Source organism: Hyaena hyaena, unplaced genomic scaffold (assembly GCF_003009895.1).
Source record: "Hyaena hyaena isolate Hyena2069 unplaced genomic scaffold, ASM300989v1 scaffold_813, whole genome shotgun sequence".
Lineage (NCBI taxonomy): Eukaryota > Metazoa > Chordata > Mammalia > Carnivora > Hyaenidae > Hyaena > Hyaena hyaena.
In genome coordinates this window covers 71566-648281 of record NW_024081448.1, presented here as the reverse complement: position 1 = coordinate 648281, position 576716 = coordinate 71566, and the positions used below count along the sequence as shown (strand labels likewise).

Genomic DNA, 576716 nt, shown 5'->3' with positions numbered 1-576716 from the left:
GTAGAGAAAGAGATGAGCATGAAGAGGACATTACATGAACTGTGGGAGAAGATATAAACATAGATTTAAGCCCTTGAACTTAAGGGAAGCCATCTGAAATACTGTTCCCAGAGGAAACTGGTGTAAAGGTTAGGGTAATTTTCTCATTGTGGCGTGCCTCATACCAGCAGATGACAGAAAAGAGGAGTGGAAAACAGAGGGAAGTTTTGCATCTGAATTAACTGATACACCATGCAAATCTCTTTGAATGTACATATATTCTAATGCTAATGTATGTCCCTGCTTGTGTATTAATAACAACTGTAATTTTATACTAAGCTTAAGTAAATAAATCCTGGCCAACAAGTTACTTCCTTAATAAGAACAAACATTACTGATTGGCAGATAAAAGACAGACCCTAAAGTCATTCTACCTCTTGCTTTTGCTTTCTCTTCTATCTTAGAATCTCACATGTTTTCCTGCAGAGAAAAGAGAAACCTTCATGGCCAAGGAGGTTCAAGGGCAGTCATCCCTGTCTTACAATTAAGTATGCTGCTTTGCTGGTCCATGAGCCCAAAGGGAAAGATGTTTCATTTTAACAGGATAGCATGTCAGGGAGAGAAGAAGAAGGCCCTTTACAGCATGCCAAAGAGAAATGCCTTTTCCCTAAAGTTTTCTTTCAGTAGTTAAGCTGTGACCATTCTTGCTCAAGTACAGGACATCTCCTGCCTTAAGTACTGGATGCTGAACACAAGGACACTTATCAGTTCAGTTTAGCTCAGATACATTCAATATTCAATTTGTTATGCACTGGACACTCCACTGGGCTCATGAGACACAATAGTGATGTAGAAGACATTAATTTCGAAAGCCGTGGGAGAGAGAAAATGTGCACGTAGATAATTATCCATTGGAAGGTACTATGATCATCACTTTGAAGACAGCCACCCTGTGGAAGTTTGCCATGGTTGTGTTTGTGTTCTTGAGAGAAACTGCTAAATTTGTTGGGAAACAACAGTACTTAAGATAGGTTGGTGAGCTGCAGGATTTGATTTCCTTTTTTGTTATAAGAATCAATGAAACCAACAATCAGTAATACACTAGCACACACACACACACACACACACGCACACTAGGAGAGAGATTAGAAAATTAGAATGTTGAGAAAAATCTCTCAGGAAACAGTGAAACAAAATCTCCATCATCAGCTTAGCTGCAATCTATCCTGATACATAGGTAAGGTAGGAAGTCAAATAAACATCAAAATAAAAGACTGGGTTTTTAAAAAATATAGTAGAGGAAAAGAATTTAAATAAATCAATCATAGGTCCTCAACTAAGATATCGTGAAAAAGTTTAAGAGCTACAGAGTCTTCAGTAGAAACAGAAACTTGCCAATGGCAATACTCAAAGTGCATAAGTTAAGATTTTTTTCTGCCCTGAACAAAGGTAAATGCCCCCTTACTGAGTTCACTATTTCTGGCTTCTTTATTTCAAAGTAACTATGTGAATGAGACTCTTTTGTTCATACCTTTCTTTTCTTTAGATATGTTAATATTATTGAATAGATTTAACATACCAATAAATATTTCAACTTCTGTACGCATTTGCTGTGAAAGGAACTAGTAGTTAGTCACTGAATAAAACTATTGAATTAAAACAGTAGCATAAATGAATATATATTTGTTGTAATAATTTCATTTTATTTTCCCCAATATGGAAAGAGGCATTCATTCTTCCATCCTTTGCTATCTTACCAGGTCTTTTTTTTTCTTTTTTTCGTATGAGTATGGTGATTGGAACTCCTTTTAAGCCATATTACATAGACCATATAAATCATATTAATAAACCATAAACTGTATTAATCACGTCACCTATAATTTCCAGTATTGGATCCTTTAAAGTGAATCAAGAACCTGAAATACATCTATCTATCTATCTATCTATCTATCTATCTATCTATCTATCATCTATCTACCAATCTCTTAAATATATTTAAATTAAACAAAAATTAGTTTATTTACTTTGAGAGATAGAGGGATGTCTCCAATGCTTAATTAGTATATATGATAACAAAAAAGTTGGAAAAAAATCACTACTGGTGACTAATAAAGGTAAAAACTGCCATTCCAGAGTGCACTTTGCCAGCAAATCAGATATTTCACTGAGGCACTACAGATTGGTTTATTATAGTACTATTAAAACACTCATTATCTGGACTCATATTCAATTGTTTAGGTGATATTTCACAGTCAACAAATTCCCCTAATGTGCACTGTTTTTATAGGTCGATACTCAGAGGAAGATTATATTCTGCTATTTCTAAGTTCTCAAAATACACAAATTCAATGAAGGTAGAGAGATAGGAGAGCTTTCATTTGTTCAAAAACAGTCATAAACTATCCAAAACATAGGAGGCATTTCGCTTGGCACTAAATGATAGGTCAGGTTTCAATGTAGAAATGGAGATAATTGTGAAAGGCAAGGGGAAGAACAAGAGCATTAGCAGGGTTGCCAAATGATGTAAAGCATGCTCAATTACAACCATATTTCAGACAACAAACACATAATATATTTTAGGATTAAGTATATTCCATATGTTGCATGAAACACACTCCCACTAAAGAAAAGATATTTATTATTCATATGAAATTCAAATTTAACTGGGTCTCCTCCATTTTTGTTTGTTAAATATGGCAATCCTATTTGTGAGGCATGGAATTAAGTCTGAAGTCCAGGTTCACTGGGAGGTAGGTACTAGTCCATATTTGAAAAGCTTTGAATATCAGAGCAAAAATTTTAGAGGTGACTGAAAGGATATGACCAATCATATTTGTAGTAGAGGCAAGAGTGTAAGAATCAAGAGGCATACCTCGAAGAGAAAGCTTTACTTCAACTCTCATAAGGATTGGCTTGGATTTTAGTGAATAACACCCTACAAATTTACAACTAATGTTCTTTATTTGTCAAGTGGTAAGCACATAGATGCCTCCTACAACTTCAGAGCATATGTGACACCAATCAACCCTCAAAGATCAATGACAAGTATATGAATGTAGGGAATATTTTACTCTTCACTCTGTAGTTACAGATTTTCCAATTTATAGATTAAATGCTCTCCTAATTTGCTTCTTTTCCTTTTCTTTTCTCAGTAACATCACAAATTATTATCATCTTCACTAGTGAGTAGGCAGGAAGAAAAATGACAGTAGAGATCAAATCACTCCATTTCAATAAAGTTATTAACTTTTCATGCTGGGCACCATGTTAGACTCAGGAAATACAAGGATATGTAAGATAATTTCTAAATAGAAGGATCTCATCCTCTAATATGCAGACCTGTAATTATTTCTTATAAATTCTAGTGAAAAGATTTTATGATAAAGACAATTAAACTTGTGTATAAAATAAAGTTCAGGGCCTTTCCTAGAAGTTTTAAGTATCCCCGATATATTCCAACGTTAATGAAAATGAAGAATTGATCTTTCTTCACTCTCAGTCAATGAACAAGCATTGTAGAACATACTATAAGCAATTTTTAATGAGCAATAGAAAACATGGTCTTAAGAATATAATGGAGTCTGACAAGAAAGTGACTTGAGTGATTGGATTCATTCTTGAAGAATTCAAAAGGATGTTGATTTTAAAAGTTAGACACCATGTAAGTAGTAAGAGAAAATGAGAAGAAAAGGTATTACAGAAGGAGGGATATAAATGCAGTTAAAGAGGATATAAGCCATAGCAGTTGAAGGGAAAGTTTTTCTGGCCTGGCAAATATACAGCACTCCCATGCAGTGAATTATAAAGCAGATTAAAACGGGCATAATGTGGGGGCACCTGGGTGGCTTAGTCAGTTAAGCGTCCGACTTGCGCTTAGGTCATGATCTCGTGGGTTCGAGCCCCGCGTCGGGCTCTGCGCTGACTGCCAGCTCAGATCCTGGAGCCTGTTTCAGAGTCTGTGACTCCCTTTCTCTCTGACCCTCCCCTGCTCATGCTGTCTCTCTCTCTCTCTCTCCTAGAAATAAATAAAACATTAAAAAAAAAAAACGGGCATAATGTGGAAAAACATGAAAGCAGCCAGATAAATTTGATGTTGAGAGAGTTGGAAGTAATGAGACACTTTTAAGTGTTTAGTTTAGTTTTGTTTTAAGAAATCTCTATTAGTTATATATTACATTTGAATCCAAGTCCAGAGGTTTAAAACAGTATATATTTGTTATCACAGAATTTCCGTGGGTGAGGAATCTGAGAGTGACTTAGTGGATGGTTCTGGATCAGGAACTCTCAGGTTGCACCCAAACTCTCAGCTGGGTTGCAATCTCAGGTCAAAGCCTGACTGGAATTAAAGGATGTGTTTCCAGGTTCACTCCTGTGGTGGTAGGGAGGCCTCAGTAACTTGAAACATGGACTTGTCAATGAACTGCCTGAGTGTCTTCAGCACATGGTAGCTGGCCTCCCCCAGAAAAAGCAGAGGGGGAGAGGAGAGACAGAGACAGAAAGTGAGAGAGCTACCAAGAGATCAAACCCAAGAGGGAAGCAATAATATTTCTGTTACATACTACTGATCACACAGAACAAACCCAAGTCGGTGTAAGAAAAAACTACATGTGGGTATGACTCCCAGAAGGAGGGGATAACTGGAAGCCATCCTGAGGCCTATGTACCACCAAATGTTATCATGAAAACAATGTCTTCCATAAAGTTTGTTTGTTTTACTTTTTAATTGTTTATGTGAGCCTGCAGGATAGGTCTGGAGTGGTTAGTGCAGAATTTGGAAGGCAAGATAGGAATCTGTCATGAAAATAAGAGCCTATAAACAGAGATTAAAGAGCAGCTCCAAGATTGGGTCCATTAATTAGAGTCTATTGAAGGAATCACTGAATCCTCTTTTTAACTTGCAACCTCACAAATTCTGGAAAGAGATCACACATATTTTCTTTCAGTCTTTTACCTCACCAGGACCATGAGTGGTATCACTATACTTAGGCTAAATTAACAGATGATCTTCCCGATACTTGTCTATACAGTAAAACTTTGGTTTTAAGAGCATAATTGGTTCCAGAAACATGCTTGTAATCCAAAGCACTTGTGTGTCAAAGTGAATTTCCCCATAAGAAATAATGGAAACTCTGATGATTCATTCCACAATCCCAAAATATTCATTTAAAAATAATTATAATACTGTAATATAATACAAAATAATAAAGAAAACACAAAATATAAATAAAAACAAACCAATTAACCTACATTTACCTTTGAAAACCTTCATGGCTGGTCTGAGGGAGACTAGAGAGGAGGGTTACTATGTAAAATCACTTTCACTATCACTAATGGATGTTGACTACAGCACAATATTAATAAACTCTTGTCATACACTGTATTTAATGTGACTGGCAAACAGAGAGCAGAGGAAAGGGTCTATATCTGAAGGCAGCCTGACATAAGAGGAAGCAAAGCATTCCTAAGCTTACTCTTATCTGGAAAAGCAAAGGACTGTCCACAGGTGCTTTGAAGTGACAATACACTAGTGCCGGTTGTAAAAAATCACATGATTCTGAAAAATCATGGATTTTTGCCAACCACCACAGCCTGAGACTGAGCATCTGAGCATGAGAGATGATCACACACAATCCCATGGCAAGAGACAGAGACAGAGAGAGTGAGAGAGAGGGGAAACATTGGCTCAGTTGTGATCATGTGACACTTGGCATCACATACTACTCTTATTGCATGACATTGCTTGTTTATCCAGTTAAACTGTATTAGAAATGTTTGCTCATCTTCTGGAATGCTCACAGAACAAGTTATTCGCAATCCAAGGTTTTACTCTATTTTCTGCAGGTTTGTGTTTCAATTATTCTCACAGTGACTAAAACTTTATCTTCGGCACCTGGAGCAGTCTTTGAAATTCTGCTTTGCTTTTTATTTATTTTCTTGAGCCCGGGGGCATTTTGGATACTCCTCAGAGCTTTGAAAGCAACTGGTTTTTCTCCCCAGAGGAAATTCGAACAGTTCACAACAGCTGGCAAAATAGCTCAATTCTTTTTTTTTTTTTTCAGAAGATGAAACCGAAGATGAAAGACTGAATTTTCTAACCACTGTTTCAGCGAGGACTCCCCCACCACCTAAAAGATCAAATGTATGAAAAACAAAGTTTTTCAGCACAACAAGGACTTCTCAATAGAGAATTTAAAAAAAATTAAAAAAAGTGAGGTGTTGGAGACACACCCAAAGTAAGATAAATCGAGTCTTAAGAAAAAAGTAAGTATCTAGAATTTTATTAAAACTTAATAAATGTAAAAGAATGGGTGGATGCAAGAGTTTTTGGTTTAACCTTAAAAGTTTCCCTGGGTATGGTGGATATTGTTTAAGAATAGAAGTCCTGGTGTTTCCAGTGATCTTTGATGAGCAAAGCTGAGCTAAACTAATTACTTTAGCAGATTTCTAAGCTAGAGTATGATTATGGAGTTAAGCAGCCATTAGCAGTGAAAATTTAATTTATGTGTCAATTTGTTACACAACTACAGATTAGTTTAGGTGCAATCGTAGTGATATTTTTGTCTCTCTGGTGTATTGGGAGCTATATTCACAAGATCTACTTTCATGAATAAAACATCACTGAATTTATTCCAATGTCAGTTGGGGTAACTAACGCAAAAATTGCCTCTGGGACAAAAGTAGGCATTAAAATGAAGACACCATCACCTTGGGTCATGACATCACATAGCCACAGGGCCTGTGGTCATTTTTCATACACCACACTAGCTTCTCATAATCCTAGAAACAGGGATTGATTCACCAATACATTCTTTATGTATCTACAGGTCATCTTTAATACATACAACTAATAACCACACACACACACGCACACACACACACACACACACACACACTTCTTTTCAAACAGAACATTAGAAAAGATAGGATAGTCACCAGAACTAAAAACTTAGAGTTCAGAATATGAGTCAATGAAATAATAACAGAACAAAATCAGAATATATGTATTCCAAAAGTTGGGATAGATTAGTTTCAATTATTTGTATTTTCAATGACAGTGGATGAATTTTTTCCAAAAATCTTTCCTTCTTTCATTGATTCATTCACAAATAACTAGTAAGTACAAGGTCATGTTTCAGGAATCCCAAATTAAGTCCTTGCCTTCTTATGAGTGCACAGCTTAGCCAAGTAGTTCCTAACCCTGCGTATAGGTCAAGATCCTCTGAGGACATTAAGATTACAAGATTATGTATACTGAACCCCACGTGTGAAGATTCAGGTTCAAGAGATTTGGGTTTTCATTTTGCAGTTTTGTTTGATTTAATGAAAATTTATCTCATAGTGTATCAAAGGGCTTGTTTTTATACACTGAACTATAGTCCACTGAATCTTCCCAGAAGACTTACATGGCCAATTAATCAAAATTTAAGGATTTAATGAATTAATTCCCCTACTATCTAAACATTTCTTATAAATTCATTTAATTAAAATTTCCTTGGATATCTGTTATGGGATGAATCATGCCCCAAATATGTGATAATCCTAAACCCAGTTACCTATGAATAAGGCTTGGTTTGGAAATCAGGCCGTGGCAGATGCAATCAAGACAAGATTATACTGGATGAGGGTGGGCTCTGATCCAATGACTGGTGTCATTATAAAGAGAGGGAGGTGTGGAGACACAGAAGCATGTAGGAGGAAGATGGATGCAGCAGGGCAGCTGCAGAAATGGAGGGGATGCAGCCGTAAGCCAAGGAATGCCAAGCATCACTGCAATCACCAGAAACCAGAAGCATTAAAAAAAAGAAAATTAACACATTCATTTTTGAGAGACAGAGAGAGTGAGTGGGGGAACAGCAGAGAGAGAGGGAGATACAGAATCTGAAGCAGGCTCTAGGCTCTGAGATGTCAGCACAGAGCCCAATGTGAGTCTTGAACTCAGGACTGTAAGATCATGACCTGAGCTGAAGTCGAACGCTTAACCAACTGAGCCACCCAGGCCCACCCAGAAGAAGAGTTTTGCAGTAGACTCTCCAACGGACAGAGAACACTTCCCGGCTGTCACCTTCATTTCAGACTTCTAATCTCCAGAACTGTAAGAGAACAGGTTTCTTTTGTTTTAAGCCTCCCAGTTGGTGGTAATTTGTGTAGGTCGGCCTAGGAAACTAACACACAGAGTTTCCAGAAAGAAGTCTGAGTAAATGTGCAGTTTTGTTTCTGTGTATGTAAGGTTTCTTTTTCTCTGATGCCTTCTAGATTTCCTTTTTCTCTCTGGGTAAGGTATAATATACCCAAGTTTGATTTGCTTAGTATTTATCTTATTAAGGTTTCTTTAAAAGTCACAGGTCTGTGGTTTGTGGGGTTTCTTTAATCTAGGAAAATGCTCGTCCATAATTTCTTTAGTTATTCTTTTGGCCCTATTCTTTCTGTCTTCTCATCTGGGACTCCAGTAATACATAGACTCGATCACAGTTTTTAGATGCTTTGATCTGTCTTAGTGGTGTTGTGTCAGTGTTCATTTATTCTCACTATGTTTCAGTTTGGTTAATTTCTGAATCCCTTCAGATTCACTTATTCACCTAGCAGTTCCAATCAGCTGAAGGGCCCACCAAAGAAATTATTCACCTTGGATATTATGTAGTATGTTTCTAGAATTTTCCTGTTATTCTCATTTCCACTATAAAATTGTCTAAGTGTTTATGCATTTTGTCCACCCTTTCTACTAGATTCTATAACATCTCCATTATAAGGTTTTGACGAATAGTTCCAATATCGCTGAATCTGATTTTTATCTTGCTTCTTTGTGTTCTAATATTTTATTGATGCCACGTTTTGTGTGTAGAATATCAGTGAAGACGGAAGGAAATAGCATGTATACTCAAAGAAAAGTATTTGTTTTCTTGGTGTTCCTGTTCTCATCAGTTTTAGCTGTCCCTGAACGCATGCACCCCCCTGGGACGCTCCCCACCTTTGCCCCTTCCCCAGTGACAGACTATATTTACTGTTGCTTTGTTATCTGGTAGTAGCTTTGTGGTGAAAACAGGAAAATTCTTGATTTTTCTGGTCTAATTTCTGCACGTGGGCCTTGGGTATGTATCTTTCTTTTTACTTTTCTTCAAGGGTTATTTATTTATTTTGAATGAGAGAGAAAAAGTGTGAGTGGGGGAGGGACAGAGAGAGAGGAAGGGAGAGAATCCCAAACAGACTTCTCACTGTCATCACAGAGCCTGACATAGGGCTCGAACTCGTGAACTATGGGATCATGACCTGAGCCCAAGTCGGATGCTTAACCGACTGAGCCACTCACATGTCTCACGTGTGGGTCTTTCTCAGCATTCTTGCTTCTTCTGCTCATGGTTGGTAGCTCTTGTTTCTGTGCTGGATTTTGGGCAACAGAGATTTTTCCCTTTACTCTCCTGAGGGAGCAGAACTTAGTTTGGTATTTCTGTAGTGTCCGGGTTCTATGAGGGTTTCCTGACTTATAGAAATTTTTTACCTGTAGCCCTTGCACAGAAGCAATGAATCTTTTGTCTGAGTTTTGGGGAGTGTTTCACGCCCTTTCCTTTAGAGAAGGATCAGAGAAGTGAGTTGTTTCCATGCCTGCCCTCCAGTCGCCACTGATCACCTCCTGCATGCCTCTGCCACTAAGGGGACTCCTTCCAATTCTGAGTACCTGGTGCAAGCCCTTGAAAAGAGCTTGAAAATGGATACAAACTCCCCTTGTGCCTGGGACTTCTGGCTATTACCAAGGGAAACACTAGCCCACACTTGACCCTTAAGGTATTTATTAAATTTTAGCTGATTTCTTCTCATTAAATTCTATAATGGCCACCTCTTCCTCTCATGTTTTTGAGGTAAAACAAATCATGTGTCAATAATCCCTTGGACTCATTGATTGTCTTTGGAATTCAGTACGTTTGGTTGACATGGGACATCTTCTCTCTGATGAGCTCAAAACAAAATAAAACAAACAAACAAACAAACAAACAACCAGTTATGGCTTAGTAGACTATCCAGACTTTTCTCATTGTCAGGTGGACAATGATGTTCTCTTGGGATTTTCTACATCTTTAGATGAGGCAAAATTTAGAGCGTATTTTTTAAGTCCACAAGGATAGTGTTTTCATGTACATTACAGGTTAAATGTCATTTTTAGTACAGTATATGCTTATTGAAAAAGGTATTTTAAAAATAATTTAACATTGTTCAAGGATATGTGAAAAGTCTATGGGAACATGTTGGAAAACATAATTCTCTTTAGGTTAAGGGACTTAGGCTTCCCTGGAAATTCTCTCTAGAACAGATGAAATTTGTGTCAAAAGATGAAAAGAATTTATTAAGCAGAATAATTTTGATGCACAGTCACGTTTAAGACCATGTAGATAAGGGCATATTCATGGGTAAAGTGCATGAAGATTTGTTACAAAGAGAATTTGACACAGTTATTTTTAACAACAAAAATCTGGAAACCACCCGAATGTCCAACAGTATTAAAGAATATTTAAACAAATTAAAACACATTCATTAAAGACAATGTTATGTGGCCATGTAGACATATTTAGGAAATGTAACTGATTTTTTTTATGCGTATTTGTTTTTGAGAGAGACAGAGTGTAAGAGGAGATGGGGCAGAGAGAGGAGACACAGAATCTGAAGCAGGCTGTAGGCTCTCATCTGTCTGCACAGAGCCCGACATGGGGCTTGAACTCACAAACCGTGAGATCATGACCTAAGCCAAAGTTAGATGCTTAACCAACTGAGCCACCCAGGAGCCCAAAGGAGATATAACTGATTTTTTAATTAAAAAAAAAAAAAGCACTTTACAAAAATATGTACAAGACAAATATGTACAAAATATGTATGAATTAAATTACATATATATGTGCATATACATGCATGCACATATAGAGATACACAACAAATGTGCTGAAGGTTTTCCTTCTGATATTTTTAAGTTTTTAAAATTTAAAATTTTAAATTTAATTGACCTAGCTTCTTTAATTGACTGTATTTTTTAATGTATCACATATAATATCTTTCATCTCTACATCTAAAAAACTGAAAGATGGGGTACCTGGCTAACTCAGTCAGTGGACCATGTGACTTTTAACCTCAGGGTTGTAAGTTCGAGCCCTTCATTAGGTATAGAGATTACTTTAAAAAATAAATTCTTAAAATAAATACATTAAAAATAATAAAAAACAAAAGTTTTTTTAGATGTTTATTTATTTTCAAGAGAGATAGAGAGAGAGAGAGAGCACGCAAGCAGGGAAGGAGCAGAGAGAGAGGGAGATACAGAATCTGAAGCAGGCTCTAGGCTCCAGGCTGTTAGCACAGAGCTCGATGTGGGGCTTGAATCTACGAACCGAGAGATCATGACCTGAGCTGAAGTCGCACACTTAACTGACTGAGCCAGGCGCCCCTGAAAGGCCTTAAAAACAGGTGAGAATGAACACAAATGCCAGTGAGGATATGTAGCAGCTGGAACCCTGGCTCATGGTTGGTGGGACTAGAAAGTGGTGCCGCCACTTTGGCAGACTGGTGATTTCCTTTTTTATAAAACTAAACATAACCTTATCAGACCGTCCACCAGCCACACTCTTTGACATTTATCCAAAGCAGCTGAAAACATGTCCACACAAAAAACTGCACTCAGTGTTTATCGCAACTTCATCCATAATTGCCAAAAGGTTGGAAAAAACCAAGACGTCCTTTGGTAGCTAAATGGATAAACACACTGCAGTCCATCCAGACAATGAAATATTATTCAGTGATAAAAAGAAATGAGCTATCAAACCATGTAAAGGCCTGGGGGAAACATAAATGCATGCTACTAAGTAAAAGAAGCCAATCTGAAAAGGCTACTTACTCCATGATTCCCACTGTCTGACATTCTGGAAAAGGCAAAACCATGGAGCAGTAAAGAGGTCAGTGGTTAGGGAGGGATCCACAGGTGGATCACAGGGGAGGTTTTAGGGCCATGGAATTACTCTGTATAATGATGGATACATGTCATTACACATTTGTCGAAACCCATAGAATGTACATCAGGAATGAACCCTAATGAAGGTTCATCAATGGAACAAATGGACCCTCTGTGCGGGGTAATAATAGGGAAGATTTGCATGTGTTGAGCAGGGGATGGAATCTCTGTTCTTTACTTTCAATTTTGTTGTGAACCTAAAACTACTCTAAAACAATAAAATCTGTAAGGAAAAATAGGTGAGGAAATTAGAAGAAAATGAAAATGAAAGTAAAATGAAATCTGGGATGTGATTAAAACCAAAAAAAAAAAAAAAAAAGAAAAACGTATGTCTTGGGTACTGAACTTAAAGCTGACAATAATGTTAATTCGGAGCTAAATTTTGCTCAGTGTTTTCAAATTTTGCTCTCAGCTTTCTAGCAAAGATTGAAGAGATGTAAACATGTCATGAGATGTATAGTATTCACAAAATAGGAAGAGATAGATTTCCAAGGAGAGGCATAGCTAACTTGGTATTAGGATTCCTAAGAAATGGGGCACCTGGGTGGCTCAGTCGGTTAAGCGTTCAACGTCAGCTCAGGTCATGATCTCACGGTTTGTGGGTTCGAGCCCCTCGTTGGGCTCTGTGCTGACACCTAGCTCAGAGACTGGAGCCTGCTTCAAGTTCTGTATCTCCCTCTCTCTCTGACTCTCCCCTGCTCACGCTGTCTCTCTCTCAGAAGTAAATAAAAGCATTAAAAAATTTTTTAAGGAAAAGGATCCACAAGAAATCTCTGGGTCTTTGCCAAAAAGAGGACTCTGGGCAATGGAGTGCACAACACCTTCAACCAGATCTTTCCAGTGAATACAATCATGATTTCCATAACTCTGTTTCTTTGGGAATTATTCACATGAAAATAAAGAAAAGTATGATGGGATGAGAATGCCAATTTATACTAAATAATACTGGGGCACCTGGGTGGCTCAGTGAGTTAAGCATACAACTTTGGCTCAGGTCATGATCTCATGGTTCTTGAGTTTGAGCCCCTCATTGGGCTCTGTGCTGGACAGCTCAGAGTCTGTAGTCTGCTTCAGATTCTCTGTCTCCCTCTCTCTCTCTGCCCTTTCCCTGCTCATTCTCTCTCAAAAATAAACTTTAAAAAATAAAAAAAATCCCTAAATAATATAAAATGGCCCAGATGAGCTCCAAGTTCCATAGTGTTCTGGCTAACATTGCAGATTGAGTTTGGAGCATGAAGGAGTAGATGTGGATAATCCACACAGTATTTGTCCATTTAGAGTGCTTTTCTTGCCTGAGCTTTGGCAAAGTATTATGTAATGACAAGTTCTAGGTCATATGCTCCTGTGAGAAGCTGAAATCCAGCTATCCCATACAGAAATCTTCTGGGAAATGAACTCGATGCAGACAGATGCTTAAACAGAATGCACCTGCTTCCACACAGAGGGATCCCAGCAAGGACTTGTTGATATGATCTACATCACCTAGAACTAATTATGGCTCCACTTCCAAGTAGCAAACCATGACCAAGCATGACCCCCCAACTCTCAGCACCATAGTGCCTGTGGCAATAACTTGACTCCAAAAAATTGTAAAGTTAATGTAACTAAACAATCATTTTAAATTATTAAACACACACACACAATTTATTAACAACCAGAGCCTGTCAAATAGTAAGCAAGGTAAATTTAATGTGTCCCTCCAAATTAAAAGGATTGAACAATTAATTCAAAAATTAATGAAGTATTAATTAGTTGTTCAAAGCAGTTAGATATATCAATGGGATAAATCATGTGGAGCATCTACTGAAAATTTCTAGAATATTTTTCTTTTCTGGCAGTAATTTAATAGCATGGTTTGTTATCAATTAAATCCATTCCATTTCATGACAATAAAATCATGCCATCTGCATATATAACTATATAACTATACATTTTCTTATTCCAGTAAAGACACATGTATACATGATCTTAGTGAAAGTGATCCCATGTAATTAAAATAATTAAAAAAGAAACTACAACCTTGTTTTTCATCTTCTGGTACAATTGCCTGAACTATGTATGAAAGTGCTGTTTTTACAGAGCTAGAACTTCAGAAAGCATTCTGTATAAACATTAATAAATGTCTTTCTATAAGCTCATGGATTTTAGCTTTGAGGTTATTACTGTCTCAGAAAAAGGCTGAACAAGGTCACTCGGAGTCACCACATGTTATATTTTATTCGAGCAAGGTAATAAGGAATAAAACTGAAGAGCTACAACAGAAATGAAAAGATTATAAAGTCAAAAATTACCTTATGCCCACTCCCCGTCTTGCTAGTCAGGACTGATAAGGAAAGGAAAGAAAGCATCATGAACCTAGGAGAAGTTTCCACTTAAAGATAGCAACCTGAATGTGCAAGTAGGTAAGACACCCCTCTTAAGATGGCCAGATAAACTAGACGATGCCTAGGATCAACCTATGAAAGACAAAACTGCAAGTTGCAAGCTAAAATGTGTGCATTGATTTGGAGTCTTAGGGACAGCAATCCAGGAGACTTACCCAGAGTTGAAGGAAATTGTAAGTGTGCTCTGGAGAGACAAAGAAAGTTAAGGTTATTTAAAGAGGATGGGGAGATTTACATAAGTCGTTTTGAACAAAATATGCTTTGTGATGGTAGAGCTACAGTTACACAGATCTATACATGATTGGTTGCTAGAGCTAGTGCTAAGCAGAGGGTCCATTTATGCCAGTACTAACATCCAGCAGATGTTTGGGCTTTTAGCTGAGTTCAGAAACGATTCTGAGGATTTAAGAAAGAAGTCCCACTTGCCTTATGGCCCTCTGAATCCATTTTAAGATGACTCTTTCAGCCATACTTACTCCATTTGAATCTTCTTTGGTTACGGAATCTGGTCTGGATCACTGCTGGAAGAACCACGCAGCACACGGAGATCTCAGAAGGGAGCAGGTTTATTTTACACCAGTGGCCTCAGAGGAGATCACTCTCCAGAGGTCTGAGCCCAGAGCATCAGCAGAGGGAATAATTTATAGCCCATTGCTTCCGCATTCCTCATTAACACAGGCGACAATCAGGGTGGGACGAAGAACCGGAAGAGGGAGTCTTTGATCAAGGACAGGTATTTCCTGTTGGCCATCTTGTAACAGATTTTTCCCTATCACTTTCACACCAGTTACATTTTAATTTCAGATTAAAATATTTTCCCTACGTAAGTATATTCCTAATACCGCATAGTACATACTAATGCTAAACATTTTTTTAATGTAGTGTATCCAAAATTAAAATGCAACTAGGTGTCCTGTGTATTTGTTCACTAAATTGGACAACATTATCCCCTCTTTCTTGGGGCCCTTTTACAATTTCGGAGAACAGATTAAAAAGGCATACGTGTACAGTGGGCAAAGAGAGTGGGTGTCGGCTGGGTGGTTGGTGGAGCATCAGGAAGGGAAGGAAGTTAGACAAAATTCTTCTTGAAAGAAACGGGATGTTGAGGCGCTTGGGTGGCTCCCTCACTTAAGCGACGGACTCTTGATTTTGGCTCTAGTCATGATCTCATGGATCTCTGGTTCGTGGGATCATGCCGCGTATAGGGCTCTGTGCTGACTGTGCAGAGCCTGCTTGCGACTCTCTCTCCCCCTCTCTGCCTGCCTCTCCCCAATTCACGCCACACCCCCAAAGTAAATAAAATAAACTTTCGAAAAAAAGAAAGGGTACGAGATAATCTTGATGAAGTAAATTGTAGAGAGTTACAGCCTACCATGCCTGAGAAAGAGCTGTAAAGATGGAGGCAGGCAGCCAGCGGGCCTGGCAACACCCAGGAAAGGTCTAGACTAAGGATGTAGGGAGGGAATGAATAGAGAAAGTGGGAAGGGCTGCTTTTCTATAGCTCCCAGCACCCCTTGTACAACCACAGTCAGCAAAACCTTTACTGCTCAGGCAAGATAACAAAACCAATCATAACAAGAAACAGCTTTTCCCAAAGAAGTTAAAAAGGATGGGTAGATAAAAGGCAGGTAGAAGGGAGTGATTGCCTTTGTCTCAGAACTGAAGTCTCCAATCTTTCCCTGAGGCAAGACCTTTGAGCAGTCCCATCCTTAGAGATTCTGTTCACCTTTTCTCCCAGGCACACGGGAAGAGCCCAGAAAAGGCTGGCTATAATTGTAACAAGGAAGGGTACTTCTTAATGCTAGAGCAGTAACTCAGGCCCAGTGGAGAAACGCTATACAAGTATTTCTAGGTGTAGCTCAACAAAGGAAAATGGAGGTTGCTCAGACTGGCTTCTCTAGAACAGAAAAGCAAGCAGGAATTCAAGGTAGGCATTATACTAAAGAAGGTGAGTGCCTTTGGCTGCAATACCTTCAGTTCTTTATCTCTTAAGAAATTAAAGCTCTGGGAAGTGAAGGGGGTGGGGAGGGGCGAGGGAGTCTAACATATATTGCAGCTGGTTTTTATTGTTTATCCATCGCGGTACAGGATTATTGCCTCATAAAAGAGCAAGAGCCCTTTTCCCACTTAAGGGAAATTCAGAAGTGAGGTTTTGAAAGATTAAGGGCCTTTATCAAAAATATCCCCATTGGTTAACTGAATCCGTCTAGGGCCTCCATAATTAATCAACACTAAAGAAAAGCCCAGAGGGACCAGTGGCCTTTTACAAGCTATTAACAAGAATGCATGTAAAGTGAGTCTTTTCCTGCAGTTTTTTTTTTTTTTTTGCATAATATTTGAAAATGAGACTTTAGTAACTAAAAATATATTTTTAAAGTGTAAAAAGGGGAGAAGGCAAAGAATGGCTTTATGAACTATTTATATATCCCTTAGGTGAGATTTGTTCTCGTTGTTACATAACAATTCCTTGCTCTACAGCCTGTGTGGGGCCTCACTGAAGGAAACATATTTTCTCCTAAGAGACAAATGGCAAATTTCTGTAGAAATGAGTGAAATGAGTGTGCAAGAGTTATGTAGACTTGTTTGCTCCTTTAGAAATTGTTCATTTGGAAATTATAGAGAGAGTCACGAAAGCCTGTGGAGGCAGGAGATAGAAACTGGTTCCTGACAGACCCTGGCTGATATCTTTATTAGGAAAAGACACTCTAAAACATCAAATAAAAAATGCACACCTGAGGTTTCAGAGAAGAAAAATTATATTCGCTCAAAGGGAACAGTGGCAATTTCATTCTAAAACATGAAGAAATTACTGAGTTTCAGAAGGTAGAAATTCTAGGTGCCCAATAATGCCTCCTGGCCATGAGGGGTGGACACTGTCCATGATTTTTCTTGCACAACCTCCTTGCTTTATTAATTGAAGCAGCTTACTTACTTCATGAGGTAATGAAACTTTCCCATCCAGAATAGACTGCACATGAAAGAACTAATGATAAGAATAATAATAATAGTTAATATTAGTAGAAAGCCTATTGTTGAAGCCAAGCGAGGAATGCACTTCTTTGCTAATTTGAAGGAGAGCCAGAGGTTTTATTAGTTTTTGTTTTTTAATCTATTTTAAATAAAAGGCACTGCAGAAGCAAAAGTATATTGTGATGAACTTGATGTATTATAATTTCTTTTATCATATTTCTTTTATTTATTATTCTTTTTGGGAGCACTTGATTCACTATATTTGGAGCAAAATCTGAGCAAGAATTAAGTGATGGGCCATGTTTTCAAACATTTACGCTTGAATTATGATAACCACTGAAATCTAGTGTTCAAAGCCAGAGTCAGGTTTTGGAAAAGTTGTTTTTTGTTTTGGTTTTTGTTAAGCAGCAACAGGGCACAAACTACTTTCCCACATAGAGAGCTATGTCAACTCATGCATAAACATATTCTCAGTGCTTCCCCCCACCCTCAGAGGCCCCCTTCAGCTCCTCCCTTCAAGAGAGGGAATATATTTCCTCTGCCTCAAGCAGACCTTGACCTGATCACTTGTTTTGGTCAATAGAATTCCGTGAAAATAAAGATCCACCAGGTAGGGGCTGCCTGGGTGGCTTAGTCATTTGAGTTTCCGATATCAGCTCAGGTTGTGATCTTGAGGTTCATGAGTTTGAGCCCCTCATTGGGTTCCCTGCTGTCAGTATGGAGCCGGCTTTGGATCCTCTGCCTCACCCCCCCTCTCTGCCCCTCTCCCACTCATGGTGCCTGTCTTTCTGAGTCTAACTAGACTTAGGTGACTCTGTGTGCTTCCACCCTCTCTTGAAACTCTACTCCTGCCACGTGAAGAAAACCAGGCTACCCAGATGCACTGAGAAATCATGTGGAAGACATCCCAGTTAGCTGAGGTCATCTCAAACCTGTCTGCACCCAGTTGGTCTGTAACATGCGGGAGATACCAGCCAAGCAGAACTACGGATTCTCCACTGACAGCAGCCTACAAATGTGTGCCTGAGCTCAGCAGAGGCCAGGAGAACCATCCATCTGATCTCTAGACCCATAAGCAATGATAAATGCTCACTGAAATTCAGTTGCCTTGTTATACAACAATAGCTCACCGATATAGCAAAGCAGTGGCACCTTCAGACGCAGAACTGTTGGAATAAGATTTTTTTCATTGTCTGGAAATTTATATAGTGAAACCCACTGAAAGTTTTCCAAAGTATGAAAAATGTACAAAGAGCTAGTGCAAATTCATCCTTGGGAATCATGCAAGATCAGACAGAGCAGATCCATGACAAAGACGTATCTCTTAAAGGGAACCAGGTATGATTACTATCAATCATACTGGTGGTTATATACGGAAGGGAAAAAGAAAGAGTTAAAGTTGCAAAGGTAAACTGTTGCAGCAGTTGTTGTGCTCTAAAGCATAACTCCTTGTAGGAATGGGCAGTAATTCTACCTAACAAAAATAAAGAAAAGGAGTTGTCTTAACTTTTTGTGTTAAAACAAAATTCCATGATAAAGTTACTCAATTTTATCAACATATCTCTATCGTAATCTGTAAAAAGGGCAGAAGGTTATGTTTTCTGTGACTCCAGCTTCGTTTCCTAGGGTCTCAAAATATGTTTATCTTCAGTTTGTGACTGTACAGAAGACTCTGAGTATCCAGTCTATCCCAGTAAGAAGCTGCTTATCAGAAAGAGTAAACATTAAGGGAACTCATGTGCAGTAAGTTACTTCTTTTACTATGGACTTATCTCTTAAATTTTTTTTAATGTTTTTATTTTATTTCTGAGAGAGAGAGAGCCAGGGAGAAGCAGAGAGAGGGAGACACAGAATCTGAAGCAGGCTCCAGGCTCTGAGCTGTTAGCACAGAGCCCAATCTGGGGCTCAAACTCACAAACTGTGAGATCATGACCTGAGTCAATGTCAGACGCTTCACTGACTGAGCCACCCAGGGGCCCAGGACGTATCTTTTAAGGAAAGCAAAATCAGGCACTAAATGGAATCAATCAGTAAGGAGAAGGCAAACATGTGATTTTTTTCTATGGAAAATGGAAGTATTTAGATTCTAACCCATCTGTCTCAGCAAGAAGGAGAGGGCTCAGAGGGTGCCTCTGGATGGCGAGGATCGAGGAGGGAGGACTTTATTTCTGATAGTATTTCCTTAATTTGTTGAGGGTCCTTGCCTTGAGACTCAGAAGGATTATTTGTCCCAAAACAAAAATAGGAGAATCCATGATGTTCAAGACTGGTAGAGCCTCCCTGGAAAACAAAAGTAGGGCTTCCACTTGCTTTCTAGAAGAATGTCTGTTATTTCTTGGAAATGACTGAATCTTGCTTGCCAACATCACTCTCCCAAAAGAACAAGAACACAGGTGTTTTATTTCTCTCATTATTTCCTCAAAGCAATGCTGGATCGTATTTACACAACTTAAGACTTAATTACACTTGACATTGAAGAAGCTATTTATACAGGAATTCATCTTTCTTACAAATAGCAATGAAGTTTGCCTTTTCTCCCCTAAAATGTCTCATCAGCTTATTTTATCTTTTTATTATCGTTTTCACTCTATCTGGCTCATTCTGTCCTTGCTTGCTCCTTCATCCCTCCCTCCCTCCTTCCCTCCATTCCTCTCTCCCTTTCTTCCTTCCCATACTTTCTCTTTTTCTTGTGTGTGTTTTTTTGTTTTTTTGTTTTCTGCATTGAAAATGCAGTGGAACTAAGCTGTTTTCCATTTTCTAACAACACCTCTGAGTATAGACTCACAGAGAGAGCAGCTCCCTAACCCTGAAGAATTGAGAAACTGTCACAGAAATTGTAGAATTTTGACAGAAAGGAGTGTATTAATTTCCTATTGCTGCTATAACAATTTATCACAATTCTATAGCTTAATGCAGTTAAAAATTTTTTTATAGTCCTGAAGTTCATAAACCCAAAACTGGATACTATAGAGCTAAAAATCAAGGTGCCAACAAGGAGTTTCTAGGGGGAGAAATGGTTTTCTTGTTTTTTCTAGTTTCTTTTTTTTTTTTTTTATTTTTAATGTTTATTTGTTTTTGAGAGAGAGTGAGACAGAACATGAGTGGGGGACGGAGCAGAGAGCAAGGGAGACACAGAATCTGAAGCAGGCTCCAGGCTCTGAGCTGTCCACACAGAGTCTGATACGAGACTCCAACCCACACACTGTGAGATCATGACCTGAGCTGAAGTCAGCTGCTCAACCAACTGAGTCACCCAGGAGCCCCACCTTTTCCAGTTTCTAGAGCCTAGAGGCTGTCTGCATTCTTTGGCTCACAGCCCCTTCTTCCATCATCAAAGCCAGAGACAGTGTCTTTTCTCTCTGACTCTGCTTTCCTCTGCTTTGTCATCTGTTGACTTGTTACTGACTCCAGTCATCCTCTCTCCCTCTTCTACGGAGCTTGTGACTACATTGAGCCTTCCGTGACAATCCAGTATAGTCTCCTCATCACAAGGCCTTTAGCTTAATCACATCTGCAAACCCCTTCTGCCACATAAGAAACATTCACAGATTCCAGGATTTAGGATGTGGGCCTCCATAGCAGTCATTAGTCTGCCCACCATTGAGGACTAACCAGCAAAATATATTTTGAATAATATTTTGAGCATGAACTAGGTATTAGCCAACATTTAAGTGCTTTCCCATACACTATTCAAATCTTTTTTTTTTAAATAGTTTATTGTCAGGCTGGTTTCCATATAACACCCAGTGCTTATCCCCACAAGTGCCCTCCTCCATGCCCATTACCCCCATCCCCTCCCCCCCATACACATCAATCCTCAGTTTTTTCTCAGCATTCAAGAGTCTCTCATGGTTTGCCTCCCTCCCTCTCTCCCCCTATTCCCCCCCCTTCTTCTCCCCCATGGTCCTCTGTTAAGTTCCTCCTAATCCTCCTATACATGCAAACATATGGTATCTGTCCTTCTCTGCCTGACTTATTCAACTCAGCATAACACACTTCCATGTTGCTACACATGGCCAGATTTCATTCTTTCTCATTGCCATGTAGTATTCCATTGTATAGATAAACCACATCTTCTTGATCCATTTTTCCGTTGATGGACACTTAGGCTCTTTCCATGTTTTGGCTATTGTTGAGAGTGCTACTATGAACATTGGGGTCCATGTGCCCCTATGCATCAGCACTCCTGTATCCCTTGGGTAAGTTCCTAGCAGTGCTATTGCTGGGTCATAGGGGAGATCTATTGTTAATTTTTTGAGGAACCTCCACACTGTTTTCCAGAGAGGCTGCACCAATTTACATTCCCACCAACAGTGTTTCTCCACATCCTTGTCAGCATCTAGAGTCCTCTGATTTGCTCATTTTAGCCACTCTGACCGGCGTGAGGTGGTATCTCAGTTTGGTTTTGATTTGTATTTCTATACTATTCAAATCTTTACAGAGCTCAGTGAGAAATGGATTGCTTTTCCATTTCATAGAAAATTAAATAAATTATTATCACAATTTATTTGGCAGAACTAAATCTCTTAAAAGAATACCTCTAGCATGTATAAAATTTTCAATTAAAAATTAATCACTCAAATATGTCTATTTTAGGATTTTTTTATTTTAGGAGACTTTAAAAATCTTATGAAATTTCAATATTATTTGAGGAGTCATTAATAAAATAAGTTCATGTTCCCTACTAATATTTTGACTTGGGTTGAATATCATTTCCAGATGAATGAGTATCTGTGGCTTATCGTAAGATTAAGAGGGCATAAATCTGAGTGATATTTTTGACTTTCCATCTGTAAATTGGCATATAATTTCTTCTGGAATTCTAGCCTTTGAAAAATATCAATTCTACAATTACTATGTGTTCAATTTGTTGTTCCCTAAGAACAAAATTATTATATCTGCAAACCATGTGAAAAAAAAGATGTTCTGTAAAAACATTCATTCACAAGCCATTACCTCTTGTTTAAGGGAAACACTATGAATTTTAAATACTGACTTCTAAGACTTCCTGACCTTGGATTTCTTCTATATCCAAGATACAGCAGTTACATTTTCTGAGTGTTTTTCTGTCCTGGTCAGAACTGGGGAGTGAGATGATGAGACAATTAAGTTAGAGAAACATAATGCTTAAAGAGCTTTGCTCATATTTAAATTCAAGAGTTTCCCTAGGAAGATTTAGGCACCCTAGATGAAGGGATAGCCTGCCAATACTGTTCATTTTTAAATTCCATTTATATGGAAATGTTAACTCAAACTATCGTGCCCTCAATTTCTACATCCTGATGTTACTTGAAAGGATCACCAGTACACATATTGATGTAAAGGGCCTGAGGATGATCAGGTTCTAAGAAATGGAGCAAAGGAATAGAGTAGGCTCTATGAAGTGTCATTGTCCTTGGTGTTTGAAGATGGCATTATCTGCCAACAGGGATGATGCTACCCAACAGCTTCAACTTACAGGATTTGACAGCAAACCTGAGTCACTTATCTGTCTATTACCAGATTGTGCTCTGCTGCTGGGTAACTTTATGGGAAAGGTGTGTTTCTTCGATATCTAGCCAAAAGTATGCTTTCCCTTAGAGGAAAAGTTCAGTTTTTCATACCTCACATTTAACCTGGTTTCAATATTCTTCATTCTGTTTGCTTATTGGTCAATACTTTCAGGATAAGTGAAGCTCCTTACCCTCTAGAAATCAAGAACAAAGATTTCAGCTACTCAGGTTAAGTGACCAGGGAGTTTAACCCTTGTCAGCTACATCACACAGACGACTTCATTCTCCTATCTTAATATGCAATATATGGTCTTTTTTGACAAGAAGAAGACTAAATGGTGACAACAGCAGGTGTTTTATGAAGACTATTGAAAAGTAAGAGAACGAAAACACCACAGTTGTATATTTTGTAGTAAAGACCCCTTTAGTTTAGATAAAGATATATTTTTGTGATAATTTCAGACCATAAAATATTAAAATTTGGGCTCACTAGAAAAACAAATAAGCAGCCTCTTTCATTGTTCATCCTAGGATGAGCTTGTGCACCAAGCTTGGTGCCCTATAGGACTACTCTCTGGCCTCTTTCACTTATGCAGTTTTGAACAAGCACTTGAGACCCTACCATGAACTTGGCACCACGCTAAACACAGAGCAGGTGCATAGGAAAGGACTCACTCCCATTATTTGAGAAGGGCATCCAGAGACATAATATCTATCAAAATCATCAGATATAAAAATATACAAATGGCCCATAATATATATAAAGAAGGGAAGGGGTAAATAAGAGAGAGAGGGAGAAACAGAGAGAGAGAGAGAGAGAGAGTTAAGGAGGAGAAGGGAAGGGCAAGGAAGATAATGCCCTGAGCTTAAGAGACTCAAAATCTAATTGGTGAGGGGAGCCTGGGTGGTTCAGTTGGTTAAGTGTCCAAACTCGGTTTTAGCTCATGGTTCGTAAATTCAAGACCTGTGTCAGGCTCTACACTGAGAGTGCAGAGCCTGCTTGGGATTGTCTCTCCGCCTGTCCTCTGATCTTGCCTGCATGAGCTCTCTCTGTCTCTCTCAAAATAAATAAAAACATATAAAAGTTTTGAAACTTAAAACAATTCTAATTGGTGAGCTAAGATAAATTAAAGCAAATAAATAAGTTATAGCAATGCATCACCATATAAGGTGGCGTAAAATTAGGTATTGTATCGTAAGGCTGATGGAAGTCTGGAATAGTGGCCAAGTCCGTAAGGAGGTTAAATGACTCTGGTGCACAAGACATATTGAGTCAATTATATACACCTTTTAGAAGTCAGATTGTCAAGTTACATTATTTGGAGCTTGTTTCCCATTGTCTTTCTCTGCCTCATGATAAATATTGTGCCCACTCAACAAATATTCAGCCCACTCTTTCTTACTTCTCAACATGTAGTTTTTCCAACAACCTTCCATATGACCGTGTACTTCTTTGGGAAGCTGTGATAATCTCTTGCCTGTCAGTACTCAGTCTAAGAATGAGCACATGAGCAAGTCTGGTCAATAAAGACATAGAGAATTTTGGAGGCTTCTGGGAAAAATGTCTGACTCTCCCCCTCTTCAACTCCCTAAAAAGGAAGACTGGATAAAGTCATACATCTTCTTCTCGTGAAATTTGTCAGGTCTCTGGAAGTACCGATGAAATCCACAAGGAGAACTTCCTTGAAAATAAAGTCAATCCATGACATATGGCAGAGGATAAGGACAGAAAGAACTTGAATCCTTGATGAAGTCATTGAACCACTAAATTCACCCACCTGGGAGCTGCCCTCTTTTGGCAGACCTTCCAGTGTGTAGTAATAGATTTTTTTCATACTATAAAATACTTTGAGTTTTTATTGCATGCATCCAAACACATCCAAATTAGTATATCCCCTAACTTGTCATTTGGCAGCTTCATGCTTCATTAAGAATGTTATATGGTGACACATTAGGGAAATGAATCTCCTTGGAAATTAAGTGAATACATTTAGCTATTTATTCAAAGAGTTGATAAACCAGAAGGGGGACGCTATAAACCAAAAAGAATTTTAGAGGCTATATATATTTGCAAATAGGCATAATATGTCTTTCATTTGTTATTTTAAAATTTAACAAAAATATCTTCAATTGGAATTGTATCAGACAATATAAATGTGGCATTTGGCATTTCCTTACAAATCATCTAAATCAGATACATATATTTGATTCTAAAATCTTGGGAATATATACATAAAGTTTTTATAATTTATAAAGTAAAAGAAGACTAAAATCTTTTAGGTGCATAAATAATCCCACATTATATTCTAATGAGAGATATTTTGTAAGTTTAATCTCAAAATAGAGTCATGTATCTGTGGCATAGGTTTTATTTTTTAGTCTTTAAACACTTCAAAGAAAAAGTAAGCACAGTATTCATTTGATGTTATGTAGATCAACTATCTCATTTTCAATATCCCTTTACAATTGATTTAGTATAAAATAGCCACAGGGTCAAGGGAATGAGAGTTTGCCTGCATTTCCTAATTCCTTGGATATTTTCATGGGCTAGATGGTACTGCCTCCATAGCTTCTTAGTTTTATATGCATATTTATTCATATGGTTGTGTGCATATCTTGGACAGAAACTAATTAATAAGTGAATCTATTTATAATTTGTCAGCTGTTAATTTTTCATTAGCTGCACTTTTTTTCCCCATTTGTATCTATTTGGAAAGAGCATGTTTGTCATTTTCCAAAGGAGAAAAGTAAAACTTAATCTATTAGATCACTCTGTAATGAATGTGTGGATGAATGCAAAAACAAAGCAAAATAATAACTACCTAAACTCTACTCTACTCTCTGAAGCTTCATTCCAACCTTTGTAGTCTCTGTTATTTCCAGAAATGTAATGATGGTTTGGTCTTTTTATTTTGATAGGAAAATAACAAAACTGCTTTTCTGCCCCCAAATGTCTGACGAATGGCATGTGGTATGACCCTTGGAGTTATTATGTAAAAGTTAAGCCCACAGGTTCACTAATTTATGAGGAAAATAGAGAAAAACATGTCAGAGTCATAAGGAGAGCGACTTTTAATTGGAAATTTGCACTTACTGTATAAAATTTTAGTCTCCCAAGGTTGTTATGTTCAGAGTGGATAGAGGGAAATAGAGTAATTTAGAAAAGAAAGATGTAGCTAGCTTTCTGTCAGGGTTCTGGCCATGTATTGAGGTAGCACTGCCCAGTTAATGGAATTGTTGAAATTGAGGAGAGATACAAAAAGACCTCCTAGACTCTGCTATAAACATCACACAAATGAGTTGAACTGATGGTTTTTATTCCCTCATCATTTCCGAAGTACACAATAATGTTAACATTTTTTTCTTGCCTGCTGTTTGATAAAGCTGTGTTATATCCAACTCCAGCTAGGTTTTGGCAAAAATTATTTTAATAACTACCTGGATAGCTATTACATTTTATGTAAGTTGGCATCTTTGCAACTCTCAAGTGAATTGCTTATTTAAAAGTAACAAAGAAGAAAAAAAAGCTGAATTTTTTCAAGGCAAATGTAAAGAATGTGATTTTTTGTTTTGATATTTCAACATTTCTTGTTTATATACGTATTTTCATATTTTGACATCTCTGCAATTAGGAAGTATCTGATAATGTTGTGAAATATTATAATTGACAGCTCTCCTACTGAAATAGAAAATAATGGTACCAATTATTAATAGCACCTAAATTTAGATAAAATACAGTAATTTCATTATGACAAATGGCTGGTGTAATAAGGATCCTTCTAAGTTAAGATGTAAGTTACTTACATCTAAGTGTAAGTAAAACTTAGATCCTATCTAAGTTAAGATAAAAAAAAGATCTTTTTATCTACCTGTCCAATTCACTTGGACTTTGAGTCTATCGTTTTCTGTGCTTTTCCTACAGCCTTCCTTTGAAGTTCATTCTCCTTGGTCACCTCGCATTCTTAACATTCTGCTTAAGATAGATTTCAACTGCTACTTCTTCCTAAAACTCTGCTTGGTTATCCCAGCCAAAAATGTCATCTCTGGTCTGTAAACTATGACTTTTTTGTTTTGAATTATAGCTATAGTACTTTTCATATGCTGTCTCCTATTGAATTTGTGTGTATTTGTGTACCTTTTATGTTACATTGCGTGGCTTTTCATTTCAGAAAAAAATGTCTATTATATCCCGACCCTTAATCTTGTATTCAAAGCTTTGAATGATCTGGTCACCAAATAACTGCAGTTTCACCTTTCACTAGTCCATTAAGATTATGGTGGGAGTGTTGTCACAATGAACTAGTCGATATTCTTTTAACAGTCAACGCCTTGATGTTTCTATGATTAGTTCATGATGCTTCTTCAGGCTGTAATTCTTCTTCCCAATTCCTTTATCACAATCTTTTTTTTAAGATACTGCTCAAATCCTATAGATTAAAAATATTCTTCAAGGCCCTCTGTCAGAATTACTTATTTCTTCTGTGCACATATTATTATGTTGCTTTTAGCTCTGTACAACATTCATCAGCCTTGTTTGAGAGATTTCTTTCTTTCTTTCCTGAGGAATTATAATCACTTTTAGGACAGAATATTTCTCTTACACATTTTTCTTATTTTAAAAAAATCTTGCACATCAAAGGTATAGTTTTTCTATCAAGACTTTTTTTTGTATGACCACCAATAAGAATCCCTATTCTTTATCATGTCTATACAATGAAAATGAAAAGTTCCTCTGTGAGGCAAAGAAGTAATGTCTTATGCCTCACTAAGCAGTGTAAAATGTTTAATATGAAAATCAAAAATCAATTGTCTCATTTCCTGCAATCAGGATGCCACTGGGGTCCATTCTAAATAGAACCTGATACAAAAATTTAGTTTAGTACTTGTCCATCTCTTTGTTTAATTGTTTTTTTCAAATCATCCAAGATCTGATTCAAAGCATCTTTTTTCAAATTAAAGGGTGGCCCAGGTAAACAAATCCCTGCATCTATGAGAAAGTGACTCTCAGTTGGCATTGATTGTTTCTCCAATAGCAATTTCTCCCTTAATCCTTGTTGTTAAACTAACTCTAATATTTTTACAGAGAAGGAATTATGTATGGAAGTCAGGATTATCTTCTAATCCCGAGGGGAATCATAATTGGTTTAGAGAAGGACATGTGACCAAATTCCGGTCAATTATGAGTAAAAGTAAGGACATGTGACCAAATTCTGGTCGATTATGAGTAAAAGTAGTGCACTAGAGTTACTGACTTGGTTGAAAATAAGCATGAGTTTCATTTTTGGCATTGCCAACTGAGCTCCTTCTCTATCAGCCCTCCAGCAGATGGTAACTATGAAATCCAGACAAAATACTAAAAGCAACTACCTGAAGCCACTGGAAAGTAAATAGGACTGAAAGAATCTGGAGAGGAATGGACACAGAGAAGAAGACAATGACATTGTATGAAATTCCAATTTTAGCCTTTTAACCTGCAAACAAACCAGTACTGCCCAGAATACCTGAAACTCTGATAGAAAATTTAGTTCTTCATAGCCTAAAGAACTAGAAGACAGACTTCAGACAACTACAGCTGCTAGAATGTGAGAAGAAAGTCTAAGAAATAATAGAAGCATAGAACGAGGTTGGGCTCAGTTCTGAGTATGAGCTCTATTCAAATAAACCACACATGTAAAGCTCATATTCAAAGAAGCTCAGCTAGGGTTGCTGGCTCAGTCAGTAAAACATGTGACTCTTGATCTTGGGGTTGTAAGTGCAAGCCCCACGTTGGGAGTAGAGATTATTTAAAAATAAAATCTCAAAGGAGTTTAGCTAAAACTAAAATAACTGAACTGAAATTTTAGCCATTGCTGGAAAGACAGAATTTGTAATTGGAGTTCAATCAGGTAAAATGAACAAAAGAGCAACAGTAATAATAACAATAGTAGCAACAATAAAAATATTTTCTGGAGTAATAAAACAAGATTCAGTGCCTTCACAGTGTAGGTCACAAATTTATGATACGATACAAAAGTATACAATATACAAAAATTCAGTAAGGTGTTTGCTTCCACTAAAGGAAAAAAATATATAAAACAATACAATCCATTTTTAATTAGCACACAAAAATGTTGAAATAGAAACTGAAAGCATAAAGAAGAATTAAGTAAAAATTTCAGAAATACAATAATGTCTTAAGAAATACTGTTTGTTCTCATATCAAAAAGAAAAAAAAATCTGATTAATGAATTAAGAATGCTGCTTAAGAAGATAGAAAGCAAAAGTAACTTCAAAGTTAAGTAAAAGGTAGAAAAATGACAAAGACCAAAAATCAGTAAAATGGAAAACAAATGTTAAGAGAATGTCAACAAAAGACAAAAGTTGATTCTTTGTAAAGATTGAAAAATGTATAAACCTCTGACTATATTAATTTTAAAAATGAAAAAAATGGAAATCACGATATTATTACTGAAAGAGGGGTCAATGCTACGGATATTACCTATTAAAAGGATTCCAGTAGAATGTTATACTCTATATAAACCAACAAATTCAGTACCTATAATAAATGGATTGATACCATTTTGAAAACAAAAAATAAAGATAAAACAAAAAATCTGAATAGCTCTCTTTCTCTACTAAATAAAATATTTTAAATAAAAATATTCCCACAAAGATAATTCCAGGTCCAGAACAGATTTCTCTTTTCTCAGGTTTTGAACAGATTTATGTATGTGCCTTTTGGTGTTAAGTCAGCCACCTTGTATGCAAGAGGGAAAATCCTAGAGCATAGAAAGAAAGGTGACCTTAAATCCTGCATCATTAAATTACAGAATTATCTCATCCTGGAACTGCTTATTTATGAACTTCTTCTTTGAAATGCATTAAAAAAATCACAACTAAATGTTTAAGGCAAAATGTTACTTTAAGCAAAACAAAAACAAAAAAGGACAATATAAGCAAAAAACCCCTTATGTTGTTAAATACTATATAAATAAAGAAAACTGAGTAAAACAAGTATGCTCCTTAATATCATTATGCAGTGATGGCACTTATAATAATCACTCTTCTCAGAGTGACAAAAAAGTCATTTCCAAAGACCCCCACATTCCCTCACCTAACTCTGTACTGTTATATAAGCTCTATGAACACAATATCTATGTCTACCTTACTTACTATTAATCCATAATCCTAGGATAGCACCTGGGAAATACTACTTACTTGATGAATAGATTATTCATTGGATAAACGAGTGTGACAGAAAGATCATAAATTTTGAAGTCAAATATATGAATTCAAAAGCGATCTTGATTCCATGAGGGCCTCATTTTATCTCCCTGTAAAATGGAAATAATGAAATCTACCCAATTTTAAGAAAAATTTTGAGCTTGATTGCTGATACATAGTTGGTCAGTGAATACTTTATTTGCTATAATATAAAGTGTGAGACGTTTAGCCTGTTGGTTATTACAACTGAGATGCAAGAAACATCACCACTTACTTGATCAAAGCTATGAAAAATCGTAAGCATGAAGCCTAGAAAAGAATAAATAATTCTTGAAGGATTAAAAATGTGTAACATAGTTTTAAACATCTAGATTATTCTTGTTTCATAGACAGTGTGCTTTACTCAATTTTGTACTGAGTCTGGAAATTAAAATCCATGTCATAACACTGAAAAAAAAAAAAGATTAGGGTTAACAACATGAAAGAACCCTTTAGTCCTCACTCAAGTGCAGCTCTTTTAATAGAAACTGAAATAAAAAATGTTTACTAATTGTCTTAAGGTTCTAGAAACCACAAACTGCCTTAAAAGGCAATGAAGATTTGTGTCGGTGGGGGGAGGGGGAGTCAGTCCTTAGAGAATACATGATGTCAGTGCTACTCAAACTTCATGGGCACAAAAACCATCTGGGGATCTTCTGATCCAGTAGGTTCTAATTTGGACTGTTATTCTGTATTTCTAACAAGCTTTTTGGATGATGTCATCAGTACTGATTCATGGGTTTAGAATATTGAGGTATCAAACAATAAGCAGTCTGAGGAAAGTTGGGGAAAACAAAATTCCATCTACTTCCATGAGAATATGAATCAATAGTAGGTGAAGATGAGAAATGTATTTTGACCACAATCCTTTGACAAGTAACTTCGAGAATGCACTCTTCTACATTACTATAAAAGAAATCAAAAGTATATTTGGCTTTTCAAATAATTTTCCTTTTTCTTAATGTTGAATGTAAAATTAGTTCAAATTTAAGAGTACTCTTAATTCCCACCAACAGTATAAGAAGGTTTCCCTTTTTCTGCATCCTGGACAACATCTATTGTTTCCTGCATTGTTAACTTAGCCATTCTGACAGGTGTGAGGTGGTATCTTATTGTGGTTTTGATTTGTATTTCCCTGATGATGAGTGATATTGAGCATCTTTTCATGTGTCTGTTAGTTATTTGTATGTCTTCATTGGAGGAATGTCTGTTAATGTCTTATGTTCATTTCTTAACTTGATTTTTATTTTGTGGGGTGTTGCCTAGGTATCTATCTAAAGGATACAAAAATACTGATTTGAAGGGATACATATACCCTGATGTTTATAGCAACACTATTAACAGTAGCCAAATTATGGAAAGAACTCAAATGTCCATTTACTAATAAATAGATAAAGAAGAGGTGTTATATGTACATATATATAATGGAACATATATGTACATATAATGGAATATTACTCAGCTATCAAAAAGAATGAAGTCTTGCTATTTGAAACGATGGAACTAGAATGTGTTATGCTAAGTGAAATAAGTCAGTCAGAGAAAGACAAATACCCTATGATTTCACTCAAATGAGGAATTTAGGAAATGAAACAGATGAACATAGGGGAAGGGAAGGAAAAAATAAAATAAGATAAAAATAGAGAGGGAAGCAAACCTCTGGAGACTCTTAACTGTAGAGCCCAAACTGAGGATTACTGGAGGAGAGGTGGGGGGGGGGATGGGCTAAACGTGTAATAGGCATTAAGGAGGGCACTTGTGATAAGCACTGGGCATTATATGTAAGTGATGAATCACTGAAAGCAATACTACACCATATGTTAACTAAGTTGAATTTAAATAAAATCTTAAAAGAAAAATAAATAAATAAGAGTACTCTTAGCTCATTTCAACAAAAACTTGTTCGTGAGCACTTTACACAAAGGATTATGCTGAGCATTTGGGGGTTTCTCCAGATAAATTCTACATGGTCCCTGGACCTCCTGTTTTTCATCACGTGAGAAGATGCTGATAAACAACTTAGTCTCAAGGAAGACTCAGTTACAAATACTGAATTAGAGGGATTGACAAGGTATCATATTATGGGAAACAGAGATCCATGCCCCCTCAGGACAGTTGGGATGAAGCTTCTTGTGAGAGACAGAATTTGAATTGGTCTTCAAAGGGCAGGGAGACATGAAACACAGCCCTGGATGAAGGGCTTAGAAGCAAATGAACACAGAGTCTAGTCCACAAACAGCAAGGAAAGAGTAAGCCTCCAGGGAGGATTGGAGGCAGAGGGACTGTATTAACAGACAAGGCTGGAATACAGGAGGATCCCCAAGGTAGTTGGTTGAATTATAAAACCAAGAGAGATTATATGTGTGCACTGACGTGACTGAAAGACAATTGTACAAATATTGTGAGGGATCACTGAAGAAACCAGGCTAACGATTGGCCAGAGTATTTAGAGAACCATTTTGGTGTGGGATGGAGAGGAGGATGTGGTAAAAGGAAGACTGCAGATGTTTGCAGGAGTTACTTTCATGCTCTTTTTGGGAAAGTGACTGCATTTTGAAAGTAGACATAACAAAATATCAGGAATTAGATGCAAGAAGAAGTGAATTTTCAAATAATCATGCGACCAGTTTGTTACAGGGTCTTGGTGGCTCTGAGTAGAACATTGCAGTTACCTCCCGGAAATGAGGGACAGGACTTGTACCCAAGCGCATTAGAAACTTCAGAGGCCAGGAAGTAACACTAGCAAGGTTACCTTCCTTGCTCCAGACCCAAATCTGGATAGATAGCTCAGTAAAAATGTAATCAGGCAAAGACTGCTTGTGTAATACTTAGGTTCATTTTATTGCCCTATGCAAAACCAAGCACGGCGCATGACGTTTTCTGTGAGTTTGTTTTGTTCGTAAGAAAGAGAATCAAGAAATCTGCACACATTCTAGCCACGGGGAACAATAACGTATGCCTAGATTATTGGTGTCATTTTCAGGTCCTGCTGTACTAAAAAATATGTCTTTTTTTTTTTTTTTTTTGGAAGGAGGTGAGGATGTTTTGTTTCATTCTTTTTTTTTTTTTTTGCATTAGAGGAGTACTATTTTATCTTATAAAACACATGATTTTATAGGAGGAGGCAGAAGAAAACAGGACAATTTTAATCATTTAGAAGCCATAGCAGCTTCTCTTGATCCTCTTAAGCTTTGAGTGCCCTATCCTTGCCGACTTCAAAGGTATTTCACTTTTTTATACTTAAAGCAACAGACTTGTCTTCTTCAGTGTCTTTCATTGTGGCCTGTATCAAAACAATCTTTCTATCAGCAATTATGCTGGCCTCCTAGGCTTATTTTGAGGAATAAAGTAGGTAGTCTATAGAGTTCCTTATATATGGTAAATTCTACATAAATACCGGCTTCCTCTTCTCCCTTTTTAGAAAATGAGAGGTGAGCTTGAAGCTTAACACATTTCTAAATACCTTGACTGACACTGTAGGTAAAGCCACAAAGCACTGAGGCCAATATAAAGAGTTACTTGTCGTTTTTTTCATTAGATATCTGGTGCAGATAATATCCTCATTCTTTGATCACCTAATTTTATCTTAATTCACACTAGTTTGTTACATTTTTGTAGAAGGAACTGAGTCTTAAAGTGAGAATTCGCTTTCAACTGGCTTACTAGTGAAATAGAAAAGATTATTAAGTTGGACCAGGTTCTAAGGATCAACCAATTCTTTCATTGTATAGATGAAAAAAAAGTGAAAACTTGGAAATCTTTAGAGTTAACATCTATATTAAACATATTAATGATTCATTTCTTCAAAATATAGTCAATTTAAAAATGCATTTTTATTTTTTAACAATCAAACATAATTCCACAATTTTGTGATTATTCCCATAGACAGTGACTGTATATTCTATTTTAAAAAAAACAACATATAGGCAATAAAAGAAAAGGATAATTTTTTTGAGAACCCCATAGCTACAAAGTATGTTCAAGGGTAATTCAGATATTAGATCCTTAGATAATTAGCAATGACATTTAATGAGCCATGTTTAATAACATAGTTGAATATTACGTTAAAAGCATTTTCTCTTTCATTTCCATACAGCAGTTTTGGCTTCCAAAAAACCTAAGAGAAGGAGGCTCATCAATTCAGGGGCATGGTTTGCTGATTGCTCTTCCTTTACTTGAAGGATGAAATCAATACTAAAGTAATGATTCTAAATGTCACCATTTGCCTGTTTCATAATTTGGGATATAAATTTTACTTCTCAGATATCCTAGATAAATATTTGGAATAAATTACTGAATAATGACAGTTTGGAAGTTATGATCTATAATATTTTTGCTCAGATGATATTTTCACCTAAAACACATTTTAGCATTCATATACTGGCTTTCTTTCACAGTTTGACTGGACCCCTTCCAATTTTAATATGTGACATAAAAGTACCACATGAAGTGATTTCACTTACATTACAAGTGAACTTCCTCATAGAAAAAAGAGGTGTTTGTATGTTCAGGAAGGCAATGCCTAAATAACAATGATTCAGGTCACTGAAACCTATGATTTTATAGGTTTATAATTTTATTTTTGCCTTGATGCTCTTAGGATATCTTTAATTTGCTCAGTGGAGAGAACATGGTGTCCTCTAAAGAAACTCTAGCCAGCTGGATGTTGTAAGGGAGGCCATCTGCTCAAATAAGCTCCACTTTTAAACTTCAGAATGTTGTAACTATCATTTATTTCTTCTCTTACATAATATTGATCCAAAAATTATATAAATCCTGACATTTTTCCCTTGCTAGTTGGTAGATTCACTCTTTTTCATTCATAAAGTGGTCCCAGCCAAATGGAAAATAAAATATATCTTAGACCCAGTTGGGATCATTTTGGTTACAAGTGATGCAAAAAACAAAAAAAAAAATTTACTAAATTCCAAAGCAAAAAGTTCAGAGATAAAATGACTTTGAGGTTAGCTATTTCCTTGGCCTCTCACATCACTAAGTCTTCAGGTTCTTTCTGTATTCTAAGCTTTTCCATTCTTTCCATGATGATGGAAAGATCAGTTTATCCATAGTGAGAAGAGGGCTCCCATAGTTGAAGATCCCACATACAGAAGTGACAAAACCGAAAGGAAGAAAAAGACTCCCTCTGCCAATGTGTCTTTCTAGAAGCAAAGAGACTTTCCCAGAAAACCCCAAGCCTATGTTTTTATTATCTCATGTGGCCAGAGTTGAGCCCTCTACCAATGGCTGGCCTGTGAAAGAGATAGTCACAATTAGCTTGGGTCAGCAGTTCACAGTGTGTGGTCTATGGACTCTTGGCTATCCCAAAAATTATTTCAGGATATTGGCAAGTGAAAATATACATACCAAAATAGTATTGTGGTGTTATTTGCCTTTCTGCTGTCTTTACATTCCCAGTGACATTGCAAAGGCAATTGTGGGTCACATGGCCGATGCCTCAGCACCGCTCGAGCAGTGGCACCAGACTTTCTCAGCAGTCATGGTACACTTCAGCACCACATATTTACAAAAAGTTTAATTTAGCAAGTAAGTTAAAAGCTTGTTCACTCAGAATGTCCTTTATGAAGCAGTAAAAGTATTAATTTAGTAAAATTTGACTCTTGAGTATATGTCTTTTCATTATTTTGTGTGACAAATGTATCCTTAACACATGTCTACTACAATCCACATTATGATGGTTATGTTTAGGAAAAAGTCTCATGCAATCATTTGAGTTATGAGTTGAATCATCCCCCATTTTCATAGACCACCATTTTTCCTAGAATGGAATCTGTTTGACACATGAGTTATTTATACTTGGGTATTTGGCAGACATCAGCTCGAGAAAGAACAATGCAAGTCTGTGACTTCAAGGAAAACTACTGATGATATTTGTTGCTAATGATAAAATATGAACTCTTAAGCAAAAGTTGGAAATTGAGAGAACTTCTTTTTTGTAACCATGAGCTGGACAGCCTCCTACTAATTAAAGGCTTTTCTGATGAAATTGATGATGATCTTTATAAATGTGATATTTTTATATTATAAAATGAAATGCTTCCAAATTTGGAGGATCAGCATACTTACAAAACCAAGGTTTTCTAAATGACAAATGAAGATTCTTGGAAACTATGCATGAGTAAAGGACCCATTATTAGTAAAGTGACCCAATAGAGATCAAGGATTTTAATCGAACCAAGACCAAAAAGCTCATCAATATATTTTCAAATTTCACAACACCGCTGTTAGGCAATGACCACTTGTTAAGTGTTAGTGTTCTTATCAGAGAAAAATATCCACAATTACACAAAAAGTTTGTTGAAATACTTTTCCCTTTCTAAAAATAGGCTTCACTTTTTAAATTTTATCATCCAAAATAACATAATACAGCAAATTGAATACGAGGTAGATATCGGAATCTAGCTATCCTTTACTAAGGAAGACATTAAAGAGACTTGTAAAAAATATAAAACAATGCCACTTTTAAAACTAATTCTTTTTGTCTTGGAATTACAGCAATTTGAAATAAAATGCTATTTGTGTTAATGGAATAATATTGGCCTTATTTTTGTTTTTAATAAATAGTGAATATTTTTGACATTTCTTAGTTTTAATTTCTAACACGTTAATTTTTATAAATATAACCAAAACACTCTCTAAGGTTCTCCATCTCCATGAGTGTACTGGAGTTCTGAGACCAGCATTTGAGAACCTATGGTTTGGTCCAATCAGGACTCATCCTTTGTGATGAGAAATGGACCAGCTTCTCTTGAGACCATGAATAGCTGGAAGAGTATGGAACTGAAACTTGGGTTCTGTTGTAAAGATACAAGATTGGAGAATGGACATTGAGAACGTTGATTAACGTTTGCTTTCTCTACAGTACCATGGCATTTCCACTGTGGTGTAGATTTCATTGTTAATGAAATCACTTGTTTTCAAACTGTGATTTTGGAGTTTTTCCAAATGGAAGATGTTAACAAGTGAGAGACTCAAACAGTTTCAGCCCCCAGGGCTCCACCTGGGACCACTATAAGTGGACCTCTTTTACATATTGTGCTTTCTCTTAAGATTTCAGTTAAGAAATAAGTCTGAGGAAGAAAAATGTTCAGATGCCGCCAATTTAGCATTCCTGTCGTGGAAATGGAAACTCTTGGTCCTCACCTTACAAACTAGGCTTTAAACTTTTTGAAGATCAGATTACAGTATTATTCTCCATTTTATACCAAACATAAATGAGCACAGTGCTTTCAACTGAATGACTGCAATACTGGCTCAGTGTAAGTAAATTTTTCAAGTGGCTATTTCCTCGTTTTTATGGATTATACCGTGCATTGAAAATTGTATCTTGGAGGGGCGCCTGGGTGGCTTAGTCCGTTAAGCGTCCGACTTTCGCTTAGGTCATGATCTCGCGGTTCGTGGGTTCGAGCCCCGCGTCGGGCTCCGTGCTGACTGCCAGCTCAGAGCCTGGAGCCTGTTTCAGAGTCTGTGTCTCCCTCTCTCTCTGACCCTCCCCTGCTCACGCTGTCTCTCTCTCTCCTAGAAATAAATAAAAAAATATTAAAAAAAAAAAAAAGAAAAGAAAATTGTATCTTGGAGATACCTGTGTCCTAAATAGGGGAAAGAATGTCATCTGGTCTGTAGGTATTTGAGAGTCATGTATTTTATAATCAGTGGTTGTGAGACTCAGCATTTTAGAGGAATATTTTGAGAATGTCTAATAGCACTATTGCATTTGGGAAAGCACTGAATCTTCAGAGATATTTGCAAACGCGGATGGTAATTTATCTCCCCAAGTCTTTGAAATGGACCGTGATCTGTATTCTTATTCTCCAGAGAAACTGTTGAGATTTTTCAAAGACCGATAGGAAAAGGTCAATGTCACCATGACGTAAATTGTTTTCAAGATGTTCGTGGGGGGAAATAACTGCAGTGCTTCTCTACAGGACAGGCTTGCGTTCCAGGGAAAAATGCCTGTGCTAAATAAAGTCGGCAGGAATAGTGCATTAGCTCAGACAATAGGACCACCAGTGATGTCAAATCACCCACTTCTGTGTTAAGTTATTTTGTTGGCTTGACTTGCCAGGACTTGATAGGACTTGCTAGAACCTAGAGCTTTACTAAAATAGTAAACCGCAGTTAACATCCGACCAGGTAACCAGATATTAACCTGTTATAAAATACACATGTTCACTATTATTGCATTCTAAATACTAATTTCTGAGATGACATTTTTTCGGGTTATCGACGGTAATATGGCTCCAAAGTGTGCACTCTTCACCACTAACATATAGCCGTGAATTAAGTTTGGAATGAGAAGCATGCCCTATGATGGTAAAAGGAAACGACAAATTTTGCTTCTTTGGTTGGTTGTTATACTGTGCTGCCCCCACTGAATACGTGAAGGCTCTTTTTCTCCTTTCACCTCAGACGGAGGAAACATGAAGGCCATGCACTGAATGAGCATCTAGCCAGTGGGATCCATTTCCGTGATCCAAGACATCTTTAATTTATACTGAGATTCATTCTGAGACTTGCAAAACTTTATTCATCAATATGTATGTTAGTATCCAAAGACCACTGTGTGTCAAGCCTTCTTTAATGATTTACATGGAGGCTCACTCTCTTAATGTGCTCTTCAAAATGGCTACAGATACACTTGCTGATGTCAGAACGGCAAACTTTTGAACATTTTGCTTTATCATTATGAATGATGTCTGCCATACTGATTTTATGATATTTTAAAGCTTATTCATTTATTTTGAGAGAAAGCAAGAGAGAGTGTGTGTGTGAGAGAGTGGGACAAGGCAGAGAGAGAGAGAGAGACAGAGAGAGAGAGAGAGAGAGAGAACCCCAAGCAGACTCCGTGCTGCCAGAACAGAGCCCAACATGGGGCTCAATCTCATGAACCTCAAATTCATGACCTAAGCTGAAATCCAGAGTCGATGCTTAACTGACTGAGCCACCCAGGCGTCCCTTATTTTTTATTTTTAATTATTTTTTCTTTTATAGTTTATTGGCAAGTTGGTTTCCATATAACACCCAGTGCTCATCTGAACAAGTGCCCTCCCTCCATGCCCATCACCCCCTTTCCCCTCTCCTCCACCCCCTTCAGCCCTCAGTTTGTTCTCAGCATTCAAGAGTCTCTCATGGTTTGCCTCCCTCCCTCTCCCCAACTATTTTTTCCCCTTCCCCACCCCCATGGTCCTCTGTTAAGTTTCTTCTGTTTCATTTATAAGTGAAGACATATGGTATCTGTCCTTCTATGCCTGACTTATTTCACTTAGCATAACACCCTCGAGTTCCATCCACATTGCTACAAATGGCCAGATTTCATTGTTTCTCCATTGCCATGTAGTATTCCATTATATATATACACCACCTCTTCTTGATTCATTCATCAGTTGATGGACATTTAGGCTCTTTCCATGTTTTGGCTATTGTTGAAAGTGCTGCTATGAACATTGGGGTACATGTGCCCCTATGCATCAGCACTCCTGTATTCCTCAGGTGAATTCCCAGAAGCGCTATTGCTGGGTCATAGGGGAGTTCTATTGTTAATTTTTTGAGGAAACTCCACACTGTTTTTCAGAGCCATCCCTTATTTTTTAAATCATGCTTCAACAATGTAGAGAATCATGACTTGCACAGTGCTGAGTGGAGGGGTGAAGATATTCAGTAACCATATGATTTCCATGAAACAACTCTTACTATCACCACCAACACCACAAATAAGTTGAGACAGCTTGGAGGATATTTCTCCTCAATTATTTTATGTCAAAATTTATGTATTTATGCAAGCATGTGAGCAATTTCTAAGGCTTTTACCACTACCATACAGGAATGTTGACATGGAGTGCCAAAAATAACACACATGGGCAATTTACAAAGTTTCGAAAAATATTGAATTAAACTTTATACCACCCTAGCTCACCAATACCTTGAAGCTTACCTGGACCTTAGGTCACAAACATGAGATTGTTGTTAGAGAGGCCTGTGTTCATATCTCAATTCTCTTGCACCTTCCCTTTATCATCTTATATAATTCACTTAATATTCCTTCCTCTCAGTTTCTTAACTGTAAAATGAAGATGATATTACTTACCTCTCTGGATGATGTAAGGATTTAATGAGAACATGAACATAAAATATCTAGAATATAGTGGGTTTGATTCATGGTATTTTATTTCTGAATTAAGATTTTGAACTTAATCAAAGACAGTCTCCCCTTCTGATAGTTTATTGAATCTATTCTCCATTGTGACCATGCTCCCCAATGCTTAGTTTCAAAGGCATGGAGGGTGGTAGATGTGAATTTGGAAAGCCCTTCTCCCACCACTGTTTTTAAAGAGTCCATTTTCACCATTGTAATTACAGCAGCTACTGTCTCACTTACCACCTGCTCACTGCAGAAAATCTTACCTTATTCAGGTCTCAAACCTCGCTCTCTATCGTAGTCTTCTAGGAAATATTTAAAAAATTCAGACTGGTCAAGATCTACTCACTTGAACCATGTGGCATGGGGCCCAGACATCTGTATTTGTAAGTATTCTGCAGTGCTTATAATATAGCCAGGTCTTTCCCAGTCCTCTGACTCTGTTTGGAGACTGTTTGCCATAGATCTTTGCTATTCCACATTGTCCAAGGATGAATACGATCAACACCTCCTGGGAGCTTTTTAGAAATGCAGAATCTTGGGCCACCCCATCCCAGACCAATTCCATAAGAATCTTCATTTTTAACATGATCCCCAAAGATATGTGTGCCTGCAGGTCTTCAGTGACCTAGACTTTGTCCTTCCACGCTGCCCTCTACTACTCTCACCCCGTGCACTTCTCTTGGGTGATTATTTCTAAGAAGTACTTAACCAGTCACCTCAGGAAAGTTGCTGAATTCTGACAAAAAGTCTTCGTTCTATAGGTTTTCATTTCTCTCTCTCTCTCTCTCTCTCTCTCCCTCCCTCCCTCCATGTATCTATCCAGATATCAGTCTATCACCTATCTATCATCTGTCTATTCGTTGTGGGACTGTCCTTCAAGTATGGGCTCTTACTATTGTGGATTTGCCTACATGGGTTTTTACTCTTTCACAGGTGTGCCTTTTAATACCTGCTATTCGGGAGGAAGAATTTATTGATGTTCCTTTTGGGGCTAATATTCTAGTATAACAGAGCAGAGGTGGGTGAAAAGGACGTATTTTGATAGCTTAGAGAACTGAATGAGGCAGCAATAAAAATGATATTTCAAAACAGTTAAGCTGTCACCTTAAGAAACTCTAAATGGTGTGTCGAAGAGGAAAGCACTTTACAAAAGTAATTCAATATTGAATGCATATGTCTGTAATTTGATTTGCCGCAAGTAGAGAATGAAATGTTATGGAAAGATTGTTTTCCTACACTGTATAATTATTTGCTAGTACGTTGGTTTTGACTGTATTTGTGTCCTCAGTGAGTGAAGGATTTGCTGGCATCTACGGTCTAATTTCTGCAGTTTTTCAAGACTTTCTGGAGTCCTCCCATTACTGTATATAAGAGATTTAAACTAACTATAATATGAAAAAACAAAATTCTCAAGTTCTGCCATATGTTTCTATCCTGATTAAATTGGAACTATTTGTATACACTTCATCTTTCAAGCTGGTGCAGGTTACTAGTCTGGAGGTATTCATTTTTCTAGGCACATAGCAATTCTTTTCCCTAGTGGTGGATTTTGTGGTGACAAAAAGGGCAGCTACTCAACCGCACAATAAGGGAATCCATGGTATGTCGACGTATTAGTGAAATCCATGGCTAGGGAATTGAAAAACAAATGTCTCCTTTTGTTTTGTACAAAGGACGGCCTTCTGGTACCTGTTGTAATCATGGACCCAAGCTAAGTACATATCTAAATTGAAATCACTTCACATGTTCCATTTTGCACATGGCTTTCTTATAACCTCCTAAACTGTCCTTATTAAATTTGCCCTTGAAGGGAATGGCTTCCTGTAAACATAAACAGCAGAGAAATTAAACGGAGGGGCAGATTTCAGTTGATTATGTGTGGCTAAATTGCATTTTATTCATCTGCAAATAGAATATGCATATGTTTTCCTTCAAAATGATGGGAGACACTTTAGATCTCTAAGATTAGCAAGCACCTTAATGTGTGTCTTCTATCTGAAAAGAAAAAAAATCAGCTTGTGTTTGACAGATGTCAGGTTTCGAATTTGAATGAGAGGTAGTTGGATGTGGTGGTCAACTCTACAAATGTAGAGCTGTGATGTCTCCATAAAGACTTGTCACTTCAACTTGTGATGAGTTATCTCAAACTGATAACCTTGAACATTCACATTAACCTTGTCCCCCAAGTAGCTTCTTCCTGCAGCACTGCACACCCCTCCCTCCCCCCCATTAATCGTACAACACTTCTAGAGCAATACTGACATCAAATGGCAAGTAAACTTATCCTCAAACTACTTTCCTCTCTCTTAAATTGTACTGGACCTTGCAGGCATAGAAATCATCTTAAATTCCCACTTAGTCTTAAGTGGTGTCCATACTTTTTTTTTTTAAGGGAAGGATGTAGGACATTTAAAAAATACATACTTGTGGATGGGTAGTGTTTTCATTAAGTCAGACATGCATGCACGTGCGCGCACGCGCGCGCGCGCACACACACACACACACACACACACTGACCGAGATGTTCCTGAGGTTATCTTTCCCTCTCATTAATTAATTTCAAAGATGGTTAATGTATTAAAAATTGCCTCCAAAGATATAGGGATTTGAAAACGTGCTTCTGATTGCCATCTATTTCAAGATATGTGTCCAATAAACCAAGTATTCGGGGCAATGCTGCACCCTGAATGGGAAGGATGGCATTTGTGTTTCAAACAGCTGGAAATTCAGTATCTGCAGACTTCATAATTGGCTTTTGCGTTGGGCTTAATGCACAGAATTTGCCAACATGCAATAGCAATGTGATCAGCTACCAAGGAGACCATTTGGGTTCTCTCTACCCCTCCAGATGCTGCTAGGAAAACTCAAATGGGAAGCACAAATAACTAACGGATAACAGATGTGAAACAGGTCTTTGGGACTCTAAGGCATAAAATGTGTGGTAAAGAAAATATGTACTCTCATTTCTTTTTCCCCACATTTAAAAATTTTTTTAATGGTTATTCATTTTTGAGGGAGAGAGAGAGTGTCAGGGAGGGGCACAGAGAGAGAGAGAGGGGGAGACAGAATCTGAAGCAGGCTCCAGGCTCTGAGCTGTCAGCACAGAGTCTGATGAGGTGCTCAAACTCAGGAACTTTGAGATCACGATCTGAGTCAAAGTCGGAAGCTTAAGTGACTGAGCCACCCAGGCGCCCCTCTCCACATTTTAAAGAAAGCATAAGTCAAAATAATGTATAATGTGATCCTGTTCCTTATTATTTTTTTTCCTGTTTAGAAATTGATACAAAGACATATAAGTTAATAAAAGTACCAGTTCCATTGCCCAGGATTAGATACCGAATTTAAAAAAAATTAACAAAGATTAAACTTCCAAAAGCAATCTATCAAATTATAGTGATTTCTAACTCATTCAGGCATGAATAATTTTTATCTTTCACTAATTATTTCCGTTTAGAAAAAGAATCCTCTTTATTAAAATAATAGCTTGTTATTCGAGGACTACCAATGGTAGTAATTAAACAATTATTCCAGAAAGCCACCATCCCATGGCCATGGACCAAATTTTAAAGAACTCTAAACAATATCTAATAAACAAAATATAAAAGTTGCATTTGCTAGGGCACCTGGGTGGCTCAGTTGGTTGAGCGTCCGACTTCGGCTCAGGTCATGATTTCACCGTTAGTGGGTTCGAGCCCCACGTAAAGATCTGTGATGACAGCTAGCTCAGAGCCTGGAGCCTGCTTCGGATTCTGTGTCTCCCTCTCTCTCTGACCCTCCCCCGCTTTCTCTCTCTCTCTCTCCTCTCTCTCTTCTCTCTCTCTCTTTCTCTCTCAGAAATAAATAAAACATTTTAATTTTTTTTTTTAAAGTTGCATTTGCTTTACACAATTATCATGCTGACATTCTGACACTGCCCTTTTGCCCCCTGGTGGTTAATTATCAAACAGTTGTTGATTCTAGTGCTACCTGGATTGATTCTAAACTCAGGAAAAGAGCTCGTTATCACGACGTGTGTTTCTATAGGCAGCATATAAAAGCTATGTCAGTAATTCTGGGCTTTGGCACCCAGAGTGTCCTTCTCTTCTGCACTATTCCCTCAAAAGAAGCATCTTTCTTCTGATGGTGAATCCTGGTAATCTTGAACGAGGCAATGGCCTTTTCTAAAAGTATTTCTAGTGTTGGATCTCTTATCAGGCAAGCCAGGAAAAATTCCCATAAAGTCAGAATAATGCGCAAATATTCCAGAATGCCGGAATAGTATCTCATGCCCTCACTACTAACCGGCCATCCACTTCCCACACCAGTCTAACCTTATAGGAAAAGACAAATGTGAATTATTTTTAAATGGTTTAAGGTTTGCTTAGATACTTTCCAGTGGTAGTAATATGCTGGGACTTAAACAATTGATAACAACAAGTTCATTTCTTTTGTGTCTGCCATTAAATGCCGGGAAAGCAAATATTTCCTATCTGTTATTATGACAAAACTCAAGTATTGTTTTTTTATAATGTCTTCCTCTGTAATGATCTCAGACACTTATTTGAACTTATTTTTTAATTCTATTTCAAAAAAAAAAGAAAAAAATGAAAGCCTTTACCCGTTCCATTTAATTTGAGAATAATTAAATATCATTGATATTTGATCAATGCAGAATATATGTTTTTCCATGCACCTTGCATCTTTTTCAGGAGTCATGTTTACATATCCAAAGCCTTCTGTAGAAAGGCAAGTTAAATTGTCATGGATTTACTATTGGGATGTCTCAGTCTTCTTATTTTCCTAAATGTAGAACATATAAGTGTTCATATTTTATAACTTAATTATATATATATATATGTATACGTATATATGTATATAATCTTGTTCTTAGAAGAAGACTTTGGGATAAATCTGTCCTATAATCCAATGTGGTAAACAACTGAGAAAACAGGAAACCAGAAAAAGAAAGCCATTTGAGTGCCCTCTTGTGGAATAAAGCTGTACTGCACCAATTGAAAGGGGACAATGACATTAGTCTTCCTAGGTAGAAACAAGAATCATTTAGGAACTTAAAGAAGAAAAGTGGAGACACAAGTAAAATGGAGAACAAAGTATACAAAGAGCATTTATTTGGGGCAACTGTTAAAAATTTTTAAAAATGCTTTCAACATCTATCATGAACAATTTAAAGAATAAGATGCAAAACATATATACTGTTTTATCATAAAAACTATAATCCAAATGATTTGTACTTTATTTCGATTCTGATGTCACATAAGCCTTCAGCTATTCGTTCGAAATTAGTTTACTCTTGGTTCACTTGTGTCAATAATAAATATGCCTGGAGAGTATCCTCTTTTGTAAATTAGGGATAATAGACATTTCTATTGAAATGGAAAAATAATGAAGACCTCCCTGCAGGGTGAATTGTCGAGCATATATTTGAAATGTAGCTTCCATTAAAACAATATAACATCTAATGGAGAAGACAAGAGTGTGGATTTAAAAGACAACCGAGAGTCTTGTTCCCAATAAGATCATATGATTGATGGATATTACAGGAAAGGTAAGGTTGGCTGGTCTGAGTTCAATGGACGATGGAGAAAAGAAGAAACTAAAGCTTTCTTGGCTGTCATTGTAGAAATATGTATAGTTTCAAACACCACTGAAACTTGACTAAATGAAGTCACTAGCCTCCTGCAACTAAGTGGGATGAATGTGGGCAAGGAAAGGAGAAAATTGCAAAGACTAAAAGTGAGAGAAAGGGTAAGTAACTTAGTATTCTTCTTTATTTTCAAATAATTCAAAATTTACAGAAAAAATGCATGATTACTATAAAGAAAACACTTCTAGAATGGCATAATAAGGGCTCCTAAAAATTCACCGTGTACAAACAAGAACACTGCCCCCAAATTATCAAATCAACTTCTTCAGAACTTTTGAAATTATCCAAATGTTTGAAACAATTGGCAAAGCTTTATTCAAAGAAAACAACTAAATGTTATAAATAGTAGCTCCGTGAGGTGTTTTTGTTTTGTTTTGTTTTGTTTTGTTTTTCTTCACTTTTTTATGTGTTCTGTTCCTTCCCTGCTATCCCTTGAAAGCCAGAAGCCTCATAACTGTGGTAACTGTGAAAAATAGTGGCCTAGCAATGACCAGAGGGGAAGTAGAATGGGCTTGAAGTTCCCTAAAACGCTCCTTCCTCAGAGAATTGATACAATTTGGGAGCTTCTTGCAAAGATCCCATTCACAGAGCTTGTCTTTATTTAAACTAACTAAGAGTTTGTTAAGTGAAAGCCTGATTAGAAGGCATTTGGAAAAAAAAAAAAAAAAGCAGTCCAGCAGCAATTATTTAATAGCGCACTGCCTAATGCAGTGATGCCAAGTGGGCCAACCAGAGGCTGGACAACACACTTAAAAGGGAAAGTGGGGTGAGATGCCTGGGTGGCTCAGTTAGTTAAGAATCTGAATTTGGCTCAGGTCATGATCTCACGGTTTGTGGGTTCGAGCCCCGCATCGGGTTCTGTGCTGGCCACTCAGAGCCTGGAGCCTGTTTCCGATTCCATGTCTCCCTCTCTCTGCCCCTCCCTCGCTCATGTTCTGTCTCTCTTTGTCTCAAAAATAAATAAACTATAAAAAAAGGGGGGGGGCTGGGAGAATGAGATATCCATAGGAGATTTTGAATTTACATTTTTAAATTTTGATTTCTTACAGATTCTGGAAATCCAGAAGGCTACACACACGTGCAGAGTTGGATGTATACCCAAGTAAGACCTGAGCAAGCCCTAATCACTCACCTCTGGCTGACCTTGAGGTATTGCACAAACAAGAAGTAAAGATTAAGGGAGTGCTGAAAAATGATGATTTGAAAAGGTCTTCAAACACTTTCAGCACATGGATGCTTCAGCAAAGTGTAGATTTCATATTGGTTCAAGGCATGTAGGAAATCTCTTTCCAATCCTTATCTGGCTACTCTGCTGAGCAGAGTCACTGCACATGAGAAGGCAGACAGGCTTTGCAGAATCAGTCCAGGAAAGTGACTAAGCAAACAAACAGTAAAAACCGCAACCTGGGGTGGGAAACAGAATATAGTTTCGAAAGTTACCACTTTATACTACTAAAACAGTCCAGCTCTCAACATAAAATATTATGAGACTCACAAAGAAATGGGAAGATAAGGTCCATGCATGGGTTAAAACAGCAATTAATGGGAACTGTACTGAGGACATCCAGATTTTGCAATTAGGAAACAAAGTCTTTAAATTAGATATTATAAATACGACCAAAGAACAGAAGAAAAGAATGTATAAAAAATTAAAAGAATGTATGAGTATGGTATCTGCCAAAAGGAGAATATCAAGAAAGAGATAAATGTATAAAAAAAGAACCCAATAGAAAGTCTTGAGTTGAGGGGCACCTGGGTGGCTCAGTCGGTTAAGCCTCCAACTTCGGCTCAGGTCATGATCTCACGGCTGGTGGACTTGAGCCCCGTGTTGGGCTCTCTGCTGTCAGCTTAGAGCCTGGAGCCTGCTTCATATTCTGTATCTCCCTCTTTCTCTGCCCTTCCCCTTCTCATGCTCTGTCTCTCTGTCTCAAAAATAAAGCATTTAAAAAAAAAGAAATTCTTGAGTTGAAAATTAAGATAGCTAGAATGAAAAATTTATTAGAGGGACTCAATTGCATATTTGAACTGACAAAAGAATCATATGATGGATCAATTAAATTGTCCAGTGGGAGGCATAGATAAAGAATGAAGACAATGAAGAGATATTTACAGGCCTGTAGGATACCATTGATTTTACCAAAATATGCATAATGGAAGTCTCAGAACACGAGAGATTGACAGAACAGGGCAGAAAAATTATTTGAAGACTTAATGGCCAAACATTTCCCAAATTTTATGAAAAACAGTAATCTACCTTCCAAGAAGCTCAACAGACTCCAAGCAGGATAAACTCAAATCCACACCTAGACACATCATAGTCAAACTGATGAAAGACAAAGAGTTTTTGAAAGAAGACAACTTGACTCATCACATGTGAGGGATCTTAATAAGATCATCTCACCAGAAACTATGGATCCAGAAGACAATGAAATGATGTATTGAAAGTGCTGAAAGCAAAAACAGAAACAAAAACCTATCACTATATCCAGAAAAGCTGTCCTTCAAAAATTAAGGAGAAATTAAAACATTCCCACAAAAATAAAAACTGAAAATCTGTTTCTAGAAGACCTATCTATACTATATGAAATACTAAAAGAAGTCTTTTAGAATGAAATGAAAGGATACTAGATAATAGCTTTAACTCACATGAATAAATAAATTGCATTGGTATAAGTAACTATAAAAGTAAATATAGAAGGTTGTGTAAGTGTCTAATTATTAACAGGGAAATCATCAAGAAAATAGCTCAAGGGTGCCTCAGTGGCTTGGTCAGTTAACAGGCTACTCCTGGTTTCAGTTAAGCTCATTATCTCATGGGTCATGAGACTGAGTCCTATTGGGATCTGCACTGGGCTTGGAGCCTGCTTAAGACTCTTTCTCTCCCTTTCCTTCTGCCCCACCCCCATTCACAGGAGTGAGGGTGTGCATGCTTGTTCACTCTCTCTCAAAAGAAAAGAAAATAAAAGAACTAAAAAATATAGTAAAATAAATTTATTTAAAAAGAACTCTAGAAAATAATTTCCCTAGCACAAAGGAATACAAAATGACCTGGGACATATAGACATATCAATATGACAGGGGTAAATCCCATTTTATCAGTGTTGGCATTAACTGTGAATAGATTAAATACTTGGATGATAAAGCAGTGATTAGCATAATATATTGAAAAAGCAAGATCAGACTACAGTTTGGGAGGTGATGGAATTGTGCCCCTCCTTGTGCTGTTAGTGTTTGTTATGCCATCCATCTCTTTCTCTTGCTCACCCACAACCATTTATTCACTATTATTGGATGTCATGGATGGTGAAGGTGGGATCTGAGTCTTCCCTTTCATTTTTTGACACAAGAATGAAATTGGATCCCTACCTCACACCATTCCTAAATTTAGCTGAAGAATGATCATAGAACTGGGTATAAGAGCTAAGACTATAAATCTTACAAAAAAACCAGGAATAGATCTTTGTGATCTTGGATTAGGCAGTGGTTTCTTGGATATGAAACAAAATTACAAGTGATTTTTGGTAAATTGGAATTCATCAAAATTAAAAGCATTGCGCTTCAAAAGACATAAGAAAGAAGACAACTCACAGAAGTGAAAGAAAATATCTGCAAACAATGTAACTGATAAGGGGTTTATATCTAGCATATATAAAGAACTCTAACAACTCAACAATAAAAGACAACTCAATTTAAAAAGGAGTACATTTGGGGCACCTGGGTGGCTCAGTCGGTTGAGCGTCCGACCTTGGCTCAGGTCATGATCACACAGTTTGTGGGTTCGAGCCCCATGTTGGGCTCTGTACTGACAGCTAGCTCAGAGCCTGGAGCTGCTTCAGAGTCTGTATCTCCCCCTCTCTATGACCCTCCCCTGCTCACACTGTTTCTCTGTCTCTCTCAGAAATAAATAAAAACATTAAAAAAATAAAAAAATAACAAGGAGCAGATTTAATCATTATTTATTTCTCTATATATCAAAAATCATTAATTCACACTGATTACCCCAATTCAAAATCAACCACAAAGGGTCATTCTAATTGTGCTTCTTTTCATATATTTAAATGCATTTCTCTCATGCTGATGCATAGGAGCACATGTACCCCAATGTTCATAGCAGCACTCTCCACAATAGCTAAAACATGGAAAGAGCCTAAGTGTCCATCAACAGATGAATGGATCAAGAAGATGTGGTTTATCTATACCATGGAATACTACATGGCAATGAGAAAGAATGAAATTTGGCCATGTGTAGCAACATGGATGGACCTTGAGGGTGTTATGCTGAGCAAAATAAGTCAGGCAGAGGACAAATATCATATGTTTGCACGTATAGGAGGATTAGGAGGAACTTGACTGAGGACCAAGGGGGAGAAGAAGGGGGGAAATGGTGGGGGAGAGGGAGAGAGGCAAACCATGAGAGACTCTTGAATGCTGACAAAAACTGAGGACTGATGGATGTGGGGGGCAGGGGGGTATGGGCATAGAGGAGGGCACTTTGGGGATGAGCACTGAGTGTTATGTGGAAACTAATTTGACAATAAACTATTTGTAAAAAATAAAAAAATAAAAAAATAAATGCATTTCTCTCAATTGAGATACTGGCTCCCATTAACCTTAAAATGCCAAGTTATTCCATGAATCACCTTTGTATGCAACTATTTTACCAACAATCTGTCATGCCCTTAACCCCCAGCCAATACCCTCCAGTCCTGATGCAGGCTCTGACACCTTGCTATGAACCACCAGTAGCTCCCTAATTGGACACTGCTCTTATCCTGCTTAAGCTTCCATGCCCTGTGCCCAAGCTCCCACCTATGGCTGTCTCTTCACAACAGAGACCTCCTCACTTTACTCTTTGTGTGCCAACCTGCTGCCAATACCCCTGCTCAAATATCCTTATCACATTGGGCTCAGACAACCCAGAGTGGGTGATCACCACTTGTCTGTGAACATGCTTTCCTCAGACTTCTTTGGCTGACTACCCCACTCTAGGCCAAAGCCACCCCTGCCCCCACCTTAATGTAGATGCTCTCTTCCTTCCACATGGGCTTATTGGACCCCTGCCATTACCCACATCTTTCACCCCAACTTTTCAAAGATATCCTCTTTGTCCTAATCATGCCCTGATTGCTTCAACCTCTCACCTGTGCAGATGACTATTGTACACATTCCCATGCAGTGGTTTTTACTGAAATGTTAAGGAATAAATGACTGAAGAAAGAGAGAATTCAATGAAGGAAAAAGAGGGAGAGTGAGAGGAAAAGAAAAAAGGAAGAAGGAGAGGGGATCACTTGTAATTAATAAACATTACAATAGGACCTAGCCCACCTGACTTTCCTCCTTTATCTTGTGGCAAGAAAGGACTCTTTCTCTGCCTGTCATGGCTCTGACTCCTCTAAACCAAGCTTTTAGTATCATCTGAAGAATGATGACTAACTTTTTTTTTTTTTTATGAATCAAGAAAGCATGTCTCAGCATATTGAAGAGAAACACATCAATAACAAAAATTAGACTATCTGCAGTATATGGAAAATTGAAAATCAGACTAACTGCAAATTACATTATCCTTGCCAAAAAAAGAAAAAAGAAAATATTAACTACTTCGAAAAAGGAAACTTGTCTTATCCTACTTTTGTACTGTAAATTTTATTGAGTATATCCCAGGTTGCTTTTTTAAATTATTATCATTTTGCTTCATAGTAGAATCACTATTTCTGTATCCCGGAGACTTTTTAAAGTTACTATGGATCAGAGGGGGGCAGATGTATGTGTACATGCTTACACACATGACAAGCAGAGAGGGAGATCAACTAACACGTATCCCCAAATCATATTTGGGAGTGGGTGGATGGGTGCAAGTAGAAGACTGTGAGTTATGTTCACCTGCTATTATGAGAAAAGGAAGAAAATCCATCAATTTCACCAATAAGTTTGTCCAGTGGTATTTTTTATCTGGCTTCCTTCATCCCCATCTTCTTGTGACTTTCATCTTTTGATTGGTTAACACGAGATCATTGGCACCTTCTTTGTCCACATGAGAGAATCTCCAGAAGTTGCTTCTATTTGCCTTTTGACCAAAGGAGAGTTAATTAACGAAGCACAGGGTGACTTACACATGGGAAGGTTATTTGTGTGAAATGCTAGAAAAAGATTTGGACATTTCATGGAGTAAATCAAAGTAAGCAACAAGACATTAAGATGCTGAATTGAATTAAGGAAGTTGTTTATGAAAATACATTTCAGTCTGTGATTTATTAAATCAGCCATTCTGCTGCACTCCATGGAAAAACAAGTGCCATTTGTCAATTATGCTGTATTTGCCATATCTTGGAAAGGCACCAAAAGCTTTCCTGGACATGATAGATTTTGAAGTCTGTTCATTGTAACGTGTTGTTTTTCCAAGTAAAATAAATTGTTTGGACATCTCTCATAGAATTAGCCATAGAAATAAATCACGTGGCCATGGTCTTAGAATTGAATTTAAATAAATAAATAATAAATAAATAAATAAGTAAGTAAATAAATAAATAAATGCATAGGTTAAGGACACCAATGGGATATTCTAAGAACAAAAGGATTAAATGGATATAAAGGGACCTGAGTGACTGCTGATAAAATAGCAGAAGTGGGACCCACCTCATTTTGCTTTAAGGCAGTTGTGAGCCACAGCATCCCTTATACCAACTCCCAGGTTCTACCTACACAATTTGTGATCTATTTTGAGGATCAAATATTAGGAAGTTGTCTCCATTTTTAAACTTCCCAAATATTCATACATGTGAATCTTCTAGCAACTGAGATGTAATGTCAATTTTCTGATGACAAGTTTTAACCAAAAAAGTCCCAAAATCTAAGATCTATATGGTGGTAGAACTGCAGCTGCTTCTTGTACTCATCATGATTTCCACATTTTCTTTTCTACTCTTTTATTTTGTTATTTATAAAGCATCATGTGTATCAATAAGAAGGGAATTTGTATTCATCTACAGAGAACAAAACACATTCCAAAACTTTTTCCTTTCTTTCTTTTTTAATGTTTTATTTATTTTTGAGAAAGAGCGAGTCAGAGCATGAACATGGGAGGGGCAGAAAGAGAGAAAGACACAGAATCTGAAGCAGGCTCTGAGCTGTCAGCACAGAGCCCGATGCAGGGCTCAAACCTACGAACTACAAGATGACCTGACCTGAGCCCAAGTCCGTTGCTTAACTGACTAAGCCACCCAGGTGCCTCTCCAAAAACTCCTTAAGATGCATTATTTTAGTTATTAGGTGTCTAGTAAAAAAGATTGAGCCAGAAACTCAGGGATGCTGGAAGAGTCCAAAGGAGATCCAGGAAAAGAAAATGTGGCCCAAATGACTGTGAGCAGAGGCAATAACAAATACTGAATGAAAAGAGGGCATAAAAAGGCACTTGTGCAGATCTGGATACAACTGGAACTTTATGAATGTTTTCTGCATTCCTTTAATTTGAAGATTTACCATAATGCCAAGCAGCTTGAAAACTCCAAAGAAGAACTGGGTGATGTCTAGTGCTTGCAAAATATTGGAGATATTTGGGTTATGGGGTGTTCCATTACATATTTGTTTGTTTTGCTGGGTGGTACAAGGAATTAAATCAGAGGCAAGCAAACTAGGGCCCATGGGCCAAATCTGCCCCACAAGCTTATTTTTCTAAACAGAGGTTTATTGTGACAGAGACACACTCATTTGTTTACATATTGTCTATGACAGCTTTTGTGCCGCCAGAGCAGAGTTTACTAGTTGTGACAAAAACTGTACGGTCCACTAAACCTAAAATATTTACTCTTTGGCCCTTTACAGAAAAACTATCTGATTTAAATGGAGATTCTTGAGGTGCCTCAGAATGCAATATTATTAAAAACTCTCCTTTAGAAATTTTTACCCTAATAAGGACAGGAAATAATACTCTTTCCATATATTTTTACATTATCTTCTTCTTGTGACTAAATATTAATAAGAAAGAATGCTGGGTGAATTTTCTCAAGAGAGAAAGCATTTCACATACTGTAATTTTTAACATACTACACAGATGTTATAATGTTCTTAGCAGAGCAAATAATCCAGATGAGGGACTGAAGCAATATTGACTGAGCTGAGAAGTTATCCTAGTTATGAGTACTTCAGTGAATTCTGATTAGTAGTTGTATGCTTCTGGCTCTTAGTAAACAATAAAAACAAAACAAATTTTAAGAAATTGTAAAGGAATACACATTTGTGCAGACAGAGAGTAGGTTTTAGGAAGCAAAGGGACTTTTGCTTTTTTTCTGTAAGTGCTGTTTACCCCATTGCCCATAAGAGACACTTGCTGTATTGAAATCCATTTCTGCCACTATGGAGATTTGTATTTCATTTGATAGTTATTGGTTGTTATTGTTTTTTATGGACTAGTTTTGTATTTTAGAGCAGTTTTAGCTTTATAACAAAATCATATAGAAAATACAGAGATTTCTCATATACCTACTTCTTCCTCAGATACATGCACATCCTCCTTGACCATCAACAGTCCACGTCAGAGTAGTAATTTGCTACAGTCGATGAATCTACATGGACATATCATTATCACCCTAAGTCTGTAGTTTAAATTAAGGTTACACTTGGTGTTGTACATTCTATGGGTTTGGACAAATATATAATGACATGTATCCACCAAGTAATTGTTTTTGTTTTCACTTATTTTACCTGGCATACCACATAATGCTTAGATTTTTAAGGCAGTTTAACCTGAGTTTTTTCTTTTTCCTTTCCTTTCCTTTCCTTTCCTTTCCTTTCCTTTCCTTTCCTTTCCTTTCCTTTCTTTTTTTTTTTCCTGAGTCAATTCAAGTAAGGATACTAATGAAGGCAACTGGCATTTGTTGAGCCCCTACAAGGTACCAAATATTTTATGTGTGTGAGAGTTAATTTTATGAAGTCATAAAGGTGTAAGACCTTTATGGTCATAAAGCACTCAGGGTGCCCAGTTATTTGGCCAGATGTTATTCTAGGTGTATCTTGAGGTTGCTCCTGGATGAGATTAACTTTTCATTAGATAGATTGAATAAAATGGATCACGCTCCACAATGTGGGGAAGTTCTTGAGGCGAGTTTGTTTCTTTGCATTCTTATTCTGTGGCCAAATATCCCCTTGCCTCTCTCTTATAAAGGTGCTTGTGATTACACTTAGGGGCTACCTAGATAATCCAAGATAATTTCCCCATCTCAAGATCTTTAACTTAACCACAAATGCAGTCTCTCTTGCCATATAAGGTAATATTCACAAGTTCCAGGGATTTTGGCACGGACATCTTATGTGAGGCCAATATACAAGCACAGTCATCCAGAAGAAGTGGAGAAAAGCTAAATACAAGTTCCTTGGCACCTGTTTCTGTAGTCATATCTACCAGTGTCTGGGCCACCCTGACGGGAGTACAGAGCAGATGGCCTCTACCCTCAGGATTCTGGTCGCACTGTCTAATTCCCTGATGACAATCACCCTTTTCAGTATCTCCATGTTGTTTTCCATTTGAGTTGGAAGAAGAAACTCCATTCTTTATATTCTGAGGGAACACCTTATCTATCAGTCCTTAGCAGGGATTCCTTGAGAGTCAGTAAAGAGAGACAACACAAATGACTGAGACGGAGAAGATGGAGACTGGAGAAAGAAGACCCTCAGGAAGGAAAGAAGAGAAACTAGTAAAGTAACAAAGCCAATCTTGGCCCAACGCACATCATTATTTGGGAATGGCAATGTGATGAAAAACCACCCCATCTACTGAAGACTGCCAGGGCTGGTCTCCAGAGATCACAGGGGGAAAGCCTGCCTTAAGGGATGTACAATGGAACTGAAGTCACATGTTCAAGCCAAACAGGATAATTTAGAAACCTTGTGAGAAATTCTTGCACTGGGAGATACATGCAATACTCATAAATAAAAATGAGAAAAGAGAGCAAGAAATCCAAAGGAAAAGCACCAAATCTAGCCTGTGGAGCTGTTCCCCTAAGTGATTCTGTGAGAATGATGAGGACAATCCCATGAAGGAATAAGAAGCTAGCTTGGCATCCTGCCCTGTCAGCATGCAGTGAGCACATTCACTTTCTCAATGCAGGAAATGAATCTAAAATGCAGTGTTGGGTGGCTGGACCATGGTACAGGCTCTGCAGATGAGAGTAGTGCTTTGAGACTGCATGGCAGATGCTGGTGAGTGAAATTTAGTTAGTCTTATCAGATAGACATGCTACCTAACATTAGAAAGTTAGAAAGTGGAAAGAGCACTGAGAGAGACAAGATGAATACTGTGTCCATGGAGGCTCCATCCTCCATGCACTGAGCAGGTGATCTAAAGTAGCATTTCTCAAACTTTCAGACCCATAAAAAATTGTCTAGACAACTTGCTAAATCCTAGATTCTTGGGTCTATCCCCAGAGCTTCAGATTCACTAAATCTGAGTTAAGATGACCAGAAATCTGGTTTGCCCGGAACAATAGAAAAGGATCTGAACCCTGGCAGTCTGGCCCCAGAGTTAGTGTAGTTTTAATAGGGCCATTGGACCCTATGCAGGATTTCAGCATGGCAGTCCCACTACTCAGGTTGCAGGCAGCATGTTAAAATCTAGAATTAAATCTGTATGTCTAGCACAAAATGCTCATTTCTTGATGTGGTCCCATAACTGTTTCCCTGTTTGCCCAAAGTAGGAATGCCTTGAGTACTTACTTGCCTCTACATTTAGGTATAACTTGCTATACCCGTGCTAAGTTTTTACAAAGTAGAGATGAAAAGAAGAGGGAATGGATAAATATCAAGGTAGAAGTGAATTGGTTTTGGTTGGGACTCTTTCTAATGCAGGTGATAAAATCCTATTCAAATCAGCTTAAGCAAAAACCTAAATTATTGGCCCATACCTCAGGGAAGAGTGCCAGAGGGAAAAGCAGCTATAGGAATGTACACTGCAGGAATTCTCCAGCACTCTCTTTCATCTCTGCTTGAGCTGCTTCTGATTATTTGTTTTTCCTCTTTCATTGCTAATAAGACCTCTCCAAAAAGTAAAGAGATATGACGGCGGAGTGGCGGGGGGGGGTGGGGGTGTGAAGCCCCATCTTGACATCCCAGTGGAGAAAGGATATCAGTCTCAGGGAAGACTTCTCATTGGTTCTGCTTGAGTCACCTGATCATCAATTGGCCCAAACACTGTTGCCAGGATGATGGAATACAGTGTGAAGCCAGATGAGGCCTGGTTCACCTCTGCCTCAGACCTTCAATGAGTGGCCAGAGGCTAGAAACCAGAGGACTTAAAATGATTTAACTTGATAGCACTAAGGCAGGAAAAGTTAAATAAGCCTTTTATGAAGAAGAACTGTCTTAAAAATGAGGTTAGATTTCATTATTTGGAATATATAATTGCAGGTCCATTTCTATGCTTGTCTACATATTCAGGTAGGTGAGGCCAAGGAATATAAAAGGGAGATACTGGCTCTAAACTGGAGGGACTGATGAATGAAAGAAACTCTATCTAGAAATGGGGTCAAGACAAGCCTTGCTGAAGTTCAGGCCCATATTGAAGAAAAGGAAAATATAATTGCTAACCTCTTGGTAGGAAACATAGTTGGTTGAGAAATTTGGATAAAAGAAAAAGGAAAGAGGGGAAAAGTTTCAAATGAGAATGCAAGAATAAATTAGAACAGACTTGGAGACCAATATAATGAACTCTTACCCACTGGTAAGCTCATGCTGAGGTTCTCTGACCTCCATTGCTCTTTCAGGAAAAAGAAATCTCTTTTATTGGTTGCTTCAGAATAGAGATTCATCAGCAGAAAGACTGGGAGTCTGCGAGGGTGTGTCTTAGGCTTTGCCATGTCTGAGCAGAAAGCCAAGGAAACTGAGGAGTCACCTGGAATCATACTGAATATGTCTAATTAAGTCTGTGACACCCTTTCTCTAACTGATACTAAACCTGGGCCTCTCTAATGTGGATGTGCACATGACTCTCCTGGGTGCCTTGATAAAATGCAAAATCTGATTCAGTGGGTCTTGGGTGGGGCCAGAAAATCTACATTTGTAATGAACTTCAAAGCAATGCAGGTGCTGCTGGTCTCAAGGCCACACTGTGCGTAGCCAGGTTCTAAATAGTTTCAGAAATCCAGAGGATTTTCTAACACATTTTAAGGCTACCCCGCCCCAGTTTCCCAGGGAGGTTTTCATCATAATTAACTGCTACATCAAAATCAACTTATTGTTGACATCCAATGTCATGTGAGTACACTCCAGTTTATTTATTTATTTATTTATTTATTTCTCAAGTTTATTTTGAAGTGGCATTTGGTTGGGGCTGAAGAAGCTTTAGGAATTGAAAAGATGACGCTCCAATGAATTAAGAAAGTCAACTTACATTAGCATCACATCAACACAGGAAAGTTCCTAGATTCCCTTTGCAGGGAAGAAATCACACACACACACACAAAACAAAAACAAAACAACAATAACAAGTGGAATCAGTGCTGCATAGAACTGAATATGCCTGAGCAGTCATGTCCAGCCTTTTCTGGACATTAAAATCCCGTGGGAACCTCTAAAACTCTTGATGACTGGACCCCACTCCAGGCATTCTGATGTAATCGCTCTCGAGTTTAGCTCAGGCAACTGCATTATATGCATTTTATTTCCTGTAGTCTCATGGTTTGACCTCTGAGGCCTCGTTAACTCTGGATGGACTATCATTCCCTATGGCTAGCTAATTCCTACTTAGTGGACACAGTCTGGGCCGCTATCCTCCACCTGTCCTGATCACCCCACGACCAAGTACCAGACAACTAGGGAGAGCCCCCCTGTCCAGAGCATGCTGAGATTATTCACAGGAGCCAATCCTATGCCTGCTTATCCCTGCCTCACCCATTGCTTCCCATGGAAAGCACCGTAAAGGCTCTTGCAAACATCCCTTCTCTCCCTCTGCCTCCTGACCAATACTATTGCTTCTTTATCTGCCTTGCCACGGCCTGGTATGCCTGTTTTTCATTGACTCTGTGAATATAACAAATGTCATTTTCAATGGCAGTCATCTGCTGATCTGCTGACCTTGCCATTCCTAAATAATAATAAAGCATACATTTAAAAATTTTAATGTTTATTTATGTTGAGAGAGAGATAGAAAGAGAGAGCAGGGGAGGGACAGAGAGCGAGGGAGACAGAATCCCAAGCAGGTTCTGCCCCATCAGTACAGAGCCTGATGTCGGCCTTTAACTCATGAACCATGAGATCTTGATCTGAGCCAAATTCGAGTTGAACACTTAACCATTGAGCCACCCAGGAACCCCTAGAGCATACATTTTAGAATGGTGTCAGAAGTTTTCAGTTATAATCTTGTGGTTTCCAGTTTTAGTTAAGGTTGAAAATCATTGCTAGGAAACAGAAGAAGCCCAGCCTTATAAGTTGTCTTCAAATCGTATTAGCAAATTTTTCTTTAGAGAAGAACAACTTTCAAATAAACAAAAGCAAATGGAAAAAATAAATACATGGATGAACATCTGTTTCTCCTTCCATTACTGGATTGCTGGTAGATGAGTAGATCTGGAGAACTACTTTTTTGTTTTTCTTGTTTGTTGGATATATAGGATAGCAAAGGTGGTTGTGAGTAGGAAGGAAAATTAAGATCAGTTTCCCACAGCAAGAACACTTCCATCTTTCTTTCTCTCTTTCTTTCTTTCTTTCTTTCTTTCTTTCTTTCTTTCTTTCTTTCTTATGCTTATTTATTATTGAGAGAGAGAGGAGGGTCAGAGAGAGAGAGGGAGACACAGAATCTGAAATCTGAAGCAGGCTCCAAGCTCCGAGCTTAGCACAGATCCCGACGCGGGGCTCGAACTCACAAACCAGGAGATCATGACCCGAGTGAAAGTCAGATGCTTAACTGAATGAGCCACCCGGGTGCCCTCTGCCATGGTTTCTTCAATCAATTTTTAATAAAGAGAAGATAAATTATAATACATTGAAAATGCCAAATTGCTCTAAGTATAGCAGAGAAAAATTGGGGCAACAGACCTCACTATTTCAACCTCCCTTGCCCTGTTCTCCACTCACCGCCACTTGTAACAAGTACCTTTCTGATTCAGAGTGATATGAGATGGAAAAAATAATTACTAGGTGTTTAACATATGGGAATTATTACATGTAAAGTGAGGCTCTGGCTTTCGTGAGAATACATTCATAGGTTCACCTTGTGAAATCTCTCTAATAAACTAGCTGAGAAGGGCTAAAATGCTTAAATGGAATTTGGGATCTGAGATTGTCCCAGATAACAATGACCCCTAGAAGGGACGCTTTTATTAAGGACAGGTGTTTTTGTGTTCATTTACGACAAGGGTTCTAGCACCTAAAATCACACCTAGCAACTATGAATCTCTCCATAAATACTTACTACATGTGGAATAAATAAATAACAAATAGGGAAGGTCTATTGTCAAGACAACAGCCTGTAGTACAAAGAAAATATAGACAGACAGGGAACAAGTTCTTGCAACCTGAACTACTAGTTTAGAGACCTGCAGTGTCTGGCACAGCGGCCAATACGCACAGGTGGATGTTGAGCACTAGAAATGAGACTACTCTCTAATGAGATGTGCTATCAGTGTAAAATATGCACTCACTTTTGAAGACAGTACAAAAAGAGAATGTAAAATACTTCATTCTTTTTAAACATATATTGACCTATCGGAATGATATTTTGGATTTTGTGTGTTAAATAAAATATATCCTTAAAATTAATTCCACCTGCTGCTTCTTTGTTCCAATGGAGCTACAGGAACATGTAATATTCCATTTGTGTCTCACCTTGGGGGCTCACATTTTATTTCTTTTGTGTATCAGTGATCTAGATTTCTCTCTGTATCTTCCAACAGAGGCATAAATCTTTGAGCAAGTCACAAATTGCTTTCATCTCACAATTTTGACATCATGTAATAATAAATAAGATACAATAAGATGCATGTGTATTTTCTTTACACATTTATCTACATGTGTAATTTTTTTATTTGAGAGAGAGAGAGAGAAAGTGGGGGAGAGAGGCAGAAGGAGGGAGATGGAGAATCTGAAGTAGGCTCCATGCTCAGTGCAGAGTCTGACAAGGGGCTCTGTCCTACAACCCTGAGATCATGACCTGAACGGAAATCAAGAGTCCAAGAGTCAGACACTCAACTGACTGAGCCACCTGGGTGCCCCTCGGTGTGTATTTTCTACAAGCATATGTTTTCTAGGCATTTATCAACATACATGCTTTCTATCTCCACTACTTCAAGTCTCAGAAAGGCAAAGATTTGTGTATTACTGCTACCCTAGTACTTAGAACACTCCCTGGCCTCTCGTTGGCACTCAATAAATTTTATGGAATGAGTTAATTCACATTCATCCTTACTGTTCATTCTTCTACCAGGGAGATCTACTGGGACTTCTAAAACCATCACTAAGTCACTCTATGAGTGCCACTAACCAGAGGATTGATCTTGTGTCACCACCAACCCCCCCCTCCCCCCCCATGCACACCCTCTCCATCCCGAACACATATCCTTTTTGGAAAAGGAAGGAAGGAAGGAAGGAAGGAAGGAAGGAAGGAAGGAAAGAAAGAAAGAAAGAAAGAAAGAAAGAAAGAAAGAAAGAAAGAAAGAAAGAAAGAAAGAAAGAAACAAAGAAACAAAGAAACAAAGAAACAAAGAAACAAAGAAACAAAGAAAGAAAACTAAAAAAAAAAAAAATCCATTGATCTCTTTTCTTCCTAGATAGCCTTGGGGTAAAATTTTTGGTTACAAAAGAAACAATAAAAAAACTTAATTAGGTTTTTTTGAAATGCAAGCTCACCGTAATTAAAAGTTGGAAACTGTTTCAAAATGTCATTTGTAATACAAGATGTTGCACAAATTTGATTATCAGCATTTCTTCAAATTGGACCAATTAGCCTTTTTTCTAATTAATGGTATGTTTAACCTTAAAATCAGCACACCGATAATCAAGCTGGAATATAACGAAATGTAACAGGTGTGTTTCAGAAAAACAGGAGACTTGAAATGTAATGTTTGTGTGTGAGTAAGATTTAACTATTAGTATGGAAGATTCTAAGTGCCAGTGCTGCATTACCATGCAGACAAATAGCAGAAATTCTTACATCTGTTGAAGTCAGACCATATGGCCTTTGGTCTTTGGTTAAGTGATAAGATCTTTCGTGTCCTGCATTCTTGAATCAAGAGACTAGCTATAGTTAAAATTAGAGTTCTATTTATCCCCAATGTTTAAACAAGATTTAGTTGACTCATAAGCATTGAAAAGGTTAGGGACAAACCACAGAGGAAACTTTGGCAGACGGAGTCGAAATAGTTAATAAATTAGGAAGAAAAGACAAGGTCCGCCATGTGGGATTTCTCAACTGGCTTTGCTTCAGAGAAAAAGGCAAATCAGCTGTGGAACTTTGTTCAGATCACAGTCAGAATTTCCAATTTCAGCTTCAAAGATATGGAGAGACTCAAGAAGATAAGCTTCCAGCTTCCAGAATAAAATTATGAATTGTGGAAAATGCTATAATCATACCAAAGCAGAACCATGCATGGCCTGAGATGTTTAAACAAACAAACAAACAATTGGGAAGTCACTGGAATTTCTTTTAACGTCTCTGTCCCTACTTGGGTCTTAGGAACACAGATAGTTCCTTTTCTCACTCCTGACTTCCATATTAATAGTGTCTCTGTGTGTCATATGCCTTCAAGGTCCTGCCAGTTGACAGCTAGCTTAGGTTAATCTGTATTAAAATCTTATCTCACTAGTAACAGGAAAATATTTTAATTGATGCCTTCTAGAGACATGACTTCGCTGCCCTGTGCTTGCACAGATACAGAGGGTTAGAACCATAGGTCTGGCAAGCCACAGAGTAAACATAATACATCTCTCTGGAGCATGACTTAATTGAATAGTGTATTCTCTCAACAAAAGCATCTGTTTGGACCCAGGCACTGGTGTAGATACAGATGTGTTGGTAAAACACTAGCAAGTACCTTTCCCTTGTGGGACTTATGTCTAATAAGGGGTGTGTGTGGAAAGATAATACTAATCATACTAAACACAGATAATGTGAGGAAACACTTTTATATAAACATTTTGCAACGCAGTGCAAACTTTATGTTTATAAGAAAAGAATCATTTAAAGTGGGTCTAATTTCTGCAGAGGTCCCAGTCCATACCGCTAGTGGGCATGGGGTGTGTGCAGAGGGGTTTGTGACACAGACCCTCTTCTCTGCTTGTAGAAGTGCTTCGAGGAGGGCACCTGGGTGGCTCAGTAGGTTGAGCATCCAACTCTTGAGTTCAGCTCGGGGGCTGATCTCACGGTGGTGGAATGGAACCACGCTTTGTCAGGCTGGGTGTGGAGCCTGCTTAAGAGTCTCTCTCTGTCTCGCCCTTTGCTCCACCATCTTTCTTGCTCTCTCTATTAAAAAAAAAAGTGCTTCAATGAGAACATTCTAGAAGACTAAGTCTTAGTTCTAAGGAGTGGCAACATTGGTAGAAATTTCCAGCTGGGTCAGTGAGTCGTTGTCATTCTAATTGTATCAAATGTCTTTGTGTCACTAGTTGGTCTATGCAAGTCACCCTGCACCTGTGCGCTGGTATTTGTAATCACGCCTTCGCCTAAAGAGAAATGGGCAAAGGGAAATATACAAAGAGTAAGAAACAGGTACAGTGGGTTCATATTTTATATATAATAAAAAATAGGAGCATTTATCTTTTTCCCAGAATCCTGCTTTTTATTTTTCATTGCTCCCCTCCTCAACTCCTTTATATTGAATGTGAGGAGGTATAAAATATATTCATTTAAAACATGCTCTTCTAAGGACAAAAGGGACTCAGGACCCTCACTTCACTTTACTGTGGTGTAAAAAAAAAAAAAAAAAAAAAAAAAGTAGAGGATGGCGGCAGGGGATGGTGCCTTGAAAGAAATGCTCCTTTGCTTGAAGTGTCAGAGCCCCCCAGTGACTGGAGCTTCCTTGGTTTTTCTCGTAACAGTTGTCACTACACAGTCCCCTGATCTGTGTGGTTAGAACTAGTTCACACTGTTTCATGAGACATCATTTAATGCTACTACTCAGAAGGAAGCTGAAAACTAAAGCTGAAAGAATTTTAAGCGCGGATGGATATGCGATGAGGTCCACGAAGCTTCCATTGAGAGACCCCCTGCTCACACTAGAACAAGCCCTGTCCTGCGGGAGCCTAGTCGTGTGCACTCGTGGTCACCATTCTTTGTCCAATTTGAAAAAGTAAGATATATTAACTACCGTCCCTTCAGTCCGCTAAATTTTTCCATTCCAACTCTGCTCTGGCATGCTTCTCCTGTGTTTGGCGATGCTGGAAGAGCAATCAGTGTTTTCGGAGTTAGTCTACAGAGGTATGCTAACGTGGGAATATATTTAGTTAGGGTTACTGGGATATATTTGGTAGTGGGCAGTCACATACACCTAGAGTGAAGTCATTGCCCGTGAACCCAGAACAGGAATGGCTTCTGCAAATATTCCTGTCCCCCACTCTGCCGATTCTCCTGCTTTCCCTTCATAAAGATCTGAGCCACAGTTTGTTTCTTGATAATAATATATTTTATGATGCATGAGAGTAGTGAAGAGAACACAATTTTGAAATGCACAGAGCCAGAAGGTAGTCTGTGGACAATTCTTTCACAACAAACGTATAAAATTGTAGGTGTAGGATCTGTTTCTCAGAGGTATCTAGTCAAAACAGAACTTGTATCAGAAATATTCTCAACAAACACGGTAGCATGTACAACTATAAATTCCGCATGCTTTGTTTTTCCTTTTTGAACAGAAAGACAAAACTAACATTTGTCAGAATCTCTGTGTTTGTAAGTCACAGACTTTGTAAGTCACAGAATACCAAAAAATTAAAGCAAACATACCTGTAAGTAAAGTCATACTTTACACATGTTAAGAATTCTGCATTGTGTTTTAGAATCTCTAATGTGTGTTGTCCTCACAGTCTGGTGGTTCCTAGTGGAACAGCATGTATATTCACCACTGACACAATAAAACTGGCTAAAGAAACAAGTGTGAGTATAACAAAACATCTACCTACACATATAATAAGCAGTGTGAATTGTGTAAGAATGATGTGAGTATTCAACTATGTATCCCAAGACAATAGGGTGGCGATGTAATATTTAAATTGCTCTTGTATGTGTTTTCATTTCCAATTATTTTTGTATTTTTTCAGAATTACTCATTTTTTTAATCCAAATTCAAATACATCAGGAAGAAAATACCCTTGGGGAAGCCAAAAACATAACCTGAAAGAAGAAAAGTAATAAAAATGTTATGTATCAATGACCCTTGGTACATAAGTACTGAAAGTAGAAATTGGCAAAAATCATGAGGATAAGAAGTAGAATTACAGTGTCTAGAAAATACAAATCATGAAGGTGACAAGAAGAGATAAGGAAGGTGAGGAGAATTAAGACACTGTTAATAGGAAACAAACAACAAAAGAAAGAAAATGGTTATCAAGTCAGTTTGTATGGACATCAGACATGAGAGCATTTAAGAGGTAGGTCAATGACTCTTTCATTTTGATGAATCCATTGACCCAAGTTGAGCACCGTGGTTTTTTATTTTGGCTTGTTACAATGAGAGATAATGTCATTCAACACTGTTGAAAGGAAATCAGTTGTATTCAAAACCTAGACCCCCAATAATATTTACAGTGAATGAAACAAAATTTATAATGTTCAAAAGAGATGCTTCTCAAACAAAAAAAATCAAGAGTAGTCAAAATTGTACATGATCCTGGCTAACCTTATCCACGACCAGAGGTTGCATATATTATTTTATTTGTAACCTACTCTTAGTGAGAACAATGCTCCTTAATAACTCAGATTTTCTGGATGAATATATTGAAAGCCTTCAAGACTACTCCACAAAGATTAAGGACCTATTTACTTGGATTTCATGTAAATAAATTAAAATGTGCAAGGACGGTGTCTTAAACAGAAGAAAGAACAGAAAGTCTTTTGAGTAGTTGCAGTGACTATGTTCTTACATGAAAGAGATTTGTCCTTCAGAAATTACATGCAAAACTGCAGTCGTTAAGTAAGGAAAACATTATGGATAACTTCAAGTTCATTGCTGAATTGAATTATTTTTGCGCAAGCACCAGGAAAATGTCAAAATGAACACGATCTAACTGATTTGCCTAAAAGAATGGATCAAAATAATTGGAGATCCTTTTAAGATGAAGCAGCAGATAAAATAAATAAACCAGACCTCAAATGTCACTGCATTGTGGTAGATTCTACAGATGTTATAAATACAGATTATTGATAATTACTGGATGTTTCTGCTATAGCAGAGAACCCTATATGTGATTTTAACCTTTTCACCAACTTATGACTGTGTATCTATGATGTTATTCGACAACATGAAACTAGCCCTGGACAATTATACTCCATCACTAAACAACATTTTGAAGTTTGTAGGATGTAATCTTTGGAGAAAGACCTGATCCTCCAGTGCCCAAAGCTGTTTGTCACTTAATTATCTTGCAACCTTTATAAGTTGTCTCTTTAGATCTGTCTTGCCAATGAGACATGTAAAAAACCTTGCCAGATTTTTGGAGTTTTGTTTGTTTGTCTATTTTAAGAGTCTAAATGTGATAAGATGGCGTCTACTTTGTGAAGCTGTTGTGAAATGTAAAGGACTCTAAAATATGGTTTGAATACTTGAAAGCAGACTAAACACGCTAAGATGCAAAAGTTGATTCAAGAGCAGTGAAGCTGAAATATGTTATTTGCATTTGGAAAGTTATTTTGGAATATTTTGATAAAATAAGTGAGAGATTACAGAGTCCTGATTTGGATGTATATGAAGAATACCTTCTTTTGTCAACTTTAAATTTGTTTATTAAAGCATTGGGGGAAATCTCACATAAAATGAGTCAAATATGACAGAAAAGAACTAAGATAAGTGATATAATTAATATAAATTTTGTTGATATAATAAAAAACTGAGCAAGAATGTTCACACCATATTAAAAAGTAACAAATAATGAAAATTTTTAAACAGAAGTAATGAGTAGCTCTTGAACTGTTTGATAAGCCAGTTAATGAACACTGATGATTGACATGAAATATTCACGTAGTCATTGACATTGCAATGAGAACATTGATGAACACATTGTAATGAAATCCCATTGATGTGATTTCATGTATGTCATTAATTTAAAATAGTCAATGTACAAGAACACATGAAATGCCCTGAAATCATACAATTAATATAAGAAGAAAATTTGTCAGAACTTTTTGCAAAAGTAACAAAAATCTGAAAAATTTAAATGGTGTTACCAATAACAAATTGTGAAAATGATATAAAACAGTCCAAATTATAATAAAAATAAGTCAATCATACTAAAGTTCAACTATTCATAGAAAATGATATGCTGAGCTTATTGTCATCTGAAGAGGAAATCAAAATGTATAGTAGCCAAATTATATAGAAAAACTATTAAACAGATGAGTCAGGAAGTTTATTTGTAAAAGGTATTATGTTTTCTGGAAGTGGGGATCTGCTATATTTTAGTAGCTACTAGCCTTGAAAACATGTAATTTGTTGATTTTATTATTCCAGGTAAGCATCTAAGTTTACTGGTAAAGCTGCATTAGTTTTCCTTAAAGAGAGATGCTCATATTGCTTAAGTGTTAAGTTCTACAAAAATTTGGATGCTATTTGGATTCTGAGTGTTTTGGCAACCTTAGTTCATGTTTGCACACTTCAGACAATTATCCATTTTGGTCCCAGACTACAAGGGAACCATTTTCAGAACAGAAGATTTTCTTCAAAGGTGCTTTACAAAGTCCAAAAGAAGGTTAGTTCAGAGATCTTCTACTCCCTAATTTCCTCTTCCCCTAGGCACAACCATGGCTCCTGGTGGCCTCTTCTCCACAATGGGTCAGGAGAGGACATATTTACCTTTAATAGGAAGCTTGTGATGTTTTCACTTGGATGAAAGCGCTATCTTTAGACTGTACAGTCTACTGATTCTCCACCCCAATTATGAAATGCTTGACTCTTCCTTTCTTCTTTTATCATGCAGCACCATAGGGTCCCCGAGATCCTTACCTCAAGGACAAGTGGCTATAATTATAAGTGCGGGATGCAGAAAAAGCATGAACATGAAATTAGAAAGCAGTAAGAGGACTTTGAAAAACAAATCCTCAGTTATCTACACATGAATTCATTCATATACCCTATAGACTATGTGCTGCAAAACCTCTTATGTTCTAAGAAAGATGTGAGAAAAACAAAAATAGTATTAAGTTTTGAGCCTTGGTACAAAGAACGAAAGACTGCAGAGGTCCTGGGTTTGAACAAATGACCTAGTGTGACTAGTGAAAGTGTCAGAAAGGTGTTTCTTCTTTCTGTTTCTATCTCTTCATTCACCTGTCCTCTTCATTCCTCTAGAAACCACCCTGGCCAATGAGTCAGAATAATGAGTTAGATTGTATTAAAGTCGACTTGGAGGGTGCCTGGGTGGCTTAGTCGGTTAAGCGTCCGACTTTCGCTTAGGTCATGATCTCGCGGTTCGTGGGTTTGAACCCCGCGTTGGGCTCTGTGCTGACTGCCAGCTCAAAGCCTGGAGCCTGTTTCAGAGTCTGTGACTCCCTCTCTTTCTGACCCTCTCCTGCTCACGCTGTCTCTCTCTCTCTCCTAGAAATAAATAAAACATTTAAAAAAATTAAAAAAAAAGTCGACTTGGTTAATCTTGAAATGACGTTTTCCAGCTGCTGCTTCTTTCTCCTCTACTCAATTTCCAGATATTTGTCCCAACTTCTGTCCCAATTGAATAACAGCACCCCAGGGACCACTATGAAATTTTTGGCTACAAACCACAGGCAATAATCACATCAATCCAATAGCTTTCCATGGACCCTTACATGAGTTTCCCCTTTGCGGTTCCACTTTGCTCACTGTGCACCTTGGTGTTTCAGTATCCCTTCTACTTTGTCTCATATCCAGAGCCTCAGGGAAAAAAATGGCCAGTGCCTTTTATCTGATTTTGCAAATTCCCTGTCTGAACTTATACTTGCCTGCTCTGTTCCCAGTTGCAAAAGGTCTAAATCCTATAATAAATTCCCAACCCACGCCCTTATTGAGTTCTAACCAATAAATACAGTGATTGGTTCCAGAAGTGGTTCCCGGAGAATACAACCTTAAAGATGGGAATCTGGGATTGGTCTTCTCACCTGGCTACACATAAAGATATTAATTCCTTTCTTGCCATGGTAAATAGTAACTGGCAGTCTATGGCATGCAGTGCCAAACAGCATATAAATTATCACCCAAGTCGCTTATGATCTCGTATCTTTAGAAGGCATGTCTCTGTAGGACAAAGTGGCTACTAGCATATTTTAGGGGAACTAAAGAGCACACAAACTTTGGGTTTGGTTGGTTGCTTTTAAATATGCTGGAGACCTAAGAAAAAGAAAATGGTGAGCTCAAGGCTTTTACCCAGATAAAAGTCCAATTATAAATCATAAAGCTTCTGTAATTACCCTAAAAGAAATCCTTATGTCCTGGAACTCTAAGGCTAAGATTTAAAAAAATAAATATGTTTTCGGAAATCTTACAGTGCCTCTTCTGTTAAATTTAGGGCATTAAAGAAGTGGGACCATTGAAGAAAATGGAATGGGTTCATACACAGTTTCTGATGAGATTGGAGACCCTAACCCGGATTTGGTTAAGGCTCTTTTCCAGTACAAGCAGGCTTTTCTTCCCTGTTTGCTAAGGTTAGTCTCTTTGTCTGAAAAACCTATAACAGCCTCCAGTGATGTAGTTTCCTTGCAAAGAAACTTCTTCCTTAAGACACACTCTCACCACCTGTTTTACTTACCAGCTTAATTGAGGTATAGCCCTCATACCTTACAAGTCACTCAAAGTATATGTTTTTCAGTGACTTAGTTTATTCACAGAGCTATGCAACCATTATCACAATAGATTGTAAAATAATATGTCATGTCTCCAGAATGAAGCCCCATATACTTAGCTTCTATCTCTCCAATGCCTCCATCCCTTTCTCCTTCTCTCTGACCCAGCACTAGGCAGCTGCTAGTCTATTCTCTGTCTCTATAGATTTACCTATTCTAGACATTTCATATAAATGGAACCATAGAATACATGATCCCCTTTGACGAAATTCTTTCACTTAGTATAATGTTTCCAAGATTCCTCCATGCTGTAATATGTATCAGGTCTTCATTTCTGTCTGTGCTGAGTAATACTCCATTGTATGGCTTTAGTGCATCTTGCTTATGTACTTGTCAGTTAATGGGCATTGGATTATTTCAACTTATTGGTTGTCATGAATAATTCTGCTATAAACATGTGTGTACAACTTTTTGTGTAGACATACATCTCCATTTCTTTTTGGTATGTACCTAAGAGTGAAATTGCTAGATCATATGATATCCATAGGCTTAGGAAAATTACAATACTGAAGTTGGTTTATTGTGAGATCTACTTACACATCCTTTAACCACCTTTCTTAAGAGATTCTGGACACTGTCTTCACAGTGGCTTTGAGAAATACATTGGTGAGCCCCCTTGAAGACTTCTGTAGTAATTATTCACTCCTAGCCAAGAATGAGAGAATAAGTTGCTACTACCAAACTGAGTTCTCTAAATTCAATGGGTATAATGTGTCTTGGAGTAGGAGGGGCCAAGTGATGACATTCAGCTGTTAGGGCAAAGGTGGGCACAGTTACTGCATTGAGTATCAGAGAAATATCAGTAACCAGAATGGTTTGACCTACAGAGAATACTGATGTTACTTCATTGGTCAGTGTGTGTCTCTAAGAATGAAATAGGAGGGCAGCTATTTAAATTACTGTAAGTAGAAAAGCTCTAGGTATAAGGAACAGAAGATTGATTTGAATCAGCACAACAGGGACTCCTAGGACCCTTCACAATTCTGTCTTGAGTCAGCTCACAGTTGCAGAGCCTGATGGATGAAGAAGAAACTTTGTCGCCTGAAGGAAGAGTCCTGCTAATATTATCAAAATGTTATGCTACAAATATTCCACCTAGCATTTCTCAGAGAACTTCAGACATTTAGCAGGGTGACTGTGCATAGGGGAAGAGAAAATAACTAGGCTTTCAGTGATTATTTGGTCACTGGCTCTAAACCAACTAACACCTGGAAATTTAAAATGTCATTGTGGTTGGGGCTTCTGAGTCGCTCAGTTGGTTAAGCGTCTGACTTTGGCTCGGGTCATAATCTCACAGCTAGTGAGTTGGCTCCATGTCGAGCTCTTTGCTGACAGCTCAAAGCCTGGAGCCTGCTTGGGATACTGTATCTCCCTCTCTCTGCCTCTCCCTCCTTGTGCTCTGTCTTTCCTTCTCTCTCTCAAAAATAAATAAACATTAAAAAAAGTTTTTTAAATGTCATTGCGGTTTACTGATTATAGTGGGGATATATAGAAGTGATTTGATTAGATGTTTTTGAGCACAACTTTTAAAGTATAACCTTCATTACTGTTTTATCAGTGTTTATTATATTAGATGTGCACAGAAGGCTTGACTTTGGTCACAGATTTGGCCAAAATAGGCCTTTCAGTTGCAATTTTAGTCTCAGCCTTCAGTCTGAAGATCTGGTTGCCTATTTTAATGCCATTTCTGCCTACCTGATCTGACTTGTGCATGATTCATTATCCATCATAGCATATGTGATCACCAAATCTTAATCAGAGAAAACATTAGAAATATAAACAAAACATTTTTATTTAGATTTATTAGTAATACCTGATTCTTTCCATATAAGTTTAGTAAATACTCTATGATTTGGACTAAAAGGTCATATTATTATTATTATTATTATTATTATTTTTTTTTATGTTTCAAGTCTCCTGGTCACAGTTACAGTATAAAGATTATTACCACATGAGAAAAACTAATGATTTTTGTGAATACTACTGTTTGAATCATAAGATTGGATGAAAAACATTCAAAAAGTTAAATATGGAAATAAACGATTACTATCACAAAAATAAGAGAAAATACATAAACTACAGAACTTTGAGAATAATACATTATTTTGAGGCAACAAATATATATATATAAAATCTAAATAATAATACAAGATAGAATAACAGGGCTTAGGTATAAACATATTATAGTTTTATGAACTTGCTTGTTATGCTAGTATTTATGTTACACAAGATAAACTTTAAGATTTATTTTTATTTTTAAATTTATTAAGCTTATTTCATGTTATTAAATCATGAATCTTAAAAGCCCTATGGGAAAATTGTCACACCCCATAAAGATACATTAGAAGCAGAATATCAATTTTGTTATCTAAAAGTTTTATAATAAGAAAAAATTCCAAAATGATAATCAGATATCACCCATGATGGTTTATCTTCTATGTTAATGTCACTAAAAATATAAAGAATTTAAAGTAATGAAGAAAGTGTGAGGAGAAAATAAATGAGGAATTCAAAATTTATTTTGTTCCCACTGTTTCATCTGTTTTTTACCAGATTTTATAAAAAGTATTTAAAAAGAGAATTCCATATTATTTCGAGTCTATGGAAGCCAAATATTTAAACAAAAAGCTTGACAGAATTATTGCTACCAACTTTCAACAATTCAGTAATTGAAAAATAAAGACCATTCTTTTTACATGGTCCTAAGGTAATAATTATAGGTATAATGTTCTTTCAGAAAAGAAGTATGTTAGGTTGCAATGAGCCTATTCAACATTTGGGAGCATTTCAGATTAGCTCTTTGTCTTTAGGCTATGGAATTTAGCTATCCAAGTTGTAAATGGTGGCAAATAAACACAGTTATTTGCAATAATAAATCCTGAAAGTTGTAGGTCACATCCATTGTGTCAACTTTCCTTCTCTTGGGGACACTGTGATTTCTTCTTGAATCACAAATGTGTGCACTGCTGGAAGCATTGCTTTCTTTGAATAGGGTCCAGTTCCACATATGCCTGTGCCTATGAATGCCACCACAGGATATTTTTATAGTTCTTTTCAGCTCATGCTGGGAAAATAATCTCTTCTCCACTAAGTCCTGAATCTGGACTGGCTGCCATGTCAAAAAAGTCTTTTTCTCTTTTGGTTGTTTTCCATATGTCCCTATTAAAATCTCTGTAGCGGTATCTCTGTTTAAAGCAGCCTGCTTGCAAAAAAACAAAACAAAAAAACCCACCGCCAACAACAACAACAAAAACCACCAAAAACAACAAACAAGCAAAAAAACTCACCATGACTTTGACTTTATTTTCTGTATGCATAATAAATGTTATCATTTTTATATTTACTTTCATTTATTCAATAAATTTATTGAACGCCTATTATATGCCAAGCACCTTCTCATTTTCTGTGAGACAGATTTTCCTTCTCCCTTGTCACAGATAAAGGAACTGAGAGTCAAAAATACACTATGCTACTTATTCCAGAGTACAGACTCAGAATCCAAATTTGAATCTTAGTTTTCTATCTAGTTCAATGAACTCTGCTTTTTAATTGTAGTGTCTAGTTCATTTGCATTTAATATAACTATTGATGTAGTTGAAGTCTATCAGACTGACATTTGTTTTCTATTTATACCCTTGGTTCTTGATTCATAGGGCTTTTGTTTATACAATTTTTTTAATAAAAATGATTGTTCTAAGGATTTCAAGACACATCCTCATTTTACCACACTTTGCCTTAAATTAATTCTATATCCCTTCACACGTAATGTTAGAATCTTAGAAGTGTATAATTTTATCCTCTCATTCTTTTTTTCTTTGGAATTTTTTCATATATTTACTTGTAACAATGATACCACCCCACAATATATTATATTTTTAGATGCTATTTGTCTTTTAAAGACATTAAGAGAATTAAGTCAGTTAAATTTACCCAGATGATTAACATTTCCAATGATCTTAATTCAGTCCTGTATTTTGGAGTTTAAATCATCTATAATTTCTATTCAGCTTGAAGTATTTCATTTAGCATGTTTTGTGCTACCGGTATGCTGTCAGTTTTGGAGGAATTTTTCTCTGGACCAGAATTATATGATAAAAGTTTTCCTTTCTTTTTTTCTTTATATTTTTCTTTTCTTCTACTTCCAAATTTTGTATTCCATTGTCTTCCTCGTTCCATAATTTCTGATAAAACATCAACAATATTTCTTGTAGTAGCTTTACTGGATTTTTTTTTCTCCTTTCAGGTTGTTTTTAAGATAGTCTATTTATCTTTAATTTCAAAAATTTAACTACAGTGTCCTAAATTATAGTTTTGTTTGTATTATTCTGATTGGTAGTTAAGATATTTCTAAAATATATGGGTTCATTTTTTTACCAAATTTAGTAAATTTTGGCCATAATTTCTTAACATATTTTTAATCTTGTTACCTCATTTTTATATATCTTTTTACCACAATTACATATATACGCACCCACTTCATATAGTATTGCAGGTTACTGCTACTGTAATCATTGTTTCTTCGTCAGTCTTATTTATCTCTTTGTGCTTTTTTAGTATTGAACTATAAGAATTATGAATTGTTTAGCATTTGATTTTCTGATGACCTAGTCAATGACTAGAGCCAAATATATTCTGCTTGCCTATTCTATCATCAAAAGTTTGGCCAATTATTTTGCATTCCTGTAAAGTATTCCAGTCTAAGGTAGGCTGGCTTCACCCCATAACTGTTTCCAGGCACAGAAGTTTTCATGGCTCTCTATTCATCTATCAGGAGTTTGTTTTTTTCTGGAATTCAGTCTCCCAAGGTGTCTTTGTATTTATGCTTCTTCTTTTATCCTATACAAAATAATAGTTTTTATTTTGTTCAGTTATTTCTTTTATTGGTACCACGCATTAAAGGGTTTTCATGTCCTTTTTACTTCCTAATATGAAAAGAAGGGGAAATATTCTATTTTTCCAACTTGAACAGACTGAATTTAATCACGATAATCTTGTTAATCCTATGCTTTTATTTTCTTTTACATATAATTTTATTTTTAAATGTGGAGTCACTCCTTCTATATTGTGGATTAATTATTTTACTTTTCTAAATATCTTTTGCATTTAAGTCTTCATTTGATAACATGTATGTTTTATAAAGTTTGTACTTTAAACATACATATGGCTTTATCTGGGACATCTGGGTGGCTCATTCAGTTAAGCCTCCAACTCCTGATCTCAGTCCAGGACTTGATCCCATGGTTCTTCTAGCCCTACGTTGGGCTCTGCACGGGCCATGAAGCCTACTTTAAAACAAAAACTAAAACAAAGCAAAACAAAACAAAACAAAAGCCCCTATGGCTTTGTCTATCAAAGGGGAACTAAACTCCAAAGTTTACTTTTTTGCCATCCCCTTGCTAAATGCTTCAATGCTTCCCTTATCTGAGTGTCATCAGAGCTCATAACCCTTGAGTGTCACAAATCTCCCCGTTCCTGCTGGCCACAAATTATTGGAAAGGATCTCAGGTTTTATTCCCGTATAAAAGGAAGACTGTACTTTTGATGTGCTAAGGAACTAAAGAAATGGAAGCCCTCTGCTTTCGAATTGTGCCCCCCTTTCTTCCCAAATGCAGTACTCAGTAAATAATCAAGTCATTTGAAAATTCTGGGTCCATAGTCTCCATAACAGTTCAAAACATTTAGAGTCAGTGGGTGATGTATTCAAACGTCAGTCTGAGACAGAAAAAATTGTACTTGGTATGTGTATTTATTTATTTTTTTAGCTTTTCATTGTACAAGTAGTTTTAAGTTTCCTTTACCTTCTTGTGAGCTACATATTAGGAATGTTTGATAAGTCTGCAAATACTTCTTATTTTGCACAATAGTAATTTTTGAGAGTGACTTTCTTGCAAAGTAAATTGAGTCAAAGATAAAGACATTAGTATAGATAATGGGTTCACATGCTGGCTTCTGTTTGTATCAGCTCTCTCACTGAAGGGGAAACTGGTCTTATTTGACAGTTCAGTCTAGAAACAAATAAATTCTAAGTGCTCATACTCCACTGGACTCTCTGAACAGAAAGAAATTTAACTTGGAGGAAACGCCTGCTTTAAAAAGCATCTCCCCTCTTGACATTCAAGGTCTGCTGAACTGTCACTCTGCCTTCTCTCCATCCCCTTCTCTTCTGAATACTAAGAACTGAAATTATAATTAATTTCATGTTTATTTAAAGCCATGGAACACCCTGGAGACTCCTGGTATTTATTGACAGCTATGCTGCGGGCCATGGGCAGGGATTCACAGAAGGGCCCTTTGAGGGGCACCTAGGTGGCTCAGACTATTGAGCGCCTGGCTCTCGATTTCAGCTGAGGTCATGACCTCATGGTTCATGAGATCAAGCCCCATCCTGGGCTCTGCACTGACAGCACAGAGCCTGCTTGGGATTCTCTTTCTCCCTCCTGCCTCTGTCCCCCTTGCAGCTCACTCTTTCTCTCTTTCCCTTCTCTCAAAATAAATAAATAAACTTAAAAGGTTGGGTGGGGGGGGGACTTTGATCAATACACACCACAGCAGAGATGAGGGGACTGTCTGTACAGAGTACGGACAAGGGTGAGCATCTTTTTAGGTAGGCCTGGACAACTCAGCTCTTTTTTGATAATCATTATGGAAAAGAAATCTCACTTGCAGAGGCCTCTATTAATCTGGTTTAGAGCATTCTAAACTGGAGGACACCCATCTCTGATTCAGAAGCTCTGCTAGAGAATTTTCTGGTGAAAACATCTTGCCAACATACAGAAACCACAAGATTCTAGCAGAGTGAAAATGTTGCAAAAGGGTTTGAAAAGATATGCTTATGTGGTAGAAGAAAACTATAAGGCAAAAGACACATCCTCTGCTCCCTAGATGTAAAATAATAGTACAAATGTTGAATACCAGTCACACAAAGCCCTAAGGTACAAAATGGCTTGGTGATATTGGTAGAAGTAGTCCATGGCTGCCTGTTCTTTTTAACATATTTCTGGGTTTGGCATGCCATTTTGTGGAGGAAGGTTTCCACAAAATGCAGTAGTGGTTGATGAATCAGAGCCCAATCCAGAGCTAGACTTTTGGGTGAGTGACCTTGGGCAAGTAATCCACCTCTCTGGCCCTCTGTTCCCCCTTACTTGGGCTGTTATCAGAGCGAATACGTGAATACGTGTAAATCTTATAGAAGAGTGTCTGGCATATAGCAAATACAATCCCTGATAGTATATTACGCTGTACCTATAAAATTGTCCTGCGTACTCTTGCAACTAGTTTTTATGATTTTTCCCCACAGACTTTGTTTTAAGTCTCTCCCCATAGTAAATAAACTCAATCCCTGATCTTTCTATGGATTCCAACAATCTCAACTGCAGAAATGTGGCACACTTCTGCCAAAGCTCCCTGTTCAGCCCTCCACCACACCCTCCTCTTCGTCTTCATTCATTTCCAGTTTTAGCTTGTTTAATTTTTTTAAACTTATTTATTTTGAAAGAGAAAGAGAGACAGTGTGAGGGAAGGGGAGAAACAGTGAGAGGGAGAGAGAGAATCCCGAGCAGGCTTGGCACTGTCAGTGCTGAGCCTGATGCAGAGCTTCAGTGCACAACTGTGAGATTGTGGCCTGAACCAAAATTAAGAGTTAGATACTTAACCAACTGAGCTACTCAGGTGCCCCAGACTTCAGCTTGTTTAGATAGCCTTTTACACTTCAAGTTTCTGAAAAATTTGAATGTGCATATCTAACTCACTTTTGATGGGCATTTCTGTGTCATACCCTAGCAGGATTTAGTCAACAAGAACTCCCCATGAATGTTAGTATTTAGAGTTTTAAGTCTAATTACATCATCCTATTTATATGTACATATCTTTCTGGAGTTATTCATTCTATGGAAGGAAAGGAGAACTCCTTTTCTAAGTTGACACTTCACTTAGAAATTGTTGGTTTGGCTGTTTGGATCAAACTTGAACTAACTGATTTGTGTGAACACTGCTGCTAGTAAATTTCACTTTCAGTGAAGTTTAAATGATTTTGTTACAAGAAATTCCTAGCCTCGAGAAACTTTTTTTTTTTAATGGATTACTAAAGCCCTTCAAAACCCCACGCACTCCCTGTGAATGGAAGTGTTCACAATGGTTTTAAAAAGAAATAATGAAGCACATTTTGGATTTTAGAATGAACCTCTAATGTCAATAGAGTTTGATCTCTGACAGATCACTCGTGGCAGGATTTGCCAACTCTGGTTTGAAAACATCTCATCCTCAAAGAAGTAATCAGAGTTTAATCTTGTCTGTTTCCAGCGCTTCATATCAGAACCGATTTGCTTCCACTGGGGAGGAGACGCTGACCTTCCATTTCTAATCCAAATGCATGTAGCTGCTCTGAAAGAGAGGGAAGCATTTTTTTTCTCCTCTCATGATTTGGTGTGCAATAAACACAGTCCTTATAATTTATCGCATCTTCTGTTCGATTTTGTAACAATCTATAAAAGAACCTGCTTGGCTATGGATTACTTTTTAAAATAGTCTGTATCAATCAAACTCAAAAACCATTGTGCTTCCAGTACTTAAACATGAGAGATAAATTATATTTTTCCCTATAACCTGTTCTCTGTTTATCAAGGTGTATTTGGGACAGAAGAGGAGGAGGAGGAGAAGGGGGAGGGGGGAAGAAGGACTATCTTCAGGATACACTAAATGTCCCTTTTTGCTCCCTATTCTCATTATTTTTCATTCTTTTAGTTGTTCATTTCTACTGGCTACCTCACATGAGAGGTTTGTGGGACATTTTGAAATCAAAAAAATAAACAAACAAACAAACAGTAAATGGCAATCTTAAAATAGATTCTAGAGATTCCTGCAAGCAAAAGATTTTTAAATGCCTCACAAATATGTCCCTTATTTTCAGAAAAGTCCAGCCCAGAAATATTGCCTTAAAACTCTCTGGACAATTTTATTCACTTCCATACTCTGCAGGTGACTGGTCCTGCTTTTTCTTTTTTTCATAGAGTTGAGAATTTTTGCTTATTTTTTTTAATTGCATACATTTCAATTCTTTAGCAAAGCTACTCAGTGTTTTAATGCTATTACCTTATCAGAGATTTTGTAAAAGATCACAGACTATTCGTAAACGTCATAAAGATGTTGTTTATTGAAATCAGTGTTCGACTGAGAGAATACAATAATTTCCCTACAGAATTTTGCTTTGGAGCCCAGGATTCACATCTCAATATATTTCTTGGTTGTGGTTGAGTGTGAGAGAAGTTTCAGTGGTGTCAGAAGAGCACTGTCTGGTCTATTTCACCCAGGTCCACATGCATGCACGGATGCATGTGTGGGAAGAAGACAGCTTTTATTATTTTATTTATCTTTGTTGGTTTGCATGGAACTTCTGTTTTGCTATTCTGTTCTGTTTTTATTGTGGCACAGCAAATATTCACTATTAGCCACAGGTGCTATTGCCCAATTAAATCAAAGTACTACGTATCAGGATATATGTGTCTGGAAAATGCTCTAACATATCTATATCCATGTGATGGAACCCTTTGAGTGTAAGGGCTTTATCTTATTCACCACGATTTCTAGTGACCAGTACAGCTCCTGATACATAGAAAATATTCCATATATATTTGTTAAATGTGTGAACAGATGGATTCAGTAGGGATGGAAGAGTTTGCATACACATTGGCCACCTTTGACTGAATGAAGGTCATATTAAGCTTTGAAATTTTGAACCAACTGCTGAAACTCAGGAGATCCTCCATAAAAATTGAGTTTTCCAATTTATTTGTTAAATCTGATTTCTGTTTATTTATTTTAATAGGAAAATCTGGCAACACAGAGCCCTACATCTCTACAGGGCACCAGCTGGCTGGAGCTGAGGAATGGCTGGCTGGCTCCTTAGATGCAGTGGTACATTCCGCAGATCACAATCTCTGCCTTCTCTGTGACAATGTACACTGCACTCACACTGGGTTGATTCAGTCACTAACATCACCCTGACCACCATAGGCATTTGGATTTGCAACCCCTTGTATAAATGCATTAAAAGACACCTGAAAACACAATAGTTAACTGAATACATAAAGCAGTAGGGCTGAACTATTTTTAGGTTATCTGATAACATGGATTAGATTCCAGACAGTATAGACATGGAAAGAGTTTGAGATAGTTAAGCGTGACTCAAGTTGGCTGTTTATACTAAGTAAGGTTGGAAGAGAATTATGTATGGAAGCATTTCCAGACTTGGGAAAGGCCAGGAGTAAAGGCATAGGATTTGGAAAAAGCTTATTCCATAAACATTTGATTGAGGATGCATATTTATTTAGAAATATCACAGAAGGAAAAGAAGAATACTTGCCTTTAGTCAGACTGGGAAAGTCCATAACTGTCCATCTTTGGAATGGGAAATTAAAACCTAAGTATTGGATCAGCTGTAAAAAAATTAGGAAGAGAAAAAGGCATTTAAAGATATTTTTAAAAATAAATTGATGTTTTAAAATTTCAGATATAGGTAAAGAAGATTCTTGTAGACAAGGCTGACAATGGAAAAGGAGAGGAATATGATGGATACTGAAAATATCTGGTTAAACAATTGAGCCACAATTTGTTCTTATTGTTAACTAATAATTAACATGCATTCTTCTTGTAAGTGGAGAAGTATTATAAGCATCCTAATAATGTGTCTGAGAACAGAAATATACGTTTCAATATATATAAGACCAAAAAGGTAAAAATAAATGTACACAGTCAGCATTTAACATTATTAGAAATGTCATGAGCTTCCTGAGTACATATAATCAGCATTTCCTAAATATATATTCATTTCTTATATATATGTAATCATTTTTCTAAGTATATATAATCAGCATTTAGCATTATTTAAAATCTTGTGAGTTAGCGCTAATATACAGATTTATTTTTCACCCATTCTTTGGAGAGTATGGGAGCAGTCTAACATAATTTTGATGTGAGTTCCTTAATGTCTACTCAGGATAAAATGACTACTACACTTGTCTCTTTCTACCCGTTTGATTTTCTACATTAATGCTACTCATTTTGATGGCAATCTCTTTTTTTTTAATCTGAAAATGTACATTTTATTTATTTATTTATTTATTTATTTATATATAATTTATTGTCAAGTTGCCTAACATACAGTGTATACAGTGTGCTATTGGTTTTGGGGATGGATCCCCATGATTCATCACTTGCATACAACACCCAGTGCTCATCCCCACAAGTGCCCTCTTCAGTGCCCATCACCCATTTTCCCCTCTCCCCCATGGCCCCCTCCCATCAACCCTCACTTTGTTCTCTGTATTTAACAGTCTCTTATTGAAATTATTTTTCCCCTTTCCTTCTCCCATGGTCTTCTGTTAAGTTTCTCAAGTTCCACATATGAGTGAAAACATATATCTGTCTTTCTCTGACTGACTTATTTTACTCAGCATAATACCTTCCAGTTCTGTCCACGTTGTTGCAAATGGCAGGATTTTATTCTTTCTCATTGTCAAGTAACCACATCTTCTTTACCCATTCATCAGTTGGTGGACTTTTGGGCTCTTTCCATAAACTGGCTATTGTTGAAAGCGCTGCTATAAATATGGGGGTACCTGTCCCCCTATCCATCAGCATTCCTATATCCCTTGGGTAAATTCCTAGTAGTGCTATTGTTGGGTCGTAGGGTAATTCTGGTTTTAATTTTTTGAGGAACTTCCACACTGTTTTCCAAAGTGACTGCACCAGTTTGCATTCCCACCAACAGTGCAAGAGGGTTTCCATTTGTATCTGTTGTTTCCTGGGTTGTTACTTTTAGCCACTCTGACCCATGTGAAGTGGTATCTCAGTGTGGTTTTGATTTGTATTTCCCTGATAGTAAGTGATGTTGAGCATCTCTTCATGTGTCTATTAGCCATCTGGATGTCTTCTTTGGAAAAGTGCCTGTTTATGTCCTCTGCCCATTTCTTCACTGGATTATTTCTTTTTTGGATGTTGAGTTTGGTAAGTTCTTTATAGATTTTAAATACTAACCTTTTATCTGATATGTCATTTGCAAATATCTTCTCCCATTCCATAGGTTGCCTTTTAGTTTCCTTTGAAGTCCAGAAGCTTTTTATCTTGATGATGCCCCAATAGTTCATCTTTGTGTTTATTTCCCTTGCCTTTGGAGACATGTTGAGCAAGAAATTGCTGTGGCTGAGGTCAAAGAGGTTGTTGCCTGTTTTCTCCTCTATAGTTTTGATGGTTTCCTGTCTCACATTTAGGTCTTTCATCCATTTTGAGTTTATTTTTGTGTATGATGTAAGAAAGTGGTCCAGTTTCATTCTTCTGCGTGTTGTCCAATTCTCCTAGCATCATTTGCTAAAAAGACTGTCTTTTTTTCCCATTAGATACTCTTTCCTGCTTTGTCAAAGATTAGTTGGCCATACATTTATGGGTCTATTTCTTTGTTCTATATTCTATCCCAATAGTCTGTGTGTCTGTTTTTGTGCCAATGCCATGCTGTCTTGATGATTACAGCTTTGTAGTACAGACTAGAGTCCAGGATTGTGATGCCTCCCACTTTGATTTCCTTTGTCAACATGACTTGGGCTATTCAGGGTCTTTTCTGGTTTCATACAAATTTTAGGAATGTTTGTTCTAGCTTTGAGAGGAGTGCCAAGATGGTACTCTCCTTTAAATGCTGGGTTTGAATGATTTAATATTATGTCCCACTGCTCACATTTATGATGGTGCTGAATGAAGAGTATGTGATCAGACGGCACCAGGTGCAGTTTACCTTGGAGATATTACTAATGTACAGGCCAAGTCTTCTTTTAGAGAAAGTATTGATCTTAGGTAATAGTAAAGTTGTGTTTTGGTAAAACTAAAACCTGAGGGGAAGAAACACTTAGAAGCGCATTGGAACACGTTATATACAATGATCCTCAGTACAACATTGTTTGAAAAATAAAAACCTGGAATCTATGAATGGGAATGTTTTAAATACATTATACTGTATCTATGCCACAAAAGATTAAGTAACTTCCTGAAAAATGATGTAAGAGAATAGATCTTAATTTGGAAAGCTGTTCATAAATGTAAAAAAAAAATGTTACAGTAGGTGTCATATGATTTCATTTATGTTATTAAGATATTGGCATGCAGGAGCGCCTGGGTGGCTCAGTCGGTTAAAGCGTCCAACCTCAGCTCAGGTCAAGATCTCACAGTTCATGTGTTCGAGCCCCGTGTCGGGCTCTGTGCTGACAGGTAGCTCAGAGCCTGGAGCCTGCTCAGATTCTGTATCACGCTCTCTTTCTGACCCTCCCCTGCTCACGCTGTCTCTTTCTCTCTCTCACGAATAAATAAAAACATCAAAAAATTGTTTAAATATTTGCATGCATACATTTATTTTGAAATGCATAGATGAATTCTGGAAAGATAAATTAGAAGTTGTGAACAGTTGTTACTATCTGGGAATGAAATTGGGAAACTTGTTGGGACCAAATCGTTTTCTTCCCACCTTCTGTCTTATTCTATGGTTGAAATTTTTGGATTAATGTACAGTAAAACCTTGGTTTATACACATAATTTCTTCTAGAAACATGCTTGTAATGCAAAGCACTTGTATATGAAAGTGAATTTTGAGAACCAATGGCTCAGTTGTGATCATATGATATTAGATGTCACCTACTACCCATATTGCAAGACATGGCTCATTTTTCAAGTTAAAATTTATTGGAAATGTTTGCTCATCTTGCAGAACACTTGCAGAACAAGTTACTCCCAATCCAAGGTTATACTGTATATTTATTGTGTAATGAAATTTATTTTTGCCATTCCTCTAGAAAACAACAACAACAACAACAACAAAAAAAGTGCATTGGTATCTCAGACGTATTTTTATGGAAAACCACTCAATGTACATTTCACTTAATGACATAGGGTCATTGATTTGTACCTTTCTGTTGAGGTCTGAACACAGTGTCCTTTGCCAAAGTCAATCTATAAGCTACAAAACTCATCTCCCTGCACAATCGTGTTGCTATCACCCACTATTACTGCCATCATTATATCTTTAACCACCCCTCTTTCCAGATCCTTCTCCTATTTAATCTTCTAATCTTCTTTTTTTAATTTGCTTCCATCTGCAATTTTCTATAATTCCAAAATAAGCCTAAGTAGACAATTTTACTCAGAAGAGACTTAGGAAATGACTTTGGATAAAGTTGCTTGAAAGAAAAGAGTGAAACAAATTAAGTTATTTAAGAAAATTATTCCATACTGCTTATTTTAAAGCATCTTAACTCTAAGAGAAAGCATTTGAATATAAATTAATCAATATATAATTTTATAAGAAAATTACACTATTAAAAAAGGAAATATTTATCAACTTAAAATAATTAAAATCAATGTTATTTAGACCCATGCATTCCATAATCTATTAATCTACTTTGAAATAGCTGCTTTGTAACATATGGCCTTAGTAATATCCAGAGAAGTTCCCTTTTATAAAACTAGATGAGAAAAGCTAAAATATGCACTTTTATTTTCTTTTACTAAAGGAAGGAGAAGTTATGCTCCCTGTACCTGAATTTGAGAAGATCTGTGCCACTTGGAGATTCATCAGATAAAGGCGTTTAACAGAGATTTCACCAAGATTTCACTGACACAGTAACAGAAGTCCATTAGAAGAGTTATATATTAATCATCTCAGTTTATATGTTGCAACGTTTAAAATCCAATTCTTATCTAGCCCAATAAACTATTGTGTTGAAAAGCAGGCAATTCTTCAACACTTTTCATGTTCTGATTACTTTAAAAATGTATCAGATTATAGGCTTCCTCAAAGACTGAAAAAAGAAAGAAACGGTAGCCTGGTTACTTTTCACCAACTTTAAAATAAGCTCAAAGGGCACTCTGATAACATAATGGATATTTGAGAGCATTTCACAAAAAGTGATCTTGAATTTGCTGGAATTAGCTTAAGGTAATATGTATGAAGCAAAGCCAATTTGATTTATGCATCAAAATCCTATCCAAATTAGAGGGAAATATTTGCTAAAGAAAACATCTTAAAGGTATATATAAAAACAAAAATCAGAGGTGCCTGGGTGGCTCAGTTGGTTAAGCATCGACATCGGATCAGGTCATGATCTCATGGTTCATGAGTTTGAGCCTCATGTCGGAATCTGTGCTGACAGCTGAAAGCCTGGAGCCTGCTTCAGATTATGTGTCTCCCTCTCTCTCTGCCCCTTCCCTGCTCACTGTTGCACACTTGCTCCCTCCTTCAAAAATAAACATTAAAAAACGTTTTTACAAACAAAAACAAAAAACAAAAAATAAGCAGTAAGTGGGAGAAAATCAATATATAAATATCAATAAAATGTCTGACTCAATTATAAACTTTTAAACTGTTAGAATATTATATCATATTATCTTAATCTATATCAATACATAAGAATTTGTGGAGAACTGAAAATGTATATACTTTTTACATTTTCAAAATTACAGCTGTTTTGTGGGGTTTTTTCTTTTATAAATTAATGTGGAAAAATAATGTTTTATTTTTTTGTTTTAGTTACCTTTATTTAGTTTACCTTTACTTCTTTTTATCATAAACCCCCATTGAAAATAAATATCAGAGACACTACAAGAAAATATCTCCAAAACAAAAATCTGAAGCTTGAACAGATTTCCACTTCTACCTTTTAATTTTTTTAATGTTTATTTATTTTTGAAAGAGCGAGTGCCAGTGTGGGAGGGGGAGAGGGAGAGGGAGTCATATTATTGGAGGCAGGTTCAGGCTCTGCACTGTCAGCACAGAGCTTGAACTCATGGACTTCAAGGTCATGGCCTGAGCTGAAGTTGGACGCTTAATGGACTGAGCCACTCAGGTGCCCCTCCATTCCTTACTTAAAAATAAAAATAGAATTTGCTAAACATTCAAATTTCTCATGGATGCTTATAAGAAAAAATAAGTCATTTAGAACAAAGAGAATTGTTTCTGTGTTTTCTTTCTGCAGGTGAGAAGGTGTAAAAGATAAAAGAAACCACAACATGGCCCTTGTGATGAGCACTGGGTGTTGTATGGAAATGATGAACCACTAAATTCTACACCTGAAACCATTATACTGTTTATTAGCTAACTGGAATTTAAATAAAATCTTGGAAAGAAAAATAAAAGATAAAATAAATCAGATGTAAAGCACTGATAGCAAATAAAGCAAAGTTTTTGCTTGTGAACAAGACTATGCTCAAAAATTTCCATTAGAAGAACACGCAAGCCCATGGAACTTAATGGTTTATACATTCAGTAAATTCTAATTAAACTACCACCCCTCCTTCCATAAATGCCTGGGCATTACTAACAAATTTCTTTAACTAAAATTCCTCCCTTTATTTATTTTTTTAATTTAATTTATTTATTTCAAGAGAAAGAGAGAAGAGAGCACACTAGTGAGAGAGGGGCAAAAAGAGAGGGAGGGAGAGAATCCCAAGCAGGCTCCATGCTGTCAGCACAGAGACTGATGTGGGGCTCAATCCCATGAATTGTGAGATCATGGCCTGAGCCGAAACCAAGAGATGGAGGCTTAACCGACTGACCCACCCAGGCACCCCCAACATTCTCTCCTTTAATTTTATAATTTTAACTACAAAAATCTATTATATGGCCTGTTTTACTGAAAAACCACTGAACACTACTGTGATAAATATGGCATTTCACCATTCTGAAATATACAAATCTCTATATAAAATCAATCCTCAAATCACTACATGGACAAATGTGTGATGCAATCTCTAAAAGCAAAGAACTTAGTCTCCAAGATTGCATATCATGTCTCTTTATAAATTCACTTGTATATGCTTTGTATAATCAATCACTTGTAAATTCTCTATATTTGTCGTAAATGGTCGAACTTTGAAAACTAGCCCAAGAAGTTTGGATCAGGGCACTGGTGTGTTTATGTTTTTATTTTTATTTTTATTTATTTATTTTTTTTTAAATTTTTTTTAATGTTTTATTTATTTCTAGGAGAGAGAAAGAGAGACAGCGTGAGCAGGGGAGGGTCAGAGAGAGAGGGAGTCACANATACAGGGTTTCTGTTTGGGATGATAAAAAAAAAGCTATGGAAATACAGAGTGGCTATATAAGACGGAATATATTTGGTACCACTAAATTACACACTTAAACTCTGTTAATATAGTAAATTTTATGTTACATTTTTTTTTAATATTTTTTATTTATTTCTAGGAGAGAGAGAGAGAGACAGCGTGAGCAGGGGAGGGTCAGAGAGAGAGGGAGTCACAGACTGAAACAGGCTCCAGGCTCCGAGCTGGCAGTCAGCACAGAGCCCGACGCGGGGCTCGAACCCACGAACCGCGAGATCATGACCTAAGTGAAAGTCGGACGCTTAACCGACTAAGCCACCCAGGCGCCCCTATGTTTTTAAAAGCTCTGATTTGTAATGTTTCTGAATTCAGTGTTCCCACATGACTGATTTCAAGATACCAACAGGGCGACGCTGAACATGGGTTTGAGAGAGACATACACAATCGGGCAGACAGAAACCAGCCCAGCACAGAACTGTTTAGCCCCTTAATACTTGGTAAGCAATTATTTTAAAAATTTGATCTTGCTCCCAGAAGTTGTGGCTTGGTCTTCTTTTTCTGGTAGGACAGTGTGGTTTCTATGGAGTCTCTTTGCCCCACCATGTCACAGGCTTGAGGCTAACTACATGACATGGAGAAATCGAAAATGTGTAATAGTTTCCAAAAGAAATGTCGGGTTTCTGAGGATCTATGTTGAGAGTTGAACTTCAAACACAAATAGCATTGTTTGGTCCTCCTGCCCCTGACAAATGTGATCATTGCACGTCGCCATCAATTCCTCCAAAACGTGTTTTTGTTCTAGATAAACATGCTCATCATAAATATGAGTATTCTGTGTTGTCCAAATCTTTAATATCAAATTGAGTATTTCACAATACTTAGGCTCAATTTCACACATGATAGGGGAAAAACTTGAGGGTGACAAAAGGTTGTAATGAGTTTGCTATGTTTTCTTAAACTATAAAAATAGATTACAGGCACTATTTTACAAAATAATATGTTATTACTATTGAACAGTGTAAATTGCCTGTGTTCAAATAAGAACAAAAAAATGATAGTAACAAAGATATTGATATACACATCGGGGGACTTTTTAGAAATCAAAATCATAAGAAAAATGAATAAAGCCTTATTCTAGACCCCTGATCAGGCTGCCCTTTAAGTTTTGGAGACACAAGATTTCTTATGTAAAAATCATGTAATATGAAATGTCTGCACTTAAATAAGTTACCATATCAAAACAATTAAAGCATTGGATGATGCATTATAATAGTGATTTCAAATTATCTTCATAAAAATGAAATATTTAATCAATATCACATTACTGTGCACATCATAAACTTTTACATCCAGTAGGATAAAAAATACATTTGACAAAGGACAATCACAGTTATACGGAACAATAAAAGTACTAAGAAAACACTGCGTATCGCTGATATCCAAACATCAATCAATTCTACCACTTAGGAGTACATAGCATAATCCAAGTGTACTAAGAAATAATAGAAATTGGGCAGCTGTCCACTGCAAGGGTGATCACTGTTGACTGTCATCCCGTGTGTCACAACTATAATGCTTTCAGGAGAGAGGAAGCCGAAGGTATGTCAGGTCTGACTGATTCTTAGAACCGATGAAAACATAAGTTGGATTATCCATGGGGAGCACCTGATGAAGTAGAGCACAATTAAACCAAGTGGTTTTATATAGTAATTTGTAAGTTCTTCCTATCATGCAAATATTTGCAGTGATGTCAACACCCGCAGAATTAACATTAATTAATACTGATCCCAATGCTGATTTCCATGACACTGACCGTCTCCACTCATCATCATGTTTCTCAAAAGCTGTGTTCCCTCCAAGGAGTCAAATTAGGACATAAATAATGATTCCAAAATGGGGTGATGTTCTAAAGATTATTTTAAAAGCAAGTGGTTCAAACTCAAACACTCAATTGAATGGATTGTAGAGCCATGTAATTAAATTCACAAGTGTCCAGGGCACCACATTCTGGAAAACAATCAGAGAAACAATACCTCCAAGAAGCAACTCATTCTTTTTATCAGATTATATTTCTTATCCAAGAAAATGAGCACTGATTTCAACAATGTTAAAATTATTGTCGGTGAGGATGTTTTATCTTTCACATGACTTAACTCTATTGAAAAGCATAAATGTTTGAAGCTTAGCATTTTAAACCTATTCCCCATTGTTGGAAGTTTACTGTGTTCTTAATTAAAAGGAGCAAAAATGAATTTGATGGTCAATGTGTCAAAGCTGTCAGCAGCTTCCGGTGACCAAATTAAAGGTTAATTTCATGCACAACCCCCCTCCCAGAAACATCTGGAATAATGTTGAACCCAATATCTGGACATCTCATGGCCCAGTGAAAGTGACACATAAAATTACTACTCACGTGTATTATCCTTTTTATATATTGCTAGATTCAATTCGCTAAAATTTTAAGAACTTTGATGTATACACCCATTAGGAATTGGTCTGGTTTTATCTGCCTTTGATAACAGGGTAACAATGATCTTTTTAAATGACTTGGGAACACTTCCTCCCTCTTATGAGTGGAACCAGTATTATTTATGACTTAGATGTCTGGTAGAATTCACTAGTGAAGACATCTGGGTTTTATTTTTCTTTGAAAGTTTTAAACTCTGAATTTAATTTCTTTAATTTTTCTAAGGCCATTCAAGCTATCTATGTTTTGCATGTGCTTTGTGTGTTTCAAAGAATATGTCCATTGCATTGAAGTTGTTGAAGGACCTTCTTAAAATAGACTCTAGGACAAGATGAGACATGCAAGGCAGTATTAGGAGAAACGTTTCTGAGGGAAACTGTAGAAAGGACTGGGAAAGTATGATGGCTTCCTGCCCTTTGGAATCCAGCTGCTGTGTAAAGAGTGAGTATCATGAAACAGCCATGTTGTGAGAAGCTCTAGCCACATGGAGATGAGATGCTATGTGATATAGAGAAGCCAAGGAGCCCAAGGCACCAGATAGGAGAGTGAGTGACACAGCTTCGAAAATGGCTTCTCTGGTCCTGGACGTTGCAGGTGACACCATGAAATGACAGAACTGTCGAGCTGAGCCCTTCTTGGTTCCAAACCACCTAGAAGTCAAGCACATCTAAGCTCCCAAAACTGGAATATAAAGGGGACACTGGTAGAGAACTCTATGAGGAGCCGTTACCTCTTTGGGTCCACATTAAGTATCTAGTGATGTGCCCCAAATCACGTCTGGTTACCAGCACTACCAGTCACAAATCAGAGCTGCATGGAAAGCATAGGAGAAACGAGACAAGCACTTCTGTGTCTGTCTGTCACCCCGTCCAACCTTGGTACCTCAGACAGTAATGGTTACTGCTTTACTTCTGCTTCTCAATTTTTCACATTTCTCCTTAGGCCACCTCTAAAGGAGCCATATGGGCCAGGCAGGAGGTACTGGAAAACATCGTTCCCAATGTAAACACGTCAATAATGGTATGATTAAATGCACACAGAATTTTTAGAATCAAGCTCCATAAAAATCTTCGCTGGAATTTTAGTTGGAATTATCTTAAATACTATATTAAATTTATAGTATATTAAATATATTATATTATCTATATTATGTATATTATATTATTATTTATATTATATATATTAACTTTAAATTTAGTTATACTAGATTGAAAGATGTGTTTGGAAACACTTCCTATTTTTATTATTTTAAGTCTTCTTATCTACAAACATGGTAATATACTTTTTTTCTGTACTCATAGTGGCTCATCTGAGGTTTCAAGAACTTCTTTATTACAAACTCAGAAACAAAATTGCACTTTTATTTTCAAGCCTGGCCTCCTGGCCGTTTCCTCAGTACTCTGTTTCTGGAATTTTTCTCAGTATATCTTGGAAATTTAAAATTTATAATCCATGCTTTTTCAACTGTTCAGTGAGTCTCCTCCTTTATTTCATTGATAACTTAAAATTCTCTTTTATGTTAATACATATTTGTTTCATTAATACTTCTCTTTTCTTCATCTTTTTTTGTTCACCTATAACACATGATTTTCCTTCCTTGAATGTCCTAAATACACTTAAAGTCTATGTCAAACTATTCCCAGAAAATCAATTTCAACTCAAGCACATTCGTGCTTTGATTATTCGTTTTGTTAGCTGCCCATCTCATTGATAGATTTTTCCTCCTTTTGTTTTCAAGATCATTTGGAGGGGAGGTTTGTTTCCCTTTGCTTTGGGCTCTCTTTCCCTGACTTTCTGTTTTGCCTCCAGCTACATGGTATCAGGGGGATATGACAAATCAGTTCCTTTGGGAGGCTCTTTGTTCTCCCACTTTCCTAAGCCCAGAGAGTTCTATATACTGTGTATCCAGACATAGGACTCCTTTTTGTTTTATAAGCCTCCTCTCAAGGGTAGAAGAACGCTCTCTAGAACCTAACTTCAGTCTGTGGTCTTGTCTATGGTCTCTGTCTTGTATGGAATTCTTGTAAGGAATACTAACTACAGAAGCTTCATTCTCAGCCACTGCTATCTGCCTCTGCTCCTGGAGCACACCGAGCCTGTAGATTCATCTCATCTCCTGTTTCTGTGCATCTTCTTGAAGATGTCAAGACATGTCCTTTATTGGGGCACCTGGGTGGCTCAGTAGATTGAGCGTCCGACTTCAGCTCAGGTCATGATCTCATGGTTTGTGAGTTCAAGCCCCGTGACGGGCTCTGTGCTGACAGCTCAGAGCCTGGAGCCTGCTTCAGATTCTGTGTTTCCCTCTCTCTCTGCCCCTCCCATGATCACGCTCTGTTTCCCTCTGTCTCTCAATGAGAAATAAACATTAAAAAAATTAAAAAAGAAAAAACGTCATTCTGTTTCTCTAAATATCAAGTGTTTTCACTTCTTCTACTGCATCGTTTCTTAGGATTCAATTTAGATTTACAGACATTTTGTTTCTTTTTTTTTTTTTTTTTTTTTTTTCTTCTCTACTTGTCAGGCAAGGAGGGATTTATTTATACCAATGTTTGTCATAAGCAGAATGTGTGGTTTCCATTGACACCTCTCTTCCTTTACTTGAATATGGATCTGTATTCATACTGACCACTGTCTACTAAGCTTTTATCTATATGAATCCCTTTGGCTGAGCTGGTCTGTAGCACAGAATTTCTAAAATAACAATCTCCCCAATGCATTATTGGTATCACTTTTTCCATCACCACTTCCACCAACAAACCTCAATTTTCAGAATGATAACCTTCTATTCCTATTATAGGTAGCCTTTCCTGCTAACACCCAATCCTTACTCCCGGCCCCAGATCATTACTGGAACATGCTGTCTTTGTGTATGAAGAAAGGTGCTATGGGATGAGGACAGAACTACTCTGGTTTACTCACAGCACAGCAGCTGTATAGTGATGGCAGACTGTCCAAGTTTCTAATCCCAAGGACAGACTGGGGAGAAGAGCAGAGTGAGTATGGGCCACTCCTGTGTTTTGCATTCACTTGTATTATTTTTACTTATAGAACAATCCATTATTGTTAAGTTATTTAAAATTCCTCCCAAATTCTGGCAATGGGTTAATTTACAAGTGAGGAAAACCCTTCATGGATATCTTATGAATAAGTTACAATAGAATATGCCAGTCACCACTAGTCATTTTTAAATGAAAAAACTCACAGATCTAAAGCAGTAATGGACAAGGCCCGATGCACAGTGCTTCACGGAGTGAACAAGGTTTTCCTAGGAGGGCATGCGTATTAAAGTACTGTGGGAAAGCAAACCAATTGCCTTGATGAGAAGAGAGGCTTCACTGAACACTGCTATATGCATTCATGTTGCTCTGCTTCTCTGAGAATCTTTGATTCTTTTCTTAACTGAATTCCTACTTACTTCAACTGGCTCTTCTGACATCTTGTTACATATCCTCCTATGCGAATACTGGAAAAAATTTACATCTGTGCTACAAGAATTGCAGCTTTGTATATTTTTCATGCTTTGGTCTTACACAGAAACTTGGTCGAATTGCTCGATCTTTCCCATTAATTTAATCAATGTGTTGTATGTTACCTTAATGAAAGCCTAGGATGAATCGGTGATGTCTGTAAGAGTCAATGCAGCTCTGTAAGTGCACATCGTGAGCTTATTTGTTTCGTTCCTCTCTCTGCCCTTCCAATTAAACTTGAAATTTTGTATTCTGCCCCAGAATTCAATTGTGTCCCCCTAGTACATTTTTAGAAACGTTATCTCCATTCCTGACATAGTGCAGAGCAAGAAATTCGCCATATATCATAGAGAGTTGACATAACTTAGAGCCCTCCAATTGCCGTCTTTATTTTGGCATTGGCTCAGATGGTCTACGGGAGCTAAAACATGATATGCTTTCTGTAAATCTGCTGTCTCCCATGTCACTTAAAAAAGTGGCTTCCGATTTTTGAAACCTAATTCCTTCTATTATCTTTTGCCTGAGTGAAGTTTTATTCACTTAAAGTTTGTAAAGAAACATTGAGCATTAGCATTAACAGTGACAATGCAATCATACGATCTAACCAAGGCTGTAATTTAGCTACAAACAAACTGTAAGGCAGGAATAGATGAGAAGAGCCAATCCTTCTGGTTATATTCTTTCTCTGCACTTTTACTACCTTTTAGAAAAACCTTAGATCCCACAAGCGCTACTGCCCAGGGCAACATCTTACACATAGACAGCACAGTTGGCTTTTAGTAATAGTGGGCTTTTCTTTTTAATTAAAGAAATTAGAAAGAGATTTTTTTTGGAATATTTTACATACACTTGAACCAGGTGAAAACTAAAAACAGTTGACATCATCTGCATCTAGTAATAAAAAAAGAAACCAATGGCATAGAAGAGACGGCAGATCACCCTACAGAAAGGAAGAGTTAGAATATAGGAATGTGATAGGGCACCTGGGTGGTTCAGTTGGTTAAGAGTCCAGCTCTTGATTTCAGTTCAGGTCATGCATGATCTCAGTTCATGAGATCGAGCCCTGCACAGGGCTCTGCACTGAGAACGTGGAGTCTGCTTGGGATTCTATGTCTCCTTGTCTCTCTGCCCCTGCTCTCACTCTCTCTCTCTCTCTCTCACTCTCTCTCTCTCTTTCACTCTCTCTCTCTCTCTGTCTCTCTTTCTCTCTCAAGGCAAATAAAGAAACAGTTTTTTAGAAAAAGAACAGAGGAATGCACATAAAATACTATAGTGTCTTATCTTGCCTGTACAATGGATTACCTTGTATGCTGGTTGGAGAAACTTAGTATTCACTAACCCCAAGTAAACAAACACTGATCTTTCATTATTTCTTGTTTTAATTCCTCTATCATGTCCCCACTATGCCGAAATTTAGCATTTATGCACATTTTGAGAGGTTCAAACTTACATATGCTTCAGTGACTTGCCTTCCTTTCTACAAATGCTATTAAGGAACACCAGCTGGGGGCAGACACAGATGCCTCCTCACTCCCAGTTCTCCCTGATTAAAATTCCCTTTGCCCACACTACTTGCTCCGTGCCTTTCCTCCATGCTGGAACCTTCTAGAGACCTTAGCCCCACCCCTTTGCTCCAGGAGATGGAGGAGAGAATGTGTAGGGGCAGGAGGTGGGGTCTCTTCTGCTTTCCTCAGGTCCCTTTTCTTTAAGAAGTCACCCTGTTCCCCAAGGCTCCTATGCAGCACCACCTACCCGGACTGGGTTTCAGCATCCTGCCCACCTTCCCGCAGCCGTCTACAGTTCTCGTTTAAAGTGACCAAACAGGGGCTCCTGGGTGACTCAGGCAGTTAAGCTTTTCAGAATCTTGGTTTCTGCTCAGGTCATGATCTCACGGTTTGTGAGTTCAAGCTCTGAATCAGGCTCTGTGCTGACAGCGGGGACCCTGCTTGGGATCCTCTCTCTCAACCACTCGTCCGTTTGCTCTTTCTCAAAATAAATAAACTTAAACATTTTTTTTCAATAAAATAAAATAATAATGTCACCAAACACATAGAGAAGACACCAACACCCTTGTTATTTCTACTATAAAACTAATAAAATATGTTCAAAATAGCTCTGATCAGTCATGATCATCTTCACTGCCCCAGTTTTCCTAAAGGCCTTGTGTAGAGAGAGCAAAGGAGAGAGAGAGAAAGAGAGAGAGAGAGAGAGAAAGAGAAAGAGAAAAGAGGAAGAGAATCTTTTGTTGACTATCTTTTTGTACTAGTAGTGGTAGTAGTTAAAACCCTTACCAGTACTGAAGTGACCTGCTGCACTTGGTTCTGGGTCTAGAATGTAGAAAAATCCATGAGACTGTCTGTACCATAATAAGCCAAGCAGGAAGGAACTGACAGTTCACTGAGTCTGTTATTGGGAACCTTCAAAAGTGAGACAGGCAGAGGGAGAGCAGCCCATAAAGGGAAAGGATTTCTGGGTTATGTGAGCAAAGGCCCAAATAACCCAATGCTTCCAAACCCACCCCAGTCTCTCTGAGACTAGAGTTGCCAGATAAAATACAGAATATTCTGTTACATTTAAATTTTAGGTAAAGAGCGATTTTTTTAAAGTGTCTCTCAAATATTTTTGGTGGGGGGGTGAATAGCCACACCAAAAAATCATGGGTTGTTTATCTGAAATTCAAGTGTAACTGGGCATCCTATATTTTACTTGCTACATCTGTCACTCCTACTCTAAGACTTCACCTCTATTGGTTACCATCTACCTACATCCAGCCCAGAGAACTTAGTGTTTTGAGGTGGTTTGGTATCTCAGGTCCTGTCCTTCTAGTTATTGTCTTGCTAAAAGTCTTATAAGGATACAGAGTGGTGTAATATTGCCTATATATTATAGTCTTAGTGCTTTTTTTTGTTTCCTGTGGATATCTTCTTTCTACGTCTTTATCCTTTCCTCCGTGTAAAATAAATGATCTCAGGTTACAAAGAAGACATGGAAGATGAGAGTGGTCAAAATCTTGGCTTCTGAAATGCTGATGAGCTCAAGGATTAAACAATTAACTTTGAAAGAATACAGATACCACAAAGCTGCCTGATTTGAGCAGCTGGAGAAGAGACTCACAGGGAAAGGAGACATTTACATGCTGGCCACCCTACAAGGGTGTCTCAACAAGTCCTCGTACCGTATCAGCAAAAAGCAGATATAAAGCTCCAGGAATAATTGTATGCAAAGGTGTGACTTTTTGGTAACTCAGTTTAATGTCATTTGGAGTTCCCAGTTTACTTCGTTGGTTAAAACGTTATCTCATCTGGTTCAGGATAATTAACACTCACTGATTTTAAGGTACTGGATTTAATTGATTTTATGAGTTATCTATAGTATATCAGCTCTGTAGTGAGAAGATGAATGGGAGCTGATTCCAAACGTCATTACCTATTGCTGTTTGCATCTGTAATCCCCACGATCCCTGGTTTTTCCATCTCCCCCTGACCACAAGACTCCCATTCTTGGCATCTATTTGCATACTCTGAGACCCCAGGAGAATTTTTTTTTTTGTTTTGGGGGGGTATATGAGTGGAGGGGCAGAGAGAGAGAGAGAGAGAGAGAATCTTAAGCAGGTCCACACCCAGAACAAAGTCTGATGTGGACCATGAGATCATGACCTGAACTGAAATCAAGAGTCAGACGCTTAACCAACTGAGCCACCCAGGGGCCCCTCTTTTCAATGCTATGCTGAGGTGTTCAGGGATCCTGAGGCTGACTTGACCTCTTGACTCAAAAAGGCATTTTTGGTCTATTGCTCTAGAACCCCACTGGGTCAGGGTTCTCTATGAAGTTTGCTGTCTTCCCAGTTACCACCCCAGATGCAAGTCAGGGGTATTTTCTATCCTGGAAACTTCACCCTTATCTGAGGATTTCACAATGCTGCCTGGTTCTGCCTTATGGGGAGTAGATACATTCAACACATTTTCTCAGGGATCCACCATCTTTTAGCACTCTTAATTCTAGGATTGACTTTGAGCCTTACGGAACACTGAGCAATGTCTGGAAGTATTTTTGGTTGTCAAAAGTGGACACTTGTACTCGTTTTTAGGTACATCTCTTCCAGGTAGAGATGCCCGGAATTTTCCTACACATCCTATGATGCTCAGGATACTTCTCACCCCCTGTCTTCTTCACCCAAGAAAAAGAGATACTTGTTCCAAAATTTCAATGGTCCTGAGGTTGAAAACTTCTGCTTTACAGCTGTGTGACATGATCATACAACACTGATCAATGCCGTGACTCCTGTAGTACACCACTCACCCCTGAAGATTACAACTGCAAACCTCAGATGTGAGATATGATGCCATGGACCAGATATGTGATACCATTGCCAGTCAGAATCTAAAGGAAATAAATCCTTCTTCAAGGCACTTTACAAGGGCCATTTTGGTTGCAATCAAAGCTCACAAATGCTTCCCAGACTACAGCTGTTATTTTGTTATGTAAAGAAGGTTATTAGGGAACTGAAAGTAAGAAAATATGACTAGTAGATAAAGCTTATTTTAATGGATGTGAGTTCACTGGTGTTTGCCTTGAATCTATGGAACTGATTAGATAGCTTTCTACTAACATCTCAGTAATGATAGCATTAGGCGCATCCACCTCCTAACTTCAAATTAAAGTAATTGAAGTGTACAAAGCAGACGGAAGTACTCTGATGCTACGGATCAGTGATAACCAGCCATCTCACAGACCTTTCCCTTAAATGTAATATAAATCCTTCAGCTCTTAAGAAATTAAAGTGCCAAAAAAGAAAAAGAAAACTTACCTTGAAGAATTCCTAATGAGAATCTCCTAACGATAAGATCCGTTACCCACATATGTGTCCTCATCATAAAAATAAATTTTCCGCACACATTCAAGATTTTATTACTTTGTTGAGTTACATTTAAATATTTTAGACTTTGTAGAGTTCCTTTCATGCCCATTTACATTAATAAGAGCTGCTGTTCATATTAGGGAGAGTAATAGGGATGCATAGTTCCTATAAAATAGTTCTAAGTTTTTCATATCTATAAATAAATGATAAACATTTACTTCTTTTAAAAATCCCTTTGGAGGAAATATATATATTTTCTCCCAGGAATGTATTAATGCAACTTAATAGACTCAATTGTACACTTGCAAGTTTTAGCTCTTTGGACAAAATACTTCATTTCTCTATGCCTCAGTTTCCTGACTGGCTCAGTAAAGGTAATGATAACTGGCTGGCTCCCAGGGACATTTTGAAGAGCACTAAAACATTTCCAAGGGATTAAACAGCACAGATTGCCATATAGTCTATTATTTAGTGATATAAGAGCCAAAATGGAAATTAGAATCAGGGGAGATCCCGGAGATACTAAACATAAACTCCTGACCCCAAAGTACAGAGAAGGGCATTCATTCAGGGCATTGCCCGGGACGAGGCTGGAAGACAACATGGAAGTAACACATCAATACATCTTGCCCCACTGGGACACACACTCCAAACAAACGCTTGTGCTTGATCTAGAAATCCGCTGCCATATAGACTCTCTAACATGTTGAGCTCCAGCCACCAAAGGCAACTCCAAAATTAATGTAAACTTGGAGTAAAAATTGTATGCCACTTCAGAGCTGTGATTTTCTTTTTCTTTATTCTGTTTAAAGTTTATTTATTTATTTATTTTGAGAGAGTGTGTGTGAGCAGGGGAGGGGCAGAAAGAAAAGGAGAGAGAGGATCCCAAGCCCACAGCACGGAGCCCCATGCAGGGCTGGAACTCACGAACCGTGAGATCATGACCAGAGTCAAAACCAAGAGCCGGATGCTTAACCTCCTGAAGTCCCCAGGGGTCCCAGAGTCATGCTTTTCTTAATCACTTCTCAAGCCAAACTGTCATGCCTAAACTTCCCCTACCCAGAAATTCCAGAACATTCTATGGATCCTCCAGCACCACCATTATCTTAACCTAACCGAAGGGATACTAAAGTGTCATGTGGTTGTTAGTGTAGTCTTTGCACACTGGTTGTTTGGCCAAGCTATATCTAGCCCCTTGCGTAGTACATGTCACTCCCCCGCGGGCCAGTGGAAGGCCACACGGCTTCTCCTTCATGCCTGTATTGGAGTAAAAGTGGGATTCTCCAGCCTTGTATATATGTGTTTTAGCTCTGTGCTCCACCTCATTATCTCTGTCCACAAGACTTAGGGCACCATGATCCTTGCCATTCCCTCACACTCACCAACTCTTATCCCACTAAGAACAGCCAGAGAGAGTCAAGTTCATTTCAGTTTTCATAGCTGCCTCTCCTTTTGAGGGAGAATGATTTTGTTATTTTCTGAGGTCAAAGGCATTACAGAATTTCACAGTGAGAGAACGAATCATTTTTGTTCTTACTCAGCTGAAGGACAAAGCTTATGTCTGTTGTTTAGAATTCTGTTGTATCCAATATATACGGCAATCTGTTTGCTACAAAAGCACTCCATTTTCAGTTGATGGCCCATATGGTTACAGACCCCAATAAAAATAAGGGCCTAAACTGAGATGTACATGTTTTACCTTAACGTCCATTAAGCTGCTTGTTAGGTATTCCTATGGGTTGCCTAAAAATGTAAACACACTCACAGATAAAATTATTCCAATTCCTGATGAACCATTCACCCCAAGTTCAATGCAAAACACTGTACTGCATGTGGGAAAAATCCCAAAAGCTGGGGGAAAAAAGGAGCTTTATAATAAAAATACTGTTTTCGAGGCCAGAATAGTCACATTAATTATGCAACCAGTGCTACTTTGCTTAAATTACCTCAGCCTCTGCATTTGAAGAGCCTTATTAAATAGTTATGTCCCTGTATATTTAAAGAAAGAGAGTTTTATTCATTTGATTAAACTATTTTTATTGTGTAGGATTGCAGTATCATAATCCTATGTACTAAATGTCTCCCTCCACTCCTTCCCCCCTTTTCCACCTCCCCAGCAAGGGAGAAAAGAAGAAAACGAGTATTACTTCAGCCATAGAATCTTGCCAAGTAAAGTAAATATATGAAATTTCTGGAGAGTTTTTAAAAAAAAGGCAGACAAGTGATTCAGTATAAAATCGCCAACTTCTCTCCGACAAAAGTTCCTGATAAGCACTTCAGCCTCTGTGTATTTGTTTAAAGCCATTCCAAATACCACTCAGATACTTTCTGCTTCTGTACGAATTAATTTCAGCTGACAAAATGAGAGTCTCCACTCATCCCCAATTCTCATCAAGCAAGCAAATTCCCCCTTCCAGGAGAAGAAACTGAGGCTTCCGTTCATTCTCCTTTGCCTCTTCAGTGGCTCTGAGGAAACCAATTAGCTTTCTTGCCTTGGAACAAGTTCCAGAGAGAAGCGCCTTCAAGTCCCTGTAAAGACAATCAGTCTAATGCCCATCACTTGTATTGAAAGCAAGGAATGTCAGAGCCATATGCAAAGCTTAGCTAACATTAAGCTTTTTATGAATCACTTTTTTGTTGGAGGTGTTTTGAAGCTTATTTATTACAATGTCACCAATTCTTTTGATAAGCTTCTTGAGATAGGAGAGTGAAACACTGTGGCCTTTGGAGGAGGAAAGAACTAATCAAAATGGGAAAGGAAAATGGCAGTTCCTTCTTGGGCCTTCCCTGGTACAATCTGATGAAGCAGACCAGGGAGTTATGTTAAGATGTGATGCCTCCTACAGAGAGGCCAAGGATATAATCTTTACACTCCATGTTAGGACACATCAATGTGAGGCTAATGAAACTCAAAGCACTGTGGCCTATTTCTATTGAACATTAAAAATATGTTTATTTTTTTATTCTGAGAGAGAGCACAAGCACAAGAGGGGCAGAGAGAAAGAGAGAGAGAGAGAGAGAGAACTTCAAGTCAGCACAGAGCTCAACATGGGTCTCGAACTCACAAACCATGAGATCATGACCTGAGTCAAAATCAAGAGTCAGCCACATTCAGTCAGCTGAATGAGCCACCCAGGCACCCCTCTACTGAACATTTGATTAATCAAAGGGTTGAGTCGAAAATATTAGCCTTAGAGATAAATGTTAAGGCATTGTGTAGGAGGTAATAAAACAAGTTTTGAGTATTTCTCTCTAGCAATTAAAGAAATGTCCTGAGTCAATTCAACCTTATGCTTTTGGTAAGTTATTCAAGAGAACAAGGAGTAATCTCCTTTAAAAAAAAGAGGAGAGAAAATCATAAATGATTAGGATGGAAATTTTAACTTAATGTTCTACTGGAGACTGACAGATTTAGACAATGTTAACATTGTAGAATATTAAAAATAATAGTTAATATTTAGGTATGAAATACATTAGATAATTGTTTTTCATCAAGTGCCTCTCAAGTTGTTTTGAATGCTTAACATGCTAATTTTAAAATCAATTTATTTGGCATTTTTGAGTATATGCTATGCAAACAAATTCAACATAGGACAAAGGCTAAAAGCAGGAGTGTCATCAAGGGGGCAATGGGCTGACCCACTGGTTCAGAAGGAAACTATATGGCAGAAAATAGAGTTAACAACTTAGTGGTTCTATAATCTTTTCTCTAAAATTGTCCAGAGAACCTTTAATTAACTTACGTGTTCTTTGGGGAGATTATCCATTTCCACATCCTTCATCCTGTTTGTAGTGTGGCCGTGGGAGAGATGGTCTTTAGTGGAATTGGCCAGTACCTAAAGCCTCAATCCATTTTTTAAAATATTTGGTAAACTTCAGAAGTGTTAGGGGTGCACAGAGATGTTAAGGGGGTCAAAAAATAGGTACAGTTTTCTGTTCACATCATGTGGTTCAGAATACTGGGATATTAACCAATTATGGTTTCAACCACTGAGACAATTCAAAGTATTTTTTTCTTTTTCAGGGGGAAAAAAAGATTCAGTACCTAATCACTTTTACCATTTATATTTGAGTTGATATGTGATGGCTTCCTGTTTGTGTGAAAATACAAGTTCAAGTTTTTAAAGTTCACATGGCTTGCAGCGTTGCTTCTAGTATGTCTGGTATTTCAAAAGTGCATGGCTTTCTCTTCAGCCAACAGTTTAGAATACCTGTACTAAAAGCTATCCTCAGAATATTCAACTATTAATTAATTATGATCCAGCTTTTCTCACAGGCTCATTTAAGAAAGGAGATATTTAAGAGTTAGTCTAATGGCCATATTAGCTATGAATTCTCCTAGACCCCATAAACTGCATTAGTGAATTAGAGGACACATACAGAAATCAAAGTGTTCTGAGCCATGTTATCTCAACTGCTACAAAAATGCTTGTACTGATTATACAAATGTTTGGTGCATGCATTGTTTATTTGAACAGCATTCATATTTTTGCTAAAACCAGAATTTAGAACATTAGCCATTGTGTTATTAAAGGTCTCTCAGATGACCACTGCTTTCCTTACCTTGGTTAGTTTCTTGGGGAAAAAAAACAAAATTGTATCTCAGTAAATACATTTCTATGATCTACTGTTAAACAACAACAACAAAAAGTTGGAAGCCACTGTGTTTTCTTTTAATCCTAGCTTCCAAAAGAATTACAAGCTAATTTAGTGGCCTATTGTGGTAATCTGTTCAAAGCACATATTTACATCTATCCCTGTTTCTTTTAAGAGGACCTCTAGTCTGTTTTTGGTTTTGAAACCCATTCAACAAGAAATATTTCAAATATGATCAAATGTGCTCACTATTAAGTGTACACTGTGGTATTTTCGATAAATATATACATAACCCTATGATCATGACCAATATAAAGAACATTAATATTACCTCAAAAATTTGCCTTGTGCACCTTTATTTTTAATTGTCCTATCTTAGGTACAATCTGTTTCCTATACCTAAAATTTGCTTTGCCCATTCTAGAATGTCATATATGTGGAAATATACAGGTATTTATTTGTGCCTGGCTTCTTTTGCTTAGAATCATATTTTTAATAATTTCATATAAATTTCCATCTTTGAAGTGAAATATCTGTGATTATTCTTAAATGTGTTTCCCAGTAGGTAATGAGTCTTATTTTTTATTTTTATTTTTTGGCTGGCTTTTATGATTGTTTTTCCCTTCCACTAGTTTTCAGAAATTTGCTGTGATTGGCTTTGGTGTGGTTTTATTTGTCTTTATCCTGCTCAGGTTTATTGATCTTGGTTCTTTGACTTTATAGTGGTTAGAAACTTCTGGCTAACATTTATTTACTCATTTATTTGTTTTTTTAATTTATTTTCAACTTTATACCATGCGACTCCTATTTTCTGTATGTTATTTCCCACAGGTAACTTTCCTAAAGCTCTATTAATTATTTTTTAACTTTTTTCTTTAATGTTTATTTTTGAGAGAGAGAGAGAGAGACAAAGCCAGAAACAGAGAACAACCAGGGAAGGGGAAGAGAGAGGGAGACACAGAATCTGAAGCAGCCTCCAGGCTCTGAGCTTTCAACATGGATCCCCATGATGGGCTCGAACTCAAGCCATGAGATCATGACCTGAGATGAAGTTGGACGCCTAACTAACTGAGCCATCCAGGCACCCCTAAAGTTTTTAAATATTTATTTATTTTTGAGAGAGAGACAGACAGAGCACGAGTGGGGGAGGGGGAGACAGAGACAGAATTCAAAGTAGGCTCCAAGCTCTGAGCTCGAAACCACTAACTTTTTAAAGTCTCTTCTCTCTCTGCTTCAGCTTTGTTAGTTTTTAAAAATGTTTTTATGTTTATTTATTTTTGAGAGAGAGAGAGTGTGAGTGGGAGGCGCTGTTAGCACAGAGTCTGACCTGCGGCACGAACTCATGAACTGTGAGATCATGACCTGAGCCAAAGTCCAACGCTTAACCAACTGAGCCACCCAGGTGTCCCCAGTTTTGTTAGTTTTTATTGCTATAGTTAAAAATTTGTCAATCTTCTCATTGTACTCGCTAATCTGCTATGAATTCCATCCAGAAAAATTTTCATTTAGGATATAACTTTCTCCTTTAGAAATTTCATTTGATCCCATCCCCTCACCAAACAATTCTACTGGCTCTTCCTTGTGATGATGTCTGGCTTCAAATTCTTGGCAGGTTGCCTGTTCTTAACTAGTAGTTTCATCCTCTCTGCCCATCTAGGACTGTTTCACTAGAATAATTTTTCTACTGGTTATGAGTTATATTCTCCTCTTTCTTGACAAATCTGGCATTTTTAAATGTCTACATTTTATTTTCCTCCTTCAAAGAATATTGAACTTTGTTTTGTCTCAGTTAAATTATTTGTAGTTCATCTTGATTATTTTAAAACTTGTTTTAAAGTTTGTTAGTGTGGAACCAAAACATTCTTTACCTTAACACCAGTTGTTACTACCACAGTGTTACAGTTCTGGAACCTCTACCAACTGAACTTGATGGTCAAGGTCACTCAACTGTGGCTGCCTGGTCAGATCTCACACATCAGTCCTAGGTGAACTCTGGAATTTGTGCTGCTTGCACTTCGCACTTCTTCGTCTTGTCTCATGGAGTTTCCCAACACATATGCGAATTCACATTCAGCAACAGACTCAAAGCGATCATGCAGATTTCTGGGATGCTATTTCTGTGTGGCTCTTCTGCCATCTGCCTGACATCTCCTCCATATCGGCCCCCTCTACGGTCATTTCTGTCTTGTTGTCTGTCAGAATTCATGTTTAGTTTGGGTTCTCCTCCTTGCACTGTGAATCAAAACATGCTTCCAATCAGAAAGTCACGGTGTGTGTAGAGCTCGCCTCATTTGTTATTCTTCTCTAAGGTACTGCAGTCCTCCGCTGCCTGTTTATGAATATCAGAAAACAGTTGTTGCATACATTTTCCCCAATTCTCTAGTTGTTTCTCAGCAGGAGGTCAAGTTAGCTACTAGTTACGCTGTCACAGGAGAAGTGGAAGTCAGCAGTCTGTTTTATTATTATTTCTTTAGTTATACCATTTTTAACAATTTAAGCCATGCCATATAGTTTTGGAATACAAGTGTATATAGAGTCTGTATAAATCCATAAAAAATATTCTGAGGAAATGGGAAAACATATCTTCTTCCCAGAGATGTAAGAGCTAAGAAGACTTTTCATTATTCCTTAGCTTTCATAAATTATTTGGTGACTACTTATGTTTTAATTCCCCAAAGAGCCCAACAGATGGATATAAAAAGGAGATTTAGGCTTGACGAAAAGGCAATTTCTTGTTTTTCAGAGGAGAAAATAGTAAAGGCGTCTTCCACAGAACCTTCAGTGTCAGCTTTTCTTAGAGCTCTTAAGAAAGGAAATAGCCATCAAATGTTTTAGATACTCACCTGAAAACAGGGAGGGTACTTTCCAGTGTTGTGACCCTTTAACTGCAAAGGATTCAACAAGTTTTGAAATTCCCTGTGATTTTACTGCCACAGGAATTCTGGCAAAGAACTATTAGTACCAAACTTAATTTAAAAAGACAGTTTGCAAATAAAAGCCACAAATAATATTTTAATTATGTAAGCCTAAGATACTTAGAATTTGCTTTTGTAAAATAATTTTATTATCTATTTTTGATTACTCACACCCTTTCTCATACCTCTAAATAAGCCAAGTATGGCCTAAAGGCAGCAGGACTAAGAAGACAGAGAGCGGCCCAAGTCTGGAAGTAGGTATGGTTGCCAAATAAAACATAAAGGTCACTTCTACAAATACAGGTTCAAGTGATATGATGTAAGAAGCACCATAAATAGGTACACATTTGCTTTTATTAATGGATTTACTGATCACATTATTTCAGTTACACATGTTGTCCCATTCAAATAATTGGCAGTTACCATGACCCGATCCTACAGAACAACTCACTCATAGTCAAGAAGGAAGGTAGGTTTGGTGATAGAAATTCCCCATGAAATTTCCTTTTCACACAGATATCTTATGCAACATTTAAGAGGCCTCCTCAGACCTCTTGGCTGACTTACTAAGACTCTTGATAAAAATCTAAATATACATATGGCATTGATGTGCCTACAATATTTGTACAAACGGGCTTCTTTTGGTCATTCAGAAATCAGCTTAAAACTGACTTCTCCAAAAAGAGCTTTTTCAAACTGTCAAGCTAAAGTAGTCATTCTCTATAACATCTCTTCATTTTAACCTTCTACGTGGAATGTATCATTATCCAATATTTTTCTTGTTTGTTTGCTCCCTTCCTTATTTAGTTGCATATAGTCACCGGGCCTCAGTCCTGTCCTATACTCAAATAAAATGTTAAATTCTTGAAGGAAGAATCTTGTTCTGTTGTTCACTTTTATATCTGTGGTGTCTAGAACAGTCCCTAATAAGAAGAAAGGACTCAATAAATACTTGCTAAGGTGTGAAAAGGATAAAACATGGTTATCAGGGAGATAACAGAGAAGGTGAGTTTCACCTCTTAGATAACGTATAAAGAGGACCTGAACAATGCCAGTACTCATTGCTTTCTTTCTGCATAATTATTACTACATTTCTTTCAGTAGTCATTTTATGGTTGCACATGAAAATGAATCATAACTGTCAGAGTTGTTCTCATGAGTTATTATAATATTTACCTTTATAGTTCAGCCAATCAGGATGAGAATGGGTCTTAGAAATAAGTTCATTTGGGCCATCAGGAAACAATCTTTAGGTGATACCAGTTCAGGAAATAAATCACAATTCCACAAAGCATGGCATCTTATATTATTCTGATACGTCATGAGCAGATGGAAAACATCAAGGGCATTCAGTAAGTGACATCAACATGTTCTGAGAGGCAGGCAGCAAGGAAACACCAAGGACGTATCTCTGTAGGCCACCTGGTCTGATGTAGAAGGTCAAGACAGCAACAGCACAAGACAAGGTCTTGGAGAAAGCAGAAGAAACCAGACAAGACTCATTTCTCAGAGCTGAAACAAGTAAGTACATCCCATTATGCTGCAAGTGCACAGCACCTGAGTCCTCCGAAGTTGAATGAGGGCTAACAAAGTTGAGCTGGATGTTTTAAAAACAGCCTCTGGAATAAAATAATGGTTTGCACATTTACCCGCTAGATAATTTTGAGCCATTGCTTTCATTTTCCAAATCTGAGTTTATGCATTTCTAGAATAGAGTGACATCTACTTCACTGTGTTGTTGGAAGAATTAAGGATAATCTATGTAGAGGACTTAGCACAGAGCTTGTGGCTTGATGACTAGACAAAATGTTACTTTAATTATTATTAAAGCTCTTTCAGGTCACAGTCAGCCTCAAGGACTGGAGTAGTTCAGAGACAGCTTATTTGTATCACATTGGGCAGCAGTGGGAGTTCAAACTGCAGAGAACAGGGCCTCCTCTGATATTCTTTTGGCTGCATGCTTATTTAAGGACCCTAGGATGATTTTGGCTAAGACTTTCATGCTTTGTGAAGAGAAGGTCCAGTGCAGGGTATGAACTCCTGCATTAAGCTATTTCATTTTCCAGTTGTAGCTCACTGTAAACATTGCAGAAGGTACATAACTGAAGATCAGAATGTAAACACTATCCATTAAAATAATTTGACACAGAACTGTCTCTCTATAGGTTCACTTGAAGCCAAGATTTTTAGGCATTGGCAGACCATGGAAAGAAATCTATTACTTATTAAGAGACATAATACAGTGGATATTGAGCTGTTTTGGTTTAGCACCAGGATTTCATTATTCTTGGATGTGGGATACAAATAATTATAATCTTTCAAACTATTTCATATCATTATTTCTTTTTCAGTGGCTACCACTGTGTGAAAGGTAGCTATATTTCATGAAAAAATATCTATAAATTAAAAACAGTGATAATTGAATTCTGACCAAAAGTTATTTTTTAAATAATGAAGTAGTACTGAATATTTTCCTCATGAACTTTAAGAAACCATAATTTCATATTGTGATCCAAGAAAGAGTTTCAAACTTGGGAATGTTCTGAGCATCACAATTTTTCACTTCAAGTAGTAAGAGAAAGAATTAGCTAGTTTTAAATAATTCTATAACTTAAAGGAGAGAAAGAACAGTAATTAGCAAAATCACCTGAACATTTCTTTAAAATGTCAAAATAAACCTATTTCTTAATAACATACTATCAACAGGGCATTTACGAATTCGAGATGAAAACCCATAAGGCACAATTAAAGGAAATGATGTACTCATTAAAAGTGATAAAATAGCACTTGCCTTTTTTGTTTTGAATATGTTTCGTGGAGTGAATTAAGGATTCTTGATATGAGGGTTCGGGGGAAACTATGTATTGTATGTGCAAAAGGTAACATACCTAAACTGGTTGTCCAATTTCTCGGTTTTAAAGGTATGTTATTATTGTGAAAAAACATTGCATTATGTGCCCAAACTGCTGTATGGAAGTTACTCATTAGCAAATGATTGATTTAGTTACAGTAACAATTCAGAGGCATTCCAAGACATTTCTTAGAGGATGTTTCAATGAAAATCCCGTTAGGAGAGATTTGGGACCTCGGAAGTCCCTTGGCCTTGGGTCCTTCCACAGTGACCTATATTTGGGAAAGGGAAGCACAGTTAGGGACACTGGGTGTCTTCCCAGGGAAGACATTTTCAGTATTTCTCCAAGTGGGTGTTTCAGCAGCTGTTGATGGAAACATGAATTTTCAGACACATTCAACAGAGAGAAATGAGATATTTTGACTGAGATATATTATCCTGTCCTGCTTTGTGGCAAAAAGGCAGTAAAGTGTTTCTGCAGGGTCAAGTAACAGAAAAGTCATCAGCTAGTAGAAGGCAAGGCATTCATGCAGCAACATAATAGAGTGGACAGAATGTGAATTAGGCAGAAGTCAAGGATTACAAAGAAGATACAAAAAAAAAAAAAAAAAAGCAACCATCTACAAAACAGAGGTCCTAGGGCCCTAAGCACATGGCCCATGTTACAAAAGAAAATTTTACCAATGTAGATGGATTTAGAATGAGCCAAAGTATACAGCTATAAAGGTCTCCTTATTGGAGGAGGGCGCTGTACCTTAATTTGCTCTCCTTAGAGAGAACCTGATGATTTGTAAATAAATTTTGAAAATGGGAAGAAGGTCCTTTGGGATGACCTTCAATACTTGCAAAAACAACAACAACAAAAAAACTATGCTGCTGCAAGGAGAGATCCGCCCTGAGGCAGGTACAGCTTGTCGATATATAACTACTGGTATAGAGCGTGGATCATTGGGGCAACACCAAGGAAGCTGAAATGTGGGAAGGCTAGGGTTTCCTTCAAAGAATACTCCTTCATTGGCTGGAGTCTCCCCCCCATCTCCCCGCCAACTTTTAGTCTTCCTGGCTTCTCATTTACACAGCAAACCTTTATGAGCATCTCATATATGCCAAGACCTTGCTGGGGATTCCAATCTGAAAGATACCTTTCCCAATAGGAAATGTCAAAGAGAATTGTAGGAAATAAAGTCATATGACTGTTCTCGTGTAGTTAATGCATTGGTAAATTCTACGTCAGAGGTAAAAAGAAAAATAAGAAAAAAGGAGTAAGCCTGCTTTGGGGGGACACTGTGATTCCTTTGCTGCAGGTTCCTGGTCTTAGATTATAATTTTAGAGAAGGGAACAAGTTAAAGACAGGATCACTTTTCTTTGTTTTCTAAACTTATAACACAGTAGATGAGGTAGTCTGTTCTTTCATTGAGAGAAACTCAAATCTTTGGTAAAGACCTCTTTAAAAAATTGGCCTGCATATAGCTTTTAATTTGATTTTGGTAGAATAGACCTGATTCGTAAGAATATTACTAAAGTGCACAGGGGTAAACCACAGTGTTCTTTTTAGCTTTTAAAAATACATTGCCAAGGTGATTTACATAATTGAAATTCTGTATTTGTAACTACAGATGTGCCACAAAATTTAGGTGAGCAGCCAGACTGTCAAAACTCTCAGCAATTTCATGAAAAGGAAGGTTTGCCCAAATCTTCACTGGTTCCCATATAAATAAAGCTGTTTTGGGAAACAGAGAAAAAATAAATGGAAGGTCTTTTCATTTTAAAGCACCTGCAAGGAAACAAAGCACATAAAAAAAAAAAGAAGAAGAAGAAGAAATGATGGGCAAATGAAATAAAGACCAAAAAGATTAAGTCATCTACAGTTATTAATCTTTAATATTTAGAAATGTTGGAAGTTTTTTTGTGAGATTTTGGGCTGCTTTCTGTAGAAATCAGTTCAAGGAGTCATTAAGAAATATCAGCTCTTTAACCTATAGTAATTGGAATTCTATTTGTGATCTTGGCAGCTTTAATGTCCATACATTATGGATATGATCCCACATGTACATCTTTTTATTTTATTTTATTTTAAAAATATTTTATTTATTTCTAGGAGAGAGAGAGAGAGACAGTGCGAGCAGGGGAGGGTCAGAGAGAGAGGGAGTCACAGACTGAAACAGCCTCCAGGCTCCGAGCTGGCAGTCAGCACAGAGCCCGACGCAGGGCTCGAACCCAGAACTGTGAGATCATGACCTAAGCGAAAGTCGGACGCTTAACCGACTAAGCCACCCAGGCGCCCCCAACATGTACATCTTTTTAAAACGCACATTGAAGGTCTTATTTGCCAGGTACAATTTGATTGTAGAGTGTCTAACTCTTTTTTTCTTTTCTTTGTTTTTTTATCCATTCAGTCTTCAATGTTATTTCTAGAAAAAGAAGAAAGCTTACAGATACAGAGTTCATTGCATTGACAGTGAAACCCATCTTTTAGAGTTTTGACACACTTTTACTTTTACCTTAAAATAAAAACAAGACAAGTTTAACTCTAAATTACATATTTTAATGACTATTTTCAATGTATTATAGAGTCAAGTTTTTTAGTTCTTTGTAATACATTAAAAAGAAGAATGAAAAATAGAGCAATCTTAGAGTATTATTTTTCATTTTGGAAAATGAAGTCCTTATCATGAATGTTATGGGTTAAATTGTGTCTCCAGTGAAAAGATATGTTGATGTCTTAACCCCCAAGAAACTCATGGGATGGGATCTTATTTGGAAAAAGGGTGACTTAGGATGTAATTAGTTTATTTAAGATGAGGTCATATTGGAGTAGGAAGCCTTAATCCATTATAACTGGTGTCTATAGAAGAAGAGGGAAAATGGCTTTATAATAAGAACAGAGACACACATGTGAAGACCCAGGACACACAGACACCAGGATAAGATGGTCACGTGAAGATGGAGGCAGAGAATGGAGTTCTGCTGCCACAAACCAAGGAATGCATGATACTATCCATGCTAGGAGAAGCAAGAAAGGATTCTCTCCTAGGGGATTTGGGGCAAGCATGCCCTATGGACACCTTGATTTTGAACTTTTGGCCTCCAGAGCTGTGAGACAATAAATTCTCATTGTTTTAAGCCACCCAGTTTGAGGTCATTTGTTACAATATCCTAGGTAGCTAACACATTGAGTAGGACAAACTTCCAAATTATATTAGTATGGCCATTCAAGAAGATATTCCTTGGAGAGCTGACGTATCAGGCCAAGAACATACAGCCAGCAAGAGCTTTCTCCTCTGCCATCCTCAAGAACTGGGATCCCCATTAATCAAATAAGAAACTATTTGTCTTTATTTTTTATTTTTTATTTTTTTGCCATAGAGACAACATACAGATTTTTTCTTCTTTTATTCCCCCTTTTTAACCTCTCTCTATGCTTTTTCCTCTCATTTGCTGGTATCATTACCATCTTCATCATCATAAGACTTGAGTCTCATCTTTGTCAACCCTGTGTTAGATTGATAAGTCCAAAATCATATGGTTATCATGACATTAAATGAGATTTATAACCACTAGTTAATCTCCCATCTCTACTACCAAAGTGTTTGTAGGTGAATTCATAAGCATGCCAGTTATGTAAATATAATCATCTCACTTTCTCATCTTAAGTTACTTTCACATCAATAAAAGTTTTTATTTTGGTAGGAAAGAAAAAATGTAATGCTGTTTTCTTAAGTGTCTGCTACCAAACGTTTAATATTGTACTTAATAAACTTTTCCAATATGCCTAAACTGAAAGCCTTCATTAATCAGCTCTGTGTTTGCTGACTTTCTTTGTCGGGTGAGGAGAATAAAGTTTCTCTGAGATAACTGGTAGAGTTCCAGGGGATAAAGCAGCTCTACCTATTGAGGAATGCATTAGTTGGTATGAAAATCAAGCTGCTGTAGGAAAGGCCCCCAAATACAAGTTTTTTAAAAAGCAGCTTATTTCTCACTCATCTAACTTGCGCAGTAAGTCACGTGGATTGGCAGAAGATTCTGGTCATGCAGTCACCTAGGACTCAGGTTCTGCTCATATTTTACATTTTCTACCTTCTGGTGCTTTTTCCTCATCTGAACGTTCAAAGTTATGTTCCTTATAGTGGGTAGAGGAAAAGACGTAGAGGAACATATGTCCAATTTTCTAATATTTAGAACCGGAATTAGAACTGATCTCTTATGCTCATATTCCCCTGGTAGGAATTTAGCTATATGATTCCTATGCCCCACATAACTAAATTAACTAATGATATATCTTTCCCTGGGCATATTTCTAGTTACAATACTTATTACAGCGGGAAGCTAAGAAAGGATTTCAGTGGACAGCAGCATTCTCTTCCAAAGAGATTTTGTCAGTATAAATCAGAGTATTTGTTTACCATCAGGAATTTAAAAGACCTAGTTTACACAGAGCCTACAAAGTATTTAAGCAACTTCCAGTTCTAATAATATTGGCATTAAAGATGTCATGCTATCCTTTGTAGATATATTTGGGTACCGTTAAGCATTTTCAAAACAAAATATTATATTTAACTTACAGATTAAATCAACTTCCACTTGGGGCGCCTGGGTGGCTTAGTCGGTTAAGCGCCCGACTTTCGCTTGGGTCATGATCTCGTGGTTCGTGGGTTCGAGCCCCGCGTCGGGCTCTGTGCTGACTGCCAGCTCTGAGCCTGGAGCCTGTTTCAGAGTCTGTGACTCCGTCTCTCTCTGACCCTCCCCTGCTCACGCTGTCTCTCTCTCTCCTAGAAATAAATAAAAACATTAAAAAAAATCAACTTCCATTGGAAAAGATGCTGAGAAACAATATGCCAAAGAATTGGTTATCATTTCATAAATTCGTTGACAGGGCCAAGCAGGAAATATGAAGCAATGTCTACAATTTTTCTCAGAATTTCTCTTCCGAAATCAACAGACAATGTTTAGAATTGGAGGACAGAGACACATCTGTAATAATAGTTGTCTTCTTGCCCCATGCTGGCTAAAAGAGAGAGAAAAGAGAGAAGGAGGAAATAGGGAGAGGGAGAGGAAGAGATAGAGAGAACCTCACATGACAAAATACACTTATGAAGTGGAGAGGCACTAGAGGGACGACTCATCTGCTTTGCTACAATAAATTTGGAAGTCATAAAAGGGTCCAATCCTTGTGCACAATAATTTCTCCACCTCCTCCTTCACTCAGTGATTTCCTTTTTCAGTTCCAGAAATTACTATTTTTGGTCAGTACATATATTTCCCCTCATAATGATTCTATGACTAGGTTTTTCATGCTCTCTTGGCTTATTAAAACAGTTACTAGCAAACTTTGCAAGTTTAAGCACTTATTATTTTGCTTTTATTTCATTAGGTGAACTACTTCTTAAGAAGTGTTTTGTGCAATGTCTACATTTTGAAAATCAAATTAAATTTGTATGGATTCAAATTTTGTTAGTTGTTGTTTTTAGGTTTCCCTTTTTTTCCTGAGGAATTTATAACATTCCTAAGAATGCTCTGGGATGTCACAAAAATAAGTTTGTTAGTCATTGTTCTGAAAATTCCAGTTATGATAGTTGTGTTCCTCTATGTTCAGGCAGGAAAAGATAATAGCCATCATCTGAGTTTCTGAATTCCTCCACTGTATTTGCAGAGATCTCATCAGGAAGTATTTCTCTGAGGCATTATGCTATGTGAAGCCATTTTTCAGGTAAGATGAAATCACCCAAACTTTGGTCATATTAGCAGCCTTAAGTGATGGCAAGAGACTAAATCATCAAAGAGATTCAGTTGTGTTCTTTACACTTTATTTACCAAGACTGGGAAGAAGATTGTACTGTTCCAGAAAATAAAATTTAGTCTACCAGGAAGAACAAACCAACAAACGAACAAACATGTTAGGATAACTCTTAATCTGGAAGTTGAGTCTGTCAGCACACCCCAGTGGAAAATATCTGGGTGTATTCATTTGCCCTGATTCTTTCAGTTCAGGCAAGTCAGACTTTCTTGGTGGCTTGCATCTATCTGAATTTCTTTGCTTGGGTACTTCCTCTGGTTTCCTAAACCCATTCTGTCTTTAGCCAAACAAGCCCTGTCCCAGCAGTCTTCTTCTGGGGTAGTAAAATTTCCTCATTCTGTTCCATGCTTCTCTCAGAGTTCTTTCAGAGAGTAAGCAATTTGTTTAATAATACACCATTCCTCTTTCCCTTCTCACCAGATCCCTTCCTGAAGGCACATCCTGGGGTCACTTCCCAAATGACTTACATGCTAATCCTTGACTCAGGATAGGAGTCTTGGGAATGGGAACCAATGCCAGCCCCACTCTTGAGCATCCTGGTAAATTAAAGTTTGTCATTACATTCCATACAGAGATCTATTTTCCTCCACTCTGTGTTGGCCTAGAATGTCTACCATACACAATGACTTAACTACTGAAATGGCAAAACCCTTAAGGACTGTCAGACTCAGCCTGTACTCTGTTTTATAGAAGAGGAGACAGCAACAAAGGGATAACATGTTTCTCTTGGGTGGCGGAAGCTTGTGGTGAAAAACATAAGGTCAGGTGGGTAAGATTTCTTGGTTTGAATCTTGCCTCCACCTCCAAGTTAACATTTATTATGAGTATGTCTGTTAGCATTAGACAAGTGTGGAAGTAGGAAATGTAATCAGAGGATACAAAATAAGAAGATAAATGGTTCTGAATCTCAAGTAAAATCAAACTGTATGTGCACAAGATGCCCAATCATAAAGAAGTGTTTTACAGAGAGAAAATATAGGCATCATCAATAATAGTATACAACATAAGCCTAGAAACTAGGACATTAAATTCTGAAGAGCACAAGCTCATGAGTTAGACTGCATGATTTGTATCTTGGCTCCACGTCCATTGGCTAAGTGATTTGGGGCAATTTGCTTAACCTTTCTGTGCTTTTAAACAACCATCTGAAGAATGAGAATGATGATAATAAGACCTAGCTCAGAGGACTGTTGTGAGGATTAAAAAAGATCATACAGAAGCACCTGGATGGTTCAGTTGATTGAGCATCAGATTCCGACTCAGGTCATGATCTCGTGGTTCTTGGGTTTGAGTCCCACGTTGAGCTTTGCACTGACAGAGCAGAGCCTGCTTTGGATTCTCTCTCTCTCTCTTCCCCTCTCCTGCTTGTGTTTACTCTCTCTCTCTCAAAATAAATAAATAAACAAACATTAAAAAAAAGATAAAACATAGGACATAACCAGTTCATACTAAAGCCAACAAACATTAATTTCCATTATTACTGCTGGCAAAGTGGCAGCACTGGGGTAAATTCCACATCCAAAACTCTGTCTGTCCTCCATCACACACCATCAGTAGTGATGGCAACTCACATTTAAATCCATATCTAAGGTGCAATTACTGCAGCAAATTAAAAACTCCCTTCTTTCCACCTATATGTTAACAAATTAGTTCTCCTCAAACATTTTATTTAGTATGTGACACAATACAGCATTTTTTCCCTTTCTGACAGAGAACAACTGTTTTATGTATGTTTTCTCTCTGCTTAATAAACTGAGCACCTTAATCTTAAATTTATGCTTAATTAGGAGAATCAAAGCCCCAAAACCTGACATGCAATAGCAATGCACAACTTAAAGTTTAAATACACTATGTAGATTTAGAATATGCTCATGGTAAAACATTTTTCCTTTAATAAAAAATGTCAATAAGCCAACAAGCAGCAGTGAATACAGAATGAATTGGTGCAGCTGTATCTTTCATTCTTTAAGTACCATCTCTTATTCCTGGATTCTCTATTGCTTATTCAATGCTCTCAGTCCTCCACATTCATATTAGTTTTTAAAGTATCATTATTTTTTGGAAATTCTATTTAATGTGGTGAGCATCCCTCCCAAGCCAAAACTGCAGTTGAGACCAGGGAAGTATAGAGTACTTCCTCAAATTTATCTTCCATACTCTTTTAATTAGAACAGGCTCAGGAGAGATATAAAAATAAAATTATTGACTCATCTGAAATGGAAAGATCCTCATTGTGTTGTCTTCAAGAAATGTAGCATGACTCTTGTTAAATAATGATTTCCCAATTTTAATTATATTAAACTCTGTCTTCCTAAATTCCTGCTGTCATTCTAATTAAAGGGGAATTTCTTATTTTCTGTACAGAAGGCCTGCCTCTGTAGAGTTCAACCATTTCCATATAGCCTTCCAGGGGTGTTTTGCACTTTAAAGTCGGTGAAGTTTTTCTTTACTAAAAGATTAAGAAAATGTTTAAAATTCCTTGCAAGTGGTATATAAGACATATGCAATTGGTACAGCATGTACTCCATTGGAGAAAACCCTCAGGTGTAGATGTTATTGAAAAGCAAACATGCAGGCTACTGCAACTAAGTACTGAGATATTAAAAATTCTTTGTGAACATACATATGCACGATCTTAAACATGTTCTTGAGACTATGTAACATGCTATGGCGGTAGGCACTACCAGTGGCCTTTCCGATAGCTTTTGCTCTTTTTTCCTCACTTAGATATCATAAATTTGTCCAGTTACTTATGGGTGCCTATTCTTCAAATGTGGAAGTGACATTCTGCAGGTGGTAGATTGAATATCCCATAGAACTGTGATTGCGTGGTTTATTTCAGGAACTATATCTTAAGCAATTAGCATTAGCAAAATAGGTAAGTAGGAAGTGGAATGAAAGGGCACAAACTATGAGAAGAAATAGTCCTTGTTCTTATAGTGAGAGAGTGAAACTAAGTGAACTAAGTGAAACTGAGCGAACCCAGCACAAGATGAACAGTCAGAATTAGGGATGCTTTGAGGGAGATAAAATGGGAAGATCGTTGACTTGTACCCAGAGACCTGACACTAGACCATGCATTCATTCATTTATACTTTTTCAAGTGTACTTAAAACATATTTTGTGAAAACTTTACATAAGCAAATCATAAAATGAGTGTCAATAATACAAAAACTACTAAACTTTGATTAACATAGCAGGGATACAATATATATGGAATTACATTAATATGATATAATATGAGATAAATGGAAGTTAAGAAAACAGAGGTGAAACTAGTTTTGGTGGGGGGGGGTTGTTCCTATATGGAACAGATTATTTCAACCTGGGAAGTCCAGGAAAATTTCATGAAAAGAGTATAGTGGGAGAAATAATTAGCTAATGCCTAAATATAACTGATTTTCCCCACTAAATAAATATGTATTTCCTACCTAATAAAAGTCTAACCTAAGGACTGACATTTCATTTAAAAAAGAAAAAGAGAAGGCACTAACTATGTCCCTGATGGGCTCAACCTCAAATAGAGGAACAGAAGAGAGTGATATATAATGAATGAGAATATAATGGGCTTCATAACAAATTTGAGATGTAAGTATGACTGAATGCTCTGAAACACCGAGACCAACCCTGGCACCCCAAGTTCGTGCCTAAGTGAAGGAAGGATGCAGAGTTTGGATATTTTGGAGGATGGTGGATAATGGGCTTCATAACAAATTTGAGATGTAAGTATGACTGAATGCTCTGAAACACTGAGACCAACCCTGGCACCCCAAGTTCGTGCCTAAGTGAAGGAAGATGCAGAGTTTGGATATTTTGGAGGATGGTGGTTAGAGGAAAAGACAGAGGCTTTTGATTTTGCTTTGCTTTTTAAGGAAGAGGAAGAAAATGATGAGAAAATGTAATAAGAAGCTGAGATTCAGGGAAAGAGCTATATGTGAGGATGATTTTTAAGTAATGTTAATATGTGATATGTGATATGTAACTCCATTCCTCTGTCTCCCCAATGAAACTTCCATACAAATCTACATTACTTTTCAAAATTAGTTTTAGATTAGAATTTTTTTCCAGATTCTATGACATAGATATGTGGTGGTGAAGTCATAGCCCTTACATGTACAGTAACAGTCAAGTGACAATGTCCCAAAGAGATTTCAAATCACCAAGTCCAAATTTTATCTCTGTCCCCCAAAGCTCATTCTCTTGATGTGTTCCCAATCTCATGGAAGGGCATTGGTGTTGAACAGATCACCCAAACCATAAGCCTGAGCATTACCCTTGACATCTCCTTTCTCTTCACTTACCAAATCCAAATCAGGAAAGCTGCTTCTGGATTGATTAATGTCATATATGTCCTCTAATTCCATTCACTTTTGTCTATCACCACATGGGTGATCATAGCCCCACCAACTTACTCAAGTATTACTACATCCACTTCTTGCCTGTATCTGCCCCGCCAACCCCATACAACCCTCCCAGATTTTTTCCACATTATGAACATAGCGACTTTACTAAAACACAAATTTGATTATGTTAGATTTCGAGTAGCTGATGAGAAGAATGAGCAAACAGTCAGGGCAGAAGAACCTGTGGAATACGGATAGAAAATTAGAAAAATAAAAGGATCTTAAGGAACATTGGTCACAGCTCCTTCATTTAATAGTGGAGGAGTCTGAGGTCCAACTGGTCAACAAAAGTGGTTTTCCCAACAGATGCATGGGCACAGAACAAAGGCGTCTCATTTCACATTCAGTTTTCCCCTCTCTGTGCTCTACATGCCTTCATGTCTACAACTGTACTGTCACTCTTCTTATCTGACCCTTGAAAAAAATTTTGGTCATTTATTTTATTATTATTTTCAAATTAACAAAGGGCATATAAAATTGGCTTGAGAAAAATAATATGCATAAGCATGATTCAAATATTAAGTCTAGAGTTGCCTAGGATGCTTAGTCAGTGGAGTATCTGACTCTTTGTTTCAGGTTAGGTGATGATCCCAAAGTCATGAAATTGAGCCCTGCATCAAGCTCTGTGCTGAGCATGGAGCCTGCTTGAGAATCTCTCTCTCTCACTTTCTCTCTCTCTGTCTCTCTCTCTCTGTCTCTCTCCTCTCTCTCTGCCTCTCCCATGCTTGCACACACTAACTCTCTCTCTTAAAAAAATAAGTTAATAAATTAAGTCCAATAAATGGGCTATTGGTACACAGAGAGGAGAACCATGTTACACATTCTTTTAAAAAAAATTTGTATTTATGAGAGAGAGAGAGAGAATGAGCAGGGAAGGGTCAGAGAGAGAGGGAGATACAGAATCTGAAACAGGCTCCAGGCTCTGAGCTAGCTGTCAGCACAGAGCCCGACACGGGGCTCAAAACCAGGAACTGTGAGATTATGACCTGAGCCGAAGTCAGAGGCTTAACCAACTGAGCCACCCAGGAGCCCCCATGTTACACATTCTTAAAATATAGTGTCAACACAAAACAATCTCCTCAGTTTTTTATTATATGTGGATATGAACTAGATGATGGACTTTAACCACAATGTAACACAAGTGACAACAATAGAGAATAATTTATATTAATTCTGTACAAACCATGCTGACTTTCCCTTTCCCAGTGAATGAACTGATAGATACTAAAGTTGTATTTTTATCTGCTACCTTTTGGTTATAGTATTAGAAAAGTTATAGGCAGTCAGGCAGTATACCCATGAAACACAGAATTCACTTATGTTCCACCTCTAACATTACCAACATTCTTCTCAGCGAAGGTGAGCCACAGAGTACATGCTCAGTCAATGGCCAGAATGTGAAATAGCCCTTTAGTAATTTTATGACACACACACACACACACACACACACACAAGCATCCCATGATTTCAGATGGAGAAGCAATGCTTCAGGACCATTCTCCCAGGCATAGAGAAACCTGGAGCCAAGGTGCAAAAAGGAAGGAATTTCCCAAAAGGCAAAATAAAATTTTTGTAAACTTTATGTTCAAAAATCTTCTCTCAGAGGATTTGAGTCAATGTCTTATTTTATCCAAATTGGCTTTCACTTCTGCTACTATTATTAGAGTTGTTGAGTTTTGCTTGTAAGTGTTGTAGATCCTGTGGTTCCCACGTTTTGTCAAAAACAGAATCACCTGAAATATTTCTGTGGTTGAGATGTGCAATGAATTTAGCTGGCTGTTTGAACACTTCCATGATTCTGTTAGCTTTTTGTTCTGTCTTCCTGCTGGTTCTTGTCTCTCTTTTCTCTAATTCTGAATGTGGTTAAGGAAAGAAAGGCAAAATAAAAGTCTATTTTAAACCAATAACACCTCGCATGACTAACTATGTACTGTGTTTGTGACTTTGGACAGCTTTGTCAATGACGAGTCTGAGACCCACAAACTGCTGCCACAAAATAAAAAACTTCCATTTTACATTTTTATGACCTTAATTCACACATGGTTATATATAATCCTTGTCTTTTATTAAATGTTTGGATCCCTCCCTCTCTCTTTTCTTTTCTTCTAATGAGGAAAATTGAAGAACACTAATAAGTAAATATCAGCAATACCTTTTTAGGGATTTTCATGGTGTATCTTCCTCAAGCCAACCACGACCATTCATATGAATTCGATGAGTATAACTTGGGAATCAAACATGAATAAGACAAGCAAGAATATCTGAAATTGTAGGGCAGAATGTGATTTCAGGAGTGAGACAGATAGAGAAAAGGGAAACAAAGATTGCATTGTCAAGAATAAAGATACCTTAATTGCTATTTTTTAAAATTTTACTTTGAAATAATACACGTATTTGATTTAACTAAGTAGTTTATGACCATACATTTTGGTTCATTTTTAAATTATAATTGTCTTCTCGGGGCACATGGGTGGCTCAGTTGGTTAAACGTCCGACTTCAGCTCAGGTCATGATCTTGCAGTTCGTGGGTTCGAGGCCCATGTAGGGCTCTGTGATGACACCTAGCACAGAGCCTGGAGCCTGTTTCAGATTCTGTGTCTCCCTCTCTCTATGACCCTCCCCTGCTCACGTTGTCTCTCTCTCTCTCAGAAATAAGTAAAACATTAAAAATTTTTAAAAAAGATTTTGTCTTCTCAATTCCTTAGAAGAGAAGGTGATCATATCTTGTTCAGATTAGAAAAAACATTGGTAAATCAATGGATTGATGAATAAAACTGTAAGTTGTGAAGAGATACAATGTAGTTAGTGAAGTAATAGATAAGCAGAATAAACCTGCTTTGTGATTTAGAACGAAATACTGATGTCTCTTAATGACTTCGTTTCCTCTTTCACCAACTAGGAAGAATATAATCTATTTTAAAAATTGTTTTAAATGATGGTTAATGGTTTGGGGTGGAACTACCTGGATTTTAGATCACTTGTGTAGGGCTGAGCAGAGGGGTTAAGCCTCAAGGACCTCATTTCAATCATTTGGCTCTTACCATTGAGGTAGCTATGTAAGACTGTAAGGAAGAACTGCCCTGATTCTGTAGGCATGAGCAGAGATGTAAGTAGAATTATCAAGATAATTCCAAAAGAGAAAAGTAGATGCCACAGTGTGTACTCAGTAGGCTCCTTCCCCAACATCCAGGGTAGATTTCCGTCTCTACTGCTGTGTGGGGTGCAGCGACCTGTCATGGAGGATTTTCTGTGGCTGTTGAGGGAGACTCTGTAAACCATATTTTGACATTCTCCACTTTTTCATGGTGTGCACCAGACAGGAACATATGGCTCCAAATGTCTGTGGCAGTTGTGTAGAGGACACAACAGAAAAAGTTGTTTTATGTTGAGAATATTTCTTAAGGGGGAAGGGGATATAGGATGCAATGAATTAGCCACTGGAGAGCAGAGGGCTTTGATACTTCAAAATACTATTACGGTCATTAAAGAAGGAAAACAGAGAGAGTTAAAATATTGATAATATCTACTGCTGTAAGGGAAAAAAATAACCCCATTGATTATTGTAGAACCATTCAATGACAAAAATCAATATTACTCTAAGATTTGCAGTTGCCTGTCTAAGTAATTTTACAGAATGCAGGTATTTTATAGTAGTAATTCACAAAGGGCTTTAGCTTCGAGGATTTTAAAAGAAACAGAGAATCAGTTGATAAAGCGATATGGTTTCCTGTGTGAATTTTCAGCTCAATAATTTGTACAGTGGTGGGAGGACATTTGTTTACCTTGCCCTGGGATAAATATCCGTCGAACTGGGCCCTTATCTTTTCTCTCCTCATTATGTAGCAAGCTTTTAGAGATCACTTCATCTGCCCCAAATATAGGAGTTGCACAGAGGTAATGCATTTCTGTTTTCACTCATTTGGGATTTAGTGGCTTTTTATGACTAAGGTCACCCTGCTCTCACCTTGCTATTATGCTATAGATGATTCAAAGGCAATTAGTACACAGACTTGGGGATGCTTCCAAAACTGACTGCCCCTGGATAAACTCAGGACACTTTAATCAAGTGATGTCTCACAACATGCATGACTTCCACAATGAGGGTAAACATTACTTTCCTGAAGTAGAAGATCACTTGCTGTAAAGAAACACACTATCAGACAGGATTCTTGTGACTGTGCTTTGTGTTGCTGGGACCAGAACACTGAGGATAAGATTAATAATCCAACTCTCAAAAGTTGTAATTATCTAGTAATTATGAGCCAGCTAAAAAAAATAGCCAGGTAAGCCAAATATCTAAATAGGTTGAAAAATTGCTAGAGAAATATACTTCCGTGTCCCTTCTAATGCAACCATAGACAAGAACTTAATTGTTATGAGTTAATTTGCGACTCAATTCCAGGAAAGATCAGTAAAGGACTAAGGTATGAGATAGGGAGGAAGAAGCCAATAAAAGATGCACTACCTCTTAGAAGGTTATCATTGTAGGCACTTGGAATGGAATCCCTTTGGAAAACGTGGGGAGAAAAAAGTAGAACACACCTCAGAGTTCTCCCAATTGAGGGGGGCTGCTTCCAAGGGCATTGACTCTCTGCTACTGAGCAGAGGCCAATCTTCCAAAGTCAAAAAGAAAGGAGAAAAGAAAAACAGCCCTCAGGAGAAGTCGCAGCTGTTTGCAGGAAGCCCCGTTCACATGCAGAGGTAACCGCTGAGAGCGTATGGGTGGGGTGTTGAGAGCATCTGTTCTTGCAACTTACACTAGAAATTATAAAATAAGTGCTTCTGGATAAAGGTGAAGGATGGAACACATTTCATCCAGAAATCTCATTAGAACTGCAACAAGCACGGGGAGAAAATACAGTCATCGAGGAGTGGAAACCTACCTGGCCAACTCAACAACGCCAAATCGTAAGCCAGGACTGCCAAAAAGGAAGTGCCAACCTGCTCTTCAGGGCAGAGAAGTCACATGACTCAGAGGGGGTAGCGCCCTCCCCCCAGGGACCTGGAAACAGGATTGCTGGAAGTCTGTTCAAGAAGCAGTTTTATCTACACCATTGGATCACTTCCTCTCTCCACCACCTTCACAAAAACTAGAGGCCTAGTCTCTGGGGAGGGCAAAACAGAGGCTCTCTGGACAGGTGGATGTCAGACTGAACTAAAGTCATAAATACAGTCTGAATTTGGAGGATTAAAAAAACACAGATGCGGGTCGCCTGGGTGGCTCAGTCGATTAAGCCTCTGACTTCGGCTCAGGTCAGGATCTCACGGTTTGTGGGTTTGAGCCCCGTGCCAGGCTCTGTGCTGACAGCTCAGAGCCTGGAGCCTGTTTGGGATTCTGTGTCTCCCTGTCTCTCTGACCCTCCCCTGCTCATGCTGTCTTTCTCTGTCTCTCTCTCTCTCTCTCTCTCTCTGTCAGAAATAAATAAAACATTAAAAAAATATAAATAAAAATAAAAAATAAAAAAACACAGATGCAAACAGAAGCTGAAGCAACTAGCCATCTTTTTTCAATGTCCTCCCCTTCCACAGACAGACCGTTACTCTTAAGAAAGGACACCAGAAGGAGGTGCAAATTCATGTAGCCACCATGGAAAACAGTATGGAGATTTGTCAAAAATATTAAAAATAGAATTACCCTATGATCCAGTAATTCCACTACTGGGTATTTAGATTCTAATCTATATCCTTCCCCTATTGAAAACCATAGCCATGAGTAGAATAACTTTTAGTAAGTTCTGTGAGTCTTTCTAGCAAATAATTGAGCTTGAGGGTGATTTGGGGAATCCCTCAGACCTATGGGTGGTGTCAGAAGTGAGGGAAATCTTGAGAACTGTGTCCTCAAACCCAACGATTTGGCAAACTCCAGGCACATGAGCTCCAGCAAACAGAGGATGCATCCCAGGAAAGGAAGGACAGGAATAACCTAGATTTCCTTCCTAGACAGGAAGGAAAAGTGCCAAACTGACAGCCGCGTTGAAGGCCAAGAGAGCCCAGAACAAAGAGCAGTAAAATGAAGGTTTCCATGGAAGATGTCTCCATGGGGATATAAAGAAGTACAAGAACGTTTGCGAAAACTGGATAGGGAGGAAACTGGAATCCATGGAAAGGAGAAGATACAAAGAACCCAAGCCAATGAAAAGCAAAAACAAGAACAGAAAACAAGACAAATAGGGAACACAAAGAGTCACATGAAAACGTAATCCAAGCTTACTATCATGCTCAACTATGGCGAGTTGACTATACACCCCAAAGAGTGACTGAATCTAAAATCTTAGAACATTAAAAAGAGGAGAAAGGAAAGTTAATGGAAGCCTTGTGTTAAAGAGTGAACATTTCATACACTGTGACAGGATGATAGGTAACACTTCAAACTGACGAGACCGAGAACTAGGGATGTATATTAGGTAGAAATATAGGATGTGTAAATGCTGGACAAAAGAGCAGAACAAATGGAACAGAGGGGCTTGCAAAGCTGTTGTGTTGTTTTTATTTAGTACCATCTAACTTTTCCAATTGTATACATATATTTCTTTGATAAATAAAAATAATAGTTTAAAAATATATGGCATTCCTAGGAGGAGATGATGAAGGAGACATTAAGCCAAGGTGCTGTAATTAGAAACCTGGTTTAATTTTGTATGATTTAAATATGAAGGAGCTTAATGTGTTTTGTTACAAGGAGATGTAAATCGGAAATCCGTAAGGAAGGGTGGGCTGAATAAAAATTAGAATGTTGTAATAGTTACGAGCTCCAATTCAGCTTTTCAAAAGCAATCTCTAGAGGGGTGCCTGGGTGGCTCAGTGACTTAAGTAACCAAACTTCAGCTCAGATCATGATCTCAAGACTCCTGAGTCCAGCTCTGCACTGTCAACTTAGAGCCTTGAGCCTGCGTGAGATTCTGTTTCTCCCTCTTCTCTCTGCCTTCTCCCACTTGCACTCTGTCTCTCTCTCTGTCTCTCTCAAAAATAAACAAACATCTAAAAAATAAAAAGACAGTTACTACCTCTGTAGTCTAGATTCCTTAAGATTTCTGTGCACTTATTTAATCATTCCAGAATGGAAACAGTTTGGGTTTATGAGATTGTTGAAAAGAATGATTATTAAAGCATAATGTGAAAGCAAACTTTAAGCAAACTCTGCATACATGAGTTATGTGCACAAGGTATGCCATTTTATACCTCCTTTCCTGAACTGAGATTTCTTGTCGTGTCTTACAGACCTCTTGACATCCCCAACAGTCAAACCCAATCAACTTGTAAATATGAACTGAGGTCTGATTACGTGGCAAGAATTGGGAAAGGTGCTGAATGTTCCAAGAGCCCCAATACTGTATGCACAGATCCTGCCCTACTGACACTTGCAATCTATAAGGGTACAGAAACATAAACAGGTGGGTAAATCATTAAATTGGGTAACAAAAGCTGAGAAAGAGAAGTACAGGGTGCTATAAAAGAATCAGGTGGGTGGATGTATTTTTCACTGTGGATCCAAGGAAAGTATCTCTGAGTAATGTATAAAGAAAAGTGTATTCAAGGTCAGGGCGCCTGGGTGGCTCAGTCGGTTGAGCTTTCGACTTCAGCTCAGGTCATGATCTCATGGTTCATGAGTTTAAGCCCCAGCATCATGCTTACTACTCTCAGTGAAGAGCCTGGTTCCAATCCTCTGTCCCCCTCTCTCTGCCCCTCCTCTGCTTGCATTCTCTCAAAACACAAATAGAAAGAAAGAAAGAAAGAAAGAAAGAAAGAAAGAAAGAAAGAAAGAAAGAAAGAAGGAAGGAAGGAAGGAAGGAAGGAAGGAAGGAAGGAAGGAAGGAAGGAAGGAAGGAAGGAAGGAAGGAAGGAAGGAAAGAAAAGAGTATTCAAGGTGTTGAGAGGCAGCTTGGGAGCAATAACCTGTGACATGAAGGTGTGGGCATGAATGAGGACCAGCACAGGATCAGCGCAATAGGATCCAAGCAAGAAAGTCCTGCACAATATGGCTGGAAAGGAAGAATGGGGAGGTTCACAGAGGCAAACATAAGAAGGTGATCCGTGGATTTGGTGGTAAAAATTCTGTCTTACAAAGCACATAACTGATCAATAATGACAAATGAGTATTGGTAGGAAAGAAGTAGCCAGACTCAAAGGTTTCCTGTCACCTATGGGATAAATCCTCAAATCTTCAAGAAGCTAGTAAGGATTCCAGAGGATCTGGGCTCTCTCACAATCCTTATCTCATCTAGTGCCACCTTCTCTTCAGCTCACATCTGCTGACTCAGGCCTTATTTCAAACATTTATATGGGGCACCTGGGTGGCTCAGTCGGTTAAGCGTCTGACTTCAGCTCAGGTTATGATCCCACCGTTCGTGAGCTCGAGCCCCACGCCAGGCTCTCTGCTGACAGCTCACAGCCTGGAGCCTGCTTCAGATTCTGTGTCTCCCTCTCTCTCTGCCCTTCCTCTGCTTGCACTGTCTGTCGCTCTCTCAAAAATAAATAAACATTAAAAAAAAAAACATTTATATGATTGAGAACTTCCCACAATAGAGCCTTCTCTCTGCCTGGAATGTTCTTTTCCTTCTCCTTTAGTAAACCAGCTACTCTTATAAGGCAGCCTTACTTCCTTAGGTCTTAAGATCCTACTCCAAAGCAAGTTCCTTTTTCCAAATATATCACAGCCTTCATGAAACCTGCATTCTGTCTCTATGACTCAGTGTCCTCTTCTGTAAAGTGAGAGTATTACTATTGTGACCACCTCAAAGGGTCACTGTGATTCTTAACTGTAAACCACTAAAAATAGTGCCTGGCATATAGTAAGGGCTTAGTAAATGCTAGCTATCATTTGAATGAATCTAGGTAGAAAAGACTATATATTGTATTTATATTAACTCTCAAAACAGGTAAAGCCAATCTCTGCCATTGAAAGTCAAGATAGAGGTGATTTGGGGGAAGGGGTGGGTAGCGGCTGAGAGAAGCCATAAAGATTCTGATAGTGATTTATTTCTTGTTTGGGTTGTTGATTACATGAGGGTGTTCACTTTGAGATAATTCATTCTTGAGCTCTGCACTTAAGGTTTGTACACTTTGTACTTTAAAAAGTTTTAGGGGCGCCTGGGTGGCTCAGTTGGTTAAGCGTCTGACTTGAGCTCAGGTCATGATCTCAGTTCGAGCCCCACATCTGGCTGTGCAGACAGCTAGCTCAGAGCCTAGAGCCTGCTCTGGATTCTGTCTGTGTCTCTTTCTCTTCTCCCCCACTCATGCCCTGTCTTTCTGTGCCTCTCAAAAATAAATAAATGTTAAAAAAAAAAAAACTTTAAAAAAAAAAAGTTTTAAAAGTCAGCTATTATTATCATCATGGACATAATTTGTAACTCTGTATTTATTTGTGGAACTGCTTACTTGACTAACAGGACATGAAGGAAAGAACCAAATCTATCCACTGTGTCTGTTAATGCCTAGTACAGTACTTGAAACAAAGCATAATCCTTCTATGTCACTCTTGTATTCAAAACCATCAGTGATCCCCCATTTCATTCAGACGAAAAATCAAAGCCCTTACAACAACCCTTAAGTCCTTAGTCCTAAATACCTATTGCCTCTCTGAATCCAACGTGTTAACTTCTGTCATACACACTCAAGACTTTCCAGACACAATAAAACTAGATAGAGTTGGGGAAATAAAAGAACTAGATAGAGCTGGAAGTGTATGATATTATGAGGGTACTAAATGCCAATGAAGTGTTCATTTTTAAGTAGTTAATTTTATGTAAATTTCACCTCAACTTAGAACAAAGTGGGTACTCTAGAACCAGACTGAGTTCAAGATCCGGCTCCATCACTTCGTTGTGTAATCTTTTTTGTTGTTGTTGTTGTTAACTTTTTAAAATACTTTTATTTATTTTTTGAAGAGAGAGAGAGGCAGAGCTTGTGCAGGGGAGGAGTAGAGAGAGAGGAGACACAGAATCTGAAGCTGGCTCCAGGCTGTGAGCTGTCAGGAAAAGCCCAACACAGGGCTCAAACCTGTGAACTGCGAGATCATGACTTGACGCGAAGTGGGACGCTTAACTGACTGAGTCACCCAGGTGCCCCTCATTGTGTAATTTGTGACCTGCTCTGCCACATTTCTGTGCCTCAGTTTCCTTATTAGTAACATTTGGATAAGAGGAGTACTTACCTCCCAAGTTGGCTATCAGTATTAAGTATGTTAATACTGCACAGCGCCTAGCATATATAAGGAGCACAAAATAAATAAAAACAACATATATGTTATTTTAATAAAAAACTATCTTTTTTTATAAGCAAAAGAAAACATAGATGTGTTATAAGCCCTTCTTTTGTTAAAAAAAAAAATGGACTTCAGAGCTGGAAGAAGAGATGAAGAACATTAGTCCCCATTGACTTTTAGACATTAGTCGAACCACTTCATGTTTTGGTAGAGACCTAAAGAGGTTATATGACTTGACCAAGATCAGGTGAGACACGATAAGTAATCAGGTGAGGGTTTGGACCCAGGTCTCCTGACATCTGAGTACTCAACCTGGATCTTTTCTTCTTTCCTCTTGGAGGAAACTCACTTATGTATGAAGGTAACAAAATACCAACTTGGTTCAGACCTTCCACCTGACTGAATTTCATTATATTCTCAGGTTGTTATAATAAGATACAAAAATATGAATAAATAAGATAGTTTTGTTTTCCTTCCAAAAATTTCACTAGAGTTGCTTTCCACAGTGCTTTCACAGATGGGCTGGTGTTAGTATAAAACTGTAGTAAAATTGTTCAGGTGTGTGTAATGGTAGCCAAGGTACAAAAAACTGAAATGTTAAGAGAAACCCCTACTGCATGTTGCATTTTACTGAAATTTGAAGAAACACATGTAAAATTACACTCCAGTTTTGCTAGGCACAGTGCACCACATTAATGTCCCAAGTATAACACTAAGCATAAACTGATCTAGGTAGGAGATTTGAAAGAAACCAAAAGAGAAATTTAGCTCATTCTTCAGTTCAGTCTTACAAATATGTACTTAGGAATTGCAGGTTGTATGGTTTATGAGATATCATTCATTCATTCATTCATTTAGTGAGCATTTATCAAGTTCCCCTTAAGTGCTAGGCAAGTGCTAAGTGCTATGGTTTTAAGTAAAAAGAGTAGTCTGCCATCATCAAGTTCATAATAAAGTAAATAAATAGTTAGTTGATCATGACCATGAGGGAACTAAGGAGGCCATTATGAGGGAAATTAATGGAAGCAGCTAATTTAGATAAAATACACAGAATGGATAGAAAGAGGCAAATGTGGGGGCGCCTGGGTGGCTCAGTAGGTTAAGCATCTGATTTCAGCTCAGGTCATGATCTCAAGGTTCGTGGGTTCAAGCCCTGTGTCAGGCTCTGTGCTGACAGCTCAGAACCTGGAACTTACTTAAGATTCTGTGTCTCCCTCTCTCTCTGTCCCTCTCCTGCTTGTGCTCTCTCTCTCTCTCAACAATAAATAAAAATAAAAACAACAATAAAAAAAGAGGCAAATGTGGGAAGAGTGACAATGATGAGTCTACTGTAACAGACCAGAGAGAGGATCATGGTGATTTGGACTCGTGCGATAGTTCCCAACCTGGGGTGATTTTGTACCTCAGAGGACATTTGGCAATGTCTATAGACATTTTTTGGTTGTTACAACTCGGGAGGAAGGTACTACTGACATCTAGTGGATAGAGTCCAGGGAAATTGCTAAACATGCTAGAATGCACAGGGCAGCCTCCAGGACAAATAGTTTTCTGGCCCAAATATCAAAAGATTTGAGGTTGAGGACCCCCAGGCGAGGATGGTAGCCAAGGAGCTGCAGAGAAAAAGAATCAAGAAATGTTTTGGAAGTAAAACCAATAGTGTATGAAAATGAGCTGGATATAGGGGAAAAAGTAAGGGAGAACTCAAGAATGATCTCCTGAGTTTCCAGTTTAATAGCCCAACGGAAGGTGATGTGCATATGGATACAAGAACATTTGGAAGAGGATTTGGGGAGGTGCAATGCTATGGCACAGAATCAAGAACTTGACAAGTATGGCAAAAATAATAATTAGAATTGGTTATATGAACCTGGAGCTCAGAGGTAAGATCTGAGCACAAGCTAAAATTTGGGAATCCTTGACTTAAAGGCCTTTAACATCTTGGAAACATATGACATTGCCTAGAGAAGACATAGACAAAGAAGTAGCTAAAAATGAGGATGTTGATCCTAAATCAGCTACTCATTCCTAGGAGGCTCTAAAGCCACTTGATCTTTTACATTCAGTGCCCTGGGTAACATTTTGAAAGCATAGTTACAACATCTGGATTCCTTAGTTGATTTTAAGCTATTTTTCTTTGTATCTAGCTATCTTCTTTTGTTGTATCTAATTATCTTCTAAAAATTAACTAATTTTAAATGGATTAGTATCTAAGTATGTCATCAGCTCTCATAGGAAGCACAATGGTACACACTACTGTACTGTTTTATTATTAACCATACTGTACCGATTGAAGCTTCAGATTTGGGGAATGGGGAAAAGACAGTATGCATTCAATTGGACATTTTTATTCTTAAGACAGCACTACAAAAGTGTGAATCAAAAGTGATTAACATAGTCATTTTGAGCAAAAAATAACTAGATGTGTATATATACAAAATACAGTCCTTCTCAAAAGCACAAAACAAATTAACAGCAGCTGCTGATCAGTCATGAGTAACTCAACACCATGAGCCTGTGTACATGAGCAGTGAAGGGAAGCATTTTAACAAGGAAATAAATTTCAGTTTTAAGCTTTACAGAATTCTACAAATGATACAGAAAAGTAACTTAAGTATGTCAAGTATCCTTTAAAAACCTTATTTTAGGAAATGCAAACTTTCTAAGATCTCTACCAATCAAAAAGGAATTGTAACAAAAATAATAACAGTAATAAAATGACCTTAAATAGTATTGGACCAAATCCTATGACTATACTATTAATTGAATCACTATTATTAACTCATTTCCCACCAGACAACCTATTTTAGTCTCTGGCGTATGAGGCATATTTAAACTAGAAATGTATGTATCGATTCCTTTAACCAAAAACATAATTACCACAAATGAACTAATTATGCAGAGTAACAAGGGCTTTGGAAAATACATTATATGCAGTAGTTAATGTAATCTTCCAATGGCCCTATTGTATTATTACGTTTTTCATTTTACAGATGAGGGTATCAAGTCTTACCGAGTGTATCAGTCAGTGTGGATCAGGTCATGTTGCAGTAACAAACAGACCTCAAAATCTTTTTTTTGTAATGTTTATTTATTTTGAGAGAGAGAGAGAGGGAGGGAGGAACAGCGACGGAGGGAGACAGCGAATCCCAAGCAGACACCATGCTGTCAGTGCAGAGCCTGATGCAGAATTCAGTACCATGAACCATGAGATCATGACTGAGTGGAAATCAAGAGTCAGACGCTTAAGAGAGTGAGCTACCTAGCTGCCCCCAGACCTCAAAATCTTAGTGGACTACAACACAAAATTGGTTTGTTACTGATTTGTCACCAGTTTTTTGCTGGTCTGACAACTATTTGGAGCATCTCCTTTTCATAAGGTGACTCTGGGACCTGGGCTAGTTTTACCTTGTCGTCTATAACCTGTGGCTTTCAGGGTTACTCTGCCAGAAGAGTGTGCGGAATCTGGCATGTGAGATCTTTCACTGTCTTCTTTTTCACTCAGAAATGGCACATACCACTCATTTTCATTTCACAAAGGGTCACATGATCACAGTTCACTGAAAAGGTACAGACTTTAACATGCCTGGGAAGAAGGAAAATGGATATAGATAGGCATTAGCAATCTCTTCTACAGGGAGATAAAGTAATTTAACCAAGGCATCAAATCTAGAATTAGGTAAAAACAGGATTCAAACACTGGTCAAAAGCAGACCTAAGTCTAGACTCTGGGTTCTTGAGATCTAGCGGTGCAACCTTACTAGATGTAGCAAGAAAACAATAAACAGTTGTTAACAACAATAAACATGCTTAACACAAATCATTAGGCTTCAAAATAAATCCTCTAACAATTCTTATATTTATTTTCACTCTAAGAAGCACTTAATAATCACTTCTAAACTAGAGCTTGAAGGATTACTTCTTTATCAAGGCCTTTCCAAACTCCTATATGAGGTTACTTTTCTCCTTTCCTTTCCTTTATGCCCAAAGTACCATTTTTTCTAACTCATCACACTTCTTTAGTATCTAAGAGTTTCATCATAACAGCAACCACATTGCAGCTGTGTCTCAGGGACTTGACACAATGCCTCGCTCAAAGCGGGCACCTAGGGGCACCTGGGTGGCTCAGTCAGTTAAGCGTCTGACTTTGGCTCAGGTCATGATCCCACGCTGGTGGGTTCGAGCTCCACTTCAGGCTCTGTGCTGACAGTTGAGAGCCTGAAGCCTGCTTCAGATTCTGTGTCTCCCTTTTTCTGCTCCTCCCCTGCTCACACTCTGTCTCTTTCTCTCTCTCTCTCAAAAATAAATAAACATTAAAAAATTTTTTTCAAAACGTAGGCACCTAATATTCATTGAGTGAACCAATCAGTGATTGAATAAATGAAGAGTCTGATTCCTTTCTGAAGCAGGCCACACTGTTGTTTGACACTTTCCTGACGTAGCAATGCCCTTATCTTCCCTCAAAAATTTAGGTGAAATTTCCTCTTCTTAGAACTTCCATCCAATATTCTTATTTTTCTTATTTCTTTTCACTTACCTAACACTAAGACTACTTTCTTTCAACATAAGAGCTCTTCAAATTTCTGAAAATAACCAGCATATGTTCTTAATTCTTCTTGGTTTAATTAATCCACACATAAGATGCAATCCTAAAGCCATATCAACTCTTCTTTTTTTAAAAATTTTTAATGTTTATTTATTTTTGAAAGAGAGAGAGAGAGAGCGCATGTGCAGGGAGGGGCCAGAGAGAGAGGGAGACACAGAATTCAAAGCAGACTCCAGGCTTGAGCTGTCATCACAGAGCCCCACATGGGGCTTGAACTCAAGAACCGTGAGATCATGACTTGAGCCAAAGTCCAATACTCAACAGACTGAGCCACCCAGTTGTGCCTAGATCAACCCCTCTTCTTATCTGCGGATGTGTTCTGCTTTGGCAACTCTCATCCCAGAAAATCTAGAAGGAAGCCTACTACTTTTTTTTTTTAATGTTTTTTTTTTTTTTTTTTCTAGGAGAGAGAGAGAGACAGCGTGAGCAGGGGAGGGTCAGAGAGAGAGGGAGTCACAGACTCTGAAACAGGCTCCAGGCTCTGAGCTAGCTGTCAGCACAGAGCCCGACGCGGGGCTCGAACCCACGAACCGCGAGATCATGACCTGAGCGAAAGTCGGACGCTTTACCGACTAAGCCACCCGGACGCCCCGAAGGAAGCCTACTACTTGACATATGAGTTGACCAGCTTCCAGCAGCGGGGTTATAATTAACTTTGGAGGATGGGTGATGCATTTTGCCCACTACAGGGAATTCAGTAAAAAGTATGGTTTCTAGGGCACCTGGGTGGCTCAGTGGGTTGAGCCTCTGACTCCTGATTTTGGCTCAGGTCATGATCCCAGAATCCTGGATGAAGCCCTGCATTGGTGCATGCTCAGCATGGAGCCTGCTTAAGATTCTCTTTCCCTCTGCCCTTCTCCCCTACTTGTGCTCCTCTCTCTCTCAAAAAAAAAAGTATAGTTTCTGGCACCACACACAAGATACTCAGGTATTTGGTGAATAAACGAACGAATGAATGAATGCACCTTAAGATACATTAGGTTTGTTCTGTACTTCTTTCCTATTCTAGGCTGGTATGTCTGTGGACATGTGTTTCGGATAGATTGACTCAGTTTAGGTCAGTCCTCCAACATCCGTACTTAGGACAAAAAAATCTCTGAATGTTAATGCACAGCCAGCAAACATTTATATAGAACATTCCCCAGAAAGCTCAAAGGAAATTAAGCCAAAATGATCAAACGCTGATGATTTCCCCAGGGAAGTGTCCTTGTCCTTTTACAGAGAAAGAGTCTCCAAACGTACATTGCTAAAATAGCCTGTCTTCCAGCGTTCAAACGTGACAGTCAAAGAAATCAAGAGAAGGAGGGGCGCTGGGAGCTGTCCCTTTCCCAGTTCTGCATCTGTAAATGGAAGCAAAGCAAATTTACAAGAGATTATCTCCCGTCTGAATAGCAAAGAAGCCCCTCTAATCTCAGAGTCCTGGCGGTTTCCCCTTCTTCTCCTTCTCTTCCTCTCCATCCTCGCTGGAGTTAAAACCGCAGCTCTGCGATTCTCTGAAACACTGGCGTCCGAGAAGGCGATTCTCCATCTAGTGATGGGAAGAGTCCTAGCTGGCCATCCCCACGACCCCCTAACAGGCGCGCAGGGACGTTAGCAAGAAGGCCCCTCGGCCACTCACAGCTCACAGCGCAAACTGCCTCCTTTGCGACCAGTAGACGAGATTTTCTCGGTCTCGAGCAGGCAACACTCCATCGACTTTCCGAGCAGCACAGCGCAAAGTTGAGGGAAAGGGAAGAATGTGCGTGCGTGTGTGCGTGTGTGTGTCTGGATCGCTGGGGCTGGGGCGGGCAGTAAATCAAGGGTGGGGCCAGCGAGGGGAGGCGGAACGCGAGCACTGAGAGAGGCAAGCGCGTGGCTCCGATCCCGGTTAACCTGCGGGAGCCCATCCTTCCTGCTCAGAGCCCCTGCACCAACTCCCCGGTACCCTCTCCCCACCCTCCTTCGCCTTCTTTCCCTATTCCCCCCCTCCCTCTCTAGCTGCCCCCTCCCTCTCCCCTCCTCCCCTCCATTCGACCGGAGGACGCATGAGGAAGACGTGCCGGCAAATTGGGGCAGCAACTTTCCCCAGCTGGTGTCTGGGCTCCGGGAGCAGGAGCGCGCCGGTCCTCCGCCGTCTGCGGCCCCCGGAGGAGGAGGAGGCGCGGCGGTGACCGGCTGGCGGCAGGAGCGCGGAGCCCCCGAGCGAGCCAGCGTCGCCAGCCAGCCGCGCGTTCCCACGCCCGCTCCCTCGATCTCTCTCCGGGGGGCGGGGAGCGCTCCGGGTGCGGACGCCGAGCACCCCAGGGAGGATGAGGCGCGGAGCCGGCCCGGGCGGGCTGCATCTCGCGGGCGTGCGGCCGCGGCTGGGGCTCGGCAGGAATTAAGAAGCCGAGACGATGGAGAGCAGCGCACTCCTCGCCCAGCCCGGACGCTGGACCAGGGACCCCGGCTGGGTGCTCCTTTATTTCCTCTGCTACGTGCTCCCCCAGACCGCCCCGCAAGTACTCAGGATCGGTGAGTGAGCCCCCGGGGAGCCCTCCGGGCTGCCGGCTCGCGGGACGCGGCCGCTCCCTGGGCCGGCGCGGGCGCAGCGGGTCCCAGGGAGGCAGCGCGCGCCGGCGCAGGGGCAGAGCCGGGGTGGCGAGGGCAGCGCGCACGGGAGGCTCCGAGAAAGGGGAAGCGGCGTCACTGCTGCCCTCCCGGCGAGTGCCGGGCTTCCCCGCCAGGGACGGTTGGCGGGTTTTTCAATCCGGGCTGCAGGAACGCGGGCAGGAGAGCAGGGGGCCAGGCTCTCCCAGACGGGCACCCTACTCTGCGCGCGGGGTCGCGCGCGGCTGCAGCCAGTGGCTTTGGGCGCGGAGATGCGCTCTCGGGCCATCTGGGTGGACGTTGGACGGTCCAGATGCGCAGCCCTGGCCCCTGGCAACCGGGGCGCCGAGTAGTCAAAGGCATGTTCATATCTCAAGAGTAAAATCTGGGGACCAGGGGGGTTCCCGCAGTCGGCTAACCCCAAGCTTCCAAGTTTTCATCCCCAAGTTGGGTTCTTCTACATGGAGCCTCCAAAGTCTGGAGGGTTCCACCAGTGTGGGGCAGAGCCCGGGTCTGGCTCTGTGGCTGAGAGTTACCAAGGAGTGGAGAGGACAGTCAGCCAACCCCAGGAGCAGGCACCTAAGCGTTCCACTTGATCCCCAATCTGCCACGCCCTGCCGGCCCCAGAATGATCCAGTCCCCAGTCAAGATAACTCCCCGGAAGACTCTGGACTTCTTTCTCAGGCTGAATGTAGGACTCCCGCGGCAGCCTAAAAAGAGCAAAAGGCAAGGGCATTAGAAGGGGGTGGGTACTTTGCTAGTGTGTGGGTTCATATACCTACATGCGCAGCACCCACCGTGGTTTAGTGGAGGCTGTTTGGGGGCGGGAGGCGGTGTTGATAAAGCTCTTTGCCTTCGTTAATGTTCTCCCTTCCATACTAAACCCAATCACTATCCCCTTAGTCTCAGCTTGCGCTCCTTCTTCCCCAATCAGTCCTGCCTCTTAGAGGCACCGAGACGCCACAGGTGAAGCTCAGACACCGCACGGGCCTCCTAGCTTTTCCAGTCTCCGACTTGAGGTAGCAAGAGTGGAGTTCTGAGTTCTAAGGGTTTCTAATTCACACCCTTTCCAGGAGCCAACAGAATCTGCAGGATATGCAGGGAATGAATAGCGTAGAGCATTCGCCTAGTGATGCCCCTGAGCGGCTGAAATTTCTCAGTAACTTTACTGATTCTGGCCTACAATTAGCAAACCTCTTTCCAAAGATGCAGAAATTAGTTCTTGTCACTCAACATGACTGTTTTGTTAAAAAATAAATAAAATAGAAGTTTAATACTTTGAAATGCATTTTCTCTAGACATGCGGGATCCAATTTTCAAGAAAAGACCCCTAATACTAATTTTTGCTGCAGATACATTTTTCTAGATTACAGATGATGATAATGTACAGTTTTGGATAATTTACACTGTCCATTAAAAGAGTTCTAAAGTATTCATTGTACAAAAAAAAATACCAGTTGTAACTAAAATATTCGGCACCTTAGGTATGTTGTAGTCTTACTATACTGCCCCCCCTACCCCCCCATGGATGCAATCAACCTTCCACAATCCAATAACAACATTTCTTTGACCAATTCTTAATAAAAAATGGATGTGTAACATTTCCAACACCTATTAATTGGTGTTTTGCTTATACCATATATTTTTAAAGAGACAAATCTAAAAAGAGAGAGAGAGAAATCTAGACATACTAGAACAGGCAATTCCAGCCAATAGCCCTCCTTCCTGTATAACAAACTTAAGGTAGCATTTTCTTTACCTTCATTCCCCAAATCTAAAGGAATTCCCATAAGGGATGGAAAAAGATGTTTTAAAACATATTTGTTCACAGATCTGAGTATTTACAAGCCATTACACTCATCCATTTAAAAGTGGTTTTCAAAGTGAGAACAACCCAACATGATTCACTGACCTTAAGATATATGGTACAGGATAATGAGATTTCCTTTTTCTAAATGGGATCTAAAGTGCATAAAGTAAAATTGCATGGCCTGACGATGTTTATGTGCAGGACAAATGTCTTACTCCTTCTGGCTCTGACTGACCTGTGGTTGGTGTGAGCACTACCCTATTTGTACCTCAGGACGATGCTTACTTCTAAATGGACATTTCAGCACCATGGAAACCAGCCTTAGCTCAGAGGAAACCCGCCTCTCTACAGGGAACTTCTTATGTCAGTCAGCCAAGTCCAACACTGAATACAAAATATCAAAGGAGTTAGGGACTAAGCAAATGTGTGAAGAGTGTGTGTTGGGGGGCGGGGGTCAGAGGGGGAAGGAAAGAGAAAAATTGAAATGCATTTTTTTTTTTTAATCTCTCATCTTTTTTTTTTTTTTTTCTCTTTCCTACAAACCACAAACCACCCAACCAAACAACCAACAAAAGGGGCTCTTGATTATTGACTTCCATGTTTTCCGGTAATTTAACATATCCGAAGTAGAGCATTAATGTTAGGCACTTTGCACTGTGTCTATAGGAAAAGGCATTTGAATGCTTGAATAAATTAGTTAGTGGTCTACTTCTCTTGTGAGTGTCTGCTTAAATTTCAGCTATTGAGAAAAGTGAATAAAAGCTATAAAATTTAAGATACAATTCATGCCTGCTAAATATTAGCGAGGTCATTTAGTATGCACATAGTCACGGTTCTCACACATATTGTGGCTATCTTTTGAAAGTTTACAACCTCACACCACAGTTTAGAGACATGAAGGGGGTTCAATAGGATGTAGGTTCCCTAAATATCACCACTGCAGTCCAGAGGTTGCCCAGCAGCTTGAGTCGAAGGGAAATATGTTTAGCTGCTGAGAATTCCATAGTGGATGCTGGGTCTTCCTTTCCTCTCTGTATACATACTGTGTGTGTTAACAACCAGTTAATCTCTGCACACCTACCTTCTCCACCACTGACACACAAACACTTGAGCTTCAGAATCACATGGCCAACCAGCCTATACCTAATAGTTACAGCAGAGTCTGGGTGACCTTAGTTGACAGTGGCATACCTCCATTAGTTGAAATAGAAAAGAGAGGAGAGGAGAGGAGAGGGAAGGAAAAACTGCCATGTGCATATGCAATTTCTGGGACAGATGCATCATACTTCTAATAATCATAACAGAAAGATACTTATATACTATATTTTTACATATCATGTCAACTTACACAGTCACAGAGGTGGTAGCAAAAGCAAAGAGTTGAGGGTCAAGTGGTGGGAGCCAGGATTTCTGACACATTATTTTTTGTCACAAAGCACAGGTTTGGGTCACCTCTCCAGGACTTACTAGCTGTGTCAGCAAGAGTTAGTCTCACCAGGCCTACATTTTGTATCTGAAAAATCCAATTAAAACAATTGTAACCTCACAGTGACATTGGTAAGACTATAAGAAATAGAATATAAAAGTGCTCTCAGCAGTATATGGGTACATTTGTTGCATTATAATTATTTTGTGGTTTTGTTTTTACATTATTATTATTATTATTATTATTATTTATTATTATTATTATTATCATTCTCTTCCTGAACAGGGACTCAATAGTAAGTGTGGTATATTTTTTATTACACATTTAATATTTCTGAGCCAAAGTCACCCCTTCTCTGAATTGGCAGTAATGCTGTCCGCTTGCCCTATTTCACAGGGAGGGGATCAAAGAAACAATTTTTGTGATGTGCAAACAAACCACTAAAAATATACTACTATTATGTAATTAAATATAACATATAAAGAGAAATGCTGTGGAAATTTATATGAATAGTGTGGAAACTTAAATGACAATATGTTTGTCCAAATGCTTTTATTTCCTTAAGAGAGTTCTAAATGGATTTTATTTTAATTATCAAGTTGGCCATAACTTCCTTATTTAATATTTACCCCTACAGATGCCCAACATTCCAAACTTTGGTTCATATATGATTGTTTGTGTTCTTGCTTGTGAGTGTAGAAAACTCACAACTTTATTCGTTTGCCACGGATTCTTTGCTTCTTTTAATATTCATTCTTCACTCAACAAATATTTACTACGTGCTTATTTCTCTACCATGAACCAGACATAATTCTAGATAGAGGCCGTATATACAACAGTGAACAAAACAGATAATCACATCCACCCCCTGGAAGTGTATATTCTGGTGGTGTATGCTGTATGTAACCGCTGAAGTTTTTCATCAGGCCCTCAGTGCAGACACTTTTTGTTTCTTAATTCCAAATGTTATTCTGGAAGAGTTTTCAATTAATCTTGTCCCATCCATTTATTATATTAATGGCATTTTCAACATGGAATAAGTTGAAGCTCGCAAATGCACAGAGTACAGACAGAGTGGGTTCACTCTGCCAAGCCTAGTGCAGAAACCCCTACCTTTGTTTAGGGAGATCTGTTTGGCCTGAGGTTGATTTCACCCTGACAGAGCATGTCAGTTCGAACATCAACTTGAAAACTCCACTGCTCCATGAATAATCTGATAGAGAAATGGTCTGATAACATGATGAAAAGAGAGTGGCTAAGATGAACTTATTTCTGCACATGTGCAGATCTTTTACCATATTATTTTATCTGCATATTTCATCTTTTCCTTAATATTAACTTTACAAGCCCAGTGTTTATACTATATAAACCTGAACTGTAGCTACATCTCCTGTATGATTTCTAATCACCAGTTTTCAATGAGAAGACCGTGACTTGGTAGCTTTGCCTAAGTTCAAGTGCTAGTTAGTGGAAAGTCCAGAATTCAAAGCCAGCTATTCTGATCTCAAGTTTCACACTCCTTGCGTTAAAGTATGCTGTATTGTGTATGGACTTATCTATGCAGTTATATAACTATTTAAGCTGAAATCAAACCTAAGAGAGATGAACTGTTGCTCTCAGTGATTCAGGGATAACCACATAAATCAAAGTTAAAGTAGTTTATATTTGAGTAAATTTTAGGCAATTAGCAAAGAGAAAAGTTGGTATTGTTATTTGATTCTCCACAAATTCTCTTTAAGAGGAAGTTAAGGAAGAAAATCCAGTTGGAGAGAAAGCTTTGCCACCTAATGCCTAGCAAACACACCATTTATAATTAGATTGTGCACTTCATTGAAATAGTTTTGAGGGAGAATTGATGGAGATAGTCTGGTGGTGGTATTTCCCACAGCCACTCAATCCCCTTCTGTTGTTCCACTGATAATTACATGGTTAATTAAGAAAATATCATCTATGTTCTAGAGTTTTCCAGAAGTTATTTCTCCTAAAAGAGAGAGTGATGGAGAATTCCAGGTAGAAAGGAATTCTCTTTTCTAACTGCCTTCTCCTAATTGGCTGACCTTGAAAGGATTATTAATCTGAAGAGAATGTTGCCAGGGAGTGGGTGTTAGCTAGAGAAGAAGAAATAACCATAGACTCGTGAGTTTGTTGCAAAAATGAAATGCAACATCATATGTAAAATGAATATCATATGGTAGAGTTGACCAAGGTACTTCCCCTTCCTTCTCCCTGTTAATGAACTGGGAAGGACTTTTGTGCTCTAGAATAATTTATTTGTGTGGCCAAGTAAGTATGGAGAAAATCTGTCCCTTAGAGATTTCTGAGACAAGTTTATATTAAAGGGTTTTTGTGATTCTGCACAAAGAAACCTGTTTCTTTTTTCTTTTTTGAATCCAGTATCTCATACATTTTCATTATCAGAGGACTCTTACTTGAATCACAGCTATTAATGTCTCACTGAACATATCTGTTCTCAGAACATATCTGAGGAAACACTGGCCAGTACAATCACTGAAATTTTCAATGCACACAATCAGAACTCACATGACCACACATCTACTGCTTCTTCAGGTCTAACAAAAATGCTGTCCACTCTACTTCAGAACTTCCTCATAAAGCTTTAAGAGTAAAATTGACCTTTGAACAAGAGGTAAGGGGCAATAACCACTGTGTGGTTGGAAATCCTCATATAACTTTTGATTCCCCCAAAACTTAACTACTAATTGCTTACTGTAAACCGGAAGCCTTACTGAAAACATAAATAGTTGACAAGCTTAGATTTTGTAGTCATCTGAATTATATACTGTATCTTTATAATAAAGTAAGCTAGGGAAAAGAAAATGTTATTGAAAAAATACATTTATAGTACTATACTGTGTTTATGAAGAAAATCTGCATGTAAGTAGAGTCATGTAGTTCAAGGGCCAATTTTACATCTAAATGTTTAGATATTTATTGCTCTTTATTATATTGAAAACATTTTTAAAGTTACATTACCTGCCCTGAAAGTTATATAATTTTTCTTACTGCAAAATGTGATACGGGGCCATTTCCCTGATTTTTTTCACTATGTTTACTTTTTAACATGGTTTAAGTGGAAAAATATTAGATTTATAATATATTTTCCAAGATTATAACCTGTAGTAAGTTAAAAGTCTATCTTTATTTAAAGTTCAACCTACTTATTTCTTTTTAAATACATATCTGATGATTTTCATGGAGAAATGAAATGATTTAAAGTAAAAAGAAATGCATACCAGGGGCGCCTGGGTGGCTTAGTCGGTTAAGCGTCCGACTTTCGCTTAGGTCATGATCTCGCGGTTCGTGGGTTCGAGCCCCGCGTCGGGCTCTGTGCTGACTGCCAGCTCAGAGCCTGGAGCCTGTTTCAGTCTGTGACTCCCTCTCTCTCTGACCCTCCCCTGCTCATGCTGTCTCTAAATAAAACATTTAAAAAAAAAAAAAAGAAATGCATACCAGCTACATAAACTTCATAAGTTTGTCTTCATTTAGTGCTGAGATCAAGCTGTCATATCAAATTGAAAAAACCTATAATCTTATTGCATCAACATTATAGTATTAGTAATAATAAATCAAATGGGAAAATGGTTTATCCTGGATGAGAAAACAAAGAGGTAAAAATATTTGATTTTGTTTCTATGTTATTTATGACCTACTAAAAAATAAAAATCTTTCACTTCTCCAAATCACTTAAATGATCGTTTATTCTTTTTGTTCTTATAAAAATATTTAAGAGTTTCTTTTAAAAGCATGTAATTTTGTATAATGCTATGTTAATATATTTATTAATTAAATACAATGTAAGATTAGTTAGAAAGTGGAATTAAGCAGCAAGGACATTGACTAAATGGAGAGTAAACTCCTATTGGCCACAAATCAATCTCACAGAAACACTACGATATTGAAAACACTTTCCTTTAGCCCTCTAAATCCTTCCATATATCAGTTGGTGCATTAGTTGGCTAAATACATTTGAAGGATTATCCTGTTTAATGTCTTCAGATGAATTAGTAGTTTGTTGCTATCCTGACTTAGGAAAATGAAACACAAGATACAACACATAAAAGTCTACTAATACTCTTTAAAATTTCTACTGAATAATGTTCCAAAAGGAACTCAACAATGCATATTTTTATACTAGGATTGTAGACATCTGTTTTTATTAAAAGAAATCTAATGATTAATTGTTATTTTATCACCAGTTATCAATTTGGACACTTGTAATTTAGTAGTACTTACTATTTTCCTTTAAAATGCACAAAAGAATTTAATACAGTGCATTACCTATTATGATGAACAAGTCCGAGGTTATAGAGTATGTTAAGGCTTCTTTGACTGATTGAAATGACCCATAAATGGGCTGGTGCCCATATGCATACATGTCCCACCTGAGAGGGACTAGAAAGAGTGACATTCCACTAGAAATGAGCACACCTGGCATCCAGAAACACCTGGAGAAATGGATAATTTGGGGACTACAAGATGATTCTGGAGCCAGAAAAGTACGGGAGCACTAAAAAAAAAAAAATCCCATTTATGGGAATGTTATTTATTTATTCATTAAATTTTTTTTAATGTTTATTTATTTTTGGGAGAGAGAGAGACTGGAGGAGAGGCAGAGAGAGAGGGAGACACAGAATCCAAAGCAGGCCCCAGGCTCTTCAGGGCACGAATTCACAAGCCTTAAGATCATGATCTGAGCTAAAATCGGATGCTTAACTGACTGAGCCACCCAGGTGCCCCGATGGGAATATGTTAAAGGGACACAGACACTAAGTACCAGATCCCCAATAGCCAAAACTGTGATAATTTGAGTAGTAAAATTTTAAGATGTACTAGATTATAACCCAAGGTATAAAATAAATACTCACAAGTCCATACTGATATAGGTAAATGATTAAATAAATAGGCAAGAGAGAAATCTCCTACACAGAAGAGCCAGGTGACCAAGGCCAGAATCATGACTGATAAATCATGTTGACAGCATCTACCTTTGATGCAAACGGTACTCATCTACCTAGTTTTTCTCCCCCAAATCCAAATCCCCACGAGAAAAACATCAAATACCAATAGAAAATACCCGGCCAATGCTTGTCAATTTCCAAGGTCATAGAAAACAAAGTCTGGAAAACTGTCATAGCCAATAAAACACCTCTGGACACCTGACAAAGAGCTGTAATGTGGTGTTCTTTTAAGTTTGTTTATTTATTTTGAGAGAGAGCTCATGAGCAGGGTAAGGGCAGAGAGAGAATCCCAAGCAGGCTCTGCACTGTCAGCGCTGAGCCCGATGCAAGGCTCAAACTCATGAACTGTGAGATCAGGACCTGAACCAAAATCAAGAGTCAGATGCTAAACCAACTGAGCCATGCAGATGCCCATGTAATACTGAGTTTTGAATGGGATCCTGAAAGAGGGGGGAAAAAGACATTAGGTAAAAACTAAGGATATTTGAATCAAGATGGATATTACTTCTAACAGTGTATCGACTAGTGCTTCATTATTTTTAATGAATGCACTATACTCATATTAAAAGGTATTAACAGGGGAAACTGGAAATGGAGTATATAAGAACTCTCTATACAACCCTCACAAGTTTTATGTAAACCTAAAACTGTTCTAAAAGTAAGGAAATAAGGTCTATTACAAAACAAAAACAAAAAACCCACATCAAGCTTTCTTCAGCTGTTACTATTCCTACTTATTCTCCAGTACATAAAGATCTGTAATTGCTACAAGGGAAATAAAGAAACGATTGTCAATTCCATATAATAGCTACATAAAGAATTTCCTAGAGTGTCATAAAAGACATACAGCATATAATGTTGGAAAAATCATGAAAGAAATAAGCTTTATATAAAAATTGTTATTGATAAAATAAGATGGCTGTAGGTCTTAGAATTCTTCAATAACTAGAAAATCAGCCATTGGTTTTTTTCTATCCATTAGCATCTAGGTTACTATTATATGCCTTTTGTACTTAATTAAACTTAATTTAATTTTGAATATTGATTCAGGCATTATAATATACTCTGTGGTAGAAGCATTAAGCGCTAATGTCTTTGAATTAATAATCATAGAAAACTATTTGTGTGGATTTCTTTTCTTAGCAAAATTATCTACATATGCCCTCAAAAAATCAATACTTAATTCCTAGGGCCAATAAAATACTTCATAATTCAAACTGGGGAAAGGATGGTGAAAATCAGTGATTTTTTTATGGTGCATTTATGGCAACTTTTAATGATTTTCTTTTTTTTTAATTTTAAACTTTTAAAATGTTGGGTTACATACTTTGGCAATCCATAAGTAGAAGTTGCATTCCAGTGACCTATCTATGTTTATATTGTATAAGATGTTATTGTACTTCATCTCCTAAAAATGAATTAGTCAGTTAGCGCCATCTTTCAAGTGTAAAGGCAATATTTGCCTTTTGAATTCCGGGTAGTGTGTGTTTCTTTTGTTCTCAATATGTATTTGAACCCTAAGGCTGTTTCTATACATGTTCACTGAATTGGCAAGAGCCGTTATTTGCAATTGTGAATCATTTAAATGTTCAACAGGAGGGAATGGTTGAGGAAAGAATAGAGTAAATCCATGAAAGAAAGATCTATTAAATATAATTTTATGATGAAATTTATGTGTTAAAGATGGAAAATGCTTATAAAATGGCATAGACCATAGTGTATGGTTTTACGTATTTTTGAATTGAGAATGTATACAATTCATTCTTGCTTATAGATAAGCACAACAGGAGAATGGATGTAGAAAAGGGAAGCCCATTTGTTTTGCTAAGATGGTGGCTTTTTTCCTTCACTCAGATTTCTATTAATGTTCTTGGTCTTTGCCCAATTTAAAAATGGCTGGTGAAAGTCACCATTCTGTAGTTTCTAGGTTAATCTAGCAGTCATTTGCATGCAGTTTGGCACAGTGAAAAGTGCATTGAAGGGAGACTACTTCTAGTTCTGGTGATTCTTAGCTTGGCTGTGTCACATAACTTTTGAGTAGATCTGTTCCCTGGTCTATCAGAGGAGAGCTGGTGGTGAATAGGTGTGTGGGTGCATCAGGCAGCCCCTTCCGGATCCCCATTCCCTCTACAATTGGCTCTGCTTTATTGTCCTTGGTTTGAACTGAGATGCTCCATGAAGGCATGCAAACCCATGATATTTAACATTTATAGCCACAGCATCACGTGTGTGCAAATGGAACTTTGTTCATTTTCCTGAAAGTAAACTTAACTATGCACATAAGCCCCTTTTCCAATGGAACTACATCAAAGTCCTCCCTTGTGATTTAAAATGGGAATTTTTAGGAATCTCATTTCTTCCTTCCACATACAGGGATCAAAGACTCCTCCCTTTAAGCAAGAGGCAGGACTATCATCCCTCCAGGACATCCACTGGGGGAAGCTTGTATTGTCTGATCCTGGGTATTGGCCTCTCACTCCATGCATCTGCTGCCTACACCCCTAAGTGGGGAGCCCACCTGGGCTCACTCTGGGGCTACTGACCCTCTGAGACTTGTCTTGCAAGTGGGCTGTTTACCCAGGCAGCATTAAGGAAGAATCTCCCACAACAGCAAATTACTTCCCAGCCTGGTTGTTATCTCAGACCCTTTCTGTTCAAACTCACATCTGAGTTCTGAGTTCTCCTTCATGCACCTCGAGGGAAATGTGTGCACTATGAGCTGTCCTCTCCCAAAGTACACAGTGGCATGTGCCCAGGTCCTCTGAAAATCTGAGGGGCTCTACTGGCCTTTTACCCCCAGAGTGCAAGAAGGGGAAACAGGGAGCTGTATTAATCTGAACTCTGAGCTTCAGCCTGTAAACACAATGGTGGTATTTAAAGCAAAGCTTTTAAAATTAAGACAACAATGGGGCACCTGGGTTGCTCAGTAGGTTAAGCATGGACTCTTGATTTGGGGTTTAGGTCATGATCTCGTGGTTTGTGGGATCGAGCCCCACATTGGGACTGTGCTGACAGTGTGGAGACCGCTTGGGATTCTCTCTCTCCCTCTCTGTCTGCCCTTCCCCCCCATTTGTGTGTGTGCCTGCTCTCTCTCTCTCAAAATAAATAAATAACCAGTAAAAAAATAAAATAAATTTAAGACAACAACAGAAGCAACAATGTAAATAAACTTTTGAAATTTCAGTTTTCTGTCTTTTGGAATCCTAAGCTTTTCAGACTAAAATCTCTCTCCCTCTCTGTTTATATATATATACACATATATATGCAATTATTATTATTACATCATCATATTATATAATTAGTATGTGTTATATGTATTGCATACGTATTATTAAGTATATTATTATACACATTACAATATACAATGCTACGTATATAATTTATAATATTACTTAATATATATGTTCATATATAAATACATATATATTAAAATTCCTATTTGTTTTTGTCTGTCTTTATTCTACATGGGAAAAAAGTCACATATAAAGTTATAATTGTCTAGGGAAGAACAATGGGAATAAACACCCTGTCAGTGACTGGTGGTGTGGGAGGTCGGGGAGAAAGGTCTCCAGAATGTTCTCGGGCTACGAGTGCTTTTGAAATGTCTGTTGTGTGGCTGATGAGAATACCTCTGTTGATCAGGTGGAACAGTAGGACACACATGCCATCATCTAGGGCCCAATTAACATTAAAGGGTTGATAATATTTTCACTGTGTCTGTAGAGCATTTGTCAGAAAATAGTCAGTGTTAAACTACAAAATAAATATCTTAAGGGGAAATAATAGTGTAACAGAAAATGCAAAAAATGTGTAACAAATTATTGTACATTATTAGTTTAATATATGCATACTTTTCTAGAAATGATATAGGCATACTCTTCTAGGAATAATAGCTAGGTGATAAAGAGAGAGAAGCGAGACTAAAAATCTCTTTGAACGAGCTATAGAATGCATATAAGTACAAAAAATAGAAACGTATTTTTCACATGACATGTATACAAATAAAATATACAAATAAAATCATATAAATAAATACACAGATATTTTTAAAATGGTGCCTAAGACAGGCAGGGTTCTCAAAGATCTTAACGTCCAACTTTGCCATTGATAGGTGAGAACACTGAGGCGCCAGGAACTAAACAGAGATAGAATAGAGACTTAGCAGCTGAGCCACAATTCATAACTTGCATCTCAGAGTTATTTTCTTGAAAGTTTGGTTTTCTCAGACAATTCATTTGAAGATGCTTAAAAATCCATATTTGAATGAATGAGAAACTGTAATCAATGAATAAAATACATAAAAGTTTCAGAATATAAGGATCACAGTAGTCAGTTCAATCTGGATGCTCTTTGTAGAGAAGGTTCTGAGTTACTGCTTTTAAATAAAAGCAGACAAGGGAAATGGGATGAAATACAGCCTCAATGCTGATAATTATGTAAAGATAAAGTCCAGGGAGATCCCGACATCTGGGGGAAATACCTGTAAAGAGGTCGTAACAAAAATGTGTTAAACCACACGTGTATTGAGATTGTTTTTGAGCTTTGGGTTATGTAGCTGCTTCTGGTCAAATTGTCTTCCAGTTACTTGAGCACGTAGGAATGTTGTCATTCGCAAGGACTCTTAGAAAAATAATTAAAATAGCAATTGCAAATGAGCGGGATATAGCTTAACACTTCAGAATGGTTAGTGTGTACTAACATATTTTTATTACCTTGGTTTCATTCTAGTGAGTGTTAGCCTTCAGTTAGGCTAAATGCATTTGCATGCAAGGGAATAACACTCGGGAATAGCATCTATCACTCACTTTTTGCAAATGTCATAAGAAATCAGAAAGGCCGTCGGTAGTATGGGATTTCTGAGATGCATTCTCCCACCTCTGTATCAGATAGAGCATCATCACAGAATGATTAATGGGATGTTAATAAAAAAACAAATCAGTAAACAATTCCTGGAGAGCATTCCAAACTAAGTTTGCTGCACTATTCCTAAAATCTGTTCTACCTTTTTTTCTTTTTCATATGAAGTAATCTTTCAAATTGACTGCTGGGTTTTGAGGGTCACATCTCACCTTCCTTTCTCCCTTTGGAGGATGAAGTTTTCATTTGTTTTCATACATTCTTCATCATTCGCTTATTCATTTATTCATTCTTTTTTTAAATGTTTATTTATTTTTGAGGCACAGAGAGACAGAGTGTAAGTGGGGGAGGGGCACAGAGAGGGGAGACAGAATGTGAAGCAAGCTTCAGGCTCTGAGGTGTCAGCAGAGAGCCTGAAGCTGGGCTTGAACTCACAAACTGTGGTTAGATAATGATCTGAGCTGAAGTCCGATGCTTAACCGACTGAGCCACCCAGGAGCCCCTATTAATTCTTTTATTTATAGCTTATCTTATTACAAAAAAATATTCAAAAGACTTACAGAAATACAGATAATTTTAACCTGATACAAATGCAATGGTGAAAATGAAGATAAAGGCAAAATAAGAGAAGGGCAGGGGTGATGTCCTACAAAAGATGCCAAAAGTGGACCGTAAAAATTTATCTGAACTTTCTAGTAGCTGGAGTAAGAAGAGAAACAGGACAAATCATAAATTTCAGAAAGTTGAATTGTCTAGACAAATTACAGGTGTTTCAGATGGAGAAAATATGAAAGAAATTCATCATATGATCTTGATGAAGAGAAATAACATAATGTTGTAGACAACTTCCTGGATGAAATCAATAGTATATCACATACATTTGTTTCTGAAAGTGCTCAACATAACTCTATGACAAAACACCAAATAATAATTAAAGCAATTCTGTGGAACATTGGGATATGAAACTCTCAAGTCATTTGGTTTGATCCCAAAGTGATAATCTAGGGGAATGGAAAAACTGAGTATCACTTCACAATTGTTCATCATTATTGCTTCTTGAATCTGAGCTTTACTGGAAGGTTAGCCTCACAAGTTTGAAGGGGTAGGGGATTGTAGTGAAATGCATACTTCTGGATAATGGCAGACCAAAAACATCAGAAGATAGAGATTAGGTCCTTCTATGAAATTAGGGAACCCAAACAAGATATTTTCTTGAATAAAAGGGCACTTCACATCTGTGTGGATGAAACACCAAGAGGCATGGCCAAAGTTTCGCTCGGAAAATCCTTCTGAATTCATCACATCAAATTCACAAATGGATAATACACATTTGTCTGCGTTGGAGAACAAGGCTACAAATATCAAATATTGACCACAGCAATAAAAATAGAAAAAAGGAATAAAGGAGAAAAAAACAGCTTTTTGAGACATCAAATTTAAATAATGTGTCTTTCAGGTAAACTTTAAGATAGATAAATTGACCTTCTATAGGGTCATGGATAAGCTAATAACGTACCCTGCCCACCATGATAATTTAGATTTCAGAGCTGTTGGTCTTAAATGCTTTTTTTCCCTTACAGCAAACATAGAATAAAATTATTGTCTCCTGAAGTGAGTCCTTCATGACTATATATATGCCTACTGTTCAGAAAATAATTTGCTATTTTTTATACTATCTTGTTTTCTTAGACTGTGTGTTGTATATTTGCTTAACTGTGCTATTTGTTGCTTTTGAAGCTCACATCTCTCCCCTCTGAACCTTTCAAATATTCTACCCTAATCCCAATCATCTTTTTCTAGAAAAGCCTGTGTCATTAAACAGGACCACCGATTGCGTAAAGATGAAGGAAAGCAGCTTTAGATTTTATTTTTCAGTCTGTACCCTGAAAGCCAAATGTCTCTAGTTTCCATATTTTGGAATACTACAATGGTTTTCAGATTTTAAAACAAGCAAACAAAATCTGAAACATTGTTTAGTTTCCGGTTTTGATCTTTCTCTGTGGATCTTGAAGAGCAACTTTAAGTTTTGTGGGAATTCTTGCTTTTTTTTCCTGGGAGAAAGGAAACATTCATTAAAGCTTCATGATATATTTCATTTCCAAACCCACACTTCTGTATTTGAGCCAAAAAATAATTTGATAAATATTTCTATCACTTCTGTGAAATGACAAGGTGAGCTACAAATTGAGTTAATGATATCTTACTTCTGTTTCACATATTGTAGAAAATATTATTTCTATTTCACATATTTGTATGCAGAAATATTGTATAATCATTATCTAGTTTCTTCTCTATCAAACATTAATGTGAATGTAATGCATAAGAAATTAGGCACAAGTAGAACTTCCCCATTACGACTGCTGGAGAAAAGTTTGAAATCGGCATTTCCACTGAAAAGTAATAAGCAGGATAGAGAAAACAAAAAACGAACTTCGTCAGAGCCTTTGAGAGAGGGGAAATGTCACATTACAAATCAATTCATGACCGTCCAAATAAGCATTATCTTTTATAAATCTATATACAGAGCAAGTCATAGTTAAAAAGAATTGTAAAATTCCTTGTAGAAAGATCCATTTACTTAGACATACACACACACGCACACACACACACACACACACACACACCTAAATGGCATAGAAACACACACACACACACACACAAACACACACCCCTAAATGGCTGAGAAGTCCATTTAGGGCATCCAGAAAGTGATCACATTTTTGCTAGCGTATATTTGGAAAAACCATTTTATATGAGCAGTCTAGTCTTATGTTCCAAACACTAATATTTAAGATGCTTTTGGAAAAAAAAATCCACAATCTTTTCTACATATTATCCTCAGAACTGTGTAAGAAAGTGATTTATTTAGGGAAATGAAAATGCGGGACCCAATAACTAAAATTAAATAAAGAAGTGAGGAATATAGCAGCAGAAGTTATGGATTTGAACCTTAGTTGCTTTTTTAAAATTTATTTTTGAGAGAGAGACAGAGAGAGAGAGACATACAATAAGAGAGCAAACGAGCAGGGTTGGGGCAGAAAGAGAGGGAGACACAGATTCTGAAGCAGGCTCCAGGCTCTGAGCTGTCAGTACAGAGTCATACATGGGGCTTCAACTCGTGAGCCGTGAGATCATGACCTGAGCTCAAGTTCCATGTTTAACCGACTGAGCCACCCAGGTGCCCTGCACCTTAGTTGTTTTTAAACAGTGATCCATTCCCATTTATTTTTTAAAGGATAATCTAAGCAATATAATGTTTAACACGTAAGCATGAAGAATATTGGTTAAAAAGGAAAGACAACGAAAATGAATGTATTTGGGTTGTTCACATATTGCAGATTCCCTTTCTAGGATTACTTGTCCTGAGATCCATAGTATCCATTCAACATTATTAAAGATAGAATTTGTTTTATCCACAATGTTGTTGAAGAAATAAACAAATATACAGGAAACTTATTTCAAAATTAAAACATGATAGTGGTTTTATTGACTCAACTTAAATCTCAAATACCATTTATTGCACACAGATCATATGATATTTGGTTTATACACCAAATCTTCATTGTTACCCCAAATCTTGTTACCTTCTACCAAAATAGAAGGTAGTTCTTCGTTATACAACCATTTTGTTGATGTGGAACTTGAGACCGGCTTTCATGCACAAAATCAAGTCAATAGAAAACAGTCTTGTATTTAACTCAGCAAGGGAAAATACATTCTGTGAGCACACTGTCCAATTTAATTGTCAGCATAGTCTATATTTGTATAATTGCCAACCCTTCCTTCATTTGCTTTTATGTACAGAACAATAGTGTTGCCCAGCAGGAGGATTTTAGTGTCATCGAAAGAAGAGGTAAATCCACTTACCTTCAAAATCAATCATATTTCCTGAGGGTAATACGCATCCAGTACCTAATGGAATACAAGAACCATGTTGTGAGTAGTAGATTTGAAATTAAAATTCTCAATTTACTACATTTCTTTTAGAACTTTCCTTCTATTTTTCAGGCTTTCAGTGTACATTAATTTGCATAGCTATATTAAAGTGAGCTTATGTGCTAGGAAACAAAATCAAATTCAAAAGTCTTAATTAAAGGTGTAGGGAACCTGAGTGAAATTTTAGATATTAGAAGTCTGACCTATGCTGGCCTATTATTTTTTGATTTATTTCATTTATAAGACTCAATTCTTATGTGAAAGCCCCTAGGGAATGATTACAGATTAAGACATTTTTGAATCTGTGAAATAAAACCATTAAGAATAACAGCAATCTGAATTTATAATGCTCTTAGTAGACCACGCAATAAGTAACAGTCCTTTTATTCTGAAGTATATTTGAAAAACTTTGCACTAGGCATTGCAACAGCACCTTTCCATTACTCACATATAATTATCCGAAACTGTCAGGTTTCCCCTCTAGAACAGAGATACCCAACCGGGAATAATTTTTGTCCCCCAGGGCATGTTTGACGATGTCTAGAGACAGTTTTGTTTGTTTCAACTTGGGGCTGAGGGAGCTGGTACTTGCATCTAATGGGTAGAGATAAGGAGTATTGCTCAATGTCCTACATGGCACAGGAAAGCTTCCCGCAACAAAAACTAACCAGCCCAGGATGTTAACATCACTGAGACTGCACAGTTCTAAAATAGGGATTATTAATACAAATCTACCATAGGTTTAGTGCAGATTGCTTGAGAAAAAAAAGCCAATCATATATTCTCAGGTGGAATCGACAGGCGCAACATACCATGGTAATGTTTTATTGTCAATCAGGGACATAGCTTTCAATAACACTTCCCTTGCCCAGCATCTATGGTACCATTTTCTGAGGACACATCCATCTGAAACACAAGCAGATACTTCAGTAAGTTCCCAAATTGTGCATTAGAATGCACCTCCTTCAATCACTCTCTAATGCAGGCCACTGGGTATTTACATTAATGTCCACAGTAGACAGCCTGTCTTCACAGAGCTCACAGTGTAGAAAAGGCAAAGTTAAATGCCTGACTTAAATGATCACACAAATAAATATTTAGTTGTAAACTAAAAAAAGCACAAATGAGAAGATCATGGTGGTATAAGCTCATTTAATGGGAGAAACTGACAAGATGTAAAGAGGTTCAGGCAAGTTTCTCAGAGTGAAAAATTACTGATTTTTGATCTGTAAGAGAAATATGAGTGGACTAGGAAAAAAGGGGATTCCAAGTAGAACAATATGTGTGCAAGTTCAGAGATGGAATGGAATATGTCTTTATTGAAAATTTAACTTTTTTTTATTAATGCTTTTCATTTGACCGTGTGTGCAATAATCTTTTTCTAGTAACTTGTTTAAGTAATGGAAAAAAAATAAAGCTATTTCTTAGGTTAAAATTGCAATGCATATCCAGTTATATAATAGCTATCTCCCTCAAGATAAAATTTAAATCCTCTCTTTGACGGCATAGAGAAATGAAATAGAATGTTCTAATTATCCCCAGAGGAACTATGAAAAAGGAGCCAAGCAGAGAATTTCTGTCCCCACCCTCCAAACAAAAATTAAAAGGAAAAATATTTCTCTTGGCCTAAATTGTTGTCGATTCTCATCTTGCTCTGCCTCTGGGAGAGTCCTCTCGTGTGTAATATTTTTCTTACACTTTTCACTTCCATCCTTGGTCAAAGGACACAGGGAACGAAAGAATGTCAAATCCAGGAAGGATTCACACTTTTATTATTTATTTTTTTAATAAATTAAGCACACTGAAGCACAGAGAGATCCTCATTAGTTGATACATGTGGCCAAAATACATATTGCCCTGAGCATGTTGGTCGTGCTGGAGGGTGACTGTGTTTAGCACACTGAACCTTTTGAAAACACTGCGTAGGTTTATGTAACCTGGTGTTTTGTAAGAGTGCAGAAGCCATTTAAGAATATGATCTAAGGAGTCAAGTAAGAGCTCCTTAAATTTCATTTACTTGGCGAAGTTAGATGATGGACAGCAAGCACTGTGTCCTGGCAAATGCTGGATTCTCCTAGAAGTTGTTGAGAGCGCTGACTTTGCTCAGTGAAGAATTAAGACAAAGAGGGCCCAGAATATCTATCCCATATTCCCAAGCTCGAGAAAGCATGGTGTACCTGGAACATCTTTGTCAAGGTGTGTTATTCATGGAAGACTTTGGGAGAGTCCCCTCATTTACAGATTGCCGTAATACATCTTGTGTAGAACATGGACTGTATCCTCTGTGTATGTGCACATTAATCTTTCAAGGTCACTGCAGCCACCTTGCCTCCCACAGGAGACCCTTCCTCCCAATGACCATGATGGGTATTCTCTGTTTGCTCCTCCAGATCCATTCTCCTTTGACCTTTAGAAGTTATATCAAAAGGTTCTCTTGCCTTCTGACTTTGTGTTTCTTGGGAACTACAGGAAACGTGGAAAGACAGGAAGAGAGTGTGGCTTAATTACCTATCTCTTCGATTCCTTCCCTGCTGATCTTCTGTGAGTTGCCGGTGCCTGAGCTCTTCCTTCACAGATCTTAGCTCATTTGTTTTTGTTTTGTTTTTAAGTGTATTCATATATTTTGAGAGAGTATGAGTGGGAGAGGGGCAGAGAGAGAAGGAGAGAGTAGCCCAAGCAGGCTCTGCACTGTCAGCATGGAGCCCTATGTGAGGCTCAAAACCACAAACCGTGAGATCATGACCTAAACCCAAACCAAGAGTCAGAAGCTTACCCAACTAAGCCACCCAGGCGCCTCAGGTCTTAGCTCATTTGACATGTCTCTCTCCTAAAGTTCTAAATGTCTTATGGTCCCCTGGTCCACATGTTCTGTCCCAGGGTAGATAAATTGGTGGTGACTGACAGCTTTTGTAACACATAGGAGTCACCATATTGTTACCTTGCTTTTACACTGCCACATGCCTTTAAAAAGCACCTTCATTAAATGCTGTCACCTCTGGTGAGTGTGCCATCTGCTTTCTGCAGGACGTTGGCCTCGACAGTTGAAAGCAACTTGGCTGAAGCATCTCTTGATAAGGCAATGGAACCATAAAGATAATGTGCCATTTAATATGCATTTCAGACATTTTCCATTTACACAAATCATTCCAACTAGGTTTTCCTTAAAATGTCATTTTAATAATATGATATAGGTGTTGTTTCTTGACATTTATTTATTTGCTTGTTTTTCAGTGAGTTATCAGAACAGGTGCACTGTAATGAATGTATTTGATAGATAAATATTGATACTCCTGTTCCACATGATTATATATTATGAAAGATGCCAGAAAATTATGAGACTTAGTTTTTGCTTCAACTTAAATAAAAAGAGATATATATTGATGAATATGAAGTGATAGAAGAGATCGATTATTAATACTTTCTTTAAATCTCAACTCCACATCTCACCATGTGTGAGACATTGGGCAAATTACATAACTTCTCTGTTTCGATTTCTTTGTCTGTAAAATGGGATCGATTATGTCCTCCTCACTGGGCTTTTGAGATTAGCTGAGTTCATATGTGAAAAGTGATTAGCACATCGGTTAATGCTTAAGAAAGGCCATTATTATTGTTACAATTACTTCAATGCACATTATTATTTGTGGATCACAAAGAAATATGTACCATTTTATCTTCTTAATGCCTTAGTTTGCTTAGGGTGTTAAGATACCACAGCCTGGGTGGCTTAAATAACAAACATCTATTTCTCACAGTTCTGGGGGCTAGAAAGTCCAAGATCAAGGTGCCAGCAGATTCAGTGGTGAGAACCTGCTTCCTGGCTTGCAAATGGCTGCCTTCTCAAATGAGGGAGACACTGAGCTCTAGTCTCCCTATTCTTTGAAGGACACTAGTCCCATCATGGGGACACCCTCAGGACCTCATCTAGACCTAATTACTTCCTAATGGGTGCATCTCCCAATACCAGAGGGGTTCAGGTTTCAACATATGAGATTTGGAAGATACAAACATTCAGTCCATAACACTTAGCAACTCTAAGTGATAGCTACTGTCCCCGTTATGCCCATCTTTGACACAAGAAGACATTGAGAGAAAATAGATGGTATACTCAGGTTCACATAGTGACAAGACAAGATTGCTAAGTTTTTCAGCAATTTTTATTCTCTAATAGATTACATTACTCAAAAAAAGTAAAAAAATACATATAAATGTAAATTCTCTGAAAGTTATTCATTTATAGGATTAAATTCTGAATGTCTAAAGTTCAATATATATACATATATACATATTTATATATGCAATACTATATATGCATATATATGCAATATATACAAATATACATATTTTATGTATTCATACATATGAATATATATATATATATACATACACACACACACATACATACATTGAGTTGGCTCTATTAAATCAACTTGTGGCAAAAAGGTCATAGAAAACCCATGCTTTACCCAATAAAGTCATGTCCAAAAAAGGTGAATGTACACCAAGATAGGGTTCCTTTGAAATAGATACTAAATTCACAGTCAGAGAGGTTCTATTTGTTATATACTATAAGTGTATTCTTTTTGTTTTCTATGACCTAAAGAGGTTCTTCACAGCTCAGAAATGCAAACTCCATTTTAGAAAGTGTTTCATTTTCACAAAAGCTAATTTAAGGGGAAAAGTTGTGAAGCCATTTGGAAATAAAATAACTTTGAGTAAGAAAGTTTAATCCTAGCTGCTTGGAAGTTCTTACTGACAGGGTGCATTAGGATAATAAATGTCATCCAAGGGATAGATGCTGCTTATTGAATCAGTTAAAAAGCTTTTGAGTTGTGAATCATTTTCTTATGTTTCTCCCTGAAGCACTCATGTGTTCAGGAAGCACATCTTTTGCCTCTGTTCTGTGGCAGACGCAGGCTTCTGTCGGTTCTCAGAGAGGGATGATCGCTTAACTCAGCCAGGGTAAGTTCAGGAAGACACAGATCAACCCAAAGAACTATATCAACAAAAGAAGCCAACATATTTTCACAATTTTTAAAAAATATATTATATTTGGATCAATATGAGAGATCTGAAATAGATAAAAGAACTGAATTAAAATCAGTAAATCGTTTGTTTCATGCTTCAGTTCCATATTCAAAATAATAAAAATCTACAACCAGAGTGTTGTTGTACTAGCATAATATACATTAATTTAATATAGTTTTCCCCATTACCGATTCATTTCTTTCTTTAAAAAAAAATTAAGTCTATTAATTTGGAGAGAGACAAAGTGAGAGCAAGCGATGAAGGGGCAGAGAGAGAAGGAGAGAGAATCCCAAGCAGGCTCCGTACTGTCAGCACAGAGCCCATCATGGGGGCTCAAACTCACAAACTGTGAAATTATGACCTGAGTCGAAACCAAGAGTCAGACACTCAACCAACTGAACCACCACTCAGGTGCCCCGAATAATTTAGTTTCTAATTTCAATAACTTCTTGTGAATGTAAGCACCTTGGTAATGTCTTGCATCGTATTGGTGAGAACTTTGAAGTCATGTGAGCAAATTCACTATTCTGGGCTTGTATCTTCCTCTTTTTCCCCTCTAATTTTCCCTTTCCAATCATTATTTTAGTTGGGTTGTGTACTACTCAGAGTTCCACTTAAAACATTAAAAAGACTGGAATATTTTTAATATTTCTACATGTAGATTTTAAGCATCTTCTGGTGAGTTTTAGCTACCTCCAGTCAAGTTCTTCTTAGTTGTTGGGTTTTGGTTTTGTTTTCTCCTCTCTCCATCCCCATTATTTTCTTCTTGTACTTCTGTGTTTTGTCTGGTAACCAAAAACTCACTCTCTCAATACTCCACCATTCACAGTATATTGAATGGATGAAATCTGAATATTTAGACATAGTTAACCTTCCATAGCAGCTAAGGATTGATTTTGTATACAACCTCATAAAGTTTTGTTATATATTTAAATTCACTTGAAAGAATTCTAGATTATATTTCAAACCCAGTACACAGTAAAAATTTAATTGTCTAATGAAATGAAAATATGGCAAGACCAGAGTAGCTTTATATTCTCAATCAATGAAGAGTTAATGCCTGCTTTTTCCATTTTCTTGTCCTTTGAGGGCTTTGCATTGATCCGTTTAGCTTGCAGCATTCAGACACCGAGCCAGGCCCTGGGGCTAGCCTGGTACAAAGGTAGACATGATGGCTGACTGCAAGGATAGTGGTGGATAACACAACAGAGGAGTAAACAAAAAGCATAAATACAAATAATTAAATATTATAATATAAACAAATTAAATTTGTAGAAACTGGACAAGTAAGTTATGGAGGGGGAGATATTGATATAGATTATTACATGGTCAAGGGATACAACTTAAGCTGGCGCCCTATGGGAGACAATGGGCCAGATGTGAAGGACAAAGGAAAGAATCCTGTGGAAAGGGAATGGCATAGATAGACAGGCCACAAGGCAAAGACATGCTCTTGGCTTATTTGAACACCTGAAGGAAGGCCGGTGTGGCAGGAGAGGCCTGCGGTCAACAAGGACCAAACTCATGCTAAAGTTGACCATTCTGACAGGTTTATATATCTCTGGGGATCCAGGAACCCTTCTCAAGGTTCCTCATTAGATGTAAAGGAATCTCTCTCAGATTCTCATGCTTCTATTCTTTACTCTTTTCTAAAGTCGATCCCACGGAGACTGCACCTGTGCTCTGTGACTTCTATTTTCCCACCTCTTCCACGCTTGTCTTTTTCCCACTTGGAGAAAGAAAGCACATCTGCCACCATCTTGACTCTTGGCACAGCGCCCCAGAGCAGAAGTCAATGCACAGCTCTGGAGGAAGAAACCTGAAAGAGCAACGCAACCAAGACCAGAGTCAGTTTGGCTTTCTTTCATCCAGTGAAATATTTGTGACAAAGTCCGCCTATCACTCCCCTCATCCATCTGTCCATCTATCGTCTTCTGTCCACCCATCAATCTATCCAGTATTCCATCTCGATCTATTTTAGAGCTAGAATTCAGAAGTCATCTATTTGAGGCATCTGGGTGGCTCAGTTGGTTATGCATCCGACTTTAGCTCAGGTCATGATACCACAAGTTGTGGGTTCGTTCGAGCCCTATGTCGGGCTCTGTGCTGGCAGCTCAGAACCAGGAGCCTGTTTCAGATTTTGTGTCTTCTTCTCTCTCTCTGTCCCTCCCCCACTCACTCTCCGTCTCTTTCAAAAATAAATAAACATTAAAAAATAAGTCATCTCTAGGTGGGGAGACAATGTTGTGTGTGTTTTAAATAAATCATCTTTGTTAACAGAAATTAATTCTTTTTCGCTGATTGATTTGACAAATATGACAAGTGTGAAAAATTAGTGGTATCATAGATATGTTCCCAAGAGTGAAAAACAAATATCTTCAGTTCCAGTGTTTTGATGAAAATATATAAAGCACGGATACAATAACAAACCAGACATTTTATGTTTTAAGACCGTTTTAACTTACACTCAGAATCCGCAATACTGATTTCAAAAATAAGAGGATAGGACCTACTTTTTCTACGTTATTTTAGGGACAAGTCAGAAAAAAAATGCTTGAAGACCATTGTCCTCAGTTATAGCAAGGAGATGGGGTTTTATACGCAGTTCAAGGGGAGACCACTGGGGAGTTTTAGAGATGGGAATGTTACAGTATAAATGCTTTGCACATAGTAGGATTACAGCAGATCACAGGGGTATTTGAATGTGTTTTCTCCTGCTCTTTCTTCTAACACCTGAGCAAAAATAAAAGCACAGCATAAATCACCATTACTTTTAAAATGTCAGTGGGGCAAAAATCAGCATCTCATTCTCCTGAACACCGTAACAAAATGGCAACAGAAAACGTAAATACCAATGTGCAAATGGGACCGGTATGTGAGACATAATCATTCTTTTCTCTTCATTTCAGCCACAGATCCTAACACCTCACTGAACTGGGATGGAAACGTGTTTTAACGTTGGTCTCCTTCTGGGTGTGCTGGCTTTTGCAAAAAATAAATGGCAAAAGCACCAAGTAGGACATCCTCTGCTAGCCTATGTTAAAATTCAATCTTCATTTTAAAAATAATTATTTAGGTGCACAAACAAAACCAGGCCAAGTGATACAATGAAACAAAAATGTCTAAAATCTTAATTAGGTTGAATATAATGAGGAAAACATCAGATGCATGTTGGCTTGGAGGAAAACAAACATCATTACTTCTTCTTGGAAGAAGTGTCATATATGACTGTCATATATAATGCCAGCTAAAAAATAAGTACAATTTATATGTACACAAACACACACGCACACACGTAAGTTCTGTGTTATTAGTAAACCAATTTCTGTGAACACAGAAGTGCTACCCTCATTTTATTGCATTCAGTATGTTACTGACTGCAATTATGTCTATTTATTTTACAAGGCTGCAAACCAGGAACCCTGGGTTTACATATATTAAACTCAGTGATATTTAAGGCTTGAAATCTTAATCGACTTTGGCTTTCTTATTGTGAAGTGCAAACAGGGCTCTTACAAGTGATTTAGTCCCAATAAGATGAATTACTATCAAGAGAGCTGTTTGTTCCTTTGTCTCTACACAGTTGCTATTGCTATTTTACTGCTTTTGTTCAATAGTTTCTTCCCTTACCAGTTCTTTCTCTCTCTCTCTTCCTCTCTCAATGTTACTGGAGAAAAGTTTAGGGGATGTTAGTCTCTATTTTTAAAATAAACACAAGAATACTCATAGATTCGTTATGTGTGTTATCCGATGCACTAAATTAGACATTAAGTTTACATAGGTGTATATGTATCTTATTTATTTATTTATTTTTTTACAGAAAACGCTTTTCTTGGCTCTGACTTGGAGTTGTTAATAGCAAAGATCATAAGCTACCAGTTATTTAGTGTTTATTCTGTGCCCAGGGCTGTACTTACAGTGCACATAGGTTTGCTTGAGAAAGCCAACATGGACTTGATTTGTAGTTCACCCGGTCCCTTTACAGATATGACAGTAATGCTTAACTTTCTCAGAATTACTTTTCGCTTTTGGAGTATGAACGTGTGAGTTTGGAGCATATCATAAACTTTTAATACATGTTTTCTTTCTCCAAGAAAAGAGTAAAAACTGCTAGAAAGTTGAAAGATGATGTTCAGGACCCACAGAAAAAGATAGAAGGGATAAACTTCCATTGTGTGCTAGGTTTTGGGGCTGCACACTTCAGGTGCATCATATCAATGATCTAACTATGACGATATTGCAGTTCAGAGAGGTTAAGTATCCTGCTTATAAGGGGCAGACCATGAGTGAAAGTCACACAGGTCTAGCCCTAAAGCCTTTGGTGATGGTATCTGTTTCTATTACTCTTGCCCATTTTCCATGGTGCTCGTGTTCTGACAGTCAACACCATTCTAGGTAGCAGCAGTGACACATGAACTAGCAATCTGGATCCCCACAGAATATGTTAACATTCTGTAAGAGGAGCTAGTGTTAAAAAGTAGACAGGCTGGAAGGTATATATAAAAATCCACAGCGGCACAATGCCTATTACATAGTAACCATTCAATGATTGTTGAATGACTGGATGAATGCACACATGATTTAGTTATCAAGTTTAAATTTGGTCACTAAAGACTGTGCATAAACATTTACAATGACTGCGAATCTTATTCACAAGTAAATGACTTATGCTCAAATATTTAAATATACACTGTTCTCTGTGCACTGGAGAAAAACAGACTCTTCCTAAATAGTTGAACATTATTATCTTATCTTTCCAGCAGGAAGGGAGGTGTGTGTGTGTGTGTGTGTGTGTGTGTGCATGTTTCTGAATGCATGGATATAGCAAAAAAGAAGGTTTACAGAGGGATTGAAAAAGAGCATGTAGGCATGTAGAATTTTATATTGCTCTAACATCTTCATTATCAAATGGAGAGTCAACTTTTAATAGTATTTTCAGTGCACTACCTATATTTTTTTAGAAAATTAAGGAAAAAATCAACAAACATATGGCATTATTTAGGATTCTCTTAGTATCCTAATTTTTTTAAATACTCAAAAATAGCTTTAAAGTACAGATATTTATCAATTTGGCAAGTAATTTAGAGGTCGATGTATCAGTTTGATTGGATTCAGTGGTGCTGCTGTAACAAACCAACCCCAAAGCTTAGTGGTTTAAAACCACAAAGAATTATTTTTGCAGCATATTCCATGACAGGGATGCTTATCAAGGGTAAAGACGGGTGCTTATGGGCCCAAACACATGTAGACTCTACCTTAACATGACAGCAAAAGGCTCCTGTTTTCAGAGGGAAGGGGCCTGAAGTATTTGGAAACAGGTCAATAAGTACTTTGTATGGTTGATAGTACAGAGTTAGAGCTGCATGTCAATGAGGTCCAGGCTTGAAGTTGACATTTCTGAGATTATTTTGGCCTTTCCTTCAGATCTTCAAAATAACTGCCATTACCCAAAACCTAAGTTCTCACATGACATTGTACCAAGCAACAGGGAAATAAAAAGGAATGAGGAAGGTATTTCTCTTCATCTATCTTGCTTTAGAAGCTTTCCCAGAAGAGCTAGCTTGTATCCCCCTCTCTCTTGTTGGTCGACCCTGGTCATATAGCACCCCGTATAAGAATTCCTCTCCTGTGGGGATCAAGCTGCCATGAATGGCTTGAATAGTGGCTCTCCAACTTGGAACCTTTTTGCATACACCTTCACAGGACACTTGGCAATGTGTGGAGACATTTTGGGGTGTCATACAACTAGGGGATGGGATGAGTGCTAACGGTATCTAGTAATCAGAGGCCAGGGTGTCTCTCGGTGTTTATGAGTACTGAGAATATATTTTCATTCAAATGATAGCTACCACCTGTAATTTCTACTTATGTGCATAACTTAAAAAAGAAAACAGAGAAATAAAGAATAAATTATGAGAAAAAGCAGAACCTTTTTTCTGACTCCAGACTACTAGAAGATTTAACTATGTTCCATGATGCCTTAGTTGGAAGGTGGGGCAATTAGGCCTATAAATGCCCCCTCCCCAAAAAAAACACTTGCGAGGGTTTCATTCACTTAAATCTATTTTCTTATGACAGTTTGAATTCTACACATTTTGCTTTTCCTAAGTTGTCATAAGGACACTTACATTTTACCCCAAGTCTTTAAAAAAATAGTCTTGTATCATGTGTGAGCACAACCAAGGTATTTTAATTTAAATATTATTTTAAGTTTATTTATTTTGAGAGAAACAGAGACAGTGAGAGTGCAGGGGAGGAGCAGAGAGAGAGAGAGAGAGAAAGAGAGAGAGAGAGAGAGAAAGAGAGAATCTCAAGCAGGTTCCACGCTGTCAGTGTAGAGCCCAATGCAGGGCTCCATCTCACAAAGTCACGAGATCATGAACTGAGCTGAAACCAAGAGTCAGATACTCAACCGACTAGGCCACAGGTGCCCCTAATTTAAAAGTTATTAAGGGTTATTAAATATAGGCGATCTAGCCCTAGCAAAATCATGAAATAGTCGATATTTTACCCACCCAATACTCTGTCAATACTTTTTTAACTGCCCGATATATTATATCTATGAATTTCTTTCATCAGTGTTTTATAGTTTTCAGAGTACAGGTCTTTCACCTCTTTGGTAGTTTATTCCTAGGTAAATTATTATTAAATTAATATATATTATTAAATTAATATGTTACAAATATATATTACAATTACATACATATAATTTTAAAAACCAAAGCATGTTATGCTTTTAATGTAAAAGAGAATTATGCATTCTGATTTTCACAATAGCACAGCAAGGTAAATTTTCATTACTTTCATTTGTGGATGCGCTCGTGGAAACTCACATCGTGAAAGCAGTTTCCATAGTCACATCGCAAGCTGGTGGCAGAGCTAGGACTTAACGTTGTCCTTCTCTTGAGCCAATGCTCTTGCCAAACTGCCAGGACCACACAGCTGCTTTGGACTGGAATTCAAAGTGGAAAGAACAGGAAAAATCACTTTCATAATGTAATCCCCATATATGCTGGCTGGCTTACTGGCGTAAAAATATTGTATAAAACACATATGTATATAATCATAGATAATAGAGATGCTATTTCTTGATACTTGAGCCATGGGCTACGTGGAGTCATTTCAATATCCTAAACAAATAAATATGTTTTAAATTCTCTTCCAGAGTACTTACTTATTTAGGATAATTGATATAGTTTCACTAGCATAGACTAGTGGCTAATACTTGATTTTGCCTAAACTAAAACTATGGAAGTAGACTTCTTTACACATCTTTCTGAAGGACAGTCTGTCATCAACATGTCTCCTTTTGCCTAATGGCCTTTCAACCAGATCTCAACCATGGTACAATTTCACCCTCATAGTTCACAATGTAAAAATGTGTTGCAAATATGAAAACCCTGGAGAAATCATTTCCATTATCCTCTCCATATCTTGGGCTCTAAATGCTGCATAAGTTATAGACAAACATTGCAAGGATAGTGCTGTGTATACCCATATACCTTTTACTCAGATTCACCAATAATTAACATTTTGCTACCTTTACTTTCTTGCTTTTCTCCATGTTTGTGTGTATCATAACTGAGGACATTATGCCCCCCTTTAATCCTCTATAATATAGAGTTATACATTAAAGAGCAAGGATATTCACGTAAATAATGATAAAAATTTTTAAATCAGATAATTTAACATTGGTATAATGTTATCTGATCTGCAGACCTTATAAAATTTCCCTAATCATCTCAATAATATTCTTTTTTAAATTTTTTTATATTTATTTATTTTTTGAGAGATAGAGTGAGACAGAGCATGAGCGGGGAGGGTCAGAGAGAGAAGGAGACACAGAATCTGAAGCAGGACTCCAGGCTCTGAGCAAGCATTCAGCACAGAGCTCGAACCCACCAGCAGTGAGATCATGACCTGAGCCAAAGTCGGATGCTTAACCTACTGAGCCACTCAGGCGCCCCTTCAATAATATTCTTTATAGTGATCTTTGTCTGCTCCATGATCTCAATGAGGACCTTTATGGCAGAGGACCACCATGTCTCTTAGTCCTCATAAATTTCAAATCGTTCCTCAGCCTTTTCCATCATTCATCACAGTAATACTTTTAAAGACAATCTATCAGCTATTCTGTAGAATATTCTTTTATTTAGATAAAATAAACACTTTGAGTCTGTATTTACAAACCAATAGCAGTTAATGCAATAGATTCCAAAATCCTATTACCTAGTTTGAATCTTGGTTTTATCGCTTCCTAGCTTGGTGAGTTTGAACAAGTTAACTCAATCTCTCTATGCTTTAGATTTTCCTCTTACACAAATAACAATAATAATCATAGTACTATCACTTAAGATTACTGGAAGGATTTAATAAGTGAGGATATGACAAGCACTTAAAACGATATTTGACTCTTAGAAAGTCCTATGTGCGTTTTTGTTGTTGTTGGTATTATTATTGATGTCTAGTGCTCACTTGATATAGAGAGCTTCTAAATGATCATTGAAATAATGTAAAAGCCCCCCATATTTGGGATATGAGGTACCTGAGTTCTGCTAATATAGACTTATGATAATGTCTAATTTCAACCAATGGAATCACTCTTACAAAAAGAGAATTAGCTGGTGTCTTTATTTGTGATTTCTCAGTTGGCAAGGGAAAAACCAGTATTTTCTATCAGATTATAGACACACACCATTGGGATAAATAGAGTTAACAGAGCTACATAAAATTATATGCCTAGGTGAAAAGATTCATGGGAAAATGGGTATAGTATATAATACAACATGTCTTGTAATGACTAGTTGCAAAGGGCCCTCTATATGGCAGAATTTACGCATACAAAAAATATGTATAATTCTCTTTGAATTGAATATTTTGCAATATCATATCTTTGTTTCCTCTAGCTATTTAGACATAAACTTCCTATAATCCAATTCAATTGTTTGTATTATACAGTATCACAAGGTCAAGGAGAAAACTACCAGGATTTTGTTTGATAAGGGAAGAATATTGGCCATTACTCTCTCTCAGTTTAGGGGAAATTGCATATCGGTAATTTCTGCCCTCTTCAGACCTCCTGAAATGACAGAAGTCAACTGAAAATTATTTTCACTTGAAGAAAGTGACTTCCTTGGATTAAGTGAGAACAAGTGTAGATATTAAGGATGCCCTTATGTTTAAGCGAAGCTAAAGGGAAAAAAAAACAAGTTTGTTACATGTCATTAAACTTTATTATAATTCTCAATAATCCTTCTCTAAATCTTTTTAAGCATTGAGTTTGAAAAGTCATCTTTTATTGAAAAAGTCTATTCAAGGCCAGCTTGTTTCTTTGGGGTGTTTTTGGACAGGTGTTCAGCCTGCTATTTTATAGTATTATTTCCTCCAAGTGCCTGCAAATTAAATGTCTTTTTTAAATTATTCATCACTCAATCTTTGGGGGATAACAGTTATGCTAGTAGGTCTAGGATTCCCAATTATTTCAATAAAAATATCTAAAAGATGGCTCCATATTGCTATCTCCCAACCACTTCCCTGCGGGTCTCCCCACTCTTCTTCAGATGCCTTAATAGAATAATAAACATCTGTGTGATTTTTCAGGAAGCAATTTCTTGAGCACCTTGCCAGTTGTTCAAGGTTTTTAGGTTTAAAAAATTTGACACTGTCTAATCTAACCAAACCATTAGTTTATTCTTTTCTAATTGTTATTACTTAGCTTAGATGTCAGCCAACTTAGTGAAAGCTGTTTAAGTTTGGATGTGTTGACGGGTCACTACATAAAATTATGTCGGTGTAATGAGTATGGTTTTATTTTATTCACAGTCATGTTTGGTAGTATAATCATATGTAAATATGTTTCTATTGGAATAGCCATTATAAAATCTCATGGAAAAGCTGATAATTTGACTTAATATTTTATACAGTAGTAAAAATGAGATGAGCCAACCAATAACATTATTTCTTTGTATCTTGAAGTAATTCTCTTTGGAACACTTAAAGATCACTTCTAAATATTATATTTGCCATTTTAAGAAAGTTCAATTCAAATATTTGTGGCTTAGTTTACTAGAGTAGAAACAATTCCTTTTTAAATTGGATTTTCTAGCAAAAAAGCATTCGTCTGAAAATGGGTACAGAATATGAAACAAACTCAGATGAGGATTTTTTTATATTAAACTTAATTTTATAAAAAATAAGTGTTTACAAAATATTCTTATATTTTCATTCTCCAAATTAAAAGTTAATGTTATTTGTACATCTAGAAAGAAAATCTATCTACCAAGCAATTTTTTAAATGTTTATTTATTTATTTTGAGAGAGAGAGTGAGAGAGAGCGTGTGCACAGGAGGGGGAGAGGCAGAGAGAGAGGGATAGAGAATTCCAGCATGCCTACTGGCAGCGCAGAGGCCAGAGTGGGGCTTAATTTCACGAAAGCTGAGATCATGACCTGTGCCAAAATCAAGAGTCGACCACTTAACTGACAGAGCCACCCAGACCAAGCCATTTTGTAGATGAAAATCTTGAGAAGCCTTCAGCACTTCATTGAACAATTTAGGAGTAGAGGCCACATCTGTATTAGTCAAATGAAATAAAGTGTCACTGTTAACAAAGAAATCTTATTCACTGCTGAAGGTTCTATATTAACTTTTATTTATACCCTTAAATACATGAGTAAATAATACTAGTCACTTGTTTATTTGTAACATCCTAGAAAGGCTTCATTTAATGTTCTATTATAATGAATCACATTGAACGATTACATTCACTACGTCATGAAATACAGAATTGCACTTTGTGACCGCTTAATTAGTAAGGCAACGTGATTTTTTTTTATTTCCAAGACTTTATTTAAATTCAAGCTAGTTAACATATAGTGTAGTATTGGTTTCAGGAGTAGAATTTAGTGATTACTCACTTAGATTTCATTCTTTCTGATGCCTGAGTAAAGCAGGAAAGAATATCAAACAGGGAAAAAAGATAGTCTCTTCAACAAATGCTGTTGGGAAAACTGGACAGTAACAGAACAACATGCGATTTAAAAAACATAGTTTGGAGATTTCAAAAATATAGTTTCTAGTTTGCCCAATGTGGAAAGAGTAAGTAGAAAGTTCCTGAAGCTCCGCTCTGCCGTTCAGTAGGTTGGTGTCTCGGAAATGTAGTTATTTGAGAGTTAGGGAAATAATGTAAGTGATTATTTTCCCTAAGTTTCCTTGTAAATAAAATTATAAATGGGTATAATTTTCATAAACCCATGAAATAGTTCCGTGTTGTTGTTATTGTTTTAAGGGAGCATTATATAAACTTGATTAACAAATGTTAATGCTCTTTTAATATATGTAAAACCCTTAGAGCGGTATCTGGTGTATTATAAGTAACTAATAAATGTTAACTATTATCATATTTAACAAGACCAAAGGGATCATTTGCTTGAACTTATTTAATTTATAGATGAAGATTCTATATCACCAGACATTTTTTTTAGTGAGTAGAAGTCAGCTTTCACCAAAACAATAATAAAACCTAAATGTAATTGTATATCCATGTTAGTTTTAACTACAACTTCTTGGTTTTTAACATAGAATGGGCAGGCACAGTTTCTAACATAAAGTAGGAATTTTAAAATTATCGCTGTTATATATTAACGTGCTCTTCTCTTTTGAACCTGTGTTTCTGAATCCAATAGCAGGTTATGGATGGAGTGGAAGTCTTTGGTATGCTGAAGAACCCATGGGGATCATCTCCTTCAGCTCCCTATCTTTTATGGATTTAATTCTCATTTCATCCATATAAATTTGGAGTATTTCTTTTTATACATAATGAGTTTTAAAGATTTAAAAATTAATAACTGTTTAATTGATTTAAAATGTATGATGTAAATTTAAATTCTCTTCAATTGTTTTCCTTTGCAATATAATTCATGTTATAGCATATATATTTATATAATACAATATATATTTTATTAATGCAATGGAATTATATACAAAAGTAATTATTATAAAATACATTGAAGGAGTCTGCCTAGGATCATTATTTATGGCACATATCTGCTACCCGCTTTAACATGATAAGCATCCAATTATCATATAATGAGTTGAATACTGTTGTAGATTCTAGAATATAGACTCTATTTTAAAAAAACCCTAGAAATTTTACTTGATACTTTTTTATGGTGGCACATACTTTAATTTTCAGGATTTATATAATTAACCAAAAAGCATAAGAGATAGGTACGAACAATGAGATTTTTTTGGAACTCTGAATTTTATGTTTGACTCTCATCCATTCGGTGAATTATATTGAATTCTTTTTCATGTAAAAATAGTCAAAACTCCTATAAATTGCCACATTTCACTGATGCAAACTTATAGCAAGTAGATTACCTGAGCATTAATTCTGTGTGCCTTGGAGGAAATCCAAGATACTCTTTATTGTTAGATAAATACTTTGGTTTTCGGTTTTGGGTTTTTTGTTTGGTTTGTTTTTGCTTTTCCATTATTGATTCTTCCATAAAGGAGAAGTAAAGGATTTTCGGGTCTATACTAAGTTACTTTTTATGAGTACACCATATTCTTCATTCAATTTTAACTGCAGTAAACACCATATAATACTGAATATCTTGCAATTACTTCATGTGGGTAGCCAATCCTAAAGAATTTTTCATCAGAAATAACAGCTACTCAAATGGAATATGTGGGAGAAAACAGACATTATAGCCTCCAAATAATCCCAGAACATAAGCTTATCAAACATGACATTCAAAGATAAATTAACTTGTAATGCATAATTTCCTCTAAATGTTATTTTAACCCTTCTGTCTTAAATTTTAATCATTTTGCATTATTATTTTCCCTCTTAAATCATCTCTGTTTTCATCTTTGTCCATTACCTATAACCATTTTTAAACCCTTTAAGCCTGCAGCTTGGAGTCTATATGTGAATAGACGTAAAATCGAAAACCCAAATGAAATAAATGTAAACAAGGAATTGAATATAATTTAGTCAACAGAGAAAATGACAAGTGTCAATCTACCTTAAAAAAAAATAGTGCCCATAATGAAAAACAACTGACAAAAAAAATTTTTGAAATAAAACATTTTTATTACTTAAGTTATATTTTTTCAGAAGCATTGTTACATACATTGTATCTTAAAAATAATTTGTGAAGTTGGTTTCAAACATTTAATTGGATTTGTACATGTATTCGATATATAATATATAGCTTCCTGAGCTATTGCTCATAGCCATCTGAGGATTATATTTCATTAGAACAAAGTCTGATGTAGCACTCAGCAATAAATCGTAGCATGCAAAGAACCTGAAATATATAGGATGAGCTAAAATTATTTTCCCTTCTTTACATCTTTCTAATGATATTCCATAATGTTGATAAAAAATAATTTATTTTGTATCTAGTATATTTTTCAGTTCATATTCCCCTAAATTGCTTTGTTTCTTAGAGAATCTGATTTTTTAAATCCCCAAAAGAATGCATACACATCACCACATCAGATATATTTCTTAAAAGTTAGTTTTGAAAAGTCCTTTGCTTAAGCCATCTTGCCATCTGTCCATTTTATAGACCTTTGGGGACCCAGTTCTTCTCATCCTTAGAGAACCTGGGACAGGATGGTGTAATTTAACCTAACTTGCTCTTTAATCCATGGATGGAAAATCTGGTATGTGATAATGGATGATTTCAGATTTGAGCTCCCAAATATTTCATACTGATCAAGGAAGGAAGGAGCCGAAAGTTAGTCCCACTCAGTAAGCAAATAATCAAATTCTAAATTGCCGGGGCCATTGGTGTAGATCCAGGTTTAAAATGATCCAGGTTTCAAACCAGTTGGTTTGGAACAGGGCACTCTGACCCTGTGATTCTGAATTTCCAATATGTCTCTCACACCACCGGGGATCATGAGGCTGCTGGGGGGCTGGGAGAGGACCTCCAGCAGCCTGACAATTGCAGCTGCATTAGCTCCAATGGGAGCCCCAGAGTCACTGCCTGGCAGTTACCCAGGTGCGTGTAGAGCAGCAGAAGTGCCTTGAAGAGCAGAGTCCCAACACAGAGGACCGAAGCACTTGGGTCAATGTTTCCTGGTTCTGGGCTCTCAGTAGAGTGCCTCTTATGCCGTGTCATGTGCTATGTGCTTGGAGGAGTTCAGAAAGGCTCCCCCAGGTCCCTGTGCAGAAAGTGTATGACTCAGTCTGTGAATCTAATAGATGGAAGGAGAGGAGCATGTGTAAAATAATGCCAACCCCATGTAAGCAGAGTCTAGTATTATGAGAAGTGTGGACCAGCAAGGGCTCAATAGTGAAGGAACATGGGGATCAATCAGTCAATCATTTCATTCCATAAACATTGAGCTTCTCCATCCTCTGTGCTGGATTGTGTTAAACTAGGAACAGAAAAAGTGAGCAAAAAAGTTCTAAGTACCTCCTCTTGCCAATTTTGGATACTATATTCATCCACCTACTGTGTGTTCAAAGTAGCTCCAGTTTAAAATAAAAGCAACTTAGGTTTGTACTGGAGCATTATTTCCTTTTTTTTTAAATTTTTAATGTTTTTTAAGCATTTATTTCTGAGAGAGAGAGAGAGAGAGAGAAACAATGTGAGCAGCGGAGGGTCAGAGAGAGAGGGAGATACAGAATCTGAAGCAGGCTTCAGGTCAGTACAGAGCCCAACGCGGGGCTTGAACCCAGGAACCATGAGATCATGACCTGAGCCGAAGTCGGACGCTTAACCGACTGAGCCACCCAGGCACCCCAAACCTTATTTCCTTTTTTAAAAATTTTTTAATGTTTTTTTTTTAAATTTATTTCTAGGAGAGAGAGAGGTAGAGACAGCGTGACCAGGGGAGGGTCAGAGAGAGAGGGAGTCACAGACTCTGAAACAGGCTCCAGGCTCTGAGCTGACAGTCAGCACAGAGCCTGACGCGGGGCTTGAACCCACAAACCACGAGATCATGACCTAAGCGAAAGTCAGACGCTTAACCGACTAAGCCACCCAGGCGCCCCCCTTATTTCCTTTTTAATAAAGGTAGTTGTCCACAGTGCTGTGAGCTGTCTTAGGTAGGGAATGTGGCCTATTAATCTTTGTGTCCCCAGTGCCCAGCAGAATGCATAATAGGAAGTAAGTAGTGAAAGAATATTTGCTAAGTAAATGAATCCATGTATTCTTTTTTTTTCTTTTATAGTTTATTGTCAGGTTGGTTTCCACATAACACCCAGTGCTCATCTCAACAAGTGTGCTCCTCCAGGCCCATCACCCCCCTCCCCCCACCCCTATCAGCCCTCAGCTTGTTCTCAGTTGAATCCATGTATTCTTGTACTGAGCACAGGATATGCATTTAATTAGGCATGTGCTTTGGACAGTAGAGGAAGCAGTTCTTCCTTAGCATGTCTGCCGATAGCTCTGTTAGCCTCAGTCCAACTGAGCAAGCCTGTCTAACCATTTCCTTCTACTTCAGACTGGGAGCAGGTAGTGCATGCCACCCAGATGTCCTTAAATATTCCCCTCTATTAACCCTGAATAGGACACCTCTGTAATCAGCCCTTTGAGGCTGCCCCAAGTTCTGTCCTAAGGTATTAAAAGCTGGTCTAGGCTTACCTACTCCAGGGATGGATTGACTAAATACCAGCAAAAATCCTCAAATGACTGCTGCATGCTACTTACAATGTATCAGGATGGCAAGAATATAAAGATGCATAGAAAATGTTGAGGATGGGATTTAAAAAAAAATAGGCCAGTCAGACAGACCTGCATAAGCATAGGAAACTGCTGTAATAGCCTGGCTTAGAAAGGGTTCTTGTACAAAAATGTTATCAGGAGATCCTAGGAACATCAGAAGTACATACTAAACTGAAGCTAAACTTCGATAGGTTAAGAAAAAAAATCAAAAGTACACAAAGCCACAATTTACTCCAGACTTACTCATAAATTTAGGTATTGTTAATACGTAGGCCTTCGGAATCATTTGAGGACGCTTTGAGAAATATTCCATGCACTCAGCTGGATTTTCAAAATTCAATTCCTATTTCAATTTGGTAAACTATTTTGGGAGGACGAGCTAGAAGCTGCCTTCAAGAGAGCCCAAACATGCTACATTACAGTAAGAATATGCAGAAACCATAGATTGTAGGAATGTTTCACTGCTTACGAAAATATGTTTTCTCATTGCCAACTATTGATTCAAATATGTAAATTCCTTCAATTACTTGTCTGTGTCCCTATCATCTCTGCCTGCTAATGTACAATTCCACATATTTGGTTCTCATAGAATCCCATGAGAAAAGTACAGCATTGTCTTAGTCTGCTCAGGTTGCTATAATAAATTACCATAGATTGTGTGCCTAGAACAACAGACATTTATTTCTCATAGTTTTAGCAGCCTAGGACATCAACGATGAAGGTGCTGGCAGATTCAGCTTCTAGTGTGAGTCGGCCTCTTGGTCTGTAGACAACTACCTTCTTGTTCTGTGTTCACATGGCCTCTCTTTGGTGCATGCTCTTAAAGAGGTCTGTCTTTCTCTTCTTTTTTTTCTTTTAAATGTTTGTTTCTTTCCTTTTTTTGAGAGACAGAGAGAGAGAGAGCTTGAGTGGGGGAGGGGAAGAAAGCAAGGGAAAGAAAATCCCACGCAGGCTCCATGTTCAGTTCAGAGTCTGCTGTGGGGCTCGATCTCACGGCCCACTGCGAGATCACTACCTGAGTTGATATCAAGAGTCAGCCACTTAACTGACTAAACCACCCAGGTGCCCCTGTCTTCTTCTTCTTAAGGCACTAATGCTGTCATGAGGATCCCATGCTTATTACCTCCCAAAGGCCCAACCTCCAAATACCATCACAATGGGGGGTAAGTCTTCCATATATGAATTTTGGAGGGACACAAACATTCAGTCCATAACAATCATACATCAGCCTACCAACATGATTTATGAATACACTAAAAAGCATACTATGTAAACACAGAGTTAATTTCCTTTTTACTAAGAAGCCCAATTATTTCCAAAAACTCACTTGGTTTAATAGCCCAGCAAGCATGCTAGTCTCTAGGTATTAATACTAACCTTGAAAGCAAGGGAGACGTCTTTCTCCAAGTGGAATCTTGCACATTGGCTTCAAGTAATTAGATTATCTTCTCTTACTTCAAGACCAGGTTCATCAGTCAGTATCCCTACAAAGACTTTCTGGACATACTAGGGCTGAACTAAGTCTCTCGCCCTTCACCATGCCTTAGTTCTCAACCTGCCATATCTTCATTCAGCCTTTCCCTATCCACAATGTCAGAACAAAGACTTGTTATATATTTAGTTCCTGGACTGTGCTCAGGATATGATAGCACTCATGAAAGTTGACTGTATTAATCAATTCCACCACAGTGTAAACTTCATGGGGGCAGAGACTTGTTCTACTATTGAATGCTGGCAGAATAGTACCTAGCACATAGGAACAGATTCTAAAATATCTGCTGATCAAACAGGATCAGTGTGTGGCTAGGTATTTGGGGGAGGGGAACCTTACTAGGATACTTATAATCTCCACCCAAGAATAGACTATTTGAACATCTAGGAGTAGTTGAATTAAGAGGAACAGTAGGCCAAAACTCAGAAGATGTAAATGCTAAGCCCTGTTTGGTGTCCAGGGAAATTTACTTAACCCATCTGAACATGTTTTCTCCTCTATAAAATATAACTGCAAACATTTCTTCTCCTGGATTTACACAATTGTGCAATCCCATAAGATACATGACAGTTTTATTCAAACATATGTCAAAATGAATTTTACCAGCCTTCTTATATGTGCCTGTTCCAATAACATATTTTTTTTATGTTTCAGAACAGCTACAATGGAGTGGGAATTATCACGCTCATGTTTTACAACTAAGGAACTTAAAAGGCAGAGATTAAATATCTTGCCTATGGTTCCTGGCTCTCTGATTCAGAGTCTAGATTCACATCCAGAGCTTTTAAGATGTCCAATTAATTCAACTCAGATTCTGGACTAAAGTTCTTTTTTGCAACCTGGACTCAAATTGCTTTTGTAGCTTTTTTTTTTTAATTTGTTTTGGCTTTAATATAAATTCAAAACTTTCTAATTATTAAACTAAATCATTATTGGAATTGATTAAGTAAAGAAGTGAGAAACCATGGTAACTAATGATGTGTAAAAGTGAGCTTGACCTGTACAGCAAAATCCGCATTTGAAGGAAAGATCACTACCAACATATTCATTTTCTCCTATTCCCTTTGGTTATATAATTGAATTCTATATCATGCTTTTCAAGATTTTAAGATAATATTTCAATGTCAGATTCATTCCATGTCAGTTTCATTTTCAGGCATGCTTTACTGTCAGGATCAATAGTTCTTTGTAATTCAAACTTAGAGTTCACTCTGCCTCTTCATACTGCCTGCCACCCTACTAGCTAAGCTTAGTTTTGACAGACACACTTCCCACTTTCTAAGTCATTAATAACACTTTGGAAATATCTTCACACTTGCCACAAATCACTGAGACAAAGGCATGAAAAAAGATTAGAAGTTCTCAGTTCAAGATTGTGTGTGTGTGTGTGTGTGTGTGTGTGTGAGAGAGAGAGAGAGAGAGAGAGAGAGAGAGAGTCTGTATGCAAGCAAAAGTACAGTCTGATTGTTTTAAATCCATTTCTCATTTACCATGAAAGAAATTTAATTTTTAAAAAAAAGTTAAAGAGGTAAAAGATTTTATCTTTTGCCTCAGCTTTTGGGACCCACAGACTCAGGATGTGAGAGCTAGAAAGGGCTCTTGATGATAACCTAGTCATTAGAAGTGACAGTGTTTGGGTGGGGTAAGGTGGGGTGCAGAGCACTCTGCTGAACTCACTCTTCCTCCCAGCCTTTCTCCAGTCCTGGAGTGTTGATTTGGAGAGAATACCCCCATCACCAATCATGACCCAAGAAGCTAACCTGTACACCTGATTAGGCAGTTCATTCATTCACTCATCCATTTATTATCCACAGTAGAAGTAATAAGATAACAAATATAGTATACTTCATGACTTCTGAGGATCTTATAAAATTTTAGCAAAACTCAGAACAACAGCCACTCTTTCATTAATGTATGGTACATGTCAGAAACTATGCTAGGCAATTTACATGTGTAAATCATTCATTCAAAATACAGCTGGCCCTTGAACAACCAGGGGCTTAGGGGCAACGACTCCTGGCAGAGCTGAAAATCTGTGTGTAACTTTTGACTCCCAAAATATTTAATTACTAGCAGCCTACTGTTGACCAGAAGCCTTACTGCTAACATAAATAGTAGAATAACACAAAATTTCTATGTTATATGTGTTATATGCCACATTCTTACAATAAAATAAGCTATAGGAAAGAAAGTGTTTTCAAGAAAGTATACTTATAGTTCTGTAGTGTATTTATTGAAAAAAAAACCCTGCATATAATTGGACCCATGCAGTTCAAACCTGTGTTGTTCAAGGGTCAACTGAATACTATTTGAACACCTGCAATGTGCCAGGAATTATTCTAAGCACTGGGACTATCACAGTGAATGAGACTGGCAAAAATATCCCCATCCTCGAGAAGCTTACTATTTGGTATACACACATATATATAAGTAAAATATATACAACATTAGATTGTAATGAATACTAAAGAGAAAAAAGAACTAAAGAAGAGATGAGAGATATGAAGTATTGCTGTGTGAAACTGAAATTTTACATAGGGGACCCAGGGAACATCTCACCGAAAAATTGAACTTTTAATTGCATTTCAAATGTCAAAACTACATCAAAGGCGATAATGCATAAGGGGAACATTTTACACATAATTCTCCTCCCGATACAATTTCCTTTAGAAAAATTTCCTTCCGGCCTTTGTCAATATGCATGCGTGTGTTTCATATTAGACTCAGCAGAGTTTTCCTCTCTATTACAGCTGTATGACAGAAGATGGTTTTGTGAAAACGTTTGCAAAAAGCGAAGGAGCTAGCCGTGCAGATATTTGGGGGAAGGGCACTCTGAAGGGGATAGTGCATGCCTGAACGATCACAGGAGCAGTGAGGGGGTCAATGTGGCTGGAACAAAGATTAGAGCATCATGCAGATTATAGTGGAAAAAGCCATTGGAGGGTTTCAGCCCTTCATGGTAGGTATTGCCCTTTGCATTTTGCATATGAGAAAAACTTTGGTTAAAGAAGGGCAAATTGCTTTTTTTCCAAGATCACTCAGCTACTGAATGAAGTTGAGATTTTTAAGTATTCTCTGATTCCAAAACTTATGACATTAACCATCATACTCTCTTGCATATATTAAAGGAAGGTGAATACAAATACTTGAATATGTTGGTACAGATGCTAAAGACAAAGTAAAATCATAAGCTATGTGTGTGTTCATTGTACCTGGAAGGGTGCAACACGGCTTCTTGAAGGATTTGTTGTTCAATGTGGGCCCCTGTGGATGGGTATCATTTCCAGAAACAAAGATGGATTTAAAGGCATTCCAGACAGTCAAGAAAAATATTTTCTTTGATTTTGTAACCAAAAAATAATTATGTACAAATTGTTTTAATATTCTACTAGTTGTTGGTTTGTTTGGATTTGTTTTAAGCCTTATATAGATGAAAGTAGACTCACTTGTCCTTCATTTGAACCACAGGTTCCTTAAATTAGATCTGTCCAGAAGTAAATTCATTATTTACACCTGTAAACCTACCCCTAGCTATTCACTCTCGGCGAACATTACCATCATCCACTGAGCTGACCAATCTCTAAATCTGAAGACCACAGATAAGCTCTTCTTCTTACCTCTAATTCAAGCAGTCCTTAGCTCCAATGTTTGTCAGTTATCTTACTCAAATATCTCTTGAACCTGTCCCCTTTTTGTGTCTCCTGCCACTAAGATCGTTAGCTCCTCATTGAGTCACATTAATTAAGGACAAAAAAAGCCTTTTAACTGAATTTCTGTTTGTCTTTTCCATTCTATATTTACTGTCTATATTTACAGGTCTATATCTACTGTCTGTATTTATTGTCTATTCTATATTTACTGAGTGCCTACTTCTTCCAAGCATCATGGCAGATACTGGAAATAGAAAGCCAGATTACTCCTCTCAAGGAACTTAACGTACGGTTGGAAAAGGGAAAACAGCCTGACCAATGGGTAACGGTGTTAAAGCATCTTTGTATATCAGATAGAATGGGTCCAGAGGGCATTCATCAATATTTGACAAAAACATCCTAATTGGGCCACCTCTCTGATTAAAATCCTTTCTTGTGCCTCACCACATTCAAGATAAAGTATGCATAATTTAGCAGTGCATTGAACAAGGCCCTTCTTCATGAAACCACTGAGTAACTACCCATTCCCATCTCCCTTTACTCTTCATGTGCAAATTACCAACAATCATACAAAATAATCACCAACCTTTGTGTTTTCTTTAACTCTAAGCACAAGCTTTCTATCTAGCTGATCTACTCTTCACTCCCCAAGCTCCCAAAACACACAAACTCTTCCTTTACTTCTCTTCAAGCTCTGCTGACAATTATCATCTTTCAATATTCAACTCCAGTGACTCACCAAGAGCAACTTGTTCCTGATCTACCTCTCTGAGCTCTAGGAAAGATAGAGAAGAAATCATTTTGGTAGCACTTATCACACTGGGCTATAGTTGTAGTTCCTTTAATGCTCAGCCTCTGAGCCCCTTGAGAAAGGGAGCTGTGTCTTCCCCTCTGCATATCTGACATCTAATGCAGTGCCCAACATATAGTGGGTGTTAACCAAAACAATGAGAATGATGATAATATCAACCATAGCTATAGCTAGCATTTAATCAGTGCTGTTAGCCTGAGGTGAGGTCTAGTAAAATATATATGTAGTCTTTTTTCACCTTATACTATATAAGTATGGAAATACATATCCCAATTTTCAGAGGAGGGAACTGAGGCAGAGGGAGATTAGCCAGCAGGTCCAAGTTTTTGTTGCTTGTGAGTGGTTGAGTTGAGGATTAAATCCAAGCAGTCTGGTTCCAGAACATTTATCATTAACCACCATGCTATACTGCCCTGAAAGGAATAATGTTTTATTCAAATTATGATTAGTACACCAGTAATTTTTTTCCAAAGTTACTCAGATAACAGGGGTGCTTGGGTGGCTCAGTTGGCTAAGTGTCCAACTTCAGCTCAGGTCATGATCTCGAGCCCTACCTCAGGCTCTGTGCTGACAGATCAGAGCTTGGAGTGTGCTTTAGATCTGTGTCTCCTTCCCTCTCTGCCCCTCCCCCTCTCACGCTCTTTCTCTCTGTGCCTCTCAAAAATAAATAAACATTAAAATTTTTTTTAAACAAAATTTAAAGTTACTCAAAAAACACATAAAAAGACAGAATGCAAGTTAATGATGAATCTGACTCCAGAGTTTGTAGTAAATGAATGAATGAAAAACTGTTCTAATTTCCTTGTTTAAAGAAGAAATTAAACAGTTAGACAAGATTATCTTTAAATTTTCATCCAATTCTAACAATTATATTATCTTTGCTTTTTAAACCACCCCAGACTCTTTCTGCTTGCTTTGAGAAAATGACAAAACAGGAACAAAATATTGTGTTTTAGTTCATGTACAAATGTGCTATACTAAGAAGACACTAAAAGGATTATGTTTTAAGGGAAAAAAGACAAAGTAAAGACTTTTGTCACTCATCAGAGATTTTGAAGGGCAGAGGAGACTAGCTCAAACTTGTAGATTCCACCTCAAGAGTATTTCTGTCTTGGTTCAATTCAATGACATCAGCCATCGCGCTGGGATAGGCCATGTCAGCCTTCCCAGCAGCCAGGAACCTACCAATCCACTCTTCAACCAGCTACAACACTCATCTGCCACTCTTGTTTTAGTCACATCAATCACTTTCCCAATTCTGCTTTGTATCAAATCCAAGCTCCTAATTGTAGGTTTCAAACCTCTCTACCAATTATTCCTCCCTTCATATAAATAGAAGCATCTCTTCTCACTGCCTGCTTGTGGCACTGCTATAGTGAACACTTGTTCTAAGAATTTACATTACCTCCTTTGCTTACTCCTTACTTCTCAAACATGTTGCTTCTGTTTTCAAAACTATTCAAAAGTCACTTCCAGTGTGCCTGGGTGGATCAGTCATTGAGTGTCCAACTTTGTCTGAGGTCATGATCTCATGAGTTCATAAGTTCAAGCCCCATATTGGGCTCTCTGCTCTCAGCACAGAGCCTGCTTTGGATCCTCTATCTCATTTGCTCCTGCCCTGCACATGCTCTCTTTCTCTAAAAATAAATAAACAACAACCAAAAAAAGTCACTTCCTCTGGTTGGCTTTTCCAAACCAATATCCTCCTTATTTTGTAGTTCAAGTCTTTCTGGAATCTACTGAGAAGTTACTAGTAGAGGAAACATATTTAAGAGCAAGTTAATCATATTGTCCAATGGAGAACTACATAACTAGAAGTCAGTAGGAATTGCTGAGTTGCAGCTCTGCAATTCATGTTATCCTCAGTCTTATTCATCTGTAAAATGGAAATATTAATACAAACCCCACTGCCTTATGAAAATTAAACATACTTTTATTTATTAAGCACATGCATACTGAGTACCTACTGTAGGTTAATACTGCTCTAGAAACAAGATATTTATTCAGTAAATGGTAGTAATAATATCTTCATGTGTGTATATTTGTATATTTTCCCCATTTAACTATAGATGTTTTGATATGTTTTCAATGCTTAGTACAGCAACTTTTTCTAACAGTAGAGGATGAATAATCAACTAAAAAAATTAATTAATTTGATACTTCCCAATTCAAAAAAATTGTGAAACTCTTCCTTCCCTATGCCTAACCTCCCACCCACACTGAACCATCTGAAGGGTCTTTTGGTAAAGATCAAACAGTGTCCTAACGTTTGGACATGCTCAACGCTCAAAAATTCTGCCAAAATCTACTGTTTTATAATAAGAACAGATGGTCACAGATGAGCATCGCTTCAGCTATTGATGATGCTGAAAACAATCTTTAACACAGAAAGGGGAGGGGATGGAATTTTTAGACATAACCATTTTGTAGATGTAGAATGCATCGTGCACACCACACAGACTATCACTGTGATTATAATAGAATGAAATCCAAATTTTAAAAGATGTTGATAAAGCGCTTGGCTGCCTTCCTACACACAGTGAAGACCCATTCCCTTCTCCACATTTGACTCATAAAATGAAAATATTTTATGTATGATATTTGTGTGAGACTTTTGAGGGTTCTGAATGATTTGATTTGTACTAGAGATATTTCACTTTTTATGATTTAAGTGCTTAGCATTTTGTTTTCTCATAAAAGGGATGATTGAAGAGAATGAAAGACGAATCACTCTTATCAAAATGATCTAAAAAATGATGAGTTTCATTCTGACAGAAGTTATTAATGTATCACACAGTCCACTGAGTCATGAACTTTTAGTTAGTTTTAGAATTAAATCTCAAAAGAGATTAATATCAGAAACTTTGTGTGGATCTTAAGATATTGTAGTCACTCAAATATTAATGAAAAGTTTCCTGATACAGATAGGCAATTTACAGATGATGGTGGTGTATGAGCTATAGATTGGAAGAAAGAAACAGATTGACTGGCCCCTGTTATGTTATACTTTTTTCTGACACTTGATTATATAAATGAGCTCTCTTTATCTCCAACTTTTTCATGCTAGCTTGTATAGCAAACACATCTTCTTATAGTTTTATAATTTTTAATAAAGTGTATTTATTTTTGAGAGAGAGAGACAGTGTGTGAGCAGGAGAGGGGCAGAGAGTGAGGGAGACACAGAATCCAAAGCAGGCTCCAGGCTCTGAGCTGTCAGCACAGAGCCTGACACAGGTTCAAACTCATGAGCCATGAGATCATGACCTGAGCCGAAGTTGGATGCTTAACCGACTGGGCCACCCAAACACCCCTAGTTTTATATTTTTATGAATGTGTTTGTGGCATTTGTATCAGGTGCCTGCCAAGTACAATTTGGCTGTAGATTTCTACAGAATGTAATAGGACAAGATCGGCAAAATCTGGGCTACTTCCTGTTAAAATATGAACATCTTAACTCTGAAGCATTTCAGAAACATTTCATCTTGTACTTCAGTTATACTAGTATCACACAATATGCATTATCATATTTTCTGGAGGAAACAGATCTACAGCTGTACTTATAATTTCGCAGACATCAAGAAATGTGGGCTTGATTTCCTTTGGTTGGGGTAGTAATTATTGGCTGGCTCCTTGATTCCTTGAGACTGAGTATTGATGAAGTGAATGCACAATGAGCTCTGAGCAGAAAATTCAAAAACTTGAAATCTCAGCAGAAGTAAAACTCAAGAGCTTGAAAGGAAGTTCATGGTGAAAATCCTTTAAGGAAGTGAGTCAACGATTGATTTACCTTACATATTGGTTTCCTGTATTAGGTAATTTCCAAATGCACTAAATAGGACTGTCATCTTGAAAGGAGAAGTCTACCTACCATTTATTTAATTTTGGGGAAGCCAGTTTGTAATCAATCAAGAGCCTGTGATGGGGATGTAGGGCACTAAGGAAAATGAAAATATGTTGTGAGTTTTGAGTACATGAAGATATTTTGGAGATAAGGAATACATAAAAATATTTATATTAGAAATGAAACTGTAATTCAGACAAGAGATATCACATGGTTAATTGTCAAATAAAAGACAAATATTGAATTCAGAGGTAGAATTACTCTGGCCCAAAAGACCTATGAATTTTCATAGGTGAGATGGGGCGTCTGTTCGTGTTTAAAAAAAAAAAACCTCCAAAAAGGGCATAGTTATTCAAAATATATACTAATTTTTTATAATTATGGCTTACATATATTATGGGCTTATATTGAGTTTTTATCTTCCTTCTTTGGTGATAATTTTATATAACAGTATTTAGAAATTATCTAAAATAGAGGATATCAAAATACAAGGTAATTCTGTCTTTAATTCTCTTATTTGTTCTTTGATGAAACAAACTATTTTAAGTTGGAGAAGGAGAAATGGCACAAGCCATGGAAAATTAGAGAAGTTTTCTACAATAGGGGCTGATTTTCCTTATTCAGTCATAATTTAGATAATGTATGTTCCATAATTTTTGTTGAATCAATAAAAGATTCTAGAGTACAATGTCATCAGGTGGCCCATTGTGAAATTGGGCCTATTATATAGAAGGATATTTACTGGAATAAGAGAAATAGAAGCAGGAAGACAAAGAGAAGGAGGGGGAAAAGGAAAAAGCAAAAGTTTCAGAAATCAGGAAAATTCTATGGAAAGGTGCAGACTTTTCTTATGGTGCTGAATTAATCCAAATTGCAGTGTGCCACAATAGCAGTAAGCACTTACTCTTGATTTAGAAATAAAGGTCTCCTCTAACCCTTTAAGAGAATCTTTAAAATGGAGAAAAAGTAAATATCTTCCCCACCTTTTTCAAGTTGAAAATGCATATGAACACATTCCTAAAAATATTTCAAAGAAAAGAAAGCAGTCTCACTGTAACATAACATTTCCATTTTTTATTGCCTTGGTCACACATATTTATTCAGTTCAATCATCATCTGAAGTTTATTTCATATTCTATAGTCAAAGAATTCTAACATATTTTTAAAGAGCCAGTCTACTTTTGATTCAAATGAGATTTTAGGAGTCTGCTTGCCTCATACTAAGAGGTCCTTGCAAAGATTTCTGTCCTTGAGAAGTCAACTTTCTCATAGCTATTTTGAGAAGGATAAGCAGAAACTTTAACAGATTTGGGACATTTCTGTGAAGACATTAGGAGAGAGTTACAAAAAAAATAGGATATGACAATTTGAATTGCCATTTATAAAAAGGAAACCTCTCTATGATAGAAGGTCTGAACAACCACCTGTTCTTCAGAAGATATTGGGAAATAAGCTCATTTGATCTAAAACACTACCATAGTGGTGACCAGATGGTGGATGTCTTTGGTGACTATAGATTTACAGGCTTTGAGACCTGCTACGTTGTGCTTACAAGTATATGTGAAAAGACTCCGGGCTGTTCCATGCTACCCATCAGAAGTCAATCATTGAATATTTCTGTTAGTGAATTTAGAAATACTTTCAGGTGTTGGACGACAATTTCTCAGAAACATATAACTAGAATCTAAATAAACCTTAAGGGGGGGGAGCTATAAAATGGAGACAGGGAGAGTCTCTAACCCTTTGAAGCACTCCACTTCTACATTTGCAGAGTTGGTTTTTACCATAGCTCGCCTGATACTTCTAGTTGTTTGTCCAAACCCATTTCCCTCTTCTTCCCTGTAGACAGGATCCTGATTTTGTTTGGAAAAGCATAATACCTAGCCCTAAAGAGATACTTATATCCCCAGTCTTCCTCGGATTGAGCATATTGTACAGTTCTGGACATTCTCTAGGGCTTTCTTTCACACCCTCTTCCTGCCTCCTGCCACAAACATGGTGTGATGTCTGGAGATGCTGAAGTGATCTTATAACACGGGATAACTAGCGTAAGGGAAAATGTGAATACACTGAGGCAAGGAGAGAAGAATGATTAGAAGCTTGGAACTAGGGGAGCCTGGGTGGCTCAGTCGGTTAAGCAACTGACTTTGGCTCAGGTCATGATCTCATGGTTTGTGGTTTGAGGGTTCGAGGGTTCGAGCCCTGCATTGGGCTCTGTGCTGACAGCTCAAGAGTGTGGAGCATGCTTCGGATTCTGTGTGTCTCTCTCTGCCCCTGCCCTGCTCATTCTCTGTCTCTCTCTGTCTCTCAAAAATAAATAAAGGTTAAAAAAAATTTTAAACTAAAAATACCTTGAATCTAGGCTGGCGTTATTGAGCAGTTCAGCCCATATAAGCAATCCCTTAACTCTGACTTTGTTATACGATAAAAATTACCCCAAATGTGTTTATACCACTGTTGATTATGTATTTTGTTGCTGGTAGCCTATCGTAGTCCTAACTGCTACCCCTGGAATAACAAAAATTGCTGTTAATTTGGCTGTTTAATATGTTGGTCTATCAATGCCTAAGCTCCCCAGATGACTACATGGAGCTGAAGATTTGGATGAAGCACCTTAGGAAAGCTCAATGTCTGTTCCAGATCATTAAAAATCAAGTTGAATATGGGAATCATAGTTGGGTGAATGACCTGGATTATTGACTTAGAACTTCGAAGTGCCCAAACTTCCCAAGAAGTAAATCAGTAAAATTCGCTTCTTGGGAAGCAAATGGAAACATGACTGAAGTGTTTTGGATGCAACAATATGAAAGTATAGTTATATAGAAAGTATAGACCATGAAGCAAATGACTTCATGGTCTGAAACCATAATGCTCTGGCTCTTTCAGTGTTGTGAAAGAGTTAATGTAACCTTCAAAGTTGTCCAATTTAGAATCAAAGTACTTTTGACTATTTAGCCAGAAAATCTTGCTCAATATTTATAAAACTACCATATAATTAGCATAAGTTCACATGCCTATGGTGAAAAAAAAATGAGAAGAAAGACTAAAGGAATTTTAATGAGCTCTGCCTTAATCATCCCCTGAAATAAATCTAATAAAGTATTTCTCTTCAACTTTCATTTGATGTTTTTCCTTCCCCTAACTGCTCCAGCTACACCTGTGCTCAGATACACACTCTTATCCTTGAAATAGGCTTTGTTGTTATCTCATAACTCACAGATTTTGTTTCTGAGTATACGCACACACACAGAGATTTGTTTGTGCACACACTCCTATATTTGACTGTCAGCTTTGCCTAGAGTTTGGTTAACCTGGTGATAAGGAGGATGTGATAAGCCAGGAAAAAGTGTAAAAAGGATCCATTGTAACCAGGAAAAAGGAAGAAGAAAGAGATGTTTTAAGTCTTTTAAATTTACCTTTGAGCTTGTTGTACACAAAAAAGGATGTATTTTTAGTACAAAGTTGTAGTTCCCTACAGTGCCCTAGACATAGTAGGCATTCAATAGAAAAACAAAAAAAAAACACCCAAACTTGTCTGTCCCACTCCTGTACCTTTGCAATCAGTACATTGGAATGCTTTTGTATTTTTTTTTTTCTGATTGGAATCTTACTGTCAACATATGTAATGAACATACTGGCATATTAGTCTGATTCTATGTCCCCAAAACTATTCCAGTATTGGTTTCCATGGCAAATATTGCAAACAGAACAAAGTCAACCTGAGAAAGGGGTGAAAGGGGTGAAGCAAAAGAGACAATGGAGCTTGTATTTTTCTCTATGAATAAAACTAAAACAGATTTACATGAATTATGACCCCTTGAAACTTGCAAGCATTTCCTGTTTGAATTCAAGGTCTGTTCAGCTAATCTCATGTTGTAATTAAAGTTAAAAAAAATTGTATCCAGCATAGATTTGACTCCTGTCATTAGGGAAGAAACTGCGTTGTTTACTGAGCATTTTTGCAGGTCACTCTGAAGCTCTGACAATAACACATTCTAAATCTATAGGAAGAGTGTTTCATAAAAGGAACATTTTAACACGAAATAGGCCATGAGGGATTCATACATTGATCTTCCACTGACGTTTTCTCTGAATTAGTTAAGACTGCTGCACTAACAATGATTCTAATGGGAAAGATAAAGAAGACCAAACAGTAGAGAGGCAGCAATTCAAGGTTTAATTCAGGTTTTCCTATTTATACCATTTATAAACTTAGATAATTGGTGGTGTTCAAACTGATGGTGATTTTGACTGCTCTTGATAAATTATGGAAGTTCATTTACCTCCTAAGTTTTAGTGCTAAATGGGAGGTGGCACAGTGGTCTTCCAAAGAAAGAAAGTTTGCTGACAATGATAGAGCATTTACAGCAGGCCACCAACAGTACATTAGGTCATGAATTCATTCATGTCAAAGAGGAAATCTTAGCAATATTTATGCTTCATTCTACCTTTCTTTAATATCTTCTTTGAGGCAGGTTTCATAAGACAAAGTATTTATTCGCTAACACTCTAAATTAAAAACGGAGTTATCACATTTAATCCAGGACTAATTTCTATATCTATACACCCCCAACCCAATTCTGAATCACAAGATTTTTCAGATCTCTTGGAAGGGATTTAGTTTTCTTTCATAAGTAAAAAAAATAATCTCATTCATCTGAATCCTGCTCTTGAGTAATTAATTCTTGGTTAATACAATAATGTGATATGGGGAAAGAACATATAATATGCCTGGGTTTAATTGGAATCCACCTATCAAAGGCTTAGAAAGAAAGTTGAAGTCTGCTTCAACCACACAATACCCATTTGCCTCACATGGATTTCTGAAATACACATGGGGTTCCATGAAAGCAAATCCAAGATCAAATGCAGCTTATTCTCAGTCAGCATAACCTAGAATATGGAGACTTTTCCAATAATATAAATGATAATTAAACCCTCCATCAAGATTACTATATTTAAAAAATAAGATTACCATCTTCTATGCAACACTTTTGAAGAATATTGATGCCAAGAAATCCAGAGACTTCCTGCGGTTGAAGGTTTCTTCTGGATAGCTTCATGTATGAAACCTGGGTGTTCAGTTAAGGTCCCCTTCCTAAAATCGATAATCATAACTTGGTGGCTGTAGCAGGGGATAGCATTAAAAGCAAGTAGCTTATTTTATTAACTTGTCTGTTTATTTGTTTGTTTAGAGACAGAGCTTAGGAGAGGGAGAGAGAGAGAGAAAGCTAGAGAGAAAGAGGGAATCTCAAGCAAGTTCCACGCTCAGTGCAGGTCTCAATTCTACAACCCTGAGATAATGATCTGAGCCAAAATCAAGACTCAAATGCTCAACCATCTGAGCCACTCAGACACCCTAATAGCAAGTGGTTTAGTGTCAGTTTTAACCAACCAAATTACTTAATCTCTAAATCTCACTTATCTCATTTTTAAGATGGGGATTGTTACTATTTTCCTTCCCCTAACAAACTGTTCCAGCTACATCTACACTGGGCACACACACTTTACAACACAAAATATCTTTTTATCTCCTGCATAATATCTGTCATTCGGTGTACTATGTTTATAGTTGTTACTACTAATGCCACATGACTCAGAAATCTCTAATGATTGGCTCAAGAGTGTGCAAACTTTACCTGGTAGGTTATAAAAACTGTCCTTCACTCTGGTTTCCTTATCTATTATATCAAATGACAGACTGAGAGATCAAGGTAATCATCAGGTAACTCTCAGATTATTATCCATTTCCTTCCTGCTTCTCTAGGTGTAATAAAAGTTTGATCAGAATGTGGGATAAAAATCAAAATCAGTTTCTCACATAGAAAACAAACAAACAAACAATAACACGCAAGCTATTCTCTCTCTACCATACTAAGAGAAGTGCTAAATGGTATAAGTTGACCCTCCTTAATCTAAAAATGTTTCACAGTGGGATGGTAAAATAAGATTTGTTTCAAAAAGCATCCTGGAAAGAAAAGGCTCATAATGGACTAACTGATATGTTTAGAAAGTGACATCACATGTTAGAATCTGGCCTTGTTTGAAAGCATGCATGTTTGAAAATTCATTCATCTGTCTTCTGTTCCAACTTCCATTAGAAATAATGTATTTTATTCATAGCACCTTATAGAACAGTGAAATGGACAGATAATTGAACCATATTACAAAGAAAAATACCTATTTAATAGTAGGCAGTGTGCTTCTCTGTCTAAACAGGAGCAGCATGTGGGAGTTGGTAGGATTTTTGTCTGTCTCATTTCTTATCAATACATTGCATAAAATGTTCCCCCTTTTAGTAAGAGTCATGCCTGAAAGAAGCTAGTTGAAGCCCATAGGGGCTGTTTTGATTGGTTTGGGCTTAGGTATTTTCTTTGTAATTATTCTGTGGTTTCCCTAGTACTCACTGTATAGCTATCTTAAGTTGAGAGCCTTTGAAATATGCCTCTTCCAATTTTCTTATAATGAGGAAAGGGATATGAGGAAGAGGGATGCTTTGAGAAGAAATACACAAATATTAGAAGTTTTTAAATTGTTGTGAACCAACCTTTCTCGTTCCATTCAGAATCTCACAAGATTATACCTTGATTTAAAAAAAAAAAAAGTTATTTATTTTGAGATAGAGAGAGAGCAGGGGAAGGGCAGAGATAGAGGGAGAGAAAGAATCCCAAGTAGACTCTGCATTATCAGTGCAGAGCCCGATGTAGAGCTTGATCTCACTAACCATGAGATCATGACCTAAGCTGAAATCAAGAGTCAGACACTTAACCAACCGAGGCACCCAGGCACCCCAATACACTGAGGATTTTTTTTAAATAACATGATATCTACTTATACCAATATCTTCTTGAGGGTCTTGTGTTTAGCTAAAAAAGATCCAGAATTAGATATCCAAAGGAGCTTTCATATTTTATTTTTATTCTTTCCATTTGAAGGAAAATGTGCACTGCTTGCCTTTGTGGAAAGCCTGGAGCCTTGCAGGCCAGGATTAAAAACCATTGTTTGTTAGTTACAACTTTCTTTCCTGAAACAATCATTAGTCAATGCATCACTGAGTAAACCTAATGAAATAGAACCACTGCAAGTTTATCTACTTGAGAATTCTTTACTTACTAAAGGTCAAGTGTGAAGCTATTATTTTTATTTGACTCACCAGGCTTCTATTTCACTCATTAAGAGTTCTCATAATGTTTTGTGGAAACTCAGGAGTTTATGAGGTAACTTTAACTGGCTTCTGCAGTTAGGTGACTGAAACCACTTCCAGACTAAACCAACACATTAAAAAAAAATTTTTTTTAATGTTTATGTATTTTTGAGAGAGAGAGACAGAGTGCAAGCAAGGGGGGATGGGCAGAGAGAGAGAGAGAGGGAGACACAGAATCCAAAACAGGCTCCAGGCTCTGCTCTGTCAGGATAGAGCCTGATGCGGGGATCGAACTCGCAAACCATGAGATCATGACCCAAGCCAAAGTCAGATGCTTAACCGACTGAGCCATTCAGGCACCCCTACACCAACACATTTTTTTCTACACTTCTCAATATTTGAAAACTAAATGGACCAAGCTACCTCCCAAATATATTGAATATTGCTTCCATGTAAGCATAATTTTGTTGAATTAGTATTGAATTGGTTTCCTTGAGTATTAGCAACAAGCAAAGGACGGGCAAGGAATTTGTGGCATCTCCAACCTATCACACTGCGTGAGGTGTTTTTTATGTGACGTCTCCTCCAAGGAGCCAGACCCTAAACTAGAGTGTTATTATGACAGCACAAATTTGAGAGGGAGACATCACAAACAAGTCTTACCCATCAGCCCTGTTTTCTTTCAGCATTTCTCTCAATCATGATATAGTTCTATCATGGAAGCATTTCCTCAGTGACAGGGGAGAAGTGGAATGAACAAAGAAGGAAATAGCTCACTGAAGTTCTGATGTTGGTGAATGTTTGGAAATATGTTACAGGTGGAGCAGGTTTTTTTTTTTTTAAACCGAAAAAAAAAAAGTACCTAGAAATAATATGATAGTCATCAGGGAACCATGGAATTGAGTATGGAGGATGACAATGGAAAAAAGAAAGTGAAACTCATGCCAGATTTGTATAACAGTCAATCCACCCTTTTGAATATCTTTTTCAAAATGTCTTCCAAGCATTATAACAAGTAATTTCATCCTTTTCCAATGAATAAAACCACTTTAATGTCCTATCTCTTCCTAAACTACCTAAAAATCCCTGTTAAAGCCTCTTTCTTATTTCATTATATATTGTCACTGTTATCTCTAGTCTTATCTCTAAAGGCTTTCCTTCAAACATTCTTATTCCAACTGTCTGTTCTCTCCTTTCTATAAATTCCTTGACACTAAGGACTAGACTTGATTAATTTTTAAATCCCACTCCCCACCTAGCATTGCTTGGGCTTCAATAAATGCATGGAAGAACTAAGTGAATAGATGGTGGTCCAGAGAATATGAAGAATGTACCACCGCTCACAGAAATGTTCTTTTTTTTCCCCTAAATTAAAAATGACAGTATTTTTGAATACCATCTAGGGAAACACTTGATTCCAAAGCTAGTAAATATATATAGTCCTTTATATCAAGGGATGATTTCAACTCATGTAGGACGATTGATTTCCACTCTAGCCAAGAGATTTATGGTATAGTAGAAAAAAGGGGGGATAGGAAATAAGGTGATTTTGATTTATATTCCAGTTTCACCTCCTGGGAACTAGGCAGTCTTTCTACTTGGGCTTTAACCTCTCTGGACATTAGTTTCCCAGTTATAGTTAAGCAAGATTTTTAAACATAAATATTTCCAACAAGTTTCAGAGAAATGTATTAGATGACCCTGACTCTCACTTGGAGCAAGACACTCATCTGCTGTATGGTCCGGAGCAAGCCACTCAGGCTCTCTGAATCTTAATCCTTTCTTTGAACACTAAGGATCTCTCGAGTTTGGAGCCCACTTTCTTTTATCAACTTCACCTTGTGGTTGAATCCCTAGGAAAAGAAAATACCATTTTTAATCCAGTTAATGTAATTCTCTTAATAAGAACAAATAAATATACACACTAATAGCATTTAAAGACCAGTGGGAAGGGATGTAACACTCAAGGCAAATATACTGGGTGTTAACTAGAGGCAGAATAAGACAAAGCCATCTTAAAGGGCAGAATATTAGCAAAAGGTACAGGTGATTCAGAGTACTTTAAACCATTTAGATTTCATTTCCATTCTACAAACACTTAATGATATTTACACATGTAAGAATCTATCCTGGATTATTAAGACAAATCAGGCTAACATTTTTCTACAAAATTCACGTCTTAAGATTATTGTCCAGGGGCACCTGGGTGGCTCAGTTGGTTAAACATCAGACTTCAGCTCAGGTTATGATCTCCTGACTTGTGAGTTCGAGCCCCACGTCCAGCTCTGTGCTGACAGTCAGAGCCTGGAGCTGGCTTGGGATCTGTATCTCCCTCTCTCTGCTCCTTCCCCAGCTCACACACTGTCTCTCTCTCTCTCTCTCTCTCAAAAATAAATAAACATTAAAAAATTAAAAAAAAGAAAAAGATTGCTGTCCACCTGGGTGCTTCTCAAAACAGATCACATTGTTATGGTCCAAGAGCTGGAACCTAGGGCACTACCAGCTCCAAAGGCCTTGACCCAATCTTTTAATCTTCCTGGACTTCCATCTACTCACTTATAAGAATGATGGTGTCTTCCAGCTTAAATGCTTTAAAAGTTACAGTGCATAATATTTGGTGTGTTGTGTCATAAGTTCATACAGGTATCTGAGCCCACTCATTGTCCTGGGTCTACTCTTAAGACACCTCTGAACCCAGGGTGCCAGCAGCATTGTCCTGATTGCCACAAAGCAGCCTTAAATTAGGCGTTTATCATATTTGAAAAGACACTATCTGCAGATCTCTACCACTGCGGAACGTTATCATGAACAATATGCTACTTTGCGGTCTGCACATTTAAAAACAAGAAATTCAACAGCAACTAGAAATAAACTTAGGCTTTTGAATTGCATTTCTTAGATGCAGTTAGTAGTTGGCCAGTCCCCAGAACATCACCTTCCACTTACGAGAATGTACAGCTAAGCAAATTCAAACTGAAAAACATCTTTTAACTTTCTATGTGAAGAGGAAGGAAGGAGAGGATAAAGGTAATAAGATTCTCTGATCATAGGAAATTGGAATTTGCTATCTTGCTAGACCATTATTCTTAATGCACAGCTGAAGTTGGCTACATTTCCTTGACAGAGAAATAAAATCATTCTGATTCAAAGTAACATGAAATGATTTGGTAAAGATTTTTCTAATAATGGTCGTGTGTGTATATTTGTGTGTGTGTTTAATTTGCTGACAAATAAAAAGGTGAATGTTCACTTCTTGTCAACAATTAGGGAATATAAATGGTACATTCAATAATATAGGATTAAGGTTTATAATTGTATTAACACCTCAGTATTTGATTACATTAGACGCAAAATTGTGCTATGTTTAAAATACAGTGAAGCATGAGCGATTTTGTTATCTGATTAGAGTTATTATAAAAATTATATTTTGAAAATCTGTAGGCCACTGTAGTACAAAGACCCCTGAGGGCTTCAGAGAGTCATTATTGTAACAACTGCCCATGCAAATTCTTTTCACCACAAAATATTAAGAAGTTAAATGCTAATAGGCCTTTGAAATTGTTTGCTTGAAGTTTGCCTCACTTTGTTTGATTTCAAGCATTTATTTAAAAAAAAATTCAAAGAAGTCGGTCTGTAAGAAGATGGCAACGAAGGGAAATGAGTTGAAGACAGTTGCAAAATTGTTTGACCTTATTATCCTGTTTCCTTTGAATAAAATAACACTTTAATGAGCTACTGTTTGTCCTAAAATGTCTCCAGATGGAAGATCGGGACTGCTAATTGTTCTACTAGTTTTAACTTACGGGAAAAAAATCAGCACTAGGAGTTGTAATGAATCAACATTACAATCATCAGTTTTTAAGATGATGAATAAAACTCTGGAATCAACCTAAATACACCTAATTAAAAGAAAAATGGAGAAGAAAATGGTTGTCTTAAAGTTGCCAGATATGCCTAGATACATGCAAAGAATTATCCAGCTATCAGTTTTCCATGTGACTTGTGTAACCACATGGCCAATGTGACAGGGTGCCTTAATGGCTTTTGCTAACTCTTCTTCCTCTTTGGCAGCTTACTTTACTCCGAAGTTGCTCCTGGATACAATCGCTTTAGTGCTGTCTCTGTGTTGATGACTCCCACCAAGATGTCTCTACACTTGATTTCCCCATGAACTCCAGGCCACCAATCCCTACTGTGTTTTGAGAACTTCCAGTTAGTTTTTTCTCAATCGTTTTAAACCCATGTTTGCATTTGAGTTCTCTGTTGTCCCCTCAAAGCTGTTCTTTCTATGTTTCTAATTCTGTTCATGGCATTGGCAGTCTCAGACCCTCCTGTCTCGGAACATGAACTTCAGATTCACCCTTGAATCTTCCGTTTCCTGCTCTTCCTTCAAGTATTCAGTGGCTGACTTCTGTTGCTTCACCCTTGAAGTTTCCTAACCCCATTCCTGTCTCTGATATCCTCCATTTCACTTTGACTGCTTCTTTCAACCTCCTTCCAGTGATATCTTCTTGAATATTTCTATGGTACCCTATGCTCACTTCCATCATGGTGCCATTCACATTGCAGTATAACCTCTTTTACCTTCTGATTCCCACCTCCCAGCATACAAGAGGTGCTCAGCAAGCACTTATTGAGTAAACCTTCCCAGTGTCTTCCTTACTGGTTCCTGTGGAGACTAAAACTGGCCTCTCTTGCCTGCTGTCCCTTTCCCACAATCCAAGCAAACATGGACATTAGTCACTAGTTGGGCCACTTTCTCCATTCATATACTAATTCTATTCCCTAAGTTGTACTTTCCTATCTCTCTGCTTTCATCTGTTCCAAGGGTAAATATCCTTATTTCCACATCTTCTTATAGAATTACTTTCTATGTGTAAGAATTTTGTTCCGATATTTTCTTCAAAAACCCTACCAGGGCATTTTCTAGACAGAAATCTCACTGCATCCCACCTGTATTCAAAGCAATTTTCCTACTTCTTTTATTGTATCTTTAATAATTATTTTGTCCAAGATGTTTTGCCAGGTTTGATTTTCTTATTTAGATGTGATACCATATGTTTGCACATATAGGTGGATTAGGAGGAAGCTAACAGAGGACCATGTGGTGAGAAGAAGGGGAAAAATAGTTGTGAGAGGGAGGGAGGCAAACCATGAGAGACTCTTGAATGCTGAGAACAAACTGAAGGCTGATGGGGGTGGGGGAGAGGGGGAAAGGGAATGATGGGCATGGGGAAGGGCACTTGTTGGGATGAGCACTGAGTGTTATATGGAAACCAGCTTGACAGTAAGCTATTTAAGGAAAAAAAAAAAAAAAGAAAGTACAGAAGATGACTCTCATCTCTAGGTTTCCCATATATTTACTAGGTACAAAGGACTCTGTGTCCTGTTATACTACTCTTTTTAAAAAATGTTTATTTATTTTGAAAGACAGAGAGAGTGAGAGAAAGGGAGGGACAAAGAGAAAGGGAGAAAGAGAATCCTAAGCAGGCTCTATGCTGTCAGTGAAGAGCCCAATGTGGGACTCGATCTCACTGGTGAAATCATGAGCTGAGCCAAAACTAAGAGTCAGAGGCTTAACCAACTGAGCCACTAAAGTGTCTCTGTAATACTACTCTTAAAATTTGATGATACTCACCTAACTTAGACACAACCACAAAAATAACAAGCTTTAGATTGGATTGGGTTCTGTTTATTCCAATAATCATGTTAAGGATACAATCTTGACATACAAAACAATACTGATCACAAGTCTAATAATAGGAGACATATGTGCCAGCAAATATTTCCAATATAATTCATTGTAAAGTTGTGAAAAGATCTGATCCATAATCTGCAATATAGCATGAGATATAATTTGGGAACTGGGTGCCATTTAGTTCTAATAATAAAACTCTTAGTGATTTATATATTTCATCCTATAAAATTTAGTTTAGGGAATTACTTGATACTCTACCTTTCTTGTTGTGAATAATAGTAATATAATCCTTCTTATTTTGTGGAGTGCCTGCTATCTAAGATTTTGAGAATTAATGAGAAACTGCCTTGAAATATTTTCTCATTAATCTTCAAAATCCCCCTTCTGCAATAGATTTGTAAAAATGATTAATTCAGGATTAAAATTCCTTTACAAAGAGGACCACATCTCTCCACTCCTTACCTGGCTTCAATGAGATTTTAAAGTTATAAAATATAAAGGGGCTATAAAGTATTTTATTTCTGTTGGCTTCAGAGAAGAAAGACAACGCTGATTGTATTGTAAATTCATAAATAAATATTAATCTTCGTCATGGCATATGGAAATATGGATTTGGAAAAGATACACTTTAGGGATACGTTAGCAAGTTTTTATTCTAAATATAGTGGAAAATATATCTTATACTATGCATATTTTGAGAAGTTCTCAAACCCAACTATATTTAGAGCTAACATTCCTTTGAGCTCACCCTTCTTAATTTGCAGTTTATTAAATAGTTGTAATTTATCATGTAGGGCATATTCTTGGTTCAGTGGTTTCTCTAGGAGGCATAGTTGCTGAACCATAATTATTTTCTAGAAGCTAAAGGAATGATCAAACCTTAGTTATTCATTTCATGTGTGTGGTAAAAGTGAAGAATTTTCCGAAATGTTAAAGATCACCTAAAAAATAAAGCATGCTTACATGAGTTTCTACTTCTGATTCCAAAATGAACTCCAAAGAAGGTGTTGGATGAAAGTGCAGAGAAGCACAGCTATATGGTTTAATAGCACTGGGAAAACATTGGTATAATTCTAACAGATAGCCCTTCCCAGGGCAATGCAAGCATCACAGAATGAGAATACCAGCAAAGTTACAGAAAAAGTGGTAAAAAAAAAAAAAAAAAAAGCCACACATGCTGAATATAAATTGCATAAATAAATAAGTAAATAAATAAATAAAGTGATGAAAAATGCACACTGGTAGGGGGTAGATTTTGGTATCATCAAAGCATCTGTGGAATCAAGATAATTACAGCATTCAGAACCTGGGACAATGAGAGGAACACAAATATATTGCTATCATTTTGGGGGAGAAATAATGTATTTGATGTAAAGAAAAAGAGAAAGGAAAGAGAGATTACTACCAGCTACTGATTACTTAGTCATGTTAGTATCACATTAAATACTTTCATAAGTGCTTAATAATCACATACACTCTTTTGTGAAATGGCTCAGTAGTCATAATAGTCATATGCCAACTCTCTGAACATAGCATCTATGTACCTAGTAGTTAACAGCTACCAAGTTATGTGTACACATAACCATAATTATGGAATCACGTATGTAAGTTATATGTGTACATAATACTATATGTCATATGTGTATATTATATACATACACACATATCTATAAGATGGTTGATTTTATATGTCAACTTGAGTAAATCATGTCCAGATGATTAATTTTATATGTCAACTTGACTAAATGATGTCCAGATAAATAAAATATTTGGTAAAATATGGTTTCTAGATGTGTCTGTGAGGGCGCTTTGGGGAAGAAATTAGCATTTGATTCAGTGGACTAAGAGAGTATACACTCTCACCAATGCGGATAGGCATCACCCAGTCTGCTGGAGGCCTGATCGAACAAAAAGGCAAAAGAAGGGTGAATTTTCTTTCTCTCCTTACTTGAGCTGACATGCCCATTTTTTTCCACCCTTGGATATTGAAGCTCTAGGTTTTTAGACCTTATGCCTCAGACTGAATTACACCACTGACTTTCCTGGATCTCCAGCGTGCAGAAAGCAGACCGTGGGACCACTTCAGGGGTAACCATGTGCCTCATTGACCAAGGTGCCCTTGAGGAAGCCGCTCATCATTTCATGGACAGTGGGAGCTTGGGTGGGAACCTGCACTTGAGTGACTGTCCAGGACACCTTTGTTCTTTCTATATGACTGAGACGTCAGACAGATGTTCCAGCTTTTCCAACAGCAACAATCAAAACTCCTCCTGAAGAAGGGCCATCACATGTCATGACAGGGAGCCTCACACATGAGAAGTTGCCATCACTCTCTTTAGGAGTCAGAATATGAGAATTGGAGTCAGCCAGTCTTCAAAACCCTAGTGGATATTCCTGAAATTTTAATTACTTATCCCCAAGATGAACATCATAATTGCTGCCTCAAAAGATTGTAAGCAGATTCAACTAAATAAATATATGAAGGACCCAGTGTGGTGTTTGGTTCATTATCTAAGCATATAGTGGCTTAAAAAATGAAGGAAGAGAAAGAAAAAAAAGACAAGGGAGAAGAGGTCAGGGAGGACTGGGAGTTGAGGAAAAGAGAAGGGGAAGAAGGAAGAAAGAAGAGGAAAGGCTGGGAGTCAATTTTTCTAGAAGCTTCCTTAAGTGAAATCTCCAAATGAAATCTGATATAAACAACGGTGGCCCATTGGAGCTGCCACTGCAGCTAAACGCAAATGGTATTTGGGATCTACCAACATGGATGACAACTAATAGAAACGGCATCACAGAGCACAGGAGATTCAAACCAAAGCTACAGTGGAGCCAAATCCAGCTCTACCCTCTCTCCTAGGGTGAGATCCTCTTGACATCTGGGAAATGTGCAGCGATTATTGATTTCAATGCGTCAGTAGCTGAGGACAAAGAGAGTTATAATTTCTCCAAGGAAGCCTGGTGGAAATGATGGCCCAGAAACTGAAAGTGTTTTCTTGAGCCAATTACAGAGGCACTAAACAGTAATCCGATCTTCAGATGTCCAGGGAAAACAGGCTATAATTAGCAAGGAGTATTGACGAAGTGGGGCTGAGGTAAAAATAAATTTATTCTTTGCAAGCTTAATTATTTTGAAGAAAACAAGAAGAGAAAATTGACAAAAGAAACTACATTTACACACACTTTCCTTTTAAAAACTGGAACTATTATATGTGAACTGTGATATACCCTCAGAAAAAATAGTAAAATCAAAAGCATGTCTGTTCTTAATAAACAGTAGTTTGGAAAAATCTTAATTGAAACTTTGAAATAGCAGGCTTCTGTTCTGTAATCATGAATCAACATATATGGTGTGGTTACACAGCATGGAAACCAGACAACCCATTGTTAATCAGCTGCCAGGTCCTCTCCATCCATAGCTCTGTGGTGTTTATCCATCCAACCTTACCAACTGTCGCCACCCTAGCCATGGCTCCTATCTCCATATAAGGAACTATTAAATTTACCTGCCACTTGGTTGCTGTATTCTATTTCTCCCACCCCACCCATGCTATACACTGTCCTCAAACACAACGTCAACACATTATTCCTCTGGTCTATTGGAAACCTTCCATTTTTATATAGGATAAAATCTAAAATCTTGTTTAGACTTGTTTGGACATTCAAGGCCTTAAAAACTGGCCCCCCAATTTCTTATGGGCAATACTGAATCAGACAATATTTTGATTATATGTTTCATAGTAAAGAGGGACTTCCTGACCAACTAATTTGGTCCCATTGATAATGGGGTGAGAAGAAGTAGGTCAATAAAGCATTTAAAGCATAGTGAAATAGGATCAGACTTATAAATGTAATTTTGGTTATGTTATAGAGATTGGTGGAAGGCAAGACTGGGCTTAGGGAAGAGGTAAGTGAAACATGAACTGGCTGAATTGAAATATGGCTATCTGCTAAATACAAAGATATATATTGGAGAGGAAGCACAGATCTGAGTGGCTAAATAGAAATACTGTTTTAAAAATCTAAATAATGAAATCGTATATTTTAAAATAAAATTCTCATGTGAAATATATTTTATTTAGGGTAAGAAAAGTGTGTGCTATTGTTCACCTAAATTGGGTAGGATTATTAAAAGTAATTATAATGTTGGCAAAGGAAAGATGAAACCAAGTATAATTCGGCAATTGTTATCATGAATTGAAAGGCTTGCTTTGCCCTTGGGCCTAATAATTTTATTTTGAGGCATCTCTATTGTGAAATAATGTAAAATGCAGCAACACTTATCAGAATTTAAAAATTGGAAATATGTATTTCCAACAAAGAGGGAATGAATAAACGCTCAATTATGATATATCAATGTAATCTCATATTTTGAGGACATTTACAATCGCAGTTACTATGTGTTTTAGATAGCGTTGCCAGATATAACACACGGTGTTCAGCTGCATTTGGATTTCAGATTAAAAATTGAATAATATGTGTAGTATAAGTGTGTGCCAATATTACATGGGACATACTTAACCTAAAAGGCTATTCACTGTTTATCTGATATTTCAATGGATCTGGGTGTTTTGTATTTTTATTCATTGAATCTGTCAAACCTAATTTTAAAGAATCTGCAAAAAGCACCATTTACATGATTTAAAAATGTAAGATAAAAAATATATTGGCACGCTTGGGTGGGTCAGTCAATTAAGTGACCAACTCTGGATTTCCTCTCAGGTCATGATCTCACGGTAGGTGAGTTCAAGCTCTGCATCAGACTCTGAACTGAGCATGCAGCCTACTTGAGATTCTCTCTCTCAGATAATGGCAGTCAATTATGGAGCTTGGAAGTAAAGATATGCCTTGAAAAAGATAGAAAGGAAATACTTTAAAATCAATTCAGGGGTGCCTGGGTGGCTCAGTCAGTTAAGCATCCAACTTCAGCTCAAGTCATGATCTCATGGTTTGTGGGTTTGAGCCCCACATCGGGCTCTGTGCTGACAGCTAGCTCACAGCCTGGAGCCTGCTTCAGATTCTGTGCCTCCCTCACTCTCTGACCCTCCCCTGCTCATGCTGCCTCTCTCTCTCTCAGAAATAAATAAAACATTAAAAAATTTTTTTTAATCAATTCAGTGGTGGAGTTTGATTACAGACTTTTTTTTAGATTTTAGTATGCTTTCATATCTTTATATTTTCTATAAAAAGCATGAATTAATAATTTTTATGAGCAGAAAAAAGGTTCATATATAGTTCCATTCCACTTTTAACATCAGCAGTGAGGCCTGTTTATGAGCCATATAAGTTAGGATACCTACTGACTCCCAAATTATCATCAGACACTAAGTTCTCTCAAGTAACCCCTAGCTCCTTGGCGTAAAACCGGGACTATGATTAATTCTCAGCTTAAGTGTCATCCACTAGCAAAGTCTTCTCCATCCACCTTATCTCAATTCTCCTCCACTACTATGCCATCAATAATCAATGCCTTCACATTATTCTGTTGTAGACTCTGGGCCTAGAGTTCTTTCTTGTCTAGCAAGAAAGTGGGACACAGGATTAAAAAGAGAGATGGCTAGTGTCCAGGAGAAGACAAGAGCCCGGGTTAAGGGTCCTTGCTCCATTTTTTATTAGGATCAGAAGGCTTCCAAACAAGGTGATGGACATGCACAAAGAGACAATGAAATTGTGAACATTAACTTGGGGACGTAAGGGAAAGGGGATTTTGAAGATATGTGGGGTTAGGGGTTTGGGTTAATACAAAACAAGATCCTGGCAGGTTGTTTATGGTAGATATAAGGCACTATCTCAGGTTACCTAAACTGGTCTAGGGGGTGAGAAAGAGCATGCTACCTCAGGGTCAACAAGGCACCTTTCTTTTGTTAATTAGCTCTGCTCTGGGCAACTTTGCCTAGCAGAGCCTATAGCCCTATTTTATTTACCTGTTTACCTAATTTGGTTCTTCTTTCCTGTGAAAGTAGCTTTCTGCTATACAGCTAAGTTGGGGGATGCTTCCGCCCTGAATACCTAATCATGTTTATCTCATATACCTTTGTTCTATATTGGGGCCTTTGCCCCACCCTCTCACTAATGGGGCCTCTGCCCTGCCTTCTCTATACTGAGCCCTTTGCCTGCCCTCTCTATACCTATTTACCTAATCTTTTTTACCCAAACTTGGGTGTGAGCATCCTATGGCTTTCTAATTCTTTATGGCTTGTTAACCCATCAGTGCAGGCTCAGCGAATTCCTAAGCTTATTCCTCACATTATTCCAGAACAAACTCTTCTCCTTCCTCCACACTGCTTGGCAAGGCTTCAGTATGCATTTGTTGAAAAACAGAGGAAGTGAATAAAAGAGAGAAATCAGATCAGAAAATATCAGATGGCATTTCTCATTAGGGTTAACCTGCTGTATATTTGGGTCTCAGTTCCGTAACTTTCATGGCTTCCCACGGTTGCTTTTGCAAATACCAGAGTAGAAATATGTTCCATAAAAATGAATATAAAGCAAAATAAAGATCAGTAAAAGAATATGTTTGTAGAGAAACTTTATTGGGCTCAGGAGTCTGGAAAGATCTCTGAAAACAACAAAACTGGAAGAAAATATTCCAAAGCATCTAAAAGCTTCCAGATTTCTTCCCCCACTGGACTTTCATGTTTTCCAAGAACATGGAATCTCACAGCCACACAGAGGATGGCAGCTATAAACCAGACCTCCTTGCTTAAAGCGTGTTTGCTTTTCATTCCACTATACAGTTGACCTTGAACAACATGGGGTTGAAGTGCACAGATCCCCTTGTACATGGACCTTTTCCATAAATACAATACAGCACTGTAAATGTATTTTCTCCTCTTTATGAGATTCTTACCATTTTCTTTTCCCTAGCTTACTTTAAAAATACAGTGTATAATACGATAACATAAAAAAAAATATGTGTTGATTGACTGTTCACATTATCGGTAAGTCTTCTGGTCAACAGTAGGTTATTAGTAAGCTCAGGAGGAAATCAAAAGTTACATGCAGATTTTTTTTTACCATTGGGGTTCAGCTCCCTTAACCCCTGTGTTGTTCAAAGGTGAACTGTAATTTCAGTGTTTGTATGCACTTGCCTTAGAAATCTGAGTTGCACAAACTGCAAACAAACCAAGCACTGTCTTTTCAGATCTGATGCTGAGAATTACTCTGAGGAGTCACTGAAAAGCAGACGTGGGATGAAGGAATCTGCCGAGCATTTCTTCCCCACACCTGCTTGTCTTGAACCCTTTCTCCGTCATTATTTCCTCTCTGACCTTTTTTGAAGTTTTAATAGTTGAATAATGCCACTACAGGAGCACTTCTTTTTTTTTTTTTTAATATTTTTTATTTATTTCTAGGAGAGAGAGAGACAGCGTGAGCTGGGGAGGGTCAGAGAGAGAGGGAGTCACAGACTGAAACAGGCTCCAGGCTCTGAGCTGGCAGTCAGCACAGAGCCCGACGCGGGGCTCGAACCAAAGAACCGCGAGATCATGACGCTTAACCGACTAAGCCACCCAGGCCCCCCTACAGGAGCACTTCTGAAGGGATAAATCAGGTGCACTGCAGCTGGTTCCTGCCCCTCCCCCCTCCCTGGGGTCCCACTGATCTCCTTCCTGCTCCACTTTCCCCCCTGTTTTTTTTTTTTTTTTTACTTTTCTTCCCATTGTCCTATTTTCTTAACCTTAGCTTATGTTTCCCTTCTTCCTCTTTCATTGTTAGGAACCGCTTTACAGCTTTTATCGCCAAGGATCCTTTACTCTAACCTGCTAAGGCAGCTCCACACCAAGAAACAAGCAAGTGGTCCTCAAAGCTTCTATATTCTAACACATTTAAGTCACTCCTTGTACTGGAAACAAGAGATTGGGAGTTTCATAAAGGGTCATTGAAGATATGCTAAAAATGCCATTATCCCTTTTGTTCTTACATGCTTTGTTTGCAGTTTCTGAATCATATTAAAAACAAAATTCAAATCTGTTGACCATTCGTTGAGTGCAAACAGATGCATGAAGCTCCTGCATGGAATGAATTGAAAACTTGAAGAACCAAAGTGAGCATTGAGCTTGAAAGAGCATATAGACATTCAAGTGTATTTTGTTTGAAGAACTTGATTTTTTTCCATGCCAGATACCCCTTGACTTTTTTGCAATAAGAAACATCAGAACTGACTTTGAATACTGAGCTCAAACTTGTTTTCTTTTTCCAGAATAACATTTTGAAAAAAAATTTTAATGTTTTTTATTTATTTCTCAGAGAGAGATGAGAGAGTGAGCACGTGAGCAGGGGAGGGTCAGAGAGAGAGGGAGACACAGAATCTAAAGCAGGCTCCAGGCTCTGAGCTAGCTGTCAGCACAGAGCCCGATGCAGAGCTCAAACCCATGAACCATGAAATCATGACCTGAGCCAAAGTTGGACGCTTAACTGACTGAGCCACCCAGGCGCCCCAAGAATAACACTTTGAAATGTCATTTCAATCATGTGACCCAGACTCTGCTTTAATGTTCTTTTCAATGACATGCCATAATCTTTCACATCTGCATTCCTTTGTATATATTCTGTTCATCTAAAGTGTCTTCCTCACTGATTTTATTTCCACTTCCAAATTTTAGACACATAAGTCACCACGCCTCCCCCATCACCACCATGGCCAAGTGTCCAGACTGTGATTTTCCTTGTTAGTAATAAAAACAAGAATGTTCATTGTGAAAAGTTCAAGCCATACCTAAGGGACTAAATTGAAAAAGACAAAGTTTGTCTCTTCCTAATCCTCATTGCTACCCCTCAGAGATGAAATCAGGTAAGTTTCACGAGCTTCCTTTCAACAAAATTTCCATGCAATTAAAATTAATTAAAAGTGCAAATTACCCTTCTGGGCCTTGGGACCAACTTGGAATGTGCTTCCTTATCAGTAAATGTTGATTTTCCTTGTATGAAAATGACCACGGGGTTAGGCACTACATGCAAATACCATGTCACGTTTGGGACATGTCCAGCTTTTGCCAACAATCACCAACAATAGTGAACATCTTTATACACATATATTTGCATATTTGGGGGGCATGCCCATACTGCAAATTTGTAAAAATGAAATAGCTGGGTCAAAGGATATATGCATATGTTATTTTGAAAATTGTTGCCAAACTATGTTTCAAAATTAGTTTGCAATTCTCAGTTAATATGATGGCACATATTTCCTATGTCCTTAATTAAAAATGCTCTGTTGTTAATGGCTGAATAACCATCATCTCATACATATGTCCCATAATTTGTGCAACAAAATCCTCCTTTATGTGATTTTTGAGGGTCTCAATATTTGCAAAATAAGTGTTCTTGCCGAAATCTGCTTCTCTTCATTGTGTTTACTGAAATAGAAATAACAGGGTTGATTATCACCTCTCAGCTAGAACTGGAATACCACGTATTTACTTTGGGAAATAGCGTGAAAGTGTTTTCTCGAAAAAGGTCAAATTTAATGAATTTATGAATATTTTTAGGAAATGTAGAATGGTAGATGAATTGAGTCCTAGAGAGTAGTCACTTTTATTTGGCGGCCGGAGGGGTGGGGGGGGTGGTGAGGGGAATGTACAGAAGACAAATCTGTAATGATTGGTTATATTTGAAATAAATTATAAGGTATAAAAGTTTTAAATGTCTTTTGAATATTGTGGCCCTCTAACAGCATTTCTAAAGTATCATTCTATTCCTCTAAGGTAGACAAGAGTTTGGAGAATTCTTCATAAAAATTGACTGTCGCAAGGAAAATAAAGTCCTATACACACTAACAGGCAAAGAACTCAGCACAATTGCCAGAACCTTGCCCCCTCCTCACCCTACATTAGGGTTTATCAACAGTGGCACTAGTGAAGTTGAGGCAAACTAATTCTCTGTTGGGGAACTGTCCTATGCACTGTAGGATATTTAGCAACGTCTCTGGTCTCTGCACACCAGATACCAGGAGCACTGCCCCTCACTCACCCAGCTACAGCAATAAAAAATGTCCTCCAGCACTGCCAGATGTCCTCTGTGGACAAATCCCATGGAGGAGAGAAGCATGCCCTACGGTAACATTCGCGAACCCCCACTCAGGCTCACAGGGTTTAAGAATAATACCCAACAAAAAAGCACTCCCAGAGAATTCTGCATTAAAGACAAAGAGCAATATAAGCAAAAAGAAAGGGGGTGAGTGGGAAACAGAGAAAACGAAAGCAATAGAAGGAGCAGAAGAAACGTTCAAGCTATACTATTATTAATATCTTCAGAGAGATTGGGCTAGACATAGCATCCATGAAATAAATATAAGCTCTTATTTAAAAGTACAAGAACAAGACCTCTCAGTTATTAAATTATGATACTTAAAGTAAAACTTAATAGAAGGAATGGAGGAATAAAAGGTAGCATTGAGAATTCTTTCAGAAAGTCACCTGAAAGAGAAAATAAATAGAAAAATGGAGTAAAAAGGGCAAAATTGGAGGATCCATTTAGGTAATCAAAATTCAGAGAAAATAGAGTAAAGGAAGTCATCAAAGAATAATATGAGAAATGCTCTGCATGCAATGCTTGGGCATCAGAATAATATCTGACTTTTTGTGGCAGCGGAAAATAGAAGAAATATGAAATCTAATCCCTTAAAATTTTGACAGAAAATAATATTTAACTAGACATTTCTAATAAGCATAGCTATCAATCAAGCATCATAGCCAAATAAAGGCATTATCACAAAGAATGTCTCAAAATTGTACCTTAAATGCACCCTGTCTTAGAAAACTTTTGAATACACTTCACCAAAATGAAGGAAGATCCAAATAACAAAGAATGGCAAAGAAAGTCTTCACAATAATGTTGAAGGGAGCATCTCTGAAACGGAAGACCTAGGAAAAACTCATTCCAGTGGAGGAGAAGGTTGGTAGGATACAGGCATGCTATGTCCAAGGGAAAACCATGGTACCAACCAGACTCTTTCATGTGCTTGACCTTCTTGAAAAAGATTCTGCCAGTTTGTGAGAGAGACGGGCAAGAAAATGTGAGCTATCTGCACAAGGCTAAGCAAATGAAACTAAATTACTACCTGCAGAAAAAACAAAACACCAAGAGCTTTGGGAAATGAAATCATTCATTAGGCATCTTAGCTGTGAGCAGTATTTAAATGAGTGTGGTAGTTGAAGCTCTGATGCCTGATTTTTTTTAAACTATGATAAAATGACATTAGAATGACAGGACATAAGAAAAAAATATGTCTATTGTTCCAAATGAGCTATAGCTTCCTTTTAAATCACAGTATCAAAGAAAGAATCAAGATAGTAGTATCAACATAATATTTAGGGGTGCGTGGGTGGCTCAGTTGATTAAGCGTCCAACTCTTGATTTCAGCTCAGGTCGTGATATCACGGTTTGTGGGATAGAGCCCCACATTGGGCTGCTTGGGATTCTCTCTCCTTCTCTCTCTCTCTCTCTCTCAAAATAAGTAAATATGAAAAAATATTTAAAACACGTTTAGGAATGTGGGCAACTGCCAAATGAAATAGCTGAGAGTTAAAGGGAGATGATATGGGGGTCAGTATCTAAGAGTCTGGAGGGTAGATAGAAAATTTGTCTTTTGTAAAATAAGCCTTTCATATATTTTTTAACTTGTAAAACAAGAGTTGATTTTACAAAATTTTGGACAGTTTTGGACAACCACACACAAAATGTCCAGGTGCTGCTGGAACTTGATGTGTGACTTTGGACCTCCATCCCAGACTTATTTAATCAGAATTGCTAGCCATTGAATCCAAGAATCATCATTTTTATAAAAACTCCTCAATTGATGCTTCTACAGATTAATGTGTAGGAAAATTTATGTATGAAATTCAGGCATTAAAGTCTCAGGATATGATTCATGAAAAAATGTCAAAATAATTGTAGGGTTTGATATAAGTAGTAAATTTCAAAACATGGATATATATATATATATATATAATTATATAATATAGACCATTGAAATATATGACTTTCTATATCTTTACACAGTTGTCCATCACCACTGGAATACTGTCAGCAAACCAAATGTTAAGGTCTATGTTGTCATAAAACAATTCACCTGCTGCATACTTAGTTTTGCTCTGTATTTAGCATAGCACCAAAATCTTCAATTCCAGACCCTGGAAATTTCTATCATAAATATAAATACTCTGCTTAAGCACCATTTGACTCATCTGTCTTTACAAACAAGGGGCTCATTAAAAGCATAAACATTCCCTGAATGTTTGCTTTCTGCCTTCTCTTCAATAGTCATTTCTTTGTTTGTTACAATAAGCAAAAGACCGTAAGTACCTGTGAAAGCAAGTGATGTGAAGTCCAGGTGACATCACAGTAAGTGAGCAAGGTTGTAGAAGGTTGAGCCATGCCACCCACACTCCATGACTTTGGGGAGCTGGGGTAATCTCTACATACCTAGGATTTTGATCTTCAAATTTATTTAGGTCACAGGGAGCTAATTAATTCTATTGTACTGTTCAATGATGAACAATAAATTAGATAATAAACACTGCTAGAATGCTTTTTTTCTTAATTTCTGTAAAAAGCCTGGAATTAAAAAGGAAGGATTTTATTATAAAATGCAGGGTACACCATCACCTAAAACCAGAATTTTGGAGGGGAAAAATGTAAGGGAAACATTTTCATATAAAAAATAAATAACTATGAAGCCACTATTACCCAGACAGCAAAACCAAAAACAGTATAAAACTTAAAATACAAAATAATTAACAAAAACTACAGAACAATATCTCTCAAAGAATTCAACGCAAAAATCCTCAACACAATCTTAAAGTGAATTCAACAAAAGGTGAAAAGAAGTATGTGACATGACCAAGTGAGATTCATTCCAGCTGCCCAAAGCTGGTTCAGTATTCACAAAGAAATCAGTGTAATCCACCAGATCAACAGGCTAAAGAAGAAAAAGCATATAATCAAATCAGTTAATGCAGAAAAAGCATTTGACAAAATCCATTGCTCATTCATGATAAAAACTCTCAGCAAGTCAGGAAAAGAGAGGAATCAACCAACTTGATAGAGAGCAAGCAGAGAAAACATAGAGGTGACATCTTACTTAATGATGAAAAGCTGAGCTTTCCCTCTAAGACTGGAAAGGAGGGAAGAACATCGACTCTCAGTCTGATTGTTCAACATATGGCTGGAAATTTTTGCCAGTGCTGTACAGCAAGGATGAGAAATAAGAGGCATCTAAATTGGAAAGGAAGTAATAAAACTCAAAACTCATGTCACTGTAGAAAATTCCAAAAAGGAATCTATTTCAAGTGGGGGGAAAAAAAAAGCTCTCCGACAGCTATTGAGTTTAGCAAGGCCACAGGAACAAACATCCACAAATATCTAACACATTTCAATATTGTACAAACAATGAACATGCAAAACTAAAATTAAAAGCAATACTATTTACAGGGCACCTGGGTGGCTCAGTCAGTTAAGCGTCTGCCTTTGGCTCAGGTCATGATCTCACAATTTATGAATTCGAGCCTTGCATGGGACTCTCTGCTGTCAGCACAGAGCCTGCTTCAGATCCTCTGTATTCCTCTCTCTCTGCCCTGCCCCACTCACTCTCTCTCTCTCTCTTAAAAACAGGGCACCTGGGTGGCTCAGTCAGTTAAGCGTCTGCCTTTGGCTCAGGTCATGATCTCACAATTTATGAATTCGAGCCCTGCATGGGACTCTCTGCTGTCAGCACAGAGCCTGCTTCAGATCCTCTGTATTCCTCTCTCTCTGCCCTGCCCCACTCACTCTCTCTCTCTCTCTTAAAAATAAATAAACAAATGCAATACCATTTATAATTGCTACTAAGAAATAAAATACTCAGGTATACACTTTGGAAAACCAAATAGGACCTATGCGATTGAATACAACAAAACTGAGGAAAGCTACACATATGACTGATGTAATGTGTCAATGTCAATATCCTGATTGTGGTCATGTAGTTTCACATTTGTAGTTTCGTAAAATGTTAACATTGTAGGGAATTTCACAAAATGTACAAGAGATCCGTATTTCCTATGGCTGAATGTGAAACTATAATTAGCTCAATAAATTTTTCATTTAAAAATCAATGAGTTCAAAATTATGAATAAAGGATAAATATAAATTTAAAGACAAGTGCCTGGACTTGTAAAGTCGTGGAGTAGATGGTATTTTACATGCTTCTCAATAAAACTGTAACAAATTCAAGCACAACAGACTACATACATACAAACTAAAAATAGCTGTGACATTTAATGTGATTACTTAGCTGGTTTCTAGCACACATGGAGTGGTCATATAGCCTGGCAGAACACTTATAAAATACCATATATGATTCCAGATTTCACCTCTCTGAGCTTCAGTCTCCTCATCTAAAATAAGGACTTGAAAGGCACCTGGGTGGCCTAGTCGGTTAAGTGTCCAGCTCTTGATTTCGGCTTAGGTCTTGAGCTCATGGTCCGTGAGATGGAGCCCCAAGTAGGACTCTGCTCTGACAGTGCAGAGCCTGCTTGGGATTCTCTGACCCTCCCCCACTTGCTCCTCCTCTCTCTTTCTCTTAAAATAAACAAATAAATTTAAAAACATAAAAAAATAAAATAAGGACTTGGGTCTAGGGCAGCATCCTTCAACATAGTGGAAAGTATACACGTTAAGTCACATACTTTGCATTTTCTAGGAGCCATCTTGAAAGAAGCAAAAAGAAGTGAAATAAATTTTATAATGTGTTTTATGAACCCATTATATCCAAAATATTATTATTTTAAATGTGTAATAATGTTAAAAATATCGTTATATATTTTTTTCTATTAAATCTTCAAAACACTTAGCTTCCACTTAGGCCACACTCAATTCAGACTGGCTACATTTCACATGTTCTAGAGCTACATTATGCTGTGTTTACCATATTGGACAGCCCAGGTCTAGATGATTTCTGAGACTCCCTTTCTCACTCTAAGATTTTAAAATTCATGTGTGTGTATCTAACTTGCAATAATAATCTACTCCCCTCCTCCAGATCACCCTCATGTCTCAACTACACGCTTTCCATTTAAAGCAATCAAAACCATCAAAGGCTTTGTCAAGGGGTCATTTCAATACCAAAGACCAGGGCACTACCTAGTGTTGAACACAATATATTTGACACTTTTGTTGATGTAAGTTGTCCTTTGTGGGTTGCAGGTGCTCAGGTGCAAAGGTAGTGGATCAAAGGTGGGAACAGGCCTGGTAAGAGGAGCATAGGAGTTTCCTCCCAGCCAGATACTTTGTGTCCTTGACATTGGCTCCTCCTTGCAGGTGGGCATATTCTCTTCTCTCTTCTCTTGAGCCAAAAGACAGCAAGAGAGAGCTCCAATCATGCAGCCGCTTCCCCAGGTTGGTGGTAATAGCGGCAGCTTCTATCTGTGCTCAAGGCTCTCAAGTTGCAGCTGTGAGGTTTCCAGCAATCGAAGAACTTGAGAGTAAACAGACCTTTATCTTCCCTGGAGTCTCTGGAAGGATCATTTAGACACCAACACCTCTCCCTTATATGCTCTTGGTCTCTTAACAAACCTTGGCCCGCAGCAAACATTAGAAGCCCTTGATTCTTATTGATTCACAACATGCCTCCATGAGGCATCCAGTGACTTTCCTTTATGCACCCCACTTTCTTCCTTTGTGAAAGAAGAGCAGTATGTAATAATCGCTGCTGTCTATTAAATACCTGCTGTGTGCCAAGATGAGTGGTATGTTTTATAAATGGTATCTCACTTCTCACGACCACCCCATGGGTTAGGTATCATTATTTTTACATTACATAAAACAGAACTGAGATATCCAGAAGATACGGTAACTGCTTGATCTCTCCCAGAGAACGGTGGAAGCAGAATTCAAATTCTGATCTGTGTGATGACAAATTCCAAAATATTATGAAAGAACCCACTAAGGCCTGGTGAGACAGTCAGATAATGTCCTCAGAATTGGGATCTCATGATGCTCTGATAACTGCTGATGAATCAAAACCATCCTTTGCAGAAGCAGACCCTGCCTTTGATGTCAGCTAGCCAAGAGCATCACTGTTGGACTTGAAGGAAATCTTCCATTCCACATTCACAACATGAGGGGACAGAGAACCTTCTACACTTAACACCTCCATGGAAGACTTCTGTCTATTTACTATGATCCCTTGAGGCTGGAAGGCAGCAGTGGGACTCCATGGGATATGATCCTTGAATGCTTCCAGGATTTAGTTCATATCACTCTCTTAAGCCAGTTTGGAATTACCAAAGCTGTGGCTAGGACCCCTTGATCCCACGAGGAGGCATGCAAAGAAGTTCTGAGTTTGTTCCTTGATTACATGGGGCAATGATTACTTTGCCAGAATGGAATGAAGGGCTTTTCTATAAAAGCAAATATCTCTTAAAGAAAATGATATTTGACACCAAAAAGTGCCAGCTACTACCTCTGAGAAGACATGCAGATATGATTCGGCATAAGGTGGCATCTCATGAGGCTGGCTGCTTCCCTCATGCAGCCCCATGGCTTCTTAAACTCTTTGGTAGAACCTCATAAAGCAGTTTGTAAGGGCACTGCTGTGCACTGCTTTGATATCTCAGAACTGAACACTCCAGCTACCCCTGGGAGACCTGAGTATTGCTTCGGAAAAAATAAGACATACCTGAGACCCCACAGGACCAGTGCCGAGGAAGTCACTTCCTTCAGGAAGCAGAGCTAACATGGACAACCACTAAGTGCCTCTATTAAGAGGCTCCAGGGAGACAGTGGGGGCCCTTGACCCAGGAGATGCTGTTGCAAACAAGATGTGGCAAAGAGGGACCCTATACAGAGCATCATGGACAAAAATTACCATTGTTGAAGAATGTTGCCTTTTCTGGGTCAGGAAAGGCATTCACCATTGTCTGCCTCTTAATGGTTATTCAGTTGCCTTTATTTTCTCAGAAAATTGGAAAATGATTGTCTTCACAGGATACCAGGCCATAATGGACATTCAGCAATTTGGGTTTGTGGTTAGTTTTGACACAAGAATTCAAATCCTAGACCTACAAGTGGCCAGGTTAATCCAAAGAAAAGAAGTACGTTGTAATATATCATAGTAGGATTATTAGTTGTCGATTTATAATTGAAGTAGCCTATTAATTTTTATTATCATTTTACTATAAAAGTAGTTCTTTTAAGTATGCACTGCAAAATATGCCCTTTCCATAAAATTATTTTTGGGATAGAAGTCTTCAAAAAATAGCCAACATCTAATAACAAATGGTCTGATAAGTGCCCATCTAAGTTATTAAGTTGTTCTTATTTGTATTTTAACTCACTGTTTTCATTGTTATTTCCCAAATAGACCTGATATAAACTTCCTGTACAAATGCCAAGCTTGCCACATTTATGTATTGTTGTAAGAGACATTTCTTGGTGATCTGGCATGTAGCTACAATACTGACTCCTGAATTATTGCCAAATTGTGGTGGATCACTGCTTTCAGAGACAGGGTGAAATAATGGGAACAAACACAGTTTTGAAGTGAGGATCATTGTGGGAGTCTCAGCTCTGCCATTTACCATTTCAATCCACCATCTTTTTTTTCTTTTGCCTGGATCACAACAGTAACTTTCAAATAGACCTCTCTGCTTCCATGTTGCTACTCATCCTTTATAATCCATTCTCTACAACTGCTCTGAGGTTATATTTCTGAAACTGATACAAGATTATGTATATACAGTCACCAGGCTTAAAGCTCTCTGATGACTTCCATTTACACTTTGAATAATAAAATTCAGAGTCCTTCCCATGGTTCTACATGATCTGTCTTCCACTGAGTTCTCAGCTCATTCCATAATAATCACCTCCTTGTTTATACACTCTGTCAACATTGAGCACCCAGAAGTTCCTCAAACACAACAGATTCATTCCAACCACAGTCCTTAAACTCTGTCTTAATTCTTCCCGTAATACTCCCATTGATGTTACATAGCTGCCTTGGTTTCATCCTTCAGGCCCCCATTCTTCTGAAATTTCTGTGACCTACTCCCCTCACCTCAGGAACTTTGTGTTCTATTTGCCTTAGTCTCTTTCCATCATAGCATGTATCACTATGTGAAAATAAATTGTCATGTGATTGCTGTCTAACTTCCTTCAGTAGAAAGTAAGCACCAGATGAGCAAGTATTGTGTCTGTATCTTCTACTTCTCTACCAACATGCTTACACGATATCTGGCACTTAGGATGGGATATGTGAATATTTCAGAATAGAATGATTTTCAGCATGAGTGATTTTCAAAATAAATGATTTTTAACCCAGCAGAAATGCATCATTATGGTCAGCCTTGATCGTGGTGTCTTTTTAATTTATTTTACAAGCACTCACTGTATGTCTAGAGCACACCTGGGTTAGTGTATACTTTTGAGAGGCTGTATAAGTGTCATGTAGTCATATCATATGGCACTCCTCTGCTGTCATTTCCCTTGACCCTTCAAAGTTCTAAACATAACTGGCCACCCCAATTCTCTTGGATTCTCTGACACTGTATGCTAGTAATTTTATTCCTAAGTCACTGCCTGCACTTCTCAGTCTCCTTTCTTGGCTCATCTTCCTCCATATATTCTCTGGATGTAGACTAGGCATGAGCATGAGGATCTCTTACTTCCAGCTGTGCAGTCTCTCTGAGTGACTTTCTTAGTCCTATGGTATTAGAAACCAATCACTGCTATGACTTTTAATCTACAATTCAGACATGACCTCTCCCGAGAAATCTAGATTGTGTATCCAATGGTCAATTTTCATCACAAAAATGTTGCCCTTAATACCCATCACCCATTTAGGGCACCTGGGTGGCTCAGTCAGTTAAGCATGCAACTTCAGCTCAAGTTGTGATCTAACAGTATGTGGGTTTGAGCCCTGCATCAGGCTCTGTGCTGACAGATCAAAGATCACAGATCTTTGGATTCTGTGTCTCCCTCTCTCTCTGTCCTTCCCCTGCTCATGCTCTGTCTCTCTCTGTCTCTCAGAAGTAAATAAACAGTAAGAAATAAAAATTTTAAAAATATCCATTGCCCATTTAACCCATTCCCCCTCCCATCTCCCCTCCAGCAACTCTCAGTTAGTTCTCTATAGTTAGGAGTCTGTTTTAGGAGTCTGGTTTGCCTCTCTTTCCCACCCCCCCCCCTTATGTTCATTTGTTTCACTTCTTGAATGTCACATATGAGTGAAGGAAGCTGTTTAATTTTGATCAAAGAAGAGGGAAATGAATGATCAAGAGTGTGGACATTGTCAGGGAACTAACCAGAAAGATCACCCCTGGAGTCCTTGAGTATAGGATTCTGAGTGTGATTCAGTAGAAATAGAAAACATTTTTGTTTTCATTATTTTATATACGGCCTCACCTGACAATCATTCCTTCATCTTTGACAATGACCTACAAAGTCTTGTGTGATCTCAATGCATGTCTCCATTCCCTGGGAATACTTCCTATTCCTCTCCCCACTCCAAAAGCCCAAAGTTCCCTGTTATCCCTAATCATTGCTGGAATGCTGTCTCTTCTGGGCCCCTGTACTTTCTCCCTCTGGCTGGAAAGCTATTCTGCCAAGTGTCCTAAGGCTCACTCCCTTACATTCTACCTCAGTGAGATGAGCCTCCACCACTCTATTTAAAATTATAACTCCACTCCCACCCTCAGGTACCCATTTCATTGCAGTACTGCCTCCTCTTTTATTACTTCTTTCATTTTGCCTCACTATTATTTTCATCTGATATGCTATTGTTTTTTATTATTGTCTTGCTTCTTCCATTAGAATGTAAGTTTCAGAAATTTTGCCTGATTTTGCCAGTGCCTAAAAGAATGCTTGGTACATAGTAGATACTCAACACACATTTACTCAATGAACACTCACAGAATACTTACTACCAGCTCTCTCACAGATGGGGAGAATCAGACATTTCCATGAATCATATACAGTTAACAAAACGGAAAGCATAGTAGAGCTATTCTCTTCTCTAAAAAGCTAAGTTGGATAGATTAATTAGTAAGAAAGAAAAAAGTAGTAGGTACTTCTACTGCAATAGTTCTCAAGTGTTGGGGGCATCTTTTCCTGCAAGGGATACTTGGTGATGTCTGATGACATTTTTGATTGTCACAGTAGGAGCTGCTACTAGCATTTGGGTAGTGGGTAGAGGCCAGAGGTACAGTGTAACACCTTACAGTGCACAGGACAGCCCCCTATAGCAAAACTAAGACTAAGCAAAACCCAGGCTAAGATGTCAGTCATGCAGAGTTTGACAAATCTTGTACTACTAGATAAGTGTTAAAGTGTTAAATTTTTTCTTGTCCTGAGTACTGAGCTTTTACTTACTTGAAAGAAAGATTCATTATGGCACAAATTTTATAGTAATTTCCTTTGAATTTTAGGATTTTTAAAGATAATGTAAAATGTTTTGCCAGTGGAATGATGAGTAAAAGTGGTTTACTTAAACTGTTCAATGAGGCTAGAATTCCTTTTATATTAAAAAAATGTTTTATTACTTTTAAAATAGCACAAAATAGTACTTTAAGAGTGAGAAGATATGTTGATTTTATGCAAATCTTGAGGCTTTAAGATATATGATCATCATGAATTATGTTACCAAGAGTTTTTTATCTAGACACTCTACATAGTTTATTGATAAATATGCTATATATATCAGAGAAGCTTTATAAATTAAGAAGCACTAAAATAAAAATACATTCCTACTGCAATCTCAATTCTATAGTTGAAATACAGTAATTTGACACAAGTGCTAAGACTTAAAAAAATTGTTCTCAAGCTGACTTAAGAAAATATTCTCTTATATCATAAAGAAATGACACAACACTTTACTTTGTATAAAGCATTGATCAGCTGAGAAACATTTTGACAAATGTAAAAGTACAGTAAACTTTCTAAAATGACTTCTGTATTTATGTGATGGTTCCTTCATTCACTTTAACTTCCAGACCATCTTTATTTAGGGCATACTATGAGCCTATGTGAAGAAAATATGAGCTGTCTTCTCTGTATAATCTATTAACAGAAATAAGATGAACATACAGAGAACCCAAGTACAAAATGGAAGTGCTAAAGGGCAAAGGGGGTTTAGTTTGCCAAGGGGTGGCAGAAGAGAAGTCTGCAGAGGGCTAAGCTTTGGGGAATGAAGAGAGTTTCCATAAGAGAAGACCTTTCTGGTAGGAGTAACAGTGATCAAAGCCTCAATGGAGGTGCCCAAGGTATAGGGATAGCTCAGTGCATTTCCTTTGAGTGCAACATAAATAAAAAGGTGTTTTGTGGGAGATAATTGGTTATTTAAATTAAATAGGGTCCGATTGTTGAAAACTTTTAATGCCAAGCTGTTGGCATGGAGATCAAGATAGAAGTACTGACCTGGTAAGAGGTGTTTAAAGAAAATCTTTCAAGAAGAAATATATAGTGGAATTTAAGAAACACATGAGCATAGGGGAAGAAAAGAAAAAAATAATAAGATAAAAATAGGGAGGCAGGCAAACTATGAGAGACCTTTAAATACAGAGAACAAACTGGGGGTTGCTGGAGGGGAGGTTGAGGGGAAATGGGCCAAATGAGTGATTGCTATTAAGGAGGGCACTTGTTAGGATGAGCACTGGGTTTTATATGTAAGTGATGAATTACTGGGTTCAACTCTTGAAACCACTACTACACTGTATGTTAACTACCTTGAATTTAAATAAAGAAGGAGAAGAAGAAGGAGGAGAAGGGGAAGAAAGGGAAGTAAGTGCAGGGGAGAAGTAGAAGAAGGAGGAGGAAGGAAGAGGGGGAAGAGGAAGAGGAATAGGAGGGGAGGGAGAGGAGAAGAAGAAATATACAGATGAGATGAAGAACAGTTGGGAGTCCATCAAAAGAGGTTGGTAAAGAGGTAACCAAGGTCTGAACTAGAATGCTGACAATGGGAACTAGAGAGGTGGGAATAGACGTATGAATCATTGTGGAAGAAGAAACAGTTGGATTTGAGACAACTCTTCCATGAAGATCAGGAGTTAGGGAGAAGGCTCAAAGATGGCCTTGATATGTCACATAGAAGTAAGTGTAGGGGTATCACGGTACCTTTAAGAGAAACCAGGATACTAGGAATCCGTGCAGACTTGGGGAAACAGAAAATATGTTGATTTTTAACATGTTGAATTTAAAGACAGGACATTTCATCCAAATGAAGATGTCAAGATTGTTGCTTCAATTAAGACTTGCAGTGAAAGAAGAGGGGGCAGTCAACACTAAAGATGCTGTTTTGGAAACTGTTCTAGCTGCTAAGATTGCTGAAGCCACAGGATGGGTTAGTATGCCTGACCTGCATTAGGTGCTGTGCAAATGGTTTCTTTAGTTAAGTTCACAGCTCAGTGAGTTACTTATTAGATCCTTGCTTTGCAGAAGAGAAAAATTTTCCCAGAGACATTGATTAATGTGCTTGGTCACAAATGTATAATCACACAGCTGGTAAGAGGCAGAACCAGGATTCTAGCTAAGGTCAGCCTGACTCTCGTGTTTCCACTGTGTTATATGGTTGAAGGAGGAGTAAAGTCAAACAGGCTGATATGTGATCCTGGAAGATGCCAATATATGGTATCTTATTAATTTGTTTCCCTTCTGTCTCACTGCATTTGTAACCAACCCGCATGGCACAAGGAATATCACTGTAATGTCTCAGAAAATCATTTGTTGTGGATCATTACGATAGACATAAATTCATTTTTTCATTGATCCTAAAATAGGCTAAGGGTTTGTACAAACAGTTATAAAAAGTAAGAATTTTATTATTGGCATCTTCTGAATCAGCTCATATTGATAGGATAAGTCAAACTTTGCTATCAGAGTATGCACTATTAAAATAATAAATTTCATTTTGGGATACTCTTTGGCTTTTATAGAAACTTTATTAGTTGGTAGTTATTGTATAACATATACCTCTTCCTCTCCTATACCGGTGATTTCTACTTGGAACCAGCTGAGGATATGACTGATGTGTTTACACAAAATGAGAACAGTGCTTCCAATTCCTAATGAATGGGATTTATGTGCCCAGTACATTGTAGGATCGAAGAACCATCAGAGTCCAGACAGAGAGCAAGAACACAAGATGTTAGAAGCACAAAGTGGAGACTCAAAAATTACTTTCATTAATAACCTTCTGGGTGTCTGTGACCACATTATCCATTCCTGGTTTTAGTTTGTGTGTTGTAGTGGTTGTTATTGTTGTGGCTGTTATTGTTGCTTTGACTAGATGTAGTCACAAAAGAGGATGCTGGAGATTGGGTCCAGGGTGTGTGTGTGATTAGGCCATTAAATCCATAGCAGCATTATCTTTAACCTTGAATATCTTAAAAGGAGTTGACACATATAGCCACACACTTACAAAATAGGATTTAAAAACCTACAAACTGTTTAATTTGTATCCCTAAAGAAAATGTTTACATCTGTTGAATTATGTTCATATCTGCAGGAATTAACAAGTCTTACTCAATATCTACATAAATATTCAACTCCATGACAAATGGAAGATTATTTTGATTGTGAAAGAGATTATTTAAATATTTGAGATAGGTTTTGAGCATTTTCTATTGGCAAAAGTTAATGAAATGAGGAAAATATTGTGATCCTTCTAAAGGGCAGTGATTGAAAGAAAACCAAAAATGAAACTACATAAAAATAAAAAGCTTCCACACCACAAAGGAAACCAGCAACAAAATGAAAAGGCAACCTACTGAATGGGAGAAGATATTTGAAATGACATATGCAACAAAGGATTAATACCAAAATATGTAAAAAAAAACTTATACAGTTTGATTTTAACACACACACACACACACACACACACACACACTTTCTCTCTCTCTCTCGTAATCTGATTTTAAATGACACCAGAACGAAATAGAAATTTTTCCAAAGAAGACACATGAAAAGATACTCAATATCACTAATCATTAGGAAAATGCAAATCAAAACCACAATAAGATACCACTTTACACCAATCAGAATGGCAAGCATCAAAAAGGCAAGAAATAACAAGTGTTGGTGAGGATATGGAGAAAAGGGAACCCAGTACACTGTTGATGGGAATGCAAACTGGTGCAACCAGTATGGAAAAGAGTATGGAGGATTCTCAAAAAATTAAAAGTAGAAATACCATATGATCCAGTAATTTCACTACTCGTATTTACCCAAAGAAAACAAAACCACTAATTTAAAAAAATACATGTACCCCTAAGTTTGTCAAAGCATTGTTTACAGTAGCCAAGATATGGAAGCAACCCAAGTATCCATTGATAGATGAATGGATAAAGTAGATACACACACACACAGAGTCATTCACTCATTCACACACATACACTTACTCACAATGGACTATTACTCAGACATAAAAAGATCTTGTCTTTGCAACAACATGAATGGACCTACAAGATATTATGCTAAGTGACATAAGTCAGGCAGAGAAAGACAAATACCATATGATTTCACTTATATGTGTAACCTAAAAGACAAAACAAGGAACTCCATAGAGAACAGGTAGTTGCTAGAAGGGAAGGGATTTGGGGATGGGCAAAATGGGTGAAGGGTTGTGGGAGGAACAAGCTTCCAGTTATGGAATGAATAAGGCACTGGCATGAAAGCCACAGCATAAGAAATATAGCCAGTGATATTATAATAGCATTACATGCTGACAGAAGGTAGATACACTTGCAGTAAGCATAGTATAACATCTAGAGGTGTTGAATCATTACATTTTACAACCTGAAACATAATATTGTGTGTCAGCTATACTTTAATTTAAAAAAAAAAAAAAAAGCAGACATAATCTTCATGAGCATACATTTTTTTTAGGATTTATACAAATTTCTACACACTAAACATGTTTCTGTTGGGGTCCGCTCTTGTCTCATTCCACTCATGTATACTGGTTAATGGAGAGCATCTGTCTTAACAGCAACCTGCTGTTTGGTTCACTATTTCTTTCTTACAGGCACTAGAGGGCACTAGAAGGCATGGAGACCAGAGGAGCAAGCCCCTCCTCCACACTTTCCACCTTTATGATAGCGTCTATCATAATTAACACCTGCAGAACACTGGGGGAGCTTTCTCAACATGCTGTTGAAATGCACACGTTTTTTAGAGCCTCCCTGTTACTCGCTTTGAATTTAACGCACAGTGTCTCATTAGAGGTAGGTTGAGAAATTGAAGTCAGGGGGTTACGTAAGGAGAAGGGAGCAAAAACCATGTGGACACATAGTCTTTGGTCAAGAAAAACATTGCCAAAAGCATACACTCTATTCTTAGTGGTCTTTCTCCTTCCTTTCATTACCCTATACCTATCTTCTTCACAATGGCACAAAAACTATGCTTGATGCTTTAATGAAGAATGGGCACATGAAACAAAGGATTTTAATATGACAAATGAGGCAACAGTACAATAACTTTAAAACAGAGGATTTTGTATTTAGGAGCTTTTCCCATATTGATAAATGCTTGACTGATTTTATCTCATCATCAACCTTGGAAGCTATTAACAAAGGAGATTGCCATTTACCATCTGTGATGTCCTGGCAAAAACTTAATATTGTTCTGAATGTTTAATCCAAATTGATTTAATTCTGCAAACATTTATTAATCTCATAAATGCTTGGCACCATACTAAGGGTTAGTGGATACCAAGATAAACAACACAATTTTTTCTTGTTACCTCAAAGGACTTAAAACCTTATAAAAAGGGTAAGATAGGTATGTTAGAAAGTATTATACAGAGTAGACCATCAGCAAATTTATAAACAAAGTATGCAGTTATTGATTCATTCATTCATTTATTCAATAAATGTTGTACAAACACTGGTTAAAACAACAGATGTGGGTTTTGTTCTATCCTCATGGAGTTTTCAGTCAGCTGGGTAAAAGACAATAGACTAATGTGATAAATAATCCTTTGCCATACAAGGAGGTTCTAAAAATCTGTTTTAAGAAGGTGGGAAAAGAAAAATTTTCAGAGGAGCTGTCAATTATAGAAGCAACCCATTCTAATGAAGAGAGAAAGCATTCTAGGTGCACTAAGCAGCTAATGTGAAGATCCTAAAAGAGGAAACAGCTTGACATATTAAAGGAACCCAAAGAAGACCAGCAGGCTGGAATATAATAAATGGTATGCAGAGAACCAGGTTATGGGGATCCTCGTGGAGGACAGCAGGGGCTGGAAAACAGAGCACATCCAGCCACAGGGAACTGAAAGGTTTCATAAAGAAGGTTCCCATTTGAGAAAGATGAATACGATTTTGATAAGCATAAGAGTGGATCGCAGGACTTCTGAATAAAAGCAATGCTATGAGCTTTGTGCCTGTTTTGGACCCTAACAGGTGCAGGATAGAGCTCTGGCAGTTGAGTAGTAGGCTGCGAACTGAGGTTGGAACACATTACAGGGGATGTGCAAAAATTAATAGTTCATTAGGGAATGAGGGGATCGCCGACAGTATTATTGCCGAGGAATGATACTGTGTAGTTCTGGTTCAAGAAGTCTAATTTGGCCCCAGCATGTGTTATATACTGGAAGTGATGGAAAGAGAATTTAGAGTGAGTCCCTATGAAACTCTACACTGATAGTCAGTGAACAGGGCATTAGCCTTACTACTTACAGAGGAAGTAAGGAAAGTGTACTGCTAAGCAAAGTACTGGAATCTAATTGGCTGTGAGGATCAAGATAGAAAGAGAAATCCAACAAACTCAAATTTAATCTTGGGAGACTGAGAGAATATACATGTGCCTACTATTAGTTATGGCTGGGCAGCATGATGGTGAATTCTATGTGTGAGAGACAGTAAATGGAGGAGAAAGAGAGAGAAAGACAGAATTGAGACCTGAATAAACAAAACCTCGTAACTTGGAAGGATCACGGCAATACTATTAGGGATGGTCATACAGCTCTTGAAGCCATTATCCAGTATCCAGATTTCACTGATGGAAAGATAGAAGTTCAGCTTAAGAGCAAATATAGGGGGTAAGATGGTACGCTGTTTTGGAAGAGGTTTGATTTGAAGTAAGAGAAAGATAATCAGTCATTGCAATGCAGATGAAGAGCTTCAGAGGGACCAAGCCCAGAAATATAAATTTGGGAGGATTCTGCATAGAATGATTGAAGTGTTGAGTGAGAATGTGTGGAAGACACACCAGATGACAGAAGAGATGAAGAAAAAGAGAAAAGCGGAGAAATGATAGGAAGAATTACAAAAAGGACAATGACATTAAAGAGCAGAGCAGAGGGCTAAAAATTACACCTTAGGAATCCGTAATTTTATGAAGACTTCTTTTAAAATGATTCATTTTTTAGAGAGAGAAGGAGAAAATAGAAAGGCATAATGAAAAAGAGGCAGTAAAATAAAAAAAGAGTGTTGAGGAGAGAGTAGGACTTTAATTAAACAAAGTCACACTTTTATACCAACTTTTATGCAAAAACCTTTCAAAAAATATTTAAATATATATAATTCAAATATAGATAGGCACATATAGAGAAAATGGATGAAGAAAACATTTAATTATGGAGGTAACAAGAATATACAAGGAAATAGTTATAATCCCAATCCAGAAACCATAAAGAAAATTTGCCAAATACCATCAAATCTGAACCCAGATGAAGGAGGAAAACAAGAAGAAAAAGCACTCCTCAGTCTTTTAAAACAGTTATTTTATTTATTTCTTTGAGAGAGACAGAGACAGCATGAGTGGGGGAAGGGTAGAGAGAGAATCTCTAGCAGGCTCTGCACTGTCAGCACAGAGCCTGATGTGGGGCTTGAACCCACAAAATCATGAGATCTTGAGATATGACCTGACCAGGAGTCAGATGCTTAACTGACTGAGCCACCCAGGTGCCCCATATACCTCCTCAATCTTTAAGCAGGACACAGATTTCCCTGTAAATCAAATGTGTGTCACTGTCCGGGAAAGTCCCTCTCTGGTTTTGAGTAAAGCAATAGCATATAAGAGAGGTTGCAGAGAAGCAAAATGGGGAGAGTTTCAGCCCAACTCTGCAGAAGGACAGAGGACAAATGTGTGTGGGGGTCATGTGTCTTCCACATGGTATTTAAGCCAAGAGGGAGGAGTGGGCCCAGGGGCACAAGAAACTGAAGGAGAGAAAGGGAAGCAGTGGACTTTAAAAACTAGGAGCCAAGGACCTGTGAATCAAGGATCTTATTCCAAGCCACACCTTTTTTGAAAGAAAAAGAAGAGATGCTCGCCTGGGAGGAGACATGGAACGAGGTGAGAGAGAGCTTCCAGGCTATAGCCTGAAACAAGATCGCAGTGTGCTCACTCACCTCCTGTCTTGCTGCCCTTTCCCACACAATTCTCCAACAAACTGCTAAACCTGTGGAAAAAAGGAAAAATAATCTGAAAGGATCTCACATGGCACGTAGGTGCACATGGTGCAGAGAAATAGAAAGAGAAAAATAAAAACCAACAAAAGACCAGTGAGAACAAATCCTTCAAGAAAAAACTCAAAAAAGATTTTAGGCAACTCTTCATTTTCTCCGGTAAATGGTAGACAGGATGATTTCCTGAGGGAACAGGCAAGGATCCTGTAAGGAAGAGATAAAAGCATGCAAATCAGAGATTTAAACAGTTTTGCGGGGAGCTGGGGGGGAGGTGAATTACTATAACTAGCAAAGTGGTGAAAGAGTTGTGTGAATGTTTTAGAGGAAAAAAAGACACGTTAGAATAACCAAGCACAATTAACAGAAATGAGAGCCATAAAACCATGGACAGGCTTGGGAAATCTCACAAAACAAAATGGAAAAGAACGAGGCTTCGTAAATCATCACAAAAAAAGGTGACAGATACAGAAGACAGAAAAAGATATTCAACATATGTTTTGCTTCATTAGTAGTCCTAGAAGAGAGATCCCAACAAGTACGGGAGGAAAACTTTCCAAGAATATAAGGGAAAATGAGTTTTCCTGAATTAAAACAACTATTCTAGGCAGGTCCCTGGGAAAAAATTAGAGTGGCACAATCAACTTTAAAATATTCTAGTAAAGTCACTTACTTGTTTTAGTTAAAGATTTTATTTTTAAGTGATCTCTACACCCAGGGAAGGGCTCAAATTGATAACCCTGAGATCAAGAGTCTCATGCTGTACCGACTGAGAGCAGCCAGGTGCCCTGAAGTTACTTAATTGCAAAGATAAATAAAATCTTTAGGTGAACATGAGGAAGGAATAACATGAGTGCCCTTTGATCGTTCCTTCCCAACTCTCTGTCTGAAGAGAGTAGACAATTTGAAAGTAAGAGAAAGACTAATATTCCCTTGTTTGTTCATCAAGTATAGACATGTATTCTGGAGCACACAAGAACAGCCCACCAACATCCTCCCCAGCTCGACCCTGAAAATTTGCCTGATAAAAATATCCAGTCAAAGAATATGTAAATCAGAAAAAAGACCTAGAGAAGTGAAAAGTTATGGTAAAAAGGCTAGTTATCAGCATTGAATCTTTTAATACTAGTACAGAGATCAATCGAGCCATGAAAAGTAATTGGAGGCAATACTATATAAATGTTATAAACTTCAATAATGTGAAAGTAATGATGTAATTCACCCAAATGGGAAGGTGGAGAAATTAGGGAGGTGGGGGGACATGTAATACACTTACGGTCGTGTCTGTGCAGTAACAAGGAACACCGTTGTTAATAATTCTTCTGGATAGGGGCACCTGTGTGGCCCAGTGAGTTAGTGATCAACTCTTGATTTCAATCATGATCTTGTGGTTCGTGAGTTTGAGCCCAGCATTGGGCTCTGTGCTGGCAGGGCAGAGCCTGCATGGGATTCTCTCCCTCCTTCTTTCTCTACCCCTCCTCTGCTCCCTCTCACCTGTGGTCTCTCCCTCCCAAAATAAATAGATAAACTTCAAAAAAATTAAAACATAATTGTATTCTTCTGGATAGCATCAAGAGATACTGTGTGAAGTTGAAATCTGTAGTTAAAAATCCATAATGATAGGGGCACCTAGGTGGCTCACTTGGTTAAGTGTCAGACTTCATTCAGCTCCAGTCATGACCTCATGGTTCCTAAGTTCGAGCCCTGCATCAGGCTCTGTGCTGACAGCTCAAAGCCTGGAGCCTGCTTCGGATTCTGTATCTCCCTCTCTCTGCCCCTCCCCTGCTGGCTCTCTGCCTCTGTCTCTCAAAAATAAAGACCTAAGAAAAATCCGTAATGATCCCAATATTCATATTTTTCATTACATTTTCCTTAAATCTAGAGGGGTTTTTGGTAATTGCCTTGTTTTGAAAACAATTCCTTTAGTCTCACTTCAGCATCTTTTCCTTAAAGGCATCAAACTTCAAATGTAAGAGATGTTTAAAGAAGACGTTTAAATCACCAGTCCAAAGTTCAGGCCTAAAGTATTCCCTTAACCACTGCCTGCGGACCCCAACGGAGGGTTTAATTTGACCTTCGAATTTCGGCGCAATTGGGTATTAGCTGATGTCAGATATTTGGTAGCCTGAGAACTGTAAGAATATATTACATTCCAAGGTAAAATGAATTCAGGCTCTAGATGCTTCAAGTTTTTTTAAATCCATATTTATAGGAAATAAAATGAAATTAAACAAAAGAAAAAACCTGAATGACAGAGATATCTATTAGAGCAAACATCAAATTAAGGCCAATAAACTACGGAGTGTTTGCTCCTGAGATGCTGTGCCTTTCAAAATGGCATAATGACAGCGCCCATCGTCACTCTGCTGTCAGAAAATGACAGTCGCCTGTATCAGTTTTACTCCCAGTGCACGGACTATCATACAGTGAAACCTTGGACGTGACAGAACCAACTTTCTGCCCTACAACCAGGAGTCTGTGGGGACTAAAGCAGAGTCAAAAGGAAGAATCATCACTCCAGAAGGAGTGAGCATATAAATTTAAATCAGTAGCAAAGCCAGGCTCTGTTAATGAAGGAAGAAGAGCTAGTTCCAAATTATCTCCCTTAGTTAGTTCCCCAACCCCGACAAATGAATTAATTTGTAGGTCTATTCCTGCTAAATTAAAATCCATCTATCTTCCCTTGGGATTTTCTCCTCCTATAGAAATAAAGGTTTCTCTTTCCGAGCTGTCCTCTGAAGCTTTCAGCAGGAGCCGGAATTCTAAAATAAGAAATCCTTTAAAACATCGGGTCCATATCTTACACATAAGAAAAACATCTAATGCTTTTCACGTAAAAAAAAAAAAAAAAAGTCTTACTTTCAGCAAATGTTAAAATACTGGCACAATGAGAGTTACATAAGCATCGTATATTAGGATCCTAGTTGTATGCTGCTTTTTATTTTTCAAAACTCGCCATTTCATCTTCACTATAGATAATAGTAGATCTAGTTTTTTGAGAAATAAAACAAAAGCCCAACAACTCAGTCTTCCAAAGGTCAAATTACAATGGATGGGGAACCGGATTGGACTCAGAGGTCCTGATTCAGATTCTGAATGTGTTCCACTCTTTTGAACTGCAAACATCATTACTTTGGATGCCTAGAGAGTTTCAATGTCCCCTCTCATGCATCAATCCAACAAATCCTTTAAATGCGATACTTTGACAACATGAGTGTACCCAGAAGAAACTATTCAAGGGTTAATTCTTATATTCTATGGATATTTACTGAGCCCTATTACGTATATGACATTCAGAAAGGTGGGGAGCTCAAGAACTGGGGATGTGGATGAAAAGAGGGAAGTAAACAAATAGTTGGCATGTAAGGTCAGAAATATGTAACATGAAACATGGTCTTAAATCTCCTTTGATATAACGCATCCCTGTACTAATGTTCTGAAGTCAGTCATTAAATGAGATATATGATCTCCAGAGAAAGGGTCACCTAAGAGGTGTGTGCAGGTCTTAAATTGTGTGTAAAATTTCATAAGAGTGAGAAATCATTAAGCATTCTTGCTGTATTCAGTACCAAAATATTAAAATTCCTGCTATGTAGTAAGATACACTGCAAACATACAGATTTTTAATATGACAATGCTATAAAAAATTAACATTGACTTGTCTATCATAGACTTTTGAGTTATTGTTGCCCAATCTTTGTCCTCCTCCTCTTGATGATAACGACGGAAGTTAATGAACTTTTATCATTGGAAAAAGACTCTCCCATCATGATCAACAGTATGTATATTTTAAAATCTATAAGTGATGCTCAGATACATACTGAATACAAGATCCTTCTTCTGAAATTAACAATCATACACAGACTACCCAAAAATGTATACTCACCTATATCTAGAAGAGCAATCCTTTGTTGTGTTTATTTCACCATTTCTAACTTCATTTTATGTCCCTGAGAAGAAAGAACATAAATACCCTTTGTGACAAATATTTCATTTTATTGTTCTCAACACACTTTCAAATCACCTTGAAAATAAACAGAAATAGAGAGGTAAGCTATATTACATTTCTGGTTATATCCTCCCTGGGCCATCAACCCAAACCAAAAGATATATAATCTCTTGAATATTCACTTTGGAATGCAAACAATGGTCTGGATAATTCAAGAGAGTGGATTTATCAAGATTATTCATAATTGGCTTTGTAACGCATTACATGTTTTTGGCAGATCAGTTACATTTGCTAAGGCAAAGCACATAGAGAAAAAGGATCAACTAGAGGTTTAGAACATCTTATGATAATTCACTCAGAAATAATAAAAATTTGATCTTATGAGACAGAGTCAAAAATTAATAGGAAGAGTTGAGCCTGAGACTCAGGTAAATGCATTTATACAGAATTGAATATTGCTCATTTGGTAGCGGGAGTAAAGGTGGATATTTGAGATAAGGCAACCAATCCATTAAACTATCACCTTTAATTCCAAGAAAAGTTTCCAAGAGAAAAGGACCATAAAAAAATAACTTCAGGATAAACAGATGTTTCTTGAAACTATAGCTAGATATCAGTATATCCCTTTTCTATCTTGTGATAATGCTGGCATGATCCTAGAGCAGAGAGTGGCAGAGAGAGGGACCTGATTTGTCAGAGGTGAGATGTACCCACTAATGGCTTATTTTTGCTTAATTTGTGAAGGATTTCTATCCCTTTGTGGGTCCTGGCCATATAGGGACCTGTTAACTCTATTATGGCCCAGATGGAATTCTTGCTCTATTTCAAAGGAGGTGGAGCAAAGAACGAACAGGACACTCACATATATTCTCTCTATTGGAAGAATAACTCTTTTACTACTGAGAAGATATCCGAAATACCGTCCTCAAATCAGAGGCAGCATGCCATCCTCAGATGGAAATTAAAATAACGATGAGGCATTCAAAAATCTTTGCCACAGAATCTAAAATCACAGTGTTTGTCACAAACAGAAAGAAGCAACGCACAAGTTTATATAATTTTGATGTACGCTGTGAAATTTGGAAGTATTCCATCGGTTAACAGTTTATTTCTGCTGGATTCCGTAAGCATGTATTGATTTCCAATTGACAGTGGAAAGTTATTATCACTATCATCATCAAGTTAAACAGCTCATTGTCCATTTTATGGTAGGATGTGTATTTAAACATTTCATAAAAATAAAAATGTAGTTGATATGACTTTCTTTCTGTTTATATAAGTAAATAACAAAATGAGAAGCCAGATACTGTATATGCTTTCACTAGATAGCTAAACAATGCCAAACCATCCAGATGTAAAGTTAAGTTCAGTCAACCAATATAATCAGCCACTTGCTAAGTCATATCCTTCTCGCATTTATTTGCCAAGCCAAATCTCCTGTCTATGTTTTTCCAGCTGGGTGTGTATTTTACAAAATTGTGGCTATCAAGGTGGCTGTGTTTTGGGGAGCTATTTTCTATAGTGCTTTACTTTTGGATTCAGCCTTAAACTTTCTTATTCTACATTGAGAGTCATCTTGATATTTCCGCAAGAGAATACTAGAAAATGTCATTAAGTGTTCAGACACAGTGTAAAACATATTATTTTTGAGCCAAAACAATCACTGCATTTCTTTTGCACGAAATCACTGTTTCACCACTGTTAGCCCATTGTCAAACTTGATCCATCCTCTGCGTGACTGTTTTGAAATGATATTGTCTATGGGCTGGTGGTGATTCCTCAAGTCAATTTCGAGGATCTCTTTAGAAAGTGAATTTCAGGAATTCTAGTTGGTTAAATAGCTACTCCTGTGTCTTATCTACCCTCTGTCCTCTATTTCAAAGATTCTCAAAGACGATGCAATATGAAAAAACTCATACACAAAAGAAAAGGCTATTTATACACATGAAACTCACACTGTCCCTTCCAATGTCTTTCTGGGAGGTGAAATGGCAAGGGGTGACTTCTTTTAGAAGGATCTGGCTGCCGAAGGTATTAATATTCTTGAACACTTTGAGACTTCACATCCCCTTTCCTAAAAGTCATGTTTGCATTGCTGGTGAGGTATGTCCCTTTAACTTTTTTTTTTCTCTTAAACTATGAGTTAGAGTAAGATATAGGTCGGAGATGAAAGCATTTTCCCTCAAATCATAGAATCATCTAATCTCAAGGCTGAAACGGGACATTGACTCCTGAAGTCCATCATATTTTTATTCTCCGGTCACCACTCCACCACATCTAGAAGTCTAAACATATTTTTTTCCATCTTATGATCTTACGGTTCATGAGTTTGAGACCTGCATCAGGGTCTGTACTGACAGTGTGGAGCCTGCTTGGGATTCTCTCTCTCTTCCCTTCTTTCTCTGCCCCTCCTCCACTCTTTCTCTCTCTCAAAATAAATAAATAAACTTTAAAAGATGTTTAAAAAGAAAGACACAGGCTATTACTTTATGTCAGATACAATCTTAGCAAATAAACTTGCCTGGGCCTGTCACTTCCCATGCACCAGACTGGGATCTTTACATCTCACTGGTGATTCATACTAAATTTACTGCCCACTCAGATCCCTAAGGTGGATGATGCTGCCAATAAGTCTTGTGTTTTCCCTTTTGTAGTTGTCTTCATTCTTTTTCATTCCAAGAACAATATCTCACAATTATCACTGAAATTGATATAGGCCATTAACACTGTCTCCCCAAGATTTTTGGATCCAGATTCTTTTATCGCTTATTATCTGCAAGTGTCAATTATTTTTGGTAACTTCATGGATAGAGTCTTGAATCAAACCACAGCCACTCCTGGATATTTACCCATGGAAAACAAAAACACTTAACCAAAAAGATATTATCTACCCTTATGTTTTTTTTTTTAAGAATCACTTTAGGGGCACCTGGGGGTCAGTTAAGCATCCGACTTCAGCTCAGGTCATGATCTCACGGTTTGTGGGTTCAAGCCCCGCATCGTGCTCTGTGCTGACAGCCAGCTTAGAGCCTGGAGCCTGTTTTGGATTCTGTGTCTCCCTCTCTCTCTGACCCTACCCTGCCCATTCTCTCTCTCTCTTTCTCTCTCTCTCTCTCAGAAATAAATAAAACATTAAAAAAGAAATCACTTATTTTATATTATTAATTAATTTTTTTAAGTAGGCTTCACACCCAATGTGGGGCTTGAACTCATGACCTTGCAACCAAGAGTCATCTACTCTACCAATGAGCCATACAGGCACCCCTGTTCCCTATGTTTACTGCAGCATTATTTACAACAGTCAAGATATGAAAGCTGTCCAGGGTCCATCAGTAGATGAATGAATAAAGAATATTACTCAGCCATGAAAAAGGATGGGATCTTGCCATTTGTGACAAAATGGACAGATCTAGAAGGTATTGTGCTAAGTGGAAGAAGCCAGAAAAAAGAAAGATACCATATGATTTCATTTATATGTGGGACCTAAACAAAACAAAACAAACGGATTAAAAAAAAAAAAAAGCAGGAGCACCTGGGTGGCTCAGTTGGTTAAGCGAATGACTTCAGCTCAGATCATGATCTCGCAGTTCGTGAGCTTGAGCCCTACATCAGGCTATTTGTGCTGACAGCTCAAAGCCTAGAGCCTGCTTCACATTCTGTGTCTTCCTCTCTCTCTACCCCTAACCCACTCACATTTGGTCTCTGATCTCTCTCAAAAATAAATAAACATTAAATTTCTTTTAAAAAAGTAGAATCACACCTATAAATATAAAGAAGAAACTGATCATTGTCAGAGAGGAGATGGGTTGGGAGATGGGCAAAATTGATGAAGGGAAGTGGAAGATACAGGCTTCCAGCTATGGGATGAATAAATCATGGGAATAAAAGGCATAGCAGAGGGAAACAGTCAGTGATGATGTAACAGCATCACATGGTAACAGGTGGTGGCTGCACTAATGACGAGCATAGCATAGACTTGCTGAATGGCTCTGCTGTATACGTGAAATTATGCAGCATCATGTGTCAACTATACTCCATTTTTAAAGTGGTTTTATGAGTTATATATACACAATGACAAAAAAGCACAACTAGAAAATTCTCTACAGTATGACGTTGATCCATTAATTTGTGTTCTTCATGTATAGCGGTTTAACTTGTTTAAGAATTGGCCTAAACATGCTTTTCTCCAACTTACTCACACTGTAGTGAAAAATTGTCCTATCCCTTTAAATAATTTACATGCTGTCAACTAAATCTTTGTGATCTGTGGGTCTCATACTTCTGACAAAAAGAAGATAAACCTTATTTTCATGTTTTTTTTCTCAGACAAATGCTGCCAGATCTTTGTAATAGTTATTTCATCTTAAGAGATCACAGAGCACTCTTTTAATGATCCATTTTAGAATCTTTACTGTAATCCACTCAAACTCAGTGCTCTGGTTTATAAAATCTGCATTGTGCTATTGAAAACTAGGTGGTGATTTGCCCTTCACCAGCCTTCTGATATCTCTAACACTTGCTGTGATTTATCTCACAGTTCTTCAGTCTCTAAGGTCATCAAGCAACCTGGAATTAACCCAAGGAAGCTACCAGCCAGAGCGCCCTGACAGCAGCACGGGGGTGCATATGTGTGTTGGAGGCAAGACTCCACTTATGACTGTTGAACCATCTTGGGTTTTAGTTCCCACTTACTAATAACTGTTTTCCTTTTCATTGTGTTTTTCAACACAAACAAAAGAGAAGCTAAATGGCAATTGAGGGATCTCTTCTTTTCTCTGTGATATCCATCTCCATTATATCCCACCCAGATCTTCAGAGAGCCATGGTACTACTCAGACTTTGAAACACAAAACTGTCCTCTTTATCATCCAACTAGATTTTTACAGCCTCCAGTGTTTAGAACTTTGACTTTCTGAAACTCTCCTATTAGCCTCAACATTCTGTATTCACCCTTGGATCATAGGGCTCCTCTTTTCTTAGTAAGCATAAGATGAGCTCTTGATATGTAAGATCTTTGAACAGATCTTTGCAAACATGCTTGTGACATTAAGTGGTTCCCCCTTTCGTGCTTCATTTAGGAACATGTAGACAAATTTCACTTTTTAACCTGTTGAACCATCTTCTCTTCCAGAATCCAACAGCATGTAATCAAGCATACTCTCTTTCTGAAAATTTCAAATCTGCCTCCCTAGGTAGAATACCACAAGGTAGATATTAGTTTTCCCAGAAATACAATGCTCCTTGGAGTAACTATAGAATATTGCTTTTTTCCTTCCACACTCAGGACATCAAAGGCCATGCTGTCTATGCTACTGCATGTTTACTTCTTTTTTCCCCTAAAATAGTTTATTGTTGAGTTGGTTTACATACAACACCCAGTGCTCATCCCAACAAGTACCCTCCTCCATGTCCATCACCCCCCTTCCCCTGTCCCCCATGACCAGCAGCCCTCAGTTTGTTCTCAGCATTCAAGAGTCTCTCATGGTTTCCCTCCCTACCTCTCCCCAACTATTTTTCCCCTTCTTCTCCCCCACGGTCCTCCATTAACTTCCTCCTAATCCACTTATATGTGCAAACATATGGTAATTGTCCTTCTCTGCTTGACTTATTTCACTCAGCATAACACCCTCAAGGTTCATCCATGTTGCTACACATGGCCAGATTTCATTCTTTCTCATTGCCATGTACTATTCCATCGTATAGATAAACCACATCTTCTTGATCCATTTGTTGATGGACACTTAGGCTCTTTCCATGATTTGGCTATTGTTGAGAGTGCTGCCACGAACATTGGGGTCCATGTGCCCCTATGCATCAGCACTCCTGGATCCCTTGGGTAAATTCCTAGCACTGCTATTGCTGGGTCATAGGGGAGTTCTATTGTTAATTTTTTTGAGGAATCTCCACACTCTTTCCAGAGAGGCTGCACCAGTTTACATTACTACCAACAGTGTAGGAGGGTGCCCGTTTCTCCACATCCTTGCCAGCATCTAGAGTCTCCTGATTTGTTCATTTTGGCCTCTCTGACCGGTGCGAGGTGGTGTCTCAGTGTGGTTTTGATTTGTATTTCCCTGATGAGGAGGGATGCTGAGCATTGTTTCATGTGACTGTTGGCCATCTGGATGTCCTCTTTGGAGAAGTGTCTGTTCATATCTTCTGCCCATTTCTTCATTGGATTATTTGTTTTTCTGGTGTGGAGTTTGGTGAGTTCCTTATAGATTTTGGATACTAGCCCTTTATCTGATATGTCATTTGCAACTATCTTTTCCCATTCCATCAGTTGCCTAATAGTTTTATTGATTGTTTCCTTTGCTGTGCAGAAGCCTTTTATCTTGATGAGGTCCCATGAGTTCATTTTTGCTCTTGATTCCCTTGCCTTTGGGGATGTGTCAAGCAAAAAATTCCTGCGGTTTAGGTCAAGGAGGTTGTTTCCTGCTTTCTCTTCTAGAGTTTTGATGATTTCCTGTCTCACATTCAGGTCCTTTATCCATTTTGAGTTTATTTTTCTGTGTGGTGTGAGAAAATGATCTAGTTTCAGTCTTCTGCATATTGCTGTCCAATTCTCCCAACACCATCTGTTAAAGAGTCTGTCTTTTTTCCATTGGATGCTCTTCCCCGCTTTGTCAAAGATTAGTTGGCCATACATTTGTGGGTCCAATTCAGAGTTCTCTATTCTATTCCATTGGTCTATGTGTCTGTTTTTGTGCCAATACCATACTGTCTTCATGATTACAGCTTCGTAGTAGAGGCTAAAGTGTGGGATGGTGATGCCTCCGTTTTGGTTTTCTTTTTCAATATTACTTTGGCTATTCGGGGTCTTTTGTGGTTCCATACAAATTGTTTATTTCTTATCACTGATATGGGGTAGTTATACTCTCTACTGTGTACTATTTGCTGTCTTGATATTCTAAATCTTATCAGCATGGTGAGTTTGACTTAATTACTAACAAGTTAATTTTCCTTTTGTTCATTCTTTATAGATTCTGAAATATTTAGATCGAATACGAAATATATGTCCAGGAGTAAGGCTGACTCAGGAAAAAAGAAGCAATACATAGGAAAGTTGTCTGTTTTCCCATATCTCCTCGAGCTGTCACTTGCCCCATCTCAACGGACGCCTGGCTATCCAGTTATCCAGTTTCTTGGTTTTCTCATAGTCCTGCCTCCTGTGACCCCTACTAACTATAGTTACACATTTATACACATTTATTTATTTATTTATTTATTTATTTAAAAAGAGGTATAAATACTGGGAAGTCACTCTCCCTTGGTTGTATATTAACAAACATCAGGTGATGTTGAAACACTACTGGCTAGCAGGAGAGACGGGAAGTTCAGTGTCAACCACTCATTTATTCCTTCACTCTACAAACATTTATTGAGCCTTTTCTATGTGCCAGGCCTGGGCCAGGCACAGAAATATGAGGTCATTACAGATCAAGGCCCTGAACTCCCAGAATGTCCCCTCTAGGAAGGAAGGAAGATACCAGAAAATATGAGATGTACACGTCAGGGATTTTAAAGTCAGAAGGGTAATTCTGAACTACAGCTGCAAGTCAGCTAGCCAAACAATTGGAGAAAAAGCATCCCAGGAATAAAAACATGTGGGAAGAGCATGAAATTACATTTCAGGTTTTTGAAGATTGTAGGTTTTAGGATATTCGTACAGCAAAGGGTCCCCATTTGTGAAAGTGGTTGGAGATGAAACAAGTGCTAGGTCATGAAGAACCTTATGTCTAAGATAAGAGTTTTGACTTTATCTCTAAAACTATGTGCAGTTTTGAAAGTAAAATTTCCTGAGGTCCTTGAAACAAAAACATATGAAGTTTATTTTCTCTTCCATAACCACATCTGTCACACTCTCCCAACAATCACTCAGCCCCAGGTGAATTCCAAAAGAAGATAACTAAGCTTTGTGTCTTCTGTATTAACAATACAATTACTGATTTTTTAGGCATAAGAAAAAGGTATGTACACTAAACTAGTTGGTCAGCGTACCATTTGTGTGATTGCTCATATTATGAGATTTAGTAAGTGCCTGCTAACATCTGTGTAAAGATCTCTATATAGATATAGACATGGATATATATGCATTATTTAGCTATTTAGATATGTTTACTAAATTTTCATGTTTATAAACTCATGCTTCACATTCAACCATGGCAAATCAGAGTAGATATTATTTTTAATCCAAATCTAGCAGAGACTTTATGATTTAATATATCTTACTGTAATTATCATAATAATTGTCCCACTGTACATAGGGACTTTTCATAAAGCAGGTTAAATTGGCCAGGAAAAAAAAAAGTAGTTGTACTGCATAGAAACAACTTAAAATTAACATCTGCAAATAAACCAGGGGACACGTGTCTGTCTGCATGTGTCACAGTCATTTCCAGAGACTGATAACTTGACTTAGTACTTTTACACAGCCATCTTTTCCTTGTCTGGTCCCAAAAGATGTTATTTCTTGTGATTAGGCCTTTCATTATATTCAAAGCAAAGAAATATTACAATTCTCTCTTAAATTCTCTGGTGCTTCAATTCTATTTCTCGTTGGTTGATTTCTGCTTTCTGCTTTTATTCCTAAGAAATTTTACTCTCTACAAAGGGCATTGAGTGCCTAACACAAATGTGCATGGTAACACAACAGTGGCCAGCAGCTTGTCAGGGTTGTGAGGGGCGAGACATGCTATTGCTTTCAACAGGACCCATCTGTCCCACGGCTCTCTTTCACCACACATGCCCGCTGCCATGAAGTGGGGCAGGAACGATTACTCACGTGACCTGGGGAAAACACATCTGCTGTTGAGGAACAGGTGATTGAGTCAGAATTAGATAACCAAAGGGGACCCAAGTCACCAAATCATTGCTAGTTCTGGATTGAGGTTTTCAGAAACGATGGTAAAACAAGTTAAGAAGTAAAAATAAAGAGGAAATATCATTCTTGTACCTCAGGCTATTCCTAAATATGACTTATTATGGGGTAATGACTTATTCATAGGCTAAAGGAATATTAAATGCTTTGAGGGTCTAACACCAAATGTATTTATGAAATATAAAATATGGTTACAAATCTCCTGAGAGGCTCTAAATCCTAAAATTCGTCTCTGACTGTCTTTGTGGTCCCAAAATGTTCTCATCAAATGATCAATTGTTTGGAGATGTGTGTTATCTTCATTTAGTTTTCTGATTATGGGATTCAGAGGCTCTAAAGAACTCTCAAAACATAATTGTTCTCAACAAGGTTTTGATGAATGAGATGCTTGGATTTGATGGATAGTCTTAGAGCAGTATGAAAGCCTGTGGGAAACAAATAGAAAAGGCCCAAGATGAAGAAATAAGACCTGGTGTGTCATGATTTTAGCCTGCAGCCAGATCGCCCCTGCACCACCCCTCCAAAAAGACTTCTGGGATTTCTCTCCTCTCACCTCTTGTGGAGGGGCTATACCCATCAGCATGGGTGCTAAGTAAGCAGCTCAAGGCAGGCAGAAACTTCTAGGTGCTGCAAGGTTAATAGATAAAGATACACAAAATACAACAAGAAAATAGCCTTTTTAACAGATGGTGCTGGGAGAACTGGGCAGCAACGTGCAGAAGAATGCAGAGATCACTTTCTCACACCATACACAAAAATAAGCTCAAAATGGATGAAGGACCTGAATGTAAGACAGAAAACTATCAAAACCTTAGAGTAGAAAGCAGGAAACAACCTCCTTGACCTCAGCCGCAGCAATGTCTTATTCAACACATCTGCAAAGGCAAGGGAATTAAAAGCAAAAATGAACTATTAGGACTGCATCAAGATAAAACAACCTCTGAACTGCAAAGGAAACAATCAACAAAATTAATAGGCAACTGACAGAATGGGAAAAGATAGTTGCAAATGACATATCAGATAAAGGGCTAATATTCAAAATCTATAAGGAACTCACCAAACTCCACACCTGAAAAACAAATAATCCAGTGAAGAAATGGACAGAAGACATGAACAGACACTTCTCCAAAGAAGACATCCAGATGGCCAACAGTCACATGAAACAATGCTCAGCATCCCTCCTCATCAGGGAAATACAAATCAAAACCACACTGAGACACCACCTCGCACCGGTCAGAGAGGCCAAAATGAACAAATCAGGAGACTCTAGATGCTGGCAAGGATGTGGAGAAATGGGCACCCTCCTACACTGTTGGTGGGAATGTAAACTGGTGCAGCCTCTCTGGAAAACAGTGTGAAGTTTCCTCAAAAAATTAACTATAGAACTCCCTTATGACCCAGCAATAGCATTGCTAGGAATTTACCCAAGGGATCCAGGAGTGCTGATGCATAGGGGCACATGGACCCCAATGTTCATGGCAGAACTCACAACAATAGCCAAATCATGAAAACAGCCTAAATGTCCATCAACTGACAAATGGATCAAGAAGATGTGGTTCATGTATACAATAGAATACTACATGGCAATGAGAAAGAATGAAATCTGGCCATTTGTAGCAACATGGATGGGACTCGAGGGTGTTATTATGCTAAGTGAAATAAGTCAGGCAGAGAAAGACAGATATATGTTTTCACTCATATGTGAAACAAGAGAAACTTAACAGAGGACCATGGAGAGGAGAAGGGGAAAAAATAGTTAAGGAGAGGGAGGCAGGCAAACCACAAAAGACTCTTAAATACTGAGAACAAACTGAAGGTTGATGGGGGTGGGGGAGTGGAAAAAATGTGTGATGGGCATGGAGGGGGGCACTGTGGGGATGAGCACTGGGTGTTATATGGAAACCAACTTGACAATAAACTATACTAAAAAAGTAATAATAATAAAATTGAAAAACTTCAAAAAGATTAACCCATAAATGTGATGGAATCATTTATACTTCATGGGTTTAACTTGTATTAGAAAAGAGAAGAAAATGTCTGTTTAAAAGCCTCCAAATGTATTTATCTCATACTTATTTTACGCTATACTTCTTTTAAATCTACCTAAATTAAAACAAATATATCTGTTAAAAAATACAGCAACAGAGATATAAGTAAGGGAAAAAAGGAAAGGGAAATATTGAGTGAGAGGACAACCAATAGAAGCCTAAACAGAGCATACCAGCATGTACAGCATGTTACCCAGAGCATTGTGATGAGAAAGCGCACAGAAACACCATGCCCGTAGAAAGATTGAGCGTGAAAATCAGAAAAGCCAAACCCATAACCAAGACCAGGAGAAGAGAAATTAAGACAAGTGTAAGAATAATAACACAGAAAAACTTACTATTTATTGAATCCTAACTAGTGCCATAAAAGCACTAAGCAATTTACATACATTACCTCATTAAACATTCACAAGAACTATAATACAGAATTTTTATTTCTATTTTATGTATTAGGATGCTGAGAAGTAGAGAAGTTATGGGTCGAATATACTAGTAGAGCCATCATTCAAATCCCGGTCCGTCCCAGTCCAAGCTCATATTCTTCAACACTCATAAAGTCAAGTAGAAGGTGAAGAGCCAGATCAGCACAGGAATCAACCAAGTTGTGGAGAACAAAGTGGGGTCAGGAGAGAAGGCAGGTCCAGCACAATCTATCCCATTGTTATTTTCATTGACACAAGTAGAGATAAGAGATTGTACTGTGAGTAACCTCTTCCAGTTTCCCAATGAGCATCACAAATATTTTTAGAGTATTATCATTGCTGCTAAATAGCTTCCAAAAATATAAACTTACTTCCTCATGCCTGATTATACTTTGGGAGAATTAACATAGTTGCTAACAACAAGGTAGCAAAAATTATCAAATCATTGCTCTAAAAAATATTAAAACTGCCAAAATAGATGGTCCTCAAATTTTATGGTAACACGGTCAGATATTCCTAATATTTCCTGCTTCCCATTAATTTTTTTTAAAAAATGTTTGTTTATTTTTGAGAGATGAGAGCATGAGCAGGGAGGGGGCAGAGAAAGAGGGAGAGAGAATCGCAAGCAGGCTCTGCACTGTCAGCGCAGAGGCTGATGCTGGACTGGAACTCACCAACCGTGAAGTCATGACTTGAGCCAAAATCAAGAGCCAGACACTTAACTGTCTGAACCACCCAGGCACCCCCCCCATTCATTTTTTTAATTCAATAAACATATATAAACAATCCACAATATGACAGACCTGCAGTAAACCACATATGAAGGGAGAACCCTATGTTAACATGTAGATAAAAGTACATATAAAATTGAACAGAAAATTAATTTTATGCATAACATTGTATTTATGTATAAAAATTAGGGCTGCCACAAATACCATGGAGAAGCTCATGGTGCTTTGAGAAAGCACAATGGGGATTCTTCATAATCATGGCAATTCAGGAATGGCTTCTGATTAAGTTATGTGTGACATAATGGTTGGTTGAAGGTTGGGTAGGAAGAACATTTCTGCAAGGAGGCATAGCATTTGCAAGTGCACTCAAGTGACTAGAAGAAGAGGCTCAAGGGCTAGACCAGTGGAGACAAAGCCGGAGGAGCCAGAGGAGCCAGAGCAAACAGCACCAGGCACATCGGTCAAGCATTTGTGCCTTTATCTTATTCCCCATTTCCCCATTTATATACGTTAAGCACAAAACAGTCACCTCTACCAAGTACTGTATGTTTCATAACTAGGTAAGTATCCAATATATTTTTCCTTTGTGATAAATGTGGTAACAGAATAAAGAATACACCTTACAGGAGATTTTCACCATGAGTATTTTTTTTTTTTATATTTTTATTTATTTGTAGGAGAGAGAGAGAGAGACAGCGTGAGCAGGGGAGGGTCAGAGAGAGAGAGGGAGACACAGACTCTGAAACAGGCTCCAGGCTCTGAGCTGGCAGTCAGCACAGAGCCCCACGCGGGGCTCGAACCCACGAACCGCGAGATCATGACCTAAGCAAAAGTCGGATGCTTAACCGACTAAGCCACCCAGGCGCCCCCATCATGAGTATTTTTAATGCCCATATAGACAGACATGTGGAAGCTTACTTTTCTGCTTGTATTATAACATATCTCCTCCCAACCAAATGCACATGGTTATGTAATTTAGCTTCAAATTAATATCATAAATATCTTTGCACTACTATTGCATTATTTCGTCACTTTGAATTCTTACATTTTTATTCTTTTTGGAATCTCTGTGATCCTTGCACGCAATACATGATAGCATAAATAATCTTGTTCCTTTCAGCATTTACAAACCTATAATCTCTAAATTTTATAAACTGAAGTTATTTCTATGGCATTAAGTTTTCAGAATTTTCTTTTACTCATTCAATGTATATTTACATTGCAATTGTAGATTCCAGCACTGTCGAACTCTAGAAAAAATAAATTATAAGGAGATATACTAGGGTAATTACAGGCTGTCATCAGAGTGACTAAGCTTCATGAAATGAGCACTGCATTTCTTCTGTTCACTTCTCTACTCCTGGTCACCTTACAATACTAATGGCGCATAGTAGTTCTTCATTTTTTTGTGTAAACAGAAAGGAAATTAAAAGAAGAAGTCAAACAAGTCCACAGGCTTGTTAAAATTCAGGCTCATTTCTGATTTGATTTCTTTTGCTTTTTTTGTGTAAGTAGGTATGTGTTCATGTGCATATAGATTTATCTTTCTAATGCAAGCTTCTTGGTTTATATCTCACAAAAAGAATAAACAAAGCAATCACACACACACACACACGCACACACACACACACAGTGATAATTAATTCATAACAGTGTCCTTAATTCACACATTTCTATGGTTGGAATGATTCTATGTCTACATTTCCAAGCCAGTGTTTTCTAGTCTTTGCCATCAAAATACCCTATTTTGGAACATGTGGTAGAAGATTTCACAAATTGATCTATATTTCATATAACTTTTGAAAATAGGTGTTTCTGTTTTTGAATTAATTCTTATACAATGAATAGTTTGACAAAAAGAAACACACTTTTTCTTTCTTCCAGCACTTCTCTTACATAGTTGGAAACTGGAGAACCGATTACCAGTGTGGTTATCCTAAGTGTATTCTCACATGTTTCTCTTCTCTGTGAAAATGTTTCCAGTCTTTCTGATTATAAATGTTATGGAGTATGATGTGTGAATCAATCCTATCTGTGCAGACATAGCAGAATGAAAGGTATAATGATGTAGGAGTGAAGTGTCAATGAATAATTCATATCTGACAGTGTGAGGTATTGAGTTCTATCAGGCAACATTCCATGGCAGAGAGGTCTTCAAAGGGCTTCTTAAATTCATCTGCATCAGCTCATTGTGTTTCTGCTTGGGTGGCAGAATCGATCATTTAGAATGAATGAAATGACATTCAGTGGCACTGCTTGCTAACACTGATAAAAAAATATGTAGGTATTTGTCACTATCAAACATTCATTCAACAAATGTTGATTGAGTTCCTAGTTGGTTCTTGCAGGGTGTTCAATACTAGAGGTTCAAAAAAAAAGTATATCACAGTCTCTGACTCCATATATCTCACCACCACTGGTAGAGATATATAAGATAATCATAGCTCACTATGGTCCATGTTATAAAGAGACTGCAAGTTGGCCAAGATACTTTGTCTACACTATAAGCAGGATTTGAATAGGATAATGTGTGGAGAATATACCACCAAACAATGGTCCAGATGTAGGTTCTTAAAATTAATGAATAGAATGGCCAGGCTTACCTTTTAACAGAAAATTCAGTAAGTTCATTGGCACATGTGGTGAAATACAGATCTTCCTCAACTTATGATGAGTTTATGTTCTGATAAACCCACCGTAAACCGAAAATATCATAAATTTAAAGTGCATTTAATACACTTAACTGCTGAACACAATAGCTTAGCCTAGCCTACCTTAAATGTGCTCAGAACACTAACATTAACCTACAGTTGGGCAAAATCAACTAACACATAACCTATTTGATAATTAAGTGTTAAATATCTCATGTAATTTCTTGAATACTGTACTAAGAGTGAAAAACAGAAAGGTCATATGGGTACAGAATGCTTGTTAACATCTCGGTTGTTTACCCCCCTGATTGCATGGCTGATAGGGAGCTGTGGCCACTGCTTCTGTCCAGCATCACAAGAGAGCCTAGTACCACAGATTGCTATTCCTAGAAAAGATCCAAATTTAAATTGTGAAGCGCAGAAAAAATAAAATAAAATAAAAACAACCAAAACTTGAAAAACACTTTGTACTGAATCTGTTGCCTTCATACCAAAGTAAAGTCAAAAAACCATAAATTGAACAAGTAGAAGTAGGGAACTGTCCGTATTTCCTAACTTGTGCCTTCAACTTTACCTACGAAACAATTTTCTGTGAAACTTAAGGAATTTAATTTAGGTTCCTCCTCTTTTGTGTGTTAAGTCACATTGGAAATGAGTTCAATTTAAGCATAGGAAAGAGAATCAGTCAATTCATGGTGATGGACACCTGTAACTTTGGAAACTGGATTTCTAAGACTTGATTATAACAAGGGAAGCTGATTTAAAGGGTTCACTTTGGAAAAACCGGTTAAATTTGAATACTTACCCTACTATGCGACCTCAGACAAGTCAGTATTAAGTCCATTTCCATTTATAAAATTGGATTAATGATGAAACACTATCTCACGAAGTGGTATAATATGGAAGTAAATTATATAAAATACTTTTCCCTATCCCTGTCTTTTATACAGTGTCGAACAATGTCTGGGCTTATAGGAAAGTGTCTATTTATAATGTGAAATTTAATTTAGCAATATTTATATCCACTAAAAATATAGGCAGACCTATACTCAAATCACTTTCTAAGGTTTTCAGGCATAAATGGCTTTGAGCTGTGGCAGTGTGCTATATTGGTGACCTTTGGTGAACCATGCATCCTTGTAGGCACGCCCTGTGTAACGACTCTGATCAGGCTCCCTGTCTCCAATAGAAGGTGGGAGAAAAGATGCTTTGTCAATTCCAGAGCCTTTTGGCTCCTGCTTTTGTTCTTTTGAAAGCCCCACACCACCATGTTAGAAATTCTATTATCTTACAGAGACACAGTGCAGATCTAGAGAAGTCCTGAGACTATATTATAAAAAGAGACAGGCTCAATCATCCCGGTGTCCCAGCGGATCCAAGCCCTCCAATGACCCACCAGCTGAACACAACTACATAAGCAACCACTGATAAGAGCAGCAGAAGAACCATCCAACTGAGTCTAGCCCACAGCATCAATCGTGAGCAAAAGAAATAGGTTTTACTTTAAAACACTAAGTCTTGGGGCATTTATCTGAACAGCCATAAATAACTGGAATAGGACTGTTTTCCTTTTTGTCAATTCCTCCTCCCACAGCACACACTTCTTAGATTTCTTCCAGTATGTTCCCATTTCACTGATCACTCATTGGTAAATCTGTAAAAGCTCTTGATCTACAATCATTCTCGAGTCATTTACATCATTTATGACACAAGTTAATTATAAGATAATAGGATTCAAGAAGACTTGAGAGTCCAACATGGCTGCAGCTGCCAAACATTACATCATATACAGGCTTACAAGTCTGTAGGATCAGCTTTATGAACATTCAGTCATCTTTTTATGCTTTTGCAATGCTATAACCCATCATTGACTTATCATGATTTGGGCATTGTAAATATTATGATATACATTTGCATCCGTAAAACACCATTGTCCATTAATCTCTATTTCTGTTGGGGTTGGATTTTCTTAAAAGCTGCAAAAAGTCATTTTCACCTAGCAGTTGAGTCCAAAATACTATCTGCTTTAAAATGTGTGGGGTGTTCTGAATTAAAATAGCAACTCCATCCCCCAAATATAAGAATTTCAAATGTTAGGGGCGCCTGGGTGGCTTAGTCGGTTAAGAGTCCGACTTTCGCTCAGGTCATGATCTCGCGGTTCATGGGTTCGAGCCCCGCGTCGGGCTCTGTGCTGACTGCCAGCTCGGAGCCTGGAGCCTATTTCAGAGTCTGTGACTCCCTCTCTCTCTGACCCTCCCCTGCTCACGCTGTCTCTCTCTCTCTCTCCTAGAAATAAATTAAAAAAATATTAAAAAAAAAAAAGAATTTCAAATGTTAAATTTTGGAACATCTCTTCAACTTAATTCTTACTGCATTTCTTTAGTAAGTCGTGCTTCTCCGATTATACTAAACCAGCTAAGTAACCCTAGAGTATTGCCAAATTTTTATTGAAAATGAGTTTCAACAATTTGAAGGTTTACCAAAAGGAGTAATTCTTTAGCCCCATGATCTCACTGATTCACTTTAGCACAACATGGTTTTGGCAAAGCCTTCTTAATTTGCCCTTCTAACAAAGGCATGAGGGGTGCCTGGGCCGCTCAGTCAGTTAGGCATCCAACTCTTGATTTGGGCTCAGGTCATGATCTCACAGTTTGTGAGTTTGAGCCTCGCATTGGGCTCTGTGCTGACAATGCAGAGCATGCTTGGAATTCTGTCTCTCTCTCTCAAAATAAATAAATAAACGTAAAAAAATTGAAGGCATGAGTTCCCATGACAATGTATCTAATTTCAAATCTGTTAGTACCATGTAGAAGACTTCAGAAATTATTATTTAGGTTTGTAACACAAGGAATTGATTCTCCTATTGGTATTTTGAAAATAATGTTGAGATTTAAAACTGATAATTACTCAAGTCCATCTACCACCCTACAGAATTCAGAGTTCTCTAGAGAATGAATATATATATGTAAAATAATTATATAATAATATCTATAAATAATTTATATATGATATGATTATAATAATATAGTGTATAATAAAAATATATAATGTATATATATATAATATACATATAAAATTTTAAAGAATTGGCTCAGCAATTGTAGAAGCTAGCAAATCCACAATCTAGAGAGTGGACTCGCAGGTTGGTGCCACAGTTCAAGTCCAAAGGCTATTGGGCTAGAGACTCAAGGAAGAGCAAATGTTTCAGTTCAAGTATGAAATACTTGTGCTACAGAACCCCCTTTTGCTTCAGGGGAGGTCACTCTTTTGTTCTATTCAGGTTTTCAACTAATTTATCAGTTGATTTGATAAAGACCTGCATTAGGGAGCAGTCTGTTTGACTCAAAGTCCCCCAACTAAATGTTAATCTCGTCCAAAAGCACTCTCATAGAAATATCAGTATCATGTTTGACCACATATCTGGCATCATGTTCTAACCAAGATGACACATAAAATTAACGACCAGACTCATCTTGAGACCTGAGCCAATTGAGAGGCAAGTCTCAGGTGTCATATAGACTGAGATGAGCAGTACCAGTGTTTGAGAAGAGGTCATGACTTAGACAAATGGCCAAACGAGCTTCCAGCTACTCAAACCTCCCCACATTCATGACCCATGTACTGACCTTTATCCAGGTAGGTATCTTTCTCTTTTACTGTTTATTTATTTATTTTAAGAGTCAGCAGAGGGAGGTGCAGAGAGAGGGCAAGAGAGAGAATCTCAAGCAAGCTGCCAGCACAGAACCTGTGGTTTGGTCCCACAAACCGGGGAATCATGACCTGAGCTGAAATCCAGAGTCAGATGCTTAACTGGCTGAGCCACACAGAGGCCCCAGATAGGTATCTTTTTAAGAGGAAGGGAGAAGACTGTGCAGAGTACGAGAAGAAAGCTCAAGCCATGTTCATCATGCTTTCCTGCCTACTATCTGCTGCCACTCTCATCCCTTGAAGAGAAATGATTGTGAAGGCAGGGAGGAGGCTGCAAGTTACTGGTTGAAATTATTCTGAAGGAGTGACAATTCCTCCTAAATATGATCATGCAGGGTTGAGTGAAGAGGGATAGGATTGTTCCCTAAAATAACATCGAAATAAGTTGTTGCAGAACAATTCTGTTTCCACATCTAAACATGCATCCTCCAGGATACGTCTGCATGTGCATTACAAATTTAAAAATTGTGTGAAGGATGTTTTTGAAAGTAATTGAGAAAACCCAGACATATTGTTAAAGTTTGATTCTTTAGACCAACACTCCTTTTCTCTGAGAATAATGTAAGATTATGATCATTCTTCCAGCTTTCACATTTTCCTTTTTTGCGATCTCTCAATATGATTCACAGAAATGTAAAGGTCCCACTAGCAAAATAGCCCATCATAATTAAACTTTGTTGCATTATCCTTTCTAAGCAGAAAGCCAGTTAAATATCATTTGTCATCATTTTGCATAATATTAACCTATTCGTATGTTATCTGAAGATATGTCATCTAAAAATTATGCAAATGCCCAGAATAGTTTTCTCTCACAACCTCCAGACATTAGAGATTTCATAAACACTTCTGATTATTTCTTGATCGTCTAAGCTGTTGTGTGAAGTAAAAATGCTTTTGCTTTCTTAACAGCACTGACTTAATTATTATCTAATGATACCCTCAATACCATAATGTGCTATTGTTTGAAGACTTGAAAATAATTAGCCTAAAGTCTTCCTTCCATGGTTTTCAAAACCTTTGCTTTCACAACACAAACTTAAAGGTTTTCCGAAAGGTTTGTAACTTTCTCACAGGGCCCCACAAAACACATAAAATCATTTTTGCTACTTTGATGACTCTCCATTTCAGAACTGAAACTGAATTACAGTTGACTCTTGAACAACACGGGGGTTGGGGGCACCGAACCCCTACACAGTCAAATTTCTGTGTTTAACTTCAGACTCTCCCAAAACTTAATTACCGATAGCCTACTGTTGACAAGAAGCCTCACTGATCACATAAACAGTCAATTAACAAATTATTTTGTATGCTCTATGTATATATACTATATTCTACAATAAATTAAGCTGGAGGGGGGGAACATTAACAAAACCACAAGAGAAAATACATGTACAGTGCTGTCCTGTAAGAAAAATATATGCACATAGTACAAACCCATGCTGTTCAAAGGTCGACTGTGTTTCTTCATACTCACTTAATATTAAGACCCTCTAGCTCTAGTCTTGAATCCTTGATTTCAATCATTCAGTCTTCCCACAAACATGTGTTAGATATTTGTTCTGTGATTGGAGCTACTAATTTCTAGTCAGCTTCAAAGTATGTCCCATTACAAACCCCTTTTCACCATCTCTACCTGGATTGTAAACTCCTCCCTGGTTCAGTGCTTCTGCCATTGTTCCCATTTGATGTCTTCTCCATAAAGAAGTCAGTGGGATCCTGGAAAGTAGATTGGTTGTTACTTGCCTTCTCGGAACTCTTCAGTCTACCCATAAAAGACAAATAGATCTTCCGTGATCTTGCTTCTCTTCTTCTGAACATATGTAAATCACTTCCCTCTGTAAAGACTTTGCTCACTCTCCCCTGGCATACCTGCAGGCCTTTAACATGCTCCTACCTCAGGGCCTTTGCTCACCTATAAGGCTCACCCTTTCCTTTGCTGGGTTCTCTTATGCAAGTGAAATCTCATCAGAGATGCCTTTTCTGCATAATCTAACTGAAAGCACCTCCTGGCTCACTTCCCATCCACTAACCATGCTTTTGGCCTTATTACCATCTGATATTTCATATATTTAGATTTTGGGTATTTGTCTTCTCCCGGTGAAATGTAAGTTTCATGAGAAAAGGGTGTTTATCTATTTGCACAACCTGGTAACTCTTGAATGTAAAGAGTGCCTGATGTATGGAATAAGCACGTTTTGAGTGAATGAATGAAAAGTGGAAGATGCCTTAGAAGTTCTATTCCACTTGGAATAAAAGTGAGCAATTATGAAATGCTATGGTGAGCATATTCATAGTGTATGACAGAATTACAAATAGAAATGTATTTTGCTTGGGAGAGCTGGAAATGACGTTAGAAAGAAATAAAAAACATTTCAGTTTAAAGATGAGTAAAAGTTTATTAAATAGGGAATGGCATGCATGTCAGAGGGACCAGCATAGGTCAATGTACAGAGAGCTAAAAGATGCCTAGCACAATTAGAAAATGGTGAATCATACAGCATGACTGCCATATGTTTAGGTCAGCCTTGCTTGGAAGAATACCCTTTGTTCATTCCCTAACATTTGCTACCTACTTCCTTTTTTCCAGAGTAATATTGTATACATACACATTTATACACATATATATGCACAGGTGCATTGATATATATGTGTGTGTGTAGAATATATATATCTACAAATATTGGTTAAATATTGCTCCATCACTATCACATATTTTATTTCATTTTAGCCTCACAACACCCTTGTGAATTAGTTGTAGCCAACTCTATTTTACAAATGAGGAAGCTGGCAGTGAGGTAAGGCAATTTGCCCAGAGTCACATAGTAGCAGCAGAGCCAGGTTTTGACTTCAAGTTAAATCAGGTTTTGACTTCTTGTGTCACATGACTTTCCCATCCTGTCATTTCCTTAGTACTGCAGAACAAGTTTACCTTCCTGATATAGTTAAAGATACAGGACCGCTGTATCCTGTAGGTTGAGATTAGGCTTAGTGTAATTGAAAACCCAAATAGCAAGTTTAACCAAGAAATAAACTTGTTTCTCTTTCCTGTAGAGGAAGTCAGGATATGGGATGCCTTGGTGCCCCAAGATTTGGAGAACTTCAGTGTCTTCTCCCTTTCTGTTCCATAATGTATAGTTTCATTCTGAAGGTGATCTCTTGGGCCAGAATAACTATTGGGACTCCATATATCCCATCCAAATACCAGCTCACAAGAAAGAGGAGATTTTCTCCTTTTGCATAGATTTCCTGGAAGAGGGGTATACAATATTTGCTTACTTCCCAATGGCCAGACTTGTCACATGGTCACACCTTAGAGATGGAGTGACTTCTATTCTGGACAACCATACGGCCAGCTTAAAAGAAATATATATATATATATGTTCTACTTTCTTTTTTTTAGAGGATTTTATTATTACTATTTTTCAAGTAGGCTCCACACCTACTTGTGTGTGAACTCAACTCACAACCCCCAAATCAAGAGTCACATGCTCTCCACTGAATGAGCCAACCAGGTGTCCCCAGGTTCTATTTTCCAAAAAAATAAAAAATAAATATAAGTATGATGGGATGACATAGCATCCTCTGCCATAGTTATCAATAAGACTATTCTCTCTCAACAGAATATTCAGGGGTCTGGAAACTGTTTGGCCCAGGAGCCAAATCCAGCCTGCCTCCAATTTTTGTAAATCAAGTTTAACTGAAACACAGCCATGCCCACTTGTGTGTATATCATCTGTGGCTGCCTTAGCACAGCTGAGTAGTTGGAATGGAGACTGTGTGGCCCACAAATCCTACAATGTTTACTATATGATCATTTACAGGAAGTCTCCTGATGCCTGGTCTAGACCAGTAGGTTCATGTTTCTAAGATAGACTCAAAACTTTTTAGTTACCCAACCCTGTTAGTATAAAAAGAGAGTGCCCAACAAAAAGAGTTTCAATACAAGTCTATTTTTTAATTTAGAAATTATATACTGCAAGGCAGTAATGAAATAGGATGTACTTTGGTTTCCATATAACTGCATTAAGTAGCTATGAGAACTGGGGCAAATCTTTTATTCCTCAGTTTCCTCATTTGTAAAATGGGGAATATAGTGATATATATACCTCATAGGGTTGCTGTGAGGGTTAGATTGGCATATCTGAAGCACTAAGAAAAGTGCCTGATATGTGTGGCACAGTGAGTGAAAGAGCAAAGGAGCCATGTTTTTGAACACATTCATGCATTCCAACATTATAGGACCTTTGCTAGAGGTTCCTGGGTAAATGGCTGAGTTAGTGGTTCCAAAAGCTATGTTCAAGTCTTGGAACATTCACTTACGTGGTGGAGAAACTCTTTGGTCTTTCAGAATCTCAGTTTGTTGTCTCTCAAATCAGGATGAGAATCCTGATTGCCTCGGTGTCAGTCAATGCCTGTGATTCCCTTCAATCCATGCCTCCCAGATAATAATCATTTAACAATCTTACCTACCATTCTCCCCAACTCAAAAATGTGTACAGCTTTCGTTGGCATTGGGAGGAGGAGCTACAGCCCACAGAGTCCATAGTTTTCCAGCAAGTGAATGAGATACACTAACACAACCACACTCATTGCAGTCTTGCAGTGATTTTCCTGCAGCCCTCACCGAGTCACATCGCATCTCATATCCATGGTTTCTGTGCCATGTCTTCTTTCCTGTCCATCCCACCACTGATTCTTGCCAGCATATTGTTACTATTTTCCTCAGAAAGGCAATCCTACTTAGAATTTCTCAGGAAACTTCTCAGGCTCCCACTTCATTCTTCATTATCATTACAGAAAATAGTACCTCAGATGCTGCTGATGGGGCCAGAAGGATACATACTGAGAAAGAACCGTTGGATTTACTTTGACAGATGCCATGCTAAAAGCAGTGTGGAATGAAATGACTGAGGTGAAAATCTTGTTGGACTGGATGTGAGAACAAGAGAGAGAAAATTGGCAACGGAGAGTTTGGCAACTTCTTCAAGAATTAACTGTCCTGGGGTGCCTGGGTGGCTCAGCAGGTTGAGTGTCAGACTTCAGCTCAGGTCATAATCTCAGGATTCGTGAGTTTGAGCCCCACATTAAGCTCACTGCTGTCAGCACAGAGCCTGCTTCAGACCCTCTGTCTCCCTCTCTTTGTGTCCCTCCCCACCTCTCTCAAAAATGAATAAAACATTTATTTATTTACTTTTAAATTAACTGGGCTGGGACCCACAGTGCCCTGTACATGTATGTCACTGACTTCTATGCAGCCAAATTTCTTCTCTATATCGGGGATGCTGTACTGAAAGCCCCACCTCAGCACCTTTCATGAGATGAGCACTCTGCATGACAACTTGTAGTTGTTTTTGGCTTTAAAGAAAGCTCAAGAAAAAGATGACTGTTTGGTAATATCATGTTTCAACCTTGTATGTCTAACATATATTAAAAGAAAAACATCTGGGCTCTGTTTCAGGCTCATCCCAGCCTCAATGTGTAAGCTATCCTTTGAAAACCACCCAGCAGTTGACGACTTGATAAAGTGAAGTTTAATGGGCTAGGTAGGGGTGTGTGTGGAGGGTTGTCCTTGTCATTGGTGTCAGGATCTCATACAGAAACTGGATCCCTTGACCTGAATTGTTTGCTTCATAAGCTTTAATCCCTCTCCTTGCTTTTATTTCAAGTACTATTGGCTGTTCCTTTCAAGTCTCTATCCTCAAAATCACTGCTAGAGTCTCTCTCCGAGAAGAGACATAATGGTGACCTTACAGACATTAGTTTTATATCCTCCATTTAAACCTAGAAGAGGTGTGGCCCGTAATCCACTAGCATCCATGCTGACAACCTATACATTGTTCCAGGGTTGAATGCAAGTTGATTGGAAATTACCTCAACAATGAATTCCAAATATCATGCTATAAACTAAAAACAGAAGATAAAGAAAACTCTCTCTCTCTCTCTCTGTCACACACACACACACACACAGCATGCTGGAAGCTCTAGAATTTGTCCTTTCTGATTTTTAATTTCATTCTGTTTTTGAAGTAAACAAGTATCTACCATAAATACTGTGAACCGTATGGGAGTATTTTCCTTCCCTGGAGCTCAAGCCACAAGTGCTTCTAAGCAGCCAGTCTTTATGCATAAACTGCAGTGTATGAGAGCTTTAAGCTCGTTCGAAATGGAAGTGGTGATCACATGGGAAGAAGGGATGAATTTTAACCTAATAAATAATCATCATCCATGCCTACTTGGAAAATAGCTTTCTTGTTGAATAATATTTCAATATGTAATATCTTGAAATGAGACTGCCATTACTAATTTAAGTGTAGCTTGCCATATAAATGCTGCAAAGATGTACCTACATGATGTCTAAATTGCACTCTGAGGCCACCTATTCCTGCTCAAATTACCTTAAGGAGAACCCCATTTAGGAGATATTAGGGCCAGTTAAGGGGAAGGATAATGACCATGGCAGTGTGTCAAGCCTTTGCACTTGGTGACCTCCCCCTTATGCCAGGCTAGTAAAATGATCTGGGTCATATTTCATACTCATAGGTCAGTTTTCTGAGTGATAGTGAAGATCCAGTGTTAAGATGAGGTCAGATCCCTCCTAACTGAACCGCACCACATACAAGGCTCCTAGACTAATCTACTCTGCGCTGTATCTGAATTTCAATCAGGAGGAACAAATCTCTCAGAATCCTTGTATATGCCAGTGGTGTTACACTGACCTTTGAATTACAAATAGATACTGAGAGAGAAATCCCTGGAGCAGCCAATATCCATTAAATAACAATTATGAAAAGCTGTTTGCCTTTTGGAATGGCTTTTCCCATAATGAGGATATGACCAAGTTGGGGAGGCTGAGGAGTGGTGGGACCCATGTAGTTTCTAATTCTGAATTATTCATTTCTCAAATGGAGAGAAATCCTCCAAGCTGGGCTGGGGAGAGAAACTCCAGGAGGCCCAGAGGCCTTTTTTAAGGCCAGGGTTTATACAGAAAGGGCCACAGAGACTGTGCTAAGGATCTCAAAGAATTAGACTAAAAATCCAGCTTCTTTTCTCCATGAGAATTCAAATCCTTAGAGTAGGATTCAGTGTGGTTTAGGTTGTATCAAAATCATCTAAGTAAACCTAGTTCCATTAAAGGGTCAGTCCTGGAAATTTTTTATTGTTCCTCAACATGTGTTATTTACTTTGTATATGTTCAGAAAATATTGTGCACATTGTATCTCATGCGTATATATATATATATATTCTTTATATATGCATATATACGTATATATATTCATCTGCTGAATAGGAATAATAATGTCTAGCCCATAAGGATAGGGAGAAGATAAAATGAGAGGATATGTTTAATGCTTACCTAAGCATTGGGCATAGAACAAGTCCTCTATAAATGGTTCTATATTTATCATTCAGCTTTTGCTGTACCAATAAACAACTCTGAAATTTCAGTGACTTACAAAGTAAATATTTAATTTATTGTTCCATTTCACAATGGCTACAGGTCTGCTGTAATTTTGCCGGGTTCTGCTTGGCTCGACTGGGCTGTATGTGACTTCTCTGAATGAGCAGCCATTCTCTAGGAAATGCTGTTGGCATGGTAAGGGCAGAAGCTCGAGAGTGGCAAGAATCCAGATGCTTCTTAATGTATTTGTTTAGAAGCAGTACAAGACTAGCTCAGAGATATGGCAGACTCGGTTCAGACCCCTGCAATAAAGTGAATATTGCAATAAAGCGAGTCCCATGAATGTTTTGGTTTCCCAGCGCATATAAAAGTTTACTTACACTATAGGCAGACCTCATTTCATTGCACTTTATTGCACTTCCTAGATTGCTTTTGTTTCGTTTTGTATTGTATTTTACAAATGGCAACCCCACAAGGAGCAAGTCTACTGGCACCATTTTCCTACAGATTTGTTCATGTTTCTCTATCACATTTTGGTAATTCTATAAGTATTTCAAACTTATTTTATTATTATTATATCTGTTATGATGATCTGTGATCAGTGATTATGACTGAGAGCTCAGATGATGGTTAGTATTTTTAGCAGTAAAATAAATACTTTATTATAATATTCGCTTTATTGCAGCAGTCTGGAACCGAACTCACGATATCTCCAAGGTATGACCGCGTATGGTTACTTCCGTCTATCTTCTGTCAATCAAAAAAGACAGATGGCCAAACGCAAAGTCATCAAGATAGGAAAGTGTGCCCTGTGTCTGGGGAGGCAGTGAATAGTTGGGAACATTATACATATGACTTACTATTATTAGGAGATAACCATAGAGTCATAAAATTTCAATTTCTTTTCAATTTGGGTAGTAATTGGGAATTAAGAGACATGGTACTTTAATCAATTTAAATATCTATTGTGTCCATTCTATAAATATTGGCCAGTAATAGCTGTTGGGTATTTTTAATTGTTCTCTTGGCAATAATAATCATCCAACATTGCCTAGGATATAGAGACAAGGACATTCTTTTATAAATACAGTTTTTATAGGTACTCTTTTTATCATTAGTATTTGAGAGCATGAGAGATAATTTGTGGATTACATTCCTTCAGTCAATGGGAACTCTTATTCTAGATGAAAAACGACACTGCAGGCAGGACTCTGAATCTTATTCCACAGTGATATGGGGGTACCATTATCCCCCCCACTCCTGGCATTCTGCTACCTCACTAACGATGGCTGCCTTAAATAGTAATAACAGCTGAAATCAACTAAGCCCTTCATTTATCCCTATTTATTCTAAAAGCGTCATCTGAGATACCTATTATAAAAATCTTCATTTTACAGATGAGAAAGTTGAGGGGTGGCGAGGTGAGGCGGCCCAAAGCCACAGAGCTGGAAAGAGAATGAACAGAATTGAAACCTGTCAACAGTCAACTCCAGAGCCTTCAACCATACATGTGCACTGTACCCCATCCCATGAAAATGTGGGATCATCATGAAGAGTCAAAATGCATGTTACTCATTTGGGGGAAGGCATGAGTTCTGTGCATCAATGTATTTAATCCTCAAAGCATGCTTTGAAAATGGGCATTATCATTATTATCCCCATTTTATAGATCCAGAGAGTTAAAGTAACTGAGCCTAAAATGGCACAGCTACACCGTGGAGGCTTGCTTTGAAACAAGGCATTCCGGCGTCAGAGTTCACGATGTGGGGTGCCATCGCTAGTGCTTTGACCAAAAAAAAAAAAAAAAAAAAAAAAAAAAGAATGAATTATTAACCTTAAAACGCCCACACCCATCATGCATCCTGCGGCCCGACTATAAATCCCACAGGCTATCCAACATTTCAGCCCCATCTCACAAAGATTTCAGAGATGAGCTCCCATCCAACCTATTTCCTCCCTTTGCCTCCCACGTGACTTCCCCTCCTGTCACCATAACAACACACAACCTGCAATACACAGTTGGAATCGTTATCGAGAGAGACAGAAGGGGGAAGCTTTTGATGTGTCTCTTCGGGGATCCTCCCTGACATCTCTATCTCCTCGCGGTGAACTTTGGGCATCCTGTGATCTACGGCGCTGTCAGTTAGGCTGTAAACGGTGCAGCCGCCTCTAAGCTCCTGGCTCACGGGAGCCTAGTAGGACATCTCGCATCCAACACCCAGCATCCCCAAGTCAGGACGAGAGGAGCATCTCAGTTACAGAAAACATTGCATAGAGTAACTAAGGAACAAACAAAGACTGCGTCTGCCTGTCTCTTCTTTATCACAAAGGGACCACAAACTCCTGCAAGCTAATGAGGGAGATAGAATGCTACCAGACTCCTTCTCCTTAGTTAGGGAAGGCAGGAAAACAGAAATCAGTCTGCTGCCCAGAATTGAAAGCAAAGAAGGGAGATTAACCACTTGGCAAATTCGGTTTGGCCCCAGGAGTTCTTGTGCTTTAATCAGTGGACCAAAAGTAGATTTCCCCCCATTTGTATTGATCACCCCCATTTATATTAAGATGTGGGACTAGAACATTTTCCCCATGACAGAGGGACACATGTTAAATACTTTTTTGTTTTGTTAGTAGGTCTATCAAAAAAGTACACCACAGGCACCAGGTAGAAACAAGTCAGCATCTTTCCTGTGACGTTACACGTTTATATATCAAGTGTCAGCATCTAAACTGTGGCCTCACTGCTCACTATGGGATGGATAGGGAAGCCACTTCTTTGGGTCTCAGTTTCTTTCTTTAGAATCAGTATTGACATGAATCTGGTTCACATTACAGTATTGTGTGAGGAGAATTAATCAAATAATATTTTTAAAAATATTATCTAAACAGGGTGCCTGGGTGGCTCAGTCAGATAAGTGTCCATGACTCTTGATTTCAGCTCAGATCATGATCTCACAGTTTATGAGTTCGAGCCCTACGTCACGTTCCACGCTGTCAGTGCAGAGCTTGCTTGGGATTCTCTCTCCCTCTCTGCCCCTTCCTCTCTCTCTCTCAAATAAATAAATAAACTTTTAAAAAAATAGTATCTAAATCATAAGGAAGGAATCATTATCTTGCAATAGGTGGGCCATTTTACTATACAGACTACACTGGCTGTCCCATTTTTTAAACACAGCTGCTTAAGACCCACCTCATATTTACTCAATGCCACACAGCCTTATTTATCCCAATGTCCATAATACTCAGTAATACTGTAGACAGACATTGACTTTACTATGTTGACCTCAAAATACGTATAAGACCTAGTTCCTCAACAAAACACACAAGTATATTATCACCCACTGTGATGATGACTGGATTTTCCCAGAGGTTTCTCAGACTCAGTATACTCTTGTGCTCCTCCGCTGAGAAGACCCATCTTTCTTGGCAGTGATTTAACCTACATTCTCATGGTGCCAAGATATGACTGACCCAACACATTAGTTGAAATGCAAAATGGCCCTCTTACAACAAGAATTAATTTGGGGGCTATGCTTCACCCTGTTTAGTAGCACCTCAGTCTAAATTATTCGTAGGTCAATACTTACTGTGTTTCAGGTGGGTGATATCAGCAATTACATGGTGCTTATTATCACCAAATCTTGGCAACACACCTTTCACACACGCAAAGTTCTACATGCATGTACCAGACATGTAAGAAGAGAGAATATTGCATGCTTCTGAGAAAGCTCCCTGGAGAAATGACAGACCAGCCTGTCCCAGATAACCAAGTGCTGGATTCACAAATTCTATGAACACGATTCCCTGAACCCAAATGCATGGAAAACACTGGGGCATCCCCTCCACCTGGAATATCTTATCTCCCCTGCATTTATATATTTTTATCTCTTAGCATTTTAAAACCCTCTCCATCATGTCTATGTATTTAGTCACAAAGTATGAAATGCATAACGGAGATGTCAAACACATCAACCAAAATATTGCTGTAGGCTTCCCACCTTTGGAAATGTTCACACACTGATCTGGGCAGACCCTTCAATGAGACCCCGGGGGACTTGACAGCATCACTTCCAAGCCCGCCCCGCGGGCATGTTCAGAATTGGAAGAGTCATTCACTCATCTGTGTGGTTCCTAGTGGCTTCACAAAAGAGCTGGCACCGGCTGCTAGATGCTGGTTATTTTATTTGTGAGAATCCAAAAGTAATTAAAGCGTTCACAGAGGAGGAGAATTCGAGTTTGTCACCCTGATCTAGTCACAATTGTTTTCACACCATGGGGCCTTTAAGCCAGATGTTGGAACGTGCTGTTATCACGACTGGAAGCAAACCATTACCAGTGAAACTTAAAAAATAAAATTTGAGATCAAGGTAGTTGGGTTGTTTTTTCAAATAAGTAACAAATGATTCAGAAATATTTTTCTTTTGCTGTTATTCCGTTCTGCTTTGCTTTCTTATATGAGAGGGAATTTGAGAAGTGTCATTTTAATTTCCTGTATCAGCGCCATGTCTCTTCCCCTTATTTTTCCATTGATCTGTGCCAAATAAATAAGGAACCCTACAATGTGCCACATGCTATTCCAGAAGCTGGGGTTGTGGCAGTGAAGAAGACAGGCAAAGACTCAAAGAGTTTATTTTCTGTTGGGAGGTAAAAAAAATAAAAAATAAAAAAGCAAGTGACATGATATATATTGTTTCACATGGAGGTAACTGACAGGTAGAAAATAAGTTAAACTGGGAAGCAAAGAATAAGTTAAGGTTGATGAACCATTTTAAATGGAACCATTTCAGAAGGTGTCTTTGGTGGAGGGACCTTTCAAGAGAAACCCGATGTAGGGAGAGAGTGAGCCAGATAGGGCTACAAGAAAAGAGGTTTCTAGGAAGAGAGGAGTGCAAACAGAAATGCCGAGGAATGGGAACATGCTTGAAGTTTAGGGAACCTCACTGAGCATATTCAAAATAGAAAGGAGGAGCCGGGAGGCAGGAGGAAATGGTTTTTTGGGCCTCATTTAGTATCTGCTAGGCTGTACTTAAAATCTACTTATATTTCAAGTAAAGAGAATAAAGCAATTCACCATCTAGCACTATATTCGTATACCCACAATTGCACAATTTAATGAAAACATGCTCCCTAAAAGTAAACAGACATGGTGTAAATATCAATATGTTTATTAACTAGTTATTATAGACAGGGTACACACATGAGTGAAATCATAATTCAAATTTGGGTTTCCTGACCTTGTCTAAAGTCTTGAAAGATAGGGATAATTCAACCAATTTCACTTCACTTTCCTCTTGTCCAACTTCCCCTCCTTGAAACTAAGGCTTGATTTAGTTTCCAAAGAATCTAATTTCACCAAGATTGCTGTGGAAGGCCTCTAATGATGCCCTTCACTTCCACTCGGTGCCAGCAGCAGCGTGCACCACCAAATTATTGTGGAGCTGAATGAAATAGAGCCATTCATCGGAGCTAAGTAAAAATAAACAGTTGAAATTGCCTGTCAGTCTCAGGGGAAAAATGAAGGGCCGGTTAAAGATATCTTCCCTTTTAATAAGAAATTTTATTACTTTGGGGGCATGTTGTGTTCCCAGTCCCAGAGTAAGCCAGCTGCCGTACCACCTTTGCCGTTGTCTGAACCTGTAACTACTGCAGTGTGGGGTGTCCTCACAAGCAGGGACGAGAATGGATGTTTAATGAGCACTTGAAGTTGGCGAGAATGATCATGGCAGAATTCTACATCTGTTCTTGCTACTTCTCTATCCGTTTTGACTTGCTCGCTAAGCTCGTCTGCTATCACATGGATACGGTGTTAAATTCCTGAGATTACTAACTTCATGTGCTCCTTTCTCTTGGATTTGATAAATGGGAGAGGAAAGCAAGATCTACTGGATCCCAAAGATCCAGTAGAACAAGATCAACTGACTTTGAAGAAGGAAAATGGGAGCTGTGCGAGCTGTGTCTGATTATGCTGCCTTGCCGATCACAAGATTGTTGGTTTTAAATATTTGATTAAACTTGCAGTGCATTTCATCATGTTTCTTTCCAGTTTCCATTATGCTTCCATAAAGTGTATTGATAGGAAAATAGTTAAGGAGAAAAAATACATTTGATAAGTTAAGATAAGTAAGACAGATTGGGGCTGTGGAAAAAAATGCTCTGTTATTTAAATGGAAACACAGTAGAGAATGCAATCTTCAGTCAACCCTGTGAGATCCAAAGGCTCCTTGAACTTCACTTTCTTGGTGTGTTTCAAGGAAAATTGTTTTCCCACCTTTTTGTTCTAACTCAGTCAACACTTTACAGGGCTAGCAGAATGGGGGCTTGAGGAAAATTACAAACTGTACCTTGAACAGCAGGGGGCATTGTATAACTCAAAGTTGAAAACCAGAAAGATGCATTTTCAAAAGGAATTATGGATAAGCAGCATGTATTACAAGCACACAATTCCCTTTAGTGCTTCTGGAAAGAGCCAAAGCATGAATGAGGAACACTGGCATTGGATGCTACTAGAACTTCAAAAAGAAATTGGCCATGTTTTATGTGACTTCTATTCATCTACTCACATAAAAAACAACTCATCTTCTGTTAACAGGTATTTTCTTTGAATGTCCTGGCAATGATTCTAATACTTATTACACATCAGATTGGTGATAGAAGAATCTCCCTCAAAGGCTGGCCCACTGTGGCAACTATCTGTTCTTGATGCTGCCAGTCGATATATATTCAGAAATTGTATATTACGTTTGTGAGCCAGAGGCATGCCCACTCACTTTTCAGCTTCTGCCAGCTTTTGATTCCTTTCTAGCTATTCACTGCGGGAGCAGATCATTGGAACTCACCAATGAGTTCTGCTTATGTATCTGAAAGCCAAAACCATAAGGTTTGGAGAGTGGAATTAATCCATCTCTGACTTTCTTCAGGGCCTCAAAAATTCTTGTCAGCTACTTCAGCTCTGACTTAAAAATAAAACTTCCCTTCTTAATCTTCTTAATTCTGGAAATTTTTGTGACAATAGGAATCCATGTTCTTCTGCTTTTTTGTTCTCATCTTTCATTCCTAGAAGGACACACCAAATCCAGTGGGGAAGAGGCCATTCTGAATGCTAGGTGACCCTTTCCTTTCTTCATCCTAAGACTTTCACATATTCCCTTTGTAAAGTCACCCTGAACCTCATCAAGCCCCTCAGTGAGAAGGCCTCAGGTGGGCCCAGTACTTATCACCATGGAAACTGAGCCTTCAGAAGGAAGAAGCCCACCTGAATGGACAAGGCTGTCTGTAACTCAGCCTAGACACTCACTGCTGTGCTAATGCTCAAGATTCATCCTGAGATGATGAATAATGATCATTAATAAAAATGACTGTTAGCACTCTCACCTATTCCAACTCCATAAGAGAAAAATGGCGGATGGACCTGGTCCTGGAAAGCTACTGAAAATCGTCTGTAATAATGGACTACTGGCTTTGTTGGGTATAATTGTGCATTGACAAATTGGTTCTTGAGTTCTCTGCGTTCTTGCTATGGTTTGTTGTAATTATAGATTTTGAAATCTATATTTAAGAAATCAGTTTCAAAAGAGAACATGTCTACTTGTAAATCAACCTGTTGCCTCTACTTTTATTCTTTAGAGTTTGATAATTATAGGTACTAAGTGTATCAGTTAAGGTTATGCTAAGTGTTGTAACAAATCTCAAAATGTTTAATGGCCAAATGCGTCTTATTTCCCCTAGTTCCCCGAGATTCAAAGCAGATGATCCTGACATCTGTCTCTCCTCCAAATGGTGATTTCAAGATCCAGGTTCCTTCTGTTGTGTGTCTCTCACCATTGCCACGCTTGTCTGCATCAAGCTCATATATCATGAATGGAAAGATTTAGTAGCCATGGATGGAAATGGTGTATATCTCTACATTTTTCTAGGACTCGATCATTGGGGCACACCTATTTAGAAAAGCAGGAAAATAGAGCCTGGCTAAATGCCCTGAGAGAAAAGGAAATGAGATCAGTGAACAGACAGCCAGTGTCTGAATTACAAACTCTATTTTTAAAAATATTTTTAGTGTTTATTTATTCTTGAGTGGGGGAGGGGCAGAGAGACACAGAGGCACAGAATCTGAAGCAGGTTTGAGGCTCCAAGCTGTCGGTGCAGAGCCCATCACAGGGCTTGAACCCACAAGCTGTGAGATCATGACTTGAGCCAAAGTCAGCTGCTCAAATGACTGAGCCACCCAGGTGCCCCAAACTCTATTAATAATAATAAGTCCATTTTAAAATTTCCATAAACAACAGCACAATCACTATCAAGATTCTGAGTGCAAAGATCTGTATGAAACTATGTTTTATGGGTATAATGAGAATAGTTAACTCAGTTGTGAAAGAAAGAGGAAGAGTGAGAGAGGGAAAGAAAAATAAAGGGAAAGAAAAAGGAAAGAAAGAAAAAAAGGAGGAACAAATTAATTCCTGGCTACTTTCCTCATAGAGTACTCAAATTTTGAGCTTAATTTAGTTCAAACAAAACTGAGGCTAAAAAAACATCACCATAGAATAGATCCTGTACCTTAGAGCAAGAACACTACCAACATCAACTATACATCTTACTTGGCTGGCTACATAAAGGAAGGAATAATTGGGGCGCCTGGGTGGCTTAGTCGGTTAAGCGTCCGACTTCAGCTCAGGTCATGATTTCACGGTTCGTGGGTTCGAGCCCCACGTCGGGCTCTGTGCTGACTGCCAGCTCAGAGCCTGGAGCCTGTTTCAGAGTCTGTCACTTCCTCTCTCTCTGACCCTCCCCTGCTCACGCTGTTTCTCTCTCTCTCCTAGAAATAAATTAAAACATTTAAAAAAATTTAAAAAGGAAGGAATTATTACCTGAGCAAGAAAGAAATCCTAGCAACTTGACCCTAAAGAAACATCTGCAAGAGAAAGAATGTAGCATTTAAGCTTAGGGTTCCCTCTGGCATGACCACCCTCCCTTGCCTTCCCAGTGCATCACAGCTACTTAGAAAGACACGAGAATTGGATCAAAGTTGTGCCATCACTTAAGATTATGCATGTGGTTACATATCTCTTTCTCACACCCCACAGCTGCCACAGAGACATGACACTGAGCTGGCAGGCTATTAGAATACTCCACACATCACTGGATCTCCATAAATACAGTTAATTACCAGGTCATGAGCAAGAGCTTTTAAAAGAATTTCCAATTCATATCTTGAACCGTTGAGACAGGAGTAAGATGTCACACTGACGAAGGACATGCTGTTGTCCCGCTGTGTCCAAACCCTGCTGACACGTCTTGGAGAACACGGAGGCTGCAAGGAATGTGCTATGTGTCTTCATCAAGCAGCATGGAAATAGGAAAGAGGGAACTTAAATGAGAAAAGTGAGGACTACCTAGAATATGGTTTGGGATACTAAAAACCCATGTGTTTTCCTTGGTCATGTCCAATAGTAACTGCAAATATTTTGGGTAAAATCTTTAAAACATTCAGACTAAGACTAGACATAGTTATGAACATTGGTTGTTGTGGACTTTTGTTCCACTGAGCAAATATCAGGCTAAGTCCCATAGGAGCAGGGAGTATTCTGCTGTATTCTGTACATGTGTTCTGTGTACTGTCACATGGCCCAAGTGCCCCCCAAAACACCCACCCCAGGGTAGATCACATGTGAATTAATGCTTCACTTCCATAACAACTTAATGATGGACTATGGGATAGTTCCCTAAATAGCTTAAAAGACTCCTAAATAGTGGCGCCTGGGTGGATAGGTCGGTTAAGTGTCCAACTTCGGCTCAGGTCATGATCTCACTGTTCATGGTTTCAAGCCCCGCATCAGGCTCTGTGCAGACAGCTCGGAGCCTGGAGCCTGATTCAGATTCTTTGTCCCCCCTCTATCTCTGCCCTTCCCTCACTCATGCTGTTTCTCTCTGTCTCAATAATAAATAAACATTTTTTTAAAAAAGACTCCTAAATAGTGATTATTGTCCTGGATGATACGTCTTAGGGCTGCTACTTGAATGATATGGGAGAGCTACATCTGTAGTTAACAGGATAGGGGAGGGTGAGATGAAATGTTTCAAAATTATTATCAATGAGGGAAAAAATGCCATAATCGTTAACATAAATGTAACAAACATAATCTGAGAATTACCATAGTATCAGAGGAATGATTCTGGATTTGTCTACTTTCTGTAGTCTTTTTATTGTTGGGGGGGAAGCTCTCAAATTTAATTGGATAATTGGTTTATTATTGGCTGACTGATTAATTACTTTTTAAATGACCTGGGCCATCCAATCACACCAAAAAGGCCTATGTAAATTAAAATATCAATGTTAATTAAAGGCTTAATTAATATTTATATCATAGATTTATTTGACATAAACTTTTAATGTGAAAAATCACAATTTTATAAGCTATATGAATTATCATTCATAGTATATTGGGATGCCTTACAAAAAAATGCATATAGTAGATTTAGACCTTTTTATATAGGCTTCAGAGCACAATTTTATTATTTATTTTAAATTATTATAAAGGTTTATAGGTGAGTGGTGTTTTCTTGTCACATTTTCCATGATCCCATTTGCTTCTAAGATGACAATGCGAGTCCCAATTATAATAGTGTTACTACAGAGAAATGTTGATTTACAATGAAGTGTTTGCACAAAAAATTGCCAAGTTTGTTGCAGTAAAATTCAGTGATTACTTATATCAGTGATCACAAATTTTATCTGCAAACTCTGGTATGTTAATTGTGACTACCTTGGGCACAATGACAAGAAGGAGAGCTCAACAGAAGTGTTGACATGGCCGATTAGCAATATTGCTACGGTTTTCAGAATGGGGAGGGCTCACGCCCTATGTATTTGCCATCTCTGACCTACATTAACAAATATTTAAAAAGCAAAAACATATGTTGCTGACTGCTGTTCTGACCTGAGTAAATGAGGCTTTATAAAGTATCTGGTTCTCAGGGTGCCCAAGTGGCTCAGTGGATTGAGCATCAGACTCTTGATTTTTGCTGGTCTTGGGATCATCCCCACCCCCACCCCATGTTGGGCTCAGCCCTGAGCATGGAGCTTGCTTTAGATTCTCTCTCTCCCTCTGTCCCTCTCCCCTACTCACATTCTCTCTCTCTCTCTCTCTCTCAAAAATAAAATAAAAAATAAGTAATGTATCTGATTCTCACTCTAGGGGCGTTGTTTATCCACTAGTAGAACATGACTAATTTCTACTTAGTTCTCAAAACGTAAAAAGCAGATGAATTATACCACATTTGCTCTGCTCAAACTAACTTTAACACCTAATGGGAATTTGTTAGCTCACACATTGAAAGTCACGGGAAGTCAGACTTCAGAGTCAATCTGATCAGTGGCTCAATGATGTCACAAAGGTACTGACAGCTTCTGTCACCCTTCCCTGCCTTCCACACTGTCAGCTTCATGCTAGACCAGTTCCCTCAGGGTGGTAAAGTGGCTACAGCAGTTTCAGCCTTCGGAACCACAGACCACACCCTGTGTGATTGGGAAAGTGAGGGTCTGCTCTAACATTGTAGCAACTTGGTGGGGACTTGCCCTCAGCTTGCTTAGGTCCTGGGACTTCTCCTGAACTAAATGTAGTTGGGGCAATGGTATATACTAGCTGGCCTGTGCCATCCAGGCTCCATTCTGGTGGCTCAGAGTAGGCTGAGTTTCTCATAAAGTTCATGGACTTCATAATCTCATAAAATCTAGAAACTTGTGAAAAAGAATAAGGGGGAAGTAGAGTCTGGGTAAGCAACTCAAGGTGTGTAGTCCATGACCTAACAGCCTGCCTTTGAGAAATACAATCATTCAAGATCACAGGTTCTGGAGCAAGAATGACTGCATCTGAGCACTGCCTCTTCCTCTTACTAGCAGCATAATTTTAGCCAAGTTACACTGCCTACCTCAATACCTCAGCTTTCTAATCTCTAAAATGGGGATAATAATAGTTCATAAGATTGTTACGAGAATAAAACAAAATTATAAATGTGGAAAATTTAGAATAGTACCTCGTATTTAGTAAATACCATACAATTCTTAGCTCTTAATATTGTTATAACCTTGTTGTAGAATTAACTTTTCTCAGATGCCTTTACCTTTACACATACAAAATGGAATTTACATGCTAGGATGAGAGCACTGGAAAGCTCCCCAGATACAAACAGTTCATATTCTTAGAACTTATCCATAGCAATTGATAGTGTAGGGCGGGATGTTTCTTTAGAGAAAGACTCACAACTAAATGGAAAATAATTTGCCTTACTATCACACAGTGCTTAACACATTGACCTCAATATCAATATTATCATTGAGTGACTTTTTAATTAGATTCAGATTCTATATTCATTCCACTCAAATAATATTACTCTTACTGAGGAAAGTTTTGTGTTCTGCTGTTAATTTTGAATCAAGAGTTGAAAATGGGCAGTACTCTACTGTCTAACTGAAGACCCTATTCTTCACACACACACACACAGGTTTGTTTGTTTGTTTGTTTCCTCATGAAGCACTTTGGTACATTTTCCAGTAAGGTGTGGAAACTGGGCATGCTGTTGGAAAAGGATAAGTATCTGATTCTCACCCACTCTCTCTAGTGGGATTGTTTTTCCATTAGAAGAACAAGACTAATTTCTTCTTAGTTCTCAAAATGTAAAAAGCAGGTGAATTATACTGCATTTGCTCTGCTCAAACTAGCTTTAACACTGAAAGGGAATTTATTGGCTTATACACTCACTGGAAGTTCATGAAGATTCAAGTCTTTGGAATCTCCTTTTCTCAGATGAAAATTAGGTTAAAAATTTCTCACAGTTGGGGGCACTTGGGTGGCTCAGTCGGTTGAGCATCCGACTCTTGGTTTTGGCTCAGGTCATGATCTCATGGTTTATGAGTTTGAGCCTGGAGTTGGGCTCTGCGCTGACAGTGTGGAGCCTGCTGGGATTTTCTCTCAATCTCTCTCTCTCTATCTCTCTCTCAATAAATAAATAAATAAGCTTTAAAAAAATTCTCAGAGGCCTTGACTGATATTTTAGCCAGTTTTCTTTGATTATGCATGATATAAGTTGGGGGGAAAATGGTTGTACGGGAGAGTTATTATCAGATAAAGAGGTAAATTCTACACTCAAAAGAGTCACTGAGAAGCCACGCTTTGGAAAGACTGAAATGATGGGCATCGGGGTCTCTGATGCCAACACAATCATCTGTCCTTCTTCCAGCCCTTTGCCCTCCTGAAGCAGCATTGTCCTCCCAGATCAGATTTAGCCATGTGATCCTGGACACATGGCTGCCATCCGTTCTTTCCACCCAGCTCCTCATATTCCATGATTGAAAGAGTTCTTCCTTATTCGCTTCAGATAGGAAAAATTTCAGAGAATGAGTCTATAAGACCAGCCTTCATCATATGCACATCCTTCTGGCTAGACATGGGGTTTATTGGATGGATAAAGGGATGCAGAAGGATTATAAGTATAGGACAATGATAGGCATCATAGCTGGGAATTTGTTAGTGGGAAGTTAAAAGTTTTTTCTTAGTTTACCAATTCTCTGAGGCATCAAGCCAAGTGTGGGTTTGGTCAGAGCTGTACAACATATTCATAGAGGTGGGAAGGGAGCTAATGCACCCTTCACAGTTCTGAAGAGTACATACTCTCAGAGCAGAGCCAATACCTACTGGAGGGGCTCCCAGGCAGAAGGGCCACCAGGATCCCTCTCACCAGCCTGTATCTCCTATTGCCTTCAATAGAACAGTCCAGTCTCAGAAAAATCTCTCAGCTCAGCACAGAGCATCCTCCTGCATTTCACTGACACTTTTCTGAATCTTGACCTGAAGACAGGAGCCAGGAAATGGAAAGCCTGGAGTTCTGAGATGTTCATATGCTTCTGAAGTGCATATAATTGCTGATTAGTTTGGCACTTAGATGTATGCCTTAACATTTAGCTTGTGAACAATGAATACATTAGCCCTTCAGGAACCATAACTATGGCATTTTCTGGCTCGTCAAAATGCCCTTTATGCATTTCATAAAATCATTTTTTAAACAAATAAAGTTGGAGTTATGGGCCACATCTTACACAGAAGACAAGAGCTGAAGGATAGAGTTGTGGTTTCTTTACAAAGAAGGTCCCTAGATTCCAGCACTAGTATTATTTTACATCTCACTGCAGCCCTGTCTATAAAGCCATGGTTACCATTTACCTGGCCTGTATGGCAAACATCCACACTTCATTGAGCCTTAGGGTCTGAATAAAACTGTAACATTATGTGATGAAATTGTACCATATGCCAGCCATCTTTGTTATCAATTAATAAACAACCTTCATATCTATGAGATTACACTGAATACTAGGAATGATAGAGACTCCCTGAAGGAACATGCAACTCCTTGGGAGTCACATAAAAGTATTAGAAAAGATTGGGGACATTATTCTAAGTTGTAACTGAGAAAATAAGTCAGTATGTACTTCATGTGGGCTAGATTGGTCCAGAGCCATTTCTTGGAAGACACAGGGCTTGAAATGGGTCTCAGATGATAGACAGGCAAAAAAGTATTCTTTACAGTCTCTTTTTCTGTGATTGGTATAGATATGTAGGGTTGAAACCAAACCACAAAGGTGATCTTAGAAGCCCCTGTGGAGCATAGAGAGTATGATGCACAGTAAATCATGTTGGAGGGGGGGCGCCTGGGTGGCTTAGTCGGTTAAGCGTCCGACTTTCGCTTAGGTCATGATCTCGCGGTTCGTGGGTTCGAGCCCCGCGTCGGGCTCTGTGCTGACTGCCAGCTCAGAGCCTGGAGCCTCTTTCGGTCTGTGACTCCCTCTCTCTCTGACCCTCCCCTGCTCACGCTGTCTCTCTCTCCTAGAAATAAATAAAACATAAAAAAAAAAAATCATGTTGGAGGGTGAGTGGCAGATGATGAAAGCTGGACAAAAAGATTTTCACTTGGTACAATAGTCTGCTGAGCAGGGAAGTAATGAAAGCAATATTCTTTTTGAAAAGTAAGTCATTCCACTCTGTGTGTGTGTGTGCACGCATGCACACGTGTGCATGAAAGAGAGAAAAAGGAAAAGAGGGGTGGGGAGGTGTCAAGTTAATTATTGAAAGGCAAAAGTAGCAAGCTTATTGAAGGTAGGTAGTAATAAAGCCTTAGGTGATGACAGAGACATAATGAGTAAAGGTCATAAAGATATTTTCTAAAATGGGAAGAGCAGGACTTGACATTGAGACAAGAAGGAGAGAGAGACTCCACAGTTTTTTGATTGGCAGACCACTGAAAATTCAACCTTTGCTGTTCACACTGGAGCCCCCCCTAGTTCCTTCCAAATGGCTAGCGGTTGAAGGGAGTCGTTTCTGGTCATTATTAGTGTGACTGGAAAAGAAAATGTCAGTTTCTGACATTATTTATTATTCCATCAGAGAGAAACAAATGCCAAGGTATGTGTAAGAAATCCTTGCACCTTTGGATTTCCATGCCCAGCCTCACTTTATCATAGTTTGTGTTCTTTCACAAAGACTGATTAGGTAGATCTTTAAGGATGTTTACCTTTAGGGACAAAAAGATCAAGTGATAAAAATTCTTGGTAAAATAAAGCTGGTAGATCCTATGTATAATTATTGCTGGGTTATCATTTGTGGAGGAACATTTGTTTTCTTTAACCAATAATTTCTAAGTTTAGAACTGTTTCTGAAAACGTATTTGTGTTTCTGTGTATCTATAAAGGTGTATTAGACCCTTGAATGATGCAAGGGTTAAGGGCACCAACTCCCCCGTGTAGTCAAAAATCCACATATAACTTTTAATTCCCCCTAAAATTTGACTACTAATAGCCTACCACTGAGTGGAAGCCTTACTGATGAACAGTCAATACATATTTCGTATGTTATATGTATTATATAATGTATTCTTACAATAAACTAGGCTAGAGGCAATGCTATTAATTATACTAGAAAACGCACCTATAGAACTGTACCATATTTGTTGGGAAAACCTGTGTATAAGTGGACACTGGAGTTCAAACTCATTGTTGTTCAAGAGTCAACTGTATAGGGGCGCCTGGGTGGCTTAGTCGGTTAAGCGTCCGACTTTCGCTCAGGTCATGATCTCGCGGTTCGTGGGTTCGAGCCCCGCGTCGGGCTCTGTGCTAACTGCCAGCTCAGAGCCTGGAGCCTGTTTCAGAGTCTGTCACTCCCTCCCTCTCTGACCCTCCCCTGCTCACGCTGTCTCTCTCTCTCTCTCCTAGAAATAAATTTAAAAAAAAAAGGGGGTCAACTGTATAGTTTTAAATATCTATAGATGTGTATATATCAATATCAATTGCAAACACATCCAAAGAGATGTGAACATATCCCTATATCTTCATGCAGTCTTATAAAAAGTAGTTATTCTCAATTTTATTGAAAATACAGCCAGTCAGTATACATCAGTAGTCAAACAAATGACAGTGAGATTCAGGTACCACTAAATATGAGTTTCCTCCATTTCAGGCTTCAGCAAATTAGTGAAGTCTGAATTCAATTTGGCTGCTTGATTCAAGCCCCTGATCAATACACTAAAAAGAATTGACCAGCTTTTCTACTCCTCAGACCAGGTCAGCTAAATTTAAAGAGATAAGCACCACTTAGAGGAACTAGTAACAGTAGTACCTGGAGTGGGGTGTAGTGGGGCGGAAATGGTACACCTAAAAGAGTAAGAGTCACCATTCCCAGGCTCCCAAGTCCACTTCTGTCCCTAATCAGCTATGTGATCATGAATAAGTCACTTCACATCACTTTGCCTCAGTTTCCTCACTTGTAAAATGGCAGAGTCAAAAATTATTATCTCCACAGATGGAGCGTTTATATGCATTTTTAGTGAGATCATGACCCTCCTTCTGCAAATGAGTTGTTGGCATGAGAGTTACCGTGTAAGAAAACCAAAGCAATTCCTGCTAGGTCACAGGGGCCCTGACCCTTCAGGGGTCATTTAGCACAGGCTATTGCTTCTCCCCTCCCTCTCCCTGCAGGAAGCCTGTTTTCCTCAGTGTCACTGCCATGACTTGCAACGTGGTCTCCAAACTCTGCTCTCTTCTGTATAAATATGTCTTACTTTCCCCCACTACTTTGGTATCCTTTTATTTCCCTATACACTCTAAACTCTTCATGGTTTAGACCATGTCTTGTATTTTCTTGTATTCTCTACACTGATGTAGTACAGGCCTACAGCAGGTGTTGGGCCGAAGCCTGTGGGCAGGTTGGTTTGTTTAATTCACAGACACTTAATTTTCACTCAAAGAACTTTTGGTCTAATAGGCCAACAGAAATTCCAATAAGAATTCATCAAATACAACAGATGAGCAGGTAATGCCTGGGAAATGATGAGAACGTAGATTTCGCTTTTAGAGTTTCAAGACCTTAGTATAACTCTTGAGACAGCTTATTCTGTCGTATATCTGAGAATACAATAGCACCGACTTTTAGTGTTTGCATGATAAAGATGCCTTATTTTTAACATCCTGTAAGTTGGTTGGAGTGGGGGGAAAAGGGTGGGTGGGCAGGTGGCGTATGCATGCACACACATGTTGAGGAAAGGTTGACTTCCTTTCTATTGGTAAAATCACTTTCTGCTGTTCTCAGAAATAAACTCTGACACCTAAGAAAGGAAACAACTGCTAGTATTGAATTACTGCATGTCTAGAGGGAGCAGCAAAAGAGTCAATGCCGTTGGCTATGTAGGCTTTAAGAAAGCCAGATCGCCTATTACATTATACTTGATAACTTAAAAGGGATTTGCTTTCACATACCCACATAAAAGGATTGTCTAGGTTCTCATGCCATGGCAAAAGAGAGCGACACATTCTTCTAGCTGGCAGGGACCCATGAGGCTATTCGGTACAACGACCTCATCTGCAGAAAAAGTTGTGAGAGCCCTCTTAGGATTAGATAGCTTTTTTCATTTTCCACTTAACAAAACTCTTCCATAGTTTACTGTAGAGCACCTATTTAAAATGATCTCCAAAAGGGATCAAAAGGGATTTCCATTCAAATATAAATATTAATTATGTTTAAAAAATAGGAACACTGAATCTTAAGCTCTGGAATCATACATGTACACCTGTGTTCAAATCCCAGTGAGCGTCTTACTAGGAGCCTGGACGAATGACCTGAGGTCTTTACACATTCGTTAACTTTCCCTGTTAAATGAGAGATGTTCTAGTTTCTACCTTAAATGATACTACATTTAAGCACAAAATAGTGCCCTACATTTGGGCAGTGCCCATTCCAGATTCAATCTTAAAATAGTTGGGGTTTATTTTCACATTCCAATTATAAAGTAATGTAAGACAGATTATTAAATTTAATAGTTTGATAGCACATTCATGTCCAACACAGGACAGGGGGGATAAAGTGAGTATGGAATATAACGGACATGGGGAAAGTGTTGATAACTTGGATTAAACATGATGAAGTTTACCCCAGAATTGCTGGTGTTTTCAGAATACAACAATTCCAGGACACGTTCATAACACTCAGGCATATTTTGAACATAGTATCCTCTGGAGGTAATCATTGACTGTAAGAAAAGGACAAATGGAGAGGCAGTAACTTTGAGTGTCTGACTCTTGATTTCAGCTCAGGTCATGATCTTGTGGTCATGAGATAGAGCCCCAGGTTGGGCTCTTCACTGAGAGTGGAGACTACTTAAAATTCACTCTCTCTCTTCCTCTCCCTCTCTCTCTCTCTCTCCTTCTTTACCTCTTCCCCACTCATGTTCTCTCTCACTTGCTCTCAAAAAACTAAATAAATAAAATAAATAAAAGAAGGAAGGAAGGAAGGAGGAAAGGAAGGAAGGAAGGAAGGAAGGAAGGAAGGAAGGAAGGAAGAAAGAAAGAAAGGAAGGAAGGAAGGAAGGAAGGAAGGAAGGAAGGAAGGAAGGAAGAAAAGAAAAAAAGAAAGAAAGAAGAGAAAGTTGAATAAACTGATCCTTCTCAGCCCCTCTCTATCCCTCTTCTCACCTTCCACCAAACAAAGCATCGAGGCAAANAAAGAAAGAAAGAAAGAAAGAAAGAAAGAAAGAAAGAAAGAAAAGAAAGAAAGAAAGAAAGAAAGAAAGAAAGAAAGAAAGAAAGAAAGAAAGAAGAGAAAGTTGAATAAACTGATCCTTCTCAGCCCCTCTCTATCCCTCTTCTCACCTTCCACCAAACAAAGCATCGAGGCAAACCATCAAACAAAGCAAACCCTTCACATAATGGCTTCAGACTGAATGGCAACATTTTTAGATGATGAATGTTAAAACAAATGAGTATGCATATTCTCCAGAATGTGTAAGATTAATATCATTCCAAATACCAAAGAAGATTTGCAAATGCTGAGTTGTATTTGGAAACTGGAATTGGGAGGAAAGTGGACCTTGGAAATATTTCTGTGAATTGTTCACTGAAATCATTCTAAAGTTTTTCCAACAATGTAAATAATAGAGGAAAGAATTTTAAGATTTATTGGGATTGTTGTCCTTTTTTTTCCAGTTTAATGTGATAAAACATAAAGATTGGGCCACTTGTAGTTCTCACTTGTTCAAGTTACAGAATTTTAGGAAAGGAAATAAACCAAATGTATAAGTTGCCTTATAATTCTAAGGCTATACAATTGTAAGAAAAAGAACTAGCATATTTAAAGTTAAACTACTTAGTATCACTTACATTGAAACAACTAATGATAACCTTGGTACACTTAACAGAGTTCAATTTTATCAATGCGGCTATTGGCTTTTTCTATACAGTCACCAGGAAAACCTGAATTAAGAATGTAGTTAAGTCATTTCTTTCTGTTCTTCTAAGACTTTTAGCAATAGTATCCTTGGATGTTCTAAGAGGGGTGTTAATAAAGCTTCTTATAAAACGGAATCAATGCAAGACAGCCAATTATATTATAAAAGACAGGAGATAGAATATTTAATAAGTGCAGTAAATTTCTTACAGTCCGTATTCAGGACTCACTATGGTGCATAGATGCCATCTCACTATTTGTTTTTTTTAAATACTTTGGTTATTAGGCTCTCAACAAATGTGAAAACAGAGTTTGAATCACACTAAAGATCAGGATTTCATGAAGTGCAGAGTCCAGATCTAGTCAGAGAAGGATGGTTGAACATTGAAAGAGAAAACCTTATCCAATGGGAAAAACCCTTGTATTTTTTTTCTAATAGAGATCTAGGCAGGGAACTGTTAAAAAGAGAACAAATTTAGGCAGAATATTACCCTTCACTTAAAATTCTATAGTTTTTACATGAAACGGTTCTTTTCAAACTGATCCTTACCCCCACCTCCCCCTCCCCCAAATCCAGTGATTAATTTAGCCCATTAGCCTTGCAAGTTCAACCACCTACTTTATTATAGTGACAAATGTAAATAATTATCCAGACGTCATACATTAATGAAAAAAGTCCTGAGACCACAGGAAGAAATTTGCCCGGGCAGAAATTTATCAATGAGTGAAAAGTGAAGGGATGCATATATAATGCACCACTTCCTTGTGTGCAGGGTTTCAATGTCACTCTACCTCTGTACCCCAGGAATAGATTTGTATTATAATCAACAGGCAACAGAAGCCAAATATCACTGCTCCTGGCAGTCTGTCAAATCAGCAATTCATTTATATGTGTGATAAGTCCTCCATCTCAGAACTCTCGGTGGGAAAGCTTTGATTGGCACTAATTACTTTATGTCCACGGATGCCTTCTGTGTGGCTTCCCCAGGCCCTCCTCCCTTGGACAAAAACAAAGTCCATCAGATTCATTTCTCACATAAGCTTAAGGAAAATGATGGCTGGCTGACTCCACAGAGCACAGAGTCAGGATGCTTCTAAGACCTATTCCATCTTCTTCCGTCAGAGGTAAGAGCACAGTCTTGCTAGCAGTTTGATGGTCGGCTCCTGACTCCCTGTTGTTAGGGAAATTTCACCTTCTACCCTGGTTTTTTAAAATCTTTCCTTTTGTACTGGTACATTAGGAAGTAACTGAACTCTGTTTTAGTACTGGTTTACATGTAGTTTTATAAGCTGTAAGTAACAAAACAAAACAAAACAAAAAGCTAAATAACCTGTACTCATTACAGACATTTCAGTCACTGAGTACCTGAAATTATAAAGTAGATTATATAATATTTTATAGGATGTGTAATAGAGCATATATATTTTTTACATTACTATTTTAGCCCTCTCAAGAATGAAAATTAATAATTATAAGTATTAAAATAAAGTTGATCTATATTTATTATCATTCAATTGATTGTAGAGACTGTCTTTTCCACAGTGTACTCGGTTCTCCATCTATGAAACACACATTAATTGAGGCTTACAATAATCCAAGAACCACTCTAGGCCTTGGGAATAGAATGAAGTCTAGGATGACTAGGAAGTGGTGATTGTTCTCAAAGTCAAATTCCCCAAGACTATTTAATCCACTGAGAATCAGATACTTACTTCCAAATTTTTAAAATTTGTAGATGTGTGATCATGTGTTTGCATAAAACTCCTTACTAAATAAGACTACAACTATAAAATGCACACAAAGTTTAGAATAGTAAAAGGTGAGCACTATTTTTTTTTTGCTCAAATACTTTTATTTTATTTTATTTTATTTTTTTATTTTTTATTTATTTATTTATGAATTTTTTTACAAATAGTTTATCGTCAAATTAGTTTCCACGTAACACTCAGTGCTCATCCCCATAAGTGCCCTCCTCTATGCCCATCCCCCCCTCCCCCCCACATCCATCAGTCCTCAGTTTTTGTCAGCATTCAAGAGTCTCTCATGGTTTGCCTCTCTCCCTTTCCCCCACCATTTCCGCCCTTCTTCTCCCCCTTGTTCCTCCGTCAAGTTCCTCCTAATCCTCCTATACGTGCAAACATATGATATTTGTCCTTCTCTGCCTGACTTATTTCGCTCAGCATAACACCCTCAAGGTCCATCCATGTTGCTACACATGGCCAGATTTCATTGTTTCTCATTGCCATGGAGTATTCCATGGTAGAGATAAGCCACATCTTCTTGATCCATTCATCTGTTGATGGACACTTAGGCTCTTTCCATGTTTTAGCTATTGTGGAGAGTGCTGCTATGAACATGGGGGTACATGTGCTCCTATGCCTCAGCATTTCTGGATCCCTTGGGTAAATTCCTAGCAGTGCTATTGCTGGGTCCTAGGGGAGTTCTATTGTTAGTTTCCTGAGGAACCTCCACACTGTTTTCCAGAGGGGCTGCACCAGTTTACATTCCCACCAACAGTGTAGGAGGGTGCCTGTTTCTCCACATCCTCGCCAGCATCTAGAGTCCTCTGATTTGCTCATTTTAGCCACTCTGACTGGCGTGAGGTGGTATCTCAGTGTGGTTTTGATTTGTATTTCCCTGATGAGGAGGGATGCTGAGCATCGTTTCATGTGTCTGTTGGCCATCTGGATGTCCTCTTTGGTGAAGTGTCTGTTCATATCTTCTGCCCATTTCTTCACCCGGCTGTTTGTTTTTCGGGCGTGTAGTTTGGTGAGTTCCTTATAGATTCTGGATATTAACCGTTTACCTGATATGTCATTTGCAACTATCTTTTCCCATTCTGTTGGTTGCCTATTAATTTTCTGGGTTGTTTCCTTGGCTGGGTGAGCACTATTTTTTAGTTCAAAAGTCAAATCTAAGATTGGAAACACACATACGAACAAGTTACATTCATCCTCAATATACAAATTTGGCTATTTCCAATCAGCATGGAATAAGTAGATGATTGGTGATCCTGGACAGAAGCAGGGTCTTATTCTCCAAATAGGAAGAAATTTAGGCAAATATTTAGAGGCCAGAAGAGAAACTGATCCCCAGAAGACTGATAATATGCAAAGAGTCTTGTCAGTAGACAAAAAGAAAAATAAAGTAAATGGTTAGAAAATTTAAAATGTAATGAAATCTATCTTTCTATAGAGTGAGCAAAAGTTATTACTATGGAGAATGTGGCAAAGTAGCATGGCTGTGGAGTATTTGAGGAATTTCCTAGTTGTGGTTTTGAAGACTGTTGAAATCAGTAGCATCAAGGAAACTATTATAAGCAAGTTTGTGTTAATTTGAGTTTGAGGTAATATGATAAGAGAATAATAAGATTGGTCCAATGCGTGGACAAAGATAAGAAAACTTGGCAGATGCACCAAAGGATACAGTGATTTAGGAGACCTAGAAGCCTGGGCTAGTAGGTATATTGGCTTCAATATTAGGGAAGCGGGGATGGTGTAGCACGAACAAGTTTCAGGGGAGTTGTTCATAAGAGGTCAGGGAAAAAACAAAATCCTAGTCGTTGTCCAGGTTCAGGGGAGGAAAGCATCAATACCTGAGGCGACCGGCTGACCTTAGCTCCCATTTGGCCAAGACAGCCCCGATTTATTCCTGTTTTACCCTCACTCAAAAAAATTCCCTTATTTGGATGACAGATTAATTATATAGCCATCCTTCCAGGAGAGTAAATGAAGAGGAAGACTCTTTTCACTACTGTTCTCTCTCTGGTCAGAGTCCTTGAATGACATTCTCAGCACTAATCAAGTTAGTTAGTTCCATTAGATACATGTTTCTGTTTATTCAAGCTTTTTACTTGCCATGAGAAAACATTATATAATAACCCCAGATCCCAGTAAATCCACCACACTTTTCCAGCCTCTGGAAGGATCAAGACATCAAAAAGAACCAACTCCTAACGCGCATAATAACATTTTATGCAACTGCCCGGAAAGCAGGCCGCTCCCACCAGTTAACTCCTGAATCCACAGAGAACTAGGTGCATTTTGGTTCCACTTACTTTTCATGGTGATAAGGATGTTTCAGAGCCTGACAATTTCAGAACAATAATAGTTGGGACTGAACTCAAAATGACTTCCTCAGATAGTATTTCAAGTTTGTGAAAACATTTACTGGCTATAAAAAATTAGATAATGGTTCTTGAATCTAATAACATCTACAGATCTGAATTTTAATGTGATGGGCTTCCTATAGAGTCAGATTTTTTACATTGATCTTTAAAATATACAAGTGTTATTCCATTAACTTAATAATTATGACTTCTTTGCACCAAATTCTGATAGAGATTTAGAGGATGCTTTTAAAGAAATCGTTTTCATATATACCATTTGAATTTTATGAAACCTCTGGAGTGTCAAAAACTAAAAGCAGGTTTAATTATATCTATTTTACCAAACAAAAGTCTAATGCTTATAAAAATTAAATAATTAATCAGGACCAAAACATCATTTTGCAGTTTTCCCACTACAAACAATCTTTCTGTTTCCCATCAGCTCTTTTTGTAATAATTTGTATGTAAACTTGCATTTCAATAATTGTCATAATTTGGACAGAGCCTTGCTGAAATGGACTTTTCATCTTTCATGAGGACAAAATTTATGAAGACTGACAAAGTGTGCAGAATGTTTCAATTTCCTAAAACACATCAATTTAACAGAGAAATGATTTACACGTGAATTATACATATAACATGAAAGCAAATCAGCTAAGGACAGCTACAGGCTAAATTCCCTAAGCTTGCATTTGTTGTAAAACTACTGCTTTCTAATTAAGTATAACTTTCTTTTAATTTTTTTAACACCAGCTAATTTGGTTAACCCTTTCTAGCTGATCACACTAATCCGTCCAGTGAATGGATACACTATTAAAATATTTCCCTTCCAGTACGAGAAAGTGAAGCAGGCTTCTCCATTTGTTTTCCTCTGCCATCTTTTTTTTAATTTTTTAAAAGTTTTTAATGTTTATTTGAGAGGAAGACAGAGTGTGAGTGGGAAAAAGGGCAGAGAGCGCCAAGGAGACACAGAATCTGAAACAGTCGCTAGGCTCTGATTAACCGACTGAGCCACCCAGGTGCCCCCCTCTGCCCTCCTCTGTATCTAGCAGAGAGGGAAGGAAAAAGGAAGGAGGCAGAGGAAGAGGGTCAGGAGGAAAAGGGGAAGAAATAGAAAGGAGAGAGGGACAGGAAAGAGTGATCCCCACTGTAGCTAGCTGTCTGGCTCTAAACCTGTGCCCTGGAGAACTCCGGGTACCACAAGTCACATGATCAAAACTGACTAGTCGCCCCCGAGATTGTCCAAGGCTGTGGCCCTAAATAGTAATATAATAGTAAATCACGTTGCACACACACACACACACACACACACACACACACTATGCCTATCCGGGATGTTCACAAGCATTAGCACATGTCATCTGGCTAAATTTCACCGATCCCCTAGGTGGTACTGCATGCTAGGTCCAAGTACAGTGATGTAGTATGTGTGCATATAAAGGGGAATTGCCCGCAAATCTGCTTTTGTGTGTTGCTTTTCACGGCTGTTTACTTAGACCAGGTTTCATCTACAATCTGAGTGCGAGGGGGAGAATCAGATGTGCTAACATGCCATGGAGGTGCATTAATCGATACAGGATAATAAGAAGCAGTGACATTAAATAGTGCAACCACGCCTAAGTGCTACTGAGACAAAAGTAGAAATTATTGCATCCATATCCTAAGGAAACCTATTAAAAATTTTTTAAAAAGCACATATTCTGGGGCGCCTGGGTGGCTTAGTCGGTTAAGCGTCCGACTTTCGCTTAGGTCATGATCTCACGGTTCGTGGGTTCGAGCCCCGCGTCGGGCTCTGTGCTGACTGCCAGCTCAGAGCCTGGAGCCTGTTTCAGTCTGTGACTCCTTCTCTCTCTGACCCTCCCCTGCTCACACTGTCTCTCTCTCTCTCTCTCCTAGAAATAAATAAAACATTAAAAAAAAAAAAAGCACATATTCTTTCCTTCCGAAATAAAACGATTACTCTTCATGCTATTAATCTAAATTTAGTGACTGCTGCTAATGGGGTTGTTTACATTTGTACCTTCAGTTTCATATCAAGACATGTCATAAACAGCAACAAACTTGTTTTGCAATGTGGGATACAACCTTAGCGGCGACTCTCCGTGGTGTTTTTGGAAGTCCGTGCATCATGTGCATGGAGCACAGCAAAGGGAATATTTCAGAGCAGCCATGCTTAATCAGCCCTAATGGACATTTAGGTTATAGTTAAATCATAATTATCACCACCAGCTGCTCAAATGGTGTCCATCTGGGATACATTTATGGAGTGCCTACTGTGTACCTCAGGAAAAAACTTGCTTTTAGTGATGCTTCAGAACCTCACTGAAGCATCAAGTCAAGGTCAAGAGGGCTGTGCCTCTTAGAAAATTACTTAATAATGACGGAGAATGGCAAACCAGTACCCTTAAAGAGCAAATGGGCCTTCAGGAAGTAATTTTCTCACCTTGTCTACAAGAAATGTCAAATAATGGTGGTCATGAGCACTTACCTAACACCGACTTCGTAATCTACTATATTTCATTTAATCATGACAACCATAGGGATCCTTTCTTTCTTTTACAGAAGGAACAAAGGGAAATGCCTCTTATTCTAATCAACTCAAAAGTTGTGGCTACCCAAGCCACAAGTAATAGGTTTTAGAATTTATAGTAAATATATGTTATGTTATGTATATAACATATAAAAGTTGGTTTATAATTTATGAATGAAACAAAATCTAAAATTTATATGTAAATTATTTTATTAAAACCTAAAACTTGTTTTTTCTATCAACAGTGTTATAAATAGCAGTTTCAACTTAGAAGGATTACACTTAAAATTTTTTTCTTCTAATGTTTTTATTTATTTGTGAGAGACACAGAGACACAGAACATGTGTCGGAGAGAGAGAGAGAGAGAGAGAGACAGTCAGAATCTGAAGCAGAATCCAGGCTCTGAGCTGTCAGCACAGAGCCCAATGCGGGCCTCGAACCCACAAGCAGAGAGATGATGATCTAAGCCGAGGTCAGATGCTTAACCCACTGAGCCACCCAGGTGCCCCTAAGAAGGATTACATTTTTAACTCAGAATTAAAGTGACAATTGTATATAGACAATTGAACATAAATCCTATAGAAGACTGCAGAATTCCCAAATGTATGGTTTTACTATATATCATCCTGCCCATCACTACATGCATAAACAAAATTATAGGATTTTGAATATATAGTTCCATGGAAAGAACTCATGTTCAGAAATTATTTAAGACTTTTCTGCTTTCAACTTGTTAATTCTCCTATTTATGGTCATCCATTTCCTCTCTCATATTGTTTTATCAGGTCTCCAACTCTTCATCCGTCGATGTTTCTCTAGGGCTTTCAATTGTTTTTACTAGACTACTACAAAGCCATCACTAATCAATTGCCTGAAGAATGAACTTCTCTTCTTTGCCAAGCTGAGAATCCATTAAAATTCTTTTTTTCCCATAAGTTTCAAAACTATGCATTGACTCTTTCAAACTCATTAAGTTCCCCAGACTATGCTATTTAAACGGTTTCTTCTCTTCTCTCTCTCTCTCTCCTTTCCTTTCCTCACTCTTCCTCTCTTGTGTGAATAGCTGAATCTGATGGGTGAATGCTGGAATTTAATAGGAGTTATAGTGCTATACCACAGAACTTGTTCATGTATGTAAAGCAGAGTTTTTTGTTTGCTTTTGGGGGTTTTGTTTTGTTTTTCCAGTCTTTGGTACCAAGAAAGACTCCTTTCCCTTCCCCCACCTCCCCTGCTCCTGGAAGTAAATAGAGGCAGGGAAAATTCTAGGCAATTTTGTCTCTGGCATCAGTGTCCCACAAAATCTTCTAGCTTTCCATTACACTTAGAATAAAATTCCAGCTTCTTGTCATGCCCTACATGGTCCCACAGGCTTTGGATGCAGCTTCTTTCTTTGACCAGAGATCACACCAAGCACTGTCCTCCAGATCCAGCCACAGGGAACCTAATTTCAGTTCCTGGATTGTGCCCAATTACTGGTCCTTCAAGACTTCCACACTAACTGTTCCACTGTTTCTTAGATCCAGTATCAGCTCCTCAGAGAGGATCTCCCAGACGATCCAATTTAAACTTGGCTCCCATCCTCTCTAGATATGACATTATAACTTCATTTACTGCCTTCTTACCATAATCTATACTGCTTTCAAGTTGATCATTTAAAATCTATATCTATCCCACAATTAGAATGCAAATCCCCCAAGGGCATGTGTCATCTTTCACTGCAGTATTCTAGAATCTGGAATATTATCCGTAAAAGAGGCACAGGCAAATAGGAGGTAAGTAAATTAATTGGCAAACAAGATGAATCTCCTAAACCGAACATTCATGATTTATGTCTTAACTTACATCACTGCCTGGGCCCTCTTACTGATAAAATCTACTTCAGATATGGCAAAAACCAAAAAATCAAAAACAAACAAACAAATTTAAAAAAAAAACCTGAGCATGTAATCCAGCTTGCCTGCTTCCCATCAATCTTCATTTACCCAAAGACTGGATTTTCAAGGACCAAATTTAGCCTGTGACAGGACCAAGTCTTACCAAACTGTGAGGTTTTACGAACAATCTCTCAAGGTTTATTGGTATGTAAATAAATACTAATTTCCCTACTCTCTCCTTTGTTCCTTTCCATATTTTCTATATGCTTTTCTTCACTTAACACCCAGAATAAGCCTCTACTGTCCATGTTTTTTCTCTTTTTAAATAGGGATGAGTAAATAAATAAGTAAACAACATAACGTAAGATATCTGGACTTAGGAAGGACTTTATTCAAAAAAAATTGTTGCAGTAATGGAAGGGAGCTACAGAAGTAGGAAGAAAGCTGAGACCATGAGGTCTGCAAAGAAATCCAGAGATCAAGCAGAAAAGAGATTGTCTTTTAGGAAAGAGGAGTGAACCAGAAAGAAACAAGTGTGGTAGAACTGATGAGCACATGCTTTGATTGGAAAGTTGAGCAGTGGAGGTCATAATGGAGGATACGTTCTAAATTCCAATGTTTGTTTAACCTGAGGGGTAACTCATGTTCAGGATCATGTTCAGGATCCTGTGAAGAGAGACACTTAACTAAAGTTTGGTCTAGTCAAATTAGCAGGCATTTTGTTATAATTGGTCAGTGGGGATAAATAGTTCAGCTGATCATTTGAGACAAGGAATGGGAATGAAGAGGGTCGTTGTCCCATCTTGCCCTGAGTAAGCAAGGACATCATCCCTAAGCCTTACCTGAGTCATCAGGGGAGGATAGTTCTTTGCAGTAAGCCACAAAGGTGGGTAGATTTCTTTACCCATTACTGATCCCCAAGAACACAGGGCTCAGGTAAAGTTTAATATGGTCACTTCCTATGGGTTTCAAGTTCAAAGTAAAACCTAGTGTTTTCTGTGATCTACAAGGCCCTACACAATCTGACTTCCACCAGTTCTGAGTTAACTCCATCCCTATCTCACCTGTGCTCAATGGCCGCCTCCAGCGATCACACCAAGCACTGTCCTCCAGATCCAGCCACAGTGAACCTACTTTTGGTTCCTGGATTGTGCCCAATTATTGGTCCTTCAAGACTTTCAAGCTAACTGTTCCCACTGCTTCTTAGATCTTGTATCAACTCCTCAGAGAGGATCTCCATGCTAGTTAGGCATGCTCCTGCTCCAAAAGCCTTCTGGGCTTGCTCATCCTCTGGCTGAATATCTTAGAGAAGAACAACTATATAGCTTTCTTTTTCCTTGCCTTTGGGTGTCCTACTTAAATGTCATCTTTTTGCAAAGCCTATCCTGACTACTTTATATAACAAAATAATTGTTCTCACAACTCACCCCTCTAAACTCCCAATCCTGCTACAATTCACACAATGGCACTCGTTGCTATTGTACAGGCCGTGGCTGTTTGGGTGTTGGTCTCCCTTCACTGCAAGGTAAGCTCAAGAAAACAGGGATTGTCTTTTATTCACTGCTGTATCATTATTATCTACAATTGTTTGTTAGATGACTGAATGAGCTAACAAAGGATTAAATGAAAAAAAAATGAACAAACAAGTGGATAAAACTAATTGTATTTTCTCAAACTGGGAAATTTTGCTGAAAGAAGTGATAGTGTTTAAGAAGTGATTTCTCTTACGAGCTTAGGAAGGAGGACCCAAATGGGGGACCCTAAAATGAAGAGGGCCATAAAACCTTGCACTCAATTGCCAGCACTAGAAATCACTAAAGAAATGCATAACTTATTACAATTTAAATGAAACCAGTAATAAAATTGATATAAGTTCCTGGTGCTCTACCCATCAGGCTATAATACCACATTGGCATGGATCTGGCCTACAAAGAGATCTATGGCACCCATAGGCTAAAGATGAAAATGTTAAGGGAACCTCTAAGTACATTGAAAACTAAAAAGGGAGAATAGTAATTAATTATGTTGTAAGAATAAATACATGATTTGTGTTCCAAATATAAATAGACTGGCTTAATCAAATGTCACACTGACATTTCTAATAATGATTGAACTGTGCAAATTCCATTAGTGAGCTATACCTGCCAAGAGAAAAGTTACAGAGGATCAATTAAACAAACATGAAATTATCCTCCCCTAGAGAGTCCGTGGATCTTCCTGTTTGTGGCTGTACCTAGATCCTTTGAAAATTAGGTAGACATTTGCATAAGATTAATAACTCCTCCCCTTCTTCCTTACACCCCCAAATCACTGTTGCTTAATACCCTAGAGCTATCTAATATCTTTGAAAAAGAGAAGCTTTCAATGATAACAGCAAATTAAAAATGGCTTAATATGTCAGAAAGGATACAGCATTCTAACACGGAAGCCTCTGTATTAATAAACACACCTGCAATGTTCCCAAGATTAATGAGAAATATCTTGGTAGAACTCATTTTCAGCAGTGAATTTGCCTGGTTATACTTATAGATCATCTTAAAATCGCCTGCTTGAGCACAGACAATGTTATCATAAATATGTATTTGAAACGAAATTTAAATTTTAGGGAGGCAATATCCATTCATTAAAGAGGAGGAAACAAATGCATTACAATGAGTCTCAGGTGAATGAAAAGAACTGAATCTAGAGCTAAGAAAGTGTCTCTTCTATTTGTGAGTTTGAGGACATTATTATTCAAAGCGAGGCTAGAGTTCAATTGATTCCTTCAGAGGTACTCTCATCTGAAGTTTCAGTGGAAGTGGGTTCATCCTCCATACACGGATTCTCTTAGAACTGAGGACCCACAGGTTAAAATTCCTGGATCAGAGGTAGGATTTTGCTATAGCATGGGAAGACCGAGCTGGCAAGTCTGTCATGGAAACTGCCAGATTTTATCAGCCATGGATAGTCATTGCTGTTCTGCTCAGGCCCTTCTGGTCTTACAGGGACCTAAATTAACTGGAGAGAGACTCCAGAAGTGTTTTCTGTGCAGAATTCCTTTTAATAAGCAAAACAAGAAAAGAATCCAGACACTAAGAAGGACACAGTTATAATTCCATTTATATGAAGTTCAAGAACAGGCAAAATTTAACTATAGTTATAGAATTCAGAGCAGAGGCAAAATAGGTTTGAAGTTGCCCCTCACATACGCACACCCACGCCCACACACTATGGCCACATCCTAACTTCCATAACCTGTGAATGTGACCTTTGGAAAAAAGAGTCTTTACATATGTAATTAAAATCTTGAGAAGAGATTCATCCTGGATTATCCAAATGGGCTTTGCATCCAATGACAAGGGTCATATAAGAGACACATGGAGGAGAGACAGAAGACCAGGGGGGATGGGGGTAGAGACAAGACAGATGCAGCCACAAGTCACGGAATTCCAGCAGCCACCAGAAACTGGAAAAGCCAAGGAAGGATCCTTCTCTAGAGTGTTCAGAAGGAGCTCACTCCTGCTGATGCCTTAATTTTAGACTTCTGGCCTCAAAAACTATAAAAGAATAAATTTTTGGTACTTGAAACCACTAAGTTTGGGGTCATTTGTTACAGAAGCCACAGGAAGCCAAAGCAAGGGGTTACCTCTGGGATGGGGAGGTATAAACTAGAAAAGCCGGCAGGCAGACACTAAGGGAATATTCTAGTCCTGAGAGGTGACTGCACAGGGTACACAGAGTCAAACTTAAGAGATGCACTTCATACACTTTTCTAGGTGTCGGATTTCCCTTGATACAAAACCAAGACATAAAAGGAGGTAATTTTTAAAAAGGGAAAAAGAGGGGCCCCTGGGTGGCTCAATGGTCAAGCGTCCGACTTTGGCTCAGGTCATGATCTCCCGGTTTGTGGGTTCGAGCCCGCATGGCATTCTGTGCTGGCAGCTCAGAGCCTGGAGCCTGTTTCGGATTCTGTGTCTCCCTCTTTCTCTGCCCCTCCCCCGCTCATGTTCTGTCTCTCTCTGTCTCAAAAATAAACATTTAAAAAATAAAATAAAATAAAATAAAATAAATAAAAAGTGAAAAAAGTTCCAAGTTTATCCTCAACTTTTTAATAGGTTAAAATACTCACTGCACTGAGTATTTAGGTAAGCCTCTGTTTACGAAATGATTACGCTGCTATTCTGTTAGAAAAAAACTTTTAAAAATGCAATCACACATCTTAAAATGCACTAGAAAACTTTTGTAGAAGAGGGTATTATTTCTGAATTGTGACGTGGTTAATTATCCCATGTTTTTGTTCTGTGGCAACTTTGATAATATTTATTAAAACCATAAGCCAGGGGCACCTGGGTGGCTCAGTAGGTTAAGCATCCGACTTCAGCTCAGGTCACGATCTCGGGTTATGGGTTCGAGTCCCGCCGTCAGGTTATGTGCTGACAGCTCACAGCGTGAGGTTTATTTCAGATTCTGTGTCTCCCTCACTCTCTGCCCCTCCCCCACTCATGCTCTGTATCTCTCTTGTCTCAAAATTAAATAAACTAAAAAAATAAAATAAATAATAAATAAAACCATAAGCCAAACTGTCTTGACCTGAGTTGGATTTATTTTAGGACTTGTTTGTCTGTTTTGTTTTTCCTGTATGAACTTCTCATTCTGGTTGTGAGCTACAAAGTGCCCTTTGAGGTTTAAAAAAAAAAAAATAGACTATTTGGGAAGGTCTTTGATTTATAACTTTTTGCACTCCATTCTAATATACTAAAATATACCTAAATCTGTATGATCTTAGAGTTGAAATGCACAAAATTTCAAACACAACATTATAAAAAATAATAAATTAGGTGTCTGAGATAGGATTAAGCAATGGACAGTCTATATTTATTCTTTAGGTCTATAAATCTTATATTAAAGGCAGGCAAAAACAACTACAGATAGTCAAATGAGTACATATTTAAATTACAATAAAAAAACAAGAGATTTCCTATGTCTGACATGTTTCATTAAATAGAAGTATCTCACAGCCCTTAAGTTTCTGAATAAAAAAGCTGCTATTTAATTATTTAAGGGGATTTAAAAATAGCCTAAGTAAAAGATTTAATACTACTAAATAACACACACTGCATGTGTATAAGGGGATGGAAGGTAGACATTCTCATTCATTATTGCTAGAAATAAAAATTGGTACAACCTTTATGCAAGGCAATTTGTCAATATCTGTCAGAAATACAAATGCATTACCCCTTGACCTAGTAATTGCATTTCTAGGAAATATGCCTCACATATACTCACATGTGCAAAGAGAAGTGTGTATAAGGTTATTGATTTCAGTATTGTAACAACAAAAGTTTGGAAAACCTAAACATCCATCAGCATAAAACTGCTTGAATATAGAGTGTTTCATCATGTAATGGAACAGTTGAAGAAACTCCATTTGTGCTGATGTAATATTATTTACTATTAAGCTATAAAAAAGGTAGGATGCAGAACAATCCTTATAATATGCTATTTTTTAGAAAAGGATGCTTAGGGGCACCTGGGTGGTTTAGTCGGTTAAGCGTCCGACTTTGGCTCAGGTCATGATCTCGCGGTTCGTGGGTTCGAGCCCCGCGTCGGGCTCTGTGCTGACTGCCAGCTCAGAGCCTGGAGCCTGTTTCAGTCTGTGACTCCCTCTCTCTCTCTGACCCTCCCCTGCTCACGCTGTCTCTCTCCCTCTCTCAGAAATAAATAAAACATTTTAAAAAATAAAAAATAAAAATAAATAAATAAATAAAAAAGGATGCTTAGGGGGCCTAGCTGTTCATTCATCGGGTTTGATTGGTAAAGTAATGTATAGAAGAAACATTTTCCCGTATGCTCTGGTACCTTCTCAGTTTTAAACCATACGACTATATCAGGTCTTCAAAGTAAATAAAATTAAAATTATGAGCAATAGAGCCTGTAAGTAACCTTTAACAAATTAGTGAAAGTGAATAGAGAATTCCTAATTAGATTCAAGTGTGTATAGGAACTCAATATAAGATAAATGCATCATTATATGTAGAGGAGAGACTAGTCAATAAAAGTGCTTGGGAAATGTAAACCAAGACCCCTATTTCACTAATCTCAGCAAGTCCATCACACAGGGATTGGAAAAATCTAATATTAAAAAATAAAACCATAAAAGTACCATAATAAAATAGGTAATAGAAAGACTAAGAATAATGATAGCCAAAAATCATAAAATAAAAAGACAGATAGATATACACATCTGTAGAAAAAACAAAACTTCAAACAATAAACACTGCAAACTATAAGACAAATTTTAATGTTTATTCAAAAAATATTTATCAAATAGCTACTAAATGCTAGAAATGAAAAAGTTGAGGTCAATGATATTGACAGCTTTTGCCCTCATGGAGATCTTCTTAAAAAAATGAGAATACAGGGGCACCTGGGTGGCTTGATCGATTGAGTGTCCGACTTCAGCTCAGGTCATGATCTCACAGTTTGTGGGTTCGAGCCCTGCGTCAGGCTCTGAGTTGACAGCTCAGAATCTGCTTCAGGTTCTGTGTCTCCCTCTCCCTCTGTGCCTCCCCCACTCCTGCTCTGTCTCTCTCTGCCTCTCAAAAATAAGTAAACATTAAAAAAAATTTTAATAAGAATACAAATTATACTAATAGAAATATTTGCAAAGGACACAAATTTATAGAAAGGTGAATAATATTTTTAAAATATTCATCTTCACTCAAATCAAAGAATAACTATAAAAACTATCTAAGATCAGATTATTAGAAATTGATAAATTCAGCATTGTTTTATTTTTTTAATGTTTATTTTGGAAGGAGAGACTGCATATAAGCGGGTGAGGGACAAAGAAAGAAGGAGACACAGAATCTGAAGCAGGCTCCAAGCTCTGAATTGTCAGCACAGAGCCTACGTGGGGCTCGAACTCACCTGCCATGAGATCATGACCTGAGCTGAAGTCAGATGCTTAACTGACTGAGCCACCCAGATGCCCCAAATTCAGCATTGTTAAGAATGGAGGAAATTGATACTTTCATACATTGTGTGGGAAGGTATATAAAAATATACAACATTTTTATAGGGGAATCTGACAACGCAAAACATAAAATGTGTATGACTTTTACTGGAGCAATTCCACATCTAGAATCTTACACTAAGGAGAAAAACAATCAAGTGTATAAGAATTTATATGAGTAAGGATATTCACTGCAGCATTGTTTGTAAGAGTGAAAAAACAAAATTATTCCACAATGTGTACTGCTAAAGGGTAGATAAAATGAAGTAAAGTAAATTGTAATGCAAGGGAATTTTCTGGAGCCATTAGAAGGAAAACAAGTTAGTTATATGCATCACTGAGGAAGCATCCATGCCATTGTGATAAAAATAATGTTTCAAATATATGACCTTACCTATAGGGAAATCTTTGCCCCTTTTTGAGAAATAACCAAGTCAAACCTTCCATACGAGTGGGTTCAATGGGTTTCCCAGGTTGCTGTCGCCCAGCCTAGGGCAGGTATGAAGTAAGCCAGTTAGAGTAACCTGCCTCTAGCCCCAAGGGCCTCATAGAGGGTTGACACTGCATCTCAGGTGGCTGACCCCCTCTTGACCTTCTGAGAAAGCAGAGTTTAGTGTAGCTGGGCCAGAGTATTTATCGACATCAGAATTACTAGTGTTGATGTAGAGTAATTTGGCACAATAAGTTGAATTAAGTATAAACACTGTCCATGACTCAGCAATTCTTTTCCTGATATGCGGCCCAAAGAAGTTTTCTCACAAACCTATAAGGGAGCATCTAAGATAATATTTGCCGCGGCTTTGTGAAAGGATCAGTGAGCTGGCAGTAACCAAGTGCCCATCCCTATGGAATGAATAGAAGATGTAACCTATGGCCCAAAAGGGAACTAGAAGTAATAGATTAGGTGCACGCGTAAGAGCAAGAATAGTGCTAAGCAAAAAAGGAAACAGAAGGATATCAGCAGAACAAAACACTGTCATTCATGCAAGTTAAAAATAAAAGCAAACAAAACAGGGGCGCCTGGGTGGCTTAGTCGGTTAAGCGTCCGACTTTCGCTTAGGTCATGATCTCGCGGTTCGTGGGTTCGAGCCCCGCGTCGGGCTCTGTGTTGACTGCCAGCTCAGAGCCTGGAGCCTGTTTCAGTCTGTGACTCCCTCTCTCTCTGACCCTCCCCTGCTCACGCTGTCTCTCTCTCTCCCTCCTAGAAATAAATAAAAATATTTAAAAAAAAAAGCAAACAAAACAACTATAGACATTTTCTAGATACAAATAAGATGGCCACCAGCCTGGGTTGGGAAGACAGTAATGGGAGCGGGGGATAGGGATATAATAGCACACAGATATATAACTTATTGTATGGACTAAGGATAATATCATTATGCCATGGAGGAGGTATATAATTAACTCTCTGTACCTGAACAGGATGGGGGGAGGGGTGGAGGGAGGGAGGGAGGAAGGGAAGAAGGAAGGAAGGAAGGAAGGAAAGAAAAGGGGTGTGGAAGAGAAGAAGGAATACACAGAGGGAGGGATGAAAGGAGAAAGGAAAGAAAAAAAGGGACATGTTACAAAGACGCACATATAGTTTGAACCCATTGTGTATACAGAGGAGTGTATACATGTATACATACAAAGAGATCTGAAAGAATGCTCACCAAAAATGTCCATCAATGTCACCCCTGAGAGTGAGATTTCATGTTTTTTAAGGTTTATTTATTTATTTATAGAGAAAAAGAGACAGAGAGAGAGAGAGAGAATGTGAGTCAGGGACAGACAAAGGGACAGGGAGAGAGGGAATCCCAGCCAGGCTCCAAGCTCAGCCCAGAGTCCAATGAGGGCCTCGATCTCATGACCACAAGATCACAACCTGAGCTGAAATCAAGGGGCAGATGCTTAACCCACTAAGCCACCCAGGTGCCCCTCTTTTTTTTTTTTTTAAATACTTCTTCTGTATTGCCTGGCTATTCCAGATGAGAATGTGTTAGAACTATAATCTGAAGTGAGAGCTGACATGCTTTCAGGTATGGGAAGAAATAATGTATGCAGATCCAGCAGCCCCCCTCTCCGGTACTACTTTCACATAAACATGGTCTCTAATCATTTTCCCTTACTTGCCAGTGTGTCAAATGTGAGGCAGATGTGACAGAAGCAATAGTGATTTTGCTACAAAATATTGAAATGCACTTTTAATATGGATAGGAAATCTATAAGATGCTTCTTCTATAATTAAAAACAGTATCTAAAAATCAGAAACAAGTTTCCTGGCTTGAAACCAAACAACAGGAGGCTGAGCCCACAAGGGACACACACAGGAATTCTCCAGAGCAGCTCATTCCCCCGCTCCCTTTGATTGAGCTGCTTTTGTTTCTACAGATACAGGCAGAATACCCCAGCAAAGTTGCTACTATTTCAGGCAGGTGTACCCTAGCAAAGTGAAATGAAGCCTTAGGCAAACTTGGGACATATGGCGGTGTGAACAATTCAGACAATAATAGCACCTGCTTTATTTTCAGAAATCATGTGTTTTCCTGACTTGTCTAATGCCCTGGATTTTTCTGTCACTATGTTTGCAAGTATGTCAATAACATTATTATAAAATAATGGATAAGCATGTGTAAGATGGATAAATTTAGCTGAAAGGCAAATATGTAAATCTTAAATAAAGGCTCCTTCTATTCTCATGCACATGGTTGAAAGGAGTGATGTTGCTAAATATGGTATTCCCCACAAGTAAGTTTCAGGACATTCCATCTACTATTTACTAGTTTGAAAGAACACAGATTTAAGCTAGCACCTACTAAATTGTCTACATACTCTATCTCATTCAGTCCTCCTAATTAAAGGTAATATCTACTTATGGGATAGATATATTTGACCCAGTTTTACAAATGAGTAAATTTGAGGTCATGGATGTTTGGTAACCTGAGCAAGACCACAAAGGAAATTAGTGCCAGAGCTGATGTGCAATTCACCTATTTCACAGTATTTAGTGCTCTAAGGAAAAGATCCATGAACGGGTTCTTCTTTCTCATTGCACTTGCGTTGTGCAGGTCATCTCATATATGCTAAAAATCCTCACTAATTAGTGTTTATACTCATCAGCTAGATACCTCCAGCAAAAGTTATTCCACTTTTTATGAGGCCACATTTTTTTAAAAGATTATTAAGGCACATTAGTAGAACTTTAAGAATAGGCACTCAGCCCATAAGTTGTTGAGAGAAAAGATACTGAGTAGAGAATATTCATTTGAGCTCATGTTATTTATATATGAACATCAAGTCTTCCCTTGTGTAGTTTCTTGCATACCTCTCGAAGTGTCCTAAAGTTCACTTTTTATGGTGGTAAAGGGAAACACGTTAGCTGGGATCAAACACAGAACATACATCCTTGGGGGCGCCTGGGTGGCTTAGTCGGTTAAGCGTCTGACTTTCGCTTAGGTCATGATCTCGCGGTTTGTGGGTTCAAGCCCCGCGTCGGGCTCTGTGCTAACTGCCAGCTCAGAGCCTGGAGCCTGTTTCGGAGTCTGTGACTCCTTCTCTCTCTGACCCTCTCCTGCTCATGCTGTCTCTCTCTCTCTCTCCTAGAAATAAATAAAAAACATTTTAAAAATTAAAAAAAAAAAAAAGAACATACATCCATAGCAGGATAGGGCAAAATCTGGAATGACAGTCTAATCATCACAGAAATAAATAATATCATTGAAAATCATAACCCCCTCTAACACATAGTCATTCATAACAAAGGCTAAAACAGTCTGATTTGTCACAAGCATTTCATGTGAGTCAAGGAAATTTGACATGTTTTCAAGCATAAATAAAGTATAAAAATGGCTATTGCTTTGGGGATTAAAAACAAACAGGTCAGCTTTATCAAAGTAATTTTCAATGAATTAGGAAAATAGAACATTTCTGCTTCTTTTTTAAGCCCCCTTACCCTCTGATCTATCAGATGGTCTATTTGTGATAGTACCAGAAAGATTTATTTTCTCAAGGAAATTATCTCATAATTAAAAAATGGAATATTTCAAGGAAAAAGACCTTAAAATACTTTCCCAAATAATTCTGAATTACTCTAATTCCCTTTTCTCTGACAAATCCTCTTGCTTAATAAGAAATAAAGGTGTTAGAGGAGCAAATCACAAAGGACAGGGCCAATAATGTCCCAGAAATGGCCAATCCAACAAGTGCTTCATGGAGGTTCGGGCTCTAAGTCAAGGATTGCCAACTGTGAAAGCATCTCTGCTTCCCAACAATGCATACACCTACCAGTGACAAACTTGAAAAACTGGAGTTCCATTTTCGTCATACTTTAGTGTGAGCAACAAAACAAGATAGAATAGTCAACAGATTGTATTATCGATAGGGCACGTGTAGAGTAAAACCCTAGTAAAACATAGTTGGTTATTGGATGGATTTGTTCCATCCCAGGTCAAATAATTTCCTCTGAAGCTTAAGTACACCGAGAAAAGTCCTGATAAGAGTCAGCATATGAAGCAGACATTAGCTTGTCCATCAAATATCTTTCATAAAGGGATCTCAGTATACACACAAAACAATCAACTGCGATTATGAAATGCTGCTTCAAATATTTCCTGAAAACCACTTTGGACGTTTTAATTTTGCAAAAATTGGCAAAATGAGAAAATAAACAATTAGACTTACCCTGTGTGTTTTGATTCCAGATGGTAGTAGTAGCGCCTTGGGTTTCCATCATCTTACTAGGATTAACAGCATATACGTTTTAGGAGTGAAAGAGTAGAACACTACTGAAGACCATTTATAAAAACACAAAAGTTTGTGCTTGAAGATCTGTGCTTTTCCTTCGTTGGAACAAAGAAAGAGGGATTAAATTGGGAAGTCAGGAGTAGGAGAATTTACATGTTAGGTTCTATTTTAAGTACGCATTTAATCCTGCGAAGACCCCATTATTTCAATGTTTATTCCTCTTTTACACACAAGGGACCTGAAATTTGCATTGCTTGTATTCCACCGACCCAATTTCTTTGTTCCAAATTATAGCGGGGGCCCCACCCTCTACTGAGTTTTCCAAGCTCAAAGAGAAGTCACCCTTGACTTCTCCTTCACCTACCACCACGTAATCTTAAAGTTTTACCGAATCATTCTTGAATCTGTTTAAGTCTTTTCATCCACTCTGCCATCAGCATTAATGCAAGAGCCTCTAGCCTGACTCTGTAATCTGAATTAACTTTCTGAAATGAGGATCAGATTGTGTCATCCTCTACTTAGTCTCTCAGTAGGTTACCATTTCCCGTAAGGTGAGGTACAAATTCCTTAATATGGTTTACAATGTCACTCAAGACCTGTTCCCTGCTTGCCACTTCAACTATATATAACTCTAAACACGATTCACATTGCTTTCTGTGTTCCAAGCATAACACAGACCTTTTTTCAATTTCTCAAGTGTTCTTTCTAGGTCTTTTCACAAGCTATATGCCCAAAGCCCTCCCCAGTGACTTGCTTTCTCTTTGCCCACATGTACTTCTAGTCCTGGGTGAAATAGTATAATGTTGGTATTTATATAATGCTGGTTCTGAAAAAGGTGGTTCCTGGGGCGCCTGGGTGTGTCAGTCAGTTGAGTGTCCAACTTCAGCCCAGGTCATGATCTCACAGTTCGTGGGTTTAAGCCCCACGTCGGGCTCTGTGTTGACAGCTCAATGCCTAAAACCTGCTTTGGATTCTGTGTCTCCCTCTCTCTCTTCCCCTCCTCCACTCTCACTCTTATTGTCTCTCTCAAAAATAAATATAAAAAATTAAAAAGAAAAAAAAGAAGAAAAGAAAAAGGTGGTTCCTAGACTAATAGCCCCAGCAACAATTGAAGACTTGTTAATGACAAATTCTAGGTCCTGCCCCAAACCTACTTAATTAGAATCTCTGGGGCTGATAATGTGTTGTTCAATGAATGCTTCAGGTGATTCTGATGCTGATTGAAGTTTGAGACCGCTGTCCTGTAGGTGAACCCTGACTCTTGAGAATCACCGAGGGAGCTTGTAAAAGTAAGGATGCCTCAAGCTGCTCTCCAGAGTTTTTGATTTATTTGGTGTAGGATAGGGACTGAAAATTGTATTGTTCCCTTGGTTTTTGTTTTAAAGTTTCTCAGTATGATTCTAATGTATAATCAGGGGTGAGATCTTCCTTAGGCCAGTTTGGGTCCAATCTTGTTTTTCCCTGTCTTGACACTTGACCTCTTTATTTTCACCCTTTCTGACATCTTGCTGGACAAAATGAATGAGGATAAGAATTGATTCTGGTCAGTTCAAGAAGAATCCCAGAACAAAAGCTCAGGTTTGGCAGCAGTCACTCAACTAAAATGTCTTGAAAATTGAATGTTGAATGGACAGATCCCTGCCCAATGATGACTGGTTAAAGTGACTGCAACCACCCCATAAAGAAAAAGTTTATGTCATTGAAAAAGCTGAATTTGTTTGCTTAGACCATCTATGACAACCTCTTTTAAACTTCAGGTTCATCTATTTTTATCAACAGGAAGTCAAAAGATTAAAATAGACTCCTATCTGTCACTATCTATAAAATACTGGGGAATAAACATGGACTCTATCTCTCCAGGGTTTTTTTCCCTCATTTTAATTGGGGTGACCCATAGCTGTATAGGTTTAAATATCATCCCCAAAAATAAAATTTAAGAAATCTCCCCTCCTTTGTACTTTATTCCCTAGTAATCTCTTCACTGCATGTCTTAACCTTATATCAAGTCAAGTTATATGCCACGTACATCACTGTGCTATTGCTACAAATTATGTTAATACTCATCTTGTCCAGTCCAAATATTTGACCGCACTATGTTGGAGTTTAAGGTACAGTTTCCTATAAAAGTAGTGAAAAATGTTAAATCATATACAAAATAAGTGTAAAACAATTACAGGGAGGCTTAGTTTCTTTAAATTTAAAAAAGGAAGTGTGTTCATCCAGTGAGAGCAGTGGAGTTGGAATGGTAAGAACAGGCTTCAAGGAAAAGTTATAAAATGCAAATTTCCTGTTGAAGAAAGGGAAAGGTAAAAATGACTTTGTAGAGAGTGACTGATCACCATGGTAACAGGAGTAAACTTGGGACCTATTTGTGAGTAAAATACCACACAGCTGGACAGAGCTCACTGCAGAGCAGAGGGGGCAGGAGGCCTAGCCTTCTCTATTGTTGGCTTTTGTTTTTGTTTTTCTTTCTCTTTCTCTCTCTTGTTCTGATTTGGAAGGAGGGAAGTGCAAAGGATGGGGGCTAATGGTTGATAGAGAAGTACCACCCAAAGGGGAGAGTCTCCCCAGATGTTTCCAGGAGTACAGAATATGGTCTCTGATAAGCACACTGGCTGCCGTGCTTATGGCTTCAGCTGATTCATGGAGCTGGTTAATGGCTGAGGAGAGGAGGCAAGCAGAGTTACTTCCAAGAGAAGTTGCAGCAAGTCCTCAGTACTGCAGTCCCCAGCATCCCAAACTCCTCAGTTCCTCAATATTTAAAGCTATGATCAAAGCAACCACAGATTTCAAGACTGTTTGGCAGAAAGGCAAAGAATGAACTTGACCCCAGAACAGTATATCAGGGGAAAGACCAGCTACATAATTTACAGTACCAGTGCAAAGTGAAAATATGGACCTATTTTCCAAAGATGATTATTATGATATTTGAGATGGTAATAGCAGACCATGAAACCAAGCATGGGGTCCTTGGTGTGGGATCCTGTGTGAATGCACCGATCTCTCAACATTCAAGACAGCCTTGATCAAGAGTTCCAACTCTGAAAAACTGGGAGGTCAGGAAATAGCACATGATTCTCTACACCCCATATTGACACCCAATAGGTGTCTGGATTCCATACTTTCTGCTCCAATTTTGATATCCTGTATCTATATCTGGATTTTATAACAAGTCTATATCTAGAATTTATAAGGTTTTATTTTACTTACACAGTTTGTGTTGCTTAAGATGTTGGATAATATGTTGAAGTTGTATTAATATATTTAGAAAAATGAAGCAGGCTGCCTCTTTTGTAAGCCAAGAGGACAAAAATGCTCTTTGTTGATAAACCAAGAAAGCAGCGGGTATCAGGATATTATAATTCCCTGCAGAAGACAGAGAGTTGGAGGGGGAAGCAGGAAAGAAAAATGAATGTCCTGCTGGTAGAGCTTATATTCAGAAATATGTAAATCCACTAAGTAGCAGAAAATGTGGCATTCTTATTTTTGTATGCCTAATCTAGCATAGAAGCATAGAGTCTGGCTATATATATATCCTGACAATAAAAGTTAGATTCAATGAATGAATAATTTTTCAGATGAAAAAGAAGATAGATAAGACTTGAGGAAGCATATTGCTTTGCTATTATAACAAGGAAGAATATTGCTATTTGTAATATGCTGTAATATTTGCTATTACTACAGAAGGAAGGCAGTCCAAGTGCCCTAGTATGTGACAGAATCACCCACCAGGGGCATGCATGCCCCCTGATGATGTTGCCAATGTGCTGAGACACTGACACCCTCTGCCCTCACCCTTTTGTTCCTGTGTGTGCTGAACACATTTTTACAACTTTCTAGCTGGGTTGTGGTGTACAGAGTTTGGAAAGCACTGGTTATGTCTTGGAGAGATATATGGGAACCCTAGTGGGATTATCTAGCTATTGCCTGTGTTTGATGAAGTAGGGTGTGCTCTTGGAGGGTGTGCTAAGGAAGGTGAAAGGAAACATTTTATGACTCTACCTCGGCAAATGACAGGTAGCTATATGTCAGAAAGAATTGCCTGCACAGGTCCAGGAGACAAGAAAGAAAACTTAGAAATACCAAACACTAATTACCTAACATAGGTGAAGAAAGGCCAGCCCTGTCACACGAATATTTGCCAGTCCTCATCTTGAAATATTTCCAGGATACACTGCCATGGGCCAAAAATAAGTTGAAACCTTAAAGAAATAGGGCCCTCTGTGCCCTGGGCATTTATCTTTTGCCAGTTCTCTTGCATGCAGAATATTCAAAAGTAGAACTGATACTGATTCAGAGCCTACAAGAGCCCTATTCCTTACTGCTATGTCTTAGTATAACTGAAGCAAGGAAGGCATTTTTGTAACAGGTGATAAAGCATTGGCTCCCCAGACTTCCTAATGAGAAATTTAACTAAATGCTCACATCCCTTTATAATTTATATGTGCTATTTTTTATCCACTTTTATCAGCCTCCTCTTCCTCAATGTCAGCACCATAGCCACTGTTAACAGTATTTGTTAATGGCTCCTATACTCCTAAGTGAAGAAATACAGTTTTCAACAAAAGGGCAAGGAATACAATCATTGGACTCTAAGAAATTTCAATCTAGGACATAAATTTTGACAAAGAAGAATATATGGACTATAGAGTGGCAAAACCTATGTAAACTTAAAAAAAAAAAGAATTCTGGAACATATGATATGTGTAATTGACACTGCCAACATAACTCTACATGGTGAAGCAGACAAGCCCACCTAGTGAGTGAGCTCCTTCTCCTTAATTTGTTTATAGCTCCTTACACACTTTTGGTATTTAAATCTTGGAAGGCTCTCTATCTTGGGTTTCAAATATGCAAATTCAAACCTGTTTTTAACCAGTGCCCTTTTTTAATGGGGAAAATTTTGTGCTTGCAATTAGTTTTTACCCAACTAAATGGGGAGGGGGCTAGGAAATGACTGTTAATTGTGTTCCTCCCCCAAAAGATATGAAAGATAAAGCTTTGCCCTTGGTTACATGGAAGACCATATCTTTATACCTTGAAACATTTCACCATTGATTTTAGGCTCCGTTAAAACAGTATGTAAGAAGTTACATACACCAGCTTATTAGAAATTTATTAGTAAGTTACAAGATGGTGCCAGGAAAGGTTCATTCCTGAGTCTTAATGCTGTTATGAACTAATCATATATTTTCAAAAACTAGTTTGAAATAAAATCTTTTTTTCATAATTTAAATGCAAAAGGGCAGCAAACACCTCTAAAATATGACTTAAGGCCTTTTCTAGTAATGAACAGAATTGTATTAGACTGATTTTCTTACCTTATGGACCAAGACCTACATTTTAATAAAAAAATATCTAGATTGTTTAAATGTTCCCATTTAGGAAGATTCAATGGAGTGAAAGAAATATACCTGTGAAGAGAAACAGGTCTTCCAAAATGAATTAATTTTGATTTAAATCACAAGATGCACTGAACTTTTGAGAATAAGTGAGTTTCAACCAACAAACTATTAGCTGATATTATGAGTCCAGAGGTGATATTTAAGAATAATTAATGACCAAGAGGCATGGCATAGACTAATAAGAATGGATCTATCTGTCCCAGAGCAAAAGTCGGAGGCTACCTGCCCAAAGGTGTTCATCTTCAACCAGATGGAACTCAAGGAGTATAAGCAGCCCCACAATTTCCTGGGGAGGCTGGAACAGTGTTGGAGGGGACAGAAGGAGCTCCCAGATGCTCAAGGCAAGAGCTTTCCACCAAGCATGGAAATATTTTAATATGACTGAGTATTACTCCTCAGTGAAGTCCTGCCCATACTGGCTTGGGTTTATGTAGCTGAGCAGACCAGCATTCTCACACTGGTTTGACTTCAGGTGTATGAATACCTTTCCCATGAATCAGGCACCTACCATGACTAGAGTTCATCTGATAGAAAATGAAGGAAAGATCAAAGCCCCGTAATGACATTTCACTGGCCAGCATGCCTTCTGCTTTAACCAAGACCTCAGCTCAACCTAAATTCAAGAGTATGGCAACCACACACCAGGCTGGTCTTGCAATAGTCAATCACCATCAAATGAAACAAAACTAAATCTAATTGTCCCTTAATAGATTCATCTCTGCTCCCCCATACACACAAAGCTTGTATTTCATATTTTTCATTCTATTAGATATTGAGGTCTTTGTATTTATGTATAATAAGAATAGGTTGCTGCTCTACCAAATATTTGTATGAAATTCTCTGGGAGAAAACCAAATGAGGAACTATTTGGGGAAAATGACATCGTATGAGTTTTGGGCTTTTTAAAATACTACAGGAGCTATGCTAATTCAAGTAAAGGAAAATGTTGGCATTGTTTTTAATTTAAACACTTTGCTGAAAAAAACCTCAAGTGATTAAAAGCAGCATGGCTTTATGCTTATTTTTATAGTTACACATGAAAACATGTTAATAAAATACCAGAACAAATTATAATATGAAACCATATTTAATTAAATTTTTCTAATGCATCCATATTCATTAAGTCATTTTTACCCTTTGGTGTCAGTAATTTCCTCCCAACCCATCCTGCTTACTCGTTTAGAAGGCTTATTAAAAAGAAAGTAACTGTTTACTGTTTTATGCTGGAATAAAGTGGTATTAATTGTTCAATTTTGCATCAACCACTATGAGAACTTAGGCCTATAAGTATTTTGCCTTCATGAATTTCTCATGAAAGCAGTTTGAGACAATGGTGCCAAAAACAATGTCTGCACAAGCCATGAACACATACTAAAATAAGACATTTCTATTAGTTGTCCTTAATGAGGCAAGCTGGGACAAGAGGTGGTAATAAAGGAACTGAATGTATTAATCTGTTTGCACAACAGCTAAGAACCAATTAGATTTGAGTCAAGTGTTTAAAGAAATCCTGTTGTGGGCTGCATGCATGTATGTCTCCTTGCTGGCTGGCTACCCTATGGTCAGCTGCCTGCCTGGACTCAGTGTGATGACATGTGCCTGTTTCATGTAACCATATATACACATATAAATACTGGTAATCCTTAGTTCCAATGCCACAAGTGCTGAAAGGAAGAGTCATCAGAAGCATCAGCACTCTGAAGCTCCTTCACTTTATCATGCTGATGATAGAAATGCTACCCAGAAAAGGGAGCAGAGCCTTGGACCCAGACATGGACACCACTAGAAAATCGGATCTGGGCATTAATTAACACTCAGAACATTTAGTAAGCACCCTAGATGAAACTGAGCACTGTAGGGAACACAGCATGTTTCCAATTAAGGACAAAGACTTACTTATGTTCTTGGACCATACATTTCAAAAGATGAGTTATCAAGTCATTCAAGAAAATTCACAAAGCAGTGTTTGTAATCAAATAAAAGAAGAACTACGTGTGTTCTGATAGGAGAGCCCTCCCTGCATCAGAAAGATCAGGAAAGAACAATAGAACTTGTGAGAATTTATCTGGATCTTAAAAGATATGTAGGGTGAACCCCTATTTAAAAAAAAATCATTCTCAACTCTTAGGCGTTCACCTATACATCCAAATTAATTCAAATATTCATTAAGTGCTATATTAGTTTCCTGTGGCTCATGTAAGAGCCACAAACCGAGTGGCTTAGAATAACAGAAATTTATTATCTCACGGTTCTGGAGTCTGGAAATCTGAAATCCAGATGTCAGTGGGTTTAGTTCCTTCAGGAAGCTGTGAAGGAAAACCTTCTCCAGGCCTCTGTCCCAATTTCTGGTAACCTCAGTCATTCCCTGGTTTGCTGCTGACACTCTCCTTATGTCTGCATATCATCGTTCCCCCATGGATATCTGTCTCTGTGTCCAAATTTCTCCTTTATGTATGAAAAGCAGTCATACTGGATTAGGGTCCACTCTCAAGATCTCATTCCAGCTTGATTAACTCTGTAAAGACCCCATTTCCCAAAAAGGTCACATTTTTAGGTACTGGGGGCTAGAACGTCAACATGTCTTTTTGTGGGTGACACACTTCTACCCATAACAAACATCTACTAGCTGCCGATTCCTTTGTGAGACACTTATAAATGGTTAAAACAGACTTTCTGCCCTTATTGTGTTTAATAATCTAGCAGACATAATAATCACTGAAAGAAATAATTCTAGAAGAGCAATGATAATTGATTGAGTGCCAGCTCTGTGTCGGGTTATTCTAAGTGCTTGAAAAGTGTTCTCCCTGATCCTCATAACTATATAATGAGGTAAGCATGGTTGTTTACTACCTTTAGGACTGTTTTTGTGGAGAAGCTATGTTGGACTTGGGCTTGAATAAAAGAGTAGGAATTCTATAGTCAAAGGAGAAGACACATCAGGAAAACTGCATGAGTAAAGTCACAGAGATGAGGACAAAGAACATGCATAGGAGTCACAGAGTGATCTGACCTGGTTTGGGGGCACAGAGATGGCAATCAGATAATTCCTCAGCTCAGTCCGTGCCATGCATCTCTCACTTCCTACCTAGGCTTCTCTGATCTGCAACATGGAATTCAGGATGCAAGTCACTACCATTCTTAACTGATAGAGGTCGAAACAAATAAATCATCTTCCATCTCCCTGGAAAGACAGTTCTGATGTACCATTCGTAAGGCTCTCAGAAGGTCACAGAGTCAAGTGCCAATTAACCATAGTGCTGGCCAACTCAATAATGCATCCTACTGCCTTTTCCTCCTTCCTTATTTTACTCTCTTGTCATATACTTACTTCTCCCCCAGATCACAGTCCCAACTAAACTACCCACATGCAGGCCTTGGCCTCAAGCCCTACTTTCAAGGGAATCCTTGAAGTCTAAGACAACTGGTATCAGATTTTATCATTCCACTTCCAGAGATGGAAGCAACAGACTTTCAAGTGACTTTTTGAAAGCCACACACCTTAGGACAAACCCAGAATTAGCACCTGTGTCTCTTAGCTTCATGGAGATCTTACCCATAAGAGGTCATCCAATCTAAAACTCTTTTACTTATACTTTTACTCATACTATCAGGTATAAGCATCTCAAGGTGCCTCGAACGCAGGAAAGCAATGTCAGTACTTTCTGTACCATCACCTCTGGCACCGAGGAGTGGTAGTTGGTCCTAGGTGCCAGCACCACTGAACAACTTTCTCTAAGAGAAGCTGAAGAAGAATTTTATCTGAAGCAAAACTAAAAAAGCAAGTCATAGAAGTAAAATGCAAATGTTCTGTCTCTTAGGGTCTTTCCATTATACAAAAAACAAGAATTTCAACTGAGGAGAAGTTAACCAGAGCCAAAAAGAAAGGGAAAAGTAGAGACATCTGACTCCAAGGCAAGCCTACTTGAGTTACCTCTGCCACCGCCCAATTAAAAGTTGAAGCACGAGAGCCTCTGAGACCTCTCAAAATGTTCTCTGATTATTGCTGGAGACTTTCCTACTTTAAAGAAATAAATATGTGAATGAGGTGCTTCCTCCCACAGTGTGCAGTGCCTGTATTTTAAAAGACTATGGGGCGCCTGGGTGGCTCAGTCGGTTAAGCGTCCGACTTTCGCTTGGGTCATGATCTCGCGGTTCGTGGTTTCGAGCCCCGCGTCGGGCTCTGTGCTGACTGCCAGCTCAGAGCCTGGAGCCTGTTTCAGTCTGTGACTCCCTCTCTCTCTGACCCTCCCCTGCTCACGCTGTCTCTCTCTCTCCTAGAAATAAATAAAACATTTAAAAAAAAAATAAAAGACTATAATTTATAAAAGATTTTTTATTCAGAATTCAGAAAGGTACGTTTCTCCTGAACAAACACTTTTTCTGTGAAGGTCATCCCAAGTTCCATAATGCAGGGAGCCTGTATTCTCTTAATGGCATCAGAAGCCACATACGTGTGAATCAATTGCCATCCAGATTAATTATAGTGGAAGATGTTTCAAAAGAATTTTGTCATCACTGCATATTCCATTAAGATGCTGTAGCATATAGATAAAAATCCTGTTTGACCTCAGTTGACATCCATATACACGCTGGAAATACCTGGAATGAGACTTAGAATTATAGAATATTTTTAAGAACATACTATTCCAGTCTTTTATTTGACCATTTTCTATGGTTTTTTTGATTTTATGTTTCATTAAGACTCAGTGGTCTTGTGGTTCAATGCAGTTTACAGTAGTTTAATTTTCTTCCTCCCTGTTGTGCAAATTGAATTCTGCACCTCCTATGAATGAGGTAAATGAGAGCCACACAGCTGTACTGAGCAAAAGGGGCTGTCCAGCGCCCTTGGAGATTTTTCTGATTAGGCAGACCCAAAAAAGTGCTATGAGAAACTTAACATGCAAATTGTACTCCTGTTAAACCAGTTTTTACTGTTAAACCGGTGAAAGCCTCAGAATCCTCAGTCTTTGGAAAACAATGCAATAATGTAGCTTTTCCCACATTTGAGGAGCTTGTTGCATAAAGAGAGCCAGATGGAAGCAACTTCCAAGAAAATACTCTGAGCTGTAGCCTCAAGAAGATTTAGAAGGGGGGCAAGAGCCATTTTCAAAGAGCTTATTTTCAAAGCACATGCTTCCCTTGGGGATAAGATAAGCTTCATTTTATCTTTTTCTCTTTTGGAGACAAGTTTTCAGGGTAGTCCCTATGCTGAAGCATATAGTTCCATGCTCACGGACAGCTGTCTTCGTGTATGAGAAAGAATATTTAGAAATGGGTAGCTATTTACTATAGCAATGCTAGTTTGTGGTCTTAAGTCCTTGATGGCCTGCTAGGTTTGATTTTGTCAGTAAAATAAAATCTAAACGTTAGTGTTTTCAATATCTTTGCATGCCTCTCGACCAGGTCTTGTGTAGTTTCTGGCTTCGAGAGATGAGAGTGCCATCCCGTGTCTTGGTTTCTCAACTTCAGCACTACTGAAGGCCAGATCATCCAGCAGTGGAGACTGTCATGCATATTGCAGAATGTGGAGCCACGTCCCTGGCTCCTACTTACTGGTTGCCAAAAGCACCCACCCAGCCAAAAATATCTCCAGACATTGCAAAATATCCCCCAGGGGACAATATCACCCCCTATTGAGAACCCCAGCTTTGTGTTAATAACATCCTTTCTTGGAAATATGTTGTTTGAAGGCCTGCTGCTGGATATGGGATATGCCATGAGCATACTGGTTTCCCTAAAGAACAATATTCTCGGACAATATTTAGAGCCAACAGGAATAGCCATAAAAGGATACTGAGAGGAAGCAGAGAAGCTCTTGCTCCTCATTCATACGTGTGTACAAGCCCATTATGGGCTTGTGGGTTTTACTCACAATTCCTCTGACACCAAGTGTGTTGGGGGATTGGGCCCCACACCAACCTGTTCTCCAATCCCTGGATACCAACTGGGTGTCCTACAATTCAATTCTCCTCTGATAGTAACTCGCTGGGGTTAGCACAGATCTCACAGGTTAAGGGGCTTGGTCTCACCTGTGATGCTCATCACAGATCTGAGCCTCTCTTACTTCTGACCAATTGCTTATAAACTGGAGGTTCACACAAATCGCTCTCAGGTTTGGTAATTTGCTAGAATGACTCACAGAACCCAGCAAAGTGCTTCACATACTTTCATCAATTTATTATGAAGGATACATCTCAGCAACTGCCACATAGAAGAGATGCATAAGACCAGATATGTGGGAAGGGGCATGGGCTACCATGCCTTCCTCAGGTGCACCACTCTCCTACCACCTCACTGTGTTCACCAACCTATGAATCCCTTTATTTAGGTTTCCTAAATCTCTATTATTAGGTTTCAGCAGAAGTTGCAACCCCTAGACATAACTGATTAAATTAATCTTCATCTTCTCTCCCCTCCGGTGGTCTCAGGGTGGTGCTGAAATTTCCAGCCCTCTAATCACATGGTTGGTCTCTCTCTGGCCACCATCTGGAAGCTATCTAGGAGCCCTTAGGCACTAATCATCTCATTAGCATACAAAAAGGCATTCTTATCACTCCAGAGATTTATTAAGAAAGTCTTGTAACAGGAAGCAGGGATTGAGACCAAATACTATAACCATATTACCTTTATCACTAGGGCTTGAGGAGGTCTGTGCTAGGACCTGGGAGAAGAACAAATATGCATATTTCTTATTATGTCACAACATCACAAGTATAATCCCTATTTGCTGTATTTGCCCACAGAATTCTTACCCTGTGGTCCTTTCTCCTAGTTAGTCCCCATTCAAGGCACAATTTATTGTCCCCTGGCAGATGGTGGTCAAGGGCATGGCTGAGTAGCATCTTTTTTTCTCTAAAAGAGCCTTTCAGGGACAACTCAGAAAAGTGATCTTAAATAGCCAATTTAGGGCTGGAAAGAGAGGAATTTCATAGAATTTGAGGTTGAATTATAGAAAGGAGGAGAAATGTGAAAGCTTAAATAAATCTGTGGCCATGTCTATGGAGCACTGAGTAATCTATTAGGGTATGAGATAGGAAAGAGACCTCTCAAGGTGGGAAAATAAGAAAAGAAAAATCATAAGGAAATTGCACAGTAGAGAAGTGAGATTTCCCCGGTACTTGAAAATGTAATCTCTACTCCCCAAAGCAAGCCAAGAAAGATACATAGTAGACTTTACTATAAAATAAAGGTAGAGGGGAAAATGCTACAACTCTGGTACAGTACATGCCAGGTGCTGAAATAACTTAAAAATAAATAAAGGTCTTGACTTCTTGGCACTAGATCAGCATATTCCTCTGTTCTTCTAAGAGTGCCTTTGCCGGAAGCAGGGGTCTTTAGAAGGGAGACCCAAATGCAAAGAGGTCATGGTCTTCTAAAAGAAACATATTTTATTGTTTCAACCTGTTAGCTTTATATCATAAAGCCAATAATCAAGTGCTAAATGTCTAAAAGAGCTTGGAATACATTCTATAAATAATCTGGGACCCTAAGACTGAAATCCTTAGATTTTCTGAATCTAATATTTCTTATGAAAATTTCATTATTAAATCCATTGAAAACATATAAAATGAAGTTTATGCAGATGTAGAATGAATCCAAACTATCAAAAAGTGAGTTTACAACTGATGCCTTCCTGGAGGGCAAGTATTTTCCTGGTTTGAGCTACTTGGTGAAAATCCAGAAATCAATAAACCTTAACACATTTCTGATAAGGTCACTTGCTCATGAGGAAATAAGCTATCAGCTTCGTTTGGTGGGGGTAGGTTCTATATTGGTCTTGCTTAGCAAGTGTGGGCATCAAATTTTGGATTTAAAAATCATTTCTATAAAAGTTAATTAGCTCTTTTTGGTGGTGTTCCCTTTGAATGACATTCAAGGGAAATAGGATAGTCTGAGCAGACATGAAATATTAGATGACTTAGCAATAGGGAAATTATTTTTGTTATGGCTCTGGGTACACTAATACTGTTAACTAATATTAATTAACTGCCTGGAGAGAGACCCCGCTGCATGAAATTAGCATGATACTCACTCACCAAGTTCCCGGGCTTTTTGCCTGTACTGACCAGGAAATGGAGGAAATAAATAAAGGTTTCTGAACTTTACTGGAAAAAGAATATTTCTCTGATGCTTTTTAAACTAGAAAGCAGTACTTAATCTTAGACAGTGTTTGCTGCCTCATTCTGCCAATCTGTGGAAAAATAGGAAGCCTGGATGTGTCTCCCAGTTTCCAGAGTCCCAACAAGGTCCTCTCAAGCATGTCCCTGGCTCAGCCCCCAACTGCTCCATATTTCTCTGCCTTTCTTCCTACTTCCCTGCTATGCTCTTGAATGTGCATACATCTGTTTAAGAGAACAGAAGAATTTGAAAGTAATTGGTGTCTTTCTTGGAAAACGAATCCATTTATTCATTTAACCAACGTCTGATTTGGCACCTACAATGAACTTAGGAAATATAGAAGTTCTGAAACAACTCTCTCCAAATTGGCAGCTTCCACAGTGAGGGAATATTCCAAATGGAAAACTAGCAACTGCCAGAAATTAAATTTAAATCAAATTGTGCATACCTTAGTCATAAGAATGTAAGTTTCATTCCTTCAATTACATTAGCAGTAGTCGTTCTAAGGCAATATTTTCACTACCACAGGGGGCTTGAGCCCAGCATGCCCTCTGTTTTGGTTTCCTTATCTTTCCTTGGTTTGGGGACTTGGAATCCCAATTATGTCAAGATTACCCTTTCAAGAAGCAGCAGAATGTCCACCATCAGACTCAATTAACTCTGTTGGCTCTAACATTTCTAGGACAAGAGAAAAGACAGGACAAAAATACAAAGACAGGGCATGAGTAAGCTCTAGTACAAAACCCACACCCACGCTAGACCCCTGCAAATAATTTGACCATCACTAGAAAGAGCTAAATACCCTGAAGGGTTGTTGTTGATTTTTACTTTTTCAGTTTATTAATTTATTTTGAGAGAGAGAGAGAGAGCATGCATGCAAACTGGAGAGGGGCAGAGAGAGAAGGAAAGAGAGAATCCCAAGCAGAATCTGCACTGTCAGTGCAGAGCCCAAAGCAGGGCTTGATCTCAAGAACTGTGAAATCATGACCTGAGATGAAGTCAAGAGTTGGACACTTAACCGACCAAGCCGCCCAGGCACTGCCTTATGTTCAAGATGCTATTCAAGCCCCTTAGCAGATAGAACTCTGAAGGAAGTGGAAGAAAATTGGCCTCATGTCTTTTCCTTGTTAGTCAGAATCTCAGAACTTTCAAAGAGCATCTCAGCTCTCCACATGAAACATCAAGTACTCACACATTAAATATGACACTGAACATATTGACGGGGATTTATCTGTCTTGACATGAAATCAAATGACAGAAGGAAAATTGGAGCTGGTTGGTTCCGTGAGAAAAATCGAGACTGTGTCACCTACAGGCAGGTTTGTAGAGGCTCCAAATTCGAATGCAGGCAACCCTCTCTTTCTTGTACCCATTCTCTCGAATTCTGACTGCACAGACATAAGTTGTTGAATGTAAGTAAAATCAGACTCACTTACTGTCTTCTTGTCTCTAACATAAACAAAGAAATATGTATATGTGCCCTGAACAGTTGTTCATCTCTTTCCCCAGCACAGTTGGGATTCTGGTGGAATTAAAATAGCAATTACGACCTAAATAGCTGTAATAATTGCAACCAGGCTGAATAACCTCTAAGTGACCTACTTACCTTCAAATGTAATTCCTGGCAATTGACAGAATGAAAGAGTAGACCCATTGTTTCCTTTATGATAAATTCATAATTGAAAAATGAAAGGAAAGCTGTGGCTTTTAAAATTAACTCTAGTACATGTCTGAGTTTTCTTTTAAATTAGCCCGTTAGGTAATCCCAGAATGTTATGCATAGTGGCATCTTACAATGATGATGGCCTCTTGGAAAGATATGAGGATGAGCATTTTGATTAATCATTTTCAAAAACAGCGTATCTTGTTTAACTGGAGAAACTGTCTCCCCTTGACTGGGATGGAAAATTACAGGGAGAAATCTTTGAACAGCTGAAAATTAAAAAATCTCCACATTTCAAAAATCTCCATGTGGAAAAATGTTGAACTGCATAGTTTTACTTTATTTCATGTAAGAGACACTTTCCTACAAGTCTCACTAATTGTAAAGACATTAATGGAACCCACTTTTGAAAGGCTTAATTGAGGATGTCACACTGTGAACCCTCTTGGGAAATGAATATTTACCCTACTATATAATTTGTTTTTGTTTTGTTTTGTTTTGATTTCAGGATTGGTTTTCTCAGCAGTGTCTCACAATAGTAAATGATACATTTTCTCATCATATTAATTAAATCTGTAACAAGGTTAAATGGTAGGCAATGGTTGATACCTTGAATAGATATACAGTATTTCATTTCATCCACTTTCTTCTTTCTGGAAGCCAGGCTGTTTGGGTGGGGAAAAAAAATGTACTCAAAGTTCTTACAGGTCTGAGAACCTAGGTCTGGGTTGGAAGTCCATATCAGAGCAGGAATTAAATGCAAACACAATGGATAAGAAGCCAGTGAAAAGGGCCAAATGGTTGTGGCTCCAAGGGGAATGTGTCAACCTGACAAATGGCTTTTGGAAAAAAAGGGGGAGTTTCTGACAAGTTGGGCAAGTCACTGGGCTCACGATGGAATTGATCATTACCTCCCTCAAGGTACAGTGGATTTCCCCCAAGATGTGGCTTTGTCCTTGACATCACCATATGGCTTACAGGATATATACGGAAAGGGGAGTGTTGCTAAATTAAAACAGTAAGTCCACAAAACTGTGGAGTCTCCTCCTTTGCAATTTCCAAACACAATCACTTGAAATCTGAAAGCCTTCTCCATCTGAATTACTAAAAGCCCTTTCAAAAGAAATTTGAATCTTGAGGTTGTATGAAGTGTGAATCACTGACAGATGTACAGTTCTCTATCTGTGCTCATATCCCCAACTTTAAATGCGGAGAATGATTCAATCTGTAGCCGCTAGTTTTTGAGAAGCCTCTGCAAGATTGTGCATAAACAAGGCCTACTGGAATTACTCCCAATGACTTCCAAATTCAGTAACTGTTTTACTGTGGGAAGCTGTTAGGGAGAATTAAAATCTCTGAAGCACCTCAGTACACCATGGGGCACCGATTGTTCTGAAAGGCTAATTTGATTATGTGCCACCATTATTGGTGAGATGGGAGAGTTCCCAGACACTGTCAGACTCCACATAACCCTCCCCTTCTCTCCCCCAAGTTCACTTGTATTTAAGTTGCTGAAAATACTCAGTGCCTTTTATTTAAAGGCCTGATACTCTCATGGCTTACACTTTAGGAGGCATGCCTGAGTTGCAGTTAAGCCTCCCAAAGAATTGCACGGGCCAGCCTTGCCTCCATCAGTGAGAGTTTCCAGGGCATGTAATCTGACAAGCAGGCCATGGACATGAACATGTTGAATATAAATAGAAGACGCGCTACAGCAACATCAAATCTCAGGCAATTCCATGTGTGCCCTGGAATACGCAGGAAACCCCTTAGAGAGAGAAAGGCAGGCTTTGATGTCAGAAAACCTGGATTCAAATCGCAGGAATGTGGTGTTGGACCAATCACTTAATCTCTTTAGGTCTCAGACTCAACACCTGTAAACAGACAAATCTCTGCCCTGATGAGCTATAAGAACTGCAATAGACACATAAAGATGATTATAGACACCCAATATGTGGTAACATTCTTTATTATATCACTATGAAAAGATTTAAACAACTGCTACAAATTTTGCTTTGGAGCTATTCAGAATTAGAAAATTCCATAGAGAAAATGTGCTTATTAACACTATCCTGGACAAGTCAATCTTAGCATCTTGTCGCTGCTTGTCTTCTTGGGGGGCTAGGGGTTAACTGCAAAGGGAAGTAGTGAACAAACCAAAAGACAAACCAGATAAATCTCATGAGGTTATTCTTTCTCAGACTTTACTTACACTTAAAACCAATATAAACCAATATTCCATAAATCTCTACTAAACTGTGCTGCAGTCTCCAAGTCTGTTTCTATTCACTTCCTTTGTTCTGGTTCCTGACTCTGGCTTCCCTCTGCTTCCTCCTCTTTCTGACACTGTCTGTGTGTGTCTGTCGGTCAGCCTGCAGGTAGTATAATCTATGGTTCCCGGGAAGCAAGAATTAAATAAAAAAAAAAAAAAAGATGATGTGCCAGGCACTACATTCACTAGGTATTTTGTATGCATTTGTTCAACTAATCTTAAGAACAGTCTGGAAAGCGTAGTATTATCCTTTTACAAATCAAAAAACTGAGGCTGTTTTTCACTTAAGATTTCTGAAGATCTCATAGAGAGCTGCTTCTGAAAGCAGAATCTGAATCTCGACTCATCCACCACCTTCCAGTGGTGGTGTGAAACAACCATCCTAGTTGTCTTCCCTAAATTAGAGCTACAGGTTTATTTTGTTCCTGTTTCCTGATTGTTTCCCCAAGTTTCATGTAAGCCCAGAAATGGCATATCAGAGGCACCCTTTTGGTGCCACCCTGATAGATGTGGGATGGGCTTGAAAGATCCAGAGAACATTGGACTAGAAAAGTCCCCATGTCACCCCCTGAAAATCCCTGCTAATGACCCCAGCAGAGGCTCCACCTTTGGCATTGACCCTTCATACCTTTGGAGGTGTTTGAGCACCAGATAAGCAAATATACTGGCTTCCTTAATTGGAAGTAAACCATTCTGATGGTGTTTTGAGGATCCCTTCCAACGCCATCACGTTGATCTGTTTGTCATGATTTGGTTTTATTTTATTATAATCTGTCTGACAGAGAATAGCTATTATTCACCCAAACTTTTTTCTTTCCTGCCTTGGCATGAAACTAGTTTATGTTTCCCAGCCTTCATGGCACTTAGGTGGGTCCTCATAATTAAATTCTGGCCGAGTCAAATGTGGCCTCAGCCACTGGAAGATGGAAGAGTCCCTAACCTGGAACATGGGGCTTTTCCTTAACATAACAGCCCATACTGTACTTTGATAAGAGCAAAAAATAAATAAATAATTTTTTATGATATCAAGCCACAAGATATGGGAATGTTTGTCACAGATAACCTACACTGTGACATACAATCTACTCCATCAATTTAAAACAGTGTTTCTCAATTGGGAGCGATTTCCCCCCGTAGAGATATATGGCAATATCTGGAGACATTTTTAATGGTGACCATGGGGGTTAGGGTAGTATTGGCATTAGTAGGTAGGGGTCAGGAATGCTGTTAAATATCCAAAACCTAGGACCATCCTCTCAACACAGAATTATTCGTCCCAAATATCACTGGAGCCAAGGTTGAGAAACCCTCGTTAGAGTTACATCTTCTAAAAGACATAATGATTATCTGGAATCTAGACACTCAATACATTTTTGTTGATTGATTCCTTTGAGCAAGGACTTAAGCGGGGGAAAAGATGCTATTTTCATGCCAACAATCTTTTAAACAAGAATTTTCCAGGAGAAAAAAATCAGTGTCATAGGGGTAGTGACTGTTTATGTTTCAAATTTTCTATATTTAAGAAGTTGTGTTAATCAAGTTGGCAGATTTAGAAAAACAAACATCTTTTATTCACAGAAGTAGGGCAGTTTGGTTAATTGATACACTGATGTGTTAAGCTTACCTGTCATGATATTACCACTGTGTTGGAAGAGTTATTGCTGTTTAGCAAAATGGTTAACTCGAGAAATGAAAGGAAAGCTTCCATTCTTTGTTTTTCTGCAAAGATTTACCAACTAAAGCAATTTCTGTAATGGAAATTGGGCGGAGACCACCAACCCCCTTGAAATATGATATGAGAACTGTACCTGGGTGATATACATTTGAGTAACTGGGCTGGATTTCAGGTAGCAAACTGAAAAGTACAAATATGATCAAATCTTTACATTTATTTCAAATATCTCATCTCTATCATCAGATTCTTCTGAAATGTTTTATGAGATGTCTACTTAAGGAGCTCAAAAAATGTCTGAGATATTTGACAGGCTTTTATAGATTAGACAACCTTAAGTAGCTATGGCCTCAATTACACAAGCAGTTAGTTGGTAAGGATTTGCTTTGCATTTCTCTTCCAATCATAATCTGTAGGCCAGCTCTTGATAAAATGCTATCCTCAGCTTTCTATTCAATTCATGGCGGATATTTCGAGAATATACTCTTCTCTAAGCATGGAGCTAAATTCTAGAGACCCAGAAAAGACCAAGACAGGGTCCCTATGCTGGGGCATGGCCAAGCCTTCCTGTGCTCAGCATTCCTCTCCTTGCCTCACTCTTTTCTTTTGCTTTCTCTCCTGTAGTTCTCTTTCTACAACAGAAGCCATCTGTGAATGCTCCATGCTTTAGGGACTAGTGCTCGTCAGCACATGTAGCCTGCCTGTCTCCCATCTTTCTAAATAAGGAGGCCCTGAAAGTGAGGCTTCTACTCTACAACCTCATTGCTCTGTAGAGCAGTGTCCTTTCCATGATTTCTGTGGCTGTACCACATTCCAAGACAAGTAATTTAAATTCTATACCCCCAACCCCCACCTAGATCATGGAAATGATAGGGGCACTGACATCCTATAAGTAAATGTCTGTTAGGTAACTATTAAGAATAGTTGCTGGCACATGGTCAATGGTTTTCCATGTTAGCATGGATGCTGACATTCTTCCAACTCAGATCCTCCTTTCTTCTTCTCAGTCAGGAAAATCAAACTTCCTTGCTCCTGATCCCCTTAAAGCCAGGCTGCCTGACTATATGATGATTATTTTTTAAACAGATAAATCCATGCTAATAATGTACTAACAGAAAAAGTCTTGGAGAGAACTTTAAGGAACAGTTCATTTCTCCTCTAATATAATATAGTAAGGTGAGCAGAAAGTAAGGTGAGAAGAAAAAAAATATTTACTTTAATCAACCACTATAGTGTGATAGAAATATAGAATTTATATATTCAAATACATACCCTCATATTTGAATTATAAAAGAAGTAACATTTAGGGGTTCCTATTTGTATCAGTCAGGGTTCTATGGAAGAACCTCAATAAATAGATAGATAGATCAGAGCAACAGAGACACAGAAACTTAGGATGGAAACTCAGACAGGGACTGGCACTGTAGTCTATGGTCAGAATTTCTGCTTCCTCAGAGGAACCTCAGTTCTTCTCTAAAGTCTTTTCAACTGATTGAGTCAGACTCTATCTAGGTTATGGAAGATAACCTCCTTTACTTATGATCATAGATACTAAATGTCCACATAGTACCTTTATAAATACTTAGGTTTGCACTTGATTGAATAACTGAGTACTACAACCTAGCCAAGTTGACATATAAAAGTGACTGTTACACTACTCTGGGTCATACATGTACTTTCATATTTTCTGCTCATGGAAATCCCACAACATTGGAATTATCCCAGTTTCACAAGTGGGAAAATTATGGTTCTGGGATCTGAAAGATTGTGTAACTAGACCAAACAGTAGTAATCAAGCTTTCAAATATTGCCTACTTGATTCTAAAATCTATTTTACAGGGACACCTGGGTGGCTTGTCTGGTCTCCAACTCTTGATTTCAGCTCAGATCGTGATCCCAAGGTCATGGGATGAAGCCCCATGTAAGGCTCTGCACTGAGAGTGGAGCCTTCTTAGGATTCTCTCTCTCTCTCTCTCTCTCTCTCTCTTCCTCTCTCTCCCTCCCTCCATCTTCCTTCCCTCCCTATGCTCTTGCCCCTGCTCTCTTTTTCTCTTTCTCAAATAAATAAGCTTAAAAAAATTAAAACTCAACTCAAATCAAATCTATTTTACATACATTTTCTATAGGAAGTTGAGCTTTTTCTTCTCCAATCTTGGTCTCTGACCTGGGACCTCAGTCTCTCTCAGTAGGCATGAGGCAAATGTCTAATCATCTCTGTCTATGTATGTTACAAAGCCACACATCAGTTACTTTGGACTTTATCATTGTTTTGTGCCATCCACTTCTCTGTTTCAATTCATTAATATGGATTAATCCATGTGAACAAAGTCATTTGTAAGAGCTTTAATTTGTCTGCATAATTGATTGGCATCTTAATACACAGGAGAGATGATTTATTTAGAATATTTTACTATGTAGACAAATTTGCACATAGAGATGTCACCATATCAAAGCCAGGTTCTGAAGACCTAAGATTTGTCTGCATCCTACAGTTGTGGTAATGAGTCAGCCTACCCTGCAAAGTGTACCTGATTCTGAGGGCTTTTTTCTTCTTGAGAAGAAGGATTTAAACCTCTCTTTATGGTTTATTTAGATTTTACATATGTCCAGATCTGGGTGGATTTTACACAATGTACATATGATACTATCTCTATATGCATCTGTGCTCAATTGTACAAGTTCTCTAATTATCCATTCAGCACACAGAATTTTGCCCAGTTCTTCACACCACTCACCTACAAACTTCTCCAAACCTATACACAAAATCAAAGACTTTATTTTGTTTAGGAAAACAATGGAGTTGCTTTTAAAGGTATTTGTTTAAAAAACAGCCTGCTGACATATGTTTTTATACTCTCAGAGTGAGTGATTTGTTTTCTGTTTTTTATTCCCACTTCATTTTCTTGCCCTGAAGCTATTCAGGACTTGGTAAAACACTCTGTAGTTTTGTAGGGACAATATTATGGTAATTGACAGTCATAAAAAGTTTGTCTACACCAGAGGCCTTTGCTAAGCTGGCTTACTGTCTGTAGAGGAACCAATGTTGATGCCAGCATAGTCTTCATGTCATGAAATGTACTGTTTGCCTCTAAGACATTTTGTGCTTGGAGAGTTAAGACATCTTCTTGACAGGAAGCTGAGCTAGCCAAATATATAATTGATTTTCCTAGGAGAAAAAAGTCTTCCCATTAATTACCTCTTACCTATTTGTGTAATGCAGATGAAGAATTTGTTTGTTTTAATTGAAGTATATTTTATCATTAATGGAGAAAAGAATATTCATTTCTTACACTGCACTAGACAATTATATTATGAAATTATTATTAGCTTATACCCTGGGACACTATTCTTTTCCAGTAAGAATGAATGAAAGAAGAGAGCTTGCAAATGCATGAAGCACACAACACACACACACACACACACACACACACACACACATGCTCACCACAGAGAGAGCTCTTGCCTCTAACATGTTACCCTCTAACAAGAACACTGCATGTTCTGCACACTATACTTCAAGCTCTCTACATAGGAACGAGAGCAGACTGTTGTATCAAATCTGAAAACTTATCTGACCATCTTGTGCAGTCTTCTGCTCCCACCTTTTCCAATCATTTCAGAAACTTCCTTCCCTGTTACTGTTCCATAACAGGTGCATTTATGCATGCATGCTTTTTCTTTGACTTTGCTTTGTACAATATTTTTAAGCTCTTTTCTTAGGCTTTCATCTCATCCAGGAAACGGTAAGCTTCTTGAAGACAAGGAACAGATTTTCACTTTAATAAATTCTCACATGTTCTTTGTGCTCAAGACATATAACCACAGAGTAAGTACAATTCCCGTATTATCTACCTCAACAAAATAAAGTTGTTTATTCTTATAAAAAGTTAAAGGTAAAATGACCAACTGGGAAAAACTAATGGAAAGCATATGATTCCAGGTCAAGTGTTCAGACATATGCTAATGAAAGCAAAGTAACAGCTCTCTGTAGCCCCGACCTTGTCTCATGGAAGTTACCAGATCACAATTTACTGAAAAGTTAAAAGCCCAAAGAGATCAAGAAGATAATAAAGCCAAATATCCCTGCAAGAAAAGTTCTGCTACAATGAGCTTATCTAATTTATTAGGGAAGAACTGAACATTTCTGGACCAGGATCTTTGGTAATTGAAATCCAATTGTGACATCAATGCAGGGGAAGAAAAGTTAAAAAAAATCAGTTTGAAAATAGAGCCAGAAAAAAAGTTTGTTAAAAGAGATTAGAAGGGTACTTGGGTAACCCAATCGGTTATGCATCTGGCTCTTGACTTTGGCTCAGGTCCTTATCTCATGATGCATGAGTTCAAGCCCTGCATCAGGCTCTATGCTGATGGTGCAGAGACTGCTTGGGATTTACTATCTCCTCCTCTCTGCCCCTCCTTCTCTCTCAAAATAAATAAATAAACTTTTCAAAAAATGTGATAAGAATTAGTGTTTGAATAGGAAGAAATATGCTAATAGAACTGAATTTGGGTTGGAACAAATGAAGGCCATGATTGAGAAAAATCAACATCCTTTAACTCTGAAGAAACCTTGAAGTCATAATGGATTTCTCACAAACTCCTAGTTGTAGTATAGTTGTCTCTTGCCAATGCTATAAAGACTTCTCATTTTAACTCTGATTTTCTACAGCCGAGACAATATACACCAGCCATATTTGGAAGCAAATAAAATGGTGACATCCATTGCCATGTGCACCTGGGCTCATTAACTTTGTGAATGTGTTACCTACATGTAGGGAAGGCAGCTGGCTCTTTTAGTGAAAACTTGGGAAGTAATGAGAACAGTCATAAGGCAAATATTCATTAAAAGGTTACTAAATAGGGGGGCATGGATAGCTTAGTCGGTTAAGCATCCAATTCTTAGTTTTAGCTCAGGTCATGAACTCACAGATAGTGGGTTAGAGCCCTGAATTGGGCTCCACATTGAGAGCTTAGAGCCTCATTGGGATTCTCTCTCTCTCTCTCTCTCTCTCTGCCCCTCCTCAGCTTGCTCTCTTTCTCAAAATAAATAAATAAACTAAAAAAAAAAAAGTCACAAATAAACTGGTCAGACTGTGTGTAAATCATGTAAAAATCAGGATGCGCAAGTACCCATCAGGTTATACCCAGAGATTCCTTTTCATTGTAGTAAAAACCTTCTTGGACAAAGCAAGTTGACAGAGTGGGTTAGACTGAAGACTTAGCAGAGCTGCTGTGTGGATGGAAGAAATAAAGAAAGGCACCTAGGGCATACAGTTGAGAATTCTCAAGTGTCCCAGGACCATTACTGAGAAATGACTAATAACAAATGTTCATTCCCTACTCCAGCTGACAGAGATAAAGTTCTGATAAACCTTCAGCCTCAAGAGCAACTTTGAGGGGAAAGGTGGCATCTAGAGGCAACTTGAGAGAGGTGATCTGGAAGGCAGGTCCATTGTCATCATCTTGGTTCTGATTACTAAGTGACAGATAGGTGGTGTAAGGATTGGTGATGTGCAAAAAGGTGAGTTTAAGGGGGGCTAGTAAGAAGAAGCTTTCTTACTAAACTATCTTATTTGAAATCTGTGTCACTAATACAAGGTTTCCCTTTTCTTCCGAGAATCTATAAGATCTTGACTTTCCAACAGTCTCCAATTTTTGCTTTTCACATTCTTTTCCTTCTGCTCTCTTACTACCTACTCTGGTCAGAAAAACAGGGAGGATTTGGACCATTTTGCCTGGGGTCCTATGTTTAGAAGAACATTTTCCTCAGCAAACAATAGCTCGGGACAAGTTTGGTGGCACATTTTGTCTATATACCCCTGCTAGTTTCCCCAGTATGAGCCTCAAGACTTCATAATCCCAGATAAAATAACTACTTCCTTCATCCTCAGTAGATGCCTTCTGAGGTCACCGTTGATAGAAGTATGCTCCACAGTGGTATCTCTACACTGTGGTTGACTTATCATGCCTTTAGATTGCACTAAAGGTTGGAGTTTTTCAATGCAGAGTGGGTGCAGAAAGAACGAAGAAAGGAAGAAAAGAAGGGAGGAAGGGATGAAGCAGCAGAGGGAGGGAAGGTAGGAAGAAAGGAAAAAGGGGGGAGAGAGCGAGGGAGAAAGGAACTAAAAAAATCTCTGGGTGACTAGTTTATCCATTCTACTAAGAATGGTCAGACATATTTTAATCATCCCAGAAAATCCCTATCTTCTCTCTAGTTAGTTCCTCTACCAATTGCTTATTATTTATGAAATTACATGATTAAAAAATGATTTTGTAGCTCTTAGCACCACAAGCACTTCTACTAATATCCCTCTACTACCTCTACTACTGATATTCATGAACAGAGAAAATAAACGTAAATAAATAGCAAAAATGATTTTAAAAAAACTTCACAATTCACATTATGTACTTTATACAGGAACTAGAAGTTTATACTTTTCATAAATGCTTCACCTTTTTAACTTATTTGCAACCTTACAGATTAGGCCTTATTATACCGATAAGGAATTGAAACTCAGAGAAGTTAAATAATGTAATGAAATACACAAATAATAAATTGCACAGTTATAATACATAAGCAGGTTTTCTGACTTTAAAATATGTTTCTCTCCCCACATATATCATTTATTTAGCTTGCTGCCTTTTTAAAGAATACAAACTCTCCTTGGTCAGCTGCTGCGTACTCCTTCATGTTAAGATGTCTGAACATCTGAGGGAGTCCATCACCGATTCCTCTCTGGCTCTGGATGATCAGCTGCATAAATTTTGAGTAGAACAACTGACCATATTGTTCAAATTCCACCATGACATGCAACTTACTAATTGGAGCATTAAGGCTAACTTTTTCCCCCAGGTGTACAGCGTGAAGGGCAGAAACAATCATTTTTAGTCATGATGAAGTTTTCTCAGAAGTACCACTCACCTTCAAAATGTGCTTAGGAATTATTAATATACTCTCAACATTCTGATTTTCCTGGCTTTCTGAAGCTCAGATATTACAGAAGGGCCTGCATGGCTTTGATCACAGGCAATCAAAGGGGGCTTTGTGTAGCTTCCAGGGAGATGCTGTGGCCAAAAAATCAGAGCTCTCTGCCACGCAGAAGAAACTGTTACAGAGCTCTCCTGCATGCCTAACTCCAGATCAAGTTGGGATCAGAAGACTGTCATTGGCCCCCAGGAGACTATGGTTTTAATTTTCTTATCTGCATTTTTCTTCCCTGCCCATTCCAGGTAGCTGTCACAAGAAATATGAAAGGGGTATTCACTTATTAATTGTTCTTTGCTGTTTCTCACTTTCATGTTTACAGCAAAAGAAGGAGCAATCACTTCTGCTGGTCACTTCAGCACTTCACTTGCTTACATGTGCAAGTTTCTTTGGAAGCCCACAACATGCAATCTTACCTGAGTTTTGAAATTTGGATTTTATAGCACATGGATTCCTTTGGTGTTGATTACAAGTGCTGACATTATTCTGCCTAGCAGAGTTGGCATCATTAAAATCACTAAATATAAAACTTTGGGAAGCTTCCCAACTTGTGTCAATGGGCAAATTTATGACAATAAAAACAGTCATCCATTTGGGTGACTGTTTGAGAGCGTTGGATCTTATGTTTTCTTAAGTTTCTCAAAAAGGTTCCAAACTCTAAAATTCAATGGGGAAGGTGCAAATTGGCAAAGATGGTGAGAAGGGGGGTTTTCCTGATGACTAAGGTGGCAGGACCCTGGGGTGCTGCAGACCTGTCCCCATGACTTTCCTTCCTCTGAAGTCTTACCAAGGACTTTGACCTTCTCCTTGAAGAACTCTTTAAACTCTTTAAAATTTAAATTTGGACAAGCTTAGGCAAACAACCTCTCCTTTCATCTGCATAGTATAAATCAACTCCTATTGAGAAATTCAAACAAGACTTTTCAACATGCTAGCAAGAAATAATAGGTAAATAAACCCAAGTTGAATGGATAAAGTTTAATAAACATATAGCTGATTCCACAATATTATCTGGAATTCAGATAAGATTGGAAAAGTGGTGGCTGTGTGTCTATTTCATTATGATTTTTAAGAGGAGAGAGGATTAAGCATGCTTAAATTCTAGTGGCAAAAAGAGTTGGTCCAATGTGCATAGTTAAAAAGATTAGCAATAAGTCAAAGAAAATTTCCTTTGAGAGCTACTGAAACTGTCTATAATCACTGCTCATACTTTCCAACTTTTTACTCAATCTACTGGCAATTCATTTATTCCTTCCCTTCTTCTCAGGGTCTGTCTCACTAACCCTGATGCATGCAGGAAGTCAGATAGCAATTGGAAGCTTCCTTGCTGCATATGAAAAGAGAACACAGCAAGAATTGGGATGATTAATCCAATTATAAAAGCTGAATACATCCAACTCAAAGAAATGGCTTTGCTCATTGGCTAGAACAATACTTAAATAGTATGGCCAACATTGCTTCTGGGATTCTGTGTTCCTTTATCTTCCCAAGACTATATACTGCCATCTGTTGAGAATATCGTCTTCCTTAATACTAATACATCCAGGCAGGTCACCATCAAGTTTTGCCACACTGGGAAATCTTTTGTTTGTATAAAATCACTGTGATTCTCTACTTGTATTTATTATCTGTTTTGCTTATAGTCGAACTCTCCAAGAGTAATTTTATTTCTATTATTTCTAATTTGGTGGGAGATACCTTATGATATCCCACTAGAATGAAAAGTACTATTATAAAATGCTATGTTGAGGTACAGCAATGCAAATTCACTCTAAGTAAACCTATGGAAAACTGATTTCCACCTAAACAGTGTATAGAAAATGGCTAATTACAAATGATCCTTTTTCATCTTAATTGTTTTCTCTGGCAGTATCTTGATATAGAAAAAATGATGTGTGTGTGTGTGTGTGTGTGTGTGTGTGTATGTGTGTGTGTGTGTGTGTCTAAAAACCATCATGGGGCACCTGGGTGGCTCAGTTGGTTGGGCGTCCAACTTCAGCTCAGGTCATGATCTCGCGGTCTGTGGGTTCGAGTTCTGCGTGGGGCTCTGTGCTGACAGCTCAGAGCCTGGAACCTGCTTTGGATTCTGTCTCTCCCTCTTCTCTCTGCCCCTCCCTACTCTTGTTCTGTTTCTCTTTGTCTCAATAATAAATAAACATAAAAAAATTAAAAACAAATAAATAAAAAATAAAAACCATCAGAAGTCACTTTGAACATCAAGGGAACAACCCTTTAAATTGCTTCTCCAGTTGTTCATCCTCAGTTGGCAATTTTCTGGTTTTAATTTGCATGTCATCTTCTCTAATGTCAAGTCTCTAACTTCTGTTGCCATATGATTCACTAAAATCAATAACGCCCTACTTCAGATCAGCCAAGTAGTTTATCTCACTTGAAAGTTTTCTCATAATCACTTTAAAATCATTGGGTAAAATTCTTACTCTCTTGAATAAACATTTATGATTTTCTGAATTAGCAAAAACTCTATCTAGAAGTGTGTGTGTCTTTAGACAGAGAAAAAGATGAATAAAAAAGAGATACCACCATAGGAACATCACCCCTCTTGATTATTGGTTTATCCTCTATTCCACAGTTATTTGTTCAAGCCTTGATTAAATCACTTTTCAGGTCAGACGATAATGTCATTATTTGCATTTGGTCTTGCCCCCTATACTGTTCTATCCAACTTTGTCTCCCAAGGGCGTGGCACAAAGATAGAAATACAGAAGGTGTTCAAAAACATTTGATAAAGGAATTAACCTCAAATTTGAACCTGTGTGTGTTCCCTAATCCATATTATGGAGTAGAAAATTGTTAAAACTGATATTGCTGATTGTACAATGAGAGTGCAGATGTGTGTAATAGTAGGAGGTACCTGGGTGGCTCAGTCAGGGGCGCCTGGGTGGCTCAGTCAGTCAAGCATCTGACTTCGGCACAGGTCATGATCTCATAGTTTGTGAGTTTAAGCCTCGTATCGGGCTCTGTGCTGACAGCTCAGAGCCTTGATCCTGCTTTGGATTCTGTGTCTCCCTCTCTCTCTGCCCCTCTCCTATTCATGCTCTGTTTCCTCTCTGTCTCAATAATAAATAAACATAAAAAATTTTTAAAAAGATGTGTGTAATAGTCCCAAAGCATTTTTTATGTGTTCCTTTTATCTTTATCCAAATTTAAGAAACATGAGGTTGAGAAAATTTCCTTTGACTGAATAATTCACCTTAAAAAGTTTTGTTTTGCATTCCATAGTTGTTGAGGACACACAAAATACCAGACTCAGGACTAAATGCTAGTCATAAAAGTCAGAAAGCATTTAAATGAAGAAAAAATAGTTGGTAAGTTACCAGGTAGTATGACATAAGAATTCATTAGAGAGAGTCAGAACTCTGAGGTTTTATCCCTGTAGTCATCCTTTCTCTCTGGGGGACTTAAATGTATTAGTTGTCTATTAATAAAAATCTATAGTTATCTATCTTTCCCCCAACACTTAGCAGCTTAAAACAGCACAAATTTATTATCATAGTTTCTGTGAATCAGGAATCTGGACACAGCTTAACTGGGCCCTTGTGTTAGGGTCTATCACAAGATTGCAGTCACATCCAGGACTGTGATCTCATCTGTAGTTTCAGCTCTGGAAGGATCTGCTCCTAAGTTTATTCATTCAGTTGCTGACAGGATTCCATCCCTTGAGGGTAGGTGGACTGAGGACATCAGCTGCAGTTAGCTGGAAGCCACACTCTTCTCCTTGCCATGTTGGCTTCCCCAACATATACTCTTGATCCATCAAAAAGTAAAGTCCAAAAAGCAATAGAGAATCTAGTAGCAAGGTCGACACCACAGTCTTTTATAACCAAATTGTGAAAGTAACATCTCATCACTTTTTCTATATTACATTTGCAAGAAATGACCTATTATGTCCAGTCCATATTCAAGGGGAGGGGATTACATAAGACTATTGATACCAAGAGGTTGGGGTCATTGCCGTCTATCTTCATGTCTGCCTGTTATAGCAAGTGACAAAATTTTTCCAAGCCTACTTTCCTCTTTTCTATATTTCTTTTTTTTTTTTTTTAATGTTTTATTTATTTCTAGGAGAGAGAATCAGCGTGAGCAGGGGAGGGTCAGAGAGAGAGGGAGTCACAGACTGAAACAGGCTCCAGGCTCTGAGCTGGCAGTCAGCACAGAGCCCAACGCGGGGCTCGAAGCCACGAACCGCGAGATCATGACCTAAGCGAAAGTCGGCAAGTCGGACGCTTAACCGACTAAGCCACCCAGGCGCCCCTCTTTTCTATATTTCTAAAATAGTGATTTAATCTTTTTTTTTTTAATCCTTTGAGTAAATACCTAATAATGCAATTGCTGGATCATAGGGTAATTCTATTTATAGTTTTTTGAGGAACTTCCGCATTGTTCTCCAGTATGGCTGCACCAGTTTGCAATGCCAACAACAAAGCAAGAGGGTTCCCCTTTCTCTGAATCCTCACCAACAATTGTTGTTTCTTGTGTTGTTAATTTTAGCCATTCTGATGGATGTGAGGTGGTATATAATTGTGGTTTTAATTTGTATTTCCCTGATGATGAGTGATGCTGAGCATCTTTTCATGTGTGTATTAGCCATCTAGATGTCTTCTTTAGAAAAGTGTCTATGCATGACTTCTACCCATTTCTTAACTGGGTTGTTTGATTTTTGTTGTTGAGTTTGATAAGATTTTGGATAGTAACCCCTCATCAGACATGTGGTTTGTAAATATTTTCTCCTATTCAATAGGCTGCCTTTTAGTTTTGTTGATTATTTCCTTTGCTGTGCAGAAGCTTTTTATTTTGATGAGGTCCCAATAGTTCATATTTGCTTTTGTTTTCCTTGCCTCCAGAGACATGTTGAGTAAGTGGATATTGCGGCCGAAGTTAAAGAGGTTGCTGCCTATTTTCTCCTATAGGTTTTGATGATTTTCTGTCTCACACTTATGTCTTTCATCCATTTTGAATTTAGTTTTGTGTATGTTGTAAGAAAGTGGTCCAGTTTTATTCTTCCACATGTTGTGGAAGAACTTTCCAGTCTCCCAGCACCATTTGCTAAAGAGATTGTCTTTTTTTCATTGTACTCTTTCCTGCTTTGTCAGATATTAGTTGGCCATATATTTGTGGGTCCCTTTCTGTGTTCTCTGTTCTTTTCCATTGATCTATGTGTCTGTTTTTGTACCAGTCCCATACTGTCTTGATGACTACAGCTTTGTAATATAGCTTGAAGTCGGGAATTGTGATGCCTTCAGCTTTATTTTTCTTTTTCAGATTACTTTGGATATTCAAGATCTTTTGTGGTTCCATACAAATTTTGGGATTGTTTGTTCTAGCTCTGAAAAATGATGGTGGTATTTTGATAGGGATTGCATTAAATGTGTAGAATGCTTTGGATAGTATGGACATTTTAACAGTGTCTGTTCTTCCAACTGATAACCATGGGATGCTTTTCCATTTCTTTGTGTCCACTCTAATTTCTTTCATAAGTTTTCTATAGTTTTCCCAATAGTCAAACTATGGAGAGAGCCCAAATGTCCATAAACTGATAAATGGACAAAGAAGCTGTGGTATATGTATAAAATGGAATAATACTCAGCTATCAAAAAGAATAAAATCTGGTCATTTGCAATGATGTGGATGGAGCTAGAATGTAGTATGCTAAGGGAAATAAATCATTCACAGAAAGACAGATACCATATAATTTCACTCATATGTGGAATTTAAAAAACAAAATAGATGGGAAGAAGATATGGGAAGCAGTGGGGAGAGCAGAGAGAAACAAACCACAAGAGACTTTTAATGATAGAAAACAAACTGAGGGTTGATGGAGGAAGGTGGGTGGGAGATGAACTAGTTGGGTGATGGGTACTGAGGAGGGCACTTATGATGAGCACTAGGAGTTGTATGTAAGTGATGAATTACTGAATGCTACTACTGAAATCAATATTGCATTGTGTGTTAAATAAAATTTAAATAAAAAATAAATTAATTTTTAAAATAAAATAGTGGTCAAAACATCTCCTACCTCATGATATTGATGGGATCGATCAAATGGTAATTTTGAGCTGAAAGCATCAGTACATTATCAGTAAACAATTACAACACACCATTAAATGTCCTTTGTTCAGGTTATTCAAGAGATGATGGAACCATGTTGGAGAAACACTTAGCATCATGTTGAAAACTATAGACAAACTCTTCAGAACAAGTAAAGTCTATACCAAGGCATAGATTAAGGACAGCGGTAGCCAAATGAAGGGTAAGAAGTAAGAGAATGCGATTCCAGAGAAAGAGAGCCCAGGAGGCAGGAGAAGGCAAGGATGCCAGTCTGGGCAGGATTTACTGCCCCCTTTAAGGCATTCCCATCTGAAAGGTCAGATGGAGAGAGAAGGGGAAATGGATGTCAGAAGTATGCAAACACATGCAGCATCAAGCTCCAAACCAGTGACAGTCCTTGCCTATGACCTTTAATAAATACAGAATTGTCTGGAGAGAGAGAAAGAGGAGAGTAGGAAGAGAAGTTGGAATTGCCATGTCTAGGTCAAAAGGACCTGAGATTTCTGGGCATGCCTCCTCTGGCAGTGGGATGCCACCCTATTCCTGGGCTTCTCTAGCAGTGGTCTCATGGACTAGGGCAAGCCAGACCACCAGGAAGAGCTTCCTCAGCCCACCCATTCTTTTTTTTTTTTTACAAATAGTTTATTGTCAAATTAGTTTCCACATAACACTCAGTGCTCATCCCCACAAGTGCCCTCCTCCATGCCCATCCTCCCTCCCCCACACATCCATCAGTCCTCAGTTTTTGTCAGCATTCAAGAGTCTCTCATGGTTTGCCTCTCTCCCTTTCCCCCACCATTTCCGCCCTTCTTCTCCCCCTTGTTCCTCCGTCAAGTTCCTCCTAATCCTCCTATACGTGCAAACATATGATATTTGTCCTTCTCTGCCTGACTTATTTCGCTCAGCATAACACCCTCAAGGTCCATCCATGTTGCTACACATGGCCAGATTTCATTGTTTCTCATTGCCATGTAGTATTCCATGGTATAGATAAACCACATCTTCTTGATCCATTCGTCCGTTGATGGACACTTAGTCTCTTTCCATGTTTTAGCTATTGTTGAGAGTTCAGCCCACCCATTCTTAAGAATTTTAGGATACTGTGTAAATTTCCCAGTGCTAACTGCTCATGAAGTTTGAAATCCATTTCACAGCCCTGTATTAGAAGGAATTCTTTTAACATAGAGTTACTTATGTTTTATTTTGAATCACTGATATATTTAGATTTCTTTAAAATGAAACACTTCAAAATACACACTGAGAAACCTCAGTCTTACCTGCATGTCCGTCCACTCTCCCCCAAAGGTTATGGGAAGCAACTTTGATTTTCCTGTAACTTATTTCTTTGATTTTCTCCCAAATTTTTATTCCGAAAAATTTTAGGCCACTAGAAAGGTTTCAACAATCCTATAAAGAACACCCAGATATCCTTCATCAAGATTCACCACTATACACCATTTTTGCTGCATTTGCGTTATCTCTTCTTCTCTGTGTACATTCATATGCATATATTCTTTTGAGAGTTAGTTACAGAAATTAAAATACTTTATCCCTGAGTCCTCGTAAAGAAGCATGCAGAAACAGCTAAAAACTCCTTAACAAAGAAGTACAGCAAGGATGGATGTAGCCCTACCCAGTATTAAACCGTACCATAACGCCTCTATAATTATATTTCATGGTACCAGAACATGAAGAGGCAGTTATGCCAGTGACACAAAATAGAATATCCAGAAAGACTCAAGTACATAAGGGGTAGAAGCAAGAAACATGACATCTCAAAACAATGATTAAAAGACAAATTTTTTAATACTGTGGGGAAAACTGAACAGCTATTTGGAAAAATGTAAACTTGGATTCACTCCACACATAAAGGTCTATTTCAAATGGATTTAATAAACATATGTAAAAAATGGAGAACGTACAATACCAAAAGAAAACATGAGTGAATTTCATCTTAACCTACCTGTAAGAAAAAGTCCATGTACAACTTCAAAAACTGATACATTTGCCCCTATTAAAAATGTTAAAACACCACATGGCAAAAAGTGAAATTTTGCTTAAGAAATTCATTCAAAAATGCTCTTGCTTTCCATACGTTTATTGAACCAAACAGTAGGGCTTATTATTCAGCGGCAACGAAAGTTCCATGTGTTCAGGCAGAGCTGGGCACTTTCCTCTGAAATTGTCATTAAACATGTGTTGAGTGACTCACCAATATGTAATATCATCCTGGTCCCAGGGAACGGATGTGGGGCTTGGAGAATCTACCCGCTGTGTCTGCAAGTATTTAACATCCTTCTAAGTATGTCTGTCAGGTTCTTGTTTTTCCCCTGTCTTCATACTTAATTTTGCATTTAATGCACTTCTAATAAAAACATGAGGCTATGCTAAGGATATTCAGTGTGAATTTGGAAGCCTAAGAAGACAGAAACCCCCTTTTTGAATTCCTTTTTAACAAACAGAAATAAATTAAACTCAATCATGTTTGCATGAATGATTCTATTTTCATTTAAGGGAAACTTGCATCCAAAGATTTTGCTGAATTGGGTAAATTCCTTGTCAGAGTTTTTCTAAATCATTTATTTTTATTTGAGGGCGTATGATAAATCTCCTTCTTTGACAGAATACCATGAAATTAATTTTGACATATCACTGTAAATGAGGCCATTGTACCACCTCCGTGATTAAATATTCACAAACATCATGAAGAGCTTTTAGAAAGACTCTGTCTGCTCCCTTCCCACAGCAAAAGCCTGAGAAGTGACAACAATTCATCTACTGGTGATGGGCGAATACAAGACAATATATGAGGATCCAGGAATTTGTCAAATGAAACAATAGCAATCAATTTTTCTCCCATTTTACCTGTGGAAACACGTAAAATGAGATTTTGCACTAAAAAAGTAACTGTTGGATAAGTTAAAATATGACAGTTAATAAAATGGTCATGTTCCAACAGCTTACTCAACCAGCAAGCTCTGAAAACTGGCATAAAATTAATATATCAAAATGGCTTGTGTATCCTTCAAGAAACATGTGTCTTTTTCAGAGGAATGTAGCTTGTTTAAATTTAAATAACACTTTTTTTCATCCATATGACTTTAAAATGGTTCTAGAATTCCAAGGATAGGGACAGGAAAGACTTTTAGGCCAGTCTCTCAGTGCTGTCCCCTACCATCACCCACTTCTGGTCCCAGTCTGCTCCATTTTAATATATTCCTTGCTGTTTCACAGGGACAAAATATGGATCAAAACTCCAATAAAACATATACTAACCTGTCAAGCACTGAACATCAGAAAGAGATCTAATCAATATAATGAAAATCTGGTCTCTAACTTCAAACTATGGCCATAAAATAGCCATTTAACACCTTGAGGACTCAGTTTCTTAAATAGTAAAAGGCAACACTGGAAAAGGATAAGAAGTATCTTAAGCACAAGAAAAACAACAAAAAATATTTTCAAGGAACGTTGGACAGACCTGCAAGAGAGCCCTCTGCTCAAGCAGCCATGGGAGGGATCGGGATTGACCAGCAGCCTGAGGATCAGAGTATTTGTGACCCTGATCATGCAGAAAGCCTTTCCAAGGGAAAGAAAACTAGTAATGGGGCGCCTGGGTGGCTCAGTCGGTTAAGCGTCCAACTTCAGCTCAGGTCATGATCTCACAGATTGTGGGTTCAAGCCCTGCGTAGGGCTCTGTGCTGACAGCTAGCTCAGAGCCTGGAGCCTGCTTCAGATTATGTGTCTCCCTTTCTCTCTGCCCCTCCCCTGTTCACTCTTTGTCTCTGTCTCTCAAAATAAAATAAAGACATTAAAAAAAAAAAAAAAAAAAAGACTAGTAAGATTTTTAAGGAGCTGGTTACTAAATCTTCAGCTTCCCTAGTAATCTTTCCTAAAATCATCTGCCTAAGAATGTAGTCCTCAAGGCATCTCCATGGTGGGTTGACCTTCTTTGCCTTAACAAAAAACAGGTCAGCCACTCACCCACCTATCCTCCTGGCTCTCTGCAGGGCCGTAAGGGGATAGTGATTCCCCATGATTGGTAACCAAGTTCCTGAGACAGAACAAATCCCTTCCCAGGTCAGATGCTACCAAAACATTAGAGAAGGGTCTAATTGAATTAGTTAATAGTACAGCAGTCCCTCTTACCCGTGGTTTTGCTTTCTGTGGTTTCACTTACCTGTGGCCAAGTGAGGTCCGGCAGCCGATGACCCTCCCAAGGTGTTGTCACAGGGTGACTATAGCTAGGTCACAGTGCCTAGGTCACTCACTGTGCTTCTCATCACGTAGGCATTTCATCATCTCAAATCAACGCAAGAAGAAAATTGAGTCCAGTGCAATAAGATATTTTGAGAGCACATTGACGTAACTTTTATTTCAGTATATTGTTACAATTGTTCTAATAGTTATTGTGGTTAGTATCTTTCATATCTTTCGTGCCTCATTTATACTTTAAACTTTATCACATGGATGTATGTGTAGGAAAAAACAGTGTGTGTAGGGCTTAGTACTATCTGCAGTTTTAGCCATCCACTGGGAGTCTTGGACGGTACCCCTCATGGATAAGAGGGAGACCACTGTACCCTTTGATAATCGATCCCTGGGTTTTTAAAATGTTTTTTATTCATTTTTGAAAGAGAGAGAGAGGCAGAGTGCAAGCAAGGGAGGCACAGAGAGAAAGGGAGACACAGAATATGAAGCAGGCTCCAGCCTCTGAGCTGTCAGTGCAGAGCCCAATGTGGGTCTCGAACTGTGAGATCATGGCCTGAGAGGTCAGTCGCTTAACTGACTGAGCCACCCAGTGGCCGCAATAATGGCTTACTGTTTGATTTTGGAATGTGACACTAAAAGTGCTCAAAGAATCAAATGACACTGCTGTAGTGGAAGTTTCTCCATTCTCACCCTTTGTTTATGTGAACAAGATTTCTGAGCTACCGCATAGGGTAATTGGGAAGACTAATTAGGGTAAATAAGAAGAGCACCAGGAATAGGGAATGGTATACAGTAAATACTATATGAACGATTGTTGCTATTATAACTGTTGCATTAACAAAATATATGTTATATATAACTATAAACATTCTACTTATAAAAATTATGACTATATAGGGGCACCTGAGTGGCTTAGTCAGTTAAGTGTCCAGCTCTTGAGTTTGGCTCAGGTCATGATTTCATGGTTCCTGAGATCAAGCCCTGTGCCAGGCTCCGTGCTGACAGTGCAAAGCTTGCTTGGGATTCTCTCCCCCTCTCTTTCTCTGCCCTCCCCCGGTCAAAATAAATAATTAAACATTTAAAAATAATTTTTAAATTGTGAATATATAAATTACTAAAAATATATTAGTTATAATTAGATATATTAACCAAATTAACATATGTTGTAAATATATGATATATAAATGTGTATACAGTGTGTAAATGTGTGTTTCTTTCGGAAAATATAAAATGTTTATCCATTAAACATTTCCAGACCATAAAAATACATTATTGTAAAATTATGTGGAGTAAGATGAAGGAAAAAAATGTGATAATATAGAACTATTTACAATGTACTACATTTTTTAAAGAGTTGATGGTAAAGGCCAAGTCACCCTGGTGTTTATATTCTATTGAAAACTTTAAATAGAATGAAATAATTATTTTAAAATGCCAATATTTTGGGGCGCCTGGGTGGCACAGTTGGTTAAGCGTCTGACTTCGGCTCAGGTCATGATCTCATGGTTCATGGGTTCAAGCCCCACATCGGGCTCTGTGCTGACAGCTATCTCAGAGCCTGGAGCCTGTTTCAGATTCTGTATCTCCCTCTCTCTCTGACCCTGTTCTGCTCTCTCTCTCTCAGAGATAAATAAAACATTAAAAAAAATTAAATGTCAATATTTTGAGCATTCTGGAAATTATATCTTTCAGCTACTGAAACACATTATGAACAATTAAAAATGTTTTACAAATTTGGTTTTGGAGGGAGGGAGTTTGTATGAAAAAGATATGTATGAAAATATCTATTATAAGGAATATAAAGAGATTTAATACCAGGAATTGGCTCACTTAATTATGAAGGTTGAGAAGTCTCACTAACTGTTGTTCACAAGCTGAAGATCTAGGAATGCCTATGGTATAACGCAGTCTGAATTCAAAGAGCTCAGAACCACACAAGCCTGGGGTATGGATTCCAGTTCAGATCTGGAGGGCTGAGAACCAGGAGCACTCAGGACAGGCAGAGACCAAAGTCCCAGCTCAAGCAGTCAGACAAGAAGGAAGTGGAATGAATTTCTTCATCCTCCCCCTTTTCATCTATATAGGCCCTTAGTGGATTTGATGATGGCGGGTGTGTGTGTGTGTGTGTGTGTGTGTGTGTGTGTGTGTGTGTGGAGGACAACGATTTTACTCAATGTACACATTTAAATGCTCATCTCCTCTGGAAATACCCTCACAGACACATTTAGGAATCCTGTATACTCTGGGCACCCCATGGCCCACTCAAGTTGACGCATAACATTAGCCATCAAATATATTTGATCAAATATATGTGAATATATTTGAAGACCTCTGGTTCACACTGTATAAAAGGAAAACATGATTTCCACCACCCTTCCTAACCCCCACTTCCTATCAGAGTAACTCTGCCTTCTCCATACCTCTTCTGAAACTTTTTCCAATTTCCCACTGTCTTATGAGAAACTCACACTCTTCAACAGAGTTTACAACCCCTTCAGATCCTGTCCCACATCCTTTTCCTGTATTCTCGTCTGTAATTTTTCCATCCTCTTACCTTGGTATACTTTTGGCATTAGTATATGAATGCCTTCCTCCCCATTCTCATCCCATTCAAGTCCCTGTTGAAAGCCACATTTCTAGAAGGGTCTTCCTGGACCATTCTAAAATAACACCCTTGTCTCTGTCAGCCTTGACCCCTCACCCTGCTTGATTTTCAATCACAGCACTTTACACTGCCTGTTATTATATTAAGTCCCTTTTTTTAAATGTCTTTTTCTCCACGAAGCTATAATTTCCATGAAGGCAGCAATTTAGTCTCACTGTTTCACTCTTGTAGACTTTTCACATTGTAGACACTCAATAAACATTTTAAATAAATGCATACATGAATAAGAAAGTATCATATTTCATTCTAGACCCCAAGCACAGTTTGATTTTGCAACAAATGTGTTTTGATTTGAATAAATTACCAAAGGGTGTGTTATTATTGATAAAAGCAAGGTCTAATCCCCTTATCTGAAGATATTTCAGCAAATACTGGGTGATTTTGTTTCTTTTTTTTTCTTTCATAGTTTATTGTCAAGTTGGTTTCCATATAACACCTTGTGCTCATCCCAACAAATGACCTCCTCCATGCCCATCACCCCCCTTCCCCCCTCCCCCACTCCAGGGAGATCTTGTTTCTAAAAGCAACAAAGTTATGACTAAGAACTTCAGATGATCAGATGCCCTTTAAATTCTTTGACTTTGTGATAATTTAAGATGGACATGTGCATTAAAAATAATCACCTTGTACAATCCATGAATTTCTATTTTTTCAAATAGTTTCCCCACAAAAACCACCTGGAGATGTCAAATCTAAACTAGAAAGAAGAACCATTGCATTTTTCCCCAAATTCATCATTCATTGCTTCCACACAACTTATTTTTAGAAGTTTCTTAGGTAGAAAGTGTCATTTTTTGCTTTTTACCAATGCCAGGTAATTTCTGTGTGTGGCAAACAGACTTGCAAAAGAAGTTAACTGTCCCCAAATGGCTTCAGGTCAGTCACCCTGCTGTCCCCTGGGGTGGGATGTAGTCATCACCTAGACATGTTATTTATTCTGAAATGTATTACTCAGAATTTTCTCGAAGGTGGAAAGGTGATGCATGTTATAATTGGTAAAGATGACTTTATAAGAGAAACACATGAAGACACACAAACACACACACACACACACACACTCACACACACACGGGGTGTTAGGGATTAGGAATATATCAATGTGGGAAGTTTACTAGATCAGTTCATCTGGGCCTGTTTCTTCCCATCACAACCTGCTTCTTCTTGGTTCTGTCCTGTTTTCTGATCTGCCCTTGTAGACTGGTTTCCTGGGCAGCTCTGTGATTGCCCTGAGCCATTTCTAAATAATCCTCTCATGCCATTTGAGTGGGATTGGCTTCCCATGATCAAATAAACAGAGTTTCTCAAGGAGCAAAAGACTTTAGAGCAAAATCAATATGGTATAAATAAAGTTATCTTAGTAGGAGACAAATGAGTAGAGGTGATCTTGCCGTGTTATAGCCCTTACAGCAGTTCCCACACCTGTGTTTTGGATGATGATTACTTCCAACAGAAATATTTGCCCAGAACACCTCCTTTGTCCATTGTATGAATGCTAGAGTCATTTTATGTCCAGAGCTTGGGTCAAAAACTTTCTTCTGACCTCCACACTTGGCACCTGTCATTACATGGAAAACACCGATTTGTATTACAAGCTGCGCTTGCACGGAAGGGCCCACAGAGTCTGCTTTAATGTGGTGGCATAGGATTTTCAGCGACTCTATGAGAGGAGAAGCTAAAACACCGACTAAAGGATGAGTTATTTCCAAGATTTGGGTATGGCTGTGGGACAAGGAGGCTTTAACTGATGTGCTAAAAACAGTTTTCTCTTTCACTTCTCCTTCTGGAATGTGCCCCTTTTATTTTGTCATTCTTGGCTTGGATCCCCACTTCTCAGGCCTCCTCTGTCGTTTCATTCTGCTCGAGTATTTCCTTTCCAATATTTTGGCTGAATGTTCAGCTTTGTTAGCAGAAATGCAAAGTGAGCGCTTTGAAGCATTACCCAATAAAATCCAATTTTAAACAGAGAGAGCTACAACTCCCCCCCATCCTCTGGGAAATGAGCCTCCAGTTTCTTTGTGCTTCAGGCAGAAACGCTGGAACCAGAATTATCACTCAGGCCAGAGTCTTGCCAAGACTGTCAGATAAGCCACCTGGTGAGGTCTGGGAAGCCACATTAAAAGGGGACTTCTTGGAGAAGCTGACACTGCCTTCTGAAATTGTTAAGCATCAGCGACTCTTACATAGTATGGCTAAATCATAAGTGGGGAGTACATCTGAAGGTCTGAACATATGTACTCTATGAAAGAACTCACATTTCCCTAAGTGGATGATAAAAGACATTTTGTGAGCAATGCAAACAACATTAAAGTCTTCAAAAAACTTTTCCTGTCATAAAAATGCCCATTTAATAAATAACGAGACTAATTTTTAAAGTATAAAGCCTTCAGATTAACAATACCAGTCGACACATAACTGATTTCTATAACTTTTTCTGAAAAGACAAATACTATGATACTCACTTCACAAATAAAGAAACAAAGATCCTAAAGGAAATATCTACAGTCAGCAACTTAGAATTTCAACTTGGGATACAACTATCTCTTGACATTGTGGCCATGTTGCTATTACATAAATAAGTTAGGAATGGGGTGGCTCTTTTCGTGCTCTCTTTTTATACTTGTAGTTGCCATAGATAAAGTAAGACTATTTTTTTTTTAAATGGAACATGATCTGTAAACTTCGGGAATAGGCAGTTTACAAATATTCTGTGTGCAATCATGCCAATGAATTCTAAAAAGATTTTTTTTCCATGTTTTTATCTATTTTTGAGAGAGAAAGAGACAGAGTGTGAGCAGGGTAGGGGGAAGGGAGAGAGGGAGACACATAATCTGAGGGCTTCAGGTTCTGAGCTGTCAGTACAGAGTCCAACACAAGACTGAACTCATGAACCAGGGCTCAAACTCATGGAACCGGGTCTCAAACTTGTGAACCCCAAGATCATGACTTGAGCCAAAGTCAGACACTTAACTGCCTGAGCCACGCAGACGTCCCATTCATCCCAATGAATTCTAATTCCTTTCTAGATCCTTGGCCTTAATTTCATTTCTGGGCCTTAGTTAGGGTGAAAAATGCACTTGATTTATTTTCATATTTAACTTAACCTTCCTGAAATATTATAACCAATTATGATCTTCCCTAATTCCTTTACTTCATCAGCTTTGATGTGAAACTAGGGTTCAATCCTTTCAAAGATGTTTCTAATTTTTAATTATCCACAAACCCACTCTCAACAAAGGTATGATATTCTGCCTAATTAATCATATCTACATACCCTCTTATCTCCCAGAAAGGTGGGAAACAAATGCAAGTTGTCTTTTTTAATTTAATTTTCATTTATTTATAAATAAAATAGAAGAGAGAGAGAGCAGGGGAGGGGCAGAGAAAGAGAGAGAGAGAAAGAATCCCAAGCAGGTTCCACATTATTAGTGCAGAGCCTCACTCTGGATTCGATCTCACAAACCATGAAATCATGACTTGAGCTGAAATCAAGAGTCAATCACTTAACTGACTGAGCCACCCAGGCTCCCCCAAATGCAAGTTGTCTTAAGTCACTTGAAGATTTTGGGTAGAATAAGGAAAGAAAACATATCTGGTTATGAAATAACAGAAGACAGAGAAGCATAATTTGTCAGTGGAATGAAATCAGGGCCACCATGAACCCAGATGGCACCTTTGTAAGAGTTAGAAACAGACCCTTCTCTGAGAAGACACAATGGAACTTGATCCCTTGCTGTCCCCTCCCCCCCCCCCCAAAGCCTTGACCAACTGAACAACTTACCCTGGGAGAAATAGCAGTAGACTTTACTGAAAATGAACACATTTTAAAGTAAAAAACAACTAGAATTTATATATACTTGCAAGTATTTATCAGTGCTTGCTATAGGACAGATAGTTGTCTAGGCTCTGGGGATGTGAATACAGCAAAAGTGAATGAAATGAATAAAGCAAATCTTTTCTTTCATGAAATGCATGTCTTCTTAAGGGAGATGGAAAATAAACTAATGAATATGTAATACTATAGTCCTGATCCATGCTATGAAGAACAATGAGGTCTAGGAGAGAGGAAGAGAAAGCAGACAGCCTAGAGATTTGGGATGTGCCATTTATTATCAAATTGCCTCTTTGAGAAAGTAACATTGGGTTGGAGACAAGACAATTCTCAGAGTCCCCAAGCTGGGGGCTTCTGCGTGCCAGGCAGAGGAAGCAAACCGTGAGGGCGCTGAGCTGGGAGCTCTGTGTGTGTGGGAAGAACTGCGAGGAAGCTATCAGGCAGGAGAAAAACGACAGAGCAAAATGGCCTTTTCCTGTAGGAAATGGGATGGAGAGGGCATTGGAGCTAAGTCGAAAAGGCAGTAGCGGTTAGAGCATTGGGTAAAGTTCTGAGTGAGAGGGCAGCCATGGAAGAATTTTGAAAAGAGGAATTCTGTGATATAACATGGCCATTAAAAGGATCACGACAGATCATGGGCTGATGGGTCGTGAGGGCAACGTGGAAGGCAAAATGGAGACCATGCAGTGATCCTGGGAGGAATGTCAGCAGCTTGGAGGGAGCAGCATTGGGGGAGGTTCTTGGAAGGATTATGTTGCTTTCTCTCGTCAGCGAAACCTCTTCAGATAGGCCAGTGATACGCTTGAGCTGGTTTGCACCAGCTCATAAAAGGCAATTCTTATTTTCAGGAATGTTACAAGCCTGTTGTTAAACAGAGCCATTATGAAAAAATTAAATTGTATAAACTTATAGTCAAAGATACTATATTAAAGACAAAGTTAATAAATATCAATAATGCATCATTTTCTAATTATGTCATTCATTTACTGTGATCTATATCTTCAGGGTTTTTTGTTTTTATCTATTGTATCCATATGGTAAAAATACCATATAATGGTATATGACTTGCATATCTCTTCCCAACTCTGTTTTGGGTGACATCAATAGTTTAAAATTAGTCATGATGGTAAAGACAATGTGATAATTTACATACAATGGAATATTAGCCTCTAAAAAGAAGGAAGTTCTGCCATTTGCAACAGTATGGATGAACCTGGAAAGTGTTACACTACGTGAAATAAGCTAGGCACAGAAGGACAAATGTTATATAATACCACTTACAGAAAGAATCAAATAGGGGCACCTGGGTGGCTTAGTCGGTTAAGCGTCCGACTTTCACTTAGGTCATGATCTCGCGGTTCGTGGGTTCGAGCCCCGCGTCGGGCTCTGTGCTGACTGCCAGCTCAGAGCCTGGAGTCTATTTCAGAGTCTGTGTCTCCCTCTCTCTCTGACCCTCCCCGGCTCACGCTGTCTCTCTCTCTCTCTCTCTCTCTCCTAGAAATAAAAAAAAAAAAAGAATCAAATAGTCATACTGATAAAAGTAGAGAATAAATAGTGATTTTCAGGGGCCAGGGGTTGGGGTGGGGAGGAGAAACAGAAAGGTATTAGTCAAAGGATACAGAGTTTCAGTTATATAACATTATTAAGTCCCAGAGAGCTATGTACTGCCCAGAACTACAGTCAACAATAGGGTATTATATACTTTCAAATTTGCTAAAAGGATAGAACTTATGGTAAGCATTCTTACTACGCAAAATAATAATAATATTAATAAATAATAATAAATAAAAAGGATGGAAGAAAAAATTTTCAGGTGATGGATATGTTTATGGAATAGATTCTGGTGATGATTTCATGAGTGTATATTTATCTCCAAATTCACTCAGTTGTGTATGCTAAAATCACAGTTTTTTATATGTCAATAAAGTGCTTTTAAAACTGGCCATCATGAGCATATTTACCCCATGTAAATCTGTGTCTATAAACACTAAATATCAAAGGTTGATACATTGTTTTGCCGATTGTTTAGACTCAAAGTTAATATTACAGATTTACCTTAAAAATGTGCCATGTCAGGTGCTGAAGTTAAATGAAGTTTCAGTTAATGAATATACTTTGTTCAAGAGTGAGAAATAGTTCAACAGCAAATCACAACTTAATTACAATATTTTGGGGGAAATTCGTGGTTTGGGTGTAACTCCATTTGTTAAATCATGGTTAAGTTTTAATTTTAGGTTGACTATAGATGTAAGAGCTTGACAAAAAGTATTTTGCAAGAATCCATTGCTTATATTTACGGAATTTACAAAAATTAGTAGTGTGTATTTCATTATTATTTGTAATTTTTTTTGCTACACATTCTTTTTTTTTTTTTAAGGTTTTTATTTATTTCTAGGAGAGAGAGAGAGAAAGAGAGAGAGACAGCATGAGCAGGGGAGGGTCAGAGAGAGAGGGAGTCACAGACTGAAACAGGCTCCAGGCTCTGAGCTGGCAGTCAGCACAGGGCCCGACGCGGGGCCCGAACCCACGAACCGCGAGATCATGACCTAAGCGCAAGTCAGACGCTTAACCGACTATTTTGCTACACATTCTTATGCCAGTAAGATTTACAATAAATGTGGGTACATTTACATGCACATTTTTGTTTTGAGAGCTGGTTATACCAATCTACCTCTGGATAAGGCTCCCTTATGTGGCATTTGGAGTTTGAAAATTAGCACACAAACACACATGGTCAATCAAAATTCAGAAAAATCTCAAAATGTGGGGCAAATGTTCACTGAAAGGTAAGTGCCAAGCACCCAAGGAACAACCCTGAGAAAGCATCCTCTTCAGCCAAATATGAGTGGAACATAAGCTCCCCTCATGTCTTCTACACAGATTGAGCTCAACATCACGTTTCTTAAATGGAAATACTTCTCAGTGTGAACCATGAAACATATTAACATAGCAACATCACACAACAATTTTTCACATGATTTGTTCACCAAGAAATGAGCCATAGATACTGCCTATTAAATTGTTATCATTTGGATTTTCTATGACATTTAGTAACACAGAACTAAGACATGCTTTAAGAGATATATTAATTTCATGATAAATCAGGCTGTGTTTTGTTTTAATCCAGTCTTGAATGAAGTAAATGTACTAGCTCACCTTTCCACTTGTCCCCTTCTATATTAGCATATCCACAAAGAATTCCCCGATGGGTGGAAGCATTTCTCTCTAGGAACTTTTTTATTTTAATGTTTATTTATTTTGAGAGAGAGAGAGAGAGAGAGAGAGCACACATGCAAGCCAGAGAGGGGCAGAGAGAGTGGGAGAGAGAGAATCCCAAGAAGGCTCCATATACTCTTGATATGGATTCATGAGATAAAGCTACCGGTATATCCTTCTAATGATGACATTTTAGATAGTTGACATTTGACAAATTAAAGCTTCTCTATCTTGTAACAAAACAGCAATTACTCCACTAACAAACTCAAAGGCATATTATTAACACTCATGATTGCATCCACTTAAGTTGCCCACTTACGACACATCACTTGAAGAGAAGCAACAATTAATGATCCATTATTGTGAACCACAGATCATGGCTGCCACCTTCCGTGGTTGGGGGAAAAATAATGACAGAAGGAATGGAAAGCAGATAATTTACATTGTATCCACTTGACACTAAACAATGTTGCCTTCAGCCCCTGTTTTTGGCAGTGCTGTGTGGGTTTTGTACCTTTCGCCAACATAGCCTCAAACCTGGATTCTTCATGTCAGGAGGAGGGACCTTCCCAGGATGCCAAACTTTCAGTGTTAAAACTGGGCAAGTCCCTGATAAACATCCTTGGTACAACTAGGATGACTGGTGACCCTACTCTAGGTGGAGACTCAAAAGGAAGCTGAAATACAGATCATATAAAAAAAGGGGACAATTTAGGATACAGGGGCTATAAGGTCATGACAGTAAATAAGATCACCCAACATTTGTGGAAAATGGAAAAAGAGAATTGGGAAAGAAAAAAGAGGAAAAAGAAAATGGTAAAAGAAATATATATGTATATATATGTATATATATATATACAAAGCAAGCTGCGGAAAAGAAGCTAACTTAATAAACCAGAAGGAATTAGAAGGATAGAAAGGGAGCCAGGAACAGATAAGCAAAATTTTAGCTAAGTTCTACCTTGTGAATGGCAACCCAAAAGATTCTCTGAGGTGTGTCTTTGTTTCCTGTCATTATCTGTTTCAAATCTTAGATGCAGTTTCTAAGAAATTTTCATTATGAAACCTCATTTACATTAAAAATATTCTTTAGAATATTGATACGAAAATTTTTATGTTAGAAAATCCACATATTATTCCCAACTTTTGGTGGGGGGAGTAGTGTTGAGATTATGTGCCCTCTGCTTGCTTTGTTCTATGTGTATATTTTAAAACTCTATGTGAAAAAAATTCCTTCAGAGTGGTGGTAGAAAAATACAATAATTATCATAAGTGGTTCATGTCAGTCGTAGAAAGCGGAAAAATAAATTTAAACACCAGTTATGTACTTGGTAAAGTCAAACAGCTCCTTCATATGTAGACTGACTAACTGGGGATTTAGGCAATGTTTATAAATTACTGGGTGTACTACCATAACTCCTACAAATTCTGCTTTCCTGGAAAAGGAGACCAGACTTAAAGCAATGTAATAAAGCCCTTGGGGAAATATAGAAATTATCATAGATGCTCTATATAATAATTTTAAAGCCATGCATCTTGGCATTTACCTTTTACTTTCATTTCAGGAGGTGACGAAAGACTGAGCAGGTGATGAAATAACTGAGTTATTAAAACACCTAATTTTTTTTCATACACATCAACAAGCATTTAAAAACAGTCAAAACTGGGAGTGGCTCAGTCAGTTGAATGTCTGACTCTGGATTTCAGCTCAGGTCATGATCCCAGGGTTGTGGGATTCAACCCCATGTCAAGCTCTATGGAGACTGCTTGGGATTCTCTCTCTCTCTCTTTCCCTCTACCACTCTTCACCATTTGCACTCTTGCTCTCGGTAAAATAAAAAATAAAATAATAAACAAACAACAAGCAAACAAACCAGAATTCTTAGATACTCACCATTGTTTTCTAAGCTCGTAATGAGAAGCCAATTTGCAATACAAAAAATCACCCCTTGGAAGGTAACCCTTCCAAAAACCTAATTTCTGTTTACTCAAATTATAGACATGAAAAATACCTGCAAGTGTTGAACACCAAAGAAGGCCAGGTACTGCATCTCATAGGTGAGATTCTTATGCCTTCACTGTCATTACCTAACCCACAGTTCTCACGTACCCTGCATAATGTACCTGTTTACCCTGCTAGAATATAAGCTTATATGGCAGGATCTGGTGTATCATTCACAGATTTTCCTAGTATGTGCCTGTAGATACTCAATAATTATTGTTGTATAAATGATAGCAGAGGAAACAAGCTAACAGCGCAGCATGATTGGTGGTCTGGCTTGGATCCCTTCTGCCTGAAAGTCCTGAGCAGTGAGTTTTGGGGGAACCAGCCAAGCAGGCATCCTAGTTTCTGAACAACAGGCTTTGAAAGGAAGCTGCTGATGCTGAGGTCTTTGCCTGGGTTCTCCCTGTACCCAGTAGCTCTCTGCAAGGTGCCCTCAGGGAGGTCAGAGCCTATGAGCTTCCTTCTGGTCTTTATTCACATCGTCCACCCCACCTGAGGAACTCAAGCAGCGTATTGGAGTTACCTCTTACCTTCCCTCTTCTGATTCTCTGCTTCCCACACATGTAATGTATGAGAAATTCCCAGCCTCCATCACCCATAAAACTCCCTTCTTTCCTCAGCACTAAAAATAATAAAAATAAAATAAAAATAAAAATAAAAAAATCTAGAACCTAGAAGGGACTTGAAACTCTGGCTACACAGGGTGGTATCTCCAACATATTAGGTCAAAGAAAGTTTTGGGTGGGGAAAGGGAGGGGTCAGAACTACCTGGATCCCCAGTCAAAATCAATCATCTCATTTCTGTGGAAAAAGAAACTCTTGAGTTATGATTAGTCAAAATCAATTTCAACCTGCTTATAAGCTGGACTCTGCTTATATACTGTCTCTTCTTTCACATCATTCCGCTCATATTTTCTGGTACTTATTCCTTAACCATGCTGCATAAAATTGCAAACCACCTCTTACCTCAATACTCGTTATCCTTCTCTCCTGATTCCTTAACATCATCTGAGGTATTTTATGTCAGGTGTGTTTTTGTGCATTTATGTTATTTATCATCTCCCCGATTTCACTAGACTATTAGCCCCATGAAACTAAGGAATTCTTCTGCTTTGTTACCTCAGGACAGAGAACAGTGCCTGATACATGAAAAATGTTCAGTAATTGTGTGTTGACTGAAGAAATGAGAAATTTAATTGACAATTGCATTCTCTTTGTAAGCTATTATGATGTACTTCTTCATTGACACTGTGATATAATGATTTACAGTATGGAACTATGACTAACAAGGCTAACTCTCACTTCCTCACTCCCACAGCACTTGCTCATGGATATTGTCCAACCATTCACATCCCTTGACCCTTTCCTCATCTCCAAACTAATACTCTATTATATTCTTACTTTCTTCCTTATTCAGCCTAGACCCCACTCCGTTTCAAGTCAAATTTCTGCTCCCCAGTTCATGAACCCTGCTGATCTTGACCTTCTAGCACACATGTTCTGTAGTTTCCCAAACCTATATCATTGAATCTATCCTAAATCCCTAAGTAACCAATCACAGGAAAAGATATGGCTGTGTGGATGCTCTTACAATGTTGTGGCTTTGAACTTCAGCTGAGGCTTCAATGCTGCTTAGCAAGATTTGTCACTGACTTCTGTGTTCTGCTTTTCACTCTTCTACAAGGACAAGAACAGATATTGACACATCAAACCTCCTATTTTCCCAGGTCCCTTCACTTTTCCTTAAGGAAAGGCCTAATCTCACATTTTGAAGAGAAAATGGAAGCTAACAGATGTGGATTTCCTTAACTTTCACCTACCCTCACTCACAAACTTCTCTCTCCCCATGCTCATGTTATGCATCCCCACATTGGGCAGCCTGGTTGTCTCCTCAGATACTGGCCAAATGACCCATATCAAGGTTGGGTCTCACAGGACTATGCAAAGACAGTAGTTTCTACACAGCACTGAGTAGAGAAGATTCTAACATAATTGTCAACATATAATGTCTTTATGACATGTTCTATGATTAGAGAAAATTCTAATATTCTTTATGTCTGAAACATCATCTTCAAAAAACCAATGTGGTAGACAATAATCTCCAAATTTGTCATTGTAATTTAATTTAGCAAATTATACTAAGACCTAAGACTATATTCTTATCCTTTGCTCCACTTCTAAAATTTGATCCCAAAATAATAATTACAGAAGTAGATAGATTCTAGCATGTACACATATATAAATAATATCAGAAAACTATAATCAACCTAAATATTTCTCCATAAGAAGGATTAAATAAGTTATAATAAATTTATACAGTGAGGTTTTTATACAACCATTAAATGGCATATTGAGAGGTTTTTATTTTCTTTTTATTAAAAAATGTATTTTGGGGCATCTGGGTGGCTCAGTCAGTTAAGCGTCCAACTTCAGTTCAGGTCATGGTTTGTAGGTTCGAGCCCTGCATCGGGCTCTGTGCTGACAACTAGCTCAGAGCCTGGAGGCTATTTCAGAGTCTGTGTCTCCCTCTCTCTCTGACCCTCCCCTGCTCATGCTGTCTCTTTCTCTCTCTCTCTCAGAAACAAATAAAACATTACAAAATATATTTTTTAAAATCTTTATTTTTGAGAGAGAGACAGACGGAGTGCAAGAAGGGAAGGAACAGAGAGAGGGGGAGACACAGAATCTGAAGTAGGCTCCAGGCTCTGAACTGTCAGCACAGAGCGAGTCGCGTGGGGCTTGAAATTACGAACCATGAGATCATGACCTGAGCTGAAGTCGGATGCTTAACTAACTGAGGCACCCAGGCACCCCGAGAGATTTTTAATAACATGAAAATGATCACAATGTAATATTTTTTGAAAAATAAATTATATAAAACAGTATATAGAATTTAACAATACTTTAAATATGAATATTCAAAAGAAAAAGTCCAAACTATTAAGTAAGCTTATCTCTTGGTGGTGAGATTATAGGGTATTTTCATTTTATTCTTTATATACAATCGTATTTCAACAATAATAATAAGTGGTATATTTTAAAAGTGTACTATGAAGCATACATATTTTGACTTTCTATTTTGGAAGATGTGTGTATATATATGTAATCTATGTGATTAACTATAAAGAACACTTTGGCTTCTTAATATCAGGTAAATTCTATATCAATCTAAAACTATGAGAACAAAATAAGGGTATTTTAAAGATGCTCTAAAATGAACTAAGAAAGATGACAAGGAGTTCAATATTCTGGCATTGCGACTCTGTTTATTTTCATAAAATGCAATTTTTAAATGTTCACCTTTCTCTGTTCACATAAAGACTGATAAATCTTGCTGAGTCCTGCCTGCATTGGTTTGATGATCAAAATAGGCATTTCCTCTTCCTCGTGACAGGAGGGGCTTTTTAAGCACACCTAACAGAAAAGCTTTTCCTCTTAATCTCCCCATTTTGACATAAGTGAATAATAACCATCCTGCCACCTCGAACCAGATCTCATTTGAATGGGTATTAAAATCTCTTCTGGAAATGTATTAATGTTCCAGCTCTAAGATACCTTAGGGAAAGTGTTACAGTGTAAAATCTGAAAACTCAGAAATCCACCCCTGGTTTGCATGTGGGAGGCAGACAAGACAATCATTTATTGTGGAGAAAAAAAGGTATGCTCTATTGGGCTGTTACAAAAGCTGTAATTTTATTTTGAAGTTCTCAAGTTTTGTTCTCCTGGTTTATGGTTTTTATGCTAAAATTATGGCTTTGTAATGGGTTGTGAGGCATACTTTATGCACTATCATAATTATAAGCTATTACAGTTCATTCTTTGTATCAGGATGGCTTTATGGACATTTAAATGAAGTTGCTGACAATGAAGCTACGGCTCTAATAGTACTACATTATGGCTACACCTGGTGGTATGCAGTCTCTGGGTTTTTCTATTATGAACCATTGTGGGGAGGAGGGTGGGATTTAAAATCTCAGCTGCTTGCCTCACACTGTGCTCCAGCACAACAGGTAGATTTATCAATCCATTTGTATTTAAATAACTTATATGCTTCTTGCCTCACCAAACTACAAAACCATCAAAGAGAAAAATCACCCTTGGTGATTTCAACTTCTTTTCTGCCAGGGAAGACACCTGAAAGTCTGAAAACATAAAACACAGTGACTCACTCATCCTTTTCCCTTGACGAGGAAGAGCAGCCTTGACATTTTGTGGCTTCCTTTCTCTAATTTGTTTATGTATCAGAAATGATCTGTTTGCATGTGCCAGGGCCATTTTTTGCAGCATTTATGATATTTATTTTGCTTTTGGTTTCTTATTTCTTATTTAAAAGCTGTTGAGGATAGGCATCTAATTCACAATCTCCTACAATGGAGCATTCGAGATGTTTTTCCATCTGCGGTGTTGGCTAAGTAGACTCTTGGATAAAGTGTAATTAATAATTGTAAGCATCTATGTGGCAGTAGAATCTTATTTTGGGTGATAAGATAGCCAAGGGCTCAATAGCTTTGTAAAGGAATTCCATTGAAGTTGACTTAGAATTGCATAACAATGTGAAAATGGAATTAAGTACTGAATGCCAAATTTCCACTTCAAATGACCTTCAAGAAAAAAAAACGAAGAAATCCAATTGAGTCAAAAAATGCATTAAGAAGACATTATGTGCTCCCACAAAGCAAAAATGTGAGACGAAGCATTTACTTAGGGCTCCTGTAGCCCCTTAATTCAGGTCCTATTATGCAAAGGAATTAGAGCCCATATGGTCTTCTATCAAATTGTTCCACACCACTGGGAAAGTATTTATTTCATCAATGTGAGCTAAGTATTTTTAAATCATTACTGAGAAAATGCAGCCTTCTAAAAAAACCATTATGTATTCTTTAAAAAGAAGTCAATGGCGTCATAAAAACATCTCGCCCATATTTGGTTGTAGAATCTGTTTGGCTTCCCATCTAAAGGACTCCCAGTTCTTGCATATTTTAACACATACATAAAGCTGTAAATAGGGGGGTTTGCAGTCTGTTTTCACTCAATGTTTTAGAATTCACTAATGAAGAGGAGAATGAGGAACTCCAAATAGACAAGCAGTCCTCAGTGGATGAAAAAATGAATCCTACCAGATTGATAATTGCCCACTAAGACTCAAATCTGAGACACCTGACCTAACTCTCTCCTGCAGCATAGAAAGTACCAGTGATGTAAGCTGTTTTTCACGGGGAATTATTGCATTGTAATTATCCACATCATAAAAATGAATCAGTTGCAAAATTCTGGACACTGAAACAATCATTTTGACTGATTTTGTGCTAGAGGAAGTATCTGGTTAATTGCTTGGCCATAAGCATTGATTTGGTGGTTGAGGTTATATTCATATAAAAGCTATCTTGAATCTCAAGAAAATTACTTATGTACATCTCTAAAAGAAGACTCAGCACTTCAAATCAAGTAAGCACAATATTTCTGGGCAGTTATTCTTGTTGATTATGTGGGTTCATGTGTGAAAAGTGAGGGATACAACCTGTGAATCAAATTATGTTCTAACCTCTACTTTAATTTACACACCACAGAAATAGGCTAATGCTGAGAAAGAAAGGGCAATTCGTTTGCATAGAGTTGCTTGGGTAGACTTCAGAACTCATACCCAGAGTAAGAATAATACTGTAGTTAGAAAAACAGAAGAGAGAAAAATATCAGGAGCAAAATCATTCCACTATCTACCATGGGAAATATTTATAAAGGCTGGTCCATTGTTCCCTATGCTTATAGAATTATATATGTGAATACGCTTATAGAACTATATAATATTAAGAAACTTGCACTCTGAAGTAGTGTTTCCCAACTTCTCTGATAAGAAACAACTGGGGAGCTTATTAAAGCAAATAAATAAGTGTATTTCTGGGTCGCTCCCTTGGATATTCTGGAAATCTGTTTATCTGTTGTGTTTTAATAAGTTCCCCTTTCTCTATGCTCCATGATTCTTACCATCTGAGAAGTTTGAGCAAAGTTATTCTGAAACTACCGATGAAAATGAAGGCCAATAGCTTACAAATATGTAAAGCACAATGGAAGATTCAATGATTAAATTTTTCTAAAAAGTAAGTAGTTGTAAGAAGTTTAATAGTTAAGATTCTATACTAGACACATCTATATAAGGACAAAATTCCATTAGCTAATATTTCAACTTATCTGCTGAAGAATATTTTAGCAATCTCAAATTTCAAATTAGTTAAAAGAACAAACCCAATTTATTTTTTCATTTGAAAGAGAAAATATCCAAATTATTCATTTAAGCAAGTAAATATATTAAAATATCTTATTACCGATTAATCGATATTACTTGAAGAAAATTTAAAATTGAGATAGATGTAGAGAATAAAGGAAAAGTCATCTCTAATCTAATTTCCTAAAATTAACTGCTATTAACATTTCATTAAATGTTTCTAGACATTCCTAGTCATCGAATCTTGATTATAATTAGTTTCTCAACAAATCTCAAGTCAACTTTGTATTTTTCTCATGTGATTAGAGTGTACAAAAAGGCATGTTGGCAACTAGCAAAGTAAATCAATGGGAAACAGAGAGGGAATTAATACTATTTTGGTTGTCCAGCTCTTCAATTCCTTTTCATACAACATATGTAAGAACATGTTTTTGTCATTCTTTTTTTTTTTTTTTTAATGTTTTTTTTATTTATTTCTAGGAGAGAGAGAGACAGCGTGAGCAGGGGAGGGTCAGAGAGAGAGGGAGTCACAGACTGAAACAGGCTCCAGGCTCTGAGCTGGCAGTCAGCACAGAGCCCGACGCGGGGCTTGAACCCACGAACCGCGAGATCATGACCCAAGCGAAAGTCGGACACTTAACCGACTAAGCCACCCAGGCGCCCCTGTCATTCTTTAAATCTGTTTCAACTACCAGCTAATCTTCATTCATTTTTACAGTGGTTGAAAAGAAATATAAAAGGATCACACTTGCTTTTTAAATTTATTTTCCTGATAATACCCTCCAACTAGGCTATTGTTCGGAATGAAGCAATCACAAAGTGGCCCCTTTCATCTCTGCCTTGATCAATGTGTTACTTCTAATTAGAGCAATCATTATCCATGAGGACCACAGAGAAATCAGAACACATCATTGTGTAAGGCATAGGCACACCAAAGCTCTTCCAAGGTCAGATACTTATTTTAATAAAACCAAATTATCAGTGGACCTTCTGAGAAACCTAAAATGTCTGTAAAATAAGCATTTTTCACCTTTTCAATGAGGAAAGATAACAATCTTTGCTAATTTTATTATGAAAAGCCCCGTTTAAAAGTTTTATTGAGGAATCATTGACAGATACGCTTATATATATTTAAAGTATACAACATGATGATTTGATATACATAACTATAAAGCAATGATTACCAAAATCAAAATAATTAACACATCCATCATCTCATATTGTTAGCACTATGTGTGTGCTGTTATATATATATGGCTATTGTAAATAATGCTGCAATGAACAAGGGTGTGTAGATACCTCTTCGAGAAGCTGGTTTCAATTTCTTCAGATATATAGCCAAGAGTGCGAATGCTGGATGGTATGATGGTCTCTTCCATGCCCCCCAACTTGTCGTGCAACACTAAGTTTGTCTGTTGCACTCCTTATAATAGAACAGAGTAGTCAAGCAGAATACATGGTCCCTTGGAGAAACAATTCAAGGGTACATGGAAGAGTCACCCAATAGTAACCTAAATATGTCATAATTTTGCTAGTCCTGAGTACTATTGATTATAGTAAGCAGTGTTTCTTATTTCAATCAGAAGTTTCACAGGTTCTTAAGCCTGGGACAACTTGCTTCTAAAGCAGTTTTTGGTTTGTTTGCATAGTTGCTTGTTTGTATATTTGTCACTCAGGAAACATATTATATGACTCTTCAAGGTCTTCCTTCTTTATTTTTTATACGTATTTTCCTGTTAGTCTTGCTGATTCATTTTCTGTCATGAATGATTTCTTTTCAGTCACTTGCATCTCTTGCCTATTGTCAACTCCTCTCTCTATTGCTCTTTTGGTGGAAGGAGGACTTAAAGATCTTTGGACATTGTATGTGTAACCTGCTGTGAACATTTCAAGAGAAAATGGCAGATCTCTGCAGCCTTTCTCTGTCCTATCCATTGACAATATTCCCCCAATGCCTTGAATTTTATCAAGTGTTCTATCTGGTAAATGTCTGTAAATTTACATAAATGTGTATAAAGTAAAGGTGAACAATTTAGTAAGAATGATGAAATCCTTATAATATCATTGGGATATGAATTCTAACAACAGTTTGGAGTTGCTTATGTTTTTTTTTTTTTTTTTTATGAAGCAATAATCTGTCATGTAGATGCTTCTAAACCCAGTAAGAATGTTCCCATGGGTGGGGACAGATAGAGCAACTGTCTGGAGATCCATCTTGTGGTTAGCTACTAAATTCTTATCTTTTCGAAGAGATGTTCTTAAACTTTCATGGGCCCACCAGCTGTTCTAAAGGCTGCTTGAGAATGCCAGTTCATTTCAGTAGGGTGAGCTCTGTTGGTGAGGAAAAATTTTCCTATACTCTTAAAAGATTCTTCTGGTTGATCTAAGAATTAAACTGACATGTAACATATTAATAGGAGTAAAACAAATTTAATTTTGTACATGTTGGGAACGTCACATATACAACAGGTAAAGTGAGATATGTATGCAATCCTGAGCTAAGAAATAGGATAGAATCCTGGGGCTTCAAAGGAGAGAAGGGGAATACACAGGGCAATAAGAAAGACCTTTGGTAATTAAAGGTTAGCCCTGCCATATGGATGGGTCACTCTGAAAATTTATCTCTAGTAATAATTCTTTTTTGGAGAAAGACCCATAATTTAGATCTCCTAGGTAGTTAAGGGAGGGTAAACATTTCTCTTGAGCCCACAGGGTCTCAATTGCCTTCAGCCCAAAATAGCCCACATACCAAAGTAGCACATTTTGGGGAAACTTGTTCTTCTGAACTCCTTTAGTTCCAAACATCATCATGGCTTACATGTCCCTGGTTGCTTTATTATCTTTGAATGGGCAAGCAAAATTCAGTACCTTGGGGGAAAGAACTGTACCCCCAAAATACATAAAATAGTATAGACACTAAGGGATAGGAGGGCTTTTCTGAATCAGAGATAGGTGTTTTGCCATAACTGACACGTTTATAAATAAGGAAGTATGTCCATAGAATCTAAATGGCTTAAAGTAAAAGAAGCTGTATTTTACACAAGAAGTAAAACAATAAAGTAATTATCTGAAAAATATGTACACATTGTTTTAAAATACACAAACCATATTTACATTTAATGATGTGACAATTGTGATTAATGTACCTTGGGGATTGGAGAACCATAATAAGGGCTCTACTTATTAGCTGGATGAATAATTTTCTTTTCTACTTCTTTTAAAATGTGGAAACATGATCAGAAGAAATATAATTAGAAATCAGAGTGTCCAAATTTTAATGAAGCCTTGAGCAGCTCAGGTTTCTTTCCTACTTAAAAGTATTTTTAAAAATGAAAGAGAAGAGAATTCAGAGATGACTTTCTGATATAATTAGCTTTTAACCTGTATTTCTGAAATCAGCTACAGTCTATGTAATACATTATGTAAGTGAATCAAGATAAATAATCTTTTTTTCTATACAAAAAAGGAGAGACGGACAAATTGCTTAGAAGTCTTGAAATGTGAATTATGCCAATTGGCCCTTTGGGAAATATCTGTTTTCGTTCAAACTGATCTCCTTGGGAAATAGTGAATCTCATTGCTTAATAAGCATAATGGGAATTTTAGATGGTACAGACGCTGTTGTCAAAGGGGATATGGACATACTGCAGAGCTTTTAAAGCTAAGATTTCTGACAGGTAATGAAGACCATGCTGGCTGGACGAAAAAAATCTCTGTGAAGCATTGTGCTTATCTTTTTTCTTAAGATATAGCTGAGTATTTGAAATCTATACATTTTAAGTTCTTCTGAAAGAATACAATGCTAATTGTGCAAATTATACCCTGACAAAGAATGTAAAAATCAATGAAAGTAAAGATGCAAACTCTGATCTCTAAAGCTGAAAACAGTAACTTTACTAATGGAAAATTTCGGAAGTTTTGGGATCTTGCTTTGTCAATGGACTCAAAATAGACCCAGGAGATGATTTCTGAAGTCTGAGTGAATAAAACTAAAAGACTTTGTAAAATACACTATGATCAGGAAAAAACCATCCCACCTGGATAAAGTAAGGGCTTTTATATACCTTTCTATTGTAAATACTAGTCCCAAAGCATGAATTTCGTATCCACTTTATATTCTCAAAATCAAATCCATTTTGGCTTGTACTGAAGTTGGAGCAAAGTGCAAAGGCAGTAGAAATGTCATCATGAGTTTCATACATTATAAATTTTACAGAAATAGGCTTCACCATCTCTCTTTCTTCACTTCTCCCTGCAGAAATTTAAAGGATGTTTTTGAGCGACAAGAGCCAGGATAAGTAGTTCTAGAGCCTCAGAGCATGCGATGCTCAGTAACAGAGGCATTTCTGATCATGTACCTGGGCTGTATTACTTATTTTCAAAACAGATGCTGACAACTCACCCACTTTAGGTCTATATGGTGAATAATCAATGCATGCAATTATGCTTTGCCATTTGCTATTGTCAAGTGTTACTGACACCTACCACTTTGAAAGCTCTGGCCTATCCATTATAAAGGTATCACTTAAGTAACTTTTTGCAAGACACAAATCTATGACATCCCTTTGCGTCACTGTTGAGTCAGAAACCTGATGATGAAACTGAGATCTCGAGTTATCTGGACTCCCACCATCACCTCCTTAACAATGATACCCACAGCATGTCCGGTTCTTGCCTTTCAGTTAATTCTCAGAATGCATTTCCCAGGGAACTTTGTTTGTTTATGTTTCTTTTATTATTCAGCTGTTCATGTTTAGGTTACAAAGTGGACTTGATTGTGCACTTTTATTTACTTCACTTAATTCTGTGTTTTTTGCGTGTCAATGGATGAGTACTAAATCATCATCAATATGACTATGTGTGTATTTAATGTGACTATGGCCACAGCTCCTCAGTATAGACCCTGGCAGGGTCAGGATTAGGAGACAAGTGAGCAGAGTCATGCAAGCACAGCAAAAGATCCTGAGTTTATCCATAATTTAGATGTTTTGTTCAATATAAGGTTTTTGCATTAATTTTAGATTTTTAAAATACTGAATTAAGGTATGATTTACCTTAATTGCTGATTTTTTGATGCCCTCTCACATTGTAAATCCCAGGCAAACTCCTTTCTTGCCTCATCTTGGTGCTAATCCTGGCCCCTCAGACTTCTGTCCCCTCCCTCCTCACTTTAGCACATTTAGAATGGTGTGAGCCCCCCTCACCCTCGAGCTGGCTTCCATCAGTTGATTATGAGAGCTCCCGGGGTCATTGCTACCCCTTCAGACTCCCCATCAGCAGTCACTCACAAATCCTCCTGTGCTATGAAATTGAGTGTAGTTTTAGCTCAATTTATGGGCTCAGCCTGAAGCAGTATCCACATCCATGCATACATTCCTGAACCTTACCGAGTTTCTTTCCAAGGAGAAGGGACTCCCACCTGGAGTCATAAATGTCTCCAGGACATTCATGAAAGAGAAGGGGGGAGGGTATCAGTGATCTTTGATCCCCCAAAACATCGAAGAGTTCATCCAATAGCAAATTACAAGTTACTGTCCCATGTCCTATGAAAAGCTGGATTCTGAATGTTAATGAAGGTAATAAAATATCTAAATTCCATCCTCAGAGAAGATTGGGCATTTGGAAGAAAACTGACACCATATTTACAGAATGCTTTCAATCACTCAGCATTGTCATAAGTCTGATGGTCATCATTTTGTATTTTCAACTCATTTGGCAAGTTAAAAACTTGAGGGACATAGAGATTTATTCATAGAGAATTTCTCGGGAGTTTGACACTTGATTTCGGCTCAGCTCATGACCTCACGGTTATGATCCCTGGATCATGGGGTCAAGCCATCAGTCTCTGTGCTGAGCATGGAGCTGCTCAAGATTCTCTCTCTCTCTCTCTCTGTTCTCTCTCTCACTCTCTCAAATTAAAAAAAAAAAAGAATTTCTGCATAAATTAGAATCAAAGCTTTAAAATGCATTTACAGTGAGTTTAACTTTTACATCTGAGATATTTTAGCCCTCTCCTCAGCCTCTGCAATTATAGTGCCTGACGTCCTCTCCAATTTTCAGTTTAGGAACAATAAAATGCATCACAATGCTTTCACATGGCATGGGTCACACTACCCTGTCTTGCCTGCAGATACCCATCTCCCCTCAGTCAAGCCGAAGATGTTCACAGTGGTCAGGTTATAGGGGGGCCTCCTCTCCTGGTAGGTTAGCACGGACAGTCCTACAATGCAGCCAAACCAACATGGCTGATCGCCTTTGTCACTAACCAGAAATGCACATTGCAAACACACATTGATTTTCTTGTCTTCTTGTTCTTCTTGGTTGATTTTCTTTTTTAGTGATCACACAAAATACATCGGTTTAACTTCAGCATTGCTCTTAAGAATCCTCATTGCTCTTGGCTAATGGTCTGCACTTAACAAAACACAACGGGGCTTGGAAATACCAAAGATAACCATGAGGAAATGTGTGAAAAGCAAACTGCCCCTCACTTGTCAGAAAGCAATCAACAGATTAAGGATGCAAAACATTAAAGATACTCTCAATATACCTTGTGAAATTCTAAGTATGAAACAACCTGCTTAAAACAGAGATTAGACCATGTTAATGTTCCAGGCAAATCTCTGGGCTCTCTCCCCAGTCACGTGTCTTAATAGTTAAAACTCACAGCCATTCATTCTCTTCCAAAACATTCATTGACCGCCTCGTCCATGCAATGCCCTGTCCAGCTGTTAGGGCTGTAAAGACAAACAAGACAATTCCAATTTATGGCTATGAAAGGGGGACTAATGTAAATAAATTAGTGCAATGCAGACAAAGACGTGCTGTAGCCGGCGTCTGTACAGCTGGAGAAAACAAAAGGGCTCGGGAAAAGTTGATTTCCAGGAATGTCTATCCCAAATCGGCCAATATTTTCTGAATTTGGTGGTCTTTTCTAATGCTCTGCCTGTGATATACTCCCTCTGTTTGTGCACATCTCAAAACTCTATACATCCTTCATAGCCAAACTGAAAAGCTTAGGAAGCATATCCTAACCTCCAATCAAGATTTACTATTCATTTATCTCAAATGCCACAACAATTAGAATTTATTCTAGTATAGCATATTTGCTAATGTATTTGAGTTTGGTTACATATTTTTAATAATTTTTTTTATAAATGTATTTATTTATTTTGAGAGAGCCCTATGCAAAGCTCAAACTCACAAAATACTAGATCATTACCTGACCTGAAGCCGAGTCAGACACTTAACTGACGGAGCCACCGAGGAGCACCAAGGTTATATGTTTTTTTTTTTTTAAAGATAGTTACCTCACAATTTTGTATATACAAAATACATTATAGGGGCGCCTGGGTGGCACAGTCGGTTAAGCGTCTGACTTCCGCTCAGGTCATGATCTCATGGTTCGTGGGTTCAAGCCCCACGTCAGGCTCTGTGCTGACAGCTAGCTCAGAGCCTGGAACCTGTTTCAGATTCTGTGTCTCCCTCTCTCTCTGACCCTACCCTGCTCACTCTCTGTCTCTCTCTCTCATAAATAAATTTAAAAAATTACAAAAATTTTTAAAAATACATTATAAGCATTATTAAAGTACTAACTAAAAATCAACAGAAAAAATTAGACAACACTTCTTAGATTGGAGAGAATTTTCAAATCATTACAGCAATGAACACAATTCGTGAAGACAAAATATCAGTTAGAACTCTCGTCCCATTTAACAAAAGCCCACATGGAAGTAGTTTAAGCTGAAAAAGGGGAATTTTTGTATCTATATTGAGATGCAAGAGCAAAGATGTGGCTGGACTTCAGAAATAACTAGAAGCAGAGAGCCGAATCCCATTAAGATTTCCTTCTACCTCTGCTATTCTCTGTGCCTCTCCTTCATTCTCCTCACCGCATGTGGCTGCCCCCATTTCTTTAATCAATATAGTGAAAAGCAGTGTGCCAACAGCTTTGGAACTTTGCATCTTTTGGCTTGGGTACCTGAAGAGAGACGACTCATTTTCTCTTGGTCCTGGGACAAAAGTCCAGCAAGAGAAATGTTAGCATATGTTGTAACACTCAGCTGTCCACAAAGCATAACACGGCCACTCCTCCCTCTTCAGCAGAAGTGGAAAGCTGTTTCCAAAATGAAGGAAATATTTTCACTATAAAAAGACAGATTGAATTGCATAAAAATACAAAACTTTCATAATCGGAAAAAAAAAGTTAAATAAAATTAAAGGCATAGCAAACTAGAAAAAGTATCAGAAACAATTATAGGAAGAGAATTTCCTTCCTTAATGTATAAATGCATAAGATAAATGTGGGTACCACATTTGAAATGGGCAGGAACCAGGATCTAAGAATGAGTAAAAGAACACATACAAAGAAATACAAGAGAATTTTTTTAGAAAATCTTCAGCTTCATTAATAGTCAATGAAATGTGAACATAAATAACCATCAATTGCAAAGGTTTTGCCTAGGGAATTGATTTATTTTTATTTACAATGCCTAGAATTCAAAAAATGTGCACTTTTATATACTTATTGTAGGCATATAAATTGATGAGATCTTTCTTAAGAATGATTAGGTAATATATATCAAAATCATTAAAAATTAACATATTATTGAACCCTGAATTTCATATAGAAGAATTGAGGAAAAAGATAATGGGAAGGTATTATATTTTCACAAGGATATATTTATTAAAGCTTTATCTTTGATAACAAAGAATTGTAAACAAAGATGTCCAACAATAGAGTTCTCTAAGCACACTTTTGTTTTTGAGGTAGAATATTATATATCACTAAAATTTGTATTTAATAAATATTAAATAACATAGAGAATGCCATTAAGAGAAAAAGCACAAAAATACAACATTTTTTATGCAATATGATTCTATTATAGATGCATATACTGCAAAGAAACATCAAAAGAAAATACAACTAAATTTGATACTATTTACTCTTGGAGTGGTAGAATTTGAAATTATTATTTTTTCCTCCTTTTTTGTATAATCTAAACTTTAAATGCTGTAAAGCTGCTTTCTTTTAAATTAGAAAAAAAGAAACATTTAAAGAAACTTCAAATTTTGAAACCTGAAAATGACTAACTTTAAGTCAATGAGGAAATAATGATTTATTTTTAAAATATCTATAAAATAACAAAAATGCAAACACATCTATTAAAATGTGTGACGTATAGCCAAAGCTGGGTAGAGATGTAAATAGGCAAACCAATATGCTTTCGTAAATAAAAAGTATGGATACATTTATAAATTTTTAACAGTTAAAATGACAGAAAGTACCGTTTAGGTATAAGGGGAGATCCATGGATGTCCCCCCATGCTACTTTTGTTTTAAATATTTTTTAAAAAATATTTATTTTTGAGAGGGAGACCATGAGCAGAGAGGGGGACAGAGAGAGAGACAGAGAGACAGACAGACAGACAGACAGACAGACAGACTGGAGGCAGGCTCCAGGCTCTGAGCTGTAAGCACAGAGCCGGATGTGGGGCTGGAACTCACAAGCCCTTGAGCCATGAGATCATGACCTGAGCTGAAGTCAGCCACTTAACCAACTGAGCCACCCAGGCGCCCCCACAAAATGCTACTTTTTAATTTTTCCAAAAAAGACAGTGGAGGGCATTCTTGGCACTTTTCATGAGGGATGGGTTACTGTTTCCTTACACTAGATATTTTTCATGTTTTATCCTGACAAATAGTACAAAAATCAATATAGTTCATATTCAATCTCATGTTTTAAGAACTTTTGAGCTCATAAGAGCACTAACATAATTATATAAAAGCCTATGCCTCTGATTTAAGTCAAGCTGATGCAATAAGCAAAACAGAGATAACAGATACTTAGAGATGATCACATTATGAGAAAACTCAACAAATAAACAGAAAATTCAGTATTTAATTATAGTTCAAGAAGGCAGGTAGATGGAGATACACACAGAATAATATAATCAATTAAAATTATACCTGTCAATAATTCTTCAATGAGGTCAAGGAATAAAATAAAATTAGTAATAATATATGTATAAAAGATGAAACTCAACTATCAAAAAGTAAAAATCCTTAGAATATCTAGGAAAATATATTAATGTGTGATTTGTTTCTGAAAACTAAAATAAAATGAAACTAATAAATATATGCCAATGTTCTTAGAAAATAGGATATATTTTATAATTCAAAAAAAGTAATGTATGCTTTTAATGAGGTTCCTAAAAGAATTTCAATAAGTATATAGGCAAAATCTTTCAAGAAAATCATATATAAGAAGAGTAATTTAGGAAGATGTGTCCATTTCCCCAGCAAGTGTTAAAGCTAGTATTAACACAATATAATGCTAGCATATGCAGAAGCAGAAAGGTCAACAGGTCAGAATTAGTCAGAAATCTAAATTATGTACTAACTCAGTATGTGACGAAGATGGTATAACACATCAGTAGGTAATTATATACATCAGTAGGTAATTACATACATAGCATAATTATGTTAGCTTTTCCCCTACCACCACATGCCAGAATAAATTTCAAATGGACTAAGTAACTAATTATGGAAAGTAAAAATATTTTTTGAAATCCTAAGGGTAATCACGTATGTGAATATTTATCAGTTTGGTGGATAGAGTAGAAACTTCTAAATGTAAATATTCCAGTAGCACAAGGCCAGGTTCAGTGACTGTAACAAATCACTTCCCCCAAAACAGAGGCTTTAAATAACCAAAGGTGTTTTCTTGGTGTGACGGCCATAGTGAGTTTATTTCAGGCTCTGTTCCTCACACCCTCTCTCTAGATCCCAGGCCAGTGGATCCACTTTTACCTATGATATTCCAATCACTGGGACAGAGGAAAATGAAGAAAAGTTCTGAAGGTCCTCTTGATGGCAGTTAAGCCCTCTGTCCACAAAGTGACATCTATAACTTTTGCTCACACGTCACTGAACAGAACCAGTCACCCAGCCCCATCCAAACCCCAAGTGAGGTGCAATCCTCTCATTCACCTGGAGGGAAAGATCCAGAAATATTAGTAACTACCACAAATGTTTCATGTTTCAAAGGAGAAAAAAATCAATATATTTGATATTATAAAACTTTAAACATTTCTCTGCCTAAAAATCTAATCAGCATTAAAAGCTAAATAATAAACTGGGAAATATTTGTAGTGAAAATGTCAAAGGCTTTCAATCCTTTTGAGTAAGAAGGTAACCTACATCCATAACAAAAACAATTATTACCTCAAAATATGAAAAAGGGCACAGGATGGGAACAAGTAATTTAAAGTTACAGATATACAAATGGATAGTAAATAAGTTTTAAAAATTAAATTCATCCCTATTCAAAGGCATGCATACCAAAGCAATAATAAATACTTTCTGCTACAAACTAACTCAAAAACCATGCTGATTCCAGGGCAAGGTTGCAGTTCAAGTGGACATTTCCACACAGTAGATACAAAGTACTTGTATAAGTCAGCTTTCTGCCTGCTGCAGTTTAGGATTATTTAACAAAAGCTTAAATGGTTAATTTAGGACCTAATAAATACATTTCAAGGTGTTTTTCTTTCTCCCAGCCAAATCATGGAAAGCACAAAATGTCAATTATAATACGATTTATAGTAACAACTTACCATAAAAAAAAGTGAAGTTAATTATTCAAACCTGATATATACAATGAAATATTAGATAAGCATGAAAAATAAGTCTTGATAGGGGCACCTGGGTGGCTCAGGTCTTGATCTTACAGTTCCTGAGTTCAAGCCCTGGCTCTGGCTTTGTACTCAAAGGGTGTAGCCTGCTTCCGATTCTCTGTCTCCATCTCTTTCTCCCTCTCCCCTGCTTGCACTCTCAAATAAACTTTAAAAAATCATAAGGCCTGGGGTGCCTGGGTGGCTTAGTCAGTTAAGCGTCCGACTTTCACTTAGGTCATGATCTCACGGTTCATGGGTTCGAGCCCCGCGTCGGGCTCTGTGCTGACTGCCAGCTCAGAGCCTAGAGCCTGTTTCGGAGTCTGTCACTCCCTCTCTCTCTGACCCTCTCCTGCTCACGGTGTCTCTCTCTCTCTCCTAGAAATAAATAAAACATTAAAAAAAATTTTTTAAAAATCATAAGGCTTGCTTTCAGGGGGAGATGCCTTTGTGAAAATACCAGGAGATAATAAGAGAGCATCATCTTAATTACTTCCAAGGAAATTCAGATATATGACTAAAATGGAGAGAAAATCGACCAAAGTGTTAATAATAATTGTTTCACACTGGTGTGATTGTGTTTGCTGTTTTTCTCTTTCCTTCACCTTTTGTGCATTTATATGTTTTTAAAACAAAATTATTTAGAGAAGAAAACAATGCTTACTCATAAGCCAGATAGTGGTCTCCATCACGGTAGTTTACAGAGTACAGCATATTTAAAAATATATGTAAATGCATAGCAAAAGAGAATTTCCAGAGAGAATTTCCAGATTTTAGTACTTTCAAAATAAGTGGTGCATGTTTCTGAAATTTCCTACCAGCGGCATCCCATATACAAATGATACACAAATTCCTCTGCGGTGAGACATTAACTGTATTTTATTTTATAATCAACTTGTAGCTTTCCTGGGTACATGTAATAGTCAAGTTTATCTCTCTTCATCCTAGATCTAAGTGTTTCACAAAAAGATTTTCTCTGAGAAGTAATTTCCATAGAGCTTATTCATTATTTATGTCAATGAAAACTCTGTTCATTTCATAGTATTAGATTTTAGAATGTGATTGTGAGCAAAACTAGGAGGGTTGGCTCAATTCAAATACCTTCTGGACTAGCACACTTGAGCAATAGTAAATAAAGAGTTCTAATTTGTGACTCTTTGAATGAACTGGGTAGTAGTAAATATGTGAATGTTTAAATGAGAGTCTAACTTTTTTTTGAGGTTCTAAAACACTATTGTTGCCTAGTTCACCATTTTGTACAATTTTTAAGTCAGTAAATGGAAAATTTTATTGAAAGGATTTTTTAGTTTTTCAAATATATATGCATAGTTTAAAAAAACTAATAGGAAATAATAAGAAAGAAAAATAACATATAGCAAAGGACTTTGCATTTAAAATATTTACATTAAATGTTAAGGACTTGCCTTCTGTCCACAACATATCTTTGAGATGATTGATTAAAAGATGACTTTTCATTAAAACACAAACCATCTTCATGCTTAGGTTATTTTTTAATGGAAAAAGGAAGTAAAAACTGACATTAGAAATTTAATACTAACTTTTCAAAAAGCAACATCATAATCAGAGGGCTTATATTTCTGATCAAGAATCCAGTGTCCAACTTGTCATTAAAATGGACACCGAAACAATATTTAAGAATGAAAAACATTTTTGTCAGTCCCAAAGAAAGCAGGTCACAGGGTCAAATTTTTTCAAAATGTATTTCTTGAGATAGAAACTCTGCCGCATACCCTAGTTACAAGGAAAACTGTCATATAATCAAATGAATGAGAAATCATGAACCAACCAGAGTCAAACTGTTGCTTTATTTTTAAAATATTTTTTTACATTTATTTATTTTTGAGAGACAGGGTGAGACAGAGCATGAACAGGGAAGGGTCAGAGAGAGGAGACATAGAATCCGGAGCAGGTTCCAGGCTCCAAGCTACTTTTCAGCACAGAGCCTGATGTGGGGCTCAAACCCACCAACTGTGAGATCATGACCTGAGCCGAAGTCAGACACTTCGCCACCCAGGCGCCCCATCAAATTGTTTCTTTATTGTAGGACTTCTGAGAGAGTCTTCTATGTTATTGTGCAGGGAGGATTTCCAAAAAGGAATGAGACTTAGCGGACCTAACCATTGAACTTCCTGTTGCCTATAGTATCTCACGGGCAATTTCTGTGGTAAATACTGCTCTGTCAAAGCCTCGAACTTCCATCTGTTCTGGCTTCAGACAACAATTGTCATCTTTGACAGCAATATTTCCTTCTTAGCAAGGAGAAATTTCAGCTTGAGAGATGGCAGAAAGAGGCTGGAAGAAAACCAGGCAATTGTGCTGAAGCGTAGAACACAGCTTCCTTAAAACTACAAGATGTGAAGTTGGCATATTCTATTCACTTAATAAGTAGAAAATGAAATTTGAGCCTTTTAGTATGAATATGTGCCACTTAAGTGAGATATTAAAAGCTCTCAACAGACAGTAGAGTGATCACAGAATTTCATGAAAGTAAGTTTGGCACGAGTATTACCCTTCAGCAGTATTCCTGGTTTTCGCCTGAAATCTGCCTTTGAATGGGACATGAGCCATTCTGCTGAAGTGTTAAGGAGCTGGTGGCTTGATGACAGGTGAGCCTTTAAGGAAGGCTCAGGGTTTTGAAAGTGCTTGGGGGTGATGTGCCATAATGGTTGGAAGACAGGGAGCAATCACTGCTAAAAAGACAGAAAGAGGACAGACGCGCTCTCATAAACTTCTCTCTCTTGGCAGAAAGTACTATTTCATCAGGCAGGGTGTTAAGTCACAAAGAAGAGGCTCAACTCAACTGAATGGTCATTTCAGGGGCACCATGTACTATGTCCAAATCAGGACGTTTAGTCCTGTAGAAGGCCAGGATCAATAAGCTCGTCCCCACCCTCAAAGAACAGTTAGACTCCCAGCTTATGATTTTACACCAAAGTGAATTCCCCTACTATGTACTGGATTATATGTTATTAAAAGAGGTGGAAGAGTTCACTTCTGGCTGGAAAAATCAGAAAAGACTCCACACTGGAGGAGACAAAGAGTGGACTTCTTGTTCTGTTATAAAATAATGAACTTCTGCACATAGTGCTCTTTTCTGTAATCTGCCACCACTAGGATGGGAGCTCTGCCAATGGTGTAAAGCAAGTGTGTCCCTCTTTGTATCTTCCCCTGCTGCCAGCATAATCATAGCTATTAACAGAGGGCCAATAATGTTTGATCAATTGAATCAAATTGAATATTGACTATCACTAGAATAAAGTACCTTTCTTTGGCTTTGGTTGTACTATCTTTTTTAATTTGCAACTCAAATTTATTAAGAAAAATTACTGGCAGCGGGTGCTAAACAGCCCATAATCCATAGCCTTTCCCTTAACTGGTCGTTCCCATAACCACTACCATCTGAAGCATCTCAGGAATTCATTACTCCAAGACATATTTTCCTCCTCCTTGAAGGCCATTCCTACTGAATTCATGCAGCTCTCTTTGAGATATCACAGAGAGTTTAGATGCACTTATTATATTAGGGGTGATGTCAAACCCCATTCCCCCTCTTCAAAGGACACCAATATCTGAAGACACTTGTAGATGGTTTGGCAACAGCCAGACCATTGAGGCTGCCCTTGTCCTTACCCATAGCTGTGTCCTCAATCAGGACTTCATGAGAGGTAGAAATTCAGGTGCCCCTTCTCCATTCACTCTCCATTTGATCAAGGAACATCTGTTTTCCATCCAAATTCACCTAGCATGAAATCTTTACCAAGATTATATTGGTCTCCAAAAGTAAAACAAGAAGACGTAAGTTGAGTGGGGAAGAAAGTATTATCTAAGGGAATGCTAGAATTTAAATGTGGAGGCTTGAAATTAAAGGTGCAGTAAATATAGACCTATAGTAAATTGCTTATGATGTAATAAAATAGAATTATGGATGTGGCAATAAAGAGAGGCAATATAATACCGTATATTTAAGGAGTAGCTATCAGCAAAGGAATAGATTAAATTGCCATCTTGTTTTCTGCTGATAGCTTCTGGAATGGTTATTATTACACAGGAATGCAAAACAAGAATCAACACTACTGAAGGTTTCCATTTCTTGATTGCCAGCTAATCACTCTTCTTTCCTGGATGACCTCACAGTTTGTCACAGTGGGCACACAGCAGCTAGTTAAGGGGGTAAGCGAGGTTTATTAGAATATGCATAGTAATATCACGGTCCTGTTATATTAAGAATAAAATAGGAAAATGTAAGAAGCAAAGAAACCCAATGTGCTGTATGGAACAGTTACTTGCTTTATTTGCAAAATCAAGTTAGAGAGCTAAAAATTGCTATTGGATATACTAAATAAAGTAACATTTTATGAAAGAGAAAAATGTAATAATTAAGAGCATCCACTACTGAAAGTTTCTTTTTGTATTAGTTTCCTGTGGCTGGTGTAACAAATACAAGAAAGTGTGTGGCTTAAGATCATAGAGGTGGGCCTGGGTGGCTCTATTGGTTAAGCATCTGACTTCAGCTCAGGTCATGATCTCGTGGTCCATGAGTTCAAGCTCCGCGTCAGGCTCTGTGCGGACAGCTCAGAGCCTGGAGCCTGCTTTGGATTCTGTGTCTCCCTCTCTCTCTGTCCCTCCCCTGCTCACTCTCTCTCTCTCTCTCTTTCTCAAAAATAAACATGAAAAAAAAACCGACCATAGAAATCCATTTCTCACAGTTCTGGAGCCCAGAAGTCCAAAATCAAGTTGTTAATGGGGTTCAGGCTCCAGGAAAGATTCAATTCCTTGCCTCTTCCAGCTTCTGGTGCGTCCCGGCATTCCTTGGTTTCAAGCTATATCATTCCAATCTCTGCCTTTCTCCATTGACACTTGCTCTTGGTTGATAGCAACCCAACCTTATGGCTTTTAATACCACCTAAGCCTAATCTTTGGTGATGACTCCAAAATTTCTATCTTTAGACCACATCTCTCCCACAAAACCCAGATCGTTATAGGTGATTTCTTAGTTGACATCTCCACTCATATTGGTAACAAGCATCATGGAGTAATCATGCTCCAAATCAGGCATCCGCTCTTTTCTTTATCTTGGTGAATGGCAATTTCAGCTCAAAAGCCTGGCATCATTCTTGACTCTCTTCTCATTTCCAATTGATCAGAAAATCCTGCCAGCTATACTTTCAATTTTTATTTAGAATTTGGCCACTTTTTGCCATATACCAACACTTGTAATCTATATCAAACCGTCACTGCCAGTCACCTGGGTTATCCCAGTGCCTCTGGTTAGTCACCTGATATTGTAGCAACTTCAGTAGCAGAGTTCAGCTTTTTCTCTTGCCCCTCTCCTCCTTTCAGTCTGTTCATAGTACAGAAAACAGGGTGAGCTTTAGGAACCCAGTGCCATGTGTGTCTCCTGCTCTCACACAGCTACTGTACTCTCAATGCTTCTGACATTTCTGATCATCAAATGGGTGAGGGTTTTCCACATCAAGCAATTCTTTGTGATATCTGCTGGGTGTCCTACAGTTTATCTCAATTCTGAAACTACTTACCTGGAGATAGTGTCAGAGTTCACAGGATAAAGGCTCAGTCCCATGAGATTGCCTTGCCACCTCAGTTACCAATAGCTAGTAGGTCCCTGGATTACCCACAACTGCTGAATAACTCAGCTGTGAATCAGAGGTTTCCATCACTTCCTCCTCCTTGGATGTGATTATTTGCTAGAGCAGCTCACAGAACTCAGGGAAATAATTATATTTGTCAGCTTATTAAAGGATACAGGTGAACAATCAGATGAAGAGATACACAAGGCAATGTTTAGGAGGGTCCCAAGCACAGAAGCATCTATTTCCATGGAGCTGGGGTATATTACCCTCTCAGGAATTGGACGTTTTCAACAACCCCGGAAGCTCTCTGAACCCCATCCTTCTGGAGGCTTCATTACATAAGCATGATTGATGGACTCCTTGGCCACTGACAGCTGGATCCATCTCTGGGCCCTCTCCCCTCCCTGGAGATCACGGGGTGGAATCAAAAGTCCCAACCCTCAAATCGAAGGGTTAATTCTCTGCACAACCAACCCCATTCTTGGGTGGGGCCCCCAAAGTCACATTATCAGTATGACAAAAGACAACTTTGTTGTTCTTATCACTCAGGAAATTCCAATGGTTTTAGGAGCTCTGCATCAAAAAGAGGGATGAAGACCAACATATATGTCTTATTATAAACCACAGTGGCACACAAGGAGGTCCTCTTAAAATATGTCCTTTCCCTACTCTACTCAAAGCTCTCTTGTAGTTTCTGATCTCACTCAGAATAAAATCCAGGTCCTATTATGACTGATAAACCCTCTGCAATTTGCTCTAATCCACCCCTATCACTGCTCTCCACATATCTTCTATCAGTCCAGACCTGGCTCACCTTCTTTCATCCTCACTGCTCCTCAACATTAACACCAGGCAGCTCCTACCTTAGAACATTTTGTTCCCTCTGACTGGAATGCTCTTCCTTCAATATCTTAGGGCAGTTTCCTCTGTCTCTGAGGTTCTCACTTAGAAGTTGCCCTCTTTGTGAGATCTTTCCTGGCCTCCTACCCTAACATGTCAATGCCTTTCTTCCCATTCATGATCAGCTCCCCTTCTAGCATGTGAGCTCCAAAAATCAGAGTTCTGTCTATTTTTTTAGTGCTGTATCCCCAGTGCCAACTACAGTGTCTGACTCATAGGAGGCTAAGCATCTTATAAATAAATAATTAAATAGTGGATGAATTAGTAAATGAAAGAATGAGTTCTTCAGTAGAGTCATAAACATGACATGTACAATCAGTTGAAGTAGGAAAAAAAGAACCTAAATATATATGAGGAAGTAATTTTATTACATTTCTGAATGGTATTACTGTAAATGCATTATTGGAATACATTCACCAATACAGGGTAAGTTAATTTGGAACGATATATTCCTTTTATGGGAATGAGATTCAATGTTATTATTTTCATGTTTTTTTTTTTCCATCATCAAGCAAGATGGATTCCCTGGTACAATGTAGCTTTGTTTTTCTTAAATTCCTTTTGGGAAGAAGGGGCAAACTCATACTTCCCACTCATCATCCAGCACAGGCTCTACTTAGAGGGAGCAGACGTGGAAACAATAGACAAGAGTAGAACTGCTTTTCCTTAGGATATGTGCCTATAAAAAGGGCCTCCATTTATACCATGTTATATCCACACTGACTTTAACTGGGATAACCCCCTGCTTTATGGAAAGCTAGTGACCACCCAGTTCTCTTTTGTCATGACTAAACACAGATTTCATCTGGAAAAACACATATATACTCCAGAGTAGTACCAAATATGCTTGTTAACTGAATTAAGATGTTGTAGGCATAGATTTAGAGGGAAGGGTCTTTGGATGAAGGTGGTGATTTGAAGACACATTGGGAAGCAGGTTATTAAGTATCCTTGGAACCTAAAAAAAAAAATCAATCAATCAATCAGTCAATCAGTCAGTCAATCAAGGGGACCTAGAGCCAAGCCGGGCCTTTTTCAAATACAGATGGTTTCTGGTCTCCATCCTTTAATATTATGATTCTGTACAAATGGGATGGGGGCTAGGAAAAATGTGGAAACCATTGTTTACCTTAGGTATCATTGCAAACAGCACAGCAGTCAGTCTTGGCCTTGACTAAGTACTGCCTTTTTGCCTAAAATGATCATGTTTTTTTGACCGAATAGCAGGTAACTTTGTGATTAAAACCACTTCTCTTCGAAGTCTAGACAGAATTATGTGACACAAACCACAAACTCCCACTTGGCCCCCTTGTGCCCACCACTATTCCCCCATTGAAGGCAACCTGTTACGAGTGCAGGATGTAGCCATCTCTGGTTTCCATCTATGTCCATGTGGTCACAAAACAAAACCACCTGTCTTAGTCTGAACTTGTTGATGCAGGGATCTACCCAACAGAGACAGAAACACACCTGTGGTGATGTAACTCTGCTACCTAAATCTGTACTGAGATTTCAAGTGAGTTTTTCTCTGCTTACCTTAGACAACTGTACCATAAATTTAGAATCATGTTGGAAGAGAATTTTCCATGCATAGATGTGATTTACGTTATAATTGTCCAGTTTCAATTTCAAAGCCCTTGGGGTAAAAAATTAAGATGTATATCTTAGCTCGGACTGCTATAACAATATCACAGACTTGGTGGCTTATACAACAAACACTTAATTCTCATAGTTCTGGAGTCTGGGAAGTGTAAGTCAAGACATTGACAGAGCTGGTGACTTTGATGACACGTTTCCTGGCTTGTAGACAGCTGTCTTCTCTTCTATCTTCACACGGATGGGTGAAAGAGAAGAAAGAGAGTCGCTGACCTTGGCAAAAAAGGGCAATGGGAAGGGCCAAAGGGAGGGGAAGAACAGAGAAGGAAGAGGAACAGAGGAAAGATCCAGGTAGGAGTTCCTCCTCTTGAAACCGGGGGACCCGAGCATACAGATGACTGAGGCCAGAAATTGACTGCATGGAGAGCCCCAAAGACTTGAAATGTCTCATTGACAAGCCCACACCCACAATAAAAAGAAATATGCATGTGTCCCTTGGTGTGTGTCCCTCTACTCTATCAAGGACTCTGAGGTTCCGTTTTGTCAAATCTGAAGCCCTGAGGAAGAGGAGAGAGGGAATGGTGAATGCTTAAATGTCTACTTCCTTAGGAGGAACTGGAATGGAGCCCATCAATAACTGTCTTGTCTCTATCAGATTGCACTTTCCTGGTACTTCCTTAGCTCTCTGTATGCCTCACTGCATTGCAAGGGTTTGGTATTCAGCAGCAGCCCTTCCTAAGAGAAAAAGAGGAGTGTAGTAGAGTTGAGCTAATGACAACATTTGTAATGCTTGTTTGGTGCCAGAATGAAAGAGAATTGCCCCCAAAATGACAAAACAGAATTCACCTACTTATCACATAAGCACATAATAAAAACACTTATCATTATCTTAAACTCAGGGACATTCAGCTTTATATAAAAGACAACTATATACCAAAGGAACAATTTTGAAGTGAGCAGGGAGTTTTACAACAATTTCTAATTCCTCTTTATTCACATGTAATAATATTAACTTATTTCTGGGGAATTATTGAGTTTTCAGGTCACCATTCATGCATTGTAACATTCCATTCACAGAGAAATTCTCTAAGGTAAGCAGAGAAGCAATATTAACCCACATTTGGAGATGAAGGACATCAGAAATAATTTGATAAAGTAAGAACACATATGTATAATAATATATATTATAATACACATATATAAATCAATTATATATAGTTCTCTATATAGAGAATATATATTCTCTGTTACATTGTTCTCTCTATGTGTGCATAGACTAGAGAATCAATCACACCCCTGAATTTGTCACAGACAAGGTTTAGGGAACTTGAATAAGCTAGGCAAAGTGTGTGATCTCTCAGTTCACTTTTTCATGTACAAAACCAGAAATGCTACCTCCTATACAGAATTTTATAAGACCTAAATGAAATATTACCAAAGAGGTATTTCATAGTAACTTTCTTCCCAATATTTAAAATTCTTTCTCAGAAAGAAAGTGGGTGGACCAAGGTCCAAAATTCAGAATTTCTAATTCCCATTCTGGTGTGTATTCTCTCCTACCAGCCTGCTTCTGCAACTGAGCGGTGCTTACGTTTGAGCCAATGACAGATCTTCCTCCTAAATAGTTTTAGGCTGAACATTTTAAGTTACTTACATCTTGATTGTATACAAGACACATTTTCTCTTCCTAAGGGTTTTCACTATGTGCTTGAAGAGATTGACAAATTGAAAAAAACTGCTGATAATGACTATGGAAGCCCTAAAGTCAAGCAGTTTCTGAACTTAAGTCTGGGCTATTGTAATTGTGGGTCAGCTTGATATCTGGGTTCTTCTATCATGTGAGCTTACCATAGCACTATGGAGTACTCACTTAGCAGTCTGAGAGAAACTGAAAGCCCACTCACCTGCTCACCATTGTCTGAGAAAAGAAAAATAAATAAATAAATAAATAAATAAATAAATGAATAAGTAAATAAATAAATAAAGTCACTTAAGAGCAAAATTTTTCCTAACATTGGCTTCAAAATAAGTGTCCAGTAAGAATCTGTAGATAAAGGTTAACATGATCTCGTACCATGGTCATACAGTGCTCAACTCGGGTTTCTCAGAGAAAAGGGACATGATCTCTGCAAGAATATCTCATATCATCAGTCGAAAAGCCAGAAACATTGCCAAAGGATGCCAAAGTACTTTAGTTCTAACCTTCTCAGCTTTTGCAAGCTGACATTGTAATTGGTTATTTAATAAAGAAAATCAGGAAATTGCAAAATAATAACACTTAATTTTATAATTAATAAGTTATAATTTATCATATTTATGGTAATACAAATTATAGATGTGTATTTGTTTACAGTTCTTTCAAAATAGTATCAAAGTAATTTTTTTAAATTACAATTTGTCAATTAGAATTCTTCTAAGGAAACACATGAATCATACAGGTGCCTGTGTTATTTGAGATTTTCAGCTTTAGATATTTCTTTTCTTTTTTTTTCTTCTGTTCTCTTTTCTTTTGTTCTCTCTCTCTCTTTTTTCCTCTTCTCTTTTCTTTTTCTTCTCTTTTTTCTGTCCTTTTCTCTTTTTTTTCCTTTCCATTTCTTTTCCTTATTTTCTTTCTTATCTTTCCTTCCTTCCTTCCTTTCTTCCTTCCTTCCTTCCTTCCAAGTGTAGAGAGAACTTGAAGCATTTGCAGATCAATCTGGCATAACCAAGTTTGGAAAAAACTTACAACCTACCCTCAGTAAGGAGTCCCTCAATGGTGAGACCTAGTTACAAGTATTCAGCACTCCATGAAATCCAGTTAATGCTTTATTCAAGGGAAATGAGGAGTATTGGTCAATCAACTAATAAGTCAAGTAGTGATCAGCTAAGAAAGACTCTACTGTATGTCCTGTATCTATTTAAAAAAATTAAGAGTATACAGCTGAAAATACTCCAATTACCTCTACTAATATCACCAGATAAAGCCAGAATTGAATCCTCCAATGAGGCTTTAAGCACTGATATTTCGCATTGCCACTTGTGAGGAGATGCTCACGTTTAATATATTTAGTGCATATTCTCTGTTAGGGGAGGAACACATTTCTCTAGAGATGGGATGCAGGCGTGTTTTGGGGCCAGACCAAACAGTTTCTCAAAACAAAACAAAATAAAACAAACAAAAGTTCTTTGAATCTGCTTGTGCGCTTTGGGAAGTACTAGAATATGACCTCCGAATTCTGGGCAATAAAAAAAAGAAGAAATGCTTTCATTTTGAAAAATTTAAGTATATGTATGTCTCATTTTGACCTCAGTCACCTCTCTGAATGATTTGTTTAGAGTCTAAAAAGTCTGCTTTTGAATCAAAAGTGCTTCATTTCAAAGAGGTATGGTCTTACCAGACACGGCTCAAATCATGTTTAGGTCACTCACTGTGTGATTCACATTCAGACTGTGGAAATTGGCTTTCCACCATGCTGTCAGTTATGCTTGACATGGTACTAAATATTTGGAATGTGTTGGCCACCTGAGAGGTAATATACAGTCCAACTTTGGGTTCCAAACCCAAGGCATACATATGAAGACCTATTTCTGTGCATGTGACACATGCTGATAAACTTTTAACACTGGGTTTGGGATCTGTTCTGACTATTACCACATTTATTTTGGGGGGCCTTTTGTCTGAATCATTTATATTCTTCTTAAAAAAATACACAGGAATTATGTGACTAATGCTTCTCATGCATCTCTTTTGCTTCTGCAGGAGGGATTTTTGAAACTGTGGAAAACGAACCTGTTAATGTCGAAGAACTAGCATTCAAGTTCGCAGTCACCAGCATTAACAGAAATCGAACCCTGATGCCTAACACCACATTAACCTATGACATCCAGAGAATTAACCTTTTTGATAGTTTTGAAGCCTCACGGAGAGGTAACTCTTTTCACATTTTTAAAAGCTTTTTCGGGTGATGTGTCTGCTCAACAAGTCACCTTTTTGCTACCTGCCCTTTTTCAGAGTGGACATCTTTGTGTAAATGGGTTGTAGGAAATCTCGGTCCTTGATGTCACTGTCCAGTGCAATCTGAACGATCCTAATGGATGTTGCCTAGCTCTGTTTTCTGGGCCATTCTGATTAGCTCACCCTTCAGTGCCCTCTACTCTATGATTAACTGGTTCAGCTGTGAATGGAAAACGTCAAGCTTGATCTGTTTTTCCTTCCTGAGGCTGAGATACCACCATGAAATTGTACAGTGCAGTCAAATAAAACTTCATGGAAGGTCATAGCCACTGAGCATGTGGAAATGTCCACAACACACATAACTCACACCCTGAATTTTAACAGATTGTAAACCACTGAGTTTACCTAGCATTTTCTCAACTTAAAAAAAAGAAAAACGAAAAACAAAAAACCTCCTTTCCATAAAGTTATAAAAATATAAAAAATTAAATCAACGAGACAATCTCTGTATTTTTTTCCCCTGATTCTCTTTTTCTTCTGAGAAGGCAAGTTCCTAAAAAGTAATCCAATTTATTTATTTTTATTTATTTTATTTTTTACTTTTTAATGTTTTAGTTATTTCTGAGAGACAGAGAGAGAGAGAAAAAGAGCGTGAGCAGGGGAGGGTCAGAGAGAGAGGGAGACACAGAATCTGAAGCAGACTCCAGGCTCTGAGCTAGCCGTCAGCACAGAGCCCTATGCAGAGCTTGAAACCACGAACCGTGAGATCATGACCTGAGCCAAAGTCGGATGCTCAACCGACTGAGCCATCCAGGCGCCCCAAAAGTAATCTAATTTATACACAGGCTGTAAGGTTTCTGTCCTGGAAAGAGCCATTGGGATCGTGGGGCTTGTTTAGACGTTTCCCCAAACACTCCTGAGATGACCCTGAAGCACAGTCACATTCAATACACTTGCAAGTTGGCCTCTAACCAGGGAGCTGTTGAGACTCCATGCAGGTTTCTGTGTGGACCCCAAAGCTGCTCCTCACCCCCATAGAAGGAGAGGCTCTTTCCCTCATAGAGGAATGCTTTGCCAATGAAAAGCACACAAATAAATGGAATACAATGAACACCATGTTTATGCTGATTTCCAAGTAACTAACACTGGTTGTTTCCACATAGAATTAACTTAGCATCATGAAATGTATGCACCTTACACACTCTGCTGCAGGATTTCTAGCATTCTTTAGAAACAAAAGGCTCAATGTTTTCCTAGCAGCAAAGATGAAAAGCAAATAGTAAAATGATTCTTCTTCTGGTCTCTGGCATGACCTTAGTATAAGAATATTTTCTTTTTAAAGATGGATGGAATTTCAGATGCTGCGTAGGTCAGAGTTGTCTATGAACAAATAATAAAGTTTTCTATTTATACAGCTCTTCAAAGTCATCTTCACATAAATTATTTCTATGGGTTAGATCTCTCTCCTTCTCTGCCTCTGTCTGTCTCTGTCTTTGTCTCTGTCTTTTGATCTCTGTATCTGTCTCTGTGTGTGTGTCTCTCTGTCTGTCTCTGTCTTGCCTCTGTCACACACACACACACACACAAACATTGCTGAGCAAATACCTTAGAAAGGCAAACACATTTAACAACAATACTTCAACCCACAAAAAACTGAAAGCTTTTTTGTGGTCTCAAGTATCTGTCATACTTGTAAATTAAACACCCCCAAAGCTTCTTAAAACTGGTAATTTGCTGGCAAACAGAATTCAAAAAATTGATTTTCTGTCAAGTCATATTAGCATCCCGGAGCTAAATATTAGCAGGAATCTCAATCCATTGCCCATGTTAGACAAAACAACAGCTCACATATTCTCATGCTCTCATTTTATCCTACCAGTGAAAACATATCCAGGAAATGAGCTGCTGTAGACAATGGCAGTTTATACTTACAGCACTTAATGCAGAAAATTATATGTCTTCATATCTCATGTAGCAGTTCAGTGCCAAACAGCACAATATGAGAAAGTTTTTCCTTGTGAATGACTGTCAGCATTTGCAATACCATAGATATTTACAATATGGCTTTCAAAATTTTATTTATTAGTTTTACTCTCTAAATCAAGTCAGATAATTTTGACAAAGCCATATAATTTTTCTACCTATTATTATTTATAGGGTGACATTACTATAAAAATTAACACAGTTGCATTTATAAATGTTGTTATTATTTACTTCAAATATTTAATTGTTATCTCTTGACACTTCCAAATTTCTTTAAATTAGTAATAAAATAATGAAATGCTTGTAAACTTGTATATAATTCCAGCATAAATTTATATCAGCATAAAGTGAGGAGACTCTATTTTACATGGTTGTATAGGATAATTGGTCCCAATCTTTCTGGAAGGGAATTTGCCTAATATGTATCAAGTAACTTAAAAAATATCAGTGCCATTTAATTATAGTGGAGAATCTACTCTAAAAAAGTAATGTAAAATTCAGAGAAAAACAGAAAAAAACCCAAGATAAGTCCTATAATAATAATTATAATAACAAAAGTTAGGAGCAGCTTAAATGTTCATATCATCAGAATAGTTAAATAAATGATGACATATATACCCATGGAATGGGCTATTCTACAGACACAGAAAATATACTTTTGAAGACTTCATAATGACTTGGAGAAAAGGGTGTGTTTTTAGCATTAAATTCAGTGTTAAAGAAAACATGTATCAACCTACATCTGTATAATGATTCAATTTTTTTATAAACTGGAATGACAAAATATGAATAGGTATTATTCCAAGATGATGGAATTACAGGGCCTTTTCCTTCTCTCTTATGCTTTAAAATACTCTAAATGCTCTCAATGAGTACATAAAATCTTGTAATGAGAAAAATAAATAAATGTTATAGGTTAATTTTTAAGTACATGTTGAGTTGATTTTGTTAGGCTACATGCTGGCTGATGTGAAAGTAGGGAGAACCCTGTTCTTGAGCTTGGTCCCTGGCCTCTGGTAGAGTTCCACCCATATCTGGTGGCCCTGACTCATTTCATTGTCTATAGTATTAGTGGATTGGACCAAATGGCTTCTGAGATCTCTTTAAGCTCTGCTGTGCTAATATTCTATAATTAATTAGGCATCAGTATCACTTAATATTCTTTAGCAGTTTTTCAATAGCCTGGGATTCCTTTCTGAGTTTTGGGAACATGGGAACTAAAGTGCTTTGCAGCCACCCAGAGAATCTTCTGAATTCTGTGACCACAGTAATATCCTCATTGTCACCCTGTCATAGGACAGTACATCATTCATGTGACATTCCCTTGGCAAACGGCTTATAGAGCAGCTCTGTGCACCCCCAGGTTACCCCACACCAAGCAAAGGATTTAGACCCCGTCTGATAAAAAGTAACAGTGTGAGAGCAGCCACTTAGTTTTGATTGCACAGAGATGGCCCTGTGATGTGTTGCTAATCAGTTCCACATTCAAATAGCTCAGTATCTTAGTATCTCAGGGATACTGGAAGTTGGATTAAGCATAATCTCTCAACAGACAGATGGAGAGTGGAGAATTTCCAGTAGTGAAAATAAAAAGAGAGATCATGAAAAGAAAGATGGAATTTACAGCCCTCTCTTTCTCTCCCCCATTCCCTGCCTTCCCTCTCAACCCCGCCTCGTCTGTGGCCACCAGCCTGCGACCAGCTGGCTCTTGGTGTGGCTGCTCTCTTTGGCCCTTCCCACAGTTCCTCCGTCAGTGCTGTGCAGTCAATTTGCAATGCTCTCGAAGTTCCACACATACAGACACGCTGGAAACACCCATCGGTGGACAACAGAGACTTGTTTTACATCAACCTGTACCCGGATTATGCAGCTATCAGCAGGGCCGTCCTGGATCTGGTCCTCTACTACAACTGGAAGACCGTGACCGTGGTGTATGAAGACAGCACAGGTATGGGACTCACACAAGAACCTCACCTGGCCATGTGTGGTCTGAACAAAGGGAGTCAGAGTGTTCTAGAGGCATTAACTCATCAGACAGAGTGCATGAAAGTGCTCGTTTATATGAAGTGAATGGAGTATTCTAATTTAGGAATGCCATGTGTCTCCACATCTATCTAATAATTCCTTTGGATCCTTTCTGATGATCCTTCCATCATCATATTTTGGAGGATGTCTTAAAAGATACATCTTATTGATATTAAAGATGTAATTTCATTTCTCCAACTCTATTAAGACTGTGACCATGACTCCCGTCCTTAATTACTGCAGAGGAAGTTGGAAAATTACTAGGAAGTATGCTTTCAACTTGTAAGTAACTGTGTAAATGTTCCATGTTAGAAAAGTCTCTAAAGGAGGTTAATGAAGAATCCAGTTAGAGGCTGTATCAATAAAGCTGACTGTTTCATGGGAAAGGGACTAAGAACCCCAACAACAAACCCTTAATAAAGTTTGCATTATTCCACCTGCTTATTTTAGGACGCAGAACAGAAAGGTGATATTTAGAGGCTCCATTTCTCTAGACACTTTCTCTGATCTGCCTTTATTTCAAGCTGCTTTGGCTGGCACCTTTGCCCTCTGTCTTCTGGTCACAGTTTCAAGTTTGTTGGGGCCGAGGCTCCCTTTTATTCAGTTAAATTCTGCTGGCGACTCTCCATTGTCAAGTCGTTCTAGTTAAAAGCTGTTCACCATCTCGTCCCTTTCAGCTCCATTAACCCAGCACCATCTTCCCTCCACTCCCTATACCTCATGTCAGCCAGGATGAAGAGTCCATCATTCCTTGCCTCACCCCAACTTCATCTGAATCTTCTTTTCTTTGCTTTTTTCTTTGTTTTTATTGAAGTATAGTTGACACACAATAATACATTAGTTTCAGGTGTACAGCATAGTGATTCCACAAGTTTATACATCACGCTATGCTCACAAGTATACCTACCATCTGTCACCATACAACACCATTACAGTGTTATTGACTATAGTCCTTATGCCGTGTTTTTATCCTGTGACTTACTCCTGTGACAAGTCTGCTCTTCCAAGTACCCTTCGCCCATTTTTCCCATCTCCCTACTCACCCCCCACCCCCCGGCAGTCATCAGATTGTTCTCCGTATTTATGGATCAGTCTGCTTTTTGGGTTTGCTCATTTGTTCATTTGTTTTTGGTGTTTTGTTTTGTTAGATTCCACATATAAATGAAATCATATGGTATTTGTCTGTTCTGTCTGACTTATTTCACTTAGCATAATAACCTGTAGGTCCATCCATGTTGTTGCAAATCCTGTTGTTTTTATGGCTGTGTAATATTCCATTATATATATACATACACATCTTTATCCCATTCATCTATTAATAGACACTTGGGCTGTTTCCATATCTTAGCTATCGTAAATAATGCTGTGATAAACATAAGCATGCATACATTTTTTGAATTATTTTATTTTCTTTATGTAAATACTCAGTAATGGCATAACTGGACCATACATTTTTATTTTTAATTTCCTGAAGAAACTTCATACTGTTTTCTATGGTGACTGCATCATTTATATTTATATTCCCATCGACTGTATGAGGATTCCTTCTTTCCCACATTCTCACCAACATTTACTATTTTTTTTTGTCTTTTTGATACTAGCAATTCTTAAAGGTGTAAGGTAATGTCCCACTGTGGTTTGGATTCGCATTCCCCCAATGATGAGTGATGTTGAGCATCTTTTCATGTATCTGTTGGTCATCTGTATCTCTTCACTGGAAAACTATCTATTTCCATCCTGTGCCTTTTTTTTTAATTGGATTACTTGTGTATGTGAGTGTGGTGTTGACATGTATAAGTTCTTTACATATTTTGGCATTGACCCCTCATCAGATATTTCATTTACAAATGTCCTCTCCCATTCAGTAGGTTGCCTGTCTGTTTGGGTGATGATTTCCTTTGCTGTGCAAAAGGTTTTTATTTGGGGGTAGTTCCCATAGTTTATTTTTGCTTTTGTTTCTCTTGCCTGAGGAGACATAATAAGTCTGACTCTTTTTTTCTGAAGCTGGTCTCTCACTATGGTGATCCTCCACACTCCCCTAAGATGGTGAAGTCCTTCATTCCACATGTTCTCACTCAAATATCACTTCCTCTTGAAAGCCCACTGAGGCCACCATAGGGCTCAATAGCACTTGATAAATATAAGCATTATGTTACATGTTTCAATTACTCGTTTGCATATGTAGGAGAATAGGAATTTCTAAACATTAGAAGTTTATCTTATTTATTTTTACAATCTGCCACCTAACACAATTATGGTTTATAGGAAACTAGTTAGTTATTACATGTACAAGGAATCATGCTATTTATTTTCTGCATATTTTTTCTCCAAGATTTAAAATTAGCTCCTTTCTTGATCTACACATTTGGTAACAAGGTTAAGAAAATCATTCGTGAAAATTAATAAAGCAAAGCACTTACAAAGTTTTTAATAGTATTTCATTTTTCGCTGTCCTTTTCACCAAGCACTAGCACTTACTACCTCTCAGAGGATGAATAGTAAGCCTCCTCTATTTTGCACTAAACTCTGGTTCCATTTTAAGCTGTCAGATAAAAGTGACTATTACAGTTGGAAATATGCATTTATGTATTTTCTTATACCTCATCTCATTTTTGAAAGAAGTGAAGGTAGGTGATTGGATATATAACTTATAAATATTATATTCAAAACAGTCCTACAGAGAAGCATAAGCCACAGGCAGTCATATTCTTAAAGCTTCACCTGCTTGCTAGAAAGAAAGAAACATAACTATCAAATAAATTCCAAAAACATATTTTAAAGCCTTGAGATAGAACATTATAATGTCCAGGGGAGGGAAAGTTTTAACTTCTAGGACCTTTGGCTGGTCAAGCAGTGAAACTGACATAACACATATTAACAGGAGAAAAGCAAAATTTAATAAGATGTATCCCACCTATAAGCATGGGAGAGACCCAGGAAAACAAAGTAACTTTCTGAAATGTATCATCCTATCATCCTAAATACCACCTTCTGCCGAAGACAGAAGATATTGGGGGTGGGGAATCAGTTATGGGAGATTATCAAAAAAGGCACAGTGAACGAGGGTAAGATTATAATCATATTTAAGTCCGTGCCTTCTCTATTGAGAAGAATTTCTAGAGATTGAGTCATCCCTCTCTTTCTGGTACAGTGAGTGAGACACCCTTACAGAAAGATTTCCTTCATATATGTAAATGTCTTTTACAAAAGGGTAACATCTACCCAGATTTCAGAGCTTCATCTGTGTCTGTTGTTTCTTAAATAAATGTCTTAAAATAATCCCCATGCCAAAGGGATAAATTTTGCCTGGCAAATTCTGCTCCCCTTCAACTATAAATGTAAGTATAGTCAGATCTTCCATATTACATACCTTTGTAAATAGAGAATGGCATGAGCTAATAAAGTCATACTATTTCTCATTAGGTAGTATACACGATAGTACAAATTTTTCTCACGATTTCTACCATCTCCAGCAAAGCAGGGCCATCTAAAAGGAAGACAAATTGATGAATGACATTAAAACCTTTGGATTTAGGAGCTCAACTAAAGGCAGGAGCACAATATTATAGATTTCAAATTGTATCTAGACAAAATATCATTTGTAAAAGGATAACACAGAAGCTGATGTTCTAACCAACCTTCTGATTTCACGTAGGCACCCATAAGTGATGAGCATTTTGCACAGGAGGAAACTCAGTCATTTCTATCATTTTTTACAAGAAACTAAAATCTGGTTTTCATCCTTATTAAGTTCACCTGAGCCCAGCAGCTCACTAAATACTTGAGAAAGTTGAAAATCCCAAATGAATTTGTATGTTGCCCATTAAGTTAGAAATGATTCATGTTAAAATGATTTTACCCACAAAGAAATTAAAAATGTAAATGAATAATCAATTAAGCCATTAAATTGAACCCAGAGAGTAAACAGGTCAACTGAGATCAATAAAAGCAGACATCTTTTGCCTCCGAGTGGGCTTAATACTGCTTGACTCTGGGTTTTGGTTGCAGTAATTATCAAGACATAAAAAGGAGAAAACTTAGTAAACCTGAAGGAAAAGAAAGGACTTAGGTGTGCTCAGCACCCGCCCTCACACCAGAATTAAGTACCCATTAAAGAACACTTTACTGGGATTTGTTTAGGAGTTTGTTAAATAGCCTGAAGCCAGCACAGATGTCTGGGGGACCAAATGGCCCATGACTCCCACTGAAGTCAAGGGGAGCACTGTGCTTGTCTCTGAGGACAAAATTCAATTCACTAAACACTAGCAGGCAGAATTCTGTCTTCTGGAAGTGAAAATGTAGAAGGACCCTAGAGAACTGTTGAGGGAGTGAAGTTTTGTTTCGCTTCATCTCTCTCTTCCCCTCTTTGTTGCCTGGATGTTCCTCCCATCAGTCACCTACCTACTTCTCTCTGATTCCCACATTCAGAGGTGACCCGAGGCAATGAGAAATTGCTGCTCATTGGTCATCCCCTCTGCTTCATTAGACCCCTGGTGGAAGCCTGGCTTCCATCCCTCACACACACATCAAAGAGCTGAGAAGCTGAGCACCAAATGCAGTGTGGAGGATATTCAGCAGTTTCTGCTTTTTCAAGGCCAATATCAGCGAAATGTAGCCACAACTATTTCTGTAGAATGGAGGCCAGCAAACTTTTTTCTCTAAATGGCCAGATAGTATATAGCTTAAGCTTTGTGAGTCACAAGGTCATGACTATTTCACTCTGACAAGGTAGCAAGAAAACAGCTATAAACAACATGTAAATGAATGAGTAAGGTGTGTTCCAATAAATCTTTATTGGACAAATAAGGAGGCCAATGTGGTGGGACCAGCATGAGAGAGGAGGAAGAGTGGGAAGTAGGTCAGAGAAGAGCACCTTGTGGATCAGGGAGGATTTTAGAGACCACAGGAAGAGCTTCTGCTCTTCATGAAATGGGAAAACCATTGGAGAGTTTCTAGCTGAGGAGTAACATCAGATATACATCATAAAAAGATCATGCTAGTTCTTGTACTGATAATACAATACAGGGAAGCAAGGACAAAAACAGTTAGCTTCTAGAGAAATGAAGGCAATTGAGGAAGATAAGTAATAGAAGAATAAGAAATTGTCAGTTTCCAGAAATAATTTTGAATGTGGAGCTAGCACAATGCCCTAAAGGGAGTGAAGGCTGCCTGAGAGAGAAATAGAGGAGTCAAGGGTGACTCTAATCTTTTTCGCCTGAGCCGATGGAAGGCATTAACATCACCTAAGATGGGGAAGGTTATAGATGGAGCTACTTTGGAGGAAAAGGACAATATCAGGAGTTTTTTCAGTCATGAACATGTTAACTTTGAATCTGTAATGTCTACTGCATTCAAATGAAGGGGATGAATAAGCAGCTAATATATGAATCTGGAGTTCAGAAATGTAGTGTGAGCTGGAGGTACAAATTTGAGAGTCCTCCACACATAGATGGGGCTAGATAAGGTTATCAAGGAAATGAGTTCCAGCCAGATGCCTCTCGCCCTGGGTTCACAACACATAGTCCTCAAGAGTTTTTTTTTTTTAATCCATCGTTGCCTTAAGCCATTTTTCTTAACACATCAGAGCCATGAGATTTCTAAAATGCGGCCAACAATAAAAAGCTATTAACTATCACTTGAAACATTGCCTCAAAGCTTTCCAATGAATTTGAAATAAGGTAGACATACATAATAATGTCAGTGATTGAAAGAAACAATAAATTCAAAGAGAAAACACCAAGCAAGTGACAACCACAAATATCATAATAACTACATTCTTGAGTTCTGATTCTGTGGCACATGCTCTTTAAATATTTCATACGATTAACTCATTTAATATGCTCAATCACTCTATAGATAAGTGAAATAACAGCCCATATGGCTGTATTTAAACAGTGACTTGTATTTATTACATTTTTACATTTTCTTTCATCATCGCATAGAAAACAGAAAGAATATGTTGTCCAGAACCAAGAATCTTGACAGAGGCATGAAATTTGGACTTAACATTTTGCCATAAATGACCAAGCCAAAATGAAAGATGGTCAATATGCAATCAATGCCAAATAAAATAATAAATCTTTTTTCCCTTTCGGCAATCACAACTTGCCCCACTGGGTTATTATGGCCATTTGTGCCAGCCAGAAAACTTCTGCTACATGCCTTTCCACAATTCCACCTGAAATAGCTGGGGAATAAAAATCTTTGGCACTCAGTACCAACAAGGTAAAGTTACAGCTCTTTTTTTTCTCTGTCCTCACCCTTTTCTACCCTTCCTATCTACCCACTCCAGTCCTCTGCCCAGAACTCTATTCAAATTTTCAGATTTCTGTTTGGAAGCCAATCTTTAGATATTGCATGAAGGTATATTATTTTTAGCTACCATTGATATCAGCAAGAATTCAAGACTAAAATACTCTGGTTGAGATAAGTGCAGCACAGTTCATCACAGTTCATCAAATATTTTGACTAGATTCTTCTTCGAGGTCCTTTGATCAAGGGACACAATTTTTCTTTTGGGAAGTCTCTAAGCCTTTTTTTTCTTTTCTTTTTCTTTTTTTTTTTTTTTGATGCATGTTTGAAAAATCATATGTATGAAGATCTGCACTTAAAGGTGCTGTATTTCCCCCAAGTAATTCACTCACCCAATTCCATTTCTCAGTTCTGATTTGTCCTTCCCTCTGGAGGGTACATAGATCCCCTTAAGAATCCTATTCGATTTGGGTATATTAATATACCAACAAGTTTGTGAAATGCCATTTTATATGTTTCTAAGAACAAATGAAGAGGAAATTAACATTTAAAATGTACGATCTTCTCTTTGGGTCCCAATGGTTTATTATATTCATTTTTATGGCATCAACCCCACTGATGTAGTTTAATCAACAGGGAATTGGATTAAGACTCAAGAAAACCTAGATACTTTTCTTTTGAACTAATACTTATTAAATATAACTAAAGCTATCCAGAAAGGAACAGGGCTTCAGTGGGAGGTGGAGAATTTTTCAAATAGAGAGGCATTCAGCTGTGTAGAGGGGATTCGTGCATCAAGTAGAGGTTTGACCTTTAAGGTCCTTTCCAATTCCTGGCATCTGTGACTTATTTTCAGGACTGATCTAAACAATTAACCTCACTGTGTGTCTCACTTTCTTTACTGTAGAGTAGTACTGATACCTTTTCACTCAAAGGTGTATTTTGAGGTTTATTAAGATATTTATAAGGCATGTAGCATCCTCCATAAAAGGAGTAATGCAAATAGCAAAGTTTATTATTATTTAAGGAGAAGGCATGGGAAATTTTAAACACTCACTGTAAATAGCAGGTTCTTTTTTCTTTCTTCTCCATATGCTCTACCTGCTCCCGGAGTCATTCCCTGTGCATGCAAATCAGCATTTTTCTGCATCATATCTGAGTTCACAGAGTGGATAGGTGGCCAAAACTAGTGTTTAGGATTGGCCATTTGGACATTTTTGAAAGTTATCTCCATATGCAGAGCCCAGCTCGAACTCATGTGAAATAAATAGGTTCCTTGCTCTAAAGTGCTTTTGAAACCAAAGGTGCAGTTTCTTACTGCCTTTCTCAGTGGTAGAGTGGAGGAAGAGTCTCTTTTGGTGCTATTTTATATCTCCACATGTAATCTTTTTATTTAAAAAGGTGTGAACTTCGAAAAAAGATGTAAGAAAGTACAATGAAGTCCTGTATGCCCTTCATCTAGGTTAGCCGTTGTTATCATTTGACTACATTTGCTTTAATGCTCTGTGATTCTCTCAATATAAAAACAATTACAACAATCATAATAGTAAGTAGTAGTGTTGTTGAACAATTTGGAAGTGGCTGACATCATGGCCTTTTTACCCCTAAATACATTAGTATGTATTTCCTAAGAACTATGGCCTTCCTTGTTACAACCACACTACAATTATTAAATGCAAGAGACTTAACACGAATATAATGCTAGTATATACAAATAGGATAATATAGTATAGGGTAATAGATTTAAAGCAAAATGCTTGGCAGAGGTGACTGAGGCTAGGGAAGTAAGTGTTTGCTGGCCAGAAGGGCTCACAGGCAGGTTGTTCTAAACCCAGGAGGCCTTGCCAGTGACCAGAGGGCACCATGGTTTCCCCTGCAGAGCATGGCTTTGCCCAAGGCACAGACAGAACCCCCTGGGAGTGCTCTTGCCCGATGGTGTTGTGGGCCCTACAGCTTTTTTTACTTGGATGGAAGGGACTCAGAACCAACTTACCCAACTCCCCACTGTCATGGAAGTCACCTGTGCCCACATACACCACCTCATACCCTCTCCTCATAGGAAAAGGCTGATCAAGTTTGCTGGGTCTGCCTAATCACTCTCTCTCTTCTCTCTCTCTCTCTCTCTGTTTCTCTCTATGTTATATGGTGCTGTGTGTGCGTGTATACATAGTGTATACACGCACACACTATATTACACACACACACACGCACGCACACACACACACATTTTACAGTTTCTCTAACTGATACAATAATTGCCCTTACAGGATTTTTTTGAATTAGGGATCACTCATTGATTTAGTTATCACCTAATTTTACCCTTCTTTGGTCTCCTTTGTTTTAGCCTTCCTTTACCTTTCATGACCTTGACATTTTTAAAGAGTCCAAGTCAGTTTTATTCCAGAATGTCCCTCAGTTGGGTTTGGTCATCTTAACTGCATTTTACTTTTCAAGTCCCTCCATCATGGTAGGCTACGAAGACTACCACCATCACCAGATTTGTGAGCACCCTAACCATTCTCTGCAGTTGGAGTTCCATCCTGGGCGTGCTGGGTCACTTTGTCAAGGCTAGCTGCCAAACACGGAAGACCATTAGCAAAGTTAAGAATTGTTCCTAAATCAATTTCCTTTTCCTAAAGTAATTATTTGTTTAGAAAATAATTTTTAACTATTCTTTACAATGAACTGTAGGTGATTGATGGATTACTGCAAAATGCAAATAAAAGGAAACTCTCTAATTTTTTTCCCATGAACTAAAAAAAAAGACTCTTAAACTGTAAATTCTACAATGTTTGCTAATGAAGGCAGGCAGAAAGGCTTTTTTTTTTTTTAACCAAACAATAGCTTTGGCAAGAGAAATGTAAACCTCCCTTGTCGACCCTCATTCTTTGATGCTCATTCTTCTTCTGACAACTTAGTCTGTAATCTTTAAATCTGTTGATCTTCTTCCTTCCTGGGGCCAATTCACCTGCCAGCAGACAAACTGAGAAAATTAGGGGCTCAGTAGCCAGTTTTTCCAAAAGATAAATTTAGACCAATTAGAAACTGGTCTTTTGTACTGAGTTCTTCTCCTTTCTCCTCTACTGGTATTAAAATAACTTTCTTTTAGGAAAGAGTTGTGAAAATGCATGGTCACCTTTTTTGAGAAGGAAAAAGCAAAATGTCTATTAATTGCCTCATTTGTCAATTAAATGTTTGAATGCTTTATTCTGTTCCATAGTTTTATCTATTTATTTATACAGTTATTTATTTACATAGTTAGTTAGTTAGTTAGTTAGTTAGTTAGTCAGTCAGTCAGTCATTCAGTCAGTTAGTTGATCTGAAATCTAAAAGAGAGACCACTGATTTGGTATAAAAATTTTTTTTTAATTAAAAAAAGAGCTTGAGATTGAGAGTCTGAAGTTAGACGTGACTTTCAGTCCTGGATCTGTCACTTCAGCCTTAACAAGACCTTAGGATCCTGAGTAGGCATCTCCAACAGCTTCCATCAGCCTCAGCTCATGATTTATAAAAACTGAGTAGTAAATGATGTTCCATCTAAGTCATAAGAGCTGATGGGATGAAATCTTTCTGTGGGTTTTTGTTTTTTGGGTTTTTTTTTTTTTTTTTTTTTTTGCTTTTGCTTTTCATACCACTTTATTCTAACCTGAAGACCTCAATATAAAACTAAAGACTGGTGAACTATTTTCCTTGTTATTTCTTAATTACAATACATTTACAAGTTCTGCTAGCAATTCAACACTTAAACAGATGAAATCATCTCTGACACATGGTAGATTTCATGTCAAGAAAATACCTGAAACAATTATTGCAAAATTCTGAGCTGATCAAAATAAAATGAGCATTGGAAAATGAGACTACAAGATTGTTACTAGTATTTTGAAATACTTGCATTGCAAATTACCAGTACATTGCTTATTACCATTCTAGCCCTGTAAGAACAACTGAATCCCCTTCCTTAAAGCAAGATGTGTTCATGTCTCACCCATTGCACTTAACATGGAGTTTGGCATATAAGGAGCATCCAGGAAAAGTTTTTTGATAGAAATGAATGGATGAAGTGAGAAAACATATTCAATTTTAAAGTACCATTAACATGGGTAAATCATCATGATAGGAAGATGCACTTCAGGATCAACATTCCATTCAGCAAAAGAACAAAAGAGTGGTTTGTTGCAACACATGTAATGTTCTTTTTAAATGGTTTTCCCATTCTACTTAAAGGCCACATTGGTCTCTCTGCATGCTCGAGAATAAGAAAAAAGAAAAAAAAATGCAGTTGCAAAGCAGGAGAGCAATATAAAAACTGCAAAAGAGACTCAAGTACCCAGGAATAAAGAAGAAAAGAGAATGGGTCCTTATTTCTGTTTTCCTCATCTCATCAAATAATCCAAAGCTGTATCTGTTCCCTCAGCACCAGTAATTTGTGTTTGTGAGGCTGGACCATGAAATAGAAAGATGGAGTGCTGGATTCACAGGCAACAACTTGAACTCATAGCGCCTCCTATCTATGTTACCCTGAAAAAGTTCATTGCTCTAAGCTTCAGTTTCCTTATTGGAAATAATGAAAATAATAATGCTCACTTCACAGGGCTGAGGATTAACAAATATGGAAGCCCATGTGCTCAGCAGTTTTCTTCCATTTGGAGTAGTCATGAGTGGCTCAGGATGAGTGATTCTGGAAGTGAAGAGAGTTAGTGGCTCATTCCTAGCACTTGAGAGCCTTCAGCCACATGGATTGACTTGAAAAAAAAAAAAACAAGAGCCTGGAAAGACTACCATTCTAAAAATTTCAATTATTATGTACAAAAAATTCTTTTAATACTGAGCAGTAAATCTTGTTATGGTTCTACAGATCCTAACTGCTATCATCCCCCAACTGTTTATACCCATTTGACTCCAAAGAACAGCTTAGTTGCAAAGTTACTGTACTTCAGAATCCAACCCATCCAAGGCAGTAGAGGGCCTTTTAACATCTGAGCCACAAAAATGTGGTTTGGGTGGAGAGGGTGGATAACTAAATAAATAAAATAAGAAAATGAAAGAAACCTATCAAGCCCAGAGGTTGCATGCCATGACAGTGCATACCAAAATTTCCATCTGAATACTGATAACACTTAATATTTCTTATTGATTACTTGAAGTTGACAAATCCTAAAGGCACAGAACTATGTAATGAAAAAAAAAGTCAATTTTCCAATGTGATGAGAGCCCTTGAGTGAGAGCCAACGTTATGCAGTGTAGCAATTACACGGTAATGTTAAGGGAAATAAGATGGAGGCTTTATATAGCTGTTTGCTTTGCCCCAGTAAAGTATGTCTTTTAAAAACTGGTGCAGCTCAGTAGATTTGTACTTACAGTGAATCAAACTTTCTCCATCAAGTTAGTTGGCTGTATACACTTTCCTGCAATTATCAATGGTGGATTTTAATGGAATTTTGTTATTATCATAATCTCTAAAAACTCTATGGTATTTCTTTTTTGAATCAAGAAAGGATTTTCCAATTCAATGTCCAACCATATTAGAAAGAGGATGTGATGGGTCATTTATAAATGGTTTATATGGTAGGGGCTGGAAAATTATGCAGAAAGCCCAGCTAATTAGCTGGTAAACAGTATGCCATCCATAAATACCTGATGAAAGGCTGACAGATTTACAGCCCCACGAAATTCTAGTATTCTTTTGTTATTTGTTTTTTTTTAAGCAAGCAAGCATTATCCATTTCATTGCACACCTTTGGAAACTTGAAGCAACTTTTGTTGACAAAAGCTTTATGGTTACAGACAGGATTTATTAAAGATTTGTGGTGTTGGCCAAAAACTGGAGAAGACAGTTGCATTCCAACTAGATTCAAAATTTGCTTGGGTGGGAAAATTGTGTTTCCAAACTACACATGCCCGCAAAAGGAAAATACAGTATAATCCACCCCAGAAAAGGGAATGACAAAGAGAAGTCAATAGTATAGCTTTTAGGAAGGTGGCCTCTTGATACATTTTGGGCATGATAGGAGTTTGACTGTAAATGGCCATAAACAAGCCGTCTTTAGACTGTTCTGTCTGTTGCATGATGGGATTGTCATTTTCTAGGCCTCATTCGTCTGCAAGAGCTCATCAAAGCTCCCTCCAGATATAACATTAAAATCAAAATCCGCCAGTTGCCCTCTGGGAATAAGGATGCCAAGCCTTTACTCAAGGAGATGAAGAAGGGCAAGGAGTTCTATGTGATATTTGATTGCTCACATGGAACGGCTGCCGAAATCCTTAAGCAGGTAAGAGGGTGCAGGGAGGAGGTGAGGTGGGGGGAATATGCTCATGTCTCTTTCTCAAAAATGCCATCCGGTTTCACTTAGTGCGACGTGATAAGTTTAGGCTGAGGACTGCAGCTTTCAGACCCTTTTAAGGAGTCACAGGGCTCGGGGAGTTTAATGAAGCCACTTGTATGTAGTTGTAGATGGGGGCAGGGTGTGTCTTATGCACGTCGATACTGTCAGCAGGGATTGATAGGAGAAGGATGTCATTTCAAGGTGATCAAGTATCTTGTCTTTCAAGTCTCTTGAAAACACTGAGTAGATTTTATTCACGCAATGCCTGACTCATCCTAAAGACAGCTTCCTCATGGCAAGACCTCTTTTGTCAAACATGCAAGATTCCAAGTGTTGGTGAAAAGAGGGCACAGGGACAATCAGAGAAAAGATGCTTCTCTCTTCTAACTTGTCATAGACAATGAGCTGCCATGCATTAATCTTTACAAATAACGTGATTAGAGACTTGACAAATTGTGAAACCGTATGTAAGTGAAAGTTACTAGTAGTGTTAGGAATATGATAGCAGTAGGAAATCATTTCTGAGTACTTCGGGGTATAGCACCGGTCTTAGGCCCATGAAAGAAAATTCAGGATTAAAAAAAGATAAAGCATAGACTAGCGGTCCTTCACCCAGAGTGATTTTGTACTCTCGGGGGATTTGGGTAATGTCTGGAGACATTCTGGTTGTCATATTGGGGACAGAGGCACTCTACTGGCAACTAGTAATTAGAAGCCAAGGATGTTGCTAGATGTCCTATAACGCATAGGACATCCCCCACAACAAAGATCTATGTACCCTACAATGCCAATAGTACCCTACAATGCTGAGTTTGAGAAACTCTCGCATAGGCAAAGACAATGGGAAAGGTTAGCCAGATGTTTAAAACAGAAGCATTAATAAAAGATCAAGGGATGAATTTGGAGGAACATGGGGAAAAAATAGCCAGGTTATATAGCCTTAATGGGTGTCTCTTCGTATTTAATCTAAGTGGTTATTGTAGCATAAGGCAATGTTCTTATCTGAAATGACAGAAGTTGTTATTGTACTCTCTAGTTTAAAAGGTTTGGGATACGTTATGTGGTTGACTGGCAAGAGGCACTAATCTCTTAAGTAGACCAACCCCTCCGTACAAATGCAGAACTGCGGATTTCCGAATCACTTGGGAGAGCAGCCTATCCACCTGACTCTCCAGTGCTGGATCTCATACTCAAAGCCACTGAGTTCAGAGTTGAGTTTTTAATTTGACCTGAAAGTAGATAATCAGGAAAGCTGACTACATGTTTCTATTATCTCCTGGATGATTACACCAAAAACCTGTATCGAGTCATAGAACATATTTAAAGTTGCAGTTGAAAACAATCTTAGACATCATCAAGGCCAATTCTTTCACTTTAGAGGAAGTCAAATGACTTTCCCACAGTTACAGAGGCAGGATCTGGAACTCAGCCTCTTCTGTTCCATCCTGCACCTTCTCCTCTATGAAATATTGCTTCTCCAGTTAGGGGAAGAATATGTGTTACCTACGTCTAGGCTACAGTTGTATTAACAAAGCTTTAGATATTACAATTGTCTCCCAGTAAAGAAAGTAAGTATATTGTAGTGATGTCAAAAGCTAACTTCAAAGGTAAATAAATACAATCAGCAGCGCTTTATCTTAAGTCTTCATTTGAGAATTTCAATGCAATTCATTAAAGTGTGTAATGGGGTGTGAACCAGAACTGAGAAAAACACCCAGATTTTATGTGTAGCCCTCAAAATACAAAAAAGCATCCCCTCCAGGAGTCTGTTAGAGACTGGGGACTTCTGTTACATTTAAGAGAATGATTTGCTGATGAGGCTTCTCTGGGTGAGAGGCCCCTTCAGCTCACATAACTGGCTACATCTCTCCCAAAGCACAGGCTTGGAATTTCCAGGCCTGGGAACGAGTTCCTCCTCTATTTCAATATACATGGATTTGATCTCCTGTTGATGCAAGTGACTCTTTCTTGGTAGCATAGAGATTACATCATTCAAAGATCAATTTTTTTAAACAACACACCACAAAAACCTTCTAAGTGAAGGCCTCCCAAGAAATGTCTGCTGAAGTAAGAGGGAGTGGGATTAGTTCAGCTTTGCTCTAGATGTTGACATAAACCCTTTCTTTCCATCCTGGGCCCTATTGTGTTTTATCTTGTATTTACTGTCTTCATCATGTGACTGATAAGACTGCTGTGAGGCTTTGGGGGAATCTACTGAAGTGCATGTTCATCCACTTTTTGCTGTAGATTAATGAGCTCCAAATGTTTGGAACTGGGGAGAGCCTTTTTAGAAGTTCTCACATCAAATCCCTACCTTACCGCGAGTGAAAATGCATTCACTCTTTGTGAAATCACAGCAGAGGATCCAGGTTGGTTTAACAGGGTTAACCTGGACCTCTGAGAAGCTGTGTGGTTAGAAAGTGATACTGAGGACCTTGGGACTTGCTATTCTGGTTAAAATGAGGCCCAAGTGCTCTGTGTGGTCCAGTTTGACTTGCTCCATTAGCTTTGGACAACGACCTGTAGAAACAAAGACAGGGATCTTCCCCGTCTGCCCAGTGTATCTCTAGGGAAGCTGGAGAGTGAAGGAGTTTAAGGTCCTAATTCCAGCCACTATTCAACCAATCTCTTCCTATCTCCTCTACTGAGGTGCCATGATGATGCCTGACAGCCTGTATCCTGTCTCATGCAGCAGCAAACAACCGTTGGGGTAAATTTGACATTCTCAGTTAAGAGTTGAGGGAACTGAAGCTCAGGTAGGTTAAGTGTCCCCAACAAGGTCACTCTGTGAGTAACCAGGCTGACACATGGTTTCCAGGCCACCTGTTTTCAGAGCCTGTGTGCCTACTTTACCATGGAAGGCCCCTATTCAGAATGGGCAAGCCATTCCATTCAGAATGTCTGAAAGAAACACAACCACTTGCTGCTGGTCTCTTTTAGATAAAGTTAATTAATAACTATTAATATAATAGTTCCCACTTTTTTGATGACTAAAATCATTGCTGATAGAATTTTCTCTGCCAGGTCAACTTGGCTTTCTTCTCAACCACATTTTCCATTATTTCCTTGCATTTCCCTGCACCTTCATCATATTTTACTACTTCATAATGATTCTTCAGAAAAAAAAAAGAAATCAAATGCACTTTAAAGAAGATATGACATTTATCTAAAAGTAAAAATTGGGGGGAAAAGTCTATAGTTATTCTTGGGCATGCTAATCACTCTGGTAAGGTAATTATTTCTATTCATATTAAACAAGTGCTATATGATGAGAATCTGAAAAGTTATTTCCTAAGAATTAGTTAGAAATTCAAATGTCAAGACTTGATTAGGTTACAGAGGAACGGGTTTTCATATGAACGAACTGTCTTCGTGAATTTCTGTAGTGTGAGAGTGTCCCAGCAACCAGCAGCACACACACAAGACCCATCTCGTCACTCAGTGTCCTCTTCTCTCCCGTCCATTCACCACCTCCCAGTGGGCGTCCTGCTGCTTGGCAAGGATGCTACCATCCCCCAGCCTGTCTCCCGTGTGGACACCCCAAATTCTCAACAATGCCCCCAGTTCCCAATCTCTTCCCACTGACTCTCCACTGCCTACCCTACCTGCACCCTTGTTCATTCCTACTGAATGTGATTCTACCAAGGGAGTGGCTGATGGGAGATGAATTTAAAGATGAGGAATGAGGTAAGAAGACTCTGAACTGGAACTCCCAACATGCCCAGCACCATGCTGGATGATAGGCAACTATCTCTTTTAATCTACACAATAACTTTTGGTATAATTGGTATTATCCTTCTTTTGCACATGGAAACTGAAGCTCAGAGATAGTAATGATTTCATCTACCACGTACCGAGCATGCTTATAATGCAAATACCTGGGTATTGACTCATTTTTTGTCCATATTCCCTACAATACTATAACCTCCTAGAGGATAGAAACCTCCTTTGTCTTGTTCTCCCAAATCCCCAGCATGTACTACATTACTTGACACACAGCGGGTGCTCATTACTGCTCTGTCGAATGAATACAGGAAATGGAGGAATGAATGATCCAAGAACTGTACTAGAAGCTCTTGATAAAAGCAATCTCCAAAATCACGTCCCTTCCACCTCACTCAGTGTGCTATCCTCTCAACTCCGCCAAGCACATTTGAACACATCACTCCTTAATGCCTCAGTTTCCCCAAAGGAAGCTTTTATTCAGTGTCTGAAGCCCTATATTATTAAGAACTATAAGGCATTTCAGCCTAGGATTCCACTTCCTGAAATAAATTTGCCTCTTTGGATAGAGCTGCATAGTCACTTTCAAATCCTGTAATAGGATTGAGAAAGCAAGTCACAATTTCAACCACAGTAGCTGGAATCCTAATGGGTCCCTGATGGAAAGGGAGAGGATGCTATGATGCTCAGTCCAGCAGGGAAGCTGCATCAGGGCTGGGCCAATTCCCTGAGCTGGACAGCGGCCAGTGGGTGAGCATAAACATGCTGTTTCTAACTCAGAAAACCTGCTTTCTTGTTTACATGAACAAGTGCATCAGAGGAGAGACTTTTCTTCCCCTTCAAAACACTTAGAGCAATGAGTATTAAGCTATAATTGAGCCATTAGTCTCCATAAAACACTTTAGAACCAAAATATTTTGTGGAATTGTATCACATTTTCTCCTGTCAACATTATGTGCTCTGGTTTTTATTTTTTTCCTTTCTGTCAATTAACATGAAAACAAGGCCAGGGAGAAAATGCAGTTTTTAATCCCTGGCTTCCTTCTACTCGGAAGTGGAGCGGCAATGCTGATTAATTAAATAATTTTGTGCATTGATTCTTTCCTCACAGATCTCATAGATGTTGTATCTATGACCTATGAGCAGGACAAACAGAAGTGGTTAGAAAGAGTTCATTTCATGTTTCCATAGGATCGAAGCAGAATCGGTTTTCATCTCTCAACACAGAAACCTGCCAGTCTAGCAGTACATCTGTAATGTGCCAAGAGGTTGCAAACCTGTTTGGAATCTGCACCCGCTAAGTCAGATACACAACGCCATTATGTCTTATTGTAATCATAAAGACCTTAGGAGCTACTCTTATAGGCTTTCTTGTATGCCAGGCATTGTGCTAAGCAGATGAAATGCATCAATCATTTTTCTGAGAAAATTCTGTATACAAGAAATGGCCAGAGCTCAGAGAGATTCTGTAACTTGCCCAATGTCACAGAGCCAGCAGTGGCTAGACTGGGATTCGAAACTTACCTCAGGATTTAAAAAGGGAGAAGAGGGGCGCCTGGGTGGCTTAGTCGGTTAAGCGTCCGACTTTCGCTTAGGTCGTGATCTCGCGGTTCGTGGGTTCGAGCCCCGCGTCGGGCTCTGTGCTGACTGCCAGCTCAGAGCCTGGAGCCTGTTTCAGTCTGTGACTCCCTCTCTCTCTGACCCTCCCCTGCTCATGCTGTCTCTCTCTCTCTCTCCTAGAAATAAAATTAAAAATAAATAAATAAATAAATAAAAAGGGAGAAGAAAACATCCCATTTTGATACTGTTATGTACACCCAGATGCCTACTGATTCCCCTCGCAACAGAACATGGAACATTTTCATTTCTATCTCAAATAGAACATTTGTTTAGCTTTATGCTCCTTTAATTCAGTTGTTTCTCAAGCATCCAGTCATTTGTCCAGTTTACATAAGTCCTCAAGAAATGCTGATTATATTGAAGCCAAGGAGAGAATGTGCTAGGGGCACAGTAGAGAAATTCACTCTTTAATTGAACACCTATTTGTTGAGTACTTATTGAAGGTGAGAAAGATACAACAGTGAAAACAACAAGGACAACGTAAATGTCTGCCCCCTTAACCAAAAGAGACCTTGAAATGAAAGTCACAGAGTATAGCTATCCAATGCCCATGGACTGGTGAAAGACTAGAAAACTCATTTCTATCTATGACTAGAGTCTTAGACGGAGGGTCAGTAGATTCAGTTGCAAATTCTGCTCTTGCCCTAATAGAATAAAATAATTGCCATTCATTGGGCACTCACTATGTACCAGACTATGCTATGCATTTGACTGGAATGATATCTTTTTATCCTCTCAAAATATCCCATGTTAAAGATGAGAAAAATGAAGTTCCAGGTCATACACCCAATGGCAAGCCTGGAATTTCAAACCAGAGTTTAATATGCCTATGACCTGAGTTTCTTAGACCATTTAGATACGCTACTTTGGAAAGTCTGTTGGCTCTTGTTCAACCCAGTCACTTCATCTGTTAAATAAGATTGTTGGATTCTAGTCTTGCCAAGGTTCTCTCCAGCAATGAACCTCCATGTATACAAGTGATCAAGAATCCTCTTCCCAGTGTTTAGACATAAATAATTTGTGCATTCTCTTGTACATAGTATGATTTCAAGGAAATGGGGACATAATTAAGCTGTTTATTTTTTTTAATTCCTAAAGTCATTTGTTAGTCTTTGAGACTAACAATGGGAATTTCATTACTTTGGCTGAATCCTGGCAATGTAATAATGATGACTCTCAATTTATACTAACTGATGATAATTTGTAGCATATTATATAATTATTTTGGAAGCACATTCTCATCTTAATTATTTCTCTCAGGTTGATATTAAAATCTATTTACATTTCCTGAGCATAGAATTAGTTTTGTTTGTTAGGAGCAGTTCATAGATATGAGTATTGTTATTGAATATACACAAGAATTAATTGATCTCTATGGATAACTAACAACTTAGTGAGGGGATTTGCGATTTGTCCATATTTTTAGTGTACAGGATGCCCATTTGCATATTTACAAAAACTTCCAAAGAGTAGATTTGGAAAAGGATATAGATTTGTTTCAATCTGAATTGGGAGGTAATAAAAATAACATGTATGCTTCAGAAATACTCTAATGCTTAACTACAGCTACATCAGAATGTGGCTGTAGAGGTGATAAGAGAAATTATCCTTGTAATAGAGGTGGGCATAATTTAGAAGGAATCATGTAAATAATTTGAAGATGTGTACATCAATGCATGTGTTAAGCCTTTAGCAGGGTTAGTGAACCTCAGCTTTACTCAAAATTTTTGGTATGTTCATCCCTCTCAATATGCCTTTTTCAGGGGAAAGGATCCATAGCTTCTATAAGATTTCCTAAAGAAAGCTAAAGACTGAAGTAGGTTGAAAAAAATCACTTCACTATGTTAACCACCTCATCTTCTGTAACCCTTCAGAAATGCAAGATGTTATGGAAAGAATCCTTCCACCCTACCTCCCCCATGACTACTAGCCAAATCCTTTCTGTCATAAGGGTGACCCTGTAGGAAGTAAATCCCACCATTATTTGGCTAGCATGTATTAGATGTTTTGTATGTGTTCAAGACTTTGCCAAGGTAGAGGGAGAATAAAATACAATGAAAAATTCCAGTGTGTTGAATGAGGTTATTTAGCAGAGGATCTCATGATTCATTATTTGCTATATCTATAAAATTTAGGAATGTCTCATACATATCTCACATTGTTTTGAGAGATTAAATATAACAATGCCTGTAAGGCATCAAGCCCACCACTGGTGCATGGAATATCCTACATGTGAGAGATTACCGTCATCAGCATCATGAGTGGTATCATGCCTAGGCAAAACTGTACGTGATACAGTGCTACCCACTGCTAACTCTGTCACTGCATCACCTCCTACATTATATCACAACAGTGGTCCCCAAACCTCCTCTCAGCCTGACTTCCCAAGTATCCCTATCATATATCTTGTATCATGTTTATCTTTCCTGATGTCATTAAATCTCCATACCTAACTTAACAGACTACATCTTCCTCCTCTTCTTCTCCAGCCAACCATGTTCTCCTCCAGCTCTTGTCTTCGTGACTAAAAATACTATCCAATTACTCAACACAGAAACCTAAGATTCACTTGACTCTACCATTCCCTTCCTATTTATGAATTACCAAATTTTGTAGCATCTGCCTCCTGAATGTGTTTCAGATTCAACCTCCTTTCTCCATCTCTATCATCATCTTCCTGCTATATTAGAACAACTGGTCTCTCAGTCACAAGCGCTAATCTTTTTCTCCATCCAGAGTCCATGTAGCTTCAAAAACTGTACATTCCAAATAAAATATGTGACCTTTCTCTTCTAGCTGGAAACTCCTGAGTGTCCTACCCCACTCCTACATTGCCTGAAATACAAAGTACACATTGTTTAGCGTGTCATGCAAAGCTCTCCACACCTTGTACGCACTGCCATTATAACATCTAGTATGCAAATATATTATAATGTCTATTACACAATTTTAACAACAACAACAACAACTGTTACAGGGGGCCTGGGTGGCTCAGTAAGGTAAGCATCCAACTCTTGATTTTGGCTCAGGTCATGATCTGACCACACAGTTCATGAGTTTGAGTCCTACATCAGGCTGACAGCGCAGTGCCCGCTTGGGATTTCTCTCTTTCCCTCTCTCTCTGTCCCTCCCCTGCTCATGCACACTGTGTGTGCTCTCTCTCTCTCTCTCTCTCAAAATAAATAAATAAACTTTTTTTAAAGTTACAATTTTTTGCAAACTGCCCTTTCTTAATGAAAGTTTACTTCACTAAGGAGATTAAAGCTCTTTCCAAACATTACTGAAGGGATTTAAAATTAGGATCTAATTAATTCTAAAATCTAAGAGATGTTGTAATAAAATAGCAGTGTAGATCTGAAATCCCAAGAGAAGGAAGAAGGGTGAGTGAAGGTCCTCATGATACCTGCAATATCATCCAAAGTGCATCCTTGTACAGCTGGGTCCAGCTCTCTGGACAGGAGGGTTCCTCAAAAATAGATGGGCAGCTTATCAAGTTCTCTTGGCTTGGTGGATTCATACCTTATTATAAAGCTTCAACTCCTGTGGTTCTAATTCTGCTCTCACCAATCATATGCTTTTATTCAGGTTCACAAAGTTCAAGAGGACTTTGTGCAAATTATTGACTTTCCTGCTTCATACATCTCCTATTATCAATTAATAAATTAACATAGCACAAAGAGCCCAGGATTGATACCTAACCCGGGTTTAAATGCTATAACTATGCTCTATCTTTCAAATCTATAAATTGAGGATGACTTTCTTCTCAATAGTATATTAAAAAAACAAAAACAAAAACAAACCAAAAAACCTATTACAACAGTGGGTATGTTGTAACATTGAGAAAACAGTTGCAATGACCATTATTGTTAAAGCTTAAAAATATGTTTGGCTAATATAAATAAGTGATTCTCTGTTCTGGCTGAATGTAAATATTACCTGGACAGCTTTAACAGATACCAATGCCGTGAACATATCCCAGACCAAATAAATCAGAATATTTAGAGACTGGGTACAGGTATTGGTGTTTTTAAAAACCTCTTTGGAGATGACAGTACATTGAGAAATAATCATATAAATAATTATTTTCTAAGCCTGGTAGTTATTAAATACATTGACAAAATCAAAAGCCAAAAAAGCTGAAGAACAGAACCCAGACTCACGATGACTTCACTAGTCTATGGATCACTCATGAGACCAGCAAGACCACCAATTATTGGCTGCATGCCCATCTCTCCCTCAAAAGGTTATCTTCAGGGTAATTGGAGGTATAGTTTTTATTACCACCATTACGACAGAAGCTTATTGCAAGATGATTACAGTGTGTTCAACATATTTACTCTCTGTTTACTTTCCAGATTTGTTCAGTACTTTGTTGATTTGTCCAGTACTTTGCTGTTCAAACTTTTCTTCCATTGTGTTCTTATTTTTTTTTTTACACCTCATTTTCCCACCAGTTTTCCCTGGATGTTACAGACAGTTTGTTCTTTAGGTTCATGTAATCCTCCAAAATCTTGACTCTCTCCTATTTTTCAGCTTGCCTATTTCATTCTACCAGGGGAAATCTTTTTTCCTGCTCTATTGTGAGCGTCAGTATCCCTTAAATAGCATAATCTCTTCTGTTGTGCACCTGAGTGATACAATCTGGCTCTTCTGGTAGGATTATCTAAAGCTAAACTAAACTTCATTGGTTTCACTCCATTTATTAATATCTGTTAGCATCAGCTTCCTTTCCTGTCTTAACCATACTTCTAGAGAGAAAAGCTTATAAAAAAATTAAGACTGAAAGATATTCCCAAACAGCATGACTATTTCATTCACCAACACCTTGTGGAATATCATTTGCTTTTCTTTCACTTCTCTTGGGGGCAGGAGGAAGGTGGCCTGGGTTTGTAAATGGTATATAGCACCATCTTCCAACAGATGGAAAAGCCCTAGGCTCTCTTTGTGGATGTCTGGTATCTGTGCACAGACACAGAGTTAACATGTGTACACGAACGGAAGGACACAGAAAAATTTAAAAAGTTTTCAACTGCAGGGGTGCCTGTGTAGCTCAGTCGGTGAAAGGCCTGACTTGGTTTCAGCTCAGGTCACGATCTTGTGGTTCATGAGTTCGAGCCCCACATTGGGTTTTGTGCTGACAACGTGGAGTCTGCTTGGGATTATCTCTCTCCCTTTCTCTCTGCCCCTCCCCCACTTGCACTGTGTCTCTGTCTCTCTCAAAATAAATTAATTTTAAAAATGTGGGGGGGGGGGCGACGCCTGGGTGGCTCAGTCAGTTGAGTGTCCAACTCTGACTCAGGTCATGATCTCATGATCAGTGAGTTTGAGCCCCGCATTGGGCTCTGTGCTGACAACTCAAAGTCTGGAGCCTACTTTGGACTCTGTCTCCCCCTCTCTCTGCCCCTCCCCTGGTCACTTTCTGTTCTCTCTGTCTCTCAAAAATGAATAAATGTTAAAAGAAATTATAAAAAATGTTTATTTCAAAATAAAACATAGAAGTAAATAAAAATAATGTTTTCAACTTCAGACATTTCTCCCCTTGATACATGCACTTGCTTTTATTATACCAAAGTTGTTCAGTCTCAGGTGCCATAATCACAGAAAGATGAACAAATGAGGTGTATTATTTTCCTGTGGGTGCTGTAACAAAGTTTTACAAACGTAGTGGCTTGAATTCATGAATTTATTCACTTAGAGTTCTGGAGGTCACAAGTCTAAAGTCAAGGTGTTGACAAGGCTGCATTCCTTTCGAAGGCTTTGTGGGGGAATCCAATTGCTTGTCTTTTCTAGCTGCTAAAGGCTGTCCTCAGTTTTTGGCTTGTGGTCCCACATCTATTGCCTTTTTCCACCTGCTTTCATTTCCACGTCACCTTGTCTGCCTTCTGATCTTCTGCTTCCATCTTATAAGAACCCTTGTGATTATACTGGGCCCACCTGAATAAGACAGAGTAATCCCCCAGAGTCATCCCTCCAACTTAAAATCCTTAACTTAATCGCATCAGCAAAGTGCTTTTATTCTACATATAGTAACATATTAATAGATTTTAGAAATTAGGATATGGACATTTTAATGGGGCCATTATTTAGTCTAGCCCAAAGGAGTTCCATATGTCAGAGGGGATCCAATGCTATGTTCTGTGCATTCCATTGTTACCTTTGTAGATATAGATTATGATCATTTAATTTGGCATGAGGATATCTTTTTAATAAAACAATAAAGACTGATCTCAAGGCCTACTTATACCTAAATTGTTCTACTGAAGGCCAACATTAAAAAGTGTGTTGTTGAAGAAGCAACTTCTCAAAAGACAGTGTAGATGCGGCCTAAAGTACCACACTTGGTAGGTGAGAAAGAGCTATACCCTAGCTCTCAAACTTTTTTCTAAAAATTACTGCTCTGAAACTTGATATCAGTCAACCACTTTCCTGAAGATTATTTTTATGCTGAAATAACTTACTTCCATGTTGAGGTAAAACCATTATTTTACCCACATTGCATGTCATACATTTGAAAGTTGCTCACTTGAAATATTGACTAAAAACCATGTCTGATGGTTGAGAATTTATTCTGATATTGAGAAGGCTATAAAAGGAGCAATACACTTTAGGTTAGTCAATATAAACTTCTAAAACACCTATTTTTCAATAGAAGGATGCAGTAATAAAAACCCTTATAAATATTACAAGAATACCTCAAAATCGCTTAGGAGTGCTCCAGGTTTCATTTTAAGTTTCCGCTACTATGCTAGCAGTGTTATGCCAATTATTTGTGACATATGGCTTGCCCTTAGCAATGGATGCTGAGAATTTGTAGAGAATTTTTTGTTACTGCCTCTATAGCACTTCATTGCCTTCTGAAAAATGATCAGGCTGAAATATGGTGCAGACTTCTTGAGATACCAGAACATGTTATCAGAAGACTTTTACCCAGAGACTTTCCAGGTATCTCATAAGCCAACTCTGTCACTAAACACAGGAGTTAGAGCCCACAAACTGTCTCGGTCATCTTCATCTAGACTTGAATAAAGGCTCTTAAGACAAACTAAAATGTGATCTTTGTGCTGCTTGGGCTATATGTGATAACCCATCTAAATCTAAGAGATAGTCTTTGCTTAGAATAGACCAAGGAAAGTCAATGCTACTGTGAACAAGGTCGTATGTGTTCTGTTGTAGAAACTCCAGAGAGTGGATTGGAGGGGATGGGACCACCACTGTAATGAGCAGTAACTGTTCCAGGGTATATTGATAACAGTGGGACCATTAGAATTGTCCTTCTGAGAGTAAACTGTCAATGGGTTCTCTTCTATCTTCTGATGACTCATTTTAACTATAAAAGGGAAAAAATATCAATTATTTTCCAGACACTGAAACAACAGAATAGTATGTGGCATTTCCATAATATAATCCAGAGAAACTCTTCAAATAGGTATCAGCCACCCTTCCTCTTGCTGTTTTAAGAATTATGTTTTCTAGACAGCATGGAATACCAAACATATTCAGAGTATCAAGACTTTAAGTCTTTTGGTGTTGTTCTCTGTATTAGTCGGGGTTTTCCAGAGAAACAGAACCGACAGGAGATAGAGTATGAAGCTATTTATTGAGGAATTGATTCACATGACTCTGGAGGCTGAGGAGGCCTACAGACTGCCATCCTCAAGCTGGAGACCCAGGGGAGCCATGGTGTAATTCCTGTTTGAGTCTGAACGCCTGAGAACCAGAAGGCCGATGGTGACAATCTTAGTTCAAGGCCAAGATAAAACCAAAATTCCAGCTCAGGCAGTCAGGCAAGAAGTAAAAGGACACATTCCTTCCTCTGATGCAGTTCTGTTCTATTCAGGTTCTCAGTGGATGGGATGATGCCCATCACATTGTGGGGAGGGGATCATCTGCTTTACTGAGTCACCATTTCAATAGCTTATCTCATCTGGAAACACCCTCACAGACACACCAAAGATAGTGTTTAATCTGGATGCCTGTAGGCCCAGTCAAGTTGACACATAAAATTAACCATCACAGTCTCTTTTGAGCTCTTGTAATTGATCCTGCAGGCAGATAGAGTATGATTAACTACGAATAGCATTTTTAGAGGCCTTTTTGTTACTCTAACCCAATCCAGCTACATCAGATCTGAACAGTTCATCCCTCTCCATGAGAAAAAATTCTGTTAGCTTCTCCCAACCATGATTATTTATTATGTACTATAGTTTTATTACACAAGGAATTAAATCAGCCTAGAAAGTACATTTGAAACAAAGCGATAAATACTTTTTTAAAGGGGAGAAGAGTTGGAACAAAGGGGAATATTAGATAAGAAAACCCAAGCTGAATGACATTGGCACACATAGAATATATACTTTGCATTCCTACTAGTTGCTAATGGAGAACCCACAATTTTCACCCTAAACTCCCCAGCAGTCAAAGCAAAGTCTTTAAAAAAGAGCACTTCCATGTCTTATAATACTCATGAAACAGAAAATTGTGTCTATTCAGAAGAAAAACAGTTACTGTGGCCCTGATAACCATGGTAATCACCTATCCAGGGTGATGTCTATGGAGGGTGACATATATCAGGATCTTCCCTACCTCCTTGACCCAAACCAGCACATGGCTCTCCCCAGAGCACAAGAGAGCAGGAAATACAATCCTGACGTTTGCCTTTCAAGATGGGAAATTGGCAATGGCATCAATGATGTCTAAAGTATGGGTCTTCTAAAATCGAGAAAAGTAGTAGATTCTCAATATTATCCCTATTGATAGATATGCAATGTTATTGAAAGGGCTGGATTTTTTACTTTCTATCAATCTAAGTCAATGATATGATGTCAAGGATTATTGCATAATCATAATTCTGTTAAGAAACAAACCATTATTAAAAGAATATATTAGTGGAAGAATGAAGGGTAATATGAACAGTATCGACAACCACATTCATTACATATTAATGTGTGTGATGTGGTGTGTTTTGTGCTGATTTAAAAAAATGATTTAAAAATCATTAAAAAAAAAACGATTTAAAGATAGCCAGAACTAGTTTCTAGCAATACCGTCTTGGTAAAGTATACACTGCCTAGGTCAGCACCACCCAGCTAGTCGGGCAGACAAGTACACTATCAAAATTCAAAGAAGGTAGTGTTTCTTAGGAAAAAGTCAGTTTTGCAAAGATTAGAAAGCTCCCTGTATCGTGATTATACTTTTTTATTTGAAAAACTGACATTTATCTTGATGTGACATTTTCTTAATCCCTTAATGACTTTTAGTGGAAATACCAATGTGCAGAGAGAAAATCATCATGTGAATGCAAAACTTTTATTTATAAAGTCTAATACTATTAGACAACAAAGCTGCTGGCCCTAACCAGTCTACAGACTCTTACATGGACAATTGTTTAAAAAGCACCACTTTTGGTGCTACTGGCTTTATTCTTATCTACAAGCTTCTCATTCACCTGTGTCTTAGTGAGTTTACAAAGGTAACAAGTGAATAATCCATGACTATACTTGTTCCTTCATTTCCATTTCTAGGAAATTCAAGGGAAGAACCAGGAAGAACTGACCAGGCACTAGGTAGGAAAGTCAAGAATGGAGATTTTTCTAGTGTGCCAAATAGAAAGTTTACCTGGAGGACCCAAGGGTTCTCTCTGCAATAAAAATAGATCTGTGAGCTCAATATTCACTGCGTCTTCATAACATTTTCCTAACATTAAGTAAGAGGCATATCAAATGAATATTTGCCTCCAGGAATTAAAAAACTAAGAAGAAGAAGAAGAATTAGTTGAATTCTAAAAAAAAAAAAACCTATGGCCTAATTGGTGACCAAATATCTCCAAAAATCACATATTATTGTTTTTTTTAATTAACTTATTTATTTTATTTTGAGAGACAGAGAGAGAATGAGCAAGGGGAAGAGACAGAGAGAGGGAGATAGAGAATCCCAAGCAGAGTCCAACGTGGGGCTTGAACTCAGAAAGCATGAGATCATAAACTAAGCTGAAATCAAAAGTCAGATGCTTAACCAAGGAGCTACCCAGGAGCCCCTCCAAAATTACATTTTAAAAGAAAAGTCAGCCCAAGTGAAAAGCTGAAAACGCAGGTGCCTTTTTGTTGCTTTTTCAGTTTCAGAAGCAATATTTTAAACCTCAGTGTCCAGCTCTATATCTTGACATAAAACTTGCCCAGTCCTCTTTCAAGAGGTAGTCTTGGAGGCAATTACACTATCTAACAACCAAAGTGAAAAATTGGATTCTTGACTGACCCTGGCAGGTTAGCTCTTTATGCTCCAATGATATAAGAGACCAGCTAACAAGACCTCACCATGCATGACTTTAAACATTATTGATGGCCCTACAGCAATTCTACCCTTTTTAAAATTCTTTTGTGAGCCTGGTCTTGTTATCACCATAGGAGTGACTTACGGACTGTGGGGCTCAGGATTCAGAGAGAGTTTCCTGTCATTTGTCTTATCTTCATGACATTACAATTTCACCAAATGTTCCTCTGGTCTCCACATTTGCAGAAGAGGGCAAAAAAAAAAAAAAAAAAAAGTGTCTCATTGTTGTGTTCTGTGCTGTCATCAAATACTCTCTTCATTCTTTATACCTTTTCATGTAAAATCATTCCAGTTTACATATCTTAGGCACTTTCTAGGACCTCTATAACATGTGTTGCCTTTCCTGAGATCTTCGCAATCTATCTCTTCAATTGCAGTTATGAAAGTCTGTTCTTTGGTGTGAACGGACGTGTTTTCCATATATTGGTGATTCTCAATCACTGCTGTGAAATACAGAAACCCAGACTCTGCTCTGAGGAATTCCAATTCAGGACGTCTTTGTAATGGAGTCTAATAATATCTGATTTTAAAACTTCCAGAGGGGATTCTCATTTGCATTCAGAGTTTATCAGAGTTGTGGGGAGAACTGACTTGGAAATTTGATTTCTTAGTCTTCTGCATTCATTTCTATACAAATACCAAGAAACAGAACCCAAATAGTCCTTTGCTGACCTGCCCCCAAGGAAGGTGATGCCCTTGACTTAGGAGATTTAGAAACTGTTGCTTATCTCCAAATCATTTGCACCTATTTCTTCTCAGTGGACACAATTTCCAGGAATCCAAAAGTAAGATCACAATTTAATAAACTACCTCTACCCAGAAACTTGTCCTTTCTGTTCACCTCCTTTCCCCCTTCCCTACCAGGTAAAAACTATACACACAGGATGTCTGGAGCCATCAAGATCCCAAGTAGGTAACTGGGGATCAGAATTAAGAGGTAGTGTGACATTTGTAAAAGAACAGTCCCATACTTCTATCAATAAACCAATCCTTTTTTCCCCTACTCATACTGTGGGGTAAGATGGGAAAGCAGTAGGGAGAGAGGCTTCAGAGATATGCATATGTATAAACCCTCATTTAAATATATCTACATACTAGTATTGCAATTCAACATTTAATGAGTTCTACTCTGAGGCATTATGGTAAGTATTAAAGCTAAGGAGATCAATAAAATATCTATCTAAGCATGGTGTTACTCAGAAACGTAGGCAATAAGGAAAGTAAGACACTGCGATACTAAGAACAATTCCAAATATTAACTTTGGTGAGCATAAACTATTTTTAAATTTGATCATTAGACCTACCACTTCAATGAAGATCGAACATAGTCTAACGAAAGAACATTGGATGGAGGTTAATGGCCTGGGTCCTCATCAGCCCACATCAGCTCCACATCAGCCACTGATCTGTCTTGGGTTTCTGATCTGCTGAATCTGTGGATTTCCAAAGCTCCTTCCAGTTCTATGTCCTCAATCTATTGCAATGGCCTTACTAATGATCCACTTCTTACTATAATTATGTTTTTGATTCTTTCCCCGTATTTCTCTTTTGCAGATTCTGTTCATGGGCATGATGACTGAGTACTATCACTACTTTTTCACAACTCTGGTAAGCACGTCAGTAGAAACGTATTCCGTGCTATAGGAAGCATTTCTGGTTATTTCAATGTCAGCCCCTCCAGTGTCAGAGGCAGGATATTGTCATGGAGATTTGTATTACTTTCCTAAGAAACCTATAAATCCAGAAATGCTGAACAGCAAGTATTTCTTTTTTAAACTAGCATCTATGTATATGCATCTGGAAAGGGATTTAAGTGATACTTCCATTAAACAGAAACTGTCAAAGCATATGCATAAAGAAGAATCATCTACATTTTCTATATACATTAGAAGGCACACTAAAGTGTATCTTGGCTTTTTTGATCTATGTGATTTACCTGCCTGAGTCCAGTAGATAGCTGGGTTAGCCAGGGGTCACCTACCAGGTGTTTTGAAGACCGTCAAGAAAAGGAGCATTGGATGTGCTTTGCACAGAGAATATTTTTCAGCATAAAAAAATGACACGGAGCCTAAGAAATTAAGAAACAACACCTGAAATTTTGAGAGTATCAAATCAAAAGAGAATGATTTAGGGCATTTAACACATGTGAATGATGTGATATCTCTCATTCAGTTTCAAAACTCAGTGCCACCGCCACACACACAGCACCCCACCAACACACACACACACACACACACACACACGCACACACACACACACAGTCTCCACTTTCTTACATGAAAAGAAAACATAAAAACAACCCTCTTTGTTACTCCATTAAGGTATGTCCACTGAAATCTACCCAGATTGTGGGAAATGTATTAAGAGTACCATTTTCCCAAATAAAACTTGCAAGGTAGGCTGATGAGTAAAAGAAATGAAAGAATTTGGAACAAGACCAGGCAGCTGTCCTTGAATACATACTACTGATAGAAGCAGTACATTCCACTCCTCACTCGAGTATCTCTGAGAGCAGGAAGAGATACAGAGGACATCATGAGACCAATGTTCTGGGGCAAGTGCCAAAATTATCACTGCTCCAGAACTTGGGGTGAGGGAGTAGGATGCAGGGCAGAAGATCTTGAACTAAAGTTTCCATGATCTTCCCTCCCTCAAGGACATCCTAATCAGGTGTTCTGTCAGAACAGTCAAGGGAAACCTTGAGAGCTGGAAATCATCTTACTCAGGTGACAAGTAGAGCTGTCTCCCCATCAGCATGAATACCTGGGTTCTACTCAAGGTGGCATGGCAACCTGTCACAGAAATTTCTATCATTCCTGGCTGTGTACCCTCCTAAGGGCAGGTTTTGTTGAAATTTGGGAAAGAATATGAACAAAAAATCCTTAAAAGGCTGGTCTTCACGGAGACCTTTCCAGAACGAGACTTACCCTCATAGTCTTGCTTTTTTCATCCTTCACTGACAAGCAGATGTTGCAAATCGGACCCTGGTCTTTCCATATTCCATATTGCATAGAAACCTCAATTTTTAAGCCCACCTAATTTTGCACCTGTGTATCGTATTCATTTTAGCATACTGCATTATGTACTGTGGAATCCGTGAGGGATTCCATATGCTTTCTGGAATATCCTGTCTGACCTCTTGTAGTTTGAGTAATTTTCCTTCCATTCATTGAGTGGAAATCATTCTTTCTATGTCCTATTCTTTAAATTTGCTTCTTTAAGCATTTTTCTTTGGTTTTATCTGCATTCTGCCATGCTTTGCTTTTTTATATTCTTACCATTCTTGCCCATGAGTATTAATAAAACTTAAAGAAGAAAGAAAGTTACATAGTTCAAAGGGAAAAAATATATATAACACTTTAGAAGGCAATGCTCTTTTTCTGATACTGAGCCAGGAGCACAGAGCTGCCCTCTTAAAGTTCTACAGCCTAATCCAACATTATCTTGGGAAAGGGTAGCAGTGTAGAGGAAGATTACTCAAAAGAACAAATCTGTATGCATCTTCTGCAAATATAAATCATGAGGTATTTCTGAAGCTACTTCTTTTCCTTAGGAACTGTGCTCATCACTGATAATGTACTACCTTGCATTGCACTTCCATAAAGCATATACACTGTTAGGAAACTTCCATGGAAGCTTTTCTCTCTTTTTCTTCCCCTGTTAAATGTTATTTTGAAAGTTTGTTTTTTTCTTAAACATGAGACATTTTTGATGACATATTTTAGAGTCAACCTTTCCTCATAGGAAAAAAGTTGAAATTATCACATAGATCTGTTTTAAATATGAATCAATATAAACCTCTGGTTCACGCTCAGTAATAGAAAACACAAGTGGGTTAAATGTTTTTTTCTGGAAACATTGTCTGAAAGGGAACCAGTTCTACGGTTAGGGTACTCACACAACTCTATGTTCCAGTTTATTCTCTGAAGAGAACTCTTCGCTTCTTATTTGATGCTTGTGTCCAGTGAATTCTTCATGCCCTCAATGGTTGGGACATGAGTGATTTTCAATGAGCCAGGAAATGATCATTTTTCCTTCTGGAAATGATCTTCCTGTCAAATGCATATGCAAGTTCCAAATTTCACCATCTTTATAAGATCTGAGGCAGCAAGATGTAACGGAGAAGGGAGGTACTGACAAGTGGGTTACTCTTTTTTAAAAAAAAATTTTTTTTAGTTTACTTATTTTTGAGACAGAGAGAGACAAAGTATGAGTGGGGGAGGGGCAGAGAGAGAGGGAGACACAGAATCCGAAACAGGCTCCAGGCTCTGAGCCGTCAGCACACAGCATGATGCGGGGCTCGAACCCAGAACGCTGAGATCTTACCTGAACCGAAGTCGGATGCTTAACCGACTGAACCACCCAGGTGTCCCCAAGAGGGTCATTCTGGAAGCGGTCACAACACCGCTCAGAATTTCAGTGCCCTCATCTATAAAATAAAAGTATTGGAATAAGTGGACACAAAGATCTCTTCCTACTCCTCAAACATTATATCCTGGACAGAATTTTCCAACTTCTCAGAATACCTAAGGAGATACTAATTATTGACAGCCAAATTCCTCTTCTTGATTTGTCCAAACTCTAACAGTGTTGCAAAAAATAGAGGAAAATGAAAACTGGTTACTTGCCTTAGAGCTTCTCAGGCGGCAGCAGGCAAAGGATGAACAATGGGAAATGTTCTTTCGTGAAGCGACGTGAGGATGGCTGCCATTTTATTTTATTTTTTTTTGTCTTTTTTTTTTAAATAGTTTATTGTCAAATTAGTTTCCACATAACGCTCAGTGCTCATCCCCAAAGTGCCCTCCTCCATGTCCCTCCCCCCCTCCCTCCCACATCCATCAGTCCTCAGTTTTTGTCAGCATTCAAGAGTCTCTCATGGTTTGCCTCTCTCCCTTTCCCCCACCATTTCCGCCCTTCTTCTCCCCCTTGTTCCTCCGTCAAGTTCCTCCTAATCCTCCTATACGTGCAAACATATGATATTTGTCCTTCTCTGCCTGACTTATTTCGCTCAGCATAACACCCTCAAGGTCCATCCATGTTGCTACACATGGCCAGATTTCATTGTTTCTCATTGCCATGTAGTATTCCATGGTATAGATAAACCACATCTTCTTGATCCATTCGTCCGTTGATGGACACTTAGGCTCTTTCCATGTTTTAGCTATTGTGGAGAGTGCTGCTATGAACATTGGGGTACACGTGCTCCTATGCCTCAGCATTTCTGTATCCCTTGGGTAAATTCCTAGCAGTGTTATTACTGAGTCATAGGGGGATGGCTGCCATTTTAGTTTTAATCTATCTGTTGCTTCTGCGATCGTTATCCTCTTTTGTATAGAGAGTGTTGAAAATGTTAACCCTTTCTATCTACTTTTATCATTTTTAATGCTGCGCAGGACTTATTTGCTTTAGATCTGGAACTCTATAGGTACAGTGGTGTAAACATGACTGGGTTTCGGCTGCTTAATATTGACAACCCTCGCGTGTCCTCCATCATTGAGAAGTGGTCCATGGAGAGACTGCAGGCCCCCCCGAGGCCAGAGACTGGCCTTTTGGATGGCATGATGACAGTAAGTAGTCTTAAAATAAAATCACTTGAGGTGATGTTTGAATTCCTCGGGGGTTGGGTTAGAATCTCGTATGCCTTTTTTGGTGTGAGTAAACTTTGGTGTGCCTTGACTTGAATGAAAGAAGAAGGAGTAAACTTTTTGGGTATTTTGAATGCTTTCACACAGCTACTATCAAAAACTGCTATTTTCAGCTTTCTGGCTGTACATGCCTCAGATAAAGTTAATAAGAGTAGCCACCGCTCTCGGCCAAAGCAGAAACCAAAACAAGGGTAAGTGGAGAGAGTTTTGCCCCCCGGGAATGTGGGAAGGAGGGAGAGAAAAGAAACAAGCTACCGACAAAAATTAGACAGAACCAGTTTGCGGTCCTCATTTCTGCCACATCTCAGCAAGTGGTGACACACATGGAAAAGTGCCAGATTTACATACAGTTGGTGTGTGCACATTCGTCCTGCCTGGATGTGTACAGCAACACCTTTGCAGACATTGACAGTGATTCACACCAGCCATATGTTGCTCTTGAAGCAGATGCCAGGCCCACCTCCTGACAAGGGAGAGGTACTCTGCTGAACAGATAAATGGCAAACTGCCTCATCAGAGAGCTTCTTGCTAACATCATTTGTCTTCTGTTGTCAAAGGCACCTACCCTAGCTTTATTTCTCTAATGAAGTTCCCTCTGTGATGAAGAAAATAGCAGGAAATAAAAAAAAATAGAAAGAAAGCTTTCTATGTAGGAACAGTGTCATCTAAAGGGAAAGATACTGGGAATGCAGGCAGGTAATAGCATTTGAAATTGGCATAGTATTTCATTCTCTCTTCCCATCATCAGGAGAAGCACTCTTGCTTTTAAGATGCAATTTACTGATAACTGAAAGGTATCATCTTGCAGAGAAATGAACTTGGGATTTCTTTTCTTTTTCTACCATTTTTATGAGAAATAAATGAATAGAAAAATTAATAAATGAATGAATTAAGTGGTTCTGGATGATTCCATGTTCAAGTTCCCTGTCTATTTTTCAAACCTGAAATAACTCTTAAAATATACAAAGTGATCTGAGAGATAATGATGGAAAGCATTTTGGTACAAATGAGCCTTGGGTGATTTAAAGCATTGCTTTGAATAAGAACAAGTAGAGAACATCTGGGAAATACTAGGCTTTCTGAAAGGGAAGGGGCAAGCTAAAGAGAGAGAAAGAGTCAGAGACAGAGAGAGACAGAGAGGTATGCTAATACACTGGTTTTTCTCATCTTCCTCTTGGAGTTGGAATTCCAGTGAGTTCAAATCTGGCTCAACACCATCTGCCCCTCCTTCCTGACTCCCAGTGAGATTTCTATCAGAGGATAAGATCTGAAATAATTATTACCTCTGCTTGGTATACACCACTAAGAAAGTTACAGCTTGGAGTTATGTTAACACAGATTATGGATTCATGCCAAAGAGTAAATATTCATCACAAGGATGTCTTAATTTATCCAAAGAAATAAAAGCATCTGTTGTATTCAATTATACTGAGCTGACAGAACAGTTTGTACATATTGACTGAGATGAGGAAAATCATTAATAAGGAGAATTGAGCCTTACAGCTCATACTGACTCAGGCCAGGCGTGGGGTACTATTTCCGTAGCACAGCTCTTAGTGACCTGGGCAAACGACAGTCCCATGGGCAAGAGCCATGTCAGAGCCAAGTCTCAATGGATGGAGGAGGTCCTGTTTTGCCTAAAATTTACAACTGTCATCTCCCCTAAGAAAGAGACCTCGAGGCTCTGTTCTTGCTCTTCTCGTTATTATTATAAACTGTAAAAAGGAAAATGAGTATTTATCAGAACAGAAGAGAAGGACTCACAGGGCACTAAAAGCGGGGAGAGTAGATATATCAGGTCATGTCTACACTACTCAAAAATGTGGTAGAACACAGCACCCACTAGAAGGTGGATCCCATAGTCATGCAGAAATGTGGTCCCCCAGTTTTATGGAGACGTAACTGTACACATTGTAGAAGGTGCACAGCATAACAGGTTGACATATATATCATAAAATGATTATTGCAGTAAGCTTAGTTAGTATCCATCATCTCACGTAGAGACCATAGAAGGAAAAAAATATAGTTTTGAAATTGATCCCATGAAGCATGATATTGACCTTTATTTGCCCAAAGAGCCCACTTACCAGTTCACTGCTTCCTTTTTGCTTCTAGTAAAGGGGACCAGTTTGGCGATGTAGAAACTGAGTCACAGCAAATTTAAAGAGCAGCTTTAAAGGCACTCAGTGGACTAATCTGAGTCAAGAGAGCACGCCCCATGTCCCCAAGCTGGAGCCCAGATCTAACAAATCTTTGTTCTCATGTCGCTTCTGTACTTGGACTCTTTTCTTCTCGACCTTACTGATGAAACGCCCCCTGGTTTCAGTCCCACAGGGTCTGTATTCCTCAGATCTCGTGCTTCATTCCTTCTTGTATCTGTATCGTTAGTGGCTCTCCCTACCTAAAACCCTTCCTGATTCCGTTTTGCTCAAATGCCACTTCATCAGATAGTCTTGCTACGAGCCCCCTATCTAAATAATGGCCCCCCATTGTCTCTCCCCTAGCCTGTTTTCCCTCGCTCTGTAGCCCTGTGACTTAATACGCTATATTTGGATTTGTTCTATGTCTTCCCATACAAGAATATAAGCTCCATGAAGACAGAGACTTTGTTGTTTTGTAATCTGCCTCATCCCCAGCAGTAGGAAAGGCCTGGCACAAAGCAGGCCTTCAATAAATATGTATTTAATAAGGGAACTAATACCAAATAAATAGGAACTGAGCTGCCACTAAGACCAAGATGTGAAACGCAAAATATTCGTGTAGTCCTGAAAAAATTCCATAGAAGTCTGAAGAGAGTTCCTATAAGTAAGAAATAGGCCTGAGTTGTCCAGATAGAGATTATTCTAAAGTATTAATATGTTAAAAATTAACCTTGACTAACCACTATTAATATTTAAGTTATGCCATTACTCTCATAGTATTGCATTCTCTGAAATCATATGCATTATACCACTACTCCCCGAGGTGAATTTCCTTGTTGCCCTATATAGTTATATTTTTGTGTGCACTACATACATATACAGATGCCCTGCAAATATATAATATAGAAAAATTTTAAATATGTTTAAAATTACTCATTTGTTTTTACCTCCCACCTACTTGTCTAATTTCCTCTTTAATGTCTTTTGAAGTTTATTTTGAGAGAGCAAGAATGGGGAAGGGACAGAGAGAGCAAAGGGAGAAAGAATCCCAAGCAGAATCCCAATCTGTCACAACAGAGCCCGTTGCAAGGCTCAAACTCACAAACCTTGAAATCATGAACTGGGCTAAAACAAGTGTCAGAGACTTATCCAACTGAGCCACCCAGGTTCCCCTTAAATACTTTTAACTATTAAAAATGTCTTAGAATGTCATACACTAAGATATCATCAAGTAATATTTTTATATGTATCAAAATACATCCAAATCTGAAAAACATGTCCAAGTTAAAAAATGTTGACTCCAGACTTAAGAGCCTTAGATGTAATTAAAGGAAAAAAAGTTGACTTTAAACATACAGTTAAGATTGAGCTAATTAACAAAACTGTTACTGAGTCAATAGAGTTCAAAAATAGTGAAACTCGTTATTTAAAACATCTTGAGATTAAAAAACGAAAGTGTTTTTATCAACCGAAGTGTTAATTAACTCAATAGAGGTTGGAGTGATTTTATAGAATCTACTTCTTTTCTTTTCACTACGTTTAAATTTCTCTTAGCGCTTGGGCTGATTTGATCTATTGGCTTTTAGATAGATGGATATTGGAGTGGCCCATTTTTGGATGTAGATTCCTCTCTGATTGTGAACCCAAACTGTGTATGATTCAATCCTGCATAGGAATCATAGAAACTACAAAATATTCATCTGTCATTGGCCTTTCCAGTTCTTCAAATGCATTCACAATATAAAGTTAGGTCAGCAGCCTGTGTTACATGTGAGTATTTCCTATCATGACCCAAAAGGGAAGCATTTTTCAGTGTCCACCTAAGTGTCCACTACTGCTCCAGTGGTGAAAGACAATGGGCTGTGGGATTCAGTGGGAAAGCAAGACCTTTCCAGATAAGCAAAGCCCAGATTAAGTACTGGCTATGTCTCCTGAATAACTGAATGACCTGACTAGGTTATTTAGCCTCTAGGAGCCTGCTTGCTCATCTGTAAATCTGTACAATAATACTGTGCAGTGTTGCTCTACAGATTAAATTAGATAATGTATACAAAGCCTCCAGGACATAAAATTTAATTTACTTGATGGTCCCTGCTGTCAAGCCAGTTTGCAGTCCATCAAAGAACAAAAGGCATTCTGAAATTCAGAGGCAGAATCCTTTTTGTTTACAGGAGACAAATCTCTTGGCTTGTACACATAGCCCAAGATGGCTCCTTCTCTGGTACCTGCATGACCTTCTTTGAGCAGTGGAATCTCCTGTGAATGTTTTCCAACTCCACATATGGCCCTCTTTGTCCAATTCCTCACTGTCTCTCTGTTTCTTGACATTACAATATGTTAACCTCTGTGTCGGGTCTCACTCGATCTGCTGGAGTTGGTATCTTAATCACTAAATTTCTAGACTGTGAGTACGTGATTTTATCTTTGCTACGTCTACAGCCCATTTCCAAACCCTGGTTTGCTTGCGGCTCACCCTTCCCGGCATCATTCTCAGCTCAAGATGTTCCCTGTTCTCTCCCACTACTTTGGCTCCTCAACAGCATCTACCTCCCCACCACAAGGGAAACTAGCTAATTCATATTAAGAGACAAATTCTACTAGCTGTATGCTCTGGGTAAGATATTTTAATAGGAAAACCGAATGAGAGAGTAAATGTAGGAAATGAAGGGAAAGGGTGTTATTCGGGAGAACTTCTCTTTTAGAAGAGAAGATATTAGATATTCACTAACCATACCACATTAGTGAATATTTCTAAATTTGCAGAGAAGATGGGAAATCTATACTTTTTGCCCATTTGCTTCACAAAGACTAAGTCTTCCTTCAGCACCCAATCTTGTCCAGCTATTTCCAACAATGTTATATACCAGGAAGGGAGCAAAATGCAAAGGACTCTGTAAAATCACATCCTGTTGCTAATCCTCATTAATAAGGTATAGCATCTCACTGGATTGTGTTGGGGTCCCCAAAATCCTTGGTGTGCAGGATTTTTTATTGGGAGTCAGTCACATAGGCACAGAGCAGCCACATTGCTGACCTCAGTTAGTCTTCAGTAGTTCCTGAGGGCAAAGTGGTAACAGCATGGCCCAGAGCCCCAGATGAACAAAACTAAGCATTCACCATACATACATCACACTGTTAATGTCAACTGTCTAGCATTGCCCAGGACCCCAGAGATACAGAATCATTATGATCAGCCAAGGTTTGGGATGTTATCTCCCAGAAACCAGTCAAAGGTCAGTCTTTTCTTTGAATATGTAGAGTGTGAGCAGCTCAGATGTGCTGAGTTAACCCTAAATTGCATGTTGTTGTGATAACTAAAACATTGTGTGAGACTGCTTTTCATAGGCTTGTTTCATGATCCATGTAGTGGTTAGAAGATTTTCTTAGGGTCCCTGAGTAACGGGGTTTCATTCAGGCTTTCGATATAAATAAAATGTGCACATAAGCACATTTAGAAAAACAAAATCTGAAACACAGGCCAATTTCTTCTACATTTACTTAAAATGACTTGAGGGTCACTGTTCTGTAACTGGCCTCCAGCATAGAACTAAAGAAGGAAGAAAATTCAGGGATAGTTTATTAGGGCTGTAAAATAGGTAGAGGGCATGTCTTCTCCATCTAAGAAAACAGTGCACTTCAAGAGGAAGCATGGTTTTAGAATAAATGGTTTTCCTCTTTGAATGTGAAAAACACTGATCAGGCCCATGGTTTTGAACCATGTTATTTCTCAGCCCAGTGTAGAGGAAGAAAGTCAGAATCCTTTCTAAGCCCACCTTGTGAAAAAATTAGATCATTGGAACATCACTCCTCACACTTCTGTATCAAATCATTGAATTGGTCAATTAGTGAATACACGTACAAATTTATAATAAGTATATTCCACTAAAAAGGTCCAGGTCCCCATAACACAGCAGCTTCATGGTTTTCAGAACATGAGCTCTGAAATCTAAGTTTACAACTTGAGTTGAAATTCTCGCTTGCCTAAGAAGTTGGGTAGTTATTAAAGTTATTTCCTAAAGTCACTTCTCCAAGTCTACATTTCCCTGTCTGTATAACAGAGACAATACCTATTTCAAAGGTATCATTTCAATAATTTAAGGAGATGGCATGTGGAAAATGCTTATAGTGCCTGGTGTGTAGTAAGTTGTCAATGAATATTCACCATAATTGAGCTATTATTGTACTTATTAAATCATCAGACAAATACTTGCTTTAGAAGCGCTTCAGTTTTGTGGTTATGAAGACAAACTCTAGTACCAAACTCCTGGTTTTGAATCTTGGTTTTCCCTCCACTAGTTTGGGGACACTGTACCTGATCATCTCTTTAACCACAAAGGAATAATGGTTATGGGGAAGATTTCATGTTAGAGCAGTACCTGACCTATAATAAGAACTTGATAAAAGGCAGCTATTATTACTGATTGAATTTCAAAAAGTTTCATTCTGCCAATAGATTACTCTCCTTCAATTACACCAAACTGACATAGCAGAATGGTGAAGCACATGTATGTTTGATTCAAACAGTCATAGGTTCAAACTCTGGCCACACAGCTGATTAGCAGAGTGGTCTTGGACTAGTCTAATTCTCCTGAGCCTGTTTTCTCATCTATAGCATTGATTATACCAAGTTTTAACTGAAAAGATCAAAACATTCTTAGGCTTTAACAATCACTACCACCGCTCTAACTTCTATGTGTCAATATATGAGTGAAACAGTTTATCTTAGAAGGACATCTTACAACCTTGGTGTTATACAGTTCTCACAAAAATGTATCTCATTTTAAGGCAAGAAATATCATTAATTCCTACAGCAAATGTTTATTAAAGAACTTTTATGTTCCAGTAACTGTGCTAGCCACTAAAGAATGAAGTCAAGGACTGCCTGGGTGGCTCAGTAGGTTAAGCATCAGACTCTTGATTTTGGCTCAGGTCATGATCTAGCAGTTTGTGAGATGGAGCCTTACATCAATCAGGCTCTGTGATAACAGTGAAGAGCCTGCTTGGGATTCTCCCTCTCTGTCCCTTCCCCACCTGTGAGCACACGTATACATACTCTCTCTCAAAATAAATAAACATTAAATATATATTATATATAAATATTAAATTAAATTTATATGTGTGTATATATATATAGAGAGAGAGAGAGAAAGAGAGAGAATGAAGTTGAACCATTTCTGCATTTACAAAACCCACATTCTTATTGAGAAACAGATGTCACTATAAATACATATGGAAATTACCATGATAGAATACGGATATGGATTCAATATTGGAATATTTGGATATTGGAATATTGAAACAGGCTCAGGAGAATTACACTAGTCCAAGACCACTCTGCTAATCAGCTGCGTGGTCAGAGTTTGAACCTATGACTGTTTGAATCAAACATCCATGTTCTTCACCATTCTGCTATGTCAGTTTGGTGTAATTGAAGGAGAGTAATCTATTGGCAGAATGAAACTTTTTGAAATTCAATCACTAATAATAGCTGCCTTTTATCAAGTTCTTATTTTAGGACAGGTATTGCTCTAACATGAAATCTTCCCCATAACCATTATTCCTATAAATACATATGGAAATTACCATGATAGAATACGGATACGGATATTGCACAGGATATGGATTTAAAGTGGGGGTAGTCTCTGGACTCATAGATGGATAAAGTGCATCTTTACCCTCTCTTTCCACGTCCATTAAGACATGCTCAGTAAATGCCTAGTAAATGTTGAATCAACAGATTTCTGAAAAAAAAACACATGAGGATTTTTTATCTATGACCTGAATTCTAGGTTTAACTCTACCAACTGTTGGCTATATGTATGATTCTACACACATCAATATCCTGTCTAAAGGTCAGTTTTCCTCCGTCAGTAGTTTTATCTATCTGTTCTGTTGATTTGGGGAGCTTGTTGAGAATTTCAAATAAATTTGTGATGAAAATTCTCAACTAAAATCTGAAGGTATTATACATTTTTATCCTTAAAGAAAACAACCTGACAATATTTTTATAAAATACTAGCAGTTTTGTGTGAAATTTTGCAAGTGAGAGAAATTTCACGCAGAAGGGAAGAATGAGATGCCCAACCCCCAAGAGTAATGACTACTTACACTTTCTATCAAAAAAGCAAATGCTGATCAAAGCAGGTGTATTCTGAACTAGTTACACAGGTCTGTTTTTCAGAAGGTCTCCTACAACCTACTTTTGGATTTGATTACACATCTCAGATCTTCTTGACTCTAGTAAATCAAAGTAAATAGCACAATTATCCCTATTTGGAAATTACCTATTAGATTTACTTGAAGCTGTTTCTTCCTACCAAATAAAAATAAGTAAATAAACATATAAATGGACATAAGTCCTAAGAAAGAAAATCTGATATTAAAATGTTGAGGCTGACCAGCATCTAACTCAATGTAGTTGATCTTAATACCATGCTTAACACAGAAGGTGCTCCAAAAATATTTGTTCCCTGAATCAAGTCTTTTGTGGCTGATGTGAGTAAAGTGGGTTGTTTTCTTTTGTTTTGTTTTTTTAAGAACTCAAAACAAAGCATAGCTATGACTCCAATTTACTGTGGAGTAGGAGGTATTATTTTAGAGAAAAATAGCTACTGGTGAGTGAAGACTGTTCAGCTGGAGAATGAATGGTTGTTGAGATCACACAAATAGGACATAAGGAAGCAGGCAGAATGATTTTGCAGGTAAAGGAAGGTAAACAAACGTGGAATTGAAGATGTGTTTTCCTTCACAGACTGAAGCGGCTCTGATGTATGATGCTGTGTACATGGTGGCCATTGCCTCCCACCGAGCTTCCCAGCTGACTGTCAGTTCCTTACAGTGTCACCGGCACAAGCCATGGCGCCTTGGACCCAGATTTATGAACCTAATCAAAGAGGCAAGTGCTACTTGTTCACAGCCCAGTTTTTGCCTAGGCATAGTGCTGTTTGACTTGTTTATTTAGTGTGGGCTTCCCACATGGCTCTGTTGGCATGATATCTATAAAGGAGGAGAAACCATCATCATCCAATCAGAAGGGATTTCACTATAAATGTTTGTCTAAAAGGACTACCAGAACTTTTCTAGCATGATGTTGAGAAGCTCAAAGAACTTTTCTAGCATGATGTTGATTACTAGATCATAATACTCTCTTTCATTTCAACTTTGGTCTCATATGCTGCTGGCTCTCCTCCACATATGTGAATAAGAACTCATAGGTGCTTATTCCAGGCCACATTGAGTCAAAGAGATGGTTTGCTCATTGCTGAGAGACACTAGGGATAGTTCCCACCTTATCATCCCATAATTCCAGTGTTTTCCTAAGTATCAGGTTGTGCAAGACTGAACAGAAGGTTCTGTTTGTCCTAATGAAATAACAACTATTTTGCCATTTGTCAGCAAACCAGAAAAGTCCAGTCCTATTCAAAACTTACCAAGTGCACTAAAAGATTTTCAAGAACTTGCCTGAGTTCTTCATGATTGCCCTGGGATCCTGGACTACCCCTACATTTTCCTTTTCTCTGGTGCAATTTGACTTCTCCTCATCAAACCCTCTTCTAAGATTCTGAGATTTCTCTTCTAGGTATGTGTCCTTGGATTATTTTTGACATCAATATATGCCCCAGGGTGTGTCTGGACTTGACAAGATGAAATAAGGTCTGAGTACACACTTTACTCTGTGATGCTGCTCTAATATTTTCTCTATGGGATGCAGAAATTTACCTTTCAAGTGAAGGGTATCCTTATTGCCTTTGTATTGGAGATGGTTGAGGTGAGACAAAGTCATAAACGAAATGAATGGGCAGGAACATAGTACAAGAGAAGAATGCCCAGCCAAGAGCAAGGGAGAAATCCTACTTTGGGCTCCATCTCTGCTTGTCTCTACAAACCCTCTCCTGGGCTGTTCAATCTACTTCCTTATTAACAGCTGACTGATCCAGAAGGATGAGAACAAAAGAGGCAGTATGCATGAGATTTAACACTACTCAGGCTCCATAGCAAGGCTGAGTCTAGGGTGTGGCAAAGCAGCACCTTAAGCTTCCTTAAATTTTATGCCTTGGGAAAACTCTCTTACCTCACCCTAATCCTAGTGTGGCTGCTTGGGTTTAAGTCCCAGCTCTACAATTTGTGAGCTATACAATAAAGTTAAGAGTTACTTAAGGAAGTTAAGAGTTACTTAAACTCTTGTGTCTCAATATTCTCTTCTGTACAATGGGAATAGCACCTTCTCTCTCATAGCATTATCGTGAGGATAAAAAGTAAAGTTGTGAAGAACAGCACAAAAACATAGTAAGAATCTGAGATATTAGCTCTTCTCTTACCATTGGGATAGACTGTTACTAATAGCCTCATTCAGTTTACTGAGTATGATGCCAGGAATTTAAACCTGGCAACAACAACATCAACAAAGAAATCACAAATATGCATGAAATGAAATACTCTTTCTGACAGCTACAGAAATCTGACATACTATCTCATGGAATAACATCACCCAGCCTCTGCTCTCCCTGCAGCGATCATGGCTAGGTCAGGATCACCATCCTGATCACCTTGATCTTTAACAAGAAAACAGCTGGTTTCCTTTCATCTCCTACCAGTGCAGGGAAACACATGAGGCCACATGAAAGCTCAGGATCAAACACTCAGAGCACCCCAAGCATCTTTTTGCTTGTATCAGAAGATAAAATTACCGAGCTGCAGTTAGGCGTGTTTAAAGAAATAATGAACTCCAAGATGAGGGACCACAATGAAAGCAAGAAAGCATCCTATGATCTTTTTACTCCAAAGAGCAAATTCCCCATTCTCAGGCTCCACAGTTGGGGGTTGAAGAGAGAGGTGCATCATGGATTAAGAACTTTTATCACCATCATGCTCATCTTTGTTGTCCCCTGAGTCACAATGCCATATGCCACCCTTGGCAGGGTACCTGCAGAGAAGGGATGAGGGGTGACCAGGAGCAGTGTCCCAGCCTGTTGAAAGATTGCATGGAAGGAATTCTGAGACAGGTCAAAACATGCAAAAATGATAGAATATAGATGTTTCTTTCAAAGAGTGCATAATGCAACAAAATTTTGTAGGCTTCGGGTTTTATTAAGAAACATGAAATAAGGCATGTGGCCCTAAAACTTCCCTGGGTCCTTTCTTTTAGTAACTATCACTCTCTAAAGAATTTCCAAACTATAATCAGAAATCATGTAAAGGAGCAAGTCAGCAGATTGTATTTATGGGGTGAAGAACAAATTTGTCACAGGAGGCAAACTTTCCAAGCAGAGAGGTGATTGTGTGTGCACTAATCCCTGATAACTTCACACATCATTTAGAATCAGTAAGCCTTCCAGACAAGTTATTCAGGCTAACCACCCTTCGGTGTTTCAGGCTGACTAGAAAGAGGAAGAATTAAGGGACATTTTAAACCCAGTAGAGTGTCATAGTGTCATCTCTCTAGGCATTTGCTAAGCAAATATAATAGGAGATTATAAATCTCCACCCAGCAAAAGGTACTGGACTCCACCACACAAGTAACATTAATTTGGCACTATAGGGAACTATCTCCCCCCAAAGTGGTAAGATGTGGAATTTATTATCTACTATACAAATTCTGCATAGTGGAGAAATGGCAGACTTTGAAGTTTCCTGTGTCTAGGATAAAACCTACACTCAGCAGCAGAATCTTCAGGGTCTCCAGTGCTCCGAATCCTGATCCCCTATGCCATCCCTCTCATCTCCTGCCTCAGTGCCAGCACTTGTTGAACCTACTGGGACTCCTTGAACTTGCTATATGCTCCTACCACATTCTCTTGCCTCTGATTGAAAGGCCTCCCCTAGGCCATCCTTTATGTCTCAACTCAAGCACTAGCTTCTCTGTGTCGACTCATAAATTTTGGCTCCTTAGCTCCATCACCATTGTTAGACCATCATATTTATTTACATGTCTATCTCCAAGCTGTATGTTTTCAGTCTCGTTTCTCTAGTTCTTGGTAAGACTGGGCATAGAATGAACACCCAATAAGTGGATGTCAAACAAGTGAATGAGCTAATAAATGAATGAACAAGCAAAGGAACTGAATGCACATGACCTATAAGCAGGTACTATAGGACAGACATGGAATATGAATATCATATCCAGAAACAATTCAATGAAGCAAAAAACAGAGTCAGCTAGACTTGTATACCAGGACCCTAGGTTCTGGTGAGAGAGTGAGGCAAGGGTCTGAGGAATAGGCCAGCCTCTTTAACTCTGCCACTGGGGGCACAGACCCTGAGATTTAATTGCAATTTGCTATCTATGTGAACTTAGTCATTGAGACTCTTTATTCTCAGTTTCCTCTTCTAAAAATGCAGATAAAAATTCTATGTGTTTGTGGAGATTCTATATATATGTATAGTCTAGCAAAATGTGTGGCATACAATGGTTGCTTAATAACTGGTAGCGATCATAAATGGAAGTTCCCCCTAAAAATGTTTATCAAGTAAGGCAGTTGTCAGGAAGAAATGAGGCATTGCATATAAAACATTAAATATATTGCCTGGCTTATGTAAGCACTGCATGATTACATGTTGTAAGGCTTATGGGTAATATAACATGCTTACATGTTATCAATATTGTTCTTAATGGTATCAACATTATTATTGTTGGAGCCCAAGATGAAGTAGCAGTATCTGCAAAAAGGAAGACAGGACCTAGCAGTGGAAAATCAGGAGTACCATGGAAAGAGACGTGGCACAGAGAGCCAACTGCAGTGATGCCGGGGAATGAGGGAACTTTCGGTCATAGAGCATATGCATGATTGTTCAGGAGAGACCCCAAACATTAGGTAATCATCAACCAGGTTGAGCTACCAAAAAACCCTAGCACATCCACATCTCAGGTCAGTCATAGATATGATAGCTGAAGGTGGGGGCTGAGGAAGCCAATGGACTTCCTGTCTGTGGTCAGGAGTGACTCTTGACCCAGAGTAAGTTCCAGCTGGCTGTGGGGCAATCGGTGGAGCAGGTGCAGCAGGGGCAAGCACACTGAGGCATCTTGGAAGAAGAGGGTCTATAATCTTAGGTGCTGGGAGGGGCATTGAACTGTGGGTACAGTGAAGTGAATTATATATTTTAGGTGATGTCAATGGTTCTTAATTATTTTCTGGGTTACAGACCCTATATTAAAACTGACTTAAACCATGGCTGCATTGTTCCCACAAAAGGCAGAAATATCCATCTGCAATCTCAGAGGCCTTACAAATACCCTAGTTGGCCTGAAACCCATGTTAAAAGTATCTGAATTGGGTACTGAAAATAGAATTTGGTTGAAAGAGAGTTTCAATATGGTGAACAGCAAAAGTATAAATGAAGCATAAAGAGTTTTGTTGGGGTCATAAGGAGTGGCCCCTTGTAAAAGTGGTGAGAAATGAGGTTAAGTAAATATGGAGAGACAATTGATTAAAATTGCCTGTTGAGCTGAGAAAATCAAATTTGATTGATAATTAATCAGAACTCACTGTTCTTGAGACACAAAAATATGATATTTCAGACAGTTCATCTTGTGTAGCCTTGTATAAGTTTGATTAAAGCAGATAAACCCACAAATATTATTGACGAATTATAAATCTCTTGTTTTGGAATTGGTCAACACTCATAAAGATTTAAAAGGGGAAAATGCACAAGAGAAATATATAAGTATTTCTTGAGTACAATCCTGACTTCTCCCTTAGGTCTAAATTCATGTATCTACCTCTCTATTGGAAAATATCCATTTACAAATCCTGCTGACACCCCCACATCAACAAATTCCCAAATATAATCTGTCATTTTATTTATTAAAGCTATTATTGCTACATAAGCCCAATTTCAATAAATGACAATGTTAACTGGGATGTCAAACAAACATAGCTAGTGGAATAGCAAACCAATTCAATGTTGCTCCTATTGCCCACTTAAAATTATTTAGTGAAAGTATCGGCAGATTTTCCATGATTTTTGTGTTTACTTAAGGCAATGACAGTCTGAGAGCCCCCTAAAAGTTGATCTTCAAGTTAGGAATTAGAATTTCTATTCTATTACTCAGAAGTCCAATGTGACTTAACATCAAATTTCTCTTCCCTTCGAGCTCAAGTCTGCTGGAAGACTAGGGGGGTGGAGAAGTGTGGTTGGTTTCTCCTCTTTCTCCCTTCCTCAAAAAGAGTGAAGACACTTTTGCTTGGCAGGACTGTCCTGTGCTCTCTGGGATCAGCAGTTAGTCCAAGCTTATGTTCCCAATTGGGCCTAAGGAATTTCTAAACCTAACTTTTTTTCCTTGAAGAATTTTCTTTGACTGTTTATGATTTTCTAGTTGGGCAGTCTTTCCTGATGTTTCTTTGACCCAACGAATGGGTGTCTTTCAGATGGAAGCATATATGCTTCCTCAGCCCCGTGATACCCAGTGGTACACCTCTTGCTTTCTTCTGTTCAAATCTCCTCACCCCTCTAGACAGTCCTACTAATTATACTCCCACTGAGGCACTCTGGATTCAAATCTAGCACCCAGGAAACACCCACTCACCTCTCCTTGGGTATCCTGGGAGTGACTGCCTCTGATCATGATGCAGTATTTCCTGGTTGGGCCACACCTCAGTTGATCAGATATTGCGTAGTCCTCTTTTGTCACCTAGGAGCCACACCACAGTCCATAGTCTACCTTGACTTCCTCACGTTTGAGTCAGCCATTGGTCTTCTGCTTCTCCAATTGCAGCCAACTAGTTTCAGATTTCTCTGAAGGACCCCACAAAATCCTACTTACCATGATTCAAAATGACATCCTGAAGGCAGAAGAGCACAATTCACAGATAAGCAACAGCTCTCTCTGGAGAAATCTCTCTAGCAACTCCCTCTTTCATACATGTGACCCCTTTTATAAATCCTTGATCTCATGGTCAGGTCCAAAGATCTAAAACAATCTCTGAGGGACACTTCTTTGCACATATGCATAGGGACCTTGGGAGTGTTTATCTATATACTCTGGCATCCTGATATCTATCATATTGGTAACTGGGTTGAAACATTACAGTAAAATAGAACTTGTCACTCAAACCAGACCTCTACAGGTTGTCTAGATTTCTCTGTCCACCTCAGGACATTCATCTAATTAATTAAGTCCTGTTAAATTTCTAACCTAAATGTTAAGTATCATTCCTTGCTCACTGCCCTCATCATTTTTCACCTGGTTTATTAAAATGACCTCTAATTGAGCCCCATTTCTTGATACTCAACCTTTTTATAACTGTTGTCATGTATAAACAGAGTGACATAATGTGTAGTAGGCATTCTACCCTCTACAAACATAAATTTGCTTTTAGTTTCCTACATTCACCATGCTTTTCTCACACACTGAGACAGATGAACCTCTTTTCCTGACTAAAACCTGCCTTATAATGCACATTTGTCATATGTCTTTCAGCCTGGAAAGCACTGCCTCCCATTGTTTACTTGGACTAACTCTTATTGAAAACTTGAGCCTCTCCCCTCTATTTGGGGATGGTCCTCCACTCGACTCCATAGCTCCTTTACATCTCTACATGAGGGCTTAACATGCTTCATTCAGACGCTGTAAGACCTTTCCCTTGAACAAGGGCAAAGTCAATTTATCTTTGTGTCCTCAGAGCACTATGCCTGCACATGGCAGGCATTTAAAAGATGCTTATTGAATTGAACCCAGGAAGTTAAAATCTACCAAACTCTTCATAAATTTTGCTGAACTAATACTTAATTTTAAACTATATAAATAGTCCCAAATTGATCTGGTCCAAAATAAATTTACTGTATAGGAGTGAAAATTATTTCCAAATACCAACATAAATGGGATATCACTGGAAATACGGGCAGCTTTCTGCCACTGTTTTGCTATGAAGTTGTAATTTATTTGTTCTATTTTGACTAAATGAAGATGATTAATTTGAATATATACATGAGGTAATTAAATTTAAGCTCTTAAAAATCAAAGAGGAGAAGATAAAATTCTCCACTGAGTCACCTCTATTTGTCTTGATATTTATTTGGACTTCTACTTAATAAGTCAGTATTGAGTGTTAGTTTTATTTACATGAGATCCAAGTGAAAAATTACAGAATTAAAAAAAAATTAAAGACCCTGGAGAAGCAAAGCTCTGACATGTTTAATCCTGCTGTGGCTACACTGAGTAACACTTCCCATTATTGCCTGCCATTTGACTTTGATTGCCAGGACAAGATATCCCTTGGATTAATTAGATGACATTGGATCTGGCAGTAAACTCACTCAAATCTCTAGTCTTTGGAAAAGGTTGCACCTGTAGTTCTCATTCTGCACCTATTGAAAAGTACCTGCAATCCAACCCATTCTTCAGCACCACCACCCAGTTTTGCACTGTGTAAATGAAAACCATTTACCCCTGTACCCTTCACATTTAAGACATTTAGAGCTAAAGGAAGAGTGGATTTTTCAGGTCTTTCCCTCAATTCCTGTACAACTCTAGACAGAGAAATGAGATCAGTTCCCAAATGTTCATAGTTTACAGTTTTTACCAACTATATACACTGTCTTATATAAAACTAAGGTCTAAAATACCTATCTCTGAAACTGGCAATCCATGTCCAGAAGAATAATCACCTGTTGGAAGTGAAAAAAAGGGGTGTTCAAATAGAATGGGAGGTTTTGCCAAATTCTCCTCAGTTAATGTGATTCTAAATAACATTGGGATTTGTAAGATAGTTTACAGAGACTCATGTCAACTACCCAGTGTCCCCCATTCAGCCTCCGATGTCCTCATTCTGCATCACATGGACTGAAGAATTTGCTTTCTATACCACAGTCTGTATGTATGTGTACATGTGTATGTGTGCTCATGCATATGGATGCGTTTAATATACTGAAATGAATGTTATATGTATGGTGATGTGTGGGTATGTGTTTTGTGGGTGTGTGCATCTATATATTTCATTCAGCAATTTCCTTTTCTAATCAATGTTGGGTTTTGAAATATATCTAATTTGATTCATATTTATTACTTTTCTAGTTTATTTCTTTTCATTGAAATCTACTATTCTATCATTCATTCATTCAACAAATATCTACTGAATACCTAGTATGTGGCAGGCACTATTCTAGACACCATGAATGCAATAGTGGGGGAATCAGACATATATAAAAGGAAATACAGTACTTAAAATGACAAGGAGTACCAGAAAAGCAACATTCAGAAGGAGGTACAGTGTGCAGGGGTCTTTGAAGGAAAAAAAAATGGGTATTGATATATTACAAAGGGTAGTTAGAAAACATCTCACAGTAAATGTGAAACTTGAATAAAGCTTTGAAAGAAAAGAGGTAACATGACATGCAAAGATTAAGAGACTAAAGAATCCAGGTAGAGGAACAATTCATTTATTGAATACACAGTTGACCTTTGAACAGGATGGATTTGATCTGCGAGGGTCCACTTATATGCAGATTTTAAAAATATAAATACAGTACCGTCAATATATCTTCTCCTCCTTATGATTTTCTCAAAAACATTTTTCCTTCTTTTTCTTCCTTTATGTAAGAATGCACTACATAAACATATAACGTACAAAATATGTGTTACTCTATTTATGTTATCGGTAAGGCTTCAGGTCAACACTAAGCTATTAATAGTTAAGTTTTGGGGTAGTCAAAAGTTAAATGTATTGTTCAAGGGTCATCTGTACTTTAGTGTACTTATCCATTCCCTTATGAATGGATATTTTGAATACTTCTTTTTTCTTTTATTCTTGGCATATAGAAACAATGCCATAATGGACATCTAATAGTCTTTTATGAACAACTATGAGTATGCTCTAGAACAGCACTGTCCAGTAGAAATATAATGTGAGTCACATAGATGTTAGATTTTCTAGTAGCTAATTAAAATATTAAAAGCAAACAGCTGAGATTAGTTTAAATAAGATTGAGTTTAATGCGGTATATCCAAAATATTATCATTTCAGCATGTAACCAATACAAAATTATTAATTCATATTATTATTATTGTTATTAAGTCTTTTATATCCAGTTTATATTTTAAACTTGTAGCACTCAGTTCGGACTACCCACATTTCAAGTGCTAAATAAATCTTGGTGACTAAATAAAAAAAAATTGTTTCTTTAGCATCTCACCCAGCCAGGCTAACTAGGAAACAATATGAAATCAACATATGTGGGATCCATGTTTTATCGTGATAGTCACAGAACATACTAGTTAACTGTAATAATAAGTATCTACCCAACAAAGACAACGATAAAATTAATGTGACCAGGGTAATTTGAGTAAATCAAGACCAAACAACATGATTTCCAGGTTTTCTTGATCACATTCTCTAAATAATTATACAAGTGCCCTATTCCCACCCACTTCACACCCACTGGGTCTCAGATTTGTGTTCCTGCCCATTCAGTTGATTTGCAAGTACAGAGGCCAATTTATTCTATGTCAGAAAATGAGCCACCCCATGAACCAGTGCCAAAGGAAAGTAGTTTATGAAAAAAGAAAATCCAGGTGCATATTCTAAGATAAATCTTTAGGAAATAAAAACTTGTTTATCCGAAGTGCATGGAACAGATATAGTTAAAGTCAGAAGATTTAGATTTGGAAATCAAATATTGGCAAGAAAAGCCATTATATTTTTAAATTATGCAGTGATCCATGCAAGCTGTTATTGCAAGATAATGGGTTATAAACAACACACATAATAGTTAAAATAATTATATATTGAACAGATGAGAATATGATAAATGCATCATTTCAGTTCCTGAAATAGCTGACATCCAAGGAAGTTATGTGGTCTAAAGGTTATGTTTATCATTTTTTCCTTTGCTTAATGTTTATTTTCATCACCATCATTATGTATACTTCAGATTTGTTTTTAAATAGCTTTTCTGAGAACCAGCTTAAAATTATGGATGACTAGGTGGAGCTCACATTGCTTAGATAGAGGGTGAATTTCAGAGGTTTGTCGTTGTATCATGTTCTGGGGACCTGAGTAAGATAGTAATTGTATAGTTAGCCCATCAGGGCTGTATTTATACAATAAATACAGAGTATGCCTCCTTTAATTAAAAACAAGTAAAATAACACCATGATGAATTGTCCTTATTAACTCCTCTATTTAGGAGACAGTGTAGATGAATTTTTGAAATTCATACAATCCTTTCTCTGTTCTCTTTTCTCAGCATTATCCACGCCCATCCCACCAAGTTACCTTTCTTCTTGATCTTACTGTTAGTAATTCCATGAGAAAATGTTAGCAAAATGAAAGTTTGCCAAATGAATGTATGAGTGTAATTAAGGAGCCAAGTACTTAAAGGCATAATTCCTTTCCTACACCTTCACAGGCCATTAAAGAACTTCTAAATCTGAAAAGCCTTCAACGTTCAAAGAAAAATCTCTTTGAGTGGATTGAGGTGTAAGAGCTGATTTGGGGGGGGTGTAAATAAACTAAATCTGTCTGCCTTCCAATCCCACCGCCGTAGGTACCCTGGCCTTAAGGAGGTCAAATGATTTCACTTCTTTGAAATGCACATTGTAGGGGCGCCTGGGTGGCTTAGTCGGTTAAGCGTCTGACTTTCGCTTGGGTCATGATCTCACGGTTCGTGGGTTCGAGCCCCGCGTCGGGCTCTGTGCTGACTGCCAGCTCAGAGCCTGGAGCGTGTTTCGGTCTGTGACTCCCTCTCTCTCTGACCCTCCCCTGCTCACGCTGTCTCTCTCTCTCTCCTAAAAATAAATAAAACATTATAAAAAAAAATAATAAAAAAAAATATTGAAATGCACATTGTATAGTATGTTTGTCCAAATCTTCTGAGGAGAAGAGAGAACAGGAGAATGGTGTGGGGCACAGATATTTGTTTCTCCTCATTATAATCCTATAGACTTTCTTAGCTGTCATGGCCAGTAGGAAGAAGATCCTAATTCCCAGGTCTTGCTACTTTCCCTCTACCTTTCCCCCAATACTTAAAAGTGTTTAACTCTTGGAATTGCTCCTTAATTCAACCATTCAATCACAAATATTTTGGAGACCTATCAAATACAAGTGGTAGAATTCAAAGAGAAGTAAAACATTTCCTGCCATCAAGGAATTAACAATTGATTGAAGAAGGTAGCTAAGATAACTAATATAATATACAATTACTATGTATAAATACATAATAAATACATAGTTGATATAATACAAATCATTAAGATAATAGTTAACATTGTTACCATAATGCATGACCTGATGATGAGGTATTCCAGAATTAACAAAGTTCCTCTTCCAAGAACACAGAGCATGTTTTTCCCCCCTCTTAAAATATTTTCCTTCCATTACTCTGAGTTTTCCCCCTTTCAATTGGAGTAGTAATTTTGGAATAACCCCTCTTCTAGTTGTAAAGCTTCTGTAATGTGACTCAATAGCCATTTTAATACACAGTGTTTATTTTCACATACTGCATTACTAATGGAACCCATTCTTCCGATGCTGAGGGCAAAAAGGAGACTCCTTGCCAAAGGTCCATACTGGAAATACGCTTCGTGACTCATTTAGCATATTTGATTATTTTTTAGGATTCCCAGACTAGAAATAGTGTGCTCACCAATGCATAAAAAAATTGATGGTGCTAAACATTGATATCAATCAATAAAATTATGACTAGAGTGTATGAACCAATTAATAAAACTAGAGAAAGAATTGTCAAACATTGCCTACTAATAAAAGTTCTATTTGAAATACAAATAAAAGGAGAGGTAACAATTTCTGGTTGTGTTCAGGCCTGCTGAGTATTGACACCTATAACTCAGCAGTCAGTCTGACACACCCATAGTTTAAAGCTAGAAGGTTCTGACAATAAAATTTAAATTCAGATTTTTTTTTTAACACAGATAATCAAAAGTCAGGAGTACTCTTTTCCCTTGTTACATTTGTGTGTTTGGCTCAGCAAGTAAATTCCTTTCCATGACTTGGGAGCAGACCAATCCATTTAAAGAAGAAAAGCATAATATTATGTATGAGTACATATATATAACAACTTTCCATTAATTATTTCTCATAATGTGTTAAGGTGGTATGCTTTTTTAAATACCTATACGTGTCCACATACACCATATACAATTGAGTCTTGAATTCAAGAGAAAGACCAGTGTCACCTTGGTCCTATTGCTTATAAGCTGTGTGACTGGGCAAGTGCCATCAACTCTGTCTCAGTGACCTCAAAATTCCATTAGTCTATGTCCCTATAGACACTGTTCTAAAAAGTGGAAGAAAGGTTGATCAATTACTTCTCCACTTGACCTTCACAACACCCCGAGGGGTCTTACCCCCATTTTACATAAGGACACCAAGGCTTAGCAAGGTTGGATAACCGGCCAAAGCTATGAGGTAGAACACAAGGTACACTCTTGCACTGCCAAGCTGACTATCTCCATCTCTGCACTCTACTGACTCTAAGATTCCAGAATTTTACGATGGCTAGATAAAGCTTTAATCTCTACCTAGTGGTATCACATGCTCGAAAACACTTGACTATATTTCTTTATGTATGTGCTTTTATTTATTTAACAAATATGTCTGATAACCTTGTGGAATTCAAAACATTAAGCACAATTCCTCACTGTTCTCTGTTGTATGGCTGTGCTTCCTACTCCATGACAGCTTGAAAATCACAGATGCCAATGATCCAGAGTTCTCTCTGCCTTGATGAATGAAGTGATCAGAGGTTTTACTGCATCTGACTTTCTTTGGCCAGTGATGCAAAATATGTCTGTGTTCACTCTAGTTCCTATTCCTCTCCTTTGCACTGATAGTGTACTAAAGAATCAAAACTTCTAGACTGAAAATATAGTAAAGCATAACTTTTCTGAAGTTCAGTTTTTAACAACTTCACCTATCTTGCAGAATTACCTTTTACTCCTGAAATGGCATCATGTAAGGCATGTTAAAATTTAATGGAAATATGGCAGATTTCCCAATTCCCTCCTTTTTCAGTTGGGAAAACTGAGATTGAGGAGTAGGCACTTGGTCATCTTCCATGCCTAGTGCTTCCTCAGATTCAGAAAATATGGATCTGAATTTATGCCTTGTTCCTTACCAGCTCTGTGTACCTCACACCCTCATCTCATTAAATGAGGCTAATTGTTCCTGATACACAAGAGTAAGAATGAAAGAAAATAGCATTTGTGAAAATGTCCAGTATATCTGACATGGGATTGGGAGAGTATTTTCCAAAGTGAGGTATTTTGTAGCACATCCATTTGCTGATTGGAATGATCAGTCAGAATGGGAGAAATTGATAATATGAGAGAGGGAAACTACAGAAGCAATGTCCTTGTGTAGATGAGAGAGTCTGGTTCACTCACTGGGTATAAGCACAGATAGTTCATCCTAATAACAGGAGAACACAGGCAGACTTGCTAGTAATGAGGTGGGTGGATGCGGTGTTGGGAACTTGCTGCTTCTGCTTTCTCAGTAAGATAGATAGCAAGCTCATCAGGTGAGAGTTTGGATGACCAGTCAGGATTTCTTTTAACAAGGAAAAAAATGGTGTCAGCCACACCGTCTATATTTGAAAACTCTTCCAGACCAGAACCATTTATTAAAGAACAAGTCTTCATACATACCACTTACCATGGTTACTCTGAAACATTTATTCGGCAATCAATATTGAGCGAGATATACTCTGTGCTGAATTACACAGATGAAACATGGTCCCTGACTTCAAAGAAAATAGATTCGAATATGAAGATAGACATGAAGGCAAATATATGCCTTCCCCTGGGCTGAGTTGAATGCTAGAGTTATCTTTAAGGTACATAGGGGGTCACAAGGGCAATAGTGTTCTTCATCTGAGTTGCTTTAAAAGACTTCTGAGAGAGAATGAGGGTCAGTCTATATTTTAAAGAGTGAGTTGGAGTGTAGAAGGCAGCATGGTGGGGAAAGACATTCCATTATTTGGAGACTAGCTGCTGGCTGAGAATGAATTATGGTAGGAAACAAAATTGTTGATGATGAGTGTAGACTAGTTCATAAAGGACTTTTATAGTGTGCTAATGAATGGGAAGAATTCCAGAGGCCAGATATTCTCAAAATGTACTGTGCAGCAAAATCACCTGAAGAAATTGCTGAAAATAAACAAAATCAGCAATTATTTTCCACATTCAACCTCCAGAAACTCAGGTGATTCTTACTTCAGTGTGAGAACAATTGCATGTTAGGTAACAAGATGAAGTTAACTTATGTCACCCATCCTCTATCCTGTGTGTATTGCATCATCCATCACTAACCAAGAATGTGGGTATGTACATGCTTTATATTGTACCATTATTCCTAAGTAAACCTTCATCATTGTTCACAATATGGAAGATACTAAAAGAGACATTAGCCAGAGTAAGTGTGGCCTCTTGCCCTCAGGTGTGAGATCTAAGTGAAGATCTAACAGAGCAACACAGAGGAATAAACTCATGTTGAAGAATAGGAAGCAGTAGGAAGAAAAGAAGAAAAGCCTGGATCAAGCCTTTTTCTCTAATCTTCAGAACTGCAGGGGAGTGGGGATATGAGGAAAGAATGTGGGTTTGCAGAGGAGGAGAGCAACCTTCTTCTCCATCCTTCACCTTCTTGGTCCTACATGGGCCAACAAACAAGTTCAGCCAATGGCCAGGGCTTTAGTTATCTACATTATTGAAAGTACAAACCAGTCATGTGAACATCAAGCTAATTATTAATTGAAAAGAATACTTGAATGCTGACTCCCTGTGTGTATAGCCTATGAAGAAACACTCAGAGAAAAAGATGAAAATGTTCATTGTTGGCTTTTATGTAAATCAGTGATCCTAAGATTTATTTGTCTTGGAAAGTCAGGTTTTGACACTAATGACTTGAGCTGACCTTTTGGGTATAAATGTTAGAGATTTTTTACTCATTCCTTTTATTTTATTGATTCCATGATAAATACAGCTTTGAAGTTTATGTGGCATGATAAATAAGTTTATATGGCAAGATAAATAAGAGTAAAGGCAACGTCTTTTCAGGAAGCCACATTCTTTTTCCCTTCTAAATATCCTATTGTATTTTAAAGTAAATATTCTGAACCAAATAAAAAGAAATAGGCTGTTAACAACATTATCTAATTACTCAAATAATGTAGGCTTAGTCAAATAATCTAGTCAAGATTTATGAGACCAAAAAAAGAGGATCTAATCAGAAAGTGACAGTGTATGTGATTAAAATTCTTCTGAGAAAGGAGTTGAAAAAGAAATATTTTTCTGAATCAGTGTAGGTGATGATTGTGGGAGTGTGGTCACTGTCAAATATTTTAAAAGACAATTTTAACCACTGCACGGGATTTAGTTTTAAAAAAATAATGAATATTTGTAAATGTGACAAACTGTTGACCTAATTTCGAACCTCCACTAAGTTTGCTCCATTCAACGAGCTAACACATTTTCTCTTCATCTTGCTATTATTAGAAATAGAATCAGAGCATCTTAACACAAAGCAACACATCTAGCCAAGAATTCCAATTATCCTCACAGCCCTCCCATTTTGTCAATAAGATTTGCTAGCAAAACATTTTGAAAATAAAGACAATAAATGAAATTCTCTCTGTGAAAGCATTACCTAAACATTAAACAATTCGGCATATGCTTACCTTGATAAAACTCATATTTCAGACTCCAATACATAATCTGTTGACTTACAAAGAATCAAATTTATCAACAAAAGTATACATATACTTTTTATTCATTCTATTTTTTATTCTTTTAGAAATGAACTTCTAAAATTACTTACAACATATGAAAGCTCAAATTCAATAATTTTCACTTTGACTATGGATGAGATTATGGGGTATTAGTGAGATAAAGTTACTTTCATCATTTTTAGATTGAGATGAAAAATTGAGGAATTGAAGATGAAAGAGAAGTAAAAGAAGATAGGAAGAGTAAAATAACAAAAACAAATAAATATGGGGTGCCTGGATGGCTCAGTTGGTGAAGCATCCAACTTCAACTCAGGTCATGTTCTCATAATTTATGGGTTTGAGCCCCACGTTAGGCTCTGTGCTGACAGCAGAGCTTGGAGCCTATTGTGTCTCCCTCCCTCCTCTACCCATCCCCCACTCATGCCCTGTCTCTCTCAAAAATAAGCATTAATTTTTTTTAAAAAAGAACAAAATCTTTGGAATGAGACAGCCAAGTTAAGTTTGGTTTCCCCATTAACTAATGATCTTACCTTGACCCCTCTGAGACCAATTTTTCTATCAAAGAAAGGAGATAAAAACCCCTGCTTTGAAGGGTTTTAATTATGATTAAATGAGATGATATGTAATGTGATATGCAGTCAATTTCTGGGTCCCATCTTTCTATCTTCTATGACCTTATGGAAGGTTTCCATGTTGTCTTGAAAATATTATCATTGTTAACATGAAAGTCAAATAAATAGTAGCAAACATGCCCGTTTGAAATAAAGCTTTGGTAAATTCTGTTTTCATATATCATAATATATGTATATATATATATTATAGTATATATATATAGTACATGTATATATATAGTATATAGTACAGTATAGTACAGTATATATATAGTATATATATATATATATATAGTACAGGTCAGGACACATAGATGCATAGCCTAGAATGCAGACTCTTGTGCAAATTTATTTATTGAGAGAACACCCTCAGTAAGTCAGTCATGGAATGAGGGAAGTTCAGTAGAACAGAGAAAGGCAATAGAAGAGATCTAGCCTCAGCCTTATCCCATCCGGGGACTTTGGAACATGTATTTTATCCCAACATGCATGAGCCCCTTAGGAGTCTAACACACCCTCAAATTACTTATTCATTGGCTATAGGCTACTACCACCTGGGAGTTTGGGACAAAGCCCCCAGGCATTTCCTGTAAGCTTAAGGGAAGCCAACACTCCCTGCAGCAAGTCACCAGGCTGGTAAAGGGGAATTGGGTGTGGCACCAACCAAAAGTGCCCCAGGTAGAAGAGGAAAACCAATTTCAATCGCATGGATTTTATACTAAATTATGCACTCTAACATAGAGTTCTCCCAACTTCAACAAGACCACTATGAAAATGCAGTTATTCAAGACCAAACGTGAGAACCATTACTCATTTTTAAGAAAGGTTTCCTGTAGGAGTCTCTGAACAAGAATTATTCTTAGAACACGCAGATCAAATTTGACTTACGTGTATTTGATTGACCTAATTTTAGGAATTAGTCTTCCCAAGATCTGCTCCAGACCTATAATCTTGTGGACCCATCAAGTTCCTAGAGTGACTGCTGCAGCTATATTGTGGGACACGGTATTTTACTGATTCAGAAATTAGGACATCTTATGTTACATATATCAAATCATCAGGTTGTACACCTTAATTATAGACAATTCTTAACTGTCATTATAGCTCAAAAAAGTTTTCAAAATCAACAAAATATATTGAAAAATATGACCTGGAAAAACCTTTCTTAGTGGAGTTATGTATGCGACTTTCAAAAAAAGAAAATAAATTAGGATGGCCTGACTAATACCATGAAGCTATTTATCAGGGGGAAAAACATTCAATGTTGGAATTGTCCTGGAATTAGGGTGACCAACCCTCAGTTTGCCTGAGGCCAAGAGTATCCCCAGGATATGAAATTTTCAGTTTTAAAACCGAGACAATCCTCACCCAGCGTAAATCCAGGCTGGCCAGGATACCTGGTTATAGCCATAAGCTTCCTTATTCCTGTGAATTGAGAAATTAGTGTACATGGCTCTTCAGCTTCAGATTACATAAATACATAATTTGCCCCTTCGACATTTTAAATTGAGAATGAGACAAACGGTAGGTTTTATACCCTCTTCACCGCCTCCTTCCCCCCACCATTCCCAGTACTTGAAAAGTTGTTTTCGTATGAAATTCATTGTTGCACGACAGGATTTCTGTCAGGTGTCACACTTGATTGTTCTTAGGAAGAAACTAAAAATTCATAGGTCGTTCCTGATTCCTATCAGCAGCTACTGAGCAAAGCTTTCTCTTGATTCCTAAGTGATTTTTTATTTATTCCTGATAATTTCTGTTTGGGGCCACTGGGAAATGAGAACTTTATCTCCCCTCAGCTTGATAGCTGGCTTTCTATTTTTTAAAATTTTAGGAAGCCACATTGTCTACAATTGGATTTCCTCAGTGTACATAAAGCTTACAGTCGTGTAGTGCTAAGAGGGAATACTGAGAATTTTAAATGATGTGCTAACTTTCATAGCATGTGAGTAACTTATGCTTAGACCAAAGAAGGAAGTGAATATGTCCTAGTTTTGTCAACTTCAGTGTCTTTCTCCAGAATATCGCCATTTTCTACCCGATCTTAGGGCCCGGATCACACATTAGGGTTCTTGTTTCACAGATTTTTCTAATCCGAGCAACTGCCAGCAACCCTCTGACCTCAGAGTAAAGCACAAGTAAAATTTAAGTGCAGAAAAGGCTAGACTGTTCCCAAGAGAATAAGAATAGGTGATGATCTCTCTGGAGCCAAGTCTAACAAAGTGCTTGCCCTCAAAGGCTAGAGCATGTCCTCTATTTTAAAGGAGTTTAAAGAAGGGTCGTGGTGGAAGCAAGCCATCTCTTTCAACAAATTGCTTGATTGAGTTCCAATTCTGTGCCTTCTAACACTTTCACATGTGATGCCCTCGTCCCGTTAAAACTGCTATAAAGCTTGCATGAGATCACCTTCCAAGGAAAAGTCCACTCAGAGCAGAAGCTCCTGTTATTTCTAGATAATACCCAACGCTGTAAACTACAGAGGTGATGCTTGCTTTTGTTATGCCCAGATCGCGATCTCCCCAAAATCCCAAGACCACCAAGGAGTCCGAGTCATGTATGCAAAGGCAAAGGGCTTTATTACGGGCTTAAGCTCAGGCTCCCAAACCTCACCAACGCAATGAATCCATGCTGAGAGCCCCGAACAAGGGCAGAGTAGGGTTTTTATGGGGTTTGACATGGGGGAGTCACAGAAGTTGTGACATGGGAACAGTGATCCAATCATAATTATTCAACATCATTGACAGGGGGTTTGACCATACACATTGTCTAGAGTATTCGTTACTTTTGGCGGGATCCAATTAGGACATTTAGAGTGCCTTTAAATTCAACCAATCACAGAGCGAGCCTAGGGTCTTGTTCAGCGACTAACAGGTTAACTTTAACGTTAGGTAACAGGGTCCTATCTATAGTTTCTCTCTCCAGGCCTCTCCCTTAACAATGTGGAGGGTGGTCGCTGGCCTTTCTGGATTGGGTGTTGCAAGGGTGGTTACTCCTGCCTTGGGCAATGTGTAACTACCTGTTAGTTTCTGGTAAGCTGTAACTCATGCCTTCTAGTTTAGAGGGGAAACTTAAAGCCTGTCATGGAGTCAGTTTGGTTTAGACGTTTAGACTTGTGGCCTTACACTTTTACCCCCTGGCATGCTCAATATTGGGGTCCCTTTCCACATCCAAGCCAGTATGTTTGCAGGTGAACGCACCCTAAATTAATTGGCAAGTAACTCCTTAACATCAGATGCATTACACACACTTCATACACATGCCTTTACAAGGAGATTGACTTTACTGACAAGATGGTGTCTCTAAGGATAGAGATTCAACCTTTGCATTTACTGGAAATCTCTGAGGAGTAAAGAGAACCATGACCTTCTCTGGCCAATCCTTTGATGCTTAAATAGGAAGAATATTTTAGCTCTCATCCTCTTAACATTCCTGCAAGGCAAAATTTTGTATTTCTGTATGTCTGTAATTTTTTTTAATACTAAGCAAAATATTGATGGCAGATGTAAGGTGATCTTTTTGTCCCTATGCATAGTGAATTTACATTGAATGGAAGTAAGCAGCCTGTCTTGTAATTAGAGTGTGACCCCTTGCAAGCAGTTTCTGGCAATGCACCTGTCCAGGAGTGCTTGTAAGAGCATTGCCTCAGGGTAACCGCACAATGGGAGGCGGGTGGGTGGAATCTTGAAGCCACACAGAGGTGTGAGCATCAGTACCTGGCACATGCCTTTTGAGAGCATCTTTTTAACTATTTGTGTAATGCCCTTTACATCTCTTCCAAAATCAGTCAGATTCTGTATCAGTTGCTCAGACTTGCCTGGGGCTACAATCCAGCAAGAGCTTAAACAGTTCCCATATTGGTGTCGCAAATGTCAGATGATAAAGAAACACTTTCTGCAGCTGTATTATGGCAAGATGAGGCTTCACACTGCACAAGAACCAAGTTCACTGGCTGCATTCTCACTGCTAAGGGGCAGCAACACCTTCCATCTCTGCTATGTCACTATGTTCCCTTCTCAGAAAGGTGTTTTATGTATTTTTAATGCAGCAGTAATAAGATTATTAAAAATTAAACCAGAGGTGTACTTTCATTAATATACTTTCGGTGTAGTTTGATAATTAGAGATCTGGAAAGGCCATCTTTTATAATTGGTTTTTCTTATTTTAAAACGTTTTATTCAGTGATGGCTGACAGTAAATTTTGCCCCATACCAATAGAGAGAGAATGGAAGCTGATCTAAATGAGAACAAGCCCAACCTATTCTAATTAACATGATTCAACTGAACTGTAATGGTATCAAAACAATTGACTTTTACCATTCCAACTTAATTATTCTACAATAGGCAGACTAATGTATGCTGTTTCCCTCCTTAAAGCAATTTCCAAGGTGACATCTTTGAAGTACGGCACCAAGCGATTTTTTGTTCTCATCCACAATTTGTGAATATTGTTTTAAAACACCATTAAGTCAAATAACCATAGTCTAAGTAAGTCTTTTGTGGTTTTGAGGCAGTTTCATGAAATGCCATTGGACTTATTTGACTCTTTTCTTCACTTGACTGAAAGTTCTTGAGAGGCTGAGTGATTCTAAACCCCAGAATCTTGGTCCTGAGGAAATAAATGCTGCAAAGTATTTGGGTTGAAAAAGTATTGCTTAATGTGATGTTAGGAAAACAAAACTGAAGGACTTACTCAGCAGTTCTGCCAAAATATCATGATATTGCTTTAGGCAAGTCCTATTCATTTCTCTGTGCTCTAGTGGGTATGGCTGCAAAAGGGTTAGTTAAGAAGTCGCAAAAAGATGAGCACTTGGGATTTATAGCATAAGAGCCTGCCACAGAATAATAAAAGACCCCTAGAGCTAAAATACAAGATAATTTTTTAAGCTAAAGTTTATTTGCTTGATGGACAAGGGAGTGGTATGTATCTCAAAAAATGAGTTCAGCAAGTATCCTGAAGCTGTAAGAGAGTATTGATAGAGACAGAGGAAAGGACTTTATTCCATGTTATGATTTATCAGCATTACATTCTAATGGATTCATTAGAGAGCTGGACTGGACATTCTTTCTTAGATCGGCCATTTATCTGGTTTAATTTTCGGAACTGTGGTTTTAGCTTTAAGAGAGGTCCAGAATGGGTTCTTACCACTGTTGGACCGCCCTCAGGCAGCAGATACTTATGTAAGCACATCCTGGGAATCTGAGCAAATTTCCAAACCAGATAGAGGAAGGAACAGAATAGTGGACTCTAAGAGATTGTTCCATTGAACATTTTCATGTGTAGAAGAAGACATGGTAGCCTGTGAGATAAAGTGATTTTCCAAGAATGAGAGAAGTCTTGCTACTTGCAGGAAGCCCAAAATTACAGAGGACTGAGGTGGAGAAAAATAGGACTGTCCTATTGTGATCCAGATAGGACCACAAGAGTCTCTGACATTGGAAAGTTTACCAGAGAAGGGTTTGTTTTATCTCAAAATAATTTCTGATTAAAGTATGCCACTTTTTGCATCTTTGAAAGTTGTAGTATTGGATAATTTGTAATAAATGATTTTAGCCAGAAATTCAATTTATCGGCATGTACTAAGTATATTCTATGCATGTAGCACTGTTAGGTACAAGAGGAGTGGTAAGCAGCAAAAGTAAATGATGAATACAACACTGGCCCTGAATTTAAGGATGCCATAATCTGGAAGGAAATGTATTAATTGTAATACAATACTGTTATGACATGGGCTATAATAAGATATAAATACAATAGTATTTACACTTCATGGGTAAAAGCTATATGTTCTAACTAAAGGGATTGGGAATGGCTTCATAGAGGAGACAATTTAGTAACTTTTCTTAATTTTTGTATTCATTCAGTAAGTATTTAGTGAGCACTTGCTAGATGGAGACACTATTCTTGGCAATTAGGATACATCAGTGAACAAAATAGATAATCCTCCCTGTCCTTGGGATGCTTACCTTTTATCAATGAGTAGAATATCTAAGAACATGTCAGGGGAGAGATTTCCATGTATAGGGAATAGTGGGAACAAATTCAAGAGTTATGAATACACGTAGAGTCTGAGGAGGCATGCACATGGTTGAAAGACAAGGTTCATGTATAGCCACTGGGGGGAGAAATAATTTCCCTCTATCTGTCTAGGTTCTTGATTCAGATGCCCCTGTAGTAAAAGAAACAGAGGTTAACAGGAGAAAAACAAACAGAAATTTAATAACATGTATACCTCTTGTACACATGGGAAATGCCCAGAACTGTGGAGCAAAGGAAGGAACCAGGTTTTTCAGCAAATCTCAGTAAATAAGGGAATGGTTGTTATGCAGATTTATATCCATGTCTTCTTCATTGATAAGTTTCTTTTTTTTAAGTTTTTAAATGTTTTTTAAATTTATTTCTGAGAGAGAGAGAGCGTGAGCAGGGGAGGGTCAGAGAGAGAGGGAGACACAGAATCTGAAGCAGGCTCCAGGCTCTGAGCTGGTGGTCAGCACAGAGCCCAAGGCGGGGCTCGAATCCACGAACCGTGTGATCATGACCTGAGCTGAAGTCAGATGCTTAACTGACTGAGCCACCCAGACGCCCCATTCATTGATAAATTTCTATAGATTTAGTTATTCTCCTCTTCCTGGTACAGAGAAGGAGACACCCTTAAAATTTGGAGATTTCCCTTGTAAATTGTTCTCACAAAAGGATAACTTCTTTTTAGTTTTCAGAGCTTCTCTGTATCTGCTGTTTTTTACAAAACAATCAGCCTAAAATCCTTATACCCGAGGAACATATTTTGGGGTGACAAATTCTGCTCCTCTTCATTGGCAAGATGGAGCAGAAAGGGCAGTAGGGAACAGCCATAAATAGTAAGTTTAGAAAGGGATTTTTATTCTCTAGATAATTGAAAATATTGTTTCAAGGAAGTGCTCTAATGAGGAATCTGAAACACCACAGTACAGATGTTATAACCACTATGATTGTTGCTGGGCAGAAGCACTGGAAAATACCTGAAGATTAGTGTAAAATGTTTCCAAGACTGGCAGCAAGAAGGGGGGGTTCCTTCTTGCCCTGAAACTTCCAGGCCTCATTCAGATCCACGCTGCTGTGTGAGCTTTGGATTCTTATGGCCATGCCATGAAATCTCATCTATTGCTAGATAGTCTTCCACTGAGGAAACACGAACAACAAAACAAAACAAAAGCAACAAACAAACAAACAAAACAACTCCCCAAACTTGGTTTAGGACCATGGTACGGATATATCCCAAAAGAGGACCTGTGATTGTGACCCCAAGAATAATTACAGCAACAAGCAATTTGCCTCTTTGGAGGCAAATCCATTTTTCAGGGCAAAAACAGACTTTGAAGAGATTCAGTAGATCTCTTTTGCTCACAAGATACCAAAAAGCATTCTCTCAGAGGGGTCTGTATTATTTCTAAAAAGTCCTAGAATATAAGAATATAAGAGCCAATCACCACATGCCTAGTCACATGATGACAGTGTTCCACTGGACCAGTACTACACTGAGAGCCATAAGAGTACACAGTGTTTTAAACCCTGCTTTCCTTCTATGACTTCAATCTCCATTTTCTCCCTAAATACTACACCAACCATACATCCATGGCTCACTCTTCCCGATTATGTGAAATTGTTACCATTTATTCATTTACTTTCTTAAAATGTTATTTTAGAGAGACAGAGAGATATGAGAGAGAGTGAGAGAGTCCACTATTAATTATATACTCCGTGCAAAAAGAGAGAGCGACCTTAATCATCTAAGTTTGAACTGCTTCAGAACTGGAATCAGACTCCATGCTTGATAGCTTGGTAAGACTGTTCAGCAAACACGAATATAGAGTCTATGGAGTGGACAAGCTTTGAGCCCTATTTCAATAATTCTGAAATTATAGTTTGAGGACCATCTTCATCAAACCAAGTGGAGTGCTTGAAAAAAAAAAAATGTAGATCCCTGGTTCCCACCTCAACCATGTATCCTGATAATTTTATGCTCATTACTATTTGAGAGCCACTACATTAATATAATTGATGATGTAGGGAGGCAGTTTGGTCTTTTTTGACATGCAGCATAAAGTGTTAAAATACAACATTCACCAGAGTAAATACAAAGATTTACTTGGTTTTGCTAAACAATTCATGAATCAGGCCACATCCCATCTAGCAAGTAGAGGGGTGCTTCAAGGTGTTGTACAAAATGGAAGTTTTATAGGCAGGAGGAGGGGGACAAGAAAATTATAAGCAAGAGAAAAAAAAGTACTGCTCTAGGGAACGTTACTTTCTATGGTGGGGGGGAGGTGGGGGCAGAGTCTTATCATGCTGATTATCTCACCTTTCTTTGGGGGATGAGGAGGTTCCTGTTACAAACTCATAGGCCCCCATCAGAAAATTCCTGACTGACAGTTTAAGGTTTATATTCCTAGGCAAGGTTGAAACTACAATTAGGTAAGACATTAAGCACTGGTTTGGTGATTAGGCCTGGCCCAAGTAACAGCATTTTGGGCCTGTAGTTTTCTCTTTATCAAAAGAAAAGCTCTCAGATGGAGTGAGGGTCATTGCAAAATGGTCTATAAGTAATCATGTATCTGTGAGGGGAGTTAAGGAATTCCTAACTAGGTCAAGATAAAGAACTGGATTTTTATTGAGCTTCCATCTGACAGTACTCTGTTAGATGCTTTGAAATGTTATCTCTTTTAATCTTTACAACAACTAGGTAAAGACAGTATTGATTTTTGCAAATGGAGTTTGAAGAACTAAAATAACTTGCCCAGAGTCACCTGGCTAATCAAAGATAAAGCCAGGAATTCAAACCTATGTCATTTGATTCCAAAGTCAAGATCTTCCTAGTATACCAAGTTCAAACTTTGGAACAAGTAAAACTAGCTATTGTTATATCAGAAAGCATCTTGTTTACAATGCTGGGTTTATGGCTAAAATTTGTTTGTGAATGATATGTGAAAAACGATGAAGAGGTTATTAGCAGCATTATCATTTTGTTGTTTTTAAATGCAATTTGTGATTTTTTAAAGCTAAGTTCATAAAAGCACAACAATTTACGATTTTATTAAAGTATCTTGAAAACTGGGCATTTTCCATACACCCTTCTGAACTACAAATTGCTTCTGTCACATTGCCATATAAAAGTCAAGGTATTGATGACCCCTCAGAATAACAGAAAAGGAGGTATTTTTAGCTTGATGCAAAATGAGGAAGACAATGTTTTGAAGAGAAATGTATGGGATGGGGGAGAATCCAGGAGGAAGGCTTCAAGGGAGAAGACTCACTGTGGTTGGAGATAAAAGACTTTAAACATGCACCTCTGTCTTACAGTTAAATTTTAAGTCAGCAAAAGTCATCAACATTTATGGTAAAAAGTCAATGAATAGCCACACACAAATAAATCCAAAATGAAAACCTTAGAAATTTGGACCATCCTGGGACCCACTTAATCAGTTGATCAGTGGGTGGAATAGGATTCTGTAGGGCAATAAAGGGAAGTGATGGTGGGAAAATTAAAGGCATTTCAACCAAACTAGCATAACACCAGCAGTTCAACACTTTCTAGATGGTTCCCTTGTTCTGTAGCCTGACAGCCATTGGAATACTGTGTGTAGATTCCAGTTGCCTGGGGACCTCTAATCAGGTAACTGCACATAAAGGCTGACAGCTTCTTCTGTTTTTAGTCATGATAGCTGCACTTTCGAGCTATGTGATATTGATCTTCAGGAAAAGCTGCTCTATGCTACATGAGGAAACTGAGAAGTAGAATACTAAAGTCCAGGTTGCAGGGTTTGGGCTTTCTAACCGGACCCAGCAGGTCCCAGTGGGGTCAATTTGGGCAACTCACGCTTCACACATGCCACTGAGTTAGTGGAAAACCAAGATTTTAGTGCTGATTTTAAATGTTCATTTATTTTTCCTTTTTAATTTTTTATGTCTTGGCTTGAGATGTTCATTCTTCACGACCCATGCAAGGTCCAGGGTGAGGAGTTAAATTAGGAGAAATTGGCCCACACCTCTTCATTTTCTTTCTCATGACTGTATCCATGGGAATGCAGTGTGGTGAAGGAGAGAGAATATGAGGCAGAATCAGTTACGGATCCTTCCAGTACATTTTATTAACCATAGGGCCTGTTCTCTTCATTAAAGTGGGGACAATTCTTTTTACCTTATCTAGCTGCTGTAAGGCTCAAATGAGATAATATATCCGTAACATTTAGCATTTGTCAATATATAACTTTATAAAGTTATCAACATGATCTCATACAAATTCAAAGTAAACATGTGCCAAAAATACATTTGCTGTCACAATGGAACTAGCTGGATGGTAAAGCTTGTTAGAAGGATTAGCTGGGAGAGATTGACTCAGACAAAGCTGACTATAGCCCTACAGATCAGTAAAACCATAACCTTTAAGGTTATCCTTTGTACCAAACATGAATTATTTGCATCTCTATTGGACAAAAATCTACAACTTAACATATCATTTCATAGTCTTGACCCTAAACAATAGAAAATAGTAAACAAGCAGAAGTACAGTCACCTGGAGAATTAAATTATCCTTGGGTGGGCCTGTTAGACAAGGCTCCATAGGACCTTAAAGGACATGGAGTCATCCTCTTGCTTTATTTCAAAGTTTTAGATAATTTGTTTAGAAGTGGCCTCTTGTACCATAAGTAGTCTTCAGAGTTGGTTCATATTACAAAACGTCTGTGTCATTGTGTTTAGAGCTGATTAGTTTACATGAGTGTAACATGTTGTTAATCAACCACATAAGCCCCTTAAACATGGCTGGCAGATGCAGAGCTACTGTTCTTATTTATTTATTTATTTATTTTTGAGAGAGAGAGAGAGAGAGAGTGTGAGCAGGGGAGGGTCAGAGAGAGAGGGAGACACAGAATCTGAAGACAGACTCCAGGCTCTGAGCTAGCTGTCAGCACAGGGGCTCAAACCCATGAACCGTGAGATCATGACCTGAGCCGAAGTCAGATGCTCGATCGACTGAGCCACCCGGGTGTCCCTCAGAGCTACCGTTTTAAAGCAACTACTCAGGCCAGAAAATTAACTTGTGTATGAAAATTTCTAAAGGAGTCTCTGATTGCATTTTGAAAGGGTTTTTTGTTTGTGTGTTTGTTTTTTGTTTTAGACACGCTTTTGTCATTCTTATGGGCTATTTCATTCTAAGGTATATTCGTTTCCGATTGTTGCTTAAATACATCACCACAAACTTGGCCATTTAAAACAACACAAATCTATTCCTACAATTCTGAGGCCAGAAGCCTGACACGATCTCAGTGGGCTAAAGTGAAGGTGTTGAAAAGACTGCTTCCTTGTGGAAGCTCTACAGGAAAACCAGAAACTGTTTTTTGCAGTTTCTGGAGACCTCCCATAATCCTTGCCTTGTGGACCCTTGGCTCTATTTTCAAAAGCAGCAAGGGCTTTGCATTTTTCAGTCTCTTTCTCTCTGTCCCTCTGCATCTGCTTGTCTGACTTCTACTGGGAACCTCTTATGATGACCCCTGTGGTTACATTGGGCCCACCCACATAACTTAGTATGATCGCCTCATTTTAAGATCCTTAACTTGATCACATCTACAAAGCAAAGTCTGCTCTGTATATTTTAAACAAGGGGATTAGGACATTGACACTTGGGGACAGGGGGATGTTATTCACGTTACCACACATGGGTAAGAAACTAAATCCAGGAAATTCATCAGCACAGCATTCCTATCATACATATATATATTTTGGTGAATTTCTCTTTGAGGTGCCCCACATCTGGTAGATCTCCTGATCTGTCAGGAAATGACTTTCCTTATCACCTATAAATCTGATATTTATAAACCACAGAACAAGTAACAGACCGGTTTCCTGAGAGAGTTTTCTGGATCTTGGGTCTACAGATGAAGGATAGCATTTGTTCCTTAATGATGGGTTTGCTATACCTGACTAGATGAGACTTATTCTCAAGTGTAACAATTTTGGCATGACGTCATGTAAACAACCAATTTGTCGAACTATAGTCTGATAAAACGGAAGGTATATATTTGTTGGCTTTATGCAAATTACCACATGCCATAACATTGAGTGAGTTGTTACTGAATTCTGAGGCTTCAGACAGAATAATATATCATATAAAGAATGTATCATTTATTGGGATGCCTGGGTGGCTCAGTCAGTTGAGAGTCCAACTTTTTATTTTGGCTCAAGTCATAATCCCAGTGTCGTGGGATGAAGCCCCACATTGGGCTTCGAGATGAACGTGGATACTGCTTAAGATTTTCTCTCTCTCTCTCTCTCTCTTCTTCTTCTACCCCTACTACCCCTGCTCACATACACTCTCTCTTTCTTTCTAAAAGAAAAAGAAAGAAAAAGAAAAAGAATATATCATTTATAGGCTACTATGTTGGGATTTGAAGATAAAGAAAGGGTATCTTCACTCCCTTAACAGGACATTTAAAATCACATTAGCAGGGTGCCCAAGTGGCTCAGTAGGTTAAGCATATGACTCTTGATTTGGGCTAAGATCATGATCTCACAGTTCATGGGATTGAGCCCTGCATCCAGCTTTGCACATAGCAAACCAGTTCTGGTATGGTCACAGTTGTCTAAGTGATGTCACATTAACTTTCAGTCTGTACCCATGACTCTATTTCTTGAAGTGCCAATAGGTAAGTGTATCTGGCACCATTTTTCTGTGAGGCTCTGAGACTGTCATTCTTTGACAAAGGCCCATTTTCCAATCCATAGCTTAAAACAAAAACACCAGATAATCATGAGGAGAAAGTAGAAATCACTTGTTGATGTTGACAATGAAAGTCTACTTTATCAGATTACATAGAAAGAAAACTACAAACTTTATGTCTTCTTAACACGAGCCTAAGTACTCCAAGACCAACTGTCATGTTTTTAAAAAAGGAAAATACCCACCAGTTTTACATTCATATAGCATTTGACATAAAAGGATTCACAAACTTAAAATATATATCTTATTAATAAAGCCACCAAAACTGAGCAAGTTTTGCCAAAATTTTAACACACATCTTTGCTGTTATTCAGATTTATCATGTTTGCCTCAAGGCAAACAAAGGTCAGTTCCCTCAAGTACTATACACACACATGCTTTTTTGTTCACTGTACTTTTTCATAATTTTGCACACTTTTTCTCTTTACTTTGTAAACAATAGTATAGCCCATTACCCTATATAAATGAGCATGCATAATACAGCCCCATAGAGCCACATACAGCCTTTGAACACATTTTTCTAAGTGACAAAAAGAAGCATGTTCATTACCATGAACCAAAGGACAGTTTCTCCATAACATATAATAATAAGATATATAGTGATATATATGTACATATGTACACACACATATACAGTGACCAATGCATCTATACTATCTCTTATTGAGAAACCATCTCAAAAATTCAAATATTATTAGAGTATTATTAATTTAACAATAATTCCAAGATTATCATAAATTAACCTGATTTATCATTAGCTCAAGGTCTTAAACTCACTAAGGAACTTGGAAATTATGTTTAAACTGATACCTTGTGCAGCATAATTATTGTTGATGTAAAAATTTTGTCAGAATCCTAATTCAATGTAATTACATACATAATTTTACATCTTCTTTATTTTAAGCATTATGTAGCAATCCTAGCTTATCTAATTAGCAAACCAGTTTAGTTTAAGAACTTCAGATTAACTAGCTTCTTCTTTTGTCAAGAAACAAAAAACAAATTGGTAAAAAGAGGTGGGCTTAGTTATAACTCAATACTGATAAAATTGGGGAAAGAAAAGCAATGAGGCCAAAGATGCACTTTTATTATATGAACTTGAGTTTCTACATAAAAATGCTTCTAAGTCAACAATTGCTGAGAGTTTTTTAAGGGTAGCACATAAAATATAGTAAAACTTTAGTTTCTCTCTATAAAGGAAATCCTAGATATATTAATATAAGCAATCAAAGAGATAACCAAAGAAAGATATCCTTTTATTTGGAAGGTTTTATAATCTAATTTATTAATATTTTCTGAAGGTGGTAATAAATTTCACACTCACATAATGAGGTAAAGAGGCTTTTCTCATTTTCAGACGTAAGAGACTGTTACTGAGAGTTGTAGCCTCAGTTCCACAATCTCAGCCATGAGTTGAAAGTAAACATATAATACAAAATTATTGGGCATGGAATTGAAAAGGTATTTCTCCTTTTCAGTGGACCCGAGATGTATTCTTGCTCAGACAAAAAAAAAAAAGCCTAGAAAATCAGATTTTCAGTCATCTGTCACATGATAGAGAATTAGACTCTTTTCCTCTATATATCAGGCCACCACATATTCAAAGCAAAACTTCAGATTCCCGTTCAATGTTGCCAACCAATGGAGAATGACTTAGTGGCCATGTTCAAATCAGATTCACATGTTCTTGAGGCTAGTCTAGCACTCAAATAACCACTAGTCCCTAGACCTGGTCATGGCCAAAACCAAGGTCTTCTGAGACACAAAGTGGTCCTTTCACTATGCCGTAGACATGGCCCAGTGGTCAGAGACCATACACAGATCTACTGGTCCTTGCGCCCAGTTTAAAAAGAGAAATACCCTGAACTATGAGTTATGCAAGATACCTACAGACTGAGAGACTTGGGCAAAAATCTGTATCAAAGTACAGAATCAAAAGAAAAGAACAACAAAAACAAAGAGTCAGCAAAGGTAAATTCCATTACTCCTTGGAATTTGCTCCAGGACTGGGAAAACAAAGGAAGTTTCTGAGATTAAGTAACTTGAAGTTTGGCTCTGGAAGGTGAGTTTATTTGGGCATCTTGGTAGGACCATCTCCAAAATGTCAAAATAGAAGTTTAAAATAGTTACAGACATGACTAATACAAATATAAGGTAAGTATGTGTTGAAGACACATTTAACTTCGAGGGAATCGGCAAGATGACAAAGCTCATTTCAAGGAGATGTAGAGGAAACGTTAGTGTAGGGGCAATAATAATATCAAAAAAATAAAAAAAGGGGAAATCAAAAGTCCCAGGGCAATAAAATTATAATTTGGAGGTTGTCTTTTCTATTAGAAATCATTTACATCTTACAGATTTACATTTTATAGAGTCTAGGGCCTACACCTGAAAACTTAAGATGAATTTCCCTAGAGAATCAAGTCATACTTGGATGAACCTCTTAGACAATGGCCACTATAACAAAAACAAGCTATACAGTTTTTAAATTTTTTTCCTTTATTTTTAAATTTTGAAAAGTTTTAATAACGCATAGAATAGTCAGTTAACAATTTCTTTCTCTCTAATTCCAAAGGAAGCTAGCCTTTTGGGTTTGCCATAAATCTTTTATTTACAATATTCTTATAAGAAAGCATAATTCCTAATACATAAATGAAAATGCTAGAAACTATTGCCCTTAAAAGATCATATCTACTGGAAAAGCATTTTCTCTCCTGCTCTCAAAAAGGAAGTCCCTTTCAATAAGAAGGAATTTATTCCCCATGGCAAACAAGAGGGCTGTGTCAGGGAAAATTCTAAGAAAGGAGGTTTTATGTGCTTTTATATATTTAAGTCCCCTTTAGGGAAAAAAAGGAATAAAAGCAATCATTTTAACAAAATGAAGTTAAAAGTTGACTATTACAAGAGCCTAGAGTTAGGTACCAGTCACTCACTTCCCCAAAACTAACATATGTATATATTTTATTTAGACAATAAATATCATGTTGAGAAAAATCATACAGTAAGACATTAATGACAACTTTTGTTTTTCTTCTCACAAATCTCGATTTCTATCTCATAAGATAATGTGTTGGATAAGAGAAAAGAAAGTCACACCATTTGATTCACTTGCTATTAGACAATTGTTGTCAAGAGGTCTAATGCAGGGTGGAAATTAAAGCTATTTCCTAAAATAGGGACAATAGTTTAAGTATTGTTTTCAGTTAAGCATAGTATAATTGTCCCTTGTGCAAATGCTTCTCCATAAGGCAAGCAAATTATAATTATGACTAATATAATTATATATCATTATCTAAATTGTATATGCTTCAGCCTTGCCCCAGAAAATGGATTCCTTATGGATCTTATTCCTCATATCCAAGAGGTAGTCATTGTCTATTCAACCTAATCAATAATGCATTGGTGATTAATAAATGTTTATCAACAATTACTTTTAAAACAAAACAAAGAACTTGTACAGAAATGCTCATCTAGGGATGGGAGCCAGGAAAGCACAGGAAACCGTGTCAAGGAAGAGAAGCTTGACTTTTAAGGTCAAAAGATATTTCAGTTCAGTAAAGAACCAGGCAGGGAGTCTTTGTAGATATTTGAGGCAGGGAAGGAAGCATTGTTAGAGCATGAAAAAGGAACTTTTTTGCCACTTGGATGAGCAGGGAGAAGCGAGAAGCGGGAATTACACCGCACCAGTGACTAGAACACTAAATTCAAGAATAAAACTAACGCAACAGAATCCAAACAAAGGGACACAATACACACACTTAGTGGAAATGAAATTGGATTTCTGAACTGGATTTTAAGACCCTGCTATGAGCTGTATGCTACATCAAGAGATAAATGCTACCAATTCTGCACATTTTCAGAGAGCTCCATAAATTCTGGACAATGTATCAAATTGACTCACAGCATGACCCCCAAGAAGGAAAAGTTGCCTGTAGGAAAAAGCTTTCTGAAAATTCTGTAGAACTTTAATGAAGAAAACTACCTTCTTCCACCCAGATCAGGAAGAGGGTTAAAACTGCACATTTTGAGAATGATGAAGAAGTGGCCTACACACTGATTGAGTCCAAACCCCTAACACAGTAGAGATTTCTGCCCAACTGAAGTCTTCAACAAATTGTCTTCCACTCTCAGGCAGATGCTATGACTCTAATGCTGTAGCTTCTTTAGTGACTCTCACTTAACCCACCAGTCCATGGAGCCAGGCTTTGACATGCAAAATAGAAAGTGACCAGAGTACCAAAAGCAGGATTAGAATATGATGGGAAGGAAAACAAGATTTCAGTGCCAGGGGGTGTACCTAAATATACACAGGAGGAATGTTGGTCATGACAGAAGTAAATATTTTTTCTGGTAGCCAGAAAAGTATGTTTGGGTTAATTGTGTTAGTTCTGATAGTGAATAAGTTTCATTCTGTTCTGTGATAATGACCTGCTAACCAATCCCCTGTTTGCAGTCTTGATCTTTGAATCATCCTTCCCTAGCTCTGCTAAAATGATCTCTCTGGAGTGCACATCTGCCTATGACACTCCTAGGCTTAAAATGCTCTGATGATTGGGGCACCTGGGTAGCTTAGTTGGTTAAGCATCCAACCTTGGCTCAGGTCATATCTCATGGTTCGTGAGTTTGAGCCCCAGGACAGGCTCTGTGCTGACAGATCAGAGCCTGGAGCCTGCTTCAGATTCTGTCTCCCTCTCTCTCTGCCCCTCCCTTGCCCTCTCTCTGTTTCTCTCTGTCTCTCTCTCTCAAAAAAAAAATTTTTTTTAAGTTTAATTAAAAAAAAACACTCCAATGATTCCTACAGGTCTACAGAGCAAAGTCCAAGCAAACTAGCATGATTCATAACACCCTTATGATCAGGTACCTACCTGCCTTCCTAGACCCATTTCTCATCATTCCTTACCTTGCATTATGGATCCATGGCAGACATGATATACCCTGTATATGCTTTTTACTCAGGCTGTGAATCTTTGCCTGGCAAGCTTCTCATCCTTTGAGAGCTTAGGCATTCTTTCGTGCTATAGTCCTTTGCTGAGTCTTTCTTTCCAGGCAGTTGGGATAAGTAGTTCTGCTCCATACTCCTTTCTTCAAATACTGTATGCAAATCTTTATCCTCACACTCATGGTGCTTCAAATACATCCATGTTCTTGTTCCTACTAAACTGTAAACTGTGAAGTGCTATATTCTTAGATAAGTTCTGGCACAGAGAAGATGAGTACCAGCAGTGCCCATAGTGTTAAATTTTTGTCCAAGGGCAGAAGACCAATATCTCAGCTGAGTCAAACAAAGAGAGCACACTTTCCCTTCCTCTGCCTCTTTGTTCTCTTCAGGCCCTCAATAGATTAGATAATGCCCACTCACATTAGGGAGGGCATTTGCTTTACTCATTAAATGGGTACACCCTCATGGGCATATCGAGAAGTAATGTTTAGCCAGATAGCTGAACATCTTATAAAGTCAAAGTTTAGACTAATTTGTAGGTGGCATGAATCCATTATGTACTTTGTGTGCTGGGGGGAAATTGCATGAGTATGAAAATTGTATTTTGGGACCATGAATCTGATGTTGGTTTGTGAAATGAAATACGGAAGAGACTAAAAATACTACATATGTGAGTCCTGACATGTGAGGCAATAAAAGCCAAACTTCAGAGTTTGTGGAGAATGTGGGAAGGAAAATAAGAGGTGGTTGTAAAAAATAATCATTGTTTAAACTTTTAGTGCTCTCAGTGAGTTAAGATTGTGTGAAGTGCCATTTAAATCTCACAGAAACCCTTCATGGATTAGACACTGAAATCTGAAACAACCCAGATTCAGGTTAAGTGAAGTCATACTTCAGAGATTCAAACACAGCTCTGTGATAAACTCATACTCTTCCCACTGCATTGCTCTGCCTCTTGGCCAAATGGGTAAATAAGTCAACAAGTGCACATGGTATGAACACAGTAACTTTCAAGATTTTCTTCACTATTTACAAATGTCCAGCGAATTTGGTAAAGACAGGAGAGAGAAAAAAAGCTAGACAGATACAAAGGCCTGTGTTTCCCTGTATCCTCTTTTATAAGTCAACTCAAATTAGGCAAGAATGCCAAAAATCATCTAAAAATTGAAGCTCAAGATACTCCAGGGCCACTATTTTCTGTTTAATGAAACCATCAAAGATGTCCAGTGTGAGTTCTATGAAAAGCAGACTGCTATGATTTCTAGTTCCTAAAATGATGTGGATACATGTAGCAGGCTGAATAATGGCTCCCCTTAAAGGTACCCATGTCCTAATCCATAGAATGTGTAAATGTTATCTTTATGGCAAAAAAAAAAGGACTTTGCATATATAAATAAGTTAAGGAGTTTTGAGATGGGATGAGTATCCTGGATTATCAACATGAGCCCGAAATGCCATCACAAGTATCCTTATAAGAGAGAAATAGAGAGAGACTTCACAGAAGAAGAGAAGGCAATGTGACCACACAAGGCAGAGATTAGAGACACATAGCCACAGGACAAGGGTTGCCGGCAGCCACCAGAAGAAACATGAAGAGTCAAGGAGCAGAGTCTCCTGTGAGTCTCCATGAGGGACAATGGCCCTGTTGACACTTTGATTTTACTCAGAGTTACTGATTTTTGATGTCTGTTCCTGGCCTCCAGAACTATCAGAGAGCAAATTTCTGTTGTTTGAGGTCACCTGGTTTGTGATAATTTGCTACAGCAGCTACAGGAAACTAAGGTAATGGGCAATTGACAGTTTCAGAAGGCCTGAATCCCAAACACCCTAAAATTTTGATAATGCATCACTGGGTTATATCTTTTTCACAGAGAAAATTAGTGGGGGTGGGGATACTTCCCCATATACAAGCACCTTAAAAGGGATTAGGCTTGACCTTGGAAAACAGAATATTATGGCTGCCCAGACTTTGTTTACTCCACAGGCAGACTATTTTACAGGCATTCCTTCCACACTGCCCATTTAGATTGTCACTATCACAGATTTGACTGATGTTAGATGTTAGAACTGCCAAAATAAATGAGTGCTAATAAAATAAAACAGGGAAGTGTTCTGCTATTGAGCCACTGAAGCAATGCAATGTTTTCTAACACCACGATGAAGCCAAATAATTGGATACTGTGATGAATTTCAGATATTACAGTTTTGATGGTGTTAGGATTGTGATAAGTGTGAGACAGTAATGCCACATTCCTTTTGTCCATAGGCTCGGTGGGATGGCCTGACTGGGCGTATCACCTTCAATAAAACCGATGGTTTGAGGAAGGATTTTGATCTGGACATTATTAGTCTCAAAGAGGAAGGAACTGAAAAGGTAACCTTCTCAATAATAAATTTAAGAATAAAATAAAGAGCGCTCTTCAAGCATTTTAATTGCACATACAAGTAGGGGAATGACAAAATGACTCTCTTAGCATGTTCATTTATGTCCAGTTTTCTGGAGCGCTCTCTCTCTCTCTCTCTCTCCCTACGCTGCTGATAGATGTTGACATGCTAGATTCTGAAATTGCATGTTTTTAATAGCAATGCTCACATTCATATGCTTCTTGGTTTATACAGCAGGGATGATTACAGTATTAAATACATATGTTCCTGTCAGCAGAGTGTCATTAAGCCCCACTTTTCAAAAGTTTTAGGAAATTGAGTTTAGACTTGGAAAGCTAGGAGTTTGTCAATGATTTATCTATGCAATGGCATCCAAGTTTTACTCAGAGATGAATTTGAATTTGCACTCCATTCTGAGATTGGCTGACAGAGGGACAGACTAAAGTAGGATACAAAGGGTTTCTTGGTTCCTTAATTTTAGAAGGAAATATGCCCCCCAAAACTTCACTTATATTGTGAAGATTTTGTCCTTTAGAATCTTAAACAAAAAAAGGTTTTGAAACCCCTGAAACAGTATTGTCTCCTATAAAAGAGTGGGTTTAGGGACTATCAGTCACTTACTTAATTGAAATGATTTTGGAATGGTTTTTAAAATGAGAGAAGATTTCCATTTCTGTTCTGTTGTTTTTGTTAACTGAGATATAGATATATATATTTATATATATATATATATATATATATATGTATGTATGTATTTTATGGTCCTGACTATGCCCTGTCCCAAATAGCTTAATTAAAACAAACAAAGATGAATTAGGCTGAATGTAATAAATGGTGACCACTGGTGTGGAAATGTTTGAGGAAAATAATTAATTTGCAGCTTTGAAGGTACACATTATCCACGCAGGTTCCCATTTAAAACATGCCCTCTCTCTTCCTGTCTCTACCTCTCTCTCTCTCTTTCTGTTTCTCTCTGTCTCTCTGTGCCTTACTGTCTCTCTCTGTCCCTCCTCCCCCCTTCTATCTATCTTTCTCTCTCTGGGGTCTCTTCCCTTGAATTTGCTGGTCTGTTAGCTAAACATGCTCTGACAGAGCACAAGGCACCCACCTCACCTCCATCATGGACTGTGGGAACAAAAGAAAAGACAATACTTTTAGGGACTGAAAGCGTCTAATGGCTGTTTTAAAGAAAATGTCTGCTCCTCTGTGCATGCCTCTCTCCCTGCTCCATTCTGTTAATGCGTAAAACTGAAAGGAAAAGAAAAGCTGTTAAGGAAACATCGTTCTGGCTCCGAAGTGTGATGAAAGAGACGGAGCCATCCTTACGCCTTCACAGCTATTTATACACCGCAATATTATGCACACTTCATTGGTGTTTTTCCATCAAAGGCAAAATCAAATTAGATGAAAGTGTTTTCTCAATTTGTTTCTTATCTCTTCATTGTTTGCAATAACTTTTCTTTCTTCAGGTGACTTGGGCTCCATTCCTGAGAAGGCTGACTGGGCCTTAAGGCAATGGGGAAGCCAGCCCATCTCTCTCAGGAGTCACGGGAGGAGATGCCCAATCTTTTCATGTCAGCCTCTCGCGGGGTTCACAGAGAAAATTGTTAGAAAAATCTCACTTTTTCACTTCCACTCAAGTTCCTACTGCCGGGAGGCCCATAATCAGAGAACATGTCATCAAGTCCAAAGTGCTTTCTTCTTGCTTACGAATAGTGTGTGTGTGTGTGTGTGTGTGTGTGTGTGTGTGTGTACTGATTCTGCTGCAAGGCTTTCTTGAATGGGCTTTCTTAAAGAATGATGAAGACCATTTGACTCAGCAGAGCTGTGCATATTCAAAAGAACTCTGAGTCATTTTGGGGTGTGTGTGACAGGTAAAGTGAACATTAAGCTGTAATACCAGAAGGGCGTAACTTCTGTGGGACCTAAGCACTTGGTTCATCTCCTTACTGTACCTGTGTTCAGGCTTTATGTTGAATTAATGCACAAGATTCCAAACAGTGGGTGGGGAGTGGGTCGCTCTGAGCACTCACACCGTGATAATGACTGAGTTCCATGCTCCATTTTAATTAAGTGCTATTTTTATTTTTCCCTCTGAAAACCAAGGCTGCTGGCGAAGTGTCTAAACACTTATATAAAGTGTGGAAGAAGGTTTGTACTCGGACAAAAATGACAGGAAATCTGGAGGGAGGGAGTGGGGAACATCAGAAGGAAATCCTCACATTTCCAGTTTTGCCGGACCAGTAGATCTCTAAATGCAGTTTAGAGGCAATAGTCTATGTATAAAGGGAGGACAGGCTGATTGAATATGTTGGTTCTCAACAACATGACCCATGAATTGAAAGCAGGCTCGAGATGGATTAAATAATGATGGATTAAATATTTTCCCCTAGATTATTTTTCGTTTCTCCCAGACAGGATCAGCCTCAGTTAGGACTGAAAGCAGGTTATTGCAACAAAGGTAGACACTGGTCCATTTATAGTCCTTCTCAAATCACTAAAGAGTTTCCCAAAGGGGCATGAAAACAATAGATTTGATCCATCAGGCCAGTCAGAAAGGCTAAGGCTCAGAAGGTTAGGACATCTCTTTCAATGTCACCACCAGAAAATATGAGCCATTTTCAGAAATTCCCTTTTTTTTATGAGCTGTCTTTGTTTTGCATAGGATCTTTGTCAGTGCATATTGCCTGGCAATTTGTTTCCAAACCACAGTTTTGAGAGGATAAAAACATTAGCAACTTTGGAAGGGAAATGAGATTATCTTGTAAATTCTAACACCTACTATTTCATAGTTTATTGTACAGTATCATATTGTCAATGAATCTCCACAGATTTAGTATATAAGCAAATGTTAGACATTGAAAACATTTGGATCAGGAAAATGTCCCAGAGATAGGCACACATTTTCTTCCATTCTCTCTCTCTAAATCCAATTGCTAAACTATCTGACGATTGAGGGATGCAGCTGAAATTGCCTCAGGTTGTTCAACTTGACCGGTTTTGTCAGGTTTGCTTTTATCTTTCAAATTATCAGTTAAGTCATGGAAAGTGTAAACAGTTTCTCCCTCTGGTCCAAAAGCTTGTCTCCCTCCTGGTAGTGTTCCGGAGATGAGTTCAAAAATGTCCTTTTAAGTTAAAAAAAAAAAAAAAAAAACCACGTAGGTTTAATAACCTTGTTTTAATCTTCAGTGAATCAGGTGACCAAAGGCATAGAGAAGGGAATCTCGTTTCCTCACTGCTAATAAATAGATGAACCTAACTGGGGCCCAGAAGGAAGCTTATTCCACTAATCCAGCTTGAGACTCCAGGCACTTTATGCAGTGTTGAATTAATTCAAACCAAATATCCTAGGGAATGGAATCTAAGCTCTGAAATTACATGCAGGGGAGGGAAATGTCCTTTATTTGTCACTAAACTGCAATAATCACCCCCCTCACACACACACACACACACAAACACACTTGCCGGGGATGCAACTCCATGCCTTTGTTCTTCCTTCCTGTTGACCTATCATTGCCCACATTGTAAGTTGCATATACTGTGGTGTGCTGTTTTGTGTTATGACTGCTCATCAACAATTTACCGTAGCCTGAGCGCGAGCATGTAAGACCTATTGTCCCTTCCCAACAAGACTCACATTTGAACTCCAAAAGCTCTTTACACACTGACTTTATTGAGTATAGAATTGTCCACCTGAATTTTTTTTCCAAAGGAGGATATAGCAATCTTTACAAAGTCTGTCACTAAAATATGTGTTCATGAGTCTCATGATATAAGAAATAGACAAAAGTCTTTTAATTCCTTTCCTAAGTACTTGATATTTCACTCTGCAATGTTGGATTTTGACTTTTCATGGATCACTTTCTGGGTTTGGAAAATGGATGCTTGTCACTCACTGAATACCTTTTGGCTGTGTCGTGGTTTTTTTTAAGTATTTTTTTATTTTTTATTTTTTATTTTTGAGACACAGACAGAGTGTTGTAGAGAGAGGGAGACACAGTATCCGAAGCAAGCTCCAGGCTCTGAGCTGTCAGCACAGAGCCCTACATGAGGCCTGAACCCACAAACAGCAAGATCATGACCTGAGCTGAAGTTGGTTACTTAACTGACTGGGCCACCTGGGTGCCCCTGTTGTCATTTTTTTCAAAGTCTGCTTAATGTCATTTGGACCCTCATTTTCAGAAGCTTCCCTTGGTTGTCCTAGATAATAAATGGCTGCTCCCTCATGCCCGTTTACAAAGTGAAAGAAGGCAGGACCAGACAATTTAGCTCTTGAGTGTTCCTCCCCACGAATAATTGATCCACCCTCTGCTACTTCTCACTGGTAAATTACTGCTGTCAGCTTTTGCTCTACAGTTTGAAAATTGAGGTTCTGCTTCCTGGAGGCAGTCCTCCAAGGTCAGAGAACAAGACTGAAATGCTAAATGTCTAGGCATCTGGATAACTGTATCCCTCCCTGCATTGTGCATGACTCATGAGATCTTGCTTAGGTTTAAGACACACACACACACACACACACACACACACACCCCACACTTCTGTTTTGCTGATGAAACAATTTGAAAACAGGAGGCTGTAGTCATTCAAACTGTGTATGTACACTGTCCACCTCCCAGGAGTAACCTGACCTTGACTATAGTTTGATACTCTTTTAGTCTAGATTTGAAGGTACTTCTGGACAGTAGAAAAATATAGTTTCCTTTTTCCCATTTTATAGAAGAAAGTTCATATTGAATGGGACTCTGGGACTCAGCTGATTGGAAATGCTGTAGCAATGATATCTGACCTCCTCACTTATGGTGGGGCTGGTAAAGGGAATAAAAGCTGGACATTGAGCTGTGGTGTGCATTTGTCTACAGTTTCAAGTTTATAGGTTAAAAGAGAATGATATTGTGAGGCTGTTCAATGCTGCCAATTTCAAATATTAGTATAGTTCCTTTAAACACACACTTGATATTAATAGAAATTAAAGAGAACACATTCCATTACTTAACATATTGCCTACAAACAGTCATTTTCTCTACTTTTCAATACTTAATTAAAAGTTGGGTTTCATTTTCCCCAGTGCCTAAGTCAAGTTTTAATTAGAAGTATATAGCCAGAGCCCAATTTACACACTACCTTCACTGAGTTAGAAGTCAATTGGTCACAACTTAAAGCATAGTTTTGGATGAAAACCAACAGACTCTAGATGTATTTAGCCTGAGTTATGTTTCCTAGAAACAAAGGTCTTTCCCCACATAAAAAGTGGGAAAAGGGGGTACAGGTTGCAAAAAGCATGGAGAAAAAGTAGTCTCCCTTTCCTGATTTTAGAGCCAACCAAAGAAATCTGAAGATTCCTAAACTCACACAGATGCTGTGTGTATTGTATGCATTCTATGACAGGCATTGGCCTTGATGGTGGAAAGACTGAATGGTTATTAAAGGTGCTGTCCTACATCCCAATCCTACTTCTAGGAACCTCATTACAGATAGGCTCAAAATACTTCCGAATGCAGACACTGCCTCCAGGCCCCCATTTACCTGGACCTGTCTCCTTATTTCACCAGCCAACTAACTCTTACTAAGTATAGAAAGAGAACAGTGACATTAAAATAGTTTACACTGGTGTGTGAATGTGGGATAGTCCTTGAAACTTTCTCAAAAATGTACATTTCTAAAAAGAATATTTGTCAAGTTAAATGAATTTCCAGCTGCTGTATTTAGACAATAAATCAAAGTAAAGAAATAGAGAAGGGAAGAAGAGGCCTAACATTCCCACCAGTGATATTTTATTTAACCATGAGAAAAGCCTTTGTATCACCATTTCGCTGGTGAGGTTTGGGGCATAGCACGGTTAATGAACTTACCCAAGGTCACACTGCTGGTACATTGCAAAACTAGGATCTGGACAAAAGTCTGTCTGTTAAGCTTATCTTCTGCCCAGGTAGGTAATGTCCTCCCACTGAAAGAATATATTTAAGGATGAAGGAAAGGACCACCCAGCCAACCCCAGACTCTGTCCAAGTGTTGGTGTTCATCATCTGCCCCTGTCTTTCATGGATACACTTTATCTGCCTCTAAAATAAATAAACAAACAAACAAATAAATATTCCACTCACAATTCATATTCTTTCACAACAGAGTAAGCCTGAAGAAATTACTGGGGCAGTCATTTCAATGTCCTTTAATATTAATGTTTGTATACCTCTTAAAATGATCAAGATTTTCATGTGCATCTTCTCATTTGATCTTCTCAATATCCAGATGATGCACTTTACAGTTAGAGAACCAAAGCTCAGAAAGGTTACCAGCTTGCCCAAGGTCACACAGCAGCTAGATTGCCCAGCTCTGAAGAACATCTGCATTCTGTCTGTCTCACCAGGCTGGCAATAAATGCTTACAGAAGGCTTTCAGATAAATAGTTAGTTCCCTGAGGCTTTTCTCTTGGTTTCCTCCAGAAGCTAAACAAATCAATGAACTTCTACAGGGCGTACTAATGCAGGAGTGACTTGGCCACTGGAGAAAATTGTGGGTCATCATTTTTTAAAAGAGCAATGGGTTTCACTGACTAGGAATCACCATGAGTGATTCTGTGATAGGAAGATCAATGAGCCATAAGAATGAATACCCTCACTGAAGGAGTTCATAGTCAAGTAAACAGACACAACAAGTAAACAGAAGAATAATAGAGGATGAGCCTACAACAGAGGTATGAGCAGTCCTAACAGAGTCCATGAGAGACACTGGATCCTCAATGAAGCCAGGCTCAGAACTTAGTCTACTGTTCATCCACACTTCTGTCTTACATTTATTTTTTCCCTTTTTTATGCCCCATCTCTCCATCATCCACCTTGCTCCTTTCATCCCATTCCTTATAAATTTTAAAGCTACCGATGGTACCACTTTAGCTATGTAAGGTTTGTATCACTAAAATGTAAGCTCCCCTAGGGAAGAAATTCTTGTCTGTTTTGTCCATTGCTATGTCCTCCAATGCCCACAACAATGCATGGCATAAAATAGGTGCTCAACAAATACATGTTGGAAGAAAAATTTGGGACTCCTCTAAGAATTCATAATTTTAAAAAAAAGAACAATGAACTTAATAAATTAACAAACAAAAAGACCTCTCCCCACTCTATCCCAAATGGCACTAATTTTCCCCATTCTATGTACACACTCATTCCTTCATTGTTTCATTTTCCCACAGTTAGTAGCTTCAGTGTGATGCTCTGGTGTCTTCCCCAGACTCTAAGCTTTTGTGTCCATTCCTGGTATAGAAGGGGCCTCTCTTTGCTGTAAATGGGGTCACTGACAGCCAGCAGCCTCTGATGTATTGTGTTCTGTGCAGATTGGGATTTGGAACTCAAACAGTGGCCTTAACATGACCGATGGCAACAAAGACAGGTCCAACAATATCACCGATTCACTGGCCAACCGAACACTCATCGTCACCACCATTTTGGTAAGTTGACTGTAATTCAGGGTGTCTTATCTGGACTCCTACCCTAGATTTTGAAGAATTCTTCAGCTATCTTTTTCATGCCAACAACTTACCTGCAAATGTCTATTTTTAATTAGGACACTAAAAATTTATATTTGTATGTACCTATAATTGCATTGAATTAGAAGCTTCCAACAATGTTCTGAACATCTCTCACCTTGAATCCATTCTCATCTTGGCCCTGCTCCACTCTCTAGCTCTATCCAGCTAGTCTCCCTTGGTCTCTGGCTGCTGGTTGGTTTCAACCAAGGAGAGACTCTGGCAGGAAAGTAGGGAGAGAGGAGTAAGAACATCCAATGGTTTTCTCAGAACTTCTATCCTTCACAACCACAGCTCTTATTCTGTCCAATGACCCTGCTTTTAGACTTCTGCTGTCCTGGACTCGAGGAGCACTCTTTCTTCTTGCCTGTCTGAGCCCTAAATGCTAGACGCTTCCTGATTATGCTGGTCTCTGGATGTCAATATCCCACCCTTCCTCTGACCAGAATTCTTATTGGCTCCTTTGACGTGCTCACTTTTCCATAAATAACCCGTTTACTAAGGGGCTTTTCAAAAGCCCAGGTAAGGTTACTTCCTGCTTCCTATTAGAATCCTGATCATACCCCTAACCAGTCATTGTATATCCATGAGTTGTCCATTCTTTCTCTTTTCCAACCCTAACCCAAGGAATAAAGGACAGGAGTTGCCACCTCTAAAATCTTCACTTTAGACATTCTTGCTTTATTTGATTCAGTCCATAGTGTTAGACCAATTTATTTCTAAAACCGTTAACTTCTGAGATTTGTTCATCCATGTTAACAGTCTTGCTTTTCTGGTGACTACTTTCTCAGCAACTATCATATGGAAATGTAGTTTTCTCTTTCTATCAGTTTGTTTGAGGATAAGCCTAAATAGGTCTTAAATGTCTTGAGGAAAAAAATGTATAACGAGAAGTAAAAGGACATATGGGCAATGTAATTATTATAATGTTATAAAATAAAATAAAGTTTCATTTAGCCAAATGAGAATAAGGTTAAAGACATGTGATAGTGAGGAAATGTCCATTGTTCATACAATAAGGGATTTACTATGGAAGTGTAGAAGCAAAGAATTACCAGATATAAGATTTTAGGTGAGTTCAAATAAGAAAAATAGAACTGATAATATAAGAAAACATAGAAATAGTCTTTGAACAGAATACCCTGAAGGAAATGAACCAAAATATGTAGATAAAAGTGAATATTGAAATTGATTTAACTGATTTTAAAAGAAAGTTGAGGAAATGAGAATATTTAGTAGGTGAGAAGTTTGAAAAGCAAGAGGATATATTTGCTGATTTAGGTTTTCCTTTTTGTTAGTAAGTAAAGCTCTTATGTAAAAGCCAGGAGGGAGGGTCAGCCATGCAACAGAAGTTTGAGTGTGGGTACAGATGAAGGCCAGACACGCAGACATCTGGTCCCCCATTCCCCTCACTGCTGAACCTCAGGTTCACAGCCCTGCCCTCAGCAGTGGAAGAAAACATTCTCATTTACATGCTGAGGAGGGAAAGTAATATGCTCTGTATATGTGGGAAATGCTCTGTATTGGTAGAGTGTATAGGGAAGAAGATGAGTTTAGGCAGGAAAATGACTAACTTCTTTATTCTGATACCTTAATAATCATTTTCAAATATTTTATATCTTCTGTCTGTGGATTGGAGCTTGTGTAAGTAAATTGTGCCTTCCTTTATAACAGGGTTTTAGTTTTCATATTTGGTGTGTTTCATATAGGAAGAACCCTATGTGATGTACAGGAAATCTGATAAGCCTTTATATGGAAATGACAGATTTGAAGGATATTGCCTGGATCTGTTGAAGGAATTGTCAAACATCTTGGGCTTCATTTATGATGTCAAACTCGTCCCTGATGGCAAATATGGAGCCCAGAATGACAAAGGAGAGTGGAATGGAATGGTCAAAGAACTTATAGATCATGTAAGCAAAAATGTATCTCTTATAGCTTAGTTTTAAGTGTCTGACAAAATGCATGCCAAGAAGTCAAAGAAAAAGAATGATTCTGAGTCAGCGTTGGAGGAAATGTTACACTTACTTGAATCCTAACAATGGTTTAAAAAGTAGGAGACCACAATGTAGGAATAGCGTTTGCTTACATAAAAGGGCAAGTAAGGACACAAATTGGGGTCAAAAATTTATGGATCCATCTGTCATACTGAAAAGTAAACCTGAGTGATTCTTAAATTTGATAAAGAATTCTACAGTTAGAAGCTCTGAGCAAAGTCTCATCTTGTCAGCTGATTTTATGACCAACTGGCTCCTTTCTTGCTTTGTTCACATGCCCTTTTTAAAGACATACCCCTGCAGATGTTTCCTCCATATAGTTCCAGAATGTGTATATGTCTGTCTATCTATGTGTATTTTATACCTTATGGTTTCTCTTTGCCAGTAACTACCATTTCACAAACAACTGTGTAAATCAACTGCTTTTATACTAGAGCCAATCATTATAGAAGCTTCTTGCATGCAAAGCATTTGGAATTAAGAAATATAGATCAGGAGTACCCAGAAATGTCAAGACATTTGCTGGGAAATGAGACAACCAAGACAATGATTTCAAATTTGCTTTTGCAGAAGGCTGATCTGGCAGTGGCTCCTCTTACCATTACCTATGTTCGGGAGAAAGTCATTGACTTTTCCAAGCCTTTCATGACCCTGGGTATCAGCATTCTCTACAGGAAGCCCAATGGTACCAATCCAGGAGTGTTCTCCTTCCTCAACCCCCTGTCTCCTGACATTTGGATGTATGTGCTCTTAGCCTGCTTGGGAGTCAGTTGTGTACTCTTTGTGATTGCAAGGTAAGTTCAAGACCTACTGAATTTACAACAGCTCTTGGTCTGCCTCGGATTGACATGTATGCTCTAGAGATAAACATAGGTTAAGAACTTTAAAGTGTTATTTTAGTTTTGCCTACTGCTCCATTCTGTCAAGTTTGCTCTCACAAAAGCCACGCTGTAAATGAATATCTTCTTTATTAAAAAATAAACTTACTTTTATAGGACAACAGGAAGATATTTTTTATATTAATTTAACTTCCTCAGTATTTTAAGCAACATAAAATGTTCATTTACCCATTCCCCCTGAATTATATTATAACGAAAGCAATGGCTCGGCTAATAAATCTAAAACATTTCAACAGGAAGGGTAAAATGCTGTCCAGATACTTGACCCCTGGAGTATTCAGTTAAGCAAAACAGAAGAAAGATAGCTAGTAATTGTTGTAGCAAATGAGAAACACTGGGATGAAACAAGGTTATAAATCCTCAGGAACAAAGCAAAAATGCTTTGATTATTTTATAAAATTTATTTTCTAAAACTTTAGAGAGTTAAAGAGAATTCTAGAAATAACTATGAAAAGCAAGATTACTAGCATGTAGAGTCTAGAGGTATGAAATATTTATGCTACCATTGATGATTCAGTTTAGGTTTTATTTTCTGAGATAACTCTATATTTAACTATTCCACTTTACACAATTCTTCAAAGGACTTTTATACCTTTCAGTAGATTATATTTTCTAAATACCTTTGATGCTGAATTTGAAAGAAACACAGCTACTTTATCTTTCTGTTGGCTTAAACATTTGATATCCCTAGATAGACCATGTAAAAAAATAATTGCTTTTGTATGTCCCCCACTCATTTTCAATCTTTTTCATCTTTCAACAAAACTCAGTGAACTTTTTTCCCTGATCAATTTTTGTTTTCCCTCCAGGAATTTCTATGAGAAAAATTTCTTCACACTAGTTCTCTGTCATTGTCCACTCTCTGGTTTTGATTAATGCCAGGTAACCCTTTCCCTGGCATAATTATAAAGAAAGCTAAAGAAAATAACCCAGTCTAGAAAAGTCTTAAAGATCCATGAGGCACATATGGTCACACTGAATGAATGTGTGCTCTCACATGTGGGGATTTATATATTCAGCAGGAAAAAGTATTTTCTCCATACCCCATACCTTATCATTACCAGATCCTAGATCATCTTTCAGATTTTGCCCAAATATTATATACTTTTAAGTAATGACCAAGGCTCTCTTTACATGTCTTACCACTATATATATATATGTATATGTATATGTTTATATATATCCTCTGATATATAAGTATCCTCTGATACCTTACTGCACTAAATCAGTGGTTTCAACTAGGAGGGATTTTGTCTTTCAGCTAACATTGGGCCATGTTCTAAAAACGTTTTTTTGCTTATCACAACTGAGAGTGCAAAATGCTACCAGTAAAAAGTGGGTAGATTTCATGGATGCCACTGAACGTCTTACAGTAGACACAGTTCCCAACAACAAAGAATTACCCCCCAAATGTCAATAGCACCAAGATTGAGAGACCATGCTTTAAATAATTAAATTTGGGTATCAAATTTTAAAAGATAAGTTGCTGACCTTTGGAGGTGCATTTGCCATTACTGGCTACCAAGTGAAATTAATACTGCCCTAGAATGGCTATTTAATAAAGACTACTCGATGTGCATTGTAACAATGAATAAGACATTTTACATTGGCTCATTGTTCCATTCCTCTGCTTTGGGGCCCACATCTGTTGGGTGATATTGGAGACAGTTAGAACAATCCAAAGAGCAGAGTGAAGTGGGCTTCCATATCCCCCAGTCTGCAGCAATGTCTAGGCAGTGATGCTGATGAGTCGAAGAGGCAAGACAACATTGATGACCAAATATATTATTTAGCATACTCATTTCATCATGGCTAGTGGGAAACAAAACATGTCAGCAGCATCCAGAAGTTTTCAGAAGCATACAGGCTGGAAGTACCCCTTTACACCAGAATATGTCAAAAAAAATGTAATATTCAGTCACTTTCCCCTCCTTATGTTGGCTGTTTCTCCATCAGCTGTTAGTGACCCAGAGCCCTATATTTTCTGACTTCATTCTATTTCTATTAAGACAGCATCCCCCCCCACCCCTGCCAATCAATACTATCCACTCAATATTCCTACTCACCGACAGCACCATTTATAAACCAGATCTTTATTTAGCTTATTTTCCTTGTTGCCTCCTACTCACTGCCTTTCCTCTCATTCTGGGTTTTGGAAAAGTAGAATTGCTGTGCATCCAATGCACAACTTGCAAACAGCATGGTGGTGGAGGGTGGAAAGTAACTCCCTGCAGTACACAGGTGCACTGCCTTGAGGATCATCCTCTCAACTACATTCATCTCTACCCTTGAATCCATTTCTACTTCTACTTCATAAAGTAGGCACTAAATATATTTTGGGGGCGATTCCCAAAGGCAAAATCCTTGTTGAATACATGTGCCAATTCACTTTTACTTCTAACCATCATAGCTTGAAACCATGAACTTGGTACTCTGCATCAAGAAGCTAAGATGTGAAATGGCTTTCTGCTATCACCTTAATGGTTTGCATTCAAAGATAGTGAAGGAGAAGTAAAAAAGTTAATCTCATAATCATCTTTAGCTCTAGAGAGGCTTTTGAATTTGCATTTTGAAGTGTATCCTTTTATGGTCTTTTAAAGGGGAAAAAATAAAGCCCATCACTGCATTTAGGCTAATGTTCTCACTAGATAGATGCTTAAAAATCATTTGCTAAACTGAATTGAATTCATTAAATTAGACAAACTAAGGAAACTATAAAAGTTTAAGTTACTATGATTTGTTTAGTATATGATTCTACAAATGTGCATGTCAGTGTTTTTGTTTTGTGGTTAACATTTTTTAATTACTTTTTGAAAACTATTCAACCCCAAGGATTTATGTCCATCATGAACACAGAATTTAAATAAACCAAATATCCAGACATAACGTCTGCTTACGTTTTATGATTTATGTTTGCCTTCCTAAATATGCCTTCCAACATTTTTTAAGTTGGCTTTGGCAAAAAACAAATTGACTGTAACTCAAAGGTGAGAATACAAACCCAGAGGTTATATCATAAGCTCAGTGGAGCTCTCTCCTTTAAATGATAAACAGATCCCTCTTTCTTCAGTGTAGTCCAATATGCATAAGAATCCTTAATTAGAGATCTTCAGTCTGAATATTGTTTTATATCTTTCATTCAAGTAAAAGCTTGGCATACATCAACATAAACCCAAGATGAACCTTTATATTTCAACACAATGCTACTCCTTTATATGCAAATTTTGACATAGATTCTAAGCAAATTTGTACCTTTCTCTGTCATTTTACTAAAGATCAGTATCAATTGGGGAACAGCAGCTTCAAAATATCATCGGTGCGGGTCATATATTAATTTTCCCTCAGCCTTCCTGGTGCTGACACTGCTGTCACACTGGCTATCTTTATCAGGCATTGGGCATTCCAAGCTGAAATAATCTATATCCAGGCAACAGGTGGGTCTATCGCATTATGGAAAACGAGCGTCTTACAGCACAGCATCCTACTGATACTTAATATTCCTCAGTCCAAACCCCAAATCACTCAGAATCCTAAGAGAAAGAACCTAAAATATCTCTGCAGACAAGGCAGAATCATACTGCTGCTTAGACAGTTTTCCTTTTTTCCATAGAAAATTAGATTAATTGTTCACTTAGAACTGCAAAGTATGAAACACTGACACAAGACCAAGCTAAAAGCAACATTTCAGAGAGGAAAGTGGTGAGCTCACTGATCAGAGCGTGCATGAGGAAGAAATGCCTGAATATCAGGGGGTTGGTGGTTGCCAGGTTTTATGGTCTGTTTAGAAAACTCCTCCTTTTGAGTGCATAAGCTTCCTAATTTATTGCGATTAATATTTTAAAATTATTGTACAAGTGACAATGATATTGTTAAAGTAATGGCATCTTTACTGTGCATACTGTTTCAATTAGCGGGTTCATTAATATTGGTATTCATTTCTTCAGCTCAGCAAACTACTGTGGTTAGACGAGTGTATAAATTCAAAACTTAATTATATTGTTGAAGCAGTAATTAAAATGTATTGGCATGGCATTGTCAATTACAGCTATATTCACAAGCTTCACAGGACCCTGCGCTGTGAGCCCTGCAGCTGTGGAGAAGGCACATTAATGAGTTGGATACCATTACTGTGGGGTAAACTATGAGGCTGCTATCTCGGTACCCCTAACACTCGATGGGGAGATCCTGTACACTTTTCAGAAGGTGTCCAGGGTTTTAGGGAATGGTTTTGTATTCAGAGGAACTGTCTACCCAGTTCCTTGTGCATGATTCATAGTGTGCCCTGCTTTTCGTTCTAGATAATGTATTCACCTTAATCCCAGTTCTCCCCATTGTGTCAGCAACCCGCTATTGTTTACTGCTGAAACCTTATGGCTGGAGAGCATTCCGTATGTTCTCATCGGTTTTATGGGGTTTTAACATTACTCTAACGCTCCTGCTTGCATTAAAAGGACCCAATGGCAAATGGCAAAGCTTCCAGTGCTAAGAACTCCTGCATTTTAAATCATTTCCAGATCACTTTGCAGAACATCTGCTGAGGTCTCGTTGGAAAAATAACTGCCCCTTGGCAAGATAGCCCTACAAAATTACCACAGAGCAGGCAACTCCTTGGGCTACAGAGGCCAGAAGATGTTTCAAAAACAGAAAGGACCAAAAATCTCTTCAATTCCCCTAGAGTTTTATTTTCACACATGCCAGACATAACTGGATTCCCTCTTGTTTACAAATAAGGAAACCGAGGCCAGAGAGGTTAAGTGACTTGTTGAAGATCGACTTCCTAACTCGCTAAGGTTGCTAATCAAGTGACTGCAGTTCGTCATCCTATCAACAAAATAAAAACAAATCCAGAGGGAATTTTGAATGTAAAACTCTCCGGTGAGACATGCTATAGAGTTAACACTCATGAACCCCTATTGCATTCTCCTGGCCAGGGTACTTCTAAGTTTAAACTTTGTCTCTTCATTGAAAGATTGTGATTTTTCTTTCCATATATGAACTGTGCTAGAAAAAAATTGAATATACCCCAAATCCAGACCTTCTTTTTGTTCACTAATTTTTTCATGCTTGAAGGTCCTTTGATGCTTTATGAAATCATTAAACCACATACTTCTTTTAAGCATCTGTCCATAGACGCCCCTCAGAGGCAAGTCACTCCTCTTCTTTGTATCCCCCAGCCTCTAACAACACAGCCTCTTGACACTTGGTATCAAACGAGTTTATGTGGCTGTCATTACTTCTTGGTGGGGTAAACACTTGGGATGAGTGAACCTTTATTTACAGCCCAACTACTTGTTCAGTAAAATGGAAATGAATGAAAACTCACAGAAATTCAGGAAACGTAGGTCGGAGACGTACGATTCCAGCCAACCAAAGCACTTTGCCTAGAAATAAGAAGTTTGGTAAATATAATGTCTCAAGTCTCCTTTGAAATTTGCCCACCAAAGCTGTAAGTTGATGGATATGGCCTTTACTGTTTTGGTCTGATTACTTTCACCATTAATTGTTGGGTTTTCTGTATTGTTCAGCAGATTGTTCTGGAGCCACACATATTTATCTGATGTTTACAGACTGTTTCTGTTACCTATGCAGGTTTACACCCTACGAGTGGTATAACCCCCACCCATGCAACCCTGACTCAGACGTGGTGGAAAACAATTTTACTTTACTCAATAGTTTCTGGTTTGGAGTTGGCGCTCTCATGCAGCAAGGTACATCGGTTGCCCATCTTTGTCACATGCGTCCCAGAGTCTGCTGACAGGTTTTGTTGCTGGTAAACTCCACCCTAAAGCGAGAGGGTAGGCTGAAAAAGCATCTCAGGAATAAAAAAAAAAAAAAATAGAACCTGACTTCCCAGCCAGTTCTAAAAATAGCAAAAATTAAAATATGACCTAAATGGAACCTCTCTGCTGTATTTCTAAAATAAGACTTTTATCAAGCAGTGAACACAAAAGTTCCTAGAAGGAGGTAAAGGTTAAAGTACCTTAGAAATGGTTTACAAATTTAGGTGGAGGTATCAGATCATTCCTTTTCAGCCATGACTCTGCAAGTCAAGGGTTTGAAAGGAGTGGAATTTGAATCCTTTGAAAATTAAATTGGCTTACATTTTTCCAACAGCTGACAGTACCTAAACTGTCACCTAATTACCACTCTAACAACCATACTGGGATCATCTTAACTTGTAACTTTCCACAATCTTCCTCGATTGGTAACCATAGCAACAGTAAACTCTCAAGGTTGAGGAAATGAGATTCAAACCATGGAGTTGTAATACATTTTCTATATTTTCTGTGATATGGGGGATTTTGATTTTGTTGGGGAAGGAGGAGGGAGTTGTTTTAAACTTTGGAAGAAATCCAACGCTTTCATGGATTTTCCTCAGCTTTGATTCTAGGCGTATGGTCTAGAAAAGACTTCCCAAGATTAAAAGCATTAATTTAAGAAAATCATAAGTCACAGATGCTGTAGTTTTAGAATAATCTGCTCATCTGACAATAAGCTGCTAAATAAATTAGCAAAGGAAATTCAACAAGAATATACATTAAACATGTTTGTTATTTGGGCGTGAACCTAAAGCTTTTATATGGGAGTTGTTATCGTACTGCTGGAAATGTTTACATTCTGTGTCTACAAATGAGAGAGAGAGAGAGAGAGAACAAGGGTCTGTAGTGTGGGAATACCAAATATTTGAGTAAAGTGAGTAAATCCTTTCATCTGCCAGTTCAGCATAGTTTATGTGGGCACGGTTAGATAGGTATGGACATAGCACCTAATTTACTACGAATCACTTGTGTAAGTTTAGAGCATAGCACAAAACATTAAGTCCTGCAGGGAAACCCGTTAGAAGCCATATCTTGTTCTACTTTAAATGCATTTAATTTTTAGGGCATTTACTTCGTAAGCAATTACTTTCAAAAAATAACGAGACTGACCTCTCCCCCACATACTATAGCTTGCCTTTCTATACCATTTGAATGGAAAAATATAGACATGGGTCTTACAGTGCATGCCACAAGTCCATGCAAGTACATAGGACCACGACTGCCTTGTGTCATATGAGTGCACCCACTTCCCCAAATTCTCTTTCATATTCTGTTTGGAGTTTACCATCATCTACAGCAAACCGTGGGATGCAGTGTCTGCTAGTTACCACTACCTTGGGTACATGACAGTCACCAACCAGACTCTGCTTGTTTTTCAAGAAGTTTAAAAATATTTGCCAGCTGAAATAAATATTGTCATATACAAATTTGTGGTACTGATGACTGCTAGTGCATCTGTCCTTAGCATGTGGCACTGGGCCAGGTAGCTAAGTTCTTGTATCAACTGTTGCGCTCTCTCTTGTTCGCAGAAGCTTGTCACTGTACTCAATTGGAAACCATTTTGTTTAATTTCTTTTTTAATGTGATGATCAGACTTTCTCTTTTCTACAGAGCGTGAGCAAAGTCTGGATCAGGATTGGCTGTCATGTCTGCCGTAAAAGGCACTAAAGGGACTTCAGCAAGTATTGTCTCTCATCCCAAATATTTTCTAATGATATTTCACTCAACTTTTATTGCTTTCATAACTTCATCCTCTCTACTTCTGAACTTGGACAAATCATTTCTATTTGAGGAAAGCCATTTCTAAGTGTTTCGATTAACGTTGAGGGTCATGAAAGTCACAAAGCTGTGTGAAAATTAAAAAAAAACCACAATGACATATCCAGAAATCTAATTTATACCATATACTCAGGGTTTAAAATGCAGCCTAAGTAGGTTTCTACTAATTATTTTTTTTTAATTTCCACAACAACCTCATTAAAAAGTACATTTATTTTAAATATGATAAATGTGAATTTATATTATTTATTACCTTTCAGTGGTTAGTTATCAATGTGTCTGTCCAGTTCTGCTGCCGCATAATACATAATTATACAAATAAATCATTTACCTTATCATATTACCTTATCTTTTCATGAATGCAACCAAATAACATAAGGATAAATTTACAGCAGAAAATCTATACCTATAAGCTAAGAAAATATATATCTATTAACTGTATTACTTATTTCCCATGGCTATTTTATGAAATAAATGGTATTTTAATGATAAGCAACTAAAGATCTAAATAATATCACACTGCCAAAAGGCTGCTAGATCAATTAAGTACAAAGATATGAAACAACCTTGGGCACTAAGCACATGCAGACACCCACAGGCATATAAATCCCATTAAACCACAAGATTAAAACAGCAACAAACTATCCCACTAAATCCTTGGAGGCAATTTAATGGAAACTATTATAAATCTGTGTAATATTACACACCCAAATTCAAACAAACAAAAGAAGGAAATACAAATCGCAATGAAACTATTTACCTCATTAAAAGAGAATAAAGCTCCTAGATTTCTTAAGAGCATTAGGAAAATATATCTGTTAATTCAAAGCCCAGAAACTCTGCCAACCTTGATCTGCTTATCATGAGCCTCGAGCTGGCTTTGATTTCATGAGCAATATGTGTGTCTGTTTATAGATTAAATTTGAGCATAAACTCATTTATCTGAAGATTGTAAACTCCAATTCCCCTTTCCGTCTTAACCCATTAACTACAAAATTTAAAACATCCAATCAGAATAGTGAAAGAATCCTTGAAACCAGATATTTCACCCACTCTACTTCACCATTTGGATTTTTACATTTAGGGTATTTTCCTTCCACTTTTTAAATAGTCACGTAAACTTGTCATGCCCCCAAGTTCACAGAGGAAATACTAAGTGCAGAACCATGGTGAATTTCAGGCAAGCAGAGTAGCCAAAATCTACTCATGAGTCAGTGCAATTGGAGTGAGCCCTGCATATCCCCTTCTGCCCCTTTTAATTCTGCTACTGGATTTATTGACATCCATAGCTCAGGTTGACGAACAGTTTTGAGCTAGAGAGTTTCACAAATGTTTACCCTTTGTGTAAGTAAACTTGACCCATAGACCCTTTCTTTTAGAGAGAAAGAGTCTCTTGGAAAACACGTTAAGTGCCTCTCCATGTTATTTTTCACAATAATAATCACTGGATGACATATAAAAATGGATTTTTTTTTTACCAGAAAGAGCCCTTTTCCACCTGAGAAACAGCTAGTCATTGACGTATAATTAAGAAAAGAGCACTTTAAAAAGACAAAAGTATGGTTTTCAATGAATACATTTGTCTCAGCCAATTAAAGATTATACATCAGAAAAAAATAATTTTGACTTTAAAAATAGCTTAAAACAATGAAAAATGATTCATCTTCTGTCAAGTTTGGCTTTATCTTATTTCATTTTATTGTAAAATCTTAATGTTTTATTAAAGTATATGTGACAAATGGCATAATATGTTAATCTTTTAAAAGTTTCTCATATTCTTTAATCTTAAATAAAAATGCCTTAGCATTTCAAAGCTTCCATAGCTGTACAAAAACTGAGAACATTTTATTTCACACAATAAGATACATATCCGAAAGTTTAATAAAAGCTTCCAAAGACTTTTCAACAAAAACAAGACAAACAAATCAAATCTAAGCAACTAAATTAACTCTATAAATTTTAGACATAGAATATCTCAGGGTTAGACACATTTAATACCATCAAATGTCAATAAGTTGCATTTTAAGCAGTAATTGTGATTCGTGATAATATTATTTAGATTTTGCACTAATTTCTAAAAAATACTTCTATTTCACCTACACACAGAGAGCAAGTCTTTTATGGCTTTATACTTTTCATGTCACAAAAATGCATTATCTCTCTAGACTAGTGTTGAATCGTGAGTCTTCTCTCTTCTCTTAACTTTAACACTTTTATTCTGGTGATACCATCACAGGATCAGAGCTGATGCCCAAAGCTCTATCAACCAGAATAGTTGGAGGAATATGGTGGTTTTTCACCTTAATCATCATTTCATCCTACACTGCCAATCTGGCTGCCTTTTTGACAGTAGAGAGAATGGAATCCCCCATTGATTCAGCAGATGATCTGGCAAAGCAAACCAAGATAGAATATGGGGCAGTCAGAGATGGATCCACAATGACCTTCTTCAAGGTAAGAAACTGACAATGGTTCTCAATGGTTATCGCATACTAGGGGAGGGAAATGTGGAATAAAAGAGTCTCTCTCAAAAATAAAGATGTGGGGCAGTTAAAAAAAATAATAAAACTTACTATGACGCACTCCTATTACAAGAACCTATGTGTCCTCAGCAGTCAGCCTAAAGCAATTTCTCTGACCCCTCCATCCCCAGTTTAGTACACTCAGATCTACAGATCACTATCTTTTTGCCTTTATACTAGAACAAAAACAAACCCAAAAAATGCTGTTTGCTGAATACAGCCCAACCACCCATTAACTAATCACTCATGCATGGAACCCATAAAATAAAGATTCCTTAATTTGAAATTCTGACAATCAGAATACAGAATACTTGAATATCATGGTTTTGTTCTTTCTGTTCTGTATTTGATGAGATAGAAACAGATAACAAATAAACACATTGATACTGGAATTTATTTGAAGATTCAGAGCCAAAAATTTCTGATGGAGTCCAGTCAAATATTGTATCTGCACCAGTGAAGACAGTGCCCCCAGGGTAGCCTGAAGCTTTCCAATAGCCTGGAGTGCCTTCCAAGGCACCGAAGGAGAATTAAGTTAAAGTCAATATAGTTTCATTGTCAAGTGCATTTCATTGTTCAAGTCTTTTGAATTACTTACTTAGAGTGATGCAACCGATTTCTTCATTGCTTATGGAATAAGCCTTAGTACTTTTATTATGAAATCTCAGATACAGTAGGCCCCATGGGTAGGTGGGGGTAGTGGGATTTCAATAGATCTGGAAGGTGTAGAGATAGCAAAAACACCTTAGAGATCATGAAGGTCAGCCCTTGGCTTTACTTATGAAGAGAACAAAGCCATCAGAAGCTAAATTATCTGTTCAAAGTCACAAACATGGTCTATGACAAGGATGGACTAGAACCTTCTTTTAAGAGGTAACTGTACATGTGAAGAAAAAGAAAAATTAAAACAGTAGTGCAACAAAATAAATTCTAAAAACACCTGTGTCAAGGTGTCACACCTAGATTACCAAAAATGAAGTTGTCACCCCAGGATTGAGTCAATACTAATTTAGGAACAAAAACAAAACAAAACAAAACAAAAACTATGGGTGAAAAAAGGAACACTTCTTTGTTATCAGTATTGGTTCACCAAAAACCAATGCAGCCAATTTTATTCAACAGAGAACAATTATAAATAAATGAAATTAACTTTGTTTTAAGAGTAAACTATATCCAGAGGTTTATCAAAAACAGAGTACCATAAAAAGTTAGGATTTGCTTTCCCCTATGTTAGAAAAATAATGATTTTTAAACATTCTGCTCATTTTAAGAAATATGTCATTGATTTAGTGAATGTATAAAGTATAGTGATTGTTTCTTCCCTGGACAAGTGTTGTTTTAAGGACAAATGACATTAAATATATGACTTTCCCAGCTTCTGAAAGCTTGGGTTTTTGTAAAATCTATAGTGTGAAGAGACAGAAGTTACTCCAAGCTAGTGATTCATCATGATACTTGTCAGAAACCAGGAAAGTTACCTGCAAGGCATATAGGACTGAGGGACATTGCCAAAATAGAACTGGGTATGTCTGAAAAAATCTCTGAAATGATTTACCTCTTTTAACACTATCAGAAAGTTTTAAAGTATCAGGAGGTAGATAAGTAGAGGCAGAGAAGATTCTACTACCTTCTGGATGTATACTACAAATATAGGAGAGAGAGGCACCCTTTGCAAAAGTGATGGATCTGACGTTGCTACTGTGCAAATCATCTGTGTATTCACAAAGCATCCCTTAGCCTCACTCTGCTCTCTTTCTGCTCACATGCCTCTTTGTATATAAAGGATGCTGGTCCCTATTATTCCAGCAGGACCTGGGGGTGGCCACATTACAGTGTGTTGGACGGTGCATTTTCCTACAACAGTCATGAGCTACTCTCACAACCTCTGCTCCCTGGGTATTTTCAAAGAGGGTTCCTGCTTGCTCCTTGGCCCTGAAAATGAGGCACGAATGAAAGTGATCTCTCAGGTCACCGGGCAAATGATGAGTCAATAAGCATCTCAGAGAGGAAGAATGTGATCATAGTACCAATAACAGCAATGGAGAGGAGCAGCATGCCCAGCACACTAGCTCATAGCCATGCACTCGGTTTCTGAATGCTCTACATAGATGATCTCATTTGATCCTTATAAAGACCATATGAGGCAAGTACTGACATTATCCCCATTGTACGAAGAAAATGAGGCACAACTCAGTTAAAAAACTTGCCCAAAATTTATGAAGCTGTCAATGGAAGAGGCAGGCTTCAGGCAAACTTCAGAGAATGCTACAAGGTAAGCTCCCTGAAGGTAGAGAATTTATGCTGTTTGCCATTACAACCCCAGAACCTAAAGCAATGTCTGGTACATAATAGACACTCAGAAAATATGTTTTCAAAAACCAAATAAATGTACTAATGAATTCTAGGAAAGATGAAATTCCATCAGAGGAGGGAGGGAAGTGTCTTCGTCCATTCAGGCTACTGTCATGAAATACCACAGACTGGGTAGCTTATAAAAAATAAAAATAAAAATAAAAAACAGAAATGTGTTTCTCATACTTCCAGAGGCTGGAAATCTTAGACCAGGGCATCAGCATGGTTGGGTTGAGGGCCCTCTTTCAGGTCACAGACTTTTCGTTGTATCCTCACATGGTGGAAGGAACAAGGGATCTCTCTGGAGTCTCTTTAATAAGGCACTAATCCCATTCATAATGGCTCCATCCTCATGATTTAAACGCCTCCCAAAGGCCTCATTTCCTAATATCATCATCTTTGGGAGTTAAAGATTCTAACGTATGAATTTCAGGGGGGATACATTCAGATCACAGCAGGAGGGATAACAGAGACCCACACAGGAAAAGACACTGTTGCCATGTTCCTTGATTTACAAGTTAGCTTGTAGCCCAGCAACCTTATTTATCAGGAAGGAATTTATTTGTAAAAAGAGAACAAGGTCTAAATCCGATTTAGTTTTCCCCTTGAGGGAGGCAAACTGTCAGAAAGCTTCAGAGGGATACACGTTCAGGGTTTTTAAGCTGGATTACTCCACAAGGGAAAGAAACATTCCAGGCTTTCAGCTCTCAGGGTAGTTCCACCTGGAGTCAGTGAGTGACAGTAGTTAATGGTCAAAAAAACTCAGTCCTGACCCGGCTCTTCATTAGTGTTTCACCTCTGCTGTGCCATCAGGGCTTCCTCCCTCCCTCTCTCTCTTAATCAAAGACAATATCCTCTCTTGGGCTGTTGAATGAATAAGAAAAACCATCTTTGCTTAGTCTAACCCGGCACATTCTGATCCATTGTTGGGTCATAAGCCATTTGTTCAGATGGGTCTCATCTCCACTCAATCACAAGGAAGCTTCTGATAAGAAGCATTTTCTTACCACACACAGTATAACTTCAAGTGCTTTTGTTCTCAGAGGAAGAAACCTTTTTTTTTTTTTTTTTTTTTTTGCTACCTTTCACAGCACCCAAATGGTAGAAATCTGTCCTTTTGATTTCAAGTTGATTCTAAATGATTTTTAGAGTTATGGAATAGGAAGTAGCAAAATGGAAAGAACTGTAGAAATTATCAAAATTTGTGAAGACACAAAATACCCGAATCCCTCACATGTAGTTCCTAGGCCACAAGAATTTAGAGAAGTTTCTCTTTGAAAAGTGTGGCCAGAAGTTGCTTACTAAAATTCCAATCAAAGTCTATTGGCTTTCCCCCCTAGACTTTTCTACTCTTGCATACAGCACTACCCTAGATTTCAGATTTGGTTTATATGATTTTTAACATGGAAAAAAACACCCAAATTTAATTTTTTCAAAGAGCTTAGGTGAAATTCCACTCTCTACCATCTGAATTCAGGTAAGGCTGGGGGAATAAACTGACATTTATTAAACAAGTGTTAGTCGATGTACTATGTGTCTGAGAAAGGAAAGGCTGAAGCAGTTTTCCTTCACTGAGTCATTTGTATATACAGCAATTACACTGGTTATCAAGGATTGTATTTACACAAGAAAACCAGGACTAAATCATAAATTCAATTCCACATACATTCACAAAGCTTTAGGTGGACATCTGGAATTTGATACTGTCCAAAGAAAAACAACTCAAGTTTTGTGGCCAAGGTCACTCAGTTAATGATGCTTTTTAAACATTACATTTTCTCAAGGCCATCAGCACTTTGAGTCTTAAAGTCTTCAACACTATGGATGATATAATACCCATTTGGCCAAAGGATGTCAGTTACCACTAGGCCAATTACCAAGACAAGGTTAAAGAGAGGCAGAGTATTTTATCAACCGTCCAGGGATTGTAGAAGATGTTTTAGGAAATTCTCCAAATATCAGGGGATCTTTTATTTCTCCTTGTCATGCTGTCAATTAATAAAATGGACTTTTTTTGTAAGTTAGTGTTTAATAATTCAGAATCTCAAGAGACTTCATTTAAGAGAGTTTTTCAACAAACTCCTTTTTATTTGTCCCACTAGGGGTAATACTAAACCATAATATGATATTAACTGGATTGGTTTCTCCACTCCCTGCTGGAGAATTGCTTGGTTCTTTCTATTGTTTCAAAAGCTAGAACAGTAAGTTTTCCCTGTCCTTCTCACTCTCCAAGACCACCGCCAGCATCTTAGGAAGTACAAAGATCAATCAGTTCATGGCCAACCTGTGGATACAATATGGGGGTAGCTTCCCCAAGGTCATCATGACCCACTCCCTCATTTATACCCAAGAAAATTGACAGCAATGGCAGCATTGGCATCCAGCTCTAGATTTCCCTTTCATAATGAAACACTAAGACATTCGTTTTCTCCAACTCTCGTAGAAGGTAAGGAAAGTACAAAGCTTCTGTTCTTTCTCCTTGATGTAATTCTATTAATTACCTTTCAGGATAAATGGAATAGTCCAAACTTTGGTCTCATGATGACACTTTAGCAAGTCAAATTTTTTTCCAATTGAAGAAAGCATTGTCATAAAAAGTCTAAGCACAGTTTGAGGTCTTAAAAGGAGGATTTCCCAATGTCCCATGCAGACCAACATCCAAACAGAATAATAGTGCTAGTCCATTGTTCAGAGATGAAGGATACCAGCCAGTCTTCTCAGGAGATATGCCTAACACCAGTTGCTGGGATATAAATTAAAATTTATGGTGAAGTGCTTCAGATTACATATTCTGGAGCAAGGCAGCATAGCTTCAAATTCTGCCTTTATTATCTATATTAGCTAATATAGTAATTAGCTTATTAATATTGTAATTAGTTTATTAGCTATATTGACCTTGGCTAGTTGTTTAAACTCCATGCCCCTGATTTCCCTTTCTGTTTATTGAGGATCACAGCTAGCTTGTAAGATTATTTTAAAGAATAAATAACTTCATAGAGATCATGTGTTTACAATACTATTTGGCAAATTGCAAACAATGAGAATGTTAGAACTTACTGTAATTTTCACCAATAACGTCATCACCATTAGCATCCAACACCCCTAGCGATAAGTCCTACTTTTTCAATCCCTATGGATTTAAAAAACTCTAATTTGGTCCTTGTTAACTTTCTTACTGTCAGTGATCTCTGGAAGGTGTGCCTTCTACTAACGGACAAAGAAATCCAGAGGAAGTGCCAGTGACCAAGATCTCAGTGACCTCCAGAGGCCAGGCCAAACAAAGACTTAGTCTTTGGAAGCTTTCCTAAATACATACATGATGTTTTCAGAAGAACCACTTCCAGATGGTAGGCAGGCAACAGATGGTGAGGATGTCCTTAGAATTCAGCTGAGAAGCAGAGTAAGGTAGTTCAGATGGATTCATCTTAATTTGTATGCTTTACAAGATCTCCAATATGACCAGCACCTAAGGTTGGCATTGTAAGAGATAGGAGAGGGACAGGTATAAAAGTGTGTACAAAGCTTGAATACCTGAATAGCAATAAAGAGACAAGATGCACATGGACTTGTTAAATACAATGCAACATGTGATTAAGTAGCATGTCTTGTGTAGTCAGGAAGTGATGTGAACATTAGAAGTCCTTGTGAGCCAGAAAGGTAGAAAATGCTCATTTAAGAAATGTTTCTCAGTAGAAGCTTGCCTTGTAACAAATCACTATCCTCTCAGACCCAAGCCAGAGGATTACACAGATTAGATCATGATTCAGTCTAAAATGACTCGGATAAAATGGGTTTAAAAAAATCATAACAGACTTGTCATTTCTGGCTTTCATGGTCTAGGGACTTTGGACCAGCTATGGGAATAAGGGACTCTCTAACCTTCATAATCTCCTTCCAAGGAGTGGTTAAGAGCTGTCATCAACTCCAAAGACATTTCAAAAAAGTTATTGAGCACCACACCAGTGGAACTGAAGCAATGGACCATTATGGGGAGACAGGTTTCAGACAGAAATAGTCATATAAGGAAGCACAAAATGAAAAACATTTCTCAAACTTCTCTGCATGAGAAGATATTAGCTTGTGTTTGAAAGATTCACCTAATTTTACCATCAGTACCCAAAATGTTAAGTCCCATAGGTTAAAAATGTATTTGTTTGGGAAGAAATCTATGAGGTCAATTAAAGCTAACCTTTTTCAAATCCTGTAATATTGCCTGCAATGGACCAATCTTTAACTCTAGACAGGAGAGAAAAACATGAAAAATGTTTTAGCAAAGGTGTTTAAATCCCACTGAGTGAGTTTTTTAAAGGGAACACATGAATTTTTAAAACCTTGGAAATTCTGCAAATGTCATAATGTTCTATCAATTCAAGATAAGAGCATGATCAACTGCAATGATCATATTACATACATTTGAAAGACAGAGGCCCTCACTATAAGTATAAATGTTTTCTTCTGAGATCTTCTTTCAAAGTGGTTTTTGTAATTTAAATATTTTTAAAATTTCATGAGAATGTATTATTTAATGAAATAATCTATTTTAATCATGTGTTAGAGAAAACAGTTGCTTTAAAGGCAACTATTTATCTGCTCCCAAAGCTTGGATTTCTACATAGATGATTTCCAGGTCTTTGATTGATTTTTAAGATTTTTCTTAAATTGGGATTTATCTAAAAAAACAAATTGAAGGTTTTAAAATGTAACTGTTTTGGGTATTTTATTTGTTCAACATGCATATATTTGCCACATTTATAACATCACTTTTAATAAGGTTATAAAGATCAAATATGAATAATTTATCCCCAGTGTATACATATGTGTATGTGGTTATGCAGAGATATATATAAGCATATATATACATGGACCTACATATAAAGTCTTCAGATGTCTTGGTCTTACATAGAATTGCCTAATTATTTATTCTACTAAATAATAGGATTATACAATTCCAATGTAGAAGCTTTATAACCTGGTTCAAGAAATGTTGTGATAAATAATGCTTATCGCAGTAAAAATGAGATATTAGAGACATATGTCTATAAGATGGAGTTTCTACCAGTCTTAAGACCATCTGACACTGAAGAATTTATACATATTTATAAACACAGGAAGTGGTGTGAACTTCCTTCCTGTTCACATAGGAAGAAACCCTGCAACTGAAAAGAACAGAACTATATGAAGGACAAAATACTGTTAAAGGAAAACAATATAAACAATATCCACACTTCTTTCTAGGTCCCAATGGTCACGCTTCTGAAAATACTATCTAATGTTTTGTCTAAATATATGCAAATAATTTCACACATTACATGACAATGACAAGAGGTGCAGGGGCTCTGATTATCAGAGAAATACCAACGCTACTTACTACAATTGATTCTTTAGAAAACTGTTAAAACTAGCCAAGTCATGAGTTTGTTGTTCTGTGTATTAAAACAGATGCTCTGTTGATTCCCTCTCTACTGATTAAGAACACAGACCCTGGAGCCAGATTGTGGAATCAAACCCTGGCTTTATCATTTCCTCATGTGGTGTTCTGATTCCTCACCTATAAAAGAGACATAATAACGGAATCTTTCTCATGTGGTCACCATGAAGATTAAATGAATTAATATATGCAAAGTGCTTAGAAGAGTGTTTGGCAAACAGCAAACCCTGCATGTTCTGGTTCTTATTACTCTTTTCAATAAGTAGATTTTAGGTGCACACAGACATGTTGCAAATCATTTCCCAGTGAGTGTTTAATTTGCATACACTATAAGGGGAAAAAAAGCGAGAAATGGTGGTCATCAAATGGAGATACGATAACACTTCCTTATAACAGATTTTAGATGAAAAAATGCTTAATCTTTGCCAACAATGCTTCATCAGCATCAGAAGAGCCACGTAATCAGGTTTAACCAGGCAAACTGAAATTATTGAAACCTGATGCTCTTGCAGTATTAAAAAAATAGATTATTTCAGATTTAATAAATGAAAGCTTTTTGGTTTTAGTGACTTTTGCTAAGAAGCTCAGAGTACTTTACAAGTATTCTAATTAACCTTTGACATATTCATTGAAATAAGAGGCATTCACTGTTTCTATTTTTTGAATATGTATTATTTAAAACAATTTAGCAGGCTGAGACTACAGAAGATAATAGAAGGGCAAAACTATCCAGACTATCATTCGAACAGTTTCATTTAAAAACTGTTAAGATTTGTGTCTTAAAAATGGAAAATGTATTAAAAAGGAATAAATCTAACTGCTATCAAACTAGTACTTTTTGACCTAATAAAAAATAAACACTACAAAACAGGGCATGACAATGGCCAGAATTCAAAGGTAAAGAGGAAAGAGACCCTAAGTCTGTGCTTGTTCTTTCACTAACCAAATGTGACCTTCTGTGTGTCTCCAAAGTCAGGACCTGCATTAAGTAATACAAAAGAGTTGGTCCGGAAAGTAGAACATGGAGGTTAAAGAATCCTTAAGGCAAACTGTGCCAATCATGCAGTTCTTCCTGTAGATTTCCACTGGTGGAAAACTGACTGTGTCCTCAGGTGTTTGGGCCAACTATAGGTATTTCTAGCAGTTAAAAAGGTTATTTTGTAGCCACATTTTGGGTCTTTCCATATCTCTAAGCTCCCCAGCTTCTCAGATGGTCTATAATTCCAAATGTGGAATACAGTGGAGCTTCATAACAGCATAACTGTTAAATGATGAAAGAGAATTTTAAGTGGAAGCAGAACAGTACTATTCTCTGCTACATTTTGTTTACCATCATTAAACACCAGCAAGAATAACAAGAACAGGTGAAAGGAATTGTAGAACATTCCCTGTACCTTCAACTTGACCAAGTCCTTTACCAAACAGTAGTTTTCCTACTGAGAAAAAGGTTTTGCCTTTGATACTTCAAAGGAGTCCATGCCAGGTAGACTTCCCCTCTAACACTCCAGGGAGTTCAGGTGAAGAATAACCTTCTACTCTGACAAGGAAGAAGCAGTTATGGTTGAATTAAATCCATGATCTCTGGCTCCATAGAGAAGATTACTCATACTGTGGTATGAAGTGCATGCTAACTCAGGGAACACTGTATTACCAAGATGTGATAATATAAGAAAAGAAATTGAGAGTAAGAGTTTAGAAGTTTTGTAGTTCACGGATATTGTGATGACACCAAGTACATGATCGGCAGATACTTCTCCTTGAGGATTGTTGAGTGCTTTTAGTAAGCCACATGTTATACTAGCTGCATGCTAGTCATATGTAGTAAGACCAAAGATAGGTCTGTCATGTATTGAAAAGTTAGACAACCCCCACAGTAGATACTTTCAGAACCACACCTGATAGGGCTCAATAACTACCTTGTAGGCTTTGAGTTGAATCCTTTCATCTCCTTGCATGATCTTTCATTCCTGGATGCCCCACACTTGTCCATTTACCATAAATGAATGGATCATTTACTTTGTTTTGCCCTCAACTTCCTTAGACTAAAAATCCAGTTTTCTATTTACAACATTTATTTTTAATAAAATTTAAATATGATTAAAAACATAGATGTTTCCATGGGATTTTTTTATATGGAGGTTGTTTCCAAGTTTGTGTTAATATGAAACAAATAGCAAACTACTTCAGTGAATAATATGAGTTTATGAATTTAAGCTATATTGTCATAGGTATAACAAATGAGATTAAATTCATTCTCAGAAGATATTTGGCAATAAGACATCCACCTTCCCAAGATCATCATAGTCCAGTGGAAAGAACATTGAATTAGATGTTGGAAGTCTTGGGGTCCAGTATTAGTCCTGACACTAACTAGTTCTGTGACTTTCATGAAGTCTCCAAATCTTCTACATCAAAATTTTCTCCTCTGTGAAAATCGCAGTTTGAATGAGACAATTTTTAAAGTCTCTGACAACTTTAAAATTTCATACTTCTAAGAAAATTATTTTCCCTTAAAGTAGTTCTGATGGAGGAATAATTTTCCCAGCTGTGCATTTACTACCAAAAGACAGACTGACCTCCCTGTACTCCTTTGAGTTGCTCTTTATTATAAATTTAGCATTATCCATTTCTTAGAGGTTGAAATTATCCAACAAATGAAGCACTGACCCTGATCCCCAAAAAAATGCCTTTGTCATGGAGACATGAGCTCCAATTTGCAGATATCTCTGGGGTTGAGGAGTAATTCACAGGGGCCTAATCATGATAGAATGGCTTCCATAAAATACCAGTATCTATAAGGTACTGTTTATTGAATTGTTGTTTGTCTCACAAGACCTTTCTCAGGGGGGATCTTCAAATGCCTAACAATCCAAAATAAAGCCATCTGTCCTCCCTTAACTCATAAAGCCTACAGCATTAACCCAGGTCCTAAATAGAGTTAGGAATTAAGTGAGCCCCCAGGACCACTTGAGCATGAATAACCACGCCAGAGTTGATTCCATAGGTATTCCATTTATTGCTTATGGCCCCAAATCATGTTTTAAGCTTTTTTGCACTCCTGAGATGATATACCCTAATGCTTGCCAAAGATGCTGTCTAGTGTGTAGGGGCTGGAGTTAGCTCAGAATTATCAGTAATTCCCATAATGTCTGTCATTTTCAAAACAAATGGAGGGGAGTGTTGATGCAAATGAAGATAAATTCACGGAAAAAAACTGGAAAAATATGGAAATTACAGAGTAAAATGTAAAATGTCTAATCATAGATCATTATTCAAAAGAATAGAAAATCCATATCCAAGCAATATGAAAACCAGGGCAGCATATTTTAACAAAGAAAGTAAGGTAATGAGATAATGTAATGTATAGATGCATATATCATATGCATCATATTTATGGTTTATTATTGAATCTATCAAAAAGCCAAATAAGAGAAAAGACAAAATCATCGAACACTTTGAAATGAAATATTCAGCCCTCACTTTCTAAAACATAGTTGCAATTAAAATTGAATATGTACAGAAAAAGCATATAAATACAGCACAAAGAGTTTTCCGATCTGAATTTTAACTTGAAAAGAACATTTATATTCTAAGTTTTCTAGAAAACATAAGAGTGAATGTCAGTTCTTTCATAAATAAAGCAGCAAAAGCATATGATTTATCTCAAGGCTGTCCCCAGCAAAGGCATGCTGTCAGGTATTGAGACCTACATACCAGAAAGCAGTAAGACAAGCCAACTGAAGGTAAGTAGATAAAGGGAATGGAGTCAATAAGTAGAGTCCTGGAGTGAGCTAGTCACTCCTTGGCCCAATGGGCCTTGAAGATCTCTTCTCAGTGGCCACATTTCTTTAAGCAAATGCTGTCACTGATACCAGTGTTCTTTCTTCCCTAACTGGAAACAGCAAAAGGACTCTGAGCCAATGTCTTACATCGTTAATTGGCAAGATTTCCCTTTCCTTCAATAGTTGCCTCAGTGCCTTCAGTGATTTCCCATAGTGAATTGGACTCTACTTAACTACTAAACTGAAGTCCAAGGATCATCAATATGGGTTTCCTACATGAAAAGAAAGAATTCCTATACTATTTAAACCACTGGAGTTTTGAATGGCTTTAGGATGCATTTTCTCAGAGTTCTTTTGCTGGGGGGTGTGCTTTCTTTACCTGCAGAAATCAAAGATATCCACCTATGAGAAGATGTGGGCGTTTATGAGCAGCAGGCAGCAGACAGCTCTGGTAAAAAACAGTGATGAAGGGATCCAAAGAGTACTTACCACTGACTACGCCCTGCTGATGGAGTCCACCAGCATTGAGTATGTGACGCAGAGAAACTGCAACCTCACTCAAATTGGTGGCCTCATTGACTCCAAGGGTTATGGAGTGGGAACACCTATCGGTAAGAGAGGCAAGGCCTCAGACAAGACTGAGATGGGCAATGTCAATTATGAGGGATAGAAGGGAATAAACTCAGAGATACCTACTCCACACTCTGAGAAGTCCTGCAAGCCTTTAGTGGACCAATAAATAAGGGAAAGACTCATGTAGATCAGGGCCATGGTTTGAACTGACAATTCCCAGATGTTTAACTTAATAAACTTTCAATCCACTATTTCTTTTGAGTTCTACCACTAGATATCTGAGTATATAGACTGTATTATGTTACCCTCAAAAATATTTTTTAGACAAAGAACTTTTCTGTTTATTTTTATTTTATATTAATTGTTTTAAATTAATTTATTTATTTTAAGGGGGAATGGAGGTGCAGAAAGAGAGGGAGAAAGAGAATCGCAAGCAGGCTCCAAGCTGTCAGTGCAGAACTTGACACAGGGCTCAAACCAGCCAACAGTGAGATCATTACCTGAGTTAAAGTTAAGAGTCAGATGCTCAACAGACTGAGACACCCAGGTGCCCTGCTCAAAAAATATTTTTAAAAGAATATCTTCCTGATTAATCCTCTTGACATTATTTCCTTCAGTACTTACACATGCCTGTATAATTTTTCTATCTTAAATTATATTGGAATGCAACAAAATTAATTATGCATTTAGATGACAAAAGTTGAAAGGCTAAAGTTCCATGTCAGTAGAAGTAAAACAAAAGCTATATCTATAAGAGAAAAAAAGTTAAAGATTAACTTATAGTGGGTTTTTTGGGCAGTATGGTACAATCAAGGATAACTATCTTAAACCTCCAAATAATCCTATTTCTGCATTTTGTGCTACTGTTTTTTCTAGGGGTATTATTGCCTTGTCGGCATGCAGACCCATACAGCAAGGTTTTCTTGTATGTCTAACATATAGAACTATATTCTATATTTAAGGGACAATTATGGATTCCCTCTCTATAGAAAACTATATTGGATAATGTTCCTGCATGGTGGTAATATGCTCTTTTCAAGTGAGTCATTAGTAATTTTGTGATAAGCATTCCAAAAATTTTTTAATGTTTATTTTATTTTTGAGAGAGAGACAGAGTGTGAGTGGGAAGGGGCAGAGAGAGAAGGAAAGACAAAAAGTCCAAGCAGGCTCCAGGCTCTGACCTATCAGATCAGAGCCCAATGCAGGGCTTGACTTCACAAACCATGAGATCATGACTTGAGCCAAAGTCAGATGCTAAACCAGTTGAGCCACCCAGGTGCCCCATGATAAGCATTCCAAAGGAGAGGGATCAGAGGCCATCTTAGACCACTGGGCTAGTCTAATAAACAGAAATCTTGGTTACAGTCAAGTCATATTGTAAAGAATCCAAGGTCAATTAGATGTGCTTGTTTTTATTATTATTTTTTGTTGTTTGAAAGGGATTGTCCAATCCCACGCTCAACATTAGACAGGGATCACAAATTCAAATGCTTACAGAGGCCAAGCAGATATCATAATTGAATAAACTTGCTTGCTTGAGGAAACAATAGGGAATGTAGCAACTTTGGAAAATTAATAGACCACACGAAGCATCTAATTGGGGCACCTGCTTTTCAGGTTAGTCATTGCACATGCGAGAATTTGAAGACAAGTATGTAGACATTCCATTTTTCATTTAAAAAAAGTCAGATTTTAGGGGAGCCTGGGTGGCTCAGTTGGTTGAGCATCTGACTCTTGGTTTTAGCTCAGGTCATGATCTCATGGTTTGTGAAGTCAAGCCCCACACTGTCAGGGCAGAGCCTACTTGGGATTCTCTGTCTCTCTCTCTGTCTCTCTTGTTCTCTCCCTCTCCATCTCTCTCTCTCTAAAAGTAAATAAACTAACTTAAAACAATAAATTAAGAAACTTAAATTTTCAGATTTTAAGTAGACTGTCCTAATAGTAAGACATTTAGCCACAAATGCATTTAAAAAAAGAGAGAGAAAGACTAGGTATCCCATACTCAATTTTTGATCGGTATTAATTCAATTCACCAGATAAAGATCAATTTTCTCTACCTTTCAGCATGAATACACAACTAATTTGACTCCCTGCTATCTGGTGTTAGAAATATATGCTATGGAGAAATTAACTGTATTATTATTATCAAGAATGTATTCTAAATAAATCTGCAGAATGATTTAGCAACGGAACCTATAGGTACCCTCTTGTCCCTTTCTTTTCATTAACTTTCCCTGATGAAAATGCTAATATTGTCAGTAAAGTGCATATTTTCCCCAAATGGAAAATTCTTCTGTGATTAAGCCAACATGTTCTGCAGGGGGCTCAGTGGGATTGTTAGACACTATTTAAAAGAATACTGTGACTCGTTTTGAAAAAAATCTACTATTTCCCTAACCAAGCCTTGTCACTTCACTTTCGATAATATGGGTGGGAGGGAGTTAGGCAGATGTTATTTTTGTATATTCCATTACTGCTGCTTTCAGGTAAAGGGGCTGATAAATGGACCATAAGTCAGACAAAAACACCAGGAGTGGGTGCTTTTGCCCAAGTCTTTCCAAATCAAGACCTTAAGACTGATTGCCTTATATTCTGCATCTTCTCAGGGAAGTAATTGTGGTTTCCCAACAGAATTACGTTTAGATTAAATTACAGAGTTGAAAACTGCACTTTTATCATTTTGTGTTCTACCTCTGAAGCCTGACCACCTTTCAACACTAGGCCTTGCTCACCAACTTTCCTGTCTGGCAATAATGATAGAAAATAACAATGTGTCTCATTCTTTATGAGAGTATTTATACTTTACTATGAAACTTTTAATGGGCATTTCTTCTAATGAACAGAATATAACACTAGAGTTAAAATTTGGGGGTGGGGCAAATAGAAAGGAAGCAAAGGACTTTTTTCTCCAACAGTCCTGAATCAATGTGGCAATTTGAAAATTACTCTGCCCTCCTGTAAATGAGGCTGACCCTTTGATGAGTTTCACTGTATTTTATATTATATGAGATAGAGATCTGAATGTTCTCATTCATTCTACTTTTTGCCACTCTCACCCATAAGTTGATCGAAAGTTGAAGAACCTTTCCCCCTCCCTAGATAAAGAGAAATACACTCCAGGAATTTTTCATACTGGTTATAAACCTGTCAGGCTTTTAAACCAAAAACAATGAAGGAATAATTGGAACAGATGGCAAACTTCAGAGAGAATACATCCATTGGGAATACAGCTGTTGGATAAATTTGTGAGATGTGTCTTCTATGATGAATTGACTCTTTAAGAAAGCTCACTTGCTATTCAGGAAGGTGTGTGTGTGTTTCTGTGTGCACGCGCACACACACACGTGTGTGTGTGTGTCTATGTTTTTTCAAGTGACTTGTTATAAATCACTTCTTATGCCACTCAGTCCACTTAAGTAACAACAGCAAAGACTGAGCTAAAATATATTCAGATACACAAAATTCTCCATACACTTTGGTTCTTGCTCTCACTGACTCTGTGAAGGCTTCAAACTCTTTCCCATGGTCAAAGATTGGCAAAGTCAGTTCAGTCACAACACAAAATTGAAGACTGCTTCTTTGAGACTCTCAGGACAGAAGTTCTGGAAATGGGCTTCCTTAGGGATTTGAAATAAAGCTTCAAGAGAATGAGAGCAGTTACGGCTTAAACAAGTTACCGGGAGGCTGGAAATTACCTTCCTTAGAGAATAACTAAACGGAGATCCGATCCCCTGTCTGTCTGAATGTTTTAGGTATTGTGCAGCCTGGAGTCAGAAGGGGAGCGCCAGTCAACATTTATTGAGTGCCCACTGTGTATACTGCTATGATTACAGCAGCAACCGCTACCATAAGAATCACTCTTAGGCTCTTCAAAGCATTTTCTCATACATTAAAGCAAAGCTCTCCTGGTTCACTTAATTGCTCACATGCTATGGGTATGTTAATGGTGCTAATTTTGACACTACCCATTATTCTGGGGGTGTTTAAGCAAGCAGCCAATATCTTTTATTTTGGCTTACAAGAGCCATTTTCTCACCAAAAATCCATTCATTTAATTGACACGCCATTCCAAAGCTAACTCCAAGACATTTTGCTCTTCTTTTAAACTTGATTTTTACTACTGACAATGACTTTAGGAAGTCTTGGGAGGAAAGAAAGAAAAATGACAAATGCCACAATGTGAACCTTCTGCTTTTCCAACGAAAAACATGCCATGGAACATAAGGTTTGTGTATGTGGAGGTTGAAGGCAGGAAGGAGAGCAGGCTGTGGAGTAGAGGAAGCAGCTTTCATGGAAATAACACTAGGTAAGAAGTAAGAGGAAATGAGTTAAATCCTTGCCTCTCTCTGCCAGTAACTAGTACTTTTACTCATACTTTCACATCCTAAGTTTCTTCCAGTCTAAAATATGCGGACCAGACTATATGATTTCTAGGATCTCTTCTGGTTCTAAGATGACACATTTTTCAACTTGCTATTTTATCTTTGCCTTTTTAAAAAAGTCTACCAAAAAAACTTCAAAATTTGCAAACAGAAAGAGACAAGGTGTACTACTTTCCTTCTGAGTTGGAAGAAATACTAACAAAAACTCTTAGCATCCAGAGAGAAGTTGAGTAAATGCATTTTACCGTCTTTTTTTAAAAGTTTTTTTCCAGTTTTATTGAGATCTAGTTGATATATAGCACTATGTAAGCCTAAAATGTATAACATAATGATTTGATATATGTATAAATTACAAAGTAATCACCACAGTAAGTTTAGTTAACATACATCATCTCACATAGTTACAAATTATTTTTCTTGTGATGAGAACTTTTAGCATCTTGTTAATCTTTTAATCTCTTCCTTTGCATTAATTGGCATAGGAATCCAGTACTGGGCAAGCTATGGCTACAGACAGATGTCAGTACTGTCTAACCCTAAAATAATTAAAAGTTTGATGACATTACTAGAAGATTGAGTACAAAAAATACCAATAAAGTCCTTGCAAATTTTCCAAGCCTAACTGAATTTTGCAGAACTTTTGAAGTATACAAAACTAATCTTAATGACATATTACTAAGTGTATTAGTCAGTATGGACTAATTGCTATAACCAACACTTGTTATTTTCAAAAAGCTTACACAGTAAATGTTTCTTGATCTTGTCATGGGTCCAGTGTGGATTGCAAGAGAGACTGCTTCATGCGGCCATCCTGGGACCCAAACTCCTTCCAATTGGTGGTTCCACTCCCCCTACTGACTTGGTGTTCTTTCCTTCCTACTGTGTATTTGGGAAAAAGGAGAGAGAAACTAGAGAATCGTGTTGGGAGAATGGGAGATAAGACTGAAAACAGTCATATGTCACGTCAGTTCCTCATAGCTAGAAACTGATCACATCACCATACTGAATTAATTGTAAGGAAGACTGGGAAATGTGTAGCTGCTGCCCTAGGAAGAAGATGAGCACATGTGTTCATCTAGCCAAACTGTCACAATATTAAACAACTGAGAAAAAATAGAGTCTGAACAACAAAATCCCCCAACGTGGGGAGAGCTTTTATGAAAAACTCACCAGAAGCAGAGGTATGTCACAGAATCCCCAGCTCAGCTTTTCCTTATTTAAAAGGAACAGACAGCCTGGGCAGGAGTGAATCTCAACACGTCAGCTATCCATTCTCCAAGTATGTTGAGCTTTCAAAATATAGAATTCAACTTGCATGCCCGGTGCCAATGAAATTGTGGATTGGGATTTCCCAACAGCCATAAAGTAGTTACCTTTAAGACAATAATCCTTCTTGATATCTTCAACCTTTTGGTGACCAATATCCAAATGAAATTCCTTACAGGCTCGCCTTACCGGGATAAAATCACTATTGCTATCCTTCAACTACAAGAAGAGGGCAAACTGCATATGATGAAAGAAAAGTGGTGGCGGGGAAATGGCTGCCCAGAGGAAGACAGCAAAGAGGCCAGTGCTCTGGGAGTAGAAAATATTGGGGGCATCTTCATTGTTCTGGCTGCTGGACTGGTCCTTTCTGTATTTGTAGCCATTGGAGAATTTATATACAAATCACGGAAGAACAATGATATTGAACAGGTGAGTCATCTCTTTCTAGGATTAGGTAGTTTTTAGTTTGTGTTATCTGTCTTAAGTTGGGGGGTTTTAAAGATGCCTGCCCTTTTTGTAACAGTCTATTGAATTAGATGCCCAGAAGAGCCATTTCTGAGTTATAGCAAAGAGCTATTGAATCCCTGCCAGGTGCTGCTGGCACTGCGGTGCCATCATTTATTAATGAGAAGAAGGAAGTGCCTTATATACTAAATCCAATTAGCACTATTTGGAATGGCAGTGCAGAAATTCCAAACCCAGTTAATTTCTTGAACAGTTATTTGCTCTTAAGATAGAAATCCTCAATAAAGCAGGCAAGAAATAAATCCAAAATCAGAAAAGATATAAAAAGATCTTTGAGAGAAATGTTACCGTCCTTTCTTGAAGTATGGATGCCGAGCACATGTACTAATGCAAATCAATTTACATAAAGATATAAATGCAGTATTTTGAAACTGAGCATTTACGTCTCCCAAAACATGATTAGTAAAAGGGTTATTCATCAGTTTTTTGACCAGGAATATGAAAAATAATACAGAATGGCAATGAAATATATTAGAGACTTTATTTTTCCAAATTGTATTTAGGATTATAGTCGGTTTCAACAATCATTTTTGCCTGTCACTTTTATTTTTGATAGAAATCACACCAGGAGCTTCTACCGTTCTGTATAAGATGATGGTATTAAAGATAATTCCTTCATAAGCATACTAGAATCAACAAAATACAAAGCTCATGCCCATCGTAGTGCATTAGACCACCCATTCAATTTAAAATTATTGTTAGAATTTTGAGACTATAAACTATTAATAATGGCTAGTTTAATGCTCAGCTATCACTGTCTTGAAATTACTAATCATTTTTAAACAAGGGTTTCACTTCCATTGGGCCCCACAAATTATGTAGCCAGTTCTCATGAATAATTTCCACCAGTCCCACCTCCTTTAAGTGGAAATTCTCCTTAAGCTCCCAAAGCTGGGGATGATTGATTATAACCTGATTTTATCATGAAAATTTTCCTAAAATTACAAGGCAATTGTGAGAACATTAAACACCCCTTTCTTAGATTTTATTAGAGAAAACTATCTTTACTTAAAAGGGAAAATGGACTGTTCTGCTTTGTTTTAACTTTCAATTTGCTGTTGAGGTGTCTTGTTTTATGCAACTAATTTGAAAAATAAAAGCTTGTATATGTTATGCTTTTAATGTGCTTCTCATAATTGCCAGCTTCATTTGATTTAAATTTTCATTTAAACACTCATTTTTGCTTCTGATTTATTCATTTTTTTCTATATTTTTTCCTCATTTCTTTTTGCATGCAAGGCTTTTTGTTTCTTTTATGGACTGAAGTGTAAACAAACCCATCCAACCAACTCCACTTCTGGAACCACTTTATCTACGGATTTAGAATGTGGTAAATTAATTCGAGAAGAGAGAGAGATTCGGACACAGTCCTCAGTTCACACTGTGTAATCAGTTAAAAAAAAAAAAAAAAGTGTGCCCAGTAGAAATTGTTTCTGCTAATTGGTGGTGTTGATGATATCTGTATCTATTAAGCATAAATAGCCATAATGCTTTATCCTTTTAAGGTAGCAAAACTCATGGACTCTAGACATTGAATTCAATGCACTGAAAACAGATGCGCATTCTGTGTTGAAAGTGAGGTGTATTAGGGGCATATAAACTTCAATATATGTGTATTTTCCAGAATCTTCTATACCATCAAGAGAATGGCTACCTTAGTTCTATATTCATGCATTAAAAATAAGCAAATCTTTCTTCATGAAAAAGTAGATGTAGACTTTCAACAGTGCAAAGCATAAAAACAAAATGCTAATATTGTGGAATTCTTTTCATCTTTGTGGGCCTTTTTTTTTTTTTAACTCCTCTTTCCCTCTCCCTGTCCCTTCTGTTCTGTGTAGATCCACATATTCAAACTACCCAAAACCCTAACTTTTGACAGTTACTCCATAACAATGTTGACATTCAACTGCAATTTATTCTACTATTTAAAATCAATTATTTACACAAAGACTCAAGGTGTCTTAGATTTTAAAAATTGAAAAACATGATCCAGAAAATGGAAACTCAACGTGGACCCTCTGGCATCACAGAAGAGCATTAGCTACACTGAACTTCACTCAGGAAGGCACAACATGGTTGAAAATGTTTCTTCATTAACATCAAGTTCTCACCTAACATATACCTGACAACCCTCCTTACGTTCAGATAGTAGTATGTTCGAGCCTCTAAGGAATTGTGATTTTTTTCATGCTGCAGACTATTTCTTGCAAGTGTCAGACAAAGTCCTAAACTAGGAACTAACTCATAGCATCTTCTATGTTCCACTTACTTACTCTCACTATGTATTGATGAACATTTTTTCACAAGATGTTATTTTATTCCCTTCCTACACACCCAGGATAGAGTGGTTTTTCTCATAGCTATCTTTTTTGAGCATTAACACTTTCACACTCATTTCTCTGGACCCTTTGTCATTATCAATTCATTGCAAGTATACTGGGGAGAAGGGCAAGGAGGAGAAAATAAATAGAGGAAGGAATTTCCATACACATTAGTTACAGATCTCTAGATTTATTTTCCACCTGCATTCAAAATGCTGTAAATAATTTCTAGTCTAACTCAGCTTGGTGACATAGAAAACCAATTGCATACCAAATTTGTTGTGATGAAGGATATCTGCTGGCCCTCTGAGCTTCTTCACAGTGAGTAGGGGAATTGAAGATGCCTTTCATCTTCCCTCAGCATGGGATCAGTTGTTCTTTGTTCTCCTTAATGGGATTACCTTTTGACTTGTGAAGTTAGCCCCCAAAACATATTTCTCAGAAGTAAAGATAAGCCATCTGTGCAATCATGTAACATTTTGCCTTCTCTTTGCTTAGCTTTAAATGGGTTCCAATTTTTGAACCACAGGTCTCTCCAGTCAACACTGTACTTCTCCAGTAATGCATGTTTAGGAAAGTTGACTCTTGCCCTGATTTTCTCAGTCTTGCTAACGTGCTTTTAAGAAAATATCTCTAAATTACACTAATATTTATTTACTGTTATTGAAGTGACAGCAACATACTTTGTCCTAGGTCAAAGTTTACATGTTCATAATCAATAGAGTCACACATTGGGGTATTTTCTTATTCAGAATTTATTGATTCTGTATGTGGAAACCACAAATTACATAAGTTTATCTTCCCAAGGACTATTTAATAAATCAAAGATGCTACCAAAAAAGTTCAAGGGTGATTGATGAAGTTTAGATGATCAAGGGGTTAGCAATAACTACATCTGCTTTTCTGCAGATGACTCTCCTTCAAAAGTCTAATTCAGAGTTTTGGATAAAATTAATATTTGTGTGCCACTTTAAGCTGTATATTACCTATTTCTGATATTTATATCTTATTTCACAGTTTTCAAAATGTTTTGAAATGATACAGCATTACATTTAATCCATTCAACAATTTTATTTCCACTTTACTAACAGAGAGATAGGCAGTCAGCAGCCTGGAGTCTTAGAATTTAGAATCATAAGAGAATTTTCAAAATCAACCAAACTTAAGTGCAGATTCCAGTACAGCCACATGCTGAATGACAGCAGACAAGTGACTGCATTTTTCAGAGCCTTGGTAGGTAGGTAATACTAGGACATAATTTCTCAGTCATAAGGCCCCATTGGCAAATGTTATTCAAATTAGATGTTCCCAGTCAAGAACCCATGGAACACTACCCATGAAACTTTCCCTTATGGCATGATATCTCTGTGTGTTTAATATGTTATGACACACTGGGAAGTTTCAACAAGACTGAAAAGTACTCAGTATTCCCAAACTTATTAGAGAACAGAATCTGCTTTTCCCCAAAGCATCTTGACAGACCATTGTTCTACAGATCATATTCAGGGAACGCTAGCTTGATGATATGTATCTCATCCAGTGTTATTGTACAAAACATGTTAACCATGCCTGGCACATAGTTGCCATTCACTAAACAATGGTATTGATAATTGAGGGTAGGTTTTAATTTCTCTGAGTCTTAGTTTCCTCATTTGTAAAATGAAGATCATTTGTTGACCTATATTTGCTTTGAGAAGTAAATGAAATTATATAATGGCATAGAAAATAAGATCATTTATAAGCATCCTGTTAACAGACATTGGTTAATAGGTGTTAGTTCCTTATAGCAAAATTGGGTATTACCATCGGGTCATGTGGCCAGTAAGTGCAATTTAACACAGAGTCCGTTTGGAAAAGAGGTTTTCCAATTTACAGGCTCAGACTCTCTCTAAAACCACTTTTCCTCACACAAGCATTAAAAATCAAGGACAAGTTCATTGAACCCCGGAGAAGGACCCAAACTGGCAATACATGAGGGTCTAGTAGAAATTATGAACCTCATCTCTAGAAATTCTAATTTGGTTAGTCTGGAATGGGAGCAGGACAATAGTTGTTTAAGGTAGCCAGTGATTCTATTATGCCGTAGTGATCTAAAGCATAATCTTCTGTGTGTGATCGGCATCCAATAACTCATTGGTGTCTATTGATTGATTCCAGAGGTACAACCACTAATCCTAAACCAATATATTGCAATATATTGCACATATCTGGCATTCAATATTCAATAGGCCATTTCTATAGAGAATTCAGAAAGATACTATACATCTTTGAGATAAAAAGTTCATTATATTCAATTAATAACCTTCATGTTTAGTTACGGGTGCTAGACCTACTCAAAATGACCAACTAGGTAGTTTAATTGGTCTCTGTGCCCTTTTTTCCCTTGAAGAACTTCTATTCATTTCAGAAACTGAAGCTCCTTACACTTCTTTTTCCTGTTATACATGCCCCGGACAACCAATTATTGACATCAAGTAAATGACTGCTGAAACCACAGAGACCCTACCAGGGGCCATTGCATTTTAAGTGAAATTTAGAAAATGAGAAGCTTGAACACAAAAAAAATATTTCCAATCACTATTTTTTTTTTTTTTTGTCATTAGTTCTCAGACTTTGGTGTACCTCAGAATTACCTGGGGAAATTATTTAAAATACAGATTATAGGTTTTACCTCTATAGATTGTTTCTCAGTGAGTGTAATCCAGGAATTGGCAATTTTTTACCAAAATCTGAAAGTGAATGCTAAAAATTAGTCGTGCACAAGAGTTTTCATTAAAAATATTAGTTTCAATATAGCAGTTTTCTCCAAAATGAGGTCATGTACATGAATTTTTATTAAAACTATCTTCAGTACAAGGGGTTTTTAAAAAATAGCTTTCCTTACATGAGTTTCCCTGCCCCCCACAATCTTAAATACAGTTGTTTTACTTTAAAACTGTTGGTAAGCATGAGTTTTCTTTAAAGCTAGATGGAACACAGCAATTTGACTTCAAGTTAAGTGGTGAGAGTGAGATTTTATTAACATTGGCAGGTTATCTGTGGCTTATACTTTGAGGAATACTATTTAAAGTTAGAAAGAGAGCAGAAATGTATTTGAAAGATTAAACAGTGCATCGACAACTATGGGGCACATAACGTTGTCTAATCCAGTTCCTGACAAGCCCGTTTATAACCCATTGCAATAAGGAAAAAAATAGTTTATTTTGTCTTAGACGAAAATTAGATGAATTATTTTAGAGTCTTCCAGTAAAACTGTAACTACCTGAGGACACACGGTGGGTAGAGATCATGCCCTTAGGAAAGTCAGCTAGATCATATAGTTATAAACCTATCCTTCCCCAAAATTATTTCCAAATACCTCACTACATTTGACTAGCATTATATTATATTCTATATGAGCCATCCATGGCAAAGCAGCAAAACAATGAATCCCAATTAGTTTCCAAGCTCATGACCCTTTATACTATAAGGTCTATTTCCCAATAAGCAACTTAAAAGTAGCCTGAACAGCCTTGAAAAGCAAAAGGAAAGCAAAGCATTCCTATTTCTCAGACTATTTTCTGCACATCTGACAGTGCCAAATGGCATTATTAATTAACTCTTACAGATAATGAAAAATTTGTGCTTGATGCTGCAGTTTTAACTTGCCTTTAGGAACCATCTCATTATGCTTCCCACAGTTATGGAATTTTATGTCCAGATGCACAAGCATATTAAAATCATTTTTACTTTCAAAATCCTCTCCATAGAGACTGATATCATGGAAAATGGGATTCTCCTTTAAGTTTTCTGAGAAATTCTATTTGCCCAGATAAGAACATTTGGATGATAGAAACCCAAATGTTCTATGTGGTTACACACACTGCGGGATCTGAGCTTTGTAGTCATCAACCCAATGGGGCTAATTGGCCAATTTGCACAACACCATCATGTCTCTGTGTTTCAATGTACACCTCCAGATACACACAAAAATAATGACTAAGACCTGAGTGATGTAATGAAGTTACTGTTGCTTCTGTAACTCCTAAGCTTAAATAAGCAAAACCAGAATTTTCTTTCTGCCCAATTTTTTAACTGAAGTGTTTAGACTTTAAATATTCAGATTTTTTCCACTTCAAAAAAAAGAATGTTGCCCTGATCACTTAGTCCTTACCAACCAGAGGAACTAAGAAACCACTGTCCACAGGTAACCTACCCTAACTTTGCATTTATCTTAAGGCCTAAGTATCACCTGGCACATTATCAGATGCCTCCATGTGTTCTCAACTTCATTTCTTCTGTAGTCTGATCACATTATTTAGCAAGTGATTTGGAGAAATCTAAATCAGGTTATTTCTGTAAGTGTACAAAGAGGTTTTCCTTTGCCTGGAAACCCAAACATTCATCAATTCACAGGGAGGCTAGGAAGCAATGAACATTCATTTAGAAATAACTTTTCCAGTGTACAATGGAAGCATCTTCTAAACCAAACAAATTCTAAAAGGTGTAAATGGCCCAATGGAAACATGACCTGGGAGTCACAGGCCATGAATTCAGGTCCCTGTGCTGCTGCTGAATGGTTATGTGACTCTGGGCAAGTCACTGTCCTTCTCTTATTCTCTGTCTTCCCATGTGTTAAATGAAGGGATAATACTTTTTAAATTTTATTTATTTATTTTGAGAAAGAGACAGAGAACACAAGCGGGGGAGGGGCAAAGAGAGGGAAAGAGAGAATCAATCTCAACCAGGCTCCGCACTGCCAGCACAGAGCTCAATGTGGGGCTCAAACCCACAAACCGTGAGATCATGACCTGAGCCAAAATCAAGAGCCAGACCCATAAATGACTAAGCCACCCAAGTACCCTAAAGCGGTGATATTTAAAGTTCTATGCAACCATAGTATTTTTTTAAGTTTGTTAGGAAGTGGGAGGGAAATAATGAGAAGCAGGACCAAAAAAAAAAAAAAAAAAAAGGAAGCTTGGCCAAATACCAAAATACAAATATAAACATGATTGTGTAGTTACCTTGAACATATTACATATTCAATTTTTATTGCCATAAACAGAATTACCTTTTCCTGGATAAAGAGAAAAATAGCCACAATGGCATCATAGAGTGAAAAAGTTATCATCCAATCATAAGCAAAGTGTTATAAACACAGGGAAGGCTACAAAAGTAGAATCATTCTTGACTTTGATGAGCCTACAGAGTAGGTAAAACAAAAACAAAATAAAACAAACCAACAAGTAAAGCAAGACATGTGTTTAGAAGTTATTCATAGCTGTGGAATGGGTTAAATTCTCAATCACAGTTCAAGAGAGGGGACCTCAATGGGACTGGAGAGCATGGGGAAAACTATTCTGTAAGTGGAACTTCAGTATTTCTGCTAAAGAAAGACAAGGGGAAACAAAGAAAGAGATTGATGTGCTTTTACTTTCTATTATTTTTATGCCTATCCTCCTCTACCCTTAAGTATCAAGATTTCTACTTCTTCCAATCAGAGATAAATCAAACTCCTAGCTTTTGAGTCTTAAGTAGATTTTACTGATTTGTAGTATAGACAAAAATCTTGAAAACCATGGCTTTCAGTCTTAAGAACCAGGTGTTTTGTTGAATAGGTTAGTTGCTGTTATTCAAAAAGTTTATCTCTGATTAACAAAAGCCAAAACCCGGAGGCTCCAGGTTTTGGAAATACATAAAATAGTGATTTCCTTCCTCATGTTCCTATCCCCGACCAGCTTTTGTCTACTAGGAAAGAAGGGAAGAATGGGAGGGAAGTAATTAAAGCTTAGTGGTACCAGAATCCCTGAGAGAAGGCTTCATGGCCATCTATGAGCCAAGTCTCAACTTGAGTACAGGAAAATAGAAACCTCAGAAAAGTTCTGGAAGATCGTGAACAGACAATGCCATTTTGGGGTTCACTGGGTGTAGCCCAGGAGATGGAAAAACTTGAGACAAATCGTACATTCAACTGTCTCCAGAATGCTGCAATAAACATATGTAGGCCATGAACTTATGAACAGCTTCATGGAGTCCTGCTCAGTCCCAGTGCATCTCAAGGAAAGAAGTGAAAATTCCATGGTCCTTCTCAATGAAGAGCCTTGCAGAAGGGCTGAGAGAACCAGTGGACTGAAAGAGTTGAGGTGGGAGTAGAAAAGACTAAATGTGTAGACCTGACATGAAGACCATAGTGGGGCCACAAGCACTCAGAGGATTCAGCTGAGAGAATACAGTACCCATGGCCTCCTAGGATGCCAACCCCAGTGAAAACCAAAGAACAGAGAGTGGCCATGGACCAGCTGCTACCACCATCACCAATTCCCAAGCCCTCTATTAAATTCTCCTAAGCCCAGTGGCACCTGGGAAAGAAGAGAAGGAAAAAGGAGGAGGGAGAAGTTCATATAACCAAGCCATTAACCAAAAGAAACTTAGTTTTAAACCAAGAGTGACTTATCTTGAGTTGACAACATCCACTAGTAGATGGGGACCTCTAAGCTAAGGTGGAATCTGTTATTTTTTTATGATTTTCTTGCACACTTATGTTTATAGTTTGAGAAAAAATGTATGTCCACTGCATGTGGGCATAAGCTAGTACCACAAGGACGTCATGGTAGTGCACATATAGACTATGGACCACTAAAACCCCCCATCAGGTTCAATTTACCTCAAGGCCAAGGCCATTCTCTATATGAGAAGGGCCATGCAAAGAATTTCTTGGAAGTTCATATTTATGGCCCTAACTCAGCCTCTGAGTTGTGGAAAGAATAGGCTGGTTCTCTTCTACATGTGGAAATGGAAAGTCAGTCCTCATAGGATCTTCTCAGGCCTTCAGCATGGAGGCCTGCTTAGGTACATATGAGTCCAATATCAGAGGATGTGTGCAGGTTCTAAGCTTGCACAAGGGACTGAGGCAGACTTGGGAGATGTAGGGAAACCAGAAAGAAGCCAGAAAGCCAGAGAAGAAAGTCATGGTGGCCTCTGACAGTGACTCCAGACAGAAGAAAGGCATTGTGGGTACTTTGGATTGACATGCAAAACCACATTTCTGCCATTTTTAAGCAAGGAGGGTTGCTCATCTCAGATATGTCCAGCCCACCTGAAGTTTATCCTCATGACATAAACAACTTTCTGGTATCTAGTCATAATGCTTGGGTGGGCCAATTTGCAGCCATCTCTCCAAACTCATCAGCAACTTTCATGTGCTCCTGGAGCAGAGGAAAGTTTCAGCTGCTCTGGAGCACCCTTCAGAGGCCATCGGAGACGGTCTCCAACAGGCCTGATCAGCTCTGATGATATTCCTGCTTCCTCTGAATATGGGACAGAGGGTGGGCACAATTTCCTTGTGTTTTCAGGTCCCTTCATCTATTAATCTGTCCCCACATCTATTTGCCTTATCTCATACCATGGGAGTTTGACACCAAAAGTTGCCAGTGAGGGGCCCCTTCTCTGGTATTCCTCAGTACCTAGGCTCTCGCAGCCTCTGGCTGGATGGTTCTCCCTGAAAACAGATGCAGAACAGTCCTAGCTTCATACCCATCTGCAGTCCCAGGGGCTGGACCCTGGAAGGCTCGAAGGCAAACTTTTACAATTCAAAGTGCCTTCTTTTTCCTTCTTTCAAACACCTGGCTGTTATAATTAATAGCTTCAAAGACTGCAGTGGCTTCTATAGATTCACAAAAATCTATTTAAGAACTCAAAGCTGCAAATTTTTCTTTTTTTTTCTTTCTATGTCATCCCTACCCTGAGGGCAATGCATATAAAAGCTCTTGCAATAACTTTCAAAGTGAGGAAAAAGGGTTCAGATTCAGAAGATTTGGAAAAGCACTTGGATTAATATCAAAATAGAACATTGCTTCATGTTAACCTCACTTTTCAAAGTTTTCCATGAAATTATTCTTAATGTTAGAGGAGAATGACCTAATACACCCCCCCAAGAGTTTGGAGAGCCTTGGGCAGCCACCTGTAGTGAAAAATTCCTTAAAGAATTCTTTAAAATAAATTATATTATATATATTATAATAAATAATATAAATATATATTTATTATATAATATATTATTATAAAATATATTATATAACTATAATATAAATTATATAAATTAATAAATTATATTATATATCCATTCCACAACATACTTACATTTATTTTAATGGAAATATAATTTTATATATAATTTTAAATATAATTTAAGATAAATTATATTATATATAATTATAATAAATAATATAAATTATTTTATATATTATACAATAAATAAATTATATTATATATCCATTCCACAATATACTTACAAGAAAAGTTTTTCTAAATAAAACCTTTAAATAAAAATGAACCCTAGAAAGATGATTCTCATGTATCTGGTGTCATTGAGTAACCCTGTGTCCCCCATAGGTGTATGTTTATGGTTTGAAGGGGTTCATATTGGAAAACAAGAAACTCTGGGCTATGCATTCATGCAGAGAATTAGCTTACATCTAGGATCTGAGAGAGCAAAGGTGTTGGCACCACGTTCCAAGTGTGGGGGCAAAAAAAGATAAAATAGAGGAGATGAGAAGGAAAGGACAGAGATGGTGAAAACATGGCATTAAAACAAAGACTCCAGAGATGAGAATCAGCTTCCTTGTTAGCTTTCAGGTGCAGTTAATCACAACCGCTATTCTAAAAGCTAATATGATGGCTGACTCCCAACCTCTCAGATACATTTTTTTTTAAATTCAAGGATGGCTTCATGAGAGATGGCCCAGGGATTCTGAATGAACCCAGAAAACTGATAAAACTAGAGCAAATGGTAGCCAAATTCTGAGTTCTGGGATGGAAGAACTTCACACAAAGACGGTGTACAGGTAGCTTGTCCAACAATCTCCCTCCCCCTTCCTTAACATAATTAGTGGGGGATCACTGAAGCTTGATCTCTGCTCTTAGATCCCCAATTATCCTGTGAAGACATAAAACCTTTATGCAGAGAGGCGACCAGACTTTCCAAAGTCTTAAGGTAGTAAATGTATGAATAGGATTCTGTCCTTATTCCTTAAAAAGTTTCCTGACATTTGGAACATTTTAGGTTTGCTCCCATATTGAATCTCAGAGTTTAAAAACGTTAAGGATGTGAATGCTTAGACCATCTTGTTAAAAAGAAAAAAAAAATCATTGAGACACTGCCTCCAGACTATGATAGTAATTCAACCAAACCAAGAACATAGCAGCAATGATAATCTCATCATTTCTCAGTAACCCGTTCCGTGATTTCTATATTTCGTTAAAATTCCTTCTGTTTTACTAAAAATAGTCTTTACAAAGAGGCTTCAGATTAGAGCTTGCTTTCAAGTTAAAGCAGATCTATATAAAATGAAGGATTTTACATCTATAAAATGACACAAAATATTATCCGTATCTTTCTTCAACACATAATATGAAAATTTATTAGACAATGTCTAATACACTTCAAGTGTGTTTACATAAGGAGCCTGATAAAGTAAAGAGAGAAACCTGCACAAAATTTAAGGTATAAAGGTATGCACTCCGAGCTCTTCTAAATGTACCAATGAATAAAAGCACAGAATGCATAAATGATAAATATGCAATGAGAAATCAGTCTGACATTCACAATCTGATGACACATTTGCAACCAGTATGAAAGCCAATCCCAGTTAGCTTAGCCTGGGTCCTTTCAATATTGTAAACTCAAATCAAATTTTAGCACACAGCTCTTCCTATAACTTAAAAGAAATCACTTTCCACCCCTAGACTATTTTTGTGTGTGTGAGGCAGTTAATTTTAGGTACAAAACAAGAACTCATTTAGCTTCTCCCATCCCTTCCAGGGGAATATTTGAAATATAAGGATAAAGGTGTCAGGGGAGAAGAATAATTTACGTTCAGGTTCACACACTAGTACCAAGAAACCAAATATTAAGGATTAATCCAAAGGCGGTACCATGCTGTCAGCAATTATTTAAAAAAAAAAATCAAGCCAAAGAAGAAGGTAAAAGAAAGCAAAAGAAGGCAGGAAGAGAAGGGCAGGGGTGGGCCGGCTAGGGTCACATCACAGGCATAAAAGGAATGGAGAACAGGAATGGCTTTCAGCAACAGAAATGAGCAAATCAGAGCCCCCTGGGTGGCTGTCAGTTAAGCCTCCGACTTCAGTTCAGGTCATGATCTCAGTCTGACTTTGAGCCCCCCGTTGGGCTCTGTGCTGACAGCTCAGCCTGCTTTGGATTCTGTGTATCTCTCCCCCTATCTCTCTGTGCTCTTCCCCTGCTCATACTCTGTCTCTCTCTGTCTCTCAAAAATAAATAAACATTTAAAAAATAGAAAAAAAAAGAAATAAGCATATCGGGGCGCCTGGGTGGCTGAGTCCTTAGGCATCTGACTTTGGCTCAGGTCACGATCTTGGGGCTTGTGAGTTCCAGCCCCAAGGCGGTCTCTATGCTGACAGCTCAGAGCCTGGAGCCTGCTTCAGATTCTGTGTCTCCCTCTCTCTCTGCCCCTCCCCTGCTCATTGTCTGTCTGCCAGTCTGTATCTCTCTCTCAAAATTAAATAAACATTTAAAAAAAAAAAAAGAAGCAAATCCTTTTCTCCTTCTAGAACTGGGAGAGCTACAGTGCTAGCTGAAGTTTCACTCACCATTTCTAGTAGACGAACTTGTTTCTCACTTTCCTTTCCTCTACAAGAGAATCACATGCACATGTGGGTGCATGCGCACACACATGTGATCCCTGCGCACATACACATCATTATCTTTGGACAGCATTGAGAATGACATAAATGGCACTAATGTAGTTTATTACCACAGATCTGTTCATAAGTGAGTTTTCTTATCAGACTTCTCATCATAGTGACTCACTGTAAATTGGTTCAGATGCATAGAGATATTTTTTTTTAAATGGCAAAGAACTGTGGCTAATGTTGATTTCTTTCCTATGCTTGAGCACCTATCCTTCAGCAGCAAGATGCAAGGTGTCATAAAGCCTATTACTACATAAACATTAAAACATGTTATGAGCTGGCTGAAACAAATAAAATAAGCATTCAAAAATCTATGTATTAAACATGAATAGAAAGTACTTTAACAAAACACTAGTAGAAACAAGGAATTGGTGCATAGAAGGGGATACAATGGATAATAAAGGAGCATCAACCTTTCACTATTTCTCTCTTCCATCCAAAAAAAACCAAAAAACCCAAAATACATATCAGTGAGTTCCATAAACTTAAAATATTTTCAATAATATATACAACGTTATTTTTTAAGGTTATTTATTTTGAGAGAGACAGAGAAAGAGAGAGAAACCCAAGCAGATTCTGTACTGCCAGCAAAGAGCCCAACTTGGGGCTTGAACTCATGAAATCATGAGATCATGACCTGAGCCAAAACCAAGAGTCAGACACTTAACCGACTGAACCACCCGGGCGCCCCTATACAATGTTATTTTATTCATTTTTTATTAATGTTTGTTAATTTTCAAGAGAGACAGACAGACAGACAAACAGACCGTGAGCAGGGGTGGGGGGGGCAGAGAGAGAGGGAGAAACAGAATCCAAATCAGGCTCCATGCTCTGAGCTGTCAGCACAGAGCCCTATGCAGGGCTGGAACTCACAACCCCGAGATCATGACCTGAACTAAAGTCGGATGCCTCACCAACAGAACCACCCAGATGCCCCTATTATTATTTATTTTTGAGACAGAGAGAGACAGAGTGTGAGCAGGGGAGGGGCAGAGAAAGAGGGAGAAACAGAATCCAAAGCAGGCTCCAGGCTCTGAGCTGTCAGCACAGAACCGACCAATGCAGGGCTTGAACTCACTGCAAGATCATTACCTGAGCCAAAGTTAGAGCTTAACCAACTGAGCCACCCAGGCGGCCCTATACCACATTATTTTAAAGAAATAGAGAGATTTATCATGTGCCAGGCATTGTGCTGGTTTACATGTACATATTCTATGGTTCACAAAATACCTCCATGAAAAGGATTCTACTACTGGTTCCATTGTACAGATAAGGAAGCTGAATCAAAGAGAAAATAAACATCTTGCCCAGTGTAATCCAGCTACTAGGCAGCACAGCTGAAATTTCAACTCCAGCATTCTGAGACCAGGGGCCAAATCACAACTATAATTCATGGTCATGTATGCATATCCATTGAAAACATGAATTCCATCCACCAGAGAAAAATTGGAGCACTCCGGATGCATGCTACAGGGGAATTTCCAGTCTGCCAGACACCAGAGGATACTGCTGGGAAATCCATCCTACTCCTGATTTCCCTGCCTCCTGAGCAAGGTCATGGTCATCAATATTTCTGCTACATTCTAATGAAATTAGTTTAGAAAATTAAACTTCCATGCTTAAACATAATTTTTCTATGGCTTTTTGAACACAAGGGTGTTCATGGAAACCAAGTACACAAATAGAAGCTTTGGAAAGCTACTTAAATTTTTATCCTAATTCAGAAGCTCAATCTTTATTATATATATATATACTGTATATATATATATCTTTAATTCTTTTTTTTTTTAATTTTTAATGTTTTATTTATTTCTAGGAGAGAGAGAGAGAGACAGCGTGAGCAGGGGAGGGTCAGAGAGAGAGGGAGTCACAGACTGAAACAGGCTCCTGGCTCTGAGCTGGCAGTCAGCACAGAGCCCGACGGGGGGCTCGAACCCACTAACTGCGAGATCATGACCTAAGCGAAAGTCGGACGCTTAACTGACTAAGCCACCCAGGCGCCCCAGTATATATCTTTAATTCTGAAAGTATGAAAGGCAAATCAATGAATGAATAGGAAATCCTCGTATGCCACTCTGTGCTGAGAGATGACCTTCACATTTTCATTTCCTGTGGATACAAGAGTGTATGGTTTGCTTGAGCTCATGGCTGGTAAGGACCTTAAAGGTCATCTTTCCTTCTGACTACAGCAAAAACTTGGAATCAGAAAGGTCAGCCCCAATATCATGCCATTTTCTTTTTGACAATTGGAAACAAAGCAAGAATCAAAAAGAAATCATTGTTTGTGACCAAAGACAGAGAAACCAGACCACTCATAAAACTATATATAGTTTTACTTTCATGAGGACAGCAAAAAATAAATACCTGGGGTTAATCAAAGGAATAGACATTTGCTGTATTTTAAACCAATACAAAAGTTGAAGGAAGATTGTGTTTTTGAAGAGAAACATAATTAAAACATATGTCAAGGTAAGAACTGTGACTACCCCTCTACCCAATACTGGAAAGAGAGGGTTTCACCAAGTTCCTTCCTCATTGTGTCTCCTATGTGAGCCACACTTGAACTTGTGAGTTCAAATAAAACAGAAATATTGCAATTTCATAACATGTATTTATGAGAAAAGAATCTACAAAAGCTTTTAAAGTAATTTAAAAAAATTAAGGTGTTGACATCAAATGAAAGCAGTTGAGTCTGGGAAGTAAGATGGACTGAGTTCAAATGCAAGCTCTTACTAACCACATTTCCAGGGAAAATTACTTAATATCTCTAATAGTAAATTTCTCTATCTATATAATGGACCTAATAATTCCTTCCTTATAAGGTTGCTGTAAGATTTGTGTGGAATAGTATATCTAAAGTCCTTGGCACTTCCTTCTTTCCTTCTCTTCTTTCTATTTTAATGATCTTCCTGAAATTAGAAATATCCTGTGCAAAAAATTTTTTTTTCTTTCATTGAAATAAATATCTGAGCAAAATCTGCAAGACCCCTATACCAGGTATCACATGACACTATAAAATATGCAGCTCATCTAGTAGCAAGAGAAAAATTTCCCATCTCAAAATGCTATAAAAACATTAAATTTCATTTGTGATGTACTAATTGACACATTTTTGTAAGTATAATTCATAAAAAATATTTTTGAAGTTTTTCTTTGTGTGGCATGGTCCTCCTCTCAATTCACTGAAGCCACAACTTACAATTTGAAAGCAAATTAACATCAGTGATGTGAATATTTAGTACCATAAGAAAATGAAAATCAAATTCAAATTCTATAAACACACGCATAAAAGAGACAAGAAGTTGTACAAAAACTACTACTTTTTTTTTTAGAGGTGTATATCTTGTAGGCCAGTAATTTACATTTAGGATCTAAATTTACCTGTCTAGTTTCCAAATCAAGTAGAAAAAATTTAAATATTGCTTATTTAAACTACATCAACTTTTTTATGAAACAAAACTGGAGTGTAAATTTTCAAAAATACATGTCTCACGTTGATGTGCAAGGACCAGAGGAGACATTCCATACTTTGAACACAGGAAACACCAAGTTCTTCCTATCAGGCACTCATAGCCTGGAGAAATCGCTTGATGGCATGTGGTCATTTGACTTTCAACATATCCATTTTGTGAGTTAATGACAAAGGCGTCACATGCTTGCACTTCCATACACCTTACCAAAGGCTTTGGGATTTTAAGGATATTTTAAGGATTATCTCATCAAAAACAATACTACTTTATAGATATCTCTAGAAGCAGGAATTTGTCACTCAAAGATCTGATCTTGACTGGAAAAAATGACAGCAAGTTGCTTTTATTACACCATCGTACACTGTGCATGTGAGTACATACGGTGGAATTGTAATAGATTACGTACATATAAATGCCATATGCACTCATGTGATGTTTCATGATCATCACTCCATTTTCTCTTCATATTATGCCGTCATCTTTGCTGTGCGGTTCTGTACCATATTATTTTCATTTCAACCACAGCTGCATCATTGCTGCTGCCAGATCTCTGTTTTTTGGAGAAAATATACAATTTAAAATTGTTTTTTTTCTTTTTTTTTATCAGAAAGGAAAGTCATCAAGAATTAGATTTTATTTTAGGAACAAAGTAAGGTTTCATGGGAGAAAAAAACAAAGCCTTGGTGTAGAGAAGGTTTGTTCATTTTCTATAGCATTACTGAAGTGTCCGTATGCCTTGATAAACCTATCAATGTTTGGATCATCTTAATGGGGGAAATAACTTAACTCTGTTTTGGTGTCTCAGCAAAGGTAAGTTGTCTATTTTGAGAGCCTAACTGGGTAGTTTTATACTACTGCATCTTGTGAGTGAAACCCCAAAGTCTACCCAGGTAGCTTGCTGCCTCTGTTTCCCCAAGTAGAAAAGGCACATGGCCAGTGGGTGGAGGAGGAGGTGTGGGAACTGGCCGGGAATTTACTGTGTGGAAGAGTTACCTTAGACCAATTATCTTGTATTGGTGAGAGACAGATCAGTGGAGGGGGAAGCTAGTTGGGTTAAACTGATGCTCTATTATTTCATGTTCTCTAGTGTCTCTCTTTCAATGCCATCATGGAAGAACTAGGAATCTCACTCAAAAATCAGAAAAAGCTAAAGAAAAAGTCAAGAACTAAGGGGAAATCTCCCTTCACAAGTATCCTTACTTGTCATCAGAGACGAACTCAGAGGAAAGAGACTGTGGCATGATCCAAGAAAACACTGGCAAGAGCTTTCAGCAAGGAAAACGATATGCTCACTACAGGTTTTGAGAGGAAGGCTTCCTGACAAGTGTGTGATGTGTTTCCCTGTATCTATATTCATAACTCTGGGTATGCATATAGATATGAGAAATACAGCAGCTTAAAAAAGCTCACATAGACTGATATTACTTGGGAAATGCCACTGGTTCTTTTGAAATGAATTTGTATGCTCACTTATTTTGCCTTTTCTCCTTCTTCTCAATAAATTGCTGTGTGCGCTTTCTAAATAATAGTAAATCAACAGGGTTTTTTTTTTTTTCCAGAACAAGTTTGAGTGTTGGTTTGTTCTCTATTACTCAGCTCCCGTTCACAGTGTTTGGTTGTCAAATGTCATATTTTCCAGTTTTCTGTTTTGATGAATCCTATTACTGGTTCAGACACACAGAATCATTTCTGGCTAAGTCAAAAAATATACTTCCAGTTCATATCAAATACCTAGTTATTATAGTAAAGTTTCACCTTTGTGTTTTAAAATCTGACTTCATAAAAACTTTTAAATGGCACTTGGAACATTGGTGAGTATAAGATAAAAGAATTCTAAAAAAAAAGAAAAAGAAAGAAAGAAAGAAAAAGGAGAATTCATTCAAAAAAGAAAGGTGTCCCTCACATTCTAAGCATCATTCTAGGTTCTGGAAATACTATGGTGAGGAAGACAGATATGGTCCCAGCCTTCACATAATCTATACTTAAACAAAACAAAACAAAACAACAACAAAAAGTTCGAGTACTCAAAGAAGGATTAGCATTTCCTCAGTGGAAGCCAGAAGCCAAAGGACTATGTATTCAATCAAGGAAGTCTTCCTGGAAGAAGGCACAGCTAAATAAGGATGGCAAGTTAATCAGGTGAAGGGAGGGCTGTGGAGAAACAAGGATTCTAGGCTGAGGAAGCAGCATATCGGGAGGCCCTGAAAGGAGAGTGAATAGGGCCAGAATGGTGGAGGGAAAGGAGTTTAGTGTGACTAAAATGCAAGGGGATGCAATGGACCTGACAGGCGACAGACACTCTGGTTGAAAGTAAAGAAAGGATTGAAGGAAAGGTGACTGAGGAGGAAGAGACAAGGTCATCCAAAGGCTCTTTCAGGAACCCAAAGAAAGGACATCGCAGCCAGGTCAGAGCAGGGGCAGATGGACCACTGGATGATGGAAGTTACTCAGAGGCACAACGCATGGGGCCAGAGATTCAGACAGTGTCCGTGAGGGAGGGAAAAGCGGGGTCAGACAAAGTCCAGGATTGGGGTTGGCAGGGAGAGGGATGCTTAACTGGGGAGCTGAGGTATCACTCATTATACCAGGGACCAATGGGAAAGGAGCAGGCACTGGATCAATATTTCATATAACTAAATCCCATTGGTTTCTATAGGATTGTTCTATAACTAAACAAACCTTGGTATCTAGTCCCTGTAGAGTTTAAGCACAAAAATAGTTCCAGATGTAAAAAGAAAAGAGAAAGACACTTTTAAAATAGCAATAACAGGGACCGGCCAGATATTTTCCTATGATTGTGATCAATGCTCAAATTTTGGATAAGTCAGAATTGGAAGATAATGTATTTCATTAAAAATGCATTAAGATGCTTACATAAAATCCATGAAGATGCTGATAGTAAAAATAATATGCTGGAGCACCTGGGTGGCTCAATGGGTTGAGCGTCTAGCTCTTGATTCCAGCTCAGGTCATGATCTCAGGGTCATGGAATCAGTCCCCATGTGCCTGGATAAATGGAGTTGGAGTTGCAATTTACATAAATGAGAGGGGTGCCTGGGTGGCTCAGTCAGTTGAGCATTTGGCTCTTGATTTCAGTGCAGTTCATGATCTCAGGATTGTGATATCAAGCCCCACATTGGGCTCTGCACTGAGTGTGGAACCTGCTTAAGATTCTCTCTCTCTCTTACACACTCTCCCTCTCTCAAGTACAATTAAAAATATTCATAGATAGAGAGATATAGATATGCTTACTGATAGAAACAGAAAAACAAACAGAAATATGGTTAATCCAACAGCTGAAGATGGACTAGATTGATAACATATTAGAAGGCAGATGTACAGTGTGTTTAGTTCACTAAATAGCATACCAACAGCATTCTATTTTACATTTTCTAATGTAACAGTGTGATACTTTTCTCTAATTTCAGATAATATTACTGTATCTTTTCATAGACTGTTAGAGTAATTTGTGGGAAAATAAGTATTTCAGCTCCTAATATCTAAAATATATTGTGTGTCAATCTGGTTTATAGACACTTTAAGGCCCACTAACCAGTTTCCTTTTCATTTATCCATAACTACATTTTCATTCAAGGCATATAAAACTTGGGATGAGTAAATTGGTTAAAAACTATATTGATCTAGGGGAAACTGCAGCATGGGACTTTTATGTCAACTAGCAAATGTGCATAATCATCTCCCTTCCCCACCCCATCCCCCACCCCCCACCAATATTTTCATTCTGAAAGCACATTTGGTATGAAGGCACGTGCATGTGTTTCTGTGTGTCTCTCTGTGTAAGGACAAAGATCAGAGTAAGATATGAGTCCACAGGGGAGAGAAAGAAGAAATTGTGGACTATCTAGAGCTTGGTCCAGAAAAATTCCCAAGAACAACCATTAATCTTGGAGATTTTCATCCCTTTCACTGAAGAACAGTAACTCATACACAGTTATGTGGAAATCAATGGCAAAGTTAATTAAAAGCTAGATATTACATTTCTTCCTTCAGCAATTTCTTGATGCTAATAGACAAGGATCGCCCAGGTGAGGTATTCAGCAAGAGAGAGGGAAATCAGTGTTGACTGAAAGATAGTGTTTATGGTTAAGATTTACTCTCCTTTCCAAGTTTCAAATCTGGGCCCTTCTTGCCTTTAGTAAAGAGAAAAGGGAAAAGACAATTCATTGCTTGCACTGACTTTGTGAGGTAGATGACACATCTAGGGGCTCTGTGGCAACAGAGCTTATTGAAAAAATAGGAGTTTTCAATTCTTAGCCCAGAAGAAGCTGGAGAGAGAGAGAGAGACAGAGAGAGAGAGAGAGAGAGAAATAAGGAGGAAGTGGGTCAAAGAAAACTAAATGAAGATCAAATATCTGTGACCAGCAATTTTTGTTCTCTGTCTCAGCAGTTCCTGCTTTAATTTAACCCTTTGCCTGGTCCAAAAAGACTTAATATTTTCTTAACCGAGAAGTTCCTGGGATTGTTGTTTCAAAGGAAAAATCATATAAGAGTGACTGTTCTGGGAAAGGTATTTCTAGGAGATACCCATGCAGTGTGATTTTTAAAAAAACATAAAGTCTACCCACCCCAAAAGATATGGTCCACCAGATTCTCTCTAACATCAGAGGGGCTAATGTGTTTGGTAACAAACTGAAGCACTGTCTAAAAGAGACCCAAGTTACAATCCACTTGCTCAAGGCTTTTATTAGTTGACTTGTTCATCTTGGAGCAAGGAGAAAAGAACAGGTATTCACTGATCAAGGATGTCCAGAGGAGTGTCATGAGCCTACGGGGCTAGGACAAACAAGCCATTCCACCTAAAGTAATGGAGTGCTTGGAGAAGGAGCCTGTAGGGGTTGGGGAAGAGGCAATAAAAGTGAGGCTGGGACTTCGAAGGCACACTAAGGCCTCAGTTTCATTCAGTCTAGTCCTGTATATGAAGGGAATTTTTCTCCAGTTATATTTCTTAAAAAATGGCTGTGTGGAGGGAAAAAGTGGGACAAAATAGGAACAGTAAATCCATCAGAGTAGAGACATATATGCTGTATTTACAAGCAGTAACTCAAAATGCCATAAACCTTGGGAGTGAAATGACTAACATTAAACCATACTGACAAGCTGACACTTAGAAATCCTGAAACATGCAGGATGACTTTGCAGATGAGGCTTTGCATAGTGTGAAGCCTCATACTATGTCATAGGTACACTAGAGAGGTTGCTTGTAAGCTTTGCCCACGGCGTAACCAATGAGACTGAAGTTACTTTGTTTTTACACAGCTTAGTCAGTTAAGTGAGACTCCAAAATGGATTTGAAGGCATGTATGGTCTGGTTTGTTTATTCAAAGTGTATTTATTCATTTTGAGAAAGACAGAGAGGGCACAAGTGGGGCAGAGGCAGAGAAAGAGGAAGCAGGCTCCACACTGTCAACAACACAGAGCCCATGCAGAGTTTGAACTCATGAACAGTGAGATCATGGCGTGAGCGGAAACCAAGAGTCAGTAGCTCAACCGACTGAGCCCCCTGGGTGCCTCTGGTTCATTTATTTAATTCATATCTTTTTTCTTTCCTTTTTGCCATCATTTCTCACCCCTTTTTCTTCATTGGTAGAATGCCCAGATGTTTGCTTTGAACAATTCTTCATTAAGCCTGGAATTGTGAAGTCTTATAGGTTAAGTAGCTGCCTCCTCTCACAAAAGTATCCCAATGTGGACAATACGTCATAGGCTACTTTGCTCACTAGTCGTCAGATGTCCTCTTCTTGGAAGCCACAGAGTTCTACTTACAAAGTTGAAACCTCTACTGATGGTAATAGAGAAGCCTCATCTAAATAGAAGGCAAAGGACCCCTATCCACTATCAAAGTAATCCAGGATAATCTGGAAGGAGTCCAATTGACTTTATCTCATTTGGACATTATGAGAAAGATTAGATACATACATACATACATACATACATACATACATACATGGATAGATGGATGGATGGATGGATGGATGGATGGATGGATAGACAGACAGACAGACAGACAGACAGATAGATAGATAGATAGATAATAGGTAGATACTATTGTGTTAGTTTGGTCTGTGCCCATGCTCCTAGTACATATCAAGGCCATGCCATCAGATGTTAATAATTATTATTTATCAAGGATGTGTTAAATCTGATTGCATTGTATTTACCTCATAACATTTGCTCATGTAATAGTTATAGCGACCTTAAAGTAAATATTATTTTTTATAGAGTTAAAAACTGATGCTCAGAGGGGTTAAATAGCTTGCCCAAGGTCACTTAACTATAAAATGGCAAATGATACAACCTAACCCCAGCCATATTGTCACAACCACACTCTGTTCCCTCCTAATTCTTTGAGATGAAGTACTGTTGGCCAACCTCAGGCCTCGCCCCAAGCATACTTGATCTCACAGTTGACACCCTGTAGCATTGTTTCAATTTCAGAAAAGGAAACTGTAAGAAAAAAGGGTAAGTATCTCCCCAAAGTCAGACTGCCTATTGGTAGAGGAACCAAGATTCTAACTTCAATCCATCAGAGCCCAGAGATACTCGACCACAGCACTAAATGAGCTTATGTATTTAATATTTTTGTTTTATTTATATTAAAACAAATATTTGTTTTGTATTCAAATACATTCTTGACTCAATTTTTATTTTTATTTATTTAATTTTTATTTTTTAATGTTTATTTTTGAGAGAGAGAGAGGGAAAGAGAGAGACAGACCTTGAGTGGGGGAGGGGAGGACAGAGGCAAAAACAGAATCCAAAGCAGGCTCTAGGTTCTGAGCTGTCAGCACAGAGCCTGATGTGGGGCTCAAACCCACAAACTGTGAGATCATGACCTGAGTTGAAGTTGGATGCTTAACCGACTGAGCCACCCAGGCGCCCCTTAAGTGTTTTTAAAGAAGTATCATAGGGCAATTAGTCATCTTTCACTATCATTTCATAAAATAATTAAAGAGATAGCCATTAATGTCGCCAAGAAGCAATATCTAAGGATACCAATGCCTTGCCAAGGCACTTAAATAATAGTCATTTCCAACCCTTAATAGTTAAAATAAACTCTCCACCAAATCTGCAGACTAGTTGTATTACTGATTTGAAATAACTCTGAACATTTCTTGTTCCTAAGGCAAGTCATCCAAGTCATAATTAAAACATGTGAATGGCATGATGTGACAGTTCGGTGAACATCTAAAGCCTCACCATGTTCCAGCAATCTCATAAAAGACCATTAGGTTGTAAACTCCCAGTTGGTTATAAACTTCTAGAAGGTGAATCAGAATATTTCTTTTCAATATCAATCACTCTATAGAAGTTGTTTAGCCTCTTACATATGGTGGATAAGAAACAAAGACTTGTTAAATGATTAATGACAACCTTTGGAACATACACCATGTAGACACCTGCCACAAATTTAAAATAAGATATAGTCCTTCCCTTTGAGAATATTAGAATTGAATAGGTCAGATTTCAAGGGTGAAATTTTGTTGGCTCAATTGCTTTTTAGGGACTATAGCTGTGAATACCATTGAGTTTTCTAGGATTTGTATTCCCGTCTACCCACAAGAAACATACATTGGCAAATTCTTTAGCAAGAGGCCAAGAAATATAACAATTTCAGGAAATAGCTACACACACACAAGATAAAGATTTTTAAGTAACCAACATCACAGAGAATTTTAAATGCATTGATAATGTCTTCAGTACTTGTAGATCTGTCATTAAGCTATTTCCAGAATATCTCTGAAGAGGCAGGCTGCTTTTCCTTGTCTTCATGATAAATTCTGTACCTAGAGCAGCAAATTAAAATGAGACCATTTTTAATAAAGCCATGCCAAGATTTAAAAGTAATTTGGTGGCATTAAGCATAATAAACCAAATTAGAGTGATGAAAGAAACATTTTCATTAAAGCGTTTAAAAAAATGACACTCAAAACTCCAATGTAAGGATGGAATTTAGTCTACAATGTCTCAAGGGAACCAAGATAACAAATGACAGCTAGAATTTTAAGCTCATCATAACAAATGTATAATTAGTTTTGACCTTTTTACAACATCCCAACAAATATAATGATTCATAAGCATGCATATTGCAAATGAAATTAATTGCAAGGGTATCTTTCACTGAAATGTTTAATGATCTCATCATAGATTTCCTGGATGATTTCCTTCTGACTTCCTCCAAAAAATGATGCTATTAGATAAGCCACACACCAGGTTAATTTCACTGAACCAGAACCCACCAGGATCTACAATTTGTGCCTGGCTCATGTTTTCCTAATTTTATGGAAACTTTTTCTTTCCTCCTCTCTCCCCACTTCCATCTGTAAGTGTCCAAACTTGACTTAAAGACTCAGGTCAAATGCCACAGATGCATGATACTTTCTCTGATTTCTTCCCATCTCTCTCCTGTGACCTTTATCTACCCTTGAACAGCTTGACCTTAATGTTATTTGGTCCATGTTGGTAACTTGTGTAGCACTTTATTGTGTGCCTAAATCAGCCTCTTTGTCCCCACTCCCAGGGACTGGCTTACATGATGCAGGATGCTACATGTATTAAATGTGCAAATGAATCCAACCAAGACCATTACATTGTTCCCCCAAAATATAAAACTTTACTCATCTCTTCTGTTCTTAAGTTTTCCTGGAGAGAACTTGGATTCATATTTTCCCTCCATGCCTCCCTCTTTATGTTTTCCAAATTTAATTTTGTCCCCAAATATGTAACAAAATATGGCAAGTTCACAGAAACTCATGGAACACATCAGATCTTTCAAGCAATGATCCATGTTGAAGAGATTCTTCTTGGGTAGAAATTTTGCATTTACCTTGGCAACCCTCAGAAGTCATTTGTGAAAATAAAAGATAGAAGTATAACCCAGACCCTAAAAGTATGTAACATGTTAGCAAAAATGACTATACATCCACAAAATGCATTTCTTCAAAAATTTAAGACTAATAGATAAAAGAGAAGGAAAGGAGGGAAGAAGGGATGGAGGGAGGGAAGGGTGAGTTCCTGAGTGCAGTTAAAAGACACCTTCACATTTCTAAAGAGATGGACTGGGATATGAAGATGGATGGTTTTACTCCTCCACTGAGGAAGGCAGAGAGAGGGGCTTATGCTATAATCTAAAAGAAGTAGGTTGTGAGTTGGACTCCTGATAGCAGTGATAGAATGCTAGCATCAATTATCAAAGGACATAAATGCTGCATCTCTGAAAGGATTACAGAGGTTCTAATTTGTTTGAGATGTTTTAGTGCCCGTGCTTCTTTAAAGCAGAAAGATGGGCTATACGATCTACCAGACACCCAGGTAGTTTTATTGATCTATATAGCATTAAATGCTATTTAAAATATATCAGATGTGATTGTTCCTTTTAGCCATGAATTTGTACGTAAGGCTGAAACCGGAGAACAAAGAAGCATCAAGTACTCCACTTTCTAACCAATGTCACAAAACCTGTGGCCAGGTATGCCTTTCAGGTCCCATAGTTGTCATTCCAATCATGCTATTGCTGCCCCTTCCTACTCCCCAATCAATGAAAGCAGAGGGCTACGAGGGACAAAGTGTGAGAGACATTTCACATTATCCATCTTGGAAAGTGGTACCTTTTCCATATGAGGGAGGGATGTGGTCCCTGCCGCCATCATCAATTGCATGAAGGGGGCACCACAGAAGGGCTGTAGGTCCTCAGGCAGAATTTTTGTCTTTACTTCTCCCAACAGGATTGATTCTTTATGGTTGAGTGGATCCCTCCAATTTATTTTTAAAGCGCTCAAGATTAAATATTGAAGCTGAGTTTTATTCTTTGATATACTCTTGGCTTAGCTTTGGATAAATCATAAAATTTTCTTACCTGAGGATAATAGCAAGAACCCCCGGGCACAGCCATCTGGGGCAAAGAAGGCAGTTTCATGAGGGCTTATTTCCTAAGTAGTGAGCAGAGATAAGGAGAGCATTAATGAGGAGATGTTACCAGCACCAAGTCTGAAGGAGTAAGGGAAAGGAGCAATTACCAGAATCTGCAGTCCTCTCTAAAAGAAGGCCATCCAATAGGGGCTGTGGCCTTGAGGGGAGAAATGCATTCACTTCAAACCTGAGGTCCAGATGGGATAAAGCCAGCAGGACGATGAATGTAACTCTTTTTCAAGACTAATCTTTTGATCATGCCTCATATTGATTCAAGTCAGCCAGAATCCATCTTTGACTTACTGGGCAGGACAGTCCACTGATTCTGACTCAAAAAGTCACTCTCCTAGACTAGAGAACAAATTGAAAAATGGATGTGGTGGGGCGCCTGGGTGGCTTAGTTGGTTAAGCGTCTAACTTTGGCTCAGGTCATGATCTCATGGTTTGTGAGTTTGAGCCCTATGTCGGGCTCTGTGCTGACAGCTAGCTCAGAGCCTGGAGCGTGTTTCAGATTCTGTGTCTCCCTCTCTCTCTGACCCTCCCCTGCTCACGCTGTCTCTCTCTCTCTCTCAGAAATAAATAAAACATTAAAAAATTATTTAAAAAAAGAAAAATGGGTGTGGTGGTACAGAGACTACTCAGCACTATTTTTCTTCTATATTAAGATTTATGTAGATCAGTAAGCAATAAGTACCATTCAAATCCAGAGTATTAACATTAGACATTTCACCGTGAAATCCAATATGCTTCCTGAAATCTACTTTAACTTATATAGAGATCTGATGTTACAAGTTTCTTCTGGGAGAGATAAAAAGAGTGGAATAAAATCAACATAAGGAATTTTAGAAGTATAAGGAAACAACTATGTATAAGGCTCAGGATTTGTAGTTAGCGATACCTGGGGGAGTATTGCTCAACTGCTTACTACATATGTGAATCTGAGTAAGTTACTTCACTTCGCCCTGGACCCCACTTTCCTCACTCCAGCAGTGAGACTGTTAACAATGCATATATCATGCCTGACACAAAATATTGTTATTATTATTAAAGTTAAGATGAAGAAAACAAAACTCCACTAGAGAATCTCTATCTGGTTTCAAAACAAAATCAAAGAGAAATACAATGGGCAGCCATGAGGTTTCAGATGCAGCTCACAGTTAAACTGCCATATTCAGTGGCCAAAGGACTTGCACCCCACAATTACAAAGTGGTGCTTCTGCAGGCTCACACAGAGACTCCTCATGCTCATTGTCATCAATAAATTGCAACATTCATTTCTGAGGCACATCAAAGCCAAATAGGCTACGACCCAGCACGAGAGAACAGGAAGGTTTTGTGGGCCGCTCGGCTGGCTCAGTCAGTAGAACATGCGACTCCTGATCTTGGGATCATGAGTTTGAGCCCCATGTTGGGTGCGGAGATTACAAAGAACAGCATAGTTTCATCCTAAGTTTGTGGTATCCTCCAAAACTCCAAAATATACCATTTTGTGGGACATTACTGGGCCCTTTAACAAGTGTCAGTCAAGGTCCCAGCGTGAAACAGATGGAATTAATAAAAGACCTTTTTCTGAAGGGACTGTTTACAGAGGTGAATGCAAGAATGAGGAAAACTGATAAGGGCTGGCATTATCATCCTGAAGTCAGAAGGGACAGTGAAAATTAATTATGTTACCAGAACCCAATCAAGGCATTAGTCATAGGAGAGAAACCACCTTAGGAGCTATGGCTGTGGGGGTATTATGGAATATTGTGCAACAGAGCCTCCTCTTGATTAGACCCAACTAGAAGCCACATAGGCTAGAGAGAGTGGTACAGTCTGAGAGAGGTCAGACTCCTTCTAGCACACAGAGGTTTGCAGAGAAGTATACAGAAGTTATACAGGGATGATGGAGAATAACCATCACAGCACATGCTCGGTGAAATCAAATTAAAACTAAGACCAGGTGCAAAATTATCCATAAGGAAAGATGGAGGCCATGTTCAGAGAATTATTTCTCATTCTTGACAGAACACAAAGAAATGATACCATCGTGTTAATAGAGCTGGTTGAAGCCCATGGCCAAACAACAAAAAGGACTTCATTATATTCTGTCTCTTTAACGGATACTGCAGAATATTCTGGGCTTCCCTTCAATGCCCATTCCAAATCTCCAGCTCACTCCAGACCTCACCAGCTGGTCCAAGTCTCTTTAATTTCCTACTAAAATACTCGAGAGATATATGACTTGAAGTTCAGCCTAAACTTCTCTAGCCACTTGGCTCAATAACCAGGATTGCTCACTGCTTACATCATGTGGCACAAAAGTGATACCCACAGGATGTAATGATGCCTGGTGATTACAGTCAATCATATTGTCGGGTATATTTGAACATTGCCAAGAAAGTAAATCTTAAAAGTTGTCATCTTGAGGAAAAAAATTATAACTTTGTATAGTGGCAAATAGTCACTAGACATTGTGGTCAATATTTTGCAGTGCATACAAATATCAAATCATGATGTTGTATACCTGAAACAATTATAGTGTCAATCATACCTCAGTTAAAACAATATTTACAATGGCATTTAGAGGCACTATATCTGGATTTGGGTCCTAGTTTCAAAACCTACTCCAACATGTCTTGGATGTACCTGCCACTCATTAAACTGATCTTTGGGTTATTCTTCTGTAAAAAGGAGAAAAATATTTCTGTCTTATCTCCAGGAAATTTAGGATATAATAAGAGAATATATGTGAAATTATAAAGTACTACCACAGTATAAAATGTGATTATTAGTCTGTGCCTTTCTTGGCCATTTATAATTCTTGACTTTGAGTTTTATAAATATTAGATTGCATAGGCAACAGTCATAAAGTCCAATAAGAAATAATCTTATTTAAAATAAAAATAAAAAAAGGAATACCCACAACTTCTGCAGGATTTCAGTGAACAGCCTCTTCCCTTCAGTGTTCATTGATGCAGTGTGTGTTGGGGTCTGGCAGTTTTTCCCTATTTAGTAGACCTGCTGTCTGAATATAGTTCTGGAAAAGCATCTCATGCTATAGCTACTTGAGCTCCCATGTTAGGAGAGGTTCTGTCTCGATACAGTGTTGAAGTGATTGTTTCTCTTCCTGCTTCACTACATTTCCCAAAATTTCTGATATTCCAGAATGAAAAAATAATTTTTAACTGAATCCTAGGGTTTTCAAAAGTTTCTAAATGGCAAAAGCTGTTTATGTAAGTGCCCAAAAAGAAAAACATAAGTTTTTGCCGTGAGGGAGATGGAGGATAAAATGAAAGATTGGATGAATTAAGGCTACTTTTGTAAGTCCTGATTTTCAGTACTAGCCCTGCATCAACAGCAATAACACTTGCTTTATCTTTGAAGTTGATAATATATCATGAACAAGCGAGGTTTATCTCAGAAATGCAAGCAGTACTCAAATATAAAATAAATCAATACAACTTACCACATTAGTAGACTAGTGAAAAAAGTTATTATCTTGAGCAATGCAAGATAAAAGCATTGAAAAAGATTCTATTTCTATTATGATATTTTTAAGAGTCCCTTGAATAAGAGAAATGAAAGGAAACTATATGTTTAATAAACATTAAATACCAAAACTAAAGGCATCAAACATTATGCTTAATGATAATCTTTAGGTCTATTTCCTGTAAGAATAAGAAAAAAACAAAGATGTATACTAATAGAATTACTATTTAATCTAGTCTAGAGACCAAAAATTACATATAAAATATTATGAAAAGAGATAAAATGTTATTTGTAAATGCAGTAATCATCTACCTAGAAAAATCAGCAGTCTCAAAAGACAAACGATTAAAAGTAATTAGAGTGAGTTCATTACAGCTGCCAGATAGATACGTGGCCAAACTACAAAAGTCAATTTCATTGTCTTATACCAGCAAGAACTACTTACAACATGTAATACAAACGGGATTTTACTCATAATAGCGATAAAAGCTATAAAGTATCTTAAAACTAAGTTAACCAAAAATTCATAAGAACACAATACATAAAATTTCGAAATGCTACTAAAGGACAAAGAAGGCAGGGGCACCTGGGTGTCTCAGTCGGTTGGATGGCCGACTTCGGCTCAGGTCATGATCTCACGGTTCATGGGTTTGAGCCCTACGTCGGGCTCTGTGTTGACAGGTAGCTCAGAGCCTGGAGCCTATTTCAGATTCTATGTCTCCCTCTGTCTCTGACCCTTCCCTTCTCACGTTGTCTCTCTCTCTCTCAGCAATAAATAAAATGTTAAAAATTAAAATAATAAATAAATAAAGGACACAGAAGGTGAGTTGAATAGATGGAGAAATAGTTCAGACTCCTGAGTGGTGGGAGGACTTAGTATTATAAAGATATTAGTGGTCCTTAAATTCATCAACATAAAGCATCCCAATCAAAATTAGAGTTCTTTGAAAAATTGAATCAACATACATGAATATGTACCTAGAAGAATAAAAACCAACAAATATCAAAATCAACTTTTAAAAAAGAAGAAGAAATGTAATGTACCTGATACTGACATACTTCTGAGTCACAGTAAGAAAATCCAGAAATGGGGACGTCTGGGTGGCTCAGTGGGTTAACCATCTGTTCAACTTTGGCTCAGGTCATGATCTCACAGTTCGTGAGTTCAAGCCCTGCATTGGGCTCTGTGCTGACAGCTCAGAGCCTGGAGCCTGTTTCAGATTCTGTGTCTATCTCTCAGTCTGTCCCTCCTCCACTCACACTCTGTCTCTCTCTCTCTCTCTCAAAAGTAAACATTAAAAAAAATTTTTTAAGGAAAATCCAGAATAGTATTGGCACAAAAGCAGACAAATGACCAATAGAGCAGAATGAGTTCACAAATACACATATGTGCGGGAAGTTAGTATATGATAAGGCTGAAATCATAAATTAATGGGTAAAGATTGCTCAAAATTGATTCATTACATGGAGAAGATAAAAGTGAATCCCTCCCCAATAAGATTGTAAGGGTGAACTTTAAAGTAACAAATAAGACCTTGGGAGCAGCAAAGACTCCTTAATAAGTATTTTAAAAATAGATAACTTCAATTTCAAAAATATCCTTCAAGTCAGGAAAAGAACAAGAACCACAATAGAAAAATGAACAAACAATATAGCTAGGCAAGGAGTACCTGGCTAGCTCACTAGGTTAAGTGTTGGGCTTCAGTTCAGGTCATGATCTAGTGGTTCACGAGCTCAAGCCCTACATCAGGCACTGACAGCACGGAGCCCCCTTCAGATCCTCTGTCTCCCTCTGTCTCTGCCCCTCCACTGCTCACATGCATGCACACGTGTTCTCTGTGTCACTCAAAAATAAACATTAAAGAAAAAGAATATACCTAGACAATTTACAGAGGTGGGAACCCGAAAGTTAACAAAAATGTGAAGAAATGTTCGAAATCGTTAGCCATTGGAAACATAAAAATTAAAACTACAATGATATATTTCTGTATACACATGAGTCTACCAAAAGAGAAAACTGAAGTAGGAAGTATAGAGGGAGATGTGGGGATAGAGGCATCCTCCCACACTGCCGGTAGCGGCAGGCGAGTGTTGCCAAGCAAAAGTACAAATTAACATCACTTGGTCAAAATGAGCACATGCATATCCTAAGACCAACCAATTCCATCCCTGGTTTTATGGACTAAAGACATTTTTACACAAGTCCAAAGAATATAGGAAAGGGAGTGTTAACTGCAACATTATTTTTGGTGGCAGGGAACCAGAGACAATCTGGCTGTCAATCCCTGAGAAAGAATATACATACACAGGAAACTTCTGCTGTATCACCATGCCTTTTTCCTCCTCTGTCAGGAGGAAGGAAACACATTTTTTGCATCCTCTTGAGATTAGGTGTAAACCCATGGCAGAATACTAGAAAAAGGAATATTTGGCTGGAGTTTAGTAGACCACTTGCAGACTTGGCTGTAAGAAACTCCCCAGTGCAAACCTTGCTGCTTTTTCCTCCTTCCACCTGGCTTAAGTGGAGGAAATCTCAGAATGGGATCCATGCTTTCCAGGTTGTGGAAGATGGAGGAGCATGGGTCCCTGAGTCACTCCTTGATGGAAAATTACCTAACTTGGAGCACCCACTTCAGGCTGTTATTTTAGTTTCAACTTCATTAACTAACCTGATGCTCTGCTAAGCCTCTGAAATTTGAAGGATTTACCTGTTACGTGTGTAACAGCAGTACCTTAACTGATAGAATAGATAAAATGTGGTAGATACATACCATTGAGTAGGCAATAGACCAAATCACTATTTGAATCTCCCCCAGAGTTCAAGGGTTGAAACATAACTCCCAATTTGATGGCATTTGAAGGTAGACTTTGGGGAGGTGATTAGGTGATGAGAGCAGACTCAACTGAATGGGATTAGCGACCTTATAAAAGAGATTCCAAGAGAGTTTTCTTGCCCCTTTCACAATGAATGTGAGGACACAGCAAGAAGATGGCTATCTATGAACCAGGAACCTTATACATTAAGCATGCTGTGCTGTTAGCTCTACGGGGGGGTAAAGAGCAGAAAAATTAGAGGGTGTATGAAATAAAAGGAAATAAGTTAATGTGTGACTGAATAAGTAAATGCCTAAATGTAGAGTTTATACATAGACTAATAGTGACAGGGTGACATGAACTGAGGACTGTGATCTGTACTCAGTTCCTATAAGAATGAAAAGAACTGAAGAAAAATCTGATCACTGTTGATAATGACCATCCTGTTTCCTCAGTCCAATTTTCCATCTCTTATGCAGATGCATCTTTAAAAGAAGAATTGGGGGGCGCCTGGGTGGCTTAGTCGGTTAAGCGTCCGACTTTCGCTTAGGTCATGATCCCGTGGTTTGTGGGTTCGAGCCCCGCGTCGGGCTCTGTGCTGACTGCCAGCTCAGAGCCTGGAGCCTGTTTCAGTCTGTGACTCCCTCTCTCTCTGACCCTCCCCTGCTCACGCTGTCTCTCTCTCTCCCAGAAATAAATAAAACATAAAAAAAAAAAAATTTAAAAAAAAAATAAATAAATAAAAGAAGAATTGGATGGGGCGCCTGGGTGACTCGGTTAAGCATACAACTCTTGATTTTGGCTCAGGTCATGATCTCATGTTTTGTGAGATTGAGCCCTTCATCAGGCTCCATGCTGACAGCATAGAGCCTGCTTGGGATTCTCCCTATCTCCCTCTTTCTGCCGCCCCTCAAAATAAATAACTAAACTTAAAAAAAAAAAAAAAAAAGAACTGGCTGCATATGCCATTGACCACTGTATTAGGCTGCTCCAGCTGCCACAACAAAATACCACACACTGAGTGTCTGAAACAACAGATATTTATTTCTTATAGTTCTGAAGGTTGAAAGTCAAGACATAATATGTGCTATCTACAAGAGCCTCACTTCAGCTTTAAGGATGGATGCTAAATTATTGTTGCTGTAGGAGAGACAAAAATGAGTGATGTCTTCTTGATGTCAAAAAGCAGGGACGATGCTCTCATCACTCATGGTGTCTCTTTTTATAAAGGACATTGCTTCCATCATGATGGTTCCATCCTCATGACTTTATCTAAACCCAAAAGCTTCCTAAATGCTACATCTCCAAATACTATCACAGTGAGGGGTAGGGCTTCAACATATGAATTTGGAGGGACACAATTCAGGCCATAGCTTCTTGCCATCAATTATTCTCCAATGCTGCTTAACCCCATAGAAGTTAGGTCAACTTACAGGATTTTGTATAAGGTCCCAGCAGGAAGTCTACTCAGGAGAAAAGGAGGAACAAGAAGCAAATAGTGGAAAGGATGTCTCTTCTACCTGAACAAACCTCCCAGAGACTAACCACAAAAGGAAAAATGCTAATTAGCTCATAATTACACCTCCCCCAATAGTCTGAAGTGCCAATTCCAAGTTGCTGAAAAGGAGTAAGGCAGTTCTTTGCCAAGGGGTCTACGCTGCTTTGCCTTGTGGAGAAGGATGAGTACCTGGGGCAACGCCATTGTCTGAATCAATCCTGCATACCTTACTGTGGAAAAACAACAAAACCAAATCAGAGAGGCCATAAGCACATACGTTCTCACACACCTAGCTTCAAGCAGCACTGAATTACCTGAAAGTGTCTCAATTAAAGAGAATTACCACCCCCTTTAAGCTGCAATCATAGCCATTATGTATCATCGGGCTTAAATCAGTTCCCTGGGAGATGTCCTGATTAAGCGGATTTCCCAATTAAGCCTGTCCCAGTTGAGTGGAGCATACCATTTTGATTAGATTCCTAATTTATATGGGAGGCTTTATACTTTATATAAAGGGAAAAGGGGAGTTGAGGAAAATTGTCAGCCTCTGAAATTTCTCCCTGTGCATTTATCCATTCAACAGCAAACCGTCCCTTTTCTCTGATAAATGGAGTCACTTACTAACCAAAGTAGTTCTAAACCTCTTAAATAAAATATGAATTGTTCTTGTGAAGCCACAACTGCCCTTTCAAAAACTCTCAGGATACATGGCAGTCATCCCCTTTGTGGGGCAGACCCTTTGATAGGGGAGCAGCAGATTGAGGAACATAGAAGAAAAGAGTGGCCACAGTGTCCAGAATGGGATACACATAGTCTTTTGTAGTTTTAAAAAAATCTTTTGCAGTGTACTGTGTCACCAACACAAATGAATAAATAAATGCATGGATGCATGCATGGATGAATGAATGAATTAATAGCATGTCTGGACATCAGGGCAGGATGAAAAGTTAAAACATATCACAGTCACACTTGCCAACATCACAGAGCCAAGAACTGAAGGGAAATGTTGTTCTCAAAGCTACACTGAAAATCTGAAGACATATTTGGTTTCATTATTAGCCAAATCACTTGAACATGGTGTGAAACAAAATGATGAACCAATAAAGGCTCCATTGGAATAGTGCTGTACAACACATTCTGCAGAAACTCAGATGCAGTCCTATAAGGAGACAATGACTAATATGATTTCGAACATGTCATTTACTCTCTTCAAGTCTCAGCTTCCTTGTCTATAAAATGTATTATTGGGCTTAAATCAGTTCCCTGGGAGAAGTTTGGGTCACATAATTTCAGCAGTCATGACCAACTTTCATATCCAGTAGGGTTCAAGGATCCACTAGACAGACTCAGAGAACTTAGCAAAACTGTTACACCCATAATTATGGTATATTACAGCAAAGGGTGCAGGTAAAAATCAACAATTGAAAAAGGTGTGTAGAAAAGAATACAGGAGGCTCAGGCACAACTTCCAGGTGTCTTCTCCCAGTGGAGTCATGTGGACATCACTTAATTCCAGCAACAACATTTGGCGATACACACAAAACATTGCCAGCCAGGGAAGCTCACCTAACCCTTGGCGTGCAGTGTTTTTACTTCGTGTGCAGTGTCTTGTAGGCATAGATTACCATCTACATGGCTAACCATAGCTCTCCAGATGCTACAGCCCAGGGCCCCCACAATAAATTATGTTACTAGCATTAACTATCTGGCATTGCTCAACACTGAGATAAGCAAAGACACTCTTAACAGGTAGGATATGCCAAGGGCTCAACAGTTACCTTCTAAGAGCTAAGCAAAGGCCAAACATTTCTTTCAAATGTGAGGAGTTTGGGCAACCTACACTTGCTTTATTACTCCTTTACTGCACAATGCCTCTCTACATTGTCTCCAAATAGCCAGACTTTAAACATGGCAGCTGAAGGCTTCCAGTGAAACTTTCCCAAAGAGGAACACAGAAGCTACGTGACATTTTCTAACCTATGCTTGGAAGCCACACAGCCTAACCCTCTTCCATCCTATTCACCTAGTCAATCATAAAGGCCTGTCCATGTTCAAGGGGTTGGGACATAGACTCGACCACATGACGGAAGGTATACCAAAGCATTTATAGATGGATTTTAAAACCACTCAGCCACAAAGTCACAGGTAAAGTTCTTCCTGTCTCTCCTGACTACTAATAAGAATTTTTTTCTTTTTGCCTCAGCCTAAGGAAAAAGCACTTTCAAGTCAAAATAAATAAACACAGAGAATTTTTCTTTCAAGGCAAAAATGCAGTCTGTGCTCAAACACAGAGACTTCTCTTGGCCTGAGAGAAGCTTTATCTGAGTGATGTAGCACGGCTACCTGGTGTGAGCAAGGCAACCCAGAAAACTCAGCATTCCCCAGGAGGCCATGAAGCCACCTTGGTCCTTTTCACCAGATTTGCCTGAAGGAACTTCATGTGTTCATAAAGCCTGCTAACTGGACTCCTTCTTTCCTTTTTCATGTTTTTTGTTTTTTTCTGCTTCAAACCCTATGTATAGAATTTTGTAGAATACCTTCCTTAAATGCCATTGGTCCTTTAAAAAAAACAATATCTATATAACTATAGAACAAACATGATAGATGTCTTTGAAGAAAATACTTGCTTTAACATGAATTGTAGCCAAAAAGAGACATGAGACCTTTACTTCATGGCCTATGACATTTACGATCTGGTTATTTCCCCCATGAACAATTGATTTTTAACTTATTTCATTCAGCATTTTACATTTAGCTCACTACCTTAATTTCAGGCTCTTCAAAGTTAAATTTTCCCTTTGGGAATGATCCCCAAACCATTCAGAAGGATTCTTGGCCTCAGAGAGAAAGCCTGGAATTACCAATCCAGTCAGCCTCTTGCCTGGCTCCAATATGGGTCCCAAAGTCCCTTCATAGAAGGGAATTTCTGCAGGTGGTCTCTGATTCAAAGGATAAAAGCTGAACTGTTCAGAGAAACATCCTGCCCATTTGCATCCATCTCCTGACTGGAGATCAGTAGAACAACTGTGCCAAGAAAAAAACAGTCTACAGAAATGTTTATCCAGCACACAAAGCCACAAACCAGTGAAGAGGATTCCTAATGATTCCGTTGCAGATGTCTTTTTGCAATGCAATTCTCAATGCAATCGCCTAACAAGGGAATTTCTTGGCCTGAAATCTTGCGCACACCAGACAGACTTCATTTTGGAGAATATCATCAGCAATGGCCATCACTCTTCCTTCGTAGTTATGTTGCATTCCTTTGGATTTGGTCAAACTTTTGTTTCAAAGTGAACATATGCAGAGCATGTAAAGGGAGAAGGTGGAGCCAGAGGAGTTTTTTGTATCGAATGAATTTTCTAGGCTTCCAAAGAAAGTAGACTTCCTTGCAGTACTGAGAACATTGTAGATGGTTAAAACACAAAATGATTTTGAAGTTTAATTTAAATTTCATCCTCCTGGCTATTTGTGTTTGTATTTCACTTCACTTGAACAATAAAGTAGCTTGGACGGTTTTGAGCATGTGGTTAAGCCTTTTAATTTCCTGGCCCTCATGCACTACTGCTCACATGGCTGGGTGACTGCTCTTAGCACAGCAGCCGAATTTTTAAATTGTTCATTGATATCTTTGGCCTAACATCAACACAATATTTTGTATAGGTGTCTTATTGCTACAGCCATCTGAAATCTGAAACAAAGGTTGATGACACACGGATCCATCATTAATGTAGCAACTGCTCTTATATTGTTAACCATACCACAACAACCCATAGATAGCAATTCTTCAAAGACATGGCCCACATCTTAAACAGAATGAAAAGGGCACTAAAGAAATTCTAAATCCTTTTACACTAATGAATAAATTCTTTGCTGATGCAAGGACTCGGCACTGCAGTAAAATATTTTTCAAATAATAAGGAAGTCATTTTAAGCATTCAGAGACTTCTTTTCCTTCTCAGTGCATTGGGAATCTTTTATCAAAAGTAGTTTCCTTGGAAGTAGATCTTTGTAGTCAGAATGTAATAGCACCATTAATTCACCAGTGCACGAATCAGCCTGACGGTGGTTCACCATTTCTTTACATTCTGATTGTGGGTTCTTTCATAGTCTGGTTTGTCTCCAGTCTGGCTGTTCTGTTTTGTTTTGATTTGTTTTGTTTTCAGATTACCAGAGTACAGAGCCAGCATGATGGATGACTCAGGGCTGAGAGAAGGAAGATTTGTTTCCCAAAAGGAGTATCTCCAAATGCAGACATTCCTTCTGTTGCCTTTATCCTCAGTTGGGTCAAAGGTGTGTGACATATGAAAACACAACATGGGCCATAGCGTCTCTCTCTCTCTCACTCTCTTTCCAATGGCTCTCTACTTCAACATGTCATTTTGCAGAAATAAATATGGAGTTCCAGCTATCACTGTAATGAGTGCATTCAAAAGGCAAAAGTTAAGTCCTCGCTCTCACCTTTCATGGAGCTTACATTCCAGTGGGGGAGATGGAAGAGGTAGAAATGTACACAAATAATAGAAGTTCATGAAAATAAGTGGAGAAAAGGAGAAGGAGCCTGAGAACAGGGTGGATGCCAGAGCTGAATCAAGGTCTGGAGAGAGAAGGGTAAACTAGGTGAAAGAAAGGCTGTTTTAAAATCCCATCTCACGGGCGCCTGGGTGGCTCAGTTGATTAAGTGTCCAACTCTTGATCTCAACTCAGGCCCTGATCTCAGGGATGTGACTTCAGGCCCCATGTTGAACTCCACACTGGGTGTGGAGCGTACTTTAAAAAAATTAGGGGGGAGGGGAGGATCTCATTTAAGCAGTTTATTTTAAAGTCATTGCCAGATTTTAGGACAGGAGATTAGACGAGATCATGGGTGAGACACTGTGCATACCTGACACTCCAAGTAGAATAGTGTCATGTGAACCTACTTCATCTCATCTCCAAGATATCATCCAGAAATAAGCTACAAAATGTGAGGACTGTCAGGTCCCTTATTAGCAAAGCATAGCTCACCACCTGTGTCCATAGGGCCCATGTGCAAAGAATGGTTTATAAATGGTGAGAAATACCTCCAAAAAATATTTAGTGACATATACAAACTATATGAAATTCAAAGTTTAGTGTCCATAAATACGGTTGTATTGGAACACAGCCACACAGATTTCTCTACTTATTGTTTATAGCTGCTTATATGCTACAACAGCAGAGCCGAATGTTTGTAACCGAGAATGCACAGTATGGCCTGCAAAGCCTAAATAATATTTACCCTCTAATTCTTTCTTTAAAAATTTTAATGTTTATTTATCTTTGAAAAAGTGAGCAGGGGAGGGGCAGAGAGAGAGAGGGAGACATAGAATCCAAAACAGGCCCCAGGCTTCGAGCTGTCAGCACATAGCCTGACACGAGGCTCAAACTCATGGATGGTGAGATCATGACCTGAGACAAAGTCAGATCCTTAACTGACTGAGCCACCCAGGTGCCCCCACCTTCTCATCCTTTACAGGAGAAGTTTGCCCAACCCTGCTCTACATGGTAGAGTCTTTTATGTCTGTGTATAACTTACAAAGAGTTGCTGGCAGAAAATAAAGATAATCCTCACTATATATATTGAGATCCAACAGCCAATAAATCACAATGTTTACCCCACAGATCTGCTACTCTTTACTCTGTATACAGTAAGACAAAAGAGGTTGAAATATTACTAGTCACTGAAATCATAAATGCTATCATTCAGATGGTAGAAGACAATTATTTTCCATCTTCCCACCAAGAGAACAAAAAAAACGGGACTTAATCAGTAAGGATTTAGGATACATTAAAGAAGAATATCCTGATAGATAGGAAGAACATGGGATGAAATAAGGTTTAGGCATCCATTTCCTCTTTGTTATGAAAACTTCCTGCCTCTCCAGTTCAGGGTGTAAAATAAGGTCTTGCCACCTGGAAGTATCAAATAAATATAGCCACAAACACTGTCTCTGTCTTCCAGTTAGGATTAGGTATACAGGATGAGATGCACTATCTTGCCCCTCCTTGAAGAGATTGAAATTGATCCTCATTCATGCAACCTCCTCCCTAACTACCCCCTGGGCCTAAGGACACATCAGCTGCCCCCAGCAAAAGGGCAGAGGCCAGTCTGCCTCAGTCTAATCTGAATGTCTCCACTTACCATCCAGCTGACAGGAGGTTGACTGATGGCTTTTACACAGGTTCATGTCCTAATCATTGGAACCCATGAATGTCACATTATGTGGCAAAAGGGACTTTGCAGATGTGATTAAGGCAGCAGACCTTGAGATGGTAGAGGTCCTGGATTATCTTGGTGAGCACTCAGTGTAATCACAAGTGTTCTCACAACAGGGCGGCAGAAAGGATTTGACCACAACAGAAAAGGGTCATGTGTCCACTGAGGCACGCTGCTATGCCACTGGCTCTGAAGCCAAAGGAGAAACACTGAGCCACGGAATGCAACAGATTCAGCTCTAGACGCTTGCAAAGCAAGAGAAGGTCTTCTCCCTTAGAGACTCCAGAACAGCGCCTTGACGTTAGCCCCAGTGAAACTGATGTTGGACTTCTGATCTCCAGGACCAAAGACAACAAATGTGTGTTGTTTTAAGCCACCGAGCTTGTGGTAGTTTTTTAAGCATCCATACGAAACCAATATGCACCTGCCTTATGCTTAATTTTTTTCTCACATGTAAAAACGTAGGTAGTGACAGGATCTGCCCCAGTGGGTTTGAGAGTCGTCACATGAATTCTTATACACAGAAGCAGCAGGAGGAGGGAGACAATGTGAGGCACAAAGTTGAAAGGGAGCCAGAAAACCAGTAATCGGGATAAATAATATTCAAGTGCATTATATGCTAAAAAAGAATCAGAAATAATGTGAAAAATCCTTAGTGCACAAGCTATCGAAATTTTAAATAAAGACAAGATCAGTATTACTGATATTTCTCTTTGCCTCAGGCCCCAACATAGCTCAGCATTGCACTTTTAGTGATCCTGTCATCATTTAAAACTTTGGCGTTTTTGTTCATCATGGACTTTTTGTATTAATCTTAGTATTAATTCACCCTAACCCACACTAAGTACTTAGAACAGTGCCCAAGACCTACCAAATACTTCAACAAATTTTGGCTATTATTACTATCCACTTCGCCCAAGACCTCTGCCAGACTGTACAAGAAATCTAGTTTACAGTCACCTAACGGATATATTAACAGACTTCTCTAACCAAATGAGCCCACCCCAGTCTATACATTTTTATAATAGGGAGTTAAATTCTCAGTCTAGCACCACTGAACACCAAATCCCTCCTATTCTGTTTCTCTCCACTGTGACATCAGTCTAAGGGGCTAGATACTTAAATTAGATAGAATCTTTTCAACAGAGGCAATAAGGAGAGAGGAAAGATGACTTGCTTGAAACCCCATCTCCTTCTCTATTTTCTGTTATTATTCAGTGTGCAAGTAATAATGATGAGAGATAACATTTATTGAATGCTTAGTGCAATATGAAATGCTTTACATGACTCCAACGCTCTGAAAGGTTGATACTATTATTATCCCCATTACACAGGCAATGAGAGTGAGACCTAAAGAGATTAAATACTCACAGCTAGACAATGAAACATAAAAGTATCTTTTCCTCTGTGTTATATGCTCTCCCCGTATGCCCATTAGCCCCACATCTATAAGAACACTTGTTTTGGTCTTTCCCCACTCATTTCCTATTCCTTCTTTCATCAGTTCCTTCAGGGATCTCGTAAGGCATTCTATTTCTCATCAAACTCTTAATTTATACTAAGCCAAAGAACTCCACTTAACTCAGTGACTCGTTCTCTTTAATTCAAGCCACCACTTCCCCTTTACCAGACTTAATAACTGCAAGATTCTAGGAAGCGTGGGGTCCTTCAGAGGCATTTGTCTCAGTGCATCCCTTTCACCTGCTGTATGGGGTCTGTTCAATGTTTCCTTGATCTGTTGCACTACTTGAGATAGTTCAGCAGCACTATCTCAAGCCTTAACACAAACACAGACACTTTGGCTCCCACTCAATGAAAAATAGCAAGAAATTCTCGACATTCCCAGTGGTATTTCTACATTCTGTAAATCCTTGGCCTCAGTATCTGAAACTTTGTCATTTTGGGAATACTAATTACTTCAAACATGGCGCCTCTGCGGCTCTTCATCATGACATTCTCCAATTCCATTTGGTACTCTCCGGTCCTGCCCCATTGCAAAAGATGGCCTCAGCCATGGTTCAAAGACTTCTTCCAAAGCTGGAATAACACTTCCTAGAACTTCAGTTTTGTGTATAGTATTAGTCACAGTTCTCCAGAGAAACAGGACCAATAGGAGATAGATGATAGATAGATAGATAGATAGATAGATAGATAGATAGATAGATGATAGATAGATAGATAGATAGATAGAAGATAGATAGATGATAGATAGATAGATAGACAGACAGACAGATAGATGATAGATAGATAGATAGATAGAAGATAGATAGATGATAGATAGATAGATAGATAGACAGACAGACAGATAGACAGACAGATAGATAAAGAAGATTTACTACAGGAGTTGCCTTATGCAATCATGGAGGCTGAAATGTGCCACTCTATGCCACCTGTAAGCTTCAGAACCAGAAAAGCCAGTGCTATATTTCAATCTGAGTCCAAAAGCCTGAGAACAAAGGCAGGTGCTAGTATAAGTCTCAATTTGCAAAGGTCCAAGAACCAGAGCTCTGATTTCCAAGGGCAGAAGAAATGGGTGTCCCAGCACAAAAGAGAAAAGAGTTTGCCATTCCTCCACCTTTTTGTTGTATTTGGGTCCCCAGTGGATTAGATTGCTTCACCACATTGGTGAGGGTATATCTTCTTTACACAGTCTACCAATTCAAAGGTTAATCTCTTTGGAAAACACCCTCACATAAACACCTAGAAACAATGTTTACCAGCTATCTGGACATACCTTGGCTTGGTCAAGTCACATAAAATTAACCATCGCAAACACCTCATTATTTCTACCATGAGATGAACAGCCTTCTACATGGGTGACCACATGTATTAACCTATCGAAGAATGATCAGATTCGGGTCCTTGAAGCTTTTCTTATGGGCAAGGAATCTGGTCACATCACAATGTCCACTCCTACTACTCCAGAGCCCCAGCTGAGAGCTTTCCATATATTGTACTTTCCTAATATCTTAATGGGAATAAGACAGTGTTTTAAAACTCTTAGGTAGTTTCATATGCATTCTCATTTCCTGTATGGGAAATTAGCTGAATCTCAGCCTCGAAATTCAACTACTGAAAAAAATACATATTTAGAAAAAAAATTTATCCTAGACTTCATCTTAAAATTTTTGAGTTCCTACTCTGTTGGGAGTGGCAAAAATGTAATCTCGGGGTATCGCTTATCTCATACCTGCAGATGTTTATGCTGAGGAGATTGGCTTCCTTAGTGCTAAAGTGTTGGGATGGACAAAAGAAGAGAGGAAGTCTTTCTGTCTTCAGTAGTAAGTTCATCTGGGAGCTTCTAAGATGGTTTTATTCCTATCCACATGGCCTCATTCAGGCTCACTGATCTCAGTGCTGGTTCCCTGCCACACCTGCAGACACAAGACTCACTCCACTGTTCTCTGTGGCTGGCTGGGAATCAAGGATGTCCAGTAGACATCTGTGGTCCATCAGCCTAGCCTCACATTTCAGTCTTCCTCTCTCTAGGATCTTCTCCTTCCTTAGGGCACCTTTCTCTCTCTGGTTCCACAAACCCATCTGGGATTTTGCAGATTTCTTAAGACTCTGTCCTGCAAGGGGTGCCTGGGTGGCTCAGTCGGTTGAGTGTCTGGCTTTGGCTCATGTCATGATATCACAGTTTGTGGGTTCGAGCCCCGCGTCGGGCTCTGTGCTGACAGCTCAGAGCCTGGAGCCTGCTTTGTATTCTGTGTCTCCCTCTCTCTCTGACACTCCCCTGTTCACGCTGTCTCTCTCTCTCTCAAAAATAAATTAAACTTTAAAAAAAAAAAAAAAAGACTCTGTCCTGCAAGCTTGTTCCAAGCACTACCATCATTACTTACCCTCTGGCTTCTTACCTTTCCTAGAATGGGAGAAGAAAAACCTGTATTTTATTGTGTGCACAGATGCAGAGATGGATGATACCCTGTTCTTGGTCTCAGTGTTCCCTAATCCATCATCACAGTATGGCAAATGACAAAGATGGCTTCAATTCTACCCCCTCTCTGGAGGCAGCCCCTTTGCAATGTGTCTGTGTGGCTCCTCCCATCAAAAGTGAAGGCTCTTTTTTTCACTCCTTGAATCTGGGATTCCCCTATGACTTGCTTTGGCCAACAGAATGTGACAGAAGTGATGTTGTACCAGGTCTGATATAGGCTTAAGGAGGCTTTTCACTTGTTTGTCTTCCCTCTCGGTACCCCACTGCCACAAAAGCCCACTGGATGATGGGCGACATAGAGCCAAGTCTCTCTACACCATAGCCCACCACACCCATCACTGCCAAATGACTACAAAACCCATAAGCACGCCCAACACCAACCAACCAAATCTGGCTCAGAACAGCAGAACTAAGGCAACAATAAATGCTTTTTGTATTAGTCACTAAATTTTGGAGCAGTTTGTCATGCAGCAAAGGCAAACTGATAGTGTTTTCCATAACATTTTGCTCCAAATCCACCAAATTTCCCTAAGGTATTAAACTTTTGAAACATTTAGCTCTCCTTCTGTCCCCTCAGGCAATAAGCGATCTGAAGCGATTACAGGAAGGTGCATATAGAAGATGAGATACTTGGAGAAAAAAACAAGCAAACAAAGAAAATTTGTTATCACACACCAAGTATTGTGCTAAGTATATCCTATCGTCTGGGGACTTAGGGCCACAGATTTTGACAGCCTGTCAATCTCAACCTCATCACAGTTTACTTTTAGCCAAAACCAGATAGGACTTTTAAAATTCCTGCTCTCGCGTGTGCACAATCATGAAACCTGGTTATAGCCACCACCCCAGGCATTGATGACTTTTGATCCCGAGTCACCATTTAGTGAATTTTGGAAAGCTGCTTCTCCCCAGATATCTCCAAGGAGCACTCAAGTTGGCTGATATGAGTACATATGAGTTCATTTGGGTTAATCCAATGGGTGCATTTGGGTTAATATTACAAGGAACAGTGATCAGCTTCCCAAATCCTCATGATCTATTGCTGATTTCAACCTATAACTGTGCTCTCCAAGCACACACACACATATATACACATACACACAATACAAACACACACATACAAATGTACATAATACACATGCACACAGACATCTGCACAGACACATATACACAGTCAGCCCCTGCATTCAGTCATAAATATATTCTGAATCTGTGCCACAATTCAATTTTGTAAGCCCCTCAAAAAATGTATGGGTTGTCCTATCATCTATATTCCATGTGGGAGATAATAACTAAATAAGTTAATTTTTCTTTAGAAGAAAACTATTACAACATAAAGAAGATAAGAATAGTTTACCTGAGCATATAGAATCTGGATGGAGACACGGGGAAAAGTCAAGGTTTTCTCCAAGAATTATAGATGGCCACTGACCTCCTATTGGTAGAATTAAGCAGCCCAACCTAGGAAGTTGCACCAAAAACGGCTTTTGACTCCAAGGGATTGTAGGTTTCTATCTCCAGAAACTAAAAGCAGTAGAAACCTCTACCCTTTAAAAAAAAAAAAAAAAAAAAAAAAAAAAGGAGTTCTCCACCTAAAATTATTATTTTGAATGACATTCCTTCCTCCTTGGGCAGCCACTATGGCATTTACTTTTTCCTAATCTTTAAATATGAGATGGAGTTATTTCCTTCTGATGGCTGAAGGGTTATTCTGCCTTCTTTCTGATGACTGAAAGGTTATTCTGTGTGTTAATTATATTATTCTTTGGTCTCATAATTCTGACCACCTGTAGAATACTGTCAGCATGGATTTTCCACTGAAGAAGACCAGTGTTACAACCTTACCAATTAAAGAGAAAAGTAGTTCTCAGTTTCCTCACTGAGAAGCAGGAAGTCAGACGTGATTGCTGAGAAGTCCCCAAGAGCCAGTGTGGGATGTCCAGACCTCAGGAGTAACACCACAGGCCTTTATCCACTAAACAAAGCTGCCTTCTTCCTTAGAAAATGAAAGAGAGAAAGAACACAGCAAATCTTCAGGGAGGTCTATCGTCTTCTGTGCTCTTAAGAAAGTAACAGCCCACAATTTCCCCTACTCCTAGTCCTCCACAAGCCATAGTGAAATTTCGCTCCTGCTATGATAAATTATTACTTTAAAAAGTCATTTTCAAATTTAGACAGTTTCTACAAAGAGGGCACATTTCCACACTAGATGCCTTATCTCCCGGAACATGACGCCCATTTAGTAGAAAAGAAACCCAGCTGGTGTTGTAAAGAACAGTCGAGGTTCCAGTTGCTAAATTACAAAGCATAAAATACATAATAAAAGACCTATGTAAGTAGACATTATAAATGACTGATGAAGAAAGCCTACGAGCAAGATGACTTGTGAACAGCTTGTGATACACCATGGTCTCTTCTGTTTGGCATTGCTGGAAGTCTATTGAGAACATTATGTCTAATTTTGCTTTCACCATTTCTTCACAAAGATGGCTGCATTGTATAACACACCCATTATTGTTGTACTTTGAGGACATTAAGTCAAGAGCATCTCCAGTTTTACCCATCACCTAGGGAGTTGTTTTTCTGTGATTTTTGAACATGATATTATCTGCTTTATCTAGTGTGGCATCTTTCCCACAAAACTGCATCTAAAAATATGACTCTGGGTTAAACAAATAATAACAGTGATCAGGCAAAAATGAGCTGGTGTTAGGAAAGAAAGAAAAAGATAACCTCAAGCTGAGTTTGCAAAAGAAATGCAGAGTTAATGAGGCAGCCATGCAGATACGTGCTGGAGGAAGACTAGAAATGACAAGTGGAACAGAAAATATTTCTGTGCTAACAGATTTTCTCAGGGAAATAAAACTATAGGGAAATAAGAAAAGGTCAACACCAAGAGTCACATCCTGTCATGAACAATAAAGAATCAAAGGATTTATTTTCATAGGAGAAATATTGACAGTTTAATGGAAACTAAAATGGAAAAGGTAAGATACCAAGTTAATCCTGGGCGCATAGAATGTTCCACATAACTTGTTCCCATACTGTCCCCAAAATACACAATGTTTCTCCCACGTAGAGCAGCACAGAGAGAAACCTCAGAAGAAATTCTATGGTTGCAGGAAGGAAGATGAAGTTTACTCTGAGGTGCATTTGACAGTTTTGTATTGTTCATACCCAAACAAGCCTTCACTGTATCTGTGTTAAGCCTTGTTTGCAGTAGAATTCTTTGGCATCTCTGCCAGTATATCCTCCTGTCTGTGAAAATGTTTAATGGGTCAATATCATCATGACCTGAGCAAAAGCCGAGTCAGATACTTAACTGACTGAACCATCCCCACGTGCCCCTCAGATGCCTTTTAAGTGGGCAGAATTTGATCCACTGTCACCAAGGCCACAAGACATAGGCCTGCAAAGCTATGCATTATTATTATTATAACTTTTCCCCATTCACCACACTGAGGCCTTCCCTACTCAACAGTATAACAGAATATGATACTATTTCTCGGTTACCTAGATATGAGAAGGCACTGAAATGCTCAGGTCTAGCTCCATTTTTCTTGGGGTTTCTAGAGTTGGTCATTTTTATTCCTTCCATCCAACTGAACTATGCTATACCACAGACATTTGCATTTTTGATCATGAATGATGGAGAAGTACTAAAATGGGTTGCCAGTTCATCCATCCTGTTTTCATTCCACAATTACTTACTGAGTATTTACTGTGTGTCTGGAATTATGTTTGGAGCTGGAGACATAAAGATGAGGAATAAAGTCTTGCCTTTGGGTGGCTTCACAGTAGGGTGGGAGAAGCATCTTGTGATTTATTATTATTATTATGGTGATTATTATTGTGATAATGTCTTAGGTGCTTTTGGAGATTGGGACTTCTCAGAGCCTCCAGAAGTCGGCAGAAGTAGCTACGAAGACAGAGGGACTGTCTATCCAGCTTCCCCCACCCCAATTCTGCTCTTCACTGTCCAATTTGGAGGATGCCCACACTCCTCACACTGGGAACAGGGATGGGAATGTGATGGGTCCAGAGCTGCCCAGGCAGCCCTGCCTGCTACCTGCACTCTGCCTGCAAAATAGGCTCACTTATTCCCAGGGACATGTTCTTAGAAATAACAGCACCACACCCTTCATTATTCACTCTTCCTGAACCTAAGCAACTGCCACACGAGGGAAGCAGAGACGGTAACCCCAAGTCAGGATCTGAGTGGGTCATTCAATGAGCCATGGTGTGTCCTGACCTCTTCACCTGGGGCCTGAGCAGGGTCACTGACAAGTGACCCCCTCGATTTCACGTGTCTCACAGGAAAACATTTTTCTGAGCCCCACTAGAACCCACAGACCTCTTGTTCATCTCTTATGAAAAGCAACAGTAGTGGTTTAAGAAGAAAAAAAAAGGAACACTGTGCTGGTTCTTCCTACTTTCTCTACAGAAAAAAGCCAATTACTTGTTTCTTTTCTGCTTGAAAGAATAAGGAATACAAGCAGAGTGTAGACGCTAAAGGGTTGGAAGACACAGCCTTCTGGGTGGGGGGGGTTGGAGAATAGGCCCTGATGGAAGGTGTTGGTCCCCCCCACCCCAGTTTGGGGATGCTTTCCCTCAGTCATCACCCCTGCATCACAGTCTTGAGCTGCATACAAAGCCACACATGCGGGTCGGCCACAGTCTGTGACTTGTTCTCTCTCTAATGGCAGTACCAGGTCAGGGAACACAGATCCCACAGCACTTCCTCTCAACTGTGCCTGCCAGGGCTCCTGTCCACTCATTAGCATAATCGTTTGCAGGACTGTGTGCTTTTATTAGACTACATGATATTACTATTCCCAAAATCATTTTCTACTTTTTTTTCACGACTTCCTCCCCACCACCCCCAACTTCTCCCAATCAATGTCTGAGCATCTCCCAATGTATCATTCGTCCAGGGCTCCTGATGGCTCTGCCTAGACCACCTCTTACTACCAGCTTCAGAGGCTGTTTCTTCCTGGCTTTCAAAATGAAGCAAAGGAAGCTTCGAGCTCACAAGCAGCAACAACCACTAAACACTTCTTACAGATATGCTTTTAATCATTCTTGGACCTTTGTAAACAGACACTCCCAGGCTGCCACAGCATGGGAGAACCAATGAGGTTTTATTAAAATTAAAATGTTTATTTATTTATTTTTGAGAGAGTGAGAGAGAGAGAGACAGAGACAGAGAGCACATGTGACCGGGGAGGGGCAGATAAAAAGGGAGAGAACCCCAAGAAGTTCCGCACTGTCAGCACAGAACCCTATGTGGGGTTCAGTCTCATGAACAGTGAGATCATGACCTGAGCCAAAATCAAGAGTCAGACTCTCAACCAAATGAGCCACCCAAGTGCCCCAAGGCTTTATTAAAATTAATACCTAAGTTACAGTAGCTCTCAGTTCCCACCTGTTTAATGGCAGAACCAAAGGGAACCCCCTAAACCCTCTTCAGTTATTTCAGGGATTCCAGGATTGCCTTCCATGGCCATAAGGGACAAATCCATTGTGGGTTTCCATTTTGGCCACACTTGCTATGCACTGACTATATTGATGGAGATGTCTTAAGGAGTTACCACTCCATGGCTTATAGACTCTCTGAGAGAAGCCAGGTTAAAGATATTTCCATTAAAATACTGGGTACCACAGCCTTCACCTGATGGCCATCCTGAGGTCCTAGTCTGCCTAGGATGCTAACGTGATGCCTCTGTCACCTTTTCTACAGGAGCCCTAAAGTTGTTCTGCTGCTGCTCAGAATCATAAAAAAAAGTCCTTAAGCTTCTGGCTTAAACCATTTCCTTACAAGAGTTAAGAACTGGCTTTGACAGGGGCGCCTGGGTGGCTTAGTCGGTTAAGCGTCCGACTTTCGCTTAGGTCATGATCTCACGGTTCGTGGGTTCGAGCCCCACATCGGGCTCTGTGCTGCCTGCCATCTCAGAGCCTGGAGCCTGTTTCAGTCTGTGACTCCCTCTCTCTCTGACCCTCTCCTGCTCACGCTGTCTCTCTCTCTCTCTCATAGAAATAAATTTAAAAAACATTAAAAAAAAAAAAAAGAACTGGCTTTGACAAACTGTGACAAAGGGAAGGGACACATATGCCACCTCTTGGTTACATACACCTATTCCCTTCCCTCTCTCCTCTCCAAATGCCTTTACCTTATAATAGGACCAATGATATCCTCCCCAAAAGATATGTCCAAGTCCTTGCCTCTGGTACACATGAGAATGACCTGAATTAGACATGGATCTCTGGTAGCTCTTTGCAGATGCAGGAGAGGAGAAGGCCATGTGAAGACACAGGCAGAGATTCAAGGAGGTGATGCCACAGCAGGGGCTACCAGCAGCTGGAAGAGTTGAGGAAGGGTCTCCTCCAGAGCCTTGAAGGGAACATGGCCCTGCAGATACCTTGAGTTAGCATTTCTGGATTCCAGAAAAGTGAGAGAATTTCTGTTTTCTTGAGGTGCCTGGTGGCTCAGATGGTTAAACATCCAATTTTTGTTTCAGCTCATGTCAGGAACTCACAGCTTCATGGTTTGAGCTGTGCTGGCAGTGAAGAGCCTGCTTGGGATTCTCTCTCTCCTTCTCTCTCTCTCTGCCCCTCCCCAACTTGTGCTGTCTCTGTCTCTCTTGAAATAAATAAATAAACTTTAAAAAATTCTGTTGTCTTAAGACACCAAGTTGGCAGTAATTTGTAGCAGCCTTAGTAAACAAATACAGCCCTATCCCACTCCTGAATCCTCAACCTGTTCTTCTACTTCATTCAGCCAAAAATACAATACAATACAATACAATACAATACAATACAATACAATACAATACAAGCTCAGGCAAATGGAAACCAGGGGCCACAGTGTGACCTCTAATCACAAACGTCTGAGGGCTATCTGAGCACAGTCCCAGGTTTGAGCTGGTTTTACATGACCATTTTGTTTATATTCTTCAAAGTTAAAGACTACATTTTAGGAGTCCACTTACTGATATGATAGACACTAGTTAGACAATCTAGATTTTTACTCAAAATTAATAGATTTATTTTACTTCACAACTCATTTTGCAACTCAGTTTCTCTACCCTACCAAGACGACAAACCTACCATCTGTAAGGTGAGAAGAATGGGCCAACCTTCTGATTTATGCTTGAATTCCCAAAGCAAGGATCACTGGATCTTTCCCTTGTCCTAACTGACACCAAGCCTCTATTCTAAGGCTCTTCTCTGGAGCAAAAACATACTTAAATTCCTTCCAACATAAAACACCACCACCACCAACAAAAGTCTTTCCTCCACCATATTCCCTCTTAGTCATCACTTCCCACCCTCCAATCCTTAAGAGATAATCTTAAGAAAAATAATCTGCTGGAACTGTGGTTTAAAGCTTTAGATAGAACCTGAGTAGAATTCCAGGTCCATAATTTAACATCCTGCTGTATCCAGCTCTTGCTGCTGCTTCAAGTGTAAGAGAGTCATAGAGTTCCAGTATGAGACCACAATGAGATGAGACAGGCTGGGGTCTGAGTGGGCAGATAGGCCATCAGGGCACAGCTGGGGACTAGAAATGAGTCTCTGTGTACTGTGGTGCTCATTCTGTAATATGTACAAATATCAACTTGTCATGTTGTACACCTTAAACTAATATGATGTCATATGCCAATCATATCTCAATTTAAAAAATAAATACAGAAATGCAGAAACAAGTCTCTGTGAAGCCCAGGAAAAAAGAAAGGAGAGAAGGATTTGGAGTCAAAGGAAGCTCTTGAACGACCCCTGGCCCTCTAGCCGGGGCAGCAAGGGATTGTCACCAGGACATCAGGAGTTGACAGAGGTTGATTGGGCAGCCACTGCTACCAGCCCTACATGAAGCATCTATGCTTATCATAGATCACAGGCCAGGTACCTAGGATCCTGTTGTTAGTGCCAGAGACACAGCAGGCCCCAGGGATAGTTTTCTTCCTGCATCCAGGGAGCAGAGCATATGATGTCCAAGGGCAAGAGAGATGGATCCATATACAGTTGTCCTGAGCATACTTGGAAGAGAATCAAGGTGGCACACAAAGGGGACTTGACAGTAACAGGAAGACTGCTACAGAAATCAGTTCATGTCCCAAGGCTTCCTGGGTGGGAATTAATGGGTTTGCAAACAAGGATTCCCTGAGAATTCTCAAGGGCCGTATACAGTTCATAGATATCACATTTGTATAATTGTGTGCCCTATTGAAGATTACTCTTCTTTAACAAAAACACTTCAGGATCTCTTTATGCAGCCTGGGACAGAAGGCCTCCCTGGGCCAGATTTTGAGAAAGTCCTGTGAGTTTCATGGATGAATTTCAGGCTATACTGGAGCATATTATTTGCCCCCTGGACTGGCAAGAGAGAGCCCTAATTGTACATGATGCATATAATACACATATTTTATATTAATTAAATGTATACATATAACACAGTGTTGTTAAAAAGATGTGCATTTTATATATAATATTGGTATTATATCTTAGTAGCATAACGAAGGGGAGATGGCACTGGCAATATGTTATGAGACAAATCACCTGGGAGAAATTCTGAATGATAACAGGGATTGTGGTTCTACCTGAGGAGAGTAATTCTTGCTTCCTGGCTTCACAACAGTGTTAGGAGGATTAAAATCAAAATGAGATCAGAAAAAAGGGAAACACAATGAAGATATCACAAATTGAAAGAAGCATTATCATTATTTTTTTAAGGAGGCTCCACACCTAGCGCAGAGCCCAATGCCGGGCTTGAACTCACGGCCCCAAGAACAAGATCCAAGCTGAGATCAAGACTCGGAAGCTTAACCAATCGAGCCACCCAGGTGCCCCTATTATTTTTAATTCAAAGAAATTTATGTGGGAACTACACACTTGGGCTGAAATTCTGCAAGCTGGTCCTCAGGTACACAGAAACTTTCTGATTAAAATTTTAATAACTAGCTTATTACTAGGAGGAGGTTTTGCAAGAGCAAAACAACGAATGTTAAGAGCAGATGGATCCTGCTGATTCCCAGACTTTCCCATTTCAATGTTTGAGTTCCTCAAAATACTTTCGGTTCACAGGAGTGTATGTGTGTGTGCGCGCGTGCACACGCACACACACACACCTCATAGGTGTCTCGAATTCATCTGTTTAACTACAGACTACAGCAACCCTAAATAGAACACGTTGGTAAATTTTAGTATGTTTAAAACAAAAAAAAACAAAAACAAAACAAAAAAAAAGAGAAGAGGTCTTGTCTTCTTGTATTCCCTTCTGAACAGACTTTTGAAAAGTCCTCTTTTATCTGTTTCTCAGGTCCATATAAATCCCATTTTACCTTTTAGTTCAACATGTTTTTTTAAAACTCACAGCAAAGAAAAATAAATTATGATTGATGAAGAAAGACACTATGATGTGGCTGAGACATGCTGGCCCATCAGAAATGACCACACTTATCCTGAAAGTAAGATTATGAAATCACAACTGGAAAATGACTTCTGTAATCAGCCTCTAAAACTAATGCCCAAAATGAGGCACCTTCTGCTAAAACTCCTGGAAATCTTCCTACCTGCTGTAAATCTGCATTTGCAGATCCTCCGCCAGGAATTAAATTTGTCTTCTGTTTAGTGGTTTTTTTGTTTTTTTGTTTTGTTTTTTTAGATTTAGAAAGAGCTGAGCAGGGAGTCTTAAATATGATGTGGAGGTCTAAAACAATGTCAGTGAAAACAAAGACCACAGCAGAGAGGAGAATGGAAAAAAGGATTTTCTAGAGTTTTTATCTACTGAAAGGTCTGTCTCTTCTGGGCATCTCCCTCCAAATTTTGATGTACCTGCTCTGAACTCAGCATTTGCCAGATACTCAGAGGCATATGGAAATGGAATACTCCAGATTTCTGCACTTCAGGAAACTTCAGATCTATTTGAAGGAGTAAGACTAGCACAGGAACTCCTAGTTTGCAAAACATACCAATATGCATAGTTAAGTACTAAATTTGGTGAAGTTTAAGCACGTTAAAATATCACCAAGAGGAAGTTCAATGAGAACTCCTGGAATAATCTGGAAAAGCTTCAAAATGAGGTGTGTAACTTAAGATGAGTGCTGAAAAATTTAAAGACTATTGATACTTAGGAAGCAAACACAGAATTCCCAACTATGGGGAACACCATGAAGGAAGGCAGACAATGAATCTCAAATTTTAGCATGCCTATGTATTACTTTGGGAGCTTTTATAGAAATAGATAATTCCATAGATAGAGGGTATATGAGTGATAGGTACATGAAGATTTGATAGATGATAGATAGATAGATAGATAGATAGATAGATAGATAGATAGATAGATTATCCTGGGACCCATTGCCAGAGATTCTAATTCAGAAAATCTTCCAGTGAGTTCCAGAAATCTGAATTTCCAATAAGTTATTCCCCATACACCCAAGTGAGTACAAGCCACACTTTGAAAACTATTGCCCAAAATAAGCAAGACTGACAGTTCACACTTTCCTTAACAGGGAATGCAAAGAGGTGCTATGAGTTGAGGTAGGCTTGCCCTGAGATAATTTCATTAATATATTGCCTTTACATTTTTAAAGTGCTGTCATAATTGTAATTTTATTTCAGATAGTAAGGTAGGTAACTATTTCCATTTCCGATATTTAGGATGTTAAGGCATAAAAGTGTTTTGTGTTTTAACCAAGATCACATTTAGTTAGTGTCTACCGATAACTAGACAAATACAACCCAGGGCTCCTAACAACTAGACAAACACCCATTCCACTAGATATAACTGCAATAATATCCTTGCCCTAAGTGGAAATTGTTATTTTGGCATCCATAAACTGAAGACATATGTGGCTAGATAGATGACCTTATATTTAAATGCAGAATGCTCAACTGCCTTTCCCAAAACTCATGCTGTATTTCTTCTTTCCATTATATATCCATTTATTCCTCATTCATGTCACAGAGTTACTGTGCTACTTCCACATGCCTGACCTGATTCTAAGTTATGGGTTTAGAAATGGTCTCTCCCTTCACGGAGACAGCATTAAATAAATAATTCCAATTCCAATTCCAATTCTACCAAGTGGGGAAATACAAGGTATTACAGGGAGTAAACAAAGGGAGTTCAGAACAGTTCTACCATACAAGTCCCCTTGAAGTTAAAATGTGAAAGGTGACCAGTAGTTTAATTGGGAACATCTATGCAATAACGTGCTCAGGAAACTGAAAAAAGACTTGATGGCTATCGCAAATGAACAAAGAAGGGGAGAACATTTGATGAAGGTGGATGATGTGGCGAGGTATGACTACTGAGCATCCCCCACTGCCAAGTGTCACAGAGGGTATCCATTCCAGGCTCCACATGAAGTGAGTCTAGTTAGGTAGAGGGTTTTCATGCACAATGGCAAGAACTTGTTATTTTTTCTAAGAGTAATGAGAAGCTATTGAGTTCTTTAGTCAGGAAATGATGTGATCAGAACTGAGTTTCGGGGGAAAAAAATCATTCTATTTCACTGTATTCTCCTTTACAAAGGAAGGGCAGAAAAAATTGTTTCCAGGAGTCTAGTTATGTTACCAGGAGGCCATTGCAGTAATCTAGGAGAGAAGCAATAGTAGCATGGAGCAGGAGAGCCTGGGGAGAGAGACAAGGGGATGAATGGCTGAGATGTCTGGAAGGAGAGCCAGCAACCCAGTAGTGTTTGGATGTGGGATGCATGACAGGGAAAGCTGACACCCAAGTGTCTGACAAGGAAGGATATTGATTGCCATTCCCTAAGATAGAAATAACAAGAAAATGAGCAGGTTTTGAAAGAGGAGGGGAAGATGGAATATAATCAACTTTGGACTGGGTTGAATTTCAGTTGTCTGGAAACCTACATGGAGATGTCAAGCAGACAACTGGATATTCTTGTTGGGACTCCAGAGAGAAGTCTGGACTAGAGATAAGGTTTCAGGAGCCATAAGCACAAGAGAGAATGAGACCTCAGAGAAAAGCATATGGAGTGAGAGAAGAGAGCCTAGACAAGAGTCCTGGACAATCCATTAGATAAGGGTTTTGTAGAGAGGAGTGACCACAGAGATTGACCATAAGAAGGGAGGAGAAAATCAAGGTCAATATGGTGTCATGGGTGCTGACAACAACATGGTTACAATAATGACAGGTTTTTTTAAATCATCCTTAAAACATCTAAATATCTGTATTTTGGTAAGATATAACCTGATATGTCATGGCAGCAAGAATGCCCTCTCACTGGTGGTGGTTACAGAATCTCATCTTGCAGTCTAATCATGACATGCTGATCACTTTATTTTTTAACTCCTAGAAAAATGTCCATTGCAAGACACTGACCACAAATATAACTCCTTATTAAAAGAAAAATTGGAGGATTGCAAATAACTCTCCTTGACTCTGAAGTTGACACTTAGGCTTGATCATCATAAATACCCTTTGTTTTAACACCTGTGAATTTGGGCAGTTTCACTCAAGAAAGTAAATTGTGTCACAATGTGATCCTAATGATATTATATTCCTCCCTGGAACTAGTTCTGGCTACAATTTTTGCAAAAGAGAAGAGCAAAATGTGAATTAATTTTTTAAATTATCTCTGGGTTTAATTTTTTCATATGAACCCTGCAGTGGGAGGGTATTGTCAATGGGGTGACCTGCTATTGGCTGAGAGAACAACTTGGCTGTGATGTCTATCACTCCCTTTGCCACCAGGGTTGATTTGCCTGATCAGTATAATTGCTCCTTTTTCCCTTCCATGTGTATTTTAAGAGTGGCTTAAATGGGCAACATTTCCAGCAAAAGGACAGTTCTAAGAAGAGCATCTGAAAAACAAAACCTCTAGGCAGGGGCCCCTGGATGGCTCCATCGGTTAAGCTTCTGACTCTCAAATTCCACTCAGGTCATAATCTCATGGTTCATCCAGTTCTGCACAGACACTGGAGCCTGCTTGGAATTTTTTCTCTTCCCCTCTCTCTCTCTGCCCTTCCCCTACTCATTCGCTCTCTCTCTCTCTCAAAAATAAATAAATAAGCATTAAAAAAAAAAAAAAACCTCCAGACAACTTCTGCATTTTGCACCTTTCGACAATGGAGGTTCTGGTCCAAGATTCCAAGATGAGATATGATGGGAACATTCTTCTCCTTCTGTTCTGTCACAGTCACGGGTTTGAGTTCAAAATCTCAAAATGCCAGTATATCTGCAATGTTTACCTACTTTGTTCAAGAGCGCTCTGCTCCATACTGCCCTAGAACTTTGTGAGGTGACACTGTGTTCTTCTTTCCCTGGGCCTCTTCAATTCAGAAAACATTTAATGAGTATCCTTTGTTTACAAAGCACAGGGAAGACTTCTGTGATTGACAGGAAGATATATAAGCCTGAAGAGAAGGGCAAGCCCCTGGAAAGATGTATAAGCACCCTGGATTCTGGAATCAAACCACTAATATCTTTGCACCTTCCAAAACTCCAGAATAATGATAAAAACCATTGCTAGGGTATTGAGAATCTTGGCCGTGACTCCATGTCTACAGAAAGATGACCTCAAAAAGGGTACAGTGAGAGTAGAACGCAGAGGAGATACTGATGCTTAAAATACACCAACACATTAACTGAAAATAAAGAGGCTCACACTTATTGAATGTTCACTAGGTCCCAGCAACTAGACTAAGTACTTTATATGAATAGGGCCATTTTAATTCTTATATAGAGTCCTATATAAATTATATATATTTATATTAATATATATATATATATATATATATATATATATACAATTTCTGAGAGAGAGAGACAGCACAAGCTGGAGAGATGGGCAGGAGGAAAGATAGAGAAAATCTTAAGCAGACTCCATGCTCAGTACAGAACCCAATTCTCAGCTCAATCCCATGACCTTGGGATCATGACTTGAGCCAAAATCAAGAGTCCGATACTTAACCGACTGAGCCACCTAGATGCCCCTGTATTATTATTTTTAACACATTTTAGGAGGCATCTAGGTGGCTCAGTCAGTTAAATGTCCAGCTTTGGCTTAGGTCATGATCTCACGGTTCATGAGTTCGAGTTCATGGCCCACATCAGGCTCTGTGCTGACAGCTCAAAGCCTGGAGCCTGCTTTAGGTCTCCCTCTCTCTGTCTCTCCCTCTCTCTCTGCCCATCCCCTGCTCATGCTCTGTCTCTCTGTCTCCCAAAAATGAATACATGTTAAATTTCTTTTTTAAAAAAAGAGTCTGACACTTAACCAACTGAGCCACCCAAGTGCCCCTGTATTATTATTTTTAACCATTTTATAAATGAGGAAACTAAAGTTTAGACAGATTAGATAAATTATGCAAAATCACTAACTTGGTACATGTCAGAGCCTGGAAATGAAACCAGATCCTGGAGTCTGAGCCACTGCATGTAAGGACTGTCTTCCTAGTCCACCTCTCTCTGTCCAGCCACCTTACTCCCAGCCACACCCTGGTCACATGGCTCATTAATCCATTAAGTACAGAACACACAGAGTCTAAGGCCCATGAAATTTTAGGGGCCCACAGAAATATTTTAATTGTATTTCTTTTACATCGGAAGAAACATATGAGGGGAACCTGGGTGGCTCAGTCATTTACGCATCCGACTTCAGCTCAGGTCATGATCTCACTGTTCATGGGTTCGAGCCCCACGTTGGGCTCTGTGCTGACAGCTAGCTCAGAGCCTGGAGCCTGCTTCAGATTCTGTATCTCCCTCTTTCTCTGACCCTCCCCTGCTCACGCTATCTCTCTCTCACACACAAATAAATTAAAACATTAAAAATTTTTTTAAAAAAAGAAACATATGAATATAAAAATAATACATATATAGTAATAAATCCAGCCCAGATTCTCTTTATATCATGTTCCTCTTTATACCAACACAAACATAAAATATAATTTTTCTGGCGGAATAAGGGATCTTTCAGGGCCAAAGTGTCCCAGGTCCAAGGAAGTGAAAGCATGGTGGACATCATCTTTTTGACAGTAAAAACTTGATGGTCTGCCTTTTATAGCTTTTCAGGCCACAAATTACATTTGGGTTAATTTTTCTTCTTCAATTTAATAAAATAATACTAACCAATACTTACATTTCTACCATATACAAAGGCATGGTTTTCAGAGTTTTATAGACATTCTTCACAAAACCCTATGAGGATGCCCTTATTAGTTCCATTTTAGACAGAGTATTTGATGTTCCTTTGAATCACATCCCACACACATGAAAATACCAAGGCTCCATGTAAGATGTGTCCTCAACTTTAGATCCCTCCAGAATAGCTTCACTCATGCATTCATGTGATCCTTCATGTGTTCCTTTAACATGCCTATCATAAGATAGGTACTCTACAAGCTCTGGAAATATAATGACAAGGGGGATAAAAAAGCATTTCCATTCACAAGTTGTTAACAATCTGCTGCTAAGCTCATGATGAGTATTTAGAACATACCTCCTGTTAATTCAGCTACTTGGATCCTTATAAAAATCTGTTATTGTGAGATATTTGGTACTTAGTTTTGGTTTGCTGACCTTTGGTTGGTGGTCTTTAGGTGTTTATGTCTGGAAAGGCATGAGAAATTGTGCAGGCATTTACTTCACTTAATGGGGGCATAAATAGCTCTTTTACAAAAGTGTCTACATTATTTAATAGAGAGTTAATAAGAATTCTTCCTAGAGGATAATTTAAATACTATTTTAAAAGAGACAACAGGCTCAAAATAGAGTCACTTGTGCTAAGCCCACTTCACCAAACTTAATACCTAACCTAATTGCAGTTTCAGCCTCTCCCAGGAATGTAATCTTAACCAGTCAGTCTGGAATTACCTAGTCAACACGAGTGAGGTAACCTGTCTAACAGATTCCAGCTGTCCCCCAATGAAAGGTGGCTTTGCCTGAAACAATCAGCTCTTTGCTAGAGTAACTGCCTTGTCTGTCTCCTTCTGCCTATAGTCTTTCACTCTGTACAACCCTTTGGAGCTCCTTTCTACTTGCTGGCTGAGATGCTATAGATTCATGAATCATTGAATAAAACCAAGTAGATCTCTAAATTTACTCAGTTAAATGTTTGTGTTTTGACAATGTAATTATTCGTTAAACTTTTTAGATGTAAGTGATGTATGCAGTAATGCAAACATAAAGCACTAGTTCAGCCTTTTGCAATATGTAAAAACCACCCAGTTTTCTGTAAGGAAAGCCATCCCTCCATCACTGCTGGCATTCAGGATTAAGTCAGTTTGATTGTTTAACTGTTTTTCCTTTCAATGCACACTCCGCCTGATACCATTAAGATAACTTGAGATGACCGGCCATATGTCCACAAAGGGAGAGATTCATCACTATGATTAAAAAAAGCAACATACTGATTGTTAAAACTCAGACCGCTCACTCCCACCTCATACTTCACTGCTATTAAAACATTCTTTCATTCACAGAAATGAATACATCACCATAAGTTTATTTTCTTTTTTAAACTCTTTTTTGTTTTCTGTGGAAGCCTAGAAGCTCTTCTTTGGGTAAATCAGGGAGCTCACTAAGTGGCTCCAGCATTATTATCATTAATATCAAGAATTTCATCCAGATTTGCACTTGCACCAGCCTCTACAATCAGTTTTATTTTGTCTGTAAACACTACTTGAATAAATGAGTGGACCCTTTTTTCATAACAATACTTATTCTAAATGTTTCAATATTATTTGTAGGAAAGTTTTACCTTCCCAACTGACTAATTATCATATTTAACAAAGCCCTTTTCTGTAAGAGTAAAAGAGCAAGGCAATTGCCATCATTTGCATGCACACTTAAGCTAGCACAAGGAATGTGACCTTCATTTAGGCATTGAATAATGTTCTGAGCTTTATCCATCCTGCCTGCTAATCACCACAGCTACGGCACAGTCCTGTGTTGGGCAACTGAATTGTTTTTGTAAACAAAAAGTAAATTGTCTATTAACTTGTCTACACATTTTCTTGTAACAAAGGACTAACAAAAGGAAAGATCACTGAATGACAGAGTTCCAGCTAAATTTTATGTGTGGAAATGGGGATAGATAGGAAACAGGACAGTAGATAAGGAAACTAATGCTAGCTTTCTTTTTTCTTTGTGATTTGGGAAATAAGTTCCTATAATAACACAGTTAAAACTCTCCACCGAAAGGAAAGCAAGAGCCTGTTGGATACATTTTTATCTAAAAAGGAAAAAAAAGTAGATATGCACTGTTATTACCATCAGAAACAAATGAAAAGAGATACAGATTATAACACATAAATTTATACCTATCATCTCCAGTCCAGATGAACTATTTTTAATTTTCTAAGGAGTCCCTAGAAGAAGCAGGAAAGAGATGTGAAATGTCTTATAATTGAAATAAATCCTTTTACATGCTTCTGAGGCAGATGGTAGAATACTCTCAAGAAATGAACCTTGAGGGAGAGGGTCGTCAGGGTGAAAAGATTCTGGTCCGTTGAATTCAGAAAGCAGGTGTCCTGCAGCAGCTGCTATTAAGTACATATTCTGGATCTGTAACAATTCTATCTCTGGTGACATTTACATGGTAAACTTATGAAAGCAGAGTTTTAGAATCTCTCATTTTGTAATTAGAAGGAAAATAATTCATGGTTTTGTCCTACCCAGAGGTTTACACTCTACTCCAGAAAGGAAAAATTTTATGTCATCAGCAAATATATAATGAGGAATCACTTAAAATTCTGGTTTCATTAATCGTCTTATTCATTTGCTTTTCTATTCCTGTTCTTTGCAAACTCCAGTGTACACACATACATCAAGGGTGTGTATTTATGTGTAGATAGATACATATTTATATAGGATACTTATGTATTTATCATGGCTGGTGGGTTCAACTGATTAGAGCCTTGTTCTAATGGGTCCAAGGTCAGGACTTTGGCTATGCTCCATGGCCAGGAATGGTACCCTGGGAAATTGTGACTTATTATAAGCAATATATATCTGGTCTTTGTCTTTTTGTCAAGGAGTTCCTGAAACCCTTGGAATTTCCTAAGTGATGAGCAATAAAGGTATCATTTGTTTTGTTATCGAGGTGACTATTGGAAAGACCCTAGGTAAGCTAAAGGTGGCACTTATTGCCAGGAAAACCAACCACGTGATTAGAGGTTTAGAACTTTTTTTTACCCCCAACCACCATTGCTAAGGAGGGAAGAGGCTCTGGAGGTTGGGTTGAATGCCAATGATTTAATCAGTTGTGTCTATTAATGAAGCCTCCATAAAAAAACCTCAAAGGATGGGGGTGAGATAGCCTCCAGGTTGCTGAACACGTGGAGGTATGGAGAGAGGGCGTGGAAGCTCGGAGCTTCCCCACACTTTGCCCCCTGCATCTCTTCCATCTGGCTGTTCCTGAGCTATATGCTTTTATAATAAGCTGGTAGTCTAGGAATTAAAATGTTTCTCTGGTTCTATGAGCCACTCTAGCAAATTAAACTCCAAGGAGGGTGGGGGCCATGGGAACATCCAATCTGCAGCCAGTTGGTCAGAAGCACAGGTGACAACCTGGACTTGTGAGTGGTGTCTGAGGTGGAAGACATTCTTGTGGGACTTAATCTGAAGAATCTGAGGTTATCTCTGGGTAGACAGTTTCAGAGCTGAGTTCAATTATAGGGCACCAAGTCTAAGAACTCCTTTGTTGGTGTGGGGGCCACCCCCATCCCCACCTCCACACATGCTGAAATTTGTCCTAGAACGACTTTTTTATACCCTCATCTCTATCCATGTTCTAAAGGCAGAGAATGAGTTCTAAGTTGAGGCAGACTAGAAACTGCCGGTAAAACAATACCAACCATCCACCTGTCTGAGAGCAAAGGATTGCAAGACCCACTGAAGATTAAAATTAAAAGGCCTATCAGGGCACATAGCATTTTCATTTGCAACCATATCTCTCCAAGACATAAAGTGTGACTTAAGTCAGTAAGCTGCAGCTTTGATCATTAAAATTCAACCAGAAAAAAATGTTGTGGATGCGGGTCTTAAAGCAGGATAAAAGGCATTCTTGAAATGACCTTGTGTCTTGTCCCTTAGAGTTTAGAACACAGGTTGGTTAGATTTTCAGATTAAAAAGTTCTTAGCTCAGGAGGGTCAAAGAAGCCCAATTGGAAGAAAAAGGAAAGGCCCCGACTAGACTCTCTCTGGGCTTTAAGTAATGGGATCAAGGAGAGATGGCTCATACCTGTGTGTGGTATGGTTGCATTTATTAAGGAGGTGGATGAGAGGAACATGAGGTAAGAAGTCTCAGCCAGGAACAAAGAATGTCCCTTAGAGTAAATTTCTCTAAAAATAGCTAAAGGACAGGGTGGGAGTCCAGCACAGGAGGCAAGGGAAAGCTGGCTATGTCTGGGAGGGTAGTACTGACAATATCCTAGTGAACCTGTGGACAGGTAAGAGCCTCACTGTCTCTGTCCCTGGGTCTCTGGAGATAGCATTACCTTCAGTGAGACCTTCAAAGGTGAAGGGCTATGAACACCAGGAAGTTGAGCATGGAAAACCAAAGCAGGTAACTAAGAGAAGTTATTCCAAAGACCCACCACATCAAGGATTGCTTTGCAGGACAGTGGGGTCCCAAAGCCTAGGGGGCAGTCTGTACTCAAAGACCCAACTGTGACTAAAGAGGGCATCACTATTCCCAGCAACACTCTACACAAAGTCTATTAATAAAACCATCCCTCCAGTGCTTGCAGAGCCAGTGGTACTTTATGGGAACTCAAAAAATTCTGGAAAGGATCTTAATAGCTAAGGGTAATAGCAGAATATCATTCTCAAATAATTGGCGAACTTCTGAGAGGCAGAGCTATTTTAACTTCCCTGTTGTCCAGAACAAGGAACTAATAACATCTATTACAAAGGCTCTTGTACAGTCTGAAAGAACTCAAGGCCAAGAGACTTGCCTTCATGTTTGTTCTGATTAGGTCTACTAATTAAGAAGGTCATTAGCAGATTGTTAGTGCCACTGAGGAGTTCTTACCACCTGTCACACGAGTGAGTACTTTCCTCCACAAGCCATACTGAGTCAATGCCAGGGCAACAGGTTAAATAAAACCGGCTGAGTCGGTATCAATTGGTGCAAACCCAATTGGTTTATGGACACACCAGGATGTTGCCCCACCAAGCTCGACAGTCAGCCAGTTGTGAGGTGTGGAGAGGGACATAAGACGTGTGAGTGGTGGATAAGAGTATGACATGACAAAACTAGACAGCAGAAGATGTAGCCCTGAGAATCCAACTTCAGTTGTGATGTTGGAAGGCCTAACCATAAAATTTGGAGAATTGTTCTTCCGTAATGAAAGAGAAATCCAAATAATTGAATAAAGCAACTGAAGAAAGCAATCAATGTGATGCTGCAGGATAGACATCAAGACCATTAATAGCAATTAATGCCTTTTGTTCGTAGTGTTATATACAGGGTATTGTAATTTCTATATAGTAAAATGATCTATTTTTCACTCCATTAATCAGAAAACATGATCATTGTGATCAAAAAGGGGCCTCATTTTACTTCCCAGGCAAGATTTAACAGCAAGCACTTACAATGAGGCCCCATTTTCTCAAGACTTTATCACAGCTAAAAGACATACTACAGCCCATTAGTCTGTAGACTGTGGATTATTATAATAAATACTTAAAGCCACTTATCAAAATAAAGAGCCAAAACACACTCTGCCATGCAGTGGGCCTGATTTTTTAATCAGCGTCTCTCACTTGCTAATTGGAAATACTCAGGACTCCACATGATTTGTCTTATCATTGGTGAGAATTAAAAAGGTTTTACACTGGAGATACTTCAGCACTTCTCTCAACTAGGTCACCCTCATTATACTAGCTTTGAAGCACCTATTACATTTTCCTTCATATGTGTCAATGGGTGAAAGGGGTCCCCAGAGACAGTAATGCGGGCCCTTGCAGCCAATGACCTATCAAGTGGCTATTTCAGGGGAAGGCCACTGTACACACAGCCACTTGCCGAAGGGAAAGAAAATCAATTTATTACAGAAGATTATTGGAGCCATTTGATTTTATTTATTTTACAATCTACCAAACTCCTGCCTGAAAAGCAGGCTGGCTTATTTTATCTGCTTAACACACACACACACACACACACACACACACACACACACGATATATATATGCATATACGTGGGTGTATTAAAGAGATGTCAGGTGCATTAGATGGATTATCAGCAGGTATGTTTGCTTTCTTTTTTTTCTTTAAATTTTCAGTAGAGGGATAATGGGGTTGGAGAAATACCATTATGCCCAGAGTCCTAGAGCTTGCTTTCTGCACAGGATCTTCCTCTGAGTCTCAACAAAGCAATGGCAGTCAACAAGGATCAAGGGTCAGCCAAGAGAGGAGGAAACAGTAAGGACCCCTGAGGAGTCACAGGAGAACAGAGGAGGCCAGTAAGCAGTAATCCACTTGAGGAAAATATTCATTTCCTCTGAGGGCAAAGGGGCGGAACCATGAGTATCAGCATCAAATGGTCAAGAGAGTATAAATCAAGAAAAGAGTGTATCTGCCCCTTCAAACACAGCATCTTCTCCTGCCTTGGGATGCCACTTTTCTGAATGACCCATGCAGCTCACTCCTTGGTAAGCACAGGGACAAACTTTTTAAAGCTAACCCTTCACTTTACTTTTAATAAACATTCTGTTTAAAACTCCAAAGAAAATCAGCGTCAAATCTCCCAGAACCCACCATCTGCCCAGTCCTCTGAATAAGGGCAAAGGTAGCTCACTCTGTGGGCTGAGATAATTACTTCTTAAAAACTTAGTTAATTAGGATAGTCATCTCATTATCAGCCAAGTGTCCTTCATATAGCCCAAATGAATGGACTCCATTCATCTCAGATTTCAGACGAGAGTAAGAAAACCCTAATGTAGCTCCTCAACATTTCCATTTCTAGAAAGGCTGATGAATGAAAAGCAAAGTCCTGAGTTTTGCTGTGGACACAGCATAAACTCATATGGCCGAAGGAACACAGTAAATTAAAACAAACAAACAGTGTGTCTGGGTGGCTCAGTCGGTTGAGCGTCTGATGTTGGCTCAGGTCATGATCCCAAAGTTTGTGAGTTCGAACCCCACATCAGGCTCTGTGCTGACAGCTCAGAGCCTGGAGCCTGCTTCAGATTCTGTGCCTCCCTCTCTCTCTCTGCCGCTCCCCTGCTTGCACTCTCTCTGTGTCTCTGTCTCTCAGATAAACATTAAATAATTGTTTTAAAACAAATGAACAAACAAACAAAAAACTCAATGGGAAAAAATACTACATTTTGGATACATTTTGTTCTCCTCTTTGCATGACAGATATGCAAATTCCTTCCTGTTGACCAGTCTGAGGCTGCGACGTTCCTCACCACCTTCCCTGCAATTGCCCATTATGAATACCTCCAGTGAACGCTTCTGCATCGAGCACTGCAGTTATAAAAGGGAGGGCAGCTGTCATCACTGCAGAATCAAAATGGAGTTAGAGATTCCGAGTAGAACACTGCCCCTGCCAGTAGTGGGAAAAACATCACCTTCTGTCCTCTCGTCTCCATCCTCTGATCACTCTTGTCTATAATTCTGCCTTGTCTTGTGTTGGGTTTGGCAATAGGGTTTTTGCCATGATTCCACACCTGCTGTGTCATAATAGACCCAGGAGAGGAAATTCTGCATCCATCTCCAATCCAATGCAGTTGGGACTCACTCAGATCCGCTCTTCCTTTCCCCGCAGAATTGCCCTTCTCCTCACTCCTTTCAGCCAGGCTGCTCCCTCTATTTTTATCGTTCAGTCAGGATGAAGTGTGTCCTTACAGATCATTTCAGTCGACATGTCCCTTCCGTGGTTAAACTCTCCTCTTTCAAAGTAAAGAAAGGAAAGGATGCATGATTGCTTTCTCCCTTAAAGAAAGTGTCAAACTTTGGACCTTTAGGAACATTTTAGGAGTGGAAGTAAAACTGGGGAAATAGAGGTTGTTCACACCTGTGTGAACCTGGCTCTGCAGCTAGAATTCAAGCCCATCTTTGCCATTTAATGATCAGGGCGACCTTGCGTTAAGTTGTATGATCTCCATTTTCTCATTGCCAAGATGGAGATGAGAATATATGCAACCTAATAGGGCTCTTGTGGTAAGCACTATAGTGGCACCAACATCAGTTCTTTTTTTTTTTTTTTAATGTTTTATTTATTTCTGAGAGAGAGAGAAAGACAGCATGAACAGGGGAGGGTCGGAGAGAGAGGGAGACACAGAATCAGAAGCAGGCTCCAGGCTCTGAGCTAGCTGTCAGTACAGAGCCCAACGTGGGGCTTGAACCCATGAACAGTGAGATCATGACCTGAGCTGAAGTCGGACGCTTAACCGACTGAGCCATCCAGGCGCCCCGTATCAGTTCTTATTACTGTTTGAGTGAACGGCACCGATATTGTTCACCTCACTAAGAGAAGGCCCATCCACAGAGACACAAAGGGGTATAAATGAAAGTATCATTCCACTGACTATACAAGCACCAGGAACACCCATTCCTTACCCTCCGCTGGCCAAGGAAAACCTTCCAAACTTCCTTTGTATGATGCCAATCATATCCTAAACTCCAGGAAACACTGGCTTTCACCTCATGGGTACATTAAGCATAGTCATAATCTCCCCTGCTTAAACTCTAGCTATATCCCTGAGTCTCACAGTCTATTACTCTCCCCATCTCCTAATACTAGCTAATAATAACAGCTAACATTTATTGTGTGCTGATAATGCACTTCACACGTTTCTAATCCTCCAAACCATCCATTAGGAAAGTACAATCATTATATCATCAGATTATTAATCTGTTTTTCAAATTAAGAAACTAAAACAAAAGGAAGCTTTAGCAACTTGCCGAAAACCACACTATAATTTGTTTAGAGTTAAAAGATGCGGTAAAATACAAAAACAGAGTGAAAGATTGCATAAAAATAAAAATATTTTTGAACTGGCAAATTACCAGCCGGTTAGAAATATTTGTCAATTCTACCAAAATAGGGACAAAAGAACCCTTTCCAAAAATTCTGGAAAAGACCATCAAGATCCATAAGATAGAAACATTTGAGACGTTCTACAATTCAACATGAGCAAATTTAGATAAAACTCTGCAAAGGTAGAAAAAGAGAAGAAAGAAGAAGAAGGACGGTGAGAAAGAGAGGAAAGAAGGCCGGGCAGGGCAGGAAATAACTATGATTAAAGTCCTCGTTGCCAGCAAGGCATCTCTCGGGAACACTGGACTTGTATGGTTTACTAGCATCCTAAACTCCACTCTCCCTCTCCCCACTGCAACTGTCTGGCAAGATCTCAGCCTTTCTCTGTCCCTGCACTTAGGCATCCGGATTATGCTTTATCTTAAATATGTCGCCAGCCTGTGTTCCCTCACTCAGTGAAGAAGACACCAGATTTGCAGGAAAACTGGGCCTTTCCTGTTCCTTCATATCTGCTCCTCATTCAATTTCCCTCGGCGTTCAGCCCCTTTTAGGTCCTCCGTGTCTCCTGGGTCCTGTCTCTTGCTCCCAGCCCTTTCTCCTCTGGGCTGGAAGCCCCTTCCTGTGCCAGGATTAGCACGGCTGCCTTTTCACCCCTGCAGAGTCCGGGGCACACCTCACGTCCATGCTCCACTGCTACAGACACTTTCATGTCCACGTGCATCACGGCACCATCATTGCCAACAAACAACTCCTGACCCTAGCTGCAGCCCGCAGGGTCAGTCTGTTTCCTTCCCCTTCCTCACCCGCAACTCTGTGCCCCAACTTCCAGAACCTTCCTTCCATTCCTCAAACGCTCTATGCTCATTTCCTCCTCTGACTTCTGCACCCGCTCATTCTTTTCCACCCACACTGCCTCCTCTCCATCCACTGCCTTTACCCCAGTTAGTGGAAGGACATTTCAGCTCTCACCTTAAGTCTGACTTCGTAGGGAGGTCTTGCCTGACCCGCCAGCCTGGACTGGGTTGTGTTGTTTTTTGTTGTATTTCTATAATGTCTTCTTTTCCTCCTGAGCACTAACCTCAGGCTGTGATTACACGTATGCTTCTTGGCATATTTCGTTTGAAGTTATGCTTGTTCACGCACGCACTGTGAGCTCAGGACCGCGTTTTGGGCTCATTAAGTCACTGAGTTCCCACAGTGCAGGGTCTAGCATGTAGGCAGCATTCATTGCCTCAATGAATGATGTCATCTAAAATTCACCGAAAATCTCACTGTTGTGCCTGAGGACACACAGCAAATGTGTCCACAAACACTGGCTCAAACCCCAACCCGCATGGTTTTCCAACTCTCCACATCTCCACCTCCATCCAGACAAGAGTTGACTTTTATTTGTAAACAACCATAGAAAGGTAATTTGTTTGCAAAAATCACATTTTGCCCCCTGGCTGCTGAAGACTCAGTTGGCTACCAGATCCTTGTAAATGATATTTTAGTATTAAAGAAATGAGCCAATTAGATAAGATTAATTTGGGGTAGATTTTAATGAAGGAACTTTCCACCTCCTTTCTATGTATTATACGTATATGTATCACATCCTCTGGTACAAATCTAGAGGAAACTCATCCTGCTAATGACATGTGCAAATATGAAAAATGAAGTTGTAAAGATAGCAGGAAAATTGTCTTTTGGGGGGGCGGGGGATGTGTGTAAGGATTTTTAGGAGGTCTGCAGTATTTGAGAAAATTTGAGTCGGGAAAAGTACGAGCAGCTTTTCATTCTCAGTATGTCAGTTCAAGTTTGGATTAAATGAGAGGACAAAAGAAAAAATCTCCAAACCAACAGAGATTTCAAGCTGCTAAATTTCCACCAAACTGCTTTAACATAAACAGAACCAGAATACAGGATATTCAGAAAGCATCACAAAAGTTGGCCTCACGGGGCCAATGAGGGCTCAACCACAGAACAAACACTATCATGGAAAGCGGTGCTTCCACCAAAAGTACAAAGGGCACTGCTCTGGGGGCGCTAAGACAAAAAAAAAATTGCTCTTCACACAGAAACCCAGAAATCCAGGATTTCCAGAGTCTGCTAGCAGGATGCAGTTTCGTAGACTGCCGCCACCAAGTGGCCACTATGGGAATTCCAGTTACTTGAAATGTTTTAATTCCAAGATTCCGCCAGAGAAAACTAAGTGTAAAAATCCTCAAATCTAGAGATGATGCCCCAGGAGTTTTTAATCACCCTATCAAACCATTATTCTAACAAATTATACTTTTTTCCCCTGGAAACGGATCGAGAGGCAAAAAAAAAAAAAAAAAAAAAAACCTAAAAGTTGAACAAGCATGCCTTATAAAATGTAAATCTATTTTTGTACTTCTGCCCCTTAAAACTTATTGAATGAGACTGGTTCTTTTCCTGTTCCAGGATGAAAATCCAGGCTGTCCAAAACTCTTCTAGTTACAGGAAACATTGTTGCAATTTAATAATTAGAATCGTTTACCCCCGGAATTACTTTTTTTTAATTTTTTTTTAAAGTTTATTTCTGAGAGAGAGAGACAGTGTGAGCAGGGGAGGGTCAGAGAGAGAGGGAGACACAGAATCTGAAGCAGGCTCTAGGCTCTGAGCTGTCAGCACAGAGCCCAATGCGGGGCTCGAACCCACGAACTGTGAGATCATGACCTGAGCCTAAGTCGGACGCTTAACCAACTGAGCCCCCCAGGCGCCCCCACCCCCGGAATTTCTATCTGGTCTTAAAGGTGAGCCAACCTCAGCCTGGGCCATGTTGGGCTGGCTAGCTGGCTCTTAGGGAAGGAGAGGATGTGTTTTCCCATTCTTTTTCCGTCCTTCTCTCTTTTCAACCCCTCCAGGGCTGAGGCTCCAAGAAGGAAGAGAAAGCAAAGAAGTTGTTCCTTAGTTGGTAGCTCTCTCCTGGTAGTTCCTCCTTGGGAAACTGCCCCCAGCCCCAGCCAGGGATCTCTCACTTGTATTTTCTCAGACTGAGTGCTTCACACTGAATTGTGTCCCCTCAAAATTCATGTGTTGACATCCTAACCCCTAATGTTACAATACTTGAAGATGGGGCCTTTGGGAAGCAATTAAGGTTAGATGATGTCATGGGGGGGTGGGAGTGGGGAGGCTTGTGATGTGAGCCCTTATCAGAAGAGAGGCCTGCAAGTTTGTTCGCTCTCTCTTTCCACTGGCAGGCAGTGAGGAAAGGCCACAGGAGCACACAGCAAGAAGGCATCGTGTGCAAACCAGGAGGAGAGTTCTTCTTAGAATATGACCATGTTGGCACCCTGATCTCAGACCTCCAGCCTTCAGAACTATGAGAAAATAAACAAATTGTGTGGCTTCAGTTGTTGAAGCCACCCAGTCTATGGTACTTTGTAATGAGGGCCCAAGTGGACTGACATCGGGTAAATGTGCCTGAAGACTCCTGTTGCTCTCATACTCATCCCCCAGCACTACGAATGCAGTAATACCTAAATCTCCTATCTGCAGAGATCTCTTCATCTCTGCAGGTAGCCTTCTTGGATAAGACCTAAAAGAATGTCATGCCAGTGCTTGTTGACATGGCCACAGCTGCTCCATGAAAAGTACTCTTGCGGGACACCTGAATGGCTCAGTCGGTTAAGCGTCCAACTTCGCTCAGGTCATAATCTCACGGTTGGTGGGTTTGAGCCCCGTATCAGGCACTGTGCTGACAGCCAGCTCAGAGCCTGAAGCCTGTCCTCGGATTCTGTAACCCCTTCTCTCTCTGACTCTCCTCTGCTCACGCTGTCCCTCTCTCTTTCTCAAAAATAAATAAAACATTTAAAAAAAAAAAAGAAAAAAGAAAAAAAGAAAAGTACTCTTACACTCATTGTCCCAAGGAAAAGGTTCTTCAAGATGGTCCTTCAAGACGGTACTTGAAGGAAAAGGGGTATAAGTCAACCCTAAGGAAATGTGATTTCTTCTCACTTCTGCCCTAAGAGTGAGTAGCCAGCCTGTCTATCACCTTTTAAATTCACCATGGGAGAGTCAGACAGTCCACTGTCTTCCCATCAAACTTCAGAGGTCACATAGTAACCCTTCTCAGTAGTCTCTTCTGTGATGTTAATTTTAGGTGTCAACTTGGCTGAGTCAGGGTCATCAGATAGGTAGTCAAATGTTAGTCCAAATATTACTGTGAAGGTATTTTTAGATGAGATTAACATTTAGAGCTATAGAATTTAAGAAAAGCAGATTACTCTCCACAATGTGGGTGGGCCTAATCTAATCAGTTGCCAACCTTAAGAAAAAGACTGACCTCGCACAAAGAAGAAGGAGATTTGTCTCCAGATGGCCTTCTGACTTGAGCGGCAACATCAGGTCTTCCTTGAGCCTCCAGTCTGCCAGGCTGCCCTATGGATTTTGAACTTTCCAGGCTCCACAACAAAACAAGTCAATGACTCAGAATCAGTATCTGTCTCTCTCTCTTTTCATGTATTTCTCCTATTAGTTTTATTTCCCTGGAGAACCCTGACTAATATACACTCTCATGATTTGACATGAGAAAGGAAGCATCCCCCATGCTTACTCCACTAGCATCAGGCAGGGCCTGAGGTGAGAAGCATAGTATATACAGAAGAGGCTTGAATATGGGGTCTGGGACAATCCAATGGGATGGGCACAGCAGCTGTGGCAAGCTGCGTGGCATGTAGCATCTGTGGCAGTTGCATGAGGGACCTCCTTCACACCTGCAGAAGAAGTGCAAGCAGCTCTGAGGAGCAGCACAGCCAGCGTGTAGAGTTGCGGGGATGCATACTCAGAATCCCGGACTGTTGGTGGGGCCAGCCACGGCGTCTTGTTTCCTTCATTCATACACTCCCTTTCCCAGCAACTCCTGCAGTTTGCAGGAAGAGGTGGCCATGCCACACTGTTCTAGCCATTGAGGTGAAAAGGCAAGTCATTTTGGAGAGATATTTCATCCCTGATGAAACAAGAGGGAATCACATGAGGTTTTCACCCTTCCCCCGTTCCTTCAAGTACCATCTTGATGCCTAGAATACTTGAGCAGGATAGCAGGCATCTTGCAATAAATAAGTACTGGGTCTGAAAGCCTCTAGACCAGAGACAGAGAATGAGAAAGATGGACAGTCTCTGATCTTCCTTCCTGGTATTTCTGAGCTGTGGCCCCACACCTTGAAGCATCTATGTCTAGATGATTGTTATAAGAGATAACTACATATCCAACTAATTCGATTTTCAGTTGCTTGCAGGGGGGGGGGGGGTGCATTCTTATACATTGAAAGAACAAGCAATGATCTGCATTCAACAAAAATATGCCACTAAGTACATCCAAGCTCCATCTTGCTTGACGTTAAAGAAAGACAGTCACCTGCAGACCCCATTGTTTGCTGGTAAATCTGATATATGTTCTTGGCATTCCCCAACCCATATTGACTCCTGATGAAAAGACACTTAGTAAATACTTCTGCTTCAAATACCCTTTAATGCAAACATTTCTACTTGACAGGAAAGAGGTGCTAAATCACCTCTTGACACCTCATGACAAATCTGCTGGTATTTAAATAGTGGAAAGAAAGGGAACGTGTAGGAAAACACCAAACAAGCTCGCTCCCCCTCCCAACAGGTCAGTTCTACCAACAGCATTCTTCTGATCATAAAAAAGAATGAAATTCTGCCCTTTGCAATAACTCAGATGGACCTAGAGAGTGTAGTGCTGAGCAAAGTAACTCAGTCAGAGAAAGACAAATACCATGTAATTTCACTCATAGGTGGAATTTAAGAAAAAAACAAATGAACAAAAGGAAAACAAAAGCAAGCGAGAGGCAAACTAAGAAACAGACTCTTACCTACAGAGAACAAACTGATGTTTACCATGGGAGGGGAGGGGAGATGGGTGAAGTGAGCGTTGGGGATTAAGGAGTGCACTTGCTGCAACGAGCATTGAGTGCTGAATCACTGTGTGCTACACCTGGAACTAATAATATGCTGTATGTTAACTAACCAGAATTTAAATAAAATTTTTTTGAAAAGACTAAGGCTAGCAACAAAGAGAGGGAAAAAAATACAACAAAACAAAACTACTGAGCTTGTCAAAGTATCTTGAATTCTATTTTTATTGCATTGGTCATGTTATGAATTGAATAAGAAACATTAAAAAAAAAAAAAGATTTCCAACACTAAAGACAAAAAGCACAGCCTCTTCAAAGCAACATACAATGAACCAGATGAGACTCACTTAATGTAGAGAAAGTAGCATATATTTAGCCCCAATCTGCCCTGTATTGGATGCAAACCAGTTACCAGCATCTTTAACTTTGTATGAAAAGAAAACAATTAAATAATATGTACCAAAGACCAGAAATAGCTTGTCGAGTATTGAGGCTACAAGGCTAGAAAAAAATCATGATTTCCTATTTTTTAACATGCTGGCAAATAAACCACACCAGCCACCCACTCATAATATATAAATCTATTATTCTGTCTCTACACGCCAAGCCTCATGCACATTTTTGTAAACGTATTACGTTCTTAACATGGAGCCTGCTTCTTGGGGCACCTGCGTAACTCAGTCAGTTAAGTGTCCAACTTCTGCTCAGGCTGTGATCTCATGGTTCGTGAGTTCAAGTTCTGTGTGAGGCTCTGTGTGACAGCTCAGAGCCTGGAGCTTACTTCAGATTCTGTGTCTCCCTCTCTCTCTGCCCTACCTGGTGCTCTCTCTCACTCTCTCTTGTGTGCGCGCTCTCTCTCTCTCTCATTCTCTCTCTCTCAAAAATAAATAAATATTAAAAAAAATTTTTAAAAAGATGGAGCATACCTCTATTATCCATGGTGCTCATCAAACCCTTTCATATGAGAAAATATCATCTCATTAGCTTCTTCCAAATATTTGCAATTAAACTAACTTACACTGAGATATTTGCTTTTAGGAAACAGACCACAAAAGAAAGACACGGGGTCTCTCAGGCATTTCTCCTGCTTCCCTAATAAACAAAACTTCTACGTGTACAGAAATAGTATACTTGTCCTCAGTAAGCAACTAATGGAGCCCCCATGAGTCAGCGCTGGCCTGAGCAATGTTTTCCTCCTAACAATCCCCTAGGAGAATTACACACAGAGACAAAGCTCTGATTGATTATAGACCCGTGATTGGGACACTAGCACACTCTCCCTGCTATTTACTAATAACTGCCCTCGGCTTTGCACACCACCATAAATTCAGCTCATTATAGAAATTCTTGAGTGCACTGACTTGAGCTGGCCTTTCCCATCCCTCACCCAAGAGATGGGTCATTCATCCACAGGCTGCTTGCAATGTTGCTTTCTGCCTACACACACTTCTCTTTTCTCACAAGGGTCAAAGCAGCCTTTGTTTTGCAGAGGCCACTTCCCATACACATCCCCTTCTGAATGACAGTGATCTTGGCATATGTGGCTGGCTTAGCTTTAGCCCCTTCAGTCCAGGTACCTCTTTATTGATCTCTTCCCTAGGCCCAAAACACCTTCCTCCTTCTTTTAACGGTAGCTCTGGATAAAATTCTCTTCGACAAGACTCTGTTTTAAAAGTGCCTTCTCTCAAAATTCTGCATTCAACCGTTTGGATAGCATCTATCCTAAATATTTTGTAAGTCTTTACAATATAAATATTAATAGATATGGCCTTGAACAATAAAACTTGAAGTGATTTTAAAAGATTAAAGAACTGCCTATGGAATATTACTTGGCGATCAAAAAGAATGAAAGCTTGCCATTTGCGACAATGTGGATGGAACTAGAGTGTATTATGCTGAGTGAAATGAGTCAGTCAGAGAAAGACAAATATCATATGACTTCACTCATTTGTGCAATTTAAGAAACAAATCAGATGAATATAGGGGAAGGGAAGGAAAAACAAGATAAAAACTGGGAGGAAGGCAAACCATAAAAGACTCTTAAATACAAAGAACAAACTGAGGGTTGTTGGAGGGGGTGGGGGTGGGGGGATGGGTTAAATGGGTGATGGGCATTAAGGAGGGCACTTGTGATGAGCACTGGGTATTAAATGGAAGTGAAATGACTGGGTTCTATTCCTGAAACCAATTCCACACAGTATGTTAACTAAATTGAATTAAAATTTTAAAAAGATTAAATAATGCTAAAAGGCAACATAAGTTTGATGAGTTTAATAAAAGACTCATGCTTTTATTTTTTTTATTTTTTTTTTTTACAAATAGTTTATTGTCAAATTAGTTTTTACATAACACTCAGTGCTCATCCCCAAAGTGCCCTCCTTCATGTCCATCCCCCCCTCCCCCCCACATCCATCAGTCCTCAGTTTTTGTCAGCATTCAAGAGTCTCTCATGGTTTGCCTCTCTCCCTTTCCCCCACCATTTCCACCCTTCTTCTCCCCCTTGGTCCTCCGTCAAGTTCCTCCTAATCCTCCTATACGTGCAAACATATGGTATTTGTCCTTCTCTGCCTGACTTATTTCGCTCAGCATAACACCCTCAAGGTCCATCCATGTTGCTACACATGGCCAGATTTCATTGTTTCTCATTGCCATGTAGTATTCCATGGTATAGATAAACCACATCTTCTTGATCCATTCGTCTGTTGATGGACACTTAGGCTCTTTCCATGTTTTAGCTATTGTGGAGAGTGCTGCTATGAACATTGGGGTACATGTGCTCCTATGCCTCAGCATTTCTGTATCCCTTGGGTAAATTCCTAGCAGTGCTATTGCTGGGTCATAAGGGAGTTCTATTGTTAGTTTCCTGAGGAACCTCCACACTGTTTTCCAGAGGGGCTGTACCAGTTTACATTCCCACCAACAGTGCAGGAGGGTGCCCGTTTCTCCACATCCTCGCCAGCATCTAGAGTTCTCTGCTTTGCTCATTTTAGCCACTCTGATTGGCGTGAGGTGGTATCTCAGTGTGGTTTTGATTTGTATTTCCCTGATGAGGAGGGATGCTGAGCATCGTTTCATGTGTCTGTTGGCCATCTGGATGTCCTCTTTGGAGAAGTGTCTGTTCATGTCTTCTGCCCATTTCTTCACTGGGTTGTTTGTTTTTCGGGCGTGGAGTTTGGTGAGTTCCTTATAGATTCTGGATATTAACCCTTTATCTGATATGTCATTTGCAACTATCTTTTCCCATTCCGTTGGTTGCCTATTAATTTTCTGGGTTGTTTCCTTTGCTGTGCAGAAGCTTTTAAAAAGACAGCCTTTTTAACAGATGGTGTTGGGAGAACTGGACAGCAACATGCAGAAGAATGAAACTAGATCATTTTCTCACACCATGCACAAAAATCAACTCAAAATGGATAAAGGACCTGAACGTGAGACAGGAAACTATCAACACCCTAGAGGAGAAAGCAGGAAACAACCTCCTTGACCTCCACCGCAGCAACTTCTTACTTGACACATCCCCAAAAGCAAGGGAATCGAGAGCAAAAATAAACTGTTGGGACCTCATCAAGACTCATGCTTTTAAACTCACAATCTTACTATGAACTTATCACTTCATGAAAACTGCAATCCATTGTTTACCTTTTTCCTTAAGAAAAGTGGAAAAGTGGAAAACAAGAGGCATTTCAATTCCATGGTTTGTGAGAAAAAAATCCCAACCAAAAGTGTTGTTAGATATTAAAATTAGTTAACAAATGAGATGGCGAAGTTCCATGCCTTGAGTGGATGAAATTTCAGAATGAATTCTCATTTGTCTGGAAGGAAGCAGAGGATGGTGTTAATGACCTCTGTAAGTCTCATCTTATCCAATATTATTGTGCCCAAGTTGTGTGTAAATTTTATATCTTTTAAAAATTCAAAACATGTGGCAAAAGCACAAAAATTGAATATAAATGTAGACTGACTTCAGGAAAACATACTTCTTGATAAAACGCTGTAAGAAACTCACATAATCTTCTTTGCATGTCATTGGTGATTTCTGCCTGAGATTAATTCTGGTTATACACCCGTTAGGAGTGGTGCAGTTTATTTAGGGCACTGATAAAAAATTAACAACCACTTCTCATTTCATTAGAGGAAAAGAATCAGTTAAACACTTTAATGTACATGATTGCAAAGACTGAGAAACAAATTAATGAAATATTCCCTTGTCATTCATTTGGAATTATATTCCTTTGTGGGAGATACATTTATTTCACTTAATGAAACAACCAATGAAGATTCAGAGATGCTTATAATCAAAAAGCAGCAATTTGAGATTAAGGAAGAATTCTGTGGTAACGTGCAGAAAGAGTTGAAAAAATTCAGAGAATAATTTATATGTGAAAACTTAGGAATGAAAACAAACTGTAGGACTGAGAACAAGCAATCCCTCTCTTAATCACTGATTCATATTCCAAAGGCTCATTTTGAAATCGTTTGTTTAGAATTTAGGGCACATATTCCCACACAATCAGAGAGTCTTTGGGTTAGAAGGAGCCTCAAAGATCATTTAGGTTAAGCACAGCTCAGAGATTTAATCACCTCTTACATCACTCCTGCCAAGCAAATAATGTTATAAATGGCAATTAAGTCTCCAGAGTACATTACACAATTGTGTTTATACCATAAATCACCCTAATATATGCAATAAACACATAGTAGAGCCACATCTTTCCAAATTGTATCAAAATGTTTCTATGGGGGAAAAAATGGGATTAGATCATGGCTCCAGTTTGGGGAGCCACGTACATGGTCACATCTCCTAAATCCCCAAGACTCAAGCAGTGCCATTCCCTGTCTCCACTCCACATGCAGCACCCCAAGGTTGAAGACAACAAGATGGATCAGGCTGTGAGAAGTAGCTCAGGATTTGCACGTTAGGGTAGGAGAAGAATGGGTGATGGATTCGGGAAGGGGTAAGAAAGAAGAAGACCAGAGACCATGCACTGGTGAGATATGTAACCTCCGTATCTCCTTTCCCTCCAACTTACTACTGCCCTCAGAAGCAAGCCTCCTCTCCACACAAGGTGAAAATTCTGAGTATCTTATTCTGCCACATATAAATGACTCATTTATTTCTTCACTTGTTTTTTCAAAATTTTATTTCTGCTTTGCACTCTATCTGTACTACTTTACAGCTCTTGGTGTTTGCCAATGAGTCAAGAATCCGTGGAGCACAGGTACCCTGTACTGCACATTTCTAGATACCCAAGGCCTATTTGTCACCAGTTCATGGATTGTGCTAAAGCAGTAAGTGTTTGTTAAGTTAAGTGAAGAGAAAGAGATGAAAAGGAGGAGACATAACAGAGACCTTAAGGGCAGCAGAATGGGATTCTCTCTCTTTGCTTTAATCTTGCAACCATCAGCCAGAGCTGGGATGTAAGGAAAGGAGATGGGAACCGGCAGTAGAAAAAAGGGGAAGTGACAGTTGAAGGGACGCCCTTCCCTTTTCTCTCTCCTTCCTATTCTTCTGTGTCTTTGCCCACCCTCATAGACACCTCCTCCAAGCAGGGCAAAGTGCTTAACGAGAAGGAATCTGGAATCATGAAGATGTGATTCATGAAACAAGATGTCTGAAGGAGTAAGAAGAAAGAATCAAGAGAGCAGGAGAGAAATTCTCAGCAGAAACAAAAGAAAACATCTGTTCCTTATGTGGCATAAATGGTCAGTGCTCACTAAATACCCATGTGCTTCTCCATGGGTCCTGACCCCATACATCTGAGTGGGGCCATATGACTAATTCTTATCTGTGGAACATGAACAGAAACAATATGTTAGTTCCCATCTGAGAAAGGTAAGAGTGGGTGTTCCTTTTCTGAGATTGCTCCTTTCCCCTACTACACTGACCTTGGAGACTATTTTCTCTAAGTGGCATTGCTACAATATGGAAGAGCCATCAGACACAACCCATACCTTATATGAGGATAAATAAGAATTTGCATACAAAGCCACTACACTTGAGGTACTCATTTGTTACCACAGCATCACATAGCATATCCTATCTGATATACCTTATGTCCCCTGACTGCTACAGCCATTAATTGTAAAACAAAGTTTGCTAGTCATGTTTACAGGTCAAAGCCATCAGAATTAGATATTAACATCCTATCCACAGTTTCTAATCCAACTCTAAAACCATCTCAAAGTCAATACTTCCTATTTCCACTTGTCGCTTAATTAGATGTAATATGTTTAAAGAATTGCCTACGTGATATTCGAAAAGGAGTATTCTTTTAGGTATTCCCAAATGCAGCCCTGAATGAAACTACAGCAGCATAGCTTATGCTTAATGCACTGGTCACAGCATAGAATCATTCTGTGCTCAGCATGAGGCCCTTAGATCAAAGGAGGCTACGTAAGACACACACGGGAACTCACTGCAGAATCCACAGTAGAGACATTTGGGGGGGATATTGCTCCTCATAGTTCACAGCATCATCTTTATAAGAATCCTCTCAATAATTTTCTTTCTTCTCTTGATACCAGTAATAGTTGGTTCTCTCCTGTAAAAGAGAATAGTATTAGTATGTATCCCATCAGCTTCTTGTTGCAAGGATTAAATTAAGTAGTACATTTTTAAAAGCTTAAAATGGTGCCTGGAAGAGAGTAAACATGAAATATATTTTTGCATTGTTAGGAATTTTCAAATTTTTTAATTGGACTGTAAGTTGTATTAATGCTCAATATGTTTTCTAACAGATAAGAGCCCAAACTAGAGCCTTCTGACAGCAAGTCTAATGTGTCTCCAAATTTGTTTTGTACTCAATTTCTTTCTCACACTTTTTCAACATATGTAAATTTGATGTATTTTATATATTCCTTTAAGCTGATCTAAATCCTTTTTCAGAGCCATGAAAGCTACAAATAAATAAAAATTAACAGACTAAACTCTAGACCCTTTACTTACCTTCTATTAACATTTGGAGATGAAAAATAAGACAATGAAAAACCTATACAAATGAGCAGAATTTTCTCCATTATAATATTTCTTTCTTTCCAAATAGTAAAAAGGATATAAATCTTAACACCTAGGCTTGGAATAACACACAAACTCCAACAAGGCTTGGTAACTTGTTTAATTTTTGACATCTCAATTAAAACTTTAAAAAATGGGTATCCCTTTCAGCTAATCTATCTTCAAATTTCCAAAATACTCATGCCAATGACTGAAAGTCCACTCAGCTCATGGGCCCAAGACATGTAAGGACTCTTTATGGGTTTTTCTCCCTTTTTTCAATGTTTGTTTATTTTTGACAGAGAGAGAGAGAGAGTGCATGCAGGAGAGGGACAGAAAGAGAGGGAGACAGAGGACCTGACATAGGCTCTGCACTGACATCAGAGAACCTGATGCAGGCCGCAAACTCACAAATCATGAGATCATGACCTGAGCCAAAGTCAGACACTAAACCAACTGAGTCACCCAGGACTCTTTGGATAAAAGCTTCAACTTTGGTGGACAATTTCTGAACAAATGCTTAAGACCTGTGGTGTGATAATATATTTATAGAAACAGAAAACTTAAAATATGAAATTATATGAAAACTCTGGGCTGTCCAGTCATCATGCTAACAGACTTAAAACTTAATCTCTCCTAAGTTCCAAGGAAATTGGTCTTTCCAGTTCAATACCTATTTGCTACCTTTTGTTTCCTGGTCATTGCACTAGGCTCTGGGTACCTAGAGATAAATAAAGTGTGGACCAAATCTTCAAAGCTTTTATAAGATCCACTTAAATAATTACTCTGTATTACTAAACAACTCTTTATATCATTGATCACAAATTGTCATTATACATTTATTTGTTTGCTTCCCTCTTTACTTTCTGCCTCCTCACTAGGCCATTAGCTCACTGGGGGTAAGGCCATGACCATTCTGTGCACTGTGAATTCAGTTTTTATACAAAAGCTCCTCACATGTTAGGCACTTAGGAAATGTTTTCTAAATAGTGATGTAGTCATATGTGACATTAATAGAAATCAACAGGTTTCATGTATACAAACAACATTTAGAAGATATCATCGAA

At 38.2% G+C, this 576716-nt stretch overlaps 1 protein-coding gene and 1 long non-coding RNA gene across 8 annotated transcripts; one reads left to right on the top strand and one right to left on the bottom strand.

Moving 5' to 3' along the window:
• Positions 1-135461: 135461 nt before the first annotated feature.
• On the top strand, positions 135462-512408 carry GRIK1 (glutamate ionotropic receptor kainate type subunit 1). Of its 7 annotated transcripts, XM_039219386.1 has the most exons (18): positions 135462-135579; positions 371999-372166; positions 375867-376124; positions 388541-388722; positions 406000-406053; positions 409839-410012; positions 418983-419126; positions 455474-455581; positions 457699-457743; positions 462923-463036; positions 464824-465027; positions 465682-465905; positions 471600-471718; positions 475845-476062; positions 488078-488303; positions 494092-494342; positions 511541-511627; positions 512021-512408. In XM_039219386.1, exons 1-18 carry the CDS (start codon positions 135462-135464, stop codon positions 512174-512176), a joined length of 2850 nt encoding a protein of 949 aa, XP_039075317.1. In that variant the 3' UTR covers positions 512177-512408. The 7 variants fall into 7 exon arrangements, with proteins under 7 accessions (XP_039075317.1, XP_039075318.1, XP_039075319.1 ...); XM_039219387.1 differs by lacking the exon at positions 457699-457743; XM_039219388.1 differs by lacking the exon at positions 511541-511627.
• On the bottom strand, positions 511410-540808 carry LOC120221807. The gene is made up of 3 exons (XR_005525899.1): positions 540664-540808; positions 520808-520880; positions 511410-511483 (listed from the first exon to the last, which is right to left on the bottom strand). It is a non-coding gene; the product is annotated as an uncharacterized LOC120221807 (long non-coding RNA).
• Positions 540809-576716: the final 35908 nt, after the last annotated feature.

Coding starts and splice junctions, on each gene's coding strand:
- GRIK1 (XM_039219386.1), top strand. CDS start 135,462: ATGGAGAGCAGCGCACTCCTCGCCCAGCCCGGACGCTGGACCAGGGAC. Junction 463,037..464,823: donor TCATCGTCACCACCATTTTG/GTAAGTTGACTG, acceptor TGTTTCATATAG/GAAGAACCCTATGTGATGTA. Junction 488,304..494,091: donor TGGAGTGGGAACACCTATCG/GTAAGAGAGGCA, acceptor AATTCCTTACAG/GCTCGCCTTACCGGGATAAA.